The following is a 576,716-nucleotide window of genomic DNA, read 5'->3' on the forward strand; positions in this document are numbered from 1 at the left end:
TTCTCGTGAACTCAGTTGTTCATTTGAAAGAATATTTGTTATCTTTTACCCAGAATTTTCAGATGTTTTTGTAGATGGGTGGTAGGGTGTTTCAGGTTATCTAAATCTGCTATATTGCTGGGAAAGAACTGCCTTCACTTTTTTTTAAAGTGTCTTTTCTTCAAGGCCTTTTTTTGACTAGCTGATTCACTCTATAGTTTCTGGTTTAAAGTTACTTTTGATGGAAATCTGACAAGTCAACCTGTTTCCTGTTTGGTCAAATATTTTTGTACCCAGCTACCTCAGAAATCACTCAGCAGCTCATCCATTGGCTGCCCTTGGTGCTGCTGCTCGTATATGATCCAGTCAGCTGTAGTGCGAGCAGAAGTGGCCAGTCACATACTACCAAGGATGATGACTTCTGTCCTTCCTTTAGAACGGCCTGTGGGTGGGGCAGGCATCCCGATTGACACGTACAGCCATTTATCTTTAATAGACTCTGCAATCTAGTTGATTAATGATAGCCAGAGGTTTTATACATATATATATATAAGCTAGAATCTTAAATTGGCTTATCCATTCACCCCTGGCATAGATACTGTTTATATGCCCCAACACATCCATTTCTATAATATTCCTACTCTATAATTACTAAGTAATTAGAAAAGGGTTTAGTCCTTTTAAATGAGCTCTCTGTCATCACTTTAAAACTCAACTTTATATAAAAATAAAAGAAACTGTAATTCCAAGAATGGGGTCAGCCAACCTTTAAAAGCCCTAGACTACATATGACAGGATGTCATGCAGCCAAGAAAACATAATAAAGATGTTCAACATGTAGCAGTCTGAAAGATCTCCCAGATACAAGTAAAGTAAGTAAAAAAAGCCAAAGGCAAAACAGAGTGTATAGTATGCCATTTTTTGTGTTCCAGAAACATATATATGTATATGTGTGTGTGCGTGTGTAGACATATTTATTTGTAAATGCATCTCTTAAATATTAATAACATCAAAGAAATTGGTAATAGTGGTTGCCTCTGGGAGAGCAATTGAATGGCTGAATAAATTGATCTTACATCTCCTATGTAGAATTTAAAAAGAAAGGAAAAAGGAAGGAAAGAAGGAAAAGAGGAAGAAGGGAGAGAAAATGTAATAAAAGCCCTTAAGCCAAGGTAGAGAGATTTTGTTGAAGAGTAACTGGTCCTCAGATTTATCCCTCTCTAGAGAAGGGGTGAGGAGTAGGCTGGTCCCTCAAAGCTGCCATTTCATAAGCAATTGCCTTCCCACTGGCAGCGTGCCCCTCTCTTACTTGAATTTATACTTGAGGGGGAGAGGGTATTTGATTCTCAGTTCTGTGTACTAAGCCTGGCAAAAAGGTTTGAGTTTATGAAAAAAAACGTGGAGGTCAAAAACGTACCTGCCTCGCTTGGCATCTTTAAGCATCGACTGTGAATCACAGTGACAAATGTATTTCACATTGTGATTCAGTATTCACATTTCTATATATACTTGAGGCAAACATTTTACGAAGTAATACATACCATGTGAAATCCTTTCTGATATTTGGTAAAATTCTATGACCATTTTAAAAAATAGTGGACTAATCCCATGATGTTGGTTTGCAAACCTAAGACCGGGTTCTGTTTGATCCACGTCTAGAAAACGGGATATATTCTCATGAAGTCAACCCCAGTATTGCCTTTTGGAGATACTGATTTTGGCATCTTCAAGGATGTCCTTTCACAGCCGAGCCCCAAAGCTCCAGCCTTGGTGACTCTTTCATTTTGAGACACTGAACCTCTTTGATCCAAAACACTGCCATTGCTGGAGGACTGCCTTGTCTCCTCCCCACCACTTGCTCTGGTTCCATTCCTCTGTTGATGCTGGGAAGATCCTGTTTGATATCACTGAACTCGTGTAGAAAGAGTGTATTAGTGAGATCTCTGCTTCCTTCTTTGTATTATGTGATGACTTTAATAGTAGCTATTAAAATGTTGCTTTAAAGTAAGAGGTAGGGCACACTGCTATATTTAAGATGGATAACTAACAGACCTCTTGTACAGCCCAGGGAACTCTGCTCAATGTTAAGTGCCAGCCTGGATGGGAGAGTAGTTTGGGGGAGAATGGATACATGTGTATGTACAGCTGAGTTCCTTCACTGTTCACCTGAAACTGTCACAAGGTTGTTAACTGGCTACACCCCAACACAAAATGTTTTAGGTGTTAAAAAAAAATAAAAAAAATTAGAAAATAAAAAAGTAAAGTGAGAGGTACAAGGACATTCATTGCAATAGTAAAAGAAAGGAGACCACCTGAATGTCGATGAGTAACAGCCACCTACTTGCAACACTTGTTAAAAAGAGAAACCAGACAGCTCTCTATGAACCTTATCATGAGGTCCTTTGGGGGCAATTCCCATGATCCATTTTTGTAAGTGATACAACAAAGGTTGAAACGCGGTGAACAGTAGGCTCTTGTTTGTACAAGAAGCAGCACACGTGTCGGGCGGTGTAAGCAAAGAAGGTCTGTAGAAGGACAGGTGAGAAAACGGCGACAGCGGTGTCCCTGAAATGCTGGGGGAGACACTTACTTTCCACCGTTTACCTTTTTGTATCTTTTGATTTCTACCATTATTTAAAAAATCTTCTTTTTCATATCCCTGAACAAGATATGAAACAAGATAAGAGCAAGATAGGTACTTTTCATAATTGCATTAACCATAATGGGTACTTTAAAAAAAGATAGAATTCACATGCCAAAAAAAAAACCCACCCCAAAATAAAGTGTTTTTATCATATCTGTAGAGTCACAACCATCATCACTTTGTGATTTCAAAATATTTTCATCAGGCCAGAAAGAAACCCAGTACCCCACCCCCAGCAACCAACCATCCTCTGAGCCCTAGCAACCATTTGTCTACTTTCTGTTCTATAGGTTTGCCTGTTTTGAACATTTCATCTATAATAAGATTCATATAACATGCATCTGGCTGCTTTCACTCAGCATCATGTTTTTGAGGTTCACCCATGTTATAGCATCCATTTATAATCAGTACTTTGTTCTGATTATAACAAATTATTATTGGGCTTCCCTGATAGCTCAGTTGGTAAAGAATCTGCCTGCAATGCAGGAGACGCAGTTTCAGTTTCTGGGTCGGGAAGATCCCCTGGAGAAGGGATAGGCTACCCACTCCAGTATTCTTGTGCTTCCCTGGTGGCTCAGCTGGTAACGAATCTGCCGGCAATGAGGGAGACCCGGGTTCGATCCCTGGGTTGGGAAAATCCCCTGGAGGAGAGAAAGGCTACCCACTCCAGTATTCTGGCCTGGAGAATTCCATGGACTGTACAATCCATGGGGTTGCAAAGAGTCAGACACAACTGAGAGACTCACTATTCCTGTTGGATAGACCTCTCTGGCTTAACCATCCATCAGTTGATGGTCACTTGGGTTGTTTCCAGTTTTGGCCAGTATGAATAATGTTGCTCTGAAGATTTCTGTGTAAGTGTTTGTGTGGACATGTGTTTGAAATCTTCTTGGATATAAACCCAGGAATGGAATTCCTGGGTCATGCAGCAACTCTGTGTTTCACATTTTGAAGAGCCTCCAGACTGTTTTCCAAAATAGCTGCACCATTTTATAGACCCACCAGCAGTGTATACAAGTTCTAATTTCTCGTTATCCTTTCATCTTTGCCAACACTTAGAACATGTTTTTTTAAGCATAGGGTAGCAAATGCATTTAAGAAGTAAATCTCAGGGTCTTCCCTGGTGGTCTGGTGGTTAAGACTTTGCACTTCCAATGCAAGGGGTGAGGGTTCAATCCCTGGTTGGGGAACCAAGATCCCACATGATGCCAAAAAAGATTTAAAAACAAACAACCAAACTACAAAATAAAAAAATGAAAGATAAATAAATCTCAGAAAGGAAAAAAGCCAGAAGTGAGCTGGGCTTAGAATTCTTCCAGCTGTGGAAAGTCTTTTGCAAGTTGTGGGGAGGGAAAGTCTGCTGCAGCCAGTCCCGGTGCCAATTTCAACGGGCTCATGTGCCGTCTGGCATAGATATCACAGGTTGCCACCCTGATCTTGGTGAAAAGCAAGAGGCATGAATACGTTTCCTCTGGATTGAAAGTCTTGGGCAACTCTTTACTACCAGAAATTTGCCTTAAATGTGGTTATTTGCAGCATTGTTCTCCCACTTTGAGCAAAACAAAATGTTCACTGACTCTAAATCCCTTCTGTCTTTCTGCTGCTCCCCCTCAGCTGTGTGTCCCACCTGGATAGTGGAATGGTTCAGAGTACAGTCTGGGCATGGGCCTGGGCCAATGCCAGCTCATTTTCAGATTAAGTATTTCGAAACAGAGTTTTAGACATGTACAGGGTTATTTTCACTTGCAGGGAAATTTCAGACTGTAATAACTATAATGAGGCAAAATGGGGGGAAAAGGAGGAAATTGTTCCTAACCTTTGGATATTAATCCCTGCAAGACCGACTTTGGAACTGCCACCCAGAATCATTATTAACGTTTATTGAGGGTGTGCTCTGTGTTTGACACTGTTCTTTGGGCTTTTACTGTATTGTTTTATGTAATCCTCATAATAGCCCTGTGAAATAGATATTATTATTATCATTGTGGTTCCCATTTTAGGAAGCGGAGGCACAGACAGTCTGAGGAACCGGTCATTAGCATACAGATTTATAAGTAGCAGAACCAGCTGAGCAATTCAGGCAGTGAGTACTAAAGCCCACACTCTTAACCACTAGGCTGTATGGTTACACAGTGATAGAGGGACTGTGAGAAAAGGCAAGGACAGAAGCAGAGGCTCTGGGCTGGACCAGACACCTGCGAAGCGTTCACTCGTCCACTTACTGTGACTGAAGTAGTAAGTGCTGGGGTTGCCAGAGTTCCTTGCAGTGAGGGTGCCCCTGTGACCCATATCTCCACTGTAATGAGAGGGGAAGGGACGTTTGTTTGGGAAGTGGGGAGCACTGAATGGGAAGGGAGTGATTTTGGAAAAGAGTTTTATATCGGAAAAGAATAAGAGATATAATGTTTCTCTCGACACTTTTTCACTCTTCTGCTTCCTGCATTTGGACTTGATGGTGAGTGACGTGATGCATCAGGTATGGCAGCCATCATGTACCAATGAGGCTATAAACTCAGGGCAGAAAGCCAAAACACCGAAGGTGGTGGAGCAGAAGGACTGTGATGATCTTGGTCCTTGAACACACTCTGAAACTGTCTACCTCGAGACAAGTTCCGTTTGGCAATTAAATGTCATTATTGTTTTTGCATCTCTGGTGAGGCAGTAGAGCATAATAGTTAAGAGTATGAGCTTGTAAGCCCTGATTTATATTCTCACTCGAACATTGAGTGCCATCCCCTTGGGCAAATCGCTTCCTTGTTCAATGCCCCCCTTAACTCATCTGTAAAATGGAAATAACGAAAGACCCATTGCTTAGGGTTACTGTGAGGGTTAAATGAACTAATATATTTAAAGGACTTTGAATAGTGCCTGGTAAGTATAGGGCTTCTATGAGAGCTGCTGCTGCTGCTGCTACTGCTAAGTCGCTTCGGTCGTGTCTGACTCTGCGACCTCATAGACAGCAGCCCACCAGGCTCCCCGTCCCTGGGATTCTCCAGGCAAGAACACTGGAGTGGGTTGCCATTTCCTTCTCTAATGCATGAAAGTGAAAAGTTAAAGTGAAGTCGCTCAGTCATGTCCCGTGTCTGACTTGTCGAGACCCCATGGACTGCAGTGCACCAGGCTCCTCTGTCCATGGGATTTTCCAGGCAAGAGTACTGGAGTGGGGTGCCATTGCCTTCTCCGAGTGCTGGCTAGTACTATCATTTTTTCTGCTATAAGTTCCACCTACTCCCCCTCACCCCCACCCAACATTCAAACCTGTTATTTTTATTTTGGAAAATTTCAAGTCTACAGAAAACTTGCAAGAATAATGAATAAGTACCTATGTACCTCTGAAACTAGATTTACTAATTGATAAAATTTTGTTTCATTTGCTTATGTGCACTGTGTGTGCATTTGTGTGTGTGTGTGTATGTGTGTGTGTGTTTGTGTGTGTGTGTGTGTGTGTGTGAGTGTGTGTGTATGTGTGTGTGTGAGTGTGTGTGTGTATGTGTGTGCGTGTGTGTGTGTGTGCGTGTGTGTGTGTGTCCCCTATCTGAATCATTTGAGAATAACTTGTAGGAGGCGACTCATCACCCTGGTAGTGTGTTACTTGCATATTCAACACGTGACCCAATTGAACGTAGACCAGTTGAACAAATTCCTCTTTTAAAAAAAATAATTATTTATTTATTTTTTGCCACGTTGGGTCTTCACTGCTGCTCGAGGACCTTCTCTGGTTGTGGTGAGCAGGGGCTAACTCTTGGTTGCGGTTTGCAGGCTTCTCATTGCGGTGGCCTCTTCTGTGGCATAGTGTGGGCTCTCGGGCATACAAGCTTCAGTAGTTGTGACAAGCCATCTCAGCAGTTATGGTGCGTGGGCTCGGCTATCCTGGGGCATATGGAATGACACCAGGGATGGAACCTGGGTCTCCTGCATCGGCAGGTCGATTCTTAACTACTGGAACACCAGAGAAGTCCAACTTTCTCTTTTTTGAATTTGAATCTCAGAACAGGGTGATAAGAAGATGAGATAAAATGATTGATCTTCTCTAGATTTACTGCTGGTCACAGATAAGATGTTCAGGATCTTTGTTTCCCCTAGCTTTTGACATTTCTGGGCCTGATGCTCCAGTTGTTGCTTTGATTCTGTGAGTTCTTGTATATCATTTTACTACCTTCCAGAGTCTGTAGTTGTTGCTGGCCACCCAAGAACCCTGGCATAGCTGCCCTTGAGGAAGTGAGCCCCCACCCTGGGAGCATGCAGGAGAGGCTTTGTGTAATCAGACATGTCATAAGGAGAGTCTCTTAATTTTTGGAGGTCTTTAGCTACATGACATTCTAATCCCATTTGCACCAAATTTATGCTTCTGTGTCCGCCAGGCCAAACAATTTTATTGGAGTAATTTCAGAATTTGAGACTACTCTTCTTGCCTAGTGAAAGTTCTCAAGCACGATTCAACAAAAGTCCACACATGTAGACTATTTGAGTTATCGTTGTTGTATAATAAACCACTGGAAACTTTAGTGGCTTAAAGAACAACCATTTTATTATCTGTCATGATATTGTCGGAGAAGGCAATGGCAGCCCACTCCAGTACTCTTGCCTGCAAAATCCCATGGCCGGAGAAGCCTGGTGGGCTGCAGTCCATGGAGTCGCTAAGAGTCAGACACGACTGAGAGACTTCACTTTCACTTTTCACTTTCATGCATTGGAGAAGTAAATGGCAACCCAATCCAGTGTTCTTGCCTGGAGAATCCCAGGGACAGGGGGAGCCTGGTGAGCTGCTATCTATGGGGTCGCACAAAGTCGGGCATGGCTGAAGCAACTTAGCAGCAGCATGATATCGTAGGTTGATGGGGCTCAGTGGGTGATTTTTCTTTTCCAGATCTTGTTGATGGGGGCTGTAGGGACTGGAATGTGCAAGAAGGCTGACTCACGTGGCTTTTGCCTGGGTCTTTTGCTGGAGCTGTTGACTGGAGTGCTTTAATTTTCTTTCCCTTGGCTTCTATATGTGGCTTGGCTTCCCACAGCATGGCAGCTAGGTTCCAAGAGGAAGGAAATGGAAGTTGCCAATCTTCTTGAGGCAGGCAGATGTTCTGGTAGCACCTGTCACACTTGTCCCTGCTGACCTGGGGCTGAGGGTCTCATTGCCTTGTATGAAGGCAGGGCAGGGCAGAGACAGTGAAACAGGAGGGAAGACGGCAGAGCATATCCTTCAAAAGAATTACAGCCATAGGACAGGACAAAAATTGATTAGAACCAACTAGGTCCAAGATGGCAGAAGATTTGACTTCCAGTATACACTGAGCCTCATCATATGCTCATTCTAACACTTTTGCATGCTAAATGCCACACCTACCAGCACCATGATATTTCTGAGGCTAACCATAAAAGGCCTAAAAAGTGGACAGTGGCCCAATTCCTTGAAAACTCCACCCCTTTCCTGAAATAGCTGGACTAATCCTCCCACTCATTAGCCTATGAAATTACCCAGCCCATAAAAACTAATCATCCTGTATTTCAGGGTCTCTTTTCTCGTGAGATGGCCCATACTCTGTGGAGTGTATTTCTTTCTAAAGAAATCCACTTTTCACCTATCACTTTGTCTCTCACTATATTCTTTCTGTGACGAGACATAAAGAACCGGAGCTTCGGGACTTTTATGTGATTCAATCGCTAAGACTCCACACTCCTGATGCAAGGGTCCTGAGTTTGAACCCTGGTCAGGAAACTAGATCCCACATGCATCAAGGAAGACGGAGGTGCCACAACTAAGAAGATCCAGTGCAGCCAATTAAATTGAAAAAAAAAAAAAAGACAACGACAACAAAAACAGCCTGTGCGTCATTAAATCCTGAGACCAGGTGTGTGATCTCAATGAAAAGACAGTGGGTTCAGGCTGGGTTTGAGTCCCAGTCGGTTGTGCAGTTTCACCACTGTAACACGTTCGGGTTGGAAGTGACATAACTTAAAATATGTTTTTTCAAAGACCCCTCTAGCGACTGAGTGGGGAATGGCTTGTGTGTGTTCAGTTGCTCAGTCTTGTCTGACTCTTTGCAACCTGATAGGCTGTAGCCCACCAGGCTCCTCTCTCCATGGAATTATCCCGGCAAGAATACTGAAATGGGTTGGCCTTTTTCCCTCCAGGGGATCTTCCTGATCCAGGGCTCAACCCTGTATCTCCTGTGTCTCCTATAAGGGCAGGTGGATTCTTTGCAGCTGAGCCACCTGGGAAGCCTGAGGAGTGGCTTATAGGATGACTAATGACAGGCAAGGAGAGCAGCTGGCTGCAGTTGTGCAGGTGAAAGGTCACCCGGGGTTGTCTTATTTCATCTCTGGAATCTTAACATGTAACATGGGACTTGGTATCTGATGCTTGATGAGGGGGTGAATGCACCTATGCAGTAAGTATTCAGTTCAGATCAGTGGCTCAGTCGTGTCTGACTCTTTGTGACCCCATGGATTGCAGCACGCTATACTATTGCTAAGCTCTGTTGTGAGTGCTGAGAGAATATGTCAGAGAACAAAAGACCCAAAAACTCTACCTTCATGGAGCTTTCAGTCTAGTGGGGAAAAGATATAATTAGCATTAAAACCAAACAAAATTCCATGGTGTTTCTGATGACAGAAAGTGTTGCAGAGAGAAATGAAGCAAGGTAGAGGAGTAGGGAAATCTGGGATTGAAGTGGGTGGGAACTTAAAATAGAGAAAACAGGGAAGGCCTCCCTGAAGCACTGCCATTTGAACAATGACTGTGGGGGAACTGAGAGAGTGAGTGATTTGGATTTTCTGGAAAAAAGTGAACGAGGCAGTGTTAGTGTTACTTGCTCAGTCGTGTCTGACTCTTTGTGACCCCATGGACTATAGTCTGCCAGGATCCTCTGTCCATGAAATTGTCCAGGCAAGACTACTAGAGTGGGTAACCTCCCCTCTCCAAGGGATCTTCCTGACCCAGGCATTGAACCCAGGTCTCCTGCATTGCAAGTGGATTCTTTACCATCTGAGACCAGAGAAGCCCAAGGAATAGCAAATGCAAGACCTTTGAGGCCAGAGTGTGCTAGGTATGTTGGATGGACCCCAAAGAGTCCAGTATTCCTGAACTACAGTAACGAGTGGATGAGAAGTGGGTGATGAGCTTAGAAAGGGGTGGGGAGGGCAGAGTCAGGTTTTATGGGGCTTTGCAGGTGACTGCAAAGAGTTTGGAAGACAAACCTCAAGTGACTTAGTTTTTTTAACCAGGATCCCTCTGGCTGTTGTATTGAGAAGAGACTCCAGGGGAAAGAGTAGAATGGACGCAGGGAGAACAATGAGAAGGCTCCTGCAATAGACCACGATGCAAACGGTGGTGTATGGAAGCAGGCAGAAGAGTGAGAAGGCTCCAGGAATAGTCCAGGTGGCAAATGGTGATGGTGGAGCTAGCCAAGTGGTTACTTATTTCATTCTGCTGCTGCTAAGTCACTTCAGTCGTGTCCAACTCTGTGAGACCCCATAGATGGCAGCCCACCAGGCTCCTCTGTCCCTGGGATTCTCCAGGCAAGAATATGGAGTGGGTTGCCATTTCCTTCTCCAATGCATGAAAGTGAAAAGTGAAAGTGAAGTTGTGAAGTCACTCAGTCGTGCCTGACTCTTAGCAACCCCATGGACTGCAGCCTACCAGGCTCCTTCATCCATGGGATTTTCCAGGCAACAGTATTGGAATGGGTTGCCATTGCCTTTTATCCTCAGTTCAGTTCAGTTCAGTCGCTCAGTCGTGTCCGACTCTTTGCAACCCCATGAATCGAAGCATGCCAGGCCTCCCTGTCCATCACCAACTCTCGGAGTTCACTCAGACTCACGTCCATCGAGTCAGTGATGCCATCCAACCATCTCATCCTCTGTCATCCCCTTCTCCTCCTGCCCCTAATCCCTCCCAGCATCAGAGTCTTTTCCAATGAGTCAACTCTTCACATGAGGTGGCCAAAGTACTGGAGTTTCAGCTTTAGCATCATTCCTTCCAAAGAAAGCCCAGGACTGATCTCCTTCAGAATGGACTGGTTGGATCTCCATGCTCAAAACATGTTTTATTTTTATTTTTTGCCGTGGACCGTTTTTAAAGTCTTTGTTGAATTTGTTTCAATACTGTTTACGTTTTGTTTTTTTTTTGGCTGCAAGGCGTGTGGAATCTTAACTCCCTGACCAGGGATCGAACCTGTACCCCCTGCATTGGAGGGCAAAGTCTTAACCACTGGACTGCCAGGGAAGTCCCTCAACGTATTTAATACTGGTTCATTATTATTATCTATTATATAGTCTGTATTAAAATTTCCTCCAAGGTCCTTTTTACAATAAACAAAACCTGGATCCAGTCAAGGTCCACCGTTTGCCTTTGGTTTTTATCTTTCATGCTGTGGTATTTTTGAGTCCAGGCTTGGTATTTTGTAGCAAGCCCCACATTCTGTATTTGCTTGCTTTTTGTTTTTAGTTATATTCAGGTTAGCATTTTTTGGCAAAAATACTACGGAGGGGGCGTTATGTTTTTCCTATTGCATCATATCAAAAAACATATACGTCGATTTGGTCCATTATTGGTGATGCCATGTGAGAGTGATTGATTTGATAGCTTGGTTAAGGTGCTGTCTGCCAGATGGCCCCAGTGCAAAGCAAGCTCCTCCGTTTTGCAGGTGATGAGTACTCCGTGGGATGATACTTTGGGACTGAATATACAGTAAATGTGCTATTGCCCAATAACCTTTCATCCAGTGACTTTATCATCTAATGAACAGCCCTGTGCCTTCCCACCTTGCGCCAGTCTGCTCCTTTGAACACAGACTAAGAGTGGTCCCTAAGGGATGCTTGTTTTGAGGATCAATGCCTGGCATACAATAAACGCTCCATAAATGTTATTTATTACTGGACGAAAACAAGTATGAAAAAAATTAAGGGCCAGGCTAGGGTTGCACTCCGTACTCCCGGGGTCCGGGTCAGCTCCCAGGCGGTAAGTCAGAGACAGAGGCCCTGACGTCCACGCGGCCACGCCCTCGCGCCGCGGAAGCCAGACCGGGCGGGACCACCCAGCGCCCGGGGCCGCGCAAGGCCCCCTGGGACCGGTAGTGCTGGGCGTGGCCGCAGGACTACATGTCCCGTCGGCCTCCGCGCCGCGGCTCCCGGCGGCGGCCGCCTCAGCCCCTTCACAGCGACGGCGGCGGCCGCGGCGGCTGAGTCGGTAGCGGCGGCGGCGGCGGCTGCTGGCTGAGGAGCGGCGAGTTTCCGATTTAAAGCTGAGTTGCGAGGAAAATGGCGGCGGGCGGTGAGTGGAGATAAAGGAAGAGCGGCGGCGGGCGAGCGGGTGGAGGGCGAGGCGGGGGAAGGAGGGCGAGTCCCCCCGGGCTGCGGCGAGCTCGCGGCTCCGGCTCCGCGGAGGCGCTGAGGGGCGCGCTGCGCGAGGGGCGCGCGGGGACACTTTCGGGGTGTCGGGGCCGCGCCGCTCTCCCGCAGCCTCTGGGCGGCCCGCGGTCGCGGGAGGGGTGTCGAAGCTGGGCGGCAGCTAGCTTGAGGGTGCGGGGGGGGGGTCCTCGCGCCGAGGGGGTCACTCCGAGGAGTTTGGGGGAGACCGCGGGGGTCCACTTTTTCCTCCTGTCCCTGAAGTTTTACCCTCTTGCAGCCCTCGGGGTGCTTCTGAAAGCTCCCCACGACCCCCACCTCCCGCCGCCTCCGTGTCTCTCGGTTCTTCAAAGAAGTAGAGGGCGGGGGGAAGCCGCACTGCTCCCCACTCAGCCCCAGCCCAGCCTCCGAGTGGTACCGAGAAGCGGCTGGGATTTTGCTGCCGTGTTTCCTCCTGCACTTGGGGCGTTTTAAGTATTTTTAACCCAGATTATCTGTGGGATTTCCATTTTGGGCACGGATAGATTCTCAGCAGTTTTTCTCAGTAAAAAGGCATTTTTGCTACCTCTGGTGTGAAGGCTGGGAAATGGCAAGTGGAAGTTAGTGAATTAAATTTGGGGCTGGGCTGTCTTTATCATTACTCTCCCACCCCCTCCCCCCTTTTCCATCTCTTATCTTCCTACGTACATTGACTCAATTTGTGATGGTTTAGAGAAACTGTTGGTTTTGCACATGCTTTAGAAAAGCAATCCACGAGTAGTTGGGAGGGTTTAGTTGCTTCCTAGGCAGTTTGAGGGCACTCAGGGTGGAAAAGTTCACCAAAAGAGCAGTTGTGAGAGGCAGAGAGCATCGTCTCGAAATCTCACAAGCAGGAGGAGTTCGGGCTTTTCAAATGGAAAGACAGGGAAAGGTCTGAAATTCTCCTGAAGTAGAAACTTTTTTCCCCCTCCCGAATATGAAGACTTCCTTCTTGATCGTTGTGAGCAGCAGCGCTTCAAAGCCAACCTGTTTTTGTTATTAAGCCTGTACCGTAAAGAAACAGGAAGGCGAGTACCAGCTGTCTTGCTGCAGTGGTTTGAAATGGAGTTGAGTGAGATGAGTGAGAGTGCTAGTAGTATTGAGTGAGATTGCGGCATCTCCTCGGTTCAGAAGCCTGGGCTCAGATCCGCCTTACTGGTCCCTGGCTGCAAAAACGCTTCAGTATTTGTTGCAGCAGGTTGTTTAGAGGATGATGGAAGAAACAAAAAAACTTAAGTCTTGTGATTGCCGCCTAAACCAAAATGTTAAATAGAAATCTGTAAGTTTTGTGAAAGGTGCTTTCTTGAAAACATATTCAGTTGTTGCTTGTTTGCATAGTATAGGTTATGCCCCATATAACTGGTCTCGGGACTACTGGGAGGGTACAAAAACATTGAAAATGAGCCTCTCTCCTAATCTAAACCCTCCAGTTCCCATTTCCAGGAGGCAACACCTCTTACTGGTTTCTGGAGTATTCTTGGTGTTTGGAATAATTATTTTGAGAATTTTCATTTGAAACACACTCCCGTTGGATAGCAAAAGCAGGGAAAGAAAATGAACCAAAGAAAGGGAAAAATGGGTGGGAATACAGTTTCCTTTTTACTATCTTCAACAATTGTTGTTGACCACTAGAGAAGCTTTTCCAAACTTACTGTTTGTGTTGCCTTATCTATTAACACCCTTAAGGAAATAACAATCTGTGGGTCTTCAGGGTGAAGAATCCTGCCAGGGTTCATTGTTTGTATGTAAGATGAAGCCTCCGTTTGTAACATGTAAAATGATACTGAACACCAGCTTCTGTCACTGGAGGTTGCTTCAGGTTCTGCATTTAAATGAGCAGTAATCTAGATTGCCAGCGATCCCAAATTATAGGGGAATTTTATGTATCGATAGAAATGACTTAATTGTCCAATTAGCATTTTTAAAAAGGCATATGCCAGCTTCTGGTACATAGAAGAACGTTTTGGACGTGAGCATTATGGACTAAGTGGGAAGCTGCATTTGTAGAGCAGTTATCGGAAATATGTCTACCTTAAAATATTCTTTCACTCCAGAAGCATTGAAAATGCATAACAACCCTAGCATAATTAACAAGATTAAAAAAAAAGTTTTAGGATGGTAGTTTTAAATTTACCAACACTAACAGTTCATTAGAAAAATGATATTAAAGACTAGGGGATTAATGACTCTATTAAATACACATTTTGAAAGTGAATATTCTGTGCTTTTTTTGCCAAGTAGAAATTATTTCTGTACGTTGAAGCCCGCACCCCGCAAATAAGCTAGAATTCATTCAGTACAGAGTGAATGTTCTATAGGACCCTCGATCCTTTTTCTAGGAGACATGTAAATAAAAAATAATTTTTGAAATGATTATGTACCAGTACCTTCTTGATTGGTCATTTGAAATAAACTTTCTGTGTCAGGTATGTCAGGGACATATTAAAGATAAAAAGTTTTAATTTTTCTTTTAAATTCGGTCCTTTGAGCGTTAGCAGTATGATTCTAGAAAAGTTCCTATTGATTTGGAGACTAGTAGGTTTTTGAGAAGTCTCTTAAAAGAATGACTTAACATTTTAGTTTGGACAATAGGATAGGATAAAAAAACACAAACTACTATTGTCCTATGCCTTACCGGTGTTAAAGTAAATGGCTTTAGGGTTTCTTTCTGCATTTTTTTTTTTTTTAGACTATATAATTTTGAGCCTTGGCCAGAGGATGTGGACAACTTTTGAAAACTTTTAATTTGTTGCAAGTTTAGAATGAATATAGCCTCTAGTGATGATAGGCAGCCAAGTGATCACAGTTTAACAGTTGTTACTCTTTAAATGCTGCCAGGACTAGAAAAAAGTTGCTGATCGTGATTGAAGAGGAGCTGCAGTTTCTTGAAGGTTAAACCAGGGAGTACCTATCCCAGTTTGGTTTGAATTCACTGTATTCTGTGGTGTAGAATATTCCTTTTTTTGCTTTATTGAGTGGTTAAAGCTTTGGGAGCAGGAAATTAGTATTGGAAATGTTTGTTAGCTTTTCTTTTTCCTCATAATTCAACACATTAAAGTGATAGGTCTGTCTGTAGATTCTCAGGCATAGCATTGAGGTTGAGTGCTGCACTAAAATGTGGGCATCTTCTTTCATTTTATGAGTGCTTTTTGGGGTGGGGGAGGGGATGACAAGATGAACATTTCACTTAAGGTGGAGGAGGGGCTCTGTTGTAATGAGGTTTAGTCTTTCACTTTATTAATGCTAGGTAAATTCATTTGGCCCATTGGTTTTCTGACAGGGTTTCTGGGAAAAGATTATTTTGAGTTAAAGATGCAGTTTAGCTAGAGCTTAAATTTATTTTCAACTTCCTAACAAATGGTGGAATTGACTTGAGTTTAATCGCCTTTCCCTTTCCTACCTTCTGGTGGAGAGTTGTTAAATGAACAGGAAAATGGCCAGAAGATACACAGCGGGAGTTGAACGGAAGGCCTGCAGTGTCTAGAAGGCTGATTTAGCCCCAAACTGGATGATCTTCTTAGACCACATACTGCCAGTTCCCAACTCTGTCAGGGTTAAACTCAGTTTGGTAGTTTCTTTGGCCTAGATCAGGTGACAGGGGGGCAGTAATAAACTACCTGTGGAGTAAATGTTGTGGCTTGGAGGCAAAGGAAAGAAGGCTGACCTGACTGGCAGAGAGGCTTCACCTATTTCGAAGAATAGTGAGCTAGTGTTTCCGTGTTTGTCCTTTTCCTCTTTTTCATTAGGAATGTCTGAGTCCTATTTTTTCTTTTCTGTTAATATTTTTAATTGATGTGTTCTACCAAAGAGTGTGACTTTGTGTTCACCTATGAAGGAATTCTTTTGAAATTTTAATTTAGTTAGAGCTACAGGTGAGGGTTCTGAAACTCTACTTTTTTAGGCTGACTAGATTGCTAAATTTAACCTTTTCATCATGCACAGGATGAAGAGAGAATTTTGGCCCTGGTAGCCCATAGTAATAGGTAATCTAGTGCTCCCTGGGGCTTTGCTTTTGGTGGCTGTGGCAGCTGAGTAGGAGTGGTAGATGGATAGATGGGGGAAGGACTGCAGAAGTCAGCATAATCCTCAATTAGGATAAGCCTCATGGTTAATTGAATGTTGAGTGTACAGGTTAAATCCCATTATAACAAACTCCAGGGGACTGGCTAAATTATTTTGTTGTACTGGGATTCGCTTTATTGACTAAATAAATTGAAATAAATAATTTGAAATAAATTGGTCTTTATATTTTTGTTAGAGATGCTGAAAAGATTTTTGTTTGTTGTTTATGGCACACTGTGTATTGTAAAAGTTGGGAAGCTGTTGTGTGAGCCCGTGTGTGTTTGTTGTCTCACCTTCATTTTTAATGCTTTTGCCTTTAAAAAGGAAGGAACCCTTGGTGAGCTGAGCAGATAATTTGTCCCCCATACTCCCCCCATGTCTCTGTCTAGAGTAACTCCATTAGTTTATCTCAACAACCAAAAAAGTTTATTAGTGAGTACTACTGCCATGATCAAAGTGTGGTGGGAGGAAATGGGAAATCCCCCAGGTTTCCAGGTGACTGCTGCTGGTAATTTTTTTCTGCCTCTGAAAACTTAAAAAAATAAAATTACTTCATTTTCGTGTGACCTTTTCTTTGTCAGTAATAATTAAGGTAACCCTTTTTTGTTCAGCACAGTGTAGTTTGAGATCTTTAGATTTCTATATGGTATTATTTGAAAGAACACATTGGTAAGCTAATCTTTAAGATGCTTCCATATAAATGTGGAATCTTTCAGAAATAGGATTAATACACATATGAGAAAAATACTATTCTTAAATCTTTGCCAGAAATATGCTTTTTTTCTTTGGTATTTGTCAAACTTGAGGCATTTACATCCTCCTTTCATATCTAAAGCTAGCATTTTTAGTTTGCTGAGAGCTTTTTGATTGGGTGCAGCAAGACATTTTTGAAGTCATTCTTTTAAATAGATGTCCCATGAAGGAGGGAAAAAATCTGAAAGAGGGAATTTCAAAGCAACCCAAGCGGTGTTTTCAAAGTTCTCAAGTCTTGAGAATAATGACTGACTAGTAGGCAGGAAGCCTCAGTTGTATTGTGGTATTGTTCCTCCATCTTGTGCATTTGAGAACTTGAGTACAAAAGAGGAGAAAGCTTGGGGAAGGGGAAGAAAAGGTTTTAACATGCAAGAAAAGGGGAGGGGGGAGACTATTAGTGTAAATGCTCTTTGCTCTTCTGTTTAAGTGAAATCTAAAACCAAATTTTACTTTGAGGGGAAATATTTGTTTATCAAAATCTGAAGGTCTAAAATTGCTATAAATGATAGTTGATATTGGTGGAAAGAGCTGTGCGATCATATGCTTAGGTTTAAAACAATTTTAACTAGGGAAAAAACCCTACAGGTGCAAGAAAAACCTTTAAAAATATCCCACTTTGTTACCTGAGTAGTGTCATTTGTTAGCTTGTTACTTTGAAAAGAATAGTACCAGTGAAGAGTTTGAGAATAATTTGGAAGTTTGTAGTCCGAGAGAGCAAATTGGCCTCTTCAGGTGCAAAGAGATGGAGTCTGTGATCTTCCAGGGTTCCTTATATTAGAAAATCTTATAAACTTAATACATCATATAAATATAGAGAATGGCCTTAATTTTTTTTTTTCCCCCCAAATATTAAATGGTTCGAGCACTTTGTGCCAGATAATGTGCAGATACAGGTTTCTTTGCTGACTCAAGAGTTTGGGGACAGGAAGAGTTTGAGATCTTGACTTCACCCTAGTGATATATGCCACAAGGGCAAAATTTGTGTGTGTGTTTGTGTGTGTGTGTGTGTGTGTATGGGGGTGGGGCAGGGAGGGAGAGACTCTTCAAACTCTTCCTTCTAGTGTAAGAAAATGAAGTCATATTTTCTTTACTCCCAGTAAAGCTGTCATCAGTGAAATGGATTATTGAATTTAAGTCACTCTGTAGCGTAGCTACATCAGCTTGGTTTTGTTTCTAGATTGAAATTTGGCAGCTGTATTCAAAACTGTTTTAAGGATCACCCAGTTTTCTCTGAAGCAGATTGTGTCTAAATTTAGTCTACACACTCTCTGCTCCATCCAGACTCATCTCTCTCTTCTTTTTTTTTTAACCTGCCTGGTGGTGGTGGTTTTATGACAATACTTTCATCCAAGAGAGTTGGTTCCTTTGCTGTTAGAGCAAGTACATGGCCACATCTAGGAAAATCTTAACTTCACCAGGGAGCAAAATAACTCCACACGCATGGTGCATCTCTTGGGAGGGTCAGTGGTATCTTCTCGTAAGAGACAGGACTATTACTATATTAAGTTTTAAAAATAATTTCATTGGGAATCAGTAACATTAATTCAGGAGGCTGCTTTCAGAGTGCATAACCACATCTAGAATGGTGGAAGCCTTAGGTGTATGAGCCCCAAATTAGGCGAACCTAAAATCATGAACTTGCCCAGTAACCTTCCATCTCCCTTTTTAAACCATATACAAAATGGCTCCCACATGTGACTTTTAAAACTGACTTTCATAGCACCATTTTCTTACTTCTGAGGCCTTAAGCTTCAATCATCTTTAATTGGCCACTGCTTGGCTGCTGCGCGCTCCCCCATAAACACACATACTTAAACACTGTTTATTAAGCTTGTACTATTTAAGGCACCGTGAGAGTTAAAAAGGTTTTGACCTCCAAGTGCACACAATCAATCAGGTATTCACATCACTTCACAACAAGGTAATCTATTTTGCCTGTAAAGATCTTGGAGAAGTTCGGAGGAGGAAAGGTGATCAGGAGGCAGGGCTTTGAAAAATGACTATGGTTTTTATTATGGAGAGAGCACAGTTCCTGTTGGTGGGAAATGGTTAGCAAGCATGAAGAGGTAAAACATTTCAAGACTTGATTATTTATTTATTTGGCCGTGTCCTGTGGCATGTGAAATCTTAGTTCCCTGACCAACCCTGGCCCTCTGCATTGCCCCCTGAGTTTTAACCACCAGACTGCCAGCAAAGTTGATTATTTTAAAATTCAGTTACGGTGTTGAATAAATGCTTTTGGTTTTGCAGAATCCTCTTGATGTATTATTCTTAAATATATTTTCATTCCAATTTCTAAAACTAGTCCAGGCCCTAGGTTACTATAATACTTTTCAATTAGTCTCTACCCTTTCCCTAATCCGATTTTTCTGCCATTTTACACTTTTTAAACATTTTGAACACATTTTTTTCTAAAAAATCTGCAGAGTACAACCCAAATTCCATAACCTAATACTCAGTTCTTATCATAGCCTTTTTTAAAAAAACTGTCTTTTCCACTTTTGTTGCTGCTTGTTTTAGTCATGCTATTTTTTTTTTTTTTCTCTGTCTTTCTCCCATGCTGTCTAGTCTGGTCATAAGGCCCAGCCTAGAGCCTGTCTCATTTCAGTAAATTTCCCAGGCTACCACAACTGAAAATATGATTGTTCGTTCCTGACATGAATCTTAATTAACTCCTTCCATGTATAGGAATCCGTATTCATTGATTGAGAGGACAAATTCAGTCAGATTGTCTATGCTTTGAGATAGGGACTGTACCTTTTTGTAAGCGTTTAAAATCCTCTTTTCAATTATATTCATTTTAAGTCCCCCCAAACGTTTGGTGTTTGAATGTGGAAGTTTCCAGAGTTCAACTCTAAATCTGGTTTTCTACCTGGAAATTGAGATAAAATTAGTGTCTTTGGGCTTTGCTTGGGACTTAGGTCTCCCTCGTAGAGTTGGCCCCGATGAGTCTTGTCTGGGCTTTAAAATGCCACATTCCTGTTTGCCACTTGCTCGTGGCCTGGGCGGACGGTTGTGTAAGTTGCTTAGATGTTTTCATCCAGTACCCCTGTTCTTCAAAGAATTGTGCTAAATGTTGTGGGCTTTAATATCCCTTTGTGATCTAGGAGTTTATAATGTAGATGAGAAATGAGTGTAATTGAAAAAACATAGCTGCAGCAACATAAGTAAGTGGCCATTTTCAGCTGGAATTGGTAGGGAAACCTCATGCAGGAGATGGAGTTGATCTGAAGGGAACTCATTACTGCTTATAATCTCCCTTGCCCACCTCTTTTATTCTGTGGTGCTTACTTAACATAAAATTATAATGTTTAAAAAATTCATTTAAAAAAGTGTATGTGAAAAAGTACAAGTAAGGGTCCTGGTACCCTAGGTCTTTGGTCATTATAGCTACCCCCTGTCTCCCTTAGGCTGCTACTGTTAGAGGATATTCTATACTTTTGCTTACAGCTGTCTCTCTAGTTTCTATTTTTCTACACCACCCCCGCCCCGGGGATTGAACCCAGGCCCTCGGCAGTGAGAGGCTGGAGTCCTGACCACCAGGGAATTCCCCATATCTGTATATCTTACACTTTAGTTGCTGTTGTCTTTTTTTGCTCTCTCTCTTTAGTTGCTAAGTGGTGTCTGACTCGTGCAACCCCATGGATTGGAGACTGTCAGGCTCTTCTGTCCATGGGATTCTCCAGGCAAGAATACTGGAGTGGGGTGCCTTTTTTGCTCTACTTCCACCCTTTTACCCCAGTAGAATTCTGTTCCCTGCGTTCTTTTTTTTTTTTTTGTTCCCTGCGTTCTGATACAAATTAGCTATAAAAGATAAAAACTGCCATTTATCAGGAACCTGTGTGCCTGCACATTGTTGTGTGCTTAATGTACATGATCTCATTTAATAGTTTGGGTTTTTCTGTTTAGAGCCCTTTTTCCTTCTTCAAATGAAGTCTTACACAAAGCCTTATTCAAAATAGAAAAGATGAGTCTTTTAAAATTTATTTTCTAGGTTGAAATTTAAACTGTTTACTGGTTATAAAGGCAGTGAAAATGAAACTTGTGATGAGTATAAAATTTGAAATTGGGTTATGAAGAACTATTATGGGCCTAAATCTTATCTCTGCCTCGAGTTCATTTCTGTATTAAAAAAATTCCAACTCATACATGGATATAGTTGCTGATGGTCTCAGTTCAGAAATATTTTTAAAACTATGTAACAGGTGCACATGGGGCAGATTTGCAAGGTACCAAACGGGTGTACAGTGGAAAGTGAGGCGCCTTCCTCAGCCATTTGCCAGCCATTTCACTGTCCCCTGCCCAAAGGTGGCCATTGTTACTCTAGGCATATAAATGCATGTACTTGAAAGGGTTTAAGCTTGATGAATTTCTCCTGTATTTGGGGGTAAACTTTATATTGAAGTGTAACATCACTCAGAAAAGTGCACAGTACAGTCTGATAAATTTTCATAGAATGAACACACCTATGTAACTGGCGCTTAAGCCCTATTCTGGACTGTGTATACTTTTTAAATGATCTTGAAGAGGTTTCATATCTGTTTTTATAGCTACTGATTTCTTTCTAAAGGTTACACAGTACTCTGCTGTATGGATATATATCATAATTTATCCAACTTCCAACTGTAAGTGTATTCATACATACTTCTTTGTTCCCATGTTTTGTTATAAAGTATATAAAAATTTGTGGTTGGAGAATGTTACTTTAAAGACTATGAATTTAACTTTTTATAGATACTGCAACTTACTCCCTTTAGGGGTATCCATTTACCAGTGAAGTGCCTGTTTCCCTCATCTCTGAGTAGTATGTTGTGGTATCAAATTTTTTAATTTGAGAAATTTAAAATGTTTCATGTATTTACTCTAGTGCTTTTTTTCCCCTTTTAACATAAAAATATAAAAATTAAAAATTAAGTTAGGATATCAAACTGGTGTGTGTGTGTGTGTGTGTGTGTGTATGTGTATATGTGTGTATGTTAGTCAGTTAGTCATGTCCGACTCTCTGCGACCCCATGGACTGGGGTCCTCTAGGCTCCTCTGTCCATGGAATTTTCCAGGTAAGAATACTCCAGTGGTACTTCCCTGGTGGTTCAGTGGTTGAGAATCTGCCTGCCGATGTAGGAGGACATGGGTTCAATTCCTGGTCTGGGAGGATCCATGTGCTGAGGAGCAGCTGGGCTGGTGCACCACACCTACTGAAACCCAAGTGCTCTAGGGCCCTCTCGCCATAATTCCTGACACTTGAGAACCCTAGAGCCTGTGCTCTGCAACACAGGGAAGCCACCACAGTGAGAAGCCCTCACACCACAACTCGAGAGTAGCCAGCCCCTGATCGCTGCATTAGAGGGAGCCTGTGCAACAAAGACCCAGCACAACCAAAATAAGTACATAAATAATACATAAATAATTGGGGGGAAAAAAAAAAAAGAATACTGGAGTGGGTTGCCATTTCCTTCTCCAGGGGATCTTCCCAACCCAGGGATTTAACCTGGGTCTCCTACATTGCAGGCAGATTCTTTACCATTTGAGTTAGCGTAGATTAATGAGGTGATAGACTATAATATGTTGTAACTATATATATTTGTTCCTTTTAGTATATTTGAAGATGTTTAAAAGGTGCCTAGATAACATTTGGATGTGCTCTTTTAAATTTTAGAAATCTGCTTTCAGTTCAGTTCAGTCGCTCAGTTGTGTCTGACTCTTTGCGAGCCCAAGGACTGCAGCACGCCAGTCCTCCCTGTCCATCACCAACTCCCGGAGTTTACCCAAACCCATTGAGTCGGTGATGTCATCCAACCATGTCATCCTCTGTTGTCCCCTTCTCCTCCTGCCCTCAATCTTTCCCAGCATCAGGGTCTTTTCCAGTGAGTCAGCTCTTTGCATCAGGTGGCCAAAGTATTGGAGTTTCAGCTTCAAACATTAGTCCTTCCAATGGACACCCAGGACTCATCTTTAGGATGGACTGGTTGGACCTCCTTGCAGTCCAAGGGACTTTAAAGAGTCTTCTCCAACACCACAGTTCAAAAGCATCAATTCTTTGGTGCTCAACTTTCTTTATAGTCCAACTCTCACATCCATACATGACTACTGGAAAAACCATAGCCTTGACTAGATGCTTTATTGAGGTGTAATTTTCTTATAATAAAATTCAATCATTTTAAGTGTGCAGTTTGAGTTTTGATGGGTGTAAACAGTTTTACTGTCACTACAATCAGAATACAGAGGATTTCCATCACCCCAGAAAGTTCTTGCTCATTTGCATTCAGGCTTCTTTAGGGTTTTGTGTTCAATCATCCACTGTTCTGCTTTCTATCACTATAGTTTTCCATAATTTTCCTTTTTTCTTGCATTTTTATTCCAACTTTGAGGTGTAATTGACAATTGCATATATTTAAATTGTGAGATTTGGGTTTTGATGTATTAATAAATGTGTCTACCCATGAACCCACTATAATTACATTTAGTGGAAGTATCTGTTACCTCTGAAGTCCAAAATCTGATCCCTCCTGAATTCCTTTGTAATCCCTCCCTCCCCCATTTTCAGGCAATTACTCATCTGCCTTGTGTCACTGAAGATTAGCTTTATTTTTGAGAGCTTTTTATAAATGAGTTATATATACAATATGTACTTTTTCTTTAGTGGCTTCTTTCACTTATAGTGATGTTGAGATTTATTCATGTTGCATATATTAATAGTTTCATTTCTTTTTATTGTCTAGTACTGTTGTGTTATATAGGTATATCACTATTTATCCATTCACCTATTGATGGACATTTGGGTTGTGTCCAGTTTTTGGTTATCAGAAATAGAGGTTTAAAAAAAAAAAAAAAAGAAATAGAGCTTTTATGACATGTGTGTTGCAAGGCCTTGTGTGTGCACAAATACTTTTATTTCTTTTGAGTAAATGTCCAGGAATGGAATGTGTGTGTCCCCCCCGCCTCCCCCCCCCCCCGCCCCCCACCAATTTTCCAAATACTGTTTATTTCACTGAACCCGGGGATGGGGAGAAGGTATGTGAAAGTCTGGGATGCCAAGCCTAGCAGTGTGTAACATTTAAAAATTTTAAGAAACTGCCACCTGTCTCTCAACATGATTGTACCATTATATATTTTTCCCAGCAGTTTGTGATAGTTCAAGTTGTTTCACATCCCCACCAGCACTTCGTATGGCCAGTCTTTTTAATGTTAGCTATTCTAGTGGGTATGTAGTGGTAGCTCATTTGTGGCTTTGAGTTTTTTAATGATTAGTGATGTTGAAAATATTTGCGCCTGCATACTTACCATTGGTGTATCTGTTTTGGTGAAGTGTCTGTTCATATCTTTTGCCCATTTTTAAGTTGGGTTTATCTTACTGAGATATAAGACTTCTTTTATTCTAGACCCCTGTAATGAAAAGGACATCTTTTTTTTTTTTTTTTGGATGTTAGTTCTAAAAGGTCTTGTAGGTCTTCATAGAACCGTTCAACTTCAGCTTCTTCAGCGTTACTGGTTGGGGCATAGACTTGGATTACCGTGATACTGAATGGTTTGCCTTGGAAACGAACAGAGATCATTCTGTCATTTTTGAGAATGCATCCAAGTACTGCATTTCGGACTCTCTTGTTGACCATGATGGCTACTCCATTTCTTCTAAGGGATTCCTGCCCACAGTAGTAGATATAATGGTCATCTGAGTTAAATTCACCCATTCCAGTCCATTTCAGTTCGCTGATTCCTAGAATGTTGACGTTCACTCTTGCCATCTCCTGTTTGACCACTTCCAATTTGCCTTGATTCATGGACCTGACATCCCAGGTTCCTATGCGATATTGCTCTTTACAGCATCGGACCTTGCTTCTATCACCAGTCACATCCCCAGCTGGGTATTGTTTTTGCTTTGGCTCCATCCCTTCATTCTTTCTGGAGTTATTTCTCCACTGATCTCCAGTAGCATATTGGGCCCCTACTGACCTGGGGAGTTCCTCTTTCAGTATCCTATCGTTTTGGTGATGGACAGGGAGGCCTGGCGTGCTGCGATTCATGAGGTCGCAAAGAGTCGGACACGACTGAGTAACTGAACTGAATTGATTCTAGACCCAAAGCCTTTTTTAGATATGTATTTTAGAAATATTTACTTTTAGTCTGTGGTCTGCTTTGGAAGAGCAGAAGTTTTTACTGTTACTGGCATTCAGTGTATTGATTTTTGTGTTGTGTTTGAAAAATATTTGCCAAAGATTTTTCTCATTTCCCCCCTAGAAATTTTATAACTTTAGATCTTAAATTTAGGTCTGTAACCTATTTGAGTTAATTGTCTTGTATGGTGTGAGATAAGGATGAGGGTCATATTTTGGTATATTGTATTGAACTTTTCCAGCACCATTTGTTGAAAAGATTTTACATTCCCCATTGAATTGACTTGGCACCTTTGTTGAAATTCAGATAGTCAAATAAATATGTGTAGGTCAATTTTTGAAATCTCTTCTGTTCCATTGATGCATATTTCAATCTGTCTGTACTCAAGCTTTGGAATCACATAGGGGAAGTCCTCCAGCTTTTTTTTCCCCCAAATTATTTTGGCTATTCTGGGTCCTTTGCATTTCTATATATTGTTAAACTCTTGTTGATTTCTGCAAAATGTCTTGTGATTGTCATTGTGATTGCATTGAGTCAGTTGATCATTTGGGAAGAATTGATTTCTTAGAATACTGTCTTCTGTTCTATGAACATGTTATATATCTCTCCACTTATTTAGGTCTTCTTTAATTTCTCTTACCAGTGTTTTGTAGCTCTCTGTGTACAATCTTATAAAAGCTTTTATCACTGAAACATGTATATGTGCCTAAGTTTTTTTGTTTTTGCTACTCCTCACGGCACGTGGGATCCTAGTTCCGCTGCCAGGGATTGAATTTGTGCCCCCTGCAGTGGAAGCATGGAGCCTTCTCCACTGGACTGCAAGGGAGGTCCCTAAATTTTATATTTTAAAAATGTGATTGTAAATAGTATTTTTAAAATTTCAACTTTCAATAATTGGTGTATATAAGTATCATTGAGTTTTGTATATTCACCTAGTATCTTGCCACACTCGTTTTAGTAGCTTTTAGATAGTTTGATTAGGAAGATTTTGTACATCATTGATCGTGTTGTTTCTGAATAAAGATAAGTTTTGTTTCTTCTTTTCCAAGCAGTATGTGTCATCTTCTTTTTCTTTTGGCTTTACTGTAATGGCTAGTGCTTCCAGTAGAATGTAGGGATTTTGATTTTGGTTGCATTGAACCATTTGACCAATTTGATTAATTTGGGGAGATAACTTTGTCTTGTTCTCAGCCTTAGTGGGTAAGTAGTCGCTCTTTCACCATTAAGTAAGATGTTTTAAAAAATTTCTATTGGAGTATTGTTGATTTACAGTGTTGTGTTAGAGTCTGCTGTACAGCACAGTGAATCAGTTTTACATATATCCACTCTTTTTTAGATTCTTTTCCCATATAGGTCATTACAGAGTATTGAGTAGAGTTCTCTGTTCTATACAGTAGGTTCTTATTAGTTTTCTATTGTACATACAGAAGTGTGTGTGAGTCTCAGTCTGCTAATTTATCCCTCCCCTATTCTTTTCCCCTTGGTAACCATAAGTTTGTTTTCTGCATCTGTGACTCTGTTATGAAATAAGTTTACTTGTACCATTTTTTTAGATTCCGTGTGTAGTAGCATACAATGTTTGTCTGACTACTTCACAAAGTATGACTATCTCTAGGTCCATCTGTGTTGCTGCAAATGGGATTATTTCGTTTTTGTTTTTTTTTTTCCCCCCATGGCTGAGAAATATTCCATTTAGAATATGAAGAGCTGCTGGGAAATATTTAAGGCAAAAGGAGATGGGGGGTGGCACAGGATAAAATTGTTAGATAACATCAATGACTCAATGAATGTGAATTGGAGCAAACTTTGAGAGATAGTGGGAGACAGTGGAGCCTGGTGTGCTGCAGTCCATGGGGTTGGAAAAAGTTGGACATGATTTAGTGACTGAACCAACAACAAATATTCCATGGAATATATGTGCCATATCTTTATCCATTCATCCATTAATGAATATTTATGTTCCTTCCATATCCTGGCTATTGTAAATAGTGCTGCAGTAAACATCGGGGTGCATGTATCTTTCTGAATTATGGTTTTCTACAGATGAATATCCAGGAGTAAAGATGTTAGTTGTGCTGATCTGTTTTATATCAATATAGCTTCCCCCCCTCTCCCCCATTCTTGTGTTGAATTTTAGGAGGTCTGTTTTTTGATGCTTTTAATGTATATTCTGGATATACATCTTTTTATCAGATGTTTTCCTAATACTTTGTACCAGTGTTCCAGTCTTTGGTGGTACAGATCTTTATTAGTTGTTAGCAATGTCTTTGTATTAATGCTCAAGTTTTTGGTCATATGTATGTTTTGGGGGATAGCAAGCGTTTCAAAGCTTGAGTAACAGTTACACAGCCATGTATTATAGATCCCATTTCTTAGTTCGTATAAATGCAAAGAAGCAAATTGTTAACCTGGGCCATATCAGTTCTTAAACATAGAAAATTATTTGCCACTGTATTGAAGTATTATAAGTCATTTTTCATTTTTAGGTAGTTTGGAACTAGATCTTTTTACCTCTTTAATAAAAATGAAACAATAAATCCTTGTTTATATTCTCATTTATTTTTACAAATTAAGATGAAAGCATCAAATATTTTGGTCTGGGATAATCCTAATGAGAAGGTGCCAAGAACTCTGAATCTCACCTGTGAGGCTTGTCATTGTTCTGTCTTTAATCCTTACCGAAAAACCCAATCTTCATGGCTCACCTTAGTTTGGAATATATTGCTTTTTCACCAAGCTATACTGTCTGTCTTTTCAAGGTTTCTGTGCCTAACTGTTCTACTGGTTGTGTTAGCTTTTGAATGCCTCCTCTCTAAGCTTATGATCAAATATCAGCAGCTTCACAATGTGCTATTTTTCACATTTAGAATTTATATTACATTATTGTAACCTTAAATCACCTCAGTATCTTCCTGGGCACTTTTTTTTCTTACCAGGATAGAGTGACACTTTAATTTACTTACCAGTTCCCTTACCCTGATTTGAAGATAAGTATTTTAAATCTTTTCTGATTTTGATTTATTCTTTCTGTCATGCTATAACTTTGGAATGTTTTGCAGTTTACATTTAAGAAGGCTTATTTTAAAAAGCCAGTGGAAATTTCCAGCTTAAAAAAAAAATCCAACTACTGGTCTAATAACTGCTTTGCAGGAAGAAAGAAATATGAAACAGAACCGCAGACATTCTGGATGTCAGCCTGTGAAATTTTCCACTATTTCCCATAATAACATGCAGGCATGCTTATACTGCTGAATTCAGTGCCACTGCAGTTGCACTGTGAGTGGAATTTGAAGCTACTCTATCAATGATAAAATGGCATCCGGCCAGCTTTTAGAGAGCAGTGCATACATTCATGCAGTATACTGTATGTTTCATCTCTGCCTGAATAGTGTGGCTATAACACTGAACTTGCAAAGTTATTTAGAAATCTTGATTTCAAAATTTCCGTTCTAGGCGAATTTTGATTTTTAAATGTTCAGTAGGTATATTACACTTCTGAGAATACAGATTTATAAAATTCTTTTAGTCACAATATTTGTAAAATTTTATTTTAGAGGATTTTATACTCTGTTGAAGAATGCTCAGAAAATTAAAACAAAAGTTTAAAAAATTTTCTCAAGCTCAGTATTTGGTGTGATTCAAGAAAGACTTTAGTCTGTATTTCAGGTTCCTTTTAATCTTTTCAAAGAACCAAGGAGGCCTTACATTAAAACTAATAATTATGTTTTTATTTTGCTATTTCAAATTTAAAGGCTAACAGTTACACTCTTTTCCTAATGAGGGAAGTCCAGGTCGCCCAGTTCTATAAACTGGTGAAGCTGAATGACGAAGAGTAAATTGCAAATGCGCTGTGATTGCCCACTTCTGCCTTTTTTCACCTCTTTCATGGCAAATGCCTCACAGTGGTATTAAGGAATGAAATTGAAAAATTCAGATTTTGTGAATTTAAATTCCCCACTTCTCCAGTGGGGAATTTGAGCATTCAAAGTGATGCAACAGATGTACATACATATCTTTGGATGTTTTAAGACTTGTAAGTCACATTTTGGAAATAAAGACATATGACATGTATCTTTTTCAGAACTGTTGGCTCTTAGGTTTAAACAGGAACAACTTTGTGACATAGCAGGGGCCTCCACCCCAACCTGTGGCCTGCTGCTCTACCTTATGCTGTCTCTCCCTTCCTCCTGACCTCTCCTGTGCCTCTAACCCTTCTCCTGTCCTCTTCATGCACTTCCTCTTCTCAGCCCGCATTCCGTCTCCCTCTCCGGCTATTCTATCCCTTTCCTCTCAGCCTAAATCTTCTTCTGGCCCATACCCTTTTTTCCTTTGTCAACTTTCCATCCTTCAGATCTGTCGCTTTTTCTAATTGCTCACTGTTAACCAAATCTTTTCTTTATCTTTGGAAGGCTTCTTTGCTCCAAGCTTCTCTGCTTCTGTCAGATTGATTTTCTTTTAGTTTCTGAACCATGAAACACACATGTCCTCACACTTTCCCAAATCCTTGAACTCTTATTTCTGCCTTCATGTTTCAATTTATTTTACAGAGATTTATTGAGTGCTAGCCATGTGTTGGGCTTTTCCGTAGATGTTCAGGATATACTAGTGATCAGAATGTCTGTGGGGGAAAAAGGACGCATAAGGGGACTGGAAGCTGGTGTGTATGTTGTGTTGTGGGGCTTGCATTTTAGATGGATGGATAGTCATGGTGACCTTCTCTGAGAAAGTGATGTTTGAGTAGAGTCCAGAAAGTAAGCCTTGTGAGTATTGGTAGAGTGAGGAGCACTGGTGTGGAGGGAGCAGCTAGTGGGAAGGCCCTTTGGCGGGAGAGTGTTCTTAGTGTACTTGAGGGAGGTGGCCAGTGTGCCAGAGCACTGTGAGCAAAGGAGTAGAGTCAGAGAAGATCGAGAGGTGACAGTGGGACCTTGTAGGCAGTGGTGACGCTTTGAGCAAAGTGGGAAACCGCTCCAGGTGTTCTGTGTTTTGGTATTCCAAAAAGATCTTGTGAGCATTGTTCACCCCCTTCCACTGCTTTTTTTTTTTTTAAAAGCATTTTGTTTTTTAAATTATAAAAGTAATTTTATACTTATGTGGAAAATACAGAAAAATACAAAGGAGAAAGCTTTACTTTATCAAAGAACAAATATAGATTACCAGTATACCTCATCATCCATTATTGAAGGTTTTGTGTGTCTCTTCCCACTTGTTTTTCTTTGTGCTTGTGCGTGCATGCACGCCCACACATACACACACACACACACACCCACCTGTGCCTCCTGCACTGTGGGGTTTTAGTGGAGAGCAAATAAACTGAGTTAGGCTTTACAGAGATTGCTCCAGCTGCTTTGTGAAAAGTAACCTATAAGAGAGCAAGAGGTAGGGAGACCTCTGAAGGGGTGTTCCAGTAGTTCAGGTCCCAGGAAAAGTAGCTTGGACTTCAGTGGTGGCAGAGGAGGTGATAGGAAGTGATCAAATTCTGCATATATTCAAAGAGAAAGCCAACAGAATTTTGCAGTGGATTCAGGGTGGGGCCATGGCAGGGTCGGGTGGGGCCTGGTGAGAGAGAAGGAGGGGGAAGAATCAGGGGTGACTCAAAAGTTTTTGGCTTAAGCTACTAGAGACCTTTGGTTTTATTTTTCTTTCTTGTCAAACTGCCCATCCAAGGTTCAGTTCTGGCTTCTTTATTATGTGTTTTTCTTGTTCATTTGAACTCATGATTACTTCTTTCACCAAGCCTCTAGTCTGCTCTGCCCAGCTTGGCGCTTGGAATACACCACAAGATGCTATATATAACAAATTGTTTCATTAGAATTAGTCTTCCTAACTAGGTAGTGAGCATCCTTTTACTGGATTGTGCTGAATTTATGCAGTGTGCTCTGAGACTAATAACTTTCTGAGTACTTTGTGGGCATTCAGTAAATGTTGTTTAATTGTATACTCCACAAGCTTGAGAGCAGGATATGAGGAAAACCTTAAAGTAAATGCCTGCTTTAGCTGTACTTTGGTATACGGGCATCTGCAACCCCCCCCCCACCTCCCCCTTCCCCTTTTTATTTTCTTTTTTACTTCTAACATCTGTTCTGGCTTTTCTCCTTTTTCCCAAACCTTTACTTAAATAATGTGTGTGAAAGGGTCTCAGTTGTGTCCAGCTCTTTGCAACCCCATGGACTACACAGTCCATGGAATTCTCCAGGCCACAATACTGGAGTGGGTAGCCATTCCCTTCTCCAGGGGATCTTCCCAACCCAGGACTTGAATCCAGGTCTCCACATTGCAGGTGGATTCTTTACCAGCTGAGCCACCAGAGAAGCTCTTACTTAAATAAGGGGGGGAAAAAAAAGTTTGGATGCCCTGCTTTGTTTCCAGGACTTCATTTTGTGTTTCCGCTAAGATTTTTCTCTAAAGAAAATGTAAGCAGTGTAGTGTTGCCTAGAAGTATTGTGTTTTAGTGTCTGTCTTGGTTTGCTTAGCTTTTTCAATTTTGGAGATAATCTGTTAACTCATTTGTGCTTTTGGCTTTCCTTCTTGTGTCACGGAAAATAGAATATGAACTCTCTGAGGGCTGGTAGTTAGTTATTTTGTTCACTGCTAGATCATTAGTGCTGAGAATGGTGGCAGGCACGTAGCTGGTATTCACATATTGAATGAATTCAGAGTAGCAGTAGCAACAGTTCCTATTTATTGAGCATATACTATACGCCAAAGTGCTAGGTGCTCTGAATGGATTAGGGGGCATGTACATCTTAATGCTGAATGAGTTTCCGATCCACACGTTGGTGTTTGAATGAGTATGACGGAGGAAGAGCAGATGCCAGTTGTTACCGGATTTAACCGAGTTTAAGATGCCATGGTATACAATGTGTTATTCTACCTACCAGTACTCAGAAAAGGTAAAACTGCCGATTGTGGGGTGTGGTCAGTAGCACATTCTGATTTCAAAGGTGTGAAAACAGGAAAAAAAAAATCTTAAGAATTTCTATTGTAAGTCAACTATACCTGACTTTAAAAAAGTGAAAAAAATCTAAGAATCTTTAAAATAAGGCATACCAGCTGTAATACTCAACATTGGATTTTACATAAACCCTCATTTAATGATCATAGAGTTAGGTAGGCATTATTATTCTTATTTTAGAGATGAAGAAGCTGAAATTTATGCGATATGTTCATAGGTTCTCAAGCTAGAGGATCCAGATTGAAGCCATGGCCTTTTTACCACCCCACATTGCTTCAGGAGTCAGGGCAGCAAAACAGTACATTGGCCTGTCAGCTCTGGCTGGAAGGTTCTTACTTGGCCTGGCTTTAAATACTTTCTTAATGTGACTGATGTTTTTTTTTAAATAAATAAAAACTTTGTATTTAATAAGTGCCAGCTACTCTGTTTGTATTTTTGAAAGTGAAAGACGTTTAGTTGTGTCTGACTCTTTGCGACCCCATAGACTGTACAGTCCATGGAGTTCTCCAGGCCAGAATACTGGAGTGGGTCACCTTTCCCTTCTCCAGGGGATCATCCTGACCCAGGGATTGAACCCAGGTCTTCTGCATTGCAGGAGGATTCTTTACCAACTGAGCTATCAGGGAAGCCCTGTTTGTATTTTTATGTGGATACAAAACAATATAAGGCCTTATCTCTTTCTCTCAAGGAATTTATATACAGTCTATTTGGGGAGATGAGAAATAAAAACATGAAAGTTAGATAAGCAGAGAAGATTTAAATAACATTTCAGAGAATAATGAAAGAGGTTTAACAAGGCAGTGCAGGATTAATTGCTAAATAAATTGTACAAATAATTGCTTTTTTTAGTTCAGAGGAAGGGGAGATGGCTTGAGGCTGGAGTAATCCAGGGAAGGATTTAAATGAATTCTTGGGAGATAGTTTCAGTTAGTGAGATTATTTATTTACTTTAACATTGTATTAATGTTTGTTACAAATGGAATTCTGGACTGTGGAACATGAGGAACTTTGGTACATTAAGTTTTTTCTGTCTATATGAGAGCAGAGGAACTGCCTGCCATAGAAAAGTACAAGACATCATGTGGTGTCAAGTAGATAGGCAAAATACTCACTAAGAAGGGCCTTTGGGTGAAAAAGAAGGAACTCCCGAATGCGTTGCGTGCCATGCCCCTCTTACCACATTTTTACAATCCGTTGCACTTTCTGAACTATCACTGAGGTACTTTCTGTGGCTCTTAGAGTTCGTGATGAACTTCTGAATATTGGAAGCGAGCGTTGATGTCCTTTATGTTATTCATATTTCTTGTATTTTGAAATAGGAGCTCTTAGTTAAAGACTCACAGCACATAAAGAAGAGTCCACTATGTTTCCGGAGGATATGATTGGCAGTGTTTCTGGTTACATTCCTGAATCAGACATGGAACTCGACATTAGATTGTAGAGTGTGTTATTACTTGTTTTACAGACTAGTCAAAAGCAAAACAATAAAGGCTTGGAAAGCAAGAGAACTGTGTTTTGGATCTTGTTGGTAGTCTTGGCCATTTTATTTAACCTTCCTCGTTAGGTCACATGTAAGATTCTTTCCCTATTTTTTTAAGAACATTTTTTTCTTACTTTTTAAATAATTGGTAATATATATAGATAGCTAACAAAATTCAAACTTTTCCAAAGCATATGAAGGTTCCTTTCACTTTCTTTTGTTTCCTAATTCCTTTCTCAGAGGCAGTCACTGTTACCATTTCCTTTTGTATATGTTTACGACATATCTATGTATCTTTAGAATTTACATAATTGCTGTAAGCACATGGAGTAGCATTGTTTTGTACCTAGTACAGAAAAAACACATTGTTTTGTACCTGGTTATGTTTAACATTACATTTTGAAAATGGTTTCATATCACTGCATGCAGATCTAGTTCTTTTGTTAAAGTAGATTATCATTTTTATAATTAATCAATTTATCATTAATGGATATGTTGCATATAACAGAGTGCTATGGTGAGTTTTCTAATATACATTTTATTAAAGTTTATATCTGCATCTTGAATATTAGGAGTGAGATTAAGCATTCTGCCTCACCTCCTAAATGTATAAAGGACATTTGTATTTTCTTATTCTATAAACTATTGTCTACTTTTCTTGAGGTTATTTGGAGTTTTTCTTATTTTCATATAATAAAATACATTTTGTACATTATAAAAAGCATTTGCCTTTGAAAAATACTTGTTGCAAATACTTCACTGCCTTTTTAAATAGTAATTGTCCTTTTTGCAGGTAAATATTGCTTCATTTTATACTAAAATGCCCTCTTTTCCAGTATTTTTCATTAAATTCTTCATAGTCAATTTGTATATTTTTATACAAGATGAAATTATGCTTTTTAATACATTTTGTATGTAATATACCTGATTTTACTGTGGTAAAGTATACATAACAAAAAATGTACTGCTTTTGTGTGTACGATTCAGTAGTAGTAAGTACCTCGACCGTGTTGTACAACCATTATCACTATGCATTTCCAAAACTTTTTCATCCCAAATAAACCTAATATGTATTTAGGTAGTAATTTCAGTTTATGATTTAATAAATGCCTCTCATATTTAAAAGGATACATGTGTGCTCTTTTCAGCCTTGAGACACAGAACTCTATATCCTTGCTTGGAGGAGAGATTTTTAGTAAGAGGCACAGCTATAATTGGGAGTCTCGTGCTTAGAGGATTCTGTTCTGATTCTAGTAACCAGTTTAGGTTATCATTTTCTTGATCCACTTTTAGTGAAACTGCTTTTCTCGGGGCTTCCTTAGTGGCTCAGTGGTAAAACCCACCTGCCAGTGCAGGAGATGCGGGTTAGATCCCTGGTCTGGGAAGATCCCATGTGAGCAGCTAAGTCCGTGCGCCACAACTCCTAAGCCTGTGCTCTGGAGCCCTCAAGCTGCAGCCGCTGAGCCCATGTGCTGCAACTGCTGAAGTCCGCACACCTAGAGCCGTGCTCTGCACCAAGGAAGCCGGCACGGTGAGAAGCCCGTGGGCCGCAACTAGAGAGAAAGCCCACGTGGCAGTGAAGACCCGGCACAGCTAAAAATAGATAGATAAACAAACAAAAACAACGACTTTTTTTTTATGCTTTGTATTTTGGAAAATTTCAAACATAAAAAGAGTAGAATGGTATAGTATTTCCAATGTGCTTATCACTCAGGTTTACCAATAATCAGTTTATGGCCCATCTTGTTTCATTTATGTCTCCAGTTACTGATACTTTTCTTCCTCCACATTGTTTTGAAGCAAATACCAGGCATCATACGATTTCCTTAAGAATCTTTAAAAGATAAGAACTCCTTCAAATCCCATCCCCCCTAACCCCACATAACAAGTCTACATAGAAAAACTAAAGTAATTTCTTTAGCAGCACCAAATACACAGTCACTATTCAATTTTCTAGTTCTTCCTGTTGCTTCTCCTTTTTAAAAAAAATCTGACTCAGATCCGAGCAAGATTCACACATTGCAGTTTGGTTGGTATGTATCTTATGTACTTTTTAAGTATTGGTTGCTTCGCCTCTCTTCTTTGGAATTTTTTTTTTCTATAGAATTTCTTGTTGCCTAGATTTTGCTGAGTATATCCTTATTGTTGTTGTTGTATTAGTCGCTCAGTTGTATCAACTCTCTGAGATCTCATGGACTGTAGCCTGCTAGGCTCCTCTGTTGGAATTTTCCAGGCAAGAATTCTGGAGTGGGTTGCTTTTTTCTCCTCCAGGGGGTCTTCCTGACCCAGGGATCGAGCTGCCTTCTCCTGCATTACAGGCAGATTCTTTACTGTCTCAGCCACCAGGGAAGCCCTGAGTATATCCTTACGTTATTTAAACTATTTCTCTGTATTTTTTTTTTTTTTAAATATAAATTGGTAGATGGCTGTCAAGATTTGATCAGATTAAGGTTCAGTTACTTTGGGCAAGTTTGTTAGTTATCTATTGCTATGTAACAAAAGAATGCCAGTCTTAGCAATTTAGAACATTTATTATCTTCCATAGTTTCTGAAGGTGAGCAGTCTGGGAGTGGCTTAGCTGGGTGGTTCTAGCGTCAAGTCTCTCATGGGTCACAGTGAAGCCGTCACCCAGGGCTGCAGTCATCTGAAGGTTTGATTGGGGCTGGAAGATCTGCTTTCAGGATGGCTTACTCCCATGGCTGTTGTTGGAGGTCTTAGTTTTTTGCCTATCCTCAAGGCACTGTGGACTTCCTCAAGAACTTCCCTGGTGGCCCAGATGGTAAAGCATCTGTCTACAATGCAGGAGACCTGGGTTTGATCCCTGGGTCGGGAAGATTCCCTGGAGAAGGAAATGGCAACTCACTCCAATACTCTTGTCTGGAAAATCCTGTGGACGGAGGAGCTTGGTGCAGGCTACTGTCCATGGGGTCGCAAAGAGTTGGGCATGACTGAGCAACTTCACTTTGTTTCACTTTCATGGCACTCTGCCAGAGCAAGTGATCAGGGAGAGAGGGAGATAGGGAGGAAAAAAGCTGCAGTGCCCTTTATGAGCCCAGAATTGACACACTGTCAGTTCTGCTCTATTCTCTTGGTCCTACACACCAGCCCTGACACCATGTGGAAAGGGACTACTTAAGGGTATGAATTTTAGGAGATGGATATCACCAGGGAAAAATTTGAAGATGGGCTATTGTAGTGAGATGATTATTTATGTGGTGTGGTTTATTAAGACACACATGTTGTTTACTTCTCTCTTTGTAATACTTGATGTTATTGATCAGACCCTTCATCTGCAAATTTATATGCAAATGCTAATACTGTCATACTGTTACAGTTCATGTAGGAAAGGCAGGAGGTTTGGCTCTTTTTCTTTCAGTTCAGTTCAGTCGCTCAGTTGTGTGTATTTGCGACCCCATGAAACCGCAGCACGCCAGGCTTCCCTGTCCATCACCAACTCCCGGAGTTTACCCAGATTCATGTCCATTGAGTCGGTGATGTCATCCAACCATCTCATTCTCTGTTGTTCCCTTCTCCTCCTGCCCTCAATCTTGCCCAGCATCAGAGTCTTTTCAAATGAGTCGGCTCTTCGCATCAGGTGGCCAAAGTATTGGAGCTTCAACATCAGTCCTTCCAATGAACACCCACCCAGGACTGATCTCCTTTAGGATGGACTGGTTGGATCTCCTTGCAGTCCAAGGGACTCTCAAGAGTCTCCAACAACAGTTCAAAAGCATCAGTTCTTCGGCACTCAGCTTTCTTCACAGTCCAACTCTCATATCCATACATGACCACTGGAAAAACCATAGCCTTGACTAGATGGACCTTTGTTGACAAAATAATGTCTCTGCTTTTTAATATGCTATCTAGGTTGGTCATAACTTTTCTTCCAAGGAGTAAGCGTCTTTTAATTTCATGGCTGCAGTCACCATCTGCAGTGATTTTGGAGCCCCCAAAGATAAAGTGTCACTGTTTCCACTGTTTCCCCATCTATTTGCCATGAAGTGATGGGACCAGATGCCATGATCTTCGTTTTCTGAATGTTGAGCTTTAAGCCAGCTCTTTCACTCTCCTCTTTAACCTTCATCAAGAGGCTCTTTAGTTCCTCTTTGCTTTCTGTCATAAGAGTGATGTCATCTTCATATCTGAGGTTATTGATAGTTCTCCCAGCAGTCTTGATTCCAGCTTGTGCTTCATCCAGCCCAGCGTTTCTCATGATGTTCACTATGCAGAGAACAATATATAACCTTGACGTACTCCTTTCAGGATTGGAACCAGTCCGTTGTTCCATATCCGGTTCTAACTGTTGCTTCTTAACCTGCATACATATTTCTCAGGAGGCGGTTAAGGTGGTCTGGTATTCCCATCTCTTTCAGAATTTTCCACAGTTTGTTGTGATCTACACAGTCAAAGGCTTTAGCATGATCAGTTACAGAAGTAGATGTTTTTCTGGAATTCTCTTGCTCTTTCTATGATCTAATGGAGGTTGGCATTATAGAGAAAGCATTGTCAAAGCATACAGTTATTGTAACATGTTCCTTGTGACATCAGTCTTTTATAAGTAAATATATATTTAATTTCCACTAATTTCATTATTTTTATGCTGATATGAACTTTCCAGTAATTAGGGTTGTCTGGCATTCATTCTCACATGAATCCCCAGGATTAACTATGGCAGCAGTGTTGTCTGAGTTCTGCCATGTTTAAACACTTGCTGGTGGCACCTCTTGCTGGTTTGGCTGATTGTAAAATTCTTTCTAGAGTGTGTGTCGTTCCATTGTCTTTGGGCGGAGAGCATCGCTGTTACAGTCTGAGGTGAGTCTGGTTTTCTAAGTGACTTAGTTTTTTTTGTCTTTGCCCGAATGTCCAAAGGCTCTTTTTCATGGTGCTGTTATGTATTGGTGTTGGTTGTTCAAACTCATTTTTTTTTTCAAGTAAGTAAATCCTTTCAATATGTAGTTTTAGGCCCCCTCCACTCTCCTTTTTGTCTCAACATCAGGACAGATTTCTTGACTTGCAGGGGTTTTTTTTTCCTTTTGTTTTTGTTGTTCTGCTGCCTTGGTTTTCTTCTTTCAGGTATACACTATACATATGTTGGGTCTTTGTCAACTGTTATGTGAGATAAACCTTTCTTCTTTTTCTAGACTTTATAGTCACCTGTCTTCTCAAATCTTCCCATTTGGATTTCTAATAAAACCTTAAAGTCAACATGTCTAAAATTGAACTTGTGACCTTCCCTTCTAAATTTCCTTTAAGAAGCCTTCCATGTCTCCTTTGTTGGTAATTTGATTCTTTCAGTTGTGCTGGACAAAAACCTGAGCTCCTTTTTCTCTCACTTCCATATATTTAGTCACTTAGTCGTGTCTGACTCTTTGAGACCCCATGGACTGTAGCCTGCCAGGCTTCTCTGTCCATGGAATTTTCCAGGCAAGAATACTGGAGCAGTTTGCCATTTCTTACTCCACGGGTCATCCTGATCCAGGGATTGAACCCCAGTCTCCTTTGTCTCCTGCATTGAAGGTAAATTCTTTATCACTGAGCCACTGGGGTTCTGTCTGTTAATAACATAACAGTTGGACAGATATTTTAAAATGCTAAGCCATTTGGCATTTGGCGATATCTCCTTATTCTGCAGAGGTTTTCTCATTTCGTTTAGTAAGAAAGTCCTTCCTTGGTGTATGAGACCCTCTGCCCTTTGCTCCTGATAGATCTCGGTTTTCACCTTTCGTTCCTCTCTCTCTCTCTTCCTCACTCTTGGTTCAGTACTGTTCTTCACATGGGGCTTAGTACTTGCCTCTGGGTGTGCCGTCTTTGAGGAATGCTTTTTCACTCTATCTGTTTGACTAACTTTGTTATCTCTGTATGTCTCAAATCTCACCCTCCTAGTGAGGCCTATTCTCACCACCCTTTTTAATACTGGAACCTTGCCCCTCATAGCACTGATCTTTTAACATACCATGTAATTTATTTATTTATTGTGTTTAAAGGTGATATACCTTTCCCTGATAAAATATGAGTTCCACAAGGACAGGGATCTTAGATAAAGTGCGTGGCATATGGTAGATGTTGATTATTCAGTTGTTGAGTGGATAAATATGCTCTGTATTTCCTTGAAAGCATATCCTCAGACTCTTCTGCCCCTGTCTGTGGCATGGTGTTTTTCTGGGCATAGTCTGTCTTTCATCTTCAAACTCCATGGCACTACATTAGGGAAGTCCCTGGTCTCTGTTGGTTTCATTTTAGCTCTTGGTCTGTTGAGGCTGGCACTGGTTCTAGAAATCCATTCAGGATGGACGTTCACTCTGAATTTGTTTAAAGGTAGGGTGATCTGTTAATATGAAGAATCCCTGAGCAGTAGTTAACCATTTATTGTATGTACAGGGAATTTCTTTTTATTTTTTTAGCCAGCCTAATAATAATTCACTATCTTTTACTGAATTTTCAGTGACCGTTTGAGGAAGGGGTTGGTAGCTATAGGCATTTGTTAATATGCAGTTGAAAATTGCTTTATTAAAAAGTGTATATGCATTATTATGTCTTCCCAGTGTTTCCGTATTTTGTTTCAGCAAATTAAGAAAGTCACAGTGGTCCAGAAAGCACTGTTAGGACAGCTTCCTGAGGGTCTCCCCAGGAGAGGCCGCTCCGCTGTCAGGTGCGGGTGCACAGTGTGGGGTCCAGGACACAGCGATGGGTCTTTAATTGGAGAGCATGATAAAACCAACTAGTGTTAGAAAGGGTCTCAAAAAAATGCAATTTGGTGAGGTTTTAAAAAATTATTAGTTATTATTGAAAACATTTGTTAAATATTCCTTTTCTCAATTTGGATTGGATATAATGCATAAAAAATTCAAAGACATTATAAAAACATTGCTTACGAAGTTAATACCTGTTCTCTGTAGGTGATAGTAAATTAAAATGTTAAAAAAAAGAGACAACCCAGGGAATATCATTTTGGTGTATACCTTTTCAGTCTTTATCTATGAATACACGGTACATAAGAAATGGAAATGAGGTCATATTATATGTTACAATATATTGTGAACATTTAAAAAGGCTTAGTGTTTCATTATGTGGATATAACTTACTCACTTTCCTGATGTTGCCCACTTAGGTTGTCTCTATTTTCTATTATAAAATAACATTGCGGTGAAAGTTTCTTATTACTTGTCTTATTCAGCTTACGTGAAACCTTTATGGATGTTTAAGTAATTATCCTTGAGAAATTTTTATCTTTTTCAAATTATTTTAAAATTGTATGTGAAATTAAAATTTTACAGTAACCTTAATGAAAAGAGGACAGACTTTTGGTAGTCACTTAGATTACCAATACTAGTTAAGATAAAATTCTTTAGAAGTATAATTTACCATTTGCAGTAATGAGTTCTCATTACGGTCATCTTTTTGGTAAGTAATACATTGGAATTAAGAATGCTTTAGGTGAATAACCAATGTACCTTTAACCAACTACAGGGATTTTTGTTTTTTTTTTTATAAGTACTTGAGACAATGCTTAAATAGGTATTTATAATCAGAAGCGTAAGAGAAGAAGCTCACTGTAACTTCCCCCCTAATGCATTGTTAATTTAGGCAAAAATTGGTGCTGTGTGCTCCTTCCTCCTATATGTATGTCTTCAAAAATTCTTTTTTTTTTTTTTTTGAAGTCGCTCAGTCGTGTCCGACTCTTTGTGACCCCATGGACTGTAGCCTATCAGACTCCTCCGTCCATGGGATTTTCCAGGCAAGAATGCTGGAGTGGATTGCCATTTCCTTCTCCATTCACAAATTCTTGTATGGTACCATGAATAACTTACTACTTGTTTAAAAATATGTAAATATTTAATTAAATTAAGTAAATTAAATAAATTAAATTATTTACATATTTGTTTTAAAATATAGACTTTGACAAAGCTTCAAAAGTTTCCAATTTCATTTACAGTTTATTTATGCATATTGTTTATTAACACAATTAAGGAAAAATCTTTTCTGATTTTTTGTAAGAAGTAGTTATGTTTTTTAAAATGATGCACATTTAAGAGAAATTTAAGCAATATAAAAGTATATGTATAGAAGCTAGCACTAACAGTTTTATATGTATTTTGCTACATACCTCTGTGTAGACTTTTAATATATATTAGAAATAAGGGATTTTTGCATGCTGTTCTGTAATCTTTTATTATTCCCAGTAATGTGATGAACATCTTTCCAGGTTAATAAGTTGAAATCAATATTATTTTTATGGCTTGTTCTATGCATTTGACATCTTTTTTCCCCCTCTTCTTTCCATATATGCACCATCCTTTAAAAAATCCATCTTTGCTGATAAAATGTTCAGTTCAGTTCAGTTGCTCATCGCGTCCAACTCTGCGAACCCATTGACTGCAGCACACCAGGCTTCTCTGTCCATCACCAACTCCCGGAGCTTGCACAAACTCAGTGTCCATCGAGTTGGTGATGCCATCCAATCATCTCTTCCTCTGTCATCCCCTTCTTCTCCTGCCTTCAGTCTTTCCCAGCATCATGGTCTTTTGCACTGAATCAGTTCTTTGCATTGGGTGGCCAAAGTATTGGACCTTCAGCATTAGTCCTTCTAATGAATATTCAGGACTGATTCACTTTAGGATTGACTGGTTTGATCTCCATGCAGTCCAAGGGACTCTCAAGAGTCTTCTCCAACAGCACAGCTCAAAAGCATCAATTCTTTGGCATTCAACTTTCTTTATGGTCTAGCTCTCATATCCATACATTCAGTTCAGTATTCAGTTCAGTTACTCATTTGTGTCCGACTCTTTGCGAGCCCATGAACTGCAGCATGCCAGAGCTCCCTGTCCATCACCAACTCCTGGAGTTTACCCAAACTCATGTCCATTGAGTCAGTGATGCCATCCAACCATCTCATCCTCTGTTGTCCCCTTCTCCTGCCCTCAGTCTTTCCCAGCATTAGGGTCTTTTCAAATGAGTCAGCTCTTGGCATCAGGTGACCAAAGTATTGGAGTTTCAGCTTTAACATCAGGCCTTCCAATGAACACCCAGGACTGATCTCCTTTAGGATGGACTAGTTGGATCTCCTTGCATTCCAAGGGACTCTCAAGAGTCTTCTCCAACACCACAGTTCAAAAGCATCAATTCTTTGGCGCTCAGCTTTCTTTATAGTCCAGCTCTCACATCCATACATGACCACTGGAAAAACCATAACTTTGACTAGATGGACCTTTATTGGCAAAGTAATGTCTCTGCTTTTTAATATGCTGTTTAGGTTTGTCATAGCTTTTCTTCCAAGGAGCAAGTGTCTTTTAATTTCATGGCTGCAGTCACCATCTGCTGTGATTTTTAAGTCCAAGAAAATAAAGTCTGTCACTGTTTCCATTGTTTCCCCATCTATCTGCCGTGAAGTGATGGGACCAGATGCCATGATCTTCGTTGTTTGTATGTCGTTTTAAGCCAGCTTTTTCACTCCCCTCTTTCATCAAGAGGCTCTTTAGTTCCTCTTCACTTTCTGCATAGGAGTGGTGTCATCTGCATATCTGAGGTTATTGATATTTCTCCCGGCAATCTTGATTTCAGCCTGTGGTTCATCCAGCCCAACATTTTGCATGATGTACTCTGCATAGTAGTTGTATAATCAGAGTGACAATATACAGCCTTGATGTACTCTTTTCCCAATTTGGAGCCAGTCCATTGTTCCATGTCCAGTTCTAACTGTTGCTTCTTGACCTGCATACATATTTCTCAAGAGGCAGGTGAGGTGGTCTTGTATTCCCATGTCTTGAAGAATTTTCCAGTTTGTTGTGATGCACACAGTCAAAGGCTGTAATGTAGTCAATGAAGCAAAAGTAGATGTATTTCTGGAATTCTCTTGCATTTTCTGTGATCCAGTGGCTGTTGGCAATTTGATCTCTGGTTCCTCTGCCTTTTCTAAATCCAGCTTGAACATCTGGAAGTCCTCAGTTCACTGAGAAGCCTAGCATGGAGAATTTTGAGCATTACTTTTTAGGTTATTTCTGAGTTTATGCTTTAAATACTTTGTTAATTTCTTAACTAAACAAAGCTAAGACTTACAGTTCGCTTTGTGTTTAAAAATTACTCCCTCTCAAGACTTCCCTGGGGGTCCAGTGGTTAGGATACTGAGCTTCCACTGCAAAGGGCAGAGTTCAGTCCCTGGTAATGGAAGGAGGATCATGCATGCCCTGTGGTGTGGCCATAAAAGGGGGGAAAATTACTCCTCCTCGGCTTCACCTTTTTTTTTTTTTTTTAATTGAAAATATCTTAGGGCATTCATTTGAAGTAAAAAGAAAAAAAGCAAGGAAGAAAGTGAAAAGTGAATTATCTTTGGCTGTGAATGATTTAAATATTTCTGCCATTTTAGTTAAGGTATTCAGTATATTGATTACTAACTGATGGCAGAGCATGTCCAATAGATTATTTTTTCGATAGGTTTCTTTTAAAAAGTTAAATGTATTTTTAAAATCAGATTAAGTTTTAAAACATTTAACCTGTTAGTTGATAAATGTGTTTCCATGTTAAAATAGAGGTAAGCAGGTAGTGGTTTTCTTCTCATATATTGTGGAATATAGCCTTTCTAAGTAGTTATTCTGTGTCTTGTGTCTGAGTTCTTTTGGTGTTTTGTATAGGAGAGGAATGTACCTTTCCTCTTTAAAAATCTTTTATTAAATCAGTAAGGAGACAATTTAAAGTGATGGAACAGTTTTTCTTCACATTGCAGTTGTAGTTGGAAATTGTCTTGCCATTTTGGGAACTTTCAAATACTGCATTTTAATTTTAATCTAGATATCTATCTGTACATACAAAACAGTTTTCTTATTTTTGAAATTTGACTTTAAAATTGCTTGATGTGGATTAACAAAGCACTGATTTAGAAGATATTTAGTTCTCCCCCTCCCTTTTACTTCTTAAGAAAAGATGCAATAGGAAATAGGTTTTTGAGTGAATATTAGCCAGGTTTATAGTGTTTTGATGTTGTGTTAGCTTCTGCTGTGAGGTAGGTTATATGGCAAGGAGTAAAGATAACTGAAGTTAATAAAAGTCAAAGTCTTATACTCACTTTGACATGTTATTTTGGTGTATTGATTTTTTTCTCCTGTTGCTAGCCTCATGTTGGGAGGGTATACTTTAAAAAATGAATGTAAGTGTATATATGTATATACACATGTATTTAATTCACACATATGCTTACATAAATGTGCACAAGTATGTAATTCACTTACGATTGATTACTGACAAGTTTTAGATCATTTAAACTTTACCTGTGAGCCGATAAATGTGTTTTCTTTTTCATTGTTTATTTTATTATTAATTTGTTTATCTTGGCTGTGCTGGGTCTTTGTTTGCTACGCAAGAGCTATTCTGTAGCTGTGGCGAGCGGGGACTACTCTTCCTCGCAGTGTGTGGACTTCTCGTTGCAGTGGCTTCGGTTGTCGAGCGCAGGCTCTAGGCTCGCTAGCTTCGGTGGTGGCGCATGGACTTAGTTCCCTCTGGAGTGTGTTATCTTCCTGGAGCAGGGATCAAACCTGTGTCCCTTGCATTGGCAGGCGGATTCTTAACCACTGGACCACCAGGGAAATCCAGAAAATGTGTTTTTGTGTTAAAATAAAGATAAGAGAGTAGTGTTTACTGTATTAGCTAATACACACTAATGCACATTAAGTGATAACATTCCAGAGAAAGTATTTGGTCCTCTTTTTGAGGTTTGAGCTTCAAAACTTCATAAATATTCAAGCATTCAAAATTTCATAAATATTCAGAGCATCAAGATGCTTCTCTGCATGTTGATCTCCTGACTTATGTTGGTCAGTCGGAGCTGTTAAAATTCACTTGCACATGGTGTTTTGATATGGGTTTGGATTTTACTAGAGTCCATGAAGACTTCCCAAGGGATATAGGGGCACAAATAATTTTAAGAAACTTTTCAATACGAAATTTCAAACACAAAAAACTAGGGAGAATATTATAATGAATTCTCATGAAACTACTATCTCCTGGCTTCAGCAGTTAGTAACTCATGGTCAGTTTTTATTCATACTCCTTTTTTCTCCTATATTATGTTGAAGCAAGTCCTAAATAACATACTGGTCTATCATAAAAATTTTCATAAATGTCTTAAAACATAAGGACTATTAAAAAATTCTCACCTTAAATTGTTTCAAATATCAAATATCTAGGGATGTTCAGGTTTTCAGTTGCTTGAAACATAACTAACTGTTTTATACTTTATTTGGGTCAGATGCACATATTGCAATTCGTTGTTGTTTTTCTTTTTTGTTTTGCGCTGTACTGCGTCGCTTGTGGGATCTTCGTTTCCCAACCAGGGATAGAGCCCGAACCTTGAGCAGGGAAAGCACAGAGTCCTAGCCACTGGGCTGCCAGGGACTTCCACCCTCTTTTATGTCTCTCCTAATTTAGCGCTCCTGCTGTTTTCCCTCTCTCTTTCCCTTGCAGTTTATTTGTTGGAAAAACTGAGATTATGTCTTGGAAAACTTTCCATTTTGCATTTGATTGGTGTCATTTAGCACATTCTTCTGTCCTCTGTGTTTTCTATAAAATGTGAGGCTTTAAAGACTTCAGTTTCCAGGTTTGTAAGTTTGTTCTCTTAAATTCTTAAGTTGGTCTGCTTGAGAATGATTTTGTAAAAGGGTCTTTTTCTCCAGATGACTCCTTTTACAATTGTTCTTCTAACTGCCAAAAGAAAGGAATAACTTTTTACTGTGTTGCATTGACACTGGATGTTAGCCAAAAAAAGAAAAATCTGGGGTTTGAAACACATGGTTAACTACATATATTGGTGTCAGGATGTAAAAACGTGAAGGACTCCAATGGCGGGATAACAAGTGGTCTGTCAGGTGCTTTTGTGTCTGTTTTCATCAAAATCAAAATAGAAGGGAAGGTTAATCGAACTGCTCTCTGGGAAATAATGAACAAATAATTTTTGATAGTTCACTGAGATTTTTGTCATGTAACTAAGATTGCATTGAAAGAATTGTGTGACACTACTTTACCATAACTTCTTCCACTTAATTATCTGTTCATGTCAGCAAGTTTTATTTATAATTTTACAAACAAAATGTATAAATTGACAAATACTGCTGCAATTTATGAATATTATTCATTGTGATATCTGAATGAATGGGGTGGGGTATGGAGAAGAACCCCTGACTCTGTATCTTAACAGATTCACTTACAATGAAAAATGTACTTTTTACATGTATTTTATCAAAATTTATAATACGCTTATATTTTGAACATCAGCATCCTAATAATGATGGTAGTAATAATTCAAAATAAAATGTGTTTTCAGCACTTAGAGCCTGTGATCAGATGGAATTCAATTTTCAGTTTATGTATCCTTTTGTTACAGAGATGGAATGATCAATAAAATACTTTCAGGCATAAAATAATATCCCATTATGATCAAATACTGTGAGAGAAGAGGAATGAGAATTTGTATTTGAGGAGAAAGGGACAGTTATAAAATTTCTTGCTGTTAGTGAGGGATGATATTAATCCAGATTCCTTTGAATACTTAAGAGTGATCTAACAGTTTATTAAAATGCTAATACTTACTTTGGAAATTACTCATTTGTATTTAGTTAAGCTGATGAAAAATTTAAATGTCAATTTACAAATATTCTGGGTTACATAGTTTTACAGAATACCTTTGGTAGGTACGTGAGCAGAAAGTTTTAAGTCCTTTGGTACTCACTTATGTCAGGCTCTGTGCTTACTGTGTTGGTGATGAAAGCCAGAATAACACTTCGGTCATTTTAAGGAGTGGATTCTCTAGAAAAACTGCATCTATGTCTGAAGCAAAGACACATAACTTTATATATATGAAAACTCTAAATGCAAAGAAACTTGCATTCCTCCCCACCCCATTCTTAGCAGACAAACAGCTGATTCTTTAGTTGTATATGTAGGATTACAGTTTCCCGTTTTGTATTTGGAGTTTTTAAATCAACCCTGCCTCGTGTTTTCCTTGTCAAGGTGCAGGTAGGAAAAGAAAGGATTGTGTTAAAAGGAAAGAAAAATTTGACAGTGATTAAAAGAAAATTAGAATAGTGATTCTGTTGAAAAATTTAAACTGTGCACTAAAAAAATAAAAACCATCATTTGTTCATATCTCAGCAGTTTATTTTGCCCATATAGGAAACATGAAAGAAGAAATTTTACAGGGCTTAATATTTCACCATTAAGATAATTTAATGTGTATAGTCCCCCCCTTCATAAAGAATAAGTAGAAGGGCTAAAAAAGAAAGGTTGATGTATAAACATTGTTTAAACTGATTTCGTCCTTTTTTTTTTTTGACTTGAAGGAAGCTATGTTTCCCTAGGTTTGAAATCCTCATGCTCCAGGTTGGTCCTTTCACTGAGGATGAGGCACTTTTGTGGTAGTGTTGCCATGGTGACTGCTTTCCAAGTGCTGCCTCAAGGTCACTCATCACTCATAGTCCTGAATACTTGGATTTTGTTAAATAAAAAAATATCAACACTCAGTGGATAAAAAATGAAGTTAATTATTACATTGCATTATTCAGTCAAACCTAGGAAAATTATACTAAACCATGTTTTGTGTTGACAGTATTGATAAGCTATATTTTCTTTGAATATTGCATTTTAAACTGTCATATTGGAAGGCTAATGGTATATTTATAAATTACTCATAGCCTTGTATTGTAATAATTTGATTATATTTCATTTGTGAACCCTCTCCCCATTTTTAGATGAAACAACTTAATTTTATTGCTTTTATGTTTGAGTATGTCTTAGCAGACCTGCCGCAGTATTTTATTTGTGATATGAGACAAAGGCAATGATTTCTTAATAGTCCCTTTTCTTTTTGGTAAACTTAACTTGAAGTTGCCAGTTGCATCTCATATTAGGATGATCATTTTATTTTCCCCAAACAAGATTTCGGAGATGTATTGTCTGCTTGATTTCAGCTTCCATGTATTCTTTGTCTTATACTGCTGTTAGTTTGCCTTGTCCCTACTTTCTGGATTTTTATCTTCTGGTAAAATACAAAGGTTATATCATCAGAGATCTTCATATATTGCTATCAAAACTGGTTTTCAGTAATGGAAAATAGGAAAAGAAATGCCTCTTTGCATTAATGTTTATTTTCTCGTGAATATTATTCTAAGGAGAGAAGAGTCAGCCATGTGCCTCCATTAGGTTGAAAGGTGAAATCAGAGATAAGAAACATTATTTATAAAAAGGAAAGTGCTACCAAAACAAACAAAATGCTATTCAAACACATATGACTAAAAAATTTGGTCTTACAACTAATTAGAATCTAACTAATTGCTCTACCTCCAGGGCAGTTTGATGAATTGGTTCTCGTAAAGCATTTTCATCTCTGCTTTTGCAGAGCAGACACCTTTGCAGTGTCTGATCAGGATATTTTACATGCTTGAAATTTCAAAGAATGCAGAGCTGTATAGATAGTATTACATATATGCCAGGTAGTACGTGCCAGCTAATGTTTGTTTCACTTATACATATTTATGAAGCCAAGAATGTTATTTGATGCTATTTTTGCTAATTTATTTGAAAAAGGAATTGATTTAAAACTGTGTAAGCTATGATGTGAGGCAGTATGATCTAGAAAAAAAAATTTTAGACTGAGAGGTCAGGGCCTAGCATTGATCCTCCATCTTTCTCACTCTGTGAATTTGGTCAAGTCACTCTTTGTGCTTCATTGTACTCAACTCTAAAACAAAGTTTTTCCATTTCCTTAGTGGTCTTCCATGTCCATGATTCCAGTCCCGGTCTTATTCTGTGTATTACATTTGGATTATATTAAGTGGAGGAAGACTGTAGTTCATCCTCGTCTAAAACGTTGAATCTTTCTGACCAGTTTTGGATATAGATTTATTTTGTGCTTTCTTAGGTCACATTCAAGTAATTTTGTGTTCTAGGTGTATATTTAAGTAGATTATTTTGAAAGGAAGGGAGAAAGAGTTTGGGAGTGTGACTGGTTTACAATAAATAGCAGTTTTTAAAATGTTTCGTGACCAACTCTGTAGAATTAGAATTGACTGTAGAAACTGAAAAATATCGAATAGAAATTGATTTTGAGTATCTCGATTGTGTACTTTATATTCTAGACGTTTTCACTGAGGAGGAAGGTTTAGCATGCAGTATGTTTTTCTTCGAAGTTCCCTTAACATATCTCTTTCCACAGCATAGGAAAGCACTAGTCTCAAAATATGATACCCATCTGTATTTCTTTTTCTATTAGAAAAAAAGATAATGAGTTTAAAATTTTTACAGGATGTAGGCTATATTAGCAAAAACTGAAAGCAATTTATGATTTAGTATTAAATGTAAACACATAGTTTTTACTTTGTTGGATCCCATTGTGCTTATTTTGTTATTGCCATCTTTTTGTCAGAACAGAGATCTACTTCATTTAAAAAGTAATAAAAATTCATTAGACTATAATGAATCTAGTATAGTCTAATATTAAGCCAGACCTCTATTGGCTGGTTAGTAAAACGGTGCTACAAAGATCATTCTGCTTCCATTTTACCCACTTTTGGATGTATTTCCATAGAACTCTGTCACATGTCTGGGTCAGGGGGATATCCTTAATGTTTGGGTAGATATTTCAAAATTGCCTTCCGGAAAGGTTTACAAGTTTACAGTTCTCCTAACAGTAACACCTTTTTGTGTACCCTTTTTGTGTACATTTGGATGATGATCTTATAGCTACCATTTATTGAGTACTTACCTTGTTTTAGGAATTGTGCCAAGTGCTTAATTTAGCTCTCACTAATCCTGATAATCCTGTAAAATGATATTTTCATCCCCATTTACAGTTGAGGAATTTGAGGGTCAGAGAGGTGAAATAACTTCCTTAAGGCCACATAACTAGTAAAAGGCAACACTGGGCTTTTAATCCCTGTTGCTTTGAATCCATAGTCTGTGTTTCCTTGATCAAAAAACAGTATTTCTAAAATTGTTTGGGTTGACAGTGTTCTGTGACAACCTAAGGAGTGGGATGGGGAGGGAGGTGGGAGGTGGCCTTAGGAGGGAGGGGACATATTTTATACCTGTGGCTGATTCGTGTTGGTGTGTGGCAGAGGCCAACACAATATTGTAGAGCAGTTGTCCTCTAGTAATTGTATTTTGCTCTATACTTAGTGTTATACAGTTATAATCTTTGATAATTATTAGTTACTCAAGAGCAGTTATGTTTTATGAGTATTGTTCAGTTGCCATCACCAATAGAATGATACTCAGATGTGTTCTTTCTATAAAACTTGATAAGTAATTTAAAAAATAAAATTGTTCAGATTGGAGAGGACTCTCTAATAGGTCCACATGAAAATTTGGAATATGCATTTTTCCTTCAAAACAAGTGATACAGTGTTTTAGATCAACTTAGCCCAAATAGTATAGATAATGCACTTTATTAAAAAAAAAAAAAACTTTAAAATGTATAAATCATTCTGTATAAAGATTCTAGCTTGAGGTATTTGATTTTTTTAACTTTGAAAATTTGTCTAATTCTAGGTAGTATTGAGATTAGCTTGTGATTAGAAATGTAATGCCAGTCTGTAAACCCAGTCTAGTTTTAGGAAGAGAAGGTTGCATTAGTTTGCTTGGGCTGCCATAACAAAGTACCACAGAGCAGGTGGCTTAAACAACAGAAATTTTGTCACAGTTCTGAAGGCTAGAAAAGTTCAGGACCAAGGTATCTGCAGAATGTTCTTCTGAGGCCTCTTCCCATGGTTGTAGATGGCTGTCTTCTCCGATATCTTCACATGTTCTTCCTCTGTACATGTCTATGTCCAAATTCCCTCCTCATATAAGGACAGTAGTCATATTGGATTAGTTTAGTCAATTCTCCTGCCCTGATGATCTCATTTTTATTTACTTTTATAAAACTTTATCTCCAAATAGTCACATTCTGAGGGAGTAGGAGTTAGAATTGCCACTTACGAATGTGGGAGGATACAATTCAGTTTATTGTACACCATATTATGTTTTGTCTTCCATATTTTAAGGATTTTGGAAGTTTCTGACATTTAAACATGTAATTTTAAGTGCCTTTTCTACATTTGAAATGACTGATTTAGTATTATGAGAATTTGAAATACTTTATAACAAAATTTTCTGTTCTTCTAAAAGAAAATACAGTTTTTCTGGGTAATAATTAGAGCTAGTTTTTGTAATAAGTAAATTATTACTGTTGAGGGGAGGCAATTTAGAAGAAGTACAGTATTCATGTTAGAAAAGAAGCTTAGGGAATCAGAAACAGTAAGTAACAGGAAGAGCCTGAACTCTCAGAATATAGCTTTTGCTACCTGGATCTTTGCTTTCTAAGATTCTTGTATCGTAAAGCAGTAATAATATCAACAGCTACCACTTATTGAACACTGGATACATGTGTTAGAATCTGAGTATTTTAAATGTTTTATATAATTTCTATAATTCTCACAATGCCTTAAGGTATTCTTTTTGTCCGTTTTAGGGTGAGACCCTCAACTGGACAGGCTGGTCTGTATCCAGAGTTAATTTTTACTATCTTCTTGTTTTCTGCTTACTTGAAATTTGTCATTTTATGCCAGAGCTCCCTACCATATTATACATGATTTCATCCTTTCTGGGCAGGCTAGTTCCCTCACATGCTAGGAGCCAGAGGTTCTTCTCTGTGTTTGGCGGAATTCCAAACATCATTCCTGGAACAGAGAACTGAAGACGTTTGGTGTTTTATAGCATGATATTAAGTCATAAGTGTGTGTGTTTTAAATTCCAGAAACTGTAGTAGCTGTGTTGGCATTTTTTAATTATATTTTAACCTCTTGAGTCCAAGAGATTTATATCAGTACCATAGATTATTTGATGGCAGAGTTATTCTTATTTTTCAGTAGTGCTTTCCTTTATTTTCACTTGTGCTTATAACCAAAAAGATAATCTTCTGTATAGTAGTAGAATATGTTCTTCAGATAGTTTCTCAAATGTTACAAGCTTTTATGTAAAACCTTTTTTAATTTTTTGGCCAGGCCATGTGGCTTGTGGATATTCCCCCATCAGGGATTGAATCCAGGCCATGGAAGTGAAAGCTCAGAAGCTTAACCACTAGGCCACCAGGGAACTCTTGTAAAACCTTCTTATAGATTGGTAAGCAACTTCCAGGTGTTTGACCTCTTCTTGGGGAATGATTCCTCTAAGATCTGAGCATCTATATGTATTTACTTGAATGTATCTTTTCTACCCTCATCCATGAACAAAGTTTTGTGTGTCTGCTATGTGTTAGGCACTGGCTGAAACAATGCAGAGATACGCACTGGCTGAAACAATGCAGAGATACGGACTCTGCCTTCAGAAGGTAGAAGGGCAATAAAAGAGGCAGTTACCAGGTGAAAAGCAAAATAAGGATGTTCCCAGTTATTAGTTACCAAGCTTACTGAAGGGGAGTGTATAGCCTAATGTGGGATTTGTAGCATAGGCTGAAAGAGAGAGAGTTGAAGCAGCTGGGTAAGCTTTCAAGTGGAGCTGTTATACAGTGTAAATTGAAGGTGAGTGACAGAATCAAAATTGCCAGGAGAAATATCAATAACCTCAGATATGCAGATGACATCACCCTTATGGCAGAAAGCAAAGAACTAAAGAGCCTCTTGATGAAAGTGAAAGAGGAGAGTGAAAAAGTTGGCTTAAAATTCAGCATTCAAAAAACTAAGATCATGGCATCTGGTCCCGTCACTTCATGGCAAATAGATGGGGAAACAGTGAGAGACTTTATTTTTTGGGGCTCCATAATCACTGCACATGATGACTGTAGTCATGAAATTAAAAGATGCTTGCTCCTTGGAAGAAAAGCTATAACCAACCTAGACAACACATTAAAAAGCAGAGACATTACTTTGCAGACAAAGATCTGTCTAGTCAAACCTGTGGGTTTTTCCAGTAGCCACGTATGGATGTGAGAGTTGGACTATAAAGAAAGCTGAGTGCCGAAGAATTGATGCTTTTGAACTGTGGTGTTGGAGAAGACTCTTGAGAGTCCCTTGGACTGCAAGGAGATCCAACCAGTCCATCCTAAAGGAAATCAGTCCTGAATATTCATTGGAAGGACTGATGCTGAGGCTAAAACTCCAATACTTTGACCACCTGATGCTAAGAACTGACTCATTGGAAAAGACCCTGATTCTGGGAAAGATTGAAGGCAGGAGGAGAAGGGGATGACAGAGATGAGATGATTGGATGACATCACCGACTCAAAGGACATGAGTTTGAGTAAACTCCGGGAGTTGGTGATGGACAAGTAGGCTTGGTGTGCTGTAGTCTGTGGGGTCACAGTCCGACACTGAGCTACTGAACTGACGTGTCAGTAGAATAGCACTCTAGCTGGGAGCAGCTTGGCCAAAAAGACTTGGAGTAGTTGGGTTATTCTCTGGGAAACGGTAAGTTATTTAGTGTGGCTGGATCCTATAATACAAGGAGAAATCTTTAGAATAAAGGTAGACTTTTAGAGTAATCCAAGGGAAGTGTGCCACTTGAACTGCTAGAAGGTAGTAGTAATGAGGTTAGAAGGAAACGGATAGATTTCAGACATACTAAAACTATAAAGATACCGTGGAATGAAGGAGGTGAATAGGACATGAACTTTTAAGAGCATCTTTTGTCTTGGAGTTTCTGGTTTGCTCACAGTAGGCATTTAGTAACCATTTATTGAGTAATAAATAAGATAGGTAATTTTGGGGATCAGTTTATAAGTCTAACATACTCCTTTTCTCAGTTTTGTGTGTTTCTGGACATCTGAGTATTGCCATTACGAGATGTAGTAGTGGAGTTTTCACATAAATCTGTATAAAAAGCTGTTGAAAGACAACATGTCAGATTATTTCCTCATAGTTCTAAGGTCACAAAGTGACAGACCTCATGACAGAATTATGAGATCTTCTTAATCCAGGTGTCTTTTTGTGGTTACCTCATAGGATACTTTGTTGAGGCCACATAGCATAATTAATTGAATGATGTTAATTTCATACAAGCCCTTTTGAAGGCTTTATTTGGTATTTTGTTGTTTAAGTCACTCCGTCGTATCTGACTTTTTGTGACCCCATGGACTGTAGCCAGCCAGGCTCTTCTGTCTATGGGAGTTTTCCAGGCATGAATACTGGCGTGGGTTGACATTTCCTTCTCCGTGGATCTTTCCGACCCAGGGATGGAATCCTCGTCTCCTGCACTGGCAGGAGGATTCTTTACCACTGAGCCACTTGGGTATTATTTTGTTCGAAAGATAATAAATTAAATTTCAACTTTAACTTAACCTTATTGGTGTATTTTGAGAAATGAATTCCATTTCATTTGACAAAAATGAGTTGTGACTTTCAAAAATAATTGTGGAGCAGATTAAGAATCATAGAGGGCAAGTAGGCAGGATGAGAAAAGAAGGATGGAAGGTGTTCTTCACATTGGGCTTCGCGAGATCTAAAAGAGATTTGCTCTAGTTTTCTGCTTCTCAAAAGTGTACTCTGCTTTTCTGCAGTATTTGTGTCATCTGGGTGATGTTAGAAGGCCTGTCTATCGCAGGCCTGCTGAGCTGTAATCTCTGGGTGTGACACCCAGGAATTGTCAGAGCCTCTCCCCACAGGTGATTCTGCTTCTTAAAGTTTGAGAAGCACTGTTCTAGACAGTAGGAAGGGAGGATTAACTCAGTGTGTTCCCTCTTTTTAGGAGTTTATTAACTCCTGTGTGCTGACGCTTATGCCCTAGGGCTTGCTGTTTTAAACAGTCGGGTTTCCTCTGTAGCAGTGATTCTTAAACTTCAAAGCGTATCAGAATCACTTGAATGCTTAAATTATAGATTGCCAGGTCCCACCTTGAGACAAGAACTATACAAAAAAGGTATCTTCACGACCCAGGTAACCACGATGGTGTGATCACTCACCTAGAGCCAGACATCCTGGAATGTGAAGTCAAGTGGGCCTTAGGAAACATCATGATCAGCAAAGCTAGTGAAGGTGATGGAATTCCAGCTGAGCTATTTCAAATGCTAAAAGATGATGCTGTGAAAGTGCTGCACTCAGTATGCCAGCAAATTTGGAAAACCCAGCAGTGGCCACAGGACTGGAACAGGCCAGTTTTCATTCCAATCCCAAAGAAAGGCAATGTCAAAGAATGTCCAAACTACTGCATAATTGCACTCACCTCACATGCTAGTAAAGTAATGCTCAAAATTTTCCAAGCGAGGCTTCAACAGTACGTGAACAGAGAACTTCTAGATGTTCAAGCTGGATTTAGAAAAGGCAGAGGAACCAGAGATCAAATTGCCAACATCTATTGGATCATAGAAAAAGTAAGAGAGTTCCAGAAAAACATCTACTTCTGCTTTGTTGACTACGCCAAAGCCTTTGATTTTGTGGATCACAACAAACTGGAAAATTCTGTGGAAAAGAGATGGGAATACTCGCCACCTTACCTGCCTCCTGAGAAATCTGTGTGCAGGCCAAGAAGCAACAGTTAGAACTGGACATGGAACAATGGACTGGTTTCATATTGGGAAAGGCGTAAAGGCTGTATATTGTCACCTTGCTTTTTTAACTTCTATGCAGAGTACATCATGCGAAATGCTGGGCTGGATGAAGCACAACCTGGAATTAAGATTGCTGAGAGAAATATCAATAACCTCAGATAATGCAGATGACACCACTCTTATGGCAGAAACAAAGATGAACTAAAGAGCCTTTTGATAAAAGTGAAAAAGTTGGCTTAAATCTCAACGTTCAAAAAGTGAAGATCATGGCATGCAGTCCCATCACTTCATGGCAAATAGATGGGGAAACAGTGAAACAGTGACAGATTTTATTTTCTCAGGTTCCAAAATCACTGTAGATGGTGACTGCATCCATGAAATAAAAGATGCTTGCTCCTTGGAAGAAAAGCTGTGATAAACCTAGATAGCATATTAAAAAGCAGAGACGTTACTTAGCCGACAAAGGTCCATCTAATTGGACCTATGGTTTTTCCAGTAGTCATGTATGGATGTGAGAGTTGGACCATAAAGAAAGCTGAGCACTGAAGAATTCATGCTTTTGAACTGTGGTGTTGGAGGAAACTCTTGAAGTCCTTTGGACAGCAAGGAGATCTAACCAGTCAATCCTGAAGGAAATAAGTTCTGAACATTCTTTAGAAGGACTGATGCTGAAGTTGAAGGTCCAGTACTTTGGCCACCTGATGCAAAGAACTGACTCATTAGAAAAGACCCTGATGTTGGGAAAGACTGAAGCCAGGAGGAGAAGGGTAGGACAGAGGAAGAAATGGTTGGATGGCATCACCCAGTTGACGGACATGAGTTTGAGCAAGCTCTGGGAGTTGGTTATGGATAGGGAAGCCTGACGTGCTGCAGTCCATGGGGTCACAAAGAGTTGAAGACAACTGAGCAACTGAACTGAGCTGATTTACACCATAGGACTTGGCAAACACTATGAATTAAACCTTTTATTTTTATTTTTGGGCATGCAGCAAGACTTGGGGGATCTTAGTTCCCTGACCAGGGATCGAACCTGCACCCCCTGCATTGGAAGTGAGGAGTCTTAACCCCTGGATGCCAGGGAAGCCCCTAATGGACATTTTTCTGTTGAAAATGTCAGTACTGGCGTTTGAATGCCATGAATTTGAGCAAACTCTGGGAGGTAGTGGAGGACAGGGAGCCTGTCATGTTGCAGTCCATAGGGTCACACAGAGTCAGATACAACTTAGCAACTGAACACATGTAGCTAAATATCAGCAGATTGGCTTAAGCTGATTGCCTTAAATCTGCTTATAATATTTTTATTGTGTTAGGAATTCCTACTTGTGACAGACAGAATCTTAACATACTTGTGGGTATGCTTCAACAAGATGGAGAAATCATAGCTTCTTGAGTCATCTGTAAAATGAGATACTTTTCTCATAAGTTAATGTATATTATTATTTTAATTACAGTATTGTGAAAATAAAAGTGTTATTGCTGAATTTTCTGGTGGTACTCTACAAGTCTTTTGGTAATAGAAATTTTAAGTTCTAATTAATAATTAATGTCTTTCTTTTGAAAGCCTGAAAATACTTTCTCACTATGGTTCTTGAAAGCACTGCCTATGTGCACAGTTTTATATTCCCTAAGGCTTGTGATAAAGTGGATTTCCTATTTATATATGTCTGGAAAGATATTTGTGTAATAAACAGCAAAACTTTAAGTGCTCATTAGTACTTACAGACTTTGATAACTACTTCCTAATAATGATTAGGAATTGTCAAGGTCAGTATTGCTGTCCTTTTTTCTTGCTTTCCTTCTGTGTGAATCTGCTCAGAATCTGTGATTATCAGCGTGGGTAAGGAGCCACCTATGAAAATGGTCTAAAACATTTTTTTTTTTTTCTGATTTCTTTTGGTCACACTGTGTGGATTGTGGGCTCTTAGTTCCCAACCAGGGATTGAATCCAGGCCGCAGCAGTGAAACCGCTGAGTCCTAACCACCAGACTGCTAGAGAATTCCTTCTTCGTTTCATTTTAACTTCATGGTTGTACATTTTGTATTTAGTAAGTTAAATTTCTTCTTGGTAAAGTAGCTCTGAAGTTTTTGTGTGAATCATTAACAGTGTGTAGGAAAAGGAGTACGTCAAGGCTGTACATTGTCGCCCTGCTTATTTAACTTCTATGCAGAGTACATCATGAGAAACACTGGGCTGGATGAAGCGCAAGCTGGAATCAAGATTGCCGGGAGAAATATCAATAACCTCAGATATGCAGATGACACCACCCTTATGGCAGAAAGGGAAGAACTAAAGAGCCTCTTGATGAAAGTGAAAGAGGATAGTGAAAGATTGACTTAAAGCTCAACATTCAAAAAACTAAGATCATGGCATCTGTTCCCATCACTTCATGGGAAATAGATGGGGAAACAGTGGCTGACTTTATTTTTCTGGGTTCCAGAATCACTGCAGATGGTGACTGCAGCCATGAAATTAAAAGACGCTTACTCCTTGGAAGGGAAGTTATGACCAACCTAGATAGCATATTCAAAAGCAGAGACATTACTTTGTCAACAAAGATCCATCTAGTCACGGCTCTGGTTTTTCCAGTGGTCATGTATGGATGTGAGAGTTGGACTGTGAAGAAAGCTGAGCGCCGAAGAATTGATGCTTTTGAACTGTGGTGTTGGAGAAGACTCTTGAGAGTCCCTTGGGCTGCACGGAGATTCAACCAGTCCATCCTAAAGAAGATCAGTCCTGGGTGTTCATTGGAAGGACTGATATTGAAGCTGAAACTCCAGTACTTTGGCCACCTCATGCGAAGAGCTGACTCATTTGAAAAGACCCTGATGCTGGGAGGGATTGGGGGCAGGAGGAGAAGGGGACAACAGAGGATGAGATTCTGTTCAGTTGCTCAGTTGTGTCCGACTCTTTGTGACCCCATGAATTGCAGCATGCCAGGCCTCCCTGTCTATCACCAACTCCCGGAGTTCACCCAGACCCATGTCCATCGAGTCGGTGATGCCGTCCAGCCATCTTATCCTTGTTGTCGCCTTCACGTCCTGCCTTCAATCTTTCCCAGCTTCTGGCCTTTTCAGTGAGTTGGCTCTTTGCGTCAGGTGGCAGGTACTGGAGCTTCAGCTTGTTTCCCGTTAGCATTTTGCATTAGTGTGGTACGTGGTTCAGTTCAGTTCAGTTGCTCAGTCATGCCCAACTCTTTGTGACCCCATGGACTGCAGCATGCCAGGCTTCCCTGTCCATCACCATCTCCCAGAGTTTACTCAAACTCATGTCCGTTGACTTGGTGATGCCACCCAATCATCTCATCTCTGTCGTCCCCTTCTTCTCCTGCCTTCAGCCTTTCCCAGCATCAGGGTCTTTTGAAGTGAGTCAGTTCTTCACATCAGGTGGCCAAAGTATTGGAGTTTCAGTCCTTCCAATGAATATTCAGGACTGATTTCCTTTAGGACGGACTGGTTGGTTCTCCTTGCAGTCCAAGGGACTCTCAAGAGTCTTCTCCAACAGCACAGCCAAAAGCATCAAATCTTCGGTGCTCAGCTTACTTTATAGTCCAACTCTCACATCCATGCATGACTACTGGAAAAACTGTAGCTTTGACTAGATGGACATTTGTCTGCAAGGTAATGTCTCTGCTTTTTAATATGCCGTATAAGTTGTTCATAACTTCCAAGGAGCAAGCACCTAAGAAAACAGTTGGCACTTTCTTACAAAGCTAAACAATGTCTTACTATATGATTCAACAATCACACTCCTAGGTATTTAAATACCCAACTGATTCAAAAATATGTTCATACAAAAACCTACACAAAGTATTTATAGCTGCTTCATTTATAACTGCCCCAAATTGAAAGGAATCGAGATGTTATTCAATAGGTGAATGGAGAGACTGCAGGGTACGATGGAAGAATCCTTGGAATTCTTGGAAGAATCCTTGGAAGAATTGTGCTTGTTTTACTGTGTTTTACTGACCATTTGTATGACAGTGAACTGCCTATTTTGATTTTTTGCCCATTTTCCCTCTTATGTTGTCTTTTCTTACTGATTTGTGAGAGCTCCTGTATATTGTGAGTTTTTGTTCCTTGTCTGTTTATACACTGCAGATATTTTCTCCCAGTCTTATTTACGTTTTATTTTTTATTTCTTCTTAGTTTGGGACTTAACTTAGAAGTTGCATGATTAAGACTTCCTGGGTGCCCTTCACTCACATTCTTCAAATGTTAACATTTTAGTGTATTTGTTTTCTCCTTTCATTAAAAAAAATAGTATCATGAATTCCTTGGCGATCCAGTGGTTAGGACTCCCTGCTTCCAATGCTGAAGTGCGAGTCAGGAACTAAGATCCCACTGAAACTGTGTACCTCTGATTGGGACTTGAACCCATGATTTTTAGATTAGAACCATTCATCTGGTGTCTGGACTTGATGAGGCTCAGGTTCTTTGTGTCTCAGTGCAGAAGGAATTCGGCAAGAGGCAAAGTGATGGTCTAGAGGTGTTTATTAATATAGGATGCTTGTGAGAGATGCAAGCTGAGAGATGAGGGGTTCTGCCCTGAGGGCTACATGTTTATAATCAAAGGAAAGAGAGGGGAAAAAGACGCTTTCTTTCTCATACTTTGAGTAGATGTTAGAGCTCCTCCTTCATACTGGGCAGAAGAGTGACCTTCTGAGGTCAGACTAGGACTGACGTAGTGCTTATTCAAATCGGCAGGGGGGTGGTAACAGTTTTCTTTCATTAAATGACCTGGGACTGTATTTCCTGCTTTGTAGTTAAGCAGGCCTGCTTCATTCCACAATGTTTCTTGAGCCATCATTAACTTAGAGTGGTCTGCCAAAGTTTCTAGGCTTCCCTCTCTATCTATAATCTCTTACTGGGACTTCTACAACTACCTGTGTAACTATTCTATTCTGTTGCTGTCACCACAGTCATAACAACCTTACCCCTCCCCAGCAACAACCGTTAAGGCACAAAGCTTGTTTAAAAAAAAAAAAAAAAAATTAACCCGCAGATATTGAAATCCTTATGTGTATTTAAACTTCTCTCTTTCAAGCAGTAAGTGTATTTAATCTTTTCTTAAACGGTTCAGGACGTTAGGGACATTATTAATTTTTTTTTTTTTTGGCTATGTGTGACACCTTTTGTACCTCTTGAATTGAACAGGAATGCTTCTCATTAGGTTGAATGAGTCTAGGCCACTCCTAAGAGTTTTTGTTTGCCTTTCTTAAATAAAAAATTATTTTTTTCCTATTTTCCTTCACTATCTTTTGCTTGCCAGTTAGCTGTACTTTCTTGTTAATAAATACTTTATTGCTTCTAATAGTCTCTAATTTCCTGTGAAGTTGGGAAGCCAGATACATGCAATATTCTAAGAAGCTGAATCTAAATAACAAATGCATTCAAGTGTGAGGCCATGGGAGTCTCCCTTAATCAGTGGATGGACTGTATGTTTTTTCCACTAAGAGACATGGCTTTTCCTGACAATGATGGTGGCAATAAGGATCTCAGACATTCATAACTGCCCCTGGAGATAGGTAGGGCGAGAGATGTTATCCTTAATTTATAGAGGAAGTAATGGGTGGTGGCGGTAATGTTATTAGAAGAGCTGGGATTTGAATCTGTTTTTTCCATCTGAATCTATTGAATAAGCATTGTTTTAGTAATACTTCTTTTTCCTGTCTATTACTAATAATACTTTCTAGAAAGTTATGTTGTGTCCTGGCTTTAAGTACCGTTCTCTCATGAATTTTTATTAAACCTAAATTTTAAATTGAAATAGGTTACTAGCACAGAATTTTCATGTTCCCATTGGCCTATAGCGTGGGTTCCAGACTAGAAGTGGGAAGATTGAGTCTATTGGACTTAATCAATTTCATTATCATTAATAATTGTTAATTTCATGGGAATTCCGTGGTGGTCCAGTGGTTAGGATTCTGAGCATTCGCTGCCTAGGGCCTGGGTTAATCACCGGTTAGGGAACTAAGGTGCTGCATGCTGTGCACTGTGGGTCCCCCCGTCCCAATAAATTTCATTATCTATTAGACTATTATATACAGTCCTGTCTGCTATCTGCCTGGAGCTCTCTTTGCTTGGTTGGTTCCTTTCAGCTCTCAGATTAAATGTTGCATCTTCAGAGCCCTTTCCTGACCTGAAATTACTTCTCTCTTCCTACGTCTCTCCTCTTCTGTATCGTATCACCCTGTTTATTTCCTTTATGGCACTTAATCACTTTCTGGAAATGCCTTTTGGAAATATCTTGTGTATTGTTAATATCCAGTAAAATGTTAACCCTGTGATTTTTATCCTTTGTCCATCTTTAGGGTTTATTTTATCTCACAGACAAGTGCTTCGGTCTTTTTGAACTCCTCCGAGCAGCTTCCTGCGCCCAGGAATGAGGCGCTTTGAATTTAAGGGCTTGTGAGGGCCTCCTGTCTTGTTTACCTTTGTATCCACAGAACCTGGAATAGCAGTCTTGTAGAATATAATTTCAGCAAACATTGTGAAGTGAATGTAGCAACAACATACTACCTTTTTCACTTGAAAGGTATGGTTGAGGCTTATAGTCTAATGTGCTTTTCAGAGAATAAGCATATGGCATAGCTATATTATTTGATGTGGTTCAGTCGCTGAGTTGTATCTGACTCTGTGACCCCATGGACTGCAGCCTGTCAGGCTCCTCTGCCCATCCCAGGCAAGAATACGGGAGTGGGTTGCCATTTCCTTCTTCAGGGGAACTTTCTGACCCCTGGGATTGAACCATCTCCAATTGGCAGCCCAGCTACATTATTACTGATTAATAATATCATTTTGTATGGTATATGTATTTTTTAAACAAAATTTTCAATTACCAGATAGCCAGTCCATCCAGTTTGAAGCCATAGAAAACATTTGAATTAAAAAAAAACAAAAACAGAAAACACTTGTTCTGTGAATCTTAGAGTGTGATTCTCAGACTTATGTCTGTGAACCACTTTGACAGAGCAAGGAGACATGCATGCTGGTATCTTGTTTATTTTGATAGTCAACGTTTCTTTTTAGGTTCCATTTTTGACATAGAAGCTGCATTAGTATGGGAGGAGAACCAGACCACTGACTGCTGTACCCCATTTAGTCAGTCTTATTTTCCAAATGCAGAGTGCTTTGGGTACTCAGATAAAACTAGGGGAGAAGAATGATTCGGTTGGAGATGCCAGGAAAACTGCACTTTCCATGCCTGGGTTGGTTTGTGACAAGAAGCTCGCTACCTACTGTTGAACTCTGTGCTTTTGTTCTGAGTTATTTTTGGAGTAACATGTGATGGAAAGAAATAATATAGAGGATAGGAGAAATTGAGGAAAAATGTATTCCCCTGTCCTGGGGAGAAGGTATATAAATAGCTAATTTACTCTGTGTTCATTTTTAGGGTTTGTTCTGTCGCAAAGGCATGTGATTAGGCCTCATTGAATTCTTCTGAATGCCTTCCTTTGCCAGGCCCAGCTACTAGATTATCTGGATTCAGGACTACTCACAATATTTTTTTGCTTAGTTGCCTTCCTTTTTCTAAGATGATTTTAAAAAGCCCTTTATGTATACAGAATACTCTCTGCCAATTAAATAATAGCTTTTTCTTGCCAGTCATTGAAAGGTAAAAGACTTAAAACAGCATCAGTTTGTTTGAACTTGTGCATGTAATATCATTTTATTTTTGTTGTTCAAGTTAGAATGAAAGGATGGGGAGCATAAGGGAGGGAAAAATTATATTCTCAATTTATGTAGAAAATAGAAATATAATGGGTTTGAACATGTTGACAATTAAAAAAAGGACCAGGTTTTACGTTTATTATACAACCATTAAAAGCATGTTGCTGATGATATCTCCTTGGAGTATCTTGGTTCAGGCATATCTTCCATTTGGTGGGTAAGAAAAATTAGACACACAAAGTCAGTGTAATTTTTCCAGTTACATATAGAGAAAATAATAAGTGGTTTGTAGATTTCCTTGACTCTGCCTATATTTTATCCAGTCGAAATGTATACGGAACTCAGGACAGGCGATGTACTTTGTATAGTTTCCCAGCTGTTCATAGTAACGGCTCAGTTAAATTTTGACGTTATTCTTCAGGGAGAAGTTTTGTTCTGGTTGGGGATGATGTATATATTGATGTTTTTGAGCATGGACATAATATCTGTGTTCATGTTGATAAGAAAATTGAATTGGATTTCAGTACAAAACTTTTGTAAACATTTTACGATACAGGCTCTTGTATTTTGGATTTCTGCTTTTCTGATGTTTAGGCCACCGTTGGTTTTAGATAAGAGAAATTTGAATCTCTTGATTCTATTTTCTTCCACTGCTGTATCTGCCTTTGCAGGCGTTTTGCATAGCAAGTGCAGGTCGTATTGTGTTGAATGCTAAGTTTACTTCAGTGTTTGGTATTAGATGGTTTGTATAGTATGTGTACTGAGGATATCTTTGTAATTTTGACATGAGTATTATATTATATATTGATTACATTTCTGTTTTTAAATATTAAGGAGTGCAGATATTTTAATCTTTACATGCCAAGAATTCTGGGATCTCCTTGTTTCCCCTCCTTTAATTGCTGCTGGTGGAGGTGGAAGCCCTTCTCAGTGTTAATAAATGCCATCACCCATTCCCTTCCCCCAGCTTTACACTGGGGCCTAGTTTGCCTGCAGCTGCAATGGTAGGCATCTTTCAGGAAGTGACCTTGGCTTGTATTAATCAAATTCAGAACACACAAAAAGCTTCTTGCTAACATGCTGACTTGATGTAAAATTTTATCGCATCCATTTTCTTTCAGAATGAGGCCATCTTGTAAAAAGAAGATATACAGAAGACTCCTCCAATGTAATACATTAAAAAAGCTTTGTAAGCCATGTTAAAAAAAAAAACAAAACACCTAGATTTTAAAAGTAAAGACTATTAATGGCCAAATGTGCATAAACCTAAATCATGAAGGTTTGGGAGTTGTTGCTAGAAAATTAACTTGTTTTAACGCTGAATAAAAAGAAAGTCCTGTATGTTAGCATCAAACTTATTTACTATTTAGCTACATTAAATACAATTTAGTATTGTATTTAATATATTATTTATATCAAAATATTAAAAAAATAAGCTATAAATTTAATAATAGCTACATTAAATTATTGTGGAAGATTTATACACTATGAATTTATTTTGGGGCCCTTTAGTAAACATGTATTAAGAGAGATACTTTTGTATATAGTTTATCTTTGGGTGCAGAAATGACTTTGATCTTACTGTGTTGGTTTGGATAAGAAAACTAATATCCTGCTTGGAATCATTTTCTTATGTAGTGGCAGTACCTACAGGGACTTCTACATATAACAGAAGATTAAGTCAGCAGGGCTGCTAAAATTTACCACCTATTGTATTTATGAGAAATATTCTAACTACAAATTCACACAGTTGCTTCTTCACTTTTAGCTGATCATTATGATACAGCAGTTAATATAGTCAAAGAAATCTAGTTTTTAAATGTAGGATAGTTAAGGTTTGTGTCGTACAGATCTTTATTTTAACCTTGTTCAGTGTTATATGTAGAAAAGAATATTTCATGGATTAGTTTGCTAATGTTTTCTACATTTGGGAGAAATTTACATAAAAAAAAAAACTTGGAGCTCGGTCGCATCTATTGCCAAGGGGTTCACTCTTGAGTTTATTTTGTATAGGAGTCACTTGTGTGTACTGAACTGTTTTAGAAGAGAAATACAGAAAAAGAAAGCTTAAACTTTATGAGCTGTACCTGCATTTTGGTAGATGTACAGTATGAAAAGTACAGGCATGGTATATGTTTATTAATGATTAGGAGAGGAGATAGAGAACCTATGGAAATAAAAAATTGGGGTTAGATAAATACTTTAATGGCTTCAACATCTGAGTTATTATTTACTGGAAACATAATCAGCATTATCTGTGATCGTATTGTAACTTGTTCTTAGAATTGCAGCCTCATGGAGATAAATCTATCTGTAACCTGCCTAAGTTCACTCTTTGTCTCGATACCAACATTAATAATTGGTTTGTTAGATACTACAGGAGAATTTCAAGGAAAATGACTGGATCATTTTTCTCCACTCAAATACCTGTTTTAAAATACATGGTCTTCAATAAAATTGTCACTTTGAACTTAAAATGTTCTTTGCCTCCTCCTCTGCTGCCACCTTCCCATGCCCCCCATTCCCCCCTAAGAAGGAGAAAGGAACACCTTAAGAGAAAAGGAATACACATAATCCTGGTAGCCAATGAGTTAATGTTCATTTGCAGCCTGAGGGTCAGCGTTCAGTCCCTGTTTCCTGATTGGCTGCTAAAAGGTGAAATTGAAACCACTGTAAACTTTTGACCCTGTAGCAATTCTTGTGGAACGCCTTCCACTGGTGGAGCCCAGAGCTTCAGCTCACCTCTCCACCCAACCCCTCCCACCCGCTTTCCTGTATTTATTTTGTATGATCGTGCAACACTGCATGCGGTTTTTCCAGGAGAGGAGGGAGAGGGAAGCAGAACAAGCACCAGCAAGCGGCTGGCTCCATGCCTGTTTTAGCAACCATGTCATTACTAGCTACAACTCAGCCAGAGATAGGGAGCTTGTTAATAAACTGGTCTGCCAACTGGATTTTTTAGTTTTCTCCTTAATCTCAAGGTAATTTTAAAAATGCAGAATGGTCGTATTTACTGCCATTGTTCATCAGTGGATAGTATCGTAGTGTAAGCGAAATATATGGCACGATTTCCTGAATGTGTTGAGTTAAAAATAGCTTTCATATAAAATAAAATTAAAAAAAAAAAGCTTTCATATTCAGCAACCTTTATATACCCCATTAATGTTTCCTATGTCTCTTTTGATTTTTACGTAAATGCCTAATGTTTTACAAAAGTTTTTTTTTTCTTTGCCTTTGTCTTTTGTTATAAAGAAACTCAATTGGCATTTCATTTCTAACTATGGAGAATAATTGCAGAAATTATCTGTACATTCAAAGTTTGTTAATAATCCCCCCCCCCCCGCTTTTTTTTCTTGAATGAGGTAAACGGTCCTGGATTCGTCTTCCATTCACGTGTAAACAGTGCTTTACAGTCACCACAGAAACCTGTGAACACGCAGGACCGTCCGCTTCCCTCTCCGTTGACACTGTTGTCAGACTGTGCCTTCGTCTTTGGTTCCTCCTTATATCCCTGGTATCTGGTAGAGTTGATGCTCAGCAGATACTTACTGAGAGAACCTAGTTTTCATTTCAGAAACTATAGTGGCTGTTTGTACCTGCTACTCCTTTCCTAATAGCAGGAACCATATTTTGCTTACACTTTGGAGGGCCTGTGCAGCACCTGGCATCTGATGGGTGCAGAGCAAACATTTAAGTGAATTAAATGCCTTCCCCAAGGTTATGAATCTGAACTTCCAAAACCTAGGTTTTCTGAAACTAAAGTTTCTTTTTTAACTGCCTCTTTTAAATTTTCAGGTTGATTCTACGTAGAACTAAACATTTATTAAAACTTATTAAATGACTATTCAGAATAAGTTATTATAAATCAATTTGGTCTTTTCTAATATACATCATAGGCTGGGTGGTAATACATGTCAAGTATTTTTTTTTTTTAACCCTGTCCTTACTTTACTAAGCCTGCATGTGCTATAATTTGAAATAATTCCTACTCCCCTTGTCAGAAAGACTGGTATTTTTGAAAGTTTGTCATCAGTGTATTCCCAGTATTCTCTTGGGTACCAAATACATTTTTCCTTATTTACTTGAACACGAAATAATGGACTAATACATTTTAAAGAGAAAATTCTTTTTTTCTGTGAAGTTTATATAGCTTTAAAAACAGTAGCATCTTTTTATATAATTTTCTTTCCCCTTTGATTAGATTGGTTGTAGTTGATTGTTGTAAGTAAAATCTGGTGTTAACAGTTTTGACAGAGGATATATTTATTGTTTGATAAATAATCTCAACTGCAAAAAAACCCTGTTCTTTGTGCCAGTATTACATAATCTTTAAGTAAACGGGATGTTTAATTGGTGCACAAACTGATTGTGTAGCGCTTTAAAGACGAGTGGGCAACAGCTGGCTTTTCCCAAAGATGGTGGTTCCCCATCTCCATCTATGATTTTAGGAAACTGAGGAGGGAGTCCCTGGGAGCCCTGCCTGCAGCAGCATGGAGAGAATAATGAGCTTAATATGATTAATAGTAGAGTCTTTGCCCCCTTCCGTGCTCAATAGCAAAAGAAAAACACGTTCATAATATTCAGTGGCCTCTCTCTGTCAGTTGGTGTTTCCCAGCATCAGCATTCTGTAGTTTGGATTTTCCTCTCAGCTCCCCTCCCCCAGTTTGATTCTTTGTTCTGGCCTCGAGGCACATCTTCTCAGACTAGCTCTTATTAACAAAGCTCAGTTTGATCTTCCCAAGCCCCCAGTAGCTTTCTAGTGATGCAGGTTTTGATAATGTGGATCTCATCAGTCACCTTTATGTTAATTCTAGTAGACAAATTGGGGCTTCCCTGGTGGCTCAATGGTATAGAATCCACCTGCCAATGCAGGATATACGGGTTCAGCCCCTGGGTCAGGAAGATCCCTAGGAGAAGGAAGTGACAATCCATTCCAGTATTAGTGCCTGGGAAATCCCATAGACAGAGGAACCTGGTTGGCTACAGACCACGCGCTCACAAAAAGAATCAGACACAACTTAGCGACTAAAACAAACAAACAAACAAAAAGTACAGTCCTAGGAAATCTGCTCTGACTGTTGCCTTTTCAGAATCTTGATTCTAGACTAGTCAACTGCAGTGTCCCAGAGGTTCCATACTTGACAGGATCTTGGTAGATAGTACTTTTTAGATTACCTACTCCTTGCAGTTTGCTGGTAGGCAAGCCAGTCGTTGCTCTGATTATTTGCTGGTAAGTCACTTCAGTCGTGTCTGACTCTGTGTGACCCCATAGACCAGGCTCCCCGGTCCCTGGGATTCTCCAGGCAAGAACACTGGAGTGGGTTGCCATTTCCTTCTCCAGTGCACGAAAGTGAAAAGTGAAAGTGAAGTCACTCAGTCGTGTCCGACTCCTAGCGACCCCATGGACTGCAGCCCACCAGGCTCCTCCGTCCATGGGATTTTCCAGGCAAGAGTACCGGCGTGGGGTGCCATCGCCTTTGGGGGCCTCTAATCCAGCTGCACACTTCCTGGGAGAGGAGAACTTTTTAGATGGTACTCCTTTATGTTCTGGGGGTTATGGGGTACAGATTGGCTGTGTCAGTACTCCTTCGGATAGTTCTCATCGGCAGTACAGCAATGCTTGAGCATGAATGTAGGCGCTCTCACCAGCTTTTCACATTAGGCAGCAGTGCTTGTTCCCTGGATCAGTCATTAGGTACATTCTGACTCAGATGCCTTTTCCTGCCCACCTATCTTGTTCTCTAAGTACTAATGTCACCCCATGAACTCCTCCTTACCTCTCAAAAGGAGCAGCAACAAAAGAACCATTTCTCCTTAAAAATTACATTTATTTGTTTATTTTTGGCAGCACTGGCATGCATTGCTGCGTGCAGGCTTTCTCTAGCTGTGGTTAGCGGGGCTCTGCTTGGTTGGGATGTGCGAGCTTCTCAGTCCTGCGGCTTCTCTTATGTTTGAGGCTCGCGGGCTCTAGAGCTCGGGCTCAGTAGTTGTGTACTGGCCGAGTTGCTCAGAGGCACGTGGAATCTTCCCAGACCAGAGATTGAACCCGTGTTCCTTCCATTGGCAGGTGGATTCTTAGCCACTAGACTGCCAGGGAAGTACAAAAGAACCATTTCTGAGATGAAATTTGATTTAAAACTAGGGCCAGAAAACCTTGAACTTTCTTTACAGGACTTTTGCCTACCTTTTCCCCCTCCACTGTCCTCTAGTTAAATTGAATATAAAAATTCAAGTTATAAAACATTGAATTGAGTGAATTAATGAATTAAAGTCGCTCAGTCATGTCTGACTCTTTGCAACCCCATGGACTATACATACAGTCCTTGGAATTCTCCAGGTCAGAATACTGGAGTGAGTAGCCTTTTCCCTTCTCCAGGGGATCCCAACCCAGGGGTGGAACCTAGGTCTCCTACATTGCAGGTGAATTCTTTTCCACCTGAGCCATCAGGGAAGCCCAGGAATACTGGAGTGGGTAGTCTATCCCTTCTCCAGCAGATCTTCCCAACCCAGGAATTGAACCAGGGTCTTCTGCATTGCAGTAGGATTCTTTACCGACTGAGCTACCAGGGAAGCTCAATTCATTTAAAAACCAAAGTTGTTTGTGTTTTCTCCTGTTTTTTATTTCAGTGTGCTTAGAAACTCTTGTTATACTATGTGTCAGATAGTCTTGTTTGGCTAATAATTGTTTTTATTTATTGAGCTTGTATATACTAGCTACTAGTAAGTAATTTTGGAGAAGGCAATCTCCAGTACTTTTGCCTGGAAAATCCCATGGACAGAGGAGCCTGGTAGGCTGCAGTCCATGGGGTCGCTAAGAGTCAGACACGACTGAGTGACTTCACTTTCACTTTTCACTTTCATGCATTGGAGAAGGCAATGGCAACCCACTCCAGTGTTCTTGCCTGGAGAATCCCAGGGACGGGGGAGCCTGGTGGGCTGCCATCTATGGGGTCGCACAGAGTCGGACACGACTGAAGCGACTTAGCAGCAGCAGTAAGTAATTTAAGCATTTTCACTTAATTGTCACAAGAACCTTATGAGTTGTGATACCTATTTTAAGATGAGAAATCTAAGGCTCAAAGATGTCTTACATTGACCCAGGGTTACCAGACCAGTAAGTGAAAGAGCTAGGAGTTGGTTGGCTCTAGATCTGGTGGGCTCTGAAGCTTCTGCTCTTTAGCTATTATGTTAAGAACCTATATGTACTATTGTGGATTGGAAGATGCGGTCCAAGAACTAGCTAACTTTTGGCATTGTCTCAGCGATAAGCTGGAGACTACTGTGATTATTAGTAGACACGGTACTAGATACAGCAGTTCCTTTTATAACTTTAATTGCATGCCACTTATATATTACCTAGATTTTCTTCTCCCTTCGTCAACAACGTTATGATGTGATATCCTTCTGCCCTTAACCCTCATCCCCCTGTTTCTCACCTTTAATTTGAATTTCAAAAGTGCAACAGATCCTTCACATCATGCACCTAGATTGTGGTTGGTTGTCTCCTATCTACTATGTGGATTGGCCATGACTGTGATGTGTTTGTTACTTGGAACTTGTGAGTGTATCATTTTTCCTTCCATCCTTTCTCAGCAGACCTGCCAGTTCCAGCACAAATGCTATTAACTTAAGAGCTTAGCTATGGTTGTTGAATCTATAGATAGCTCTAGAATTAGTGGTAGTCAGAGTGTGCTTTGTCTCATTTGGAAAATCGTAAGGTGAGAGTGAATGTTTTTATTGGCTCACTTTTTTGTTGGACTAGAGAGCCTGCTCCACATTTCCTCAAGTGCAGAAGTCTGCAGTTCTGTATGCTCTCATATTTATTGAAGTTTATTTTGAAGAACTGTCCTTCATTTACCTGTCTCCTGTTTAAAATAATTTTTTTTTTTTTTTTTTGGTGAATGAAATGATGTATCCTTTCCTAAAGGGGAAGAAAATATCCAGTACTTTTTTTTTCTTTCTCCCTTTTCCTTGGTTGCTTTATCTATCTGGTGGGTATTTATCTTTTTTGGACTTGAGGATTTAATTAGATTCTTACAGGATATTTATATTGTTTTAAATTGTTAATTTGTTGAGCATTCCCTTTGGACTTGGGGGGGAACATCCGAAGTTCAGATTACCCATCTGGTTTCATCACTCTTCAGAACTTGGAGCTGGTCTCCTTCATCACTACTTTGCATTATCCATGTTTACAAACTGTGACGGATTGTATTGTGTATGCCCTGCCTAATTTTTTTTTTTTAAACAGAAGTAGTAATATATGGCAAAATAAGACATCAAGTTCAAATTCCTAGGAAGAGGCTTCATACTTGGTAACTTTTTGTTAGTTTTGTTTCTTATGTCCAGGGACGGGAAAGGTGGGAAAAGTTAACTTGTGTGTGACTAATAATAATATTTATATTCAGAAAGGGCAATAAAAATCAATACCCTTTTTTTATTTGTTTTTGTCCTCAGGATCAAAATACTTGCTGAACAGTGGAGTCAGAGACCAATAAAAACAAACATAAACTACTTGAACAGCATTTGACTGGTTAGCCAGGTAATTCAGTTTTCCTTTGGATCCTTTGTAATTTTCTGACTTCACCTTCTGAAGATACTACACACTTTGTGATTTTATGATTTCATTTTAAGCTTGTTTTATATGTTATGTTGTCCTCTTTAATGATACTGTTAGTTGAATAAAGGGTCTTGGAATAAGTTAATATATATGTATATTCTATATACAAATATAAATTTGGAGGGAAGGAGTATGTTACAGTTTAACATGAGATGCTGCCATCAGCCCTCTTCTTCTTATGTGTGAATATTTTAATGGCACTTAAAATCGGAATCAGCTCCACCCGTTTTGACTATTTCACCTTGCGGAGGCTAGTTTCCACAGATTGCTTGTGCTGGTGTGTAACATTTCAACTGACTCCTCTCCTAACTTTTGTTATTGCATCAGGATAGGAAAAATGAGAATGAAAAAACTGTCTTAATAGCCACGAAAGCACTTACGCCTTGCTTAGGTGGTTCAATTTCTTTTTGTTAGTAACATTATTATTCTCTTGGTTGGCTGGGCTTGAAATCTGAGTCATCTTTGAATCCTACCCCCTTTGATATTTTTAGTAAACAAGCCTTATCTGGTTTTCTATTTTCATGTCTCCTCTATTCGGTGAACTTTCTGTTACCAATCTTAGCTTCCTAGGCCAAGACCCCGTAATTTCATGCTTGTGTTTGAAATGTCCCTTTACTGCTTCTTATCTATACTGTTTCAACCCACTTGAAAATTTGCTTCAGTATATCTTCCGTATATCCCTTTAATCAAGTCTCTCTTCTGTTATGAGCTTTGTACGACTGTTCCTGGCTTACAGAAAAAAAATACAAACTCCTCTCGCTTACATTTGAAACAGTCCTTTATCTGATACTTTATCTAGGCCTCCAGTTTCAACTCGTGCTATTTCCCAATAAAATCCTTCAGTTAATTATGGGATACACCCATTATATTCTGAACATAGTAGAGAACTATCTCCATAGTATTTATCTTAAAAAACAAAACTTTATTTGGAAATTTCCAGTTTACAAAAGTTAAAAAATAGATAAAGAATTATCTAGATATCCTTAGTCAGATTCACTCTCTGGTTTTATTATTTGCATTTATGTGGGCTCTTACTCTTTCCTCTCTTTTTTGAATTATATGAGGGTTATGTTCCATAGAATGTGTTTCTTTCCTCTAATACTTCTGCTTTATTTCCTACGAATAGGGCATTCTCTCATACAACCATTGTACGGTTATCAGCTTCATAAATGGATGTTAATATAGACCTGTTGTCCATCTTCCAGTTTTGTCAGTTGACCTAATAAAGTCTCTCCCAGCAGTCTCCCTTGCTTCTTGTAATGGAAATGAGTCTAAGCTCAGGTACTACGTGTAGTTATTATTTTTCTTTAGCCTCCTTTTTCCTGGAATATTTCCCCAGCCTCTTCTTTGTCTGGTATGACATTGACATTTTTGAAGACTGCAACCGTTCCCCTCCCTTATTAGAATGTTCTTCATTTTCTGTTTGAAACAGGGTTAGAATGAGGCTATTTGTTCTTGGCTGGGATACTGCATAGGCGATGTGATACCCCGAGAAAGATGTACAACTTCTGGAGGCACAGGATGTCTTCTGTCCCTCATTGGGATGTTAATTGTGATCATTTGGCCAATGTGTTGCCTGATTTCTCTGCTGTTAGAGTTTCTTCCCCTTCTTTAAGCAGTGATGGGGGAGACAATGCCAGTACCATGATTCTCATCACAGTTTGCCCTAGATTTAGCATTCATTGATGATTCTTGTCTGATCTAAATTTTTACAGTCATGCTTCCAAAATGGTCATTTTCTCATTCCGTTTCCAGTGGAGCTCTTTCATCATGCTCCTGTGTCCTTGTGGGAAATAGTATTAGAGACCAAGATCCTTGGTAGGTGTCCTTGTTACTCCTAGATTGTCTTCTCTTCTTGACCCCTTCAGTGGACACAGCTAGGAAATAAATGCATGTTTATACATGTATATACATAAACATGCTTGTTCATGTACACACACACATAGCAACATGCATCTGTGTAGTTTATAAATCATGTGTTGATGTCAGTATGTCCAGTTTCCCTCCACATCTGCAGGGTTTTTTCTTTGCACCTCTCACTTTATATTTTTATGTCCATTTTTATACCACGAGAGCCTTGGTTCCCAACATAGTACATTTACTCATTTGGTCTGTCCTATAATATATCTAAAATCATTTCAGATTTGCTTTGCCCATTTAATTACAGTAAACAAAGTGAGTGGGGAACTTGTATATAGTTTTGCCCAGGATTGAGAGGAAATCCTATATTCATTTTTTTGACTTACATATTTGTATTTAAAATTTTTTCATTTTTAAATTTTTATTGGAGGTTAGTAGTTGATTTACAGTGTTGTGTTAGTGGTTGATTTTCGGGTGTAAGATGCTATATTTTTAAAATACTTGAATTAGTCCTCCCTTATCCTATCTTCCCTTCCCTCCCCATTTTTGTTTCCCACCTTAGTTTCTGCATGATGTAGTTGTGATATTTGTTTGAAACGAAATGAGGTTTATTTATTTGTGTGCTTGAGTTTCAGTTTGTTTTAAAATGCTCCTCCTCATTCTGATTCTGGTTTTATGTTGATTATGTAGAATATGAATACGTTTTCAAAGGTCAAAATTACACAAAAGATACACATTCCCTCTGTATCTTTTCCACCCTCATTTCCCCCATTTCTCAGAGGAAGCCACCTTCAGTGTTTTCTAGAGTGTTTTCCTGTATTTTCTTTTTGTAATGACAAGCAGATATATGTATGTTTTTTTTTTTTTTTCTTCCCCAATTGCTCACCAGTAAAAGAGTCTACCTGCAGTGCAGGAGATTCAAGTTGAGTCACTGGGTTGGGAAGATCCCTTGGAGGAGGAAATGGCAACTCACTCTAGTGTTCTTGCCTGAAAATTCTCACGGATAGAGGAGCCTGGCAGGCTACAGTCCAAAGAGTGGCCATGGGTTGGACAGGACTGAGCAGCAGCAGCAGCAGCATCGTTTCATTATGTGCACACACCATAGGCTATTCCGTCAGTTTCCTCTGTGTGGGTAGTACCTAGGTTGTTTCCAGTATTTTGCAGTTAAAAATGTTGCTGCAATGAATAACCTTGTGAAAATATATTTTCATATTCTTGGGGGGATATACCTTCAGGATACATTCTTAGAAGTAAGATTACTAGGTTGGAGGGTAAATGTATATGTAGTTTTTGTTAGATGTTGTCTAATTACCCTCCATAAGCATTATGCCATATGGATTCACACCAGTCATGTGTGAGAGAGCCTATTTCCCCCTCTCATACTGTATACATTCTACTGAGTGGTTTTTAGCTGCATCCACATGATTAAGTGTATCAGTAGTTTATTTTTATTGCTGAGAAGTATTCCATTGGGCTTCCTGTTTTTGGCTTCTATGAATAAAGCTTCTAGGAATATTTAAGTGCAAGTTTTTGTTTAGATTTTTTTCCCTCTTGAGTAAATACCCAGGAGTGTAATTGTCTTATGTTAAGTGTGTGCTTATCTTTATGAGAAATTGAAACTGTTTTCTAAAGTGGCTGTACCATTTTATATTCCACTTGCAGTTTATGAGAGTTCAAGTTCCACTTATATCTCTTTATGAAGCGTCTGTTCAAATTTTGTGGATTTCTTAAATTGGGTGGTTTGTTTTCTTATTGTATGACTTAAATTTTTCTGAGTACAGATTCTTTTCAGATATATTTTGAGAGTATTTTCTTCTGGTCTTTCTTTGGTCTCCCTTTTCATATTCTTGAATTTTTTTTTTTTTGAAAATATAGGCATTTTGAATAAAATAAATTTTTTTTTTGCTTATGAGTAATCGTTTTTTAGTGTGTGAAGAGATCTCTGCCTATTAATGAGTTGATGAAGATTTTTCTCCTTTGTTGTAGAAGTTCTATAACTTTATCTTTAGGTCTGTGATCCATTTTGGTTTAATATTTGCATGTTGTGTGAAGAAAGGATTGAGGATAAGTTTTTAAAAACATTGACATTCTGTTCCATGGCTATTTGTTGAAGACTCCTTTTTCCATTGTGTTGCATTTTAATTGTGTGTGGGGGTGTATGTGTGTACATGTGTGCTCAGTTGTGCACAACCCTTTGCTACTCCGTATGTGTGTGTGTGTGTATGTGCATTCTCAGTTGTGTCCTACTCTTTGCTACTTTCTGTGTGTGTGTGTACATGTGTGTCCTCAGTTGTGTCTGACTCTGCTACTTCATGGACTGAAACCGCCAGGCTCTTCTGTCCAAGGAATTTTCCAAGCAAGGATAATGAGTAGGTTGCCATTTTCTCCTGCAACAGATCTTCTCGAACCAGGGATTGAACCTGTGTCTTCTGCATTGGCAGGCAGATTCTTTACCAGTGAGCCACCTGGGAAGCCATTTTTATGTATATATATATATATATATATATGTATATATATAGTCGGGATCTCGGAGAAGGCAATGGCAACCCACTCCAGTACTCTTGCCTGGAAAATCTCATGGATGGAGGAGCCTGGTAGGCTGCAGTCCATGGGGTCGCTAAGAGTCAGACACGACTAGGCGACTTTACTTTCACTTTTCACTTACATGCATTGGAGAAGGAAATGGCAACCCACTCCAGTGTTCTTGCCTGGAGAATCCCAGGGACAGAGGAGCCTAGTGGGCTGCCGTCTGTGGGGTCACACAGAGTTGGACACGACTGAAGTGACTTAGCAGCATAGTCGGAATCTATTTCTGGTCTTTATTCTGTTCCATTGATTCGTCAATCCTTATGCCCATCAATCCAGTGCAGCTTTATAGTAAGGCTTGAAAGAGGTGGTGTGAGTGTTTCAACTTTTTCTTCTTTGTCATGATTTCTCTGAAAGTGAAGTTGCTCAGCCGTGTCCAACTCTTTGCAGTCTCATGGACTGTAGCCTACCAGGCTTCTCCGTCCATGGAATTTTCCAGGCAAGGGTACTGGAGTGGGTTGCCATTTCCTTCTCCAGGGGATCTTCCAGAACCAGGGATTGAACCTTGTCTTCCGCATTGCAGGCAGATGCTTTACCATCTGAGCCAGGATTTTGGTATAAATCTCAGGATATGTTTGTTAGTCCCTGCAGTCTTGTCAGTCTCTCTGAGAAACTGCCCTGCAATATCTATCCAGCTTGACCATTCTGAATTCTGGTTATTATCTTGTCCATTCTGCAAGATTGCTGGGCTCTGTTTGAGTTCTTCATCCCTCTGTTGTGATCTGGAAAAACTGCCTCCTAGAAGGAAGCCTGGCTGATGGTAGGGCTCATGTTACCATGTTGTTCCTTCTCCCCTCATGCCCAGTTGTTTTCTTAATCTCAGGGACCACAATTTCTCACTGTTTGTTCTCTGATATTTGAATATAGTTTGTTTAGTTTATGTTGGGATGAGTCTCATTATTCTCTCTTGACCTAAATTGGAAGCCCACAGTTGATTCTTGAGTTAGTTAATTAAAAAAAAAAAAAAAAAAGGCTCTTCTCATGCTGTGCCAAAAGGAGCAAAAAGATATCTTTAACCATAGAAGCTTCTTTGATTGCTGTTTTATTTATTTATTTTTGGGGCTGTGCTGTGCAGTATGCAGGGTCTTAGCTCTCTGACCAGGGATTGAACCTGGGTCTCCGGCCATGGAAATGTGATGTCTTAACTATTGGACTGCCAGAGTATTTTATTGAACAGTTTCTGAGACCAGAGGATTAATTTCTCTGGAAGTTTTCCTAAGGAATATAGACTTGCATTTCTAAAGTCTCTTTTATTCTCATATCTTGAGACTAGGCAACCAGTCTCAACAAACTCGACTAGATTTCATTTGCAGGACTTATAAATGTGAATGAATTGTCTCTCCTCCCAGTACATCAGATTTACTGAGTCTCTGGCCTACTTTTGAGGCTGGTCCCTATAAGCAAAGAATAGGTACCAGGCCTGTAGGTATTGACTTATAAAGTGAAGTCATTATTTGTTAATGATGGGCTTGTCATGCCTGGCTGAATGAGAATTATTCTCAATTATGACATTCAAGATGCAGACTTGATTATCCAATTATCCTGATAAATGGGTTGACAGATTTTTATTAAACCTATGCAATTAATAATATTGACATGAAAAGTAGAGAGACTCAGTTTTTATGTTTCTGTTTTTTCCCCTGCAATTTGAGGACATCGAATCAGGTGCCACATAGAATGCTTTTAGAGTACGTAAGTGTAATTTATTAAATTGAGGGCTAGATATAGAAGAGAAAGAAAAAGGGCTTCTTTATAGAACCCACTAGAAAACATAATACCAAACAATAATACTCTAAAACAAATAACCGCAGTTAAAACTTCACTAGTTTATTCAGTCCTGTGTAAATCTGTTTCGCTTAATCTTTTTTTTTTGCAGTCTGCTTTGAAGACATCATCCACTTAGGTGTATAAAGGGACCTAGAAATTTTGACTTAGTTTATCTTCCAGTACAGTTGTAAAATTGTGTAAGTTACCTTAGGTCAGTAGTCTGTCACCCAGAATTTATTTCATAAAATATTTAGGTTTGTTATCTCTTCCATGAGAATCTTAGACTTCAAGGCAAACAGCAGAGGAAAGCCAAGCCACCATTTGGCAGGAAGACATTTTGGATGTCCTTCATTCATTGTTATGGACAGGAGTTTTCATCTGATGTTCTTAATCGTTGGCCTAAAGGAGTACTTTTAGTCCCTAAAGTATTTGAGACTAATTGTCACAGATTTTACTTAGGTGAAAATGTTTATTTCACATTCATTTTTGAAGGATTCCCTGTATATAAAATTTTGTGTCAGTTGCTTCAGCACTCTAAAGATCTTGTTGTCTGATTGCTTCTAAGAAGGTAATTTTTATCTTTGTTCCTCTGTATATATGGTCTTAAGGTCTTTTTTTCTTGTGACTACTTTGAAAATTTTCTCTTGAAAAGCAAGATGTTTGAATTTAAATAGTTGGACTATAATGTACTTAGGTTTGGTTTTCTTTGTATTTATTCTTGGGATTAACTGAACTTCAGTGTGCAGACTGGTGTTTTCATCAAGTTTGGGGAAGTTTTGGCCATTATTTCGTGAGGTTTTTTGTTTTTGCTTCAGTCTCACTTCTGGGGCTCTAGTTGACATATTTGATAGACCATTTGCTATTTCTCACTTGTCCTTTCCATTTGTCTTCAAGTTGTTTTCCTTCCATTCTTCAGATGGGTAGTTTTGATAACCCTTTAAGTTCAATTACTTTATTTCTTCTCCAATCTGAGTGATATTCAGTAAGAAAATATTTTTCTGTTTCAACCTTGTTCTTACAACCCAGCGTTGTAAAGGGCTTAAGCCAATGGGTTTATCAAAGTTGTATAACTAGTTTGTGATGTAACTGAAGTTAGAACTTACATCTTGATTCTTTGCAAACTTTCGACCTTTTCTTTGTATAATTTGTGAACTTTATATTGTAGTAAGTTGCAGTCTTTTTAAATATTCATGCTGAGGGGGTAGAGGATACTGCTTAAACATTAATACAGTTGCAGAAATTAAAGGTAAGTTCTTATTTGTGGTTTAAAAATGATTTTTAATAGAAAAATGTAAGTATCACTGAAGTCAGTAATACCTTAGAAACTTACAGATGACATTACTCCAGCATTGAAAGTAAGCCTGTGGTTATTCAACAGAAAAATTCAACTTTAACTATAGAAATTCTAACATCATGACTTTCTGGAGTTTAGGCTGTGATATTATTCATGGTCTTGGAAATTAACTTTTTGAATACAACCTCAGTTAATGGATATATTTCGTGTAGATTTCTGAAACTGATTTTTATGTCATCTTTGTTAAAATTAAAACACTGTATAGTTGGATAGAGGAATGAAAATATTGCCAAGGCCAGGATAATTATCACATGCTTTCATATCATATTTTATTAATAATATTGTAGTTTCTAAAGTTCCGGCAGAAGTCCTGAGAATCTTGATATTTAGAAAAAGTATTGCATATGAATGATGTTCTAAGTTGTGAGAACTGTATTTGTCTCTGTCCTTCAGTTTAGTTTGATATTGAATTACTGGAGTTTAAAGATAACAGTTTTAATTATAAACTGTGTTTTTTATGTCTTATAGTTAAAATGAATTAAACTCAAGGAAATCTGTAAAGCAACTATTATTTAAAAACCAAACAGTTTAAGTGAACTGCTTCTCCCCTACTCAGTGTAAATGAATGATGGTTAGATTAGGAGATGAAACTATCAGTAAGATGAAGATATTTAAAATTGTTTTTTAAAGTGATGTGCATAGGGGTGGGTCGAGAATCTATGGTACTTGGTGATGACCAACCTGGTAAAGGCCATACTTCTTCACTATTTTCTTTTTATAAAGAATGGTAGGAACTTCTAGTGAATGTGGCTGGAAAACAGTAACTTCTTATTCAGGATTTCAGATGGGCCAGTTCTATTGAAAGTCTGTTGTTGAAACAGCTGTAAATGGTGTAGTTAAACTCAGAGATTCCATGAAAAAAGGACTAGAGTATTTGATGTCATAAGTTTTAAGGTTTTGGGGGATTTTTAAGGGGATGAGTGGAAATATTTAAGGGCTTGGGCTCTGACATTGGCAAGACCTGGGTTTAATTTCTAGCTCCATCACTTACTAAATATTTGACCTTGAGTGGGTTATTACTTCCCTGTTTTCTTATTAAAAGGAATAAAGTTGAATTCTATACTTTCATCTGTTCTCTGTATCAGAGGACGACTGCAGTGGGGATTGAGTAGTAGATGAAATACACTCAACACAGGATCTAGCTCAAATGTTAGATTAAGTATTTGTCCACATGGTTTTTAAAATTTAACATTAAAATTATGCAGTATTTTATATGAGCAAGAGTATATATTATTTGTGAGTTATAAAGTATACTTTGATGAACACCTGTGAACCTACTACTTGAATTTAAGAGCCGGAAGGTTGTTAGGTGTGCCCGTTCCCTCTGTGTTTCTCCCTGAACTCATTCTGCCTGGATCCCAGAAGTAACAGTTTCCTTTAGTTGCAGTTGCTTTCAAAAAAGTTTGAAAAGCCACACATATATGTGTTCCTGAACAATGTTCAGTTTTGTCTTTTAGCTTTACAAAAATATAAGGAATGTAGTGTACTTGTTTTTTTAACTTTTGTTTGCTTTTAAGATTCTACCATGTTATATATAATTTCTTTATTTTTTCTGCTACTATATGGTAGTCTTTCATATGGCTTTATTAGAATTTTTTACATTTGGGATTGAACATTAGTTTTCTCTAGTTCTTGATGTATGATGATATTTCAGTGAACATTTTAATACATGTCACTTGTTGCAGAGAGACTTGTTATTACTCTAAAGTTTTAAAAGATAAACTTGATTTTTAACTGCTGATGTAATAAATTTACTTTTAATGGGGAATTTCTTTAGAAAAAAGTAAATTTTCTTATCGAACTAGCCCTGTTTCATTAGCTACTTCATTTCATACACGTCATTTATCACTTATCACAGGATTGGCAGTATGTACTGCAAGGTTTTAAACAACTTCATTAAAGTATAATTTGCAAACAATAAAATTCACCAACCTTCCATTTACAGTTTGAGTTTTGGCCAGTGTAACCATTGTCTCAATTATGACGGAAGACACTCCTGCCTCCCCCTGAAGTTCCTTTGTGCCCCTCTGCAGTCTGTCCTCTCTCCTGGTAACTGGTGGCCACTGGGCTGCTTTAAGTCACTACAGTTTTCCTTTTCTTGAATTTCATATAAATGGCAATCCCCTTATGTGTGTATTATTTTGTAATTGTTCCACGTTTCCTGAATATTCTCTTTTCCTCTTTGTATTTTCATTTTGGAAGAGAGAGAAAAAGAGTGAGGGAGAGAAAGAAAAAGTATGTGTGTGTATTCAGCCTCACTGGTTGCACTCCTCTCACCAAGCAGCTCTGTCCATGGACAGCATTCTTTATTTCTGTTAGTGATTTTGATTTTAATACTCTGATTTGCTTTTTAGAGTGTCCGTCTCGATCCTTACGTCCCATCTGTTCCTGCATGTTGTCCACTTTTACCTTTCGAGCCCTTAGCATATTCATCATACTTAAGATTGCACAAGTGGTTCCACTGAAAAATTGTTAAAGACCCTGCCTCTTTCCTGTTTACTAGCAGTCTTCAGAGGATTCTTATGTAGGTGGCCACATTAGAAACTTAATGTTCACAGTCACAGTGTTCATGTTAGCCGAAAAGTGGAAACAACCTCATGTCCATCAACTGAGGACTGGATGAATACATATCTGTAAAATGAAGCACTGTTAGATGCCACAACACAGATAGACCTGCAGGCTAAGCCAGTCACAGAGGACTAGGTACTGTATGATCCCACTTGTATGAACTGTCCAGAATAGGTAAATCCATAGAGACAGAAAATAGGTTAGTGGTTGCCTAGGGTGAGGGGGTCAGAGAAGTTGTGTGGGTGGTGGGTATGGAAGCATTAGGGGAGTGACAGCTGAGGGGTTTCTTTCTGCAGTAATAAAATGTTCTGAAATTGACAGTGGTGACAGTTGTACAGCTCTGTGCTTTAAGCCATGGAATTGTGTATTTTAAGCATGTGGTATATGAATTTTATCTTTGTAAAATTCTTGCTGTTGATATTTTTTATTTTTAATTGGAGGATATTTGCTTAACAGTGGTTTATCATATCTTAATGAATCGTATCTTAATGAAGCTGTTAGAGAATATAGCTGATGTATTCAGGAATACTAAGAGTTCTGTGATGCCATAAAGGAATTTTATGGGGAAATATGGGTACTTTCCTAATGGCACTGACTTCAGAAAGTGTGCTGTGTATCTCAAACTTTTCTGAGATTCAAAAATAACATGTTAATTAAACTCACCTCAATTTTTAAAAAACCTTGGTCTTTGTTAGAGTAGTTGGCCTGAAATTATAGGGTTAATGTTAATTCCAGCCCCATATCTTCATTTGTCAGGAAAGTTTATGTCAAAAGACTTTATTCAAAAAAGAATTCAAAATCATACCCAAATCCATCTGCACTTTTCTATATGTCCGTTAAATGCTTGTAAGTTACTTATGGATATTTTGCCGTTATACATCCAGAAATCAGTTTTTTGCACTCAAGCTTATAAGTCCAATTAGAAGATACTAAGAAAGCCATAATTTGGTGGATCTGCTCTCTTGGGCTGATGAAGTGCTGTAGTTTTAAGTGGAAAAGTGAAAGTTATTTTACTTGAGATAATTTGACCACACTAGGTCCCTCACTCCTTTTTTATTTTTTTAGGTTTTAAGCTTTTAAGAGACTCTTTCTGTGCAGTGATGACTGATGACGAATGATGCATTTAAAATGCGGACGTCACTAGTTTTATGATACATAGGAGAATATCGATGTGTTTATAATTTTGAAAGCTTAGTTTGAATTTAATGTTGGTGAAAGAGCAATTTACTTTTCAAAGATAGTATTTTTTTTTTTTAGCATAGGTCACATACTATACAGAAAAACTTTAAAAAGAAAATTCCTATTAATAGTTTTGTTCTATTATTAAAGTGAAAAACTGCTTAAACTGGTTCGCTTTTAAGGATGAAGCTTTCTGAATATGTAGAGAAAACTCTTAAGGCTATAATATCCATCTTTGGCACAAATAACAAACTATCTAAATTGCTCTACTAGTGTAATTGATATTTTTCTGCTCTTGGTAAAAGTGAATGGAGGTAAGGTTGTAGTAATTGTTCACAGTCAGGGTTTGTTAAAGGGACAGTTTTATTAGAGTTGGAAAATATAGTCATAAAGTCATCAGATTGGTAATATAGATCTTGTAGTACTTAATTTTGTAGCTTAATTAAGAATATAATTGGCCTAAATATCAGCTCAGTGATCCAGAAATACAAATAATCCAGTTTATATCAGTTATCAGTGGTCCTGTCTCTCATGTGCCAAACTCTTAAAGTAGTTACTTTTTTATTACTCTGTTTTCAAAAGAATATGTTTGGAATCTGTAATTTTTAACATGTAAAGCCTGCATTATTTTGAAGTTGATATTGAAAACCTACAAACTTCTGACCTTGAGTAGAATTTTCTGTGTATAACCATTACATACAGCTGGTGGATTCAAAATTGCCTTTTCTGGTACTCTGCTTTGTGAAAAATAGTATGTATTGGATATGAATGTATGACAGCTGACATTTATCAAGGATAACAGGAGCTCATTTTCACATTTTAAAAACTTTGAAAGCTTTGCATGTGTACACATGCTCAGCATATGTTCCTAAGATTTAAATATATTTTCCATCATGTATCAATCTTTAATGAACTTCACATATTAAGCTCATGCTATGTGAGTCCACAGTCAACCTAAAGATCAGAAGTATAGGGCATTTAATTCACCTCCATAAAATTTTGTCTTTCATAGTTGAAAAATCATTCCAAGTAAAAATGAACCTAATGTTTTCCAGGTAGCACTCCTGTTACATAATGTGTGGTTTGTCATTACTTTCATTGCCCTACTATAAAATTTGCCCCTCATGTAGAAACGGCCCTATAGAATCTTTATTTTTGCTACATTGACTGCAAGCATATTGTTCTTGGTTTAAAAAGATTTTTATAGAGCTAGTTGTTTCATTGGAGGGTGACCATAAATAGAATTGGAATTGGATGATTCTTACTCTTGTTCTTAGCCTTTTAAAGTTTTCTTTAAAATGCGATTGTGATAATAATTTTAACAGAACTTTAGAACTCCAGAGTTCATAATGTGTTGGCAAGCTTGTTAATTAAAATAACACCTTTATGGTTGATGCAGGTTTCAGATACTGCAACCCTTGGATATGTTGACATGCAGATCACATTGACTTGCTGCAAGGTAACAGGAGACATGCTTTGACTTCAGAAGATAAATTGGCCATGCACAGCTATAATCCTACTGTCTTTTCATTTCTAGACTTGATTTAGTAGTATGAGGTCTTTGATTTCTAAGCCCTGGGAAATAAGTTGAAATAAAATTTTTGTGTATATTAGAGTTTATATTTTGGCTTTTGATAAGCCTGTTATGTGGTGTAAAGGTACCATGTAAATTGTAGGCATTTTATTACTAAAGTAACTCCCAATTCCATTTGAAATATAAGAAGCCTGAGTTTTGTCCTTTTCTTTTTTTCTTTCAGCAGTTGAAAAGGAAGCCATTTTATTAAGAATGATGAGTAATGAATGGGATTTTAAATTTAGGCTAGTTAAATTGCCAGTGTCTTTGTATTTTTTAAAAATTGCAGTGAAATTAATTATGAATTTTAACATGATTTTTCAAAGAAGAAATTGTCCTTAAGTTGCAACCCAAGTGTCCTTTCTAATAAAAGATTCTGTTTCAACAAACTATTTTGACAGGGAAATGTATAGTATCAGAGAAGTTTAAGGAAAATATTTGAGTTGTTTACATAAGAGCAGTTTAAGACCACTACCAAAACTATATTTTTAGCATCTTTGAGAATTTAGTGCTTCTCAAATGACATCTCTAATATTCTGTTAGGTCCCAAGGTTTAGATTTGTTTAAGTCTATTTTGCTAATATTGGAGTTGGAAAACACACAAATACATTGTTTCCTGAATTTATTTGAGTTGTAGAGGTAGTTATTTTATAATTATTCTCTCTTTAAAATAATTTTGATTCTGTCTGTAAATCATAAGATTCTTGTGGGAGCCATCTTTCAGGCCTACCATTTGCCCACCACTGAGCTTTTTTTTTTTTTTTTAATGTGTGATTTTTTTTTTTTTTTAAACTTCTTTCAGCAACCTTGTAAAGGTGAATATCCACTCTCAAGAAAAGAACATTAAGATGCAGAGATTTAAATTTGGCAAATACCGTATTGGGGCTTGGATCAAATCTGTGTTCTTTCCCTTTTTTACTTCACTGTGCTGCCTTCTGGTTGGATTCATCAGTCCCCGCACCCTGCCCCAATTCAGTGATTATGTGTGTGGTGTCTGGTCTAAGAATTAATCCTAGTCTCTTGAGTTTTGTTTAAAATGTGGGCTTAAGCATCCCATGCTAACCACATCTATTCAGAGTTCCAATATTTGGTGCTCAGATAATGGGCAGTACCATCTTTTTTATACTTAATAATTTATGGAGTTTTATATTTTTTCTTTTTAGAACATTGTTGCTCTATATGTATTATATTTTCATGGCTGTTGATTGTCTTATTAAGGATTGTAATCATTTATTTTAAACTTATTTGAAGATTTTATTGGGTGGTTAATTCATCTTTTGGAATCAGTGCAATTTCTTGGCCATCTTTCTTAGTTCAATTTTTAAATCCACTTGGTAAGTTTAGTTTATAATTTGTATCTTGAGTGGGAAGTTTCTCTTTTGTGATGCACTTTGTGTGTCCCCCTTTCCCTGTCTCTAGCACTCATAGCTTATTTGTGTTGCATTCAGAAATCATTCGGAGAAGGCAATGGCACCCCACTCCAGTACTCTTGCCTGGAAAATCCCATGGGCGGAGGAGCCTGGTGGGCTGCAGTCCATGGGGTCGCTGAGGGTCGGACATGACTGAGCAACTTCACTTTTACTTTTCACTTTCATGCATTGGAGAAGGCAATGGCAACCCACTCCAGTGTTCTTGCCTGGAGAATCCCAGGGACGGGGGAGCCTGGTGGGCTGCCGTCTATGGGGTCGCACAGAGTCGGACACAACTGAAGCGACTTAGCAGCAGCAGCATAGTAATATATTTTCCATTTTCATCCTGTTCATGCACTGATGGTACAAAAGCAGTGATGCATAAAACTGCTGGTGTCGTAGCATGAATCAAGGCAGTGGCACTACCAGACTACTGGTAGTCAATTACATTTTTCACTCCTCTGTGCTCAGACTTAAAGGAAAAGAAACAAAGAAAAACCTCACATAAACTCCACTTCTTTATCACTTGGGATTGTCTTTGATGAAGGAACAAAATTTGCTCATTTCATTAAATCTTGACAGTTGAGTACTGTATTTTTAACATTCTTTTAGTGAGAATGGAAAATACGCAAAAAACACTTCTGCCTACCAAAGTAGGATGGTTGTCTTGGGGAAGAACACTTGTGTGATTGGCTTTTATACTGAACAGGCCACTTTTTTTCATGAAATATAATTTTTACTTGAAAGAATGACTAAAACTATGGCTTTGGAATTTGGGGATTTGGCAGACAGTTTCTTAAAGCTGAGCAAGGTGAACCTATAACTTTAAAGAAAGCATCTGAGAGTATTTGTTGACAGTGATAAAGCTGGAGTTTTCAAGTAGAAATTAAGTTAATTTTGAATCTGTCACCATGACTGTGACAGCTTCTCAGTACTCAAAGACTTTATGAATGAGATGGGTGGTGATATTAATGTGGTGGAGTTTTTGATTTTGTATAAGGTATCAGTATTTGAAAATCTGCTTATTCAGCGAACCAGTATTATCCAAATGATAATATTTGATGTTGCAGAATCATGCATGGGTAAAAGTTTTTTCAGAGTGTAAGTTAGTATTTTAATGTAACAGTATGAAAGTTCATTGTTAGGGTTTCAGATTGCACTTTGCAACTGACCTTTAAGAAAGTACCACTTTCTTAATGCCAGGGAGTGCTGGCAACACCAGAAGCTAGGCGAGGGTGGAGCAGGTCTCCCTTGGAGCCTCCAGGAAGAGTGTGGCCCAGTCATGCCATGTCCTTTTTGGACACTGAGCCTGGAGAACTTCAAGAGACTATCCTGTTGTTTGTGGTAATTCATTACAGTAGTTACAGGACACTTAATACAGTAAGCAAATCTGAGTAAGATGTATTCAGGGTATGCCTCATGTTATTTTGTTTTGTTTTTTGCAATATTTTGTAAGTTTGGAAGAATTTTTAAATGAAAACTGAAAGTACCACTTGCCATTTTAGCATAATATCAAGGAAAATTATTTATAATGAATTATAAAAGGCTGTTGAAATAGTCCTTCCTTTTACAAGTACGTGTATCTGTGTGACTGGATTTTCTTCATGTATTTTGATCAGTATGACGTATTGCAGCAGGTTGAATGGTGTAGTAGATAAGAGGGTTCAGCTGTCTCCTGTTGTCAGACATTAAGGTTTGTAAAACCGTGAAACAGTGCCACCTCTCATGCGATTGTTTTGTTTCATGTTATTTTTCATAAATTGTATACAGTAATGTATGATGGACTTGTTTTTAAATGTAGTAATATTTCAAGTGTTTCTCAGTATTAATTTCTAATGTAGTAAATATTGACGGAGAAGGCAATGGCACCCCACTCCAGTACTCTTGCTTAGAAAATCCCATGGACGGAGGAGCCTGGTAGGCTGCAATCCATGGGGTCGCTAAGAGTCAGATGCGACTGAGCGACTTCACTTTCACTTTTCACTTTCATGCATTGGAGAAGGAAATGGCAACCCACTCCAGTGTTCTTGCCTGGAGAATCCCAGGGATGGCTGAGCCTGGTGGGCTGCCGTCTATGGGGTCGCACAGAGTCAGACACGACTGAAGCGACTTAGCAGCAGCAGCAGTAAATATTGATAGACAATAACCTACATAACCAAAGCTTTTTAGAGTTCAAGGAATCCTGATATTAAAAAGGTGGAGAACTGCTAGCCTACTGCATTTGGTTAGAACTGTACCAGCTTTTGACTTAAACCTTGCACCTCGTATCTTTGAGTAGCTGTGTGACATGGTGTGCTATGTCTGGTACTCAGTTGTTCCTGCTTTTCAGTTACATGGAAGTCTTACTTGCTCAGTTGTGTTTGACTCTTTGCGACCCCATGGACTGTAGCCCGCCAGGGTCCTTGAGTCCATGGAATTCTCCAGGCTAAAATACTGGAGTGGGTTGCCATTGTTTTCTTCAGGGGATCTTCCCAACCCAGGGATCAAACCCAGGTCTCCTGTATTGCAGACAGATTCTTTACCACCTGAGCCACTGAGGAAGCCCTTTAAATTAAATATCAGCCATTAATTTTCAGTGGAGATGTTTTATAGCACAAAATACAATTTGTGATTCTACATGTACTAGTTTGTTGATTTCCTGGCACTGGGTCATCAGCTTGTTGGAGGCCCAAACAAAACAAACAAACAAACAAGCACCAAAACAATAACAACAAAAAACTTGTCTATTTTGATCAACAGTTCATCCCAAGCATATTGATATAGGAAATGCAGTTTCCTTTGTGTGGCTAACACTCAGGCTCTTTAAGATCCCCTGGAGAAAGGAACGGCTAGCCACTCCAGTATTCTTGCCTGGGGAGTTACAGGGACTGAGGAGCCTGGCGGGCTGCAGCCCATGGGGTCCCAAAGGATTGAACTGACTGAGTAACACTTTCACTTTCACACGTAAAAAAAAAAACAAAAACAAGAAAAACTTGCCCTCCTCCCCAGTTTTATTGAGAAAATTGTTGACATATGTCACTGAGTAAGTTTAAGGGGTTCAGTAGGATGGTGTGATTTACACATATTGTGGCATGCTTGCCACCATAGGTTCAGCTACATCCATCATCTCACATAGATAAGATAAAAGGAAGGAAGGAAGGAAAAAAATTTTTTCCTTGTGATGAGAACTTTTTAGGATTTACTCGTAACAACTTCTCTCTGTTTCATACAGCAGTGTTAGCGTAGTCCTCAGCTGTATATTACGTCCCTGTTACTTTGTGACCACTCTCAGGATGCTTGCTGAAGTGGGTTTTGCTTTTACCAGTTTAGTTGTATGAATGGTTTTACAAGGGTTCATAATTAAAATTTTGCCTCAAATGTTCTCTCACGATAATGAGATGAGCCCCCCTTCATTTATTCCACACGCATAGGCAGGTTTGTGAAGTACACAGAAAGGCTCTTTAAGTCATGTGTCATAGAACTGACCTTTGAGTAGGGGAAAAAAAGACAACCCACACTATGTTTCATGCGAGATTATTTGGGTGATGATCTTTTCATCCTGTTCCTCAGTAGTTCATAGTCTCGCTTGCTGCAGATTTCTTCCCTTGAACAATCATGACCTAGAGGTACAGCTTTTTAGCTCCACATAGTATAGTAGGTATATTTTGGAGGAGAATAGAAGGCAGTTGAAGTCTGGTTTGGACTTTGGCTTTTTTCAGCCGTGCTACCACTACACCACCCTCCAACAGGTAAATGATGTTAGGAGTGCATTCTTATTTTCTTTTTGGACTTTGGTATATATGCTGTCATTCACTGTTTGTATTACTGTCATCCTGAAATCAGTAGTGACTTTTGGAGATTTATTTGAAGAGAGAACTTCTGTCATCAGACATATAACTTCTGGGTATATGGAAACATTATTTTTTTAAAAAAAGAATCCTTTTGAATTTAAGGTTATTTAGTCTAGGAGTGGAATTATGAATCACTGAAGAGTAACTTTGCTGTGAAGTCAGAAAAAGAAAAAAGGCAATGGAAACAGCAAGGACTGAGCACAGACTAACTGTAGTCTACATGATGGCCCATTCAGGAAGTCTTATGAGTCAGACTTGCCATGTCGTGTTGCTCAGGTAAGAGACCATCTGCCCCAACATCTTTTCTTTTAGAGAAGGAAATCTGGCTAGGATGTTTTTCCTGTGATACCTTATTTTCTCTTTTTCTACCTTCAGTACCTGTTTTTGGAAAATTAATTCAAAGTGCTTCGTCATCTTATATTTCCCTATTGTTGATTTTTGAGATGTTAGTCTTATAGGGAAACTCAATGTAGCTTCTATATATTCTTGATAAGGTGGACAGAGCTAACTTTAGGACTGCAGGGGAAGTGTCTTGGTACTTCAAGCTTTTTTATTCTGCAGGCACTCCCATTTTATCAATATCTGCCTTGCAGTTGACCCATGGTCATCGTTCCCGGTACCATTAATTCATTACTTGACTAGTGCTTCTTCTACAGCAGCTTTGCTGCTCTCAGTCGTTTGATTGCCAGGTGACTGATGGCATCATTTGTTTAGTTTTAACATTTCTTAAAAAAAAAAAAAAATGTTTTTTTTAATTATTTTTGACTGCGCTGTGTCTTTTCCTGCTGTGCGGGATTTTCTCTAGTTGCCATGAGCAGGGGCTGCTCGTCATTGCGTTGGGCGGGCTTCTCACTCGTGGCTTCTCTTGTTACTGAGCTCAGGCTGTAGGGCACGCAGACTTCAGTAGCTGCAGCCTGTGGGCTCCGTAGCTGTGGCTCCCGGGCACTGGATCACAGAGGCTCAATACTTGTGGCTCGCGGGGTTAGTTGCTCCGCGGCTTGTGGGATCTTCCTGGATCAGGGATCAAACCCGTGTCTCCTGCATTGGCAGATGGATTCTTTGCCACTGAGCCACCATGGAAGCCCTTAGTTTTAACATTTCTTAAAATGTCTTTTCTTCTGCTAGACAGATAGCCTGAAATAGGAGAGAATGAGACACATGCTGTGATCATCTCTCGTTTATATCTTTATTGCTTATTAATTAAATTTATATCAGATTTTATTTCTGCTCTGTGCACACACCCCTCTAACCCCCCACTGCTTATCTTAATCCAGAGCTTTACCAGTTGGCTGAAGGAGATTGAACACTTTCTTCTTCCTTCCTTGCTTCCTTTCTTTTCTGCTTGTATTTTCATTATGTGCCAGGGGACAGCCGTAGGTATAAAGAATACTTTTGATGTAGAGCTGTTTACGTCTTTCAAAGAAAAAATAAAACCACAAATCCAGAAATACAAAGAGGCCTTAAAAAAGAACCAGCACTCTTTCTTTACCTGGTACCTTTGAAGGTACTTGGATAACCTCTTCAGAATCTTCTGAAAGGTGCCTGTTTACTCTTTAATTACACTTATTTATCTTAAGGACATAGACATCTATGACAGTAGTTTTATTCTATCTTTATGGTTTTATGTTAGCTACTAACTGCCATTCACCACACTATTTCAATGGGAAAATATTCTGAATTCCAGTCAGTTATCTGTACACTGAAGATAGCCTGAATAGTTCTGGCTAATTTATTTGTCTGAAGCTTTTTAATTTGTTGTTGTATGGGATATTTGTAACGATTTGTTTTCAAATGAGAACAAATTTGATGTTGCTGGAAGTCCATCTTTGTTCTTGGTATGGTGTACCTTGGAGGGTTCACCATTTCACCCTGTTCGAGTTGCTTGCTTTGTATTGCTTTTCATTCTCACGATAAACATAAGAATATGGAAGATGTGATTATTCCCAGTTTTTACAGGCGATCAGCTTTTTATAGGTGACAAAAGTCGATTCCAACAAAGCCCTGCTGTCTTTTTATTGTATCACAGTACGTCAGCTGAAGAATTCAAACCCTTGAGTTTTATTTTGATAGATATCTTGAAGCCACCATATTTTTTTTGGAATGGAAATATCTAAGTGAAAAATGACATGTCGGAAAAAAGCAAAACTGTTTTGCAAGGTGTTCAGCCCCATCCCCCTGGTCTTCTCTGTATTTTAGGAGTATTGTGGTTGGTCAGAAGTATAGCTGATGGGAAGGGAAGAAAGAGGAGAACTGAAGTTGGAAAGAGGAACACAGGGAATGATGGTATTAGGAGTGGAAAGAGAGAGGGAGTTTGTGATAAGATAGTTAGAGCTGATAGTGTAGAAAGTAGAGACAAATGTGGATAAGATATAGTATTGAAAATGTAATAAATTGAAAAATGCATTAGAATAAAGGGGATGGCTTTAAAATTTATTTATTTACTTTTGGCTGTGTTGGGTCTTTGTTGCTGGCAGGCTTTCTCTCGTTGCAGGGAGTGGGGGCTGCCCTTTGTTGGTTCTTGGGCTTCTCCCTGCCGTGGCTTCTCTTACTGTGGAGCCCAGGCTCTCGGCGGGGGCTTCAGTGACGGGGGCTTCAGTAACTGCAGCTCGTGGGCTCTAGAGCACAGACTCAGCAGTTGTGCGGCATGTGGAATCTTCCCAGACCAGGGGTTCAGCCCGTGCCCCCTGCATTGGCAGGTGGGTTCTTATCCATGGTGCCACCAGGGAAGTCCCAGGATAGCTTTTTCTAATTGGATAATTGGGAATGGTTTCACCAAAGGTGACAGTCATTTGAGCCCGAAGGATGACTAAAAGTGTTTCAGTATTGTAGGCAAGAGAGGGATAGAGGGGACATCTAAAAAGAAATACGTGACTTAAGGGTTAAATACAAATAGTAGCTGTTTTCATGAATATCTTTTGTCAGAATCTTTTTCTTTTTAGGCCACTTGGGTGGTGGAAGTGGTGGTGAGGAAGAAGTACAACTAAATAGTATGTTGTTTAGGAATGGAATAATTTATTAATAGTAAATAATATAATAATAATGAATCAGGTTTATGAAGTTCAGGCTTATGTCTCATTCCTGTGAATGAGAGTGATTCAGCATGTTAAATTGTCGGAGTCACTCTAACCTTTAAAGCAACTAAAGAATTACCCAGCTAGTTAGTATGCTGTCAGGCGAGGATAATTTGATTTCAATGGAATTGGCTTGCTTAACTCCCTCTGCACAGTGTATATTCGTGAACTTCATCTCTGTTGCTCGTGTAGAGGTTGAGAAGTCTCTTGGCAACAAGCTTCCAGTTGCATCTAGCACCTGCCTTGGCTAATTGGTATGCCCAGTTCTGGCACTAGAACCTCTGGGGAGTTTGTGTTTGAGTTCAGCTTCATCAGGCTTAAACCAGAGCATCAATGTAAAGGGGCTTCGGGGTCAGCTGTTGATTGAGAAGGAAACGGCAAGCAGTACACCGAGAGAAGAGAGAATGAAACCTTGTGGATGAAATAGCTGTTACTTCATGTTTGGATGTTTCTCACCTCAACTTAAATATTAAAATTAGGATATTTTATTGCTCTCTGCTAGCCCCTTTCCAAATCTGCAGGCATTAATAACTAAAGATAGAGGAAAAGAATTGACCAGGACCTGAGATTTATACTGTTTTGTGGCAGATGTCCACACCAACGTAGTTTGTTGTTGATACAGTTTATATGCTTTTCCCTTGTTTTAAAAAAACTGTAGGGTAGTAGGTTTCCTATCAGTTGTGCCTTCATTTTAACACTTACCAAATTATGTTGTTATAATTGTATGTTTTCCTCTGCTGCTTGCCTGAGAGTTCTAATAGTGGGGGTGTCATTTATCTCTTATTTCCTGGCCCCAAAATGGTCTGGGCATGCAAATGTTTGAACAGAAATGGAATTAGATTTAAAAAATGGATTGCATTAGGTGATTTATAGGTGCATCCTACTAAACATACCAGGTTCTCAATAACAAAACAAAAGGATATTGCAAGTTAGTTTTTATTTGGACCCCCAACCCCCAGCTTTCAGCTCTTATCCTCTATACCAAGATTCAGTTAAAACGTAAAGGTAGGAGGTAGTCACTGGTGAGGAGATGTCCATAGTAGCTCCATGTTTATGGACTTACGTCCTCTGCTTTTTCTTGTCCCCTAAACACACGCATTTTATTTCGTTTCCTTTCTTTGCTCCATGGTGCTGGTTCTCTTGGAGCTGCACAAAAGGCTGAAATAAAACCTCTAATTTTATATTTTAGAAAATATAATCTTGTAGGATTAAGCCTAACTGGTGATGACTATCTATATACTATATTTGAGTAAGAGTGTCAATTTGGAACTTATATTTTGGGTAGTGTGTTTATGTATGGATGTCTCATAAATCTTTCCCAAGGGTAATTTTTTTCTAATTGGCTTAATCAGTCTCTATTTTTATATAATGTTTCAAGCAGTTTTCAATAAATAATCCAAATTCACAGTTGTATGAAAATTTTCTTAAGTTACTGAGATTCTCAGGAGACTCCCAGAAATACTCCCTAATTGACATATTTAATCATACCTTGTATAATATATCAGACAGACAAGCCTGATAAATAAACCAGATTATTGGTGAGATAGTCAGAAGTACTTGGCTCTAGCATTTAATCTTGGGAAACCCAAGTATGAAAATATTTGACAGGTTATTTTGGTTATAGTTGGGGCTTCCCACGTGGCTCAGACGGTAAAGCGTCTGCCTGCAATGCTGGAGACCTAGGTTCAATCCTTGGGTCGGGAAGATCCCCTGGAGAAAGAAATGACAACTCACTTCACTACTCTTGCCTGGAAAATTCAGTGGATGGAGGAACCTGGTAGGCTACAGTCCATGGGGTTGCTAAGAGTCAGACACGACTGAGTGACTTCACTTTCTATCTTTTTCTTTCTTGTGGTTATAGTTAACGCTTTTCTGAACTAAGCTTTTTTCCTTGCCATGTGAGCCACTAACTGTTGGTATCAAGTAGAAATAAGGGTCATGGTTAGTAGAGGGCCATTTATTTGGTGACTGAAGAATAGTGGTTGATTTTTAGAGGCTTGAGGGAAATAGCAGCGTTAGTACCTGCTGAGCTGGAGCACCTCATTGCCTCTGACCCTAATACTGCATGTCCTTAAACCCTCATGTAACAGCTTCTCAGTGTTCTTACTGATGAGCTGAGAAATTCTCCAGTTAACTTGTTTGCAGAGATTGTGTGATTCAACAGTATGATTGGTTAATTTTTTTTTTTTTGGAGTGAGGGATGAAATGCCCAAGAAACATCTGATACATATTTTTTTATTATAAAATTCTAAAAATATTGTAATCCCAGCTCTGCCATCTAGTATCTGTATGTGATCTAGATGCTATTTTAATCTATAAAATGGGAGTAATACATACTTTGGAGAATTGTGAGAAGACTCTTGAGAGTCCTTGGACTGCAAGGAGATCCAACCAGTCCATTCTGAAGGAGATCAGCCCTGGGATTTCTTTGGAAAGAATGATGCTAAAGCTGAAACTCCAGTACTTTGGCGAAGAGTTGACTCATTGGAAAAGACTCTGATGCTGGGAGGGATTGGGGGCAGGAGGAGAAGGGGACGACAGAGGATAAGATGGCTGGATGGCATCACTGACTCGATGGATGTGAGTCTGAGTGAACTCCAGGAGTTGGTGATGGACAGGGAGGCCTGGCGTGCTGCGATTCATGGGGTGGCAAAGAGTCGGACACGACTGAGCGACTGATCTGATTTCTAATACCAAATATGTGATATGCTTGGCACTGTACTGCCACAAAAGTTATGTTTCCTTCCTCCTTCCTTATTTATTTAGGAAAATGAAATATTTCAGTTGGTCTCTATGCCGTTGGAGATTTACTGGGAAACGTACCTCCTTGGGCCTCCCTGGTGGCTCAGCTGGTAAAGAATCCATCTGCAATGTGGGAGACCTGGGTTCGATCCCTGGCTTGGGAAGATCCCCTGGAGAAGGGAAAGGCTACCCACTCCAGTATTGTGACCTGGAGAATTCCATGACTGTATAGTCCATGGGGTCGCAAAGAGTCAGACATGACTGGGCGACTTTACCTCAGTTTCACTTTACCTCCTTACCATTTTGGCTTGTCGTGGCTTTTCTTAGGTGCCCCCCCTCCCTGAATAACTTCTTGCTCACCTAATGGACACTGGCATTGTTGATTGATACCGCTTCCTTTTGGACATGGTATACTTCCTGTATCTTTGACCATCTGCATAGTTTGTTGTACATAATCAAGATTTCCCCTCCTGTCTTAACTGTGAATAACCAAAAGGAAAGGTAGTTAATGCTGCTAAGCCACATGTCATTTTTGTGGCTTTTGAGCTGGCAGATACAATTCTTTGTTGCTTTTAAAGAACGTTCCTTTTCTACCAGTTTGTTGTACTCTGTGCGTATATAAACTTAAACCTGTACCACAGCTTGGTTGTATTGTATAGAAAGGCCTGTAGTATTTATAGAGGAATTTTATCCAGTTGCTGTAAGATTTTTGCTCATTTTAAATCCGATTTATCATGAATCTACTTACGACTTTTCATACAGAAATAGGTAACATTATATTTTGAGAACATTGAAAGTTATCATAAATTTATAGTATTCTATATTGAAATAGTTGCATAGAATATTTTGCTTAAATGTCATTTTAAAGTATACACTGTCATATTAATGTATTTAAGTAGTATAGCATAGAACTTTTAAGTAGAAACATTTCATATAAGGAAAATAATTGTAAAAATGACTCAAGGATCTAAACAGTTGAGTTTACATTGAAAGATAGAATACATCTTGGGCCTTTGAATCTGATTCAGTGAAAAGTGTTTTGCTCTAGTCTTTCGTTACTGTAGTGTCAGGGGTGTGAAAAGCCTTCGGTGATTAGATTGTATTCTACCTGGAAGTGTGGTTGAGGTGTTACTCCAGTTTAACTGTCAGCTGGGGAGCATCTACATTCGCAACTTCAAAATATATTATGAACCTCGCTATTGGATAAGAGTACAGGTTGTTTGGGAGTACGGCAGGTATATTTTATGGTCCTGATTTCTTTTCAGCTCAACTGTGTGAATGATAGTCTATCTGTAGGGGATCAGAATTTAGAAGGGTCTCAGTACAGTAGACTGTCCCGACAGTGAGAGGTACTGGGAAGCTCTTGTGCTGTATTATTTCCCCTTTGAATATGGATTTTACCAACTCTGTATATTCTTCAGACTAGATGGGCTATAATTTAAGATGTAAAAATGTAGGCTGTACAATTACTGATCTGTGTTTCTTAACTTTTCTGGGGGAGCAGAAATTAATCTACTCGTGGGCCCGGTACATGTTCCATTCCCCCCTCCCACCCTAATTCTTGATGAGTGACTGAAAATGGTCTAGATTTAGTGTGCATATGCCATGAAAAGAATAACTTACAAAGCTAGACAATATAGCCCCCCAGATAAATATAGTTTGAGTTTGGCTCCACCAGTGAGAAGTAGACAACAGGCCTGGCAAGTAAAACAAATGCTTTTTATAGTTTTTTGTGCTCATAAATAAGATTAATGCCAAATAAATAGGAAACTGTGCCTGAAGAGTTCGTTGTAGTCATCTGTTTTTAGGAATTACTGTATTATTGAATATGTGGAAACTTGTTTTTTGGGACTGAAATACTTCTGTTATTTCTCATGTTGAACATTTTCTTTAGTCGGGTGACATTTAAAGATACATTTATTCTACTTTGATTTTTTTGTTATACAGTATTTTGTCATTCAGACTTGTGTATCATGTGGTCTTTTAGGCATTGTATAGTGAAGGTAGTACCAAGGTTTATCTCTATCTAAGTAAGAGCTAGAAAAAAAAAAATCCGTCAATCCTGTTTCTAAAAAATGAAATTTGAAAATTATTTTATATCTTAAATAGTTATACCTTCGTGTTTGAATAAACACCAGTACTGTGGTTTCAGATTAGAATTGTGCACCAGTACATTTTTGGATAATTATCTCTGTTACTAGAGATCATGGGACTCTGTGAAAGAGTAAACTCAGTAACATGTAGACTGGAGTCATAATGCACGTTATAGCTTGCTGTTCTGTTAGATCAAGAGAAGGAGAGCCACGTGTGTATTTGGACATAGTGTCAGTTCCTCAGTCGTGTCTGACTCTTCACAACCCCCATGGGCAGGCTCCTCTGTCCATGGAATTCTTCAAGCAAGAGTACTGGAGTGGGTTGCAGTTTGCTTCTCCAGGGTATTTTCCTGACCCAGGGATCAAACCCTGTTCTCCTGCATTGCAGGCAGATTCCTTACTGTCTGAGCCACCAGGGAAGCCCATATTTGGATATAGTTAGACATATTTAGGTTTCTTTTATATGTACATAAACATTGTCTTTACATGAATGACATGTGCACCTGTCTAGTTTACATGATAATTGTGATTACTGATTTCTTTCATACTAAGATTTTCAACATTCAGAAAACAAAGATCAATGGCATCTGGTTCCATCACTTCATAGGAAATAGATGGGGAAACAGTGAAAACAGTGTCAGACTTTATTTTTTTGGGCTCCAAAATCACTGCAGATGGTGACTGCAGCCATGAAATTAAAAGACGCTTACTCCTTGGAAGGAAAGTTATGACCAACCTAGATAGCATATTCAAAAGCAGAGACATTACTTTGCCAACAAAGGTCCGTCTAGTCAAGGCTATGGTTTTTCCAGTGGTCATGTATGGATGTGAGAGTTGGACTGTGAAGAAAGCTGAGCACCGAAGAATTGATGCTTTTGAACTGTGGTGTTGGAGAAGACTCTTGAGAGTCCCTTGGACTGCAAGGAGATCCAACCAGTCCATTCTGAAGGAGATCAGCCCTGGGATTTCTTTGGAAAGAATGATGCTAAAGCTGAAACTCCAGTACTTTGGCCACCTGATGTGAAGAGTTGACTCATTGGAAAAGACTGATGCTGGGAGGGATTGGGGGCAAGAGGAGAAGGGGATGACAGAGGATGAGATGGCTGGATGGTATCACTGATTTGATGGACGTGAGTCTGAGTGAACTCTGGAGTTGGTGATGGACTGGGGTGGGAGTCCTGGCATGCTGTGATTCATGGGGTCGCAAAGAGTCGGACACGACTGAGCGACTGAACTGAACTGACTGAAGATTTTCATGGTTTTGATTCTCTACTGATATAATTACTGTCTCTAAAAATTCATTTTGGTGACATCCTGTATCAGCCCAACAAGTAACAATTTAGAAAGTTTAATCTTTAAACTTTTTTGTAGATCAGAATGGAGGAAAATCTAAAATACGACTGCAGGGGTTGAATGTTCCATTTACTCAGTACTTTTTGAGGCATACTTATTGATCACCTGTTATATGCTAGACACCTTAAGCTCTACTGGAGATCCAGCTTATGTGTAACAGCAAAGTTAAGGAAATAGTACAAAGAATATAGAATAAATTATGTCTTTCAAGTTAAAGAAATGCTGTTATTCACAAAGAGTTTGTTAGAGGATTCAGCTTGTGTTTAACATCAAAGTAAAGAAATAATATCTAAAATTTGGAGTATACATTTTTAAATTATATTTTTAAAATAAATGCTATTATTCACTGGATGGTTGGCCGCACAATTTAAAAATAACCTGTGAATGAAACAAAAATATAAAGATAATTGTATTGAGACATAGCTAGTTATTCTATTTCTGTTCATTAAGGAATCACTTTTTAAATATGAAGATTGGAAGTCAAAGCTGAACATGCATTTAACTTTATTTGTAAATAATTTTAAACTTAAAGTTGTAGGGAAAAGAATAGTACAAAGAGTTAAACAATTTTTGCCCAGCTGAGATTCAACCAGTGTCAGCAATTTGCTAGCCTCCTTTCTAGTCTCTTCTTCCCCCTCTTCCCCCCTCTTCTCCTATTCCTTTCTCTCTCACTCACTCACTCATAAGTATGTAAACCCTCCCTCCAACCATTGGAGGGTCCTTTATGTACATAATGGCCTTTTTGTCCTAAATACTAAGAATAGGGATAGTTTCTTAAATAACCACAGTATAGAAATCAACTTCAGTAAATTTAACATTGGTAAAATACTGTATCTGTTGTCCATATTCTAAATTGTCAATAGATCTAATAATGTTGTTTATAGCATTTTCCCTGTCTAGAGCACAGAATTCAATATAGGATCAAATATTGGATTTAATTATTGTTTCTCTTTAGCTTTCTTTAATCTAGAATACTTAAAGACTTTGTCTTTTATGACATTGTCATTTTTGAAGAATATAGTATTGTGGCATTGTGGAATCTGGTTACCCTGTAAAATCATAACATTGGACCATTATGTAAGTTCTTGTCTCTCCTTTATTTTAACTTATGCTGTGAGGAAAAAAACACCAAGTTCTTGAAACATAACAGCTATTCAGCCATTACTTTTTTTTAACCAAAATTATTGGTAGAATAAATTTTGCTAGTGTTTAATTCATACCTAGGATATCTGTAAAGATGATAATGTAATCTAAAACTCTGATTTTGTTTTTTCTGAAGCTGAATATTTTAAGTTTCTTGTGTGAAATTTTGCTTCTCTGTTGATTTGTCTCTCTTCCTGGCAGGATTGTGCCACCTAGTGGAAGCTTATGTCCTTCTGTGTAGGTCTCAAACTGTGGATAGAACGCAAGATGTGTTTTAACAAATTAAGAAAAAGCAGTTTGGCGTGTTTAAGCTTCTCTGTTGACTTGGAATTCTTTATAACAGCGTCTTCATAAACAAGAATTTAGGACAAATAAATTTCTTGTTGAGGGAAGGCTCACTTCAGTTCAGTTCAGTCGCTCAGTCGTGTCTGACTCTGTGACCCCATGAACCGCAGCACGCCAGGCCTCCCTGTCCATCACCTACTGCCGGAGTTTACCCAAACTCATGTCCAGTGAGTCGGTGATGCCATCTAACCATCTCATCCACTGTCGTCCCCTTCTCCTCCTGCCTTTAGTATTTCCCAACATCAGGCTCTTTTCAAATGAATCAGCTCTTTGCATCAGGTGGCCAAAATGTTGGAGTTTCAGCTTCAACATCAGTCCTTCCAGTGAACAACCAGGACTGATTTCCTTTAGGATGGACTGGCTAGATCTCCTTGCAGTCCAAGGGACTCTCAAGAGTCTTCTCCAACACCACAGTTCAAAAGCATTAATTCTTCTGAGCTCAGCTTTCTTTATGTCCAACTCTCACTCCATACATGACTATTGGACTCCATACATGACTATATACATAGCCTTGACTAGAAGGACCTTTGTTGACAAAGTGATGTCTCTGCTTTTTAATATGCTGTCTAGATTGCTCATAACTTTCCTTCCAAGGAGTAAGCATCTTTTAATTTCATGGCTGCAGTCACCATCTGCAGTGATTTTGAAGCGCAGAAAAATAAAGTCTGCCACTGTTTCCACTGTTCCCCCATCTATTTCCCATGAAGTGATGGGACTGGATACCATTATCTTAGTTTTCTGAATATTGAGTTTTAAGCCAACTTTTTCACTCTCCTCTTTCACTTTCATCAAGAGGCTCTTTAGTTCTTCTTCCCTTTCTGCCATAAGGGTGGTGTCATATGCATATCTGATGTTGCTGATATTTCTCCCAGAAATCTTGATTCCAGCTTGTGCTTCATCCAGCCCAGTGTTTCTCATAGTGTACTCTGCATATAAGTTACATGTGCTAAAATTGTGAGTTACTGAGTATTTCTTTTTCCAAGAAGAAATACCCTTATTTTTTAGAAATACCTATTTTTTAAGGTATTTTAGAAATACCTTATTTTTAAAAATACATTGTTTTTATCAATGCAACTTTAATCAAGGCATATTTCCTTTCCACCAGTTAATATCAAAATAGTTGTTGCTCTGTGGATCTTGTGAAAATCCTCCCACCTGGATTTTTCTTGTTGTACATCTGCTTTGTAAGCAGAATGTTTTGGAACTTACATATTATTTACAGAGTCTCAGCTTATTTTGAAGTAGCGGAAGAAAAACACAGTGGATGATGAATACTAAAGAAATGGTCTACAGGAAAAAAAAAACTACTTTGAAAATAACTTGAAAATAATTTTTATCATTCAAAGACTTTTTACCAATTGGCTAGATAAGATCTTATTTGTATATAAGTATAATTTAGTATTTTATCAATTGGAGAGTTGACAGTCTCTTTTTATTAGATAATGAAAAAGATGCCTTGTTCTTTGTGAGATATTCAGTATACACGTTACTTGGTCTTGAGAAACACTTGTTCCAGGGTTGGACATTCTAATTAGTGGAGTATAAACTCTTGAGGTCTTCAGAACAGGTGTGTACTATAAAGAATATTGAGTCTTATCCAGCCATTTAAGGAAAAGTCCTGAATTACAAATTGCAGCCATTCAAGCATATTATGCCTTTATTAGAGTCATGGCTATTTTACATGATATCTTATACAAAATAATAAGATATTTTTATCTTACTATTCTCTCTTAGTTGCTAATGTATATTCACGATGAGTGGGTTAGGAGAAAACGCCTTGGATCCACTGGCCCCTGATTCACGAAAACGCAAGTTGCCATGTGATCCTCCAGGGCAAGGGTAAGCAATTTATTTCCTGATGCTTCACCAAGATCACCTCCCCTTGCCTTTATTTGTTTGGTTTGAAGATAACATTTCAGCTTTCTGTTATTTGCTTTCTCTGGTTAGATTTTTATTGTTTATTTGTTTAAGTATATACTAACTGTGATACTGTAAGAAGCATTTCTCAATGGAGGATGTAGGAGTTACAAATAGATAAGATTATTATAAGCAAGATAAGATTATTACAAGTTAGAATCTTTAGTATCCTTTAAGAACATGTTATAAATTGATATTTTGGCATTTGTGAGGTTTTATCATTCTTTTCCTGAGTGAAGTTAGAAGTTTAAAAAATAGAAATGAAATACTACATTTTATGCAGTGATGCTTCATAGCTTTTGTAGTATTTGCCAAGGTCAGTATCACTTAGATTTCACTGTCAGGGTTGCAAAATAAAAAACAATCTTATCATCAATATAATTCATGAGACCTTATTATTAATAAGTAGTTATTGCTGTTTAATTATTTGTTAATTTTACTGTCTCTTTGTGGTAAAGACTATCCCCATTTTCCAGATGATGAAATGAAGCTAACTGACTAAGGCCACCAGGCTAACAACAGGTGGACTTGAGTTTAGGTTTGCACAGATTTCAACTGTATTATACTAGGTCTCCAAGACATTGTTTTGGGAGTCTCTGTGGGCTGAATTTACTTTGCTAGTATATGGATGTAATGGTATTGTGTAGGTACTGATTCTGCTCACAGCTCGATTGTGACTGATATATTTATGGCGTTTTCCCCCCATTTCCCAGCCTTGCCTGCAGTGGTGAAAAGTGGAGACGGGAGCAGGAGAGTAAATATATTGAAGAATTGGCTGAACTAATATCTGCTAATCTTAGTGATATTGACAATTTCAATGTCAAACCAGATAAATGTGCAATTTTAAAGGAAACAGTAAGACAGATACGTCAAATAAAAGAGCAAGGTAATACAAAGTAAGAGAACACTCAAGTCTTTTAGCAGGAACTTGTTAACTGGGTTCACATTTGTCTTTTGCTCCGTTGTTGCTTAGATGGGAACTGCTGTTCCTTGAGGGCTAGTAGCCTCTGTGGGGCTCCATAGTTAGATTAGTTTGACCAGTGGACCAGTTGTGCTCCTTAGGACATAGTCACCAGAATTGGAAGGAGGCCAGGGCTGCTCACCCTGTTATTTGTTAGTTCCCTTTCAGGAAGCAGTGAAATAGTGCTTTTAGTAGGGAAAGAAAATCTAGAGTATCTTCTGCGCTCCTGGGTAACTCAGAAGTTTAATTTTAACCTTTAGAAATTGTAGCATCGTTTTCTTATCAGAAAGCACTGTTTATGTGCGCATGTACACCTGTGTGCCTCTTTGTTCTGGGAACAGTTTGAAGGTGCATTGAGACTGCAACTGATCCATATGCTATTTGTAGTACTGCCTTATGTCTTTTCAGGAAAAGCTATTACCAGTGATGATGATGTTCAGAAAGCTGATGTATCTTCCACAGGACAAGGAGTTATTGATAAAGACTCCTTAGGACCACTCTTACTTCAGGCAAGTATAAGGTTTTAGTTCTAAAGTAAGCGGTGTTGAATTAAAAAAAAAAAAGATAAAATTTTGGGTATGAGAGCAAAAAGAAAATGTTTCTTCTCATAAGATAGAACTCAGTATTCTGAATATGATTATAAAATGCTCTTATGTTTAAAATATATGTAACTCATGAGGTCCTATGTACCCCTCTCACCCCCTCACCCCATGCATTTGGGCATATTTTTTTTTATTGACTCAGACTTTTTGGGTGCATTTTCCCATAATTGATAGAATGGCACTATAATTTCATATTTTGGAGGAATTTTTAAGACTTTAGATATTTTTTGTAAGTAGTTGTCTTTAATAAATCTAGTTAACCTGTACTCTACAGAAGGTTTCTCTTCTGTACTTTACAGGTTTCTCTTACTTTAAGTGATGGCTAGAAGCCCTTTGTTAAAGCTCACTTATCAGATAATTTTGTTGCAGTTGGTTTGTTCCAACTACTTTTTAGTGGATCAGTTCAGTTCCTCTTTGTAAATTCTCACTACAAAGTGCTCTAGTTCCTATAGCTTGATTTGATACCAGATGGAAAGGGGGGAAGCATTCAGGGTGATTTTTTTTTTTTTTTTTAAATTTTTAAAAACTCCTTTGAAGAAGTAATTCTTCAAAAATTAGATTATAAATTAATTCAAATTTCATCTTTACTGTCATCTTTTCAAATCATCTATATTTTTCCTAGAACCCTTTTGATGTTGCTAATGTTAATAGACATGATGGCTGATAGTCATTAAATCAACAGTTTTTTTCAAATTCTGTTTAGTACTAAGGCTGCCCTAACAAAATGCCACAGGCTGAGTGGCTTAAACAATAGAAATTTATTTTTTACAGTTCTGGAGGCTGGAAGTCCAAGATCAAGGTGTTGGCAGTCTTGGTTTCTCCTGAGACCTGTCTCCTTGACTTGTAGATGGCTGCCTTCTCCTTGTGTCTTCACGTGGCCTTTTCTCTCTGTGTGTGCATTTCTGGTGTCTGTCTCTCTTCTCGTAAGAACACTAGTCCTGTTGGATTAGAGCCCTACTCTTATGACCTCACTTAACTTTAATTACCTCCTAAAAGGCCCTATCTCCAGATAGAGTCACATTGAGCTTTAGGGCTTCAACATACCAATTGTGGTTGGGGGTGGGATACAGTTCAGTCTGTAATAGCCAGTGTTAACATACCCCACTTCAGGCATTGGACGGCTTCCTATTTGTGGTGAATCGTGAAGGAAACATTGTATTTGTGTCAGAAAATGTTACCCAGTACCTACAATATAAGCAAGAAGACCTGGTTAATACAAGTGTCTACAATATATTGCATGAAGAAGATAGAAAGGATTTTCTTAAAAACTTACCAAAATCTACAGGTAAGTTTTTAAAGTATATTTTCCAAGTAAGTTAAAAAATTTTTTTTTCTTAATTATTTCTTAGAAAATTGAATATACTTTTGAAAGTCAAGTGATGACTATATAGAACAGGGAAAGCTATAAATAACAAAATTTTCAAATATGAATTTAAAATTTGGTATACATTTCATGGGTCTAAGATATACAGTGAGTTACAAAATATGTGAGGTACCTGTTGAATTTGAAATTGAAGTTATTCCAGTGTTTTATATATTGTCGCTTTGAACTGTGTTGTACTGTGGAAGATGTATAATGAGAAAATATATACAGCTTAAATTCTTTTTTTCTTATTGGCAAATAGTTCATTTATAGCTTAAATTCTTGGTAATAGTCATGGACTGAATTGCTAGCCTTTACAAAACTCCTTTCTATTTGTTTCCTAAAGTTAATGGAGTTACCTGGACAAATGAGACCCAGAGACAAAAAAGCCATACATTTAACTGCCGTATGTTGATGAAAATACCACATGACATTCTGGAAGACATAAACACCAGTCCCGAAATGCGCCAGAGATACGAGACGATGCAGTGCTTTGCCCTGTCCCAGCCGCGGGCTATGATGGAGGAAGGGGAAGGTGAGAGCCATCACTTGCCCATGATGTTTTATCAAGCAATAGCAGCCACACTTGTTTAATTCTTCCTAGTGAATTCCACATTCTTACTTGCCTATTGAATAGACGCATCAAAGGTTAACTTTTCTGTTGTAGACTTGCAGTCCTGTATGATCTGTGTGGCACGCCGCATTACCACTGGAGAAAGAGCATTTCCATCAAGTCCTGAGAGCTTTATCACTAGACACGATCTTTCAGGTAGAAACTGTGCATGTGTGTACATTTGTTCATTTTGGGAAGTTTTATAAGTTAACTTTTTACAGCCTGTTCTGTCTTTTAAGTGCCCACGCCCACTGTCATGAATACTTTGCATGGATTATTTCTGATGTTTGTTACACAACCCTGAAGGAGACTCACTTAAACCGTAGGCATTTGAGTTGGGTGTGTTTGACACTTCAAATCCCTCAAATAAACCCAACAACAAAAAAAGGTAGAGGTACCTGGCTTTCTCTTCAAATTGCATTTCAAATCAGAAGCCAGTATTTCTTTTCTGTAACTTCAAACTCATTTTTTATAAACACTTTTCACAAATGTGGGTAATTTAATGAGAATTACTGGGAGTAATTCTTGACCTGATCATGAATTTTTAATTTTGGCCTGCCCTTTTGCCTATGAGAGTAAAGAATGAAAGCCATTGTAGTTAAATAAGGCACAGTGATGAAATTAAACACAGTGGCAATTTTATGTTTAATAGGGAAAGTTATTACTATAGACACCAATTCACTGAGATCCTCCATGAGACCTGGCTTTGAAGACATAATCCGAAGGTGTATCCAGAGATTTTTTAGTCTTAATGATGGGCAGTCATGGTCCCAGAAACGTCACTATCAAGAAGGTAAGGAATTTGGAGGTTGATTCTTGATCTCATTTGTCATCACGTTTGGGTGCTGTCAGCTCAGTTCAGTTCAGTCGCTCAGTGGTGTCTGACTCTTTGCAACCCCATGAATCACAGCACGCCAGACTTCCCTGTCCATCACCAACTCCCGGAGTTCACTCAGACTCAGTACATCGAGTCAGTGATGCCATCCAGCCATCTCATCCTCTGTCGTCCCCTTCTCCTCCTGCCCCCAATCCCTCCCAGCATCAGAGTCTTTTCCAATGAGTCAACTCTTTGCATCAGGTGGCCAAAGTACTGGAGTTTCAGCTTTAGCATCATTCTTTCCAAAGAAATCCCAGGGCTGATCTCCTTCAGAATGGACTGGTTGGATCTCCTTGCAGTCCAAGAGACTCTCAAGAGTCTTCTCCAACACCACAGTTCAAAAGCATCAATTCTTCAATGCTCAGCTTTCTTCACAGTCCAACTCTCACATCCATACATGACCACTGGAAAAACCATAGCCTTGACTAGACAGACCTTTGTTGGCAAAGTAATGTCTCTGCTTTTGAATATGCTATCTAGGTTGGTCATAACTTTCCTTCCAAGGAGTAAGCGTCTTTTAATTTCATGGCTGCAGTCACCATCTGCAGTGATTTTGGAGCCCAGAAAAATAAAGTCTGACACTGTTTCCACTGTTTTGCCATCTATTTCCCATGAAGTGATGGGACCAGATGCCATGATCTTCATTTTCTGAATGTTGAGTTTTAAACCAACTTTTTCACTCTCCTCTTTCACCTTCATCAAGAGGCTATAGAGCCTTAAATATATATATATATATACAGACACATATGTGACAGTAGTTGTTTTCGTCTGTGTCGGGGAGGAAAATGATTGTTGAACATTGTTATTTTAGCCTGTTCCTAATTTTGGTGAGATTCAGTCTTTTGCTGGATTTTGAGGATGTTGGACTTGCATATTTACTTTCTTTTTTCCCCTGTATGTGTTTGTTTTGCCAATTGTATTTGCAACTAATAGGATATTTTCCCCAACAGCTTATATCCATGGCCATGCAGAAACCCCGCTGTATCGATTCTCTTTGGCTGATGGCACTATAGTGACTGCGCAAACAAAAAGCAAACTATTCCGAAATCCTGTAACAAATGACCGTCATGGCTTTGTCTCAACACACTTTCTTCAGAGGTAATGGTTGGTTACTGTGAGTTCTCATATTAAATGCATCAGTATTCTCAAGATGCTTTATTGTTAATGTAAAAAGGGAGAAAAATTAATGTGGAAAAATAGACAGGTTGTTGGGTTTGCTCAAGTGCACTTAGATTCCTGTCGTATGGTGTTTGTTTTTTTAAGGTTACATTTCTATGTGAGAGTGAGAATTTGTTCATCAAACAATTCCTGGGAAAGCTGGAGGATAGGAAGGCTAATGGGTAAAAGAATACATAAAATCTGACTATCTGTGTTACTTTTCATTTCTAATGATACATTACTTTTAAGAATGGAATTTAAAATTTGGAGGTAGACTTCAAGAAGAAATGGTTACTGTTGCTGTTGCTAACAGTAAATGAGCAACACATGAAGGAGCAGGATATTCACCCATAAATTATCTCGAGTAATTTGTAGGCACCTCCAGGTTAACCCCTCAGTATAGGGGAATTGCATAGGGAAAAGCCCCACCGAGATTCCAGCTAATGAAACTTTGGGTCCTTTATGGTGCTCTCATGGTGTCACTCATTAGATTCTGTGGCTTATTAAAATGTATGTTATTAGATTAATGACTGATCAATATTTAAATTGTTATGGTCACTAGGTATTGGAATGATGCTCAAGAAGTTAAGTTTCTGGGACTTTTCATCCTTTTTTTTTTTTTTTAATCAGACTCAGGCTTTTAACACATGCCTGTAATTAAAAATTTTAAACTTACTTGGCTGTTTAGGGCCTTCGTTGTGGCTTGTGGGCTCAGTAGTTGCTGTGTACAGGCTTGGTAGCCCAGTGCCATGGGGGCTCTTAGTTCCCCAACCACAGGTTGAACTGGCTTCCCCTGCGCTGGAAGGCAGATTCTTCATCATTGGTCCACCAGGGGTGTCCCCATGCCTGTAAGTTTTTAGTAGAACTCTGATGTTCTGTTTCTTTGCAGGGAACAGAATGGGTATAGACCAAACCCGAATCCTGTTGGACAAGGCATTAGGCCTCCAGCAGCTGGATGCAACAATTCAGTAGGCGGCATGAGTATGTCACCAAATCCAGGCTTACAGATGCTGAGCAGCAGGACTTACGGCTTAACTGATCCTGGCACTGCGGGGCAGATGAGTGGAGCCAGGTATGGGGCTTCCGGTAGCATAGCCTCCATGAACCCCGGGCCAGGCATGCAGTCACCATCTTCCTACCAGAACAGTACCTACGGTCTCAACATGAGTAGCCCTCCACACGGGAGCCCTGGTCTCGGCTCCAGCCAGCAGAATATCATGATTTCTCCTCGTAATCGAGGGAGTCCAAAGATGGCCTCACACCAGTTTTCTCCTGTTGCAGGTATTTGTGTTGCATTTTGTTTTATTTTTTAGTAATTCTTTTCTTTCCATACCACTGTAATTCTTGTTAATTTATTTTAAAATAGAAACTTTGAACTGGTAAGTGGTGTTTTTTACAGCATATGATAGTTTATTTCTTTTCCTGATTTTTTTTCCAAATCCAGGCGTGCACTCTCCCATGGGATCTTCTGGCAATACCGTGAGTCACAGCTTTTCTAGCAGCTCTCTGAGTGCCCTTCAAGCTATCAGTGAGGGCGTGGGGACTTCTCTTTTATCTACACTGTCTTCGCCAGGTCCCAAATTGGATAATTCCCCTAATATGAATATAACTCAACCAAGTAAAGTGAACAGTCAGGATTCCAAGAGTCCCCTAGGCTTGTATTGCGACCAGAATCCAGTGGAGAGTTCAATGTGTCAGTCAAATAGCAGAGATCACATTAACGACAAAGAAAGTAAGGAGAGCGGTGTGGAAGGGTCTGAGAATCAGCGGGCTCCTCTGGAAAGCAAGGGTCACAAAAAGTTGCTGCAGTTACTCACCTGTTCTTCTGATGACCGGGGTCATTCCTCCTTGACCAACTCCCCCCTGGACTCAAGTTGTAAAGACTCTTCCATTAGTGTCACCAGCCCCTCTGGGGTCTCCTCTTCCACCTCCGGAGGTGTATCCTCCACATCCAACATGCATGGGTCACTGCTGCAAGAGAAGCACCGGATTTTGCACAAGTTGCTCCAGAATGGAAATTCACCAGCAGAAGTAGCCAAGATTACCGCTGAAGCCACTGGGAAGGACACCAGCAGTACGACGTCTTGTGTAGAAGGAAACGTCAAGCAGGAGCAACTCAGTCCTAAGAAAAAGGAAAGTAATGCTCTGCTTAGGTATCTGCTGGACAGGGACGATCCTAGTGACACACTTGCCAAAGAGCTCCAGCCCAAAGTGGAAGGCGTGGACAGTAAGATGAGTCAGTGCAGCAGCTCCGCCATTCCGAGCTCGAGTCAAGAGAAAGATGCTAAAATTAAGACAGAAACAAATGAAGAGGTAACTTGTCTTCTGCATATTCCAGCTTGATCCTTATATTTCATCTTTTCTGTGTTTTAAAGGGTTATACACAAATTCTTACTTTGTTTTTTAGGTTTATTTAATGGAGATTAATCTGGAACTGTCATTTTTTTGGTAACTCTTCTGAGCATCAGTAAAGTATATTATGTAATTTAGAAATATCAGATGTGTACGCTTTCAAATGTGACTTCACCTCATTAGCAGCCAATTTGAAATTTTTCATGAAGGTTTTTGTTGGAATGAGCACATTAGGTCATTAAGTGTATAGAAGAAATGGGAAAAAACCTTCTGAATTAAGGAAGATAATTTTGATTTTTACCTAAAGTCAAGTTTCATGTACATGATCACATTCTGTACAAACATTTCCCGGACACTGTGTAACGTCTCTGGGAGACACTAATATGCACCTGAGAAAATTAAAGTCTTGGAGAAGTTCTACTGTTAGGATGTCTGTTTAATTTTTTTGTGTTTCCCAAATGTACTGATCAAAAACCCTTTTTAAAGCATAGCTATGAATTTGTTGAACGTCAGCTTGTCTTTATTATTAATCGTATGTGTTTTCAGAAGTATGTGTAGAGGCAGACGTTGCTGTCAGCTCATGATTCTGACTAATGTTTGCTGGAAAATATCCTTCAGTTTGAGAATTAAATATCTAGAGTAAATTTAAAAGTGCCCCTTTGGAAGCATTTCCAAACCTATCGATTTATCTCAGGATTTGAATCTGTGTTTGACTTTTAAGGTGGAAATGTAGGGATAGTCATAATCAGCCAGCCTCTACGCTGGGCATTACCGTTTAGGATAACTATTGTATTTCACTTGTTCCTGTTTCGTTTCTTCTGATGAATATGTTTATACCTATGTATCTCGTAATGAACACTGGTTAATTAAAAAAAAATATTTTCAGGGATCCGGAGACTTGGATAATCTAGATGCTATTCTTGGTGATCTGACTAATTCTGACTTCTACAATAATTCCATACCCACAAGTGGTAGTAACCTGGGAACTAAGCCACAGATGTTTCAAGGAGCTAATTCTCTGGGTAAGAAAGAACTAGATTTTATTCTTGCCGCCTTTTGAACTTTTCTGCACACCTGTGTGTACTCTTACATTAAGACTAGGACCCAACTTTAAAACGTGTACTCTGCCTTAGTTTTTCTTTTTTTTTTTTTTTTACTAATTTATAACGTAGATGCTTTAAAAACCTTTTTGTACAGTTTCCTATTTCTAACTAATATGGGGCCAGCAATCATGTAACTTATAGGAAAATATTCTTCTTTGGTTGCTACAGGTGAGTCGTAGGTTCTCGGTCCTTACTAGTACCTTTATTTGTCTTGGCCACAGAGAATCAGATTAAAAAGCAAATCAAAACTTGTCCTTTGATACTAATTTACTTTGGTGTTTGCTGGTTTCACCTAACTTTTGGCCTGTACCTGAGTACTTCTAGATTCATCAGCGTAACAAAGATATATTACATGTATCAATTGAAAAAGAGTAATCCCACAGTTATCTGGAAAGGTGGTTATTCATTTTTAGTGGCACTGTTTCCTCAACTATAATGCATAGATAATTAGATCAGTCTAATGGATTGGGAAAAAAATTTGGAAACTTTATGTTATAGTCCTTATTTGACTAGAAGCAACTTATCTGGTTATATTTAAATGTAAAATTTTAAACTTTAAGTATGCATATTGAAGAACTTCCAGGACCTTGAAACATTGGTAAAATCTTTACTATTTAATATAAAGTGAAGCTGAATGTGAATGACTATGTCAGGCTGTAGAAAAGTGCCCAGTACTTCAGCAAACACCAGGACTCTTGTTTTTTTACTTTATTTGAAATAGGAGGCCAATTTTCTTTATTCTTTTGAATTTCTTTTGGTGCTAAGTGTTTATTTTGTAAAAAAAGACAGTGTTCATTTTGGGAAGAAAGATATTCTTGGGTGGGTGGTATTGGTATTTATGTTTTGTACTTAATTATGTACTGCACCATCAGAAGATATTTATGTATCATGCTTCTGTGTTTTTAACAGGTTTGAGGAGTCCGCAGCCTGTACAGTCTGTCCGTCCTCCGTATAACCGGGCAGTATCTCTAGACAGTCCTGTTTCCGTTGGCTCAAGTCCTCCAGTAAAGAATATTGGTGCTTTCCCCATGTTACCAAAGCAACCCATGTTGGGCGGCAATCCAAGAATGATGGATAATCAGGAAAATTACGGCTCAAATATGGGTATGTTATTTCTAATTAATATCAGTTCAGTTCAGTCGCTCAGTTGTGTCTGACTCTTTGTGACCCCATGGACTGCAGCATGCCAGGCTTCCCTGTCCATCACCAACTCCTAGAGCTTGCTCAAACTCATGTCCATCGTGTCAGTGATGCCATCCAACCATCTCATCCTCTGTCGTTCCCTTCTCCTCCTGCGTTCAGTCTTTCCCAGCATCAGGGTCTAATTTAAATTTCTTTTGGGAAAAGCAAATTTAAAATACTTACAGCCACTGAAATAGAGTTAAATAGGATTTTGAATAACAGGAGCATGTTTCTTTTATGAGCATCCTTCGCTTATTCTGTGTCTTGGTGATTTAAACTCTCAAGGAGGCTTTCTGTCCAAGGCATTTTCTTTTCTTTATTTTTTGGCTGTGCCATGTGGCATGTGGAATTTTAGTTCCACAAGCAGGGACTGAACCTGGGTCCCCTGCATTGGGGACGTGGAGTCTTCACAATAAAGCAAGTCGTGAATTTTTTGATTTCCTAGTGCATAATAGTTAGGTTGCATTATACTGTAGTATCACTTTTTTTTTTTTTTTGAATTATATAGTTCTGGCTGTGCTGGGTCTTCATTGCTGTGTGGACTTATCTCTAGTTTTGGCGAATGGGCACTAGTCTCTAGTTGTGGTGTGTGGGCTTCTCGTTGTGGTGGCTTCAGTTGTGGTGGTGCACAGACTCTAGGTACGTAGACTTCGGTACTTAACAGCTCCTAGGCTCTAGAGCCGGAGAAGGCAATGGCACCCCACTCCAGTACTCTTGCCTGGAAAATCCCATGGACGGAGGAGCCTGGTAGGCTGCAGTCCATGGGGTCGCGAAGAGTCGGGCATGACTAAGCGATTTCACTTTCACTTTTCACTTTCATACATTGGAGAAGGCAATGGCACCCCACTCCAGTGTTCTTGCCTGGAGAATCTCAGGGACGGTGGAGCCTGATGGGCTGCCGTCTATGGGGTTGCACAGAGTGGGACACGACTGAAGCGACTTAGCAGCAGCAGCAGCAGCAGGCTCTAGAGCACAGACTCGATAGTTGTGGCATATGGACTTAGCTGCTTTAAGGCATGTGGGATCTTCCTGGACCAGAGATTAAACCAGGGATCCTCCTGAATTGGCAGGTGGATTCTTTACCATTGAGTCATCAGGGAAGCCTATACTGTAGTCTCTTAAGTGTGCAATAGTATTATGTCTAAAAAAGAATGTTGTTTGTGTCCAGCTCTTTGTGACCCCATAGACTGTAGCACGGCAGGCCTCCCTGTCCTTCACCATCTCCCGAAGTTTGCCCAAGTTCATGTCTATTGCATTGGTAATGCCATCCATCCATCTCATCCTCTGATGCTGCCCTCTTCTCCTTCTGCCCTCAATCTTTCCCAGCATCAAGGACTTTTCCAGTGAGTCGGCTGTTCACATCAGATGACCAAAATATTGGAGGTTCAGCATCAGTCCTTCCAATGAGTGTTCAGGGTTGATTTCCCTTGAGATTGACTGGTTTGATCTTCTTGCTTTCCAAGGGACTTTCAGGAGTCTTCTCCAGCAACACAGTTCAAAGGCATCAGTTCTTTGGCGTTCTGCCTTCTTTATGGTCCAGCTCTCACAACCGTACGTGACCACTGGGAAGACCATAGCCTTGACTGTATGGACCTTTGTCAGCAGAGTAATGTCTCTGCTTTTCAACACACTGTCTAGGTTTTTCATAGCTTTCCTGCCAAGAAGCAGCTGTCTTCTGATTTCCTGGCTTCAGTCATCATCTGCAGTGATTTTTGGATCCCAAGAAGAGGAAATCTGTCACTGCTTCCACCTTTTCCCCTTCTGTTTGCTTTGAAGTAATGGGGCCAGATGCCATGATCTTAGTCTTTTTAATATTTAGTTCTAAGCTGGCTCTTTCACTTTCCTCCTTCACCATCATCAAGAGTCTTTTCGCTTTCTGCTGTTAGAATGGTATCATCCGCATATCTGAGGTTGTTGATGTTTTTCCCGCCTATCTTGATTCCAGCTTGTAATTCATCCAGCCCAGCATTTCTCATGATTTGCTCATCATATAGGTTAAACAGACAAGGTGACAGCAGAAAGTGCTGTTGTGCTTCTTTCTTAATCTTGAGCCAATCACTTGTTCCATACAGGGTTCTAACAGTTGCTTCTTGATCTGCATACAGGTTTCTCAGGAGACAGATAAGATGGTCTGGTATTTCCATCTCTTTAAGAGCTTTCCATGGTTTGTTATGATTGACACAAAGGCTTTAGCTTAGTCATTGAAACAGAGATAGATGTTTTTCTGGAATTCCCTAGCTTTCTCTATGATCCAGCAAATGTTGGCAGTCGGATCTCTGGTTCCTCTTCCTTTTCTACCCAGCTTGGACTTCTGGAAGTTCTTGGTTAGCGTAATGCAGAAGCCTAGCATGCAAAATTTTAACCTTGACCTTACTAGCATGGGAGATGAGTGCAATTGTCCAATGATTAGCACATTCTTTAGTACTACCCTTCTTGGGAATTGGGATGAGGATTGACCTTTTCTAGTCCTGTGGCCGATGCTAGGTCTTCCAGATTTGCTTACATATTGAATGTAACACCTTGATGGCATGATTCTTTAGGGTTTTGAATAGCTCTACTGGAATTCCCTTGCATCCGCTAGCTTTATTAACAGCAAGATTCCTAAGGCCCACTTGACTTCAGTCTCGAGAACATCTGGCTCTGGGTAACTGACCACACCATCATAGTCATGTGGTTCATTAAGGTCTTTTTATGGTTCTCCTCTGTATTCTTTTCATCTCTGTCTCTTCAGTGTCTACTAGGTCTCTACCATTTCTGTCCTTTATTGTGCCTATCTTTGGGCAAAATGTTCCCTTGATATTTCCAGTTTTCCTGAAGAGGTGTCTGGTCTTTCTCCTTTTGTTTTCTTCTAGTTTTATGTACTGTTCATTGAAGAAGGCCATCTTGCCTCTCTGTTCTGTTCTTTGGAACTCTTCATTTAGTTGGATGTACCTTTCCCTTTCTCCCTTGCTTTTCATTTCTCTTCTTTCTTCAGCTATTTGTAAAGCCTCCTTAGATAACCACTTTGCCTTCTTGCTTTTCCTTTTCTTTGGAATGATTTTGTTTGCTGTCTCCTGTACAATATTATGGGCCTCCGTCCATAGGTCTTCAGGCATACTGTTAGCTAGATCTAATGCCTTGAGTCTTACTCATTACTCCACTGTATTTTGATAGGGGAGTTGACTTAAGTCCTACCTGGCAGGCCTAGTGGTTATTCCCGCTTTCTTTAGTTTAAGCCTGAATTTTGATATGAGAAGTTTGATGATCCGAGCCACAGTCAGCTTCATGTCTTGTTTTTGCTGCCTGTATACAGCTTCTCCATCTTTGGCTACAAAGAATGTAATCACCTTGATTTTGATATTGACCATTTAGTGATGTCCATGTGTAAAGTCATCTCTTGTGTTGTTGAAACAGGATGTTTGCTATGACAAGTGCATTCTCTTGGCAGAATTGAGTTAGCCTTTGCCTTGCTTCATTTTGTTCTCCAGGGCCCAAACTTGCCCATTACTCCAGGTATCTCTTGACTTCCTACTTTTGCATTCCAATCCCCAGTGATGAATAGACCATCTTTTTTTGGTGTTAGTTCTAGGAAGTCTTCTAGGTCTTCATAGAACTGATCAATTTCAGCTTTTTCGACCTTATTGGTAGGGGCATAGATTTGAATTGCTGTGATGTTGAATGGCTTGCCTTGGAAATGAACCAAGATCATTCTTTCATTTTTGAGGTTGCACCCAAGTACTGCATTTTAGACTCTTTCGTTGATTATGAGGACTACTCCATTTCTTCTATGGGATTCTTGCCCGCAGTAGTAGATATAATGGTCACCTAAATACACCCATTCCCATCCATTTTAGTTCAATGTTTTCTAAGATCTCGATGTTTATTCTTGCCATCTCCTGCTTGACTATATCCAATTTACCTGGATTCGTGTACCCTAATATTCCAGGTTCCTATGCAATACTGTTCTATACTGCATCGGATTTTACTTTCATCACCAGACACATCCACAACTGAGTGTTGTTTTCGCTTTGGCCCAACCTCTGCATTCTTTCTGGGGCTGTTAGTAGTTGTCCTCCACTCTTCCGCAGGAGCATACTGGACACCTTCAGACCTGGGGGACTCATCTTTTGGTGTCATATCTTTTTGATATGAAGCTATGAGCCATGCTGTATAGGGCCATCCCATATGGACAGGTCATAGCAGAGCGTTCTGACAAAACGTGATCTACTAAAGGAGAGAATGGCAAATCACATCTGTATACTTGCTGTTAGAAACTCATGAACCGTATCAAAAAGAATGTACATACTTTAACTTAAAAACATGTTATTGCTAAAATATGCTAGCCATCATATGACAACACAGGGTTGCCACAGATCTTCAGCTTGTAAAAGTGGCAGTATATGCAAAGCACAGTATTGCAAAGGTGTGCCTGTGGTGGCCCGTCAGAAATTGTTGGCCAGCCCTAATCTGAGAATGACAAAGCACTTTTTTGTCAAGGATCTTGTGTCTTAATGATCGCATCTGTATGACATAAGAATTTCTTTCCAATATGGAAAATACCTCATCATTTCTGTTTCAGGTGGGCCAAACAGAAATGTGACTGTGAATCAGGCGCCTTCCTCAGGAGATTGGGGCTTACCGAGCTCCAAGGCCAGCCGCATGGAACCTGTGAATTCAAATGCCATGGGGAGACCAGGAACTGATTATAATGCTTCTTTACCCAGACCTGCCATGGGCGGCTCGATGCCCGCCATGCCACTTCGGTCCAATAGCATCCCAGGTGCGAGACCAGTGATGCAGCAGCAGCAGCATCAGCAGCCACAGCCACAGATGCTTCAGATGCGTAAGTAGCCCCTTCAGAAGAAAAGAAAACTGGATGTTTTAGGCCAACTTTTGCCATTGACTTATTTGAACATTTACCCCACCCACCTTTTTTTTTTTTTTTGCTCCCCCAGGGCCTGGTGAGATTCCCATGGGGATGGGGGTCAGTCCTTATGGCCAAGCAGCACCATCAAACCAACCTGGTTCCTGGCCAGATGGCATGTTGTCCATGGAACAAGGCCCTCATGGGACCCAAAATAGGTGGGGCTTTATTAAGTGGCTCTATAGAGAATGGAAGCATTGGATTATGTAGAAGGGGGTTAGAGCATAGGAACAAACCTGGAAGAGAATGAGAAAAACTCTCTATGAATGAGGTACTCATTGCCATCTGTGTGTAAAATAACGCCGAGACAGCAGGCAGTGGTGGTGACTGGAGAGGGAAGAGACAGCACTGTACTGTCAGCCATCAGGACGGTCGAGTGGTCATGCCTGGAGCTTCCGTGTGCCACAGTTGTGTCTCATAATGTAACAGTCCTCTTCCACGCAGAGGGGTATAAGCTAGCACTAGTTTGACAAGATAAATGGTGCTCGGAGGGTGAGCCTTGCTTTTCTGAAAAGTTCATTATTAAGGATTGGATAATTCTTTTTTAAAATTGTTTAAAATATTTCAGGGATGAAGGTGGAAGTAAAATAAAGCGCTCTTCTATTTTTGTGGATTATGCCTGTATTTCACTTTTCAGCTTGGTCAGTAACTCATTTGCATGAAAGAGGCCCTCTGTCAATGTCAGCTTTAACTTGAGTTCTACAATAAATTAAACAAATGAAAACGAATTGATCTGTTGAAAAGATGGAAGTGTGATTACTTGAGTTTATTAGCTTGATTGTTTCTCTGCTCGGTAGAGAGCGAATAGTTACATCACAGAATTTTTCTGAGGCTGGATATATTGTCTAGCTCCATGCTCCTGTGATATGTTGGAAAGCTGTGGCATTGCTGTGGGTGTGTGGGGTGTGTCGTACGTGAGCTCTGTGGGCCATGTGTGAAACCAGGTTATTTTGGTAGATCCCCAGACTCAGTTCAGCATGTCTCCCTTTTTTCTTTCTTTTTTTGATTTTTCCAACCTGCAAGTATCCTAACTGTCACTTCTCTTCTAGTAGGTTCTTGAAAACACTGCCCTCTGCATTCCTCCCATCCTTCTCCCTGCCCCTGCCAAATCTCTGCTGTCCTCTAAATATCTAGCAGCTACGTTTTGGTGGTGGGGTTGGAAGTTGTGAGCTAGGATATGGTGGTTGAAGATGACCTGGTGAGGTTTAGAATGATGGGTCTTGAATTTAAATTGATGCCACTTGTTCTAGTCTGCTGTTCTGTTAGTTTATAATTAATACTTGTATCATTTGAGTTACTGCATGTTAAAAATATCGTGTGGGGTTACTTTGCCTTTTTTTCCAAAGAGGAAAGGCACCATTGAAGTTGATTACATGTCTCTTTTTAGGCCAATTCTTAGGAATTCCCTGGATGATCTCCTTGGGCCACCTTCTAACCTAGAAGGCCAGAGTGATGAAAGAGCACTGTTGGACCAGTTGCACACACTCTTGAGCAACACAGATGCCACAGGCCTGGAAGAGATTGACAGAGCTCTGGGCATTCCTGAACTTGTAAATCAGGTAGGTAGCAGTACCATGGAAGTAGAAGTGCATGTGTGTGTACCATGGAAGTAGAAGAGTGTGTGCGTGCGTGTGTGGTGTGTGGTGTGCGTGCGTGTGTGTGTGTAACAGAGCTCTGGGCATTCCTGAACTTGTGTACCATGGAACTAGGGGAGAATGTGTGTCTGTGAGAGAGAAGCCATGTATGACAGCACCTAATCTTTCCTTTTCCTTATGATAAAGCACTGTGTTCATGGATATGAGCATTAAATTTAGAAAATACTTTTTAATTGTGATAGAACAAACAGCAGTTTGCTGTTTTATAAAGATGTCACATTTTAGGCACCCACAGAAATGATCCAGTTAAAACCACTATGCGGTTTTTAAAATGCTGCTTTTTGCTTATGTTATAATATTGAATCCTTATTTTTATAATTAACTTCTCTTTACTACCTAGCAGACGAGTGTATACCCTGAGGAGACAGACTTTTTTTTTTGTGGTAAACAAAACCTGTTTACAGTGGTAAATCTGTGACCATCTCAACACCACCATCTCCTGTTTGCAGTCATCTGTTCAGCTGAATGAAAATATGCCCTTTATGAATCTGTTTTTTGAAACATAAATTTTGTAGTGGATCTTTTCATATATAGGATGCATGTTTAGGGGCACTGTTTCAGTCTGTGTGTTCAGTGATAAGCGGGGAATGGTCTTGGTTCTCAGGCTTTGTTGGGGAAACAGACAGGTATAAAAACGTGTGTACTCTAATGTGGCAGCACTCTACAGAGCTTTTTAAAGGGTGGGTGAGAAATGCAGAGCAGTGATGATGTCCTCCTGGGGGTACCAGCCGTCTGTGACCCTGCTGGGGAGGAGTGGCGTCTTACTAGCTGGGGGAGGACGTGAGGGTCACATGAGGACCAGGAAACTAACTGCTGCTGGGATTTTACTGAAGCTGAAAATAGCGTCTTTGTCCTCATGATAAAATAGTTAATGGTGCTTATATAAAAATCTGACAATCACAGAAGTCCATATGTTTTTAAAAAGTTGAACATCCTCCATACTCTTGGCACAAAGAATCATAAGTAACTTTTGAGTGTATGTATATAAAAAGAGAGTAGGCTAAATATACTTTGGAGGTCTGTTTTACCTTAAGAAAGTCATCTTTTTTGTTTAACATATACATCTTTAATGGTCAGATAATATCCATTTTGTTAAACACTCTTTAACCAGTTATCTACTGATGAAAATGTAATTGTTCCGAAGTATTGTTATAATTCTGTGAATTACATCCATCTTGTTCACGGAGGCTGTTTTCTTAGCCACAATCCAAGAGAAAGGATGATTGGGTTAGAGTGCTTATTTTAGAGGTTTATCTACATACTCTCGGCTGGTTTTCCTGAACGATTGCACAGCTGCTTTTCTACAGCAGCGTGTGATGGCTACAGTCCGTCCCCCTCACCAGCACTGCTGGCCCGGCCCCCGAAGAGGAGAGAACCCATGGTGTGAATGAGCAAGTGACTGGACAAGTACTGAACATGATTGTTCTTGCCAGTCTAATGGCCGACACAGATTCGTGTTTTAAATCATTTTTATCTGTTTAGCAAGATTGAACATATTTTGTGTTTTCTGGTGATTGAGATGTGTTTAATAGTTCCGATGGGATTTTATTTTGTTGATCTCAAATGGTGCTTTTTGTTTAGCTATTAATTTGCTTGTTGAATCCCAGGTGGCTCAGCTGGTAAAGAACCCGCCTGCAATGTGGGAGACCTGGGTTTGATCCCTGGGCTGGGAAGATCCCCTGGAGAAGGGAAAGGCTACCCACGCCAGTATTCTGGCCTGGAGAATTCCATGGCCTGGAGAATTCCTGTATAGTCCAAAGGTGGCAAAGAGTCGGACACGGCTGAGCAACTTCGACTTTTCATTTTCCTTTGTTTAGAAATACTTATCTTGTGTATGCCAATCAGTCTTTTCTTGGAGACTGAGGAGCAATAGTGAACAACTTAATTTCCTGCTCCCAGAGCTCAGGCATGGAACCACACTGATGGAAGTAGGCATGATGAAGGAGCAGTTACTAGGAAAGGCATGTAATGCTATGAGACCATTTTATTTAAGGAACCTTTTCTTAGGGTGGGGCGGGATATTCAAACGTCTCTAAACATGTTTATAGGATGACGGTTAACTTGTCCAGTGTATTATAAATAGTTTGCCAAGTTTCTTTTAGCGGGAGCTTGTTTGTAGTTCATTCTTTAGTTTAAAAATGTTTCTGTTTTCAAATCCAGGTTGATGAGATAGAGATTAATGGGGACTGGTTCGAATAAGAAAGGTTTTTCTGGAGAGGTGACATATAAGTTGATACCTGAAGGATGAGAAAGAGCCAGCTAGGCAGACATCTTAGGGGAAGGATAGTCTAGAAGAAGAACAGCTAACTCAAAGGTGCTTAGCTAGGAAAGAGCTTGTGGGTTCTAGGAAGTGGCTGAGGTTGCCAAGAGCAAAGAGGGAGTGGTGTGAGCTGGGGGAGGTACTTTCTCTGTGTCTTAGGAAGCCATGGAAGGATTGTCAGCAGAGTCCTTACTCTGCTGAATCTGGTCTTCCTTTTTTTGTTGTAATTTTTATTTTTTAGCAAAGTAATCTGTTTTTAAATGAAAAATAAAATGATAGAAAAATATGCTTATGGAAGAACCACAGTCCTTTGCCTCACTGGAAGATAGTGAAACTCACCTCTTTATTTTGATAATACTTCTAAGAAATATGCTTATGCAGCTATTTCTTTTACCAGCTTCATTCTGTCTATTGATTCCTGGATTTGAAAGTTGACTACACATTTATAGTCCCTTATCTGAACCTGGGTGTCAGATATGCTTTGAAATTGAGGAATTTGGGGATTTTAGAAGGTTAGAATGGTGCATTGGTACACTGTATATTACAAAATACTCTTTATAAATTTCAAGCAATACTATAATTTTGGGGCAGTAGCCTGTGATCAAACGAGCTAATAATTCTACAGCAAAATACATAATCACACTAAGTGGGATATTATAGAGATTATGTATTGCTTCATACAGGTTCAGGCCAGGTTTTGCTGTAAAATACACTGGGTACTAATGAAAAAATTTTAGTCTTTTTTTTTTTTTTTTTAAGAGTTTAAAATTTGTTTTGACATTTTAGATAAGAAATTTTATGTCTGTATTTATATCCTGTTTGTTCAGCAAGCACCCCCATGCCTGTACCCACTGCATACACATGGGCACATACAGTCTCTACCCTCAGTGTAACTGTGTCAAAAATTCTAAGTTGAAAATAATTTCCTCTTATGAAAAAATAGTTCCATAGTTTCTGGCATCCAGTGTTGTCCTTGAGTCGTATTCCAGTCTGATTCCTCTACTTTTGTGTGTTACCCATTTATTCTCTTTGGAATTATGTAGGAATCTTTTCCCTCTGAAATTCCATGATTCTTTGTCTTGATATGGGTCTTGTTTCATTCATTCTGTTGTGTATTACTAATACACAAGCAGATATTCCCTTTGGTTTGGGGGCATTTAAAAATATTTCTTCAATGATTTTAATCTTTTTTTCCTGATCTTTCTGGGATGTCTGTTGACATGTTGGGTGTTACATGGGTTCGGTGGTGGCTTTTTATTTTTTTTTTAATCTTCTGTACTTTTAAGTTACTTCCTGTTTGAGTCACTTTGATATTGGAAGCTTTCATCATCAAGTTATCTGGTGATCCTTGATTATCTTTTTATATTTAAGAATGCAGATCAGTTGTCTTCACTGAAAGTGACTAAGTGGGAGTGGGGAGACTGGCCTTTATTTCAGGTCCCCCCAGACTGCAGCATGTTGAGTTGTCATTGCCCCCATCCCCCATACAGAATTTTATATAGATTTTCTAGAAAACACTCTTTCTTGCCTAGAAATTTTAAAATTACCTGGTTGCATTTTGGGGGCTGGGATGGGGAGGCAAGTTGATGATCCTGTAGTGCTTAAGATATAAAGTTCTAAAATATAAAAATTTACTGGAAATTATAAGCATCTAAGATTCCCTGTTTTCAGTCCCTGCCCTGCTCCTCCCTCTTCTGGGCTTGGTGTCCCTGAACCAAGGCCTTGTGGAAGTAGGTGGAAGATACAGCCATTTGGAGCTGGGGGGCTCCCTGCTCTTGCTCAGACTCCTGATCCGCCCCTTGTCTGTGCGCACTCCTTGACCTTCTGCCGTCCATAGCGGAGTGCTGCCCTAGCTCCACGGGAGACATTGGCTCAGGCCTCAAGAGGGTTTTCTCTGCAAGTAAATGGTTCTCAGTTTTCTCCTTTCTGTCTACCAGATGCCTATTCAAATTTTTGTATCTTGTTGCCTTCAATATTCTCTCTCTCTCTCTTTTTTTTTTTTTTGATACATACTACCTTTTAACTTGTTTGCTGTCATTTTAGCAGGGTTAGCAAGAGAAATACAGGTGTGTTATATTAATAGTATGATTTACTTTGTAAACAGAAATGTCAGATTGCTGTCTAGAAGAGGCACAGAGTAGAGGTGTCTTGGGCAGTGGACTGTAGGAAGAGAAGCCTATCCAATACGTCACTGAGGAAAAGCTGGCAGGACTTGGGCTGTGTGTGCACACGTGTGCACTTGCACACTTGGGAAGGAGACTGTGAGAAATCGAGGTGCTGGCATTTAGTTCCGGGTACATGATGTTGCCATGTGTTTTGGTGAGTAGTGAAGATTGAAGGAGAATTGGGCTTTTTTTTTATTCTGTAGGAAGAACTGTTGATAATCATGCCTTTTGTCCTCTACATGCTAAGTTTGAGATGCCTGAGCCTTCTGGGTAAAGATGTTGGATGGGCTTCTGCATGAGCACAGTGAGAGTCCAAGGCCCTGGAGCTAGAGACAGACACTTGACAGTTGTCACCAGGGAGAGAGAGTGAGAGAAAAGAAGAGGGCCTGGTGCAGATGAACTCTTAACAGTCCTCCAGGGAAAGCCCCGAGAGGGGGCAGAACATTGAGAATGGTGTCACGGTCGCGAGGGGTGAGGTGTGGGTTAGGGTGTTGACTGCACGCGTGGCACTCCGTGCTTGAGGATGAGAAAATAAAGGCCAACGCAGCACCTGCCTGGCTTTTCTTATCTTAACGCTGCAGGCTGTCCCCTCCTTCAGAGTGTTTAGTTTTTCTGCTGGATGTTACTTTGTATGTGTGGTTAGCATGCAGAGAAGTGATACCTGGCACATACCACTAAATAAATACTTGCTGAATTAATAGGTTTCTTTCTTCTCAGGTACAAATAGTAGTGGACGACTGACCACCTTTAAGTTTTGCTCATGTGGTGACTACACCCCAGGGGACATGAACTGTTGTTGATTTACCTGTCTCTACTAAATTTACCTCTTACCACCTTCAAAAACATTCTTGGGCAGAGTACATGAGAATTCATTGTTGGTACAGAAATCTTGTTTGGAAGAAACAGTATTTCTCCAGGTCCTCAGTACTTTGTTGATAGTTGGCTCAGAAAATATTTGCGCATCTCTCTGTGTGAGACCCTGTGGTCCCTGGGCACTAGGGCACAGCGTTAAAAGATGGCACGGTCTCCGCTCTCGTGGCGCTTCAGGTAGTGAGCTTGGTTTTGGTGGTGAAATCCCACAGCACCGTCATCACATACATTGACTTTATTTTTCACCTCTTTTAGTGGGTTTGGTTTCTGTTGCTTCCGCATGTGTACTTCACTGTTCATTTATGTGTTTGATGTTTAGGGACAAGCGTTGGAGCCCAAACAGGATGCTTTCCAAGGCCAAGAAGCAGCAGTAATGATGGAGCAGAAGGCAGCATTATACGGGCAGACATACCCGGGGCAGGGGCCTCCGATGCAAGGAGGCTTTAATCTTCAGGGACAGTCACCACCTTTTAACTCGATGATGAATCAGATGAACCAGCAAGGCAATTTTCCTCTTCAAGGAATGCACCCTCGGGCCAACATCATGAGACCCCGAACAAACACTCCCAAGCAACTTAGAATGCAGCTTCAGCAGAGGCTGCAGGGCCAGCAGGTAACCAGTCACACGCCCATTGCCTTTGCCACTTCCTCTTCATTTTCCTCTTCCGTTTCAGACTGTGTTCTTCAGCTCCCGCCACTGGCTCTCTGTCCTCCTCAACTAAAGAAACTCCTTTTGTTTTCATTGCTGTGTAACGTTGTGTTTGTGTGGACAGCTCCTTGCTGGGAGTGGCTGTACTAGAATTGGATACCTTTCTGTAAGAATATTCCACTGTACAGGTTGAAAAACAAAAAATGTCAGGATTGCTCTTTGGGGAGAATAGTGTTTCTTGATGGCTTCATAGCCTTAGAGATAGACAGTTTTTATTATTAAAATGTCCTTGCTATTAATAGACAGGTATTGAAATCTTATTGGCTTCCCTGAGCTCAGTTGGTAAAAAATCTGCCTGCAGTGTGAGAGACCTGGGTTCTTCCTGGGTTGGGAAGATCCCCTGGAGAAGGGAAAGGCTACCCACTCCAATATTGTGGCCTGGAGAATTCCATGACTGTGTATAGTCCATGGAGTCGCAAAGAGTCAGACATGACTGAGTGACTTGCACTACACTATGAAACCTTATTGATTTGAGTACTCCCTTTAAGGAACCTCTGCTTTCTAGATGTGATATAAAACTTGAGCTCTCTTAATATCTCTTCCCATTGTTCCTTAGTTCGTAACAAAGTTTTAGGGATTTAATTGTTTATATTTTTTTGTATCTTGAGTGTGCAGAGTTCTTAAATGTGGGGAGACTGAACCACATAAGCAGATGAGTGAACTGAGAATCCAGCGAGCTGAGGACTCTTGCATTGATGTTCCCTAAAGTCAGTGTAGCTACTCAGGAGAGCTGTGCTAATGCGTTCACGGTATCCCTTTACTTGTTACAGTTTCTTTCCAATAAAAATTACCTAGGAAGAGGTAACAGAAGTAGTTTTCTCCATTGTTACTTTTATAAAATTAAAGCTGTTTCCCCAGTGGCCTAAATTATGCCAGGGAAAATTGACTTTATAAATCCTTTGGGTTCCTGTTGAAGATACTCTTGAAGGTGTAGAATTGCACTTTCACTTTTCCTCTGATAGTGAACATGAAAGCCTCCTGTGCTGGCCAGGGGCTTTTCAGCACCAGCCTTTTTGAAATGTGAGAGTGTCCTGGTTTAGCTTAGCCATAACTTAGCCAGGTTAATGGGTTTAGAGGTGTTGTCACGATCTTTCTGGGTGGTGCCGAGGGTGTAGATAGTTGTTTTGGCCTCATTAATGAGCTCCACTTGCATCCTAACCACCCTGACTCTCCCCAGTTTTTGAATCAGAGCCGTCAGGCACTTGAAATGAAAATGGAAAACCCCACTGCTGGCGGGGCGACGGCGATGAGGCCCATGATGCAGCCGCAGGTCAACTCCCAGGTAAGGATGCGTCTCTTCGTGCTGAGGGCTTGAATGCTCTGCACAAGGCTTGGCCCCTGCTTGACTCTCAGGAAATATTTATTAAACAAAGAGTACACAATCTCAAATTCCTTGTGTAAGAAACCATCCCAGGGTCCTGTCACACTTTCGTTCTTGCCTTCATCTTTTCCTATTGGTCACTAGGAAGAATTGGAGGAAGAGGTTTGTTTTTTTTTTTTTTTTTTTAAACCACTGATTGGTGTTTTTAAAGTTAATTCCCTTTGTGATCACATGCTGTGTTGTGAAACTGCTACCACTTACTTTTTAGGGATTGAAAATAATAAATCTGTAAACTTTTCTCTGGTCCTGGATTGTGAAACTACATTCTCACTGGGTAGAATTTGATATAAGAAGTCTAAAGCAGCAGGAAAAAAAAATTCATAATCCCACTCTCAGTGACAGTCTTTGAGATGACTGATTTCGCATGGTGGGAGGGATGTTCTTAATGGTCTCTGCCTCCAGCCCATGCTGGACACTGTATTAAGGCATTTCCATAGTGTGCACAAGGCAAATGACTAAACGAAAATCCCTTATTGTGGTTTGAAATACTGTTAAACAACTGTGAAATGCCTAGTTTTCACTCTCTTAGGTGTGCTTGGAAGTACCAGTACCTGTATATTTTCTTGATAATCAGACATCCTGTTATCAGCTGAGCTAGGATAATTTCTAAAAAGGTGATTAAGGTTTGCTTTTTGGAGATGGTCTCTCCTAGCTGGCAGATCAGCTGCCTTGTTCAGTGCTTTAATGACATCACCTCCTTGCTCTCCCCCGTCAGAGGTTTAGAGAGACTCCAAGGCCTTCAGGAGTGGATTCACGCTTCATTGCATGTAACTGCACTCCTTTGCTGTATTTTTGGCTTCTCTTTTGTTTCTCCCCCAAACAGAATCTCATTCCTGCCCCTTTGTTTTATTTCACAGTTTTTAAGAAGTTTGTCCTCAAATTCTACTCCTAAATATTCTCTCACTTTGAGGACTGTTTCCTAATTATGTTAAAGCCTGATGACTTGGCTGCTTTCATCCCGTTGTTATTGTTCACTGCTGCTAAGTCGCTTCAGTCGTGTCTAACTCTGTGCGACCCCATAGACGGCAGCCCACCAGGCTCCCCCGTCCCTGGGATTCTCCAGGCAAGAACACTGGAGTGGGTTGCCATTTCCTTCTCTAATGCGTGAAAGTGAAGTCGCTCAGTCGTGTCCGACCCTCAGCGACCCCATGGACTGCAGCCCACCAGCCTCCTCCATCCATGGGATTTTCCAGGCAAGAGTACTGGAGTGGGGTGCCATCGCCTTCTCCGTGTTATTGTTTAGTTGCTAAATTGTGTCTGACTCTTTTGCAACCCCACAGACTATAGCCTGACAAACTGCTCTGTCCATGGGATTTCTCAGCAAAAATTCTGGCGTGGGTTGCCATTTCCTTCTCCAAGGGGTCTTCCCCACCCAGAGATTGAACCTGCTTCTCCTGCTTGGCAGGTGGATTCTTTACCACTGAGCCACCTGGGAAGCTGCTTTTGTCCCCTAGCCCCCAATAATACGGAGGTCCCTGTTCTGCTCTCCCAACACCCACCCCCATACTGAGTCAGAAAGCTGTTACCATAGTGAGAATTGGGCATTTCCTTTTTTCTAATGATAAAGAAAAGCATTGGGTATTTTTTTCTTTGATACCTAATGTGTCATGCGTGCACCATACACGTGAAACTGGCTGACTCTTGCTGTACGTGTGTAATTGTGTTCTTTTCTCTGGTGTTAGCAGGGTTTCCTTAACGCTCAGATGGTTGCCCAGCGCAGCAGAGAGCTGCTGAGTCATCACTTCCGGCAGCAGAGGGTGGCGATGATGATGCAACAGCAGCAGCAACAGCAGCAGCAGCAAACCCAGGCCTTCAGTCCACCCCCGAATGTGACTGCGTCCCCTAGCATGGATGGGGTCCTGGCTGGGCCTGCCATGCCGCAAGCTCCACCCCAGCAGTTTCCATACCCTTCAAATTACGGTACACTTGACAGTGGTCATGTCTACCCCCAAGTAACACTCCTGAGGACGTAATGTTCACTAGATGTGTTGTATGTTGAAAACAAATGCTATTCACTCTCTTACTATTTCATAAGAGAAACAGATTAACTAAAAATAGCAGAACAAAACTGTCTACTTCAGTGTACAGGTGATTGTCATTGAGGTAGATGATCGTTCAGTAGTTGAGGTTTCTCCGCCTTGGTCTTGTTTTTTCAGTTCCTCACATCTTAATTTGGAAGAAGGCCGTACCAGGCCAGGCCATCCCCGCCCCAGTATGTCCCAGTGTAGTAGAACTCTGCCATTGCTGAACAGTGAGAGGAAGGCGCTGTGTAGGCTTTCTGAGTTCCTTTCCTTGGTGGCTTGGGCATGTTAATTAAAGGCATGCCTCTGTGAGGTTCCAGAAGCATGAAGGAGTGGGGCTCCAGGAATCTCTTGGGGAGCTGACATTTGAGGGTGCATCCCTCAGTCAGGGACAGCAGCCCTGTGCTCTAAAGAGGGCTGGAGGGCAGAGGGCCGTGACCTGGTGTCCTTGTGTCAGAAAGCTCACTGGGGTGGCTGCCCTTTGGGGGATCCAGATGGGGGGTGTCTGTATGGGAAGCCTGTTGCTCTGGTTGTCACCTTGTGGAGAAGCAAGAATTACTGACCAGCAGCATCTTTATACCTTATACTTAACCACATTCCCCCACCTTAAAAAAAAAAAGGAACCTCAAGTTTCTATAGAAAGCTGATATTCCATTTGAACGTTGTAACTTCTTTTTCTTCTTTCTTTTTTAAAGGGATGGGACAACAACCAGATCCAGCCTTTGGTCGAGTGCCTAGTCCTCCCAATGCGATGATGTCATCAAGAATGGGTCCCTCCCAGAATCCCATGATGCAGCATCCTCAGACCGCACCCATGTATCAGTCATCAGAAATGAAGGGCTGGCCGTCAGGAACCCTGGCCCGGAACAGGTGAAGAGCAGGGCCTTCTTTTTTGGCCGTGGCACCAGGCTTCCAGGACCTCAGTTCTCTGATTAGGGATCAAACCCAGGTCCTGTGCAGTGAAAGTGCAGAGTCTAACCACTGGACTGCTGGGAAATTCCTAGAACAGGGACTTTGAAAGTCAGCCACTAGAATGTGTCGAAAGTTCAGGGAATTAGTCTCTGTTTTGCAGCCAAGCCTGTTTGGATGGGGAGATCCAAAGGCCTGGGCTGATACTAGAGAGTGTTATTTGGCTCATCCATTCTGAGACACCTTCCTACTGTGTGCATATCCACAAGGGTATGAGCACAGACAACTGTGAAAGAGAGAAGACAGGCTGTCTGAGTTTTCTTGCTCATGTTCTCTGCTTAAGTATAGCAACACTGACAGAATTGTGGTGGTCTCTGTGTGCCTGTCCTGTGTTTTGAAAGTGACCCAGGAGGTAATTTCCCACTTTTCTTCACAGCACCTTTCCCCAGCAGCAGTTTGCCCACCAGGGGAATCCTGCAGCGTACAGTATGGTGCACATGAACGGCAGCGGTGGTCCCATGGGACAGATGAACATGAACGCCATGCCCATGGCTGGCATGCCCATGGGTCCTGATCAGGTATAGGGTATGGGGTTCTGTTCCTTCCCCTTCTCAACATTTTTTTTTCCTGTTCTCTGGAGAGAACCAAAGCCTCAATGATAATGTAAAGGTCCTAGGTAGATTTTTACCTTGGATGTTTAACTTAAAATATATAATCCTTGAAAAAACTTTTGGTTTGAAGGTATTGGGCCATTTGATACTTTTAGAAACCTGGTATCTAAGGACTGAGTCAGTCAGCCAGAGCCATGTGGCAAGCCATCCGTGGAGACATAGGGATTCTTTTCTTTTGGACAAAGCGTGTGTTTTACTCATGTTTCTTCTGGTTGCCAACAGAAATATTGCTGACCTGTCGACGCCATGACGTCCAAGGAAATCACCGTACAAGACACTGCACTAGGATTACCGGGAGTAGTGAATCGTTGTTCTAGGCACCCAGCTTTGAAGAAAGGACCAGCTCCAATCTCCATCAACGGTATTTCAAGTGATGTCATTTGAGCAGGACTGAATTTTAACCTGAAGTGTGATATCTGCCTGTTTTCTTTCCCTCCTCCTATGTATCATGGTGTTTAAAACAAATATTTTTGGCATTCTGCCTTTTGGGGATATGATTCTGGTGGTACGGAGTGTTACTGATCACAAACTGTCCTGTGTCACTTTTTTTCTGCTTGGCTGTCCAGAGTCTTTGGTAAAAATAGAGGTGAGGCCAGAGAACATTGGAGAAATCAAGAGATGAGTTTCTTGATAGTTGCAGTACTGGGTGAAGAGCATGGTCCACATTCGAGGGTTTTTGTCACAGGCTGTCTTATAAAGGTGGCATTTCCAGGTTCTCCTTTAAGGATAGCTCCCAGCCTCCTCTTGGTTGTCCTAGGCTTTTTCCTAAAAAGGGTTTTTATCTGCCCCTAACGTCCTGTAATACTTCACCTCCAGGAATTGTCCTTGGTGTCAGATGGCTTTGCAGAAGGGAAAACAGACGACAGTATTTAATTGCAGCAGTGGCAGTTCTTCACTTGCTGACGTGCAGCTGAGTGCACTTTATTTAAAAAGTAATGGATACATGCAATATTCTCTTGGTCTTGAGGAATGGTGAACCACATTCCTAGTTGTTGTCTAAACTTACCTGTTGGACAAGAACTATGATTTTTGTTGTTGTTATGAAAAGTACTGGTTTCACCTTTTGCCTATATGGTAGAGCAATAATGCTTTTTGAAAATAAACTGCAGAAACCCCAAGGCCAGGTACTGCATTCTGAATCAGAATTTCGCAGTGTTTCTGTGAATAGATTTTCTTTTGTAAATATGACCTTTAAGATTATTGTATGATGTAACATATGTATATACCTTTTTTTTTTTTTTTTGTAGGCCACAACAACTCATTTTTACAGAGTTTGTGAAGCTAAATATTTAACATTGTCAGTTTCAGTAAGTTCAGTGTGGTGAGGTTACCAACAGAAGTCGTGCCCTGAATTTTGTGGCCTGGGGTAGGGGCTGCGGCCAACAGGTTTTCCTTGCCCCTAGCCTTAGATGCTCGCTCCTGTTCAGTCTCTTAATCTAAATGCTTTTTAAAGCGATCATTTAAATGTAGGCATTTACATTTTTTAAAAACAATTTCTCTACCAGAACTAAGCACTTCGTTAATTTGGGGGGAGAGAACAGACAAGGGGAAATAAACTTAAGAAAAAATCAAGAATTTTAAAAGATCAAGCAATTTGATTCCAAAGAAGAATGTTGGATTTTTAGGCAGTCCATAAATAGCAAGTCATGGTATATGTATATATTTGTAATTGAACGCGTCATCTTCTCATCCATTTTAGGAGTGCTCTAAGGTTTTGGTTGCTAGGACTTGAATCCCACATTGAGATCTCAGGCGTAGAATCCTTGATGTGTGGTTTCTGCTCAGCTGAAACCACATCTGCTCAGCTGTTTTGTCCTTCTCCTACTGTGATGTCCTGAGAATCGGAGGAAGTAGCATCATGGTTATTCCTAAAGAGTTCAGTCTGCAGAGCAGCCACATTCATGTGATTCGGAGCCAGGGTCTGACTGGGCGCCTTTGTATCCCTCTCCTCCACCACCCCTTCTGCTGCTGCCACTTGTCAGCTGGGAATAGGGAAGAAAGTCAAGTTTGATTCCCTTTACCTAGCTTACTTTTTATCAGGTTCAAGCAGTTGAATGAAATGGGGTTTTTAGACTATCTATGATTTTCAAATGTCTGTTAGCCTTGGTGTCATTTCTTAGCAATAACTGAGAGCCAGTTAAAATTTTTTTCACTCATTTAGCCAATCTTTCTAGGTGTCACTGAAGGTAAGATCGTTTGATTTCTTTGACTTGCGTATGACTAAGTGAAACCTGTATTTCCAGAAATACCACTAGAGTGGATTTGAGTTTCGCATCCCCCCCACCTGGTTAAAAATAAATCTAAGACTACAAATCCATTAGCTTCCATCCCAGGGGCCTGCACTTTGCAGATAATGCGTCCTCCGGTCTGGAGACAGAGGAAGAGCTGAGTAAGAGTCTCTTTTTAGACACAATTGCATCAGGTGTATCTGAACGTTTCTTAAAGTTGCATGTATGTGGGGAGAAATAGAATGGTGCTCTCACCTTTCTTGACTTTAATTAAAAACTCAGTTTTGGGATTCTTTTTCTCAGTCTGTTCTGACTCCAGGCTAAGTGGAAGGCAACACCCCCTTTTTATATGGAAGAAAAGTGAAGTTTATTATAAGTTTTTATATTTTCTACTTGTTCATTGGTGCAAATTTAAGATTTTGATTTTCTTTTAATAGATGGCAGTCTTTGAGATAATTTGTTTTTACCTTAATTCCCCTTTTATTTTTTATGGATAATTTTTGTATTTCTGCTGCCTACCTCTCCTCCGCCCCGCTCCCACCACTTTTTAAACCTTAGTATCTGTTGGGTGAACAGTATAAGTAACGTTTTCATCTGCTTTTAGAATGTGAGATATTTCCAGTACCTACTTTTTTGCTGAATCCAAAGATATATAAATATAAATATATATATTTTATAAAGATCAAAATGATATAAAGGAGATAACATTTCTTCCTTTTAAAAAACAAATAGAAATCCATTGTTAATGTTCATATTCTGATGCCATTTTTCTAAATCGTGCATCTTGATGGAAAGGTGTAAATATCAGTCAGCAGGATGCTTAATCAGTATTTAATGTCTGAGGTGAACTGGGGTGTATGGGGGTGGGCACTACAGAACATAGTGGGCTTGCTGTCCTGTAAGTTCCGTGATCCATGGACTGATGCAGCTGAGAAGGAAACAGAACGGGTTGCCAGTTACCCATATGCCTGTCCAGTTAGTTCCCTTTTTATTTGCAGAAGCCATGCATTTGTTTGCAAGTGGGAAATTCATAGTAGTAAAACTGCTCGGACAGATGAACTGTCCCCTCTGCAGAAGAGCAGGAGCTGCCGTTCAGCTCCAAGGCAGACTGTATAATCACAAGCAGGGTGTTTTCTTTCTCTCTCTCTTTTTTGAAAGGAGAAGATGGAAATGTCATTCTGAGAGCAAGATTTAAATTCTCAGGAATTGACTTACAGTATTGAGAATGAATTCACTTTAAAACAAGTTTACATTAAATGTTGTTTGTAAAAAATCAAAATCATGCTTTACACTGCAGAGAATTCAAACCACATGGGCTAACTTATGAGACAGTTGAGTGGTAAGCTATGACTCCTTTGATCATTTTGGACATCATTGTAAATAAAGGTTTCTATTTAAAATTGAAGGCCAAGAGCGTGCCACTTTTTTTTTCTTTTTTTTTTAAATCCCAGTCGAATTCAGGGTAAAATATAAGAAATTGTGTTTCAGCTAATGGATAAAGGTTTCTGTGAGGGTAAAAGAAATCTTGAGAACCGTGGCCCTCTGCTTACACAAGGTAAGTGCCTAGGGGGTCACGTGTTAGGGAGAAATGTGCGGAGCCAGATGCAGTTTCTCTCCCTTCTCCTCCCAGTCTAGCGTTCCCACAGCTGCCTTTACTGGTCGGACTGCCTGGTACACGAAGGGCTGGCTAAGGTGAGTGGCTTTGTAGTTGGTCATTATTTTTACAAAGTGTGATCCTAAAGCTGGTGTGATATGAGATAAGGTTCCCAAAGTATGGTAAATTCTAGTCAGTTTATAACCACATATAGCCCTTTTTAAAAAACCATCTAAACCCAAGGTGTCTTCCTTCCAAAAAGATGTTGACTGGTAGTATCTCAAATGCTTTAAAAAAAAAAACAAAAAACCCAAACACGCCAAAAAACAACTCCCAAGAAATGGCCTTTTAGAAAAATGTCAAAGGTTACCTCATGCCAAGTGCTGGTCATTGGCTGGGCTTTTCAACATTGTATGACAATACGTAGACTACAAAATTCCTTTACAAATACAATTTTGTTAAAACTTGGGGCATACATCAACTTCCTGTCTTTGCAGGACTTTAAAAAACATCAGTTCTGGGACAGATAACGAAGGAATCCTGGGAGAAATGGCATCTGGTCAGGAAGAGGAATGTCCACAACTGCGAGGGGTTTCTTTTACACGGGCCACACCATTTATTAACACCGCCACTCTTGAAAATTGGGTTTTCTTATTAGATTCCCCTAGAAGTTTCCGAGCTGGTTACATGTAAATAGTCACATATATACATTGAAGTCATTGTCTTCAGAGGCAGCCAGGGTTATAGGGTGAGATAGAAATTCCTGTCTTTTGTACTGTTGACTCACTGTCAAACTTGGTGCACCGTTTCCTCCCTCTGTCCTCCTCCTCTGTGATGAACCAAAAGAATAACAGGATTTAAAACAGGGTGGTTCTTTCCCTGTGATTTAAAAAAATTCCAGTGACTTTCACCCTTGGGGGAAATTTCCAAGAAAATCTCTCTGTTCTTCTTCCCTTGTGAGCCCCTCAGAGAGGGTTAGTGGTGACTTCTTGATATGAAAATGCGTTTTGTGCAGCTGGTGAGGTATAATCCAAAGCAAAAGCAGGGACAAGCATGGACTTCCGGAAGTCTCACTGTTCCCGTTGGTTCTCGTCCAGAATCTGCCGCATTGACTGAAGGTGGGTTCCGTGTGTCTCGGCCTCCTGGCTAACAGCACAGGTCTGCTGGAAATCATTCAGGGTTTTTCATTGTACAGGTGACGCCTCTGGTTTTGGAGGTCCAGCTCGTGCTTCTTAACCTTCCCAGCCTTCCCACAGCTGTCCCCTGTAGAACAAAGCAGACAGTGTATCATGCTGCCTAAGGATTTCTTAATCGGCCCTACAGCTGAGTCAGCTTTGCTTCAAGGATGTGGCTGCTGAGAAGGAGTTAATTCCAGATCCCTCAGACAGGGCTTGCTATTGTCTCATTGTCTAGACTGTCAGTTGTTGGCTCACACATAGTGACTGGCAAAGATGTCATTTAAGGATCTGGACAGGATGGTGGCTAAGGAATGTGAGAAGTACTCTGATTCTTGTTGCACCAAAGAAATGCTTAATTGGCCCATTATTATTTTCCTGTTAAAGCCACACAGACTTACATGCATATAATGATAGAAAATGAGGGGGAGGTTACAAATGGCAGCTCACCACGGGCGTGATTGGCCTGCAAGGTAAAGTCACATCAGACTAGTTGCCACCATTAACAAATTGTCGTATATATCTGCACTTCTGCATTTTCTCAATGAGTCAGAGGATTCAAATTGCATCCCATTCTGTTCTCTTTAAAGCAGAGTGACTTCTCCAGGTTGCCATGGCCTCCTGGCCCCTCATAGCCTCTGCTGACCCTAGCGTGGGTGAGCTTGTAGCATGGGTGTTCTGGAAACCATTTAATGAGGTCACCTTGCTGCTGACACTATGGACCAGGGAGCAGCTCGGCAGCCACAGCCTTCAAGATGCCTGGTACTCAGCCAACTGACACGCTTCTGAGCCTCTCAGGGAGGCCTTGAGCTTCCAAAGCAGAGATGATGATGTGGAGAACAACAAGTATTGATCTAGTACATGCGGTGTATCCAAGTAGGTTATTTTACTGGAAAGACTGACACGACTGCTTCCCGTCTTATGAGGACAGACGAGAGGAATGAGAAAAGGGCATGCATGGGGAACAGCCTCGGCAAAGCGAACCGGGTCAGACCAGCTCTCTAGTGGTAAACTGGTTCCTCAACTCACAGTGATTTGGAAGAAGGTCTCTTCATTTCTGGCCACTTTCGACGCTGAAACTGCCTACGTTTTCAAGTGTCAAAAGGAGAAAGAGTATTAACCATCACCAAGAAAGAAAAAGTGACCCCCAGAGAACTACACGAAGAAGGCCTTTTAGGGGACAGCTGTCGCTGGTGGGTGAGCCAGGCCCTGGCAGATCAGAGATAGGGCAGCACCCCAACCTCACACGTGCAACCTCTGAGGTTAGACTACAGGACGGGTCACCATACAAGGCAGTTCTCAGGCTTTAAAAGCAAAAGCAATACCTGTATTGCTCATAGCTTCCTCCATCTTTCAGTCCTAAAGGACAGAGAAACGTACAACATGGAAACATAATTTTAGGGCAAAAACGGCACCAGCAAGGACAAACTTTATAACTGTCTCTCGTCTTTTTTAAAACACTTAGTGTTTTGGTCATAAGCCCATGATGTTGTAGTGGCCCCTAGACAGAGGGGCCTGAATTCCCAGCAGTCCCTAAGACACTGTCGGGGACATATACTCTGGGAGCCTCTCTATCACATTCAGGCTCCTGTCACAGACATTCAGCACTAACCGTGGTCATTCATGGTGGGGGACCCATGGGTGGGCGTGAACACCTGTGCTACCGAGGACGGACAGTGGGGAGAGCCCAACTGTGGGCTCTGGACCCAGTCCCCTTACTCATCACTAAACGAGGACATGCAGATTCACCTCAGAGGGTCGTCGGAATGCCTGTCAGTTAATGCCTAGAAAACACTCAGCACTCTGGCGGGCACAGAGTGATAAATCTGAGTGATGGCATTCACCATAAAAGTGGCACATGGCTGGTGGATGTTAGAGAATTCACCTGCTCCTGGTGATTCTGAGTTCACTCTTCAGATGGGCCCTCCTCAGTCCCCTCCTGTGGTCACCTCTTTCCACCCTGGGGCACTTGCTTACCCAGGTCCATGTTCCGGGTCCGGGGGTTACACTGCTTGTAACCCTTGCAGCTCCTCAGCTCCATGAGCTGCACGTGTAGCTGATTGAGAACGTCCCTGTCCAGGGTGTTCACTGCATTCATCAACTGGTTGGAAAAAAGGTAGGTTATCAATGAGATGAGGATGGGAGGCCCCCCCCCCGACTTCTAGCAACCAGGGGGCCTGATTTGGGCAGGTGGGGAGTATGTGGCTGGTAAGGGGTGGTGACATCCACCTCCACAAAGGCTGGGGTTTGGAACAGTTGCCTCTAGCCTCATGTGCACGAAACCTCAAAACCACCATGGACTTCACATTGAACTCCTGGAACCACCGGTCAGCAAACATACCAAGCCTGGGAAGAAGCCCTTCCCAGCCTCTCAGGTCCTCTTGATGGGAAGGCAGCTACTTGGCAAAGGTCTGGGTGAGTGTCCTGGTCCAGGTACTGCTGTGACCCACTAACCTACCAGCTCAGTCAACCCTTTTTGTAAAATACGGGGATGCCCCGTGGCCTATGTGGTAATTAATAGCAAAACAAGACGGTCGAGTTGCTGGCATTTACAAAAAGGGTGTAAAAAAAATTGCTGTCCGGCTTTTCTATAGAAGACTGGACAGTGCCAAGACCATGCTACTGAGCAGCTCTAATGCTGAAGCTGGGTCATGACCATGTTTTATGAGGGACAGGCAAGTTCTGCTCACCAGGCTCTGTGGCTGATGAGTCCCATTCTTCAGTCTCGTGCATGTTCAGATGGGTTAATACATGGAAGCGCAGAGTAAGGGCTGCGTGATCGTTAGTTAGGCCTGTGGTCTACAGGATTTGGCCTGACCCTAAGAACCCCTGAAGCTCCAGGTTCTAGGCATTCCCCAAGATCCCACAAAGCCTGCTGCAACGGTCCCAGGTGGGTAAGTTGGAATAAAGAGTCTATGGGTGATGAGTCAGTAGATAGTGGATTTGGGAGGAGGCAGGCAGGCAGGGTGGCACACTGAGCCTCAGCCTTCCTGGTGGCTTCTCCTCACTTCTGTCTTAGGGACTCCGTGGGACTTGGAAAAGCTGTTGGTCATTTCCGCGGGCTGCCTACCTGGTAAGGCCTGTAGTAAGTACCCCACGGCCCCCTTTCTCCAGCCTGTGCTGTCTACCTGGTAGGGGTCTGTGTTGAGATCGAAGTACTCCAGGAAGCCGGTTGCAAATTCACAGAAGAGGAAGTTGTGGGTCTCGTTGATGGTCCTCATGCACCAGTACGTGTTGTTGTTGGCACTGGTGCAGGCACAGAAAGGCCCCACTGCCAGGGAAGAGCGCGAGCCCTGAGCTGGGGAAGCCCGGCCGCCAGCCCCTTCCTGTCCTGCCTGAGGTTGCTGGGGGACCTGTTCCTGAAAGACCCACAGGGCCTGGCAGGAAGCACTCACAAGCTGAGGGGATGCTGGGACCCCTGGGAGGAGCACCCCCGCCCCAGGCCCGGCTGGCTCACACGTCCAGAGGGGTGCCGTCTGCCAGTGCTGGTTGTCGTGGGTGAAGCACGTGAGGCCGGGCATGCTGCACGTGTCATTGTTCTGTAGGCGCTTGAGCAGCTTGCGGAGTTTCTTCTTGCGCTTCTGTTCCCGTAGCAGCCACACCTTGTCCTTCTCCTGCAGACCCTTCCTAGGGGCACACAGGGCCGCACCCCTCACACCTCCCCCAGCCCCACATGGGAGCCTTTTCCTGCCCCGGGAGCTGTGGGCACGGCCCTGGAGACTTCCCAAAGGGCCTTCCAAATCCTACTGCTGGTGCAGGGCAGGGCTGGGGCCAGATGAGGCTCCTGTCATCCTGTATTAGCTCCCAAAGCAGCGCAGGGGTGGATGGTACCAGGAGATTGCTGGGCCTCCTACTCACACGTCCTCTCTGGGGGCCTGTGTCCTGCCCTGCCCTGCCATAACCCGCTCTGCCCATAGGCAGCGCCTGGAGCCAGGTTTAGGGTTGATCTGGGAGTCGGGGCTCTGCAGGGCCTGTTGCGCCTCCCAGGGAAAGGCCAGGACCTGCTTGTCCTTGTTTGTTTCAGCTTCAGGGAGGGCCCCCTTCTCAGGAGGGCCTGCAGCTGCCCTTACCTGAAAGGATGTAGGCTGGAGCCTTTGTGCTTGAGGCGGCCTTTGTGCTGGGCATGGTAACTGCAACAGACCCCCGCCCCCCCCCCAGCCCAGCCTTCAGACACTGTGCCCAGGGCCACCCTAGTGGGTGGCTGCAAACTGTGCTTCTCTGGGACCCCCGTTTCTCCTCCTGGGCCATGCTAGGGGAGACACTATCCCCAGGGTGGCAGCCTCCTGCCTGCCTGGCTCCTTCCTCCAGGCGTGAGCTGAGAGACCCTGGCTGAAGGCCTCGGCCAGACACAGAATGTGAGGGTAGGTGTAAGTTAACCATGCCTGGAGGCTGGACCTGGCTCCAGGTGGGTTGCCTCCAGCTCCCCTGCCCGCCCAGCTTTTGCTTGATCAGGGCCAGCCCTGGGGAAACCCACAGTAGGTAAGCCCTTTCTGGAAAGGCAGCCCGGGACTGTGGTAGCCACTAGCCACCTGGGGCTATTTCAATTTTAATTAAACGAGTGATTGAGTTACAGTGGCTGCCATTCAGAGCTCTATAATCACAGGTGGTAGGTTGGCCGCCACCAAACAGGACAGCACAGGTCCAGCGCCTTCCATCACCACAGAGGTGTGGTTGGACAGCGCTGCTTTTGAGTTCTGACCCTTGGGCTGGGGATTCCCTGATCTGGTAAAGTGGGTCCCGGGCCATGTGGGCTGCTCCTGGAAGGGCTGTCTGTGGAGGCACTTTTCCTTCTGGGAAACTGGTTCCACAGTCGGGCTGCCTGTGGGCAGGGCATGAAATCTGGACGTCTGGGTGGTAACAGGATGTGCATTATTCCTGGTTACTACTGTGTTTACTCTAAGCAAGGAATATAAAAATAGTGGAAGAAGTCACAGAGAGGATGCTGTGTTCCTAGGAGCGATCCTGCAGGGGCTCTAGGGGCCTCTCACCTGATTTTGTGACAGTCACATTCTTCTGGCCGCTTTTTCTTCAAGTGACCTCGGACTTCCCTTAGGTTCTTGATTTTGTTCTGCAGCGTCTCGATCTGAAGGAGGAAGTAGGAAAGGAGGCCGTGAGACTCTCGGGGGCTGGGTAAGAAGGGCCTACCTGGCAGGGCCCCCAGTTGCTGCCTGTGTCTGTGGTTTCTGAGGTGGGTCCTTGGTTCTACCTGCTGAAGGAACCAAAGGTCATTCTCCTGTCTTGTCCTGCCCGAGAACCAGCTGAGCCCTTGGAGGACTTGAAGGCCTCCCCCCAGGCTTGTTGGAAGGAAGGGCTGAGTGTGGAGTAAGCATCTTGTACATCATAGAGGGGTGTGTCATGGCTGCGTGGTCCTTCCCTGCCCCTCGTCCCCCAGCAGGAACTGTCTGAGGCCCTGGTGAGGATCCTGCGGGACTCTGTCCCCTGGGCCTGCCTCCCTGCTTCCTGCTCTGGCCAGTGGCCCTGCTGAGCTCGAGGTGGCGAGAACCCTCCCGGTGCAGACTCCTTCACCTCGTGGTCAATGTGCAGCTTGTGATCCTTCCAGGCCTGCAGGGACTTGTACAGGTCCAGGTCGCACTGGACTGTGTCATTCTCCAGGATGTAGCACCTGTTTGAGAGAAGGGGTCACGTGGGGCCCTTGGGTGGGGGGTTGTGGACGCCCCTGCTGAGGACCCAGCCCGCCTCCTTGATTCCTGCCTGGACTCTCACCGATGTGTGACTTTAATGGGGTTAGGGGCCGAGTAGTCCGGGAGGCCCCCAGTGCCACTGAAGTCCCCGCCGTCCCTGTCGTCTTGGTTCTCAGGGGCTCCAGGCCAGTGCCGCTTAGTGAGGTTGCGGGGCTGGGATGTGTCGTCCAGGCTGACGTGGTGCCCCCTGACGGCCACCGAGCGGATGGAGCGATTCCGGGCGTAGCTGGCCTTGTACTCTGTGGGCATCAGAGGGGAGGCTGGGAAGGCAGGCCACGCTCCCTGTGCAGCGGACCCTTGATTCAGACAGGGCTGCGCTCCCAAGCTGGGGGCTCAGGAAACCTACCCCTTGGGAAGCTGGCTTTAGATCCCACTGGAAAGGACCTCTAGGTGATTCAGCTGGGGAAACTGACATCTTAGAGCTGAGGAGGAACTGGCCTGAGGTAAATCTCCAGGAAGAGCTGTGCATCATCTGGGATGTCCACACAATAGAGGATTCGAACACTAAACTCAAAGGTATCTACACCACCGTGTTCACTGCAGCATTATTTACAAGAGCCAATTGGCGGACACAGTCTAAGTGCCCAGTGATGGATGCACACAAAATGGAATATTACTCAGCCATAAAAGAGGAGGAAGTCTTGCTGTTTGTGACAACAGAGGTGGACCTTGAGGGGGCTGTGCTAAATGAAATAAGTCAGAAAAAGACAAGACAGTGCATGATCTCACGTCAACCAAGCTCATAGATACAGACAGAAAACAGATCAGAGGTTGCTGGGGCAGAGGGGAGGGTGGGCGAAAGTGTCAGAAGGGTATTAACAAACTTGCAGTTGTAAGTCCATCCTGGGGATGAAGTGGACAGTGCAGCAATCAGAGTTAATAATACGGTGCTGCATCTTTGAAAGTTGCTGGAAGAGTAGATCTTCAAAAAAATTTTTTGTGACTGTGTTAAGTGGACTTTTGGGGTGATCATTTCACAGTATATACAGACATCAAATCGTGACATTGTATACCTGAAACTAATGTAATATGTGAATTTACACCACAATAAATCCTCAGAAAACAAAATTACAACAACAACAACATTCATTTGAACTGGACAAAAAAAAGAGCCAAGCAGCACATTCTCCCAGATCAGAAAGGGAGGCGTTGGGGAGGTCTCTGGTCTTGGATGCTTTCCTCAGGGAGGGCAGTGAGGTGGGGCTGAGAAGTGTTTTTTTCTAAGCTCTAAATCACCTGTGAGGACACGCAGGTGCTGGGGCTCAGAGCAGGCTATCCCAAGACAACACAATGGCATACTAATTATTTTGAATGCAAGTTCTTTGAAACCCAGCTGGTGGGGGAAAAGAACGGTATTAGAAAATGGTCCAACTCTTATCTCTGCCCCTACACGTGAGAACGCCTCCCAGGCCTCCTGCAAATGACTAGGAGGAATCCCGGCTGGAGGCTGATAGTCGAGGTGTGATAGGAGTGATTGCTAGGCCTTTCTCCCTAAAGTTAATTGGTCTAAGGTTGAATTCTGTACTTGGAAGGAAAGCATCCCAAAGCCTTTCTGAACATTTCATGCAAATTTTTCAAAGGCACACTGCCCTTAGCTCAGAAGCTCCAGTGTATGAAAGCTCTTCAAGTCTGCTCTAGTGGGAAAGCGTATCCCTGACACTAGAAAGCAAATTCACAATAGTGTGTTTGGCTGTCTAGGCCTCCACTTAGTGTAAGAATGAAAGCTAGAGCTCAGTCCTTTGCGAATAGTTTTCAGGAATGCAGGGGGAAAAAAGTTGAAAGCAATCATTCTTGGCCTGCAATATGAACCTTTAGAAAACGAAAAGCATCACACCTATGGTCAATGAATCTTCGACAGAGGAGGCAAGAATATACAGTGCAGGAAGAGTCTTTTAGCAAGGGGTGTTGGGAAAGCTGGACAGCCTCACATAAATCAGTGAAGTTAGAGCACACTGTCACAACATACACGAAAATAAACTCAAAATGGCTTAAAGACTTAAACACAGGACATGACACCATAAAACTTCTAGAAGACAGCATAGACAAGACATCCCTGATATAAATCGTACCGGGTTATCTTAGGTCAGTCTCAAGGCAATAGAATGGAAATAAGCAAACACGACCTAATTAAACTTGTTACAAGCTTTTGTGCTGCAAAGAAAACCATAAAACAAAAAGACAGTCTAGTGACTGGGAGAAAGTATTTGGAAATGATGCTACCAATGACAAGGGATCAATTTCCGAAGTATATAAGCAGCTCATACAACTCAATAACAAGAAACCAAACCATCCCATCAAAAAATGGGCATTTCTCCAAAGAGAAAACAGATTTTTTCATACACATGAAAAAATGCTCAACATCAACTAGAGAAAATTAAAACTACAATGAGGTATCACCTCACACCAGTCAGAATGGCTATCATTAAGAAGTCTACAGATAACAAATGCTGGAGAGGGTGCAGGGAAAGGGAGCCCTCCTACAGCCATTAGTGGGAATGTAAATTGGTGCAGCCACTATGGAAAACTTGGGTTCCTTAGAAAACTAGAGTTGCCATATGATTCAGCAATCCTATGCCTCGATGCATATCTTGAGAAAACTTGAAAAGATACATGCAGCCCGATGTTGATAAGCACTGTTTACAGTAGCTCAGACATGGAAGCAACCTAAACGTCCATGGACAGATGAATAAAGAACAGGTGAGACTTTATACACACACACAATGCAATGTTACCCCGTTATAAAAAAGAATGAAGTTACGTCATTTGCAGGAACATGGATGAATCTAGAGATTACCGTGTTAAGTGAAGACAGATACTATATGATCTCACTTATATGTGGGTCTAAAACAAGGCACAAGTGAAGGATGGACCTAGAGATTACCATGTTAAGTGAAGACAGATACTATATGATCTCACTTATATGTGGGTCTAAAACAAGGCACAAGTGAAGGATGGACCTAGAGATTACCGTGTTAAGTGAAGACAGATACTGTATGATCTCACTTACATGTGGGTCTAAAACAAGGCACAAGTGAACTTATCTATGAAACAGACTCGCAGACATAGAAAACGAAGGTTACCAAGGAGGAAAGGGAGTGGGGGAATGGATAAATTAGAAGTTCGGAATTAGCAGATATAAACTACTATATATAAAACAGATACAGCCCTACTGGATAGCACAGGGAACTGTATTCAACATCCTGTAATAGACCATAGTAGGAAAGAATATGAAATACACCCACACAGCTGAGTCACTGTGCTGTACACCCGACATGCAACACTAAATCAACTATACGCCAGTTTAAAAACTAGAAAACAAAAGCATGACCCTGAGAGCAACTCCAGCTCACTCAGAGCTCTTCCTGTTTGCCTCCAGACAACTGCAGATGTTAAAAGCAATCGGGACAATGGAAGAGACGCTTGTCCTACACTCAAGAAAAGTTGGAGGATCAAGCCCCCTGGGCCCCAGCACACCCAGAAGGTTCCTTCTGAGGGACAACTCTCTCTCAGATGGGGTCAGCCGGCCCTCAGCTGGACCCTGGAGGCGACTGTGGACTTAATTCTCTACCTGTCACTTCTGATTTATCCAAGCATCCAATCTCTGGACAACTTACTGCATTACCCACATCTCTGCCCACCCTAGTATCTATCAGGGCCTCTTAATACCCATCCTATCTAATTTCCAGCTGCTTAACAGCAAACCTTCTCGGTAGAGATTTGTTATTTAATGACACTCATAATGAGAAAGGTGTTTTTTTGTTTATTTGCCCTCAGACCAAGACCCAAATCCCCCATTTTTCATATTAGGAACTCATGCTGATTTAGATTCCTCTGAAGAGGATGAGTCTTTACCAGATATCCCAGTTGGTCCTTGGGTCACACATGCTAATGAAGTTGGAGTCCCGTGAAGTGCTGAGCCTGTATGCATGACCCAGGCCTCTGCAGAGATGCAGAGTGAGGAGTGAACCCTGTGACAGACTCTCCAATCTTAGACCTAGGTGTGCTTGTCTCTGCTTCCTCACCCTGCCATTCTCCAATCTTACCAGTGAAGAAAGAAGGCAAATTTGGCTCAGATGGGAACCGAATCTCTCGATTTGCATAAGACCTAAGAACCAGAAATGCCTGTAATACCCTGGCGGCCTTAAGCCAGCTGTTTCCCTCACCTCAACTCACGCTGACCCAGCCTGGTTTAAGGTGACTGAGCTCTGGGTCAGCTTCCTCTTCACTCCCACGCACCTGATTCACAGCTTCTCTTTGCATTTACCTTTCAAGGAAGACAGGTCACAAGGACTGGCATAGCCTTGGGGAGGAAGTTTTCCTCTCCCCTCCTAGGTTTTTCTTGCTGGTCTAAGAATTAAGTTGGACTGAGACAGAGTAATAGGAGAAAATCAAACAAAAGTTTAATAACATGTATCCATGGGCAAGACCCAGAAAAACCTGGAAGCTGCCGCCTGAAATACACCCTCAGCCAATGAGGATGTCGAGGGTGGGGAGAGCCAGTCGTTAGAGGTAACCAGGAAAAACAGCAGTAAACAGGGTCACTGTGACACAGATTTAAGCTCTGGCCATCTCCATGGAGAAAAGCTTCTAGAGATTTGATCAGCCTCCTCTTCCAGGGACAGGGCGACATCATTACAAATGGAGATTATTCCTTAACAAACATCAGTGTTTCTTGCAAAAAAACCCTCCTCCCACCTGACTTGAAGAGTTTCCCCCCGTGTCTACTGTTTCCTAGAAAACAACCAGCTCAAAATAACAGGTCAAAGAGACATATTTTAGGCTGGCAAATTCTGCTCCTCTACAAAGCTTTAAATTTGTTCTGTTCAGGGACTTCCCTCGTGGTCCAGTGGTTGAGGCTCTGTGCTCCCAGTGCAGGGGGCACAGATCGATCCCTGGTCAGGGAACTAGACCTACACGCTGCAATTAAAAAAAAGATCCTGCACACGCGAATAAATAAAAATAAATGTTATAAATAAGTTTTGGCCACACTTGGAGCTCCTGGTGATACCATCTACACAGCAATGAAGAGGGCAGGATTGCTGCAGGCATTCTAGGGCAGCCTTTTGCCTCAGTTAAGTCCTGTCCACACTTCTCATGCCAATTAGACTCTACGGCACCAGCTACTCCCCCACGCCCCAAGCGTACCGCGTGTCCACAGTGACTACAAAGCTAGTTCTCTAGCCATAGGCTCCCCTTCATATCTGTTTTCCACGCTGTGTCTGCTAGCTTACAAGTTCAGTGGATGCAGCACTTAATGTGGAGAGAGACAACCTGTGGGCAGGCTCTTAACCTACCCATCACCTTCCACGGTTAATACCCTAAATCCGGCTCCTTCACCCTCCTCCCTGATGGTGGAGAGCACGACTCCGTGCCACACGGGAGCCTCGCAACTATGGGAATGGTCTCAAAGCCATGAGATGCTCTCTCAGACACCTTTAGACTTACTTCAATTTTGTGATGTTCCCCTGTAAATGAAATTTGCAGAGAAACATAGTAACCAGTTATGCTGCGTTTCCCCCATGTGAATGACTTGAGGCATGTTCTGTGTCCACTGTGAGATGAGCCCACGCAGCCAAATTCATTGCTCTTTGTTGAGCGTGTAAACGACCAGAGGGAACTTTTTACGGACTCCAAGATGCTTCTGGAGTCTGCCATGCGGTTGGTACGATGTGGAGATTCCGTGGATTCTTCACTTCTGCAGGTTCTCCTAGTGCTAATGGGTGTATAAGTGCTGCCCTATTATAGCTAGTCACCCGGCTTCTAACGCTGCTGCTGTCACAGCTCAGCCCAGGCTTGGGAGACTGAGGCCTGACTGTCAGGAAACAGGGCAGACAGAGCTGTGAAAATGGCTTCTCAAAATGCCCCCTTATCCTTTCTCCACTCAGTTTTTAAACCTGCCTTTATCCCTGACTGATACTATCAGGCAAATGACCTACAGGCTAAGAAAGACAAATGCACACACACACACACACACTGCTCTTCCCCCAGAAAAGTGGGAAATAAATCTCTATGTGAAGGTCCCCTCCCTACACCAAGAGACATAGCATCCTTATCACCAGAGTCAGAGGATTCAAGGCTAAGAAAACTCAACAGACCACTTCTTCACTAGGCTGCTACCCCAAGCAGCAGTCCCTTTGTTCTATTAAATATTCACAAATAATTATTTCCTCATCTAAAAATGATGTATAAACGGTCTGCTTCGGTCGCTTTGAGGTCACACTTCTAGGAGACCTCTGTGTGTATGAATTATATTTTTCCCTCCTGTTAATCAGTCTTGTGTCAATTTAGTTATTCAGCCAGCCAAAAGAACCCAAGAGGAACTGGTGGAGGGGTGTGGGGTGGAATTTCCCCTTCCTTGACACAGGTTAAAGTCAGAAGCCAGATTTCTTGTATCTTCTACATATTAAAAGACAAATTTGGCCAAGTTGCTAACATTTCAGAAAAATGGTGGGGTGGGGTGGGTGTCATGTTAGGAGCACGCATTTCCGGCTTCTGAAGACAGAACAGGAAATGTGTCTGTCTACACCCCATCCACTGGTGGCGTGATCAGTGGGGCGGGAGCTGGCATGCTGCCACTTCAGACAGGGTGGTGGTCTCCCATTTGGCCACAGTCCCCACCACTCCTTCCATTTTGGGTCCCACCCAGGCCTGCGTCAAGTCTAACCCCACTGCCCTGAACACGCATCTGTTCTGGGAGCCCGGTCTGGAGCCAGCCCTGACACAGGTTTCTGCTGGGCTCCGAATGACCACCAGGGGGCGGCCAAGGGTCGTGGACTGGCTGGAGGCCGCAAGGTGGGGCCCAGGAAGGGAGAGGGGAACCCTCTCCCACATGGCCCAGGATGTCTCGTGCCCCCTTCTCCCTTCTTAGGGCAGACCTCTGTACTTTTCCTCCTTGAATCAGAGTCACAGGGGCCAGAAGACCTGGGGGTCCAGGTCCAGAAGAGGCATTCCTTTGACAAAGCCCTGGCCTTTTCTGACCCCGGGCAGCTTTCTCCTTACCCTTTCCCCCACTGAGTTCAGTCTCTGTGAAGCCGCAGTGCCTGGGCCAGAAACGCACACACTTCTGAGCTGATGTCCCCGCAGGAGCAGGTCACAGCTGCCCGAGAGGGCCAGGAAGCAGACCCAGTGGGGTCTTTCTGCTCCTTTGTGTTGCTCTGGAGTGCTCCACCCCCAGCCATACTCCTGGGGGTCCCCAACTACGGCTGCCCAATCCCAGCCTCTGATTCTCTTTGGAAGCTACTCTCAACCATTTGCAGAGTCTGTGGCTGTCTTCTCGCCACAGTGACAGAACGGAGCATTTGAGACAAAGACTGTTTAGGTCCCAAAGCTTCAAACATTTACTCTCTGGCTCCTTAGAGAAAAAGGCGGCCAGCCCCGGTGTATACCTTTTCCAGGACTGCACCCACACCACTCGCTCTCCTTGTCACCCTAGGTGTCTTTGTTTCCAGGGTCCTGAAATATATGTGCCCTTCCTACCACATATATCAGGAAGGTGGGTGGGTTGTTGGGTCGCTAAGTCATGTCTGACTCTCTGTGACCCCATGGACTTAGCTCACCAGGTTCCTCTGTCCGTGGGATTTTCCAGGCAAGAATACTGGAGTGGGTTGCCATTTCCTTCTCCAGGGGATCTTCCCCACCCAGGGATCGAACCTGAGTCTCCTGCACTTGCAGGCAGATTCTTTAGAAAAACTAAGCCACCAGGGAAACCCCTGTATCAGGAAGTGGGGACTCATAGTCTGGGCTCTGATGGCTTGGGGGCAAATCCTAAGCCCAATCCTTGGGCAATTGAGTTAATTTCCCAGCAGCTGGACCTGCCTGCCAGGGCTCCTTGGAGTTTGATGTGAAACAGACCTGGTAAATATTTCAGCTCCTGGAAGCTGACATGCAGCAGCTCCTCTGCTGGTTAGGGACCCTGCAGCTGACATCCTCACCCACGGTCACAACTGGGCCCTCCTGGCACCCCAGGCCTGGGAATCCTAGGGCGGTGTGGCCTGCTCTCCGGGGTGGGACCCACAGGATCTTGCTTCCTCTTGCCCTGGCTCAGAGTACTTCCGCTCTGCTGGTCACGCTTGGCTCTCATTTAAATGTCAACTCACCACCTACCCTACAGCCGCAGCCCCTCTCCACCTGGCCACACCCCTGTTTCATTTCCTCCATGCATTCTTTACCCAGGGAAGTGAGCTTCCCACTTTGTTACTGGCTAACACCTGGCCCTCACCCTTGAGGTCTGATGGTGTCTCTCGCATTCAACTGTAACCTCAGCAGCTGGCATGTGGCAGGGCTTGCAGATTTGTTGGGAGATGAGATGAACCAACACTGGCCACCTGGACCCATTATTCCCCAAGTCCTCATCTCCTCCTCTGGGTCCTGGGTCTCTCCTGCTTCTGTCCTGGGTTGGCTGCTCTGCCTCCTTCCTCACCCCAGTGCATGAGGGCGAGCCAGGGACTGAGCTGCTTGGGGTCAGGGCACCTCAACCTCAAAACTGGCAACACTCTGCGGCTGCATAACACTTGGCTGTGGGAGGTTGACCTGTACCTCACAGGATGTTAGGCAGCTTGCACATTTACCACTGGATGTCAGGAGCATCCCTCCCCACTGCCCATCATACGTGACAGCCGGAAACTCCGGCACACAGCCAAGCGGTCCTGGCAGGTGAAACTGCTCCCTGTTGAGAACCCCTGCTCTAGGCCAGCTGCGCAGAAAGGAACGACAGAGAGCATCTTGCTGGCAGGCACGCGCAGGAAGAAGAATGTTGGGCCTGGTGATGGGGACGGAGTTTCCCAGGTGGCTGTAAGGAGTCGCCCTTGTCTTGCTCCCAGGATCCTCTGAGCATACACAAGACAGGGCTGTGATGTCACACCGTCCTCACAGGAGGGCCCGAGTCCAGCTGAGTCTCAGCTACTTAGATGCATATTGAGTGCCACACTCACTATGCCAGTGAATCTGGAAAACTCAGCAGTGGCCACAGGACGGGAAAAGGCCAGTTTTCATTCCAATCCCAATGAAGGGTAATGCCAAAGAATTTTCAAACTATTGCACAGTTGCACTCATTTCACATGCTAGCAAGGTAATGCTCAAAATCCTTTAAGCTAGGCTTCAACAGTATATGAACCAAAAACTTCCAGATGTACAAGCTGGATTTAGAAAAGGCAGAGAGATCAGAAATCAACCTGCCAACATCCACTGCATCATAGAAAAAGCAAGAGAATTCCAGAAAAACATCTACTTTGTTATGCTAAAACCTTTGACTGTGTGGATCACAACAAACTGTGGAAAATTCTTAAAGAGATAAGAATATCAGACCACCTTACCTGCCTCCTGAGAAATCTGTATGCAGGTCAAGAAGTAACAGTTAGAACTGGACATGGAACAATGGACTGGTTCCAAATTGGGAAAGGAGTATGTCAAGGCTGTATATTGTCACCCTGCTTATTTAACTTCTGTGCAGAGTACATCATGCGAAATGCCAGACTGGATGAAGCACAAACTGGAATCAAGATTGTCAGGAGAAATATCAATAACCTCACATATGCAGATGACACCACTGTCATAGCAGCAAGTGAAGAGGAACTGAAGAGCCTCTTGATGAAAGTGAAAGAGGAGAGTGAAAAAGCTGGCTTAAAGCTCAACATTCAGAAAACTAAGATCATGGCATCCAGTCCCATCATTTCATGGGAAGTAGATGGGGAAACAGTGGAAACACTGGCTGACTTTATTTTCTTGGGCTCCAAAATCACTACGGATGGTGACTGTAGCCATGAAATTAAAAGACGCTGGCTCCTTGGAAGCAAAGTTATGACAAAGCTAGACAGCATATTAAAAAGCAGAGACAATACTTTGCTGACAAAGGTCCGTCTAGTCTGTGGTTTTCCAGTGGTCATGTGTGGATGTGAGAGTTGGACCATAAAGAAGACAGGGTGCCACAGAGATTGATGCTTTTGGACTGTGATGCTTTCGAACTGAGAGTCCCTTGAACTGCAAGGAGATCAAGCCAGTCCATCCTAAAGGAAATCAACCCTGAATATTCACTGGAAGGACTGATGCTGAAGCTCCAATACTTTGGCCAGCTGATGTGAAGAGCTGATGCATTGGAAAAGACCCTGATGCTTGGAAAGATTGAGGGCAAGAAGCGAGGTGGGTGACAGAGATTGAGATGGTTGGATAGCATCACTGATACAATGGACATGAATTTGAGCAGACTCCAGGAGATAGTGAAGGACAGGGAAGCCTGGCGTGCTGCAGTCTGTGGGGTCACAAACAGAGACGACTGAGTGACTGAACAATACTGTGCAATACAATCTCTTTCCTCTAAGTGTTCATGGCGGGGGCCGGGGGGAGGCTTAACTAAATCACAAGTTCTTGTATTATTTAAAGATTAGCCAATGTGCCATGTGCTGAAGCAAGATGTTAACTGTGTAATTCAATCTGGAAACCAATCATTTTATTCAGCTGAAAAGAGATTAGCTTAGCAGTTACTAATCAGCTAGTGAGGAGTTATGACGGGGGACCATCAGTGGGGAAGTGCCGTTCGAGGCAGAAGCTGGGTCGTTATGGAGACAAACCAGCTCTCGTAACGAAGGTGTCCTCTGCAAAGACAGGAGACCTCTGAGCCTGCTGCCTGACAGCCAGTCTCTAATTAGGCTACAGGGGAGTCTCACTCAGCCTGAAAAAGGATGAGGATCCTGACGCAGGCTACAACATGGATGAACCCTGATGCTGGGTGAAATAAGCCAGACAGGAAGGACAGATCCTATGTGATCCTGCTTCTGTGAAGTACCAAGAGTAAAACTCAGAGAAAGCAGTGGGGTGGCTGCCAAGAGCGGGAGGAAGGGTGGTGGGGTGTCAGTGTTTCTCGGGTGCCGAGCTTCAGTTCTGCCAGAGGAAGAGAGCTCGGGACGCACGGTGGTGATGGCCGCCCAACACCATCAGGGTCCTTAAAGCTACTAAACTCGATAGTCAGAAATGGTTACAGTGCTGAGCATTAGGTAGTGCTGATGGTACCACAGCGCAAGAAGAGAAACAACCAGAGTCTCTGATTAGGCTTTGGCTCCCCTTGGGTTAGGGGGTTAGAGCAATGGTGGCCTGGGCAACGGCCCAGCTCCAGAGGGGACATTCTAGCCAGGGGACCTGTCTCGCTGGGACCATGTCCTGGCACCTGCAGCCTGCCAAACATCCTCAAAGCCCAGGCGCATCCTCATTTGAACATTTGGCTGGGGGCATGCTCCCCAGGGGAGGTGACCCTCAGAATGGGGCCATGATCACCCGCTGGGAGGGTGCGGCCAGGTTGAGAGGACCTCCCTAGGCGCCTCCCCTGGTCGCTGGCTTCCTAACTTTCTGTTCTTTGGCCCCTGCTGTGGGGAGGTGTGAAGGCTAAGGCAGCTTTTCCACTTGGGATGGCGGGGCTCTCCCCTCTCCAAAGTACAGCTGACCTTGACCAAGGCTGGGGGTTATGTGCATGTAACTCATAGTTAACCCCCTCTCCCGCCGGTATCCATGGTTTCTCCACATCCGGATATTCAACCAAGCACGGGTGATGCAGAACTGTAATATTTACTACTGAGGACGATCTGCATGCAGGGGGACCGTCGTCGTTCAAGGTCAACTGTGCAGTGGATTCCTGTTACTCTAGGTGGTCTTGTTCCGTAGCATCACCTTGACGCTGAACTAGCAAGTCGGGAACCAGTGCTCCTGGGGCAAACATGGGGTGAGGTTCCTGCCAGCCTTGGGTCACAGCACACTTGTCAACTATCAGTACGGAACCTTATGCACACTGTGTCTCCATTTTGTCTGTGTAAAGACACCCGACTTCATGCGCGTGGTGATTCACCGACACTGAACTCAAGGTAGCAGCCGGAAGCTCATCTCACCCACATGTTCCCCTCCTTAAAGCACAGCCCAGCCAGCTGGGGCTTGGGGACCCGACGCAAGATGTCAGTGCCTCCTTGGGGCCACTTTAGATGGTGAAGTCACTGCAGAAAGATATGCGATGCCAGGGACATGATGCTAAGCAGATGGTGGTGCTAGTGGTAGAGAACCCACTTGCTAATGCAGGAGACATAAGAGCTGTGGGTTCAGTCCATGGGTCAGGAAGATGCCCTGGAGGAGGGCATGGCAACCCACTCCAGTATCCTCGCCTGGAGAATCCCATAGACAGAGGAGCCTGGCGGGGTATACAGTCCATGGGGTCACAAAGGGTCGGACACGACTGCAGTGACCTAGCGCACCTGCATGCAGGTAGATGTGAGGCTAAAGGGCGTCGCCTTGGCTTGACCTCATCTGGAAGCCGGCACTGGGGGATTCAACATCTTTTAGCGCTTTGCAGGTGAACCTGTCCAGTGCCTGCCGTGCAGCTGGAGGAATGCTTTGGAAGCACAAATCTGATCCTGGATCCTCTGCTCAAAGCCCTCTAGGTCTTCTGGTCTCAGAGGGGCCGCACCACGTGGCCCAGAGCCAGACCCCTCTCCCCTCCCTTTCTCTTTATGCTCCTGCTCTTCTCAGCCCTCTACACCCTCATCTCCTTTACTCCCTGCCCACCCCACCTGGGGCTGGGTGGATTGATGGTGCGGGGCACGTGGGTTTGTTTGAATGAACAAGCGGGGCTGCCCGGGTGTGTTCCCTCCCCGCCCCTGCCGTCCCACTTACTCTTCTTGAAGAGCTTCTTCCGGCGTCCGGCCAGGGTGAGCTGGCTGTCCCCGCTGTCGCAGACGCAGCCCTCGCTGCCCTGCACGTAGTACTTGGGCACCAGGTTGGAGAGGGCCCTGCCCCCGGGCCGCACGGGGCCCTTGCACTTGTGCAGCTTCAGCTTCCCCGAGGCGTCCTCCACGCACTGCCACTTCTGCAAGACACGTGCGGCCTCAGCCTCCCGGGCCTGCTCGCCCACCCCGCCGCTTCCCTGCTCCCAGCCACCCCAGATGCGTCCCTCTTGTGGCCCCAACTGGACACGGGCTGGTGCCTGGAATGAGCTGCTCTGTGATGGATGAATTCCTGTCCACTGTCAGGGGAGCGGAGAAGTGGTACCCAGGGTGATGCGCTGTGGCTGAGTGGGAACCCAGCCACGGGGAAGCCCCGTAAGAGAAAAGCACTCAGGTTGGAGCGCATGGCCGGTACACAGGGAAGGGCCCTTCCAGAAGGTGTAGTGAGGTGGGGTGGGGTGGGGGGTGTGGTCAGCAGGGTGTGACTGTGTCTGCTGGAGGTGGGAGGTGGGTGTCTGGGCTGGGATCCTGGAGGCCCTAGAGCAGTAAGTGCAGGGCCCGTGGCAGAGGCCTCCCCAGCTGGCCTTGGCTCCTCCCACCCCACGTGCTCCTTTCCTTTGGGTTAAGTAGTGCGCTTGGATAATCGCTTTCAAAGACAGATCAGGCAGCCCTCTCACTGTCCGGGACTGCCAGATCCCCAGTCTGCAAGGAGAGGGTGGGATGGGCCAGCAGGAGGATTTGACTACAATCCCAGGGGGACAAAGGCCCCTCGTGGCCTCATTGATTCATTCCCTTGAAGCTCAGAACTGAAATCTGAGCCCCTCTGGGGTCTGCCCAGATGGTCAGCTCTGGGAGGCCAGAGCTTTCTGTCCAGGGCTTTCTTCCTGTGCCTGGCAACAGAGGCAGCCTTGAATGCTGCTCCAGCATGACCCAAAGGGCTCCAGGGGCATGGGCGGGTTCCTGATGCCCTCCACGGCAGGGGGAAGGGCTGGAAGGGGGTCGTGAACAAATGCTGGATGGGGCAGGGGGAGCCCAGCTGTGAGGACAGGTTGGTGCCAGTTCTGAGTCCAGCGATAAGACAGAGCTGCCTGGATGCAGCCTGTGACATGCACCCACCTGGTGCCCTGGCCTTGGCAACCCACGGGTTTATTAAGGAGAAATGGAATGTGGAGGCCCTGGGTTTACTTCCTGTTACTGGTGAGATGGGCTTGCGTCTCCAGGCCTGAGCCAGCATGGGTGAGCTCAAAGTCCCAGCTCGCAGACCGAGGCAGGGAGGCACCTTCTGTTGGCGCCTGGGCCTTTCCAGGGTGCCCTCACCTGCTCCCCCTGCTCATCCGCCCGCCTCTCTCCCCCTGAGCCTCGCCTCAGGCTGGCATCTCTCTCTACAAGGCTCCGTCCTCACTCCCTGTCCTCTCCAGAGCCCACCTTGGCCTCCCAGGCCTCAGAAAATCAAGTTCAGACTCTCCCAAACCACCGTCACAGGTGCTGTTATCTCCAGATACTGTCTGGATTATATTTTCCTTAACATTTCTCTTGAAATCAGCTCACATTTTTACAACTAAACTTGTTTATGTCAGAAGGTAATCTCCTGTTGTTCCTATATAAGCGGAAAGCCAGCCACAAAGATGATCTGGGAGAGTGAATACAATGGAAATAGTCATCTAACTTTATAAATACTGTGCAGAGGCCGCTGCATCTTTGTTAAAGAGGGATCAGGCAAGAGTCTCGGAGCAGCTAAAGACGCACGTGCACTCACGGGGGAACTTTCCTCTGACTGGAGCAGGATTTTCCGAGCGTTGCCTGGCATCACCCTGGGTGTCACACTTCATCAGGGACACTGGCCTGCTGCTCTGAGAAGCAGGTCTGGGCCGCAGTGTGGGGGAGCCCCTGAGAGGGAAGGAGGGACCCCGTCCCCGGCCCCAGGGCTGCGCCGAGCATCCTCACCTGCCCCAGCTGCTCACACGCCGTCTGGTACTCGGCGCGCTGACACAGGTCTTTGACGCGCTGGTACTTGGGCAGGAAGTTCTCCTCCTGGGCATCCACCTTGTCGCTGTCCCTCTTGTGCAGCAGTTTGCTGTGGGGCAGAGAGCGGAAGCGGGGCTGGTCGCCCAGCTCTGGGGGGCACGTGGCCCCCCGCAGCCCTGGTGCAGCGTCACCAGGGAGTACATGCATCCAGCCGGGCCGCGTCTTCCAACGGTCAGAGACTTAGGAAGTGGGGACGCCTCCACGTGAGTTGGCAAATAAACGAAAAAGCATGTACGACATTGTCCAGGCAGGACAAAGCGTGTCTGAAGGGTACAGGGGGCATCCAGACGTAAGTTCCGTATCAACCACAGGGACAGCGAACGGCTTCCTGTGTCCAGGGGGCCGAGGACACAGACTCCCAGCCCCCGGTGGAAGGCGGTGGAACAGCATCAGTCTCCCTCCTGCCCTTGACACTTGAAGTATCGTGGGCACAGGTGGGGCTGCCGGGCGCTTCCTGGGAGGCACGGGTGGGGGTTGCCCGGTGTCGCCCTGGGGCGGCTCCTCCAGACCCCGGCACTCACCCTCTCTCCACCAGGAAGGAGTCCCGCCAGACCCTCAGCTTCTTTTTCAAGTGAAACCTGGGGGGAGAAAGCACATGTCCATCTTCTCATCAATGCAGGGGGCTCCCACGTCCCTCTATCCTTCCAGAAGCAGGGATGGCGCTCAGAGCCAGCCTTGATTCACAAGCAGCGCAGACCCCGGGGGCAGCCAGGGCAAGTGGGGGACACACACACGCACACACACACCCACATGGACACACACCCACATGGACACACACCCATGGACCCACACATGGACACACACCCACTCGGACACACACCCACGGACACACACACATGAACACATACACGAACACACACACACACACACACCTCCCCGCCCACAGCAGAGCTGCACTTCCCTAGAGCCTTGAGTCTGAACGCGGGGCAGAACGACCCAGGTCAGTCGCTCCGAGTCACGAGTAGTCATGTGTGTGCCCCTCTGTGCCTCCCAGGAAGCCCAGCAGCTCCCCGGGCGCTGGAAGAGATCGCTCCCCTTTTACTTCAGCACCAGATGAAATGCTTCTCCTGACTTCAGGTTAATTACATTGTGTTTGGGGGGATGTTTTTCCCTTTCATCCTCTGTCGTTGGATTTAAGTGTGCATTTTGTGGAGTTTCGAGCTATCATTTCCACTTCCCAGACAGGGCCTCAGGCTAAGAGAACGCTTCCATTCTGCACCCAACTCCCCAGAGTCCTGGCTCCCAACACAGCGCCCCCGCCCTCCCCAAACACACCCATTTTGTACCCTTACAGCTCATAAAACCTCCTAGTCAGAGGGAGGAGGCTCAGCAGAGGTGGTTCCTTCTACAGGACGCTCAGTCTTGGACAGACAGTGCCCACCCAGCCCGGCCCCTCTGAGCTGCAGGAGGTACCAGCTGGAGGCTGCGTCCATCAGTGCCGTGGGGCCGTTATCTCGGTGGGCAGTTACACCGATGGCCACTAGATGCCGCTGCTGCCACGCCAGTGACTGCGTCCTCCGCCTTCCTGTCCGACCAGCCTCAGCTCACCTTCCCACCTAGTTTTTGCTCACCATCACCGTATAGTGGGAGAAGGAAAGGGCAACCCATTCCAGGATTCTTGCCTGGAGAATCCCATGGACAGAGGAGCCTGGCGGGCTACAGTCCATGGGAGTGCAAAGAGTCGGACACGACTGAGCGACTAAAACAATACCGTATAGATAGCTATGGTTTTTCCCGTGGTCACGTATGGATACGAGAGTTGCACCATAAAGAAAGCTGAGCGCCAAAGAATTGATGCTTTTGAACTGTGGTGTTGGAGAATACTCTTGAGAGTCCCTTGGACTGCAAGGAGATCCAACCAGTCCATCCTAAAGGAAATCAGTCCTGAATATTCATTGGAAGGACTGATGCTGAAGCTGAAGTTCCAATACTTTGGCCACCTGATGCGAAGAACTGACTCATTGGAAAAGACCCTGATGCTGGGAAGGATTGAAGGTGGGAGGAGAAGGGGACGACAGAGGATGAGGTGGTTGGATGGCCTCACTGACTCAATGGACATGAGTCTGAGCAAGCTCTGGGAGTTGGTGATGGGCAGGGAGGCCTGGCGTGCTGCAGTCCATGGGGTCGCAAAGAGTTGAACACGACTGAACAACACTGTTCTTTTATTTGCCTCCAGGACACCCAGGAATATGTTCCCAATACTATCCAGCATAAGAGCCACAAATCATGGTGATTAAGAGTGTAGCCTCTAGCCTAGAGTCTGGATGCCTGGAGTGGGATCCAGACTTGCCAAGAGAACTCTGACAAGTCACTTGACTGCTCTGGGATTCAATTTCCAAGCTGGGATCATCATCATGCCTACCTCACTGGGTTACTGTGAAGATTAAAATGATAAAATCTGCTTCAAAGCACTCAGAACAAGGCTGGCATACAGTAAGTGCTTAATTAATGTCAGCTCCGATAGCTGTTATTTTTTTTTAAAGTTTCACCCAATTTGAGCTGTGGCGGGTCCTCAGCGGGTCACTGTGGCCATATTCTAGCTGGAAAGGTGGACTCTCAGAGAGGGAGCTTCCTTTCCTGCCCCCACCCCCGCCCGCCCCCACGCCATGGCAGGTAAGTGGTCAGGATGAGGGGCCCTAGAACCCCAGCTCCTGAGTCTGGAGGAACCCCTGCCCCCCAGACCCACACAGCTAGGCCAGGAGCTCAGACAGTTTGGGGTGCTTGGCACCCCAGCACCCGCCCCGTCCCCTCACCGATTCGCCGGCCGCTCTGTGTCCAGAAGCTTGAGGATGGATTTCCCGTCCATATCCGAGGGGATGTCCAGCCCAGCAATGTCCAGGATGGTGGGGGCCAGGTCGATGTTGAGGACGATGTGGGGATTCCTGAGGGAGGCGGGGCGAGAAGGACTCGGTCACCAGGGCAGTGGTGACCCAGCCTCCCCTGGGGCGGGCAGGCTGGAAAGCTGCCATCCATCATGTCACTGTCCTGCACCCTGGCCCTCAAAGCTCCTCTCTGCACGTTCGGTTCAGCTGAAGCCCAGCACTCACCTTCCCACCCTCTGCACAACCACGGGGGGCTGCGGTTCACAGGCCCACACCTGGCTTCTGCTTGGCTCTTTCTTCTGCCAGGAAGGCCCTGCCTGCCCCAACTGAATGGAGAACGCTTTCTTTTGAGATGCACTCCAAACTCTGGACCTTCCCCTGGACTCTTCTCTGAGCCTCTGATGTGAACACTGGTCCCCTCGCTGCTCCTGGAAGGCTGAGCACAGCCCGGCCTCTGGGCCTTCGCCCTGGTGTCTCCTCTGCCTGGAACGTTCTTCCTCCATGGCCCCAGCGAGCACTCTCACCACCTCTGGTTCTTCGCTCGACGATTACCAGAGAGGCCAATGACAGACTAAGTGGCCCCGAGATCCCCAGGCTCTAGGGTTCACAGCCTTGTGTGACTCCCTCCCCTGGAGGGTGGGCCACACCGACAGAACAGGCAAAGGGGGTGGGATGTCAGACCAGGGGGATGTCACGTGACCCACGCCTGTCCTAGCCATCCCTCCCTCACTTCCTTTTCTCCCCTGGTTGGCTCTGAAGACCTCCTTGCCACAAGTTCACCCCAGAAAGGATGCCTGGTAAACACTCTGGGAGGCCGCTGTGTGGGCTCAAGTCCTCCGTCTGCACCTGAACAACCCCTGAGCGTGGAGAGATGGGTCCTCCCCAGCTGAGCCTCTCTGGGTTTTGCGTCCTAAGAAGCAGATCACAGACTCTGAGGCTGACCATTGTAATGACAGTTGCTGGGTTACAGTTCAGTCCATCTTCTCTTTCTGAAAGCAAGTAATCCTAATGACTTTAATGGTCATAGATTCTTCTCAAATAAGGAAAAACATTCACAAGTGTCAGAAACCTGGTTTTGAGACAAATTCCAGCTCCTCTCTTCTGTGCTATGTAATCTCAGGCAATTTAACCCGAGCCTCTGTTTGCTCGTGTTTAAAACACGGATAACACTCACATCTATCTTAGAGGCTTGTTATCATGCTTAACTCAGTTACCTGGATAGAAGGTGCTTAGACCAAAGCCTGAAGAATCACACTGTATCAACACGGCTATTATTATAATAGCTATGATTATAGGTGGGGACCCTGAGATCCAGACAGGGAGGGACCCAGTGAGGTCGGCAGAGGACGAGAGATGAGGCTGGACTACAGCTCACACTGCCTGCCTGCTGGAAGCTCCACCAAACCTCCCAGGCGGGGCAGGAACATCTCGGTCCCAAGACGTTGCCCTTTCAGGAGGAATCCTGTAGCCGAGTCAGTGTCTCCATGCGTTCAGGGCTCGGACGGAAGTCAGACCGGATGAGTGCCAGAGCAGTGATAACGCGCATTTCAGAAGACCCTTCGAGTCGGTCTCCATAACATCCCGGCTGACCCGAGGAAGCTGCAGCTATGATTACTGGCCTTTCTACCCCTCTCTGCCTCAGACACGACGTTTTTGCTGCCAGGACGTGTCATTTCAAAGGTTAACCTACAGGCACGGCTGGCAGAGGGGCCACGCGGCCCTCGGGGAAGGATGGGGGGAGGCTGGTTCCCTTAGCGCTGCCACTGAGCTGGCCCCGCTGACTTCAGCCCCGGGCCCCTCCCCGACAACTGCCAGGCCCACCACCAGTCAGGACAGACAGAAGTCGAGGTGGCATCTCCACGCGCTGGCGGGGACACAGAGTCCGGCTCCCTGACTCTCTGGCACAGCGCCCACTATGAACAGTCTGTTTTCTCGGGTGCTAACAGCCCTGGCCTCCCCTTCCCCAACAGAGGGGACAGTGATGATCAGAACCCACCCTGGGTGACATCACTGCCCCTTCACTCGGCACCCAGGCCCACCTGCCCACATCCTGTGCTCCCAGGGGAGTGGCCAGGGGCTGCCCGCTGAGGTGCCTGCTGCTTGCCCTTGTGTGTGCCAACGAGCCTGGAGTCCTCCCCGGAATTGCGGGGTGCTGGGGGTGGGGGGATGCACTTACAGGGAGCCGGCCTCCACGTTGGGGCCCCTCACGTAGAATGGGACCCTGATGTCGAACTCGTAGGGCATGGACTTCCCTTTCACCAGTCCGAACTGGCCGATGTGGTAGCCGTGGTCGGCCGTGTACACGATGTAGGTGTTGTCCAGCTCGCCCGTCTCCACCAGCATGTTGTAAATCTGAAACGCAGGCAAGGCGGTGAGGATGTGGGGAGGGCCAGCGGGCAGTGGGCACCTGGCCTGCTCTGCCCTAAAGGGGAGATGTGCTGGGGTCTCAGGCCCTGTCCCTCCCCTGCTTCAGGTCTTCGCTCAACTGTCACCTCTTGGTGGGGTCCCTGGGACTGACCCAGGTGTCACTAGGGCCTCCTCACCTCCCGCCCCCCTTTGCTTGCCTTCTCAGCACTTATTTGTGGACTGTGTCTCCCTGCACTGGCATGCAGGTCCCATCTGGGTGGGACTTCTGTCATTTTGTTCCCTGCTGGGTCCTGTGTGTGCTGGAGCTCAACAGACGCTGTGGGATGGATGGATGGATGGATGGATGACTGGCCCAAGGCAGGAGTCTGTGACCCACAACAGAACTTTCTGCGATGCAGGCAATGTTAACACCTGTGGCATGAGCCACGTGCAGCCACATGTTCAGCACTTCCAATGTGGCCAGTGCAACTGAGGAACAAAACTTTAAATTTTATTGGGAAGTGACAACGTTAGTTGCCCAGTGGTGTCTGATTCTTTGTGGCCCGATGGACTGTAACTCATGGTAGGCTCTTCTGCCCATGGAATTCTGCAGGCAAGAATATTGGAGTGGGTAGCCCTTCCCTTCTCCAGGGAATCTTCCTGACCCACAGATCGAACCCAGCTCTCCTGCATTGCTGGCAGGTTCCTTACTGTCTGAGCCACCAGGGAAGCCCTTACTGAACTTAAGTAGTCATGGATAAATTTAAAAATACATACCCAGGCAATGGAATATTTTTCAGCAACAATAAAACAATTAAGTACCTTCAAGTGAACCTTGAAATCATCGCACAAAGTGGAAGAAGCCAGATACAAAAAAGCCACGTATTGTAGGGTTCCTTTTATATAAAATGTCCAGAAAAGAATTCACAGAGACACAAGTAGGTGAGGGGCTGCCTACGGTGGAGGGGTTGGGGGGTGGTTTGGGGTGATGCTTAAGGGCTGCAGGGTTTCCTTCTGGGGGTTGATGAAACTGTTCTGAGGCCAACTGTGGATCGTACAACTCTGAATAAGTGAAAACCCACTGAAACGTGTGCTTGAGTCGGGTGAGCTGTGCGGTATGTGCATGTGCGGCATTCTCCGGAAAGCTGTAGAAAAGTGTATGTAGCCACACGTGGTTGCTGGAGTGGACCAATCAGAGCTGGAACAGTTCCCAAGTACTGGGGTTCCCTCTGGATCACTCAGCCGTTTCAGGGTGCCTCTCCCTTCTGCCCGGTTCCATTCCTCTCCCGCTGACGATGCTGGGGGCGGGGTGGGGCGGGAGGAGGGCAGCCTACCGTCTCCATGGAGTCGTCCACCGACAGGAGGGTCTGCAGGCGCTTCCGCTGCAGCATGTTGGTGAACTGCATGTGGATGGGCTTCATGGGCCCCGTGTAACGCATGATCCAGTGCTTGTCGGGGTTGGGCGCGTAGTTGTAGCTTGGGGTGCTGGTGGGCAGACACGCATAGAGGTCAGACCAGGCCACGGGTGGGGGTGCCCCCCAACCTCCCCACCCCAATATGTGCTGGGGCTGCAGCCCAGGCTGAAACCTGGCCCCTCTGGACGCCAGCATGTCGGGGGCTCTGCCCCAGGTTAGGTCAGCATCTCTGTGTGGGGCATGCATGTGGGAAGACTGGGGGGCCACAGCGCCAGGTGCCCTGGAGGCCCCCAGGGGGACCGTCCTCCCATCGCAGCCCTGTCAGCACGCCGAGCGCATCAAGGCCGAAGTCTCTGTCTGTGCTGGGCTGTCTCCTCCCTGGAATTTGCCCACCTCCCTTTGTACAGGAGGAGAGAGGTTCAAGTTGAGAACCACCCACGGGCACAGCACCCAATTCTAATTTAACAGCACTGCATTCATTTTTCAGCTGCATTGGGTAGATGGCGAGTGCCAGTTATCAATGCTAATTAAGGTGTGTCACATGGAATTTCCTTTTGAAATAGATTTTGGTTTTTGGTTTTTTTTAAAAAGGAAATTGGTTAAAAAATTTGGTTAATAATAGTCAGAAAACTGTGAGAATGGCCTGAATGTGTACGTTTGGGACAGGCTGTATTCTATGACTTGTCACAATTATTCTTCCTGTGTGGTTAATCTCCCATTTTAAAAAAGAGGAAACGGGGGTCAGAGGAGTTCCGGGACCTGCCCACGGTCTCACTGAGTGACTGGTGGAGCCACTGGGCTCTGAGACTTCTACTGTGGGGTCAGCTGTGATGCTCAATGATGAACGAATAAATCCAGGATAATCTGACCTCGGATGAGCGCTGGCTGTGTGCTGGGTGCACGCAGAAGGCTCCATTTATATCATCTCATTTAATATTCAGAACCGCCCTAGGTGCTGGGGCTACTTTTATTCACCCTGAGTGAGAAACGGAGACTCGTGGCCCAGTGAGGGGACGACCTTGCCAAAGGCAGAGCTGGGGGCTGAGCTCACGAGTGGGAAACCCCACAAGGCATGGGTGCCCCTCACAAGGGGTCTGATGATACTGGAAGGCCAGGGGCCGCTCAGATCTTATCCCCCTTCCCTTCCCCAGGCAAAACTGCAAACACAGGCTAAGCTTCCTCTCCTTGAAGACAAAAACTTTTCAAGAGGACTATTAAGGGGGGAGGGCTGAGGGGGTTGGGGAGGGGATAAGGGTCCCAAATGTCCTCCCTTCCTCGGGACCTCAGCCCCCTCAACTTCAGAGAACTTTCTGGGGTGGAAAGAAAGACCCTGCAGCTCACGGAGCCCATAGTTATGGAGATGGTCGCTATGTAGACGGAGTGAGTCTCAAGACTCCTTCTGGACTTTGCGGTTCTGGCCGGTCTCCTGCCGCTAAATCTGCCCCGGCTCCTTCGAACCTGAGGAACGAGGAACGAGGCTTTCCCCGCCGGCCGGCTTAGGGCCTGACCAACGTGCAGAACATTCCCAGGGGTGCGCCCACCTCCCACACCAAGGGGGGCTGCAGGCTGCAGGAGCAGCAGAGAGAGACGCCCTCAGGGCTGGTTGGTGGTTTGGGGAAATTGTTCCCATGGCCCCAGGGGCCCGGATTGGATGCAATTCTGAGCAATTACCCCTGAATCTCTTAGATTCTAAGGGGCTGGTGTCTGCCCTGGAGAACAGTGAAGGGTGAGTCTGTCAAGAGTCTGCTATCTGAAGCCCCTTCTCTGGAGACGGCTTTTGGAGCAGGATCTGGGGTCCTGCTTGGGGCCAGGCTCTCCCTGCTCTCCTGGGACGGGGTCACATTTTCACAGGAACCCAGCCGTCTGCTGAACAAAGAGGCGAAGCCCTCACCTCTGAAAGAATCCGAGGAATGTCTGCTTGTCCAGCCTGAAGGACAACATCCCCTCTTCTGCCGCCCCTTCCGGCCCCTCGCTCTGTGTCTAGAGGCCTGGCCCCACCCCCACCCCAACATGCAAGCCTGAGCCTGGCTCCCTTGGGTGATGGAAGGAGAGGCCCGTGACCCGGTCAGATGCCACACTCCTAGGAAGCTCTGGCTGCGCGCGCACGTGTGTGTGTGGGGTGTGTGTGTGGGGGGTGTGTGGGGTGTGTGTGGGGTGTGTGTGTGTGTGGTGTGTGTGTGGGGTGTGTGTGTGTGGGGGGGATGTGTGTGTGGTGTGTGTGTGTGGTGTGTGTGTGTGTGGGTGGTGTGTGGTGTGTGTGTGTGTGTGTAGTGTGTGTGTGTGTGGGGTGTGTGGGGGGTGTGTGTGGGGTGTGGGGGGGTGTGGGGGTGTGTGTGTGTGGGGGTGTGTGTGTGTGTGTGGTGTGTGGTGTGTGTGTGTGTAGTGTGTGTGTGTGTGGGGTGTGTGTGTGTGGTGTGTGGTGTGTGTGTGTGTGTGTGTGGGATGTGTGTGTGGTGTGTGTGTGGGGTGTGTGTGTGTGTGGGGTGTGTGTCGGGGGTGTGTGTGTGTGGTGTGTGTGTGGGGTGTGTGTGTGGCGTGTGTGTGTGTGGCGTGTGTGTATGTGTGTGTGTGTGTGTGTGTGTGTGGTGTGTGTGTGTGTGGGATGTGTGTGTGGGGTGTGTGTGGGGTGTGTGTGTGTGGGGGGGTGTGTGTGTGTGGTGGTGTGTGTGGGGTGTGTGTGGGGTGTGTGTGTGTGGCGTGTGTGTGTGTGTGTGGTGGTGTGTGTGTGGTGTGTGTGTGGGATGTGTGTGTGGGGTGTGTGTGTGTGGTGTGTGTGTGTGGTGTGTGTATGTGTGGCATGTGTGTGGTGTGTGTGTGTGTGGTGTGTGTGTGTATGTGTGTGGGGGTGTGTGTGTGTGTGTGGTGTGTGTGTGTGGTGTGTGTGTGTGGTGTGTGTGTGTATGTGTGTGGGGGTGTGTGTGTGTGTGGTGTGTGTGTGTGTGCGTGCGCGCCTGTCTCTGTGCGTGCATGTCTGTATGGCGGTGTATTTGCATGTTTGTGTGTCTGCGTTTGCACCTGTGTTTATGTGCGTCTCTGTTTGTTTTTGTGTATCTGTGTGTGTGTATATGCTTAGATCTTTGTATCTGTGTGTTTGGGTGTCTGTTTCTGTGTGTATTTGTGTATCTGTGTGTGTGTGTGTCTGTATATGGGCCTGTGTGTACATGTCTGTGTATCTGTGTTATTTGTGTGTCTTTGTGTCTGTATCTGTGTGTTCTGTGTATCTGTGTGTGTGTGCACACTGGTGTATTTGTGTATGTGAATGTGTCAGTCGCTCAGTCGTGTCGGACTCTCTGCAAGTCTGTGGACTTTAGCCCACCAGGCTCCTCTGTCCATGGGATTCTCCAGGTAAGAATACTGCAGTGGGTTGCCATCCCCTTTTCCAGGGGATCTTCCCAGCCCAGGGATGGAACCTGGGTCTCCTGCACTGCAGGCAGATTCTTCACCATCTGAGCCACCAGGGAAGCCCAGTTTGTGTGTACATTTGTGTGTATCTATTTGTATATTTGTGTGTGTATCTGTGTGTGTTTGTGTGTGTCTGTGTGCGTCTCTGTGTATGTACGAAGCTGGGGAGGGTGGATGGGGCCCTGGGCAGGTGCAGTGGGACCGCGTCGCAACGAGCAGCATTTGCCAGAACCCAAAGCCCAGCAGAGAATGTAACGCAGGCTTGACGGGGTGAGAGTCTGACAGGGGCCTCGAGACGGAAAGATCTGGAACTCCGACCTGAGGTTCTCTGGCCCCTCCTCAGCCCCCCGACTGTTGTAATTAAACATCCCAGCTGCAGAACTTTCTGGTTTGGAGGTTTGTTTTGAAAATGATTATACCCCAGAGATAAGAGAGCCTTCCAAACACACTCCTAATAAGGTGCGGGGGGCGCTCTGGGTGAATAATAGCAGGCGGTGCTCATGTTCAAGTTCTATAATTTTCATTTCAAAGGGAAAATAAATGAGCAGGCGATGTCAAACAATCTCATCACGAAACTCCAGGGCTGCTGAGGTGGAGGGCGGGGTGCCAGCACCCCTTTTAGAGGAGACACTGCAGAAGCCAAGCGAACCATCACCCCACCCCACTCCACGGCGCCCACCCCACGGCAGGACTGAGCGGGCCTCACACTCCCTCCGGCAGAGGCTGGGGGCAGGAGGCTGGCTCCTAGGCGGGAGGAGCGGGTGGGTGGGGCCACCAGGTCAGCTTTGCAGAGAGGCGGTGCTGCTGTCCTGGGATGTGCTTCGTCCTCACCTGTCCAACTCTCCTTCCCAAAGACCAGGGGGTCGGCTGACACACTGCCTCACCCTCCAGGAGCCACTCTGGGTGCCGTCAGAAAGGAATCACAGCGAGTGGGGCGAGGAGGGCGATGCATTCTGATTGTAAGGAAACTTAAACACCTGGAATATTCAGGCGGGCTCCAAACTGCCCTGCCCTTGTCACCCCAATGTCAGAGTGAAGGTTTGCTGAGCATCACGGCTGAGCAGGAGGTGGTTTGAGGCAGAGGAATGCAGAAGATTCCAGAAAGATTTTCTAGCCTGCTCAGGAAGGAGGACTGGAGAGGTGGGCAGAGAGATGGCAGGCAGGAATGGGGGCCAGATGTGAATCTGAGCTCTGCCATTTACCAGCTGTGTGACCTTAGGGAACTTACCTCACCTCCCTGACAGGCAGCCTCCAAGACAGCCCTCAGCGGCCCCCAATTCTACCGTGAGTAGCCGCCTCCCACTGGTCTGTGTGATGAGTAGAGTATGGTAGAGATGGTGTGTCCTTTTGAGATCAGGTTATAAAAGACTGCGTTGGCCCTAGGTCAGAGGCAGCCCTGTGCGTGAGCCCCAGGCAAGCCTCAGGTGGTGGCACCCCAGCTGACATCTTGATTACATCCTCTGGAGACCCTGAGCCAGAACCAGACAGGTAGCCCTCAGATTCCTGACTCACAGGTACTGTGAGATGCTACACACTGGTGTCCTAAGTGGTTCGATTTCAGAATAACTTGTCATGCAGCTATAGATAACTGATACATCAAGGGTCACTGGGAATATTCAGGGATTCAGTGCAGAAGATCCCCTGGAGAAGGAAATGGCGACCCGCTCCAGTATTACTGCCTGGGAAATCCCATGGACAGACAGTCCAGGGGGTCCCAAGAGTCGGACACGACTTAGCGACTAAACCACCACCATAGGGCTTAGAATAGAGTCTGCCATGGAGTCAATAGCTTATACAGGCTGTAGACATATTAGTAGTCTGATGAAGCTATGGACCGCTTCTCAAAAGAATGCTTAAAAATGTGCAAAATCAAAAAACACACAGGATTGAAAGGAAACCTGTGACACAGGTGTACACCCAAAAGGCAGTTCTAGCCACAGATCTCGGTGAGGGGATGTGGGTCCCACGTTAACCACTGTTGACGCCTGCTTCGGGTTATTACTGGATCTGTATTCCAGTTCTCCAGAGATCAGCTGTGTGCTCCTGGGTTCTTTAAACCAGGAGGGTTAGAGAGAAGAGGCAGCCTTGTCTCCATCATTACGTCATTGTGACCGAGCCTGACCCTCCCGCCTTTGTGCCACCCAGTAGCTCTGAGGCAGTGCCCTGACACTTACATGTGCTGAGATGCATTAGGGAAGAGGCTTGAGTACTGGGGGGCTGAGTCCTCAGGACCGTGGGGGGCTGCGTGGCTGAGGACCATGAGCACAGGCCTGTGCGGGTACATCTTCTTGGACGCGCGGAAGAAGCTCACGCTGTCGTTGGTGATGAGGTCTGTCAGGTAGTCCTGGGGGCCGGGGAGAGACAGGAGGCGTGAGGAGCCGGGAATCTGTGCTGAACATCGGGGATGCAAAAGTGGCCAAAACAGACAATCCTTGCCCTCCTGGAGCTGCTGGTCTGGGGGCAGACATGCAGTGAGTGATGAAGTAAAACAGGGAATACAGACAATAAGTAGGCAAGCGGAACAGGGAATGTCAAATGATAACACCTCACAGTGGAGGAAAAATCCTGAGAAGGGGGTAGGGAGGATGGGAGAGGAATTGCAATTTGTCATTCATTCATGACAGATATTAAAATAATAACACTACTGAGTGCTTATGGCGTGCCAGGAACTCTTTTGGGTTTACATGTCAGATCAGATCAGCCGCTCAGTTGTGTCCGACTCTTTGCGACCCCATGAATCGCAGCACGCCAGGCCTCTCTGTCCATCACCAACTTCTGGAGTTCACTGAGACTCACGTCCATCGAGTCAGTGATGCCATCCAGCCATCTCATCCTCTGGGTTTACATGTATTAGCTTGTTAATTCTTACACAGTCCTAGAAAGTAGGTGTGATGAAAAGCCCTGTTTTCCAGAACAGGAAAATGAAGGCCCAGAGAAGTTAAGTGAATCGGCCAATGTCACACAGCTGATAAATGTGGCAGTCAGGCCTCCTGAGTCTTGGTCCCTAAGCCTGAAGTCTTTTCAAGGCCCTAGGGACTGAAGTGACTTAGCAGCAGCAGCAGCAGGGATCCCATTGTGGAGGGTGAATACATGCCTGCAATGCTGAAGGGTCTGTCCTGGGGGCAGGAGCAGATGAACATATAACCAAAGAGTTGAGATGGTGATGAGCAGTGACAGGAGGAGGAAATAAGACAAGATGTGACAAAGAGTAATTGGGAGCTGAGGCAATCAGGGAGGGCCTTTCTGAGGAGATGACACTCGAGCTGGGACCTGAGTGGCAAGAAGGAACTGGGTGTGGGAAGATCTCCATCATTGGAGTTCACTCTCAGCTGCTTGCTGGAATCCTTAAGGGAGCTTTACTAGTGTCTGGGCCCTCTTCTGGTTTAGCTGCTCTGTGGTTCAGCTTGGGCACTGGACTTTTAAAAAATCTCCGCAGGGGACTCCAATGTGCAGCCAGGAGTGAGAATCACCGATCTGGAGGAAGCGTTTCAGGCAGAGGGGACAGCAGATGCAAGGCTCTGAGGCGGGAACAAGTGTGGCTTGTGTTCAAGGAATAGAAAGAGGATGAACAGTCAGCAGACAAGCAAATCGTGCCACAAACCCAGGCATGCCGTAGTGGTTCCAGAACAGTGAGAGCCACGTAGATAAGCTGGCAGGAGGACGGATGAGTGGGAACGTTATGGACAGGAAATGAGGGCTTTAAAAGCTCAGCAAAGAAGTTGAGATTTGTTTAAGTTCTTCCTGAACTTGGTAAATCTTTAGCTGCTGATTTCTTTGGAAGGGAATGAATTCTTAAACATTTACCCTGTGCTTCCTAGGAAGCAGCTCTGTCCAAAATGATAACTTTCAAAAAGGGATATTATTTTACAAGAAAAACGGTGAAGAAATGGCTACAGTTTCTACCCTTCTACCGTTGTACCCTGTATGAAATGCAAACACACTCCCTGGGCTCCTATGCCTCTCGAGACACACACCTCCAGGGACACTCGCGCACTGCGTCTCTGCATAGGACGGTCAGTGCACCACAGTGACCAGCAGTAGGGTGGTGACCAATGACCCCGCACTGCTTCCATTCTGTGCAGTGCTGGGCAGACACGAAAAGGGAAGTAGATCTGTAGTGACTGAGGTGGAACAGTGTCCAAGATATACTCTTAAGGGAAAGAGCAAACTACTGAGTCAAACTTCAGAAAAGTTTATTTATTTATATTTTTTTGTGGGAGGAGTAGGGAGGAGAGGAGAAACCAAACCCCTACCTTCATGTGCTTCTGAGCACTAAGAAAAAAATTCAGAAGGACAGATCCCTAAGTGCTAATTGGGGACCAAGACAAGGGGAGAGAGGGGAGAAAGTCACTCGTTACTTCATGCAATTTCCCTTGAAACATTTTGGGGAGTAAAAAAGGGTCTTACAAAGGGGCCCTGTAGAACATTACATAAAATAATTTTCTTCTATATGATATAAATCAACAAGCTGCTGCTATAGCTGCAGTTCAAAAATGGTTCCAATACCAGTCTCTTCAGATGGTGACTTTACACAAACTTGACAAGTGAATAGTGCATTTAGCAAGGAGCCTGGTACTGGGGGAACCCACAAGGGACACTAGCTCTTATCGTTTTTATCAGACCTTTGTTCCACTGACCTTCATAGCGACTTTGTGAAGTGGACACCACGCCCATTTTACAGATAGGAAAACCAAGGCCACAAAACTAATAAGCAATTCATTCAGAGTTAGAACCCAGGCCTTTGTGTTTTTTTGTCTGGTCCACCTTTCGTGCCCCGACAAACAAAAATATTACTGGGAGTAGATGGTGGTTTACATCAGGTCTTAACAAACCTTTTCTGTAAAAGGCCAGATGATAAATATTTGAGGCTTCATAGGCCAGAAGTCTCAGTTACAATCACTCATTACTGCCATTACAGCTGAACAGCAGCAACAGCAGAAATGAATGGGCATGTCTAGGCTGCAGTAAAACTTGATCCATGCACACTAAAATCTGAATTTCATATAATATTCATGGGTCATGAAAATCGCTGTGCTTTTGATTTTTTCCGGCTAAGTAGACATGGAAAAACCATTCTAAGCTCAGGGTTGTAGCAAAACAGTTGGCAGGCTGGGCTTGACCCAAGAGCTACAGTTTTAAGAATGGATTTTGAAGCCTGATGGCCTGGGTTTGAATCCTGAAAGTGAAAATGTTAGTCACTCAGTCATGTCTGACTCTTTGCGACCCATGGGCCACAAGAATCAAATTCTCCAGGCAAGAATACTGGAGTGGGTAGCTATTTCTTTCCTCAGGAGATCTGCCCAACTCAGGGACTGAACCGGGTCTCTGCATTGCAGGCAGATTCTTTATTGTCTAAACCACCAGGGAACATTCCCCTTCGAGCTGTGTGGCCCGGCTCCTTCGCCTCTCTGGGCCTCAGTTTCCTCATCTAGTGATTAGGGAAACTAACAGCAAATCGCTCACAGGCTCTGGTGAGAAACGCACAGGTTAATTCATATACAATGATTCCAGCGGTATCTGGTGTGTGATACCCTCTAAAGGAGGGTTAGCCATTATTCCTCAGGAATCAAGCATTTTCCTTGTGAAAATTAAAACAGTACAAACAAAGCTGAAGTTCCCTTTGATAACCTCTCATCTCCATGTCCAGTCTTGGCCTCTTTAGTCTCCTACTGAGAAAGAAGTATCTTTCCTGATGTGTTGTTATATATGTTACAGTTGCTTTATGCATCTTTTCACATGAATCCTATTATCCTGTGTACATTCATTCAATCAACAAACACAGCAGTGGACAAGACTAACACTCCTGCCTTCATGAGCCTCGTATTCAAATAGGAGGACGGTTAACAAACGAATCCGTGATATACACAGGTGTGGCTCATCCATGGTGATGGGGGGTGGGCTCGGCATGGGGAGGTGCCCAGTACACAGGGTGGTCTAGGATGGTGACATCTGACTAGGGACCCGGAAGAGTCCTGCAACTTGCTTTTCCACCAGTCCTTACATCCTAAGCTTCTCTGACGGCTTTAGACACCAACCCCTCTCATCTTTTTCCAGATGCTTCCATGGCCATTCAGTCATTTCCCGCATTAGTGGGCTTTCTTGGTTGATTTCCTTCAGTGACACATTTGCAGCCAACAGCTGGGCTAAGCCCCTCTGCATAGGAGGGAGGCTTCTCTGGAACACAGAGAAAGTGCAAATGGTGGGTGCACTCAAGTTCATGGCAACCACCATTTCTGCAGAGCCTCCCACCACCTGGACCCTCCCCTGGCCCCAACTTGGTCACTCCTGCCTCCCTCCCGCTGCCTGTTCTGCACTCTCCTGCCCTCTTCGACCATTCGGCTTGCTTTATGCCTCATTCTTTTCTCATCAACGCTGCCTCTGTCTTTCCACTCTGCTACGAGGACCCCTTTTGGTGGCATCTGCCCACCTTTGGGATTAGTGATTAGGGCAGAGTCCTCAGAGGGCCTTCTGAGGGGCACTTGGGAATGACTGCTGATTTCTTCCTTCCCTGGGCCTCCACCGGGGCCCCTGGGGTTAGCCTCGGCCACGATGCTCTGACCTCCCAGAGTCACAGGTCCGTGCTCCCCAGCTCTGCCGTGGCTGGAAACTCCGCGCTCGCTCCTGTTCCTTCCTGGTGCTCCTGCTGCCCACTGCTACCCTTGGGAGCCGAACCCTGGACCTGAGCCAGCTCTGACCCCCGAGGGGCCCCCCATCCCTCTCTGTTTCCAGGCCTCCGGTAACTGGGGTCCCAGGAATTCTCCCACCTTTGTCAGGGGGGCTCCTCTCATTCTCAGGCTGAGATGCGTGGATGGCAGGAGATGGGTGAGAAAGCACCACTGCGCGCCCCATTCTCAGCACCAAGGGGGTGGGGTCTCCCGGGTAACTTCATTATCGGGCTGTGCTGAGGCCAGGGGCGGACATGGCAAGGAATGTTAACAAGGAGGGAGTGGACTTTTCTGGGTATTTGAAGAATCTGCCTGCACTGAGGCTGGGAGGAGAGAAAAGGTGTGTTCAGCCCTGTGAGACTATGCTTTGTATTTCCAAGGAGTCCAGCAGACTGGCTAAACACCCCCAGCCAGGACTTTAGAATGAATCTGCTCTGGGGAGGTCATGGAGACAGGCCTACTACATGCAGAGTGAGACACGGGGTCAGGGAGCGGCACTGCCCAGGTGATGCCATGTGTGGTTCCTGCCACTCAGGGCCTGATCAGGCTTACACACGTGGGCAGTGATTACCTGTCGAAGCTGGGAGGGCTCCCCAAATGTGCTGGTATTTCCAGAAGGGAAATGGGATAGAGTGTATTTTGGCTGCTGAGACGGCAGGAATATTTGCTAGTCACCGGATGATTTTTTTTAAATGATAAGTTTGGATGAACCATCAGTATTAGTCTCTCCTCCCTGTCATCATCACCACCATCATCATTATTTAAGCCAGAGGTCAGGAAACTACAGCCCACTGGCCAAGTCAGGCCTCTTGCCTGTTCTTTTAAATAAAGTTTTATTGAAACACAGCCAGGTTTATCTGTTTACATATCATCTACGGCTGCTTTTGGACTGCAAGGGCGGACTTGAGCAGTTGCAATGGAAACTATAGCTTGTAAAGTCTAAACTATTTAGTATTTGGCCCTTTGCAGAGGAAGTTTTGTGTCTTGATCTGAACTAATATATTCTGAGTGCTTACTATGTGCAGTGGGCTCCTCTATCACTCTACACGTATTATTAACTCCTGTGAGCTTCAAAAGCCTTTGTGAAAAAAATTACAATGAAATACCACTACATCTCTGACTGGAACGGTGTATGAGGGAGGCTCCTGGGGGCTGGCACTGCTCTATAATTTGACCTCGGTGGTACTTACACAGACGCAAACATATGTGAAAATTTCCTGAGCCATCTACCTAGGATCCATGTACCTTACCTGATCGCGGTTCAACAAACCAGAACTAGAAAAAGTATGGCCTAGGGAATGACCTAGGGGTTTCTCTGGTGGCTCAGATGGGAAAGAATCTGCCTGCAATGCAGGAGACCCAGGTTTAATCCCTGGGTTGGGAAGATCCCCCGGAGAAGGAAATGGCAACCCACTCCAGTATTCTTGCCAGGAGAATCCCATGGACAGAGGAGCCTGGCAGGCTATAGTACATGGGCTTGCAAAGAGTCAGACACGACTGAGTGCCTCACACACATACATATGGGGAAGGAGTAGGTTAAGGTACCGAATACGATACAACAAGAATGGAGGAGCTACACTCACAAGTAAGAACATGGGTAGATTTCAACAAAGTATTAAGCAAAAGAAGCTGGATACAGAATTAATCTACAATGCGGGAAGTCTGAGTGACAGAAGTCCTTGTAGGAGAGGTGGTTGATGGAAGGAGTTACATGAGGGGACCTTCTGGGGCTGGTGGCAACATTGCTTCTTGACCCACGTGAATGCTGGTTACATGCATCCGTTCAGCTCGTGAAAAGTCACTACACCGTATGTTCTCTATGCACGCTTTCTATAACAAATTTCTGCCTTGGCAAAATGTTGTAAAATAATGCTCTCATATCACCCGGTGCATGTTAGAACGGTGAGCCTCGGAAAGACAAAAGGTGACGAGTGTCGCTGGGGATGTGGAGGAAAGGGAAGCTCTGTGGACCGCTGGTGGAATGCAGATTGATGTAGCCACTACAGAAAACAGCAAGGAGGTTCCTCAAAAAATTAAAACTAGAACTACTCTATGATCTGGGGATTCCACTTCGGGGTATTTATCCAAAGGAAATGAAAACCAGATCTCGAAGGGATATTGCAGCATCAGTCCCAGCAGCCTGGGTATGCAGACAACCCGAGTGTCCTCAGTGATGAATGGATAGAGATGTGGTGTGTACACACACACACACACACACACACACACACACGAATATTATTCCGTCACGAGAAAGAAGGAAATCCTGGCTATTTGCAACAACATGGAAATTATGCTAAGTGACTTAAGTCAAACAGAGAAAGACAAATATTGTGTGATACCACGCAATATACATGGAATCTGAAAGAGGGGAACTCATAAAAACAGAAAGTAGAATGGGTTCTCCCAGGGGCTGAGGGATGGGAGAACTGGGGAGGTGCTGTTTAAGGGTCCAAACTTACAGCTAGTAAATGAGGAAGTTCTGGAGATCTCATGCATAGCATAGGGATTAGAGGTAACAGTACTGTATTATAATGAATTTGAGCAAAATCTGGGAGATAGTGGAGGACAGAGGAGCCTGGTGTGCTACAGTCCATGGGTCACAAAGAGTCGGACACGACGTAGCAACCGAACAACAATTGTATTATAAATATTAGACTTGCCAAGAGACTAGGTCTTAATGATTTCCCCCCCAAAAGGAAAAGATAATTCTGCAACATGATAAAGGTTTAGCTAACATGACTGCACACACTGCATTATATATATGCACTGAGCCAACATGTTGTCCATGTTAAATTCACACAGTGTTATATGTCAAATATATTTCAATTGAAAAAACCCAACACCCTTATGTTGCCATTTGCAACAACACAGATGGACCTAGTATTATACTTAGTGAAGTCAGTCAGAGGAAGACAAATATCAATATTATATGATACTGTTTTATGTAGGATCTAAAAAAGAATACACATGAGTCTACATAGAAGACAGAAAAAGACCCACAGACATAGAGAACAAACCTATAGTTATCAAAGGGGAAAGCATTGGTGGGAAGGATAAATTAGGAGTATGGGATTAACAAACACTCCACATAAAATAGGTAACCAACAGAAATTTACTGTATACCACAGGGAATTATAGTCAATACTTTGAAATGACTTATAATGAAAAATAATCTGGAAAACATGTAACTGCACCACTTTGCTATATCATTGAAACTAACACAATATTGCAACATTGTAAATCAACTATCCCTGTTGTTGTTCAGTCGCTAAATTGTGTCCAACTCTTTGCGACCCCCTGGACTGTAGCCCACCAGGCTCCTCTGTCCATGGGATTTCCCAGACAAGAATACCGCAGTGGGTTGCCATTTCCTTCTCCAGGGGATCTTTCCAATCCAGGGATTGAAGCTGCATCTCTTGCTTGGCAGGTGGGTTCTTTTACCACTGAGCCATCTGGGAAGCCTTAAATCAACTATACTTTGATTAAAAAAAAAAAAGAAAAAGAAAACAGTACTCTTAGAAACAGAGACTATTATTTGAGAAATGAAGAAACTGAAGCAGAGGGTGTCAGCAGGCTGTCCAAGTCTCACATGTAATGTCACGATCCGAGCCCAGGTGGTTGGGCTCCCGTGTCCCGATCCCCAGGGCTGAGCCCCATTGCCACCCCAGCCAGGAAGGGGGACTCACCTTGGAGTAGTCAAAGCCGTGTTTCTCCTTCACTCCATTCCGACACAGCGTGTAGTTATAAAAGCGGGAGTTTTTGAGGAGGCCGACCCATTCCTTCCAGCCTGGCGGCACGTAGGAGCCGTTGTATTCATTAAGGTACTTCCCAAAGAAAGCTGAAGGGGAGAGGCACCAGGAAGCCATGTGAGGTTGCAGAGCGCAAAAGCCTTCTCTTGCCATTACTCAATAGAAATTTCCAAACCACGCCAGGCCAGGACGTGGAGACAGCACTGCCCCCTGAACCACGGAGTCCCTTGGCCAGCAAATGCAGTCTGTGACCCCCTTCTCAAATGTTTTCACATGCAGAAAATAAAATACATAGGATTGCAGAGAAATCAATTGTTTTGGGAACTCAGTTATCAAAGTATTAGGAGAGTTTGCCATAGAGTAATGGGTCCTTAAAAAAATAATGAAGATGCTAAACGCAAGGCCTTGTAAAAAGTGATCATTTCAAAGTAGTGATGAGTGAGAATAGTTTTGTAAAAAATATTTCTTTATTTGGCTGCACTGGATCTTAGCTGTAGCACGTGGAATCTTCAGTTGCAGCATGTGAGATCTAGTTCCCCGACCAGGGATTGAACTGTGTGGAGTCTTAGCCACTGGACCACCAGGGAAGTCCTGAGGGAGAATATTTTATTTTGCAATATCTACAGCAAATGCAATGGAATACTGAAATATCGGTGATTTCTACAGATGACAAATTATAGATTCTGCTGACACGCCACAGTTAGAGGCCTACATTCCTAATTGAAGCGAATGTCAAGTGTCAGTTGTAGGTCAGTGAAAACAAGAGTCTAGCTTTTTACCACTCAGGTTTATGGACCCCCTTGGATTCTATCTACGACTCAGTGACTAGAAGAGCTAACATTTTAAAAAACCGGACCAAGGCCAGTCGTTGGTGGGGGCGTGGAGCATCTGGAGCTCGCACACACTGCCAGCGGATGTGCAGACTGATCCTGGCACGGAAAGAAAACTGTTTGCTAGTATCTGTTAAACTTGATCATAGTCATAGCTTCTGACCCAGCCATTTGAATCCTGAATTTCACTCAGCGGAAACGCATTCATATGTTCACCCAAAGTCACAGGCAGGACGGGCTCACAGCAGCAGTATTCGTGATAGCAGATAACTAGAAACAAAACAGATATCCATCTGTGCACCAGTGGGGAAACAGGACCACCCTGGTGGTCCGGTGGTTAAGAATCCACCCGCCAGTGCGGGGGACATGCGTTCGATCCCTGGTTCGGGAAGACCCTACATGCCGCGGGGCAACCAGGCCCTTGTGCTTGACAGCCTGTGCTTCTCAGCAGGAGAAGCCACGCGATGAGAAGCCCGCACGCTGACGCCAGAGCAGCCCCCGCTCGCGGCAACTAGAGAAAGCCCCTAGCAATGAGGACCCTGTGCTGCCATGAACAACAAACAAACAAACACAATTAAAAGAGAAGAATGGAGAAGTACAATGTGTGTTTATACACCCGAGTATGTAGAGAAACAAGGAAAATACTAGTGCTGTGTTTACTAACAGGGACGCATCACGACAACCAAACAGTGTTAAGAGAAATAAAGCAGGTATAGTCGTATCACTGCGTGATCCCATTTACATCAGGTTCAAAGCCAGGCAAAAGGAGTCTATGGCATTGGGAAGAAAAGCAGTGGTCATTGCTGGGTGTGGGGGAAAGGTGGATGGAAGGGGACTTCTCGGGTAATGATGGTCTTGTTCTGTTGCTGGGACACGGGTGGTTCAGCTGGTGAAACTCCACGGGGCTGGGCGTTTACAGCACGGCATGTCTCTGCAGGCCTGCTCCCCACCATCAGCAAGGCTTACTTAAAAAAAATTTACCCTAATTCATCCAGACTGGGACATACCCCAAACTCTCTGTGGGTAGTGAGGTGACACAAGATTTTTGAGATATTTTTGGTTCTTTGTATCTTCCTCAATAAGCAAGGACAATTTTAAATAATTATAATCTATAAGGCCATTTTTTTTTTAGCAATGGACAAATCTGTGAGAGTTTTTCCAGAGGCAGAGGCGCCAGGCCAGCCTTCTCTTCCGGATGAGAACACCGGGGCTCTGAGACACTCAGAACCACTGCCGAGAGCTCGGGTCGTGCAAGGGATTTACAGAGATCCTGCAAGCTGGGTGCTGAGTGCTGTTCCTGGCAAATAGTGAGTGTCCAGTGGGTGTCAGTTCAGAGCCTAAGATGAGAAGAGACAGACGGGGATGAGTGCTGAAGAATTGATGCTTTCGACTTGTGGTGCCAGAGGAGACTCTTGAGAGTCCCTTGGACAGCAAGGAGATCCAACCAGTCCATCCTAAAGGAAATCAACCCTAAATATTCATGGGAAGGACTGATGCTGAAGCTTCAATACTTTGGCCACCTGATGTGAAGAACCGACCACTGGAAAAGACCCTGATGCTGGGAAAGACTGAGGACAAGAGAAGAAGGGGGGCAGCAGAGGATGAGATGGTTGGATGGCATCACTGACTCAATGGACATGAGTTTGAGCAAGCTCCAGGAGATGGTGAAGGACAGGGAGGCCTGGTGTGCTGCAGTCCGTGGGGTCACACTCAGACACGACTTAGTGACTGAACAACAACAGAGGAAGGAGAAGTGGGCGGGGGCTGGGCTACGATGCCAGCAGAGGTAAGAGGGGGCCATCAACTTAGAGCTTCTAGAAAGCATGGAGGCCCGCTGGAGTCCTGTTGGCTCAGAGGAGAGGGGGCTGGGCCAGGAGAAGCCGCCATGGAGCGGAGCCCTCTCTGGGGTTTCCCTGGAGGCCTGGCAGGTGGCTGGCACTGCCCAGGGGTAGGAAGATCCCTGCTCATCCACAAACACCAGATCCCCACATCCTCCTGGGCACAAGGCAAAGGGAAGTGTTTCCATTAGATCCCCACCCCTGCACACAGAACCAGGAAGGGAGTGCTCCTGAGGAAGCAGTGTGAACTGCCTCCTAGAAAGAGGCTGGCGTGAGGAGGCGATGGAAACACGAAGGGAGGACCCCCAGCAATCCGGGGGTAAGGCGGAGCATCCCTTCCCGTGGGAGGACGGTGCAGAAATGACCGGAAAGAAGCTCCGGGCTGCCAGGGCCTGGAAGACCGGCTGCCCCGGCTCCGAGTCCTGAGTAACAGTCTTTACAAAGGGAAAGGTAAGCAGGTGATGGGTGCCCAATTTAACGGTGACTGCACGTCCCGGCTGGGTGTCGGGGCATCAAAGACGGAAATGCCAGCTGGAGGTAAGAGGCAGCTGCAAAGTATCAGGTGAGCTGAAGGCTGGAGCCTCTTTCTCGAGAACGTCCCCTTCTAGAGGCTCGCTACATCCGCCCTGTAAAGCAGTGACTGAGCTGGGGGCAGCTTTGCCCCTGAGACACGGCAGGGTCTGCAGGCGTCTGAGGTTTATTACAACCTGGGGAGGCGGGCGCTGGTGGCTTCTAGTGGCTGGAGGCCAGGGAGGCTGCCAAGCATTTGACAGAGCTCAGGACGGCCCCTCCCACAGAGAATCACGGGGCACCCAGTGTCAATAGCCTGGAGTTGAAAGAAAACCCTGATTTAAAATAACTCCACCCAACTCTCAGCATCTTCGTCCCGCCAGTAAAAGAACCAATTTGTGAGAGCTGAGAAAGTACCTGGAGACCAAGTACAGCCCAGGAAACAAGATCTGCAGAGTCTCAATGACCTTACTCCCCACTTCTGATTTTCTTTCCATAACTGGGGAGCTCTACTCTGCTAACATGGCTGGCCTCCCTCCACGCTTTCCTATTCCTCCTCCTCAGGGAAGACTGCCCCTAAGGGCAGCAAACCTTCCTGTAAAGGCCCAGAGAGTAAATATTTTAGGTTTCCTGGGCCAGATGGTCCCTATTGCAACTATTCAACCCTGCTGTTGCACGAAACAGTCATGGACAATTGACTGTGGCTCTGTTTCAATAAAACTTTATTTACAAAGGCAGACAGAGGACCAGATCTGGCTCATGGACTGCAGTTTGCTGACCCTAAGCACATATGTCTGGTGGGTTTGGAGGGACAAACTGGATATGCAAAACCCAATCCTTCCTTTGCTTTCTGTAAGGAGTGAGTTACCTTCAGGTAATGCTAGCTCAAGGGGGCTTGGCTCAGTGAGAAGTCTGTCTGACTCTGGAGTTTAGCATCAGGAAGCCCAAATGCCCTCAGAAGGAAGCCAGGTCCTCAAACCGGGCCTTTATCAGATTCCTCCAAGTGCTATTTTAACTTCCATCTGCTGACTCCTTAATTTTATTCCTCATTTGGTTCAAAATTTCAACAAGGAAGAAGGGGACTTTAATAAGTCCAACACTTTGTCATGACAAACAATATTGGTGGTGATGTAAATGTTTTCTTTTGAAACAGAGTGAAGTAAAAAGAGTAAAACAATTGAGAGAAAATATTAAGTGAATGATAGAATCAGTGTCCTGGGCATGTGAAATCAATATATTCATTTAACAACTATTTATTAAATACCTAAAGAGCTGGAGCTGTCCACACCACTGGAAACATAGCAGCAAAGACGACCCACAGGACCCCTGGCCTCATGGGGCTCACGTTCTGTGTCTGTGGGGTGACTGTGACAAGTGCAGAGATGGTGTTGGTGACAACAGAGATGAAGAAAATAAAGGATGGTGACGCAACAGAGCGGCCAGAGATGGACCACGGGAGGTACCACCGGGCCAGGTATTCAGGGGAGGGCTCTTGGAGGAATGATGAGAATGAGAGAGAAGACAGGAATACAAGGAAACGCTCCAGGCTGAGAGCACAGCAAGTGCAAAGGTCCCCAGGCAGGAACAAGCTCGGGAGCACACATCCTCCGAGATATTAGATGCCAGATTTTGCACTTTGTGTGCATTTTTCTGGAAACAGTCCACAGCTTTTGACGTATTTTGAAAGGAACCCAGGACAAGTTATTTAAGAAGCACTGAACTTCACTCTCTTGGTTTGCAGAAGAGTGAATGAAAGTCCAGAGGAGGAGGCTCAGGGACGCCCCGCTGGGGGAACTAGGGTCCCTCCCAGATTTCCCCAGTCCCCGGCTCATGATCCTACTGGTTTGTCTCTGAAGACCTGGGCCAAGGTCTTTCTGATGAATGTGCAACTTGGAATGCTAAAGAGCCTAAATTCTTGGCCCAGCTGGTGGGATAAATATTTCTTGGGCGGTGGGAGGAGGGGTGACTTTGGAAGCCCACCCCTGCCTATTATGGTCCAATGTCATGGGTGTCAACACATCCAGAGCTATTTCCTGTGTTAGAATCTCCTCTTTCACATCTCTCTCTAACCTCCAACCCTTAAAAACTCCAGACTTTATTATTCAGCCTCCACAAGGCCCTAGAAAACAGGGGTTCAGTCAAAGGCTTTTAGTGCCAAATTAGATTTTGTTCTCATTTGATTAGATTTCCCCAAGGCAGTTTTTTAAATGGCTATTCCAGCACCAGTTGAGGTGGGAGAAGCGAATTAGTGTGGGCCCTGGGGCTCTGAGGCTGGGAGATATGGGCTGGAGAATGAGCTAGAATTAACATGAAGATTAAAAATACAGACCGTGTCACGGTTGGAGCCTGAAGTCGCTGAGCCTTCACTGCTCAGATGGTGTAAAAGGGAGACCAAACTGGGAGCTGGTGAAGGGGTGGAACAACTTGGCAGGCAGATTATGAGGATTAAACACCAGGCCAGGGAAAGATCGCTGACCATGTGCTAGCCGATGGCTGCCCCTAGGATGCAGGGCTGGCATCAATAGAAAGGACAGCGCACTTGCTGGCTCCTGTGTACTAGGAACTGGGTACAAATTTACATCTGGCAACAGAGACTTCAGTTTCGCGCTGTGATTCTTTGGGTCCCACCCCTTCCTTATGTAAATACACAGCAGCTGCATGCATAATCTCAGTCTGACCAATCAGAGCGCTACATTCCCCTGGCTACTGCCATTGGTTCAGGGATGCACATGTGACCCAAGTTCGGCCAATGAGAGTCAGACCTGGGATTTTAGGGCGCTAGTGGGAAGGAGCTAAGTTTTTCTTTCATGGAGCTTGAAGCTGGTGGGATATAAGCTTGAAACTGCCGGCAACCATCTTGCTACTAAGAGGTGGGGAGTCTGTTTGAAAGTGAAGCAACACGGAAGAAAGCATCAGAGGTGAGAGATGGAAAGAGAGAGAGGTGGAGAGAGGAATATTCTTGTTCGAGTCCCTGTGTCCACTCTTACCTGAAGTCACCTTTAATGCTAGCGTTTTCAGTTATGTTGTCTTTCCCAACATTAGGGGACACTGGACAATGGGTACCTTGTTAGTTGTCACAACCAGCATCAAGTGGGTAGAGGTCAGGGATGCTGGTAAACATCCTATACTTCACAGGACAGCTCCCCAGGAAAAAGAATTATCTGGCCCAACACATCAGCAATGCCAAGGTTGAGAAATCCCAAGTTAGGTCAACTAATAAATCCTACCACTCCATTTTTGTTGTTGTTTTGTTTGCTTAATTCCTTTCCGGTTGAGGTCTTTCCCCAGCAGTTAAAAGGCCCAAGGAAAAGACAATGAGATGCTTAGTGCAGAGCAGGGTTTTGGCAAACCACATCAGGCCTGCCACCTGTTCTTGTAAATAGTTTCATTGGAACACAGCCACACCCATTTGTTTAGGTATCATTATGGCTGCTGGCATGCTACAATGGCAGAGTTGGATTGCTGAACAGAGACCATGTGGCTGCAAGTCCAAAATATTTACTATCTGGCCCTGCAGGGAAAGTTTTCTAACCCTTGGTGTAGAGCAAAATTCCCTGTGTGGGGTGAAGGACCCTCTGGGATTTAAAACAGGGCTGTGGTGACTTGGAAGAAGAATGCCAGTTCAGCAGAAGCAGGCTCTGAACTGGGTCAGGATGGTGGGGGCCCCACATTGTGAAGGAGGGTCACAGCAAGGAGGCTGGCCATGACAACCGGACAGGAGCAGCCAGTTACAGGCTGTCCTAACGCATGCGTGGTCCTGATACGCACAGATGTTGTGGTATGTACATACAACGGAACATTACTCAGCCATGCAAAGGAACAACACTGTGTCATTTGTAGAGATGTGGATGGACCTAGACGCTGTCCTACAGACCTAAGTCAGAAAGAGAGAAATAATACCACATATTAATGCATATATGTGTAATCTAGAAAAATGGGACCTATTTCCAGGGCAGGAAGAGAGATGCAGACACCGGGAGTGGACATGTGGACACAAGCGTCCACCAACGGGAAGGTGGGATGAGCTGGGAGATTAGGATCGACATATATACACTACCACGTGTAAACTAGATAACTAGTGGGGAGCTGATGGACAGCCCAGGGAGCTCAGTCTGGTGCTCTGTGATGACTGAGAGGGGTGGGATGGGCGTGCGGGGGTGGGAGGGAGGCTCACGAGGGAGGGCGTATATGTGTCCATATAGCTGATTCACTTCGTTGTCCAGCAGAAACACACCATTGTAAAGCAATTATACTCCAAAGAACAAAACAAAAAACACAGTGTCCCACAGCATGGTTCACATTCAGTTACGGCAGCATAATAACTGTAACTGCATGAAGTACAAGCTTCAAACCTCACCACAAGCTCCTGTGTCCACAAACTGCTGTGTGAATAACAGACGCTCATCACGATCAGTCACAGCACTTCCTGCAAAGTCTGTCAGTGACTGCTCACTGCCCACCCCTTACTTCATGCACAGAAAGCAATTCATGTAGTCGTGTCGCCTTCTTGTCTCCCAGAGACACAGCTATAAGACGTTTTACAAAAGTGGATTATCAAAAGGAGAAAGCTGGCCACCAGAGGCCAGAGTGCAGCCAATAAACGAAGGGTTAAAGCGCTGAAATTGAAACCCTGAGTTGAATGTCAATGGAATCGCAGAAGTGGATCAGACCACGAGGATGTGGACACTCACGGTGTGGGGAACTCCGGATACGCGGCCAGATGAAGGCAAACGTAACCCGGATGTAAACAATAAGGACAAGGATGTCTCAGAGGAAGGGATGTTAAAGGGACTCAGAGGTACTTTGCAACACTGAACGCTGCGTGATCTTGAGCAAGTTGTTTCTCTCCATGCCTCAGCCTCTCCATTTATAAAACGGGGACAACAACAAGTATCCCCCTGGTGGGTGGTCATGAGAACTCATATGTGTACAGCGCCTAGAAACAAGTGCCCACTAAATGTTAGTTTCATCAGCACCACTGCACCCGTCCCCTTCTTGCTGTTAATACCGTGTCTAAGGGAGGCCCCGCAGAGACAGATGTCAGAAGCCAGACCCTCCTCCTCCCCGCTTGGAGGGAATTCTTACCCCCCACGTCCTTCCCCAGCGCTCTCTCCTGTCCTGCAGGCCCGGGCAGGCAGCTCTGGTTGCAAAGCTGAGGGCCCGCTTCCCCTTCTGGCTGCTGCTTTCTGCATTTGTCTGAGTTAAGTGCTGCTGGGGAACCATTCAGAGTCTGATGGGAGAACCAGGCCCTTCTGTTATCTCTCCCAGCCCCGAATCTAACTGAAATTGCCTCGTAATGATCGCATTTGTGGTCTGTGAAAGCTGTGTCTCGCGGCGACCGGAGACTGAAGTGAGCTGGTGGTGAGTCTGGCACAGGAGCGCAGACGGAGGCATCGCTTTGGATTCGGGGGAGCTGGAGGGTTGGGGCAGCTGGGATAAAATCAGCATCCGGGGTCATTCTCTGTGCTGGAGAGTGGGTCAGACTGAGCCAAAGCGGGGGCACCACTGTTCTGTGCCTCCAGGTGGCCATTCCCCTTCGCTGGGGGTGACACCGGGGTGATACAGACAAGCAGCCCAGGGGCATCTCTGCAGCCAGACTGTCTGGTCAGCTACTTCCTAACACTCACCTCCAGCAAGTGGCTTCACCTTGCTGTGTCTCAGTGGACAAGGATAACAGTTAAGCCACTGCCTGCTGTCACGTGGAGTAGGGAAAACCAACATGTGCATGGAACAGAAAACAGTCCCTGGCATGTCCTAAGCACCTGGCAAGTGGCAGCAAGAGGGACTGACAGCACCCGCCTTCAGGACCCTCGCGTCCCCCACGGTGGGCCATCTGGGCGGAACTGTCGACGGGGCTATTTCAAGGGCATTGGCGCCTCTGAACATACATTCAGCCCACACCATCTCCACCCACATCCTACATTAGAGATAATCGATAAGTAACTAAGAGTCAAAATATTCCGGAGTGGACTGGTTGATCATGCTACATTTCATTATTTACATTCGAATATAAACATCTCATTAAATATTTACTCATTTTGATTGGGTAGTTTCCCTCGTAATTTGGAGCCAATGGATCAATATCTATACATTTGCATGAATACACACACACACACACATTCTTCTTTTAGGTGACCCCTGAAAAGCCACAGCCACTGATTCCTCCTAAATACAAAGATCCCAAGTGTCCATCAAAATGCTCCTTCCCCACCAAAGGGCGGGAGCATGGCTGAGGTTGGCCAATCTGACTCTGCCCTGGGATTTTGAATCTTGAGCTAGGAGACTCAAAGGTGGAAAAAAGGGTTGGATTTCTGTAACACCCTCCATGAGACAGTTGCTCAAGAGCCGCAATCTAAACCCTCAGATGCAGGGCTTGGGAATCCAGATGAAAGAGGCAAGGCCTTCAGGATGATTTAGTCCAAAAGGAGAAATGCATCTTGCTTCTCCATCCTCATTTCTTTGCACACAGAGGAAGCAGCCTCCACCTGGACTCGGGGCCTCTAACCCAGACACCCCCAAGTGTCCAGAGGACCCTTCTAAACCCAAGATCCCAGTCGTTTTCCTCTAGTGACTCCCCGACCCGTCCTACAACCTTCTGCATCTCCCATCACTCGCCCCACTGTCCACTCTGTTCTGAACACTCCGGACCTGTTGTTCCTTAAAACGCTTTGAACTTACTGCATCTCAGGACACGTGCACCTGCTCTTCTCTGCCTCAGATCCTAGCCTTCTTCCTTCTCACATGGACTGGCTCCTTCTCACTGTGACAGATCAGATGTCACCTCACCCTAAGAAGGTGTCTCTGATCGCTGTCCAAGGTCACCCATCCCTCTCACCAGCCTATTTCTCTTCTCCATGGCACTCGGTGCTGAGGTTATCCTGTAGGTGTGTTTGTTTCCCTGTTTATCATCATCTCCCCAGGCACGTGGGGTCCACAAGGCAGGGGCCTTTTCTGGGTGCTGCAGCCCCAGCCCGGTACCTGGCTTAGCATGGGCACACGGTGACAGCTTCTGACAGGGTGCCTGGGTCAGTGGACTTGGGGAGGGCCCACGGGTCGGGCAGGGTAAGGCTGCCCTGTCCAGGGTCTTAAGCCTCACACCTTTCCTGGGAGGGCTGGAAAAGCAGCAGCTACAGGTTTTATTAGAAGGGATTTTTATCACAGTATTGGCTAGGAGTGAATGCTGCGTGGTGGAAAAAGGCTACACGGAGGTGCTGGTGATGTGAGCCCACGTACAGAGCACGGGGAATGTGTACCAGATCAGCAGGGGCGATCTGCCCTCCAGGGGACACTGGCAATGTCTGGAGTCATTTCTGTTTGTCACAACTAAGGGAGAGGCACACAGCTGGCATCTAGTGGGCAGAGGCCAGGGATGCTGCTAAATACCCCCAGTGCATAGGACCGCCCCACCAAGAGCAATCTGCCTCCGAAGCATCGGCGGTGCTGAGATGGAGGAACTCTATGCTGGGCAGTTTCACAAGTTGTGTGGGTCTCCTGGTGGTGGACACTGGGGTGGAGTGTGGCTTTGAAGAGCTTGGTTTTTTTCTCAGAATCCTAAGAGTTCTGGGTTTGAGCCCTGCCTCCTCGGGCAAGTGAGTGTTCCTCTCTGAGCCTCAGTGACTTCGTCTATAAAACGGGGGCAGCAGCAGCAAATGAAATCATGTCTGGCAGAGGGGGGAGCACTCCAAAAAAAGGAACTGTGAGTTCCCAAAATATAGCTCACTTTCCTTTATGGGGGCGGGAGGATGAGAACTCAAGTCCCTGGAGAAACAAAAATAGTTGTTAGGAACCAGATTCTACAGCATCTTGGAAAATGACAAGGTTCCTTGGAGACTCCAGTAATGAGCTCGGGGAAGGATGTTTATGCTGCACAAAGAAACCGTCTAAGCATGACACGATAGCAGAGATGGGCGGGAGTGCGGAGCCGAGCCAATGACAATAACGACGTTTGCCAGAGCGACTCAGAAAGGTCAGTGCAAAATGAAGTAGAAGCCTGGAAAAGTCCATCCTTCCCAGGACAAACCACCCCGTTTCACACACGAGGAGTCTGGGAAAACACAAACGGGTCTTCGCCCTCCATGACTTGTCCAAATTCCAGTTGGCCTGTGTCTCTTTCATATGTTTTTGCCATTTTTAAAAAAAAAATTAGATAAGTATTTATTGAACATCTACTGTGTACTGTTCTGTGAGGGGTGAAACGGTGAACAAAACAGACAAGCTTATCTGGGTCCAGCGTACTTCATGTGTTTATCCGTCTCTCAGTGAGATGGTAACGTTTGGCCATTTTTATGTATCCTCTGGACGGTTAACAAAACTTAAAAATTTTTTCCTTCCAGGTCAGTTCATTTGGTGCCAAACAGGCATCTCAAACTGGAGTTTTGGTCGGTTCCCCTAAAACTGCCTCTCACCCCACATTCTGATAAATGCCTCCAGCCACCCCACCACCCCCACCGGGGTCTCCAGCCGTCCTCTCCCCTTCATTGATACATCACAGATACACTGATGATACATCACAGAGGCTCCATAGTCTGAACACACTCAGCACTGAGCGCCTCCCAATCTCTCTGGGACCACCGTGGTCCAAGCCACCACCTTCTCTGGCCTGGACCTCCCTGGGGCCTCCTCCCCGGTCCCAGCGCCTCTCCCATCTAACCTCCAAGCTCCAACCTTCCTATCCAACCTCCATCCAACCTCCACCGTTGCCAGAAGGGTTCTGTTAAATCACAGACCGGGCCCCGGTTCTGCTCCAAACCCTTCAACAGCTCCGCGTCACCCTTGAACTAAGACTCAGAGTCCTTGTCATGATCCACAAGGTCCCCCGTGATATGCCTCCTGCCCCCTCCCTGACCTCACCTCTCCCCTTGGCTTTGGCCCATTCTGCTCCCACTGTGGCGCCTCCTCCCGTCCTCCCAGCCCCGGAAGCTCATTTCTGCCTCAGGGACTTTGCCCCTGCTGTTTCCTTTGAAGGAAGCCTCGTTTTCAGATGCCTGCGTGGATCACTCCCTCCCCTTTCCCAGGCGAACTGCTCCCGTGTTACCTTCTGGTAGGTGTCCAAACATCCTACTGAGATGGCCTCTCCCTACTCCGGCTCTCCCTCTTCTCCTGACTTTGTCTCTCCACGGTACTTAGCACCACCTGACAAATTTGTCCTCTGGCTTTTCCCACCCGCTCACCCAACTAGAACACCTGCTCCGTGAGGGCAGGGGTTTCTGCCTGCCTTGTTCTCACCATATCTCTACATCAAGAACCGAGTTTGCCAAGCACGAAGGCGACATCAGTGAACATCTGTGGAGTGAATGATGAATTGATGGAACCAATGAAGGCCCGGGGGAGGGGAGGCCTTCGGGAATCTTGTCTGGCTGAGAGGCTAGCGGATTCCTGTTGCCTGGTGCCCAGGGTGCACTGTCTTTGAGCAGAATAGCAGATGGAATTGTTAGACTGTTGTCTTTCTATTTGATTTGTGGCATCTGATGGGTTGAACTGGGATCTCTTTCATCCATGTGGAGCAGGGCTTCCCTGTGGGGTGCTTTGCAAAACCGAAGAAGGTCCCCAGGCCAGTGCTGGTCAACAGTGGTCACGTCAGGGTCCCTTCAGAATCTTAAGAGCTATTGAGGATGTGAATTCGTTTACATTGGTTATACCTGGTGATAGTTATCATACTCATACTAGAAATTAACACTGAGAAATTTAAAGCACATACATTCATGTAAAAACAGTAATAATAAACCTACTTGTTGGTATCTGCTGCTGCTAAGTCGCTTCAGTTGTGTCCAACTCTGTGTGACCCCATAGATGGCAGCCCACCAGGCTCCCCCGTCCCTGGGATTCTCCAGGCAAGAATACTGGAGTGGGTTGCCATTTCCTTCTCCAATGCATGAAAGTGAAAAGTGAAAGTGAAGTTGCTCAGTTGTGTCTGACTCTTCACAACCCCATGGACTGCAGCCTGCTAGGTTCCTCTGTCCATGGGATTTTCCAGGCAAGAGTACTGGAGTGGGTTGCCATGGCCTTCTCTGCTTGTTGGTATATATATTTCAAAATTACAAATAAACATATTTTCCCCCCAAAAAATAAAATTAGCGAGAAGAGCTGGACTGTTTCGGAAGTTTTGCAAATCTCTTTGAAAGTGAAAGTCGCTCAGTCACGTCCAACTTTTTGCAACCCCGTGGACTGTACAGTCCATGGAATTCTCCAGGCCAGAACACTGGAGTGGGTAGCCTTTCCCTTCTCCAGGGGATCTTCCCAACCCAGGGATCGAACCCAGGTCTCCCACACTGCCGGTGGATTCTTTACCATCTGAGCTCAGGGAAGCCCTTTAAGGGGTCTTTGAGGGTCTGGTGTAACAGAAGACATCTGTTACTGTCTGCAGTCGATGTGTTGTCATTTGTTCTGTTTTGTTTCGTGAAAAACCCAACCTCGCACAGAAAGGAGGGGAGTCTTTCCACACCCTTTTTAGAGGTGGCGGGTCTGCTGTGTACCCACTAGACACACTGTACACATGAAGAAAACGCATGTTAAAAGGCGAATGATGTCTTGGGATTATCATGAAAATGGTTTGGCGCCCAGGGTTCCTGGGGCACACTTTGAAAACCATTGAGTTGGACAGTGATGGCGTTCTGCAACAACCCAACAAGGCAGATATTATTTCTGTCCCCATTTTACAGTTGGGGGACAGAAACTGTTGGCAAACCAGCTGGAGAAACTGAGGCACAGAGCGATGAAGTCCCCTATGGCCGCCCCAGGTGGCAGAGCTGAGACTGAAACCTGGGTGGTCATCTCCAGCCTGGCTTTTGGCTACTGCCCTGTCCCGCATCTTGGCAGGGCCGTGGCCCCAGTCACTGAAGACGGGGGCATCTCTCACCTGATAGGCTGGGGAGGTGCTTTGCAGGGGATCCTTCAAGCGGATTTGGCCTAATTATTTCCCAATCACTAGTAAAGAATCTGCCTGCCAATGCAAGAGATGCGGGAGACTCTCATTCGATCCCTGGGTCAGGAAGAGTCCCTGGAGGAGGAAATGGGAATCCACTCCAGTATTTTTGCCTGAAAAATCCCACGGACAGAGGAGCCCAGTGGGCTACAGTCCCTGGGGCTGCCAAGAGTCAGACGCGACTGAGCATGCACGTCGTTTATACCAAAAGGGGACACTGGGTGCGACTCCTTGCAGCAACCTTTCCTCTGCCCTTGGCGTTCACCAGCTCCCTTTCTTCCTCTCCCCTGGGAGAGAATGTACACTGTTTACAACAGGGCACATAAATGCAAACGAGATTCTGGTGCTCCTGTGAATGAATGCAATGGACCAGGAATAAGAGAAGGAGAAGTGTGCTGTGAATGGAGATTCAGGCCCTGCCGATGAGATGTCACAGCATCTGTTGTGTTGCCCAGTGTCCACGTGCTCCTTCTCCATTAACCCAGCTGCTAGCTGGCACAAGGCTGCCAGGACGGAGCCGACAGGCTCAGCCTCCCTCGAGGGTAGATGTGGCCAGGACCAACCTTTGGTGGATGGCGTGGTGTGCGAGTTCTCGTGAAGGCCCTACAGGAAGCAGGAATGCTTCTCCTGCATCTTCTACTTCCTGCTGGCTGGCTGGCTGTGGACGTGGGCAGTCATTTTGGACAAGGCTAGTTCCCCAGGGCAGCGGGGCTAGGTGATAGGAGCCTGGGTAAGAATCCTGTGTGCCATATCATCCCGGGGCTGTGATGCCAAGCTGTCAAATGAGAGAGAAATCAGCACTTCTTATCCCTAAATGACTGTTATTTGGGGACTGATGTGCTTGCCTGGAGAATCCCAGGGACGGAGGAGCCTGGTGGGCTGCCGTCTATGGGGTCACACAGAGTCGGACACGACTGAAGCGACTTAGCAGCAGCAGCAGTGCCCTAAACAGCAACATCAGCTGTTGTTTAGTTGCCGAGTCGTGTCTGACTCTGTGCGACCCCATTGACTGTAGCCCGCTGGGCTCCTCTGTCCCTGGGATTTCCCAGGCAAGAATACCGGAGTGGGTTGCCCGCACCTGGACCTGTATTCTAAAATACTGGGGACAGCTGTGACACAAACACAGCTGGCTACTGCCACCCCGGGGGTCAGCAAACCGTTTCTGCAAAGAGTCAGACTGAAAATATTTTTCAGCTCTGTGGTCTCTGGTCCCTGTTGCAGAATCAACACTGCCGCTGCAGAATAAAAGCAGCCACCAACGATACATAAATGAATGGGAATGACTGTGTTTGAATAAAATTTTATTTATAAAAATAGTCGACAGACCCCTGTGGGCTGCTGACACTTATAATTCAGGAATGTTGCTAATATTGGTAAGATCATCATCTTATTAATTTTTTTTTTAAAGCTTGGAAATCTGGATTTTGGGGTAAAACTCCCACATTTTAAAAAAACATCTTGTAATTCAAGCACAATAAATTTAGGGTTAGAGTGTGGACTCGGGCTGCTGGCTGACACGTTGCGAGACCCAAATTTGGTCCTAAGGGTGCAGAATAGAGACTGAGCTGGCCCTGGCCACACTTCCATCCCATTCCCGCTACCAGGAGAAGGACCCTGAGTTGTGAGACCAGAGCCATCTGTGATTTGGCTTTTGGGGCAGAGTAGAACAAACCCACTAACCTTCTGGGGGTAGAGCTGGGGTCGACTGAGGAACAAGTGATAAATGAGAAGGAAGAGCTTTTGCAAACTCTAGAATGCCGTAAATATTAGATGTAAAATGCCACAGGCTCAAGTCTTTTGCTTTTTTGGCAGACAAATTGGCTGAGGTGGCAGGGCCAGGAAGAAATACATTAAATAGACCCAGAGCTCCAAAGCTCTTAGGGCTGGGACATTTCTAATCTTCTGTAACTGGATCCTTTTAACTTTGGGCTGCTTGCAAGGTTACATGAATCTCCTTCTTCTGCTTTTGAAAAGATACTAAATGTAGATTGCTGCACGAAGTGATAAATTGATGCTGTAAAAGTTCTGGATGCCAGAGATGGGATCGTGCTGAGCTGAGAGCTATGGGAAAATTCATGAGGAAGGTGGAGGCCTGATTGTGTATGAAGGAGGCATCCTGGGCTGGAAGCAGAGAGAACTGGGGGCCGGGGGAAAGGCCTTCTTTCCACTTGCCTCTTGAAGCGGAACCTGGATTTGGGTTTCTGGAGCAGACCTCTGTTTTATTTATCTGCCCAGCACCAATTCTCCTGTCTTTTGGTGACTGTGCTTCTGAAGGAACCAACATTTTCCCTCTCTCAGTGACACCTGTTCCAAGTGAGGCTTTCTCTAGCTCCCAGCTCCTGAGCTGAGCACATGATCTGGGCCTGGTCAATCAGGGTAGCCCATCTCCCCTGGCCTCTGTGACTGGGTGATGGAGGGACATATGACCCTAGCTGAGCCAATGAAAGCGTCCCCTGAGACTTTCACTGGAGCATCAGAAAGAGGTCCTCTCTTTCAGTCAGGGTCACTCCCCTGGTAAGATGGGACGTGGGGGCAGGGCGTGGGGGTTGGGGGGAAGGGGGTCTTGACATCAAAAGGCATACCTTCCTAAGAATAAAACCAACCCAAATGAAAGTAAATCCAAGCAGCAAAAAGACAGGGTTCTGATGACAATGTTTGAGCACCGAAACTCAGCCAAATTTGCCTGAACTAATTTCAATTACATTTCTTAATGCTGGGAAAGTCAGAGAGTAATCAAAATTCCATTTTATTTTCATTTTCTGCTTACTTCAAGCCTAACACCTAAGACTCATCCATTCACTCAAATTTTTATTGGGTACCTAACACCTGCCAGAAACCTGCCTGACTCTGTTCTCGCACAGAGTCAGGCACGACCGAAGCGACTTAGCAGCAGCAGCAGCAGCACCTGCCAGAAACTGTTCTTAGATATAGCAATGAACAAAACAGGTGAGAAATAAGTTCAAAACACCTGAGATACGGGTTACAAACGATTGTCAGTTCAAGGATAACATTATTTTACCTGATTTCTTTCACCATGAACACACTCACAGAGGTACCTTTATATGATCTAGCTTTCAAGACTCTTGGGTAATAAAGATTTATTCTGCTTTATAAAACAACCACCACCCCACCACCACCAACAAAACCAACCAAAATCCTACTCTGATCTGAGAAAACAAATCAGTAATTTTCCCCTCTTTTAAGCAAATGTAAAACTTTTAATATCCATATTGTTGTGTAAAGCACCAGAAAATTATCACAGCTTCACACAAAGGCATTACACACATTTCCACAGGGCTTCCGGTAGTAAGATGCAACAACCTCATGTAGAGTCTACAGGGGATTCTTTGATTTTTCCATTTGACTCAGATCTCCATGAAAGCCTGAGAAATGCTTCACTGACATCAGCTCAGTGCTGATGAACGTTTAGCAAAGACTCTTAAAGCAAGTTTGAGCATGTAAATTATTCTTGAAAAACACATGTCACAAGTGGTGTATAATCCACATTCTGAATTATCGTTCAAAACACAACCATGTGTCAGGAAAATGAGTATTTCGATTTTCCATGAGAAAACAACAATTACAACAACAAAAGACCACCCGAGATAATTTAAAGGCGGCTAAGTCCTTTGAAGAACAGAAGCAGGCTCTCTGGGTCGAGGGTAGTTGGGGTGGAGAGGACTCACTGACACAGGGAGGTCAGGAAAGCAGCAGGAACGCTGGAGATGGAAGGAGACCACAAGGAATAGAGAGAGATGGCGAGGAGTTAGCTGTGGCCACCGGAAGTGCAAAGGCCCTGGGGCGGGTCTGACCTGGGACTGTTTGAGGAGCAGCAGAGAGGCCCAGGTGGCCTGAATGCGGCGAGAAAGCAAGAGAGAGAGGGGTAGAAGTGGACAGGGAGGTGTAGAGGCCAAGGAGCTGTGAGTTTATTCTTAGAGCAGTGGGCAGCCAGTGGAGAGTTGGGAGCAGGGAGTGACATGATCACACGTCCATTTTCAAAGCCTCCTCTAGCTTGCTAGGTGGGGAGGAGGAATGGCAAATTGCTGGGGAGAAGCAGGACAAGCAGACACCCGGAGGGAAGGAGGGCTGGGGCTGCTGTTTACATGCCTCTTTACCAGCCCGTGTTCTGCCTGTCTGCTTTTGGTGAGGTCACGGCTGGGCTGCAGATGACCCCGAGGCTCTGGCCGACGCATGGAGCACGGGCTGCTTGGGCCTCCAATTAAATGCTGGCCTCAGCCACCCACTTCCTGAGAGAGTCATGCAGCTTCAGCAAATGGGGACTGGGGCCATCTGTTCCCTGGAAATTTCATTAGTCTGGGATGGAGCCCGTCCCCCTCCCCTTGGTGCCACGCACACATTAGCCAGCGCTGGGGCCAGGTTTTAATGCCATTCGGACGAGCTGTATCTGCAAATATGTATGCATTTGGGCTTCCCTGGTGGCTCAGATAGCAAAGAAGCTGCCTGCAATGCACAAGACCCAGGTTCAATCCCTGGGTTGGGAAGATCCCCTGGAGAAGGGAATGGCTACCCAATCCAGTATTCTTGCCTGGAGAATTCCATGGACAGAAGAACTTGGTGGGCTACAGTTCATGGGGTCACAGAGTCAGACATGACTGAGCGACTAACACATACATGCATGCATTTATTTATTTATGCATGTATGCCAAGGCATGCAGGATATTAGTTCCCTGACCAGGGAGCAAACCCATGCCCCCTCAGTGGAAGTAGAGTCCTAACCAGTGGACCACTAGGGAATTCCCTTCTGGTCCTTTTAAAGCATGGTTTTGTCCTCATTCTCTGACACAAATCATACCAATGTTTTCTTAAGTCAGTCTCCCAAGGCAATCAAAATAAAACCCAAAATAAACAAATGAGAGTAATCAAACTTGCAAGCTTTTGCACAGCAAAAGAAACCACAAAGAGAATGAAAAGACAATCTATGAAATGGAAGAAAATATAGGCAAATGATGGGACCGACAAGAGCTCAATCTCCGAAACATACAGACAGCTCATGTAACTCGACAACAAAAACCAACAACCCAACTGAAAAATGGGCTGAAGACCTAAACTGACATTTCTCCAAAGGAGACTTATAGATGGCCAACTGGCACATGAAAAGATGTTCAACGTTACTAATTAGTAGAGAAACGCAAGCCAAAATTACAATGAGGTATCACCTCAGTTCAGTTGCTCAGTCGTGTCTGACTCTTTGGGACCCCATGTGCTGTAGCACTCCAAGCTTCCCTGTCCATCACCAACTCCCGGAGCTTGCTCAAACTCATGTCCATAGAGTTGGTGATGCGTCCAACCGTGTCATCCTCCGTTGTCCCCTCCACCACCTCACACCAGTCAAAATGGCCATCATTAAGAAATCTGCAAATGGACCCTCTTGGTGGTCCAGTGGTTCCGAATCTGCCTTCCAATGCAGGGCACGCGGATTCGTTGCGGGGCAACTAAGCCCTCACGCTGCCACTACTGAGTGCTCGAGCTCTAGAGCCCGTGTGCCACAACTAGAGGAAAGCCAGCAAGAAGACCCAGTGCAGCCAGAATTAACAGAAAAAGAAGTCTACAAGTAACACATGCTGGAGAGGGTGTGGAGGAAAGGGAGCCCTCCCACACTGTTGGAGGGAATGTGAATTGGTACAGCCGCCGCCATGGCAAACAGTATGGAGGTTTCTCAGACAACTAAAAATAGAGTTGCCATATGATTCAGCAGTCCCACTCCCGGGCATATACCCAGAAGAAACTCTAATTCAAAAAGATACATGCACCCTTACGTTCACAGCAGCATTATTTACAACAGCCAAGATGTGGAGGCAACCTAAATGCCCGTCGACAGATGAATGGATAAAGAAGACGTGGAACACACACACAGCAGGATATTACTCAGCCATAAGGAAGAATGAAATCATGCCACTTGCAGCTACGTGGACAGACCTACAGACTATCCTATGGGGTGAAGTCAGAAAGACAAGTATCACACGGTATCACTTACACGTGGAATCTAAAACCTGATACAAATCAACATGACTACGAAACAAAAACAGACTCTCAGCTATAGAGAAGAGACTTGTGGTTGCCAAGGGGGTCAGGCGAGGAGGAAGGAGAGCTTGGGATCCACAGAGGCAAACTGTCATATGGAGCATGGATAAGCAACCAGGCCCCACTGTATTCAATATCCGTGACAAACCATAACGGAAAAGGAGATGTATGTGTAACTGAGTCACTTTGCAGAAGAAATTAATGCAACATTGTAAATCAACTATCCTTCAATAAAATTAAAAAAAAAAAACTACGTTTTTTTAAATTAATTTTTTTATTGAAGGAAAATTGCTTTACAGAATTTTGTTGTTTTCTGTCAAACCTCAACATGAATCAGCCATAAACGATGGTTTTGTCCCAAAGAACGGGACAAAGGAGGCACAGGAAATCCATAAGAAACCCTTAGAAGGTGGCCCGGGAAGACTATCGATCAATGGATATTTAATTATCATCTTGGAGGAATCTGACACTAAGCTGATCCTTCAAAGAGCTGTTTGCCACACCATTAGACTGATGCCCCACTTCTGTGACAAACATTTTGTAACGCTCCCTTATTTTCCTGTAGGGAAACTTCTAGGCAACAAAAGCAACAGACACACATCATTTAAAAAAAAAAAAAATCAATATAATGTTCCAATCACAATCCACAAGAAAAAAAGGAAGTCAGTTTATAATAAAGAGACATTTCAGCATGAATTTCCGATCACATCCATCAAGGAGACAGGACGGAGCAGCGAGACGTGTGAACCTAGATTCGGGGGGGGGGGGCGGGGGGGCGTGACAGGCGCGCTTGTAAACTGGGCGGGACTGCGTCACACGCTTGACGCGGCCCTGCCGTCGGTGAGACAGCCAGCAACGGGGAAAAACTCTGCAAAAAGCTCTGCATTCACGTATAATATACACCCCACTGACTTATCCTCACATTCCTGGAAAATTCAGAATGGATTAAAACTGCAGAAACCCTTTCAGTGTTTTTATATAAAATGAACTTACAGACAAGGCTCAAAGAACAATAAATATCAAAGAGTCCACTCACATGATGATTTGGTGGAAGACTGAGAAGCCATGTGGAATGCAAGACAATTCAGGGGCTACACGGGTTTCTCCTGTGCAGAGCAGGACATCAAAGATCGCTGGTCCCGGAAGCCAGCAGCATTTCTCCACTTTTATCACCACCGGAAATGCATCCACAGATGTTAAGCCCTGCTGGGAGGTGTGCCCCCTTGAGAACCACGTTAGAAAAAAGTTTGCAAACATGGTGTCCTGTGGGTTGAATCCATCGCACACGTTATGTTTGCTGTGGGCCTGCCTGGTGTTTTTAATTTTTTTTAGAAAATAGAATGAATAATCCACATTAGAAATCTTGGCAATTTCAGTAAAAACCTAGATATCGCACTTCCAACAAATCAGATGTGCCAGATGCTGAGAAAATAAGAACCTGTCTTCTTGTGGACAGGTGGGACCCACCGGCTCCAGGATGGAGCCTCCTGTGTGGCTGGTTCTGACCCTGACCTATGACACAGCCACAGATGGCTGCAAAGGCTTGGAGAGGCAGGTACAAAAACTGGAGCCCCAGGCCCGGGGTCCAGGGGAGCCCTACAGCAGTAGGAGGGGCACAGCTGTATCACAGGCTTGTGTGAGGATGGAGGTCTGGGCATGGTGAACGCTGCATCGGAACCACCTGCAGTTTTTGGTTTTATTTCTACTTCTGTTGTTGTAATGATCATATTCCCAAAGGCTTGTGCCCTCCTCCCAGAGAGATTTTGCTTGAGTTACACTCTATTCTGAGGCTCTCCAGACCAATAGAGCACTGTGAAGTGATGGAAACAGTCTGTAATCTGCACCATCCCATCTGGCACCTACGTGTGTCTACAGAGGCACTTCAAACGCGGCTAGCGTGATGGAGAAATGGGATTTAAAGTCTGGTTTATTTTTAATTAATACAAAGTTAAGTAGCTCCTGGTGGTGAGTGGCTACCATATTGGCTCTAGTCTGAACCCCTCCAGAACGTCCAGGGGACTGGCAGTTGGGGCTGGGGAGGCGCCTGCAAAGGTCACACCCTGCAAACTCCCTTGTGGCCCCTTGAGGCTCTCGGTGGACAGAGTTAATACATTCATCCACCACAGTCACCCTTCCTCTCACGGTGTTTTCACTGGGGCTTCCCTGGTGGCTCAGACAGTAAAGAAGCTGCCTGCACTGTGGGAGACCCAGGTTCGATCCCTGGGCCGGGAATATCCCCTGGAGAAGGAAATGGCAACCCACTCCAGTATTCTTGCCTGGGAAATCCCATGGATAGAGGAGCCTGGTGGGCTACAGCCCATGGGGTCACAGAGTCAGACATGACTCAGCGACTAACACTTTCTTTTCTATTTTGACTTCCGAGGTTGGCTGAGTGACCTCTGCGTGTTGCTGCCTGGCCGGGTGACACACGGCCTGGGGCTTAGGCCCACGGCCCAGGTGGCAGAAGCAGCTGGCTTCTGAGCATCCCTGGTGGCCTGCAGTTTGCTCCAGCTGGACGTTAAGACTGCAGCCCAAATGGACGTTAACGCATCCATGAGGATTAAATAAAGTGGTCTGTGGGAAAGAACCCAACCCTGTGGGTTGGACTGTGGTCCCCCAAAATACATGTTTGAGCTCTAACCCTGGGTTCTCGTGAAGGGGACTCTATTTTGAAATATGGTCTCCGCAGATGTCATCAAGTTAAGATGAGGTCACCGTGGATTAGGGTGGGCTCTCATCTGGAGACTGGGGTCCTTAGAGAAGAGGGAAATTTGGGCGCGGACGCACAGAGAGGACAAGGCCACGTGAAGAGAGGGTCCGCATGGAGGTGGCCGTGGCAACAGGGAAGCAGACACAGGATGGATGCAGCTACAAGCCAAGGAATGCCAGGGCTTGCTGGCACCCACCGGAAGCCGGAAGTGGCAAGGAAGGATCCTCCCGGGGAGGCTTTAGAGGGACCCGGGCCCTGCTGACATGTGAGCTTGAACTTCTGGCCACCAGAACTGTGAGAGAATACATTTCTGATTTGAAGCCACTCAGGCTGTGGCACTTTTGTTACAGCAGCCACAGGAAATGAATATTCGGGCTAACGGGCTGGGACACAGGGAGCTCCAAGTGTAGAAATCTTGCCCCACCCACCTCCCACCCAGTTTCTGAAAAGTCGAGGAGAAGTGTGGCCATCTGCCTCCTCTTTCCTCCAGTGGCCTGGGGCAGCTCTCCTCCCAAGTCTGTGGGCACTGGTCCCATGACCCTGAGGGCGGAATCACAGCAAAGGGACCGAGTAAATTATACAGGGACCTGGCAGCTCCCCTGCTCTGATGGGGAAACTGAGGCCCAGAGGGGGCAGGTCTCAGCTCAAGGTCACATAGGAGTCAGAAGCAGAGCCTCAGTCTCTGGATTCCTGCACCCGTGTTTTGAAGTATGTTTTGAAGTCTGAAGGTCTTGGAAGAAGGGAGTGTCTATTACACTGGAGTTTTAAAAAAAAAGACTGTTGTTCAGTTGCTAAGTCGTGTCCGGCTCTTTGCCACCCCATGGACTGAAGCACGCCAGGCCTCCCTGTCCTTCACCATCTCCCAGAGATAGAGGCTGCTTGAAGGTGAATGTGACCGGGATGCATGTGTACCCCCTAAGGATGCCCTGGGCGAGGCTGCCCTACCCCCACCGATGGCCGGCTTTTATGGTGGGGAAGGTGGGTTACAGGGCCTCCTGAGGCAAGGCCGCCCTGCTTCTTAAGGGGGGCCTCCTTCCCGGGGCAAACGGAGATGCTCTGCTGTCCCCCCACAGGCTGGAGAAGGGGCGGGCAAGGGGGTGGAGGGGGCATCTGGACGGAGGGAAGAAGAGAGCTGTGTGCGCACTCGGGGGAGAGGAAGAGAGCAGGGAGCAAAGCCAGGAGGAAGGCCAAGCCAAGAGAAGGCGGCCATTGTGACGGCCCGACAGCTGCACCGGGGCCGCAGGCATCCCAGGAAGAAGCTAAGTCTTTTCTCCTCTGTGCAGGGGCGGCTGAGATGGCAGGAGCGGGGGTGGGGAGGAGAGATGCGGGAGAGGAGAACGGAGCATAGAAAACGGGCCAGAGGGTTGGAAGTGGGCCATCTGGGTCTGGACGGAATATAGATTCACCCACTCGTCCTGCAGCACTCAATGAGCAGCTACTACAGGGCAGCCCGTGTCCAGCACGGGCACGCAGGGGAGGACAGACCACACGGCCCTGCTTCCAGGGAGCTGACAGTCTAGAAGGGCCACAAGCAGCCACATCAGTGGCAAAGTGCACCCTCAGCAGTGAAAGGACCACGGAGGCGGATAAAGCAGGAACCAGGGCAAGGAGAACCGGAAGCGGGCAGGGGATGTAACTTCACAAGGGAAATTGGACAGTCAGTGTTCAAATGTATGTGAAGTGGCAACAAGGACTCTGACTTAAAAAAGCAGGGTGAGGGGATAAAGGAGGAAGGGGAACCCCTGCTGGATGGGTAATCAAGGAGGGCTTCCCTGAGGAGGTGATACCTGAATGATGGTCTCAGGAAAGTGAGTGACAGCCATGCAGATGTGAGGGGAGGGAGTCTCCAGAGAAGGAAAAAGTGCCAAGGCCCCGAGATGGGAATGGGCCAAGAGTTACTTGGATGGTTTCAGGAACAGGAGGCTTCCCTGGTAGCTCAACTGGTAAAGAATCTGCTGGTAATGCAGGAGACCCTGGCTCAATTTCTGGGTCAGGAAGTTCCACTGGAGAAGGGATAGGCTACCCACTCCAGTATTCTTGGGCTTCCCTGGTGGCTCAGCTGGTAAAGAATCCACCTGCAATGCGGGAGACCTGGGTTCGATCCCTGGGTTGGGAAGATCCCCTGGAGAAGGGAAAGGCTACCCACTCCAGTATTCTGGCCTGGAGAATTCCATGGACTGTATAGTCCAGGGGCTCGCAAAGAGCAGGACACGACTGAATGACTTTCACTTTCACTTTTCACTTGAGGAACAGGAAGGAAGGAAGTGACTGAAGGTGAGAACAGGAGGTGAGGTGTCAGGAGGTGAGGGAGAGAGGGGCAGACTGTTAGGACCCTGAGGTGCCTGTGGGAGCCCCCACCCTGAGTGAGAGTGGTGGGTCAGGATCTGATGAAGGTTGATAGCATGTCTCTGGTTGCTGTGAGAATAGACCCTCGTGGGGCGAGGTGGGAGGCAGGGAGGCCAGAGAGGAGAAAGCTGGGGCAGGTGAGAGTGGACCCCAGGAGGCTTAGATACCGGTGATGGTGCCAGGGGGTTCTGCTCTATTTTGAAGGGAGAGTTGATGGGATTTGCTGATGGACTCAATGCAGAGTGTGAAAGGAAGAAAGAAAACAAGACATTCAGGTTTTGGCCCGAGCGACTGCAACCGCTGAAGGGAAGACTGTGAGAGGTGCCTGGGAGGGAGGCACAGGGTCAGGAAGTCAGTCTGGACATGCCAGGTTCGACGTGTCGGGGTGACATCCAAAGGCAGATGGCGGGCAGGCAGCTGGAGGCTGGCGTGTGGGTTTCAGGGCAAGAGGCTAAAAGCAGATCAAAACCGGGTGATGGAAAGAGGGAGGGGAGAGGATTATTTCACAGAAAAACACCAGCTCTCAGGTCTTTGTGGCCCTAAAACCACATCAGGGAAAAAAATCTCTCTTTGTCTCTCTTCCTCTTTCCCTAGCTCGCTCGCTCTCTCACACACACCCCTTTACACACCAGCAGCGAGTCTCTGTCAGGGATGCCCAAATGCTCAGCAGTTGTCTTTCCACCCTCCTGTGTCTGGGGGATGCTCCAGCCTCCACCAACGCCCCAGGCGTCCTGCCACAGTGGGCATCATGGCACCGAGCCCCCCACCTGGCCCAAGTAAGGGTGGCTGCCCAAGCAGGGTGGCTGCCAGCCAAGCAGTCTGGGTCCCCAGCTGACCTCCTCTATCCAGTTTTGTTGGAGGAGAAGAATGAAAAGAATCGGAGTGCGCCAGGGGCCCCGGCACAGCTGGGGCTGGTCATGAGGGGTGTGCTCCCCTCCTCCCACAGCGTGTTCTAGAACATGACGAGGGAGGGGTGGGGGGCTCAAACACCAGTGCTCACGTCTCTACAAGTCTGTACCAGATGGCAGGAGCTGGGCGGGGGAATGGCTTCTGAATTGCCAGGCTCAGATGGCAACGTGGAATGAGAAAGCAGTACCCTAACGAGAAGAAAAGGGGCATTCTGGTCTAATTCGTCAGAAAGATCCAGAAGGGGTGTTTATTCCTCCCCTTTGGTCGTTGCTGTTTCGCCCAAGGCAGGCTACTGGAAATGCGTGAATGCCACTGCAGTGCGTGCTTTCTCTTTATCCTATCCAACGGCCCTTGATTTCTATTTGGGGACACAGGTGCCAGGGGGACACTGACTCCATCTGCTGCTCCAGGACCAGGTGATGTGGGCTAAGCTGATTGGCAGGGCATCTGCTGTCCATGGTGACTGGTTCGGGGCTTGGCATGTGACTCAAGTTGGTCCAATCAGAAAGACTCTTGCCACTTGGGCATTCTGGGAGAAGATCCTACTGAATGCTAGTGTATCATACAAAGGAAGAGGCAGGTGGCCCCTCCCAGCGCCAACCACATCATGAGACCTCAGGCCTTATGATAAAATGACGACACTGTCAAAGCACAGAATCTGCCTCTGTCGAAAGCTCACCTGCATCTTTTTGGTTTGTATGCTGTGTTCAGTCATGTCTGACTCTTTGCAACCCTATGGACTATAGCCCACCAGGCTCCTCTGTCCATGGGATTTTTCCAGGCAAGGATACCGGAGTGGGTTTCCATTTCCTCCCCCAGGGGATCTTCTCAACCCAGGGATTGAACCCACATCTCTTTCGTCTCCTGCACTGGTAGGCAGATTCTTTACCCCTGAGCCACCTGAGAAGCCCCTTTTTTTGGTTTAGGGAGCACAAAGTTCAATATCTTGTCAAAATCACTTGGGAGTTGGGGGCTTTCTGTTCTTTGGATCTGATGGCCATTTACTGGCCACAAGCATTGCCAAGAAGTACCTTCCCCTTGCTCAAGCAGAACTCAAATACCGCCTCCTCAGAAGTAAGGGGTGCAGAGCCAGAGAACTGCTGAATGGAAGGAGATGCCTCTTCAACTTTGCCAAAAACCACCAAACTGCTCTTCAGAGTGTAGGTGCCAATGCGCATTCCCACCTCCCTCTTCCTGTTTTCCCACCTCCTCACCACCTTTGGGTGTGACGGGACCTCGAGATGTTTGCTGTGGTGATAACGCACTGCTGGCTAAATCTGTGTTTCACTGATTTCCAGAGAGGCCGAGCATGTGCTGCTACCTTTCGATTCACGGGTATAACTTATTTCTATCACATGATCTTACACTGTGTGACATTCATCTGAACATTGGCCTCGGGTGGGTTCTGTGAGGCTGTGTTTATCATTGCTAACGTTCCTTTTTTTTCTCTTTGGTCCCATCCTGCACCATGCAGGATCTTAGTTCCCTGACCGGGGATCAAACCCATGCCCTCTGTAGTGGAAACACAGAGTCCTAACTATTGGACTGCCAGGGAGGTCCCACCAATGTTTCTTTGGTGTTTACTATGTATAACTGTTCTAACACATTTAATCCTCACAAAACCCTATGGGCTAAGTAACATTATTATTCCTTGAAGTAACCAAGGCATAGTTAAATAACTTATTCCAATTCACTTAGCTAGTTAGTGGTAGAGTCCACATTTGAACTCAGGCAGAGTCCTTGCTCTCAACTGCTCTGCAAAGACCTGGAGGCGTCTCATTCTAAGGACAGCATAACTTTAGCTGGTGCGTATATAAGTGAGCACAGTCAGGGTAGCTGAAGTGTGCTAAAATAGATGACTAAGTACATTTTGTAAAAACTGAAGATACAATTTATCCTTTCAAGTGTGTTTATATTTGAGATCCAAGTCCCCAAAGTGAGAGGAAGCCAGCACACAGAAATATCCATGAACAAATTTATATCTGTCCTGCTTAAACTTAGCACCTCTCGCTTCATCCTTTGTCAATTTCTACTGCAAACACAGGGAAACACAAAGCAAGATGATGGTAAAATGAAATTGCAAATCTTGTGAAAGATGCAAGGTTTTGAGAAATTAATGAAAGTCATGCTGGAAGACAGCCTGAGGCATGTGTGAATCCATTGACAAACAATAATCTGGTCTTCGAGATAGCTGAAGAAGAAATCATGAAAATGATGATGAGGGAATCAGTGCTTCAGAGGGAAGACTCACATGTCAAGGGATTAAGAGAAAAAAACTGAAAGTGAAAGTCGCTCAGTCGTGTCCGACTCTTGCAATCCCATGGACTATACAGTCCATGGAATTCTCCAGGCCGGAATACTGGAGTGGGTAGCCATTCCCTTCTCCAGGGGATCTTCCCAACCCAGGGATTAAACCTGGGTCTCCTGCATTGCAGGTGAATTCTTTACCAGCTGAGCCACCAGGGAAGGGAAAACTCATCAAATCCTCAAATACTTTTGCAAAAATGACTCTGTATGATTTGCTGCGAAAATAGAAGGTGAAATAAAGGATATCAAATGGTGCTATCATTTAAATTTGTTTAACAAATTATCCCCCTCCCTGCCTCTAATTGACACTTCATCAACTCATCTAATTAAAGAATCAACCCATAACCTAACCACAATTATAACATAACCTTTGTTAAACACTGTTAGAATACAACATAGAATAAGGTTATTTTTCAAAATTGTGTAGTTCACTTTTTCAAGATAAAATACTTAACTAAATACATTAAAAGTTCTATTTAAATGAACTGTTGGTCCACTTAAAGAATGCTTTTTTCTGGTTTTAGTCTTCTACAATTCCAGCTAACCTCTTTTATTCAAAACAGTATTACATATACAAATGACTTAAGAACTATCATTAAGGTTGTAACTTTAATCTTCCCTTAGTATTCATTTTCTTTTTCTCCCATAGTAACAGAATGTTTAGCCAAACGGCCACCCAGAATAAAGACTCTTTTGCCATCACGTGTGCTCATGTGACTTTGTTTCTCATCAGTGGGAGATAAGGAGAAACAGAAGGCAGTTGAGTCTCTGATCAATTTAAGAGCACCAAGGCAGTGGCACCCCACTCCAGTACTCTTGCCTGGAAAATCCCATGGGTGGAGGAGTCTGGTGGGCTGCAGTCCATGAGGTCTCAAAGAGTTGGACATGACTGAGCGACTTCACTTTCACTTTTCACTTTCATGCATTGGAGAAGGAAATAGCAACCCACTCCGGTGTTCTTGCCTGGAAAATCCCAGGACGGCAGAGCCTGGTGGACTGCTGTCTATGGGGTCGCACAGGGTCGGACACGACTGAAGCGACTTAGCAGCAGCAGCAGCAAACATATATACCTAAACATATAATAGAGAAGGAAAAGGCAACCCACTCCAGTACTCTTGCCTGGAAAATCCCATGGATGGAGAAGCCTGGTAGGCTACAGTCCATAGAGTCGAAAAGAGTCAGACACGACTGAGCGACTTCACTTTCACTAAACATATAAAACAAGTATTAATAGACTGCAAGGGAGAAATAGACAGCAATAGAATAATCGCGGGGACTTTTATACCCAACTTTCATCAATGGATAGATCATCCAGAGAGAAAATCAACAGGGAAACATAGGTCTAAAACGATATGTGGACCAGATAGACTTAGCACACACACACAGAATGGTCCACCCAAAAGCAACAGAATACACATTCTTTTCAAGTGAACGTGAAGCGTTCTCCAGGATAGATCATATGTTAGGCCACAAAACAAATCTTAATAAATTTATGAAAACGGAAACTTTATCAAGCACCTTTTTCGAATAGAATGGTATGAAACTAGAAATCAATTACAAGAAGAAAATTGGAAAATTCACAAATACATGGAGACTAAACAACATGCTAATAATACATGCTACTGAACAAGAAATCAATTAAAGAAATCTAAAGAATTAGAAACAGTAACTTGAGACACATGAAAATACAACACACGGAAACATACAGGATGCAGCAAAATCAGTTCTAAGTGATTAACGCCTACATCGAGAAACAAGAAAACGTCTCAAATAAACAACCTAAACTTTACAATTCAAGGAACCAGAAAAAGAACAAAGTCAGTAGAAGGAAAGAAACCATAGAGATTACGGCAAAAATAAATGAAATATAGAGACGAAAAAGACAACGGAAAAGATCGATGGAAGTACAAACCGGTTCTTTGAAAAGATAAACAAAATTGGTAAAACTTTTAGCTAGACTCACCAGGAAAAAAGAGAGAATTCAAATAAGTTAAATCAGATATAAAAAGGGAGACATTACAACTGACAAAAATACAAGGGCCCATAAAAGACTACTTTCAGCAATTATAGGCCAACAAGTTTGACCAGCTAGAGAACTGTAACTAGAAACATAGTTTCTACCTACACTGACTGACGAAGAAATAGAAAATCTGAGCAGACCAATTACTAGAAAGAAGGTTGAATCAATAATCAAACACTTCCCCAAAGTCCAGGAATAGACAGCTTTATAGGTGAATTCTACCAAAAATTCAAAGAACAGTCAATACCAGCCTTTCTAAAAGTCTTCCAAAAAAACAGAATAGGAAGGAATAACTCCACGTTCATCTTAAAAGGCAAGCATTACCCTGATACCAAAATCAGCCAAGGACACGACAAGTAAAGAAAAGTACAGGCCCACATCTCTGATGAACATAGAATGCAAAAATCTCCAACAAAACATTAGCAAACTGAATTCAATAATACGTTAAAAGTGTTATATATCATGATCAGGTAGGATTTATTCCAGAAATGCAAGGGTAGTTCACCATCCCCCAATCAATCAATGTGCACACCACATTAAAAAATGAAAGATAAAAATCATCTCAGGAGATGCAGAAAAAGCACTGGACAAAATCCAACAACAATTTATGAGGAAAACTCTCCAAAAAGTGACTGTAGAGGAACATATATCAACATAATAAAACCCACAGCTTACATCATATTCAACAGCAAAAATCTGGTAACTTTTCCTCTAAGATCAGGAACAAGACAAGGGAACTCACTGCCACCACTTTTATTCAATATTGTATTGGAAACCCTAGTCAGTGCAATGAGGCAAAGAAAGAAAGAAAATCATCCCAGTCATAAAGAAGTGAAACTATTTGTAGACAACATGACATTACACATAGAAAACCCTAAAGACTCCACCAAAACTGTTAGAATTAATAAATTAATTCAGTAAAATTGCAGGATACAAAATCAATACACAAAAATCTGTTGAGTTTCTATACATTAATAACAAACTATCAGAAAGTTAAATTAATAAAACAATCCCATTTACAATTGCACAAAAAAGAATAAAATATCTGGGAATAAATTTAACCAAGGTGATGAAAGACTTCTGCCCTAAAAAGTAAGACTTCAGTTAAGGAAAGAGAAGACACAGATAAATGGAAAGGGATTCCATGCTCATGGGGTAGAAGAATTAATATTGTTAAAATGTTGATATTAGGACTTCACTGGTGGCACAGTGGATAAGAAACCATCTGCCAATGCCGGAGACACGATTTGATCCCTGGTCCAAGAAGATTCCACATACTTCGGAGCAGCTAAACCCATGCACCACAATTACTGAGCCTGCGCTCTAGAGCCTACGAGTCACAACTACCAAGTCTGCATGCCACAATTACTGAGCCCCACGTGCCCTAGAGCCCAGAGTCACAACTACTGAGCCCATGTGCCCAGAGCCTGTACTCTGCAACGAGAAGCTACTGCAATGGGAAGTCTGCATACTGAAATGAAGAGTAGCTCCCGTTTACTACAACTAGATAAAGCCTGTGCAAAAGCAATGCAGACCTGGTGCAGCCAAAAAAAGAAAAAGTCAATACTATCCAAAGCAATCTCCAGATTCAATGCAATCCCGATGAAATTTCCAATGGCAGTTTAAAAGATTATTATTTACAAATTTTATTTATCTTGTTTACTTATTCATTTTTGGTTATGCCATGTGGATGAAACCTGTGCCCCTGCAATGGAAGTATGGAGTCCTAAACACTAGACCATCCAATGGCATTTTTCACAGAGGCAGAAAACATAATCTTAAAATTTATATGGAACCACAGAAGACCTCAAATAGTCAAAGCTATTTTGAGAAATAAGAACGCAGCTGGAGCATCATGTTTTTTGATTTCAAACCGTATCACAAAGCAACAGTAACCAAAACAGCATGGTACTGGCATAAAAACAGACATAGATCAATGAAATAGATTAGAAAGTCCATAAATAAATCCATGCATATATGGTTGGTTAATTTACGCCAAAGGAGCCTGGAATATATGATGGGGAAAGGATAGTCTCTTTAATAAATGGAACTGGGAAAACTGGATAGCCACACGTGAAAGAATTAAACTGAACTGCTATCTTTCACCATAAGCAAAGTTGACTCAACATGGATTAAAGACTTGGAACATATGATGTGAAATCATCATTTGATATGGGTCTTGGTGATGATTTTTTTTTTAATTTGACACCAAAGGCAATAAAAACAGAAGGAAATAAGTGGGACGACACCAAACACAGCAGAGGAACATTCTGCACAACAGAATGAAAAGACAATCGACCACATAAGAGAAAATATTTGCAGATCATTACATCTGATAAGGGGTTAATATCCAAAATACATAAAAACTCATGCAACTCAATAGAAAAAACTAAAACAACCCAATTAAAAAGGGTGCAACAGATCTGAACAGACCTTTTTTCCCAAGGAAGACATACAGATGGTCAACAGGTACATCTAAATCCACATCATTAATCATCAGAAAGACGTAAATCAAAACCACAATGAGATATCACCTCAATATGTTAGAATGTGCTGTCTGCCAAGTTGCTTCAGTTGTGTCCAACTCTCTGTAAGCCTGACTGTAGCCCGCCAGGCTCCTCTGTTCAGGAGGATTCTCCAGGCAAGAATACTGGAGTGGGTTGCCATGCCCTCCTCCAGGGAATCTTCCCTATCCAGGGATCAAACCTGCATCTCTTACATCTCCTGCATTAGCAGGTGGGTTCTTTACCACCGGCGCCACCTGGGAAGCCTCACTGTTAGAATACCAGTTATCAAAAAGGCAAAGACTACTAAGTGTTGGAAAGGATTTGGAGGAAAGGGAACCCTTGTTCATTGTGGGAAGGTAAATTGGTATGGCCATTATGGAAAACAGTTTGGAAGCTCCTCAAAAATTAAAAATAAAACCACCACATGATCCAGCAATTCCATCTCTCGAGTATCTATTCAAACAAAACAAAAACACAAACTTGAAAGCTACCTGTATCCCATGTTCATTGCAACATTATTTACAGCAGCCAAGATATGGAAATAATCTAAGTGTCTTCAATGGATGTATGAATGAACAAAATGGAGATATCCGATCCTCTTTGATACTCCCGCCCAAACAAGTCCCTTGTAGCTTGAGCACAATTTCCTGGGGTTACGACACCTGAGTCACAATATCTGATTTCACAACTGCCTTGGCTCCTTACTCTATGTGGGGAGTGTTTGTTTATTTTTCTAAATTAAAGCAAATTAAATCGAGTTTGGAGGATTTTGCAATGTTGCTGGAGGTAAGCGACTGTAATTGTGCCTTTGCCTCAGGCAACCATCCAGGGGGCAGGTGAGTCTCCAGAACCCACCAAAGTACCTCCTGCAAGATAAAGAGACAGGAAGTCTCACTTACTCTCCACCTAGGACGCAACACTGTGGGCACCCACTGGCAGAGGAGATGGAGTACCCTGGGCAGTACAGATGGTCAAGCATAGACGAACAGTGCGCGGCCATCTGCAGTGCAGCCGCAGTCCCCGCGCAGGGGCCTCTCCATCCTTCACGCCAATTTTAATCCCTTTGTCTCACCCCAGTGTTGTTCTGGAAGCTTGTTCCATGCTGATGGCCTTAAGTCAATGAAGTAGTCCCCAGTGGCTTAAATGACACAGTTCACAGAGAACTCACGCTCCTGCCCGGGTCCTTCATGGCCTCTCTACTGTATTTCAAATTTTAAAGGGGTTCACTTAAAAAAAAAAAACAACACCTCAAATTCTGTTGAAAAGTTCACTTTCAAGCCCCTCTATAAGCAAATAAATCTATTCTTCTAACGCATTTGGAAGGCAAGGTGTAGCTTTTAAATTAAAGTTGTTGGGACCTCCCCCGCCCTGCAGCACAGGACCACAGCGGAAAAGGCAGCGATTCGAGGCAGGGCACTGGGTACCACGTCGGTGGCTCCCAGTCTGCGCATGCGCCCACCCGCGGCAGCCTGGCTCACCTGTCCGGTAGCCCGTGCTGTTGAGATACACGGCAAAAGTGCGGCTCTCGTGCTGTGCCTGCCAGGAGGGCGAGGAGCAGTTTTCATTGTTGGTGTAGGTGTTGTGGTTGTGAACGTACTTCCCGGTGAGGATGGAGGAGCGCGAGGGGCAGCACATGGGCGTGGTCACGAAGGCATTGATGAAGTGCGCCCCGCCCTGCTCCATGATGCGCCGCGTCTTGTTCATCACCTGCATGGAACCTGCAACCAGAGAGGAGGTGAGACGCGGGCCGGCCGATCTCCAGCGAGTGCGCCCCACTTGGGCACCGAACAATTAGAGACGGGCACTGAGAGGCCCTGAGCAGGGCGGCACCCACACCCCTAGGAGGGGAGTGCATTTTGGAAATCTCCAGGGGCAGATTGGGGGGCAGTCTTGGCATTTGTGGGCAGCCCCCCATAATACTTCCCTGGTGGCTCAGATGGTAAAGCGTCTGCCTACAATGTGGGAGACCCGGTTCGATCCCTGGGTCAGGAAGATCCCCTGGAGAAGGAAATGGCAACCCACTCTGGAACTCTTGCCTGGAGAATTCCATGGATAGAGAAGCCTGGTAGGCTACAATCCATGGGGTCACAAAGAGTGGGATACGACTGAGCAACTTCACTTTCACTTTTTTTTCACTTTCAGATCGCAGTGCAATGAGGAAGTACTCTGCCAGTCCCCAGTTCCACTGGCATTCACAGGGGCAGGTAGGTAAAAACCTGTTCATAAGTTATCTGAGCCTAGTAAAGAACTTTGTCTTGCATATAAGCAGAACATCTTTTTTTTTTGCAGGGTATTAATATACACTTTTTTTTTTGGAAAGCAACCACTGTGTAAACAGAGAGAAGATTATACCTTGTTTCATTTGGAACTTTCCCAAGAACTGTTCCCTCTTAATGAAATCTGATCATCCCAACCTGGCAACCCCCGCCCGCCTTCTCTCTAAATACATCTTGTCTCTGCTGAAACGCTCTGTGTCAGTCATGACCCGTGGTGGCTGCCTTTGTCCACCTTGTCCTTCCGGCTTGGAACCCACTCCCCACCTCCCTGCACATCTTACCCATCATTGCAGCCACCCCTCCCTGGGATCTCTGTGGCTTCTGACTCCCTTGAGCTCTTATGACACATGTGGTACTAGAACTTCACAATAAACCACTAGGAATGGTGATCTCATTCACACCTGTTTTTGTTTCTCAATGAAGCTGTGAGCGGAGTAAGGTGCAGGAAGGAAAGGAGTTTGTGTGGAAACCCTACTGTGCGCCAGCACCTGCATGGTGTCTGCTCTACCGAGGGCTCCAGGTGTGCAAAGACTGCGCCTTGCTCAGTGCAAAATCCTCAGTGCCCCACAGTGTGTAACACACAGTGGGCACTCAATACACGTGTGAAGAAGAATGGATGTGTAATTGCATACCCTGGCCGGTACCCAGACACATAGGCGGTTTCATGGAAATCCTTTTTCTCTTCCACGGCTATCCTCAGTTTTTTTCTTTTCCTTGTAGTACTTAAGGTCTATAGTGGGTTTAATGATGCCTCCCCCAAATATATATATGTTCCTGTCCTATGTCCAGGCTCCTGTGAATGGGACCTAATTTAGACAAAGGGTCTCTGCAGAGGTACTAAAACATATTGAGCTGAGATTGGTTAGGATGTGGGACCTAAATCTAAGGACAAGAGACAGAAGGAAGAAGGCACACAGACACAGAGGGGAAGGCCAAGTGAAGATGGAGGAGAGATCGGCAGGAGGCACGTATATCCCTCCAGGGAACTCCTCGGGCCTCCAGGAGCTAGGTGAGCAGGAAGGATTCACCCCTAGAGCCTCTGGAGGGATCACAGCCATGCCAACACTGTGATTGCAGACTTCTGTCTCCACAGCGGTGAGGCAGTAAATTTCTGTTGTTTTAAGCCACCCAGTTTGTGCAGTTTGTTAGGACACCAGCAGGAAGCCAATCCAGGGTCTACCCGGTGTCTGAAGGTCTTACTGGGGAGCCACAACCCCCAGAGACCTGAGGACAGCACATCAGACCCAACTCAGCACTCTGTCCCCAAAGAGGGAAAAGGAGATTTACATGGCTCCTCTACCCGTTTTTCTGCCAAACGGGTAAGGAGACAGCTCGAGCTTTCCCAGGGAAAACACAGATCATGTCTATTCACTGCTTCAAACCATCCGGCAGCTTCCCTTCACACTCAGAAGAAAACACCAGTTCTTTACTGGGGGTCTAAGACCCTTCTAGATCAGCCTTCCCTGCCAACCCACCTCCACATTTCTTTGACCTCATCTATTCTTCTATATATTCTTGCCACCTCTTCTTCTGTGTATCCTTGCCACTGACTTCCAAAAGTAGGAAGTCGAGAGATACCCGGAGTAACAGGCAAATTTGGCCTTAGAGTACAGAATGAAGCAGGGCAAAGGCTAACAGAGTTTTGCAAAGAGAACGCACTGGTGATAGCAATCACCCTCTTCCAACAACACAAGAGAAGACTCTACACATGGACATCACCAGGTGGTCAATACCAAAATCAGATTGATTATATTCTTTGCAGCCAGAGATGGAGAAGCTCTATACAGTCAGCAAAAATAAGACCAGGAGCTGACTGTGGCTCAGACCATGAACTCCTTATTGCCAAATTCAGACTTAAATTGAAGAAAGTAGGGAAAACCACTAGACCATTAAGGTATGACCTAAATCAAATCCCTTATGATTATACAGTGGAAGTGAGAAATAGATTCAAGGGATTAGATCTGATAGAGGGTGCCCGAAGAACTATGAACAAAGGTTCATGACACTGTACAGGAGGCAGTGATCAAGACTAGCCCCAAGAAAAAGAAATGCAAAAACTCTAAATGGTTGTCTGAGGAGGTCTTACAAATAGCTGAGAAAAGAAGAGAAGCTAAAGGCAAAGGAGAAAAGATATACCCATGTGAATGCAGAGTTCCAAAGAATAGCAAGGAGAGATAAGAAAGCCTTCCTCAGTGATCAACGTAAAGAAATAGAGGAAAACAATAGAATGGGAAAGACGAGAGATCTCTTTAAGAAAATTAGATACCAAGGGAACATTTCATGCAAAGATGGGCACAATAATGGACAGACATGGTATGGACCAAACAGAAGCAGAAGATATTAAGAAGAGGTGGCAAGAATACACAGAAGAACTATACAAAAAGATCTCAATGACCCAGATAACTACAATGGTGTGATCACTCAACTAGAGCCAGACATCCTGGAATGAGAAGTCAAATGGGCCTTAGGAAGCATCACTACGAACAAAGCTAGTAGAGGTGATGGAATTCCAGTTGAGCTATTTCAAATCCTAAAAGATGATGCTGTGAAAGTGTTGTACTCAATATGCCAGCAAATTTTGAAAACTCAGTAGTGACCACAGGACTGGAAAAGGTCAGTTTTCATTCCAATGCCAGAGAAAGGCAATGCCAAAGAATGCTCAAACTACTGCACAATTGCACTCATCTCATACGGTAGCAAAGTAATGCTCAAAATTCTTCAAATCAGGCTTCAATAGTATGTGAACTGTGAAATTCCAGATGTTTAAGCTGGATTTAGAAAAGGCAGAGGAACCAGAGATCAAATTGCCATCATCCACTGGATCATCGAAAAAGCAAGAGAGTTCCAGAAAAACATCTATTTCTGCTTTATTGACTATGCCAAAGTCTTTGACTGTGTGGATCATAATAAACTGTGGAAAATTCTTCAAGAGATGGGAATACCAGACCACCTGACCTGCCTCCGGAGAAATCTGTATGCAGGTCAAGAAGCAACAGTTAGAACTAGACATAGAACAACAGACTGGTTCCAGCTTGGGAAAGGAGTCCATCAAGGCCGTATATTGTCACGCTGCTTATTTAACTTATATGCAGAGCACATCATGAGAAACGCTTAATATCAATAACCTCAGATATGCAGATGACACTACCCTTATGGCAGAAAGTGAAGAAGAACTAAAGAGCTTCTTGATGAAAGTGAAAGAGGAGAGTTAAAAAGTTGGCTTAAAACTCAACATTCAGAAAACGAAGATCATGGCATCTGGTCTCATCACTTCATGGAAAACAGATGGAGAAACAATGGAAACAGTGACAGACTTTATTTTCTTGGACTCTAAAAATCACTGCAGATGGTGACTGCAGCCATGAAATTAAAAGATGCTTGCTCCTTGGAGCAAGCTATGACCAACCTAGACAGCATATTAAAAAGCTGAGACGTTACGTTGCCAACAAAGGTCCGTCTAGTCAAAGCTATGGTTTTTCCAGTAGTCATGTATGGATGTGAGTTGAACTATAAAGAAAGCTGAGCACCGAAGACCTGAAGCTTTTGAACTGTGGTGTTGGAGAAGACTCTTGGACTGCAAGGAAATCCAACCAGTCCATCCTAAAGGAAATCAGCCCTGAATGTTCATTGGAAGGACTGATGCTGAAACTGAAACTCCAATACTTTGGCCACCTGATGTGAAGAACTGACTCATTGGAAAAGACCCTGATGCTGGGAAAGATTGAAGGCAGGAGGAGAAGGGGACCACAGAGGATGAGATAGTTGGATGGCATCATTGACTCAATGGATATGATGAGTTTGAGTAAGCTCCAGGAGTTGGTGATGGACAGGGAGGCCTGGCATGCTGCAGTCCATGGGGTCGCAAAGAGTCGGACACAACTGAGCGACTGGACTGAACTGAACTTCCCTGTCCCTTGCTCACTTGGCTACATGAGCTTCCTCTTTGTTTCTCAGGGACTCCAAGCTCACCCCTGCCCCAGGATCTTTGCACTTGCTTTCTCCCTTCTGCTGGGGAATGCCTCTCTGAGACTTTGCTGGCCTGTCCGATTATTCAGATCTCAACGGTCACCTCCTCAACAAGTCCTGGCCGAGTACCCCATCTGGAGGAGCTCCCTGCTTACTTGCTATCACACCCATGTAGGTTTCTGCTGAGCATTTCCCTCCTTCTGAAATGGCCTCCTTTACAAGTGCCCTTATTTGTAATCAGCCTTTGCTTTTGGACTGAGAGTTCTGAGTGATCCAGGGTGCTGTCCACCCCCTGCCCCCAGGAATATGTAACTGATGCCCTGTAATATCTCACTGAACAACTGAAGGGGACAGAGCAGAGCCTGCCCTCTTGAGCCCAGAGCTGAAGCAGTTTTATAAGAGACGCCCGCCTGGAACCAGGTATGTTTCCTGAGCCTCTTGGCTAAGGTCACCCCAGTGGGCAAAGAACTAGCTTGTGTCTGACCAGGAATCATCAGGCCCTGGAGCTATGTGAGCATCTGTTGCCAAGGTCACATGTCCTCCTGAGAAGTCCCAACGGGTCCCATCTGTAACTGGTGGCAATTAGAGGGTTTCTACCAGGTGTGATAGCATCACTGACTCAGTGGACACGAATCTGAGCAAACTCTGGGAGACAGTGAAGGACAGGGGAGGCTGCTGTGCTGCAGTGCATGGGATCGCAGAGTCAGACGCGACTGGGCGACTGACACCAGGTCTGAAGTCGCCCTCTGGAGGGGATGGAGGTGGTGGGCTTTCGGAAGCTCCCCTCCACCAGCTGGTGCAAACTCGCTGGAACCTGCAGAGGGAGCAGGCCTTGGGATCAGGGTCTGGCAAGAGCCCTGGGCCTCACCAGCCTTGGGGTGCATCCTTCTAGCTTCCTCCAGGTTATTCATCAAACCTCCCATATCTGAGAGGCCGTCCTTGGCCCCACACTGAAACTGCTGCCCCTCCTTCCAGCACCCCCCACGGCCCCTCCCTGCCTCACCTGGCCCCCCAACACTTACTGCCCTCAGACAGTTCACTTATTTGCATGCTGCCCATTGCTCCACACCGGAACAGCTCCAAGGGAGCAGGGATCTAGGCTTATTCTCTTTACTGTTGTCTTCCCAAGCCCAGAACAATGCCTGGCACAAAGTGACAACAAACATCTGCTAAATTAACACAAAAATGTATCTCACTCTTTGTGTTTCCACATAACTCAGGAGCCCAAGTGGGTCTATGTTCACAATATGTGTGTATGTGTTGTGTGTAGTGAATTAAAAAAAAAAATCTGACTTCAAATGGCAGCTCCCCAGCACCTTCTAGAGTCTGACACCAGCTCTGCGCCATCACATTACTTGCTGGTCCCTGAAGGCCCTGGTTTGGCAGCTCCTAATATAACCTAATTGTTGAGACAGTTCTAACTCAGCCCTGGGGTAGAGGGCGGTGCTGCACGTCCGTAACAATCACGATTAACGAGGTGACTGTCGTCACGGACTCTGCTTTACGCACTGTGCTGGGCACATGGCTTGCCTGTGCTACTTAATCCTCCCTGCAAACCACTTAACAGAAGAGGGAGCCGGGAGCAGGGAGTTAGGTGCCTGGTGAGCACTGCAGAGCCGGGGAAGTGGGGTAGGATGACTTGAGCCCAGCGTGTTTGATGGTGGAGGTGGGGGTTTCGTGTCACATCCAGGAAACGTCCTGTGGACACTACGCAGGGGCGCTGATAACCCGGGAGGGACACAGAAGTCCCTTCATGCTTGCTAACTCTCAGCTTCAGTGAGGCTCAGAATCATCCCCGGGACTGTCGTTTGGGTCCCCACATCACTTCAGCTGACGCACCAGCAGCGACCGTGGTTCGGGGTCGGTGACGTCACCAAGTGCCAGGGACCCCAGTGTGGGAAACTGATTCCCATTCACTCCTTCTGATCAACTCCAGGAGAAAGTCTTGGGTGGGTGCAGGGATGTGGTCACGTCCTTAACACTCACATGCGTCCTATTTCAAAGGGAAGAGATGAGGCCACCCCCTTGGAGCTCCGGGTGGGCAGCCGTATTAGCTTAAACTTGATTGCATGGTTTAACTTTCCTTCTACTTAGGGCAAGTGATGCTAGCTTCTCATTTAGGGTAGTAGAATCCTGTTCTCAAAAAATAATTACAGCTGTTTCAAAAAACAGCAATACAAGTGGCCCACGGACACAGTGAAAATTGTGGAAGGGTGAGGGAACGGCTGGCGTGTGGCACAACCCACAATTGTCTGCCCAGTGACGGTATTGCCAAGAGACACCTTGGGTGTCCCCTGAGGTCCTCTCCTCTCCCCTCGTCTGTTGTTCCACTGCTAAGTCATGTCTGGCTCTTTGCGACCCCATGGACTCCTGCACACCAGGCTCCTCTGTCCTCCGTTATCTTCCAGAGTTCGCTCAAACTCACGTCCACTGAGTCAGTGATGCCATCCAACCATCTCATCCTCTGTTGCCCCTTCTCCTCCTGTCTTCAGTCTTTCCCAGTACTGGGGCCTTTTCCAGTGAGTCCGCTTTTTGCATCAGGTGGCCAAAGCATTGGAGCTCCAGCAACAGTCCTTCCAATGACTATTCAGGACTGATTTCCTTTAGGATGGACTGGCTGGATCTCCTTGCAGTCCAAGGGACTCTCAAGAGTCTTCTCCAACACCTTCTTCACAGCTCAAAAGCATCAATTCTTCGGCACTCAGCTTTCTTTATGGACCAACTCTCCCATCCTTCAGTTACTCAGGCAATAATCGTGGCTTCTCTCTGGTCCCATCTTTCTGTTTCCACACCCAGCCCATCCGCAGAGCCTGCTGCTCTTTCTTAAAGGACACCCACACTCAAGAGTCTTGTCGTCTCCTCCCTGAGCAGGCGGTCATCCTCTTTCCTCTGAATTAGGTCCACTGCTTCCTACCTGGACTCTCGCCGTTTATTTCCAGAGGAGTAGCTGCAGTGGCTCTTCCCAGCATCATCCATGGCTCCCACTCACCCAGAGAACAAAGTCTGAGGTCGAGCGCAGCCCCTGTGGGCCAGGCTCCCCATTTTTCCCTGCCCTCTGTGGTCCTTGCCTCTCCTTACGCTTGCCAACTTGCTCCTGCCCCAGAGCCTTTGCCCAGGCTGTTCTTCCTGCTGGGGATGCCTTTCCCCAGCAATCCCAGGGCCTGGGTTCTCACCCCTCCTTGTTTTCACTCAAAAGTTCTTTTCTTGGGGGGAGGGGTGATGTACAGGTAAGGGATTAAGAGGTACAGACAATTAGGTATAAGATAAACTGCAAGGATATATTGCACAGCACTGGGAATATAGCCAATATTTTATAATGAGTATAAATGGAGCATGACCTTTAAAAATTGTGACTCACTATACACTATGCCTGTAACTTATAATATTGTACAGCAACTACACTTCAATTAAAAAAAATAGTTCTCTTTTTTCGTGAGGTCTGCCCTGCTCACCACATCCACAATTTTGCTCCTTTGTCGCCAATATCTCACATCCTCTTTTTACGTTTTACGTTTTCAACTCCGCGTGTGTTGATCTAACATACTATATCTCAGGTTGGTCAAAAAATTTGCTTGGGTTTTCCCACAGCATCTGCTGGCAAACCTGAATGAACTTTTGGGTCAACTCAACACTCTGGCACATTTACATCTTCATCTTGCTGGTCACCCTCTCTGCAGCCCTGATGTCAGTGTCATGAGAGCTGGGACCACTGACTACGCCCCACGGCCCTGAGGTCTAGAACAGTGCCCGGCACATAGTAGGTGTTCAATAAATGTTTCTCGAAGGCATGAGTCTAGGGCAGTCCAGGCAGAATCAAACCTTTGCCTGCTCTTCCCAGACCGAGAGGCACAGAAGGAAGTGCCCGGTAACGAGGACTTGGCCTTGCTCGGGCTCTAGAGACTGCAGAAAGGACAAAGCTGGCCGCCCACCAACCTCTCAGACCCCCCTGGAGATCAGGGGTCTGCCACCTGGTGAGTAATTCACCTGCAGTCAGCAGCCCTGGATGCTGCGTTGGCAAAAGGCAAACAGCCTGTGGAGCTGTTTCTTATTTGTAAGGGGCTCCAAACCAGGGTTGCCATGCGCCCCTCAAGTCACACGAGTGATGGTCTGCTCTTTCCAACAGTTCCCTGCATATGTCTGCTTGGGTCGCCCGCGCTGGCCCAAATAATCCGGCTGCAGGGAAGCCGTGTCAATCTGCTATTAGAGCACAATCTAACGATGCCCTAAATGACAGCCGCATCTGGGCGTAAGCAGTGCGACATGTTAAACCTCCCCTCGGGGACAGTAACCTGCTTGATGAGAATGGTCACAGTGACGGGGCCCGATAAATCCACATCTGGAACGGGAAAGCATATGATCTAATCTCCTTGCCCGGCACAGCCCTCATGCAGATGGACAGCTCTGAGGGGGAGGGAAGGGGCTGGAAGACCAGGCCACACTGAAATAAAAAGGCCAGCCAACCAAAACTCCTGTCATCTAACACACGCCTGGGGACACGCAGACAAAAACACAGCCGGTTTCTTTCCGTGATCACACCTTCCTCCCTTGCCAGGGTGAGGTCACTCTGACACCTTTCTCGGTGACTCCGGTAGACTGCGGAGGCCCCCTCCCCACCCTGATGACTTAAATTTTGGTGCCCAAACCACGCACCTGCCAGAAGCATGGTGTATCCCCCACACCCTCATCTGCCCACTCCCTTTCTGTTTTTTTTTTTTATTTTCAGGGGGCTTGGGGGGCTCTCAGTCTACCACCTGGGCTATTATTTATTTGATTTGTTATTTTTCTTTAATGTGGTTTTAAAAATTTTGTTTTCAACCCAAGTGACAATGTAAAATTCTGGATTTGATGTGCTTAGATTTTTTTTTTTGGAAGCATATCAAAAGAGGTTTGTAAGTGGTAAAAATCAATGTTTGTCAACCTGTCACATAAGATGATTTTGTGCATGACCTGTGTCATACATAGAAAGGCATGTGGGGAAACGCTGATTTAATGTGCACTTCTAGAGGTCTGGGTCAGGGCAACCACCATCTCTGGGGACTCAGCAGGTGCTGGGGGCTCTCAAGATTCAAAACATGACCCAATTTTGGCCGTTCCTGGGACTTTGGTGGTTCACGTCTACTTTCTGTCCTAGAAATCTATGTCAGTTGAGAGGAGACATACCCTACATGCCCCTTCCCTAAGACAAAATTCCGGAGCCCCCAACTTGGGTGGCATAACAGAGGAGGCATCGGTTTTGATGGATAACTAAGACATATGCTTTCTGATCTTTGTTTTCTTGAGAGGTAAACACAGTATGTGATGTCAGACTCTCCTTGGGAAGGTTGTGGGAGGTGGGACATGGTTAGCCAACCTAGGGTCCTGACTTAAATCAATGTTTAACCATTGCTATTTCTTACCTAGACTATTGTAGAATTTTAATTGAGATAAATATATGCAAAGCCTTTAGTTCAATGCTTGGCATACAGAAAAGATTCAAAACATGTTAGCTTTTAAAAATGTAAATTACAGATGCTCCCAACTATATATAGTGTAGCACAGCGTTCACAAATTGAGCGCCTCTGGTGGGCTGCAGTACATGGGGTCGCTGAGAGGACACGACTAAGCGACTTCACTTTCACTTTTCACTTTCCTGCATCGGAGAAGGAAATGGCAACCCACTCCAGTGTTCTTGCCTGGAGAATCCCAGGGACGGCGGAGCCTGGTGGGCTGCCGTCCATGGGGTCGCACAGAGTTGGACATGACTGAAGCGACTTAGCAGCAGCAGCAGGACAGGCTCTTGACTGCATGTGTTGGATTTAGGTCTGCTCGGAAGTGGTTAAAAATCTGAATTAATTGCTAACTTTTAAGTTTTATCCGGGAGATTTCACATCAATCCGGATTTTAGGCTTAGCATGAAAATACACAGATCTGGCCTTGATGGGCACACAGGTAGGTGGATCTGAATAGCCAAGGCTGGTTTTAGAAGGGCCCCCCTCCAGTCTGCATGGCCCCCATCAGGCCCACTCCCCTCACCCGCAGTACTGGCCTGGCCCTGCTGCACTGGGTTTGCCCCTCTCCAGGGGATCTTCCTGACCCAGGGATCGAACTTGGGTCTCCCGCATCACAGGTGGATTCTTTACCATCTGACCCTCAAGGGAAGCCCTTGCATCCCTTAGCTGGTTCTATTCCAGCTGAACTGATCAGCTAAGTAAACTCGCAAAGCAACACCGTGGCCTGGAGACCCACAGAAAACAGGCTTTAAGGGAGCATAGAGGGGTGGTGGGTTTGGGTAAAAGCTGGAACAGAGCCTTGCCCTGGACAGGCAGGGGGGCTTGAGCTCAGGCCACAGGTGGGGAAGCACGTGCGTCCTGTAGCAGCCTCCAGCCGCTGGTGGCCACCTGCCAGGCTGGAATTTAAGCGACAGCCCTCGACTGGCCCTCAGCTGGCCCTTGAGTGTCCCTGGATCACCACACTGTCACTGGCTCAGACTGTGAACTGCCAGCTTGTGGCAACACCTGCTGAACGGCCACATCAGGCTGGGCCCCATAAGAGCGATGGCCCCAGAAGCTCTCTGTCCCCAGCAGCGGGGTGAGGGGAAGGCCTGGGAAACAGACAGCAGCAATCAGAGGCCACCTCCGGCCCAGGGACTCCACTGCCTCCTTAGCAGTTACATTCGACCCCCTCCTTCTGTTGGAGCGTTCTCACTGCTGTCAGTTGGCAACAACTGCTGTGCCTGCAACTCAATCCAGAAAAATCCACTGGATTCCTGGGACCCGTTTCTCAGACGAGGTTTCCTCATGGTGGTGGCAGAGGAGGATCAATTCCTGACCCTTGGAGATTGCTAAATAAAATTAAATATTATTCTTGATTTCAGTGATAAAAATCCAAGGCTTAACACTGGTTCTTAACCCCAAAATCAGTTAAAGCAGATGTTGAAGAGGCAGTATTGGAATTTCATTAATGAACACTAGACTGAAGAAAATGAGAAATATCATGCAGTATTTTTTTTTTTTCCTGCAAACCAGAGCCAGCAGAAGCTTCTGGGAAAAAATTCCAACTCAGGCTTTCTCAATGGAGGGGAGGTGCCCTGGGGCAGGGCGGGTCATGGGTATAACAATGGTGCTCAGCAATGACTGGCAATTTCCGCTCCGAGGAGCTCCACCCAGAAACGTCCCTCTTGCTAATAATTTTCCAACTTGCTACCCCTGCCAGAGGCCATTGCCTCAATGAGGCAGCCTCTCCAAGGTGTTCTCCGCATTTTTCAGGGTGGGCTAGAGAGTCAGTCACCCAGCCACCGTCCTGGTGGGTGATGTTGGCGAAGCAGCTGACGTCTGTTTCAAGTCTGAAAACCCATCCCTCCTCCCCCAGTCTCCCATCTCGGTAAACGGCACCACCATCTGCCCAAGAGCTCAGCCAAAAACCTCAGTCATCCTTGATTCTCCTTCCCTCCCCTCCCACTTGTGCTCCATCACCAAGGCGTGCTGACCTTCAAAACAAAACCTGCTCGTTTACCCCCTTCCCTTCAGCAGCACCCCCAATCACCTCCCACCGGGACAACTGGTCTATCAGATTCTGTTCCTGTCCCCCACTTCTTCTCCACCGGCAGCCAGAGCCACTGAAAGCATGAATCATGTGTGCTTGACCTGCTCAGAACATTTCAGTTACTTTCCATTGGCCTGAGAATAAAATCCAGACCTTCCTTGTCTCTTCTCTGCCCTCACCCCTATCCTTCTCTCCTCTCCCTCCCCAGGTCCAGCTGCCCTCCTCCAAGTGCTCAGCAGTTCCTCCCGGTCTGGGATGTTTCTCCCCCAGGCCTCCAGTGAACATCTCCTTCTCAGGGTGCCCATCACTTAACCACACCCACTGCTGGAGTTGCTGCCCCTTCCTGGGACCCCCGCTCCTGATCTCTGGTATGGCTGAGACCCCAGGTTGCCCGCCAACATCTGTTTCCCCTTCTTTCTTATTAACAGACCCTGATTTTAATCTTCAACACACCCCGCTAGGAAACTGCATTTCCTAGACTCTCTTGCAGCGCAAGCAGTTCTCCCTTTAACCTTCTGGATCCACCTTCTGCTTAGTTCTCCAGCCCAGGGATCTGACCTGGATGGGCTGTACTGACTAGTGGCTTCATATTCTGGCTTTGGCTGAATTTGGATGATGGGGGACCCTGGCAGGAGATCAGCAAAAGGAAGCGCTAAGATTAGGGTCTGGATTCCTCCATCTCACTCCCTTGGTGTCAACAGAGGGTGACAACTCCCACTGAGTGGCCCTATGACTCGAGGTTTCCAGGAACCTTTTGCTGCCCTCACCCCCTTGTTCTTGGAGTAGAGACGACCCAACTGTTACTAACTAGCCTCGAGTGCTACCCTATCATTAGTGATTTCTCCACACTTGCTCACACCTTAGCAAAAAGTTAAACCCTCCTTGAAAAATCTAGGTTTGAATGTGTCCTGTATTTCTTGCTGAGATCATGTGACTAATTAAATAAGTTCTGTGTTGTAGGTGATGTCTGGGAGGAGTAAAGGGAGCTGACTTGACTTAAAGGTCCATTCTCTTCCTTTCTGCCTCTTCCTCCTTGCTCTCTGGAATATGGCTGTGATGGCTGGAGATCCAGCAGCCGTTCTGAGTCATGAAGGTGACCTTAAAGATGGAAGCCACACCATAAGAATAGTAGGATACAAAAGTAGAGAAGGAGCTTGGGTCCCTTATAATCTTGAAGGCAGCACGCTGGCCCTGAACGGCCAACTTCCAGACATTTTTATGTGATTAAGAAGCAAAATTCTGTCTTGTTTAAGCCACTGTTATTTTATATTTTCTTTCACACGCAGCCAAACCTAATCCTGATACACTTAGCTTCCAAAATTTAAGTGATCTCCTAAATGGTGCTGAATTTAAAAAAGATCTTGCAGGAATGTGCTTGGCAAGTTGAACAGCAGGGTGGGTCCAACTAAGTCTCTCTTCCTCCTCAATGACCTGCATCCACATGTTTTTCTAACACCAGTGAGCGGCGGCAGGAATGTCAGGAGCTGGTATCTCGGAGAGGCTGAGTTGGAAGTTACCACCGATCTGGCGTCCGGAATCTGGGCACACTATCCTAGGCTTCCAGCCATTTGGCTCCTGCAGAGCACCCAAGCCTGCAATTTAGAATTGATTTCTGAATATCAGTCTGCAGCAAGGGTGTGGTTTCCTTGTGTTCACAGATGGAAAGAGGCAAACAAGTGCGCCTGGCCAGAGGCCCTCCAGAGCAGCTTTCTCAAGTCAAGCTCTCCCACAAGACAGCCCTCCAGGCTGCAGGCTTGCCATTTGCAGGATCACCAGCCCGTCTGAGCATCTGGAGAGGGTCTCTGACCCAGGAAAGCACGAACCAGCACATGATCTGCATGTAATTCCCACCCCCACCCCCCATTCCTGGCCCATCCAGGCCGGGGCCTCCCCACTTGAACTTCTGACTCTAAAGGTTGACAGCCTTGGACTCTAGAACTGAGCTCTAGATAGCTTTCCCCATCTCTGTAAATAGACAATCCACTCCCCCCCACCCAACCCCCACCAGAGGTTCAGGCCAAAACCTTGGAGTTATGCTGGACTCCTCTCCCACTCCACATCAGATCGCTAGCACATCTTGTCAGCGCCATCCTCCAACTCTAGGTGGCATCTGGCCACTTTGCCTACTCTGGTCTGAGCCGCCCGGATCTCGTGCTTGGACCACTGCAGTAGACTTCTGATGGGGTCCATCTCCTGCCTGGACTATTGCAGCAGGCCCCTCACTGCTCTGACTGCACCCCTTCAGTCTATTCTCCATAAAGTAGCCAAAAGGTTAAAATTAACACAGAAGTCACATGATGTCAATGTCCTTCCCTAGTGTCCCTGTCACTTAGAAAGTCACAGCCCTCCCCCCGGTGCAAAGACCCTGCCTAAGCCGCTCTCCCACCACCATCCGTAGCCTCTCAGACCTCACCTCTCCCTGGCTCTTTTGCTCATGCTGGTCTCGCACTGTGGCCATCAGCTGCTCTGTGAGCCTGCCTGGACTGCTTCTGCCTCAGGGCCTTTGCACCCACTGCTCTCTGCCTGGAATGCTCTTCCTGGGGGAATCCCCTTGACTCATATTCCCTAACCTTCTTTATCCAGATACCCCCTTCTCAGTGATGCTGCTCAACATAAAAACCACAACTTTCCCTTTCCCCTCCCCTACTTGCTAACTTCCCCTCCTTGCTGACTTCCCCTCCCCTTTTTACTATCTCATATATAATTGGGTTGGCCAAAAAGTTCATTTGAGTTTTTCCATATGGTGTTCTTAAAAACCCAAATGACTTTTCTTTTTTCCAATCCAATACATATTTTACATATCTTTTAAATGAACTCTTAGCCTAGAATGTAAGCTCCCTGAGAGAAGAGGTTCTGCCTATTTCGTTGGCTGCTGGATTTGCTTGGCACACTCCAGGCGCTCAATACACATCTCATGAATGGATGAGTCTGGTCCGCCCTTTGGGTACCTGGCTTCAGAGAGAGCCCTACGAGGGAGCTGTGGGCATCTTCTGGATTTGACAGCACTCCAGCCATTCTGCCCGCCTCTGGCGCCAGCTCTTGACATTGTTTTTTAGTGCATCACCCCTACCTTCCTCTCCCAGTCTTTGTGGCTCATGTGAAGGCTGGCCCCATCCCTGGGGCTCCAGGATATTAAGTCCTCACCAAGAAGGTTAGATTCATAGATCATCTTCCTCCAGATGAGTAAACAGAAGCACAGAGAAGTCAAGTAACTTCCTCAAGGCCACACAGTCAGCAGCAGAATGAGAGTCTGAACCCGGCTGTTTCATTAGAGAGTTCTTATCTTTACGTCTCTATTGGAGTATTTTCATTGAAAGATATTCTGAGAGACAAAGGCTTCTTCTGAACGGTGAACATCTGATCTGCAGTTCCTGTAGTCATGAGTGCCACACCCAAAACCAGCAAACTGACGAGGTCTCTGAAGGCACTTGCTCCTACCTGGTGTGGATCCCCAAGAAAATGGGCAGCGAAGCATCAATGCCTGATATTTGCAGCCCGACTGTTTCCATAACCCTCAGACCCAAGAGTTACTGCCAGGTGCTGTCCATATAAGCAAGGCCCCAACATTCAAAACCTGTGATCAGACTCCAGAAAATTTTTCTCTTTTCCAGTCACCATCCTGCTGATTAGGTCAAGGAGAAAGTCTCAGGGAGGGGCTACTTCCTCTTGAACTCCTCTCTCAAAACTGCCCATCACCTTTTATAACAAAGCCATCCTGGCCTCAGCCCCATGGGAGGCAGCATCTTGCCGAAATATAAAAACACTGCTGTTCTTAATAGACTTGGTTTTGCAGTGACCTTTTCCTGCAGGCAGTGAATACTAGTTTTTCATGTACAGTCATAATTAAAGCTTCCTTTTCAAATAATACTTAAGCTTCAAAGAGTAAGTCCAGTTCAAGTAATAGAACAGACGGCTCTGGGATATTGCAAATATTCTCTTGCTCCAGGCAAGGACCGTGTCCAACTCATCTTGGTGTCTCAGAGCCTGTCCCGGCCCTGGAGGCTCACCAAGGGTTTGTCTGGATTGAATTAAACCAGAAACCCAGGCGGATTCCACCGGTTTCAAAGCCTATTTGAAGGACACCATGCAAATGAGACCTTGGCTTCCGTATGTTTCTCCCTGTTCTACTCTCCTGGTGAAGATGGCAGCCAAGACTGTACCGATCTCCAAGAGTCATCCAAACACAGGGACTGTCCCCCAAAATATATGGATAGTGGAGACCACTTTCTGACCAATATGTCCTAGAACCTGGCCCCCTGGCAATGGACACTTCCTAGTGACCACTCAGGGAGGCACGTCAAATGCATGTAGGGAAAAAGGAAAGAAAAAAATCAAGATCCAGCACCCCCCTTGCAATCAGTTCAGAGGCAGGAAGAGCCCCTCTTCTGTGCTGTGTCCCATACCAGATCTCTCATCCAGACCCTAATTAGGATGGACGGCTCTTCTCCGCCCCGGGACTGGAAGAAAGCCTGGAATTATCTTAGTGGAGAAGGCTCCAGCCCCGAGAACTGTCAGAACTGCCGCTTGGATGAGCAGAAAATAGCAGATGATAAATTTTTTAGGACCACCCTCCGCGTGCCAGTTGTTGCTGACTGTGAGATAATGTGCTGGCCTTTTGGGGAGCATGCATTATTGATCTGGGTCTGTCTGGTGGTTTATAAAAAGCACACCCTCCCCCCACCACCACCTTGCCATCATCCCTCACCCCCTGAAAGCAGCACAGCCTCCTCCAAATGCTGCTGGAGGGACTGGCTCCTTCATGGAAGGGAAGACCGATCTGGGCAAGTGGGTGCTAAGGGAGGAAATTGACAGATGTCACTGAGCACGAGGGCTCCAAACCCACTGCATCCACTTCCTGGAATTTATCTTTCAGAAATCCTCGCTCGCCGATGCAAAGATACATGTATAAAAATGTTCTTGAGGACGTCGCTGGCGGTCCAGTGGTTAAGAATCCGGCTTCCAGTGCAGGGGACATGGGTTCGATCCCTGGTCAGCGAACTAAGATCCCACATGCTGGGGGGGCAACGAAGCCTGTGTGCCACAACTACGAGCCTGTGTGCTCTAGAGCCCACACACCCCAACTAGAGAGAAGCCCGTGGGGAACCACAAAAGTCCCGCATGCCACGCCTAAGACCTGACACAGCAAATAAATAAGCGAATATTAAAAAAACATTTTCCTTTGACAACAGTATTGGTAACAGTGAAAGCTACTGACAAACACACCCCCAATCTAGAAACCACTCAATAGCCATCCCAAAGATGGGTTAAGGAGAGTTGTGGTTAAGACCATAGGCCCTGGGTTCAAATCTTATTTGGCCACATCCTAGCTGTGTGGCCTTGGACTAGTGACTTAGTTTCTCTAGGCTTCAGTCTCTGCATTCAAAGGAACAGGAGCGATCTAGGCATTTTAAGTTCGCCCTGGTTTTCTGCGCTTTCCTCTCTCCACATCCTCATCACGCCCGAAGTGCCTTTCCTTATATCTGCATGTGCTTTGTTTGAGAGTCACAGGTGCAAACCTACAATCGGATTCTGACATGAGACTTAGATCACGCAGCTGCAGCAAAAATTCAGTGCTCCTAAGAGTGGATGTTCAATCATTAGCCTTGGTTCAGGTCAAAAATCTAGGATCCCCTTTTATCCTCAGCCCCCCTCCCATCCACCCATGCACGTCTTCCGGATTCACCGTTCCTGCCCTGGTCCCAGCTCCCATCCTCACCTGCTCCGGTATGGTCCTGTCCTTCTACCAGCACCTAATTTCAACTAAGAGCCAGAGGGATCCTACTGGAACCTAAGTCAGGTCACAGCCCTCCCTTGTGTCTATTCCACTACAAATAAACCTCAAAATCATCACTGTGATGACAAGGTCCCGCACAACCTGGCCTCATCTCTCGCCACTTACACCCCAGCTCTCACCATTCCAGCTCACAGGCCTTCTTTCTGTCCTGACCCACCGAGCTCATTTCTGTCTTTGCCTTTCCTGTTCTCTCCAGCTGGAGGGATCCTCCCCCAGCCCCTCTCCTCCCAGCACAGTGCACTTAATCAATATCTATTGAATGCATGAATAAGCGTCCGGGGAGTCTTGAATTCTCAAGCATAACTCTGATGAAGACAGCTTGAGGGACCCCACGAGGCATGACCAAGGTGCGCTGAGGTCCGGTGCTGCCTGTGAGTGCTCTTTGCAGAATTCTGCCAGAAACAAAACTCACGGCCCCATGGCCACATTCTATAGGCTCCCCACGGTTATCAAATTTGGCTCATGCTAAATGCTGCTGGGGAGCTGTTCAGTCACTAAGTCGTCTCCAACTCTTTGAGACCAAGTGGACTACAGCAGGCCAGGCTCCTCTGTCCTCCACTATCTCCCTGAGTTTGCTCAGATTCATGTCTATTGGGTCAGTGATGCTATCTAACCATCTCATCCTCTGCTGCCCCCTTCTCCTTTTGCCTTCCATCTTTCCCAGCATCAGGGTCTTTTCCAGTGAGTCAGCTCTTTGCATCAGGTGGCCAAAGTAGTGGAGCTTCAGCATCAGTCCTTCCAATGAACATTCAGGGTTAATTTCCTTTAGGATTGATTGGTTTGAGAAACAGGTATCCTATGCGTCAAACTGTCAATAAAAGCCCTAGGCTATGATTGCTTCTGGCTGCAAATTGTTTTTGCACCAATCAACTCGCTGAGAAAGATCTATACTTGTGATCATTAATACAAATCATTAAAAAGGAGTGGCTTGGATGCATATAAATCACCTTTTCTTGGTGCTTAAAAGACTGATTTCAAAAAGGGTGTAGATTTGCATTTGGATCATCACCACAATCTTATGTTTGACTGCAAAGGCTTTTCTGGTCAACCTTTAAGTTTGTTGCCCCCGACAATATTGAGTTTCCCTTTGACAGTGGACAGAAGCTAAAAGCCCGCCCCTCACCTGGTCAACTGTGGCGCTCCTCAGCACAACCCCTGGGAGCCTTCACAATCTGGCCCCCTTCCTTCTCTCCAGGGTCATGTTATGACCCTTCCCCAGGCTCTGGCCACATCTGTCTCCTTGGTCCTGCCTCAGGGCCTTTGGACATGCTGTACCCTGTGCTTGGAAGGCTTTGCCCCAGATTTTCACAGTACAAGGTAGTATTGACTACCGTGTCTATCATCATCACTGTTAGTAAGAGGGGGAAATCCAATTTATAGGACAAGGAAAACGCACAGGGGCTTGTATGCTGTGTCGTACGGCAGACACACGTGGCTACTGAGCACTGGAAAGGGGCTGGTCCTGAGCTGTCCTCTATAGAGGTGTACATGCCAGATTTCAAAAGCAATAAAAAAATATAAACTATGCCAGAAGACTCTTGGGAGTCCCTTGGACTGCAAGGAGATCCAACCAGTCCATTCTGAAGGAGATCAGCCCTGGGATTTCTTTGGAAGGAATGATGCTAAAGCTGAAACTCCAGTACTTTGGCCACCTCATGCGAAGAGTTGACTCATTGGAAAAGACTCTGATGCTGGGAGGGATTGGGGGCAAGAGGAGAAGGGGATGACAGAGGATGAGATGGCTGGATGGCATCACTGACTCAATGGACCTGAGTCTCGGTGAACTCCGGGAGTTGGTGATGGACAAGCAGGCCTGGCGTGCTGCGATTCATGGGGTCACAAAGAGTTGGACACGACTGAGCGACTGATCTGATCTGATGCCATTAATGATATTTTTATATTGATTACATGTTAAGATGACAATAACTTAGATATATTGGGTCTTTAAAAAATTAATTTCCCCAGCTTTTTACTTTTTTTCTAAAAAAAAAAAAAAAGTGTAGCTACTAGGAAATTTAGAATTACTTATGTGATTTGCATTTGTGCCTCACTTGATAGATCTCAAGGGTAGCGCTGTGTGGGGTTTAATGTGGAGAAATGGAAATGGTAAAATCAGTGAATTCGAAGGGGGAGAAGACACAAGTAAAGGAGAAACGGGGCTGACGCTGAGAGACACCCCCAAAGGTGAGCGGGACATGTAAGTGGAATTTGACCCCAGGAGCAGAAGGTCCAGCTGGTTGACTCTGGGGGCCTCACTCCTGGTGGCCTCATGGATGGAGACTTCTCATGTGAGTGAAAATGTGGTGAGAGGTGCCTCATGAAGATGAAGGTGTCCAGCTGGGTGGAGGAGCCCAGGGACTCGCTTAGGAGGGGGAGGGAGGTGGCCAGGAGGGTTTACACAGTGAAGCAAGGACACGACCGGGGGAGCGGGGGGCTGTGTAAGGGATCAGGGAGGGCGTCCTGCTGTAAACGAGCGCCATCTCGGCAAGGGCCCTCCTCCTCACCTGCTCTACCTGGAGCCCACAGGACCAGAGGGGAAACAGTTCAGGATGAGAGGCGACCGTCCCCACCCTCCTAAGCCACCACCCCGGAAACTGAGTCAGGTCACTAGCAATAGCGGCCACCCTCCCTTTCCCAAGATGCCACCAAGGAAGGCTGAGCCCGCCCTTCCTTGGGTTAAGACTGGTGCCACCTGTTAAGATGGGCGGAACAGGGGTGCACATTTGCAGGGGTGTGTGCACACACACGCTGCCCAGGCTGGCTCCCCCTTTTTGTTCAGCATCAGCTCAAGTATCACCTCCTCTGAGAGGCGCCCCCTGATTACTAATCCAAAGTAGAATTCACCGCAAGCCAGAATCCTCGACAGTTACCCCAGAATGTTTCTCCCTTCTTGAAATTATCTTCCGTATGAACTAGCAATGACCTTGATTATCTGTCTCCTGCATTCCATGAGACAAGAGACGATGCCTGCCTCACTCATTACTGAAGTTCCAGGTCCTAGAATGTGGCCTGGAATGTGGTAGGTTCTCAGTAGAAATTGGACAACAAGTCATCAACTGGTCTTAACATCTCTTTTCCTTAGGACTTTGGAGGAATCTAGAAATGGTTCTCATTAGGAAAACGTTGGAGGCCCCTAACCTTGAGAACCCAGCTATGCATCCCCGTGTGCAGGGCCACCCCTGGCACTCGGTTCAGTCCATTAGATGTGAACTCTGCAGGGTCAACCTGAGCATCTGCTTAAGGGGTCGAGACCCGGCACGGTGAGCCTGGGGGATGCCACCTGCCAGCAGCTGGGCGCTTACCGAGCTCCACGTCCTGGTCGTCCGTCAGTACCAGGATGATGTTGGGACGAATGTTTCTGCGATCCCTCTGAAACCTGCCTTTCAGGCGGTGGTGGGACAGGAAGGCCGCACTTCCGTCCAGTAGAGAAAAGACTGCTGCAGAGAGCAAGCAAAGCAGGATGCCGGCGGGGGCCATGTTACGTTTCCGCGGACTCCCTTGCTTCTGGAGGGATGCAGGAGTCTGGAGCTGTGCTCCGCGGATTTGTTTCTCTTCCTTCTCTACTCACGGACCTAGAGGAAGAGGAAGCGAGTTAGGCCACAGGTTGCATGATGGTATCTTCGATGGCTTCTGGCAGGGGCGGCGAGAACTTCTTTGATCAGTGATAGCTACAGCGGAGCAAACACCCAATTCGGTTAAAGTTGCAAGAAAAGTTATTTGCAACTGGCTCAGGCTTTCCTGGCTGGCAGGAAAGCCTCCGGACACCACTTCTGCAGACAGCATCCCTCCCCTGGACTCAGCCATCCTCTGGATATGTGTGAGCCCAGGTCCCAAGTCAGGTAGTCGGCCTGCCTCCCAACCCTCCGACCAACACAAGAGAAATCACTCCACAGTGAAAGGAAAGGAAAAAGCCTGGGAGAGCAGAAATTTCTGGTCATCTCTTCTCTGCCAGCGCCAAGTGCCGCAGAGGATCAGAGATGAGCGGATGCACCCCCAGCTCTCAGGTAGCGTGTGATTCGGGGAGACAGGTCTGGACCAGCCAGGCTGATCTGTGGGCTAGGCGACTCTGTATTTCAGTCTTAGCTCCATCACTCACCAGCTGGGTCTCCCCATCAACAAGCCAGTAAGGAACCTCAGTTTCCCCATGAATAAAACAGGGATATATGACTGTTGAAGAACTCAACCCAAGGTGGGGGGTGTTCACAAAGGTCCCCTGTCAGTAGGTCCTGTGATGGGGTAAGATGTCCATATTGGTTTTAAGTTGCAAAACAAAATGACAACAGAGAAAGCTGAGAGCTCAAGAGCGGAAGAAAGAGAAGCGTCAAGTCCCCTGTGACCCTGGTCAGCCCCTTGACTCAGGACAGATGGGGTCACCAGCAAAGGGCGGGAGAAGGAAGGCGGGGTGGCTAACCTGGTCTCAGGCAGGTCTCAGGTCTCGCTCTGCTCTTTGCTCTCTGCAGTCATTTTTTTTTTTTTTTTTTACTTCTTGAGGAAATGAGCCTTCAACTCCTGTCCAGATATAGACCTTTTGGTCTCATCTATTTAAAACGAGGGAAAGAGCGAACAAGCAGACGTGTTGGGAGGAAACCAAGCTTGTCGGCCTGAGTCACCGTCCCCACGACCTTGAAGGACTCCTTCTGCCCCTGCTGTCACTGGGAACCCTGCCTCGCCCCAAGCCAGAGCTCAGGGAACTCATCGAGGACGCCAGGGTCCTCAGCGGGGGGTGTGTGGTCTGTGTGACCCCCCCCCCCCGGGGATGGCACCAGCTGCCTATGAGGAATCCCACTTCCTCCCCAACCTGCTGTTCCCACCTCCATCCTCTCAGAGGCAGCCAGCAGGGTCTTCCTAAAATTCAGATCCAAACATGCAACTCACAAGGCCTGGGTAAGGCGAGACCAGGGAGGTTCTCAGGCTCCAGGTCTGAAGGGGCTCTCACTCTAGGTGGGCAGGTGTAAGATAATCAGCTAACCTTAGTCCCAGCCCTGTCACTCACCCATTCAGACCCTCCCCTGGCTTCTCAGGGCTCAAGGTACAAAAATGCAAACTCCCAACAAGCCTTATGGGGTTGGGGCAGTGGGGGGCGTCCAGCCCTGCCCACCTCTCCCCCATCCTCCCAATTGCTCTCAGACGCATGGCTTTTTTCTGTCACTCAGACAAGACTTTGCCTTCCAATGTGGGGGCTGCAGGTTCAATCGCTGGTCTGCGAGCTAAGATCCCACATGCATCCCGGCCAAAAAACCAAAACATAAAACAGAAGCAATATTTGTAACAAATTCAGTAAAGACTTTAAAAATGGTCCACATCAAAAGAATCCTTAAAAAAAAAAAAAAGGTATAAGCACAGTATTTAGAAAAAGAAAACTTTCTACCCAAGGATAAATAAAACAGCTGCATCCCTTCCTTGTAGAACTAACCACACAAAGTCAAAGAGAGCAGAAATCGGGCTGCCCCATCTAACAGCTTCTGGTTCACATTTAATGCTCTAAACTGAACCCTGGGCTGGCGGCTCCCACATCTGCACTGTCTCTCTGCGGGAAATTAGCAGGTGTTGAAAGGCGACAAAGCACATTAGCACCATCGGGAGACTTTCTGCTGGAGGTAATGGGAGGCTTGAGAGGGTTCAAAGGAGACACGCGGAAGATTCTAGTGGTCCTTGAATTACCCCGGATCATGGGAGGGGGTCCTCGAATCATGTTATCAGTCCATGTCCCACCCCCTTTCGGGAAACAAAGAAGACTGCTTTGTGCTTTGCACTTGAAATGTGCTCTTGGCTGGTATACCAGTTGGCCCTCCAAAATGGACATTCACAAAGCAAGCAGGGAAGCCTGGCGCGCTGCAGTCCATGGGATCGCGAAGAGTCAGACACGACTTGATGACTGAACAACAACGAAAGCAAGCAATCCAATCACAAAATGGGCACAAGACCTATATAGACATTTCTCCAAAGGCAGATGGCCAAGAGGCACATCAAAGGGTGCGTCGAGTCGCTAATTATCAGAGAAATGCAAATCAAAACTACAATGAGGTATCACTTCATGCTTTTCAGAATGGCCATCATCAAAAATCTACAAAAATTAAATGCTGGAGAGGGCATGGAAAAAAGGGAACCCTCCTGCACTGTTGGTGGGGATGTAATGTTGCACCACTGTGGAAACAGTATGGAAGTTCCTTAAAACCTTAAAAAAGAGTTACCATATGATCCAGCAATCCTGCTCCAGGACATACACTTGGACAAAACTATAATTTAAAAAGATACACGCATTCTATGTTCATAGCATCACTGTTCACAATAGCCAAGACATGGGAACTGCCTAAATGTTCATCGACAGATGAATGGATAAAAAAGATGTGGGATATATTATACCATGCAATAGTACTCAGTCACAAAAGAGGAGGAAGTAATGCCACTTGCAGCAGCAAGGATGAACCTAAAGACTGTCACACTGAGTGAAGCAAGTCAGAGAAAGATGATGATCATTTGGTATCACTTAACGTGGAATGTAGAAAACTGATACAAATGACCTTGTTTACAAAACAGAAGCAGACTCACAGACATAGAAAACAAACTTATGGTTACCCAAGGGGAAATGGGAGGGGTTAGGGACACATTAGGGGTGTGGAATTAACAGATACACACCGCTATACATGAAATAAACAACAAGGGTTTACTCTATAGAACAGGGAACTATATTCAGGATCTTGTTACAACCTATAGTGGAAAAGAATCTGAAGCTGTACACCTGAAACTAACACAATATTATAAATCAACTACAGTTAAATATAAAAAATGCACATTTATGTTCCTTCAGATGGACAATGAATGATAATAGGGAGAGAATTTCTAAGGGAAGCCCTACAAACAGCAACTCTCATTTTACGCATATCAACTTGTTTAATAAGCATATATGCCCATCAGTATTATACCCATTTTATGGATGAACAAGCTGAGGCACAGAGAATTATGATGAAAACACTCTCCCATGATCGTATGGCCAAACAAGGGGGCAGAGATGGGGTTCAAACCCAGTCTGGCTGGAGTCAGCAGCTCAACAAGAACCTCCTGGAAGTAGATTTCTGGGTAACTTTCTAAAGGTCTCCCAACCTCAGTTTCCTCACTTGCCTCTGAAGCAGCAGGAGGCCAGGTGCCCTTGGAGGGTCTTTTTGGCTCTGGGCCTGTGATACGGAGGAACAAGGGGCCTGGACCAGACGGGGGGTGGAGCTGGGGATACGGTTGGCTGGACTCTTCCTGGGACCCTTAGGCTGTTCCTCTCTGCTCCCGGGCAGCTCTAACCTTCCAGCCAGGATGCTGATCCTCTGGATGGGAGTCAAAACTCCACGACCAGAGATCAGAGAATAACAGGAGCTAATTACTTCATCAGCTCAAGTCATCAGTAGGTCGATTTTTGATGAATTCCCCCAGCTCCCACTTCCCCTGGCCTGGGGCCAGCCCCTCTCTGGATGCTGGAGAAATCAATTAAAATGACGCAAGGGATTCTGCCTCCATTTTCTTCCTTCTTAGTAAAGATTCAGAGAAGCTGAAGTGAGAGCATATCTGGTCAATCTGCGCAACCCTAGCTGAGTGACACTTTGTCCATCCCTCGGACCCTTCTGCTTATTCCCACCAGCTGGGTTCCCTTCCTGCTCTTCGTCCTGTGTCTTCCTCACAGACCTTGGCAAAGCCAAATCGGCCCAAGAAGACATCACTGGAAAAGCCGAATGCCCTGAGTGTTCAGAAACAGCACTCCTGCTTCTGGATTTATCTGATTTGCAGAGAGGAGCAGGTCTCAGTATCATAGCTTTGGGCCCTCATGCGGGCCTGTCTGGGAAGACCCACATGGCTATTTTTCTCTGAGGATCCCCAAACTCAACAAGAATGGCTGAGAGGAGTTTGGGAGCAGTCGGGCAGCCCAGGGAGAGGCAGCGGGAGAGGAAGAAGCAGGCAGAAGTGGAAGCAGGAGTTGATGGGACAGGAGGTGAGAAGAAAGGAGACTGGGATGTGGAGATCCCCAGAGCCCCTGGCTCAGACCTGGGTCCCGCCTACGTGGCCCAGAGAGCCAGACCGCGTATGTCTCCCTTCACTCACTCTACAAATCAGTATTTAGGGTTACGTGGTAGGGTAACCCTGTCTGGGTTATGACAGCCTCATTTGTTTCCCTGCTTCCACACTCAGCTCCTTCTATCAAGCAGGCAGAAGGATCCTGTTAAAGACAAAATTTGCCTTCTTCCACAGCAGAGCCCTCCAGGGCTCCCATCTCATGCCAAATAAAACTCCCAAGCCCTTCAAAAGGCCTAGAAGACCCTGTGCCTTCTGTCCATCCCCTTCGGACCTCATCACCTCCCCCCCCACCCTTGCCCACTTGGCTCTGGTCACTTGGCATCTGTGCTGCTCCTTGCCTAAGCCAGGCATGTCCCCACCCCAGGGCCTTTGAATGTGCTGTCCTCGCTGCCCAGAGCCTTCATTCAGATCTCTTCATTGCCTAAGCCAGGCATGTCCCCACCCCAGGGCCTTTGAATGTGCTGTCCTCGCTGCCCAGAGCCTTCATTCAGATCTCTTCATTGCCTAAGCCAGGCATGTCCCCACCCCAGGGCCTTTGAATGTGCTGTCCTCGCTGCCCAGAGCCTTCATTCAGATCTCTTCATTGCCTAAGCCAGGCATGTCCCCACCCCAGGGCCTTTGAACGTGCTGTCCTCACTGCCCAGAGCCTTCATTCAGATCTCTTCATTGCCTAAGCCAGGCATGTCCCCACCCCAGGGCCTTTGAATGTGCTGTCCTCGCTGCCCAGAGCCTTCATTCAGATCTCTTCATGGCCCTTTCCTCACCTCCTTCAGGTCTTTGCTCAAATTTCACCTCTGCAGGTTAAAACAGAAAGCTCTTCCCTCCCTAGGAGCGCCTACCACCTCTGACAGCTACATATTTTACTTATTTTTTTGTTAGTCTCCCCCACAAGAATGTCAGTTCTTTGATGGTATGGATTCTGGTCAGCTTTGTTCACATCTGTACCATTAGTCACTCAGTCGTGTCTGACTCTATGACCCCATGAACTATAGCCTGCCAGGCTCCTCTGTCCATGGAATTCTCCAGGCAAAAACACTGGAGTGGATAACCATTCCCTTCTCCAAGGAATCATCCCAACCCAGGGATTGAACTCAGGCCTCCTGCACTGCAGTCAGATTCTTTACCATCTGAGCCACCAGGGAAACTCAGGTGGGGGCACTGATCACTCCCTTTTTCTGCTTATGTGCAGTTTGAACATAGGCTAGAACATGTGACCCAAGTGGAGCCAGTCAGCACATTCCATCTCTTTAGTTCCAATGATTGGCCCAGAGACACACACGTGATCCAAGCCTGGCCAATGAGAGAGAAGTAGGAAACAGCAGGGTGGATACCGAGAGCTGGAAAGGGGTAAGCCCAGCCCAGCTACCAACTGGAGCCTGACAGAGGATGCTGGTGTTGGTGGGCTAAACCAAGTAGCACCTTGGAGCCAGTTACAGGTTCAAACAAGTGCCCTTTGTTGCTTAAGCTGATCTGAATTGGGGCTGTCATTTGCAACAGGAAATGCCCAGATCAACACAGTAAATCCCTAAAAGAATAATGAGGAAAAATGAGGAAGAATTACAATTAAATTTTAATTATTTAATTCTGCTTATTGCAGAACTCGGCCAATACTAAACACTTTTCCTGTGTTAACTCAGGACACCTTTCAACAACGCTGCTGCTAAGTCACTTCAGTCATGTTTGACTCTGTGCGACCCCATAGACGGCAGCCCACCAGGCTCCCCGTCCCTGGGATTCTCCAGGCAAGAACACTGGAGTGGGTTGCCATTTCCTTCTCCAATGCGTGAAAGTGAAAAGTGAAGGTGAAGCTACTCAGTCATGTCTGACTCTTCACGACCCCATGGACTGCAGCCTACCAGGCTCCTCTGTCCATGGGATTTTCAGGCCAGAGTACTGGAGTGGGGTGCCATTGCCTTATCCATCAACAACGTTAGGATGCTCCAATTGTGGGTGAGGAAGCTGAGGGCATGGAGAGGTTCGAGAACTTTCCCAAGGTTGTGCTGCTTGGATGCTGAATATTATCCCTTGACTGACCCCCTCCCCGTCTCCTGTCCTCTCTTCCCTGTGCCCCAGGAGGTTCACTCGGCTGGAGCACGTCAACGAGCTCTGTGCTAAAGGAAATGCTGCCCAGAGAAGGGAGGATGGGAGGAGAGAAAGGCCTGGGTAATTTCCAGGTATCTTCCCTGTCCAGTTGCTATGAACGGAGCATATCCCTCATTACTCTACTGAAGGCCACGGCTCCTGTGGGTGGCCCTTGCCAGGTTCCAGCGAATGCCCCCCACTGTCCCCTAGCCCCAGAGATCTGTATTATTCATTTTACATCTCTGTGGGAGGCACCATCTATTTCCTGCAGGGCACCTGTGCTGATAAAGCAAGCAGATAGCGTGCCCGAGATTTACACCCAGATATCCTGACCCTAGAGTCCTCTCTTGACTCCTCCGTTTACTTGGAAACTGACATATGATACTAGAAGCTGAGGTTAAGTGTGTTGTAGAAACAGGAAGAGAAAGAGGGAACTGCTGATCTGCGGGCAGGCAGGGATGGCTGCATGGAGTCCTTACAGAGAAACGTTTGAGAAGCCTAAGAGGGACAAAGTTCTGAAAAATCCACAGGATTTGGGTGGACTGTGAAGAAGGCACAGAGGACAGAGTGCCTCAGGCAGGGGAAATAGCTTCAGCAAGTAGCAGGCAGTGTGGGAGGGGTGAGATGTGTGGTCCCAAGCCTTGCAAACCTAGAAACTGTCTAGACAGAGGCTGACACACACACATCTGGTAGACCCTGCACTCCCCCGGTATCTACCTTTTCTGGGGAGAGGAAGCTTGGCCATCCTTCTCTCCTCTCCAGGGCTGTCAAAGAAAGGACAGGAGCTCCTGCAATCTACAGTCCACAGACTCTCTGTCTCCCTGAGCCAAGTCCAAGGGTCAGGTGGCTCTCTGTAACTGTCCTTGGAATTTCAGCAGGAGGCAGAGAACCAAACCCACAGGACAGGAAATAGAAGGGTCCTTAGAGGATGGAGGGAAAGATCAGGTTTCAAGACAAGAATTCAGGATCTGGAAAGGAAATTAGGGCATAAAGAGAACAGCCCAAGAACCCAGTTGCCTGCACAGCTATTCAGGTGTCAAGAGACTCTCGAACGCCTGCTCTGTCCCAGGCATAGTTCTTGGCACTGCATATAAAACAGTGGGAGAAAAAGTATCTGCCCTCATGGAGCTGACATTCTAAGGAGTCAACATATCAGAAGCTGGAGTTGAAAGAGTCCAGCGAATGGTGAAAAATGTCAGAAAACATGATCGGAAATAATGATCAACCACAGGTACTCTTAGAATGGGGTCATGGATTATAGAGCAAGCCCAAAGAAAGTTTAAAAATGATATACTTGAAGTCTTGAGAAGCTGAGCATCAAAGCGTTTTGCATACCACCATATAATTCACACTCAAATATCTGAGCAGAGCCCTTATCAGACCTGAGCCCATCCGAGCCTTCTGAAGGCCCTGCCTCAGTGACCAGCCCAACAGAGTAATCCAGGTGCTTCGGTATGACTATGAAGAGGTACCTCTTATTTCCAGCTGGCTACCTTGGTCCACGTCGGTCCACCACAAGGATGAGGGAAGTGATGCCGTCTCGCCTCATGCAGAGTGGGATGAAGGCACCACGCAGAAGAAAACACAGCTTCGAAACAGAACGTTCTTGGGTTTTGCCAACATTTGAGACCGTGGATCTGGCCAAGCCCAAAGGAGGAAGATCCACCTCCGGGGTCTTTGTTTCAGGCACCCAGGGATTCTGCCATGTCCTGCAACGGCTTTGAGGTCTCTTCTTTCTTTTAGGGTCACTTTCTCACACTTCGACTCTCTAAGGACATGAATCAAATTCTCTTGTTCTCCTAGGTCACTCAGAATTGCTTTCTTGGTCACTTGCAACTGAATGAGCCCAACCGGTAGAGCAGGCTGGGGGCAGAGAGTTGACTCAGGCGGCTTCCCAACACCATCTGCCTCCATGTACAGACGCCCGACGACACAGCCACTAGCCCCTGGCCTGGGCCCCGCTATGCCTTATCACAGGCAGACCTTCCTTCTTATTTGCTGACGAGAGGAAGGTGGTGCAGAAAAGGGGAAGAAATGTGAGCGTGGGAGTCCTGAATTCTGGTTCTGATCCGCCCCAGTTTCCTCGCCTGCCAAGAAAAACAGACTGTTCCCCGGGCGCGGCCTGGGACTCAGGGCCGGTGGAGCCTGAAGCGGACAGGGAGGTCCTCCTCCCCTCCCTCCCTGCAGAGGCCTCCCTCTCTGACTCCTGGCCTCATCCAAGGTCTGTTCTCTTCAGAGCGCCCCTCACCGTGTCTGATTCCTCAATGCACTCTTCTGCTCGAGTTTGTATCTTGCAGGGAGTTGTTTTCCCCACCAGAAGCTCTGCATGGGTAGGGGCTGTCTCTTTCTCACTCCATAGCTTCAGCCCCTGGCTCAGCCCCCTGGGTGCTAGTTCTTCAGGTTAACAAATATTTACTGAGAACCTACTCTGCACCGTAAATTAGGCTGAGAGCCGAACAACTGTTGCTTTCAAATTGTGGTGCTGGAGAAGACTCTTGAGAGTCCCTTGGACTGCAAGGAGATCCAACCAGTCCATCCTAAAAGAGATCAGTCCTGGGTCTGGACTGATGGGTTCACTGGAAGGACTGATGCTGAAGCTCCAATACTTTGGCCACCTGATGCAAAGAGCCGACTCATTGGAAAAGACCCTGATGCTGGGAAAGATTGAAGGTGGGAGAAGGGGCAACAGAGGATGAGATGGTTGGATGGCATCACCAAATCAATGACCATGAACTTGGGCAAACTCCAGTAGTTGGTGATGGACAGGGAGGCCTAGAGTGTTGCTGTCCATGGGGTCTCAAAGAGTCGGACACGACTGAGAGACTGAACAACTATGCATCAGGCCCTGTTCTGTGTGCTGAGGAGCCAGAAATGAATACTCTGACGTGGATCAGACACCAAAATAAAAGACAAGCACACGAGGTGATGAGTCCTAAGGGGAGGGAGTGGAAGTGCTGGTGTGGGGAGCTTGCATCGTTAAATAGGAGAGTGGCAAGGCCTGAGAGGACACTTGGGCAGAGTCCTCCAAGAGGTGAAGGAAAGTGCCTTGTGGATATTCGGGAGAACAGTGTTCCAGGCGCAGAGACAAATGCAAGGGTCCTGAGGTAGGAATGTGGCTGGGGTGTTGAGGAACATGATGGGGGCAAGTATGGTTGGGGTCGAGCTGAGTGAGGGGGGACCTGGAACAGTCTAGCCCAGGACTGCTGTGCTTGGATGTAGGTTTTACCAGCATCCTTCTGGCTGTGTGTGGAGAGCAGATAATAGGAGCGAGGGTGGACACACCAAGGCCAGTGAGACAATGGCCATGGACCATGTCTGGACTGGGGTAGGAGCAGCGAAAGGGTGAGAAGGGAGATTCTAAATATTGCTGGATGGATGAGTGAATGGCTGACTGAACAGAGGAAAGACCGGCACAGGCCAAGTGATCCAGTGACTACTTCTGTGCAACAATTTACCTCCAAGCATCGCAGTGGAAATCTTTTTTTTTTTTTTTTAATGCTCAGGGACTTGGGTTCAGGAATTCTAGCAGGACACAGCAGAAAGGGCTGGTCTCTGCTTTATTGTGCCTGAGGCCACAGCTGGAAAGACTCAAAAGCTGGGGACCTGAATCCTCAGCTTGGTGGCTGTGGGCTGGAGCCTCGGGCCAGGGGTGGGAGGGGCTTCTCTGTGTGGCCTGGGCTTCACAGCATGGCAGCCCCAGGCTGGTGACTGATTTCTTCTGCAGCTTAGGGCACCAAAAGTGAGCATCCCACCAGCCCGGGTGGGACTTCTCTTTAAAATTTATTTGGCTGTACTGGGTCTTAATTGCAGCATGTGGGATCTAGTACCCCAACCAGGGATCGAACCTAGGTCCCCTGCCTTGGGAGCTTTAAGTCTTAACCACTGGTCCACGAGGTAAGTCCTGACCTCATCTCTTCTGACCGAACCTCACTTTTCTGCTGTCCTCAGCATTACTCCCACCATTCTACTGGTCACCAGTGATACGTGAGCCTGGCCAGATTCATGTAGGGGACATGGGGCATGGCCCACCTCCAGACAGAGGAATGAGAAGCCCACACTGGAGGTGCACCCGTGGGGGTTACCTTGTGGGCCCGAGGAAACACAGGAGGCCCTGCCAAGTCACGGAGGCCCGGGCACGGCAGGGGGTGGCAGCCTCCCCCCTGCACACGTCACCCTTCTAGGAAGTGAAACGGCGTCTGAGTCAGATTGCATCTGTCTGCACCTGCCAAGCTTTGGAGTTTGTGCCCACGCCCATATCAAAGATCCCCGAGCCCCAGGAAGTCCTGGGGTGACCGGAAGGTTCCCCCAACCCCTCTCCTCTTTTGTGAACGACCCAAAGGGGTTAGATCAATGGGGCCTGTGCTCAGCTGATTCTGAAAGGAGCAGAAGAGGCAGAAAGCGAGCTGCCCCAGGCGTGAACGCATGGTAACTGCCTCTCCTCCTGTGCCACTTCAGAGAACAGAGGTGCCCCAGTTAGATCTGCATTGAAAACATTGACTTATTCCTGCTTTTTAAAAAGTCCCTTCTTTGTAAGTAGAAAGGAAGCCACCTCCTCAACACAGGAACCCAAACAGAAGTGGGTGATCTGATTTTGGGGAACTGGTCCTCACTTCCCCGGGTCCTTTCCTCCTGCTGACATGAGCCGTGACCCTCTGCTCAGGGTCACCGTCCACTGGGAGGCTGCCCAGGCCACGAAGCTGTCAGCCCTGGTCACATGGGTGGGCTGCTGGCTTGTCCTGGTGGGAGACTTCAGCTAGGGGCTGCTGGGCTGGGTTTGGGAGGGATGTTAAGACAGCCTGGCTGGGCAGGAGAGCTGCAAACAGCTTCTCACCTTTCAGAACTCAGCCCAAGGGCACGTTGCTTCTCCCAGAATTGACCGCTAGGGTTTGATAGGCAGCTGCCAGGAACGTTCTGGGAAGATGGGCAGGGGCTTCTGGTGTGCGACCTGATTGACCTTGACCCCAGCACCCCACACGTTAGGGTCTCGGAAGCTCTGCTTGTCACTTGCACTCATGTTTGTGCAGGATAGTTTTCTGTTCGCCCCCTTTCTTATTTCAGTAAACGCAGTTACAGAGGCAGTGTTCTCCCTCCGCGGGGAATGAGCGCCACCTGCCCTAAACCGGGGTCTTTCGACTTGGGCACTGCTGCCTTTGGGGCTGCGTCATCCTCTGCAGCGGCTGCACTTTGCAGGGCGTTGAGCAGCGTCCCTGGCCGCCACCTGTTAGACGCAAGAGGCACCCACCCCCAATGGTGGCGTAAAAAATGTCTCCAGATATTGCCTAATGTCCCCTGGTAGGGGGCAAAATCGCCCCCAGGTGAGAACCCCAGCCATAAACGGACAGCAGCACAGAGAAACAAATACAGTGACATTACGGTTAAATTCCTGCTTGCCAAGGACACTGGACATTTTCTTGCAAGCGAAGCAGGACTCCTTGATGACTCAGAGGTTAATGGCCGGGGCAGGGACTCCTAAGATGAGGACCCCTGGGTCCCGCCCACCAGGAGCCAAGACTTAATCCACTCAGTGGGACCAGGTGGGCTGGAGGCGGGTGGGCTGGCTCACAGGAAGTTTGATGTCGTAATGGTGCCCTGTGGAGACACACCCGCGTGCCGTGGCCTTTGTCTAAAGTGAGGACACAAACCCAAATGCCTGCAGGGCCCAGGCAAGAGCCGGGAGTGAGTGACAAGGGTTTAGGGTCACAGGGAGGGGTGGAGAGTGCCCTGCTGGAGGTGCCAGTTCGCGGAATCAAAACAGTCACTACATTTTAAACACTGAGCAGGCCAAACAGAGCTCCCCTGGAGCTTGCCTGGGGGCCCATTTGCAGCCCTTCAAAGCTGTGTGGTCTTTTCTGTGCACCTACTCTGTGCCAGTGCTGTGTGGAATGCTGGGAAACAGCAGGCCAGGCCTCTGTCTTGAAGGAGCTGACATTCTGGTGGCGGAGACAGATTTAATGAATGAAGATGAATCCCAGATGATCTTAAGAGCCTTGTAAGGAGCTGTCAGGATGACAAGATAGGGGAAATCAGGGGAAGCCTCTGGGAGGTAGTGTCTGAGCTGACACCAGAGGTGGGGTAGAGAGTCAGTCGTGGGCACAATGCTTTCTAAGCAAGGGAAAAGGCACGTGCAAAGGCCCTGTGGTAGGAACGAGCAGGGTCTGTGTGAAGATCAGAGCAAAGACCAGAATGGCAGGAGCAGGGAGCAGGAGTGGCCGCCTGGTATAGGTGAGGCTGCTCGTCACCTGCCCTCAGCCCACGCTTTCCTGGTAGGCCACGCCTGCCACCCTTCCTGGGTGTTTAGGGGAAACAGGAATCAGATACAGTTCTTCCCACCTCTGTTCTTTGTTCTTTTGTCTTGGCTGTAGACAAAAGCTTCCCTGGCAGCGAGCTACAGACTTATTTCTGCAAAAGGCCTTTGGCCAAAAGCAATAAAGTCGGACCTCAACAGAGTCATTATTCACGCCTAATTGTGGGCTGGTTCTCGGTGTAGACAGCCATGGCCAGGGCTGGCGATTCCAGTCCCACCCCCTCCCATGTGTTAACCCCACCCGTTCTCCGCACTGTTTACCCCCACAGACCCTGTATTTAGGTTTTCAGAGATTGTAGTTTTTTGTATACACATTAAAGAGGTGAAAGGCTATTTTGACTGCCTGGTATTTATAATCCAGTTATTTCTCCCCTTTCACCCAATCTGCAGCCATGTGTACCCTGCTCACTCATCACGCCCTGCTATTAGCAGATGCGTGTCTCATTAGCTCACCTTGGAAACAGCCTGAAGCTTACAATCATTTGAGAAGCTTGTACTCACAGGCGGGGGAGGGCGTCTAAAGCAACTTTTACCAAATAACCCGCTAAATTTAGAGATGGAAGTCAGGGAGAATGTCGAATGACAGATCTGTTCCCAACCCTGGCGTGCTGTGCTGTCTAATTAGCAGCAGCTGGAAATAGCCTGCCACCGGGGAGGAGCGCCTGGGTCAGAGGTGTTCTGGGAGCTGGGATCGGTCTCTGGGGGACTCACCGGGTGTCACAAGGTTACTGGGTATCCAGGTGCACAGTGGCTGGAAGAAGGGGAGTGGGGTCCGGGCTCCCGGCGTCCATGGTGGGGAGGCAAGAGCCCACCCACTGGGCTGGCTGGTCCGTCACCACCGAGCATGCTCTTCTTTCGAAGGGCCAGCTTCAATCAGCCCCATCTTTGGAGTGAAGATGCTGAGCGTGGCCAGGATTCTGGGAGCTAGCTTTGGCCCACATAATGAAGGTGGGGCTCCCAAACCCCTAGCAGTGCCTGAAATACGGTGTCCCTGCCTGGAACAGCATCATGCAGACTTGGGCATACACTTATACCAGACTTGAAAAATATTCATCCATCCATCCTCCATCCGTTCATTCTACACTGCTGACTGCTCATCTTGGGGCAGAGCCCCTTATTCAGGGGCTGTGCAGAGGTTTCTAACTCCTCCTTTCTGGCCAGCATCTGGTCCCCTTCTCTTGACAACAGCACTCCAATTTCCTTTGGAGGATTCTCTCTCTCTCCTGCTAAGATGCCCCACCCTCTCCTGCCATGTCACCAAAGGGTGACCACATGACCAAAGCTGTCCAGTCAGACTCTCTTAATGGGCCCCTGACCCTCAAATGGAACGTTAAGAACAGAAAAAGCAGGGGGGCATTTATCTCCTTGGAACCCCTCCTCCACGAGGCTGCCAGCCACTCCTGCCCCTAGACCCCTAGAACTTCTGAAGCAGAAGCCTTAAGAAGGCCTGGCAGCTTTTATATGTGTGCTCTTAGATATCAGGCTATCCTGAGACACTACACTGTGAGGAGGTACAAGCAGCCATGGGGAAAGACCACGTGGAGGAGCATGGAGCACTTCAGCTGATGGCCCCACGTGAGCACCGTTTCTGGACCAACAGTCGCTGGCAGCCATTCGGGTGCAGCCATTTTGGACCTTCCAGCTGGCATCACTCAAATCGAGAACCACCTGGCAACCCATAATCTTGTTAGAAATAATCATTGCTTTAAGCCACTGAGCTGGGAGTGATCTGTTACACAGCAGACGCACAGCTAAAGGACCTGGAATGACACTGATGAGAGCCTGTTCCTGAGACTGGAAGGTTTCCTACGGTGAGTCGAGACGTTCGGTCTCCTGGGGCCAGTGGCTTTACTCAGAAGAACACTTAGGGAGAACATCATTCATTCATTCTTTCAATCAGTTTCAAACAGCTGGTACACTGCTATAAAGACAGACAAGTCGAGCTCCTTTTTCCGGTGGGGGCATCACATCCTCTGCCTCAGTTTCCTCAACTTTGAAATGGAGATAACAGGCCCTGGTTAAAAGGATTGTCATGATGATTAAAGGGCTTCCCTGGTGGCTCAGACAGTAAAGAATCCGCCTGCAATGCAGGAGACCCAGGTTCAATCCCTGGGTCAGGAAGATCCCCTGGAGAAGGGAATGATAACCCACTCCAGTATGCTTGCCTGGAGAATCCCATGGACAGAGGAGTCTGGCGGGCTACAGTCCATGGGGTTGCAAGAGAGTCAGACATGACTGAGCAACGAACACTTTCCTGATGATTAAACGCCTGGCAACAAGCACCCCATAGATACTAGATTTAAATGAAGTTGTAACGTATTGCCCCTAGAAGGGTGGCCGTTTGGTGTGAACAAAGTGTAGCAACAAAAGACGAACACCAACACTCATGTGGGCCAGGGAGGTCATGGAACTGAGCGACACGAGTGCGGTGTAAGGAAAACCTGAACCCCACGTCTCTTTCTTTCCAGCTCTCACTTCAGCACTTTTGACAGAGGCATCAGCACGCAGAGGCCAGTGTGTCTGGGGGTCATGCACTTAGATGGGTGTGGAGTGAGACGGAAGTGGAGGCCAGGCAGTGCAGGGCCAAGTAGACTTTACTGTGGGGGCAGTGGGCCCCTGGAGGGAGGGTTGTTTTGAGGAGCTGCCAGCCCCCACAAGCCCTATTGTGACTTTGCAGAAATGCACTCCATCAAGGCACTTACTCTCCTGCTTCAGGAGCCCTCCAACTTCAGCTGTATGTTGGGGCAGGGCAGTGGGGGCGAACGTGATACAGCTCATCAGCTCAGAAGTCATAGAATCAAGCCCTGAGCCCACTTATGCCTTCAGCCTGCTGCCGCCTCGCTAAGCTGGACGGTCCTCAGCAGTAGGAGGGAGACCAATGGCCTTTCTCATAAGCAGAGTGGCTCAAAGGACCACACAGGACGCTAGGTGTAAAAGCACTTCAAAGCTAAAAAGAACTGATGCAGCGATGATGGAAAGCAGTGTAGAGGTTCCTCAGAAAATTAAAAATAGAACTGCCACATGATCCAGCAATTCCACTTCTGGGTATTTATCCTAAGGAAATGAAATCCCTCAAAAACCTATCTGTACACCCCATGCTCAGTGAAGCATTACTTACAACAGGCAAGATATGGAAACAATCAAAGAGTCCATCGACGGGTGAGTGGACAAAGGAAATGTGGTATAGCCTACAGTGGATTATTCGGCCATAAAAATGAAGAACTTCTGTCACTGGTGACAGCACAGATGGACCTTAAGGCATTATACTAAGTGAGATAAGTCAGAGAAGGACAAATACTGCGTGATCTCACGTGTAAGTGAAATCTAAAAAAGCAAACCCGTAACTGAGCTCACAGATAGAGAGCATATTGGCGGCTGCAAAAGTGAGGGGTGAAGGATAAGCGAAATGGGTGAAGGGGGTCAAAGGTACAGACTTCCAGATATAAAATAAGTAAGTCTCATGCATGTGAGTTACAGCGTGGGACTATAATTAACAAGCTGTATTGTATGCTTGAAAGTTGCTAACAGAGCAGATCTGACAAGCTCTTATCATAGAAAACAAAACAAAACTAAGTATGTGTGGAATGGATGTTAAAACTTACTGGGGTAATCATTTTGCAATGGGTACATATATCAAATTGTTATGTGTATACATCTAAAATGAACACAGTGTTACATGTCAATTATATCTCAACTCAAAAAAGCTAAAAAGGATCTACAAATAAAAGCAATAGTAATATCTGCCTTTGGAGGCAATGTCCCATGTGCCCACACACTGTTCTGGTGTTTCACAGTAACTCGAGGAGGATGCTACTGGGATTACCTACGTTTTACAGAAGAGGGATCTGAGGCTTACAGAGGTTAAGTGACTTGCCCAGCTCCACCCAGCTTCTGTGTGGCCCAGCTGGGATTCAAACCAGGAAGTCTGGTTCTGGAGTCCACGCCCTTACCCACTATGACACACGGGTTCTCAGTGAGTTCTTCTGTGCAATCACCTGTATCATCTTCATCTCCTGCCCAGGTGGAAACCACCGATACCTACGTTAGCCCAAGAACTCATCACCCCATTCACTGCAGAGGCCAACCCATGCCAACCACGTGGGTTTATTTCACTGGCTGGACCGACCGGGACATTTCAGGAATATGTCAATAGGAGGGTGAGGGGCAGAAAGGAGCTTGGGAAGAACTCTGAGGCAGAAACTGCACGTGCCTCCCCTTCTGGTCGTTCTTTGGTCTACAGGATCCAATTTTTTCAGGGGATGGAACTTGCTGCCCTCTGGCAACAACCAGCATTAGTCTAAGCCAGTAGACTCAGAGGTGTGAAATTGTCCCAAGAGGTGTTTCTCAGGAATTCATGAGTTTTTGGTTGTCACGTGACTGGGGGATGTTTCTGCTGTCTAGCGGGGGCGCAGGAAATGCGGACAATTTAACATGCTCCACACAGTGAAGAATCACCCCAACTGCAGCACGACTTTCTAACATCCTGCCAGACACTCACGGAGGTGAAACAGCATTTTATACTGCCCGACCTGAGACATGAACTCCATTTTACATATAAACCCCAAAGATACTTTTGTGCGGTTCTATCCTAAACCAAGTCTTCTGGGAATATGACCACTAGGGAACTTGAGGGAAGACGGTAGCTTGTTCCACTCGGAAATTTTGGTAGGCCATTCTCTATTTTGGAAAAGCATATTGCGTATGGCCATAGCACTGGTGCTCTTCGAGCTGTCAAAGCCAAACATCTGTATGTATCTCACTGCTTTCGGAGCTGTCAGATCTCCATGATTTTGCCCCAGTGTGAACATCTGCTTCATTACACCCTCTGACATAGTATGCTAAGTGTTCATAGGCTCAATATATAGCTTAATTATAAATCAATTTCCTTTTTAGTTTTCCTTTAAATTACTGTCAGGATACTTTATATAATCTATCTGCACATATATTTTAATAATAATCTATGAATTCACTTCAGGGAAACTTGGCAAAATACATTTGCTATAAGAAGAGGGTGTTTGGCCTGCTAATTTGGTGAACCACTGAGCTAAGTCAAACATAAAAAAACTATTTCCCATGTCAGTGTTTGGCTTAGAGGTGAGTATAAAACCCAACCCTGGGCCAGTGAAGCATAAAGCTAAGTCTGCTGGTGTGGGGGTGTCCTTGGAAGAATTTTGCTAAGTAAAAGAGGTAGCAATGAATCCTGCTTTCTATTCCCATTTTGTATGGGAATATTTCAATGCAAAGAAATCGAGGAGAACAATAGAATGGGAAAGACTAGAAATCTCGTCAAGAAAATTAGAGGTACCAAGGGAACATTTCATACAAAGATGGGCACAATAAAGGAAAGAAATGGTATGGACCTAACAGAAGCAGAAGACATTAAGAGGTGGCAAGACTACACAGATGAACTGTACAACAAAGATCTTCATGACCCAGATAATCATGACGGTGTGATCACTGGATTAGAGCCAGACAGCCTAGAATGCGAAGTCAAATGAGCTTTAGGAAGCATCACTATGAACAAAGCTGGTGGAGGTGACGGAATTCCAGTTGAGCTATTTCAAATCATAAAAGATGACACTGTGAAAGTGCTGCACTCAATATGCCAGCAAATTTGGAAAACTCAGCAGTGGCTGCAGGACTGGAAAAGGTCAGTTTTCATTCCAATCCCAAAGAAAGGCAATGCAAAGAATGCTCAAACTATTGCACAATTGCACTCATCTCACACACTAGCAAAATATGCTCAAAATTCTCCAAGCCAGGCTTCAACAGTACATGAACTGTGAACTTCCAGATGTTCAAGCTGGTTTTAGAAAAGGCAGAGGAACCAGAGATCAAACTGCCAACATCCATTGGATCATTGAAAAAGCAAGAGAGTTCCAGAAAAACATCTACTTCTGCTTTATTGACCACGCCAATGCCTTTGACTGTGTGAATCACAGCAAACTATGGAAAATTCTTAAAGAGATGGGAATACCAGACTACCAGACCTGCCTCCTGAGAAATACGTATGCAGGTCAAGAAGCAACAGTTAGAACTGGACATGGAACAACAGAGTGGTTGCAAATCGGGAAGGGAGTCCGTCAAGGCTGTATATTGTCACCGTGGTTGTTTAACTTATATGCCGAGTACATCATGAGAAATGCTGGGCTGGATGAAGCACAAGCTGGAATCAAGATTGCTGGGAGAAATATCAATAATCTCAGATATGCATATGACACCACCCTTTTGGCAGAAAGCAAAGAAGAGCTAAAGAGCCTCTTGATGAAAGTGAAAGAGGAGAGTGAAAAAGTTGCCTTAAAACTAAACATTCACAAAACTAAGATCATGGCATCTGGTCCCATCACTTCATGGCAAATAGATAGGGGAAACAGTGGAAACAGTGAGAGACTTTATTTTTTGGGCTCCCAAATCACTGCAGATGGTGACTGCAGCCATGAAATTAAAAGACGCTTGCTCCTTGGAAAAAAAGTTATGACCAACCTAGACAGCACATTCAAAAGCAGAGACATTACTTTGCCAACAAAGGTCCGTCTAGTCAAAGCTATGGTTTTTCCAGTAGTCATGTATGGATGTGAGAGTTGGACCATAAAGAAAGCTGAGTGTCAAAGAACTGATGCTTTTGAACTGTGGTGTTGGAGAAGATTCTTGAGTGTCCCTTGGACTGCAAGGAGATCCAACCATCTCCATCCTAAAGGAGATCAGTCCTGGATGTTCATTGGAAGGACTGATGCTGAAGGTGAAACTCCAAAACTTTGGCCACCTGATGTGAAGAAGTGACTCACTGGAAAAGACCCTGATGCTGGGAAAGATTGAAGGCAGGAGAAAGGGATGGCAGAGGATGGGATGGTTGGATGGCATCACTGACTCAGTGGACATGAGTGTGAGCAAGCTCCGGGAGTTGATGATGGACAGGGAAGCCTGGCGTGCTGCTGTCCATGGGGTTGTGAAGAGTCAGACATGACTGAGCAACTGAACTGAACTGATGGGGATGTAATGTCCAGAGTTGTGGCAGCCATCTAAGATCATGAAGCAACAAAGACCAAAGACAGGCTGAGGACAGACAAACAGGCTAGGAATAGCCTGGGCTCTTGATGACACTATTTTACCAACAAATTGGCCTCTGGGCTCCCCTGCTTTGGACTCCTGTTATGTGAGATTTAAGTGTTTTCTACTGTATAAGCCACCCTCAGCCAGATGATTAGGACTCCAAACCACTAAGACTCTAGTAGGTTTTTCTGTTCTCTGAAATATTGAGGTAAGTGGCCTGCAATCAGAAGTCTGTGGACACTGCCTGTCTCTGGAACATGCCAGAAATGCTGCTTTTGGATGATCTAATTTTCACCAGAGCATGAACATCCCCTGGACTTTTGTTTTTTAAGAAAACACTCCCCTTCTCTGGCTGCCAAGGTGGGTCAAGTCACCCACTGGGGCCCTGGTCTTGATTCAATAAGAAAGGCTATTGGCAGCATTCTCCCCCTAACACATCTGGCTTCCACCTGGCCAAACACATCTTGGGTACCGCTCATGGTCCCTGGGGACGGCCCTCCCCATCAACTCACACACACAAGCCCTGCTTCATAACGACTCTAGAGTTTGGGATAGAACTCATCCAAGTTTGAAGTGAGGCCCAGGTGTGCAAAGCTGTGGATCCAGGCCTTTTGCAAGGTGAAGCTACACATCAGAAGCCAGGGCCACTGGGCAACGTGTGTTTTGGAATCATAATAAGAGACCGTGGAAAATTCAAAACAGTGGCGGCTGCTGGTTAGAGAGAATTCCATGAAGTCTGGGTCTGGGCTAGAGGAGACGCTCTGGAGACCAGGCTAACAGCTGTTCTACCAAGGAGGTACTGTGCTGCCTGTTTAAGGGCCAGGATCCTTAAGAACTTAAGCAGTTTCCCAAGGGCATCTGTTGCAGAGTGATCACTGTTTAGCTCTGTCTGCTAATCACGGAGCAATGAGGAGATGGATGGTGGCGGGGGGGGCAGTGGTTTCAGCCTGAGCCTTTGGGAGTCTCTCAGGACCGTCATAAAGAGGTGAGAGTGTGGGATGTGCTAAAAATATTCATCAAATAGATGCATGACAGGCATTGCAGTGGGGAGGGAAGAGGGCGGAAACCCCACAAGAGAACAAAACACATTCTCCCTAACTGATTATGTCCAGTCCCAAGGCTTAAAATAACATGGATGCACTGATGACTCTCTTAATTTCAGGTGCCAGCCCCACACAGCTCCAGACTTGTGTATCCAGCACCCAGTGAGCTTCTGGCCACCCAGGACGAGTGTCATCTCACACCCCACATCCAAACTAAATTCTGGATCAGCCTCCCTCCTCCAAACCTTCTCTGCTTGTCTTCTCTATACCAATCACCCTACACCAAGCTGCCCAGTTATCTTTGACTCCTTGGCCCTAGAGATGTTGGGGCTGCCTCATTTCTCATTGTCCGGGTTGGGGGTGTCTTGCACGTTGAAGATGGTTAACAGCATCCCTGGCCTCCACCCACTGGTTTCCAGCAGCATCCCCTCCCTAGTGTGACAATCAAAACGTCTCCATGTTTTTGTGCTAAGTCGTTTAGTCGTGTCTGACTCTTTGTGACCTGATGGACTACAGCCCCAGTCAGGCTCCTCTGTCCATGAGGATTCTTCAGGCAAGAATACTGGAGTGGGTTGCCATGCCCCCCTCCAGGGGATCTTCCTGATCTGGGGATCGAACTCGTGTCTCTTAAGTCTCTTGCATTGACAGGCTGGGTTCTCTACCACTAATGCCACCTGAGAAGCCCCCCCAAAACATCTCCAGACATTGCTAAATGTCCCCTGGGGGGGCAGAGCTGTCCTTGGTTGGAAACTACAGTGCTTCCCTCACTTTGAGCATCCAATCCATCAGAAAGTTCCACTGGTTCCGCCTTCAAGATACATCTCCAATTCACCCCTTTCACTCCATTTCCTCTGCTACCACCAAAATCCTGGCCAATATGAGCTCGCAAACTCATATCCCAGCTTCCTCTTACAAAGCATCCTTCTCATGGTAGCCACTGAGATCTTTCTAAAATACTGATCTTGTCATTCCCGGACTTAAAACTCTCCAATGGTTTTCCATTTCATTTGAAATAAAAAATGAATTTCTCGCCCTGGCCCTCATTTCTCACCACTGACCTCATTTCCCCACTACCCCTCTTCTTACTCACTGCCCTTCAGACCATCGAACTTCACCTCGTGTTTTAAACTGGTGTCTCAAATAGGCCACCCCTCTCCATCTCCAGGCCTTTGCACTGGCTGTTCCTTCTACCCAGAATGCTCTTCCTTAGGTTGTGGGCTCATCTCAAAAAATTTAGGTCACAGCTTAAAAGTCACATCCTCAGAGAGGCCTCCCTGACCACCTGTCAAAAGCTGTGCCCCGCCCCCATCATTTCTGTCATGTTACTATCTTGTTCCTGGAGGAGGGCATGGCAACCCACTCCACTGTTCTTGCCTGGAGAATCCCATGGACAGAGGAGCCTGGCAGGCTACAGTTCATGGGGTTGCAAAGAGCCGGACAAGAAACTAACACTTTTCGCTTTCAACTTGTTTCCACCGTAGAGGCTGTCACTTTCTGAAAAAGTCTCAGACTTGTTTGCTTGTGTATTATCTTCTCACCCTCTGGAATGTAAATGCCATGTTGGTTCTCTCTTGCCCATCCTAATGCCTAACACAGAGCCTGGCACACTGTAGCTGCTCAGTAAACACACGTGCACTGACAAATAAGAGGAATGCCCTCTTAATCTATACTGCTAAGTCCCTTCAGTCGTGTCTGACTCTGTGCGACCCCATAGATGGCAGCCCACCAGGCTCCCCCGCCCCTGGGATTCTCCAGGCAAGAACACTGGAGTGGGTTGCCATTTCCTTCTCCAATGCATGAAAGTGAAAAGTGAAAGTGAAGTCACTCAGCGTGTCCGACTCTTAGCCACCCCATGGACTATAGCCTACCAGGCTCCTCCATCCATGGGATTTTCCAGGCAAGAGTACTGGAGTGGGGTGCCATTGCCTTCTCTGTCTTAATCTATACAGAACACCTTTATATGCCCGATCTCACTTAGAGCATTTCCTCTGCCTTCTGGCAGCCTCTGCAACAGACAGGAGGACAAGATAGACACAGGCGAGGGCCCTCTTTCCACCTCTCTGCTCACATGGAACACACACACACACATACACACAGCAGTCTGGTTCCCTTCCAACAGCCAGAGCCTTCCCTGAGAGTTTGATTCAGCAGGATCTAGAATTTGAGTGTTTTTTTTTTTTTTTTTAAACAAAAGCCTCCAGGCGATTTTCGTGGTGGAAGGTTGGGCAAACGCTGCCCCTGGCCACCAGAAAGCACAGAATTGAGGCCAGGTGACACACGTCAGACACTGAGGGAGAAAAGTTCAGCTTCTAATTCTTGTTGACCCAGTGAAGGGGTGGGGGAGGCTGCCCACCCAGCAGCTGTTTCTATGGTCCCCACTTCAACCGAATTGGAAGCAGGTCCATCTAGCCATGATCTCTCACATTCATGTCCACCCCCACCCCCATCACAGGCACTGGCTGTCACCTCTCCAGCAACCAGCCCTCCTTTCCCTGGTGTCCCCTGGGGCTTTGGGGTTTCAGTTGGTCTGCCCCAACCCCTGAGTACAGGGCGGAGCCTGGGAGCCTGGCCTGAAGACCATGGTTAGCGACTCATTTCTGTGACCAGTGAGCGGCTTGGAGAGAACACGTGATGTAAAACAGTCCAATCAGATAGATGCCTGGGGCTTGGGTGGGCATTACCAGAAAGGAAGCTTATTCTTTTCTGGTGGGCTCAAAGGAGAGAGGATGAGGGGGACAGCTCTTGAACTCAACACCTTAGTCACGAGAATAGTCAGTGTTTCCCCAGGGCTTGCCTGTGTCAGATGCCAGGCTAAGCACTTGACACCAGTCATCTCATTCCATCCTTTCCTACCAGCCAGGAGAGGGGTGCTATGATCATCGTCACTGGCTGGATGAAAACACGAAGGCAGAGTAACGTGGGCTAAGTAACGTGCCATGGATCACACAGCCGGGCTGGTAGCCAGGCACGCACTGGCTCTCCTGACCGCGGTGCCAGAGCCTGCCTGCCCCTCGGCAGGCAGGAGAGAGAAACCATCCCCATGGAAGGAAGCGCAGAGACGGAGAGGAACAGATTCTCAGGCCAGAACCTGAGCGGTGACTCAGCTGAGCCTGAAGCTGTTCCCTTAGCAATTTTCAGTCATGGAAGCCAGTAAGTCCCCTTCTCTCCTAACACTGATTTGTGATCCCTCCCTGCCCCTGCCCCTCCCCCCAACCCCAGCTTTCTGTTGCTTACAAGAAAAAAGATCCTGGTTACTTTTCAGTCCTTCTAGGAAAATATCCCCTAACTGATAATCCACTTGTGATTTACACAAGCAGTTGCCCAGTAAAGACCAGCTGATGCGAGTGGCGATGGCTCTGGCTTCCCACCCATTAACCGGCTGAGCTGGTAACCCTGATACCCACCTGCGGCCAGCCCCACGCCATGTCCCCTTTCGGCTCCGAGTGAGGCCTTGTTCCCTAGCAACCACCCCAATTAGGCAATCACGCCATTTATCAGGGTGCCAATTAATTATAATGATCTTAATGATCTTCCAATTAGCTAGTGCCTTGAATCCAGATCAGGGGCCCTGCAGATTCCTCACCAGGGCCCATCACGAGGACCTGGGTGAGGCCTCCCTCGCCTGGAGGTGAGTCCTGAGAGGCGGCCGCACCTTCCACATCCACTGGTCTCACAGGGCCCAGGCCTGAAGCACACCCCTCCAGGCTCAGGCGACCTCATCACCAACCACACGAGGGCCACACCTCTAGGCCAAGTTTCACCCATTGTACCTTCAGGGGGCACAAACCCTCACCTCAGATCTCATGGCTCTTACGCCAGCCCCTGCGTGATGGGTCCCTCTGCATCCTGACTAGAGGAGTGTGTGTGTGTGTGTGTACTTGTAGGGAGGAGGGAACGTGGCCAGGCAGTCGTGTGTTTTCCTCAAGGCACCCCCAGCCCTGAGATTAAAAATACACAGCCCAGGCTCCCCAACACTGGAGGTTTGAGGGGCTTCTGCCTTCCAAAGTCTGATTGTCTAATTGTGTTCTTTTGCTGCACGACACTTGGAAAAGAGGCCAAGGTCAAGGAGGGGGAAGAATACGGTGGGTCAGAGTGGACCCTGGGCCCCAGGGTCTCACCAATCCCGGCTTGATGACTGACCGGCTGTCAGAAAGTCACAATCCTCTCAGTGACTTAGTTTCCTCTTCTTTAACATGATGACAATCAGAGGACCTACCTCCCGGGAGTTTTGTGTGAATTAAATGTTATTATGTACAAGGATTTAGAAGAGTGCTTGGCCCATGAACTGCTACTTAAGTGTTAGCTGTCATCTCAAGTCTAGACTAAGCGCTCTCTTAACTACTAGCTGGTCAGAAATGTTGATATTCTTTTGCAGGGCAAGGCTTTTGGTCTCTTTCTGAGGGGTGGAAGTCTAAGAACAGATTGGATGGAGTTGGGCGTGATTCTCCGTCTGGCTAACTCCAGAGACCAGACTCTGCCCCCTTGAGGCAGGTCCAAACAGATAAATCAAACAAATCCGGGGAAAGGAAGAGGGAAATGTTATTTCCAAATCCAAAGGATCTTCAAGTGTCCGGGTGTGCGAGTGCACACCAGCTAGGTCCTCAGGATGGCAGTTCAAGGGAAGAGTTGGGCAGGGGACACACACATGCCTGTGTGTATGCACGCGCGCACACATACACACAGCCACAGGGTCCTTCTCCAGGCTGAGGCTTTCTACAATCAAATCATCATTCGACCTTCAAGTCTGAAAACTTAACATATAATTAAGGTTTCAGAAAATGCCATAAACTCAAATTTTAAAAACCCAATAAATATACACAAAGCCCAAAGCCACACTGCCTCTCATCCACTGTAGCCATGCCAACATCATGCATTTATGTCCATAAACTTGGCCCAAGGAAGATCCTTCACATGCAAATATCCAACAGCCATCAGCCAAGCCCGCCATCCCCCATTGAGCTGCTAATGAGGGCACTAAATGACACACCTGGACAGACTTGTGATGAGCTCTAGCTTCCACACACGGACAAGCAAACCTGGGAGAACCTCTCTCACCAGGTAAGTGATCTTTAGTCTCCTCCCCACCCTCTTTCTATATGGAATGAATGGTTTCAATTTAATTAAAACCCTCCAGTGGCTCTGTAATGGGGAGTGGAGATGCAGCAAGAAATCCCCTTCGCTATTAAACTGCAAGAAGAGAGCAACTCTTCCTGCTCTGGGGAGAGGCGCAGGCTGTCCTCCAGGGAAAGCCCATCCTCCCTGCTTCTCTGGCCCCCAGAGAACCAGCTTGAGAGCATCCTTCCTTCTCTGCCGCAAAGACAGTGAGGGCAGCCCTGTAGGAGAGAAGCAGGGGACAGATGGAGGGGTGCACGGGCGGGCGCCCCAACATGCACAGATGTGTAAATACCCAGATTCAAACGTAAGCTGAATGTAATGACTTGGTTAATTAAATATTGACTTTTAACTCAAAAAATAATTAAAACAAGCTGCAGGAAAGGCTGCCCAGAGAGGAGAGGGGGCAGGGAATATTCAGAACTCTCAGGAAGGTGGAGGAGAAAAGGGGTTGCCAAAATGGGCTTGTCCTACTGTGTGCAGGCAGAGTGGTCTTCAGTGTCCAGACAAGAAGTTGCAGACAGAGGTCATTGGGCAAAATCACGATTTGCGTGTGTCTCCTTCCCCCGCTTAGACTGCATCTCTTTCCCCAGCTGCCCTCCAAGTGAACTAAGAGCTCCCACTGCTCAGAAACCAGGTTTTCTGTTCATCGCTTCTCTCTGGAACGTAACGGTGGTGCCAGGCACCAGGAGGTGCTTCACAAACGCTTGTAGAACGAATGAATGAACTACTATAAAGAATGCTTTTTTTTTTTTTTTTTAAAAAAAGTACACTCCTAGAAATCGCTGCAGCTTCACTGTCACACTTCCGAAATCCTCGGGCGCCCGGGGCCTCTGTCTACAAGGAGATGAGAACTGGTTCTGACCCAGCCTGGGAGGAAGTTTGTCTTTATAATCCTATTTGCCCTTTCGGTATCTGCAAGTTCCCACTCTGAAGATCCGGTCCACCGCTTTCCCGTGTCCTGCCCGGACAAGCCCCACGTGGTCTGGCTACTAGCCGCTCCGCTGGGTCTAAACTCAAAAGGGTCCAGGAGGCCATCCCCCTGCGGCCGGCGAGTCCAGGAGCGCGGCCCCCGAGGCCTCCACGGCTCCGCGAGGCGCGTCGGCGGGTCAGGGGCGCGGTGGGAAGTCCTTGCCCGCTCGCCCAGCCCGCCAGCGGGGTCAAACCGGTCATCCTCCCGCGGCCCGCCGGCGCCACCCCGTTGCCCGCCGGGTCCCACCTCCGCGCTCCGCGCTGGGGCCGACGCCGGGCGGTCGGGACCGGCCCCGGGTTCACCTGGGCGGCGCTCGCGGCCGCACTGGCTCCGGGGCCGGCGAGGGCCGCCGGGAGCCCCCGCCTTGCCCACCTGGCCCCCGCGCCCCACTCACCAGCGCGCACGGCCCCGGCGGCCTCACCCGGCGCGGGGTGCCGCCGCCTCTGCCGCAGCCCGGCCGGGCAGCGGGGCGCAGGGGACTCCGCGCCGCTGCTGCTGCCGCCGCATCTCCGGCGAGTGCCGCCTCTCCTCCTCCCCTCCTCCGCCTCCTCCCGCCTCTCCGCCCTCGGCCCCCGCCCCGGCGCGCCGCCCTCGCCAAAGTCCGGGTCCGCGCCCCACCCGGGCCGCTCTCGCATCGCCCTGGTCCGGCCCCGCCGCGCCACCCAAGCCAGCCCCCGGGCACCGCTCGCCCGCCCCCCCCCGCCTGCACCCCCAGCCTCCGCGCGGGGCGGGGAGCGGCGGGCCGGCCGCCGCGGGGACCCCGCCGCGGCGCCCTCCCAGCGCCCCACCGCGCGCGAGCGCTTTACCTCCGGCTGGAAGGACAGGCGGCCCGGCTGGCCCGGGCTCTGCTGCGCCGAAGTCCGGCCCTGGCCCCGAAGTCCGGCCCCGGACGGGGCAGTGGCGGAGAGCGGGGGTCGGAGCGGCACTCCGCCTCCCGATGCCTCGGGACCCCGCTGGCCGCGCTCCCGGCGCCGAGCGCGCACCCTCGCCGGGACACAGACGCACACTCACCCGGCACACACTCGCTCCCGCTCGCCCTCGGTGGAGAGTTGAAACAGCTGTGGGATTCGCCCCGGAGCTGGAAATGAGGGAGGGACGCGAGCCCGAGCCGTGCTTGCGCAGGGGTGTGTGTGTTAACACACACACGCACGAGGAGGGTATCCCTAATAAATCAAATATCGCAATAAAGTCAGGAGGGCCATCGATCAGGTCCACTTGGCTGGAAACGAAGAGAAAGAATCCTCGCCTCCTTTCCGCTTTCTTTTTCTCCTCCTTCGGAGCTCGAAGGAGCCAGGTGTTCCACGGGGCTTGCGACAGCCCCGGCCGGGCGCTCCTCTCGTAATGACACGTTAATAAATGTTTTCTTTTATCTGCTTTCACAAGGGCTCGCCCTGGTCTGCAAACACCCGACCGCCTTCCCTGAAAGCCCCGCGCTCGCCTCTAACCACACGTTAGCCTTCGGAAACGCGGGCTGGAGCCGGGGCCGGCGGCTAGATCGCAGGGTGAACTGCCCACGCGCCCTGGGAGCTCCTCGAGACGTTAACTTGAGCTCACGTGAAAATAGCTGCCAGTTGCCCAGAAATGGTCCCGGAATAGCAAAGAAAGGAGAAAGTGGCCTCCTCTGAAAGGGGAGGAATTCGACTCAAGGTGGTGCTGTCTACCGCGCTTTCCCCGTCCCCAGCCTCCCAGAAGAGGGCAGGGATGATAGGGGTGGGCAAAGGGCCGCCAGAGAAGCAACTAGTAGCTGCAGAAAGCACAGCTGAGTTGCTAAGAGAAAAAAAGCCTCAGCTGTAGATCAGTATACTTGCCGGCGGTGGTGAACTGATGTAAACCGAGTAGCCCTCTTACAAGGGAAGTATTATTAGACCCATATTACAGATGTGCAGACCGAGTCACAGAGAGGTTAAGTAACAGGCCCAAGGTCACACAGGTGTAAGTAATGGACTCAGGATTTGAACCCAAGACATTTGGCTCCAGAGTTATGTTTTTAAATCACAGGGCATTGTTACTTTTCAACATAGCTTCTCCTTTCTCTGTTGCAGTCTTTCATGCCAGCTGGGGTTGTCATATTTAGTGACTAAACATATGGAAGGTCCATGAGGATGTACCTATACAAAAAAATTCTCCATTGTTTAGCCGAAATTCGAATTGAGCATCCTGACCTGACTGGGGCTGAAGACTCCTCTCACCATAATCTCCCTTAGCTACCCCTAGATCAACTGACAGTCCAAGTAAATCAGAAAAACCTGGCATTTTGCTTTTCCAAATCAGATTCTGGTGCCCACCTTTTGGGACCACTGAAGTTGCTCATCTTCTGCCCTCTTTTTGCTTTGGATCAAAATGTGAGGCTTACCTGTTCACTAGGACTGACGAAAAATAGTGAGGACGCCCCACCCTTTTGGCCTCGTCTTTGCAAAAGGGATACATTTGCTGCAGAGTGCCTATTGCTATGATATCTGGGAGAATCATAAAGCATAAAGCTGGCTATGTATGTAGTGTAACATTTTCTGTTAGCTGCATTGAAAAAAGAAACAGGTAAAATTAATTTTAATAATATAGTTTTTTTAACTTAGTATATCTAAAATGGGAGAAGGCAATAGCAACCCACTCCAGTACTCTTGCCTGGAAAATTCCACGGATGGAGGAGCCTGGTAGGCTGCAGTCCATGGGGTCGCTAAGAGTCGGACACGACTGAGCGACTTCACTTTCACTTTTCACTTTCATGCATTGGAGGAGGAAATGGCAACCCACTCCAGTGTTCTTTCCTGGAGAATCCCATGGACAGAGGAGGCTGGTGGGCTGCCGTCTATGGGGTCGCACAGAGTCGGACACGACTGAAGCGACTTAGCAGCAGCAGCAGCATATCTAAAATAGTATCAATTCAATGTGTAATCAATATGCAAATTATTAATGAGGTATCTTACATTTTTGTCTTATTAAGTCTGGGGAATCTGGTGTGTGTTTGACACTTACAGCAGCTCTCAATTCAGACCAGCCCCATGGGGCTAGGGGAGACCATGCTGCACAGTGCAGTTCTATGGCTCACGCCCGAGTGTTTACAGCAGGTTATCTCATGTAATCCTCTTCATCTTTCAAGAAAACCGATGCTCAGAAAGGTCAAGGGTCACAAAGTTGACAAATGGGATTCTGACCCACTCAAGGCGGTGCCTGACTTTGGGATACGTTTTCGCTATGGTAGCAGTTTTCTCACTGGGACCTCAGAGCCCCATGGGGGTGTCTCGGGGGCTAGGGGTGGAGGAGAGAGGTGAGATCTGCCTTTTGCTTGCTTTTTGTGTTGGGTTCTGGGGAGCATTTCAGAGGTCAAGGGGAATCCCATCCCCCAAAAGTTCAAAACCACATTGCCTTCCTTGAGGCCTCACGTTTACGAACATGGTTCTCCCTTCCCTAAGTGGGCTGTGCTAAGTCTCCTGGATCCTTGTCCACTCATCAGGGAACCCCAGCAGTGGAGGGGCAGCTCACGATTGCCTACATGGGGCTGTAGGCAGGGCTGAGATGGTGTCATTTGATTATCTGTTTTGGATAGTTCTTCTTTCAGCTGTTGCTGTTCAAAGACCAAACATGATGTCCGTGGCTCGCTTCTTATCCTTTTTGAGGAAGAAGGGGATGGATCTTGTGTGTGAGTGCCTCTTTGTGCGTGTTTACACATGCCTCTGTGTGCAATCAAGCATGTGTCTACTGCAGGCAGATGCTGTGGATCCAGCTTCAGGTCAGGACTTAACTCACCAGCTCAGACACTCACGGGGCCTGAGGGTCTGCAAAGTGCCCTCTGGCCACGTTCTTTTCCCGGTAATTCTCAGCAAACCCACGGTCGTCTGGGTCCGAGGCCTCGGCCTAAGTTTCCCAGGTTCCCTGCAGGCAGGTGGGGACTCCTGGCCCCATTTGGGAGCGCAGGGTCCTCCTGGGAAACACCAGGGGCCTCAGGGGTTCAGATGGCCCCTAGCCTGGGAAGTCACTCAGCCACTGCTGGGCGGGGACCTGGGTGGGGGCTCAGGATAATTCTCAGAACCTCCCACCTCCAGATTCTGTGGCCTTTCCTGTGTCCAACCCCACCATCCTGTGTCCCTCCTCACCCTGACGTCATCTCTCACTGTGATCGCCTTGGTCCTGGCTGGAAAATCGGGCTTTTCAGACTCCTCACACCACTCCCTTGAGTTGGTTTAACCTCTAGGGGACCTTTCTCTCGACACCCACAAGCCTCCTTTCTTCCTCTGGCGGCTTCTTTGGCAGCCCTCTCTGCAGAATGCCCATCTTGTTCTATCTACCTGGCTTGGCCAGAAGGCCCTTCCATTTCCTTGGGATTCCTATGTAACAACAACAACAAAAATCATTCCTGCTGTGTGATTATCTCCATCAAGGGGCTGAAACTCGGTCTGATTGTCCGAGCACTGCTGGCTGCACTTGGATTGGAGTAGATGGGATTTTATGAGGGTTGTAAAAGTCAGGCTTTTAACATGTCTTGAACAAATTGGCCTGTGAAGGAGAAGAGTAGAAATAGGGCTACAGAGGAGAGGCCTGGGAATGTGAGCGAGCCTCAGAAGTGAAGCACAGGTGGCTTCAATAACCCACAGGAGTTTGTCTGTAACCTTGCTGCTACAAAGCCGAAGAGGCTGCAGAGTCACCCCCAGGGGGCTGGGAATGGAACGTCTCAGCTCCTCAGTGGGGACCATTTTGCACCGGTTTTAAAATACAAATCCCAGCACCATCCCTAACATTGTGAATTTGCGGTTGGTTCTGCTGAGTTTTCACTGAGACTCAAGCTGTCTTGTCTGTAGAACTGCCATTGTGTTAGAGGAACACTGTTTACATTTCTTGAGATATTGTGATAATGAAAAACAGCACCATAAACCCCCATTAAATCTAAAGAACATTAATTGTATTTCACGCTGCCTCCCTGGGCTGGCACGCTGACATAGACATGCTTTACTTCAGCAAAACAGGGCTCATCTTTGCAGTGCGGTACCCATTTCCCTCCTTAATTACGCGTAATTGTATAGTCTAATTTATTCTAATGCCTGACGCCTAAAAGTGCACATTCATGAATCAAGGGTTAGATTGGGAGGTAGGAGAATTATAAACGGGTATAACTGCAGTCTCCTGGGGGCTGCTTATGAGTGATCTCAAAAAGCAACGATGTTTATTCAGAATTCTTGGTAACGAAAGACAGGCTGCCTCCAGTTAAGAACGTGGATAACAGTGACGATTTGTCTTGTGGCCTAACAATACACCACTAGTTCTCTCTTGAATAAGAGGGCAAGAAAGATTAAATATGTGAATTTCATGTAATTTGTGATGGGCTGAAACAGACACACAAGCAGCCTTAGTCCTTGTGTAATTGAGAATTAGTGCCGGTACTGCCGTTCCCACCCCTGGACCACAGCTGCAGATCTCCGAGGGCAAGGCAGAGCTTGGGGGTCTCTGTGGGCGATCTTTTTTATAGAGACAAGCAGGGTCCACTGGACCATAAGTGCAATTCAGTTTAACCTCACTCTGGGACAGCACTCCTCATTTTACAGTTGCCTTCCAGAAAAATCACTTTGGAACTTTGACTGTAATGAATCAATTAATTTATCAGTTATGATTAATGTTGGAGGTTGGTTTAGGAGAAGTGGAATAATGACTCAGCACTGCTCCAGGGCTAAAGTTCTAACTGACCTGGACTCTGTCCCCACTGGCTGGTGACTCCTTAGCTGATCACCTCGGGTCTCAGTTTCCTCATTTTTAAGAATTGAGGATAATATTGAGGACATCGCAGGTTTTCATGCAGTCTAAGTGAGATTAATGAAGGTAAGGTAAATGCACACACGGTCCTGGCTGGGAATGTTCACTGAATCAGAATCAGAAACGTGCTCCCGTGGGCCTCTAGAGAGACTCCTCCATCATCTGTAAAACCTGATGGTGGACATCCAAGGCAATTGCTTTGATGCCAGGGCAAACCAGATCATGCCACTCCGAGGCTTACAATCCCTTCTGCTTAGGTGAAAATCCAAATTCCTGAGCACAAGATCTACATGGTGCTTATCCTGGCCGCCTCCCCACATCTTTCTGTTCTCGTAATTCTCTTATCATGAAAATTTCAAACCCAAAATGGAAAGAATAGCACAGCGAATATGCTATACCTGAAATCAACAGTTGTTAATATTTTGTCCTGATATGTTGCTGAACCATTTGAAAGGAAGTTGAGGACCTCAAGAAAAACTATGACAAACCTAGACAAGATATTAAAAAGGAGAGACATTACTTTGCCAACAAAGGTCCATCTAGTCAAAGCTATGGTTTTTCCAGTATTCATGTATGGATGTGAGAGTTGGACCATAAAGAAAGCTGAGCACTGGAGAATTGATTCTTTTGAACTGTAGTGTTGGAGAAGACTCTTGAGAGTCCCTTGGACTGCAAGGAGATCAAACCGGTCAATCCTAAAGGAAATCAGTTCTGAATATTTATTGGAAGGACTGATGCTATAGCTCCAATATTTTGGCTACCTGATGTGAAGAACTACCTATTGGAAAAGACCTTGATGCTGGGAAAGATTGAAGGCAGGATAAGCAGGGAATGACAGAGGATGAGATGGTTGGATGGCATCACTGACTCGATGGAAATGAGTTTGAGCAGGCTCACAGGAGTTGGTGATGGACAGGGAAGCCTGGCATGCTGCAGTCCATGGGGTCACAAAGAGTCAGACACAACTGAGTGATCGAATTGAACTGATCTGAGGACCTCATGGCCCATCACCACTCAGGACCTGAGTGGGCACGTCCTAAGGATACACTCATCTCTCAGATGACCTACCCCTATTGTCACACCTAAGAGACTGGACAGTAATTCCATAATCACTGCCCCACTTGCTCACATTAAGAACCCCAGGTGTTTCTCTTGCTTTGTTCTTCAAGTCTTTGCCTGCCTCAGGATCTTTGCATTTACTGGGCCTTCTTCATGGAATGCTCTTTCCCTAGATTTTGCTCTATGAACTCCTTGTCATCATCTGATATCAGCTCAAAGGTCCCCTGTAGGAGAGTTCTCTCCTGTTTTACCTAGAGGTGTTCCCCAATCTCTCTCCCTGTCTTCCCTCCCCATTTTATTGTCTTCCTGTTACATGTTGCTGTATGAAATTCTGTGTTTTGTGTCTGTGTACTTGTTTTGAGGTCTATTCCTCCTCCCCACCTCCAACCCACAGTAGCTTCAGGAGAGCAGGGTCTGTCCAGAGAAGCGTGAGCCCAGTGACCTAGGCTCTTACTCCATAGGCTCCCCGCCTCCACCAGCTCCCTTCAAGTAGACAGACTCTGTTATGAATTGTACCTTATCACTGGCTTGTACGTTTTTAGAAAAAGATAGTCCGTGCTGGATGTCTGATATGCAGGGGCACATAGGTAAATACATGTTTTTCAGCTAAGGTTGCAATAACAGATGAGTTAGGAAATCAGGAAAAGACATGAGTATTAAAAAAAAAAACAACTTTCCGAAGGTATAATTCAGACACCATAAGATTCATTCATTTTGAGTGTACCACTGAAATGTTTTTAAATTTCCAGGGTTGTGCAACCGTTACCATAATCCAGTTCTAGAACTTTCTCATCACCTCTCATAACAAGATCCCTCATGGGCAGGGGTCATTTTAAAGCTCTCCAGGTGATTCTAACCCATGGCTGGGCAGAGGGGTGTGGCGGGGGGCGCCTTGGGAAACAGAGGCGAGAGCCATAAAGTGGCCCAGAGGGCGCTGAGGTTCCTGGTTGATGATGAAATAAATGAACCTACTTTTAATTTGAAAGAGTGCAAATGCATAGGGGTCTGTGGGACTGAATCACTTTGCTGCCCACCTGGGACTCACACAACATTTTAAGTCGGCTACACTCCAGTATAAAATAAAAATGAAGAAAGCATGTAAATGAGCACACACAGAAGTTTTGGTTGTGGGAGGATGAGGTGGGTGGTGAGAGGGATGGAGGTCAGGCTTGGCCAAAGCCCAGACCTTGGTCTATCAAGCGCTGGCAGTGGGGTGGGTGGTGGGCGACATTCCACGGTTCCTCCTGGAGGGAGAGGCCTGTGTCCGCTCCCCAGTCCACGCATCCTGCCTCCCCTGTAAATTTGGAGGGGAGAGTGGCGGCTGGGAACTGGGGTGGGTGTGGGGAGCCAGGCCCACGGAGGGGTCACCGTTGCCAGAGGGGCTAAGCACCATCCCCAGGGATGTACAGCGGTGTGAGAACAGCGGGGAATGGCCCAGGGGCCCTGCTCTTTCCAGCTCGGGGCAGCTCCCTGAGCCTGCGAGGACTCTGCAGAGTGGCTGGATCAGAGCTCTGCCTTGCTCGGTGTCCGGGGACCCCCAAACCTTCCTCCCAGCAGGGCCTTGGGCCCTGGCTCTGCCCCGAGAGGCGCCTCCTGGCCGTCACAGCACCGTTCCCCGGCCCTCAGCTTTATTGCCGTCCTGAGCGTGCTCTCGGCAACTCATCCCTTTATGCCGATATCTGGTCGGTCGTCTGAGTCTCTGACAGGCACTTGTGGCCGCCCAGGCTGGGCTGCAGACCAAGACTGCAGGCACAGCCCGCAGTCCAGAGCTGCGTTCATCCTGTCCTCTTCACCTTGGAGAGGGCGACTCAGGAGCCCTGCGCCTGCCATTTAGAGAACACTTGCTGCACGTGGGCTGGGCTGCAAACAATAGATCTACTCGGCTAGTTAAGCGAGAAAGGGATTTGTTAAAAGATATCAAGTGTTTTCAAATCCTTGTGTAGTTTGGGCGGAGTGTCGGAACGCAGGCTCCAAGCTAGGCAGCAGGAGAAGACTTGGTGGGGGTGTGGGGGCTGCTCTGGACACGCACCAAGGCTGCTGTGTCTGTCCTGATGAAACTGGGCCTGGACATGGAGGTCCGACTGCTGCTGAGCCCCCGAAAGGCCCACAGCCTTGCCAGAGTATTTTCTGTAGATGCTCAAATCCCTTGGGCACAGTGGCCACCACACAAAGCTGCCTTCTGAATTTTTGTCTCCCACTGATGTATCTGATTGGTGGGAAGGGGGCTGTGTGACTTTGCACCCAACTGCAAAGAGGTGCAGGAACTGGAGTTTCTGGAATTGGCCTGGGAAGACAGGATCCGTGTGTGTGTGTGTGTGCGCGTGCTCAGTCACTCAGTTGTATCCAACTCTTTGCGACCCCATGGACTGTAGCCCACCAGGCTCCTCTGTCCATGGGATTATCCTGGCCAGAATACTGGAGTGGGTTGCCATTTCTTCCTCTAGGGGATCTTCCTGACCCAGGGGTCAACCCGCATCTCCTGCAGCTCTTGCATTGGCAGGTGGATTGTTTACCACCGAGCCACCTGGGAAGCCCATTCCTCTGTGGGATATTAGGAAAATGGAGAGAGGAGGAATTGAGTGGCCATAAAAGACAAATGATGCTGTGAAAGACAGATGATGCTGTGAAAGTGCTGCACTCAATATGCCAGCAAATTTGGAAAACTCAGCAGTGGCCACAGGACTGGAAAAGGTCAGTTTTCATTCCAATCCCAAAGAAAGGCAATGCCAAAGAATGCTCAAACTACAGCACAATTGCACTCATCTCACATGCTAGTAAAGGAATGCTCAAAATTCTCCAAGCCAGGCTTTAGCAATACGTGAACCGTGAACTTCCAGTTGTTCAAGCTGGTTTTAGAAAAGGCAGAGGAACCAGAGACCAAATTGCCAACATCCACTGCATCATGGAAAAAGCAAGAGAGTTCCAGAAAAACATCTATTTCTGCTTTATTGACTATGCCAAAGCCTTTGACTCTGTGGATCACAAGAAACTGTGGAAAATTCTGAAAGAGATGGGAATACCAGAACACCTGACCTGCCTCTTGAGAAATCTGTATGCAGGTCAGGAAGCAACAGTTCGAACTGGACATGGAACAACAGACTGGTGCCAAATAGGAAAAGGAGTTCGTCAAGGCTGTATATTGTCACCCTGCTTATTTAACTTATATGCAGAGTACATCGTGAGAAATGCTAGGCTGGAAGAAGCACAAGCTGGAATCAAGATTGCCGGGAGAAATCTCAGTAACCTCAGATATGCAGATGACACCACCCTTATGGCAGAAAGTGAAGAGGAACTAAAAAGCCTCTTGATGAAAGTGAAAGAGGAGAGTGAAAAAGTTGGCTTAAAGCTCAACATTCAGAAAACTAAGATCATGGCATCTGGTCCCATCACTTCATGGCAAATAGATGGGGAAACAGTGGAAACAGTGTCAGACTTTATTTTTCTGGGCTCCAAAATCACTGCAGATGGTGACTGCAGCCATGAAATTAAAAGACGCTTACTCCTTGGAAGGAAAGTTATGACCAACCTAGATAGCATATTGAAAGCAGAGACATTACTTTGCCAACAAAGGTCCGTCTAGTCAAGGCTATGGTTTTTCTAGTGGTCATGTATGGATGTGAGAGCTAGACATAAAGAAGGTTGCTGCTAAGCTGCTAAGTCACTTCAGTTGTGTCCGACTCTGTGCAACCCTATAGATGGCAGCCCACCAGGCTCCCCGGTCCCTGGGATTCTCCAGGCAAGAACACTGGAGTGGGGTGCCATTGCCTTCTCTGAAATAAGGCTGAGCGCTGAAGAATTGATGCTTTTGAACTGTGGTGTTGGAGAAGACTCTTGAGAGTCCCTTGGACTGCAAGGAGATCCAACCAGTCCATTCTGAAGGAGATCAGCCCTGGGATTTCTTTGGAAGGAATGATGCTAAAGCTGAAGCTCCAGTACTTTGGCCACCTCATGCAAAGAGTTGACTCATTGGAGAAGACTCTGATGCTGGGAGGGATTGGGGGCAGGAGGAGAAGGGGACGACAGAGGATGAGATGGCTGGATGGCATCACTGACTCGATGGACGTGAGTCTGAGTGAACTCTGGGAGTTGGTGATGGACAGGGAGGCCTGGCGTGCTGGGATTCATGGGGTCGCAAAGAGTTGGATACAACTGAGCGACTGAGCTGAACTGAACTAAAAGACACATACCTCCTCCACCTGTACCATGCCAGCAGGTGGGCTGAGCACTCAATGTCTCTCATTTAATCATCCTCCTTAAAGTTAGGGAACCGAGGATCTGAGAAGAGAAGTGACTTCTCCAAGGTCCCAGGGAGCTCAGACTCCAGAATTTTCACCAAACTTTCAAAGGAGGGATTAGATGGGGAATCTGGATGCCTTGGGGCCTCAACCAACAAATTAACCAATTTCATGTGGCTAATGCAGTCACAGGAGTGGCTCTGTGTCTTTGCTTACTGAGTCTTCTGATTGAAGCAAAAAAACCACTTCCATTTTATCCATTCATGAACAGCTAGATCATGGATGCCCGAGGTCAGGAGACTTGGGCTCTGATTCTGATTTCCTGTTGTGTGACCTTGAGCCTCTGTTTGTTCATCTGTTAAATGGGTACCCAAATCTCATACACCTCCCCTGCCACAACAAATTTTATGTTGTGTGTATGTTCAAATGGGAATGTGAGCTGAAATGAAAGGGTAAACTCTACACAGGACAGTTCTCTTTGATCTTGCTTCCCATCAGGAACCTGTGGATAAGGAATCAGTGTGGCCTGGGTACAGTGGCATTCACTTGGACTCATAAGGAATCATAAGCTGATATTGCCTGTTTAGACAGGAAGCATTGAGGGCTTGGTTCTTTGTCTCAAACAGGGACCATGCACCTGTGAGCCATTAACTGACACTATTTGGGACTGAAGTCCACAGGCTGTCTGCCTCAGCCTGGATGTTGAGAGGGAAGCCAGGTGAGCTGTTTTGGGGGAAGCTGTATGGCTAACCTGGTGGGGGCAGGGCTGGCCCTGTGCCTTAGAACTGCTGTGAAAGGAAGGTGTTTGGATCAGGGTTGTCCCAGCAAACAGCCTTCTTTCATGGCTTTAGTGAGACGCTCATTTATTCATTCATTTAACAAACCTGTTTAAAGTTGCTACACTCAGTAGCTAAGCCTCAAACCACAGCACCCCAAAGATGACTTTCATGACTCCAGCTCCCAGAGGCTTCGAGTCCAGTAGGCATCTTTTTCAGACACCATACCAGGTTCGACAGAGAGTTTGTGGCAGAACATTTTAGTTCTTTCCTGCATCTGCTTCTTTTTTTCCCTTGCCAGTAAAGACTTGACTTTTTTTTTTTTTTTTTGTGGTGGCAGTCAATATACTCCACTCAAGGGGTGGCTGAGGATTGTAAGCTGGGGCTTCTCAAAGGGTAGTTCCTGGACCCGTAACATCAGTATCAGCAAAACTTGTTAGAAATGCAAATTCTTGGGCTCCACCCCAGACTCACTGAATCCGAAGCTCTGGAGGCAGGGCCAGCAGTCTGGTATAACATCCACCTCCCACACCCTGGGCTTCCCCGATGGCTCAGCGGGTAAAGAATCCACCTGCAAAGCAGGAGACAGAGGAGAAATGGGTTTGATCCCTGGGCCCTGGAAGAGGAAATGGCAACTCACTTCAGTATTCTCGCCTGGAAAATCCCATGGACGGAGGAGCCTGGCAGGCTACAGTCCATTGAGTCGCAAAGAGTCAGACACGACTGAGCAACTTAGCAACAACAACCCCACACCCCAAGTACCAATCATATGCATGGCACATCGTCAGTTCTAGGCCGTTAGATGTAAGGAGGTATCTGCTGGGGGCTTTGAGGAGATACTTTTCTTCCTGTTAAAAAGGTCTGAGTCTCAGAAGGTGGAGCTCCTGCCTCACGCCCCCTTCCTCTGTTCCAGAGGTGGTGGTGCGTCTACAGATGCCCAGTGCTGGAGACAAAGGCATCGTATGGCCAGGAGGGGGTGATGTCCCAGACTGGCCCAGGATGGTAGAACAGAAAAGAGCCTGAACTGCCCAACCACTCAGGCCCGCCTATGGAGAGGAAGACAGTAATGACCTCATGGCGTTGCAACTTGCAGCCTAGAGCACCCCTAACAGGTCCGGGGTTGCAAGGCTGATGATGATTCAAGTATCCCTGCCTTCCTAAAATGGTGCTCGAGTCCTTTTCTTCCTCTGTGCCTTTTCCACATCTGTAATTTAATACATCTTCACAACCTCGTACCCATTAGAATGGCTACTGTCAAAAAACCCCCAGAAGATAATCATCGCAAGTGTTGGTAAGGATGTAGAGAAACTGGAACTTCTGTGCCCTGTGGGTAGAGATGTAAAAGGGTGCAGCCACCAGGGAAAACAGTACAGGAGTTCCTTAAAGAATTACAAACAGAATTATCACAGGATTCAGCAATTCTACTTCTGGGTACATGCTCCAAAGAATTGAAAACTGGGTCTCAAAGAGATGTTTATACACCCGTATTCATAGCAGCATTATTCACAACAGCCAAAGGGTAGAAGTAAGCCAAGTGTCTAATGATGGTTAGGACAGGAAATTTTCTGTTGTGTGTATGTTCAGTTCAGTTCAGTTCAGTCACTCAGTCGTATCCGACTCTTTGCGATCCAATGAATCGCAGCACTCCAGGCCTCCCTGTCCATCACCAACTCCCGGAGTTCACTCAGACTCACGTCCATCAAGTCAGTGATGCCATCCAACCATCTCATCCTCTGTCATCCCCTTCTCCTCCTGTCCCCAATCCTTCCCAGCACCAGAGTGTTTTCCAATGAGTCAACTCTTTGTATGAGGTGTCCAAAGTACTGGAGTTTCAGCTTTAGCGTCATTCCCTCCAAAGAAATCCCAGGGCTGATCTCCTTCAGAATGGACTGGTTGGATCTCGCAGTCCAAGGGACTCTCCAAGAGTCTTCTCCACAGTTCAAAAGCATCAATTCTTTGGCGCTCAGCCTTCTTCACAGTCCAACTCTCAACATCCATACATGACCACAGGAAAAACCATAGCCTTGACCAGACAGACCTTTGTTGGCAAAGTAATGTCTCTGCTTTTGAATATGCTATCTAGATTGGTCATAACTTTCCTTCCAAGGAGTAAGCATCTTTTAATTTCATGGCTGCAGTCACCATCTGCAGTGATTTTGGAGCCCCCCAAAATAAAGTCTGACACTGTTTCCACTGTTTCCCCATCTATTTCCCATGAAGTGATGGGACTGGATGCCATGATCTTCGTTTTCTAAATGTTGAGCTTTAAGCCAACGTTTTCACCCTCCTCTTTCACTTTCATCAAGAGGCTTTTTAGTTCCTCTTCACTTTCTGCCATAAGGGTGGTGTCATCTGCATATCTGAGGTTATTGAGATTTCTCCTGGCAATCTTGATTCCAGCTTGTGCTTCTTCAAGTCCAGCGTTTCTCATGATGTACTCTGCATATAAGTTAAATAAGCAGGGTGACAATATACAGCCTTGACGAACTCCTTTTCCTATTTGGCACCAGTGTGTTGTTCCATGTCCAGTTCGAACTGTTGCTTCCTGACCTGCATACAGATTTCTCAAGAGGCAGGTCAGGTGTTCTGGTATTCCCATCTCTTTCAGAATTTTCCACAGTTTCTTGTGATCCACAGAGTCAAAGGCTTTGGCATAGTCAATAAAGCAGAAATAGATGTTTTTCTGGAACTCTCTTGCTTTTTCCATGATGCAGTGGATGTTGGCAATTTGGTCTCTGGTTCCTCTGCCTTTTCTAAAACCAGCTTGAACATCCGGAAGTTCCCGGTTCATGTATTACTGAAGCCTGGCTTGGAGAATTTTGAGCATTACTTTACTAGCATGTGAGATGAGTGCAATTGTGTGGTAGTTTGAGCATTCTTTGCATTGCCTTTCTTTGGGATTGGAATGAAAACTGACCTTTTCCAGTCCTGTGGTCACTGCTGAGTTTTCCAAATTTGCTGGCATATTGAGTGCAGCACTTTCACAGCATCATCTTTCAGGATTTGAAATAGCTCAACTGGAATTCCATGACCTCCACTAGCTTTGTTCGTAGTGATGCTTTCTAAGGCCCACTTGACTTCACATTCCAGGATGTCTGGCTCTAGGTCAGTGATCACATCATCGTGATTATCTGGGTTGTGAAGATCTTTTTAGTACAGTTCTTCTGTGTATTCTTGCCACCTCTTCTTAATATCTTCTGCTTCTGTTAGGTCCATACCATTTCTGTCCTTTATCGAGCCCATCTTTGAATGACATGTTGCCTTGGTATCTATAATTTTCTTGAAGAGATCTCTAGTCTTTCCCATTCTGTTGTTTTCCTCTATTTCTTTGCATTGATTACTGAGGAAGGCTTTCTTATCTCTTCTTGCTAGTCTTTGGAACTCTGCATTCAGATGCTTATATCTTTCCTTTTCTCCTTTGCTTTTCACTTCTCTTCTTTTCACAGCTATTTGTAAGGCCTCCCCAGACAGCCATTTTGCTTTTTTTGCATTTCTTTTCCACGGGGATGGTCTTGATCCCTGTCTCCTGTACAGTGTCACGAACCTCATTCCATAGTTCATCAGTCACTCTATCTATCAGATGTAGTATGTTACCACAATTAAAAAGAAAAATCACCCCTCCCCCCAGAACACACCTCTTCAAATCCACCTTCCCTCATTCACATCTGCTGGCAGGTGGTCTCTGTCCTTCCTGCCTCCTCTCTGGGTTCTAGTCCCATGTATCCAACAGACTTCTTGACATCTTCACCTGGGTCTTTGGAAGGCAGCTCAAGTTCAACATGCCTGAGTCTGAACTCATGACCTCTCTCCCCCAACCTGCTCTTCCTGCCGTGTTTGTCTTTGGGGTGACTGACACTTCCATTCATTATAAGTCAGAAATCACTCTCTTCCTCAACTTCCTCCCCACCCAGCCTAATCCTCTGTGAGTTCCTGGGGATTGCCCTTCTTAAATGCCTGCCCAGGGAGGGTGGCAAGCCCTTGCCATCCCCTCCAGCATCACCTCTGACAATAGCAGTGGGGTCCGACTGGGCTCCCCTTGCAGGCCCTGGCACCATCCAAACCCACGCTCCACGGCAGAGGCAGACTGCGTTTTCCAGCTGCTGATCTGATTGACCCCATTCTAGTTTCCCTTTCAGTAATCTATGCCATATGACAGTACTTCATGGAAAATCTAGCCCCTTCCAGAGTCAACTGTTGTGCAGGCTTCTCCTTGATTGATTTCACATTCTGTTGTAAGAGACACCCTGTGTTCTAGGTCTCTGAGAAGAGTTTGAGAGACAGAGTCTCTCATATTTGGTGCCTGACTTCAAGGGGCAGGGTGGGATGATGTTCCCTGCCTTAGTCTGGGATGTCCTGGGTGCAGACTCTGAATTCAAGAGTAAGTCATTTACTGGGGAGGTGATTCCAGGAAACACTGGCTGGGAGCAGGAAGTGAGAGAGAGAAAGGAAGATGATGATTTGCACCTAGTGATTAACCCTGCTGGTTCAGAGGACAGCTGGAGTGGCACCACAGGGAGAAAGTCTGGGAGATGGGGGTCTCCCAGGTGGACGAACTATCCCAGGATCGAGGGAGCCCCAAAACCTACATGCCACTCTTGGGGGTTGCTGCAGGGAGTATCAGTTCTCTGGCACCTTCGATCTGCCCTGTGTGGGCAAAGCGATCTGCTGAGGTTGTAGACAGACGTCTTCAGGCAATGAGAAGCAAACAGCAGTGCTGGGAAGTGGGCTGAGCCCATTGGAGGCTTCCAGGGCCACATGCAGGGCACAGACAGTGCCTGCTCCCCAGGGAGGTGGTGACAGGTGACACTTCCCAAGTGACTCAGACCCTCCTGATGTAACATGGAGACACATGGTTAGAAAATCAGTCCTTTCAAGCCCTCCTTTACCTCAAGGAGAAAAGCCTCACTTTGTGCTAATACGTCTTACCTCCTTTCTCACACTTGATCATCTGCCTTTTGGACTGAAAGAGATCCAGCCTTGGGCTTCAAGCCTTCCTGTGCAATTGGACCTCACTGCAATGTATAACACTGCTACAGTTGCTAATTTATTTTTCTAATTAAGTCAAGTATATAAGGCTTGCTGTTAAAATAAATTTACATAATTGAGACATCTGGTTTAAGAGAACATTAAGCACATCCCTGGTTGTGCTGCATCAGACAGGTGGCAGGTGGGGGCTGGAGCGAGCCGGCGCTGGCCTGAGGGATAAAGCCCCCTCTGCACCGGCGGCTCAGGCCCGTTCCTTCTGCTATCCATCACCTCTCTGGATCCAATCATTTCTCACCTGCCCTCCATCTTCCGGAACCCCTGCTCGTTCCCGCCAAGTGCGATCTAGTCTCGGTCATTGTTCACGCTGTTCCAGCCCCCGCCCCTTCCTCCTCCCACTTCTCAGCGTCCTGCCCATCCTTGAGGCCCAGTGTGAACGAGTGGGAGTGTGTGCGTGTGTGTGTATGTAGGGGAGAGAGAGGGTCTGGGGGAGATCGGGAGTGAGGAGACAGGAACAGGGGGAGCAGACGTGGCCTCGCAGGAGAGATGGTCCAGATGGACGGAAGAAGCTGGATACGTGGGCCTAGGGATGTGGGCTGAATGGGGGCGGAGCCAACGGGTTAGGGCGGCTCCTGGGTCTGGTCTGTCTTAGTCAGTAAAAATTAGAGCAGCACCAATGCTATGTGGCAGACTAGATGGGAAGGGAGTCTGGGGGCGAATGGCTCCATGTATGTGAAAGTGAATGCCACTCAGTCGTGTCCAATGCTTTGCGACCCCAGGGACTGCAGCCTGCCAGGCTCCTCTGTCCATGGGTTTCTCCAGGCAGGAGTACTGGAGTGGGTTGCCATGCCCTTCTCCAGGGGATCTTCCTGATCCAGGGAAAGAACTGGGGTCTCCTGCATTGCAGGTAGATTCTTTACCATTTGAGCCACCACATGTATGGCTAAGTCCTTTTGCTGTCCAACTAAAATTATCACAACCTTGTTAACTGTCTGTATTCCAATACAAAATAAGTTAAAAAAAAATCAAAGCAGCTGAACTTCACTGACTGCACAGGCATCAGATGCTAGTCTGAGAACTTTTCATGCACAGTATGTATTCTATTTAAAAACTACCACATTGTGCTTGCTCTGTGGAGGCACTACAAGCAAATTTTATAAAATAAAAAAAACACAACAAATCTTAATAAATCCTCATAAGAATCCTATGCAGAGGCGCTGCCATCGTCTCTGTCTGCAGAAGGCAGTTGGTGACGTGCCCGGGTTCTTAGAGGAAGAGAGTGGAGGGGTTGGTGGTTTGACTGGCCATGCGGTTCCAAAGTCGGCTCCTCCCCATGGTGATGCCTGGGTTTCTTCATGCTTGTGAAGAGCCACGGGCCAATTATGCTCATTACCCGTTTTACAGAAGGAAACGTTGAGGCACACAGAGGTTAGCGATTTCTCAGCTTGAAAGTGGCTGAGCCAGGACCCAGCCCAGATTTCTGGCTCTGGCCCACACTGTAACCACCTATAATCACCCCTCGGTAATGAGCCCTTTGAAGAAAGGTGAGTCACTTACCTTGGCCGTGCCTCAGTTTCCTTACTTGCCAAGTTGGGCGCAAGTAACCCTGCCCCACTGACTCACCAGGAGTGATGAGGGGAAGGATCAAGGCCAAGGCTCTGAGAAACTTGTGTTAGGAAGGCGCCCTGGCCTGGGAGGAAGCTGGTCTTGGCCGGCTATGCTCCCAGCACCCTGAATCTATGTCCAGTTACAGCTCCTGTCGCCCTTCAGCTTCCTCTCCCGAAGTGTTGGTGGCCTGAGATGGGGTCTCCGGTTCATCAGGCTCTCCATGTGTCTCTGACCGTGCAGCTCTGTCCTGCTGCCAGTGGTAAATCTCCAGGATTTGATCTCTGCAGAGCAGACCTGACGATCTGAGACTCATTGTTCTGGGAAAGTGCATTTAGCACACCTGGGCTGGGCTCTGGCTTCCACAATAATTCCTGTGGCTACATAGTTGCTGAGCGATCCTTAATGCTGAGAAGTCACAAACACAGCAGAGCCTTAGAGGCTCCTCCTGGAGGGATGCCGGGCAAAGGGTCCAGCCCCGGGGTCAGATGCCCTGGGCCAGGCCATCTCCTGTACATCTGCCCTGAGTTCTCCTTGGAGGCAGTGGCAGCCCTGGGGTCAGATGCCCTGGGCCAGGCCATCTCCTGTACGCCTCCCCTGAGTTCTCCTTGGAGGCAGTGCTCTCAGAAGACAGTGTCATCCACTCATCCAGTCCATTCGTTCGACCATTCTTAGCTGAGTGACTCCTGTGTGCCAGGCACCAGGAAGACAGCTTGAATGAAACAGACCAAAGCCCAGTTCTCAGGAGCTGACAGTCCAGTGGAGTGGGGAGAGGGGGCAAATAAGGCACCCCCACCCAACACAAGTACAGACATATGTGTGTGTACATACACATGCAGATGTGTGTATACACACACTTACACACATGATCAGTTCAGTTCAGTCACTCAGTCGTGTCTGACTCTTTGCGACCCCATGAATCGCAGCACGCCAGGCCTCCTTGTCCATCACCAACTCACTCAAACTCATGTGCATCAAGTCGGTGATGCCATCCAGCCATCTCATCCTCCATTGTCCCCTTCTCCTCCTGCCCCCAATCCCTCCCAGCATCAGGGTCTTTTCCAATGAGTCAACTCTTCGCATGAGGTGGCCAAAGTATTGGAGTTTCAGCCTCAGCATCAGTCCTTCCAATGAACACCCAGGACTGATCTTCTTAAGGATGGACTGGTTGGATCTCCTTGCAATCCAAGGGACTCTCAAGAGTCTTCTCCAGCACCACAGTTCAAAAGCATCGATGATATACATATTTAAGTGTGTGCTATTCTTGAATGCAGAATTCCAAAAAATAGCGAGGAGAGAGAAGAAAGCCTTCCTCAGTGGTCAATGCAAAGAAATAGAGGAAAACAACAGAATGGGAAAGACTAGAGATCTCTTCCGGAAAAGGCAATGGCATCCCACCTCAGTACTCTTGCCTGGAAAATCCCAATCCCATGGACAGAGGAGCCTGGTAGGCTGCAGTCCATGGGGCCGCTAAGAGTTGGACATGACTGAGCGACTTTACTTTCACTTTTCACTTTCATGCATTGGAGAAGGAAATGGCAATCCACTCTAGTGTTCTTGCCTGGAGAATCCCAGGGATGGGGGAGCCTGGTGGGCTGCCATTTCTGGGGTCACACAGAGTCGGACACGACTGAAGCGACTTAGCAGCAGCAGCAGCAGAGATCTCTTCAAGAAAATTAGAGATACCAAGGGAACATTTCATGCAAAGATGGGCTTGATAAAGGACAGAAACGGTATGGACCTAACAGAAGCAGAAGATATTAAGAAGAGGTGGCAAGAATACACAGAAGAACTGTACTAAAAAGAGCTTCACGACCCAGATAATCACAATGGTGTGATCACTCACCTAGAGCCAGACATCCTGGAATGTGAAGTCAAATGGGCCTTAAGCAAAGCTAGTGGAGGTCATGGAATTCCAGTTGAGCTATTTCAAATCCTGAAAGATGATGCTGTGAAAGTGCTGCACTCAATATGCTAGCAAATTTGGAAAACTCAGCAGTGGCCACAGGGCTGGAAAAGGTCAGTTTTCATTCCAATCCCAAAGAAAGGCAATGCAAAGAATGTTCCAACTATTGCACAATTGCACTCATCTCACACGCTAGTAAAGTAATGCTCAAAATTCTCCAAGCCAGGCTTCAGTAATACATGAACTGGGAACTTCCGGATGTTCAAGCTGGTTTTAGAAAAGGCAGAGGAACCAGAGACCAAATTGCCAACATCCACTGCATCATGGAAAAAGCAAGAGAGTTCCAGAAAAACATCTATTTCTGCTTTATTGACTGTGCGAAAGCCTTTGACTGTGTGGATCACAATAAACTGTGGAAAATTCTGAAAGAGATGGGAATACCAGAACACCTGACCTGCCTCTTGAGAAGCCTATATGCAGGTCAGGAAGCAACAGTTAGAACTGGACATGGAACAACACACTGGTTCCAAATAGGAAAAGGAGTACGTCAAGGCTGTATATTGTCACCCTGCTTATTTAACTTACATGCAGAGTACATCATGAGAAACGCTGGACTTCAAGAAGCACAAGCTGGAATCAAGATTGCCGGGAGAAATCTCAATAACCTCAGATATGCAGATGACACCACCCTTATGGCAGAAAGTGAAGAGGAACTAAAAAGCCTTTTGATGAAAGTGAAATAGGAAGGTGAAAACGTTGGCTTAAAGCTCAACATTCAGAAAACTAAGATCATGGCAACTGGTCCCATCACTTCATGGGAAATAGATAGGGAAACAGTGGAAACAGTGTCAGACTTTATTTTTTGGGGCTCCAAAATCACTGCAGATGGTGACTGCAGCCATGAAATTAAAAGATGCTTACTCCTTGGAAGGAAAGTTATGACCAACCTAGATAGCATATTGAAAAGCAGAGACATTACTTTGCCAACAAAGGTTCATCTAGTCAAGGCTATGGTTTTTCCAGTGGTCGTGTATGGATATGAGAGTTGGACTATGAAGAAAGCTGAGTGCCGAAGAATTGATGCTTTTGAACTGTGGTGTTGGAGAAGACTCTTGAGAGTCCCTTGGACTGCAAGGAGGTCCAACCAGTCCATCCTAAAGGAGATCAGCCCTGGGTGTTCATCGGAAGGACTGATGCTAAAGCTGAAACTCCAATACTTTGGCCACCTCATGTGAAGAGTTGACTCATTGGAAAAGACCCTGATCTGGGAGGGATTGGGGGCAGGAGGAGAAGAGGATGACAGAGGATGAGATGGCTGGGTGGCATCACCGACTCGATGAATATGAGTTTGAGTAGACTCCGGGAGTTGGTGATGGACAGGGAGGCCTGGTGTGCTGTGATTCAATGGGTCGCAAAGACTCGGACACGACTGAGTGACTGAACTGAACTGATTCTAGGTAGTAATAGATGCTATAAAAATCAGGCAGGGTTTTGAGACAGAGAGTTCCTGGGGGGGCTACTTTGGATTGGGGGGCCTGGAAGTCCTCTCTGAGGTGCACCCTTTGGGCAGAAGCCTGAAGAAATTAAGAGGGTCTTCCACGTGACTATCTGGAGGAAAAATGTTCTGGACAGAGGGAACAGTATGTGTAAAGGCCCTGGGGTGGGCACATGCTTGACCTGCCCAGGAAGCTGAGAGTGAGGGAGGAAGGGAGAGAGGAGCTACAGTTGAGATGAGGAAGGGCTTTCTTGCCCATGGCAAAGAAATTTGTAGGTTTTTTTAAAAAAATTAATTGAAGGATAATTGCTTTACAATATCATGATGGTTTTTGTATGGATGTAACCTAGATGTCCATTGACAGATGAATGGATACAGAAATTATGGTACATATATACAATGGAATATTACTCAGCTATAGAAAAGAACACATTCAAGTTAGTCCTAATGAGGTGGATGAACCTAGAGCCTATTGTACAGAGTGAAGTAAGTCATTAAGAGAAAGACAAATATTGTGTGTTAATATATGTGTAAGTTTTGACATGGCATTTGAAATGATTCCTCTGGCTGCCTGTGGAGGATGAACTGGTTTGGGGGGACAGGGGACAGTCAGTTCAGGGAGACCAGTAAGGAGGCAGCTGCCACAGTCCAGTGAGAGATGATGGATGCTTGGACCATTCATGGTGGAGCTGGGAGGTGATCAAATTCCAGCTGAAGTTTAAAGGTAAAGCCAATAGGATTGGTTGATAGATTGGATGTGGGGGAATAAGAGGAAGCGAAGCATCTAGATGAACCTCAAGATTTGGCCCAATTGCCTGGAAGGATGGAGTTGCCTTTTACTATGAGAGTGACCAGCTTAGGTGGAAATGGGGGCACCGGAAACCTGCACCTTTGGCCCTGATGCTGGGGGGTCCTCACTCTTAGGTCCTGAAGCCCCTGGCCATCTGCAAGAGTGCCCTGGAACAGTAACCTTGAATTTACCCGGGAGCCAACACTGCCTTCCTGAAATCCTATCTCTAAAGTTTGCAGGGCCCTTTTGACTTTCTCGTTTACAGACTCAGCCTGCATTTTATTCTGATGGCTGGGGTTCATTTTCCCTAAGGACAGGCAGCTCCTGCAGTTAAAGAATAAACGGATGAACATTCCGGCAGCGCCCAGAATGCCCCAGGCCCATGGAGGCGATTAAGCCTGGCTGCCACCTGTCCAGATGGGTTGGTTGGAAAGTGCTACATCTGTTGGAGGGAGTTTGAATGTTAAAGAGGGATATCAATTGTAGGAAGGAAATTACTGAGTCTTCAAATGCCATCGACTGGGAAAAAGACGGATGAGGGTTTTATGGACGTGCTGTTTGTCCCAATAAAATAAAACATCTTAAAACCCGCCTTCACTGGCATCAAAGTACCGCAGTGTTGTCTAACACGGCAGTTTACATCTCGGTGATGCGTTTCTTAAAAACAAAAAGCAAAACAGTGCTTTCATCCCTCTATCTGGCTTTCTAAAGCAACTGCAACAAGAATATGCATTTATTTGTGCAATGAAATTTACAAAGCACCTACTAAGTGCAAGGCCCTGGGCTCAGGAGGGGAGAGAGATGAATCAGCTCTTTTTCTCAGCCTGCCCATGGCTGATGGGAGACATAAAGAGCACACAGGGTGCAGTGGATTAGCGCAGCGAGGAGGGTCCTGAGGTTCAGAGTGGGGAGGGATTGCTGGGGCCTGGTGGGGGGTCAGAGAAGGCTTTTTGGAAAGGGCAATGTGTCCATTTACTTGCATTTTTTGGCATGGAACCGAAACCCCTAATGTATCTGATTTATACCTCAAAAGAATTTATCTCCCATCACAGAGCCTACCCATCAGGAGGACTTCAGGGTGGGTTCAGTGGCTGGATCCAGGGATTCAGCATTTACACCACACCAGCCTCTCTGCTTTGCCATCCGCTGTTGTGGTTTCATTCTGAAGTCAGTTCCCCTCTTGGTCATGAGATAACCCCCATCAGCAACTGGGACCATGCGTCTCCTTGCCCGGGTCCACTGGCATTGAGAGAGAAACCGCTCCTTCAAGTGCAGGGTATACACTCTGCTCTATGATACAACTGGCCATCTTAGGCCATGTGCCCTCCTTGGGCCACTAAGAATCTCTAGGGATGGCTGTTTACCATTGACTGATCAGGGTGACCCTAGAGCAGAGGATCGGATCAGTGTCCCCTGAGCCGAGGGGTTGCACAGGCACAGGGGGCCATCAATGCAAAGGTGGACGAGCATCAGCATGTCTCACTTGAAATAATGAGTTGTATGGTTTGTGAATTACATCTCAATCACACTGCAGTTAAAAAAAAATACCCAAACAAAAACAAGGCAAAGTTGGACTTGTGTTTGAAAAGAATGTGGAAGAGGATCTTGGTTGGTGGATTGGTTTTTACAGTAGCAGAGATAACAACAACAAGCATAATTTAACAGCAACAACAATGTTAGTGGCAGTAGTTTTGAATACTTTCTGTGATCCATTCATTGCATGTAGGGCTTTAAAGGCAGAGCAGGACCTCTCCGAGCCAGCCTCCCTTACCTGACTCACCTGTTTACCTGAGGCTCGCATTCCTCTGTAAACAGAGAGATGGATAAGCCTACAGCTTGGGGCCATTAGCTTCTGCCTGAAACGTGCACCGGGTTGCCTGTTGACTCAACGTCAGTGGTTTTGTTCCCAAACCTGTTTAGTCCAGATGAACTGGAGATGGCAATTGCCTCGCTTACTTAGATGTAACAAATGGATAACCAGCCGTGCAAAAGAAGAGGGAAAGCAGCTTCTATGCAGACCAAGATGAATCACTGAGAAAGATTTGATGAGGGCAAAAAGCTTAAGAAGAAATTGGAAATAGATAGGAAACGCCAGCGTCCGCGGTGCTCTGCCCAATGCTAGAATTTCTTGTACGTGTAGCTGCTGGGCACTGGAGACGTGGCTGGCGTGGCTGAGAATATGTGGCTGGTGTGGCTGAGAAACTGAGCTTTTTATTTTCTTTAATCAATTCACGTGACTAAAGACAAATATGTGATTCGGTTACTGAGCAACTTTTCAATCTATTTGGGACAAGTTCTTCATACGCATCTACTTTTTCAACTTTAAATTTTCTGAAATCTAAATGTAGATCAATTGATAAACATAGAGATGCATTTGAGTATAAAATACAACCAGATTATGAAGATTTATATGAAAAGAGTAAACTATCTTAATTTTTATATTTATTATGCAGTATGGTGAAATAATGATGGTTCAGATTTGTATGGTTAAAGAAAATATGTCATTAAAATTAATGTCTTTTTTAAAACATTTTTTTCAAATGTAGCTACTAAAAATTTTAAAATTACACATGTGGTTCACCTACTTCTACTGAACTGCACTGGACTACAAGGATTCTGCACTCAGATTGCTTTGCAAGTGTCTTTAAGTCATGATCCTGCCATCAAGAAACAAAAACTGAGCATAGCATGATTACACGAAAGAAGAGAGACCATGGGAGAATCCGACAGCTGCTGCTAAGTCGCTTCAGTCGTGTCTGACTCTGTGCGACCCCATAGATGGCAGCCCACCAGGCTCCCCCATCCCTGGGATTCTCCAGGAAAGAACACTGGAGTGGGTTGCCATTTCCTTCTCCAATGCATGAAAGTGAAAAGTGAAAGTGAAGTCGCTTAGTCGTGTCCGACTCTTCACGACCCCATGGACTGCAGCCTACCAGGCTCCTCCGTCCATGAGATTTTCTAGGCAAGAGTACTGGAGTGGAATCTGACAGCTGGTTCACATTAAAAAACCTCATTGGCTCTGCCCTGAAGATCTTCACTAACTAATAAACATGTGTGTGTTTTCTGTTAAGTCACATAAGAGTTGAAAGCAGTGAAAGTGTTAGCCGCTCAGTCAGTTCGGTCGCTCAGTCGTGTCCGACTCTTTGCGACCCCATGGACTGCAGCACGCCAGGCCTCCTTGTCCTTCACCAGCTCCTGGAGTCTACTCAAACCCATGTCCATCGCATCGGTTATGCCATCCAACCATCTCATCCTCTGTTGTCCCCTTCTCCTCCTGCCTTCAATCTTTCCCAGCATCAGGGTCTTTCCCAATGAGTCAGCTCTTCACGTCAGGTGGCCAAAGTATTGGAGTTTCAGCTTCAGCATCAGTCCTTCCAATGAACACCCAGGACTGATCTCCTTTAGGATGGACTGGTTGCATCTCCTTGCAGTCCAAGGGACTCTCAAGAGTCTTCTCCAACACCATAGTTCAAAAGCATCAATTCTTCGGTGCTCAGCTTTCTTTATAGTCCAACTTTCACATCTGTACATGACTACAGGAAAAACCATAGGTTTGACTAGATGGACCTTTGTTTGCAAAGTAATGTCTCTGCTTTTTAATATGCTGTCTAGGTTGCTCAGTCGCTCAGTCGTGTCCAACTCTTTGTGACCCTGTGGACTGTAGCTTGCCAGGCTCCTCAGTCCCTGGGATTCTCCAAGCAAGAATACTGGAGTGGGTAGCCATTCCCTTCTTCAGAGGATCTTCCCAACCCAGCGATGGAACCTGGGTCTCCCTTGTTGCAGGCAGATTCTTTACTGTCTGAGCCACAGGGAAGCCCATGTAAGGATTAACTGGCCCTTTTTTGCCAGTTTAGTTTTACAGTGGCCCTCCTGCTAGTCCCAGTTGCTCTGGATAAGAGGGTGCCTCCTGGGTTTCACAGTCACTCCTGGAGATCAGCATTGATATGATGACTCCCACCTTCGAGATGGGGGATTCTGAGGCTCAGGGAGGGAGAACAAGGTGCTGAGTGTCTTCCCAGCAGGGAGTCAAGGAACAAGGGGGACTTGCATCTTGTGTTACCTGCATCAGCCCAAGGTCACGCTCTTCCCGCCCCAACACTGCTGGGGTCCTAGACACTGGGCCCTGGTTACTAGTGAATAAACCAGTTATAACTCACCGCATGAGAGAACCCCCATTTTCTTGGGGCTTTCATCAGTCTCTCTTACCTGAAGGTGTCAAGGAGACCAAGACTGATTTCCTGGGACTCCCAGATTGTCGTCTTGAAGCAGAAATAATCTGTGAATGAACCGCATGCTCCCCTTGGTGGCTGTGACTGTGTGCGATGTGATGGACGTCCATCACGTGCTTTGTATGCTGAAGCCCTAACCCCAGTGTGAGGGTATTGGGAGGTGGGCCCCTTGGGAGGCAATGAGGTCATGAGGATGGGGATCTCAGGATGGGCTTAGTGCCCTTATAAGAAGAGACCCCTGTGACAAGAGAGCTTGTTCTCTCTTCTCTGCCATGTGAGCAGACAGTGAGAAGGTGGCTTGTCTATGAGCCAGGAATCTAGTCCTCACTAGGCGCTGAATTGGCCAGTATGTTGATCTTGAACTTCTCAGTCTCCAGAACTGCAATAAATAAAGGCTTGTGGTTTAGCTGCCCCATCTCTGATAATTCATTATGGCAGCCTGAGCCCACTAAGACTCCATGGTTCTTCCCTTGTCCCCTGGTTGGCATCTTGGGTGGATCCTGAAGCCTCTCTCAGCTCTAAGAACAGATGCATATTTTAAGAACCAGAGAGTCCAGTCCAGGACCTGGTACCATTCAATCTCACAACAATCTGAGCGTCTCCTTCTGGGAATCCCCTCCTGGGAGTCTCCTTCCACACGACCCTCGTTCATGGGGTTGGTGGTCACTGGCTTGCATTGATGCTTCCAGCATCTCTTTAGAATGAGTGGGTGCCAATGTCTCTGGCTTTGGGACTTCAGCCAAGTCTCCTTCAATGTCCAGGTGCACTGGATTTACTGTCTCAGGAGAGAGGGACCTTTTCCTGGAAAGAGGCGTCTGGAGCAATACCAGTGTCTGGTGCTGTCTCCAAGTCTCTTCCAGCACGGAGGACATAGTCTTTGGTGAGCAGTCAGGGGTCAGTGCTGGGGCCCCAGGGGGTGTCCTCCCTGCCCAGCCCCACTCTACCCCTGTGACCTGTGGCTCCTGAAGGGGCCATGTGACTGCATACAGGTGAGGATTAAACGAGCTAATGCACTGGAGCACTTGGGACCCCAGGCGCCAGGTGATAAGTGCCCTGCGAGGTCAGCCCATTGTCATCAGCGGGTCACTAATCAGGGTCACAGATGAGTCTGGTCAAGAGGCCTCCCTGGAAACAGGTGTTTGGGTTTAGGAGGAGAGATTTCTGTAGGGACGCTTGGAGATTTAGTCTGTAATTGGCAGCTTTGCTTCTAATAGCTCTCGAGAGACAAGCCATGCAAGGTTGCTTATCTTTAAGCCAAGAGCAGAAAGGGCTATGGGGCCTGGCTCCTTGGGATGCCCCCATCCTGAGCTGCTGTCAGGCGGTCAGATGCAGGCAGACCTTCCTAAGCTCTGGGCTCAGGGCCCGCTGCTCTTTCTCATCCTGCTTCTTAATTTTAAAAAATGATATCCAAAGCATCCATGACTGTGGATTCCTTGACACTCTGCTGTGGGCTAATCTTCAGGGTGAAGCATCATCTTTCTTGAGCGGTTTTGTCCTCTGTGTATCCTCTTTGATTTGGAGACCAGGAAGAAGCATGTGTTCTCACTCAAAGCTGGAAAATGCATTCTACACTCATTCTTAAATCTCGCCTTCCTCCCTCTAAGTGTTCAGCTAAGTGTTTATCTTTCTCTTTCAAGGGCGATGGATGTTTAATTCCTCGAAGGCTGTAAAGCAGGTTGTAAAGAGATGGAGTTATTATTGTGAATGTCCATGATGATCAAGGTGCAGTCCTTGCCTGCCCCAGTCCTTGGCCACTGTGATGCACTCCTTCAAATGTAACCAACTCCAGCCTCTCTGAACAATTACTGGACAGGACAGAATCGACCTGCTTTGGTGAAGATCTTTTTATTAAAAAAAATTATTTTTTGGCAGCACTGGGTCTTCATTGCTGCAGGCGGGTTTTCTCTAGTTACAGTGGGTGGACTTCTCATTGAAGTGGCTTCTCTTGTTGCAGAGCATGGAGTCTAGGGCATGCAGGCTCAGGAGCTGTGGGGCAAAGGCTTAATTGCCTGGTGCCATGTGGAATCTTCCTGCACCAGGGCTCGAACCTGTGTCACCTGCATTGGCAGAGAGATTCTTAACCACTGGACCACCTAGGAAGTCCCAGATGAAGATCTGTTATGCGCAGGCAGAGAAGAAAGCTTTAGAGAGAAAGAAGAATCACTAGGAGCCTGGGAGCCTACATCTGCTGGTCCCTCAATCTCATCTTTGACCAGTTCATTCAATAAATGCTTATCAAGGGATTGCTGTGCATCCAGGATCAGCTGACGCTGGGAGAGTGATGAGAAGTCACGTGCTCTGCAAACTGTTGAGTGCTGCCATCTGCGGGATGGTGGGCTAGTGCCTGCCGTGGGCTCACTGACGTCTGAAGATGCTGATGGTGATGGTGATGAGGGGGATGACCTCAGAGCATCCTTCTCAGCCTGCATTTCTGCAGGATAAAGGTCTGAACCAGGGGATCCCAGCAAAAACACCACATGGAGCTGATAAGGTGAGGAATGAAGGTCACCAGAGTGTCCTCAAATGCATTTGTGTTGGTGATGGTGATGGTGACGATGATGTCATCTGACATTTTAAGTCCTGCGTCCTACGGGCCAACCCTGCTGAGCACTTCTCTGCACCTTCCTGCCCTCATCTGCCCCATGGTCCTGTGCCACAGGGACTGTCATTATCCTTGCTTTTCAGATGAGGAAACTGAGGCACAGAGAGGTTACATAAAGCCCGAGGTCACACAGCTAGTGAGTGGTGGGCTGGGATTTGGACCCAGAGAAGCCGCCTGCAGAGGCCGTGCTCTCAGCACGCTGACTGTTGGGATGCGCTGTCTTCCTGCACAGAAAAGACTCAGGAACTGTTTTACTCTGTGACCTTGTTGGGTCACATTTCTTGGCATTCCGACACCTGGCCTCCAAAGAGGCAAAATGGAAACACTTCCCCCAGGTGTTTCCTCCTTTCCAGACTCCATCCTCCCCTTCTGTGACCTCCTACTCTCTGCTCCTGGCTCAGAACAGGCAAACCCTGACCCCCAGAGCCTGCGGGGCGGGGCTGCAGAATCGTCAGGGGGTCCGGGCTGCCACCTCCAGGTGAGAATGAGCAGGATCTGTCGCTTTACAACCCAGATGGTCTTTACGACCTGGATGGTCTGTGCTCCAGTTCATGCTACACGCTGGGATCCACCTGCAGCGGGGAAAACGAGCGGCTTTGAGCGGTGATTGCTGGATTGAGAGGTTTCTCGGCTCTCACGAGAGACCAGAGAGGCAACAATGGCCCCTCCCAGGGGTCAGGGAGCAGCTGAACCCGAGCCCCGCTCTGTGTCTGGGGACACCCGGCCCCGCTGGGCTGAAGCGGCTTCCTGAGGCTGGTCCATGACCCCCTCACAGAAATGCCTGCTGGGGTAGGGAGGAGCTCGGCGGAGGTTCAGTCCCAGAGCAGTAAAGATGGAAACAATCTCCAGGGTCCAGGCTGTTAGATATTCAGGTGAAGTCTGTCTGAGCTGTGTGGAATCCTGCCGTCTGCACACTCAGGCTGCTGGTGCCGTGTCTACACGGTGTGTCTACACAGCTCGACAAACCATTCTGACCACACGGAGCCCAGCAGCTGCTCCCCGAGACTGAGCTGGCAGGAGAGCTGGGTCCTCCTTGGAATTCTGAGGAGTTTATGACTATGCACCCCACCCAAACCCGCTCCATTCAGAGTCGCACATCCTGAGTCAGGCCCTCTTAAGCCCGCATCCTGTCTGAGACCCCTTTGGCTTTGGGGTTCGCTGCACATGGGGCGGGCCAGTGCGGGAGTTTTCTTGGTCTGGGGCTGCCCCTCAGGTGCTGGGAGGGGCTCCTCTGAGGGGAACTCGGGGCCCTGGAGCCCTGGGTCCTTCTCTTGGGCTGCAGCCAACATTGGGTTTCCTTGGGGATCAGGAAGGTTCCTCATGGTAGAGACCACGCCTGTTTCTCCAGTTCCCGCCCCTTTCTTAGTGCCTGGCGGGCTCTGGTCTCCCAGGAAACGGGTTTTTCCTTTGCTCAAATCACTGGGTCATGAAGTTTGTTCATTTGCTTTTGGGAGGAGGGTATTGGATCCCCCACCCCATGATCCCACTCCCCCAGGAGGGAAGGAACTCTGCTCGTGTGAATGAGGGATCTTGTCTGCTCTTTTCAACCCATGGCCTGGCAGAAAGCCTGGCACTCAGTAGGACTCCATAAATATTTGTCAGTTGAATGAGTGAATGAATGAAACTTCTCAATCTTCTCTCCCCCTGCATCTCTATTGTCTTCAGGTCACCCCTCCCCGTCTCACTCTAGCACCCGTTTCCTGGCCGTCTCTCTGGATTTGGGCCCTGCACGCCCCAGAGCCCTGCTCTGACCACCTCCCTCCTGCCTGGATGACAGGTGACTCTCAGCCTTGGTGGCCAAGCGCCGATGCTCCAGCTCTGTAGCCACCTCCATGTGTGAGGCTGACCAGGAGCCCTGTCCGCCCATGGCACTCGCCCCTGCTGAGCCCGTGGGATCACAGAACCTCTTCCGATTGGCCCGCTGCCGTGGGTCACACTCCTGGGAAGAAGTTCCCCGCCCCCAGACTGACCTGGTTCCCAGAGTCTAGGGTCAGTCACCTACTTGCATCAGAGCTAAAAACGGTGTTATTTCCCCAAACTCAGCTGCACCTGTGGAGATGAAAACACAAGACAGTCCATTTTAGCAAGCGACAGACTGCACATGTGGAACTATGATTAGCACCTCGTTCAAAGGGTGGAGTTTCCAACCCGATGCGGAGAGTTACTGCCCTGGGGGGGTCCTCTCAGCTCAGCACCCATCTCTGATGTGTGATGTGGACTTGAGCCTGCTGCTGGGAGGGAAGGCCCGGGTCCCCGGGAGTCCCAGGAAGGGGATGAAGCTCTTGTGGGTGGTGCTCCCCACTCTTTCTCCTTCTGGCCCACTGTTTGCAGGCCGATCCCGCCCAGGTCTGAATGGTGTCCTCCTGCAGGGGTGACCAGGCCAGGCCAGCGTGATCAAGATGCCCAGTCACCCTGGTGTCAGGCTGGAGAGTCATCTGTCCCCTATCTGCCCAGATGGGGAACAGGGTGGGGGTGGTCCTCCAGTGTCCCTCTCTCTTGTTATAGAAGCAGAGCATCTGGCTGCCTAGAAAGACTACATTTTCCAGACTCCCGTGTCACCAAAAGTAGCCTCTGGAGTATAAGCATCATCTCTTTCTCTCTCCATTAGCTGGGAGAGAACAGAGGAGGACTGTCTGGGACAAGGATGAAGGCTGCAGCCTCAGAAATCAGAGTCAAGAGAAGGAGGTGGAGCCCCAGTTTCCTCCTCTGTAAAATGGGAGAGAAATTATACCTCTGTTTTCCATAAATTAGAACTCTTTCATCTGCTAAGTGAGAGGAAATTCATTCCCAACTCTCCAAGGCAAAGGGGGATTTATTGGGTCTGGTAAGTGGGAAAAAAAATTTTTTTTATGAAAGAGGCATGGCTGTTTGCCCTTGGCCTGGGGACGCAAGCATGCCTTATCTGTGCTTGTTGTTTCCATAGCAAATTTGTTAAGAGCAGTTTAACACTTCTGCTTTGAAGGACCATAAAATCTCATTGTAACCCATGTGTTGGCTGGTGGATGTGCTCAAATCTTGCATTTATGGGAAGTCCGAGGCCGCCGTCCTTAAGGTTTCTGTGATTCACGGAGCTGATGTCTCCCTGGCCCCGCCCCCTCTCATCTCCAGCCCCTGCTCAGTTCTTCTCCACTCGGCATCTCCCCGTGCTCTTCCCGCTTCTGCGGGGTCCATCGCCAACGCGATGCAGCCTCCTCCTTGTTTTTCACCTCCTCAAATCCCATCTCCGACGGCAGCTGTGATGGGCACACTTTATCCATGCTTCTGGAGCCGCACAGAGGAGGCTCATTTTTGTCGATGTGTTGGTCGCTTTGCATTTCTGCCAACTCCAGCATCAGGTTGTGTTGCTTAGCAACCACGCAGTCCCTTCCACAGCCGCTTCTGGAGCCTGCTCCTGCACCCCACCGCCCCTGTGCTGCTCCCGCCCCTGCGTAGCTCCTCAGTTATTGCTTCGTGGCCTCCTTCCAGCCTTGGGACTCCACAGTTCACACCTTCAGATTATGTCCCCACACTGAAAGTTCCTCTCCTCTGAGCATCTCTCATTCCAGCTGGTAAGAGATGTGTTTTCTCCCCATCAACACTGATAATAATTATCGTGGCCATTTACAGACTGTCTGCTGTATGCCAGGCATTGAGTGTCTGCTTTTCCCGCATTCTCTCATTATTCTGCACAAGAGCCCCTGTGAGGGGGGGCCTGTTTCCCCATTTTACAGACGAGGAAGCTGAGGAGGGACTCAAGAAGGGGCCTGATGGCCAGTGATGGAGGTGGGATTTTCCCAGTACTGTCTCACCCAGGCCAGGCTCCCAACCATTGCTCACTGCTTTCTATTTTTTTATTGAGAGGTCACTGATACATAACATTGTATTAGCTACTTAACATAATGAGATGTCTCTATGTGTTGGGAAATGATCACCACGGTAAATTTAGTTAACAAGCATCACCCGTGCATAGTTAGAAAAGTTTTTATTCTTGTGATGAGAAGTTTTAGGATCTACTCTTAGTAACATTCAAATGTACAATATAGGACTGTTAACTATAGTCCCCACGCTGTATGTTACATCTCCAGGACTTACTAATATCTGTTCACTAGAAGTTTGTACCTCTAGGCCACCTTCACCCATTTGCTCACCTCCCAAACCATTTACCCAGCTTTAAAAAAGGACGTTTATTTATTTGGAGCCGTGCTGGGTCTTCACTGTGGCACGTGGAATCTTTATTGCGGCATGTGACCTCTTAGCTGAGGCACGTGGGTTCTAGTTCCCCGATCGGGGATGGTACCCGGGCCCCCTGCATTTTGGGAGCATAGCGTCTTAGCCACTGGACCCCCAGGGAAGTTCCGTTTGCCCAGTTTTATTCTTTCAGAGGCCACTGTCTTCATCTTCCCCACATCCACACACCACCAGGATGATCCTTTAATATTTTTCTTTAATTAGATCTATCTTTGCTTTTACTAAGAAACGTTTATTTCAAAGGAAGCCTCCATCAGCAGTGTAAATGGAAAGCAGCGTGTCTTGCTGCAGGAGGATGGTCACCATAGAAATAGACACAATACACCTAAAGAGAGGGGCTGCGCACCGCACCAAGCCTGGGGTCTGTTCTTTCTTTGTCTCAGAGGCTGATAAGAGAGGCTCCGAGAAGTGCTACAGGCGTATTAGCACCAGATCTCAATGTCGTCTTCGAGGTCACTGGAAAAAGTAAGGAAGGGTCTCTATGGGATTCGGTGCTCCTGGATGCCGCCTGCACTGACTCTGTCAACCACCTCGTGTTTGCCCCTTGGGAGACCCTGAGTCAGAAGGAGGGGTTGGAAGGGGTGAAAGAAGGCAGGGAGAACTGCCCAGGCCTGTGAAGGGAGGAGCCCGAAGGGGAAGCAGACAGAGGGCAGAGGAGGCTGCAGAGGGGGAGGGGAGGGGCCTGGAGGCCACGTGGTTGTTTCAAGGGAGGCAGGGGTGAGCCAAGGTGTGGAGGGCCCTGGCTGGTGCTGCTGAAGTCCAGGAGAGGATGGAGACATCCAGCCAGATGGGGCCCCATCAGATCCATGAGTCAACCCCAGGTTCTCACTTATCCCACCCCCCACCCCCCCCAGCTCCCAGACACTCCTCCCCAGCAGGTCCCCCCGGCATCCCCAAGAAGCTGAGTGAAAGGACAGGTGGAGACTTTGAGTCTCATTTTCTGAACCCACCTGTCCGTCTCCCCTTGGTCAGCTCAGGAGAAGGACAGATGAGGGGTAGCGGCAGACCCTGTGAAGTGCCCCGGATTGGATTTCTGAGATCTCACCAGCCCTGAGGACCACATCGATGCCTGGGCTGGGGACCTCTGCCTGCCTGCCCGCTGCCGCCACGATCGAATCCATTGACTCCCCTTCTATCAATGCCTTCCCTGAAACAGGCAGGGCGTGAGGGTTTCAATGATTTACTTATCTCGAGCTACCAGGTCATGACAGAGAAGTCAATAGGTGTGTGTTAGAAGGAGTTCCTTTAATTATTCAGGCTCTCTAAAGAACAGGGGAGATATTTTAACATGAATTAAAGCCCCTGGAGAGAGAAGACCTGGGGTAGAGGTTGGGGGGGTCTCTAAACCACCTGCCACCCATGTGGGCCCTCCAGGACACAGGCAAGATGTACTTAATTCAATTCTAGGTATGAATATCGATCGAGCATCTTTACCACGCTGAGTCCCTTTGTAGCCCTAGGGACTCAGTGATGACGGGCCTTGACCTTCAGGGAGCTCACCGTTTAGTGAAGGGGGTCAGGCAGACAGAGAAAGGCCTTAAAACACAACAGCATGATTACAGTTTAATGTTGGGATGACCAGGCTGCTTTAGGAGCAGAGCAAAGATGATCTGAGGCAATATCACCAGAGGCAGAATATTTGATGTTTAAATATTTTTTCCAAATCGTTTTTTTTTTTTTTTGCTCTTGCTTCTTTGGGTACAAAGGAAGCCTTAACACAATTTAAAAATATAAAGACATTTACAAGCTATATTCTGATCATAAATAACATTAAAACAAATCATAAAAGCTGGAAATATCTGTGTCTTGATTGTGGTGTTTTTGTTTTTACCCCAGTGGACACATTTTGTCAGAACTCATTGAGAGGGACACTTAAAACGGGTGCATTTTATTGGAAGGAATTCTCTCCCAAATAACTCCCTGCTGCTGCTAAGTCGCTTCAGTCATGTCCGACTCTCAGATCAAAGCAAAAACCAAAACTAAAATATGTGTAGGAAAGGATGAAAGGGAGACAAGTTCACACCCAGGCCTGAGGGCATGGTTGAGCGGGACTTGGAAGAAAATTCATGTTCTTAAGAGCTTGCATTCTTCCAGAGGAAAGAACAGTTCTTAAAAAATAGGGTGGGGAGGAAGAATAAAATAAATGAAGACAAACTGGGAGAGGGAATTAATGAAGATAAGAACCCAAGTCACACAGGCATATGGTTGGTGTCTAGAAGATGAGGTTTTTAGAGGATCTGGTGATGTGAACTCCCGTTAGGAAGTGTATTTTTCCATTTCAGGAGCTGGGAGGGTTTTAGGCAGGAGAGTGATGTGTGGGGAGCTGGGTTGGGGAGGATGGCTCTACTTGCAGGGAGGGGAGCGGGGGGACTGGAAGCTGGGAAAGTCAGAGAGTCTGTGTGGCTCCTCCCTCCTCCTCCTCCTGGGCTCAAGCATCTTCTTTCCTTTTCTGAACCATTGCAGAGAGTTTGGGTGCTAGCCCTGCCCTGCCTCTTGGTTACATAAAACAGAAATGAAGTTTTGAGAGGGTGGACTCATCTCCCTAAAGCCCCATCATAACTGAAGACATCAGCCGTCTGGTGGGGTCTGTGAAGAACCTGCACACTGTCATGGGGAGGTAGGTAGAGTGGTCAGGACAGGCCTGTCTGGATTCTCCATGATGAGAAAGGAGTTTCCCAGAGGGCACAGGGAGGGCTGCAGAGAACTCTGGGATGAGAAGGACCAGACCAGCCAGGTCCCTGGAGCACCCTGACAGTCTAGCTGCCCTTGACGGGACGTGACAAGGCAGGAAGGTGGGAGGAGAGCCAAGAGTGGAATCTTGGAGCAGTAGGGGCTGGAGCAAATTCCCCTGGGAGAAGGCCAAGAGGAGTTTCTGGGTGACTGGCTCAAATTCCCTTGGGGGTTGGTGTCTCACTTTAAAAAAATGTCTTTGTCTTCCAATCAGAATCTCTGATTGGAATATTTACTGGGTGTAAATATTTATTGGAGTGTAACCAACATAAGAAAAGTGCCCAGATCACAGATGCAGTCTTGGTGCATCAGCATGAGGTGAGGTGGGCACCCCTATGGCCAGCCCGCAGATCAGAGACAGCATCATCAGGAAACCAAGGCCATCAGGATGCACTCCTGTGGGGGAGGGGTGCATTGTCATCTTCAGCATAAGGAGACGGGCTCCCAGGGAGCCTCAGTCTCTCGCAGCCGTTTCACAGGAGCACCCTACGTACCGATTTTTACATACCGGACTTCTGGAAACAGGACCTACTGGTATTTTCAGGTTGTAATTTCACCTTGATTCCACCCTACTGGGCAACCAATACTCCAAATCACAGAATGTGAAGCTGGACATCTGGAAAAGATTGAGATATTTGTTTTAACCACTGGACAAAAAGCTGCCCAGAGAATTGGGCGACTGAAGCAGGACTCTGGCTCTCATGATGACAGGGACAGCTGGCCAGCAGCGGGGGTGAAGGACTCTCAGGTCCCGAGACAGCCACCGTGCCCTGGGAGCTGCTTCCTGGAAGGGCTGATCAGGCTGGGACCTGTGGATGGGCCCACGAGGGCTCAAGGGACTGGTCTGAGCTGGCATTCAAGTTTAACTGTGTCAGAGAGAGTCCCACCATGACATCGAGGACAATGAACCCTGGGACCATCATCCCAGGTCCTTCTTTCCCCTCCCTCCCTCTCTCCCTCTCTCTCTCCTGCCTCAGTAAGAAAATGGATTATGGTTTCTGAAGGTAACAGCTTTCTCGTCCTCCCCTATGAATAGCCGAGCGAAGAATTAATTTAGATTTTTGCAATGTCGGGGCCTCTCTCATTAAATTACTCCCACTGTCTCTTGGAGGCCCTGGTAACTTAGTTTAATGATCTCGCGTTCTCTATACCCTTGAAAAATGCTTCGTGTGTCTCCCAGCACAGTCCATCCTAAATCTGCCGGCAGCTTTGTGTTTCCTTGTCTTCGGCCCAGAGTCTGAGGGCCCATCACCAACCTGGCCCATCCTCGCCTCTGCCTGAGGCTCCCCAGTTCCCCGGGTCCCTGGCCTTGGTTCCTCATTCTTCTCATGTTTCCTCGCTCACTGACATTCCTGTGTTTTTCTCCTACTAAAAGCCTGACTATCCCACCATGCTTTTTTATAAAACTGAAATGATGATGATCTTTACATTCTTCTCAAGTCATTGCTTGTTGGTTTATATTTGTCAAGATGGGACAGGCAGTCCCCAAGGGACATCGGGCACCCCCTTGGCTGGTGCAGGTTGAATAATGGATAAGCAATCGCTTCATTCACTGACACATGAGGGACCTTTCATTTCTTCATAGAGATCCCTGATTATGTGTGAAAGAAGTGTGAATTACACAGACTCCCCTTCACAGTCCGGAAAATTCAAGTGAAGGAAAGAGTTTATTTATTTTAATGTTTTTTTTTTTTGAAGGATCATTGCTTTATAGGATTTTGCTGTTTTCTGCCAAACCTCAACATGAATCAGCCATAGGTATAGGTATATCTCCTCCCCTTTGAACCTCCCTCCCATGAAGGAAAGAGTTTATGTCGATTCACATCAAAGAGAAAAAAAGAATTCTCTATAAAACAACTCCACCTGGACGTCATATTGCATCTCAGACCTCTACAGCCTCTGCCTCATCTAAAGGTCTGATTTGTTTTCCTGGGTCTCTAGGTGGTCCCTAGGTCCCCAGTTTCCTGGGGCCAGAGCAGGTGGAAAGGAGGATGGAGGGGAGAATGGAACCAGCCCTGGATACAGAATGACAGAGGGAGAGCCCCGGGAGGGCAGTTAGGAAAGGCCACCGTGTGAGCTCACAGCTGAGACGCTGGTCGTGGGGGCGTCTGGGGAAGTGTCCCAGCCCGGACAGGACCCGAGTGGGTTTGAGCCTGAGCTGGAGGAGCATCACAAAGAAACTGGCGTGAGTCTGGGCAGGCTGAGCGTGAGCAGTGACGCCGCTGATAGATTCAGAAAGTTAGGAAAAGGCTAGATCAGGTGCAGGGCCTGTGGGCCTCAGGGGAGAGCTTGGGGGTGACAGGAGTTGGAGGCTTTGGGGGTTTGGAGCAGAGGGGGGACTTGCTCCAAAGAAGGTTTTCATAGCATCCCTATGGCTGCTGGACTTCCCAGGTAGTGCTAGTGGTGAAGACCCCGCCTGCCAGGGCAGGAGATGTAAGAGGCCTGGGTTCGATCCCTGGGCGGGGAAGATCCCCTGGAGGAGGGCGTGGCCACCCACTCCAGTATTCTGGCCTGGAGAATCCCCGTGGACAGAGGACCTTGGCAGGCCACAGTCTGTAGGGTCGCAAAGAAGTGACTTAGCTGGCATGCACACGGGGAAGTGCACAAAGGTCCGTCTAGCCAAGGCTATGGTTTTTCCGGCGGTCATGTATGGACGTGAGAGCTGGACCATAAAGAAAGCTGAGCGCCGAAGAACTGATGCTTTTGAACTGTGGTGCTGGAGAAGACTCTTCAGAGCCCCTTGGACTGTAAGGAGATCCAACCAGTCCATCCTAAAGGAAATCAGTCCTGAATATTGATTGAAAAGACTGATGTTGAAGCTGAAACTCCAATAATTTGGTCACCTGATGCGAAGAACTGACTCATTGGAAAAGACCCTGATGCTGGGAAAGATTGAGGGCGGGAGGAGAAGGGGAGGACAGAGGATGAGATGGTTGGATGGCATCACCTACTCAATGGACATGAGTTTGAGTAAACTCCGGGAGTTGGTGATGGACAGGGAGGCCTGGTGCGCTGCAGTCCATGGGATCGCTAAGAGTCGAACACTGAGAGACTGAACTGAACTGACACAGGAAGTTCCCATGGCTGCCATGTGCCAAATGGCCTGCAGGGGGCGAAATGGAGACAAGGGGACCAATGAATGAGAAGGTGCTGACAAGGAAGAGCCGATGAGGAGCTGTCTACGGTCAGCGGAGGTGGGAGAAGGGGGTGGATTCAGGATATATTTTGAAAGTAGAGCAAGCAAGATTTGCTGATCAATTGACAGTGATGTGAGAGAGGAGTCAAGAACAAATCCAAGGTCATCCTGCACAGTTCCAATGTGCTCAAAAACATGAGAATTTACTAACAATGATCAAATTGCAATTAAGAGCATATTGGCAGACATTTTAGGCTTCCAGGCATTCTTTAGAATGTTCTAAGGATGAGAAACAAAGCTTCGAGTGTGACCCACACCCATCTGACGTTCATCCTCCAACCCATAAAATGTGTGCTTTAACATCCAACATGAATCACCCAAGTTGTCCTCTAGCTATTTATGCGCTGGGAACCAGCCAGGCTCTTTGCTACAAACTTGAAGACAGTCAGTGTCAGCAGGGAGATAGGATGGTATCTCAGGCAGATAGAGCAGGTTGGGAGGCATGAACCCACGCCGGTCATCTAGCCGGTCCCATCGATGGAGGAAGGCATCTTGGGTCCCACCAGCTCCCAGCCAGGCACAGTGGTGGAACCCAGGCCACTGTTGTGGTGGGTCAGTCCCGTGGGAAAGCAGAGCCTCACCGGGCAGAGGTGCTCAGGTGTGTCCATCCTGAGCAGGTGTCCAGAGAAGGGAGACCACGGAGGTGTTCAGAGAGGAGCTGACTTGTGGGTTGGGCAGGGAAGGTGGAACAACAAGGGAGGGGACCCCACTAAGAGAGAGAAGGCCTGCAAAGGTGCAGCTGGCAGGGACGATGATCCAGGCAGATGTGAGAGCCTGGAGACATTTAAACCCGTGAAGCCCATTTGGCTGCCAGCAACGGATGCCCACCTCAACACAGAGAAAGATTCAGGGGACAGCTGGGATGTCCTCAGGCACAGGGAGGGCTGGGAAACAGGTGTGGGAAGGACACCTCCAGGGCTGCCCCAGGAGGTTTCAGCAGCAGCAACTGTGGGGCAGCCTGGTCCAGGCAACTCCCTCTGGAATCCATGACCCAACCATCCTCAGTCTGGGGACCAGAAGGAGAAGGAACCTCTTAATGTTACAGACAGGGCTTCCCAGGGGCTGCTAGTGGTAAAGAACCCACCTGTCAATGTAGGATATGTTAACAGATGTGAGTTTGATCTCTGGGTTAGGAAGATCCCCCGGAGGAGGGCATGGCAACCCATTCCAGTATTCATGCTTGGAGAATCCCATGGACAGAGCCTGGGCTACAGTCCATAGGATCACAAAGAGTCAGACACGACTGAAACGACTTAGTATGGCACAATGTTACGGACGAGAAGCTGGAGGTCCCAGGAAGTCATTCAGTGTGGCCAGCAAGTGGCATGGGGGGATGGGTATGCAAGCCCATGGGTTCCAAGATTTATGACTTTTCTCCTGCAAAAATGTTTCTCAAGCTTCAGGCATCCCTAAGCTACCTTCGTGATTTTAATCGTTTGCAGTATACTATCTCTTCTATTATTCAACTCACCTTTACATCTATTTACTTAAACTTTCTATTCATGAGGATCATGGCTAGTTTTAGTTTGGTCTAATGCACATCGAATGCTCTTATACTATTAAAGTAAGTAATGTTCGTCTGAGAAGTATCCAAATAACCTTTGGAGGTGCATGCACCACATTTGGGGCAATCCTGCACCATAACTAGGGTAATATTCTCTCAGGAGGATGATAAAAAATATTTGTTCTCTTGAACAAGAGTTCTTCGCTTGTTTGAAGAAAAGCAAATAGCCTGAGTCTGGAGTGGCTGGAACAGGTGAGTGAGGGGGAGATGCGAGGATGAGGTCAGAGAGGTGGGGCGTGTTAAGATGGGAAGGGCTTTTCCTTCCGGGGAGTTGGGGGCTGTGGGAGGGTTTTGATAAAGAAAGCGCGTGATCTGACTGACGTTCTGGCAGGAGCCCTCCGGCTGCAGTGGGAGAAGAGGAATGAGAAGGCACAAGCCGGGAAACTCAGAGGCTAGAGAAATGATGGAGCTGATGGTGGTCTGGACCAGAGCATAGCTAGGGAGGCGGAGAGCGTGGCTTGGGTCCTGGTATCGTAGTTTGAAGGCTGAGATTTTCACCTTGATCTGTGCGTCCACTAATGCTGTGCTCAGAGCCTGGGCAGGCAGGAGCACTCCTGGTTGGGAGGGTCTTGTCATGGTTCACATCTTCCTGTGGTCAGAGGGACCGAGACCCTCCCTTCCTTCTCTGAGTTTGCAGATTGTGGGGTCACCTTGTGGGTAGTGGGTGAGGGTGATGGCAATCCCTCTCCTCCTCGGGGAAGACCTCCAGGGGGCAGGGCACCTGCACAGTCCCCAGGGGTCCAGGCATTAGCTGGGCTGTGGGAGCAGAAACATCGCGGAGCACGAATCACTCCAAGAAGGAGACAGGCCTTTCCTCACTGCCCTTTTCCAACATGCCGCAGCAGATTCCTCTTTAGTGGGTGGAAGATGGACGATTTCATTATTTGTGGCACTCAGCAATCAATCTGGGAGTTTGGGCTAAAGCAAGCACTTCCCCTTCCGCTCACTGTTATCCATCACGTTTAATCATTGGTCTCCCTCCAGGAGCCGGGCGCTGGGCAGGGCAGCTGTCCCTGACTTGACAGTTTTACTCTTCAGGGGCTGTGGGGAGGGGCCGGACACAGCAAGGGGCAGAGCTGGGCAGGGGGGTCCCCACGGCAGGTGGGCTGGGGCAACCAAAGCTTCAACAGAGGCCAGGGAACAGCCAATGAAGGGAGGTTACAGGAGAGACCCTAGAGAGGCCTGGCCTCATTGCCAAGAAAATCCCTCATGGGAGGGAGGAGACAGAACACAGAAAAGAAAAGAAATAGCCAGAGTTCTCTGCCAAGGGAGTGTCGCAGATTTTAATTCAAGATGAAATGTGTTCTTGTTTGTGTACAACTAATTTTCCTCCCAAATGAAGGGTTTTGTCTATCAGTCAAGTGTTTCAATAGCAACCGAGTCTCCCCCACTGTAATTAAGGTAGCATGTGCCTCTCGAGTTTGGGAAGCAGGCTGTTTGTGTTAATGAGTTGGGGAAGCAAGCCTGGCTTGGATTGGTTTCTGGGTCCAAGAAGGAAGAAAGCAACAAAGAAATGGAAGAAAACAAAACACCTCCAAATAGAGACTTGGCTCCCGCCAGGATGATGTCATCTGGAAACTGTGAGCAGGTTCCCCTGAAGGAAGGGCCTTGAGATTCCTGGTCTCGTTAGGAGAGCCGAGATCAGGAGGGTTTAGGGTCCAGAGTCACACATTCCCAAGCCTCTGGGCCTGGTGGGAGGTGTATGTGAAGACGGCTGGTGGGCTGCAGTTTTTCACACAAGTACATTGTGTTTGCATAGAAAATACATGGGTAAATCCTTCAATTCCACACACACACACACACACACACACACACAAACACAAATGCACTCATGTGTTTTCTTGGAACATATGGCTCTCTTAATTTAACTTTTGAGGATTTTTTTTTTTTGCTTTTAATAAAGAGATAGTAATTTAATAAATTACCACTAATATAATGGCTTAACCCAATACCCTTTGTAATTGTGATACCTGTCTTATCTCACAGTTCTGAAGGCACGGTGTGGCTCGGGTCTCTGTGAAGGGTCTTGCCAGCCATAATCTAGGCATCAGCAGGCTGTGGTTCTCATCTGGGGCTCGGGCTCCTCTGCCAGGTCCATGGGCTGTGGGCAGAATTCCGTTTCTTCTTGCACTTTCTGTGTGGTCTTTCCCATCCTCGAGCTGGCAATGGTGGGTCAGGTCCTCCTATCGTTTGACTCTTCACGCCTTCATCTTTGGCTTTTCAGGGCTCGTGTGATTGTGTTGGACACACCTGAATAAGCCAGGACAACCTCCCTACTTTAAGGTCAGCTGACCGGTAACCTTAAGTACATCTAAAGAGTCCCTTTTGCATGAAAAGATGCTCAACATTACTAATTCTCAGAGAAATGCAAATCAGAACTACAAGGAGGTATTGCCTTACATCAGTCAGAATGGCCACCATCAAAAGTCTTCAAACAATAAATGCTGGCGAGGGTGTGTAGAGGAGGGACCCCTCCTACACGGTTGATGGGAATGTCAGTTGGTGCAGCCACTATGGAGAACAGTATGGAGGTTCCTTTAAAAAATAGAGTTACCATAAGATCCTGCAATCCCGCTACTGGACATTTATCCAGAGAAAACTCGAAAAGATGCATGAACCCCAGTGTCCACTGCAGCACTGTTTACAATGGCCAAGACATGGAGACAGCCTAAATGTCCACAGATAGATGTGTGGATGAAGAAGATGTGGCACGTCTACACCATGGAATACTACTCTGCCAGCAAAAAGAATGGCATAATGCCATCTGAAGCATCACGGACCAGCCTGCTTTATCATATTAAGTGACGTCAGTTCAGTTCAGTTCAGTCCAGTCGCTCAGTTGTGTCCGACTCTTTGTGACCCCATGAATTGCAGCACGCCAGGCCTCCCTGTCCGTCACCAACTCCGGGAATTTACTCAAACTCACGTCCATTGAGTCGGTGATGCCATCCAGCCATCTCATCCTCTGTCGTCCCCTTTTCCTCCTGCCCTCAATCCCTCCCAGGATCAGAGTCTTTTCCAATGAGTCAATTCTTCGCATGAGGTGGCCAAAGTACTGGAGTTTCAGCTTTAGCATCATTCCTTCCAAAGAACACCCACGGCTGATCTCCTTTAGAATGGACTGGTTGGTCAGAGAAAGACAAATATCATATGATATCACTAATAGCTGGAATCTAATTTTTAAAAATGACACAAATTAACTTACTTATGAAATATAAAAAGACAGACATTGCAAACAGCTTATAGTTAGCAAAGGAGAAATGTGGTGGGACGGAGGGTAGATCAGGAGCTTGGGGTGAACACAAAGGAGAAACGTGGCGGGACAGGGGGAGATCAGGATCTTGGGGTGAACCCACACACTGCTATGTATAAACAGATAACCAGCAAAGACTTACTGTTGTGGCACAGCTACTTCTCCAGAAATGCCTATTTGTTTGCTTCTGGTTCTGTGCTATTTGAATAACGCCACAGTAAATGTTTCTGTACATATGGGTACAAACAGGATGGATTTTCAGCAGCTCAAGAGCTCAGTTTATGAAGTGTTTGTACTTCAAAAGCTTTTTTTTTTTTTTTTACTAAATGTGGCCAGATAACCTTCAGAAAAAACTAATATTCCACATTTCTACAAGAGTATAGGAAAGTGGACTTAGCACTATAGCCCAGCTAGCAATAAGATTTATAGCCCTTGAAAATTTCTGGTAGTCTTTTAGGTACAGTCGTAACACGGAATTGGTTATGAAATATCCTGACTACCGCTGAGTTCAAACATCTGTTATTTTCCTTATTTTTCTTTCTTTCTTTACTGTTTATTTTTTTAATTGGAGTATAACTGCTTTACAATGTCGTGTCAGTTTCTGCTGTACAACAGTGTGTATCAGCTACGTGGTAGTCTTAGCCACTCAGTTGTGTCCGACTCTCTGCGACTCCATGGACCGCAACCTGCTAGGCTCCCCTGTCCATGGGATTCTCCAGGCAAGAATGCTGGAGTGGATCAGCTCTGTGTATCATTACATCCCCTCCCTCTGGAGAGCAGCAGGGGGCCGCAGCTACTCCTATACCCTTGACGAAGACCGGGTCTCCTCTATTGGGGGTGGTTGTCCTCTTTGACCGAGCTCGCAGCTTCGGGAGGGACGCACGTGGAGCAGTGAGGAAGGAAGGGGACACCCACCCAGCCAGCCAGATTGGCTGAATCAGCCCCGGCGATCAAGGGGTGACAGATCACAACCAGATCGCCCTCACGTCCTATCCCCTCCCTCTTAAGGCTACCCCTCACCCTCTCTCCTACCCGTCTAGATGGTCTTCATTTTTTTTTTCCTTCTCTCCTGCCTTCTTTTAACATTGGGATTTGCTCTTCTAAGAGCAAACAGTTTCTTTATAACCTTTGCCCCTTTTTCTGATTAAGAGTGCTCCATATGGTACAGAAAGTAACCCTTTATTATCTGCTTTACACATAATTTTAGATTCATAATTTATATGTATATTTTATGTAACCTTATGAAGTACAACATTTATTATTCAAATATGTCTTTTTCTTCTATATCTTCTGGATTCCTATTCTTGATTTGTAAGTTCTCCTTTATAGATGCTATATTGTAACTTGTAGTATCCTGGATTACTTGTAAGATTTTTATTTTACTTTTTACAAGGAAGTCTTTAATTCACTAGAATTTAACTTTCTATAAGCATGAGATGGGATCCATTTAACTTTAATTCTCTTACATAGGAGGGATTCCCTCGTGCCTTAGATGGTAAAGAATTCACCTGCAATGCCAATGCGGGAGACCTGGGTTTGATCCCTGGGTTGGGAAGATCTCCTGGAGGAGGGCATGGCAACCTGCTCTGGATTCCTGCCTAGGGAATCCGTAGCCTACTGGGCTACAGTCCATGAGATCACAGAGTCAGACACAACTGACAGACTAACACACACTCCGTGTGGGGGAAACCTGATGTGCTGGCGTCGTTTATTAAACAGCTCTTCCTCCAAGGCACTCAAATTGTCCTCGTGTTTCCTGGTAGCTTTTTGGAGGCTCAGCCAGAGAAGCAGCTCTGCCAGAGCCCGGCATTCTGTTTTCTCCACAGGATGGTAAATCTTGGGTGTGAACTTTTTTCTCTTTAACCAGCTTGAGTAAGCAGAGTGAACCTGAGTGCCTCTGATGGGTTTGTGCATCCATTTCACATTAGTTGGCATCTACTATGTTCTAGGTTGAAGAACAATGTCCATTGCACCTCTGTGTTTTTTTTTTTTGGTTGAATATGAGACAAGCATGGACTTCCGAGGTGGTGCTAGTCGTAAAGAACCCACCTGGCAGTGCAGGAGACATAAGAGACTCGGGCTTGATCCCTGGGTCAGGAAGATCCCCTGGAGGTGGGCATGGCAACCCACTTCAGTACTTTTGCCTAGAGAATCCCCATGGACAGAGGAGCCTGGAGGACTATGGTCCATAGCGTCACAAAGAGTCTGACATGATTGAAGCGACTTAGCAATACCCACGTGAGACAAACACAGGAGGTCCTTGTCAACCAGGAAAAATAGTCCCTTCAAGTGAATTTACTGAAGACAGGAATGGCAAAGATCAAGATAAAGAAGGGGAAGAAGGGTATGATTGAAATTTGAAGGTCAAAAGTCAAGTGAAAAGTTTTAAAGTATTGTTTTGTACATTTAACAAAATTGATGCTATGATTGCAATCAGCCGCTGACACTTAGAACAGTGAATGAAGTACTGATTTGGTTGGAGGGGGGTGCAATAATCTTCCTGAACATCACATTTCACGTCTGTTTGAACAAAGGATATTCAGTTTTGGAAAATACTTTGGGGCTCATTGATTTCCCCAAAGGACTCTTAATTCTTTCATAGCACAAATAATTCCCTTTGCATGTACTCATCAGCAGCTCCATTGTTAACTGGTCTAACTGCCCGGTCGTCATGCATCCATGGCTTTACAAGCTGTTCTCGGCAACACTCATGAAATTCACAAAGGCTGTAGCCTTTGTGAAATTTGCTTTTGCACTTTGCAATTGGTTCTCATTTACTTACGTTATGTAGGCAGATGTTTCTGTGTCACCCTCAGGGACACTGGTCTGGGAGGACATAGCTGTGGGTGACACAGGGGAGATGTGCTGGTGTGGATCGGCAGGGGTGGAGCTGAGATTTTGTAAGTAGTCGGTTCACTCAGCATTTTATAGACTGTGAGGGCTCTGTAGCTCTATACAACTTTGTGATAACTCTGGGGAGACTCAGTTCATAAAGACTTGGACAATGAGGATTCTTTTACACAAAACAACTATAATCCACAACGGAAGAGAAAAATACCGGGGGAATACTCGGTATTTGGGAAATGGGAGATTTTATTTTTGGGTGGGAAGCTCATTGAGAAATGGCAATGCGGGGGCGGGGGGTGCTCCTCGGGGTGGGAAAGTGAAAGTGAAGTTGCTCAGTCATGTCCGACTCTTTGCAACCCCATGGACTGTAGCCTAATGGGCTCCTCTGTCCATGGGACTTTCCAGGTAAAAATACTGGAGTGGGTTACCATTTCCTTCTCCAGGAGATCTTCCCAATGCAGGGATTGAACCCAGGCCTCCCGTGTTGTAGGCAGATGCTTTACCATCTGAGCCACCAGGAAAGCCCAGGGTTGGGAAGAGCAGGTTAAATGGTCCTTGAAATGAGAATTGGATTTGGACATTCAGAAGTGTTGGAAGGGCATCCTAGCTAAAGGGAACAGCAAAAGGAGACGGTGAGGAACAAGCAGACACGCACAGCCACGGGCTGTCACTCACCATCTATTTCTTTCCGGGATCTCATGTGTTCCTGAAGCTGGGGTCTTTATTCTCTTTTCTGAAGCATCTTTAGGGACCTCAGTTGTGCCTGGCACATAGCTGATCCTCCCAACATATGCAGAAGGAATGAGTGAGGGCTTAGAGAGCTACCTCTTTGGCTGCCGAGGGCCAAATTTAGAATCCTTAGAACTCCCCAACTCTAGACCGAATGATCTGACTTCGCCATCTTGCAGACCTTCCTCCCATCGCCTTCTTGGCTGGTTCTGAAGCTACTGTCATTTGTGGCTGGGTCTGCTTTCTCAACAGCAGCACCGCCGCAGAGCGACTCTGCCCCATGGATAAAAGCTCCTGTTCCAGCAGGTGCTTGGCGGATGCCCTTTGATGTTGTCACAGCCACAGATGCTGATGGCAGCCCTGATGGTAATAGTCCAATTACCCTGGCTGTCTCGCTTGATGGAATGACCAAGAGCCCACAAATTGCTCCTGAGTGTGCCTTTCTAGCAACAGATTATTCTGAAACCAGCCCACCTAGTTTGATCTGGAGAAGAAAACAACACATCTATGTACTTTTCTTTTTTCCTCTTGGTGGAGAAATTGCAATCATCTAGAAGTCATCTGATGGTCACCCAAATGCCGGAGACCCTGAGGACCCAGACTCCTGAGCATCATCTCCATCCTTGAAGGCCAGGGTTCATCTCTGCATCCCTAGGTTCATCTCTGCACAGGGCCCGGCACGAGGCAGAGCTCAGAGCAGGGAGTGTGTGTTGGCAGCCCAGGTGAGGTCAGACAGGAGCCTGTAGGACGTCCTACAGGATGGGTGAGTGTGACCGTTTCCCGAGAGATTAAGGCCAAAATTTCTGCAGAGGGAGGCTCTGCTCAGTCTACTGCAGGCAGGGAGACTCATCATGTCCTTTCATCTGTCATTGGGGTGTCAGGTTTGAGTATCTGGTACTATAAGAGCCTTGAGTCCAAAGTTAGAAATCCAAATACAATAAGACCTGGTCATTCCTATGAATCCTCAAAAGAGCCTTCTGGTACAGTCACCCTAGCTAATGCTTCCTTTTGATCTAGCAGTAAGTTTGTCCTTTTAATAACTCAAATCCTAGATATTTTACATTTGGTTGAAAAATCTGTGCTTTTTCCCTTGGAGACTTTATACCCCCAGACTGCCAGAAACTTTAGTGAGGATTCTATCTTGGTTTGAACTTCCTTAGTTTTACTAGCAACTAGTTTATCATAGTAAGATGCCCCCATTTAACTGGAGTTCCTTTTAGTCCTTGACTAATGATGAAAACAGTAGAGGGAAGACTAGAGATTTCTTCAAGAAAATTAGAGACACCAAGGGAATACTTCATGCAAAGATGGGCACAATAAAGGACAGAAATGGTATGGACCTATCAGAAGCAGAAGATATTAAGAAGTGGCAAGAATACACAGAAGAACTATACAAAAAAGATCTTCATGACCCAGATGACCATGATGGTGTGATCACTCAGCTAGAGCCAGACATCCTGGAATGTGAAGTCAAGTGGGCCTTAGGAAGCATCATTATGAACAAAGCTAGTGGAGGTGATGGAATTCCAGTTGAGCTATTTCAAATCCTAAAAGATGATGCTTTGAAAGTGCTGTACTCAATATGCCAGCAAATTTGGAAAACTCAGCAGTGGCCACAGACTGGAAAAGGTCAGTTTTCATTCCAATGCCAAAGAAGGGCAATGCCAAAGAATGTTCAAATTACTGCATAATTGCACCCATCTCACACGCTAGCAAAGTAATGCTCAAAATTCTCCAAGCCAGGCTTCAACAGTACGTGAACTATGAACTTCCACATGTTCAAACTGGATTTAGAAAAGGCAGAGGAATCAGAGATTAAATTGCCAGTATCCACTGGATCATCAAAAAAGCAAGAGAGTTCCAGAAAAACATCTATTTCTGCTTTATTGACTATGCCAAAGCCTTTGACTGTGTGGATCACAATAAACTGTGGAAAATTCTGAAAGAGATGGGAATACCAGACCACCTGACCTGCTTCCTGAGAAATCTGTATGCAGATCAAGAAGCAATAGTTAGAACTGGACATGGAACAACAGACTGGTTGCAAATCGGGAAAGGAGTACATCAAGTCTGTATATTGTCACCCTGCTTATTTAACTTATATGAGAAATGCTGGGCTGGATGAAGCACAAGCTAGAATCAAGTCTGCCGGGAGAAATATCAATAACCTCAGATATGCAGATGACACCACCCTTATGGCAGAAAGGAAAGAAGAACTAAAAAGCCTCTTGATGAAAGTGAAAGAGGAGAGTGAAAAAGTTGCCTTAAAACTCAACATTCAGAAAACTAAGACCATGGTACCCAGTCCCATCACTTCATGGCAAATAGATGGAGAAATAGTGGAAACAGTGAGAGACTATCTTTTTGGGCTCCAAAATCACTGCAGATGGTGACTGCAGCCATGAAATTAAAAGACAGTTGCTCCTTGGAAGAAAAGCTTTGACCAAGCTAGACAGCATATTAAAAAGCAGAAACATTACTTTGCCAACAAAGGTCCATCTAGTCAAAGCTATGGTTTTTCCATAGTCATGTATGGGTGTGAGAGTTGGACTATAAAGAAAGCTGAGGGCCGAAGAATTGATGCTTTTGAACTGTGGTGCTGGAGAAGACTCTTGAGAGTCCCTTGGACTGCAAGGAAATCCAACTAAGTCCTGATTCATTGGAAGGACTGATGCTGAAGCTGAGACTCCAATACTTTGGCCACCTGATGTGAAGAACTGACTCATTTGAAAAGACCCTGATGCTGGGAAAGATTGAAGGCAGGAGGAGAAGGGGATGACAGAGGACTCGATGGTTGGATGGCATCCCTGACTCTATGGACATGAGTATGAGCAAGCTCTGGGAGTTGGTGATGGACAGGGAAGCCTGGCGTGCCGCAGTCCATGGGGTGGCAAAAAGTCGGACATGACTGAGTGACTGAGCTGAACTGAACTGAATGATTTCCCTAAAGATGGTGGAGGCATTCTTAAATCCTTGTGGGAGTACCATCCAAAGAGATGGTTTTATATTAGTCTCTGAATCATTCCATTCAAAGGCAAATAGTTCTTGAGACTCAGGACTTAAAGGTTTACAGTATAAGGTATCTTCTAAGTCCAGAACTATAAATCAGAAAATGTTTCCAAATAAACTTCTAGGTGAAAAATAAAGATTTGCTACCACTGGGTTTATATCTTCTACAATTGGTTAACGATACTCAAATCCTGCATACAATGGTTATCTCCATTCTGGGATTTTGTACTGGCAGAACTGGAATGTTACATGGGGATTGACGAAGTTGGATTAATTGGGATTTAAGAAATGTGGTTATCAGAGGCTGTATACCTCTCTTCAGATGCCTCTTTAAAGGCAATTGCTTTAAATTTGGAGCTTTGGTGCTTGGATGGAGTTTTATCACTATTGGGTCAATTAGCTGTCTTGGTTCTTTCTGGATGTCGCACTTACCTTTCCTAGAATTTTCGGGACTTGTGGTTGAGGCTTGTCCCTAGCTGTAATAGTGCAGCTTAGGGTTGATTAGCGTAGGGTTGATCTGGGAGTGCTTTAATGTCTACTTTTCTCTGGTGAGAAAGCCATTTAATTTTGTGAGATTTCACCCCAACAAGAGAAGGGGGCATCCAGGCATATTGAGGAAGCTGTGCTCTAAACATGCTTTTTCCAGATGTATAGATTCCAAGGTAGAAGGAGGAGTGCACATATACAAATCCCCTGGGTCGACCTTGACCATCGGGACCTGCAGGCTTTTGTCTCAGCAGATAGACCTCCTGGGTGGACTTGAGCACCCTGGTCAGTTTAAGGAGGGGAGACAGATCCCTCCTGATGGTCTGGTAGGGAAGGGCTCAGGGCTAGGGCTGGCCCCGTGGCTCTGGGAGGGCTGTCGGAAGCCTCAGCCGCACTGGCAGGGACTGTCCCTCCATATGGAGGGAACCTCGGGAGGTACTGGAGGAGCCAGATATAATGAGTTGAGGTCATTAGGCTCTGACTCAGGCAAGACAGGCCTTTTCTGAGGGTCTTCCCCTGGAACCACCATTTTACGTGTCTTTTGCAAATATTTTTTAAGTGATAAAAGTTTTTAAACTGAAATATAGTTGATTTACAATGTTGTGCTCATTTCTGTTGTACCGCAAAGTGACTCAGTTACACACACATATACATTCTTTTCCATTATGGTTTATTCTGAGAGACTGGATATAGTTCCCTGTGCTCTACAGGAGGACTTGTTGTTTATCCATTCTAAAGTAATAGCTTGCATCTACCAAACTCCCAAACTCCCAGTCCAGCCCTCCACCTCCTCCCCTCTTCTACAGATTCTTATTCTGATAAAGACTCAGTTTCATTTTGCTGCTGAAAAACATACAGGATAACTTATGCAAGTTGAGGTCAATGTTATAAGCCTACTCCTTGCACCTGGCTTCTCTTGATCTAAAGAAAAGGGGTAACCTCAGTGCAAGGCAGGGCTGACGGTGGGATGGCCAGGAGGGCTCCTCCTGGACGTTCATCCTCGAAGGGAAATACACCCTCAGCGGGGTCTGACCTTTGCAGTTGGCTGACTGGGTATCCTAAATTGTAACGCTCGTGATGGTTTACTTCCTGGCCGGCAAAACCAGGGAGGAGCCTCAAAGCTGCCTTTCGCCATGCCTGCTGCCCCTGCCCAGCCTGCATGGCTTGGGCCTGACAGTAACCAGCAGACTTGCCAGAAACTCGCTGTCAGCAGGATGCAGCCACGCTGGTGTCCCCTGGCAAACCCTTCAGTTCATGAGAGATGAAGGGAAGACCCAGGGCTTGGCGATCTGTGGCTCAGAGCACACTTTGCTCCCTTAGAGGAAGCACCCAAGGCTTCCCCCTCAAGTGCTCTCCTAAGAGATTCTAAGTGGTTAGATGGCCACCTCCGGGAATGAAGCTTTGGAGAAAACATGAGCAAGCAACCCCAAGGTGAAAGGTTCAGTCTGTATCCCAGGTTTCAAACCCAAGGGCTGAGAAGAGTTGATGGATCGCAAGTCTCTAGAAAATGGCCTTCCCTCGCTCCCCCAGATGCAGAAGGCCATCAAAGAGCTACAACAGGCATGAGGGAGCAAGAACCTGAGGATTTGGGAACCAATTCCATCTCCTAGTTATATGTCTGGAAAGAAGCAAGCAGATGTAGTGGCGACTATTCACTCACAAGAATTCCCTGGAGAAGCCCCCAGGAGAAGGGACAGTCTCCGAGAAGACTAGCGTGGGTTCAAAGACTCACTGAGATGCTTTCCATTAGAGATGCCTGTTGAGACCCGAGGCCTGAAAGTCACACACGCTATCCAGCTGCCAACAAATCTGTCCCAGCAGTTTCAAGACTGCAGCCAGTGTGGTCAGAAGTGCCCCGTAGTCTACCCCACGTGCTGAGGGCAGGCTTGCCTATTGCAGAGAAGACTATGAGAGTCAGGACTGTCTCACTCACCACCTTGGAAAACTTACCCTGAGAGGAGGAGGGTGGAAGAAATGGCTGTATCACCTTCAAAAAATGAAGTGAGGACTCTCAGACTCAGTTGAGCTTGAGAGAGGAATTCAAGAGTATACAGGTTGAAATACCCAAGCCCTCACTTCCTTTTGGAGCAAGTTGGGCTCTACCCTTCCTGGTCGAGGACTGTAACACGTGCCTCCCCAGCAGAGACCACAGACGAGCTGATCTAGATGTGTCTGGGCAGTTTTCAGGTAGAACCTCCTTCGACCCCATGGCCTTCACCACCAGTGTTTGTCCTTCTTGGCAAACTTCACTCTTTGTTTTTTTAAATTGGAGTATAATTGCTTTACGGGCTTCCCAGGTGGCGCTAGTAGTAAAGAACCCACCTGCCAATGCAGGAGATGTAAGAGACATGGGTTCGATCCCTGGGTTGGGAAGATTCCCTGGAGGAGGGCATGGCAACCCATTCCAGTATTCTTGCCTGGAGAATCCCCACGGACAGAGAAGCCTGGTGGGCTACAGTCCATGGGGTTGCAAAGAGTCGAACACGACTGAAGCGACTGAGCACACTTATAATTGCTTTACGATGTAGTGTTACTATCTGCTGTGCAATGAAGTGAATCCCTTGCTGCTGCTGCTGCAGCTAAGTCGCCTCAGTCGTGTCCGACTCTGTGCGACCCCATAGACGGCAGCCCACCAGGCTTCCCCATCCCTGGGATTCTCCAGACAAGAACACTGGAGTGGGTTGCCATTTCCTCCTCCAATGCATGAAAGTGAAAAGTGAAAGTGAAGTCGCTCAGTCGTGTCCGACTCTAGCGACCCCATGGACTGCAGCCCAGCGGGCTTCTCCGTCCATGGGATTCTCCAGGCAAAAGTACTAGAGTGGGGTGCCATTGCCTTCTCCGAGTGAATCCGTTACTCACACACATTTATATACCTGTACATATACACACAGCCCTCCCTCCTGAACCTCCCTCCTGCCCCTCTGGATCGTCACAGAGCACCGAGCTGAGCTCCCTGGGCTGTACAGCTTTCTCACCGGCTGTCTCACACATGGTGGTGCGTATATGTTGATCCCAGTCTCCCAGCTCAGCCCCCCTCCCCTCCCCCACCACGTCCCTATGTCTGTGGACCTTTCCTGCCTGCAGCTAGGTTCACCTGTACCATTTTTCTCGGTTACGCACACATGCCTTTATATACATTTGTTTTTCTCTTTCTGACTTATTTCACTCTGTATATCAGACTCTTACTCCATCCACATTTCTACAAATGACCCAATTTTGTTCTTCTTCTTTTTTTTTTTTTTATGACTTTAGTATATAGATGCACACTTGAAAGCAGTTGAATGCTAACTCCCTGCCAGTTTGGCTCATATAGAAGAGGGTTAAAATTCTCAGTAAGGGAAAAATCAAAACGTGTCCTATTGTGTAAAGGCTCTTCTCCTGCTAGAAATGGAGGTAAAGATGATTCTGTCCCTTTTCTCCTCTTTGGCAAAAGAAATTTAATTGGAAAATAGTGTTATAACTCCAAGCCCCATTTTCAGGCCATATTCACCCCAGCTTCCACTGATATTGGGACTGGGCAGTGTTACAAAAGAACCATTTTCTTTTTCATAGCTCCACTGCACCATATACAGCTGGAAGTCATAGAAAACACCAAGAACATAATATGTTAAGACTTATAGAATAAAAGCATAAGGCAAGAACCAGACAGGCACAAACAGACTGAAGCACAAGTTTGCTGATAGAGTTCTATATCCAAATGATTCTTACACGTTAACTTCATCAGAAACGTCATCTCCATCTTCAACATACTTCACCCTTCTCAGGCCACTTTCTAGTCGTATTGATCATTTAATGGCTATTTTCAAAAATCCACTAAAATTCTTACCGAGTTCTGTTTGTGTTTTGGAAGACTTCTTACTTTGTTTTAAAGTTGCCCAAATATTGACTACCATATTTCTTATTTAAACTGCAAGTTGTTATATAAAACTCCTTTACATAGGTGTCTTGTTATTGCCTTATTCTCATCCTTCCTTAAGTACCTATTCATCTAATAGCATTGCCCCACCGGTCTTGTTTCTCTTTAATCTCTGCTTTTTGTTAAATCACTCTAAAGACACACAGCTGTGCTTTTCAATCTGTGCTGACCACCCATTTGGAAATAGAGGATTTTTCCCATCTCTCATTTCACTGATTCTAGTCCTCATATTTCCTATTTATTTATTAATTTTTTTATCATGGTAGAAGTCACACAGTATAACACATACTATTTTAACTATACAGTGAGGGACACTAAGTACCATATTGTTGTGCAACCCTCATCATCTTCCATCTCCCGAATTTTTCACTCTCCTAAACTGAAACTCTGTCCTCATTAAACACTGAGCCCCATTCCTCTCCCCACCCTCCCTCTCCTGGCATCTACCAACATACCTCTGACTCAATGATTTGACTATTCTAGGTACGTCGTATAAGTGGAATCATCAGTATTTATCTGTACCTACTTTATATTAGAATGCATTTTTAAGGTCAACTTAATACACATGATTAATATAGTCATGATGGTGTGATCACTCTTTTAGAGCCAGATATCCTGGAATTCGAAGTCAAGTGGACCTTAGGAAGCATCACTACCAACAAAGCTAGTGGAAGTGATGGAATTCCAGTTGAGCTATTTCAAATCCTAAAAGATGATGCTGTGCAAGTGCTGCACTCAATATGCCAGCAAATTTGGAAAAGTCAGCAGTGGCTGCAGGACTGGAAAAGGTCAGTTTTCATTCCAATGCCAAAGAAAGACAACACCAAAGAATGCTCAAACTATCGCATAATTGCACTCATTTCACTCGCTAGTAAAGTAATGCTCAAAATTCTCCAAGCCAGGCTTCATCAGTACATGAACTATGAACTTCCAGATGTTCAAGCTGGATTTAGAAAAGGTAGAGGAATCAGATATCAAATTTCCAACATCTGTTAGATCATGGGAAAAGCAAGAGAGTTCCAGAAAAACATCTATTTCTGCTTTATTGACTATGCCAAAGCCTTTGACTGATGTGGATCACAATAAACTATGGAAAATTCTTCAAGAGATGGGAATACCAGACCACCTGACCTGCTTCTTGAGAAATCTGTATGCAGGTCAAGAAGCAACAGTTCGAACTGGACATGGAACAACAGACTGGTTCCAAATCGGGAAAGGAGTACATCAAGGCTGTATATTGTCACCCTGCTTATTTAGCTTATATGCAGAGTACATCATGAGAAATGCTGGGCTAGATGAATCTCAAGCTGGAATCAAGATTGCCGGGAGAAATATCAATAACCTCAGATATGCAAATGACACCACCCTTATGGCAGAAAACAAAGAACTAAGGAGCCTCTTGATGAAAGTGAAAGAGGAAAGTGAAAAGCTGGCTTAAGCTTAACATTCAGAAAAGGAAGATCATGGCATCCAGTCCCATCACTTCATGGCAAATAGATGGAGAAACAATGGAAACAGTGTCAGACTTTATTTTTTTGGGCTCCAAAATCACTGCAGATGGTGACTGTAGCCATGAAATTAGAAGATGCTTGCTCCTTGGAAGGAAAGTTATGACCAACCTAGATAGCATATTCAAAAGCAGAGACATTACTTTGCCAACCCCAAAGTCCGTTTAGTCAAAGCTATGGTTTTTCCAGTAGTCATGTATGGATGTGAGAGTTGGACTATAAAGAAAGCTGAGCACTGAAGAACTGATACTTCTGAACTGTGGTGTGGGAGAAGACTCTTGAGAGTCCCTTGAACAGTAAGAAGATCCAACCAGTCCAACCTAAAGGAAATCAGTCCTGAATATTCATTGGAAGGACTGATGCTGAAGGTCCAATAATTTGGCCACCTGATGCGAAGAACTGACTCACTGGAAAAGACCCTGATGCTGGGAAAGATTGAAGGCGGGAGGAGAAGGGGGTGACAGAGGATGAGATGGTTGGATGGCATCACCGACTCAATGGACATGAGTTTGAGTAAATTCTGGGAGTTGGTGATGGACAGGGAGGCCTGGCTTGCTGCAGTCCATGGGGTTGCAGAGAGTTGGACACGACTGAGCGGCTGAACTGAACTGAATATATGTCCTGCAAACAGACTGTGCCTTCCTCCCCCCCCTTTATTCTTAATGTGCTTACTTTATTCCTTAGATTGACTGGTACAATCATGTTTTTCTTCCTTTTTCCCTCTTCATATTAAAGTAGCAGATGTGCAGTTGACATTCCCCAGTTTGGAACGTTTTCTTCTCAGGATGACCAGAGCAAAATGACCCAAAGTGTATTCAATAAGGTTTTGGCTGCCAACATCCAATAGTTAGCTATTTGCTCAGTCATGTCTGACTCTTTGTGACCCCATGGACTATAGCCTACCGGGCTCCTCCATCCATGGGATTTTCTGGGCAAAGCTACTGGAGTGGGTTGACATTTCCTTCTCTAGTATAATTAGCCAACTCCTACCAAATAAAATGATCAGACATAGATAACCTAGACAAGAAACCCAAAGGCCTGGGATGCTAACCCAGGGTTTGAATATATCAGCAGCTAAACTTTTTAGCTTCTTTCTTGGTCTTTCTTGGGGTGGACCTACTAATCCATGATCCTAGTGTTGGGAGTCCAACCCAAAGGTTTGGCCTGTAACTCGACCAAAATCTAAAGGTGGGTCTCTAGCCCACATTACTGTTGAGATTATTGAAAAACTTAGATACAGGTGCATTTTAACATGGTTACTCACCCAAAAGATGTCTGATCCAGGAGCTGTTTCTTCTCTCAAAAGTAACAGTAGCCCCGAGGAACTTAGAGCACCATAGAGGTGGGGGCAGCAGGAACCCAGCAGCCAACCCTCCAGACAAATTCAGTCTATTTGGCCACTCAGGGGAGGCAACAAGGGCTCACACTCTGCTGAGGGCTACATGCTTGGGTGGGTGGTCACAAGACCTGCCAAACATTGCCAAAACTGTTGCCAAGCGAGGGCTTGCTGCCCAACATATGTAAAAGCCAATACTATGGCACCAGCTCTTGGGAAAAGAAAAAGGTTTTGTGTGAAATCGACCAGCAAGGAAACAGAAAGCAAGGCTCTCAAATGTTTCTGCGATCCAGGATTCAGGGTGAAATGTGAGGGGTTAGGGGAATTTCGAACTTGGAAGCTGAATGGCTAGTCTTGAATCAATCTATATAAGCTATCCACGCTGCTGGAGGGACTTCCCTCGTGGTGGCTTAGTGATAAAGAATCCACCTGCAAGCGCAGGAGATGTGGGTTTCATCCCTGGGTCGGGAAGATCCCCTAGGAGAAGGGAATGGCAACCCACTCCAGTATTCTTGCCTGGGAAATCCCATGGTCAGAGGAGCCTACAGGGCTATAGTCCATGGGGTTGCAGAGAGTTGACTTAGCAACTGAGCATGCGTGCTACTGGAAGCCAGATTTTTCTTACTGAAGGACTTCTTACTCCATAAAGGGCTCAGGTGGCAGCATTTCTGTTCTTTGAGTTTCATAGACTGAAGATTCTTGGTTCCAGGGTTATCCTGGAGACATGGGTTCCTGTATTGCACATGCTTAATGCTGTCTCTGTAAAATAACTCTCAGCTGGGTTAATCAATCAACCTACTTAAGGAGGCAAAACCGGTTTAAGCTGGTCAATGTTTTATGTGCTGTTTCAGGAGCTCCTTTATTCCAATTTCTGTTTCCTTGATTTATCCCCATCACCCTTTGAGTAATTCCTAGCTTTCTGGTACAAGACAAAATCTTTAAAAAAAAAAAAAAGTCAAAATCATGAATGACAAGAAAGAAGAGTTCATTGTCCTAGGAGATGAGTCCAGACAACTAAAGGCAGTGCACAATCGTTTATAGAATTACAGCAGTAAAAGGGGGATGCTCTAAATTTGAACTCTTTATTAAACATATTTCTGCATCAATGTTAACTATTTTTTAAAAAGACTTTTTTAAAATGTGGATAATTTTTAAAGTCTGTTGAGTTTGTTACAACATTGCTTCTGCTTCATGTTTGGGTTTTTTGGCTGCAAGGCATGTGGGATCTCAGCTCCCTTACCAGGGATTGAACCCACACCCCAGGCACTGGAAGGTGAGGTCCCAACCACTGGATGATCACCAGGAAAGTCCCCAACATTAACTGTCATGAGAGTTAAAATGAATGGACACCGTGCAGGAGATTATTTTCTTAAATGACATATACACTGAAGTGTTTAGGCATTAAATATCATGTTTGTATCACACTCTCAAATGATTTAGGCCAAAAAAAAAAGGGGGGGGGGAATCCAGACACATAAATAATACACACAGAGACTGAAGCAAGCATAGCTCAGTGTCACCAGCTGGTGACTGAGATAAGGGAGGGGGATGAGTGTGGGTGTTCACTGTGTTATTCTTTAAACTTTTCTGAAGCTTTGACATCTTTCAAAATAATAAGTTGGGGGAAGTAAAAATAAAATAAAATAAATCAGACAGAGAACAGGAACTGTGGTTGGGGACAAGCCTTTGGCCCTCCGCCTGCCCTGTAAAAATAGCTCCGCTCACAGCTGCCTCTGTGTGACATGAGGAATCACACAGCATTTGCTTTTAGCAACCAAAGGATACATCTAGACATGTTTGGAGAGAAATCGTTCCCCTGTCATTCAGAAGAAGGATAAGAAAAAGAGGAAGAGAATGAAGCAATGCAAAAAGGAAGGATGGAATGATGGAGGATGGAAGAAAGGCAGGAAAGATGCAAGACAAGAATGTAATGATCTGGGGCAGGCACTGCATTAGACCCTGTCTTCCACATTATTCGTCTGTTTCTAACAACAACCTTTAAAAGACAAAATATTGAGGCTTAGAGAAGTAAAAAACCTGTCCTTTGGCCATAAAATAAAAACTGCTTATCTCAGATAATGATGTCCAGTAAGGAAATAAAATTAAACCAATTAGTCATGAGAGGGCCAGTATATATATACAATGGAATATTACTCAGCTATAAAAACGAATGCATTCAAACCAGTCCTAATGAGGTAGATAAACCTAGAGCCTATTATACAAAGTGAAGTAAGTCAGAAAGAGAAAGACAAATATTGCATATTAATACATGCGTATGGAATCTAGAAAGATGGTACTAATGAGCCGATTTGCAGGGCAGCAATGGAGATGCAGACAGAGAACAGGTTCGTGAACACAGCGGGGAGGGAAAGAGTGGGATGAATTGAGAGAACAGCATGGAAACAGATCCATTACCATACGTAAAACGAGAGCAAGCGAGGATTTGCTGTGTGACACGGGGAGCTCCACCCAGTGTTCTGTGACAGCCTAGAGGAGTGGGAGAGGGTGGGAATGGGAGGGGGCTTCGGGAGGGAGGGGACATATGTACACCTGTGACTGATTTGTGTTGATGTGTGGCAGAGGCCCAAAACAATATTGTAGAGCAATTGTCCTCCAGGACTGCAAGGAGAGATAACCAGTCCATCCTAAAGGAGATCACTCCTGGGTGTTCATTGGAAGGACTGATGTTGAAGCTGAAACTCCAATACTTTGGCCACCTGATGCGAAGAACTGACTCATTGGAAAAGACCCTGATGTTGGGAAGGATTTAGAGCAGGAGGAGAAGGGGAGGACAGAGGATGAGATGGTTGGATGGCATCACCGACTCAATGGACATGGGTTTGGGTAGACTCCAGCAGTTGGTGATGGACAGGGAGGCCTGGTGTGCTGCAGTTCATGGGGTAGCAAAGAGTCAGACACGACTGAGTGACTGAATTGAATTGTATTTTGTTCTATGCTTCTCAATATTGAGCAATTATAATCTTTGATAATTATTACTCAAGAACAGTTATATTTTATGAGTATTGTTTAATTGCCACCACCAATAGAATGATACTCAGATGTGTTCTTTCTATAAAACTATATAAATAATTTTTTAAAAAAAGGGAAAAAAGGAAAAGACGGCCAAAATCTCTATGAAGATAGAGATTTCTAAAATCCTGACCATGGATTATTGTTTTTTAAAAGAAAGCTTTGTAGCAGGAAGGACTGTGTCCTTTAGGCTAAAGCATTAGTAAAGATACTTGGGCCTCTCATCTAGGCTAGACCTCAGGCCTAGAGAGCGAGTCCAGGAAAACCAAAGGGCTTCTCCCTCCATTTGAAAAGCTCCCAAGACTGTTAGGATGCACACAGGTTTCCCCCTTCTGCTGTGTTACAATTTTGGCTGGTATGTGAGAATTAGGATATTTAATTTGGGGTGCATGCGGGGGGGTGTTTCCCTCCTCCCCCCACCCCGCCCCTGCTCCAGGCCACCTGCAGAGTGGGAGGAAAGGGCACACTTGCTGGCATTACCAGCATCCTATGCAGACACTCTCTGCTTCCGCTCCGGGAGAGACAGAAGCAAGTTAACTAATTACGGCAGCTCCGGGAATGACTCCCATGCTCAGGCAATTCTCTATGTGCTTCTCACACAGACAAAGAACGTGAGAGAGGGATCATATCAACAGCTCAGAGAGAAAAAAATGTCCTTGACGAGAGAATTGAAATGGAAGACATCTTGATCATTGAAGGTGATTCTCACTCCAAGGTCAAGAGCCAGTAGTACCTTCCCAAACCAAAGTTTCTGTCATTCTTTCAGGAAAACATTCATTCAGGTCCTAAGATCTGTCAGATGTGACATGAAAAACTGGGGAAAGCAGAACAAGGACGCTCTTGATCAAAAGGTTAAACAGACATGGTAGATTTCACTGCCCTGTGCACCCCTCCTGGGATCTGGCGTCTCTTGGGATCCAGATGGCAACAGTCTGGGGAGACAGACAGACACGCGTGTGAAAGCAGACAGGGCAGGCAGAGCCGGTTTGCTGGCGGTCAAAGCCTCACAAGGTGGTGGATCTGACTGTATTTTTGATGCTCCTTTCTGAGGTCATGTCATCCTGAGGGGCTCCTATCCTCCCCTCAACACCCCCGCTGCAGTCCTGGCCTGGGGGACTAACTGACCACTGGCCACAGTGGGGACCAGAAGCAGTGGGGCTTCAAGGTGCGATAAACTGTCCAGGGAGCTGAACTCTTGCCTTCTTCTTGTGTGTGTTTGGCCCACAAAGGGTAGGCCTATCTATTACAAACGGTAACACCTTCCGTTGTCTGGCAGGTTCAGCTAGAGTCAGAGGCCTGAGATCTTGGGACGGCCCAGTGTCTGATTGCTCCCAAGGCACATCATTTCAGCACCCAGGACAGCTCCTGGCACGTAGTGAGCCTGCAAGGCGCATCCGAGTAAGGAATGAAATTCTGGGGACGACCCCGGTGGTCCAGAGATTGGGAATCCCCACTTCCATTGTAGGGGGCACATGTTGGATCCCTGGTCCGAGAACTGAGATCCTACATGTCACATGATGCGGCCAAAAAATGTACAAAAAAGAACTTTTGCTCTATAACAAGACCAAAGGCGCTGTTAGTGGATGGAGGGAGGCTGAGGAGAGGAGCAGAAATGGTCTTAGCACAGTGGTTTCAGGGTTCACGATCCCCTTGTAGTGAAGTGGCTGAAAAAAAAAAGCTAGGGTCTGCGCATGGGAGCCCTTACGAGGGGGAGAACAAATTTGATAACAGGGATTTCCACCCAAAAGTCAGGGATGTACATGAGATGTGACTGCAATGGTATGTCAGTAACTGGTCCTTCGGGGGAAAAAAGTAAAAAAGCTTATTTGATGATTTCCATGTTGTCTATTCTCTCATCATGGCTGATTCCAAGCTACCAGTTAGTAAAATTCCTGAACATTTCACAGGTGGCTCTCAGAGCTGTCTGTCTTCTGTGCATCACTGGGTGTGAGGGATCAGGTGGGTCTCCATTAGGGGTCTCACGGCAGAGGTAGGGGTGAGGGCAGCATGGGGCTGTGGCTGAGTGTGCACATCTTGCTGCACAACAAGGGATGTTCCTTGAATGAATCACCCACAAAGTCACAGACAATGAGGATCCGGGTGATTCAGACCAATTAACACTGAAGAAGAGGCACCGGAAGGGACCAGGATGAGGCGGGATCTCCAAGAGAGAATGAGGGCTGTGTGAGGGTTGGGAGAGGCCCCAGGGAGGCTCCAGAAGCCCTTGAGGCTTTTTGAAAATGAGGCTCCTTTGATCAGGCTGCAAAAGTCAAGCCTGGAGGGAAGGATGTCGACTGTGCTACGATCTTATCAGAAAAATTATGCAAAAAAATAGTGCTTGCTTCATCCTTTGATTATACTAAGAATTAGGGCACCTTGGCCAGTATCACCTAAAAGTTGTTAAATACGAGGTGAAAAAGTTACTTTTTATCAAATGCAGTTTCATTTTTTTTTTTTTTTTCTAGACAAAGCGTTTAGATCAGAAGAGGTGGTTGAGAGCAGGAACTCTGATAGTGCCAATTACAAGCTGGGCAGCCTCCCTGTGCCTCCACGTCCTTACCTGTAAAATGGGGATAATAGTACAAGTATCCGCGGTAGAGAGGATCAGGTGATTAATAGGGCCTAGAGGGATGGGATGGGAGGGGGAGGGAAGGAGGCTCAAGAGGGAGGCGACATATATATATATATATATATATTCATACACATATATACATAATTATGACTGATTTGAGTTGCTGTACAGCAGAAACCAATACAACCTTTGTAAAGCAATTACCCCCAAATTAAAAAATAAATCTTGAAGAATGTGTGTAGGGTACTGAGAACAGCACTTGGCCAAAAGTAAATCCCAGGTACACATTTCTTAAATCACAAACATTTTGCTGTAAAGCTTCGGTACCCAGTTGAATTGGATTTGCCTCAAATACGACCTTTTAAAAAAATCTGTTTGGATCATCCTGGGATAATAAAGACCTCATGTCACGTATGTGGTCCTTGTTGGGAAGGAAAGGCACCATGATGTCATGAGAGGAGCCTGGGGGCCTGATCTAGGCCCTGGGCCAGGATGGGGGGATGATGCGAGACATGGAAGAATCCCCCAAGAAGGTGATGTTTCATCTGAGACAGGACAGGGGAGCTGCAGGTGACTAGGTGAGGAACTCGGGTTGGGGAGGGGAACATTCCAGGAGCTGGGGGTGGATAGCATGTGCAAAGGCCCTGAGTGCTGGGAGCCCGGTATGTCCTGCCAGGACAAAGAGCACACAGAGGTGGGAGATGAGACTGGCAAGGGACAGGGACATGGGGAGTCAGGGCTCCAACCTAAGGGCTCTGGAAGGTTTGAAGCAGGGGTATCATGACTGGGGTCAGATTTGCCCTTCGGATGTTTCCAGTTATAACAGGAAGTTCTTGTCTAGGGCTTTTCTTTTCCACCTGATTCCCCATCACAGCCTGGTTCATAGCTCAGAATCTGGGTGGGATGGCAGAGCTCAGTTTTAGGGCGTTGGTCACATCTCAGGAGAAAGTTGGAGAGAAGGTCAGGAAATATGCAGCAGGAACCCCTGGCGTGGCCAGCAGAGGTCTGAGACTCAGTCTGCAATGGGACTTGTCTGGACCCAGCCTCATGCTGGGTTTGAGGAGAAGCCTCAGGACCATCTGCAGTCACAGGGGCCACGGAGGGACCAGTGAAGGGTCAGGATGGAAGCCCCTGGCTTTGGGAGTGTCGGCTGGTGAGCACCGGCTGGCTGGGAAGGTCAGATCCTGCCAGGGCTGCAGGTTTACGTGGGGACCCGGGAGACACAGGTGATCTCTGTGCAAATACCTTTGGTGCCCACGGTTCACATCCCTGCAGTCCATGGGGTCGCGAAGAGTCAGACATGACTTAGCAACTGAACAGCAACAGAAGTGTGAAGTTATTACAATTCCTTGAGGGGATAAACCCCTGCCTGTCTGTTTCATCTGTGCTTATTGTGGGCTGAATTACCTATTTCATTAATTAACACAAGTAGTATTTGCAGTAAAAAAAGAGAATTAACTAAAAAGAGGGGAAGCAGTAGAATTCCATCACGGGGACGTTTATGGATAATTAAGGGGCCGACGCAGGGCTGCTCGCCAGTGAGACCCTCCCCCTCCGCCTGTTGCCTCCCCATCACGGCGCAGGCATGGCTTTGTTTTTGAGCATGAAGAGTCTCCTAATTAAATCTTATTTGTCAAGAAGGCGAGATGTATTTGTGTTTCCTCTCGCTCTCATTGTTATAAACTTTGCAGTGTTTTCTCTGAAAAATGCTCCTTTCGGCTTGACAGAGCCGGGCTGTCTGCTCGTCTCTCTCCTATTGTGAGAGGAAACGCTACAAGTGCTTTGTCAGGTAATCATTTATCCTCCTTAAAGGATCCCCAAAGTCATCATCTGAAAATTACAGCTTCTGAAAAATAGTAAAATGCCCACTTTAACATATTGTCACTTGTCGGAGTGGTTTTGCCTCCCCCTCAGAGTCATTAAGCCTGTCAATTGCCCGTGTTAATGACCTCTGGCTCTAAACGTGGTCCCTTCTGCCCATCACTTCTGGGGCTTCGATGCTGACACTGTATCTCGCTCAGCTTCTCAGATGCTCTGTAATGATGCCCAATTAGTAATGCATTCTTCCCTTTCTCCATCTCACTCTAATTGCTCTAATTTATGTCCCTTGACAATCTTCCTGCCATGTGTGTCATCTGTACCTCTGTGCGGGGTAGGAAGGTCTCAAGTTCAAGGTCCCTGTCGGGTAAACAACAACTGAAACAGTTTCAAGTTCATGGACATCCTCTGCAATCAACTACTCCATCAAGAAAACAGGACCTTGGTATTGTTGGTGAGTAGCAGATAATTTATGAGCTTGTCAGCATAATCCACGGTCCCTGATCTGTATCAATATGAATAAGAAACCATTTAAGAGGAGATAGGAAAACATGGCACACCCCCTCCCCCTCCTCCCGTTTGACATTGACTCATTCATGTATGAAATTGAGTCTTTGTGATGGTGAAGCATTAAAGATCCTGTGTAGTCAAATTAATATCATGGAGCCAGAGAGTGGAAACAGGTTATTAAATGTCCCCTTGGCTTTCCTTCCAACAGGCAGAAGAAAACAACAGAAGGTGTAAATGCAAAAGTGAATTCATGTCCAAGGCTTCATGAGAGCAGCATAGACTAAGAAAGGGAAAGCAGGGTAGATATTCCAGATAATTCAGGTTAAAAAGACTTCTGTTAGAAGAATCATAGTCATCCACATACAGTTTGTAGATTCTGCACAGTTTATCCATCCTTTCTTCTTGTGAAAGAACCTCAGAGGACATGCCAGCATTTAGTGGAAATGAGGAAGCCATTGAAATTCCTTGAGCCGAGGGCTCCTGTTCAGGTGTCAGCCCTGCCAATGCCTGTGGTTTCATGTCTTGCCAGACAGACTGTGTAATTATTCAAATAACTCACTTCAGCATATCCCAGTTATTCCATCGACCCCAGGGCACTGCTTTACAGTAGGAATGAGGACATAGAGCCTTAAATTGTTATTTAGGGCTTCCCTGGTCGCTCAGATGATAAAGAATCTGCCTGCAGTGCAGGACACCCAGGTTTGATCCCTGGGTCGGGAAGATCCCCTGGAGAAGGGAATGGCTACCCACTCCAGTGTTCAGGCCTGGAGAATTCCATGGACAGAGGAGCCTGGCGGGCTACAGTCAATGGGGTTGCAGAGTCAGGCACGACTGAGCAACTAACAGTATACAATTTATCTGTCTGTTCTTCAGTGAGCTTGGGGGATCGTGTTAAAGAAGTGGGGGACTTTCTGCTGACCCTGCATCCCACACTGGGCGGCAGATCCATCCTTGAAGGGAGATTGGGGCAGCACGTCTCCTTGCCCTGGACCAGACTGGAGATGGGCACCAGGGGCTAAGGTTGCATCCCAGGCTTTTCCTCTGGCCAGCTGTGTGTGTGTGAACAGACCAGACCTTGGAGTCAGTTTCAGATTCCATAAAATAAAGTCTATACAGTGGAAAGAACTGAATTGCACTGACTCTAAGGTGCACCTTGCTCCTATCTGTTGGGTCTGGTGGTGGCACATAACTGATGGAGTCTCACTGGTGCATTGTAATCTACTTGTCAACGTTTTATTTCTGAGTGACGCGTGGAACAATGACGCATCATCTGGTCAATGTTGTCTTCGACGTGTGAGATGCAGCAGCATCGGACACTGACCAGCTCTCACGAAGGTCAAATGTGACAACATGGGGGTGCAGAGGCCTTTGCAAATTATAAAATGCCTCTCAGCTCTGCCTAAGGAGCATCCCTGGCAGACGTGCCTTCTCTCCAAGCCTCAAGTTCCTCGTTCTTTCATCGAGGATGGTGGACCAGGATGGTGAGATTTTCTCTGCTGGGTGATGTCTCAACAAACCCAAAGCCAGGCCTGGCCACTTTGAGCAGAATTCTTCTGGATGAATGGAGATGAGAGCCCCGGATGAGATGTCTCTGAGGGACCTTCCAGATCTGACATTCTTGGATGGGTGAGGGTCTTCCCGAGGACTTGACAAGAGGGCAGAGGTAGAAACTGGCACCGCACACTCTGGGGCACCGCTCACACCCACCATGGTGTGAATGGGTCCCCTGGAGGTGTGCAGGGAACATGCCCCCTGTCACATGGCCTCAGTGCTGCTCTTCAGGGAGTGGGGGGAGAGGCCCTGAGCACGTGCTGCTTGGCGCACAGCCCGAGGGGCCGTAGGGAGAGAGGCCCCTGCAGAGAAAATGGAAATCCGACAAGGACACTGTGCCCAGAGAAGGTCAGGAGGGACGTGTGTGTGTGTGTGTGTGTGTGTGTGTGTGTGTTGGCCGTGTCTCCACAAGGCAAAAGCAGCAAATAATTTGTTCCTGAGCTAATCTCATTAAGGCAATTTAAGGGAGGGTCTGCCCAGCAGGGTACCTGGAGGCAGGTGTTTCCAGGAGACGCGCTGTTCTGACACCCCCACCCCCACCCGGGTACTGACCACAGCGCTGGAGCCACGGTGGGGACCGCAAGTGTGCTGATGACTCGATTGCAAGCATTTGTACCTATGAGCCTCAGCTTCTGGTTTGCGGCTCGCAGAAACTTTAGCTTTTTAATTTTCTAATTGAAAAATAATTTTTGTTATGAAAGTGATAAATACCTATTGTAAAAAGAATTAACCCTGAGAGTACAGCCTTGTAGCATTTCAGTTGGAGTCAAGTGTCCTGAGAGCTATTTTCCATAAAGATCCACCATGTATCCCATGCCTCCCGCTCCGATCCCCTTACAGGGAGCCGGGAGTCATTAGTTCGGCACCCCAGGCTCACTGTGGTCTGGCCCCAAGTGACGCCTGGGGACAGGGATCATTTCCGGCTGCCTGTGATCCACTCCCCTCTCTGAAGCTGCCCGACGTCCTTTAGGGAATCGCCCCTCCCTCATGTAGGAGGGGTGCTGGCTAAGCCCCGGTGACATCGGTGACAACGTCCCTCCTGAAAGCTGAGGGGCGAGGCCCGCCCTCTCCACCTGTCTTTCCTGAAAGGTGGGCACTTAGCCTGACCCCTCACCACTCTTTCCTGGGACTTTGTTTTGAGCAACTGAAGGAAAGAAGAGGAATTAAAGGGAGATCCCTTCTCCCAGGCAGCGTCGCTGTGAGATGCTCTTTCTTGGCCCCACGGAGTCCTGTGGTCCCTGCCTGGTCCTCCCCGTCTCTTCTAGGCTGTGGGGCTCAAGATCCTTCAGGGAGAGCCCACTGTCCTCTCATCACCACGTGGGTCTCTACCGTTTGCAACCAAGAACCCTAATTACCCTTGTGGTCCATCTGGCCATTCAGGTGAGATCACCCTTGCCAGCAGCCCCGATGCTGCCCAGAGAAAAGATAACCCTCTGGTGCCAGCTCTTACCAGGACCCCATCTTTGAAACTGAGATCTTGGGGATGATATGTGAGTCATCAACACGCAGACCTCCCTTGCCAATTGGTTGAATGGATTAACCTCCCCCTATCAGCAGAATCTACACAATTGTTTTGTAGTAAATGGTCTCTTTGGAAAGTGTTCCAAAGAGAAAGCTGATCTCTGGCTCTTACAGCAAAAGCCTCTTTCTCCTAGAGATAAGGACTGATTTGCGACATTCATCATAAACCATTAATTTTGCTTTTGTGCGACAAGCTCCAGAAGAGTTCCTCTTTCAGAAGCCTATCAAATTAGGTGGTTTTGAGCAAGACCTTGCCTAAGCAGTGTGTCTGGCTAACCCTCAATAACATGAGAAGTTTCAAAAATATCTTGATTTCCTCCGCTCCACTTCCCTGTTGGGCTGGTGATGCTGCTTTAGCCGCTGGATCTTGGGATGCCTGCATGGGTTGGCCTTGGGGCTGGAGACGGCAGCTCCACACCGACCACTGTAGATCCAGGTGTGTTCCTCCCCCTGCGCCCCCCCACCATGCCCCCTTCTTGGGACCTGCGAACTCCATGTCCAAGCTGTCAGGGGTCAATCTGGGTTCTGCATGAAATGATGGTGGAGGTGCCGTGAGGTCACCATCAGACTTCTAGAGCATCTCAGACACTCTCTTTTGGGCCGATCCCACCCTCAGGGCTGAGAGTGGTCATGACACTTCCGCTCACACTCCTGTCTTTGTCCCATGGCGGGGCTGACCAGTCAGCATACTCGGAGCTGTGGGGTGATTCTCTCCGATTATCTAAATAGATGATCATGTTGTTTACAAGCAAGAACAGTTTTATTTCTTCTTTGCAATTTGCATACCTCTTATTTCATTTTTCTTGCCTTCTGAATGATGGGGATCTTTGAAGAGCACAGTAAGTGCAAAGTTCCTGAATTGGGATGAATCTGTTCTGTTTGAGGAGCTGTGACAAGGTGAGTGGCCTGCAGGAGAAGGGGGCGGCTGGGTCACCCAGGGCACAGTAAGCCGGTCGGGAGTGGGGACGTGGCGAGTCAACGGGAAAGTGTTAAAGGATTTTAGAGACGAGAGTAACATTTGGGGATGCTGTGTATTCTGGGACTCTTAGCAAATTTAAGTAAGAGGGTTATTTGTATTTGCAGAGACAAATCAGACTGTTTTACAACTGAGGGATTAAAATCATATAAAAAGTACTCAACCCTATCTTGTAAAGGTTATTCAAAATGATAGATTTTTTTCTCAAATTCATGATAATTATGCATTTTAAAGCTGACAGACAGCAGAAAAGTTTACCAATTGGCATGAATACGATAGAAATACCAATTTGAAACCAAACCACCAATTTTTATACCTTCCAAAGGAATTTGACTGCTGGGTTTCTTTCTCAAACAGAAATAGAGAATGTTAATGAATGCTTTGAACATTTTTCCCCTCAAATCATTTTATAAGCTTTGATATCAGAATTTTAATTGAAAGTGAAATATCAATTATTAAAAGACCTGTATATGCTATGAAAGGTCTTATATTTTGCAGAAACTGCTGGTAATATTACGCTTTTTTACCTTGTGGCTATTGGTAATATTCACTTCAGTTCAGTCGCTCAGTCGTGTCCGACTCTTTGCGACCCCATGAATCGCAGCACGCCAGGCCTCCCTGTCCATCACCAACTCCCAGAATTTACTCAAACTCATGTCCATTGAGTCGGTGATGCCATCCAACCATCTCATCCTCTGTCGTCCCCTTCTCCTCCTGCCCCCAATCCCTCCCAGCATCAGAGTCTTTTCCAATGAGTCAACTCTTCGCATGAGGTGGCCAAAGTACTGGAGTTTCAGCTTTAGCATCAGTCCTTCCAAAGAAGAAAATGTTGGCAACATTAAATGACATTTTTTCCTTCTGATATTAAAAGATTTGCTCATCTTAGAAAATTTGGAAAATTACTCTAAAGAAGAAAATGAAAACCAATTACGATTATACCGCTCGTGTGTTGCCACTCTGGGCATCTTGGTTTATCTCTTACTCAAGTTTTTTCTTTGCATATGGGTGTATACAACAAGAGCTTAACACAGGTGGTTTCATATTCTGCTTTTTTCCCACTGTGCATGATATCATGAGCATTTTCTGTGCTATTAATAGCTCCTTATAAACATATTATCATATTATCCTTCAACATTCCCTTGTTTAGACAATTTGGGCAAGCTTCTCCTTTCTTATATTGCTGGATGCTTGTATTGGTTCCAATTTTTGCTGTTAAAATTTATGTTGCAGTACACATCTTACTATATATGAACTTTGGTTCACATTTATGAATCTCTCCTGAGGGTAAAGTCTTCCATGTACAATGAATGCAGGGGAGTCAGTGCTTTTTTAAAAGCTCTTGATATGGCTGCCAAATGGTTCTGGGGGACGCTGACACTGAGAGTCCCCACTGGTGAGTGTCCTCAAGGCACAGCGCAGTATGTGTTGAAAAGCGTTTGTGCAAGTCCCGTTTGAGAATGTGCTTGAGTTGTTCTTTTAATTTGCAGGGAATTCACTGCAGGGACTGGCTAGTCCTGGGTCCCACCTTCTCAGGGTCGGATAGGTACCCACCTTCAAGTCAATGAAGAAATCAAGTCCCCGCCCAACCGAGAGTCATCTGTGCCCAGCAGCCCTGCACTGGGAGAAGAACCATGTCAGTGACCCAGGGTGTAGACGGGAGCTTCTCTGACCTGACTCCAAACCCGCTCCCTGATGGGAGGCCGAGGAGTTCAGCTGTGGGGCTCAGTCACCCAGCGAGGGTCTGCTGGTTAGCACGTGGTCAGTGGGCACCCCTCAGAACCCGAGACTTGCCCCTTCCATCCTCTCGAGGCAGGGGTGCCCTGGACGCCGGTTCATCCACTGCGCGTGGTGCCCCATCTCTTGACACCCCTGGGCGCCAGGCCCTGCCGACCGCTTCACCCTATTTCATGGCTCATTCAAGAGGAAAACAAGGAGGATGTTTCCATTTCACCTGTTAAACAATTTAATTCCCAAGGGACTTGGTCACCACGGCATCAGCGTGGCCTGGTTCCCAGGTCATTTTTAATTTGTATTCTGATGAAACCTCCCAAACCCCATCAAACTCTGCCTTGAGCCCCAACAGAAGTCACACGGCTGGGCCCAAGGGGACCTCTGGTTAGGGGCCAGGGGGCGGAAGGGGAGGGGAGCAGAGGGTGTCTGATCATTTCGTGTGACTGATGTGTGAGGTGACACCCCCAGTGAGTGATGGGGTTCAGTCCCCCTGAAGTTGGGGCCCCGTGGAAACACATCTGGTAAATGTCCAATTAAATGTTCAGAGGACCCTTATTCCCGGAGCAGTTTTAGCCGCAGACGTCTTCAAGCTCCTGACCTTGCTCACACCTGTGTTTACATGCAGATCACTGGTCCCCTCTCCTTCCCGCATCCTCCTGCTCCTCGTGGGGGGCGGTGAGGACACCTGGCCACCCTCAGGTCAAACAGGCGACACAGGATGTGAGTGGGAGAGCGGGGGGCTGGTCTGCTGGTGGGAGACTCAAGGGAGGGGAATGGAAGCCAGGGCCTGAATCAACATGCTGAGCCCTGAGCGGTGCCCCCGCCTGGTCTGTCCCCCAGCCCCTGAGGTCTCCACGGTGGTCTCCCTTGGGGATCCCTCCTGAAGCTCTTGATGCTTCTGGAGGGCTTCAAGGTCCATGTTCCTTGGAGATGCTCTGTCATCCATGGCCAACGGGAGAGAGAGCTGGGACTTTTCTGTTAAAAGACAGAGGGCCGTCCTTTCTGCTGGAGTCGCTGAGCTGGGAGACCAAGTTGTAAAGCTGCTGGTGCCATCTTTCCACCTCACGTGCGGAGCTCCCTGAGAGTGAAGTCAACGTTGAGGAAGGCAGAGCTGAGAGAGAGGGGGAGAGGCAATCACAAGGAAGCCACTTGAGGTTTCAGTTCTCACAAGATAAACCTATGAACTTCTCAGCTGTGGTGGCCGATGCGTTTCTTCCTTTCTGAAATCGTTCATACTTGACTTCTGTCTCATGATTTCCAAAACCAAAGACCCTGATTCATATCCCTAGGAATCGGAAAGTTTAAAAAAAACTAGATGATAGTAATAATAGGAACTAAACCACGATCAGCATGACTGACAGAGACAAAATTATCTGTAATTATGATTATCTCTTCATTCTGATACTAAAATAAAATATAAGTGGAAAAATAGACCCAGGCAAAACTATTGAAAGTTATTTCACAGAGAAGAAATGGATGACAGAGATGGATCTAAGGATGGCCGTTAGAGGGGAAATGTAGAATTTATTGGGTTGCTTGCCCCGTTGAGGTATGGAATGGTTTCTCAGGGGTCGAGCTATCGTGCCCAGCCTGGTGTGAAGTCAGGGCAGATCCTGCCTCTGCTGTGACTGGTTGGGGGTCCCGAGAAATGACTGCACCTTGGAGGAGGCCCGTCCTTGAGCAGGAAGAACATTGTGGCTTTCCTGAGGTTCACTATGTCACGTGAACCAAATATTATTTCATGTATGTGTAATTGTTGTACTGAATACTGAAAAAAAGAACTTTTATACAACATGAGTTGCCATTTAGTCACTAAGTTGTGTCTGACTCTTTTGTGACCCCATGGATTAGAGCCTGCCAGGCTACTCTGTCCATGGGATTTTCCAGGCAAGAATACTGAAGTGGGTTACCATTTTCTTCTCTAGGGGATCTTCCCAACCTAGTGGTAGAACCCACATCTCTTGCATTGGCAGAGGATTCTTTACCTCTGAGCCACTGGGGAAGGCCACCATATGGGTAAGGTGTAGAAACACTTATTCAAAGGACATATGTGATCTCCATCTCATTGAAGACAAAGAATTTGATGAAATAGATTTGATGCTCCTGGGGGCCCACTCTTGAACCCCAGCCACTTCCCTTTGCCTATAAAGGGGACCACTTTCCTGATTTTGTCTTTGTAATTCCTGTGCTTTTCTTCATGGTTTCACCATAAATGTATATGTAGCACAGCTGTTTAGACTAAATGCGTCCCTGAAATTCATAAGTTGAAATCCTAACTCTTAACTCCCAGTGTGACTGCATTAGGAGGTGGGGCCTTTGGGGGATGAGGTTGTGAGGGTGGAGCCCTCATGAGTGGGATTAGTGCCCTCATGAAGGCACTTACCTGTCTTCCTGCCAGGTAAGGACAGCAATAAGAACCAGGAATTGGGATTTCACTAGATACTTAATCTACCAGTGCCTTGATCATGGACTCTTCAGCTTCCAGAATTGTGAGAAATAAGGGTTTGTTGTTTAAGCCACTTATTCTATGGTATTTCTTACAGCAGCTTCAATTGACTAAAACAATAGCATTTAGTTTTATAACTTTGATGTTAGGAATTCTACTTTGGAGATGCTTCTGTGCTTAGACTTGCTATGTACGTTTACTGGATGTCTATTTTGGCTCACAATCCTCTTCCTGTGCCCCATCCATGTCGACGGAGTTGTCTGTTGTTGGGGGCCAGAGTGAGGCACTCTGCCCGTGGCAAAGGTCATGAGGAAGGAGGCTCGACATACGCAAAGGTGGGATCAAGCCTCAGGAGTCCCCCTGGAAATCCTCAAGCATCTACCCCCATAACCAGAGCCTGCCTACTTTACTACTTTGTGCTCTCACCTACACCTCTGACTTTACGGGGGGCTGTCCCCCACTACCTCTTTCGGAGAAGGAGTTAACTTAGAGCTCCAGTTAATAAAAACTCCTGGGCGTGACAAGAGTGTTTTAACCTACAAACTCCTCTGAAGGTTCTCTGGTCTGCCTGACAGGCTCGTCCGGCCACATGTGATTGCTCATAGCCTCCCAACTGTGAGAGGCACGAGATGCTCTAAACCTTCTAAAAACAGGTTCCTTAGAAAAGTTAGAAAACCATTAGTATAAGTGTAGTGGGCTGACTAGAAATTGTATTGGTGAAGGGTTGTTCATTTGTTGAGCCAATGTTTGTTGCTAAGTCTCCACATCCCCTGCCCTTACACACATTAATGAATATATAGAAGAAATAAGTATTAACCTTTGATATCAATCACGTTAGACCTTAGGCTAAGTAAATTCTTTCCTTAACTAAAACCCTCTACACCCTCACCCTAGAGGAATGTAACTTTATTTGGGTGGTGTCTGTTTTGAGAATAATCACCCCTGGAGAAATAAGTGTCCTGGTTGACTGACCACTGTCACAAGGAGAGGGTCATAAATTGTCAGCAGGCCCCCTGGCCAGAAGATGATGTAACACCCCTAAGACCTCTGTATACATTTGTATGAAGCACCTGACTTTGATAAAAGTCAGGACTGCTGACCCCACGTGACTTTTGCATAACATCTCAGTGTATAAAAGTAGACCATGGAAAATAAAGAATTGGGATCAGTTTCTCAAAATACTGCTCTCCCCATGTCCCTCTCTCTCTCACTCTGGCTGAGTCTCCATCTGGAGCGTGGAACCCACCAAGCTTACTAATTTTGCCTGGGCTTCTAAGATCCGACTGGGGAGGCCTCAATGTCTCCTCTCCTTCGGGAGAACGGAAGGACGCCTGCGGCCTACGTAAGTGGTGCAAGCTTCTTGTCTTGAAGTTTTATTGGTCTCCCGCGTAAACCAAGCTACTCAGCCTCTTTTCTCCACTGAATTTTCCTACTGAGCTATCCTCATTCTATTACTCTTTACATCTCTAATTAATATCTAATTGAAGCTATTGTATCCTGATCCTCACCGATGCTGTCCCCGCTTCGAACTCCCTGGATCAGCCGGGGCTGGACCCTGGCAGTCTGTGGTTTGTTCATTTTTATTGCAGTCTAGTTTTTCATTATATGAGGAGGATATGGGTATCTATCCTCCTATTGATGAGCATTTGGGGCCATCAAAGACGTTGCTATTATGACCATTTTTATATATTTATTCCATCCACAAGTGCAAGTTTCTTCTAGTCAGAAGCTTTCAATTTTTTGGATTTCACCACTGATAAGAAACATAATTTGCATCATAACCTATAACACACATGTACCCAGACTTTCAAATGCCTCTGTGACAAATAAATTTCACAATATTTTTATCCTTATAATGTGTGACTGTGTTGTGATCTATTTTATTTCACTTAAAAATTCTGGCATTTTCAAGATTCACTGATGGAAACCACACCCTTGGTTATATACTCAGGACTGGAATTGCCAGATTATTAGGTGTGCATCAGATCAGATCAGTTGCTCAGTCGTGTCCGACTCTTTGCAACCCCATGAATCGCAGCACGCCAGGCCTCCCTGTCCATCACCAACTCCCGGAGTTCACTCAGACTCACGTCCATCGAGTCAGTGATGCCATCCAGCCATCTCATCCTCTGTCGTCCCCTTCTCCTCTTGCCCCCAATCCCTCCCACCATCAGAGTCTTTTCCCATGAGTCAACTCTTCGCATGAGGTGGCCAAAGTACTGGAGTTTCAGTTTTAGCATCATTCCTTTCAAAGAAATCCCAGGGCTGATCTCCTTCAGAATGGACTGGTTGGATTTCCTTGCAGTCCAAGGGACTCTCAAGAGTCTTCTCCAACACCACAGTTCAAAAGCATCAATTCTTCGGTGCTCAGCCTTCTTCACAGTCCAACTCTCACATCCATACATGACCACAGGAAAAACCATAGCCTTGACTAGACGGACCTTTGTTGGCAAAGTAATGTCTCTGCTTTTGAATATGCTATCTAGGTTGGTCATAACTTTCCTTCCAAGGAGTAAGCGTCTTTTAATTTCATGGCTGCAGTCACCATCTGCAGTGATTTTGGAGCCCCCAAAAATAAAGTCTGACACTGTTTCCACTGTTTCCCCATCTATTTCCCATGAAGTGATGGGACTGGATGCCGTGATCTTCATTTTCTGAATGTTGAGCTTTAAGCCAACTTGTTCACTCTCCTCTTTCACTTTCATCAAGAGGCTTTTTAGTTCCTCTTCACTTTCTGCCATAAGGGTGGTGTCATCTGCATATCTGAGGTTATTGATATTTCTACTGGCAATCTTGATTCCAGCTTGTGCTTCTTCCAGTCCAGCATTTCTCAGGATGTACTCAGCATATAAGTTAAATAAACAGGGTGACAATATACAGCCTTGACGTACTCCTTTTCCTATTTGGAACCAGTCTGTTGTTCCATGTCCAGTTCGAACTGTTGCTTCCTGACCTGCATACAGATTTCTCAAGAGGCAGGTCAGGTGGTCTGGTATTCCCATCTCTTTCAGAATTTTCCACAGTTTATTGTGATCCACACAGTCAAAGGCTTTAGCATAGTCAATAAAGCAGAAATAGATGTATTTCTGGAACTCTCTTGCTTTTTCCATGATCCAGCGGATGTTGGCAATTTGGTCTCTGGTTTCTCTGCCTTTTCGAAAACCAGCTTGAACATCAGGAAGTTCACGGTTCACATATTGCTGAAGCCTGGCTTGGAGAATTTTGAGCATTACTTTACTAGCATGTGAGATGAGTGCAATTGTGCTGTAGTTTGAGCATTCTTTGGCATTGCCTTTCTTTGGGATTGGAATGAAAACTGACCTTCTCCAGTCCTGTGGCCACTGCTGAGTTTTCCAAATTTGCTAGCATATTGAGTGCAGCACTTTCACAGCATCATCCTTCAGGATTTGGAATAGCTCAACTGGAATTCCATGACCTCCACTAGCTTTGTTCGTAGTGATGCTTTCTAAGGCCCACTTGACTTCACATTCCAGGATGTCTGGCTCTAGGTCAGTGATCACACCATCATGATTATCTGGGTCGTGAAGATCTTTTTGTACAGTTCTTCTGTGTATTCTTGCCATCTCTTCTTAATATCTTCTGCTTCTGTTAGGTCCATACCATTTCTGTCCTTTATCGAGCCCATCTTTGCATGAAACATTCCTTTGGTATCTCTGATTTTCTTGAAGAGATCTCTAGTCTTTCCCATTCTGTTGTTTTCCTCTATTTCTTTGCATTGATTGCTGAAGAAGGCTTTCTTATCTCTTCTAGCTATTCTTTGGAACTCTGCATTCAGATGTTTATATCTTTCCTTTTCTCCTTTGCTTTTCGCTTCTCTTCTTTTCACAGCTATTTGTAAGGCCTCCCCAGACAGCCATTTTGCTTTTTTGCATTTCTTTTCCATGGGGATGGTCTTGATCCCTGTCTCCTGTACAGTGTCACAAACCTCTGTCCATAGTTCATCAGGCACTCTATCAGATCTAGGCCCTTAAATCTATTTCTCACTTCCACTGTATAATCATAAAGGATTTGACTTAGGTCATACCTGAATGATCTAGTGGTTTTCCCTACTTTCTTCAATTTCAGTCTGAATTTGGCAATAAGGAGTTCATGGTCTGAGCCACAGTCAGCTCCTAGTCTTGTTTTTGCTGACTGTACAGAGGTTCTCCATCTTTGGCTGCAAAGAATATAATCAGTCTGATTTCGGTGTTGACCATCTGGTGATGTCCATGTATAGAGTCTTCTCTTGTGTTGTTGGAAGAGGGTGTTTGTTATGACCAGTGCATTTTCTTGGCAAATCTCTATTAGTCTTTGCCCTGCTTCATTCCATATTCCAAGGCCAAATTTGCCTGTTACTCCAGGTGTTTCTTGACTTCCTACTTTTGCATTCCAGTCCCCTGTAATGAAAAGGACATCTTTTTTGGGTGTTAGTTCTAAAAGGTCTTGTAGGTCTTCATAGAACCGTTCAACTTCAGCTTCTTCAGCATTACTGGTTGAGGCATAGACTTGGATTACTGTGATATTGAATGGTTTGCCTTGGAAATGAACAGAGATTATTCTGTCATTTTTGAGATTGCATCCAAGTACTGCATTTCGGACTCTTGTTTCGGACCAGCCATGGTGATAGTTCTCCTTTCTCTATAATATTCCCAACACTTGAATTTATTGGGTCTATAATTTCCCCAACACTTGAATTTATTGGATTGTGAGATTTTTGCCAACCTGGTGGGTTTTACATGGTATCTCATTATGGTTTAATTTACATTTCCTGAGTACCATGAAGGTAGAGAATCTTTTCATACTTTTTAAAAATTATTTAAAAAATTTGTCATCAAATGCATTTCTTTGCTGTGCCACACAGCATGTGGGATCATAGTTCCCCAACAAGGGATCAAACCCAGGCCCCCTGCATTGGAAACTTGGAGTCTTAACCACTGGTCCACCAGGGAAGTCCTGAGAATCTTTCCATACTTCTCTTGGCCATTCATTCCCATTTCCTCTTCAGCCAAGAGCTAGCTCAAGTCTTTGTCTATTTTCTATTGGGTTGTTGGAATTTTTGTCTTTTTCATTTTTGAGGTGTTTCTTCATATATTCTGGATATTAATCCTGGTGACGTGTGTATGAAAAATATTGGTTCCAATGCACCAGGATCAACCTGAAGAAAGCTTTTGTTAGCTTGCCAGAAAATACTGAGGGACCTAAAGGCTGTTGGGAAGGGCAGGACCTGGGAGAAGGGGGAGGACTCAGGCAGAGTGGAAAAGTGAGTAAGACGCCCCCAAAACTTCTAACCCAGCAAAACATGGTTCTGGGGGAGCAGCAGCCACTCAGAGGTCCCCGCTTTTCCTGCCCATGTCTATGTGTCTGTGAAGAGAAATCACTGTGATGGCCAGTCTGCTGCCAACTCAGGCCCCGGGCACAAGACCATCCCACTTAGTAATTTCTCAGTCTCTCCCTTCAGCAAATGGAGGGACATTGATTCTAGAACTTCACCCCTTTAGTCAAGAGATTCCTCCAAGTCTCTGGGTTTTGTCATTCAGGTATGCTTCTATTCACTCATGCATCCACTCGCTCGCTCACTCACTCATTCATTCCCCAGGTGTCGATGGAGTGTCTGCTGCATGTCTGACCAGCTCTAAGCACTGGGAACAAAGCCATGAACAAAACAGAAAAGTCCCTCCTGGAGGAGCATCCATCGTAACACAGAGATGAAGGCTGACGTCAATCGGTAAAAGAAACAGTGTGACGGGGGCTGCTTGGTGCTTTGGTGAGAAAAACAGTAGGGAGATGACTGAAGGCGTGGGATGTGGTTCAGTTCAGTTCAGTTCAGTCGCTCAGTCGTGTCCGACTCCTTGCGACCCCACGAACCGCAGCATGCCAGGCCTCCCTGTCCATCACCAACTCCTGGAGCTTACTCAAACTCATGTCCATCGTGTCAGTGATGCCATCCAACCATCTCATCCTCTGTTGTCCCCTTCTCCTCCTGCCTTCAATCTTTCCCAGCATCAGGGTCTTTTCCAATGAGTCGGTTCTTCACATCAGGTGGCCAAAGTATTGGAGTTTCAGCTTCAATATCAGTCCTTCCAATGAAAATTCAGGACTGATTCCCTTTAGGATTGACTGGTTGGATCTTCTTGCAGTCCAAGTGACTCTCAAGAGTCTTCTCCAGCACCACAGTTCAAAAGCATCAATTCTTTGCACTCAGCTTTCTTTATGGTCCAACTCTCACATCCATACATGACTACTGGAAAAACCATAGCTTTGACTAGACGGACCTTTGCCAGCAAAGTATGTCTCTGTTTTTTTAATATGCTGTCTAGGTTGGTCACAGCTTTTCTTCCAAGGAGCAAACGTCTTTTAATTTCATGGCTGATGTCACCATCTGCAGTGATTTTGGAGCCCCCCAAAATAAAGTCTGTCATTGTTTCCATTGTTTCCCCATCTGTTTGCCATGAAGTGATGGAACAGGATGCCATGATATTAGTTTTCTGTTGTGGGGGTGTGGGAGGGGTATTATTTTAAAGTGGGGTGAGGGAGGCCCTCTGAGAAAGCGACAGAGAGGGAGCAGCCCTGAGAGTCTCTGGGGAGGAGCTTTCATGCGAAGACCCCGGGGTGGGCGTGGAGCTGGGTTTCAGCGTCACCAGAGAGGAGGGAGGACGGGGTCCGGGTCAGGGGAACCAGAGCCGTGAGGAGGGGCCGGGTCAGGAAGGGCCCGCGTCAAGGGAAGGACGTGGCTTCTCCTCTGTCGGTGGAGCCGCCGAGGGTTTAGAGCAGAGGGTGGCAGCGCCTGGCTCTGCGTTTCTCCTCCGGAGCCTCAGCAGCACGCGCGTCTTGGACACGACGGGCCTCCGCGGTCCCGGGTCCCAGGCCGGGCTCCAGCCAGGCTGCTGGCCGCCCGCTCCAGCCCGGGGGCTGCTGGCCCGGGGCCCCCTCTGCCCGGCCCCGCGTTCGCGGCATTTCTCACGTCCATCCGCTCCCCAGTCTGGCCCGTGTAAGGGCCTCATTACACCAACGGCTCATGAAGCATCTTTTTAAAGGTTAATGGTCACTGGCGAGGGAACAAAGGGCCGCTGCGCACCTCCGCCTCTTTGATGATGTGGAGTTTTCAATTAAGTGAAAACGGGAGGCGTGTCTCCTCACAGGTGCCTGGTCTGAGCACCAAGCAGCCAAGGCGGCCGCGGGGTGTCTCGAGGCTGGAACCGTCAGGCCGGGTGAGCCACAGGCGCTTTGCAGAGGTGACTCCCAGGCGAGGGAGGGTCAGATCACCCCGCTCCTCCGCCTGCTCCCACAGGGGAGCTCTGTGAATGGAGAGGTGGTTCTGGAGGCTTCCGCCAGCTGGCCCGGAAGCCCTGGGAGGGCAGGGTAAGGGCTGGTCTTGGGGTTCATTGAGCTGGTGCCCAGATCCTCTGGCCACGGAGAGGGGAACGGCAAGTCGGAGGTTGGAAAGGGCGGAGGCTGTGAAGCCAGGAACCGTGACAACTCAGCAAGGGGGTGGAGGGAGCACTGAGGGGTGGGTGGGGAATAGGCAGGTAGGGAGGGGGCGGCAGGCATGGCCCTAAGGGATGCTCGTCCTTGTCACCTTCTCCGCTGTGGCGTTTGGTTAGAAATATCTCATTGGGCGTTGTTGTTCAGTCACTCAGTCGTGTTGGACTCTTTTTGACCCCACGGACTGCAGCACACCAACCTTCCCTGTAGTTCACCAACCCCTGGAGTTTGAAGGTATTGATTAGGAAGGACCTTCCTCTTTCTACAATTGAGGCTCACGTGACCATCTCGTTTTACCAGAAGTATTTCACGAATAGATGTGTGAATGAACTAATGACTAGCTGGTCTGATTTTTAGCAGATGCAGAGCAAATTATGGCCACTTGACTAAGGAGAATATTCAAGAGAACTGGCTCTTTCCTCAGGACAGGGGCAGGCTATTTCCTCTAGGAGCCTCAGTTTCCCTATGCGTAAAATGGAAGATGATCTAAATGATCTTAAAGGATATCTCAAGAGATAAGCACCAGAGACTGGGCTGTGTGTCTTGCAAAGTCCTAATGGAAAGTGGGGAAAGTCCTGTTACTCCACAGGGTGAAGGACACCCACCAGGACCCTCACCTGGAGCAGGTGTGCCTTGGAATTCTTCCTTGTCTGTTTCTTCCCTCACTGGGCCTCCTGGCTCCTGCCTCCCTCTCCAACCTCAGCTTTCTACCAAGTAGGTTACAGCCACAGTGAGCATGACAGGGACTCCAAATCACAGTGGCTTCCATCAGTTTCTTTCTTTTTTGCATGAAATCCAAGCCCTTAGGGTGATTCTTCTCTGTAGTGTTCAGGGTCTCAGGCTCCTTCCACCTTGCTGCTGTGTCATCCTCAGGGTGTGGCTTTTCGCACAGGGTGGATCCTGTCCCCGTGGCCAGCCAGCAGGGAGGGGGAGAGGGGATGGATGGGCACAAGCCTTTGCTTTCCTTTAAGGGTGGGGCTCAACACCTGGGCACACAGCTCTCTTCCCCATTGGCCACAAGCCAGTCACATGACCACCCCTGACTGCAAGGGAGGCTGGGAAGTGCAGTCTCCATTCTGCCTGGCTGTGTGCCCAGGAAAAGGCTGTTACTGGGAGGGGACAGTGGACATGGGAGACCATATCCCAGTTGGCTCATGTTGCTCTGGCCTGGGGTGACCAGCTGTCCTGCTTTGCTTAGGACTGAAGTGTTTGAAGTGTTTCCTTGGACCCGGGACTTGCAGTGCTGAATCTGGGATACTTATAGGAAACCAGAGAACTTGTCCACACCGGCTTCTTTCTTCTCCTCAAAGGGGCCCAAAAGGCCTCAGGGCCTTTGCATATGCTGTTACTGTTTCCTGGAACACACTTTCCACAACTTCTTCCATTCAGAAAGGATTACTGGGTGCCGGTCTTATGTATGAGTTGCTGTTTTAAACACTGCATGCCAGGAGCAGAGTGAAAATTCCAGCCATGCTTTTAACATGACAAGGATAATTCTTTCTACTCCTCCCTGATCACTTTGGTTTCTAAATCTCTGTGGTTTAGTGGTTTTATTATCGGCAGCTCTGAAGGGAACACCTCTTTCCCTAAGGCTCTGGCTGAGGTCTTGCACAGTCTGATAAATTTTATATTAATAATAATCTGAAAGAAGAACATGTATTAAGTTCTAAGATTATGATCAAGGAAACAAGGATTTTGAAGAGATGTGTAAGCCTAATAATAGGAAATGTGGGGTGGAGAAAGTTTTCGTTAAATAGAACCACACCACCTCTTGGGTGAGTTCATTGGTACAATCTTTCTGGAGGGCAGTTTAGTATCATGTAGCAACTGCAACAAAAAATGCATAACTTTAGGCCCCAAGGTCCATTTATAGGAATTTATCCCAATGAAATAATAAGAAAAATATGCACAGTTGGATCCCTAAAGATTTCTGTAAGAGGAGAGAAGTATAACAGTCTAAATATCTGTTCGCAGGGGAGCAGAGACTTTTATCCTCTGCCCCAATACTAGAATGTACTTCAGATGAGCAAACAGAGGCACAGAGAGAGTAAGCAACTCACCCAAGGTCACACAGCAGGAAGTGACAGAGGTGGATTTGAACCAGCGAGGTGACTCCAGAACTCATGTTTTCCCCTAGTTTGCCCTGCCACCTCCTAGGCCTCAAAAAGACTTGAGAATGTCTTCCTGGGAACAATTTAGAGATTTCTCTGGGAGGCAAGAGGATGGAGCAGGACTCAGAGGTCTGGGACCCAGGTCACGGGGCCAAGAACACGCAGATCAGGTGGGAGGCCTGTGGTGGCCTAGAGGGCTGGCTGGCCCCAGGTGGCCAGGGTGGAACCAGCTCCGCCACCCCCCTCCCTGGGTTGGGGGCTGTATCCTTTCCTTCCCCACACCCAATCCTCCGAGCCTGAAGCCCAGTCCCAAGGCCTCCAAGCATAAGACCACTCAAGAAGGAAAACCTGCCCTTGTAGCTGGAATCAGGTGAAATATGGCTGTAAATCAGCCTATCAGAAACCAAAAGGCCGTGTCACAAGCACAGTTAGGGAGGCTGTCGCTGTCAGCTGAGTGGAAATGGTGGAGAGAGAGATGGCGTCTGTTCAGAGGGACGAGAGGAGGGACCGTCATGGGGGATGGAAGGGGGACAGGCCTGCCCCCAGCAGACACGTTGTCCTGCAGAGAACCGGCCCAGGATGGGGAGACTCAGACTAGTGAGGATGCAGCGCACCCCTGGCACCAAGCTGGTGAGCTGGCAGGGGCTCAGGAATGTCAGGAGCAGTCTGCGATCGTCACACCTGCCGCCCACGTGTGCCAGGAGAGAAGCCACTGCCTCTACCTCCGAGGGCCGTTGTGGGCAGGAAGCGAGGGCACGCACGGGGGGCACGGGGCACCTGCCATGGCAAAGTCAGCTGATGGTACCTGTGTGGCGGGCTCAGAGCAGCTCTTGCTGAGGACGTCACAGAGGGTAGCTGCCTGCTCCTCTGGGCGAGGGGTTGTCTGCCTGCTCCTGCGAGCCTGGTCCTGAGTGTAGGTCAGCATGGGTCCTGGATTCTTGGGAAGAGGTGGCCGGGCCCAGCTCAGGCCTCCCTTGGGGGCCTGTCCCCCATCAGTGTCTGGGGGGCTGCTCCTGGTGGGCTCAGGGCAGGCCGGGGTTCTGCCTTCTGGTCTGTGCCCCCAACCCCAGGCCCCACCTTGCCAGCTGCTGGGCAAACTCTGGAGCAGTGACCTCTCAGGGTCCAGTGGGCACAGCCCTCCTGCCCCGGCCCCGACTGCAGAAGGAGAAAGAGGGTGAACACCCCCCGCCCCCCCCCACACACATTGTAGGACAAATGGCTTCTGGCCCAACACACCCACAAGCAGATGTGTCTGGTGCTGAATTGATCGAACTGCAGGTTGTGACGCATTAGTGGGTCTTGAAATCAGTTCAGAGGGTGGAGCCCTGCACTTGAAGTCCACCCTGAAGCAAAGTAGACAAGATGCGGAGACAGCAGAGGGCGTGGTCTGCAGTGAAGGGAGGCTGCTGGGGAAACTTCTCCTCTGTTGTCACATGGACAGGGGTGAGTGTGTAGGGGCACCGTGGGAATGTGTTTCTCACTGTGGTTATTAAAATGTGCTTGACCAATGCTCACAGCCTTAGGGTCACATGACAGGTAAGTCATCCCGGGGGCCCAGGGGGTCTGGGCTCTTTTGAATCTGGGAGGAGACTGTAAAGCCTGGGAGATGCAGGTGGTGAAGAATGGGCCATGGAGATGGCACCGGGGCAGGTGCAGCTGTGAGTCCTGCCCTTCCCTCCCGGGCTAAGCGGCCCCAGCCTGTGGTCACTACTCCGCAGCCCGCATCCCGCTTTCTGCTCTTCCCAGCACCCGTCAGGTCAGATGCCACTGCCGTGTTTTCGGCTCATGTTTCTCTTCTGTCGGCCGCCCTGGAGTTGGATCCCGGTTCCCTCGTGCACCCCAGCGTGAGCCCAGGGCACAGTTGGGGCGCTCTGAGGGCTGGGAGGTCCCCTCACCTGTCTTGAGGATGTCTGGGATAGGGGTGGTCTGCGGCCCAGGGGTGAGCCCCAGAGAGCCTTTCAGCAGGGTGGGCTCCTCTTCCGAAAGTCCCTGAGTGCCCTGCTGCACCCACTGGGTGCCCCCTGCCCGGCTTCCTGCTGTGGCCCTTGTGTCACCCTTGAGGGTCCCAGCAGCCAGGCTGGGCTCTGGGGGAGCCCCTGAAACTAGAGGTGCTAGGAGCTCACGCCCCTGGGGGGCCCTGGCCTGATGGGACCACGCCCCGCCCTGCCAGCTGCCCTGCCTGTTTGTGCTGCTGGGCTGGGCTCTGTTCGTCCAAGCAAGTGACTTGCTGGAGGTGGGCATGAGCCCCGCCCTGAGAACCTCAGCCCGCCTTCTGACCGAGCTCTGGGGCCGGGCTCCACGGGCGCAGACAGGCCCTCGGCTACTCCTAGAGAAATGGGCAGAATATGCATCGCCTCCATCCTTCCCAGTCTCCCTGCCCCCCTGACCGGTATCAGGGTCGGCTGCTGGCGAAACCAAAACTGGCCCATAGGGTGGAGGCCTTGCTTCTGGTCTGTCTGCATCTGAGGGTGTGGCGTATGTATATGTATGAATGTGAATATCTTCCCTGAATTGAGGTGGATTTACAAGACAAAAAAAGTGGGTACAAACCAGCGTTAAGGGGTTTATAAGGCAGGCGGCAAGGACGCGATTCTCATCCCATCATCCATAATGGGGCGCGGGGAGGGGGCCTGCAGGACAAAATGAGGGCAGCGGGAGGGGAGGAGGGTGGACGGAGGGGAGGGGGGAGATGGGGGGATGGGTGCGTGAGAGAGACAGGACGAGAGGGTCTTGACAGGGGCGGGGCAGCTTCCTCAGCACTGGGTCAGCAGCTGCCCTGACTCAGAAGCACGAGCCGTCCATGCAGGGACCCCTCTGGGCTCTCAGTCTCTGTTAGAACAGGATAGGCGGCCAGCAGATCCTTGGGGCCATTCAGTTTTCATTCCATTTGTGTGGGGCCTGGGCACACGTGTGTGCAGACTTACACACATGCGTGCACACTCGTATATACATGCCTTCTCTCACCCCCACACACTGGCCACTCAGACACAGCAAGTCAGGTCATTAAGATTCGAGGCCCTGCTTCCGCCTCCTCGCAGAGCCCATGTGACCCCACTGATCACAGGAGACCACGGGTCCAGAGGGTGAGCCCTGGCATCAGGCCATGGCTCTCCATGGCAACCAAGCTACCTGTTTGCAAGTTTAAAAGCTCCAGGCTTACAGGAGCTCTCATGTTAATTCATGCACATCAGCTGTTCACTAGTCAGGGCTCCCACTGTTAAGTGAGGCAGCGGGGCGCACAATTGGCGTGTGTGTGTGTGTGTGTGTGTAGGGATGTGTGTGTAGGGGTGTGTGTCTGTGTGTGTAGGTGTGTGTGTGTAGGGGTGTGTGTGTGTGTAGGTGTTTGTGTGTAGGTGTGTGTGTGTGTAGGGGTGTGTGTGTGTGTGTGTGTGTGTGTGTGTAGGTGTGTGTGTGTGTGTGTGTGTGTGTGAGGGGACGTGAATCTGGTGCACAGTTAGGATGAGGGTTTGAAGGCAAAATAGCCTTACAAATACAGCCGGTAGTAATTGGATTACGGTGGTTGATTGCTTTCAAAGTACTTACCGTGGTGTATTAATATTACATCTGGTGACTTCTGGAGTGTCTCATTGATAGAATGTAGGCTGTCAGAAGAAAGAACACCGTTGCAAATCTGATCAGATCTCCCCTGAGATCTGAGAGGGGATTCACATCCAGGTATGAGATGTGGGAGAAAATCCCACCAAGTCCAAAGAGGTCGGCCGTGCAGGTGGGGGTCAGGGTGGTGGAGAACCCGGGACCCACGTGGCGGGACTCGAGGTCTGTGTCCTCGCCCTCTGGGACAGGGTGGGAGGTGGGGCTGGGGAGAAAGTGGTGGTGATGGAGAAAGCTGGAGAGAAATGGCCACGTGTGGTTCCTCTGTCTACAGCAGGTCTCAACCCGATGTCCCGCAGGTGACACAGGAGTGACGAGGGCTTGACCCAATCAGCCAGCAGCCAGCACTTCTGAAGGGATCCCACTTGCCAGACATGTTCCAAACAGGTCGCGGATATTGACTCAGCCAATCCCCCTGCCCTGAAGGGTGGGTGCTGTTACAGCTTCCCGTGGAGGGGGATACCCAGGGAGGGAGGAGACTGCAGGACACACAACCAGCAAGGGGCCTGTGGACAGAGCAGCTCAGGGGTCTGGGGGGCAGGTCCCGGGTCTCCATGTGGGGGCGAGAGGGAGGGGTGGGGACTGGGGCAAGCTGCAGAGCACGAGCCTGTCTGGAGGCCTGGACTTGGGGCTGCCACGTGCTGCCAGGGGAGGGTCTGGGCCCGGGTGGCCCCTCTCCTGAGACCTTAAGAGAATCAGATTCCCAAGGAAATCTCAAGGTTTTCGCATGTTGACAATAGATTCACGTTTTCCCAAAAACACAGGAGGGATGAACTAGACACCTTCCTGGCTGGTTTTGGTCCACGGTGTAAACTCTGACTCACAGAAAATCATTCTGGAAAGTCGTGAGCATCAGGGCATGTTGGTGCTGGGCTGGGTGGTGTGACATGAGGGCTTTTCCCCCAAGACTGAGTGGTGTTCAGGGGGCACTGCCCAGCAAGCTATGCTGCTTGGAGGGACGTCTGCTCCATCCCCCTGGGGGCCGAGGGGGGCTCTCTGCAGGGGAGGGGTGGGGCCCAGGGTTACAGGGATGCCGGGCCAGGCCCTGTCCTGAGGCAGCCCACAGTCCTGGGGTGGACACGACCTCCGCTTTCCCGGGGTTGCCCTGGCGGCTGTAAGGCCAGGTGAGGCTGGGCCTGTTTCCACGCAGCCTCCGTGCTGGGGAGACGTCATCCTGTGGGCCCTGCCCCTCCCCCAGCCTCTGGGGGAGTCCTAGGACCCCCAGGCCTGTGGGTATTTGCCTCTGTAGCTCCGCCTCCAGGCAGACCACCACCCTTCCCCTCAGGCCAGGGCAGGGTCAGGTTCAGGACATTGTCCTTCTGCCCTCTCCCTAGAGGCTGGTTGTGGGCCCCACGGAACCGTCTCCCCCTCCTGAAAGGGTCACTTTAAGAACGCCGGGGGCCAGGTTTTGGCATCTGAGGAGCTCCCTAAGCTCCCTGGGACCAAAGCGATCCTCTTTTGTCGGCTCTGATGGGGACAACTGACCCCTGTGCTTTAATCAGGAGGGGACACGCTAAGCTGTGGCCTCCTACAGGGCTGCATACACGTCCATTAAGTCGGCCCGTGCACTCTGTTGCTCCCTGCAGCCCGCGAGGCCCCCCGCCCCCGTTCCGAGGCCAAGGGGGAGCCCCCAGCCCCAGCCCTGACTCCAGAGTCCACAGTGGCCAAGAGAGAATGCCAATCAGCCCAGATTCCTGGCGGCTGCTCAATACAGCAAATTACTTCTTGCAAATTACTCCTTAAAACTGAAATCTGGGCAGGACTCTGCAAGTTCAGGGGCGTCTATTATCTGCTGCTTCCAGGCGCCCGGGCGCATCTGAGGGCAGGGTGCTCATCTGCGGGGGAAGATTCTCTGCAAACTGTGGCTGCTGCTGGGATCGGCCGGCGCCTCCTCTTCTGCTTCTCGACCCCTGATGGAAGATGGTCCTGGGCGGGAGGAGGCCTTGGCGTCCTCTTCTCCTGTGTCTCCGGGAGCCTGATGGAGTGATTCAAGCACCGTTTACACAGGCGGTGTCCCGGCTGTCCCCATCCTGAGGGGCGAGGGGCGAGGGGGAGGGGGGAGGGGCGAGGGGCGGCCGTCTGAGGCCGCGCACGGGCACAAAGGGGGCTCAGGTGTGCGGGACACGCAACGGGGCACTGTGCCCGGCCTGCTTCCCCTTGCCCCGTCTCAGTGTCTGAAGCCCCGGGGACCCCCCACCCCCTCTCTGTGTGTAATCTGCAGTTTTGGGACCCTGTAGGGCTGGGTGGAGGTGGCAGAGTACAGGTTAAATGGGGAGAATAGGGGCGGGGCAAGCACAGGGGTAATTAATTTTCCGTGAAGTGTTGCCAGGCTGCCGTTCAATTCTTCGCTATAAAAATGTAGGCACAGGTTCTAGGAAACAGATGTTCTGGTGCCGACTGGGTTTGTCTTTCATGTCCACCCTTGGCCCATCATGTTGGACATCCCGGTCTGTTAACATTGGTTTTTTGGGATCCCGTGGAACAGGCTGGACTTTCCTACCAGCAGCAATGGTGGATACATGGGCTTGGGGTCAGGTGCTGTGCTGCGGGCGTTAACCCACTTCATCCTTACAGCAGCCCCATGCCTGTAGATAAGGAGATGGGCGTAGAGAGATCTCACCCAGCTAGGAAGCGGCAGAGCTGGGATTTGGACCCAGGCAGCCCGGCACCAGAGTCTTTGCTCTTAATCACTCCTTCCAGGGGCTGCTGCTGACCGCCAGGCTGCAAGTGCAGGGACTTTGTGTGGGGGCAGTTCGAGGCCGGGTCTCCATGGGTCCTACTGGGCCCGCTGGGATGGCGGGTGGGCTGTGACTGTCTCTGCTGGGGCCCCATCCCTGACCGCTTCCATAATCCACTCCTCCTCCTCCTCCAGACTCAGGTCCGGTGTCCCCTCCTCCTTCCCTGAGTCCCTGTTCAGGTCCACCCCCCGCCCGCCGCTCCATCACTTCGGCTGGTTAAACTTCTTCCCAGTACACATCTTGTGCTCTGGAATTGTCTCCAGCGCTGCTTTGACTTCTTGCTCATTGTGTCTCCTGTTTTGAGGGCAGGGTCTGCAAGGGCAGGTCTGGGGTCATGGCTGCCTCCCCAGGGCCCGGAACTATGTGGGGCTTGATGGTGGGTCCCTTTTTCCCAATTCTCACATTTGGTCATAACTGCCTATTTTTGCAGGGTTGCACGCTCACGAAGTAACATCCACTTCTTTGCACGTGTCGCCATCAGTAACGGAATACTTGCAGGCAGCCTAGCTCGGACCTAACCCGTTTGCCATGCTTGTCAGATGGTGCCACGGGGGTGGGGTGGTTCCCCCTTGTCCTTCTCAGACGTTCTAAGACATTTTAAGAGCTAGATTTGCATGCAAACCCAGTGATTGGAAATGAATTGGGAGTTTTCAGTTGTTACAACGTGTGGGGTAGAGATCAAGATCCTTCAGTGCCCGGGACAGTCCCTTACAATGAATCGTGCTGTACAAAGTGCCAAAAATGTCCCCTGCTGAGACACTCTGACCAAGACCAGATTAGAAATGGAAAGCGTGATGAGTGTTCATCCCCGGTAAGCTTTCCTTCTTTCCAAATATTCAGTCAATAAACCTTACAGACAGGGAGGCTGGTCCCCGGGGTGGGTGGGTGGGTGGGGGACCTTGTAGAGAAGAGTCTAGTCCTGGAACAGCCAGATGAGGCTGCAGGAGCCGAAAGACCCAACAGCTCCAAGCTCCCAGTTCTGGTGGATGGAACTCGCCGGGGGCTCCAATTACTGTGGGGAGAGGGAGCCACGCTCCTTTGGGTAAACCTGTTGCGCTCAAACCCCGGAGGCCTTCCCAATTGCTCCCCGGCCACAAGGAGTATGTCCTGCCTCCCCGCACACATGTCTTGGGGCTCAGGGCTTTCTGAGAGCATCTCTCTGGGAACTCGGGGATGAAAAACATCCTTCTGCTTGCTACCAAGGGTCCTCACTCAATCGAACATCATGCGCCCAGTGGCTCTGGCCAGCCCCTTTGGTCGCCCTCCTTCTCCTCTTTCTCCACATCCAGTCCAGCAACTCAGCCATCTCCATGGCACTGCCTCTGGAAGGCACCTCGCATGGCTTCACTTTGCTTTATTTCCCGGCCTCTCCCCATCACCAGTCACCCTTGCCTCTTGGCTGCCTCGTTGGTATCCCCATTTCTACTCTGGGGGCACTCAGTAGCCAGAGGGTGGTGGCTTAGTCGCCAAGTCGTGTCTGACTCTTTTGTGACCCCACGGACTGTAGCCCACCAGACTCTTCTGTCCTTGGGATTTCTCAGGCAAGAATACTGGAGTGGGTTGCCATTTCCTCCTCCAGGGGATCTTCTCAACCCAGGGATTAGACCTGCTTCTCCTGCACTGGCAGGCGGACTCTTTACCACTGAGCCACCAGGGAAGCCTTGGAAGAGAGCAAATCACACCCTGGCTTTCTGCTGCTCGAATTGCTCTTCTGACATGTATGTTGCAATTCACTGTGGTCTCTCCCTGCCTCTGGAAGCTTTCTCTACTCTGGTCACACAGGCCTCATTCTTTCTTGGACACTCAAGCCCCCTCCCCACTCAGGGCTTTTGCTGTACTGTCCCCATCTGAAACACTACTTCCCTGGTTCTTGGCACTTCAAGCTCCTACTCATTTTTCAGGTCTCAGCTAAAAATACACCTCCTCCATGAAGCCTTCCTTGACTCCCTCGTCTGCAGAGGTCTCCATCCCCTCTTTACTGTGCAGCCCACCACACCCATCTTATTCTCTTCATAGTGTTACCAAACGAGGTTCATTTGCACAATGCCTGGCAAGTGCTGGGATTTGCAGCAAAGAAAGGGTTTATTCATAAGGCCGCCAAGGAAGGAGATCGGAGAACAAGTGTCAGACTCACCTCCCCAAAGGCTGGGGCTCAGGGTATTTATGGGATAATAGAGCTGGGAGGTCCTACGTGTGGGAGCCTGGGAAAAGGTGATTGGAATTAAGAAAAATTTATAGTTCTCATTATAGTTCTGCACAGGCATAACTAAGCTACGGATCTCTTCACGGGACACGTGTTCAGGAACAGGCACTTAGCACCATCTGAGGATGGAGTTTTCAGCTCTCTGATGTCGAAAGGTCACCAAGCGGACACTCACTCGTGCCCAATTGGAGGGTCAGGGATCCTGACCAGGCTTCCCCAGCTCAGCTAGAACTAGATGAGGCTGACTCCAAGTTCCTGGCAAGCACCTTATTGTTTCGGCTACATGCAGCTTGGAGGTCATGCCAGTCTTTTGTAGCAACAATTAAAATGGCCTTGAATAGTGAAGGCAGGTTCTGGGTGTGATGGACTGAAGTGATGACTACCCACGGTTTCCATAGCATGATGACTATCTGTCACCCCAATAGGATGTCCAGTCCCTGAAGACAGAGACCGTGCCTGCCTCATTCACGATTGCAGCATTAACAGGTTTAGTCACTATTTGGTGAATATGCGCTCAGTTGCTCAGTCATGTCCAACTCTTTGCAGCAGCATGGACGCAGCCCACCAGGCCCTTCTGTCCATGGGGTTTTCCAGGCAAGAGTACTGGACGGGTTGCCATTTTCTCCTGCAGGGGATCTTCCTGACTCAAGGATTGAACCAGCATCTCCTGTGTCCTGTGGCAGGGGGATTCTTTACCACTGGGTCACCTGGGAATCGCATTGGGTGAATGGATAGTAATAATAATCACGAATATATCCTGCGTGCTCTATGCCACCACTGTTACAACCCTTTTAAGTATGAAACTCATTTAATTCCACCAGGACTCTGGGAGAGAGGCTACAGTCGCGGTTTCCAGTGTGCCAGGCAGAGCGGACAGCAAGTGAGAAGGCCCAGAGGAGGGAACAGGCCCGGAGAATTGAGTGGCCAGAAATGAGGCCAGTGTGCATGAGGCAGAAGGAACAGGGAGAGTGGTGGGTGGTGGGGACACGGAAAGACTTCACCAACAGCAAGAAGAACAGAGTTATTACTGCAATGACAGAGGTGGGTTTTTTTAAGTCTCTATCCCCTTTGAGTCCAGCCCGGTGCACCAGAGACAATCCCGGCTTTCCAAGAGGGCTCACCTTCTCCCTTAAATCTCCATCAGCTTCGGCAAGTTGTCTGTGTGGTTGTGACTTCTCTGTTGATCATCGGCTATTGCAGATTTATTAACATATGTCCTCTTGATTGAAGAACCAGAGTGTTTTGGGGTCAAATGGGGCTGCTGACTAACCATCATTACCTTAACATATGCATTCTTTCTCATTGTTAAGGAATGTAGGCACCATACTTTCATCTTTAAAAAACAAGTAAGTAGAACTTGATTTCTCTATGGAAACAGGACCCCGAGGGAAATACATGTTTTACAGTTCCAGCATCTGGGGCAATAATTTCCACATTCCCTTTTGTTTGTATCATGCATTACACTTTGCAAAAATATTTTCTCCTGCACAAGTTTATGTGAGCTCGTTGAAATGTGTGCAAGGTATGCACATGTCACCCGTGTTGATAATTCTTTTCCTAATCGAATTAAAAAGAAAAAAGAAAGAAAATGCCTGCCAGTCCTCATCCGGGCGTATTTTCTGGAAAGCACAATTTAACTCATGCTTCTGCTCTTGCCTTGTCTCACGTTTCATTGTTTCTTTCTCCATAGTGTGTGTTTAACCCTCTACCTGGATTCTCCTTCTGCACCTTTCATTCATAAACGTGGCGGCGCGTGTCCATCACCTTCGTTCTTCTGGAAGCACTGCGCTGATTTCATTTTGGGCGAACACTCCCTCCTCTCTTCAATTCATGTGCCAGAGTTGACCCGCTGGCCTCCAGCTAGCCTCGGCAAGCACTGCATTCTCCCTCTCCCCCCTCCCCCCGCTCCCTTAGGTCAAAGTGACTCCTGATGGCAAGTGAATTTCAACGCCAGACTTGGTTTGATTTACTGGAAAGACCACCTCTCTTTTCTCAGGACTGGTTTCTGTGAGAATCTGAACCAGGCTACAGAACAGAGAGATCCTGCTTGTGCGTGAGGTCAATACAGAGGGAAACAGCCAAACCTTGGAGAGAAATGGAGTCTTAAAGACTTGGCTTGAGCTCCTGGATCCAGCCATGCCTGAAGCCATTCCGCTTAGAGCAGGTTTTCTCAACCTCAGAACTGTAGACAGTTTGGGGTTAGATACGTCTTGTTGTGAGGGGTTTTCCTGTATATTATAGGATGTTTAACAGCAGGTGCCAACAGCACCCTGCTTCCTCTCCCTCCAGTGACAGCCAAAAATGTCTCCATACATTGCCAAGTATCCCTGGAGCAGGGGGCAGATTACCTGTGTTAAGAATCATTGCCTTCGATTGCCTGTAAGTTATGTGGGTCAGTAAATGTCCTTTTATGCTAATTCCTTCCGTGTTTCTGCTTGTCTCCAAGGGGCTTTCAGCTCAAAGGAAAGCTTGACCCCTAGGATGCAGGGGGACATTTAATAAAAGGGGCTGGGTGGTGGCAATGAATGATGGGATACCTGTTGCCAAGAAGCCGGTTCTAGACTGAGCTGAGCAGTGTTCTAGTCCGCAGCTCTACTCTCAGGGGGTGAGAGAGAGCCTCAGACCTCAGCCTGCTGGTGACGAGAAAATGCCCAAGACAGCCTCCCAGGGAGAGAAGGAGGCAGTGGGGTGCAGTGGCCTGGGGGCACCTCCCACAGCCTCCCAGCCTCTCGTGTTCCAGGAGGGTCATAAGGCACTCTGCTAAGTCTGAGATGAACTGCCCTCCCAGCCTTGACTTTGAGGCATGCAAGACCCCCAGGGTGCCATGGTGTCAAGCTCCCCTGCAGCTGTTACAGAAAGGTAATGTCTGTGGGTGATTAAAGGACTGTTTTGCCACTATAATAACCAGTCCCAAACGTGTACAGGCCCTTCAATTGTCTGCAGAAATAAATGGGGGGAAAAAGTCACTGATGCAAGTAGATTCTTCCAAATATCTAAATATTTGGTATTTTGGAGGCCTGTCTTGCCTGGAAATCCTTCCCTTTCTCCCCATGGCCGATGTTTCAACTGAGAGACCCTAACCCAAGGAATGTTCTGGCATTCCATTGGTTTAAATTGGAATGAAGCTGGCAGTGTGATGGTGGTCCCGTCTCAGCTCAAGAGAACGGAGAGAGAGAGAGAAGAAAAGAAAAGGCAGGAAATGCAAGAGGTGGGCAGGTGAGGCACTGATCCCTGCTGTTTAGGAAGGAGCAGGAGACCGGAGCCTGGGCCCGCCTTAGACTCAAATCTCCTTTTTTTCTAGGGGAGACCCCAATTTGCCACCATCTTTGCTGAGGGCACGATTGAGGCCCCAAAACTTCTGTCCTTTGCTGGGAACTCCTACACTCACTGCTTCCTTGATCTTGAAATGAATTCAGGGTTAGGATGGAGGTAAGGCAGGTGAAGCACAAAAAGCTAGGGTAGTCAAGATAAATATGATTTTAATGCAATATTAAAAAATAAAAATCGATATCCCCCAAATCCTTAAGGAACAAAACACCAAATTTTAAAATAAAGACTGGATCTGTTGTTTTACTAGGAATTAAAATTTGAGATGTCTGCCTTAAATTTCCTGGTTGCTCCACTAATCTTCTTTTTAAGTATTAGAATGAGAACCGTGGCTTCTTAAACGAACAGGCAAAAAAACCTTCAGAATCCAATTTATATCAGAAACAAACCTGTGATTTCTTTCCCAGAAAACGAACCAGATTTTCACAATATTTTATGAGCTGAATAGATATTATGTCTGAGTTGATGAAAATGCCCAATAGAGTTCGTTGACAACAAGAACAATCAAAATAATCCAACCTTAATCCCAATTGCAAATCTTTTAGGGTTTATAAATCTAACCACCAAAATTCTTGCAGTCAACTCAGGATCCTCACTTCCTTGGGCCCAAAGGACCCTCCCCGTATCTTCTGACACATTTCAGAAGTGAGGAGTGCTTCTCAGGTTTGCAGAAACCCAGGAAGAAAACTCATTTTCTGATCTGAACGGAGGTGAAAGGCATATCTTAACAGTGCATTTCAAATGCATTGACGTTCATCACAGAAGCATCTACAGTTCGTACATTATTTAGAAAGCTGCAGGAGAGGGAATAATAAATGCAGAATATGCGAGCGATTCATTTTGATTTCTCAAAAATGCAACCCAGCCAGAGAGAGCTTCACAAAAGATCTGAAGCCAAAATAAAATCTCTGCTGTTAGCAAAGTCAAGGCACTAAAGAGACAGACAATGAAGCAAAAAAAAAAAAACAACCCAAAAACGAAACAACAAACCCCCCGAAATTTGACCTGAAAAAAAAAAAATCGAGCATTTAAGTTTTTTAAAAGGTGGAGGAGATGCCATCCAAGGGGGTCTGAGGGTAAGGAAACTGTTGTGAAAAACGGGAATTCTGTGCCCGGAGCTGCTCGCAGCTCTGATCCTGGAGTGTGAAATTAGCGAATGAAGGCAGATTTCACAGGCACTTCCGAGGAGCGTGTTGGTGGATTTGTGACGGGGCCGCTCCGCCAAGTCCTGCCCACTTGCAAGCTGCTGTCATGATTCATGCAAAGCACAGATAATCCTGAGTGTCTGGAGCGCTTTGCATTTATATTGAACGCAGCCTCTCTCCTTCCCACGGAGCAAGTCTAGTGCCGAGTGCAGGCGGGTGAAGGGTGGCAGGGAGCACCTACCAGACCGGCATTCTCACGGAACTCCTATGCATTCTATCAAGAAAAAAACCTATCCAGACCTAGACACTGTCATCCTGAGTGAAGTAAGTCAGATAGAGAAGGAGAAATATCATATGACATCCCTTAAAGGAGGAATCTAAAAAGAAATGATACAAATGAACTTACAAATCAGAAAGAGACTCATGGACTTAGAGAATGCTAGGGGCCGAGATAGGGTGGAGATGGAATGCGGGGAAGGGGCAGTTAGGGAGTTTGGGATGGATATGTACACACCGCTATATTTAAAATGGATAACCAACAAGGATCTACTGTTGGAATTCTGCTCAATGTTATGTGGCAGCCTGGATGGGAGGGGAGTTTGGGGGAGAATGTATACATGGATATGTATGGCTGAGACCCTTCACTGTTCCCCTGAAACTATCTGTATAGTCAAAGCTATGGTTTTTCCAGTAGTCATGTATGAATGTGAGAGTTGGGCCATAAAGAAGGCTGAGCCCTGAAGAATTGATGCTTTAGAACCATGGTGCTGGAGAGTCCCTGGGACAGCAAGGAGATCAAACCAGTCAATCCTGAAGAAAATCAACCCTGAATATTCATTGAAAGGATTGATGCTGAAGCTGAAGCTCCAATACTTTGGCCACCTGATGCAAAGAGCTGACTCATTTGAAAAGACCCTGATGCTGGGAAAGATTGAAGGCAGGAGGATAAGGGGACGACAGAGGATGAGCAGGTTGGATGGCATCACTGACTCAATGGACATGAGTCTGAATAAACTCTGGGAGATGGTGAAGGACAAGGAAGCCTGGCGTGCTGCAGTCCATGGGGTTGCCAGAGTCAGACACAACTTAGCAACTGAACAACAACAACCCAATACAAAATAAAAAGTTGTTTTTTTTAAAGAAAAAAAAAAACCATCCGGACAGATTTCATTCAGTAGAAATGTTGCGAAAATGTATAGTAAATAGGAGTGTGGTTAAAAAGTGTTAAACCTTAAAATATCTCCCAGGGCAACAAGGACTTCTGAGTCTGGGTTTCAGGTCTGAGACAATGGATGACTCTATCAGAGTCCCCCTCCCCACCCCACCCTTCCAAAACCACCTCTGAAGGTTCTGCTCGGCCATGAAAGCTTTTAAAGAGAAACAGAAAGTAATCTCCGTCCTTGAGGTGGGGGCAGAGTCGCTTTGATCCCCCCACTGCGTGCAGTCTTGTCAGCTCCTCGTGGTCTTCCTCTGGATGCTATCTTGTTCACACAGTTTGTTCAGGAGATTACTGAAGGGGAGGCCAGGGAAGAGGTCTGCTCACATGCTAATGACCTAGTCTTCATTTCTACTGCTTTGATCTGTGGAGAGAACCGACAAGTTAGGCAAAGTATTGTGAGATTCAAAGATCCAGAAGGTGTGCTTGGGCTGGAGATAAGTAGAGCACAGGAGAGCCTGGCTTAAAAGTTAGTTTGCTGTTGTTGTTTTTGTTCAATCTCCAAGTCATGTCTAACTCTTTTCAAACCTGTGAACTGCAGCACACCAGGCTCCCCTGCCCTTCACTATCTCCTCAAGTTTGCTCAAACTCATGTGTTGGTGATGCTATCTAACCATCTCATCCTCTGCCGCCCTCTCCTCCTAAAAGTTGGTGACAATATAGTTTTATTAAAGTGACAAATGCTTCTTGCTGAGGGTGCTTTCCTGCAAAGAGCTGCTTTCATGGACTGTTTTATTCACTTTTGGGCATGTTATGTTTTCTAAATAAAGCCCAACATCAGTTATTAGGAAATCAGTCCCCTTTCAAATGAAAAATTCTCTCTTTCACAGCCTTCTTGGGGATGGTAAGTGTTTGGCGTCTCCCAAACCTGGTTTGAACTTTGCACGCTCTTTGGTAAAGACCCTGCCCGCCAATGCCAATGCAGGAGATGTAAGAGACACAGGTTTGACCCCTGGGTCAGGAAGCTCCCCTGGAGAAGGAAATGGCAACCCACTCCAGCGTTCTTGCCTGGAAAATCCCATGGACAGAGGAGCCTGGTGGGCTACAGTCCATAGGGTCGCAGAGTTGGACTACTAAAGCGACTTAGCACACACGTGGAAAATTTGAGATAAAATAACAGCCCAGAGCTCTTCACACCCTGTAAATCACTGTAGATTAGGATGCCTTTGAAATTAATAACAGAAACTCACACTCAAACTGGCTTAAACAATCACAGAATATGGTGTTTCCCATCAGTCGAAAGGTTAATCAGCCCCTGAAGATACCTTTTTATAATAAAAAAATTTTAATTTATTTTTGGTTGTGCTGGGTCTTCATTGCTATGCAGTGACACTCTCTAGTCGCAGTGGCTTCTCCTGTTGCAGAGTATAAGCTCTGGGGTGCAGGGGCTCAGTAGTTGTACGTGGGCTGAGTTGTTCCATGGCATGTGGGATCTTCCCAGACTAGGGATCGAACCCATGTCCCCTGCATTGGGAGGCAAATTCTTCACCACTGGACCACCAGGGACATCCTGATGATGTCTTAAAAGATCAGATTCTTTCCTTCTCTTCACTGTCCTTGGGGTTGACCTCAGCCTGAGGCTGGAAATCCTCCTGGGTAGGGGAGGCCTTTGGTGTCCAGAAATCAGGTCAAAAAAAGCTTTGGAAGTTTCTCAGAAGATCAAGCAGGACCTTTCCTAGAAAGTACCAGCATCTTGCTTTTCCTGCCCCCAATCGTATGACAGGTCTGCTCCTGACCAAGGTATGGTCAAGGGAAATGGGTGGGGTCACCCTTAGACCAGCACTCTAACTGGGGTGGAGTGGGGCTGGCCTCTCTGCATCCCATGGGTTGGCAGGGGAACCCAGGGTTCCTGAGGTCTTGTGAGTCTGGATTGTACTTGCTGTGGGTGTCCACAATGTCCACTACTGTCTAGGAAGAACTGAAGGAAAGTTCTGTTCCCCCCACCCCACTCACCACTCACACACATGCTTCTGTAACCAGATGTGTGCTTTCTTTTCCCCACACTGACCAGTGTTTCGACACCAGCAGATTGTTGTACAATTCAGTTCAGTTCTGATACCATCTGTCTGGCATAAAGGTCAGAACCCACAGGTTAAGGACTCAGGCCCATGACTGCCCCCACTTGAGGTGTCAGTTGCCAAGTCCCAGACTGTCACCTGTACTTCTGGCCAAAAGGCTATAATTTGGGGCTCCTACCTACAACCCTTCCCTCAGGTTTGATAATTGGCTAGCGTGGCTTACAGAATTCAGGGGGATTCTTACTTTGGTTTGCTGGTTTATTATAAAGGATACACTGGGCTTCCCTGGTGATGCTAGTGGTTAAAGAAACTGCCTGCCATTGCAGGAGATGCAGGAGATGCAAGAGACGCAGTTCGATCCCTGGGTTGGGAAGATCCCCGGGAGGAGGAGATGGGCAACCCACTCTAGTATTCTTGCCTGGAGAATCCCGTGGACAGAGGAGCCTGGCTACAGTCTGGCTGCAATCCGTGGGGTTGCAAAGAGTCAGACACGACTGAGGGAGCTTGCACACACATAAAGGGCATACTAAAGGACACAGATGAACAGTCAGATGAAGAGATAAATGAAGGGAGGTTTAGAAATGCAGAAGTCCTGAGTGCAGGAGTTTGTCCCTGTGGAGTTGTGGGGTTGGGGTACACTGCCCTCCCTGTGTATGGACGTGTTCACTGACCCCGAAGCTCTCTGGACCCCACCATTGAGGGGTTTTTATGGAGGCCTCATTATGCAGCTGTGATCAAATGTTATCACTGGAGACTCCATCTCCAGTCTTTCTTCTTTTCCCCAAGGAGGTGGATGATGCTGAATTTCCAAACTTCTAATCATACTTGATCTTTCTGGTAACCAGGTCCCCTTCAGGAGCTTTGTAGGAGCCACCAAGAGTCACCTTGTTAGAACAAAAGACACACGTATCAACTTGGAATCAGGAAATTCCAAGAAATTTAGGAACTCTGTGTCAAAAACCAGGGTCGAAGAACAACTGTTTGAACAAACCAGGGAGAACACCTTCAAATACCCCTTCCTCCCTCTGGATGGTGTCTTAAATTCCAAAATAATCTCAGTTTCCCTTAAATGTTTACAGCATGTGCCTCGTGTTCTGAGATAAGGATGGATGCCAAAGCTCTGGGGAGTGCATGAGGGCAATGAGAGCCTGTGGGAAGAGCAGGGTGAGGGGGTCAGTGGCGCATGGACCTGGTACCCACATGCTCATGTCCTAATCCTGACTCTGCCACCTCTGGGCTGTGGACCTTGGGTGGATTATCTTATTTCTCTGCTCCTCAGTTTACCCATCTCTAACCTGAGCATAGTTAATAATACCTGATCAGAAATTTGATGTGAAGATTGTGATAAATTTTATATTGCTGTTGCTCAGTCGTGTCTGACTCTTTGCAACCCCATGGACTACAACACATCAGGCTTCCCTGTCCTTCACCATCTCTCAGAGTTAGCTCAGACTCATGTCCATTGAGTTGATGATGCCAGCATCATCGACTCAGTTTGTATATGATGCTTCCCAAACACTGCTCAGCAAATAGAAGGCGTTTATGTATTTTCTACAAGCACTGTCTTACCAAGTGAGGAGTCATGAGACACTTTTCCCAGCTGGACAAAGAAATAAAGATGTTCAAGTATTGCTAAAAATGAAAATGATAAGCCCCAACAGGATAACAATAGCTCACATGTATTGTTTACTGAGTATAAGACGTTCTTGAAATCGGTGCTCTCAATAATGCTATGGGATAGGTATTCTTATTATCCCATTTCATAGCAGAAACAGAGACACAAAGAAATGCAATAACTTATCCAAGTGCTCATAGCTAGTAAGGGGTAGAGCTGAGCTTCAAATCCATGCAGTTTCCTCTCAAACTCCATCTTTCCTACTTCTATGGAAGAAGAGGAAAACTCTGCTGCTGCTGGTGGGGTGGGGGTACTGAGTGCTCAGTCCTTCAGGTGTTGAGCAGGAGGCTGGCAACCAATGTCTAAGGCTGACGAAATGAGGATGTGAAGCAGAAGGCGCTCTCAGGCATCGATGGCAGGAGTGTAAAACGGAGCAACCCCTTTGACGAGCTCTTTGGAAGTTTAAAAAAATTACACATACATCTGTTCCCTGACCCAGTAATTCCACTCCCACGTCTGATATGAGAGAAATGAAAGCACAAAAAGATGTGAACAAGAATGATCATGGCAGCTGCATTCATAACAGCCCCCAAGGGGAACACCCCAAGTGTCCATTAACAGGTCAGTGAATAAGCAAAGGACAGAATATTCCTGCAATGAAATATGACTCAGGCATAAAAAGGGACCTACTGCTGATGCATGGGACAATGCGGATAAGGGCCGCATTGTTAATGAGATGTCTTGCTATCAGAAGTATCGAAGTTCAGAAACCATCAAAAGTGGTTGATCCTGGATGCAGATTGAAAGTCAGGAGGTGGCACCAAGCACAGTTATACTTTTGGTAATTTGAAAAATCATGTACAATTTAATTTACTAACATTTAAAGGGTGTCTTTCCTCTCTCTGCCCATGAACCCCCAGTCAAAATTTGGTTGAGAAACTGAAAACTCCACTCATTCAAGTTCAGCTTGAAAAGTTTGAGTCCAGTTTGGAGGAGATGAGATCAAATACACAGAAGTGAACAACTCATTCCAAAACCAAGGACATTACTCATCTAAGTGACCAGGACTTGGTGACTCTGTCCTAGGAGAGGCTTGACAGAGATGCTCATTCCTGGGAGGGACAAGTTGTGGGCATCTCACAGGAAAATTACCTTGGGAATGAAGCCACCCCCGACACCCACAGGTTATGTGTGCCCCTTGAAGGGTGCTGCCATCAGCCTCTGTGACCCCATGACTGCAGCACGCCAGGCTTCCCTGTCCATCACCAACTCCTGGAGTCTACTCAAACTCACGTCCATTGAGTCAGTGATGCCATCCAACCATCTCATCCTCTGTCATCCCCTTCTCCTCCCACCCTCAATCTTTCCCAGCATCAGGGTCTTTTCAAATGAGTCAGTTCTTTGCATCAGGTGGCCAAAGTATTGGAGTTTCAGCTTCAACATCAGTCCTTCTAGTGTATATTCAGGACTGATTTCCTTTAGGATTGACTGGTTTGATCTCCTTGCTGTTCCAGGGACTCATAAGAGTCTTCTCCAAGGCCACAGTTCAAAAGCACCAATTTTTCGGCACTCAGCCTTCTTTATGGTCCAGCTCTCAAATCCACACATGATACTGGAAAAACCATAGCTTTGACTACATGGACGTTTGTTGGCAAAGTAATGTCTCTGCTTTTTAATATGCTGTCTAGCTTCCAAGGAGCAAGCGTCTTCTAATTTCATGGCTGCAGTCACTATCTGTAGTGATTTTGGAGTCCAAGAAAATAGGAACCGACTCTCATTGCCAGGGTAAGCCTGTTTCAAGTGCTTTTTATGTTGTGGTTACACTGCTTGAGACTTGGTTTCCAAATATGGCTTCTGAGAAGAGATGGCAGATTGTCCAGGGGTCAGTTCCTATCCCTCCCTGACGGGCTGGTTCTCTAGACTCTATACAGTGGGGAAGGCTTTGCTCCCCTGTAGAGAATTGTTATCTGAGAAAGGGAAACCCCATGGCAATATTCCCTGGAAAACAGTGGTTCTCAACCCAACCAACTGACTCAGCACCCCCTTTTATGACCAATATTGTCTAATGTTGCCTTACATGGGGCTTCCCAGGTGCTTCAGTGGTAAAGAATCTGCCTGTCAAGCAGGAGTCACAGGAGATGCAGGTTTGATCCCTGAGTCGGAAGATCTCCAGGAGAAGGTAATGGCAACCCACTCCAGTATTCTTGCCAGGATAAGCTCATGGACAGAGGAGCCTGGTGGACTGCTGTCTCTGGGGTCTCAAAGAGACGGACACGTCTTAGTGATTGAGCCCACATCCACGCTGCCTTATACTCCTGAAATGAAATTGATGAATAACACACACATACTTAAAAACAATCAGAATATTGTCCTAGCTGTAACATCAAGGAGAAATAAAAGAAAACTAACTTGTAAATATTGCTTAGAGTAAAAATAACAAAATAATAGAATGACACAAAATTCAAGGAGAATAAATATGTGCTTAGGAACACCTACCCTACGAGATTTAAAGAATCAGTGGGATGTTTGTTTCTGCTGTTGAAGAGTAAGTCTGGGTTTAAAATCAATGAGATGATCAGAAGCCAAATTGTACAAGAAGGGAAATGAAACAACAGATGTGGGGTGGACACTGGAGTCGAAACTGTTCAGTGTATGTTAACAGAGGCAACAACACTTTGTGCCCTATGGAGCTGGGTTTGAATTGCAGAATTTTACTTGCAGAAATATCCAGAGGGACATTTAAAAGTCATGGGGGACACTGTGGGACTGTCTTGCCTGTGTCAGGACTTGAAGCATCCCTGGACTCCTGTTCATTAAATGTCAGTGTCCTCTGTAAGAAGAAATTGGAAAAGATTTTGAAATTTAGAGATTCTCTTGACTACCTCATCAGCCCATGTTGTTTTTGCCTTCCATTGGCTTTGACTAGGCTGTTTTATGATCCTGTAAAGATACAAGTTCGGAGAAGGCAATGGCACCCCACTCCAGTACTCTTGCCTGGAAAATCCCATGGATGGAGGAGCCTGGAAGGCTGCAGTCCATGGGGTCGCTGAGGGTCAGACTTCACTTTCACTTTTCACTTTCATGCATTGGAGAAGGAAATGGCAACCCACTCCAGTGTTCTTGCCTAGAGAATCCCAGGGACGGTGGAGCCTGGTGGGCTGCCATCTATGGGGTCGCACAGAGTCGGACACGACTGAAGTGACTTAGCAGCAGCAGCAGCAGCAGCAAAGATACAAGTTAACCTATAGCAAACTGATAATAAGGCAAACAATTCCATAGAAACACACATTATGTCCAGTGGGGGTTTATAGACTCCCTTTCCCTATTATGGAAGAAGCCAGCTTTGCATCCATTCATCAACTTCATTTCAGCGTTTGTAACAATAGCCTAGAAATGTGTCTACATTTTGGCTTTTCCTTTGAACTGGTTTTAAAACATTTCTGGTTCCCTTTTACCTGAGTTAAATGAAAACTCTGACATATTCACTTCATGTTGTAGGACATTTATGATTTTACCTATTTTTTTAAAAAATTATTCTTTAACAATCCCAATCATCGTGCAACCAAAGATTAACTTCTTAACTTTCAAACTCCTCATACTATATGCACTGTGAGTTACTGCATACACATACACACACACACACACACACACACACACACACAAACCTAGAGAGTCTTAACCCGTTTTCTCTCACCTCTCCCCTGCAGCCTTGTGGTGTGTTAGTTGTCTGAACACTATGTAGCCCCCACTTTACAAATGTCCCACTTTGGGCATTTAGGATCTGAAACCCCAACCTCAAGGTGGTGTCCTTGAGATCACACTATATTCAGAGCCATTTTTATTTAGCCAAAACCTTCAGCTTTTTGCTTCTTATGTGAAGAAAATCACAACTCCCGAGATGAGCCACCATTTATGTGTAAGAGAATTACATCCTGTGTAATTCCAATCTTCTCAGCCAGGGTTGTTTCTTTGGTGTCATGGAGTATTTTTAAGCATCAAAAGGAAAAAGAAGGAGAAAATCCAAAGAGACCACCCCCAAAGTCTGAAATCCTGTTAAACCTCAAACAAAACCAAACCTACCAGGGCCTGACAGAGTAAGCTCATAAGCAGAAAAGACCACGGTCTTACTGGTGTGCTTCTGCGGGTCCCTTTGTAACCCTGACTCCTTCCACCTGGACCGCGGGGGACAGGGAGAGTCTCCTATTTTCCAGGTAATCTGGTCAGGTTACGTGGACTGGAAGGAACCCTCCCTTTGATGTTCTCAGTGCTCATTTTTATGGCCCTGACCCTTTTAAGAGGAAGAGGCAGAAAATCATCACCCAAGGCGAAGAGTGGACAGGGGAAGGTTCATCCAGGATAGACACTTCTGGACTGTGTCCCCAGCATGGGACACTTCTGTGCTCTGCTCTTTAAAATCAGCATCCTGACAAATTGCATGCATGCACGCTAATTCGCTTTAGTTGTGTCAGACTCTTTGTTGACCCTATGGACTATAGCCCCTCGGCCTCTTCTGTCTGTGGGATTCTCCAGGCAAGAATACTGGAGTGGGTTGCCATGCCCTTTTCCAGGGGATCTTCCCGAGCGGGGGATTGAACCTAGGTCTCTTATGCCTCCTGCATTGGCAGGCGGGTTCTTTACCACTAGCGCCACCCTGATGAATTAGGGTCGTGCCAACAGATCAGGAGGTCAGGGTGAGATCTCCTTAAAAATCTTTAGGCCCTCATTAATGTGGGACCTACTTCCAATACAGAGAATAATATCTCTCTAAAGCACTTTTCTGGAGGGCTTTATGATACTAGAATAGTAATAATTGCTGTCAAAGACTCAAACACTAAAAAATTCCAAAGCATAACCCAAAGTGTAATCTGAATGCAGAAGAGTGTGTGACCGAGGCATTAATTCCCATATATTGTGTATGTGCGCCTGTCTCTGCCCCTGACACACCTCTCGGGCTTCATCTGCTTCCCCTCCCCGCTCCTTCTCACCCCTCAACCACACGCCCTGCCTCCTCATTCATTCGGGTCTCTTCTCTAACATCCTCTCCCTTGTGAGACCTGCCACCCATTGAAAAACAATGTCTCCATCCCTCTCCATCTTCTTATTCCACTTTATTTCCCCCAGAACATTTTTCACTTCTTGCCATTATATTGCATTTCTATTTCTTTTCTTTTATTGGTTCTTGTCATTCTTTCCCCCCATAGGTCAGGTCCAAAGAGCAGGAATTTTGTTTTGTTCACTGCTGTAGCTCCAGCGCGTAGGATAGACCTTGGCACCTGGTCCTCAACTAGTGTTTATTTTAACACGAGTCCACTTTTTTCTTTAAATCGCCAGCCTTAGATTCATATCCTCTTTGAGCCTTTTGGGATGGTCGTCAGAGTCGGTCCCTCTTTCCCCAGCAGCCTCATTGCCTTCGTGCAGCCCACACATGCTTGTTCAGCCTCTGGGTATGAGGTTTTACACTGAGCCAGGGGACCAGATGAGGGAAGACAGCAGAAGCCCTGCTTCATGGAGCTGCCATCTTCCAGAAGGGACGTGGGGATTAAACATGTTACACGTATCTCTCTGTCTAGTTCTTAGATGTCCTCCTACCACATCTTATGGTTACTTCGATTATTTGTTTTTTAAAAAAAGCAATTTTTGTTGGGGAGGGGTTTACCATTTGACAGAGACTGAGTTAGGCACTAAAAATGAATGTGTGTGTGTGTGTGCGCGCGTGCTCAGTCATGTCTGACTCTTTGCAACCCCATGGACTGCCAGGCTCCTCTGTTCGTGGAATTTTCCAGGCAGGAATACTGGAAAGGGTTGCCATTTCCTACTCCAGGGGCTCTTCCTGACCTAGGAATCGAACCTGTGTCTCATGCGTCTTCTGTATTGGTGGGCAGATTCTTTACCACTACACCACCTGGGAAGCTCCCCCCCACCCCCCAAAAAAAAAACCAAAAACATGAATAGACAATCAGAGTTAATTTTAAAGGACTCATGGACTCACAATATACTGAGTCCTGAAGTGGTGGAGGCGGACATGACAATGAAAATTGCAGTAAACCGGGATGTGTGCTATGACAGAGGTGGAGGGATGAACTTTTGGGCTGAAGAACAAGGAGGAAGAAGTCAGAGAAGGCATCATGGAAGAACTGACAAATGCCGGTGGATGAGGAGGAATTCACCAGAAGCAGGGCTGAGACGGAACAGCATTTGGGGGGAGGAAAGAGTCCATGCCTTGTCTATGGAGACCAAAGAGCCGCTACTGATGAGACAGTATGACATCTGGGAAAGTGACCAGGCTTTTTAAATGATGCCTCAACTTCCCATGTTCCTTTCCAACCCAGTTCAGTCCAATCCTGAGGCATCTTTTAAGAGCTGGCCAGGTGCAAGGCATTGGGGAAGATGCAGAGAAGCACAAAGTAAACCCCAGTCCTTATGGAGCTCTAAGTCTAGCCAGGAAGGTAGGCAGACATGGAAAGGAGGCAAGAGCCAAAGATCTGATTTATGTTCAGGGTGTCACGAGATGATCACTGAGCACACAGGCTGTGGATTTTTGCCTGATTCACTTGGTAAGGAAAGACCAAATCTCTTTAGACAGTGATCAGGTCATTCATTCGTTCACTCAGTCACCCAACAAAGATCTGCTGAGTACTTGCATTATGTCCCTGGCATAGTTCAGTTATCTGGGAGAGAGGTGAACAGGAAAGGTGAGGTTCCTGCTTTCATGAACTTACAGCATATTCACCCCAAATATGGTGAACAGATGAGTAAAGACCTTTCCAGCTGGTGACAGGGCTTCGAGGAAAGACAACAGGTTGGTGGACCAGCAGAGGGTAGAGGCAGTAGGGTGAGGCCCTGAAGACACTGTGTCCCTCTGACCCATTGTGATGGCTGAGGCCTGGAGTGTAGTGTAGGCAAAGGCTGGCACATGGAGATGGGGCCGCGGGGGCAGCGAGGACAGAGTCTGGGGAGGGGACGTCCCCTGGGTGCGTCTCAAGGAACAGCCGCAGAGTCAGGCTGGGAGGCGGTGGAGCCGAGTTAGGCTTGCAGCCCCCATGGGGAGATGCTCTGTCCCCAAAGGGAAAACAAGGGGCCGAATCCTTTGTTTCCAGATCACTGCTGGGAGGTGCCCGTGCCTCCTCTTAGTGGGAACTGCTGACAAGGAGAAAGCACTCGCAGAATTTAATTTAATTTGGGCCCTTGGAGCCTATCAAGTTATCCTGTTCCTATCCTGGAGGGTCCTTCTCCTTCCTGCCGTTGACCTTCTGTCTTCCACCTGGTCTGTCTACACAGTGACAGCTCGCCCTCTGATACCGCGTCCCTAAGCCACCCAATATCCTGTGCGTTATTAAAATCAGGAAAATACAAGATCCAGGTGCAGCTGTTATCTTACTGTTGATCATCACAGGAAAGGAACAGGCAAAGGAAAGAATAAAATCCCGTGATGCTGGGTCACGTCAGCCCAAAGCAGTGAGACCAAGGCTGGCAAGTCTCCAGCTGTGATGGTTCACAGGGCCCTTGGAGCCAGGATGCTGTGAAACAATGACACCAGCGTGACTCTCCTTCAAGGAGGGCAGCAGGGGAGTCAGGAGGGGTCTGCTTAGGCTTGGGGCAATCATTACATCAGCCAGCAGGTGTTGAGCACCTACTGTGTGCCAGGCCCGGCTCTCGGCACCCATAGGTGTCATCTCGTTTAATAGCCCCTGGTGGGGAGGATGGTTTCAGCCCCATTTCGCAGATGAGGACACTGAGGCCCAGAATGGTGAAGTGTTCTGCTATTTGTCACCGAGCTGGTAAGAGAAGGGGCCTGGATCTACTTGCAGCTTACTGCACACATTGAAGCTGAAAAGCCCAGTGCACATGCTTCCTAGCTGAGTCACGTCTGACTCTTGGAGACCCACAGACTGCAGCTTGCCAGGCTCTTCTGTCCATGAGATTTCCCAGGCAAGGATACTGGAGTGGGCTGCCATTTCCTCCTCTAGGGGATCTTCCTGACTTAGGAATCAAACCTATGTCTCTTAAGTCTTCTGCTCTGTGAGGTGGATTCTTTACCATTGAGCCATCTGGGAAGCGAAAAGCCCAGCACTGGCAGAATAAAGCAGATGATGTGTTGGAATTACGAAAATCAAGATTCCACGCTCCCCTAGCCTCTCCTTACCTAGGTAGATGTCAGAAGGCTCCTCCAAGCAGGTGAGTAGCATGATTTTCCTAACTTTAAAAGGGTATGCTTGTCTTAGCTTAAACGTAAGCAAACAGGTTATGCTTGTTTGCATGGCTGCTTGGTTAATATCTGCCCTCCCCACCTCTACCTCAAATGATATGCCCCAAATAGGGACCATGCTGTTTTTTTCCTCAGCAGCATATGTCTAACTTCTAGCAAGGTGCTGGGCACATGACAGACACTCAGAAGTGATTTGTTACAGAAGGAAGAAAGGAAGGGGTAGAAAGTTTCATGTAGACACTAGGGCAGCTCTTTCTCTGCCCGTTTTTCCCCTTTTATATGTACGAACCGGGGTGGACCGCATGATCCCAGGCTGTGTCTATGCCTGATGCTCAGCATATAAAACTCTTTCAAGCACAACCACATTGACCCTGAGGTTGGCTTCCAGCTGAACAAGCCTAAGGAGTGATCAGAGCTATGCTGACAACAATTTGACTTTCTCCTTGTTACCGCAAAGAAAAGAGGCTAAAGAGACAAAGGGCTTTGGGGGAAGTGGTTACAGCACAGTCTGTCACCGCGGAGGAGATAGATAACCAGAGGGTGATTTATTGCAACCTTCTGGCTTGGTAAGAACCAGCCACTTAAAGGGGAAAATGGCTCGGCCATGGCCACCTGCCTGGAATTTAGTGGGTATTTGTACTTTGTTCTGACACATAGAACCTGTGAGCAACTTTCCTGTGTTTGACAAACTTTACCCCTTATAAATTGCTGCCTCTTACTGTGACTCCAATTACATGGCTATCCAGACTCCCTTGCAGCTAGGGTGAGGGCAATGCAGATGCATTCGTCTTCTGCATTGATTTATGTACATTTTGAATTGGAGTCATGTCACCTTAAGAAATGGGAACCTTCTGAAGGCAATTCTGGGGATGGCCCAGAGTGAGAGGAGCTTATGTTAGGGCTTTGAGTAATGGTAGCCATGGAGTCTGTGCCCAGGGTACCAGAGGTATCTTTCTGTGAAGAACTCTGAGGGAGGATTTTAGACCAAGTTCTATGGAGCTTCTCAGTCTGATTATCTGTCCCTTCTAGGAAATCTAGTCACTCGCTAAGTTTTAGCAAATTCCTTTTCAGCTTAAATGTACTGTGGTGAGTTCTGTCGTTTTCAATGAACTGCCCTGACTCATACATGGTACAGAGGGGCCTAAGGGCCAGAAAGGCAGGTGGTTAATAAGGGAGTGCATGTGCTTTGGAGTGGGCACCTGGAAACCAGGTAAATAAGGCAGGCTGCCCACCACTGATCACACTCACTTCCCCTTAGTCATTCAAAACACATCCGTTAGGATCCAACAATACAGGCACCGTGCTGGCTGCTGGGGATAAAGCGCTGGCTGCTGGGGATAAAGCGCTGGACGGGACAGATGAGGTTCCTGACCTCATGGGGCTTCCATTCTGGTTGAGGAGATGGCAAGAGGTAACACATGAATAGATGAGATTTTCAGATTGTGGTATTTTCAGATTGATTGGGGAAGGCCAAGAGCCCTGATCAGCATCAAAGGCAGTCTGTCCCCCTCTTCAGATTCAGGTAAGAGTCAGAGATGGAGTCTGTCAGTCTCCTGCTGGGGATTGCAGGGTTTGCTGGGATGCTGCAGTGTGGGGCAAGGGGTGTGACTGAAAAGACAGGAACTTACACTGGAGGTAGTAGAATTAGCCGTCTATTCTAATAGCATTCCATTTAAGGCCCCATCTTGCCCTTCTCTGGCTGTGAGAACTTGGATGAGTTTTTTTTTTTCCTCTCTGGATTCATTTCCTGGTCTGAAAACGAGAGACAGACACCCGCCTCAGGGACTAACTCCGGCCCACCCCCTGTGTCCGCCTCTACTTGTTCTTCATGCATTGGCACTGATATTAGATGCCCCACATAAACATGTAGGTTAAGAGTCTCCTCAAAGGGCCTGATCTGAATCAAATCCCATTTGATATACATAGAAAAGTTTTTTTTAATTGTTTTGAAGTATACTGAGTTTTTCAGGAATGAAGCCATGGTGTTAAGTAAGGGAAGACTCTGGCATTTAATATTTGTTTCATTTAGGGCTCACAGAGGGTTGGTCACTGGTTTGAAACTCAAGATGCTCATGGCCAAGCCTCTCTTGGCACCTGAATTGCCACAAACAGACCAGCTGTCACGGCTCTGTTTGTAGCTTCATTCACTGGGATTCTACATCCAGGCCCAAGCATCTGATGACTTTATTACATCTTCTAGCTGAGTTATGCCAGAGCATTTGCATGCCAAAATGTTTTATTTTACTGTGAATTTCTTTCCTTTTCCCTTTATATTATAGTAGAGATCTTACACTGATGAAAATATATGCATGTAGGTAGGTTATATTATCTCTGAATCTCATTCCAAGTTGAGAAAAAGGAGAAATTATAAAACATTTGTTTTAAAAATCAGGCCGTGGCTCTGATCCAGTTGGGAACCACACGTCTGAACAGAATCAACAATGTCTTCTCTTTCCCCAGGGAAACTGCAGCCTCAATTAGAGATGGTTTTGAGCTATTCGTTAGCTTGAGTCAAATTTTATAATGAAGGGGTTCTCTCTCATCTACCCATCCTTTGCAAGGATCGACACCCACTCTTAAATGAATCCTCTGGAGACCAGTGTAATTTTCACCCCACATCCCTGGATCATGTAAACACTCCTGACATGGTACCTACTGATCAGAGCAGGGCTATCTGGCTCTTGGCGAGAGGTGCAGACCTGAGCTTGTGCCAGATTTACAGCACCGCCTGGTTAACAAATTCTTTCTTTCATAGGAGACGGAACAACAATCAAGAAACAAATAAACACACTTTTAAAAAAGGCAAAAAAGCTTAGTTTTGCAAATCAGGGCGGAGGAGAGAGAGTAAAGAAAAGGACTCATTCTTATTCTGCAGCTTCCTCAGGGCCCTGGCCCATCGTTGGTTCTATTAAAGCGCTGGGCCCAGGACAGCCAGCGTGCTGGCCGGGTAACACCGGGTAATGAAGGTTTGTCCCGACCCGAGTAAACACCACCCGTTCCCAGGACACCGAGAAGCAGCAAATGAACCAGAGGTTAACTGGGTCATTGGCTGCAGCACAATGTGGGTCATTCTAGATGTAATTTAGTTCCCTTCAGCTGGAGGCTCCAATACAGCCACCAGTTCTCACAGCGGGAGTGGTGTCTTAGCAGCAGCCAAGGGCTCTTGGATACCAGGCCCCGTGCCTGCACTGTGATCCGGGTGCCTCTGACATCACTGGGCGTCTTTGTGATGCAAAGTGACATGTTGTCTAAACACACAAGGGGACCAGTGAGCCTGGTGGTGCTGTTACGGGTGTGCCCATCCAATGGAAGTACAGAGACTGACTGCCAGGTGGCTGGGATTTATTTTAATCAGGTGGATACAGAAATGACTGTCACAAAGGAAGACTCAGATCCACAGAAAGAGGAGGCATGGCCTGCCTGCAGGACCACGTGGGGAAGCACCAGGGGCGGTCAGGAGGCAGAGGGAGGGGCAGACGTGGCCGAGTCTTTATTGTGGCTTCTGCGGAAGAAACAGGCGAGGCAGGGGAGGCAGGCTTAGGACTGGCTAAGTGTTAACAGTTTCAGTGGGCCCTGGGGCAGACGGGCTCTTCCTAGCTGTCTGGTAGGTGGCCTTGGCGTGATTAGGGCAGGTAGGTAGTGCCTGGAGTGAGAAGGCCTGATGAAGCGGGTGGTTGGCTTGATTGGTTTACATGAGAAAACCACACACATAGGTGAGCTTTTTTTTTTTACTGTCTCTTGAATTGGCTACTTCTGAGAGAGACAGGCCCCCCTGGCACAACAAGGTTCCAAGATGTTAAGGCGTCAGAATGCAGAAAAGAAAGACACGGTTAGTACCCAGAGACCAACATGACACTCAGGCACATGAATAGCTGAGTTAAACAGGCCTTTCCTTCTTGTAAGTAGCAGTTATATTGTTTTCCCCAAAGTGTGTCTTATTACACAATGGTGCTCTTTAATTGCGAGAACACTTGAGAAATTGCAGGGATAAAGTTAAACAAATCCAAGTGTCATAATTATGCATTATGTGTATGTTCTGCCTTTGTGTCTTGTTTAAAGTATAAAAGCCAAACAGAACAGGAGGCTCGACAGCCTCGTTTCGCAAGGGCTGAACCGAGAGGGGATTGAAGGGGAGGGATCCCCCTCGTCAGTGTCATCGCCCCCAGCCCAGGGAAGCCCGTCACAGGTTGAGTGACGCCTGAGTCAGGTGTTCGCAGGGACAGCCACACTTCCGGCTCCACGTTCTGAGATGCCCCAACCAGTCGGCGGAGGCCTGGCGAGGAAAACCAGCCTGGGCTGAGGCAGGCCGCGTAGGCAGCCCTGGGCTCCCCCCAGGGTCATCAGAGATGCATTGTCCGCATCGTTCCTCACTCCCTCCCCGTCACACAGTGAGCCCTTCCTGCCCCACGTGGGAGGGCTCCCTGCCCTGAAAAGATGCTTGGAGCCACAGAGATGCTTCCGGAAGCGCAGGCCCTGGGGCCGAGTGGGGGGCCCGTCCACCCCTCCTCCTGGACTCACTGACCTTCCTTCAGCGGCACACACACACCAGGTTCATCCCCACCCAGGGCCCTTGTCCCAGCCGCTCATCCTGCTGGAATGCTCTCCCCCAGCTGTTTTCACGGCTGTCCCATTTCACCTTCCGGGTTTTGGCAGCATCACCTCCTCTAGAGCCCCTCCTGACTGCGCTGCCCACTGCTGCCCACTCCATCCAGGCATTTCCTAGCACGGTACCCTGTCTTCTCTTCTGGGTACCACCCACCACCATCTGAAAGAACCTTGAGGACACGTTTCCTGGGTGTCATCTCTCTCTCCATCGCCACTTGAGCTCCAAGAAGGCAGGGACTTGCCTGTTCTAAGCCCCACAGGCCCAGCTTCTCCAGCTGCCCCTGGCACGTGACTGCCTAACACGTGACTGGGGACAACTCAGCAGGGGAGCCTGACATCCGAGGTCCTGGGCTCACATCCCAGCCTGGCTGTTTACTGGCCATCTGACTGTGAGACAGGGATGCCTGCTGTCTGGGTCAGGGTTCCCTCCTCTGTGAGATGGGGCTGGTGCCAGAATACTCATCTCTCATGACTCGTGGGGAGGCTCAGAGACAGAGAGACATGCAAAGTGCTTTACGACTCAGGGAGCTATAAGAGTGAAGCCATGGGGTCACGATGGCTGTTCACACCTGATAGGAGATAGGACATGGGCTTGGGCAGAGCCCAGGGCAGCCACCACCTGGAGCAGTCGGCAGAGAAGGCAAGTAAGACACAGGAAGGCTGGATGATCCGCCGGATGTCAGGAGGCAGCAGGTGGAGGGGCTGGGGTCTGAAGCCAGGCACCTGGCCCCAGAGCCACACTCCCCTCTTTCTATTCTGTCTTCTCTACACGTTCTTCTTCCTCCCCAAACAGGGCTCTGGGTGGAGCAGACTGCACCCTCGTGCAAACCAGGCGGAGGAACACACTTCACCCTCGTGTTCATCCACAGATGCTCCGTGTCTCTGGCCTGCCATAAAATCTGTGAAAGTCATCTTTGTAAAACCACGCCAATTCCTCTGAGGGAAATCCTTTGACTTTGCAGTGAATAAGAGTATGTTGGAGAAAGATGTCACTGCCTATGAAACGGGACACGTGGTGTTCCAGACTGATGTTCTGCATGGGAGGGGAGCCCAGCTGGACTCCATTGGGAAAGGCTAACCCTTCCGCAGGGTGACATTTACTTCATTTTCCGCTCATGCTGGCAAGACCAGGCTTCCTGTAGTTCAACCCGTCAGAAGCTTCTGTTCCAAAGACTGTTGACTGTTCCCCAATATCCATTCCCCCTTCTTTAAGAGGAACAGAATCTGGCTTTGGGGGCTGGCGACAGAGCCGTTCAGAATCAAGCCTACATTTCCCAGCCTCCCTTGCAGCTGGCTGTGGTCATGTGACTAAGTCCTTCCCAGGGGGATGGGATGGTGAACAGCCTGGACCTCCACACTGCAGAACTGCCATGCCAATCCTGAGCTGCTTCCTCTCAGAAGATTCCGTGAGAGAGAAGGAAGCTGCAGCTGAACAATATTCTAATTCCTCACCATAGATGCTTGCATCCCAGACTCCAAGGGAGGGGTCACCCAGGCCTGTGTCCTTGTTAGGGTGTCCCCCCCACAATTGGACTTTAGTGTAAAATCATGTTTTGAGCTTTGTTGACGACACCCCACCGCTATCTGCCTTTGTTCTTTGGGCTCCAGCAGAGAATTTAGGCACCGGAAGATACAAACAAACTCTCTCTCTGTTTTATTTCTAAGCCACAAATGAAATCTCCATGCGTGACCACATTGTAATTGCTGAAGACATTTCTGTTATCGTCTCACACAAGATAAGGAAGAAAAAAATATAGCACATTGACTGAGATCAGACTCCTCCCTTTCCCTGTGTGTGGGTGCACACACACACACGCACACACACACACACCAGTCTTATGCTCTCCACCCTAATTCCTTCACCCCCATATTACAGTTGTTCTAAATTAATATTTTTTTCTCAAGTCCCACCCAACTCATTTCAGGGAGGAAGAAGAGAGAAAAGGGGTGGCTTTTTCTAGAGTACCCGGAAAGAGTGGGGAGGGGAGGGTGTGAGTGGACGAGGGATCTGGAGATTCCGGGTGCTTTGAAGGGGGTGTAGTGGACTGGGGGAACATGTTGAGGCCACCCAAAGGGCAGGAGCTTGAAGCTCTAGGGAGCGTCTTGCTCTCCCAGCCTGGCAGCACTGGTGCCCGTGAAGCCCTGAGTTCTAGAATTAGAATGTGGCCTTCACTCCAAGGCATCAACTGGACAAGGGGCCCCCAGAAAGCAGAGCAGCAGCAACTGTAGAAGTGGCCTGGCACTGTCACTGGAAGTCATTCTGTGAACAGAAACGGGGGCTATTAGGAGCAACCCCCCCAGACTCACCGGGACCCAACCCTCGCAGTTGGTGCTAGTTGGTCCTTGAGGTGAGTCCCGGGGGCATTTGTGTCTCTCCTGCTGCCGCCTCGTCGATTGTCTCTGGCTCTCAGCTTGTTTCGTCCCTGCGAGGAGGCCATGGCTTCAGTTTAGCAAAAAGTCACCTGAGACCCCTGCTCCTCAGAGCTCTGCCAACACAGTTGCCCCGTCATCACTGCCTTTTTAGTACCCAGAACAGAGCGTTCGGTGTGGGTACTGATGGAGCTGAGAGGCCAAGGATGGGATGCGGGTGGGTTCTGGATACTGGGAGGCGGGAAGGGGCCTCTGGAGCAGCTGCTCTAAGAGTCTGACCTCCCGGCAAGGAGCTCTGGGGCAGACTTGCTTGCTTCCTCTTAAAAGCCTCAGAAATCAAGGTGCCTACAATTCCCTCTGCAAGCAGGAAACTTCCATTCGCACACACACAGGGCATAATATTATTTAGGTTTGAAAATGAACCCAAGTGTGTTCTCCTGGCAGGAAATGGGCAGAGCAATTCCAGTTATAGTTCCCTGACAGTTCACATAATTCAGCCAAGGCAGATAGCAAGTCTCACCTGCAAAACTCAGCAGGTGTCAATGTCTTCTGGTTTCTGGGCAGTTTGGAGGCTTCCCAAAGGGCCAGGGAAGTCTCTGCCCCCAACAGAATCTTTTCCTGCACGATGTTCTCAGTGACAAGGGCCGGGGGCCTAACGGGTGGCTCAGGCTGAGGATATTGATAGACAGGTGTGCGGTGCTTGGTTTTCAGGCAGAGCTGGGTCTGCGTGTCAGACGCCACCCTCTGGACTCGGCTGAGTGTCAGCCCTGCAACTGTGGCTCTGCCTAACCCCCAGGCTCCACGTGGGCCAGGGGGCTGCAGGTGCCCTGTGCAGCTCCAACACAGCTCCAGACTCACACTGGCTCAGGGTCACATCCAGCGACAAAATCGGGTGCCCTGGTGATTCACGAGAGCCCCACGTCACTGCCCAGCCAGCTGAGGTGCCTTTACCTGGCCCATTGCTGGCCAGACCTGGCTCGTGGGCCTGGGTTCCTGCGTCCGCCCACCCTGAACACAGGGAGGCAGGCGGGAAGGCGAATTCTTAAATGATCATCAGATTCTGTTCATTCAGGAAATGGAAGTAGATGCTGGGGAATGCAAGGGAGACGTTCTCTCCATGAATGGAACGTGATCACATTTCCAGAGAGTTGTGAAGGATTCAGATGGTGGGTGCAGAAGAAGTTTCCCTAATTCTGGGTTTATTTCTGAAAACTTCAGCCGTCCTGAGGATTCATGGCTGGGAAGGTGGCTGCTGGGTGTCAGGTGACGGCTGTACGCTGTCTCCATCCTGAGACAAGGGAGTTTGGGGACCCACCCCCACCCCACCTCCAACTGCTGTGAACACAGTTCATAGGGAGCAGACTTCAAGGTATGTTCTTGAGGGCTGGCTGTGGCCACTTTACAGCCAGGACTGCACTCAGCTTGAATCCACAGACACCAGTCCTGGCTTGGCCCTGTGTGGCTATGCCTCTTTCTGAGTAACTGGGTGGGGGTTAGGTGGTCCAGGGCTGCAGCAGAGCTGCACGATACACCAAGGGCTGGCTGCTTCCACATCGGTCTCCATCCTTGGCTTGTGCCTTTCCTGCTACAGATGCTGCCCTGCTTCGACCTGCTGTCTGCCCCCAGCCAGGAGGGCAGGAGGCGGCGGCGAGAGGAGGAAGAGGTGGAAAAAGAAATAGCCAAGCTCTCTCCCTGCAGCCGCCTGCCTCCGCCTCGGGGCTAGAAGGGGCTGGGGGGCTGAACAAGGCTGGGGGAGCATGCGACCATCAGGGTCCTGTTAGCGAGAAAGAAGGGCCCTGGGTGGACACCTGGCAGTGCCTGTCACAGTCCAATTAACTGGCGAAAAAGGCGTGCATTTGTGTGCAGCTGTTTTCAATCAAAGGTACATGGTTCGCATCTTCACAAACACGGATTCCTGCTCTAGAGTAATGAAGGCACCCAAACCACATGATCCTGCGAACATTCCACCTGGACTGAGTCGCCCAGTTTGCCAGCATGTGGTTCAAATTCAACAGAAATTTCCCACATCTGCACTCTCCATGAGGGTGTGCTTCTGTGCCTGGTACAGGTTACCCCAACTCCGGGTCGCCCCGGCGGACAGAGACTCACTGGCCCCTCTCTGCAGACAGGCCGCTGACTGCGGAGCCTGGGGTTGTCCTCCTGTAGCTCTGGCCTGGATGCCATCCCGGAGATAAATCATATCTCTCTAAAAAGCTTCAGTGGTCCATTATTTCTGCTTGAAAATATCCCCGGATCTTCACTTGAGAGCTGGGGTGACAGGCCCTGCCTGTGGTGCTCAGGTCTGCATAAAATCGCCGGCAGCCGGTGGACTTCTGTAATGAGCAAGCTGCTAGCTTCAGATGGTAAATAAAATCCTATCCTAGCGCGTGAGGCTTAGCCCATGATTTCAAAGTTCTGTCTGCAAAAGCAGTGGGAACGTGTACAGTCAAGGCTCAGGTCTGTAGGAAATGCCCTGTTCCCCCTGGATTATCGTGGGGATGAGCCAAAATGACAACGGAGATTCCTGGTCTGCAACCAGGAGATTCCTGGTTTTGCAGTATTGTGCAATTCTTTCCCAAGTAAATAGCGATCACATAGTAAACTGAGTACAATTAGACAATTATGAGTATTTCAACCAGAGCATGATGAACCGCCATCTACCCATCTCCAGATTCAACAATTACCAGGCCCTGTCTCACCCTCTCCAGCTCGCTTCCCTCTTTCTGCCAAGGTATTTAAAGCAAATCCCAGACCTCATGTGGGTGTTTTCTAACATACCTGGACCATCCTTATCACCTCTAAAGTTCAAGTCTCAAGATGCTGTTTTCTTATTGCCTTCCCAGAATCAGGATTCAAACAAGGGCTGCCAGGCATGTGGTTAAGTCTATGAAGTCTCTTGGTTCACATGACCTCTCCCTTCAGTTCACTTTTCATGCCTCTGCATTGCTGGTTCTGGGGTCAGAGGCTCCGCGGGTCCACCCCTTTCTGGATTTATCTACTGCCTCATGTGTCACCTCCACTTGGAAGGATAAATGGCTGTCACTGGGCAAGCTTGGTGTGGGACCATTGGAACCAGCTTCCAGCAATTCCTTAGAAAGTGAATGTGAGTGCTTTAAGAACATTTCCTGGATTACTGTTGAACTAACAAAGTAGGTGTTTGCTCCCAGCATCGCTGCCTCATTTGGTATCAGCTCTGTTTCCAGGTGAGTCACATGCATTAGCGGCCTGGCTTTCCTGGGTGAGTCATGGATTAGAACTCAAGTCCCAGGGCCATGGTGCTGTGCTCAGGCATGCCTGGGAGGTATTGCGAACAGCTGTGATGAGATGAAGGACTGGTGAAAGGGGCCGTGTAACACAAGCTTGTGGACTTGGCCCACCCAAGGGCATGTTATCCGGCCTTAGTTATCTCCTGGGTTGTGGGCGTGAGTCTGGGAAGGTTAGGGTCCACTTGTTAAATAGTTACAGAAGGACACAGATGCTCTGGGCTGGGTTATACCATGGGCTGCATCTTATAAAATCCTGGATTTTGATTCCTTTATTCCATAGATGAAGATACTGAGGCTCAGAGAAGATAAATTTGCTCAAGATCATGCATCTTAGAGACCCGAGGGTCAGTCTGGAGACCTCTATCGCCTCACTATGGTTTCCACCCAGCAGCCAGTCAACGGCAGTTCAGTAATGAAATCAGCTGTAACGTGTCACCCTGTGTTGTTCGGTCGCTCAGCCACGTACGACTCTCTGCGACTCCGTGGACCACAGCATGCCAGGCTTCCCTGTCCTTCACCAACTCCCAGAACTTGCCCAAATTTATGCCCAACTAGTCCGTGATGCCATCCAACCATCTCATCCTCTGTTGTCCCCTTCTCCTCCTGCCTTCAATCTTTCCCAGCATCAGGGTCTTTTCTAATGAGTTGGCTCTTCGCATCAGGTGGCCAAAGTATTGGAGTTTCAGCTTCAGTATCAGTCCTTAGAGTGAATATTCAAGACTGATTTCCTTTATGAAGGACTGGTTGGATCTCCTTGTTGTCCCAGGGACTCTCAAGAGTCTTCTCCAACACCAAGGTTCAAAAGCATCAGTTCTTTGGCTCTCATCCTCCTTTATGGTCCAACTCTCACATCCATACATGACTACTGGAAAAACTGCAACTTTGACTAGATGGACCTTTGTCGGCAAAGTAAACTCCTCCAGTTGCCCCTCGGCATTCAGTCCAGTCCTTGGCCTCTTCTCTGCTCCTCGCACTGTCCAGCCCAGTCCTGCTTCCTGCTGTGTTCCTGGCCTGGAATGATCTCCTGATGGCTTCTGCCTGCCAGAACCTTCTGTATTCCTCTCAGCTCAGACGTCACCTCTCCAGAGCGGCTGTTCCCAACCACCCTGTGTAGTTTGGCCTTGATTCCCTTCTTCAACTCTCAGCTTATTCCCCACAGCAGTTTCATCCTATATCAATCTTGTTATTTTACTTACTTGTGAGTGTGTCTCCTTTACTAGAAAGCAGCCTCCTGAGGGCAAGGGCCAGCTCTGCCATTCTCTCTCTCCATCCCTAGTGCTCAGGGAAGGTTATCAATAAATATTTAGTCAGAAAATAGTGAATCAATGAATAAAACAGGTCCAAATAAATGAATAAAATTCACAGTAAATGTAAATGATCTTTCTCAAGAAGTCATATTACTAAGGCAAAAAAAAAAAAAAGACAGGAAAGAGGATGTCTGCCCCCGGCAAGCTGGGGTGTATGGGTACCTCATTCTATAGGGAGAAGGGGAATCAGACGTGAGGATTTAACTGGAACGTGTCATCTCCTAGATGGTCTCTGGTTCTGATCCGTTCGCTGGGGCAGCAGTCCGTGTTATAAAGGACAGGACCCTGCCTGCCTTGTTGAGAGCATGATGGTCCACTTCCTGACCCTGGTGGGGCACCTGGCCCCTCGGCTGTTTATTTTTTCATTATTTTTGGCTGTGCTGGGTCTTTGTTGCTGCGCTTGTCCTTCTCTAGTTGCAGCGAGCGGGGGCCACTGTCTAGTTGCTGTGACGGGCGCTGCAGTGGCTTCTCGTTGCAGAGCGTGGGTCCTAGGTGTGCGGGCTTCGGCCGCTGTGGTCCGCAGGCCTTACAGCACAGATTCAGTAGCTGTGGCACACGGCTGTAGTTGCTCCAAGGCATGTGGGATCTTGCCAGACCAGGGGTTGATCCCGTGTCTCCTGTATTGGCAGGTGGATTCTTATCCACTGTACCACGAGGGAAGTCCCTGTTCTTTCCTTTGTTGTTAAATTCCAAGGGGCCCTGGAGAAATGCTGTCTTGTTTTTCCGCTCTCCATCTCAGGACCTTCCTTGTCCCCTGCCCACCCGGAAGGCGCATGCTCATTAAGTCCTGGGGACACTGACCGTGGCTTTCATCACTCAGAAGGAGTTGCAGGGGAGCTGGGGCCTGGGAGCTGGTTCCTTTTCCTTCTGCCCCTGCATTTGGAGGCAGACAAAGGCGGGCTTTTCTTCCTGCTTCACGCCAGGTGTCCCTTCTCTGAAGCTGGATTCACCCATTGCTTTGTCTCGTGACCTCACATCGTTTTCATGATGTTTTTATCGCAGAACCACCTCAGCGCCGAGAGAAAGGGGAGCTGGTTTTGAAAAGGAAACACTCCTCTTAATTACTCTTGAGCTCCAGAGTGGCTTGCCCCAGGGCAGGGAGCCAGGCTGTGAGGTGTTTGTGAAAGACTTGGGGCCATAAATCCTGCCGGCCCTGCTGTGGCTAAGCTGCCCCTGGTGGCGTTTAATCAATGGCCTTTCTGGGAGCTCTGAGGGATGCTGTCTTGGACGAAACGAGAATCCACCTGCAGCTGCGTCTGGAGGGAAAGTCCCAGAAGGGGGTGGGCCCAGGTCCTCCCTCTGCTGAGTCAGGGAAGAGGTTAAGGGAGATGTTTTGGCCTCTGGGGCATCTTCAGACTCCACGGATGCGGCAACATCCCAGGATATTTTGTAGAGCAGCCCCCCTCCAGATGGGCAGAAGGGAGGGGGCCCCGGACAGGACCTCAGCTCCCTCCCTCTGTTCTCAGTGCTGCTCTGTCGTCACCTCCTTGGAGACCAGCAGGCTGTTCTCATTCCAGCTTTGTCCCTGTTCAGGTCAATCTTCAGAGGAAACCCAGGGCCCAAAGCCTCATCCTGACTCCAGTTGCCCTCAGTAGCCAGTGACGATGCCCCCACTCTCCCTGCCCCCTGCCCCTCCCCACCCCACCCCTGAACCTCCTGGTTCCCCCCTTCATTTCTCCTTCCCATCCCCTGACCCCTGACCCTCCACCCCCAGCCCCCTGCTCCCCTCACCTCAAGTTCACCCCTGTGCACACTTGGTATCTTACTCATTTACTTGTTTGAGTTCTACGACATGCCACCTGGAGTCTCTGTGGCATTTGGAGTCTGATTAGGTAGGGCTCGGATGGGACCTGAAAGTCTGCATTTTTAGCTTCCAGGTGATAAAGATGCTGCTGGCCTGCAGGCCACACTTGGAGAAGCAAGACCTCAATACATTTTGACTGCGAACCTTCATAACAATCCTTGAACTGAGAGAAACTGGCTCAAAGAAGGGAAGTGACCTCTCAGGTGAGTGAAACGGTCAGGTAAGTGACATCCTTATGTGGTGTCCTCCGCAGGGTCACAAGGCAGGTGTGTGATGGAGCCAGGATTTGAATACCCAGCTCCCTGATTCCAAAGCTCCCAGTCCTAATGCTGCTGTCCTGTGGCTGTAACTATGTGATTTTTAATTTCTCCTTGAAGTCTGTTTTCTATCATTATCTTATTAATTAAAAATTGGTTACAACTTTCCCTCCCCCAAGGACTTGACTATGAAAATTTAAGCTGTATATTGTCACGCTGCTTATTTAACTTATATGCTGACTGCATCATGAGAAACACTGGGATAGATAAAGCACAATATTGCTGGGAGAAATATCAATAACCTCAGATATGCAGATGACACCACTGTTATGGCAGAAAGTGAAGAGGAACTAAAGAGCCTCTTGATGAAAGTGAAAGAGGAGGGTGAAAAAGTTGGCTTAAAACTTAACATTCAGAAAACTAAGATCATGGCATCTGGTCCCATCACTTCATTGCAAATAGATGGGAAAGCAATGGAAACATTGGCAGACTTTATTTTCTGGGCTCCAAAAATCACTGTAGATGGTGACTGTAGCCATGAAATTAAAAGACTCTTGCTCCTTGGAAGAAAGGCTATGACCAACCTAGACAGCATATTAAAAAGCAGAGACATTACTTTGCCAACAAAGGTCCATCTAGTCAAAGCTATGGTTTTTCCAGTAGTCATGTATGGATGTGAGAATTGGGCTATAAAGAAAACTGAGTGGCAAAGAATTGATGCTTTTGAACTGTGGTGTTGGAGAAGACTCTTGAGAGTCCCTTGGACTGTAAGGAAATCAAACCAGTAAATCCTAAAGGAAATCAGTTTTGAATATTTATTGGAAGGACTGATGCTGTAGCTCCAATATTTTGGCTACCTGATGTGAAGAACTGACTCATTTGAAAAGACCCTGATGCTGGGAAAGATTGAAGGCAGGAGGGGAAGGGGATGACAGAGGATGAGATGGTTGGATGGCATCACTGACTCAATGGATGTGAGTTTGAGTAAACTTCAGGAGTTGGTGAGGGACAGGGAGGCCTGGCCTGCTGCAGTCCATGGGGTTGCAAAGAGTCAGACAAGACTGAGCGACTGAACTGATCTAAGTTGTTCTGATTGGATTCAGAGGTTGGGGAATGTTCAAGTGGCTTTGGAAAGAGGGTAAATGCTGAACATCCATCACCTAAGTTCTACTGTCAATAGCTCAGCAGAAACCAAAAGGCATTTACAATGCCCTAAATTGCAGTCATTTCTTACCATAAAAATTCAACATAGAGTCTATACTTTGGAGCCACGCAGACTTGAAGGGGCTGCTGTTACCGTGATGCACATTTTCAGCCAGCTGAGACCCTGAATGAGAGAGAGAATTCTCACCGGGATAAGACACAGACCTCAGCAAAGAAGCAGCCTTTCCTTGGTTCCTGGCTTCTTTGCCCCCAAGTGCTGCACACTGACCACACCCAGCAGGATTTGGAGTCGGCCTCCCACAGTCGTTAAGAGAGTTCAGTCCTTGTGTCCTTGTCTTAGAAGAAATTAGGAGAGATGTGATTACCAGAATAAACAGATAATAGCAACAGAAAGAAAACCTCAGAGTCTGAACGGGGCTGAGGAGAGAATAAAATGTATGTCAATAACCTATTCTCTTTTTATGTCCCCTTTTAATATTTGCGTATGTGTGTGTTAGAACACTCACTTAGGAAGACCCTGCAGATCTCCATCCAAGTAACTCACTGTAACAAATAAAAGAGATTAACTCATCTGATTTATCAGAGAAAAGAAAAAATACTGGGTAGACAAATACTAGAGTCCCCCTGCAATTTATAATCGGGACTGTCAGGTAGGCGGAGCAGAGGAGTGTTTCTTGCTAAATGGGCCAGGATTGCAGACATTTGCTACTTCATTTTGGGAGCGCAGACACGAACTTCACCCTGATAGATGGAGTCCAGGCTGTCAGGTCTCAGGCGGTCTTTTGTACTGTGCTCACCTAGAAACACAAGCCGCAGTGGCAGAGGGTCTAGCCCAGTTACCCTCTCCCTTGTAATCTGGGCAGGTCAAGTCTTCCGGCCTGCCTTTGCCCACCAGGCTGTTCGAGGTGCCTTTAGAGACCTTAACTCCAACATTTTAACTTCAAGAACCAGGCTGGTTTTGAGGAGGTGTGCATTTCACGCCTAGACTTGGCAAGGGAAGGCCCTGGTTTAATCATCTACCGCTTACTATTGTGTGACTCTGAGCAAATAGACAGATGGCTTGGGACTGTAAGGAACAGAGGATTCAATGTAAACAGGCTTGAACAATAAAGGGATTTATGGGCTCAAGCCTTAAAAAATCTCAGAGATAAAAAGATTCCAGAATGATTGGGTCAGGATGATTCAGTTTCCCTGAAGTTCCCTTGGTTCTTCCTTCTCTCAAGGGTCAATGCTGATCTCAGACTGCCATCCCCCGGGGTAGCAAGGGAAGGCTGCTGTGGTTCTGAGAGCTGTGTCCACATCCCTCTTATTCCAGAGAGAACCTCAGAAGAGCCCAGGAGTCCAGGCAAATATGGACTCAGCCCACTGCCCACCTGGGCAGGTGCCTACTTTTGAGCCAATCAAGGTAGGGGAATGTGATGAGCTTGCTGGTTGGACCAATCACCGCCCACTCCTAGATCTGGGGCCCAGAGCGCTATTGGGTTGGGTGAGTCAGGCTCATGTGAAGAAGGTGACAGGGACTTCCCTGGTGGTCCAGCGTTTCAGACTTTGTCTTCCAATGCAAGGGGTGCCGGTTCAATCCCTGGTTAGAAGCTGCAATCCCACATGCCTTGAGGCCAAAAAACCCAAAACAAAAGAAAAATTGTAATAAATTCAATAAAGACTTCAAGAATGGTCCATTTCAAAAAAAAAAAAAAAGAGGACGGGGATGGTGAAAAGTTGCTTGTAATTGCTTGACAGGTGCCCACGGCAAAGTCACTGGAGTTCCTTCTTCAGTAGAACAGGGATAATGATAATGACAATCTTCTACTGAAGTTGTCAAATAATCCTAAGAGGTCACAGGAGAAAAGTCCTTTGGAGTCAGAAAAGCCCCATATAACTTCGTAGGAGGAGCAGACGTCCTGGTTATTACTGTTAATTTTATTAATGCACCAAAATTTTTTTGTTTACTGTGAAATTGGTTCAGGATGATAGAACGCTTGATGTCAGATCTCTCAATCAAGGATGCTGAAAATTCTGTTTCTCTCTTATAAAATTGATATTGCATGAAATTGATTTATAATTAAAATTAATTTTCATTACATAACCAGTACACACGTATATGCCCTCTGTAAGAAAATAAAGATACTAAAGCCCAAATCCCTACTGACCTCCTGGCGTGTAACCACTCACATGTTAGCCACCATTGTCAGTGTTTTGAAAACACTTGCAGGGACTTTTTCTACGCAGTTGTCCATATGGACACCCAGATAAAATATGTAATATTCATTCCTTCAACACACATTTACTGAAGGCACTTATTCTGCCCTGTGCCAAGTACAACATCCATGGAGAGTATGTGGATGAGGCAGAAAATGAACAAACAGATAAAGAGAAAGGATAAAGAAATGGAGGGTGGATGATCACGGAAGGCCTCTGGGAGGAGGTGGCATCTGAGCAGAGGGAGGGGTCATGAGGATACCTGGGGGAGGACAGATTCATCAGAGGGGAAGGCAGGAGCAGAGACGTGGGCTGGAACAGGCTGCCTTTCCGGGAGCAGAGGCAGAGAAGGTAAGAGGTGTGGGGGGGATTAGGGAGCAGTGAGAGCGGCCAGGTTCCGGGCAGACCTCTGGGCTGACAGGTGGACTCTAAAAGCTTTTGGAAACTATTTTTACCTAGATGTGTACAGGTCATAGAAATGTGGATTTTAAAATATAAGCATGTACATATATGTGTGTGTGTGTGTGTGTTTATATGTAGTTTATTTGGGTGAATGAGTGGAAGAGTGAATGACTCAATGAATGAGACCACGCACTCTTGGTGGGGCCATACTGTTCCCAGGGTGGGGACTTAGTTTGGGGCTTGGAAAGATATTACTCTCTTTATTTAAAAACACAGAAGTACCTACAGAACATAAACCATCGTCTGGTATTTCTGTGGGATTAAATTTTCATGAGGGCTAATTGAGAAAAGAAATGTCTGAAATGACTCCTTAGGGGGTGATCATGAAATAGAGTTTGAGAAACACTGAATTAGAGGAAAATCAGTGGACACCGCAGCTTTTTCCTCCCACATTTTGCCAAGACCCTGATAGGAACACGGAAGACAAATGCAGACATGTCCAAGTATGTGAAACAGCCCCGGCACTGCCCTGGTGGGAAAAGAATGGAAGGGGCCGCAGCGCTTTGGGGAAACAGCTTTTTTTCCTGCCGAGGGACAGATTTACAAAGGATGATATTTGCATTTTCCCGAAGCCTCTAATTTTCTCATTTATCATCTGTCAGAGCCCGAGGCCCTTCCACAGCACGTGGGATGTTTGCACACATCTAATGATCCCTTTTACCAAACAACGTCACAGTCCCTGGGAGAAATGCGTTCACTCGCTGAGGCTGCTAATTTCATCCACTAATGTCACGCTGTGCCGTCCTCGCAGGCGGGGTCTCGGGGCGTCTCCCTTCACCCTGAGCTTGGTGGCTCCCAGCGAACATGTTTCGCTGGAGCTCGGGCTCCTGTGACACCAGGGAACTGTGGAAACCGGCCCGCAGTCTGTCCCTGAGATGAGGGGCAGGCGGACTGGAGGAGGGGGACATGTCCGGGGCTTCAGGAGCAAGGCCAGGGCTCCTGGAGGTCCTCTCTCCACCTGCTGGACTCACGCGATGGGGACCGTGACAGGGGATTTCACCAGGGGCAGGAAGGCTGGGTGGATTGTGCCCTTGCCCCACTCTGGGCACCAGGGGGGCTTCCCTAGGGCCCCTGAGAACTCGCTTCCCTTCCTCACCATCAGCTCACCCCATACTGCTGCCGGAACACCAGCCTCTTTAGGGAAATCCAGTCCGGCCCCGGGGCAGTGTTCCCGGCTTCCAGCTGCCCCCGCTTCACAGGTGATGGACACGAGTGTGGGACCGCCCAGGTCACGTGGAGCCCAATGTGACACACACCTCGGCGCCTGTGGATTCGAGGACGTACCTGAAGGGGTTTCAGATCTCCAGCCGGAGCGAGGGTGGAGATCTGTCCCTGGGGAGCCTCCCTTTGCCCCTCGGAGAGTGTCAGACACAGTCAGTAAAGGCCCCGCATCCCCTGAGGCTTGGGGAGGGACTGAGGCAGAGTAAAAAGGACCGGCTCACCCTCCCCGCTGTTCTGAGATGCCCCACCGTCCCCCACCTGCGGAGCCTCTGGCCCACTTCTGGGCCCTCTCGGTTCTGTGGGGCCTGGGCTTCCTGGGGCTGCTGGATCACACAGAATTTGGGGTCGTTGGAGCACACCCGCCACCCCAGACGCCGTGGATGCTTAGGATGACCTCTGACCCCAGAGGTGGGCATTTGTGAAACCAAAGGCCAGTGTGCCTCTGAGTCAGGCGCTAGGGGACAATAAAGCTTTTGTGCGGATGGAGTGAATGGAGGACCAGTGGGGTGGGAGGTGTATGACAAGGCTGCCCTGCAGGGTCTGCAGCAAAGGCCTGAGAGCAGTTTGGAGAAGGGCTCTGGGAGGCTGGGCCCCAGCACAGCAAAGCGGGCGCTGGAACAGCACCTCCCTAGCGCAGTTGGTAGTCAGCAATGCTGGTCCAGGAGTCGGGTCAGCCTGGCGTCGGGGGGATTCGTGCCACACCCCCCCACACCCCCAAAGGTGTCAGGAGCTGAGATGGTGCCCGAGGGGCCCTCAGTGTTTCCTGGGCTGTAGGTTCGCTCGTGCTGTCCTGAGACGGCATCTGTGCCCTGACCCAACTGGTGACCCTGAGGCTCCCAGGTCCCTCACGTCACCTTTCCCAGGTGGACATGGATTCTAGGGAGAGGCCATCCATGGAGCCACCGAGCAGAAGTCAGGAGCTGACGGGCACAGCGTTTCCCAAGCTTGGGTCCCTCGGGGGCCACATGCATGGTCATTGCCCTCGTAATGCCCTTGCTATGATCTTATTTAATATTTACCTTTCAGTCAGATGGATTCCGGGCTTTCTTAAATAAATCCATTCATTTTGGTGCCACTTACTTTAACTGCATCCCCCATCTTAATGGAATCACCGGTTTAAAGGGCAAACTGGAATTTCCCCCTAAATCCCACTAAAGTGAATAAGTAACTATTAGAGTAAAAGCCTACTCCTTCACCTACTGGTGTATCAGCTCACCACCTGGTGCTGAGCCTCCCAGCGGCTTCAGCGAGGCAGAAGTCTGCTTCTCACAGGGTAACAGCCTCGGCATCGAGGCCCAGAGCTGGGCGCACGGCTGCACGGGGTTGACCTTGACCTTCTCCTGTCCCACTGCTTCCTCACCTTTGGATGCTCTTGTCGTCCACCTGACCTAAGGGGGCGCAGGTCCCATCAGGCAGGAGGGGAGGGGAGAAGGGCAGGGAGCACCCATCGTCTGCAGGTGCCCTGGGAAGATGCACTGCCAGGTGGGATGGGAGGTTCAGCTACAGCCCCGGTGGCTGTGTGCTCAGCTGAATTTCTAGCATTCCAGGAAGGAGGTGATGGACACGGGGGACAGCCAGCAGCCTCTGCCCCTTCTGTGGGCCCCTGAGATCATCTCCTCTCCGCCAGGGCGTGCACCCCGCAGGTGGTGAGAACGAGCCTTTGAGGAGAGCCTCCTCCTGACACAGCTCTGGGGGTGGGGGTGAGCAACCCCGGGACCTCCCTCAGCCTGGGGAGTGAAGGCTGCCTGAGGTTCCTGCAGCGCTGGCGGAAACCCAACACGTTTCCTGATGCCTGCCCTGCGCCTCCTGCTCATGGTGTCCATGTTACTTGACCCAGAGACCAGGTGAGGCGTGCTTGGCGTCCTGGACTCTTCACAGCAAGCTGCAGACACAGGGCTGAATGAGAGGTCAGTATGATTTGGCCCCACCTGCGTTTTAGAGACGGGTCACCAGGGTCAGAAAGCTGGGAGGGGACATGTTTGAGGAGACACAGCTGTAAATGATGGAGCCAAAAGCCACGTGGGTCCCCAGACTCTCTTCAGAGACCCCACTGTGTCCTCTCTGGTCCCGTTCCCCTGTGTGTGTCCCTCTTTTAAATAAATTGATGCATGACCACCAAATAAAACACCGCTGAATCTGTTCCCTGCCCATTTCTTTCCAGAGACCTCTGTTCTATTCCTTCAGCTGTGTCTGCAAGTTTCTTCTAGATTTGAGTTAGTCATGGAGCTTTCAAGCTGGGCTGGTTTCTTTCAAATGTCTGTACCCTCGATGAGGGGTCAGCTCCCCTCCTCCATCAGCACCACACCTCCCACCGTCCTCTGAGGGCAAATCAGGATGATAATTATGTCATAATCATCATGGATGTCATGTGACCAGGTTACATGATATTCGATGCAGAGTCCATTTTTGCAAGGTGGTTGCATTTTCTTTCTTAGGCATCTTTTGTTTTCTCAGAGTTAATCATTTCCTTGTTTTTTTTACTTGCAAAATTGATTACAGATACATCATTCTCTGCAATTCCTTCATCATTTCATCCAGGCCAGTGTTTTCCAGGCTGTTTTGACCACAACTCATCATAAGAAATATATTTTACAACAAGGCCTGGCTTGCACACACACACAGAATACATGAAGCTAAAATGTTTACAAATTTTCATTGATACCTTTTGATAGTTTCCACTCAGTTCTGTTATTTCACGTTTTTAAATGCTGACTGAGACTCACAGAATTGATATCAGGCCTCACTAACGTGGCTTGACCTACCCTTTGGGGAGCTCTGCACTAGCCCTGCGAGACCTGGTCTTCCCAGCTCCCTCCCCCGCCCCCACCCCCACCTGGCCCCCAGCTCCTCTCCCCTGTATCTGAATAGCTCTCATCTGGATATTTTTCTCTGCTCCTCTTCTGGAATGATTAACTGATGAACCCCATGTCTTCTTTTTCATTGGTTCTTTGCTTTCCATGAGTCACTTCCAATTTCTTTCTTTTTAACTGAGGAAAAGAAAATTTTTAGTGACTCTCCAGCCTATTTGATTTTTTTTCCACTTTTTCTCTAGTAACAGAAAAATAAAAGTGGGAAGGACAAAATTACAATAGGAAGAAGCCAGAGAGCAAATAGGAGAATTGATTTATGCATGGTTTTGGTTCTGTGCGAAGCCGGCGATACCCAGATGAAAAGCCAGGCCTCCAGCCATGTATCATTTCTGGCGACATCCAGACGATGGAATGAAATGTTCACTGTGGCTGTAAATCAAAGTGTCTCACCCTCAGCAAGCTTGACATTCTGGGCGGGACTGGTCTTTGTTGTGGGGACTGTCCTGAGCTTTATGGGAGGTTTAGCAGCTCTCCTGACCTCTACCCATGAGAGACCAGTAGCCTCCCTCCCTCCCTTAGTTGTGACAACCAAACGTGTTTCCAGAAATCACCAAACATGCCCTGGGGGCAAATTCACCCCAGGCTGGAATCTTTGCTCCAACTGTCTGGACCCCACCTGTGCCCACGATTCCGGGGAGCATCACCGCCTACTGACGTTGCATCAAGTGGAGGCTGAATTGGTCCATCGCATCCTCCAGAAGCTGTAGCAGGTGTCATGAGCAGATGCCTGTCATTTACCGCGTTGGTGGGAGACGCCCCTGGGACGCGTGCAAACCATCCAGTCAGAGCCTGTTCCAGGCCAGCTGTCCTCTGACTCACGCTCCTGAGGTCTGATCTCTGCCTCCTCTGAGTTATTATAAAGTTATTAAAAACCAGAATCATTGATGCCCCAGAACTGACTACCTCTTCTTAATAGACTCACTAGCAAATTGTAATAAACATAATCTGGGGCTCAGGAAGCTATTATTAAAATGGACCATTTACCATCACTTGGGGACACATTGCTGTACTGTTTCAGCATGAATACCAGAGATGAGGTCCGTGGGAAACGGTGACCAGAGATGCTACTGAGATGGTTAATGGGCCAACATGTGTCTCTCACTGAGTTGAAATCAAAGTCACAGCTATGGGTCTCAAGTCGACCTAGAAATTCCCTCCTAAGGAGGTGGGAGTGCCTTAGAGCTGTGCTGACCATCACCAGGTTCAGAGCAGGCCGGTTCCCCCGACAAGCTGATGGGGGGAGAGCAGCCGGGCAGCCACCTCTCTTCAAACCGGGCTACAAGTCTGCGTGGGAACTCCAGCCGGAGGGGCCAGTCATCTGCTCTAATGACTGGGATTTCAGTATCACAGGCCGGCAGGAGGGCTGATCTGGAGCAGATGAGCGGGAGTGGTGGAAAAATATCAGGACACACGGTAGCAGGGGCACAGGGGTGTTTGTTTTCTCCTCCTGAGAACAGCCTCTCAGCCAGACCCAAACAGCAATTCTGCATTTCCTCTGTCAGCCTGGGGCTGGGTCCCTGGGCTGGAGTCCAGCTTTGGTCCTCTCCATGTGTCAGGATCCTGTTCTCCCAGTCTCTTCCCCAGGTCAGGAACACCCCCGAGACCTGACTGCCCTGGGCACAGGAGGAACTCTGAGAGGGGATGAAATCTGGGGATCGTCAACATTGCCACTCATTTGTCACTCTGTCTCTGTAAGTTCAGAGAAGGCAATGGCACTCCACTCCAGTACTCTTGCCTGGAAAATCCCATGTACGGAGGAGCCTGATAGGCTGAAGTCCACGGGGTCGCTAAGAGTCGGGCACGACTTCCCTTTCAATTTTCACTTTCCACTTTCATGCATTGGAAAAGGAAATGGCAACCCACTACAGTGTTCTTGCCTGGAGAATCCCAGAGACAGGGGAGCCTGGTGGGCTTCCGTTTATGGGGTTGCAGAGTCGGATATGACTGAAGCGACTTAGCGGCAGCAGCTCTGTAAGTTCATTTTCAGAGAGCAACTTGATAATCCTTTCTGAATTTGGAGCGTCTCAATGTTGTGTGCCCTAGAGGGAGGTATTAATGGATGAGGTGTCAGCCATGTGGTTCATTTAATTAAAATCACTTGTTCCTGCAATAATTATGGCTTAAACACTCATCCTGCAATTCCAGAGCCTGGAGCAGGGATGGTGGGGGCCCCAGGCCCTGAGTTAGATGCCGGTTCTGCAGGAGCAACACGGGTGTGCTTTCAGGTCTCCATATTCACACTTACACAGGAGTGAGTTGTGCCCTGGGAGAGGGTTCACACATAGGTGCTGGCAGGGGGGTTGGCGGTGGGGCAGGCCGAGGCCCGAGTTTGTGTGCTTCTCAACTCAAAACCTCTAAACTTGAGGCTGGGAGACAAGAACGTTCCTTCTCTGCTGTGAAACAGAGCTCAAAGCCAGGCCCACAGTCTTGGTCGTTCGCCTTTCAAATCCTTCTCTGTCCGGTTTTGCAGAGGGAATCCCGTTCCTGGAGGTCGCTCGAGGAAGTCCACCTGCGGCCCCAGGTCAAGCTGTCTTGTGCAAAGCGGCCTCCTGGGTCCTCGTGCCCCCAGGCAGTCCTCTTGTCTCTCTCCAGGTTCTGGGCCAGGAACGGGGGAAGCACGTGAGGTGTTGTCGTCCACAGACCCCAGCACACGTATTTTAAAGTTAAACGAGATTCCTAGCTCCTTCTTCCAAGTGTTGCTTGCGTGATCAGTTTGAGTGTGGCCGAGTGCGTGAGTGTGTGGCTAGAGGATCTGGGAGCAGAGGTGTATTATGGAGGCAGTCCTCCCTGGGGAGCCTGAGACCCAGGGCAGCGGGGCCGTCAAGCCCAGCCGCTACAGCCTGGCTGGCTCCTCTCTCCTCCCGGGTGGGGTGCGGGGTCCCTGGGGGGACGTCCCTCAGGGAGGGCAGCCCCAGGCCGCAGGACAGAGGACAGAGGTCTCACCTCTGCCTCACAGAGCGCTCACAGCTGAGCACTGATCCCCCTGTTTTGTTCTCCGAGAGGCCCCTGCAGGCAGAGGTCGGAACACCGGCCCCCAGCAGAGAGAGGAAGGCCTCAGTGAAGAAAGAAAACCACTGGAAATCTTGTCTGTGAATCTCAGCCTTTGTTGCAGAAATGCGACCCCGACTGGAGCTAAATGCGGCTACCCCGGGCTCAGGGGGCGACCCGGGGCGGTGAGCCTGGCCCCGTTCCAGCATCTGTCCTGCACCGAACACCACGGCAAGCAGCGCCCAGATGACGGGATAAGAGGCCACGGGAGAGATTCAGGGGCACCCGACTGGCGCACCTCCTTGCATGTGGGGCAGGAGAGGCTCAGGGGGCAGAGGGCCTCCTCTGCGCCCCCCACCCCAGGCGATGGGTGGCAGTGCTGGGGCGTGAGGTCCCAGCTCCAACCCCTCCCTCAGTGCCCTCTCTGCCCCCAGCATCACTCGTCAGAGGCCAGGCCCACTCTCAGCCTTTCAACCTCAGCGTGCTTCACCCAGACACAGGAGCCCGAGATTATACCCATTCTACAGATGAGTAAGTGAGGCTCCGAGGGGCTGATGACCTGCTGAAGATCCTCACTGCTCAGGGCAGGGATGGGACTGCAACCCAGGACTGCGTGGTCCACAGGGCCCCGCCCCCTTCTACACACTCCTCAGAGGGAGCATCCAGCCTGTGACAATGAGTGTTTCCTCACATTAAAGAAGAGGAAATGTAAATTGTCAAGGGGGCAATTCTCTAATGAGATGTTCAAGGAATTTCTACCACTTTGAGCATCAACAGAAATGCTAATAGCTGATACTAACATCTGCCCCGCTGTGCCCGGCTCTGTTTTAAGCATGTTTCTGGGATTCACTGTTTAAACTTTAAGCAAATGTATGTGATATGACTTGACGTGACATCACTACTCCTGTTTTACAGATGGGGAGACTTCATCAGGGAGAAGAGAAATCACCTGCTCCCACACCCTGGGTCAGGAGTCTGTTTCCTGGGAAGTACGCCCAGGCTGGGGATTTTGACGCCTGTGGGAGGCCCCACTGTTGGGGATCACCGTCCTGATTCTTCAGCCTCCTTCCCTGCATCCTTGCCCTTTGTCACGTGACTTGGTAGTTTTCTCCTCTGGGTGTGGAGTCTCTTGTCTCCCTGAGGTTGGATTCGGTTATATGATTCTCTTTGGCTGGTGGGACGTGGGCAGAGGTCTGAAGGTGCCTACACAGCTGGTCCTGACCTCTTGTGCTCCTGCCTTCTCTATGAGAAGAATCTGCCCCTGGTGGTCATCAGTCCTGGAAAGATGAGAGACTCAAGAGCAGACCTGGACTCGAGCCTTAGCTTGAAGCCGAGCCAAATCATGTTTGGCCTAGATGTGAACCCCACCAGACATGTAGATATGAGATGGAGAAAGAAATGCTTATTGCTTCTTGAAACTGAGTTGTGGGTTGGTTTGTTATGCAGCTCAATTGGGACAATAGCTAACAGATACAAACCCCAGTGAGCGAGCACAGTGCAGCCGTCGGAGCAGCCGCACCACCTGCCCTCAGCACCGGGGAAACAGCCCGTCTTCCCCCCACCCCACACCACACGTCCCACCGCCCCTGAGCATCTTCATATTGGATGCACATCCCTGACTGTTGTCTTCTGTTGGCTCACGTTCCGGGCGGCAGGCACCAGGACCTTCTTGGCTCTGTTCAAAGAGCTTTACTGTCACATACATGCAATTTATGTCCAATGTGGGCTTGGGTTTTCCTTCTTCCCCATTTGGAACTTAAATCACCACAAGAGTGATTAAAGATCTCTAATTAAGGATGTTCATGGCAGTATTTGTTACACTAACCAAGACAGAGGAGAAAGAGGAGAAGAGAAGACAGCCTTATGGCCCAGCAGTAGAGGAGTGGTGACTCCCCCACATCTGTGGGATGGAAATCTCATAGCTGTTAGCATTTATGTTCCTGGAGATGACTTTGTGGTACTGAGAAATGTACAATATACTGTGAAGTAATAATCAAGGAGGTTCTGAATGTTGCATCTTTCCATTAAATCATAATTTTATAAACTAAGTAGACTTTTAAAATGTGTGGTAAAATATGGAGTTGAGTTTTATTTTTTCTCTATTTTGTAGGAATATTTTATAAACTTTCTGTTACTTTTGGATAAGAAAATAAATGAACATCATTAAAAATAAATATATAACAAAGGCATAGAGCAGCCTTGAGCTGTGATGTGTCACTATCTTTTCAGATGGAACACTTTTTTAGCTGCCAGAACTGTCCTTTCCTCCTCTGGGAAGCTCCCAGGGAAGGGACCTTGTCTCTTTTCTGTCTTGGTGGCGCCAGGAACATAATCAGGGTTCAATAAATAATTGATAATCACCAAGACCCCAAAAGGAGATCATTCACTATACCCGGGTGGACTGGAAACTCCTCAAGGCATTCTCTTAAGTGCATTTCATTTCTTTTTAATTTTTCTCCAACTAAATGGATGGAGTGAGAGCCAGGAGAAAGCTGCCGCCTTGTTGAGAACCGGAAAAGGGACAAATAAATGAATGAGAGCAGACACCACGGGGCCCTGTATGGGGCCTGAACCCCATGGGTTGACACCCCTTCTCAGGAGGGGGAGGGGCCTTTCTTACTCGTCCCCATGCAAGGGAAGCCACCTCCTAGTTTCCTTATGAAAATGTGTGTTTTTCGCCCAGCAGTTCTCCGAGGCTCTACGATCTAAGAATCAACAAGGAAAGTGGTGATCCCGGAAACCCCATTCAAAACCAACAAGAGAAAGGTGGCCTATGAGATTACAGGGAAGGACTCCTCCTCTGAGTCACTGAATTAATGGGTATGTACTGAGCACCCATCCCTGCTGGCCCTGCTCTGGGTGCTGGGGTGGGGCAGGGAAACGAGCAAAGTCCTCACTCTCATGGAGATTGCTGTCTACTCTGAAGGACAAGCAAAAGTCATTGAACCAACTGTTGTAAGGCATGTAGGGAGGTGATAGCTGCTAGACAGGAAACAGAGCTGATGGACAAGCTCAAATAAGTGGGCAGGGACACCCTCTTGGAGGAGGTGAGTGAGCCCTGGGAAGAGTACACCAAACAGAAGGAAGATCAGGTGCAAACGGCCTGAGGCAGGAGAGACCCTGATCCTCAGGGAGGAGCAGCAAGGAGCCTGTGCAGCTGGAGGAGTGAAGAGGGGTGAGGGCGGCGGAGCCTGGGCACCAAGTTACCCCACCCTGCAGGGCCCTGCAAATAGGAGGGGTCCCAAGTGAGGCAGAGAGAAGGTGAGTCTTGACCCAGGGGTCACCATCTGGGGTGGACAGGCTTAGTGGAGAGCGTGGTTCTCAGGGTGTCATTCCAAGGTCAGCAGCATCAAACTCCTGGGACCCTGTTAGAACTGTCAGTTTTCACCTGCCACCCCAGACCCACTCAATCAGAACCTCTGAGCTGGGTCTAGCATCTGAGTTTTAAAAACTCAGTCAAACATAGTCAAAGCTATGGTTTTTCCAGTAGTCATGTACGGATGTGAGAGTTGGACCATAAATAAGCCTGAGCACAAAAGAATCGATGCTTTTGAACTGTGGTGCTGGAGAAGACTCTTGAGAGTCCCTTGGATTTCAAGGAGATCAAACCAGTCAGTCCTAAAAGAAATCAATCCTGAATATGTATTGCAGGGACTGATGCTGAAGCTGAAACTCCAATACTTTGGCCACCTGATGCAAAGAATCAACTCATTGGAAAAGACCCTGATGCTGGGAAAGATTGAAAGCAGGAGGAGAAGGGGACGACAGAGGATGAGATGGTTGGATGGCATCACTGACTCAATAAACATGAGTTTGAGCAAGCTCCAGGAGTTGGTGATGGAAAGGGAGGCCTGGTGTTCTGCAATCCATGGAGTAGCAAAGAGTCGGACACGACTGAGAAGCCTGGAGTGCTGCAGTCCCTTGGGTTGCAAAGAGTGGGACACGACTGAGCGACTGAGAAACCACCACCAGTGGGTCCAGAGTCTCGCTAGAGCCTGAGAAACCCAAGTAGTGCTGGACCCGTTTCTAGTCTCCCCCCAGCAGACCGAGGCAGTAAGGGTTGAACTGCAGGAGGGGCCAGGGGTCACCTGGAAGAGGGATGGAAAACGGTCCCAGGAAAACGGTCAGGTGGGTGTCACACACTTGCTCGTCCTGGGATCTTCTTTCAGAGCTTCTCAAGTGGGAAGTGATTCTCTGGGCGGGAGGCCTGGTTCTCTGGGAGGCAGGAAAGTGGGCTAGGGACAGAGAGTACAAGGGCCTGATTAGACCTTCTTAGTTGCAGAAACTTGGAAAATCAGCAGAATTCAAGCCCCCACCCACCTGCGGCTGAGGATAGCGGCGAGGGTGGAGCCCAGGTGCGTCCCGTGGGCCCGCGGTCACCACTGCCCCCGCCCTGTTGTGTCCCTGCTCCATCCTTATTCCCTCAGCTCCGGCTTCCTGAGCCCTGCCTTGTTCTGGGCACGGGGGACACAGTGGGGAAGGGGTCCCCCCTTTCTGTCCCCTGGGTTTGTCATGACCCAGGGTGATGGTGAGAAGGCCCCAGGACAGAGTCCCCAACCTTGAGGAACCCGGGAAGGGGTCCCTGAGGAGGCGGCATCTGACTGAGACCTGAGGGACAAGTAGCGATGAGCCGGGGACATCAGGGGCTCTGCGGCAGGAAATGAAGCCCCAGCCACGGGAGCGGTGCTGATCAGGGGCTGGTGGTCCCCGGTCAGGGGTTCGGATGTAGGAGGGGCCAGGCGGCCCTCTGGGCAGCCCAGGCTTGTTGTCCAGGACACACTTCCCAGCCCTGCCCTCGATTTCCACCTCCTGATCACAGAGGGGGGCCTCAGCCGCAGACACCGGGCCTCCCGAGGGACCCTCTCACCAGGAGGGGGTCCTGCTTGGTGGACACCTGCTGTAACCATGTAGGAGTGACAGCCACACCTTCCCTCTGTGCTCCAGGCACAGCTCTCAGCATCTCTGGACTCGTACTGCCTCAGTGCAAGGTCTGAGTACCCAGTTCTCAGAGACTGGGTACCCGAGGGACAGAGCGTTTCTGTGTCCTGTTCACATGGGCAGAGCTGGCTTTGTCCTGAGGGCTCTGAACCAAGGCCCGTGCTCACCCACAATATTCACACCCGGACCGCAGTCCCTTGAGCCAACTTGCAGGAAATGAAGGCACTTCCCATCTTTACCTGCATCCAGCGTGACCTCATCTCCTACTCTACACGAAGCCTTTATTACATTAGGGTCGCTTAGTGGATGCACTGCTTTGCTCCATCGTCCCTACATTGATCAGATCTGTGTGTGTCTCAGAGTCTAGCAGGATTCTCAGCGCATGGCAGGAACTCGTCATTATTTGCCTCATTTAATGGAATCTCATTATACTTCTTTGCACACTTCATCACACCTAGCAGTGTTTTGCACAGGGTAGTTGTTCAAAAAAATACTTGTCAAGTGGTTAAATGTTTGATCCATCAATAGGTCTTCAACTGAGCATCCTTCCAAGTGAATATTCTAAAGTGATGATAAAAGCACTTTTACGACCATATGTTGATTACTCCAATTAAATGCTTTTCTGAGCGCTGGAGAACAGGATGATTCAGTTCTTCTGCTTTTAAGCTCAGGTCTTTTCATTTTTGATATATGCAGGTTGGAAAACTTGTAAAATTTATACCACGGAAGCTGTAAAACTCTGATGCTGGTGGCCAATTTAAAAAATTCGTATGGAAATTTACATTCATTAGAAATGATGGCAAGTTGTGGAATGAGATTCTGCAGAGTCAATTTAAGGAAATTTGTTTCTGGGCGATAACTGAGGAGCGGCAAGCTGAGTGGCCAACTTGGCTGTGACACCCGAGAGACAGGCTCGCTGTGATGAATGTGCTGAGCTCGGCGAGTGCTGAGTTCCTGGCCCAGAGGGGCTGCGTATTTTCTGACAATTGGCAGCTCTGTTAGCTCCCCGGGTGTTGTGGGACAAGGAGGAAAACTGTCTTCAGCCCTCAGAGAGTTAGACAGTAGTCCTCCCGATTTCCACATGATCCTGCTTCTAGGATACCCTTTGGGGTTCATCAGGGTGCGCTCCTTGGGTATTCAGTTGGGGCCCCCAACAGGGCTGCGAGGTCCAGAGGGGACGGCAGCTGAGAGCAGGGTGAAGAGAAGCTGGAGATTCTTTCATGCTGGGCAGGTTCTCCAAAGAGTACCTTTGCAGATACAGTCCTTTTGAAGTATTACGTTGACATGAGTGGTATTAATAGGGGGATCAAAAGACTTTCGAGAAAGCATTCTGAAACATTCCCTTGTGGCAGGAATGGTCAGACTGGGAGCCTCTCTATGAAGGAGTCGAAGGTCAGCAGCTCTGTGCGGGCAGGGGCTCACTCACCCGTCTCCCTGATGGCACAGATCTCATCCATGGCCGCACTGAGGCTCCAGGGGTAGAATCAGTTCCTGGCTCTGAGACTGGCAAGGGGGAAATGCTGGAAGAATCTGCCCCCAGCCTGAAGGAAGAGGAGGGTTTAGGGCCAGGAGAGTTGCAGGCACGTTCCCCACTGGGGCGCCACAGAGGCTGTTCTTGGCAGAGCCTGCGGTGACTTTCAGAGCTCAGACCAGTGCTTAGTCCCTGGAGTTGAGATTTCTTTGCAAGGGGTCACCTCTCCTGCTGGGAGTGCAAATACATCACATCACCCTCCAGGCAGGGAGTGAGAGGATTAATAGATGCAGTTGTGGCTGCAAATCACTTCACACGGGCGACAGAAGCACAGAGAAGTGCCTTGAAAGTGGACTGAACATCAAGCCGGGAAAGTCCGTCCTCTGCCGTCTCACCCCTGTGTCAGGGTCGTTGGTCATCTTAGGCCAGCCTTTGTCATCATCTCATTCTGCACCCGGCATCAACCGTGTTCTCACACCATCCTCAAGTTCACCGGCAGCTGTGAGGGTGAGCTGCATTGGAGCTGGAAGAGCCCTTAGTTACAGAGCTTAGAAATTCTCTTTGTAGAGGTAAGTTTGAATTGAGAGACAGAGTGATTTCAGGGACAGAGACCCCAAAACTCTCAAAGGTAGTTTATTCCTTGTCCATGCCTCTATTTACTTGTGTTGTTGTTTAGACGCTAAGTCGGCTCTTTTGCTACCCCATGGGACTGTAGCCCACCAGGCTCCTCTGTCCATGGGATTTCCCAGGCAAGAACACTGGAGTGGGTTTGCCATTCCCTTCTCCAGGGGATCTTCCCAACCAGGAATGGAGCCCACGTCTTTTGCATTGGCAGGCAGATTTTACCACTGAGCCTCCACTATTTACTTCTAGAACAAAAACTGCTGGAGGGCAGGTTGCATTGATGGAGCAGTCAGAGCCTCGCCAGGGCGCTCGGGGCGGCTCGGGTTAAGCCCTCTGGAGTCAGGGTTCTGAGTCCCAGCACATCAGCCAGAGGAGAAATCAATACCCATCAACTCCAGAACTTGAGTGACTAATGTGTTTTTGAACAGTCTGACTTCTGGGCCCCTCCCCCCTCCTCTCCACCCCACAGTCATCTCTTCATAATCCAATCAAGAGGGAGAAGATGGAGAGAGAGGTGGCCGGTGGTTTTCCTTCTGACTGGAGCCCTGACTTGAGGAAATATCCACTGGCTGAGGCATTTGCCCAGATGCCCCCAACTCTTCAATCACTTTCAATTTTGACAGGATTCGATGATGACATTGGAATGTGATCACAACCCGCTTAGGCTTCCGCCCTTTGAGTGGGAGTTGGGGTAGGGTTATTTCAAATACTAGTAAAAGACAGTCACTTCCTTGTTTTCATTCTTGAAGATTATGAATCATTTGGAACTCTTTGGGGACAACACATTTTACAGAACACTAACCTACCAGGTGCAAATGGAACATTTACACTCAAATTCAAATGGCTCTCATTCTTGACTTTGACATAAAACCAGGTCATATTTCCCCATGGGCTGCATACCGATAAGGAACGTCAGCTTTCAGAGACTAGAACCCTAGTTAAAAGCAAGGTATCTATCGTGTCCATTTGCTTGGGAGGCCATAACTAAGTGCCACAGACTGCGGGCTTAAACGGCAGAAATTTATAGTCTCACATTCCTGGAGGCTAGAAGTTCAAGAACAAGGTGTCAGCAGGGCTGTGTCTTTGAAGGCCTCTTTTTTGGCTTGTAGACTGCCTGTGTCTTTATTTACCTGGTCTTCCCTTTGTGCGTGTCTTAACCTCTTACAAGGACACAGTCACACTGGGTTGAAAGTGCAAAGTGTGTCCGACTCAGTCGTGTCCGACTCTTTGTGACCCATGGACTGTAGTCCATGGGATTCTCTAGGTCAGAATACAGGTCTGGGTAGCCGTTCCCTTCTTCAGTGGATCTTCCCGACCCAGGAGTTGAACCTGGGTCTTACGCATTGTAGGTGGATTCTTTACCAGCTGAGCTATCAGGGAAGCCCATATTGGGTTAGGACCCACCCAAATGACCTCACTTAACATGAATTATAAAGACACTGTCTTTAAATACAGTCCTATTCTGAGGTATTGAGTCTTCTCTGGTGGCTCAAATGGTAAAAAAAATCTACCTGCAATGCAGGAGACCTGGGTTCGATCCCTGGGTGGGGAAGATCCTCTGGAGGAGGGCATGGCAACCCACTCCAGTATTCTTGCCCGGAGAACCCCACGGACAGAGGAACCTGGTGGGCTACAGTCCATGGGGTCACAAAGAGTTAGACACGACTGAGGACTAAGCACGCCTGCCTTTTGAGGTACTAGAGGTTAGGATTTCAACATAAGATCTTTTGAGGGAGTTGGGGGGACAAAATCCAGCCCATAACAGCTATTTTTTTCACAAAAGTAACACTTTCCTTCTTGTTCAGCCATCCCAGCCTACACTCAGATCTGTCCTCTCCTGATTCTTAGGGTCATTAATCTCCTCTCAGAAAGAATCTACTGAAGACTTGTTCTCAGGTTCAAGGATAATGGATGGTGCTAAGACCTTAAGAACCAGATACTGACTCTGATTCACAGCACATTTGATCCACCTGAGAATTGACCGCCCCCTCCCCGCCCCAACTCCCTTTGCCCATTGCCAGGATAAACCTACAAGAGAATGACTATTCCTGGGGAGGACAGACATTCTTTTGCTCAACAGCATTTGTTGTTTCTAGTCTCTTAAGGAAGATGCTGAGTTTTTCCTGTTTACGAGATCCAGACTCCCACATGGGAGTTTTGCCCACATTAATTGAAAATTTGACCACTACTGTTCTAGTAACTCAGCACGAAAAAAGTCATCAATCTCATATTTAAAATCAGCTGCAAAATGTAAAAAGAGACAATTCAGCAGAGGGGGAAGGTAAGCGGTAAGCTCACTTTGCAACCATAAAAGCATTTTTGGAATAAAAATCATACTTGGAAAGCTAAAAACTGGAGGAAATTCTGCCAAGTTTGTTGTTAAAAAAAAGCCTCATTATGTAGCTTGACACTCTTTAGGAATATTTTATCAAGCATTCCATTCCCAGCAATGTTATTTTGGGGCTCCATTTGATACCAGCTGACATGCCTCTCTTTAGTATTTTACTGACTTTGAAAATCACAGCACCCAAATTACAGTCACTAAGGAAAGAAGGCAGCAGGTCTGTGAGTGGAGCCTGATTAATATATTCATTTCTCCACCCATCTCATTCTTGTCTTAGATGATGGGTGAAAATGTTGCATGAGTTATTTATATAATTTTGGAAGAAAAAGAAAAGGGAAATAAGGGGCAGTGGTTCCCGGGTTAGCTGACTCTTCCTCTATGTCTTCCTCCTGGTCATCCAGGTAGACACAGGTCCATGGATACTGGTCTGGCTCATTGAGATGGCTTTGAACTTGGTTGATAAGCTTTTAATAAAAGCCTTACAGTCCAAGAGACTCTGGGGTCCCTGCCACAGAAGGCAAGAGCAAGCTTCCACCTGGTGAGCCTGTCTTGAGATGCTCCTGGGAAGGTTGATGTCTAGTCATGGTGTAATGAACATGGTAGAATTTAATTTCCACTGATAGCAGATAAAGAAGGGCTCATTTTTTAAAGAAGGGGATTCACCTACATGGTGTGTCTTTAGGCAGACTTCTTTCTCCGAAAGCTCCACAGTTGACCCAACTCAGAAATTCCTAATAATCCCTTTTGGGCTGAGGTGATGCTTCTCTGAGACATGACATGTCCTCCATGACAACCACTTACGGAACACCATTCAAGCCACCTTGACTCAGTAACCTGACTTTCATGTTGGGTCGGTAGGACCCATCTGTGTTCATGTGTTTCTGACTCATTAAGGTTCTCAAAGTAGGTTCTTATATGATTACCTATAAATACCTTAATGAGGCTAAAATTGTAACCAGGTGCACCGGGGAATTAAAATGTGAAAGGAATATTTTGTATTAAACCATCTACAGCTAAAAACTGCCTTCCATCTTCAACCAGTGTTTCCCAATGTGTGGGGAACTGGCACCACCACAATCATCAAAATCACCATCTTATTCATTTCCACCATCCCCACCATCATCATCATTTCAGCCACAATCTGAATGAACTACTATTACTCTGAGTTGGAGGATGTAGGAAATGCTTCTGTAAAGCAGTTTTCAAAAAAAAAAATACTGGTAACAGATCAACCAGTGGGTTTCTTAGAAGTAGTTTCTTAATTGGTGAAGATCTATAACTTCTCTTTATTATAAAAATGCTGCCGGCTGCTTAAAAGAAAGTACAGGAACACGAGGCCTGGCAGTGGCCCTAGTTAATGGCAAACACTTTAAAATAAGTTGGCACTATGTTTGACATATTCTGAGGTTTATATGTTCAAAGTGAACGAGCAAAAGCTCTGAGGTGGGTAGGGTAGGGTAGGGGATTCCCAGGGAAAGGGAATGAGGCTTGGCTTTCTTGACTTAAGTAAAGCCATCTTAGACCTAAGCTGTTTTATGATCTAAGTCTGGCCACAGTGTTTGCCCTTGAAGAAAAATAGGTCTCTGTAGTTAATGATTTTAAGGGGACAAAAGAATGTAAAAACAAACTACTCTTACCAGCCCAGGGAGAAAACCTGACCATATTGGAGACTATCAGTTATAGAGACTCTCAGCTCTGTTTTGAAGGCAAAGATTAGCCTGAAACACATTCTTGAGCTGTTTTACAGGACCTAAATCCCACTCTGAGTGCTCAACCACTGGATTAACTGGGGCCTAAGGAGTGATGATGGTGACCTTTGCTGACCCTGGTTACTTTAGTCAATGAGAGCCTGGACTCTGTCCACCTCTGCCCGAGTCTATGCAGAATTTCTCTCTGCTTAAGCCCCACCATGAATATGCACACACCCTTGCCCCTTCATGAATATGCATGGACCCTTAGCTTAAAGCTTCCCCAATTTTGCTGCTGGGGAGACCCTGCTTTGAGAAAGATCCTCAGTGTTCTTACTTGCTGGAAGTAATAAACCCTTCCTTCTCCCGCTCTTTGGCTTGATTGTATCTTTTGGCTTCATGCCTACCAAGAGGCGAATCCAGTTTTCGGGTAACAAAGTGAATCACTTACAGAGAAAACAAATAAAAATTCCCAGACGATTTTTTTTTTTAATGGGGCCACTCATATGTCACGCATTTTGAGTCAACTTAAATCCTGCATGCTGTTGCAAGGTGTATGAAGCCAATCCAAAAATGAGTGTGCTCTTCATCTCTCTTAGTACCCATGTGTCCATCATTGTTCTTTCTCTTCATAAAATAGAGAATTTAAAAGTTATTATAAAGCTCTCCGGTGCATCATGCTATCCAGGGAAAGCAGAGAGCTGCCAAGAGGAGAGAGAAATGAAACTGGATGGCCCAAATAGTCCTACTAAAGAAAGCAGTCCAGGGTGTGAGATTATATGGGAATATATCCTCGGGTGAATTTCCTTTGCTCCCAGAGATCATCACAAATTCCAACTGAAGTAGGCCAGTTTAGAATTCATTTCTAGCTAAACCTAATCACATCTAACAAGCCAATTTTCTTTCTTTTTTTTTTTTTTTGAGGCTGAAGCTGTGAACAGTGCCTTGGCCACTGTGAACGTGTGTTAAGTCGATTCATTTGTGTCCGACTCTGCGATCCTGGACTGTAGCCCGCCAGGCTCCTCTGTTCATGGGATTCTCCAGGCAAGAATACTGGAGTGGGTTGGCAGTTCTTTCTCCATTCCTTCTTAAATACTTGCTTTAATTTCTGGGTGGTCTCATTGTGGAAGCCACTGAAAACTTTGTTTTGGTTCACTGTGCGGCAAGTGGGCTCTTAGTTCCTGGACCAGGTATTGAACCTGTGCCCCCTGCAGTGGGAGCCTGCGGTCTTAACCCCTGGACTGCCACGGAAGTCCTCACTAAAGACATTTGAACATGATACCCTCAAAGTCACCGGTTACGTTTTAAGCATTTTCTTAAAAATTACTTTTGGCAAGATTCAGGAGCCATAAACACAATTTGTTATGCGTTCTCTTACTTTCTGTTTACATATTTCTTTAAAAAACAGTCATTTTTCCTTCTTTGAGCTATGCTCATGCCCTTTCTTATTTGCCTCAGAGTTTGCTGTCACAATACAAAAGTTTTGTATAAAAGAAAGAATAATTCATATCCACTTCTCCAACGGCCCCTAAGTAAGTACTTGCCATCCACTGATATATCTGCTATTAGAGTCTGAAATCTGTTTTTATCCAGAGGCACACAAATAAATCTTTGCAATACCTATCACAACATGCGTATCTTAGAGGAAAAAAAAGAACTTCAAACATTCATGTCTTTCCAACCTGTGGTTTTCATAAGCTGAAGTCACAAGGACTAGGATTGTCTTGAGAGAAAGATAAGGCAGGATCTTGGCAAAGAATGCAAAATCACTTCTTCACTGAAGCTGGGGCTCTGCTCAAAGTGAACAATGATGGCTCAGAGCTTTGAATAAGTGTGTCTGTGTAATAGTCAAGGAAACCCTATAGCATTGTCCGTAATGCACTTTTTTGGTCATAATCCTGTTTTTTTTTTTTTTTTTGCCAGGGAACATGTGCAATGACTCCACAGCACGGAGGCCTGAGGTTCTTAGACACAGGCTGACTTTGGCTCCTGGATGCTGCTTAAATGCACCTTGAGGACCAACTGCCTGTGTCTGTGGGGGAAGAGGCACCACCATGAGCGAGCAGGTCTATCCCCCACAGTTCTGACCCCGAGGCTGCAGGGTGAACGACTGCTTGTGGGTGGTGGGCAGCACAGGTCTCACCTGTAGGGCCAGGTGGAGAGCACTGGGCCAGGTTCCTGCGCTAGCTCCGTCCAGAAACTGGACTCAGCAAGGAAAGTCAGTCCCACCCTCCTTGCAGACCCTCTATATGAATACTTCCAGGTCAAATCATCTGAAGACCAAGGCCAACCTGGAATGAATTGTCTATTTGTCCAGATCACGAGACAGCTGAATCCATCAGGCCACCTCTTTAGAGAGAATGGAGCTGGCAGACAACGAGGTGCTGGGCTTGCATCCTGCCTCCCAGGCCACTGTCCACCCGGGAAAGTCCTCCACGGCTGGACTTTCCTTCCCCGGGAGCGGGGCTGAGGGCAGGATCTCCATCATGGGTCCTGGAGGGGCTGCCCCAGTGACGGGGACGCAGCATCGCAAACGCCATGGATCAGGGCCACAGCCTGACGGGTTGTCATGCTGGCGATTATTACGGCCGGAAGGGAGTTTCTGCTGCTGATTTGAGAACGTTACCAATGCGTCAAAAAGGGAAAGGCTGGCGAAGGCTGGGTTCATAGGAGGATGTTTGTATGCCTAACACCCGACACCAACACTAACGTCTCAAAAACGTAACAAGCAAAACTGGCTGGATGGCGGGTGGGTCAGCGGAGCATCTGAATAGACCCGAGGAGCTCTGATTCCCGTGCTAAAGGTCTTCTTCCTCCCTTCTCATGTTCTCTCCTCCCTCCCTCTCTTCTTCCTTCTTTTCTCCTTCCTCCCTCCCTCGTTTTCTCTTCCTTTCTTTCAGTCTACCCTGAGAACAAGCCTCATTGTATGAAATGAAGACCCTACGTCTTCTGAGCAGTGAAACAGCTGGACTAACGGGAAATGTGCGCTTGACGCAGCTGAGCATCTGAAATCGTGACAGCGTCCTGCATTAAACATCCCCCTGTTTGTAGCCCAGGCCCCTGGAGGAGGCTGGCTGGAAAAACACCTCATTCAAGTCCAGTGGCAGCCATGAAGCATTCTGTTAGAACTGACCCCAGGATTCCTCCTGTGGTGTTTGGGGGTCGTGGAGGGGGTGGAGGTGAAGCTCCCAGAAGGATCTCAGGGCCCCTCGCAGTTCCCTCTGTGAGTCTGGTCTGGGCTGGGCTCTGTCCAGGTGGCCCTGGGTGCCAGGCTTCCGGTGGCCCCCACACCTGGGCCGGGCCCATCCTCAGGCTGAGGTCACTGCTGGTGACCAGCACGCACGTCCCTGTGCGCTCATCACCCTGCGGCCCCCAGATGGCCCTGAGGGGCTTCCCAGATTCTTGGGAGGCAGAGCCGCTGAGGCTCTCAGATCTGGCAAATTCTCAGCAAAGCTCGAATGACCCAGTGCCCCCTTCTCAGTAAGTGCTGCCTCCAAAAGCCAGTCACCCTGATCAGTGACCCACCCATGAGTCCTGGGGTTGCCCTATTCTTCCAGCTACAGCGAATGCACTAAATTCAAACACACTCCAGTCTGTCCGCCCCTCTCCCTGCCCTGCTGTCAGCGGAGTCAGCAGCTCCCTCCTCCCACGGTCACTGCAGCTGCCCCCCGCCTCCCCGAGTCCTCCTGCCCCTTCCTCTCCCCACCCAGAAATCTACCCTCTGCTGGCACCCAGAGGGAGAGTGAGCTCGGTAAACACAAAGAAGACCCTGTCACCCTTGAGGACACATTGCAGTGACTTCTTATTTGCACCCTGGAGAAAGGGAACCCCATCCCTCACTGCATCCCACCAGGCCCAGCCTGATTCCTGCAGGGTCCCCCGAACCTCCCACCACCACCCCCTTCACGCCCTCCATTCCAGCCCCACTGGCCTCTGGCTCTTCCTCCAGTACCTGGAGCCCTCCTGCCTCAGGGCCTTTGCACATGCTGCTCTGCCCCCCTGCTCCTGCCCATGACCTTCCATTCTCTGCTCAGGTGTCACCTGCTCAGGAAACAACCCCGAGCGTCCTCTAAAGAAGGCTCCGCATCCCTGTGATACGTCCCTGCCCATCCCCCGCCCCACACAGACCTCGTCACCATCTGAAATTGATTTATTCATCTTATACCTTCTATGGTCATTTGCACCCACAGGAATGTCACCCGCAGGAGAGAAGGGACAGTGTTTGCTGTTAGATTCCTGCTCCAAAAACAGTAACCGCACAGTAAGTGCTTGACGTGCATTTGGTGCATAATTGGAAAAGTGAGAAGAATCCAAGAATGGAATCTTAGGAATTCTAAGCTAAATATCTGAGTCAGGGAATGAATGTTCGAGTCAGACCTTGGAGATTACTGAGTCAAACCCGTTTGTTTTGCAGATTGGTGAGCAGAGACTTGGGAGGAAAGAGGGGTTTGCTCCCATCTGAGGCTGAGGCTCCTAATGTGTTAGGAGGAACTCAGTGTGGTGTGTTTCGGGGTGATGGGTGGCTGTGGGGACTCCTCCTACCCTTTGACACATCAACTGAGGAAAACAGGGACAGAAGCCAGGGATATGCCAGAGGCTAAGGGACTCAGAGCTCCGGTCAGAGGAGACAGAGACAGCAGTGGAGCCGGCAGGGACCTGAAAAGGCTCCCCTGAGGGTGGGGAGGTCTGGGTGTGAAGAGCAGGTTGAACCCCCAAATTTGACATCACCTCTTGGCAGGACCTGAGGCAGGAACTGGGAGAGGCAGATCCCTCAGGAATTGAGCTCAGGGACAGAAACATTACTGACTGCCTGTCACAGCCAGAAGGCAGCCTTTAGAAATGCTCATCAGACCAGGTGCCCCCTGCTGAGAGCTTCTAGTGGCTTCTGCACGCATTTCTCAGGGGGTCTTAATGAATTACCACAAACTAGGTGCCTTCTAACAAGGGTAACCAGTACCTCCAAGTTCAGGAGCCAGAAGGCTGGAGTCAAGGTGTGGGTGGCTGGCTCCTTTTGGAGGCTCCTGGAAGCGTCTGTCCTGTGAAGGGTTTTTCTCCTTCTCTGGAGCTCAGCTCAGACGGCCCCTCAAGGGCGCACATGCCCAGGGGCTCTGCTGCCCTGCCTGGTCCCCATGTGCTGGCTTGTTCAGTGTCCGTCCAGATGCTGGAGGTCAGGGAAGGGCCCTTTCTCACTTGTTCTCTGGGGCATCCCAGGGACGGACCCAGCCCCGTGCTTGGCGGCTGCTCCGTTAACACTGTGAACTTGATCTAGAAAGCATGACAGACCCTGCCCTTCGTGTGTGCGTTCGCCCAGCCAGTCGTGCGGGACGCCTCCCTGTGCTCAGCTCTCCCCTGGGCAGCGGGAAGGACAGCAAGCCTTGTCCCTGTTCCCGGAGCTCCCTCGTCAGCCGAGAGACACTGAGCCTGAGAACGGCCGGGATGTGTGGCCTGGGGGTGACCGCCACGGAGAGGAGAGCACAGCAGGATGAGCCGCAGGGGTGGGAGGGACAGGAGCCAGAGAGGCTGCGGGGGAGATCTGCCGAGATGATCACACGGGACAGGGGTCCTGGAGACACGACCCGGGCTTGTGGATCCTGGGGAGGGGGCTCCAGCCTGGCGGCACGGCCGGGGCAGCACCTGCGGGTATGAGGGGTGGCGGGGCCAGGGTGGCTGCGGGGAGGTGGCCAGGAGGTGGTGGGCCCGAGGTCAGGGAGGAGAGGGGCCGGGTTTCTGTTCGCCTTGCAGACCCCTAAAGGGATGCTGGCTTCACTGTGTGTGAAGCACTTGGAACCCGAGATCGTATGTCTCGGAAAGAGACATTAAAGGAAAGTGTTCATTAATCAAATAAAACAGTGTGCTGGACAGATTGACTCTTTAAACTGATTTCAGCCTACAGGCCCCATTTTGAAGCACTGGGTGGGTCTGAGCGGAGGAGGGCCGTGCTCTGAGTGTGGTTTACACGGACCCTCGGGCCAAGGGCAGGGCAGCCGGACCATGAGGAGGCCACGCTGGGGCAGGGTCACCATGGCCCGGCCTCGGGGTTTACCTGTGAAGGTCGGGCTGGCGGATGTGCTGCTGGAGGGACAGGGCAGGTGAGAGGAAAACAAACGAACCGAGGTCACCTCCGAGAATCTGTCCTGAGCAGCTGAGCGAACAGAGGTGCTGCTGAGTCAGGTGCAGGGATCTTGGGGGGCGGGTGGGGTCCAGGTGGGGCTGAGGTGCAGAGAAACCTTCTGGAAAGGACTGAGGGGCCTGGGCTGGCTGGCCCCAGCTCCAGAGCCTCCTCCATTTGAGCTGCAAGGATGGCCACCTGTGTCATCGGAGAGCTGGCGCAGCCAGTCTCTGCCCTGTGTCTCCCCCGAGGGACAAAGGTCAATGGCACAGCAGTCGACTCTGATGCTGGCTTCCAGCCAAGACCTTAATATGCAATGAGGAATCTGCATTGATGAAAATTTCATTAAAGAAACATTTTTCTCTTTCACTCCCCTTGTTATTCTTGGCTCTGAGTATCAGGCTAATTTGGGTTTGATTACGCGATGATCTGAAGATTGGAGCATTATTAAAGATTTAGATGAGCGGGGATACGTCTGGCCTCCCTCTCCTCTCTCAGCCAGAGCACGAGGGGCTCTGCTAATGATCACAACCAAGTTGGGCAGACGTGGCAATTAGAGATTTATCCACAGTTTGAGAGGGCTTTGACACCTCTGCCTTCTACGGAAATTAGCTGCTTGGCTTCCAGGGCACAGATTTAATCGATAACATGCTCAAGAGGAAATTCCAGCTCTGCACCCAGTCTTAGGAGACCAGCTCTATGTTTGCAGGGCCCCTCCCCTTTCTGTGCTCAAACATGCCCCCGTCTGCAGAGAAAGATTAGACCAGGGCAGATGCTTCAAAATGGGGCTGTAGGCTGAAATCAGTTTAGAGAGTCAGTCTGTCCAGCACAGTGTTTTATTTGATTAATGAACACTTTCCTAGACATATGATCTCGGGTTCCAAGTGTTTTATGTTTATTAATATGTCTAATTCTCCCTTCCATCCCATGGGATTGATACTCTTATCAGTTCCACTTTATAGACAGGGCAACCCTGACCACAAGGGGTTAAATGACTTACCCCAGGTCAGCTGTTCAGGACAAAGGCAGGATTTGAATCCAGATGTTCTGGCTGTAGAGCTTAGCTCTAAACACTATACATTGGTGTCAAACTGCTATTGTAATAATTATCATTTTTGGAAAGTGCTAAATCATTTCAGTCATGTCCAACTCTTTGCGACTCTGGACTGTAGCCCACCATGCTCCTCTGTCCATGGGTTTCTCCAGGCAAGAATACTGGAGTGTGTTGCTATGCCCTCCTCCAAGGGATTTTCCTGACCCAGGTATAGAATCCGAGTCTCTTATGTCTCCTGAATTGTCAGGCAGGTTCTTTATCACTAGCACCATTTGGGAAGCCCAAGCCATTTTTGGACGCACAGTGTTAAAGTAATTTTCAGAATTTTACAAGTGTGTATTTTTACATAAAGCATTTTTTCCTCTTAAGATATTTGCTGATTCCTAAGCTGCACAGAATGAGATGCTCAGAAACCAAGCAGAAGGTGGGCTGCAGAGAAGCTAAATAAGCAGCGTGTTCCCCAGTGTCATGTTGTCATTAACAGCAAATATTAGAGGTCAAGGCTCAAAAAATAGGGGTCCTGGAAAATGTACAAGTCTTTCAGCTGAGACTCTCAAATGACTTTGGGAGTAAGTTCAAACCAAAATAAGCCAGACCTAATTAAGACTGGAAATGACCTTAATCCCAGATTTGATTACAGAAATCTGGCCCTCCCACAATGGCTGGTGGAAGAATGTACTCTTTAGGAAAGGATAACATCAAGAGACAGTAAATTTTCAAATTAGATATCTGACTTTCATACAAAGGTGCCAGACATAACAGGAGCAGGGCCAATGACCAAAAACCAAGCAGTGAAAAAACAGACAACAGGGAAAGACCTGAAGACAACTAGGTTTGACATGATTGGAGACAAACTTTGAAATAATTATTATTAATGTTAATTAGAAAGATGGACAGTTGAAGTAGTTTATCAGAGAAATACAATTTATAAAGAGAATCAGATGAATCAGTCTAAAATTGAAAAATAAAAGAGGTAAAATTAAAAACAGAGATTGGTATGACAGCAATTGAGACAAGGAAGAAAATAGATTTGTTGAAAATCTTCATCCTGAAGCATGGGGGGAAAAATCATAACATGGGAAAAAATGAGAAAATATGGAATATGGTGAAAAGGTCAAAATATGTATAATCAAAGTTTTTAAAAGAGAGGAAAGGGAATATATTGCAGAATATGAAGAGCTACTGAAGTTTTTCCCCCCAAAGATGGTAAAATACATCAAGCTGCAGATTCAAGAACTCCCAGTGTAATAAAAACAAGGAAATAATACACTTAATTACATTCTAATGAAACTGCCACTTGCTAAAAACAAAGGGGGAATCTTAAACACAGCCAGAGGAAAACCATACATCTCCCTCAAAGGAGAAACAGTAAATAGCCTTCTCTATTGAGAACCACGGGGTCAGAAGGTAATGCAATAAAGAGCAGAAAGAAATCAACTACCAATTCACAATTTTATAACCATCAAAAATACACTTTGAAAGTGAAGCTGATATAGAGGCATTTTCAGAGAAGCAAAAACTGAGAGAATTCTTTTACCAGCAAATCTGCTCTAAAATAAACCCTGAAGGGAGTTTAGACAGAGTGAAAATGATTCTAAATGAAAGAGCAGAAATGCATGAAAGAATGAAGAGCAATAGAAATGGTCCTCTGTGGGCAGATTTATTGAGTACACAAAAGAGAAATAATAACAATGTCCTGCTGGGTTTATGATATATGCAGAATTAAATTACATGATGTGATAAGTTGTGTCTGACTCTTTGGGACCCCATGTATTGTACCCTACCAGGTTCCTCTGTTGATGGGATTTTCCAGGCAAGAGTATTAGAGTGGGTTGTCATTTCCTCCTCCAGGGGATCTTCCTGACCCAGGGATCCAACCCACACCTCCTGGATTGGTAGGTGGATTCTTCACCACTGAGCCACCTGGGAAGCCCCCAAAATTACATGACAGTGATGACATAAATATCCAGAGGGATGTTAAGTGGAATTACTGTATTCTAAAGGTCTTCATTCTTTGGGAAGTGATAAGGTTCTAATGTCAAACTATCGTGAGATAAGGATATATGTTCTGTTCCCTAATATATGCATTAAACATAAATGAATTACATTCCCAAAGAGAAGGACCAGTCTTATTCTCATCTGCAGAGAAACACAGATAATTCTCAGCTTTGTGAACTGTGTCAAAGTTAGTTAGATGTGCTTTTAAACCACTCGAGGAGCTTGTGGAAATGTCTGATGTCCTGTGCCCAACATCAGTATTTAGGGTTGAGATTTGAGAAGCTGCATTTTTATTAAGCCCTAGACTTTGGGGCTTTCCAGGTGGTGCTAGTGGTAAAGAACCTGCGTGCCAGTGCAGGAGATGTAAGAGATGAGGGTTTGATCCCTGGGTCAGGAAGATGCCCTGGAGGAGGGCACCGGCAACCTAGGCCAGTATTCTTGCCTGGAGAATCCAATGGACAGAGGAGCCCGATGTGCTACTGTCCACAGGGTCACAAAGAGTCAGACACGAGTGGAGTCTTAGCACACTCGCAGACTTGTCTTTGAGGGAAATAACCTGTTGTGTAGAATGGGAGGATGATGCACGAATGAGGACAAATGACAGCCCGTAGTTTAGTTCTCGGAGCTCACCCAATACACGTGCTGAAGCATCTGCAAAGTGACTGTCTCCGAGGACCTTTGCCCTCATGCAAACAGCCCAGAGTCAGAGGTCTGCCCTCATTTTAATCACTCCAATCTCAGCAACTCTGCACAGACCAGTTGCAGGTAGGATCCAAAGCAAGCAAGGGTCCACTCACATACTCCGATATTTACTTTCAGGCCTAGCTCTAGTAAAGAGAGTTACACCAGGCTGGCTGTATCTAGTCCAGGACACCGGCTCCCCTGGGCTGTCTGCGCGCCGGGCCAAGGCCCTGCTGTATGCGGATCACAGATGGGGGAGGCGCTGTGGTTTCAAGGCCAACAGCAGCTGGCCTGTTCACTGACTCCTGGTCTCCCCAAGGGTCCCGGCCCTGGTCAAGCGAAGGTGAAATGGGGATTTTTTCCTGGAACAGGAAGGGTCTTGCCAGTCCTGTGGTGTGAGGGCCTCTTTCTGTGACAGCTCCTCTGTGTGCTGGCTGTGTCTCTGGAGTCACAAAGGGGGACCTGAAAGGGGTCACCAAGGCCAAGCCGGGGGTGATCGAAGACCTGTCCTGCCTCGGGCTGCCTGGGGGACATGCCCATGGCTGTGAGGGTCTCCTGACAAGCCGCATGGGGTTGGAGGGGCAGCTCCAGAGTTCCTGATCAGCACCAAGGCCCAGAGCCCCAGGACTGACCCTGGGAGGTGGTGGTGGCAGGGAGTCTGGCCACTCTAACATTGCTTATTATACCAAAAAAGATAAAAGAAGAAGAAGAAAGGATACAGGTAGTAACTTTCCCCTTTTATCTTCTTCCATTTTTACGTTGTTAGACTTTTTTTTTTTTTTTTTAGCAGTTTTAGCTTTATAAAAAAAATTGAGCAAAAATTACGGAGAGCTCCCGGATACCCCCTTTATCACCCGCTACCTGTGCTTGTCCTTGCTATTAACCATGACAGTAGTGTGGAATGTGTTACAGCTGATGGGCCAATATTGGCATGTTATTGTTCGCTGAGGTCCATAGCTGACCTTAGGTTCATTCTTTGTGTTGTATATTCTATGGGTTTTCACAGTCATAAAATAGCATTATCCACTTGCAGGATTGTACAGAATATTATAGTTTCACTGCCCTAAAAATCCACTGAGCTCTGCCTATTCATCCCTCCCTCTCCCCAAACCCTGGTAGCCATTGATCTTCAGATCTATATTCTCCACAGCTTTTATCTTCTCCAGGATGTCATATAGTTGGGATCATACAGTATGTAGCCTTTTCAGATTGGCTTTTTTCACTTAGCAATATATTTTTTAACGTTCCTCCGTGGCTTTTCATGGTTTGATAACATTCCATTGTCTGACTGTACCACAGTTTTTATCCATTCACTATTAAAGGGTATCTTTGCTTGCTTCCAAGGTTTGGCAGTTATGAACAAATCTGTAACCATTCATGGGCACTTAAGTTTTCAACTCTTTTAGGATAAATGCAAGGAGTACAACTGCTGGATCATATGTTGGGAGTGTGTTTGGTTTTGTAAGAAACTATACCCAACTGTCTTTCAAAATCTCTTTTGCCTTTTTCAGGACTTTGAAATTAATTTCTATTGTACTTTCCAGACCCCCACAGTGCTTAGAGGGCTTCCCTAGTGGCTCAGATGGTAAAGAATCTGTCTGCAATGTGGGAGACCTGGGCTTGATCCCTGGGTTGGGAAGATCCCCGGGAGAAAGGAACAGCTACCCACTCCAGTATTCTGGCCTGGAGAATTCCATGGACAGAGGAGCCTGGCAGGCTATGTAGTCTATTGGGTTGCAAAGAGTCGGATGAGACTGAGCAACTTTCACTTTCACAATTTTAGAGATAGGCAATTAGAACAATTTTAAACAACAAAACAAAAAACTGGTAGCACTGGGAATGTCATTGTGAATTCACAAAAGTCCAGGAGAAAGAGTAAAACTCTAGAAGCCTCCAGAGGGAGGAAGCTGATCTCAAGCTCAGGACCAGGGACTCAGAGCACCTCCCTGGAATGAAGCAGTACCTTGAAGCTTGGGAGATTTACTCCCAACAGGGAGGGTGAATGACAGGCAGTGTACACGGCATAGGGCAGAATAAAGACCTTTTGGACCTGCAGGGTCACAGACCTCTTCTCTGGGCCCTTTCTCAGGAAGCTGTGGGAGGAGGATGTGCTCCACCAGCAAGGGGTGGGCCAAGAAAGATGCCGCCACGGGACACCTCGATCGGGATGTGCAAGATCCTTCCCGAGGGAGGGGCAGAGGCCCCGGCATGGATCCGGAGCACAGAGAAAATCAGGGTCATGGCTCTGAAGCAGGTCTTGAGGGCAACCATTCCCAGAGCGATGCGGCCAAGAAAAACATGAATTGCCCCTTGCGTGATGGTGTGACCATTCTGAGAGGTCGATTTAGGCAGGACAGAGAATTTAGGGATAGATTAGTGATTGGCACATAGAAAGCTAAGGAAGCGGGAGAAGATCAAGGTAATTACTCATTATAGAGGCGGAAAAAAAAAAAAACAAAAATTTTAAAGAGAGGCAATTAAATTTCTCACATCACATAGCTCATCTGGGATTTTTTTTTTTTAATGTATTATGAGGTTTATGATATGATTCTACCAGGTTGATGGGGGAGGGTGAAGTGTGAGCAGGGCTGGTCTAAGAATGAAATCCTGAACATTTTTCTTTCTGCTTTAGGCTTTTTTTGCCATTTAAAAGTTTTTTTATTGGAGTATAGTTGCTTTACAGAGTTGTTAATCTCTGCTGTACAGCAGAGTCAGTCCGTTGTTCGTAAATATATATCCCGCTTAGGTCACCACAGAGCACTGAGTTCCTGCTGCTACACCGTAGCTTCTCATTAATTATCTCTTTTATATGGAGCAGTGTCTATATGTCAATCCCAATCCCTGCTGTTTCCCTTCATAATTTTGTTTCCTAGTAGGAAGGGAATGAACAAAGAACAAGTGACAGGGTAAACACTATATTTAAAAGACAGAGGTGAACACTCACACAAACACTAAAATTGCTGAAAACTGTTGTTATTGGAGAGTCGAAATCAGGCGAGGGGCTGGGCAGGGATCTACAGTTTTTCTTTATCAGCCTTGAATCCTCTACAGCTTTGATTTAAAATATATAATTTAAAAAAACAGGTATTTTTTGAGTAGATTTTACATAGTTTACCAAACCAAGTTCATTTATTTCACTTGGTGTGCAGCAAGCCAAAATACTGAGTCACCAAGCTCTGTAGCAAAATAACATAAAATAAATAAAGTGAGGGGAGGCTCTCGCAAGGCAGCCAAGCAAAGACACCCAGCGGCAAAGAGCTGGGGTATTTATGGGATAAGGAATAAAGCAGCAGGGCGGGCTGAGCTCGGGGGAGCGTGGGGAGCGGTGATTGAAAAGGAGGAAAAGGTGTGGCCACCACTGTTCTGCGCAGGCGGAACGCGGCCAGAGGCCTCTGTGCGGGGCACAGACACTGGCGCTTGCCCAGCTGGAAGGCCGGCGGTCCCGTCCAGCCTCAACCAGCTCAGCGTGGGCTAGGCACAGCTGGCTCCAAGTTCCTGGAAAACATCTTGAGCAAACACCGTTTTTCGGTTACAGGCAGCTTGAAGGACAAGCAAGGTTTAAAACGACCTTGTTTAGTGAAGGCAGGTGTAACGGATTGAACCCTGAGTTTCACATATAAAGAAATGCTTTATCATTTTCCCAATTTCTTTCCTACTCAATGGTATGTTTTCGAGATTCAAGTTAGAAAGACTCAGTTTTAAACTTTTGTTCGCTGCGCAGTATTCCTTTGTAATGTTACTGCCGCCTTGTTTGATAATAGGCATGTGGGTTGTCCTCAAGTTTTCTGTCTTACAGACAAGTCTGCTACGAGCATCTTCCTGTGTGTGTTCCCCAAGTTAGATTCCTCAGACTGCCTTTGCTGGGTCAGAGGGATTCGCTGCTTAGTTTGTTTTGTTTTTTACTATTTATTTATTTGGCTGTGCCAGGTTTTAGTTGTGGCGCTCGGGATCTTCGATCTTCATTGGGATCTAGTTCCCTGACCAGGGATTGAACCTTGCCCCCTGCATTGGGAGTGGGGAGTCTTAGCCACTGGACCTCGAGGGAAGTCCAGTGCCTCTTAGTTTTAATGGATAATGCCAAATTGCCAAGCACTGGTCCAAAACAGCCATAGTAACAGCAGGGTTGTTTTTTTTTAATGTATCCGACTCAAGGTTGATTTTCTTTTCTTTTCTTCCTTGTTTTTTTAAGCTGAGAACTTTATGGTTGATCGCATCCACCATATGTCTGCTCAGCCTCTCTGTGCCCTCAATTTCTTCCACAAACACAGAGTGACTGCTCGATTCTCCAGGCCCTGGCTGTGACACTACACGGTGACGGAGGGTCCGAGCCCTGTCTCGAGAGCCCGAAGCTGGGAAAGAGACGCGAGAAGGGATGCTCAAAGTACAGGGTAGAGAGGGCTGTGGGGAAAGAAGGAAGAGCTGTGGGCTCACACGTCTCAGTGACCGGCTGGCCTTCTCCTCAGGACATCTTCATCTTGAACTGTCCTCCTTCCAGAAGCTCCGTCCGGGAGCCTCTGAGCCACTCATCTCTCAGTGCTCTCTCTTGGTCCCTCCCCAGCCCCAGTCTGGCAGAAAATCCCACAGCCTCCCCCTTCAGACAGATCCAGAATCTGTCTGCTTGACAGCACCACAGTGGTCCTGACCATCCCTGCCTCCACTGGGTTCTTGTAGATGCCTTCTCCTTCCTGGTCACCTAATTCTTCCCTGGCTACCTACAGACTGTGCCTCACTGGGCCCCACGGCTGTCATATTGCTCCACTCCTAGCTCAGTGTGGCTAATGGCTTCCATCTCCTCAGGGTAAAAGGCTATGATATTGCAAGCAGTTATGGACTGAAGGCTTGTGTCCCCCCAAATCCATAAGTTGAGCCCCTATGCCTAACAAATGGCATCTCTGGGAGGTGATTAGGCTTAGGGGAGGTGATGAAAGCAGGGCCCTCACGAATGGGAGCAGTGTCCTCCTGGAGTCCTGGGTGAGCTTGGGTCCCCCTGGGCCCCCTCCAGGTGAGGATACAGGGAGAGGTTGGCAGCCTGACACCCAGAAGAGGGCTCGCGGCAGAACTCGCCCAAGCTGCTTCCCTGACCTCGGACTTCCAACTGACAGAACTGTGAGAAAGAAGCGTCTGTTGTTTGTAAGCCATTGGCCCTTGGCGCTTTGTCGCAGCAGCCCAAGCTGACCACGAGCCAGGGGGCTGCAAGGCCCTGTAGAATATTCTTCCTCTCACGTTTTCTACCTGTCCTGGAGTCCGGTGCCAGGTTAGTGACGAAGAGAGACAAAGAGAGACACTCTATCGACGAGAACGAGAGGAGTTGCCCCTCAGACACAGAACAGCTGAGGCTCAGGGCCGAAGTCTTCTCCTCAGCCACCAGGTGGTCCCTGCTGTCCTAGTCACTGCCAACACTGGTACTCTCCAACAGGGAGCAGGTGGCATGTCCCTGGCTTGTTTGGAGTTTGGTACTGAATTATCATACCGTTTTGAGTGGCCTCTTTATATCTAGGAAGCAGGTTACAACAACTTCTTGTCTCCCCAGCGGGAGGGAAACACAAAATGACTCCCCTTGGTTACCCGGCTGGTGAAATGAGGGTGGACCCGACTCCTTCAGCCTCGGAGAAGTCAGTCTGGGCTGGATGGAGCGGCGTGTGGCTGAGAGGGCCTCGACGACGCTCCCAGACAGGCAGGTTCGCCTGCTTTAAGGCGCAGGGTCTCAGCTGCAGGGAGCAGAGACAGGGAGGCTGAGGACCGGGGGCCTCCCGACAGGCTGTCTGGACCAGTCTTCTCAGTGGGTTTCAAGCTCCAGGCATGGAGACTGCAGACAGAAGACAGAAAGCCAAGCAGAATTTTTCAGCTTCCAGGCTGCACGTCCAAAGGCCCCATGCTTCCTGCCTTTCCGTTTTCTTTCTTTGTTAGGGAATGTTTTGTGTTAAGTAAAGCCGACTTCCAGCAATGTGGATATTTTAGACTTTTTTTTTCAGGTTTTAGTTTTAATTTCACAAGTTATACAAAAACACATTCTTATTGAAATTGAAACAGTTTGGAAGTTTACAGGGTATAAATATTCTCCTCTCCCACAATTCCAGCCCGCCTTCTCATATGAAACACTATGATTATTTCCATATGAATTCTTCTAGACTCATTCCTATGCATGTACCTCTATAAATATGTGCGTGCAAATATATGTATGCGTGTATGTAAGACATGCATACATATAAAGGTTACTGTTTACTTACATTTTTCACAACATAGATGTCTGGATATAATTCTCTGCAAGTACATACTGACCTATCTTATTCTTTTAAATGATGGTGTAATCGTATATAGAATGGATAGGCCACATTTGACCTGATTGCATTGTAGTTATGTGGATATTTTCCATTTCTTTGTGTATTGATTCATTCATTTACTTTTGCTGTTATACATAATACTGTAGAGAACATTTATCTTTAGAGAGCATACATCTTTAGAGTTATAATGGTATCTTTGTTATGCAATAATTTTAAAACAATGTAGTAAATGGCAAGACAAACTTAACTCTAATGGATTTAAGCAAAAGTAAAGTGTTTTGATTCATGTAACTGAACAACTCAGGTAGAGCTCCAGGTACCAATGCATTCAGGGGCTTAAGCAATGTTATTGAGATTTCATTTATTTCAGCTCTGTTTGTGAGAGTGTCATTCTTGGGCTGTTTGGGGTGGTAGCTCTGGAGTCATCCATATTTTAGAACACTTAATTTGGCTAGAAGAATAAAACCCCTGTCTAGAAAGTGGCTTGAATACTAGTTCCCTCCCCCACCCAACTCCACCCACATACCGAACAAGAAGACTGAAGTTAGTTCCAAGTGACTAACTCAGGATCGAAGGTTCTGGGTGTATTTTTTTTGTGATTCTCTCAGTCTTTCTGATACAGTCTCCCAACAGCTGCTGTGTCTCTAAGTATGTTTATTTGAGAGCAGCAGCCAATGAAAGCAAGTAAGGCAATGTGTTGTCAAGGACATCTCTGTTTTTCCAGAAGGGTCAAATCTTTTCCAGGACCCTCTCTACCTCCCCACCCGTACCCCACAATAGATGCTCCCTTGGATCACTGGCTAGGACTTGGTCTGTGTACATACGTGTGTACTCAGTCATGTCTCACTCTTTGTGACCCCATGAACCATAGCCCACCAGGCTCCTCTGTCCATGGAATTTTCTAGACAAGAACCACTGTAGTGGGTGGTCATTTCCTACTAGAAGGGATCTTCCTGATCCAGGGATTGATCCGCATCCCTTGCATCTCCTGCACTGGCAGGCAGTTTCTTTATCACTGCACAACCTGGGGGTCCTGTGCCCACAACTTGCTGCAAAGGAGGATGGGAAAGCAAGTAACACATTCTCTGCCTCTGGATTGGGGGCTGGGCTTTGCTGGCTGGAATAAGGAGTGGGGGAGCTACTGGGTGGACTTCCAGCAGTGCCTGCTCTAGAGAACATCTCTCCTGCTCACTCCCCTTCCAGGGACAGGAGTCAGTCTACTTGGACCAACTCTTGTCCTGTGCTCATCCTGAACCACTTCCGGGTATGGAGGATCTGCCATCTGATTGGCCAGGCCAGATCACATGCTCCACTCAGACAGGGTACACATTCTGAATCCCATGGATGGAGAGAGGAGCATGATTGTTTATATATATCAGGGTGCGGTTGCTAGAAGATGGGAGTGGGTGTGCTGGAAACTCAAAGTGGGAAATTTACAGAGAAGCTACATAAATGTATGGTATACATTGAATAATGTGTAATAAACATGTATGGTGTCAGTTCTGAGAGTGAATTTCTGGTGAATGCTGGACTTTTGCTAAACTTGCCATCCTCTCATCCGCTCCAGGCGAATGGTGAGTAGGACTTGATAACGAGCTCTTTCCTTTTCCATCTGTGTTTCCCTTGTTCTCAATCCTCCCACCTGCACCAGTTGCCCCTTTGGAAACGATTGTCTTTTAGGCGAGAATTCAGGGAGCTCTGGTCTAGACCAGAGTTGTTGGCTAAGCTGAGTGCCCGCTAAAGCCACAGGTGTCTTTAAAGATCTCACTTCCAGCCCATGTCCCCACAGAGCCTCCCTAGAGGTAGGTGTCCTTGTGAAGGTGAGGATATCTCCCCATCGTCTATTGGACATTCTATTTCTGTGGTCCTAAATGGAAGACATCCAATCTTGGTTAACACTGTCTACATACCTATTAGCAGCTTATGAAGAAGCAGAGGGACACAAAGGCTTGAAATTAGTATGTTCCAGCATGAGCTTGGCTATGCAAGTGATTTGAATGTTCACGGCTTTTAAATGACTTGGCAGTCTGTCTATAACACATCCTGTAGCCTGAGAAGAGTGACACATGGACTAAGGCCTGCATATATTAGTGATCCATTGATTGTTTCTGGAAGTAGGTAACCTTTGTGACCAATATGAGAGACCAGCTCAGACCTGACCAATCAAAGCAGCCATAAGAATCCTGCCTGGTCCACAGGCCTGCTCTGTCTTGGGTTCCTGGGGAGAAAATAAAAAGGGAAAGGATTTAGTCACGAATGCAGGGAATGTGCAGACATGCCGGACAAAGGCTGGGCACTGCTCCTTGTGCTGGTGGTTTGTGACTTTCCCTAACCCCCTCCTGGGTTAATTGCAGGGCACCAAAATGCAAAGTGACACTGGGGCTCTGACACTTGCAAGGTGACTGTCTCGCCATTTCCTGTGGCTGCGGATCTAAATGCAAGGGAGGAGGCATGTCTGCGGTCTGGGCAAGTACGGGGTGGGGGTGTGGGTGGGTGGGGGAAGCTCGGGTTCATCTCTTCTCAGTAAGGAGGGCTTGTCTCTGTGAGCTCCTGTCAGCCCATCCTGGGCTGACAACTGGGCTGGATTCAACAAAAACGTCTGTAACACATCCTGTGGCCCACTCTCTCCATGGGGAGAGTGGATGGCAGTTACCTGGAGCTTCTGCATTAAACTGGGAGGGATGATTAGTGAGTGGTATCGTGTATTTAATCTTAAGACATTTCAGAACTTTTCAATGACATTTTCTTTAGCAGTTCATTTTCATTACTTTAAAAAGAAAATGATCTTGTAGGAGGCATCCTGTGTTTAAAAATCTAAATTTGAAGAACACCCACACACATCAGAGGTGTGGAGAAAGAGGCTTGTTGAAGCCTTGTTTGTTTTACAAAAAGCATCAGGAGATGCATCAGTTACCAATTGTTGTAACAAATTACCCCAAACTTAGTGTCTAAAACACAAATTAATTCTCTTACTATGGTGGAGATCGGAAGTCTAAAATCTAAAATGGGTTCGCTTGATGAGAGAATCTATTTCTTTGTCTTTTGTGGCTTCCAGAAACTACCTGCCTTCCTTGGTTCACAGCCCACCCCCCATCTTCACACCTGAATGTGTAGCCTCTTCTAACCTCTATTGACCTCTGTGGTCACATCACCTGTTATGACCCTGACCCTCCTTCCTCCCATTTACAAGAATCCTTGAGATTATTTTGAGCCCATAAATAATATCTGAATAATCCAGATTATCTTCCTGTCTCAGAAACCTTGACATAATGACATCTACAAAGAGCTTTTTGCCAGGTAAGGTAGCACATTCCTAAGTGCAAGGGATTAGGGGGCGAACAGCTCTGGGGGCCTATCCAATTGAGCGCAGAGGAATTTGCATCTGTCAGATGCAAGATGCTGCTGCAGAAACAAGCAAATCCAGCTATCACCGGAGCATGAGAAGGAGCTGCCTTCACCCATGTCCCTGAGCAGGGGTTGTATAGAGCAGACCCCCAGCCTGCCTGAGAGAGACATGCAGTGTTAAGAGAGTCACCCTTCACCATTTAAGCCCCTGGGATTTGGACAGACTTGGAGAGTGTTATCGGAGAAGGCAATGGCACCCCACTCCAGTACTCTTGCCTGGAAAATCCCATGGACGGAGGAGCCTGGTAGGCTGTAGTCCATGGGGTCGCTAAGAGTCGGACACGACTGAGTGAGTTCACTTTCACTTTTCACTTTCATACATTGGAGAAGGAAATGGCAACCCACTCCAGTGTTCTTGCCTGGAGAATCCCAGGGATGGGGGAGCCTGGTGGGCTGCCGTCTATGGGGTCGCACAGAGTCTGACATGACTGAAGCGACTTAGCAGCAGCAGCAGCAGCAGGAGAGGGTTATGCTAAATGAAATAAGTCAGACCCAGAAAGACAAACACTGTATGATAGCACTTAGATGTGGAGCCTAAAAAATAAAACGAATTAGTGACTATAACAACAAAAAAAAACGCAGCAGATAAAGAGAACAAACACTATAGGGGTCACCAGCGGGGTGAGGGAAGTGGGGAGGGGCAAGATAGCACAGGGGTCTCAGAGGTCCAAACTGCTATAGAAAATAAATAAGCTGCAAGAATATATTGCACAACACAAAGAATACAGTCAATATTTTATACTAACTCTAAATAGGATACAAACTTTGAAAATTGTGAATCACTGTTATATACCTGGGACCTAACATTGTGTGTCAACTATACCTCAGTGAACGAAAAACCACAGTGTAACAGCAGACAATACTCAGAGGAATAGTCCCTATGTCATTATTTAAAAAAAAAATGTTTAAAATTTTGCAATATGAACAGATAAAAATAAAGTCAGCAATATGTCAAAGAGTTAAACAAACACAGGCTGATTAAGAAATGCTGGAAGAACACTGCTCTATTTAAAATGCGTAACCAACAAGGACCCTCAGTACAGTGCGGGGGACTCTGCTCAACGCTACGTGGCAGCCTGGATGGGAGGGGGGTGTGGGAGAGACTGAATACTCGTACATGTGTGGCTGAGTTGCTGTGCTGTCCACCTGAAACTATCACACGTTGTTCATCAGCTATACTCCAACATAAAATTAAAGTTAAAAATAAATGAATAAAAAAGAGTTTCCTCCAAAAAACCCCAAATTGATATTTATTGCCAAACTGCCTTCAGAAATATTGTACAAATTAACATGCCTATTAGCAGTGGCTGAGAGTTCCCTTCACCACAGAAAACACTGGTGTTACCTTTCTTCCAATATTTGCCAACTGAATTACCAAAATTTCCTTACTACTATTTTAAGTTGCATTTCTCGGTTTAATTTTAGCATTTTAATGTTTACTGGCCTTTTGATTTATAAGAGTTGGATATGTGATAAGTCTATTCTTTATTAAAAACCATTTATTCTGTAAATATTTTTCTCTTCTTTGTCATTTGCTATTTATCTTTGTAAAATTTTTGAAGTATGATTTAAACTTTATAGTTCATAATAATAATTAATAATAAAAGAAATACCGAAAGTGTCAAACTCTGTTAAGCTCTGGTATCCTTATAAGATCCTTTTAAGAAAAGCGTACTGTTAAGAGTTTCTATAATTTCATAACTCCGGAGAAACAACTGATAGAAATGGTGTCTTCCTCTTTCAAAAGAAATAAGTGCTTCCTCCCCTGGCCCCACCCCCTTCCTCTCCAGCATTTGGGATCTTGGGAAAAGTGCACATCTCAGGACCTGTGGAGAATTCCTTCTCCACCGTCACACATAGTCTGTGTCGTGTGACCTGGTCCCTGACTCAGGCTGGGACAATGGCCCCTCGATGTGGCCATCCTTCAGCAGTGGAGGCTGTGCTTTGGCTGAGCTGGGCCCATAGTGTTTCCAGCCGGCCTGCCTCTGGGTGGGCCTGTCCGGGGTAACCAGGTCTTCCTAGCCTCTCTGAGCTGCTGGGGCAACAACCTTTCCAGCCCTGTACTCAAGCCTCAGGGAATGGCCACAGCTCACATCTCAGACCTCAGCCACTGATGGTAAGAGTTATGATAAGACTAATTCCCATAGAAGCACACAGGCTGGTGGTGGTGGCGCGCAAGGCTCTCATCAATGCTGTTCTGCTTTTACAGGGGAGAGGTCAGAGGTTACACAGCTGGAGAGAGGGCAGCTGGACGGAGCTTGACCGACTCAGCCATGACTTTTCCTAAACCTGAGTCTTTCCGCTCCCACCCATGCTGTTCTTTCGCTCTGAAATTAATAAGTAAATAACGGCATCAGGCCAAGCTGGTTGGAAGCCCTCTGCTCTATTTTCCAGCATCTGTTTCATAAACCGTTGGACGTCCACATTTAGTTTTCCTTATTGCTCTTAACCTCGCCTTCCAATTATGCAAAATGTTCCAGCAGAGCAGCCGTTATTACAGAGCCCGTCTTTGGCTGACATTTGGCACTGTGGATCTTGGCCTTAACTGACAAAGGCAGTGACTTCTCACACCAGCCTCATTTTCTCCAAACTGTATACGACCCCACAGTCAGACGGGCCTCTGGGGGACCAAGGAGCTTCAATGACTGCTGGTCAGGCAAAGAAACGCTTATTTAAAAAAAAAATAAAATAAATTCAAGGCTGAGGAAAGTGTACTCAACTTGGTTTCTTCCAAAAAACATAAAGATTGGGAGGTACTTAAAAAGAAAAAAAAAGCTTTCATAGAACTCTGTGGTTTTGACTTTTTCTTTTTTATGGGCATTTTAAAAGTTCATGCAGCCTATTTCACTTGGCATTCGGGGCTTCCATGATCGCTCTGTTTTTTCCAATGAAATCCTGGATCCCTCATTCATTCATTCATTCAAGAAGTTACTGAGTGTCAGTGATATGTCAGGTAATGTTCTGGGCGTGAAGTATGAAGCAGGGGCTCAATGAGGCTCCTGACACTATGGGGCCCACCTCTGGTCAGGGATGATCGATAACCAGATAAAATGTATCTGGAATGAACCAGGAGGTAACACGTGCTAAGAAGAAAATGGGGGCAGGGAATGGTGGGGTTGAGGTGCAAGGGGGCTCCTCAGAGGACACTGACATGAAGCAGTGACCTGAAATCCATGAAGGAGGGACACAGGCTAATATCTGGGGAGAGTGTATTTTAGGCAGAGGGCACAGCAAGTGCAAAGGCCCTGAGGCAGGAGCCTACCTCGCATGCCTGATCAGCAGAGTGTGAACAGTGTGGCCACAGCAGAGTGAAGGGAGGTGAGCAGGCAGACAGAAAAGGCCAGCGAGATGGGGAGACCAGACCACAAGGAGCTATTGTGATGCTCTAGGCTTTATTTGTATGAGGTGGAAGTACTTTAGAGACTTTTGAAAGGAGGAGAAGGTTTTCATTTTCTATGACTGTGTAACAAATGACCACAAGCTTATCAGCTTAAAACAACACAAATTCATTATCTCATAATTTCTGAGGGCCAGGAGTCATGCCCATTTAAGCTGGGCAGTCTGCTCAAGGATTCATAGGCTGAAATCAAGATATTGGCTGCCTGAGGCCCATCCAGAGGCTGCCTTAGGAAAAGATCCATTTCCAACCCCCTTTAGATTGTTGACAGAATTAAGTTCCTTGTGGCTGAAGGACTGAGGTCCTTGTTGTCTTGCTAGCTGTCAGCTAGACCCTGTTCTTAGCTCCTAGAGGGCTCTCTCAGGTCCTGGGCCATGAGGCTACCTCCATGACTCCTTTAGGAAGATCCTAGTTCCCTTCGAGGATTCACCTGATTAGGTTAGGCCCATCCATATACCCTCATTTTTGATCCGTTTAAAATGGACTGATGAGTCACCAAATCAAGCAGGTGAAATCCTATGGTATTTCCAGTTTCTGCCCATGCTCTAGAAGAAAGGATTATACACCAGGGAGCAGGAATCTTGGGACTGTCCTAGAAGCCTGCCTGTGATGGTGTGAGTGGTTTGACTTGTAGTGAAGGATCACTCTGCTGTTGTGTTAAGAGTAGCCTGGGGGAAGGGCTAGGGCAGAGGCCAAGAGTAGACCCCAGGAGAGCAGAGAGGACAGAGTTTTAATAGTGGCTTTGACCAAGGCACGATCCAGGGGTGAGGGTCGGGTAGGAGAAATGATTGAAGCCTGGTTGAAATGGCTGTAAAACAGGATGCTTTTGTAAAATGGATTGAATGAGAAAGACAAAGCCTTGACTCAGGTCTCCAGGATGGCTCTGACTTTGTTGGTCTGAGCAACTTGAATTTTGAGCTGGGACGGCTTATCAAGTAATGTACAGGTTTCCAAAGAAGTAATTTTGATTTTGTGGAATTAATCATAGACACATTGTTCTGAGTTGAGGTTTCTTCATAAAAATAATTATCTATGCAGATGAAACTTGTCTCATCGGGGTCCCATGTTGCCATTTGCATATTTTGCTTTTTATTTTTTGTTGACGTATAGGTGGTTTGCAGTGTGTTGGTGTCTGGTGTACACCAACGTGATTCACGTGTATATTCTTTTCCATGAGATTTATTACATGATACTGAATCTAGTTCCCTGTACCGTGTTAGGCCCTTGTCGTTTACCTATTTTATACATAGCGGTGTGTATCTGCTGATCCCAAACCCCTCCTTTATCCCTCCCCATCCCTCTTCTCACTTGGTAACCATAAATTTGTTTTCTATGTCTGTGAGTCTGTTTCTGTTTGTAAATAAGTCCCTTTGTATCATTTTGTGAGATGCCACATTTTTTGCTTTTAAGAAAACAACATAGAAAGGAAAATGAGATCTTCTTCAACTGTATCAGTACTTTTTTTTTTTTTTCAGTTATTGGTTCCTGAAAAAAAAAAAAATTGTAGCACAGGGGAATCAGTGACAATAATTTGTGGAGGAGTTACAAATCGGCAGGAATTGGCCTGCTTTGACTGGTTTTGACTTGAATTAGATGGAAGACAGATGAGGGGAATCAGGCTGTTATGTAGCAGAAAGTATTACAGTGTCACATGGAGTAATAAAGGTGCAAAAATTGAGCAGAAACATATGTTCTTCAGAAATTAGCTGTTAGCTATGCGCCTTTCTCTTGTTGATGTTATCGGTATGAAATCCAATATTATCCCAGGGAAAGGAAACAAGGCCACTTAACTGTTGGATGACAAGCTGTCTTACACTTCATCAAATCCGCTCGTTAACTTGACACATGGCTTGTACAGCTCAGGAAAACAAGAGAAATTGTATCTCTGCTCTCCCTTGTGGTGTGTTACAGAGGAGATGCCAGTCGGGGTGCTGACCACAGCACGTGTGGCCATTCAGTGTAATGGTCTGTATTTCTCCAAATACAGAAGACAAAGAAATGTCACCAGCACCAGGCTGCTGGACTTCAGTGCCCAGGGCCTCTCCTCCCCCAGGACGAGGAGATGTTCCCGGGCAGAGAAATGGTCTTTTTCTCCTTTTTGCTAAATGATGCTCCTGTTTGAAGATGAAAGTTGTTGAGAATGCACCCTGGTGATCCACTCCACATCGTGAGCAGGTCTTATCAAGAGTGGGTATTGCCTGAAGCCTCTCCCTGAAATTCTGCTCCAACCCCCATCTCCCCCAGCATCCCCTCTCTGCATCCCTCACCCTTGGGAGTTTTCAGTGGGAGGGGTGGACGGGGAGGCTGAGCCTTCTCTCTGTTCCATCCCTGCTGTCTCTTCTTGACCCTAAGATGGGGGCTTTCCATCTCTAAGCCTCCTGGACTGAAATTCTCATCATCGAGGGACAGAGAGTAGCTCAAATATCAAACCACAGGTGGCCTGCCGCTTTTCCTTGAAGTGCTGGAATTTTTCAGGAAATGCCGGAGGAAGGGAAGAGGTCAAGTCAGTTGTGCTCAGCAATCCGTCATCGCCAGGTTTTACTGAACAAAAGCAAACATGGAAAACGTGATCACAATTCAAAGCGGGCAGCTGGGCTGACAGGTTTTGCCTGAGGTCCCTCCCGCAGCATCTGCCGCTGCCATTGTGGTTTCGGGTGCTCTGTCTCTAAGGCAGAGAGTCTGGACCTGTGCCATCTTGCCTTGATCATCCTGGAATCCTCCGTGTCCACGTGGGGCCAGCATGCAGGATGCTCGGTCCTGAGAGGAGTGAGCATATGTCCGGGTCTGAGTGGTCTCCATGAGCTCTGTTTGCCTCCTTCATTTATAATAGCAGCCTCTTCCAACCTTACTTTTCTCTAAGCCTCAGAAAGGCTGTCTAGCTAACTTAAGCAGGGGAAATTCCTTGTAAGATATGGAGTGCCTTTATGGAGAGGTAACTTCTTGCCTGTGTGATAAACCAATCATTTGTAGGGGGGTGGGGGGCCCTAAGTCCAGTTTGACCAGCATGGTCCTAATTTATGCCTGTTGTTCTGGTGTAATAGTAAAGAGGGATTTCACTCTCACACGTGTCCTGGGCTGGACAGTAAGTTACATGGTCATCTTAGGTCCAAGTCAGGAAAACTTGCTTCTCTGGGGGCTCAGAGGTAAAGAATCTGCCTGCAATTCAGGAGCCACAGGAGACATGGGTTCGATCCCTGAGGCAGAAAGATCCCTTGGAGGAGGGCCTGGTATCCCACTCCAGTATTCTTGCCTGGAGAATCCCATAGAAAGAGGAGCATGGCGGGCTACAGTTCATAGGGTCACAAAGAGTCGGACACGACTGAACAATCTTAGCAGATGCGCATGCAGGACCAGGCTAAATTCAGATATCAAATGCAGTCATCATCAGTATGTGTAGGTCGTGGCTTAACTCTTGGGGACAAGATGGGTGTAAAATGGCCCCATTTTACTGAGGTTCTCAAACACTGGGCTAAGGTCACCAGTCTTCCCATAGCTTTTACAAAAGCCTGAGATGAACTCTGATTGGATCAGCTTGGTGCACCTGCCTACTGGAATGAATTCGTGTTGCCAGGGCAACCATGCCAGTGCTGTTAAGGTTTAACTTGGATCAGAGGTACCACCTTCTGAATCTGGGGTGCCTCTCCTGTGTTACGGAGCAGGACCCTATAAGACCTTCCTGGGACAGACCCCCTTCCATATCCTCTGTTTTAGCTCCTATCTGAAGTACCTAGATAATAGCATCTGCTGTACACTTCCTGAGTTGTCTTATAGATGCTAAAATCCTCACTAAAATGGAAGAAATTAACTACTTGATGACCATGAGCACGAAGCCCCTAGACCCACTGAGGTCTAAGGACTGATAAGGTTACCCCGTGACACCGCCTTGTTACCTCACCATCAACCAGTCAGAGAATTGTGCGTGAGCTTATCACCTACCCTGGGATGCCCCTATTTCACCTTGCCTTTAAAAATACTTTTTGGGAGTCTGGGTGTTTTGAGTGCTATTTGCCCTGGCCTCCTAGCTTCATGCCCTTCAATAAATGCTGCACTTTCCTTCCCCACATCCCAGTGCCAGTTGATGGGCTTTACTGCACATGGGCAAGTGGACCTAAGTTTGGTATGGTAACATCTACACATCATATCAGTTGGGCCTGGGAAGCTAGAGTTTTCTAAAATTGTTGCCCCTGACATATGAGTCCTTTTGAGATGAAGATTTTGGTCCATTTTGTCCAAGGCTGTATTTCAAGCATTAAGAACAGTACCTGTTCATAATAGAAGCTCCTTAAGTTCTGTTGAATGAATAAATATTGAGAAACAAATAGTAGATTTTCTTGCTGTAGTCTCTCGTGTGAAATATGATAACACTTCACGGCGGCAAATGCTCCATGAATGCTCACAATAAAGGTTAAGCACAGTGATCTCCCCCAAGATAATCATCCTTTGGTGCTGGGAAAACATTTCTGAGGTCACTGACCCATGGCTTATGTCTTTCGTACCCTGATGACATTAATGCTTCTAATATCTCAAGTGCGGGACCTAGTCAAGCTGTGTTTACAGGAATTCTAATGCTGGACTCAGTCAAGTTGTGTTTATAGGAGTTCTGATGCCTGCCTTCTGCCAGTGAAGTCAGGGTCCTGGGCACGAGAGCACCTAGAGGAAGCCGGGTCTCCCAAAAGCCTCCACGGGATAGAGTTACTTTTTAGATAGCTCCTTCTTTCCTATGTGAAATGCACACTAAGGGAGGATTTCCTCAACTGAGCTAATGTTGATGGACTCTAGTCCCCCTGGGAGTTTAGCTGAATCATTTCCTAGAAGCTCTTCTAGGGTGGGGATTACATCATTCACTTCCTAGCATAGTTCCTGGCATTCGGAAGGGGCTGAAAAATGTGGTTTTGTGTCTAAGAAGGTGAATTCTTCTAGCTGGGATTGGTCCATCTCTCAGAAGATCCATGCCATGGTGCCATCCCCAGGGTAAGGACAGTGAATGCACCGGGAAAGAGGCTGAGGCTGGGGATGCCAGGCTTGGATCTGCTGCGAACCCTCCTACGTATCATCCTTGGCACATTCCACTGGGGGCTATAACCATCAGCTAGGAACCTTGGGTTGCTTTGGAACAGGAATCTGCGGAAGGATGTAGGGTGACTCTGGGGACAAAAGGAAGGGCTGGCGACCAGGCTCTGGAAGGATAAGACTATGGTCAGCTACGGGGTTTAGGGACCAGGAACTACTGGGCAACCTCTTTAGGGCTTATGTTTTGGGGTGATGACTCACTATATTTGTTTCTTATGTTACTCATTTCAAGCGAGAATTTCCCAGAAGTCTGAGCTTGAACCTCAAGGCCACCCTCTTACCAGAGCACCTTGATTGTCCATTCACCAGGATGACAACAAAGTGGGCATGGAATCCTCAAGGGGAAACTGAGGTTCCAGGCGCAGAAGAGCCCCACATACCAGAAGCCTACCCCAGCCAGTTTCCACAGGTTACCCATCTTGAGATTTCTGCAGCCTGGGATGGGCCTGGTGCTTAGTAGGTCTTCACAAAGTGTGGAACTTGCCCAACTTACTTCCACCTCTGCCACCAACTGTCCCCCAACCCCCAAACCTAGAGGCAGAATTGCTCCCTTCCCCACCCACCCCACGGCACCTGGTGGTTATTTCTCTCAACCCAATTAAAATACTTTGTTAGAGCTGATTTCATGTTCTTGCTTCTTTGAGTTAAATTGGTGTCTAATTTATCTGTTTCCTCGATAGCCAGCTGAGTGGAATAGAATGGAAGCCCAACGAATGTTCATGGAATGGATGAATGATTGGGTACATGTGCTCAAGGGGCAAAACCCATGGTCAAACCATCATCTTTGAGATAAAGGAGAAAACTTCATATGAGTTAAGAAAAAATATCCAAAACTTGGAAGCAAAGTATAAAGATGATTGTGAGACCTTGCAGGGTCAGGGTGGAGGACAGTGTATCAACCCCATGGAAGGGACGGCTGACTTTCCAAGGAGATGAGACTTTGCCTGACTTCCTGTTAATATCGGGAAGGGCCCAGACAACCCTGGAAAGTTAGAGATTAAGATGCAGAAAAATTGTAAAATACAATACTTTTCTGAAAGTCCTAAAGATAACACCACAGAGAAGGCAATGGCACCCCACTCCAGTACTCTTGCCTGGAAAATCCCAGGACGGGGGAGCCTGGTGGGCTGCCGTCTATGGGGTCGCACAGAATCGGACACGACTGAAGCGACTTAGCAGCAGCAACAGGGAGGTCTGGCGTGCTGCATTCCATGTGGTCACAAAGAGTTGGACATGTTACAAAGAGTCAGACTCGACTGAGCAACTGAGCATTGGTATCTAAAAACAAGTCCACCCCAGAGTTAAAGCCATCTGCTGTGGATTCATCATAACAGGCCTAAAACAGTGTTTGAGATTTAGAAGGTCAGGCACAGGAATTCTAGTCAGGATTTAGGGACAGATTTTACTTCAAGGGCAGGTCAGCTGCGTCAGGGAGCAACAGCTTCAAAGTGGGAGAAGGTAGGGCTTACATGTACTTGCCTCCTCTCCTCTTCTGAGCTGACCATTATTTCCCAACCCCAGGAAAATTTACCAGAATCTAATTTAATTACAGTGATTTTGAATTGTAGCAGTTTTAACTGTTACCATTTTTATACACAGTTATGGTTTATTAGTTGGAAGAAAGTTATGATTTGTATATTGTAGATACATAGCTGTATGTTACAGTTAATCTCTCTTCACAAAAGTTGTTGCAAAATTGATTGTAAATACCATTGTAAATAACTAAATGCTAGTATTCAGAGTTGTGGATTAAAATGTATTTTTCCCAATAAAAAAACAACAAAAAAAGATAACACCCAAGTTATAGGTTTACTGCCAGAGAAATACTAGTAGTATTTGTGTCTGACTTAGCAAATGTACTGTGGCATTTCTTCTTTTCCATTGGCGACATAGAATCTTTGTTCTCATATCCTATTTTGTATCAAAATAGGTGAACTGTGAACTTCCAGGTGTTCAAGCTGGTTTTAGAAAAGGCAGAGGAACCAGAGATCAAATTGCCAACATCCTCTGGATCATGGAAAAAGCAAGAGAGTTCCAGAAAAACATCTATTTCTGCTTTATTGACTATGCCAAAGCCTTTGACTGTGTGGATCACAATAAACTGTGGAAAATTCTGAAAGAGATGGGAATACCAGACCACCTGACCTGCCTCTTGAGAAACCTATATGCAGGTCAGGAAGCAACAGTTAGAACTACACATGGAACAACAGACTGGTTCCAAATAGGAAAAGGAGTACGTCAAGGCTGTATATTGTCACTCTGCTTATTTAACTTATATGCAGAGTACATCATGAGAAATGCTGGGCTGGAAGAAACACAAGCTGGAATCAAGATCACCAGGAGAAATCTCAATAACCTCAGATATGCAGATGACACCACCCTTATGACAGAAACTGAAGAGGAACTAAAAAGCCTCTTGATGAAAGTGAAAGAGGACAGTGAAAAAGTTGGCTTAAAGCTCAACATTCAGAAAATGAAGATCATGGCATCTGGTCCCATCACTTCATGGGAAATAGATGGGGAAACAGTGTCAGACTTTATTTTGGGGGGCTCCAAAATCACTGCAGATGGTGATTACAGCCATGACATTAAAAGACGCTTACTCCTTGGAAGGAAAGTTATGACCAACCTAGATAGCATATTCAAAAGCAGAGACATTACTTTGCTAATAAAGGTCCATCTAGTCAAGGCTGTGGTTTTTCCGGTGGTCATGTATGGATGTGAAAATTGGACTGTGAAGAAAGCTGAGCACTGAAGAATTGATGCTTTTGAACTGTGGTGTTGGAGAAGACTCTCAAGAGTCCCTTGGACTGCAAGGAGATCCAAATAGTCCAACCGAAAGGAGACCAGTCCTGGGTGTTCCTTGGAAGGACTGATTCTGAGGCTGAAACTCCAATACTTTGGCCACCTGATGTGAAGAGTCGACTCATTGGAAAAGACCCTGATGCTGAGAGGGATTGGGGGCAGGAGGAGAAGGGGACGACAGAGGATGAGATGGCTGGATGGCATCACCAACTTGATGCACGTGAGTTTGGGTGAACTCCGGGAGTTGGGGATGGACAGGGAGGCCTGGTGTGCTGCGATTCATGGGGTCACAAAGACTTGGACACAACTGAGCGACTGAACTGAACTGAACTGGCTATCCTATTAGTCCCTTATTTATTAGTTATATAGATTTGATGAAGGCTCACCATCTAGTTCATGAGAATTATCTTTTCTATCATTTTGAGATTTATGCTCTGATACACACACATACCAGAGAAGGCAATGGCACCCCACTCCAGTACTCTTGCTTGGAAAATCCCATGGACGGAGGAGCCTGGTAGGCTGCAATTCATGGGGTGGCTAAGAGTCGGACATGACTGAGTGACTTCACTTTCACTTTTCACTTTCATACATTGGAGAAGGAAATGGCAACCCACTCCAGCGTTCTTGCCTGGAGAATCCCAGGGACGGGGGAGCCTGGTGGGCTGCCGTCTATGGGGTCGCACAGAGTCTGACACGACTGAAGTGACTTAGCATAGCATAGCATACACACACACACACACACATATGCCCCTAGGAAAATAGAATCTTTCTCTTCTAAAGTGGACTGGTTTTCATTACATTAAAATAGCAAGTTCATGCCAAAAACACCTTTTCCTAGAAAAACATCTGGAATTTATATTGTGCCTATTCTCTCCCAAGCATTGGCTTCCCCCTCCCGATTTCTCCATCAGGGAGTCAGGAATTTAACACTGCATTTTTCATTCCTCCTTTGCCAATTTCTAAAAGTGATGTAACTGTGGTCAAGATGGGGGCTAAGATACCTAGTCTGAGAGAATACCGGGCGAGTGGACAAGGTCATGACATGGTCATCATGACCTTCTGAAAGCCCTCTACATTATGGGACATGCCTGCCCATCCTCAAAGAAGAAGCCAGAAACCCACCTTCCCAGTCTCCCTTATAGCCAGAGAGTAGACACATGGCACGGATTCCGCTGATCAGATGAAGACAAAGAAGATTCAAGGCAGAAGAGAGAGACATGCGAAACTGACAGCCTGCGAGTTCATTATGAGCAGGGGACTGCAGAGCCATGGGGCTTTCAGAAGCTGCTGGGGAGCCAGAAGGCGGCAGCCTTGTCTCTGTGCTCGGGGTCAGCAGTGGGAGCTGCAGGGTCTGTGCCCAGCACCTGAGATGAGCCTGCCTTGTCCCTGGTTATAACCTCCAATCTGATTCTCTGGCCTAGCAGTTCTGGGAGCCACTAAATAGACCTCTAGTTGACCAAAACATGTAAAGGGGATTCAGAACAAACCACCCTCAAAATATGCCACTTTATCATTTGATTCCTTTGAGGTGAAGACACTTAAGAAACCGCAGATGCAGGAAAGGCTGGCTGATGTCCCTTTTCTACCTAAACATAAAACTTCTCTTGAGAAAGGTGCCTTCCCTCTACCAGGAAGGGAAGAGTGATCTTATCACCAGCGACTACGAGTTGACACCAAAATGGAAATGTGCAAGCAAACCTACTGAAACCTACAGTATCTTCCAATACTTTTTTCCATATATTTTATTTGTTTCCTCCTTGCTTTGTTTTTTTAATGGAAGTATAGCTGATTTAGTGTTGTGTTAGTTTCTGGGGCACAGCAAAGTGATTCGGTTTTATATGTTTCTTTTTCATGTTCTTTTCTGTTATGGTTTATTATAGGATGTTGAGTGTAGTTCCCTGTGCTGTGCAACAGGACCTTGTTTATCCACTCCCTACATAATAGTTTGCATCTGCTAACCCCAAACCCCCACCCCATCCCGCCTCCGCCCACCCCCTCCTTGGCCACCATAGGTTTGTTTTCTGTGTCTGTGAGTCTGTTCTGTTTGCAGATAAGTTCATTTGCGTCCTGTTTTACATTCCACGTGTAAGTGACATCATAAGGTATTTGTCTTTGTCTGACTTACTCAGTATGATCATCTCTACGTCCATCCACGTAGCTGCAAATGGCATTATCTCATTGTTTTCTACGGCTGTGTAGTATCCCGTTGCGCACACACACGTACCCTATGTTCATTATCCATTCGTCTATCGATGGACATTTAGGTTGCTTCCATGTCATGGCTGTTGCGAACAGTGCTGCTATGAACACAGGTGTGCACGCATATTTTTGAATTAGAGTTTTATCTGGGTGTGTGTCCAGAAGTGGGATTGCAGGAACATTCCGTGTGTTTCCTAGTCACGGTCCCACAGTGTGAAGCCCCAGCCCAAGCCACTATGTCTTGTCATAACCCCAAAGTCACTCTTTGTTCAATAAGGATATGAGCTCTGGAGCCTAACAGCTTCTTCAGGTTTTTTATTTTCCTTTTGAAGACTCCCATGTGTACATGAAAATATAAAGTAAAATGTGCCTGCTTGTCTTTTGTTAATCTGTCTCATGTCAGTTTGATTCTCAGGCCCCGCCACAGGCTATAAGAATGTAGAAGGAAGCTTGGCCTGACTTACACTACAGGAGATTCTTTTGTTTGCAGTTCAGACCCATACCTGATCCAAACTGTGAATAAATGAGGTATGGGAATCTCAGAGATGTTTGGATCACAGACAGCTGGGTAGAAGGACAGGAATCTTCCCTGAGCACGTTCTAGAATATCAGTAATTTTTCACAAGACTGAGAAAAGCTTTGCAGTACCCATGTATTCCTTTGCTGACAATGACTGTAAACTTTTGTCCTATTACATAAGCAATATCTCAACTCTAATTATTCTTGAAGTTCCATCCAGCTCTTTGATTTCTTGAATCTCTGATGCTTCTTAACAAAGGCATACAGCTGAAGGTTATCTGGAGTCTGACTTGTATTCATCTTAGAAAAATAACAGTGAAATCTCTAGGGATTAGCATACTCACCAACTGGCATGCCAGCAGGAGTTGCAAATTAAAAAATATATATTCAAAAATTTGATGATCAGGAAATTACTCCTGAGATGAGTTTTCTTGCTATTGACTTCAAAGGAGGTTTTGTTAGGATGATGAAATGAAAATGATACATTATAACTTCATGGTTTCCATGAAAATTGAAAAGCAGCAGAAATATCTGTCTTTTTAGGTCAAGGAAGGACCTACCTGGAAAGAGAAATGTATACACTGTCACATCATGGAGTGGCTTGTTATGGGTAGTTATGGGGAGTAGAAGAATAGGGATAATGTTTCTTGACATTCGCTTTGGCTACAAGTTACAGAGACCTTCAACCCCTCCTGTTTACTGTTAAGCTTATTTTCCCTTTAAAAAAACATCTAGAAGCAGTTAATATATTGGCTAGCATATTGGCTTCACAGTAACACCAGGGACCCAGTCATTTTCTGACTCTCCACTCCTGCATGTTGGCCCCATCCTCCTGCCCTCAAGATGGCTGCCAGAGCTCCAGCCAACAGGACAGGCAATGGAAAAGGGCACCCACCTGCTGAGTCAGCTTCTTTAATGAGTTTCCCGGACACTTGTGCTGAGTAACCATTGGCTAAATCTGTGTCACACGAACACCAGATGCGAGAGAGCTTGGGAATTTTTTAAATCTGGGAATACAACTTCTTTAAATAACATCTGGGTTCAGTTAATAAGGAAGAAAGATGTCTCTTTACATAGAGTTTTCCTGAGGAACTGGCAGAGCTCTTCTTTTGACTTGTCCCTTTCCTCCTTGCTGCTGCCCCTTTATCATCTTCAACGTTTAAAAAATTTATCTTTTGAATTCTGTAAGAAAAAAGGGGCAGCAGAACCAATTTCTGCCCTATGTATTCCTTCCTCCCATCCCTTAACCGTTTCTACTATATAGGATCTGGGTTACAGAGACCCCCTGGGTCTCTTATCTAAGAGACAACAGAACAATCATAAATGCTGCAGGATTTGACATTTTAGAGCACTATGATGAAAGACCAGACTTAGAAATCAAGCACTTCAATTTAAAAATTGCATTTCCGTATCTTCTGAGATGAGGCTCCTGTACATACACATATAGATATATAAATGAATATTTTGAGCCACCCAAATTGAACTAAACACCCAAATTAACGGTGCTAAGTGGCTGGAATGCCATCAGAACGGACACTATGTACATTACATTTTATCCCCTGACGCCCTCCAAAAAAACAATCAGTTCACTCAAGTGTACATTACATTTTATCCCCTGACGCCCTCCAAAAAAACAATCAGTTCACTCAAGAATTGAATATGCATATTTTTTTAATGCTCCAACTTTAACAAAATGATACCATTTAATTATCTTCCAAAGAGCTTCTGATCCAAAAGACCCATTTTCAGAGTCCCCAAACTCAATTTAAACCAAGTGAGTTTTGGAAAAATAATTTTATTTTTAAAACGATCCTACAAAGGAGAAAAGGAAAGATATTCCCATTTGAATGCAGAGTTCCAAAGAATAGCAAGGAGATATAAGAAAGCCTTCCTTGGCAATCAATGTAAAGAAATAGAGGAAAACAACAGAATGGGAAAGACTAGAGATCTCTTCAAGAAAATTAGAGATACCAAGGGGACATTTCATGCAAAGATGGGCTCGATAAAGGACAGAAATGGTATGGACCTATCAGAAGCAGAAGATATTAAGAAGAGGTGGCAAGAATACACAGAAGAACTGTACTAAAAAGAGCTTCACGACCCAGATAATCACGAAGGTGTGATCACTCAGCTAGAGCCAGACATCCTGGAATGTGAAGTCAAGTGGGCCTTAGAAAGCATCACTATGAACAAAGCTAGTGGAGGTGATGGAATTCCAGTGGAGCTATTCCAAATCCTGAAAGATGATGCTGTGAAAGTGCTGCACTCAATATGCCAGCAAATTTGGAAAACTCAGCAGTGGCCACAGGACTGGAAAAGGTCAGTTTCATTCCAATCCCAAAGAAAGGCAATGCCAAAGAATGCTCAAACTACCGCACAATTGCACTCATCTCACATGCTAGTAAAGTAATGCTCAAAATTCTCCAAGCCAGGCTTCAGCAATATGTGAACCGTGAACTTCCTGATCTTCAAGCTGGTTTTAGAAAAGGCAGAGGAACCAGAGATCAAATTGCCAACATCCTCTGGATCATGGAAAAAGCAAGAGAGTTCCAGAAAAACATCTACTTCTGCTTTATTGACTATGCCAAAGCCTTTGACTGTGTGGATCACAATAAACTGTGGAAAATTCTGAAAGAGATGGGAATACCAGACCACCTGACCTGCCTCTTGAGAAACCTATATGCAGGTCAGGAAGCAACAGTTAGAACTGGACATGGAACAACAGACTGGTTCCAAATAGGAAAAGGAGTACGTCAAGGCTGTATATTGTCACCTTGCTTATTTAACTTATATGCAGAGTACATCGTGAGAAATGCTGGGATGGAAGAAGCACAAGCTGGAATCAAGATTGCCGGGAGAAATCTCAATAACCTCAGATATGCAGATGACACCACCCTTATGGCAGAAAGGGAAGAGGAACTAAGAAGCCTCTTGATGAAAGTGAAAGAGGAGAGTGAAAAAGTTGGCTTAAAGCTCAACATTCAGAAAATGAAGATCATGGCATCTGGTCCCCTCACTTCATGGGAAATAGATGGGGAAACAGTGGAAACAGTGTCAGACTTTATTTTTGGAGGCTCCAAAATCACCACAGATGGTGACTGCAGCCATGAAATTAAAACATGCTTACTCCTTGGAAGGAAAGTTATGACAACCTAGATAGCATATTCAAAAGCAGAGACATTACTTTGCCAACCAAGGTCCATCTAGTCAAGGCTATGGTTTTTCCTGTGGTCATGTATGGATGTGAGAGTTGGACTGTGAAGAAAGGTGAGCGCCAAAGAATTGATGCTTTTGAACTGTGGTGTTGGAGAAGACTCTCAAGAGTCCCTTGGACTGCAAGGAGATCCAACCAGTCCATCCTAAAGGAGATCAGTCCTGGGAGTTCATTGGAAGGACTGATGCTAAAGCTGAAATTCCAATACTTTGGCCACCTCATGGGAAGAGTTGACTCATTGGAAAAGACTCTGATGCTGGGAGGGATTGGGGGCAGGAGGAGAAGGGGACGACAGAGGATGAGATGGCTGGATGGCGTCACTGACTCGATGGACGTGAGTTTGAGTAAACTCCGGGAGTTGGTGATGGACAGGGAGGCCTGGTGTGCTGCGATTCATGGGGTTGCAAAGAGTCGGACATGACTGAGTGACTGAACTGAACTGAACAGTAAAATAATCCTTTCATGGGTGGGCAGGTCTATGGACTGTAAGACATGAATAGATTTTTTGTGTCCATCATCATAATCAGGATACAAAATGGTTTCATAATCCATTTCATAATCTGTGTAGCCCCTGCAGCCACCCTGTCTTCTGTCCTCAACTGTTGGCCACCACGGATCTAACCCCCAATCCCTCTAGTTTCTGTTCCAAGAACACCATGTAAATGGCATCATTCAGTATGTGACTTTTTAAGTCTGGCTTCTTTTGCTTAGCGTAAGTTTCATTAGAGGATGGTTTATACCAATAGTTTGGAATACTATTTGGCAACAAAAAGGAATATAGTATGGCTACACCAGTTTTTTGTTTCTTTGTTGCATCCACCAGTTGGGTGGATATTTGGATTGCTTCTACTTCTTGGCTACCATCAATAACAACGCTCTGAACATTCATATGCACATCTTTGTGTGGACATATGTTTTCATTTTTCTTGGCTTGCAACTGCAGGGTAGGCAGTGGTCTTGTGGAAAATATATGCGGGATATTTTGTTACTAAAAATAGTGTAAGAGTGCATGGTGGGGCCAGAATCAACAGTTGTCTATTACATTTAGCCAAGTTTTTTTGGTTTTGCCTTTTTAAAGAAATAAAGCCATTTTTGGTGTTTTACACTTGCAGTTCACCAACCCTCTTCCATATCTCACTCTCTGCTGGAGCAAAAACAGTTGGTTTTCTTGATTTTTGTTCTTGTGTTGAAGACATGTTGACCTGCCTCTCGAGAAGAATGTATTTCCTCTGTTTTTTCCTCCTCTTTTTTAATAGATTTAAGATGTAATATACTCATGCTACTGACGGGGGTTCCTGGCCTTCCCCAATCAATAGAAATTGATTGGATGCCAGACAAGAACTTCAGGCAAGGGTTAATTGGAGCCCCTGCTGCAGTCAGGGGCAGGGGGGCGTGGGGGAGTGGAGGGGAGGGGAGGGAAATTAAGTAACAGGCTCTCTTGGTCACTCCTCCAGGGTGGAGGGTTGGGGCTGAGCAACAAGCTGGTTCCTTATATGGGGTGAGGTAGGGGTGTGTCCAAGGGTCAGGCAGGAGGGGTGGCTTAGGTGGTTTGCCCACCCCTCTGGTGGTGTTGAGTGCAGGGGCGTGCATAGTCCCTGCTTTTGCTCCTGACATCGTGTTTTTTGTTCTTGGCTCTTCAGAAGTGGTTGTTGGTTTTTTTGGCCTTTTGATATCTTATTGTCCATAATTTGCTCCAACTGTGGATTCACGCATTTAGTTTTTGTTCTTTATAGTTTCTTTATATTTTGTTGCTTGAAGAGATGTTTGTCCAGCTGCACACACTGCAGCTAAAGGTCCCAGGTCCTAGCCCGTCTTACTCATAATATAGATAACAATTATGTAACTCAAATAACCCCAAATGGCACAGTTCCCAAGTCCCAGTGGTTCATTCCTACTGTTACTAGATTCTTGCTATGTCTAAATTTAGATCTCCTTTGATAAAACCATTAAAGTGTCCATCCCTAATGTCAGCACTTTTAAATGCTTCTTTCCCTTTCATCAGATTCAGTAATGGGGCAGTAGTTCTGACTTGCTGAAGACAGTCTCTATCTTATCTACAACACTTTTGATTTTTATTTTGTTTTGTTTGCCCAGAGGAATTTGAACACCAGTAATCTTTTGCATGTACATTTAGAGAAAGTCATGGGCTTTTAATGTGTCCGTCTATAGGACATTCTGGTGGAAGATACTGGGAATGTTAATCAGGATTTCAGTAATGTACAAGATAGAAATCTCCGTGGCTTAACATAACAGAAGTTTTCTCACATTTTATGTCCAAACATGGGTTGTTTGGGGGGCTCTGTTCATTGTAGTCATTGAGTGATCCAGTCTGAGGGAGGCTGTACCATCTCAATACAGACCCACCCTGACCACCACAGCGTAGGAAGGGAGCATGGCTCATCACCTTCCAGCTCCTACATGCATCTGCTTAGACTGGGCACCTGTCAGTTTCTCTCAGATTTCATAGGCCAGGAGTGGTCCCATGTCCGTGAGACTAAAGCAGGTAGGGAAGTCTGATCCTCCTGTGGATCTGGAAGAAGTGGAAGGTGAGGGATATTGGTGGACTTTGGCAATGTCTATCCAGAGGAGCAGGAGAGTGGGGAGGAAAAAATTGACTTAATAAATAACTTCACTCATGTGATGGTTTTCTTTTCGACTCTTTGAATCTCCTCAAATTATTGGTTCTCCCTGTTAATGGAGTGAAGATAAGTATCATTTGAGGTTGGGCATTTTTTGCACTCAATCTCTCCATAATCTTATTTTTGTCTGCATGAAAGCATTAACATACATTTTCTGGGCTCTGAGCCAAGATGAGTCATTTTGTCTGTTTCTCCGTCTCCATGGAGCCCTGGTCTTTGCCAGAACCAAAATGCAGCCCCAGTCAGGAAATGCTCCAGGGATCTTGAGCACCCCACTAAGCCTGGTGCCTGGTAACCCCTCTTGCTTACTTGGTAGAGCCCACTCTTAACTAATGCTCTGCCCCCCTCACCGTGGACAGGGCAAGGGGCCAGGGACAATGCCTCTTGGAATCTGAGAAGTCACGCTTGGGGCCATGCCCAGATCAACTTTTCATTGCCTGAGAAAAGAGATGGGCTTGGGACATTTCAATCTCCACTGGAGCCCTCAGGCATGCCTTTGTTATTACTGGGTGGGATTGTTGTAACTTACTAGATGGACGCACCCCCACCTTGGGCTGTGTGAAGATTAGACAGGGTGAAAAAGCAAAATGAGAATGTCAGATTTCTATTGGGGATTAAGAGGCACTCAACTCTAGCCAAGTTTTATTTTTTTCCATTCTAAAGCAGGGGAAAAAAGTGCACCCTGAATTCTCTCCTTCTCTGCAACATGCTGTAATTTTGTGATTTAGAAGGAAAAAAACCTGAAATCAAAAAGAAACAATTTGGCAGGATTTCTTTGCCTGAAATGTTTTAATTTTCTATGACTTTGAGGTCAGCACACCCAAGAGTTTCTAAGACTCATCTCTGGTGTGAATGAGGCATTGATCCTGGAGACAGAAGCCCCCTAAAAGTGAGAAATAGAAGAAAACACAGGCTATTAACCAGCCACAATTTATCCTATCAGCTATAAAAATTTGGTCAGAATATTTGCTGAGTAAAATAACCATGTTGACCGGATCTTCTTACACTGAAAAAGGCACTTCTGAATGCCCATAACTTCAGTGTAGAATCAAATAGTCATTCTCAACTATTTCTAGGTATAAACATTTTCACCAAAGAAAACACTTGATAAAAATTCAACTTGTGAAACAAACCAGAAACTGAGCTAGGATGGGGGTGGGCCCTGCTCTCAACCCAGACGAATCATTATGTCTGAATCTTGTAGATAGTTCACTCATTTTCAGAATCCTTGGTGCAGACTGGGGGTGGTGCCGCTCATTAGAGAGCATTTGAAAACACTTAGGGGAGATTTGGGGAGTTTTACTAACTGATGCTTGATGTCCTTTCCAGCCTTTGGTGGGGCCAGGGATGCTACTGTATGACCTGCAATGATATGACAGCCCTCAGGAGAAAGAATCGTCCTGCCTAAATGTCCATATAGCCTCCAGGAAGAGACATTCTTGCAGGGACAGGAGCTAAGGGTCACCAACCTCATTTCCCTCTCAGGAGGAGCATGGCACTCCTCCCACTGTAGAGCATGAAATGCCAGAAACATCTTGCCCAGCCTCTCCTGAAACCAGAAGTGGCTGTGGAATCCAAGTCTGACCTATGCAACAGAAGAGCAAATTTATTCTGGGGTCTGGCGAATCTTCTAGGAAAAACGTTCATCTTTCATAAAATGAATGCACAAGAAGAAATTCTGTTTCCTGGCTTTGAAAGCAGTTGGTTGAGGACAGCAGGGCGCTGGTTCCAGTGGCGCTGGAACTCCAGCCCCACCGTGTGAGAGTGAGGAGACAGGCTTACAAGGCAAGCCGATATGGTGAGAAAGGCAGAGCAGAAAGACGGATGTGGTTGAGCTGATCTAATCATTGCTTCTGTTAGGGGGACAATGAATCTGATTCCTTAGGTCTTTGTTAATGAGGTCTTTGACTACTGACGTTCAAACACATTTTAGTAGATACATTTCCCTACTTGAGATTCATCTAGAACCAGGGAGCAGAGCTCCAAGGAATTATTCCACACACAACAACTGGCACTTTGATTTTCACTAGGGTTTTTCTTATTGACTCAGGGTCTGTGTAAACCTCTAATTCCCTTGTAATTGATCTTCCACTTCTGCCTGGGGGTGATTATCTGTGTTCTGTTAAGTAGAGAGGGAGCTTCTGGTTATGAACAGACATTCTATACTTTAATTCTTCAGAATCTCTTAGGTCCACCCCAACACAAGCAAGAATACCCAGTGATAGGAGGTGACACTGAGATAAAGCAATTCTCCTTCTGCCTCACACCCACCCTCTCCCCTCCCCAGCACAGACTTGTGTAAGCCCTCAGTTAAACCAGGAGGATGGAAGCGTGTGCAGCGTCTAGTGTGAGGCGTTCTCCCCTCCCAGCTCCCCCTGTTATGCCCTCTGTTCCACCCCCAGAGATAGACCCACACTGCCTTCCAAGAAAACCCCACTACATTATAGGCAGACAGAGCCCCACTGGCCATTCTGCCAAGGCGAAGGGGACTGGCGACCCCAGAGACTATACAGTCCATGGAATTCTCCAGGCCAGAATACTGGAATGGGTAGCCTTTCCCTTCTCCAGGGGATCTTCCTAACCCAGGGACCAAACCCAGGTCCCCTGCATTGCAGGTGGATTCTTTACCAGCTGAGCCACCAGGGAAGCTGGGTAGAAAGCCACAATGGAGGAAATCTGATGAACTTCCAGGATGAGCAGACTGGGGGAAGGAGAGGTGGAGATGGGCCCCGGTCAGCCTCAGTGAGGAGGATTTAGGATTCTGCCAGTCCAGGCTTGGAGATGGAGGCTCTCACAGGGGTGCCTGTGAATGTCAGACCTCCCCTCTCCCCACCTGCCTACTCCTGCCCAGAGCTGGGGGCCCACGTGGATCCCAGCACAGAGCTGACCTGACCATCGATCTCCTGGTTGTGTGCAGCTGGACAATGTCCAGGGCCCCATGGGCACACCTGCAGCTCCTTCCTGAATCCTGATTGATGATCAACAGAGAACTGACAATGAGACAAGCGCTGTGGGGACGGGGGCATCCTCACTCCCCGACAACACCGCAAAATTCTAAGGGGTTGTGAGAGGCGGAGCAGGGGCGAGCTGCCACTAAGTGGACCAGCGAGAGTGCTCAAGTCTCTGAGGTTGTCTAAGACGACGTGCAGACCCTTGGGGACAGAGACCATTTCAGGGCAGAGCCAGCAAGACCCTGAGGGAGGGATGTACACTCGCAGCTTGGTTTTTCCCTAAGGAAGTGTTTTATACGTACAGAAAAGGGCTAGGCCACAAGTTTCTGGGTCTTCAGCACTCTATCATGAGATTTGACTTCAGACATGGTTTTCGACCTTCCCCACACTCCTCTCCCATGTATTTCCTTCCCACCCCCCAAGAAGTAACCATTCTTATGGCTGCTTTTTACAGATATTTTTATGTGGACCATTTTTAAGTCTTTATTGAATTTGCTACAATATTGCTTCTGTTTCATGTTTTGGTTTCGGTTGCCAGGCACGTGGGATCCTAGCTCCCTGACCAGTAATCGAACCCACACCCTCTGCAATGGAGGGTGAAGTCTTAACCACTGGACTGCCAGGGAACTGTTTTCTTAGCCCGTTGACTAATATTATACCTTTAGTGAACTTGTTTGTACTCCCCCAAAATATATATATTATTTGGCATATTTTGAATATTTATATTAATGACATTTTACTGTGTGCATCATCCTGTAAGTTGCTTAGTTTTATATAACATCATCTTGGATTATTATTGTCTACTTTTCTAGTTTTTTTTTTAAATTAGAAAAAACTAGTTTAACTAGTTTATTTTAACCTCTGTAGCCATCAGATCGTCTCAGCCCACAGATATTCTAGAGGCCACCATGTTTTCACTATCATAGACAAAGCTGCAGTGAACATTACGAGGTGTGGGTCACTGGGCATTTGTCTAAGACTCTCTCAGGTCTCTAGATTACAGGTGGAAATTGTAAAGGTGGGGACTTGGGGACAGGGAGGCAATTGTTTCCCTCCCAGATGCTTTGCATGCCTGCGAATGGGCCACCTCTTTTGATAAACACCTGGATTTTCTTCTGAAGGATAACTCTTCCCCATCAGGTGAATTCTTGGTGTGACTATGTGATCAAGATGGGCTTTCTGTCTCCACACTGTCTAGGGTGGGCATGAGATTCAAGCTAGATTAGTCTCCCCCTCACACACACACTGTCTCTCTCCCACTCATATTTGAATCTAGGGAGAAATAAAATGCAGCCCAGGAATGCCTGGAACCCACTGTGGTGTCCTTAAAAAACTGCTTTATTTCCTCTTTGTGGAATCTCATAGAAAAATCAGGTTTTGCCTTTCCTAAGGCTGGTTCTTCATTTTTTTAGCTAACTTACATTCTTTCAGAAACTTATTCTTTTTCTCACTTAATTTAGCTAGAGTCTGTGTCTATGGGATGCAGATGAAGATCCCTGACTGATACAGCTGCCCAGAAAACATGCCAAGGATGGCAGGTAGGCAGGTTTTCGGGGTACCCAAGACAAGAGATGCCCTTCCTGTTCTCTCTTCCAATGTGTTCACACCCCCTGCATGTTGGACCATCTGACTTGGAAAAGGGTTGGGGGTGTGGCTGTTTCTTGTAGCAGCCAACCCCTGCATTGGAATACACATTTTCAACCATCAAGTCATGTGTGCAGTCCATGGAGCCACAAAGAGTCAGACACTACTTAGCGACTGAATAATAACATATACAGATATCCCCTTCATGGATTACAGCCTTGTCGTGGCAAAGGAACTTGCTGACTCACTGGAAAAGATGCTGATGCTGGGAAAGATTGAAGGCAAAAGGAGAAGCGAGCAGCAGAGGATGAGACGGTTAGATAACATCACCGACTTAACAGACATGAATTTGAGCAAACTTTAGGAGATAGTGAAGGGCAGGGAAGCCTGGTATGTTGCAGTCCATGGGATCACAAAGAGTTGGACACTACTTAGAGACTGAACAACAATGTGGAGCCAGGCAGTGTATTGACATGGAAGACATATTCTTCATCCTTGAAGGGGCCCCAATAAAATCTTAAATTCTCGAAAGGGACCACAGTTCATCAAAATGGACATAGTGAGATAGGTCTCTTATATGTACATTTTATACGGGAAAGAAATACACATCTAGGTCATTGTCTCAATTCCTTCTTCTACAGAGGTCTTGTGGAAAATGTGGTTCCTATTGAAGGATTGTTCTGCACACTGGCCTGCCCTCAAGAATGGGGCAGAAGGAATAGTCCCTTCTTTTAAGGCAAACAAACGTGTGGCTTGACCTTGGCAACACGTGAACTCATTAGCAGTGGCTGGAGAGCTCCTCCATCCAGTGAATCAAGAGACCCCATAAACCATAGGTCAGTGATTTCAAATGCATTTTCCAAAGACAAACAGATGAATCTGAAAGACACAGATGACACTCTGGAAGAGGTCACTGTGGGTTACACGTGTTTTGATTGCTTTCAAGTTATATAAGAGAAAAACCGAACTTTTCTCGCATAGTAGCCTGGGTATTGTGAATAGTTGTTTTTAACCCCTGCACCTCTATCACTTTATTCTGGTAACAGAACACTCTTAACCCCTCCCCCATTTTCATTTGGAAAATCTTTGCTCTCCACCTTGAATCCATAGGATCTGGGAGTCAGAGGGCAAACCCAAGATCCAGAGCTGAGGCAATCAGCAGGTAGCATTTCTAAACCTAAGCCAATCAGCAGGTAGCATTTCTAAACCTAAGCCAATCAGCAGGTAGCATTTCTAAACCTAAGCCAATCAGCAGGTAGCATTTCTAAACCTAAGCCAATCAGCAGGTAGCATTTCTAAACCTAAGCCAGACAGCAGGTAGCGTTTCTACAGCGAAGCCAGTGTACATGTGGTGCGCCCAGCAACAGTGACTCACCAGGGGTGAGCACAGGACCTAAGGTGACCCAAGCAGAGTGAGTCTCAGGACTTGCCTGGAAGCTCTGCTGCTCTTTTTTGCTGGGTTGAACTTGGAAGATGAGGCTGGGTTGCCGCAGCCAGCTTGCCACCTGGAACCTGGGAATGAAGTAAATACAACTGGAGATTGCTCCAAGGCACCAGAGAAAAGTGAATCTCTTTGAACTGAGTTCAGAATCTAGCCATGCCTGAAACCAGCACAATACTTAAATGTTTTGTTTTAGGAGCCAACGAATTCCTTTCTTGCTGAAACAAGCTGGGTTTGCACTCTCTGTTGCTCACTGCTGAAGGGAGGCATTCTCCCCAACTCTGCATGTGGCAGAGAGGCCAGAATATCCAGGCCTCCGTTTCCTCGTCTGTGATGAAGAGGAAGTGGACCTAGTAAAGTTTCAGCATCCCCTTCCAGCAGCACCATCTTGGTTCTCTGGTTTGGGGTGTTTTCCTCACCCAGCAGAAAAGATTTCCTTTTCCTGGTGAGTGAACTTTGGAACAGACTGCCTGGGTTCAAATCTCAGCGTCCCCACCACTACTGTGACTCTGGGCAATTTGCTTCCACCCTCAGCGTTCCCATTGTCTTACCCGTAAAATGGAAGTAAAGACCATCATAAAACTGTCGTGAGACGTGAATGTGTTCATGCATGCAGAGTGACTAGGGTAGCGGCACGCAGCAAGGCCTGTATCCAGGGTGGTCTCCATTATTGCTATGTTGTTATTTATATTGGTGATCCCTGTCTACACATCTCCATCTGTCCTGCTGGTTGCCTCTATTCCCTAGTACCTTGCCATCTTGGTGACTACTCCACCTTAGGACTTTTTATTCCTTTTTATGGACCAGATTTCTTTCTCTGTGTCCCAACTCTAGGAGATTTCTCTTTCCAAGGTCACAGGTACCTATTGCCTTCAGACAGGATAGGGAAACTTTGTTTCTGTATATCCCACTTTGGTTTATCAGTCTCTTTAAAGAGTATGATTTTTGTAATGTACAGTATTTTTTTGGCAATCCAGAATCCATTATCCAAACCCCACTATCCAAACTTCCACTATGCAAACCCCAACTCCTCTAGAAAAGCGTCACTCAAATGGCTTGACAGGCCCTTCATGTCAGGTGGACTAAGACATCAGGGCTTTCCTTTTCTGACAGCTCGGAGTGGTTTAGGGATGGGCAGGTGACAACTCAGGACTGTTGGAGAGAGAGGACTATCTCCGCCACCCACGCCCCATGAGTTCTTGTGGCTGGTCTAATAATTAAATTGACACAAGATAGATTAGCTAGAGAAGAAAAAACCAATTTAATTCCTACACGTGGAGGTCTCAGATGAATGGTGTCCCTGAAGTGACCAAAGCAGGCTGTTTGTAAATCATTTTTATGCAAAGAAACAATTATTTGTGAAGATTTAAGGAAGGGGCTGGTGTTTGGGGTAGCAGACTAATGAAGAAGCAACAGAGTTCGTTTATGCAACTTTCTTAGCCATGAATTCCTGGATGCTGTTGATAAGGATGCTGTCTTTCCTCCTGGTACAGGGAGAATGCCTTCACATGTGAGATTTATTTCCTGATTTTGAGGGAAAGGTTGGAGCGGCGGCGGGGGGGGGGGTCCAGTGTTTTTTAGGTTATTTTTTTTCACCAGCTATTTCTCAAGTAACTTAATATCCAAAGAGTCAATATGCCATTGAAGCGTATTTGAGGCTAGGCTGCTCTGGACCTCAGCAGGACCAATGAGATGCAATGAGAATGTTGTCATGGTTTCTGGGACTGAGGCAGGGACTCTTTCTCCACTGGACTTTGTCTGTCCTGCGGTCACGACAGAGATTTTCTAAGAATGGACTTGAGAGGGAAAGGAGGAAGTAAGAGACAGGGAGACATTAGTCAGGACCTGATGACATCATTTGAGTGTCTAGACCCAACTGTGCCTTAAACTAACAAACTACTCCTTGTATTTTTTAGTTATCTGATGTTGCATATTCCTTTAATTTAAAGTTATTTAACTCCAGTTTTCTGTTGCATGCAGTCAAGGGTCCTGACTGGTACAATCTCCCGGTTATATGATACCCAGTGTCCCAGCCCAGAAGTAGTGATCCATAGGATTGCAAACACACGGCAATGGGTTCTACAGGATCTCCGATGTCATTCTAGAGAGCTGGTTACTAACTACTCAGTCTTAGATTCAGCTGGTTTTGCAAGAAGAATCCTCACATTATCAATTCTCTCCTGTCATTCCTTTGGAAGGTGTCCTCTGTTTCTATAAGGTGATGTACAAGTGACTTAAGATAGCTTTAATGAGCCCAACAGTGAAGAGACGGAAAAAAAAAATTAAAGCCAGAGTCATCGGAATGTGATGACGTGTGGCTTAATGATGAGGTGAGGCCGACATCATTCAAGACCTTGATGCTGGGTTGGGTGCTCTGGTTTCCTTCAACTTTGAGGAATGCCGGACCCCTGGATCTGCCAAGACCTCAGATAAGTGGGGAAATGTTTACGTACCTGGAGGGAAAAAGCTCTTTCTAGTTACAAAGTGAGAATTTCAGTTGCTTTTCCACCATTGATCAAGAAAATCATTGTCTAAATGGAGGTTTAAAAAAATGAGTACATGCGCTGCTCGGTTCACTTAAAGGAGCAAAGGCTCGCGCCAGTGTCGGAGCAGCCATTCGTCAAGTGGCCTGGCACACGCAGCGTGGTGTCAGCGTCTGCTCGGGCTTCAGTGGAACAGCGAGGGTTGTGCCTTTTGACTCACTAATCAGTTTCCCTGAGTTTTCTGGGATAATAAATCACTTTCCCTGGTCTCCATTGAGCTGCACATGGTGTTTCTGCTAGAAAGACCTTCATATTTACTTTCTTATTTGATAGCAAATGTTGATGGACACCAGGCTTCCTTATAGACGAGAGCCTCTGACCCTGGGTCAGAGTAGGAAATGGGATTTTTGGAAAAATGTCACAAAGGTGGTAGGAGGCAGGAGTAAAGAAAGAATCACAGAACCGATGCTAAAGAATCTACGGGAAGTGGCAAAACTGACAAGGTAGTTACATTAGTTGGGCCTCTCCAGAGAAACAACCAATAGGAGATGTGTGTGTATGTGTGTGTGTGTTTATAAAATTTATTGTAAGGAATTGGCTCACATGATTATGGAGGCTGAGAAGTGCCCTGATTTGCCATCTGCATCTGGAGACCCAGGAAAGCTAGAGACATAGTTCCAGTCTGAGTCTAAAAGCCCAAGAACCAGGGGAGTCAGTGGTTAGGCCCTCGTCCAGGGGCAGAAGATGTACATCTCCACTCAGGCAACCAGGCATAAAGAGCAGAGCCTGCCTTCCTCCGCCTCTTTGCTCTATTCAGGCCCTCAGTGGGTTAGAAGATGCCCATCCATGTTAGGGAAGCAATCTGCCTTACTCGCCTCACCCATTTAAATGCAAATCTCATCTGGACACTCCCTCAAGAACACACCCAGAAATAATATTTAATCAAATATAAGGGCACCCCATGACCCAGTTGGTTTGATATGTAAAATTGGCTATCACCGTGGTGAATTCCTGGGTCCTTTCTGAAGGCAAATCAGAGGAGAGAATGCAAATATTTGTGTGTGTGGAATTTATTCCAAGAAGGCAGATGCAAAAATTCCTCTTGATGAAAGGCTGCAAGCTTTCTAGATGGAAAAGAAATGGTTACAACAATGATCTGAATATAAATTGCTTTGCATTTCACAGATTCAACATTTGAAGTTTCGGCTATTTGCAAATGACTCTTGCTACAGGATTGGAGAAGGCAATGGCAACCCACTCCAGTACTCTTGCCTGGAAACTCCCATGTACGGAGGAGCCTGGTAGGCTGCACTCCATGGGGTCGCAAAGAGTCAGACATGACTGAGCGACTTCATTTTCCCTTTTCACTTTCATGTATTGGAGAAGGAAATGGCAACCCACTCCAGCATTCTTGCCTGGAGAATCCCAAGGACGGAGGAGGCTGCCGTCTACGGGGTCACACAGAGTCAGACACGACTGAAGCAACTTAGCAGTAGCAACAGGATGGGTGAAGTCATGCTACAGCAACAATGCTAAAGCTAAGTCTCTTCAGTCGTGTCCGACTCTGTGCGACCCTATGGACTGTAGCCCACCAGGCTGCTCTGTCCACTGGATTCTCCAGGCAAGAGTACCGGAGTGGGTTGCCATGCCTTCCTCACTGCAGTAACAAACAAGACCAAAATCTCAGTGGCTGAAAATAAGAAACAGCTCCTTCTCATGAAGGCTGCATTGTCACCTCAGGTCAGCTGGGACCTCTTTATACTGGGACCCAGGCTCACAGATTCCATCGTGGCACTTCCTTCTAGTAGCAGGCGGAAGGAGGCATGGCTTAAAATGTTTGCCCAAGAGGGACACTACCACTTCCTCCCACGTGTCACAGGCAGCGTCAGTCACACAGCTTCCAAGGGGAAGAACCTGGGAAGAGACAGGAAATACTCAGTGAACAGGACTTGCATCCGCCACACCCCATGACAGGCAGCAATGGGAAGCTTTGTGAGGCATGGAACCATGAACCCCAATTTCCTCTAGTGGAGCCAGTGGACTGGCCAGGCCTTGGGATGCTGAGCGAGGCCCATTCACTCGCTGTTTGGGCTCTGGATGCCAGGAAGGCCTGTGCTTCTCGCTCATCCTCTTTGCACCATTCTCATGAACTGATACAAATGCAGACTTTTGGAGTGAAAAATTAGCCCCACAGAGAAAACCAGTTCTAGTCATGGAAGAAAAGAACAGAGAAGAGGCTCAAAAGACTTGGGTTCTTAGCAAACAGCTCTTCCTAGAAAAACTAGTCAAATGCAAAGAACAAAATAAAGTTGTGTAAAGGACAGAGAAGCATACATGCTGATATTTTGCAATAAAACAGTTATATCATCTTTCAAAATGTATCTAATTCAAGCTAAATAGCATAGTTGTTTAATATCCACATTCCTTTCAAAAGGATACATTACATTTTTCTTAACCATTAAAACTATGGATCATTCCCTTTTCTCCTTGAACGATCTCTTCCCCTCCTCCCTGAGAATTTTTATCATATTTCAATATATTTTTAACCTATAAATGACTTTACTTATGAATTAACTATGTTTAGAATCGGATTTATCGTTGCAATTTGCAACACCAAAATGATTGATATAATTCATTTGGATAAACAATTATTAAACATCAAAGCAACATTTTATTGGAAATACACGTCTTATGAGGCAGATGAAGGGGACCAGGACGTCTTAAATGAAAGGACACTCGCCCCAGCCCCCAGTGTTACAGTTGCCCCCTTGTTGAACCTGGGGGGGCCCTGCCAGCCCTGAAGCAAGGCACTATAGGGAGACTCGGTGGGTGAAGATCACACTACTTCTCTAAAATGAGCAAGGCCAGTTGTGAAGGGGATGGGAGCGGTGGGCAGTGGGAGCGTTTCCAACTAGGTCAGTCGGGAACGTTGCTGAATGGAGTTTGAAGATCAGTGGCCACATGCTCTTTGGAAGTGCATTCGTGCCCCCAGGAGTAAGTCGGAGTCCCTTTGAAAATCCTTCCTCTGCTCCCTGAGTGGCTTTCCCTCCTCCTCACCATACCTGTTCTATCAGTGTTCTCAATGCCATCAATACAATGCTTGAGCAGGAGTAACTAACAGTGTGTAAGGAGCACTGGACCCTTTCCACAGCATCCGTCACACCACGTCTCATCTGTCTTCTCACAACAAGGCCTAGAGATACTCAGAGTAGCGAGTGGTCCCCACCCCCATCCCTCCACACTGCTTCCTCCCCGCCCTCCCCTTCAGTCCTCTCTGCTGTTTGAAGGACCCCCATCTCTGCCCCACTTCCTCTTCCTTGCCTCTCCCTCCCTCCTCCTCCTCCTCCCTCACTCCCTTCTCCTTGTTTCTCGCTCTTCTGTTTCCTTCTCTCCTCCAGTTTCTTTCTCCTTGAAATCATCATCACAGAACTAAGCCTGGATGTTATTTGCGTAAAACCATTACAAAGGGGGGAAGAGTGATATTTCTTTATGGGTCTGGGTGCAAGCCTTTGACAGATGGAACTGGTATCAGAGAAAACAAATTGTTAATGCTCTACTGAAATTTCACTGCGGGCACTCAATAGTTGCATGGGGGAACCAAAATATACTAGGGTTGAAGCAAATAAATTCCATTCCCAAACCACGAAGATGAAAAGGCAGCTGCAAATTAGGTTTGAAATGGACATCCCTGTCCTCAGAGATTTCGCAGTGACAAATGGATTAGTCCCCAAGTGGAACACAAACCTACTTTGCTTTCATAGAAGCGGAGAAGACTAATAAAGGCTGTGTCTCTATGCAGCCCTGAATCAACTGGGGCTCCGTCAACCTGTTTAATAGCATCGCAGCTGAGCTTCTTAATTAAGCCGCAATAAGAGTTGGTCCTTAAGAAACTGGTAAACACCCGAGTCCTTGAGTTTATTAATTAATCTTTAATTTTCTTTCATTTAAAATGAAATGTGTTTAATTATTACATTATTATTTTTAAATGAATAGTGGTTTCAAGGAATAGTATAGAGAAGGATCCTTCAGTGCCCTCATAGCATCTATCAGTGTTCTCAATGCCATCAATATAATGCTAAGAAAAATATTTCCAAGGTCAAGTAAAATCATTTTTAGGCAACTGTTTACTATGATCTATCTGGGACACACACTCCAAGCGGCAAGTGTGAGGTTTTGCAAATTCAGGATTAAGCCAGCATCCTCACCTCATTCCTTGCCCCAGCCTCCTATCAGTCAGGAAAGGTAACAAGTAACCCCCACATTGCAGTTAACACATCAAGGTTTATTTTTCTTTCTCACGCAAAGCCGATTGCCAGTTGAGATGACTGTGGAGGGCAGTGTTCTTGGTGTTTCAGTCACCCGAGGGCTTCCGTCAGGCAGTGTCAGCCTCACCATACCTGTTTCCACTGCACAGGGCAGGGCTGTGAGATCTCCCCTCCTGAGGAAATTTTAAGTATTGTTGACTGTGGGCAGAGAACATTTAGTTTTTGCTTCAAAGTGTGAGGGGTGGATTGTAGACTAATGGAAAGCCTGTCTGTAAACATGGATTCATGAGTGATAGATAAGTCAGAGGACAAGTCCCTGGGAAGCTGTATCATATTAGTAAAGACAGGATTTTCCTGGGGGGCTGGGAAAGAGGACTGGTCACCGACAAGGAGGCTCTGTGCCCTGGTCCTTAAGATCCATGGAAAAATGGGACCAGGAGGTGTGGGACTGGGCTGGAGAAATGGATCCAGTCCAAGGGGCAAGGAAATGAGAGGTGCTTTGGCAGACTTTGGGGGTTCTTCCCCAATATCTGTGCTTTCCTTCTTTTGTATTAGTAGCCCAGGTATTTTGCTTGGCACAAAACCACATAGGAGAAAAACTACACTTCCCATTTGGGCTTGCCAGTATGTGTGACCACATCACTAAATTCTAGTTAGTGCAATGTAAACCTAAGTACTGTGTTCAAATTCTGAGAAACAGCTTAAGGAAAGAGAGCGCTTCCTCCCTGCACTGCTTCGTTCCTACTTCCTGTGGCTGAAATTCAGACTCAGGTGTCCAATGTAAATCAGGCACCTAGAGTTACGAGTGAGAAGCCTTACGTTGAGCATGGCAGAGCGACAAGACAGAGGGGGCCTGAGCCCTTGATGTCTTGGGAGCCACTGTACTCGCCCTCAACTGTCCACATTTATATAAGGCAGACATACATCTTTATATTGTTTAAGAAACTGTTCGTTTGGGGGGAAACTCTAGCTGAATGAAATATCAAATCTCATCACAATGGGTGCCATTGAGCTAGAAATCTTGGGGAAATTCAGAAGGTAACAGGTAGAGCCCGTGTACACTCTGGAAGCACAGTGCAAAACTCCACAGATGGGGGAGTGGATGGTTGACAGGCTGGAAGAGATTTCTGGGTTCCGAGAAAGGTAGACTCTCGAAGGACTGGCCAGGATAAGCTGGGTGTGGGAGCTGGGTATGGGTAGAGACTGGAGAGTGAGGGAGAGGAGAGCAAAGAGAGGGTGGTTCTCTTCCAAGGCTTGGGATGGGAAGGCAGCATCCTTCTGAGGGAGAAAGGGAGAATCAAACCCCACCAGAGTGGGGTTCTACAAGGAAATCATAGCAGGTGAGAACTCACCAATAGTTGAGATATCTTGAAAATTATACCTAAAAGAATCAGTTCACAGTCGGCTGGAACAGTTACTTGCTGAATGAAATGAAGAAGGGATGACAGCATGAATAGCACCAAGAGAAGTTTAAGAGAGGCAGTGCGGAATAGCGGCTGAGAATGGGGATTAGAATCCTAGAATCCATACCTCTATATCTCAGACCAATGCCTAAATGTAGTGTTCAACAAATATAGACTGGTAATATTACTGCTGCTACTACTACTGTTGCTGTTGTTATGGTTGGGAGTGACGGAGTGTCCACAGGTGGATCTGATGGCAGATGAAGAGACTTCAGGGTCCATAAGCGACTGTCTCTTTCTAAACTTCCCTGGAAATTTCTCCTCCATATTCTCAGATGCAGTTCAAGTTTCCTTCAAATCCTGGGTTAATGTCTGTTCCTCTAGGACATCAGTTGTGATCACCTTGATCCACAGCAATCCCTTGTTCTGACAGCACGTTATTACCTTGTCATCAGGCAGCTGTGATGTGCCATCCTGGATGGATTCTACCTTGTTTTTCCAGCATTTGATGGGCAAACAAGACCCCTCAAAATACCTGAGCCCTGCTTGATTCTGCAGGCTCATCTTGCAGCGATTCCTCCCACTTTGAAAATCCCGTCCATACTCTCACAATTTTATGTCTAGTTATCACATTTTATTAAATAGATGTGTAGTAATCATTCTTCTATTGTTATATATTCACTTTCCCTCTTGTTTTTCACTATAAGAGCACTGTTAATACCTTTATGAATATTTTAAAAATGTAGTTTCAATTAGTAGCATTCTTAGTGTGACAGTCAGAAAAGGTGTGAAGAATTCTGAGCTTCTATGGAACTTCTCACATACTCTTTTATTTTAAGTTATCATCTAGATTTTGTATCATAGGCTTAAATACATATTTGAATATAATTAAATAAATTATATGCACTTCCCAGGTGGCACTAGTGGTAAAGAATCTGCCTGCCAGGGCAGGAAATATAAGAGGCTCAGGGTTCGATCCCTGAGTTGGGAAGATTCCCTGGATGAGGGCCTGGTATCCCACTCCAGCATTCTTGCCTGGAGAATCCCATGGACAGAGGAGCCTGGCGGGCTACAGTCCATAGGGTCGTGAAGAGTCAGACAAGACTGAAGCTACTAAGCACGCACACAGGCAAATAAATTATATAGAGTGTTAATATATAAGTAAATCTCAAAATAGAGTAAATATTTATTTTATATATAAGTAAATGAAATTTATATAAATGGATATAATTTTTGACATGTAAATATTTGCATTTTAAAAGAAAATTATAATGTAACTTTCAAAAGTAGTCCAGTGAAGCTCAATTCCATTCTGGTTCAATATCCACCATCATGGGTTAAAAAAAAATACACATACAAGCTTTCCTTTCTTAGGAATTCTGCACTGTTCTTTTTTTCTCCATCAACTGGTACAGCCCTGGCAGAAATTTAGTCTTAATATATATTTTTATTCTTGGAAGCCTTTTATTAATCAATTTATCGCCTATCACTGAAACAAAAATATGCTTAAAAATTGAAATTAAAATGCTTTTCATTGACTACAAGTCTTTAAATTTTAAAATAAATTCAATTCTTACTATGGTGATTAGTAGAATCAGTTCAGTTCAGTCGCTCAGTCGTGTCCGACTCTTTGCAACTCCATGAACCGCAGCATGCCAGGCCTCCCTGTCCATCACCAACTCCCTGAGTTCGCTCAGACTCATGTCCATCGACTCAGTGATGCCATCCAGCCATCTCATCCTCTGTCGTCCCCTTCTCCTCTTGCCCCCAATCCCTCCCAGCATCAGAGTCTTTTCCAATGAGTCAACTCTTTCCATGAGGTGGCCGAAGTACTGGAGTTTCAGCTTTAGCATCAGTCCTTCCAAAGAAATCCCAGGGCTGATCTCCTTCACAATGGACTGGTTGGATCTCCTTGCAGTCCAAGGGACTCTCATGAGTCTTCTCCAACACCACAGTTCAAAAGCATCAATTCTTCGGCGCTCAGCCTTCTTCACAGTCCAACTTTCACACCCATACATGACCACTGGAAAAACCATAGCCTTGACTAGACAGACCTTTGTTGGCAAAGTAATGTCTCTGCTTCTGAATATGCTATCTAGGTTGGTCATAACTTTCCATCCAAGGAGTAAGCATTTGTTTATTTATTTATTTATAGTGCCTGGACAGGGACTTGAGCCCTGGGCCTTCAGATTAAAAGTCTGATGCTATACCAGCTGAGCTACCCAGACAGTAGAATATACTGATCAAAACAACTTAAACGTCACAGTTTGTGATAAAGACTGATCAATCCTTAAAAAAGTAAAATACTCTGGGATACACTTCTCTTAATATGAGAGGTGGGACTTTTTCATTGAATATATTCATGAATGAATATTATTAATTTAAAAAGACAGGCTTCAGCATCAATGCCTTTCACACCATTTGTTATTCTTGGTATCAGCGCTGAGAGCTGTTCAGGGAAACAAACAGATGGACTTGGAAGGGCTTCTGTTGTCTGTAGCGCAATCGTTTGGTCTCTCTTCAAGTTATATGCCAAACATTACGGTGAGTTTTGATAATCTGTGAACTGACATTGGTCCTAGGTTCTCCAATTTCTGTGACAATGAAGGTCTGAAAACAATCCTTTGGTAAAAGCAGGTGGTTCTCAGTTATACAATAGACGTGCTACCTGGCTATCAGACATCCATGTTCTGCGCTGAAGGTGAGCATTCCAAAACGTGCCTTTGCTTAGTGCCCTGAAAGACATTTCTTTCTCTCTCTCTCTCTCTTTTTTTTTTTTCTTGCAGCAGGAGCAGGGGCCTGCATCTCCGTAAGATTCAGAATGGGTGATGCCTTTTCAGTGGGGTCCCTCATCTCCCACCCCTCTCTACCCTCCCACCCCTCTCTACCCTCCTTCCGCCTTGGAGACTAACTGCATGGACCAATCAATGGGCTCCCTTCCCCTATGGCTTCCGGTTGCGTTTGTCCAATGGGGAGCCCGGCGTTGGTGGAAGCGAGGAGGAGAAGAGAGAAGGCGTTTATGCCCAGGGCTCATCTGCGCAGTGACTCAGGGCACCTCTGCATTTTCTCTAGAAGGCCACAGCTCCTTCGTACTTTACACAGCCTGTCTCCATGTTCTAGAAACCTCTCTCCCCTGACCCTGCTCAGGACTCCACCAGCCCAAAGGGGAGGCACAATCCTGTGTAGCTTTCTTTACTCCACCTACGTCTTTATTAATATTTCCTCTATCAAACACTCCTCAAATAACCCAATTTGACTGCGCTGTTTCCTCTTGGCACCCCTACTGATAAACTTATTTTTTATATAGTGGAAGAAGGACATGTGTGAAGGAGGAAGTGCCAAATAGGACACGAGTTAAGTGGAGGCTCTGTAAACTGGTCCTCTTAGGACCGTCTGTGCCTATGAACCCTTGGAAAAATCTTCATGACCCCCAGGGGCCTGGGCACTTCAATTTGATGATGGCCCATTTGGTACCTGACCATCCCTGTCTGTCCCTTCCGCTGCATAAGGGTAAGGACGCAGTTGGGCGCCAAAGAGGCATTAAAGAAAGCTGGGGTGCTTTCTCTTGAACGTCAATGGATACAGGTGAATCCTACCAGGCTTTGATGTGCGTCCAACAACTTCCATGCTCTCCTGCTGCTCAGCCACACCCACCACTGACCTCACCTGCAAGAGAAGTAAATGTCCTCCTCTGAGCTGTGGTATGGGGCCGGGTCTGGTTTCACAAAGCTGGGACCTCATAATTGCCTGCTGGAGTCTGGCATCAATCACCCACGACAGGGAGCTTGCCTGGTTTTTCTGCCAGCCTCTCTGCAGCACTGATTTAAAAATTCCAGACAACTCATCAAGAGTTCTTTATTGCAGCAGCGGGCAACTGATCTACAATAACATGTAAAAAGATAGGGGTCCCCAGGCAACAACAGCAGCTGCCGTTTGAGTTGAAATTGGAGTTAAAATGTGTGCTGAATCCACCTGCTGGGGGTGGAGCAATGACCTTGCACCTTCCATCCTGGAATGGTCTAGAAGCCCCTGGGGGCTGTTGCCTGCTGCCACTGAGACTTGAGGCTGCTGCTATTAAACAGATGGCTGTAGGTGTGTTTGCATTAACTGCTACTATGATTTTTTTTTCCTTCACAAGGATATTTCAGATTCTACCATCTATATATCTATCTAGGTGCTATGGCTCAGGTGATAATTTGAATTGTTGTTTAGCGAATATTCACTCTCTTCCCATCACCGTGTAAGTGGGAAGTGCTTCCTTCACACCCCCTTTGATATGGGTTTGGCCCACTGCTTTGCATTGACCAGCTGAACGTCAGTGAAAGTGACAGGCCAAAGACATTCAGCGTGCTCCCGCGGCTTGTTTTGCTCTTGCTCTTGGGGATCTGCTATGAGAAGAACATGCCCAGATGGCTGCTTCATCTCAGCTCGTGGAGAAAGCCCCATAAAGCCTGGCCAAGATCAACTGAGCCATGGTGGCCCCACAGACCTGTGAATGTGGACATAAGCGCTTCTTGTCAACTGCTGAGTTGGGCTGGCAACTCCTGAGAAATGACTGCGTTTGAAGATTCCGCTCTGCTGAACCCAAGGGAAGCGGTGTTCATGTCTCTGCTCAAAACCAGGCTTCATTCATTCTGGCATTTATTTATGAATGCACTTGTTTATTCTGCAAATGTGTTTTTATCACTCTCAATATTAAGCACTGCGCTAGAGAGACTCATGTATCTCCGTGTGTCTGGGTTGTCCCTCGATCTTCGGGAGAGAAATGAGGTTACGCAGGTGCGCATCCATAAAGTGCTTTGAAAAGAAGAAAGAAAGTGAAGTCACTCAGTCGTGTCCGACTCTCTGCGACTCCATGAACTGTAGTCTACCAGGCTCCTCCGTCCATGGGATTTTCCAGGCAAGAGTACTGGAGTGGGTTGCTATTTCCTTCTCCAGGTGATCTTCCCGACCCAGGGATTGAACCCGGGTCTCCCACATTGCAGGCAGTCACCTTACCATCTGAGCCACCAGGGAAGGCACACTATAAATTCTGCCAGTTTCCCGGCCCTTTTCTCCAGCTTTGCTTGGCTGCATGACCTTCTGAGGCCAGGCTGGGGTGCGGTGAGTGGAATGGAATCCTGCTCCTGCCTGGACAGGCTTAGATGATCCCCCTGCATTAAAGCAGGGGCTTTGGGGGAGGAAGAGGTGATGCTCACTGTCTCCCCTGTGGGGAACAGGTGTTCTCACCTCTTGCCTGGGTTACTTGGCTCAGCCGCTTTGTGCTCAATCTTGTTTGTTTTCAGGTAAAGAAACAAAGGCTCAGAGAGAGGTAATAACTCACCCAATCATTGGCAGACAGCAGGAGCAGTAAGTGTTAATTATTATTATCCAAGTCTCCATGATTAGAGATGTGGAAAGACCACCTTAAAGATTGAACTCTTGAACATCTGTGCAGAAGAGAGTTGCCATAGCAGGCCTGACTGCTCTCTTTTGAAATCCCTGCTTACAGGGTTGGCCCTTGGCTGATGTATGGGAACTTGGATGTGGGGAGGGTTTTCAACACTGATTGATAAGAGGGGCTCCCTGTGCCTAAACTGTTTATACAAAACAGTATGGTTTATGCTGAACACCTGCTCTCCTTCTGGGAGTCTGGGCTGTGGGTGCATGCTAGGCAGAGGCTGCCCCAGGGCAGGCCCCCTATAAAAATCCTGGGCACTGAGCCTCTAATGAGCGTGCCTGGTGGGCAACATGCACACATGTTGTCACATCTTGTTGCTGGGGGAATTAAGGGAGACTTGCGTGACTCCACTGAGAAAGACTCCTGGAAGCTTGCTCCTGGTTTCCTTTGGACTTCATTGCATGTGCCTTTTCTCTTTGTTGATTTACTTTGCATTGATTTCCCATAATAAATCACAGCCCTGAGTATGGTTATACTCGGAGTCGTATGAGCGTTTCCCACAGCCCCCGCCCCCAGTCAGCAAGCCTGACAATGATCTTGGGGTCCCCTAATGCAACATCCCTTCCTTTTACTTGACTCTAAGCCTTGGCTGTGGACCCCTCACCCCAATTCCAACACCATCCTTGACTTTTAGGATCATCTTACTCATCCCTAGGACTCTGTTGAAATCTTACCTTGATCACGAGTTGTGAAGGGTTTTCACCGTTCTTGTGACTCCAGCATTAACTTCCAGAATTATCCATCAGGTTCTGTGTCTTAAACGATAATCTGTTTCCTTCCAAAGAACCGAGTTTTGACTTTTGTGGCATGTGTCAGTGTATCACAGCCCTTAGCCTAGAAGTTGAAATAAAATGATAAAAAGTGAATGTTTTCACATTGGTTTGCTTTGTCTTCCATGCTCTGCGTTCACTGAAAAGAAGACTTTCGAAGATAGAATCTTAATAGATACCAAATTATTACTTAACTTCAAAATATTTTGACAGCTCACAGACACAGCTATAGCAAATATGTCTCTCAGTTATAGTGCCTATAACTGGAATTAGCCCTAGGACTGTGAATCCTAGTTTTAAATGTGATTAGACTTTTATTCCCTATAGGTTGTTTTAACTTGTTAATCCAGTCATCAAAAATAGATTGAGTGCCAAGTGCCACTAACTGAATATTGTGGAAATTACAAATGGAAAAGACTCATTCTGTTCTCTGGAAAGATGTGGGTTCCATGATGGTTTTTGTAGGTACTTTCCATGCCCACCCAGTCTCTGGCCACCCATACCCCTGCCATGCAATAACCTCAGAGTTGGTCATGCTCACCCCCCTCCCAAGTCATCCATGTGTCTCAGGGAAGATGACGCCATGCCCAGTGAGAGTGGGACTGAACGTTCCAAGCTAAGCAGTATAATCCCCGCCTCTTTCCCACATGATTGGTTCACCAAAACCATACCTAAGCCAATCAGCATGTAGTAGGCTCAAGGTGGCTCAATCAGGACAGAGTTCAGATTTTCCTTGGATATGTCACTCTCTGGTCATATATGGGAGAATTGGTGATTTGAATCTCAGAAATGCTGGGCCATTTTGGGAAGCTATACTGAGGAGGAGGAGAAAGGTACCAACATGAAAAATAAAAGATTAAATGGAGAAGAATCTTAAGCTACTCCTGATGTCTGAACCTCTGAGTATATTGCTTATGTGAACAACATATCATTTTGAATAATTAAGTAAGGATGAGTTAGTACTTTTAAGGTTTAAATGATTTAGCTCCAGAGCATCTGTTCACCTATCCTTTCTCCCGTTGTTTATACTCTGATTTTCCTTTGGAAAAATTCTCTCTCCTGTATTCCGAGACACATGTTTGGACTGATACCAGAATCAGATCCATAGGGGTTGCTTGTGCAAGCTTACGCCCAATGGCACACTCTGCCATTTTGGTTTTGATGATTGGATTAGGAATAGACTCATAACTCAATTTGGGCTAGCAAAAGGATAAAAAAATTTAAGACTTGTGTATTAGATACTATGAGATCCGCTTTATCCCACTAGTTTGTGTGAAGATCTGTGTTCTAGACTCCCAGGAGCAATTCTACTGCCTCCTGTTGAGAACCCAGAACAGCCGGAAGATAGAGTCCGGGGATAAAGGCAACATTACAGAAAGCGGAGGTGAATGAGAGAAACCAAAGCGTGTAAGATCCTGGGTTTGACCTGTCATGAGGCATGCTGCCTCTGGCCCTCTCTCATGGGCATCAAACCCAACCCAACCCAGCCAACAACAACAAAACTGTTTACTAACTGTGAAACTAGTTTGAGCTGCTTTCTCTAACATTTGCTACACTTACTAAACTTTTCTATGTCATTAGCCATTAGGGAAGTACTAATTAAAGCCACAGTGATATACCACAACACATCTGTTAGAGTGGCTGTTGTGAAAACTTGACAATACAGTATATTAATATATAAGCTTTATATATATTATATATATAGTGTTTGTATGTATATATATAAAAGCTTGTGGAGCAACTGGAACTCATGTGCTCCATTTAGAAAAGCAAAATGGTACCGTCATTCTGGAAAGTTTTTAGATTCTTATAAAACTAGACACACCCTTACCAGAAGACCCAGCAATGCCATTCCTGAGTGTTTACCCTAGAGAAAAGAAAGCGTATGTTCACACAAAAGCCTCTACCCCAATGTTTACAGCAGTTCTCTTCAAAATTGCAAAAATATGGAAACCGCCCAAATGCCCTTCAGCAAGCTAATGGTTAAATAGCCTGTACATCCACGTGACAGAACGCTACTCAGGAATAAAAGGAATGAACTATTGCTATACAGAGCAACTTCTTTGAATCTGGAAGGCATTATGTTGGATGGGAAAAAAAGTCTCAAAAATTACTGTGTATTTCCATTTATATGACTTCCTGGAAAGGGGGAATAAAACCCAAGATAGAGAACAGTACAGGGCTGCCAGGAGTTATAAGTGAGGGAGAAATTGTGACTAGAAGGGACTAGCAGAAGACTGGATTTTTTTTGGTGGGGGGAGATGATAGCACTGCTCTCTATCCTGATTTTCATGAGGATTACACAACACATATGCATACATTAAAATTCATAGACATGTACACTACAAAAGGTCAATTTTATTGTATAATGTTTTAAAAATGACATTTAAAGTCTCACAGGCAAACTGATGTCTCTGAAGGCATGACTTGAATTTCCCTTAGAAAAGAGGAAGATTCTCCCATAGGCCCCGTACTCATCTAGATTGGCCTGACTTTCCAGAATCAAATCCCAGATCCCCACAGGAGGATGGTGCTGGAACGCCTTCCCTTAAAGGTGGCGTCAAGCTCTGCCCGCCCACAGAAATGTAGGACAGCTAAGATTGCGGTCTGACGGCTCAGGCTTTTTCCTCCTCCTCCCAGTTCTGACAGGCACATGGAAATAATGTTGAAAATGTAAACTCTGTGTGTGAATGGGAATTTTATTTCCAGAGATGTTTAACTTTTTTTTTCCTTCTTATGGGCTGAAAACTTCATTCATACCTAAATAAATTATCTGGGGGTGTTGATAAGAGGATATAAAGTCTTAGAGGCTTTTCACAAAGCTGTATTCAGAAAACCAGCCCTTCTCAGGGCTGAACTTTTTATAGGGAGTTGGGGGTGGATGGGTAGAAGGGTGGGAGGGTGTATGGCAATCTGAATATGCTGTGTTTTCTTTTCCTTTTTATGCGTTCACAAAGCTCTCTGATATCAGGGAACCTCAAGTTCAAGGTGGGAAAGCAGATAGGTTTCTCCGGAGACAATTGCCTTTCAAAGCACACGCAGGAATTCCACTTATTCTGAAGACCTGCTGGCAGCAATCCAGTTTAGTTTGCATTTCCTAAGACAGAAATTGGGAAATAGCAGTAGAAAAATAGGAGACCCTTGTTGTCTCTTTGGCTTCAAAGGTAAGTTAGCCAGGGACTCGGTTTAAATGGCTGAGTGAAAATGGACATATGAGATAGAGGGGTGGGGAACATTTTAAGGGTTTATACAGGTACTATGGTTTTAAATTTTCTATGTTTTCCCCCAAATTTTAATAGCAGCTATGTGCGTTAGTAGCAGGCATTGGCTGCAAATGGTAGAGATCCAAAATTAAACTAAACTAGAAGACAAGGGCAGAGAAGGCAATGGCAACCCACTCCAGTACTCTTGCCTGGGAAATCCCATGGACGGAGGAGCCTGGTAGGCTACAGTCTGTGGGGTCGTGAAGAGTCGGACATGACTGAGCAACTTCACTTTCACTTTTCACTTTCATGCATTGGAGAAGGAAATGGCAACCCACTCCAGTGTTCTTGCCTGGAGAATCCCAGGGATGGGAGCCCGGTGGGCTGCCGTCTATGGGGTCACACAGAGTCGGACACGACTGACGTGACTTAGCAGCAGCAGCAGCAGAAGACAAGGGGAAATGGCTCGTTTAACTGAAAAGTGTGGAGGAGGATTGCAGGCTGGTTGGATCTAGGGTTGTGTTGTTGTTGTTGTTGTTGTTGTTTTAATTGGTTATTCATTAGTTACAAATAGAACTGGGCCAGGAGAAATCAATCTAATATAAATGTAAAAAGTTTATGTGGCTTATAGGATATCTGGGAAGAGAAAAAAAAAAAAAAAGGATTTGATGGATCTGAAATCAGGAGTGAAATTCAAAATTCAAATTGCAGAGCTGCTCCAGGACACAAACCAATGTCCCCACTCTTGGGGCCATTGCAGCTAAGCCCAGGCACCAGCCCTGGAACCCCCACATTGATGCCAACAGGAAATTGTGTGTTCTGCGGGCCTCTTGCCAACAAGGATCAGTGTGGCATCTTCTCCAGGTGACCAGCTTCTGGATAGTATGGTACATCTAACTCACTGAACCAGGCCACCTTCTTGCACCCTATAGGGTCCAGGAAAGCATGTTTGTGACTTCTCCTTTGGGGAAACATGAGCCCATAAGGTGGGAAATTCTCTAAGTATGGAGGAAATTTAAGGATGTTCCGGGACAAACAGTAACAAAAACAACAACATCAGCAGCAACAATAGCTAACACGTGTCAGTAGTTTAAGATGTGCCTGGCAGTCTTCAAAGTACTTTACATGTATCCGTTGATTAAATCGTCATAACATCCCTTTGGAGATGAGTATTCCTCAGATGAAGAGTCTGAGATAAAGAGACTTAAACAATTGGCCCAATTCTATTCCAGGGTGACTCTCCATCCAGCTTTGCCTGGGATGGCCCCCAAATAAATATCATGAGCACCCCCATTTACTCTCAGAAGTGGTCTGATTTGGTCAATGAACTCTATGGTCATTCTACCCAGTCGTGCAGCTGGGCAGAGGAGAAGCCTGGATGACAAAGAGCCCCTCACTGGGGGCTGCTGCCACCACCAGGCTCCCTCTTCTCGTTTCTCAGCTCTGCCCTCCTCTGTTGGGGTCCCTTCTCCAGGGGTCAGTGCTGAGAACCTCCCACTTCTCAGGCAAGTAGAGATGGCGGTAGGCCACTATCCCTACCAGAGAACCCCACTCCATCAACTTGTGTTTTCTTTGCCAGAAATCACAGAATTTCAACTCATTGGCTTAGTGGGTTTAGAACTCCTTTCTGGAACCTGGGCTGATGCCCCAGGAAACTCAGGTGCTAAGAGTTGGGGGAGGCATCACCAAAAGGAGACAAGGCTGCCATGGTGCAGAGGAGCAGGTGGGTGCTGTGCGGAAACAAACATTTGACATCCTGTCTGCCTGTAAGAACCCATGGCTCACGGTGACTATGGTAGGAAAACCTGGCTGGCAGAACTGGATTCTCCAAGTGCCCCGTGTGTTTAGTGATCAGAGAGGACTGATTCTAGCCTGATGCAATCAGATGTTGCCATTGGAACCCGTCCCATTAGAGACACAGAGATGGAACAGAAGGCCCTCCCTCAATGCCTTAGGATCAGCAAATTTATTCTGCAAAAGGACCAGATCAGAAATAGTTTAGGGTTTGCAGGTCAAGTGTGGTCTTTGTCACATATTCTTGTGTGTATATGTGTGTGTGTGTGTGTGTGTGTGTGTGTGTGTGTAGTGTAAAAACCTCTTTAGCTCAGGGGCTGGACAAAAACAGCCTTTGCAGCTGGATTTGGTCCAGGGCACTTGTTTGCAAGCCCCTAACCGATCACAGAAGGCCAGATGCAGACGTATGAGGAGAGGGCAGGGCCAGCCTTGTGTCACCGGCGCCAGCCCCACCTGTGTGTCTGTAGAGACTGTGTGCAGGGAGGGGTGAGCGTCGCGCGGGTTCCTGGAGGTGACCCTTGAGAGCAGGCTCAGGGGCCGCTGGAGGGACCTCACTAGTTCAGCCATTTGGAGTCTGTTTCCCTTCCTGCTGGCAGCACTGGGTGTTTCTCTGGAGAACCACTGCTGCCCCCTGCTCAGTTCAGACCTCAGCCCGTCAAGATTGCACGTCGTCCATCTCAGCAAAGATCCAGGAATGAGCATGCGGCCCCTCAGTCACACACAGAATAAAACTCAAGTCCCTCCCACGACCTGATGGGAGGTCCATCTCTCCCATCTCTCCAGCCTCTCTCCCCCATTACCCTGTATCCCCAGCCACCTCATCTCCTGGTTTTCCACCGACACCACACTGTGCTTGGTCCTTCCCCTCTGCCCCTACACTTTCCGGGCCCTCTGGCTCCTCTCTCCACTGTTCACAGAGCTTGCCTCATGTAGGTCTTTCCTAATATTTGACCTCCTTAAGAGGGTTTTCCCAACTTTTAGAAAATAGTCCCTCTTTATTTCCTTGCCTCTGGCTGTCTATCTTTGTCCTGTTTGCCACACCTGACATCTTTTATGTTTATTTCTTAATCCCTGTATTGTCTGTTACCCAGCCAGACTGTAAGCTCCAGGAGGGCAGGAATTTTTGTCTGTTTTGTCTCAGGAATCCTCAGCACCCAGAAAAAAATCTTTAACAAAGTGATACTCCCTGAATGTTGGCTGAATGAATAAATTAATGTTGGCACAAAGATACTCCCTCTTTCCCAGAAGCTTTGAGTCTAAGAGGTGAAATATACAATAGCAAATATACAAATATACAACGGAAAATCTATTTGAGGACAGAGTCAAAAAATAGTGAAACCAGATCCTAAAAGTATCCTTTGAACACCTTGATCAACCTATACCTGAAGCCAGGACTCTGTTTTCAGTTACAAAAGCCAATGCTTTCCCTTTATGCATAAACCATTGTTCTATTTCTTAAAAAAAATTTTTATGTGTAGAAAGCATCTTGAAATGGACATTTTGTTGCTTGTAATAAAGAAGTCTTCAGAGTATGATTTGGCTAGTCAGAGAGAAGAGAATTGGAAGAAAAGGAGGGAAGATAGCACTTGCTGAGTGGTTAAATGATATACTGGGCCATGGAGCAATTCCAGCCTCTAATCCAGTAACATTCTCTGTGAGCCTTAGAGAAACCCAGCAAAGTAGGAGTCAAAAAGGAATGTAAAGGGAAATGTTGCAAAATTTAGGTGACTTGGCACACTAATTCACTTTCACTTTCCACTTTCATGCATCGGAGAAGGAAATGGCAACCCACCCCAGTGTTCTTGCCTGGAGAATCCCAGGGACAGGAGCCTGGTGGGCTGCAATCCATGGGGTCGCTGAGGGTCGGACACGACTGAGCGACTTCACTTTCACTTTTCACTTTCATGCATTGGAGAAGGAAATGGCAACCCACTCCAGTGTTCTTGCCTGGAGAATCCCAGGGACGGAGGAGCCTGGTGGGCTGCCGTCTACAGGGTTGCACAGAGTTGGACACGACTGAAGCGACTTAGCAGCAGCAGCAGCACCACACTAATTGAGCTGGGCTTATTTAGAACACATTCTCACTACAGAGTGGGGAGAATGTGGATCCTACACAGACCTCAGATGCTGTGGGCAGGTGAGCTGTGAGGCGCTCACACTCCCCCAAGCCTCTGTCCACAGTGTGGCCTCAGGTAAACGCTCAAACCTCAACTTCCCTTCTGGAAAAATGAGATGACAAAACCCAGTTTCAACAGGGCTGTAATGAGGACTAAATAAGGACATACAAGTTAAAATACCTGGGTTAGAAGATGACCCATGGCAGCCGTTCAATAAACGAAAGTTGTGATTATCATGATGGGTCTGGATTGCATGCTAAGTCACTTCAGTTGTGTCCGAGTCTTTGTGACCCCATGGACTGTAGCCCTGCAGGCTCCTCTGCCCACGGGATTCTCCAGGCAAGAATACTGGAGTGGGTTCCCATGCTCTCCTCTAGGGGATTGTCCTGATCCAGGGATCGAACCCAAATCTCTTATGTCTCCTGCATTGGCAGATGGGTTCTTTACCACTAGCATCACTTGGGAAGCCCTTGGGGTCTGGATTGCCTGGATTCAAACTTGCACTTGAATTTGGAGAGCTGCCAAAACTCTGCTACCCCCAGAATCAAGGGTGAGGCGGAATTGTTCCACGGAAAAAGCAGAGCATGAGGCTTCTGCAGTTTGTGAAGCTGCACCAGCTCCATCAAGCAGCAAGCGGTAAGGATCATGAAAAACACTCATTTTTATATGACATATCATCCTGTGCGATTTCTTGCAAAAGTCTGATGAGGCTCATGCCTCCGTCCTCCCCGCCCTCCGCAGCTGACATAATGCTTTCACATTCACATCCACTCTCACGGAGCATCCAAGGAAAGAACTTACATGCTGGTGGACTGCACAGAGACAAAGGTACTGTCTTTGCCTCTTTCCACCCTTCTGGTTAAGCCAAGGAGCGAGTCTCAGGTGGGTACTCAGAATGCCTTATCACCTCTCCTGGGCTTTCTAATCTCCCGACCTAGTTGAGCATGCTGTTGGGGCCCAAAACCAAATTACTGTGTAGCCAGTGCATCTTTGAACCCCTTTTGTGCCCATTCATTTATCAAATTAGTTAAGTGTACAGGAGACAGGGATCAAGACGATCCCCGTGGAAAAGAAACACAAAAAAGCAAAATGGCTGTCTGAGGAGGCCTTACAAATAGCTGTGAAAAGAAGAGAAGCGAAAAGCAAAGGAGCAAAGGAAAGATATAAGCATCTGAATGCAGAGTTCCAAAGAATAGCAAGAAGAGATAAGAAAGCCTTCTTCAGTGATCAAGGCAAAGAAATAGAGGAAAACAACAGAATGGGAAAGACTAGAGATCTCTTCAAGAAAATTAGAGATACCAAGGGAACATTTCATGCAAAGATGGGCTCGATAAAGGACAGAAATGGTATGGACCTAACAGAAGCAGAAGATATTAAGAAGAGATTGTAAGAATACACAGAAGAACTGTACAAAGAAGACCTTCACGACCCAGATAATCACGATGGTGTGATCACTGACCTAGAGCCAGACATCCTGGAATGTGAAGTCAAGTGGGCCTTAGAAAGCATCACTACGAACAAAGCCAGTGGAGGTGATGGAATTCCAGTGGAGCTATTCCAAATCCTGAAAGATGATGCTGTGAAAGTGCTGCACTCAATATGCCAGCAAATTTGGAAAACTCAGCAGTGGCCACGGGACTGGAAAAGGTCAGTTTTCATTCCAATCCCAAAGAAAGGCAATGCCAAAGAATGCTCAAACTACCGCACAATTGCACTCATCTCACATGCTAGTAAAGTAATGCTTAAAATTCTCCAAGCCAGGCTTCAGCAATATGTGAACCGTGAACTTCCTGATCTTCAAGCTGGTTTTAGAAAAGGCAGAGGAACCAGAGAACAAATTGCCAACATCCTCTGGATCATGGAAAAAGCAAGAGAGTTCCAGAAAAACATCTACTTCTGCTTTATTGACTATGCCAAAGCCTTTGACTGTGTGGATCACAGTAAACTGTGGAAAATTCTGAAAGAGATGGGAATTCCAGACCACTTGATCTGCCTCTTGAGAAATTTGTATGCAGGTCAGGAAGAAACAGTTAGAACTGGACATGGAACAACAGACTGGTTCCAAATAGGAAAAGGAATATGTCAAGGCTGTATATTGTCACCCTGCTTATTTAACTTACACGCAGAGTACATCATGAGAAACGCTAGACTGGAAGAAACACAAGCTGGAATCAAGATTGCCGGGAGAAATATCAATAACCTCAGATATGCAGATGACACCACCCTTATGGCAGAAAGTGAAGAGGAACTCAAAAGCCTCTTGATGAAAGTGAAAGAGGAGAGTTGAAAAAGTTGGCTTAAAGCTCAACATTCAGAAAACAAAGATCAAGGCATCCAGTCCCATCACTTCTTGGGAAATAGATGGGGAAACAATGAAAACAGTGTCAGACTTTATTTTTTGGGGCTCCAAAATCACTGCAGATGGTGACTGCAGCCATGAAATTAAAAGATGCTTACTCCTTGGAAGGAAAGTTATGACCAACCTAGATAGCATATTCAAAAGCAGAGACATTACTTTGCCAACAAAGGTTTGTCTAGTCAAGGCTATGGTTTTTCCTGTGGTCATGTATGGATGTGAGAGTTGGACTGTGAAGAAAGCTGAGCACCGAAGAATTGATGCCTTTGAACTGTGGTGTTGGAGAAGACTCTCGAGAGTCCCTTGGACTGCAAGGAGATCCAACCAGTCCGTTCTGAAGGAGATCAGCCCTGGGATTTCTTTGGAAGGAATGATGCTAAAGCTGAAACTCCAGTAGTTTGGCCACCTCATGCCAAGAGTTGACTCATTGGAAAAGACTCTGATGCTGGGAGGGATTGGGGACAGGAGGAGAAGGGGACGACAGAGGATGAGATGGCTGGATGGCATCACTGACTCAATGGACGTGAGTCTGAGTGAACTCTGGGAGTTGGTGATGGACAGGGAGGCCTGGCGTGCTGTGATTCATGGGGTCGCAAAGAGTTGGACACGACTGAGTGACCTAACTGAACTGAACTGAAGCTCTAAGAACAGTGTCTTCATTGGTGAAATAAAATTAAATGCAGAAGCTCTGATGGAGAGGAATGCAGGGAATTCCCATACCTGGAATGGGAAACCCAGGTAAAGAGTCAAAGGCTGGGCCCCTAGGAACTTGGAGAGGGCAGAGAGGGTACAGCTGTTAAGTTGCTGTCAGGGGAGAGTGATGGGGACACCTTGAACCCACAGTCACAGCCCCTTCCCCCACTTTGGCAGAGGGACTTGCAGAGGGATGTCTAGACTCTTCTGGATGCTCTGTTCCAGTAGAAGCGTGCACTACTGGCACACGTGCCCGCCCCAGCTGCCATCAGAACACCTCCAAGTCTCTTGCAGCTGACAAAGTCTCGGTTCTGATCACCATCCATCACACGCTGGTGGTGGTTCCAATATCTGGGCCTCTGTGCCTGAGCTAACAGAGCCCGTCTGTATGGACTGCTTGGCGCCAGGACACAGGCCTGAGCAGCAGGCTGATGGGCTGGCAGCATCGCATGTTTTCCCTCCTGTCTCACATTTCTCCATCCAGAAGGGGCAGACAGCGTGGAATGTACCCCTCCAGAGAACTGGGAAAGCTGGCAACCTCTGAGGCCTGACCCCTCGCTGGACTCATGGAAATAAGCCCTGAGGAGAAGCCTGGAGAAGAAGGTGGGCGTTTATCAGGATCCTGTTCACCTCTTCGTAAGGACACTAGATGACTTGTTTAGCCACGGCCGAGAGACTTGCCTGCTCCATTGGGAGAAACTTGCAGAGGCTATGCCTTAGCTAGCTGTCCACGACTGAGGATCAGTGCCTGATTGCTCGCATTCCCTCCTCCTTCCACCTTTTAAAGGCGTCAGCAAACCCATGGCAGCACCTCTATCACAGACCCCACACTGTCCACTTCTCTCCACCTCCATCACCAAGTCCACTGTGATCCAAGCCATCACCATCTTCAACCTGGACCATCCAGCACCCCTCAAGCTTATCTCTTCTTTTTGCACCATCCATTCCATCCTCCACAGAATGGCCAGAAAGATCATTTAAAATAATATATCCGACTGAGTCCCTCACCTGTTAATATTTTCCAGGGGGTTGTTTTTGCATCTAAAATAAAATCCCATCTCCTTCCCTGGCTTCAAGTCTGTGTTCCTGGCCCTTCCTTAACACACTTGCAATACTCTAGTTGGACTGGAATGCTTTGTTCCTTGAACAACAAGCTCACTCGTACCTCAGGACCTTTGCACATGTAATTCTCTCTGTCCGGATTGATCTTTTCCCAGGTGGTTAGAGGAACCACGTCATTGTCATTTTCCCAAGTTCCCTCTCTACAATTAATTTCTTCATTGAATGCTAGAATCTCATAAACTTCTGTCCCAACATCAAAGTTCCTCTCCAGCTGCCACCTTATCTTGTTCTTGCCCCAGGGCTCTTCCAGCTCTGGGTTTGATGCCTCCTAATGATCTAGCCTAGTGGAGATAACCCAGGACTAGAGTTTAGAAAATATAGGCTTGATCACAACTCTGCTACTTAGCTGCTTGTGCTCATGACTTATTTTCCTAATCTATAAATCTATGGAACAGTGATATTTCCTTCTCAGGGTTCCTAGGAAGATGTCGGAGCTAGTAGAGGTGAAATATTTTATAAACTGGGATGTCCTCTCAGATACTCATTAACATTCAATGTATACTTATTAACTACCTCCTGCAAAAGTCAGGCCTAGATTAAGAGTACAAGGAACAGTGTTTGCCCTTGAGGGCAGGGGGAAGGGAACAGTGGTTCAGCCCACGGGACAGAGACAGCCTGGTTTTGAATCCTGTGTCTGTTGCTCAGTGGTATTATGACTTTGGCTTCACTTCTCCTACGTTAGTTTCATGCTCTAGAAAGCTCTAGAAAATCTGTTTAATTGCACCTTCCAGAGTGGTTGTGAGGATTAAGCAAGTCAATCTAAATAAAGCTCTTTAAAAACACCGGACATGATAGGGATTAAATAGTCATTTGTTACCAGAAGGGGAGGCTAATTGATAAACCCACTTCTCCACTTTTTATTTCCTGTCTACTCATCTACAGTCTTAACTTCTACCCGTTACTCCAAGCTCAGATCACCCCCAGCTCGTGAGTCTGACATCTCCTGCTGACAAGCCACCTCTTCCCCAGCCTTGGTGTTGGAAACAGTACTGTTGGCTTTCACATCCATCCTCCTCATAAATATTTGTGTTGTCTCTCCCAGCCTCACCATGTCTTCTGGGGTCATAGGAGAGTCTCACGAAACATATCAGAAAAAAAAAAAAAGAACTTTATAGTGAAATGGTAGCTTCCTTCACAGAGGCTCCATGTAGGCTGAGAACAACTGCTCCACGGCCGGGTTAATGAGTAATATTTGCTGAGTGTTTTCAAAATGTTGTCTCATATTTTGAAGCAAAACTGAAGGAGGGATAGAAATCCCACAGGTAGGCATGATGGCTCAGCTCTGAGACTCACCACCTACTGAAATGTACGTGCTGCTGCTAAGTCGCTTCAGTCGTGTCCGACTCTGTGCGACCCCATAGACGGCAGCCCACCAGGCTCCCTGTCCCTGGGATTCAAAGCTCCTGAAATTCACCAGCTTTTGAAATGCGCACAAAGAAGGGAAAAGGCAGGGTACTGTGATGGGGAGAAGATGGCAGAGGAGATGCAGGAAGCACAGGAAGGGGAGAGGTGGAAGTACAAGGAGCGAGGGGAAGAGGGTGAGGGAAAGGCTGGCTGATGCCTTACACGTCTCAGACATTATTTTTATTTTTTCATGATTTGACCTTATTTTTTATATTATTTTTTAAAACATGAATTTCCAGTTTATTTAGTAAAACCAAAACATATAGCATATTATCTTAAACTGCATAGTTCCTTACAATATAATTTGGTTTGATCTTTTTTTTAATTGAAGATTTTTTTTAAAATTTAGGCTATAGTTGATTTTTTTTAATTATAGGATTTTATTTTTATTTTTTAAATGAAACAAAGATGAATATTTTTAATGATAAAAGGTACAGTTGACAAAGAAGATAGACATCATCAACCATTAGACATCTTAACAACATAGAAACAAAGATACATAAAGCAAAAGTCAGAAGAATCTAAGGGAAAAGAAAAAATATATAATCAGTGAGAAATATTAACATTTCTCCAAGAATATTTTATCAAGTGCAGAAAATAGAATAGGAGCCTCTTGAATGATATTAATAATTTAAATATAATAGATTCATATTTAATTTATATTAATCATATCCTACACAAATATATTTAAAATTTTGTATCTCATACATTATTAGATGTCCATAGGACATTTAGGGAAATTGGCAAAAAGATAGACGTTATTAAATTTCAAAAAGTAGAATTCTTTTTTGTTTGCGATTCAATTATACACACACACATATATTATTTTTGAAATTAGTTTCCATTGTAGGTTACTATAAGATATTGACTATAATCCCCTGTGCTATACAGTAAACCACTGCTGCTTGTTGCATATCTATTTTTTTAAATTAGAAATCTAGCATTCTATTTGCACTACGTTGAACAAGTGGAATCAAAATGTCAAATTTTTTAGTTAGGCAAAAATCCATAAGTTTTCTAAAATATATATATTATACATACTATTTTATATATATGTAACAAAAGCGTTTCTACTATGCTTGATAAAGGCTTGAGAAAACATAAAAAAAAAGAGAAGGAGAAATTGAAAAACAAACTAAATGAAATGGGAGCACAGAATATGACGTAGAAAAAGTGAAACAAACTAGAAGAAAGTAAAAGATCCTCCTACAGTCCAGTTGTTTTTAAACATGGCTGCTTATTAGAAACATATCTGGAACTCTGCTCCCTCCCCAAAAAAGCAATACCTGAGCATTTGTATTTGTCAAATAATTCCAAGATAATTCTGATATGCATCTGGATTTTAAAAAGTGATTATTAGGCTTTTCTACTAAATGGTAGTTTCGGTGATACAGAATTCTATAATTTTTCTGTAAACCAATCATGATACAATGGTATTAAGTAATAGTTACATAATCACAATAGTACAAGATGTTTATCGGTTTTCACAATCAATAGCCAGACAAAAAATAAGATAATTATAAACGCAAGCCATCATGGGAACATGATTAACTTAACAATAAAAAATACTCACATGCAATCTGGGGGGTCAAGTAGCATGACTGGTGAGTGGGAGTGCATATGTGCACACGCTTTCATCTGCTCAGTCAGTGTATGTGTTTTGCTTGGTGCAAAATGCAATGTGGGAGACCTGGGTTTGATCCCTGTGTTGGGAAGACCCCTGGAGAATGGAAAAGCTACCCACTTCAATATTCTTGGGCTTCCCTGGTGGCTCAGCTGGTAAAGAATCTGCCTGCCATTCAGGAGACCCGGGTTCAATCCCTGCATTGGGAAGATCCCCTGGAGAAGGGAAAGGCTACCCACTCCAGTATTCTGGCCTGGAGAATTTCGTGAGTCCTTGGGGTTATGACTTTCACTCTCACTTTTCAAGGTAATTATCCATATGTATGATCCGGAGAAGGCAATGGCAACCCACTCCAGTACTCTTGCCTGGAAAATCCCATGGACTGAGGAGCCTGGTGGGCTGCAGTCTATGGGGTCGCTAAGAGTCAGACACACATGAGCGACTTGACTGACTTTTCTTTCATGATCCTATTACTATTTCCTTAATTGTTTTGGGCTTTACTTTCTGTAGGTAGGGCTTTTCCTTCTCTTGTTTTCTGCCTAGAGAATTTCCTTTAGTATTTGTTGTAAAGCTGGTTTGGTGGTGCTAAGTCTCTTAACTTTTGCTTGTCTGGAAAAGTTTTGATTTCTCCAACAAATCTGAAGGAGAGTCTTGGTGGGTAGAGTATCCTTGGTTGTAGTTTCTTCCTTTTCATCACTTAAATATGTCATTCCATTCCCTTCTGGCTTGTAGAGTTTCTGTTGAGAAATCAGCTCATAGCCTGATGGGAGTTCTGTATGTTCCTTGTCGCTTCTTCCCTTGTCGCATTTAATATTTTATCTCTGTCTTAAATTTTTGTCAGTTTGATCACTGTGTGTCTCAGTGTGTTCTTCCTTGGGTTCATCCTGTCTGGGACTCTGTGCTTCCTGGACTTGGTTGACTATTTCCTTTCCCGTGTTAGGGAAGTTTTCAGCTATTATCTCTTCAAATATGTTCTCAGGTCCTTTTATGCCTTCTCTTTCTGGGACCCCGATAATGTTCATGTATTTAATGTTGTCCCAGAGGTGAGATATTCTTTTATTCCATTCTCACAGCAAGCCCTCAGAAACATGAATTCTGTTATAAATAGATTAAGACTGGCAGTTCCATGGAGCAAAGAGCTTATGTTTTACGTTTTTTTAGCTTGTTGGCTTTGTCTTGGTCACTGTTGACCTACAGTGCATAGGGCAATACCTGGCATGTAGCAGATGCGTAAGAAATACGCACTGAATGGATGACTAGAGATTGAATGAAATGGACAAAGAAGGCTCTGAAGCCTGGGGATGTGTCAATGGTCAGTAAGCGCAGGAAAAGATGTTCCACATCACTATTAGGAAGGTGCAAACCAAAACCACAGTGAAACACCACTTCACACCCATTAGGATGGAGGCTATAAAATAAAGTTTTTTAAGAAAGGAAAAAAGTGTTGGCAAGGATGTAGAGAAATTTGAATACTTGTGCATTGCTGGTGAGAAAATAAAATGGCCCAGCTGCTGTGGAAAACAATATGGCATGTTCTCAAATTAAAGATAGAATTACCATATGATACAACAATTACACAATTACCCATGTGGGTGTATGTCCCAAATTATTTGAAAGCAGAGACATGAACAAATACTTGTACACTCATGCTCATAGCAGGGTGCACAAGTCCTGATTGTGGCTCCTGATCAGAGCAGGATTCACAATCACCAAAAGATGGAAGCACCAAAGTTGACCGAATAAACAAAATGCGGTTTGTACACTCAATAGAATGTTATCGAGCCTTAAAAAGACAAGAACTTCTGACACATACTCCAGCATGATGAACCTTGAAGATAGTATGCTAAGTGAAATAAGCCAGACACAAAAAGTCAAATGCTATATGATTCCTCTTACATGAGGTACATAGAGTGATCAAACTCATAGAGACAGAAAGTAGAAAGGTGGTGGCCAGGGACTCTGAGGAGGGAGAATGCAGCTGTTGCTACAGGGAACAGAGTTTCCATTTTGTAAGATGGAAGTATTTCTGTAGACGGTTGGTGATCATGATGATTACACAACGTGAATGTACTTAATGCTGCTGAACTGTATGCAGTGTTTAAAATAGAAAATTTTGTTATATGCTTTTACCACAATTAAACAATTAAAAGTTTAAGTGTGTTAGCTTTAGAAAGAAAGAGAGAGTGAAGACTTTAAGAAAGGCAATGCCCTACTGCACATCACAGTACTAGTCTTTGGCAGCTGTGGAATTGGCTCAGCCTCAGATAGACAAAGGGAAGGAAAGGGAGAGAGAAACAAAGCCAGAGAAAGCTGACCAGGGCCCGAGGCTGGGCCACCGCTGGGGTGATGGGCTGTTAAAACGGCTGACCCAGCGAGGTGGAGCCCAGGACCAGGAGGGGATGCCCACAGCGATGGGAACTTGCCTTTCCTCAAGCCCTTGTCCTCTGTGGGCTTGTCTATGAATCTAGAAGCAGAGCCGTAAGCAGAAATCTTTCCATTTCAGGTGACAGGAACCTAGCTGGTACAAGCCAAGGAGGAATCCACTGGCTCACGGGAGGAAAGCGCCAAGGGGTGAAGTGGGCTTTGTGCATGCGTGTGTGCTCAGTCACTTCAGTCATGTCCGACTCTTTGTGACCCTATGGGCTGCAGCCCGTCAGGCTCCTCTGTCCATGAAATTCTCCAGGTAAGAATACTGGAGTGGGCTTGCCATGCCCTTCTCCAGGGGATCTTCCCATCCCAGGGATTGAACCCACGTCTCTTAAGTCTCCTGCATTGACAGGCGGGTTTTTTACCACTAGCACCACCTGGACAGCCCAAAGTGGGCTTCAGGCACAGCTGAAGCCACGAGTCTGTCTTTCGCATTTTATCTCTGCTTTTCTTCCATCTCTGTGGTTCCTCAGTAGGGTGCTTTTCCCTCACGATGGCAGAAATGACCACCAGAAGTTCCAGACTACATCTTACATGTCAACCTCTACAGGCTGATCCCTCTGCGACCTCGGGCACTCCAAAGTCCTCCAAAGAAATTAAACAGGCAGTCTGGAGGGCTTTTAGGTTGAGTGTCCAGAGAAGGTGACATTAGAGCTGAAACCTATATGTTGGGAAGGAGCTGCATGGAAATGTTACTGAGCCCAAGCTCGTTCTGCTTGTCACACAACAGGCCAATAAATCAGGAGATGAGTTTGTTGGAACAAGGAATAACAACTTTAATCAGGAAGGTAGCAGACCAAGAAGATGGCAGACTAGCGTCTCAAAAATCATCTTCCCTCAGTCTGAATTTGGGCTCCTTTTATACAGAAGAGAAGGTGGGGAGGGGCCCACTGTGACCCTGACCAGTGGCTTAAGGGGGGGCTGCTAGAACTCCTGCCTGCCTCATTGCTACTGCACCCCAGAGAAGGAAGTTGCAACTCCAGAAATCAGCAGTGTCTGAAGAAGTACCTCACCACTCTAGCAATCTTATCCTCTGTGGAGCGAGGCATGCAGGCAGTGGAGACCATGGTGGCCACATAAAGACAGTTGACAGGCCCATCAACTGGGATCACTGCCTGAGGCAGTCGGTGCTGTGGGGTCAGCCAGCCCATGACGTCAAGTTGGCCTTGGAGCAGGGGCCCCTGGAGCAAAGGTCCTGCCTGCCCCCTGGGTGCCAGGAGCGGGCCAGCCTGGTGGAATAGGTGTGGCTGTGCTCAGAGGTGCAGCAAAGCAGTCTCTGCCTCAGTGGAGCTTAGTCCAAGGCCGGCACAGGGAAGGAAGGGACCGTCCCTCATCTTGGGTTTGGGTTAGGGAGGTCACCACTAATGAAAGGTCAGAAAGAAAGTCTTTCAAGGTGAAGGAACAGCTGGGGCCAGATCCCAGAGGATGGGCAAGCCTGGCTGACTTGGTAAGGAAAAGCTCCCGATCCTCAGGTTGACGTGGGGTGTTTAGTGTGTGAGGCTCCCCTCTAAGTGCGCATGTGTACGTATGTGTCACCCAGAGACAAGGATGGTGAGAGCAGACCTGTCCTAAAGCCTCTGGCTGAGACCATGCTTAGTTGCTCAGTTGTGTCTGACTCTGCAACCCTTTGGACTGGAGCCCAGAGCCCACCAGGCTCCTCTGTCTGTGAGGTTTTTCAGGCAAGAGAACTAGAGAGGGTTGCTATTTTCCTCCTCCAGGGGATCTTCCCCACCCAGGGATCAAGCCCTCATCCCCTGTGTCTCCTGAATTGCAGGATGATTCCTTACCTGCTGAGCCACTGGGGAAGTCCATGGTATGCTAGATAAACTTGCCTGGGGTCTCTGCTGCTGGCAAACAGTGGAGCCAGACCTTGAAGTCTTTTCTCTTTGCCTCCCCTTCTCCATCCATTTTACTGCCAAACATTAAATCTTGCTGTTGGTTGGAAGTGCAGTCATGAGGACAGGATCTGCTGCCTAGAGCTTGGTCCCATTCCTAATCCCTAGCCTGCCTTCCCTTTATAAAACATCCTCAAGGGAATATAGGGGGTGCTGCTTATTCTCTGAGAACACCTTTGCTTCAACGAGGGTTCAGGGGGTGGGGGACAGCCACCCAAAATGACTTTTCCCTTTTTTATTTCTCTTGTGGAAGCAACCTTCTTGAAGTTCCAGTCACTGAGTACCCAAGGTAGGTCAGCCTTTAAGTCAAGACCTGGGATTAAGTGGTGAACAGACCACATCTCTCAGCCCCTTTAAAGATCTTGGTGCCCATCCAGACCAAGCCTCTGTGGCAATTATTTCCTTGAAAAGCAATATCTGAGCAGAAAATAGAGGAAATCTGGCTCAGGAGAACATTCTTGTTGTAAAGGGTTCAAAGAAAACTGATGTGCCAGGAGTACAACCCTTCAAGTTCCCCCCAACTCCACATCCCTTTCAGCCCCACTTCCCTCTCAGAAATCGGCCACTCTCGTCATTGCTTCCTTTCAGACAGTACTGCTTTTGCCTGGGTAGGGTTATAATGCTCCCAAACTTCGGCCATCTCTTTGGTTCTGCTTCTGTTGTACAAAACCTGTTGTAAAACCATTCTCCTTTTCAAGTCCTGTTGATTCTACCTCCTAAATCTTTTTCAGGTCCAGCCCCCATTTTGCATCTGGCTGCCACTGCCCGCGTTCAGGTCCCTGTCATTTCTTGCCATTGTCTCTGTTACTGAACCTGGTTCATTTTGCCCAAGGCGCAGCAAGCCAAAACACTGAAATGCTGAGGTTTGCAGCAAAGAGAGGGTTTCTTTGCAAGACACCCAAGTGAGATGGGAAAACAAGTCTCAGATTCACCTCCCTGAAGGCAAGGGGCTGGGGTATTTATGGAGTAACAAACAAAAGCAGCAGGATGGTCCGAGGTGTCAGGAGTGTGATTGCTTGGGGAAACGCGATTGAGAAAAGGTGAGGTCATTGTCTTTCTGAGCAGGTGTAACCAAGCTATCGGCCTCTTCGTGTTCAAAAGGTCCTCAAGTGGACACTGACACTCGCCCAGGGTCAGTGGGCCCTTTGTCTTCACAGCTCAGCTCAAACTAGACACAGCTGACTCCAAGTTCCTGGAAAACATCTTATCTAGGCTGTTTGGAGGACCCACAAGTCTTTTGCAGATGACCTTGATTAGTGGGCTTCCATGATGGCTCAGAAGATGAAGAGTCTGCTTGCAATGCAGGAAACCCGGGTTCAATCCCTGTGTACGGAAGATCCCTTGGAGAAGGAAATGGCACCCCACTCTAGTATTCTTGCCTGGAGAATCCCATGGATGGAGGGGCCTGGTGGGCTGCAGTCCATGAGGTTGCAGAGAGTCGGACACAACTGAGTGACTTCACTTACACTTTTCACTTTCATGCATTGGAGAAGGAAATGGCAGCCCACTCTAGTTTTCTTGCCTGGAGAATCCCATGGACAGAGGAGCCTGGCAGGTTATAGTCCATGGGGTCGCAAAGAGTCGGATATGACTAAGTGACAAACACGCTTTGATTAGTGAGGGTGGGTGAAATAGATTTGACTAATTCCCTTCAGGATCATCTCCTCCTGGTCTCCCTGTCTCCAGTCTTGTCATAAAATCCTAACTCTAGGCTCCTGCTGGAGAAATCCAACTACAATGGACATTGGACCAAGGAAGAGGTTGGGGGGAAGGTTTGCGGCTGCCTAACACCCTCTGAATGCTCGCCCTGTGTTGGGGAGTTTCCCAGAGTGCAGTTCCCAGGTCCCCAGATGGCAGTCATGGCGTTCTCCAGCCTCCCCTGCTGCTAGGAAGGTGACATTGGTTTTTCCAAACAGATCCTCTCAGTTGAGACTATGGTTTTGAAGGGAATATGCAGGACAAACAGAATTGAAGTTTGTTAAGCAAGGCCATGGAGGCCTCTGGTCCTTCTGGGGGAGTGGGGTGCACTTTCTGGTATCCAGTGTCCTGTGGTGGAGTGCAGTTCCTGGCTGTGTGTCTCCTGATCTTGGCTTTCTGGCTCTTTGGAAGATTCTCCAGCTACCTGACCTCCTTTAATGAATTTGAGTTTTGCTTAAACCAGTCACAGTGGAGAGTTTGCTGTTTGCAGTCAAGAAACATGATGGATACAAACCACGTCACTCCCTTGCCTAAACAGTTTTCACTGGTTTCCCTGCCCACCCAGCCTTGCTCACCCCTCCAGCCTCACACACGGCACCCCCATCTCACATTTTCTGGTCTAAGTACCAAGTGTGGAAGTCCTTGCTTCCCTCTCCTTCATGCTATTCTTTGCAGGGAAATTTTATCCTACTATAAACTGGGACACGCCCACTTTGCAGAAGAGAAAACTGAGTCTCAGCAACGTAGTCCCATATTTACCCCAGAGCCAGAACTCAGATTTCCACGTTAGGTCTGAGATCCTGGCTCCTTGTAGGTGGACTTCAAGGCCTTCTTTTATCCCTCTTCCCACTATGCCCCTTCACCTGCTGCCCACCCACCGACCACTCAGTGTACTGTGGCTTATTCTACCCAGGCCCAGGCACCACCCAAGACCCCGCCTTAGCCCAGGCAGCTTCCTCGCCCTGGACCTTCTTCTGTCCTCTGGCCTGGTGGTGTGGTCACAGGCCCTGAAGTCTTGGCTTTGAGTCTTGGTTCTGCCTCTTCCCAGACTGGTGAGATTAGGCAAGTCATTCAAACTTTCTGTGCCTCAGTTGTCCCATCTGTAACAAGAGTGTAAAATCAGGTAATAAATCTTAAGTGTGTTGTGTGGAATAACTGAGTAAACTCAGGTTGAGTCGCTTAGTGAGCACACAGTCGCTATTAGCTACGATCATTGTCATGGTCATCTGGCCATGTCCCTGTCTGCCCACCTCTCTTGATTCCTCTTTCCTTTGGGTGGCCCCCTCTCCAGTGGGGAGGAGTCTTTGCTTCCTTGTTCAGTTCATAGACAGCAGAGGGGTGGTTAAGAAGCTGGACCCTGGCACCAGAAGGCTTGGGTTCATACCTTAGCATTGCACACATGATTTAACCTCTCTGTGTGTCGCAGTTTCCTGGGAGAAATGGTGCTTGTAAAGGGACCTACTTCATGGAGCAAGGATGGAAAGCACACGTGTCACTACTAAACACAGTGCCTGGCTCACAGGCAGTGCTCCGTCATGTCGGTGCTTATGGCTTGTTTGTCTGTCTGGCACTCCAACCCTGAAAGGCACCTGAGCCAGGCTTCACCTATCTTTGTGTTCTTGGCACCTCGTATGGTGCCTGGACCTGGTCAGTGCTACATTAGTGCCCCATGCTTGCAGTCTGGTCTCATATCAGCTGTTTTATTCATTCTCTTTGCCCAAAGGGCACTGTTCCAGCCTGGGGGAAAAAAAATAAAAAGAGCCTTCAACCAAGCTTGGTGCCCTTGAGGGGCTGCTGGCCCAGGAAGCCCAAGAAGACCCAGGGCACGGAAAGCCTGTGAGCTGTGGGGACTGGCACTCCTTGGCAGGGCCCTTGGAGACCACCCGCCCTCATCAGGGGGGCTTTTAGGGTCTCATTTGGAGGCATTGTGGGGAAAGTGTCCCACAGAGGGCCGCAGCATATGCTGTCTCTCGGGCGATGCCAGATGGTGGGGATTTGGCTGGGTTCCCTCCAGATCTGTGAGCCTGCTGACCCATTCAGAGGCTCCAAAATGCAAAGGAAAAATGATAATGGTGCTTTGAAATGACTGGAGCTGGAAGTCACGTGGAGCCTGGCAGTGAAGGAGCACACCCTTGGTGCTGGTACTTGACTGCATTCACGCACCAGTGAAGCAGGTTGGATTCCAGCTGGCTTAATGACCACCCTGGTTAGCTGTCTGGTTCATTCCATCTGACCACCATGAAAAGGATCTGGCATAGAGAGCTGATTAAGAGATCAGGCCCTGGAGCCCCACTGCCTGGGCTCAGATCACAGCTTCGGCTTTTATCAGTTGTGTGAACCTTAGGTAAAGAACTTAACTTTCTGTGCCTCCATATTCTTATCTATAAAGTGGGAATACTTTTGCTGTAAAAGCAGAAAAACATTCTGGATGAACAATGCTGTTTGCCTGTGTATCACCATGACAACAGCTAACGCTCATGCAGCCCTCCCCTTGCACCAGAACTGTTCTTCACTTGTATTCTCTCACTTAATCCTTACAACCACCCTGTGAGGGAGGTGCTATAATTATCTCTATTTTTTTTTTTTTTTAATCAGCAAAGTAAGCAGAGTTCAAACAACTCATTCAAGTTTGTAAAGCTGGAAGGTGGCTGAAGCAGGATTCGAACTTAGCCAGTCTGGCCCACAGTCCATGTTCTCACCATTGAGCCGTGCTGCCTGACAATAGGACTGCTGCTGCTAAGTCGCTTCAGTCGTGTCCGACTCTGTGCGACCCCATAGACGTTTGGCAGCCCACCAGACTCCCCCGTCCCTGGGATTCTCCAGGCAAGAACACTGGAGTGGGTTGCCATTTCCTTCTCCAGTGCATGAAAGTGAAAAGTGAAAGTGAAGTCGCTCAGACGTGTCCGACTCTCAGCGACCCCATGGACTGCAGCCTACCAAGCTCCTCCATCCATGGGATTTTCCAGGCAAGAGTACTGGAGTGGGGTGCCATAGCCTTCTCGGACAATAGGACTGAGGCTTCTTTAAAGACGGTCTTGCCTTGCAGCGAGTGTTTAGGACCCGCTCAGAAAGACTAGAAAGCCGTGTATACAACAACTCAAAGCAACCACACACTCTCAGCTTAACTAACTGATGAAAACTGATCTTTTCCTCTCAAAGTGCAAGGCGTTACTTTGGATGATTTGGACCGTAAGTAGCAGTTAACCCTGTGCTGTGTGCTAAGTCACTTACAGTCGTGTCCGACTCTTTGTGACCCTTTGGACTGTAGCCCGCCAGGCTCCTCTGTCCACGGGATTCTCCAGGCAAGAATACTGGAGTGGGTTGCTATGCCCTCCTCCAGGGGATCTTCCCACCCTAGGGACTGAACCCACGTCTCTCATGTCTCCTGCATTGGCAGGCAGGTTCTTTACCACTAGTGCCTCCTGGGGAGCCCAACAGTTAACCCTATTCCAAGTGTTTTCAACAATGATAACGTCTGTGGCTATTATGATTCACATAGGAGTTTGGGTTGTTGCTGCAGTTTGGTTAATCCAGTGACTCAGGGATGTCATTAAGGAACCTGAGTCTTTCCCATTTTCTCTTGTGTGATCTTTGGAATGTCAGCCTTTTCCACAGACCAGCTCGCCTCTTGACAGCAAGGTGGCTGCCCACACTTCCAGGTAGTTCTGCATGTGAAAAATGTCTGAAAGTGAGGGGAGTGATCTTTTGTTCTTGGGTATTTTCTTAGGAGTCTGAAAACATTCTCTAGAATCTTCCAGAAGACTTCTCATCAGGTCTGATTGGCCGGTAGTGGGTCACATGCTCCTTCCTGGACCAATCCCTGCAAGGGGGTGTGACTTCCCTGCCTGGTCCTCTGGAGTTGAGTAGATGGTGGCAAACAGCAGCCCTCATCCTTGCACAGACCTTCTCTACTTCCCTTGACTTGCCTCTGCCATCCCTCCTGCAGGAATGCCTGTCCCGTTCCTCAGTGTCATCCTGATAAACCATTTGCATCATTTAGGAATCAGGTCAGTTGCAAGTAACAGGCAAGCCAACTAAGAGTGACTTGAATGAAGATGGGTTTGTTTTTCTCTCATCATGGGAAGAAGCTCAGAGACAGGCAGTGGGGAACCAGGGCTGTATCCATCATTGATGTTCCAGGGACCAGGCTCTCTCTGGCTCCCCACTTAGCATCCTCAGCAGACTGGTCTTCATCCACAGGCTCGTCTACCACCTTCTGGTTCTAAAGTGGCAGCTTCATCTCCAGGCGGGAAGAAGAAAGAAGGAAGGAGGGGTGATTCCTGTGTCGCAAAAGTACCAGTGCATTCTCAGAAATGCTGTCCAGACATCCACATATGTTCCATTTGCTGCAGGGAGGTCCTGTGGCCACATTAGCTGAAAGAGAGTCTGGGAAACAGGGCATCTTAGCTGGGCACAAAGGCACCTTGATCAAAGCCACGGTCCTGATGCTGAAGAGCAAGAAGTAGATACTTCAGTTAAGTTCAGTTCAGTCGCTCAGTCGTGTCCGACTCTTGGCGACCCCATGAATCGCAGCACGCCAGGCCCCTGTGTCCATCACCAACTCCTGGAGTTCACTCAGACTCACATCCATCGAGTCAGTGATACCATCCAGCCATCTCATCCTCTGTCATCCCCTTCTCCTCCTTCCCCCAATCCCTCCCAGCATCAGAGTCTTTTCCAATGAGTCAACTCTTCGCATGAGGTGGCCAAACTACTGGAGTTTCAGCTTGAGTGTCATTCCTTCCAAAGAAATCCCAGGGCTGATCTCCTTCAGAATGGACTGGTTGGATCTCCTTGCAGTTCAAGGGACTCTCGAGAGTCTTCTCCAACACCACAGTTCAAAAGCATCAATTCTTCGGCGCTCAGCCTTCTTCACAGTCCAATTCTCACATCCATACATGACCACTGGAAAAACCGTAGCCTTGACTAGATGGACCTTTGTTGGCAAAGTAATGTCTCTGCTTTTGAATATGCTATCTAGGTTGGTCATAACTTTCCTTCCAAGGTGTAAGCGTCTTTTAATTTCATAGCTGCAATCACCACCTGCAGTGATTTTGGAGTCCAAAAAAATAAAGTCTGACTTAGGGGGCAACTAACTGTGTCTGCCACATCCTTCTTTACAGCTCAGCTCATATTGCACTCTCGTGTAAGTCCTTTCCTACTGGCTTCAAGTGAATGGGCTCCGCTTTCCTTCTGAGAAACGTGAGAAAGAGGGGAAATCTAATGAAATACCTTATGTGTGTCGTCTGGGTCATTTCTCCAGACACTTTCAGGTGGTGTTGAAGGCAGATCTTCGATGGTTGGGGAAACAGAGGCTCAGAAGGTAGTAATGGTTTGCCCAAGGTCATAGCTAGCATGGGGCTTAGCAGGAACGTGGAGTCCCATTAAGCACACACTCTCTCCCACCCACCAGTTCTTACAAACTCCAGTTAGCCTGGGTTGGTGGTCCCTGTCTGCTCACAGCGGTTTTCCCTTCACTTCGCTTTTCCCGGTTATGCTGCACGTTCCTTAAGGTCCTTGGGGCTCCTGTGTCCTCACACAAGGGGAAGAGGCCCAACACCGGCCTCCTGGATGAGGATAGAGGACCATCGTGTGCTGGAACCTGCGCTGGAGCACGATTGCCAGCCTCTGACTCTAGAAACCAGAGCACATGGCTTCTAACCGTGGGGAGAACATTAAGCTTTCCAGTGGGCCCTGTGCTTGGACAGATGCAAACGCAAACTCGGAACATTTTTCTCCTTCCTCTCCCTCCCCTGAGTTCTGCTGGGGGCCAGTTCACGGGAAGTCGGTTAATTGGAACTGTCCCTGCCGCCCCAGTGAGAAATGGGACGTTGTACACCACATCCCCTGGAGAAAGACTCCCATCTGCTCACTCCAGGAGGATAATTACGTGTATAAATTACCGACCTTCTCATCCCTCCCCAGCCCGGCTGTGGGAGGGGCTGTGCTCGAGATGAAGACTCCCGAGTGACCTTTGCGATGCAGGAATATGACTAAATCAGCTTCTGGATCCGTCATCTGCCCTGAGCTCGACTGCAGTATTGATTTTCCATTTCAGGGGTGGAAAACGGACATTTATTTTGAAACCTGTTTGGTAATGAATCTGCGATTGGAGGAGGATGCTTCGATGATGATTATTCTTGAACTTGGCGTGACTTCCAGCAGCAGAGAACGTCCCCGCCTGTCTCTGGGTTTACTTTAACCTCTTATGAGAAGCAAGACCCCAGGCTGAGCAGCTTAGGAAATGAACCAAGTGATTCCCATGGCCGTAATGTAGTAAATCTCTTTCTGAATACCCCAGCTATAAAATAGATTATGTAGAACTTTCTCTACCTGAGACAGCCCTGGTCTGGAGGCGAGGGTTTGTAGGTGGGGTCTGGTCACTACTCTGGTCACTTGGGGGGCTTACTTCTTCTTCAGGGCCCTCAGTGCCCCCCCCCCCCCCCGCCCGGGGGGTGGGGTGGGAGGAGATTAGATTTCAGTTACCCTGGTGGTGAGCAGGAGCACAATCACCATCCCCTAAGATGTCTGTGTCCTAGTTCTTGGAAACTAAATATGCTTGTTACATGGCAAGGGGGAGTTAGGTTGCAGATGGAATTAAGTTGCTTAATTTGCTGACCTTAAACTAGGAAAATGATCCTGGGTTATCTGGGGTGGGGGGGGGTGCGGAACAGTGTTATCGCCAGGGTCCTTGTAAGTGGACAAGGGAGGCAGAAGGGGGAGAAGCAGAGAGCTGGCAGCATGAGGACTCACCCTGACATGGCTGCCTTTGAAGATGGAAGGAAGAGGCCGTGAGGCAAGGAGTGTGGGAGTGGCCAGAAGCAGATTCTCCCTTAGACTAGACTCGCTGAGATGTTAGTTCCAGGCCTCTGAGACCCGTGACGATGAAAGTCAGTCCTTGCAGAGTGCACACCACGTGCTAGCCGCAGTGTGAGGAACTCCACAGGTGTCACCTCGTTGCATCTTTAGAGAAACCATGAAAGGTGGGGATGATTACTGCCCCCGCCATTTGACAAACGAGGAAACAGAAGCCCAGAGAAAGAACCTCACTTTCCCGGGGTCACGGGGCTGGGGATGGCGGAGCCTGGGTTCCCACCCTTGTGGATCATCAGCCTGCCCCCGTTCTCCGTGCAGACAATGCACGTTTCCTCAATTTCAGGGAAAGTGCTGTGCAAACATGGCACCGGCGAGGGTGACCGCAAGTCCCAGTCTGCCCGGGACCAGCGCCATGTCCTGGAACAGCTGTTAATGGTGCCTCCAGTCGCCATCGGCCGGGATCTGGTTTGGGGGATGAGTCATGTCGCCACTCCACGGACACTTCCTCCCAGTGGGGACTGAAGTCTCAGGAGGTGAGTGAGTGGAGCTGGACCAGCTGGGTTCAAGGAACACGTAAGGAAGCCCTGGAACTGGGTAACTTGCATTTGAGTCTTGGTGTTAGGACCGTTTTATTCCGTGACCCTGGGAGGTAAGAGCCTGCAAGCTCAGCTGTCAGCCCAGGGCTGACTTTTCTTGTCCTCATCTTTTGCTGCTCTTTTCCCTCACTTCCCTGGGATGCCCAAATATGGTCAGGCACACATCTTGCCCGTGGCCTTTGCTCGTATCCACATTAATTACTGCCTTTCCTCTAATTCTTTGCTCAAATGTCAACGCAGAGATGCCTTCATGACCACTCTATTTAAAATTACAAATGACTCTCCTGCAAAAAACATATCTCCTTCCCTTCCTATATCGATCTTCAAAAATCCAGACACATTCTGACTTATTATATCTGTTACTTATTTATCCTGTTTATACTCTCTCTGCCCCAACAGAATTAGCGTCCCAGAGGGTCAGGATGTTTGCCTTTTTCTTTTTAAACTACTATGTCCCTGGGACCACCAACAGCATGTCATGTAGTGAGCACTCAGTGAGTGACTGAATGAATTCAGGGAAGAAATGACATCTTGGCATAAGTTTCCGAAATTGAGGAATGAATGTAAGGGATATGACAGTGAGTTTCTCATTTGCTTTTCAGATTCAGCAAACTTTTCCTTTGTGCTGCCTGCATTTGTTGTCGTATTTACACACTCCCTGCTGCTATCTAAACATTCATTTATTTCCTACCAGGACTCTGTCTTTTCCTATTTTTAATTACCAGTGCATCTAGAATTTATTTCCATGGATGTAATGAGATATGGATCGGATTTAATTTTTTTTATCTAGATTGTTAGGTCATTTCCAAGTGGTCTGAATGTCATTTATTGAACAATCTATCTTCTGCCAAATAATGGAAATGCAAGTATTATCACATTGTGAAATCTTATATCTTTTCCTGAGCTTTCTATTGAGTTCTGTTCTCAATCAGTGCACACTTCAGTTATTATGATTCTGTGTGAGAATATCTGATATAAACTAACTCCATAATTTCTTTTTCTTTAAAAAAAAATTTTTTTTATGACTTTCTTTTCCAAATTCACTATGGACCATTTTTCTCATGGTAACTGCATGGAACTTCACATCTTAGAGCTTGCAAGAAGGGAAATAGATATCTAGTCAATATTGACTCTTATGTAGGAATATACTGGGGGCTTCCCAGGTGGTTCTAGTGGTAAAGAACCTACCTGCCCAATGCAGGAGATGTAAGAGATGTGGGTTTAATCCCTGGGTTGGGAATATGGCAACCCACTCTTCCCTGGAGGAGGGGATGGCAACAGACTCCAGTATTCTTGCCTGGAGAATCCATGGACAGAGAAGCTTGCAGTCCATAGGGTCACAAAGAGTCAGACACGACTGAAGCAACTTAGCACCACCAGTAACACACTAATATAGCTTATTCTTTGATTCTTTCTTTTCAGAGTTTTATTCACATGGCTCCCACAGACTTGTTACAATAACAATACCTAAGTCTTGTATATCATTGTTGTTGAAAATTGGATTTGTTTCTCTTTGGGGTTTAACTTGCTTATTCTCGATACAAAGGACACATTAATTTGCATCTGTTTTGCTTTTTCCCTTTATTCCTGTATCAACACCAAAATTGGTAAAGCAAGTTCCTCTTAAACTTCCTTCCTTTTCAGCAGACTTTTAGGTTCTCTTTACTTGTTTCTCTCCTTATGGAAATGTCATAATTGACTTGCTTAGCTCCCTAAATATCAGCTGATTTTGTAGCTCTCGGCATTTCTGGCACAATTATAAACTCCGAAAGTTCTGCTTGATTCTCTTGGATTCTCCAAGTGGATGACCCTCTGATACTTCGTTCAAACTCCTCTACCTCGCACAGACTGTCCAAGTGTCTGGCCATTAATCACTTGCTGCCCGCTCTGTCCACCCCTCCTGTCCTCCTCGGAGTGGTCTGGGGATGATGCCTCTGCTCAAAGCCCTCCATGGATGTCTGGATGTGTCATCTCATTCAGAATGAAAAGCAGGGCAGAAAAAAATGGACCAAGAGTTCGGAGAACTGGCTCTGGAGCCAGCTTTATCCCTATCTCTAGAAAAATAGGGAAATTTCTTCTGTTTTAAATGGTGAGATGTAGGTGTTTCAAGAGGCAAAGGGATTAGCCATCCTGTGGCTGTGACTGTGAAAGTCACTTAGTCGTGTCCGACTCTTTGCAAGGGTCCATGGAATTCTCCAGGCCAGAATACTGGAGTGGGCAGCATTTCCCTTCTCCAGGGGAACTTCCCAACCCAGGAATTGAACCTGGGCCTCCCGCATGGCAGGCGAGAATTCTACCACTGAACCACCCATGCACTGGTCCAGGGGTCCCCAAACTCTCCTGAATTCCCTCCCTGACTCCCCACCTCAGCCCCGCTCCTGATCCCCTCTCCTGAGGCCCTGGCCCAGGGGTCTGTTGCCCTCGACTCTCATCCTTCCTCTTCCTGGCTCAGTAGGACCCATCATTCCTTGTTGACTGTTCTGCTGATGTACAGATTCCCCAAAACTGTGGCCACAGCAGCATTTGAACTTTGAAAAATGAAAAGCAATTTTTTTTTCTTCAAAAAGGAAACAACTGTACCAGGAGAGTGTAAGGAAATTCTCCAGTGGGAATTGGTTGGTGATTATACTGACAAGTGATCCATTTTCCAGCCAGGCTTCAGAAATGAGGAAACTGAGCCAAGCGGTGAGCTCACGAGATCTTAAAGTCATATCCGACTGTGTGGGAAAGAGTTCAAGTATATATTTATGCAGTATCCATTCCCCTCCCCCCAAACAGACATGAGGCAGATTTCAACATCGCTTGTTGAATTCCTCACCTGTGGCATCATTTTTCAACCTCCAGCCAATCAGTGGCTCCCAACGCCTCCTTCTCAAATTCTAGCCTCTGTCCCAAGACCCAGACCTTGGTATTTGCTCTCAACTTTATGTCCAGAAGATTCAACAAAATCATCTTCCTCACCCACCCCAACACACTTCTCCAGATATCCATGCTTCTATTCAGACCCCTCATCAGTCAGTCACTCAGGTTCAAAGACATTCCAGTCTTCTTTGGCTCCTCCTGGACATTGGTTAGGATGTTTTAGGCCACAAGTCACAGCAACTCCAAAAAACAGCAGTTCATGAAAGAACAAGTGTTTTTAGCAAAATATGGGAGAGGGCAGCTGAAGGCATCACATATTCTCCTTTTGCCAAAAACAAGGGAAAAGGGACAATTCAAGGGAGCACTGTCCTTACACGTGTCCCTCTTTTGGAGGTGGGGCTGTGCTACATGGCTTGCAGGATCTTGGTTCCCCAACTGGGGGCTGAATCTGGACCCTGGCAGTGAAAGCGCCGAGCGCCAAGTCCTAATCACTTAACTGCCAGGGAATTCCACACCAGTCCTTTTTATGAGGAATAAAAACCTTTCCCGGCAGCCCCATCACATAGCCTCTTCGGCCCCCTTGTCCAGAGTGAGGTCACGGGGCAGCCTTCACTGCAGGTGGAGGGGGCAGGCAGGGCAAACATCTGGTATGGTGCCTGGGAGAATCGAGGTTGGTGGTTTTTGACCAATTGTGATTTGTTGCCATTTGCTCAGGAAAAACCAGGAAGGTTTTTGGCAAGAAGGACGGGGACGGCTGCTGGATCCGCAAACATCACTGCCTGCCACGCTGTCTTCTTCCCACGTCCCATCCAGGATGCAGCCCTGCTCCTCCCCGCAGTGGCTCCATCCTCTTTGTTTCATTCCCATTGCCAACACCTTTATTCAAACGGCACCACCTCTCGCTTCGATCCTGATAATTGCCTCTTAACTAGACATACCACCTCCCATCTTTTCTCTCCCAAGAGACTGACACCCAGTTCCTCAAGTACAAACACTGACTCGCTCAACTCTGGATCCTAGCTACCTGTGGTTGCTCCCTCTTGTGTATCAAATGAAAAGCAAACCTCCTCACATGGACAGTTAAGTCCTTCCACAATATGACCCCTGATAAAATCATTCCGGTTTGCAGCCAGACCAGTAGGGGAACTGAGTCAAACAACTCACCTAGCAGTGGGTGGGTAGGTCGTGATGTTCCCAATGAATGGGAACAAAGCTTGTGGAATATAAACACGTTCAGAAGAGATCCCATCATGACCCTCTTTGAAACTAGACAGAGACAAGACCATACTACAGCTACAGAGAGGATCAAATGTGCCCCCTTTCTGCTAACAAGAGTGATGGCTGTCTCATTACCAATGACAACCCTAGCCCTGTGTTCATCTCTGCAAGATAAAAATATTTAAGACAGTCCATCACATCATAATGTCATATGTCAATTGTATCTCAAGAAAAACATACCGGATCACCAAACTGCCCCCTCTTCTTGACCCTGCATCTTCAGTCCCTTAGAATCAGTCAGTAGTAGCTCAGATCCTATAGGAAGCTCTTCCCCGCATATTTATTGATTTGTTTGCATTGGGTCTTCTTTGCATCATGCGGGGTCTTTCATTTCATAGTCTCTCTAGTGGCTGGTGGGCTTAGAAGTTTTGGCACATGGAGGCTCGGTTGCTCCAGGGCATGTGGGCTCTCAGTTTCCCTAACCAGGGATTGAACCCGAGTCCCCTGCATTACAAGGCGAATTCTTAACCCCTGGACCACCAGGAAAGTCTCTTCTGTGTTAGTTCAGTTCAGTTCAGTCGCTCAGTCATGTCTGACTCTTCGCGACCCCATGAATCGCAGCACTCCAGGCCTCCCTGTCCATCACCAACTCCCGGAGTTCACTCAGACTCACATCCATCGAGTCAGTGATACCATCCAGCCATCTCATCCTCTGTCGTCCCCTTCTCCTCCTGTCCCCAATCCCTCCCAGCATCAGAGTCTTTTCCAATGAGTCAACTCTTGGTATGAGGTGGCCAAACTACTGGAGTTTCAGCTTTAGCATCATTCCTTCCAAAGAAATCCCAGGGCTGATCTCCTTCAGGATGGACTGGTTGGATCTCCTTGCAGTCCAAGGGACTCTCAAGAGTCTTCTCCAACACCACAGTTCAAAAGCATCAATTCTTCGGCGCTCAGCCTTCTTCACAGTCCAACTCTCACATCCATACACGACCACAGGAAAAACCGTAGCCTTGACTAGACGGACCTTTGTTGGCAAAGTAATGTCTCTGCTTTTGAATAGGTTGGTCATAACTTTCCTTCCAAGGAGTAAGTGTCTTTTAATTTCATGGCTGCAGTCACCATCTGCAGTGATTTTGGAGCCCCCCAAAATAGAGTCTGACACTGTTTCCACTGTTTCCCCATCTATTTCTCATGAAGTGATGGGACCGGATGCCATGATCTTCGTTTTCTGAATGTTGAGCTTTAAGCCAACTTTTTCACTCTCCACTTTCACTTTCATCAAGAGGCTTTTTAGTTCTCTTACCAAAAGTGTCCTGAGTCACCACAGGCATGATCTCCTTTGTTGTCGTGAATGTAACTGTGCTGTAGCTAAATGTAACTAAATGTAACTGTGGCTGCAGGGAGTTCCTGGTGGTCTCTGCTTGGTAAACTTTCATATCATGATCCAACCTTCTAACTTCATCCCTTTCAGTTCCCCCAACAGCTCCTTTCTAATTCAGAACCTGTTCCGTATCATAATTCTGATCATACTTCAGATTCATAATTCTGCCCCAGCCTCTGGATCCAGCTGCCATTTTCCATGAAAGATGGAGGACTGAGAGAAGGAGGTGTAGACTGCACCATAAATATAGAATTACCAAAGTCTGTGAGAAACTCAATAGGTCACAGCCCCAGGCGCTGCAACAGAGAAAGTCTAAGGAAAAGAAATGTGGTCAGGAAACCCGTAGACTAAAAAGACATAACAAGATTTACCAAATGGGTAACGTCCAGTAGAAGATCTAAGGAGGCACACTGGAGTGATGATGCCATAAGGATTGTAGGGAGGTATTCACTGTAAGAGTCAGAAGGTCGCTTACTTTTGGAGTGAGGGCTGGGCTGTGATTGGGATGCAGCCACGGGGCAAGGGAGGGTCTTCCTGCAAAGTGCTATGTCTTGACCTGGTCCTCATTATAAGGATGTCTGTTGATATATTTCACTACGCTATATATTTTTTTTGTTGAGTTTCAGGTACCTGTGTTTAATTTTTAACTGAAAAGGTTAAAAGGTGTAACCTTGAACCGGTCAGTTTCTATAGACAAGGAAACAAGAAGCCCACTTAGGGAGCTATTACAGCACACGAGGAGAGAGAGGGCTGGAATGAAGACAGGGAGCTGTGGATGGATGCTGGATGTTTTCCAAGGAAGGACCAACAGGACTCACTGCCATGCTGGACTGAGTGTGAGGGAAAGAGAAGAAGCAAAGTGATGCTGGCGCCTCTCCTTCTTCCATGCTTGCATGTCCTGGGGAATGTGGTAGCCAAAGGCATCTGTATGCATGGGATGGAGATTACGCAAAAGTATTAAAGAAGCAGTTACCATCTGGTGGCTCAGATGGTAAAGAATCTGCCTGCAATGTGGGAGACCTGGGTTCGATCCCTGAGTTGAGAAGATCCCCTGGAGGAGAGGGCATGGCAAACCACTCCAGTATTCTAGCCTGGAGAATCACCATGGACAGAGGAGCCTGGCAGGCTACAGTCCATGGGGTCGCAAAGAGCTGGGCACAACTGAGTGACTAAGCACGTGCACACACACACACACACACACACCACCTGAGTGAGCGTGACACCAATCAAGGAGGGAAGAAATGATGGTGGTGGGGTGGCCTTTACTCCGGAAGGCTCTCATGGTTCCTGGTGGGAAGTGACCACCAGATGTGGACAGTTGCTGGAAGCAGCATTGCCCAGGGGCATTTCATGACCTTGGGGAATTTGAAACGAGCAGAGATTGTCATTCTAACATGTCAGATCTTCATTGTCCTGGCAACTATGGAGTGAAGAGCCACCCTCCCATCCCCACCCACAACACAAACCTCTCTCTCTCATTTCTGAAATTCAAGTTAAACAAGATGTCCCTTTTATGGGAGCTCATTATCCATTTGTTGACTTGAATAATCTATCTTGTCTCCTTAAAAATGTCAAGGTCATAAAACAAGGGAGCCAGACACTTAAATAATTTAAGAGAAAAAGATTGTCAACAGGCAACTCTTTTACATTGATTTTAGTACACTTCACGCCTAGATTTGAGAAATAGTAATGTGCAGTTATGTGTCTTATGAAAATCTGCTTTTTGGCAATTTAAATGCTATTTTCCCTCTGACTTCTGACCTGTGGAACTTACCTTCTGCTCCTCACTAGCTATAGGGTTTCTCAGGCCTGCCCCCTGAAATGTAAACCATCTGTAAGCCAACATTTCCATGGACCGGGGGAGCTATTAGAATCTAGGCCCTAGGAAGGCATCCGATGTCCAGCTTATAACCAGGCATCCATTTTGAACTGATTTCTTGGCAAGAAGGCCGCCTGCAGATTTAAATGGGTTCCCCCACCTCGGGTTCTGGGAAGTCTGCAGGCAGCCGCCCTAAAAGTGAGTTATGTCAGCATTCCAGAATTCCTAATGAATTCTCCTGAACAAAAAAAACGCTGTTGCACCCCTTCCCTCAAGTCACATTTCTAGTTGATTCATGAGCAAAGGCACGGAAGAAAAAATCTATGGCTTTGAGGGAATCAGAAGAGTGAAATCATTTCTGCTCTAAGAAATCACTGCGCCCCAATTATTTTATTTGTTAGGAAAAAGGAACCTCGTTTTCCATTTAGTCCTTCCTCTAAATCTAGATTCAGAGTCCCCACCTCTACCCCCAAACCCTTGGGACCCGTTTGAAATTCCATCTAGTTTACATAAAATCCATCTGCAAACTTCCTGATCAAAGTCATCGCCTCTTGCCTGCAAAGAGGCCGCCCCAAGTGAAACTGTGCTTGGCTGAGCCCAGCTTGACCCCTCGGTGGCCTTTCCCGGCGTGGGCACGAGGGCCTCCCCTGGCTGGGGCATTCTGCCCATCCATGGGGGAGAGGCCCTGGGCACAATTACCCTGCTCCAATATTGATGCCTTTCACAGGGTTGCTCAGGCTAATTAAAAGTCACGCTGTGCATGATTTTAATTAGGATGCGTATCAGGCTGGGGAAGACTTTCAAAGGGAGAGGAAACCACAAGCTGAGCACTGAGGGTGGAGGGCAGCAGGGAGGCGGGGAGGACAGTTTATTTATAACCTTTCCTGCCACGTGCACGTTGTGGAGGCCAACAGACATATTCCCGCCCCGAAGGGCAGAGGAGCTGGAACTCCAGAGTCCACTGTGGCTTGATGGATTCCAGTCTTCCTAAGCTGGAGTTTCTGGAATGCTCTGGAATTTCCCCTCATGGCAGCTGAGGCTTGCACACTCCATTTCAGTAAAGGTGAGAGAGTCAGGGATTCGGGCTCCAGCCCACCGTTAACCCTCAGAGTCATCACACCCTGGAAGTTCAGCCTCTTGACTCACACTGGGGTTGGTTATGAGCAGGAAGTGGAACCATTACTGTCCAACAAGGCTGGTGCTGTTTCAACCAGCTTTGATCCCCCAGGGTCGAATGTGTCATACGTCCAGAGCTCAGGGCAGCTCCTAACATATATGGGGGGAGTGGTGGTGGTGGTGGTTTAGTTGCTAAAGGTCATGTCTGACTCTGTGACCCCTTGGGCTGTAGCTTGCCAGGCTTCTCTGTCTGTGGGATTTCCCAGGCAACAGTACTGGCGTGGGTTGCCATTTCCTTCTCCAGGGAATCTCCCAGATCCAGGGATCAACCTGTATCTCCTGCATTTCAGGCAGATCCTTTACCGATGTGCTGTCAGGGAAGCCCAACACATACGAGTAATCAGCTATTAAAAATATGACCGTTTTGCATGTTTCCTCTCATGTTTTCAGTTTTTGTGAAATCGGAGACAGGGTTCATTTCATCAGTATATTCTGAGACCCTAGAAAATTCCTGGCCTGTCATTGTGGCTGGCTACAGTGTTTGTTGATTTCCTCCCAGGAAATGAGACACCCAATCAGAGCCCACTCTAAAGGGAAGATACTTAGAGCAATGGGAATGTACTTGGCTGCAATACAGACTCCTCCTGCCTGAGCCCATGCTCAGCAGCTCAGTCATGTCTGACTCTTTGCAACCCTCTGGACTTAGCCTGCAGAGCCCCTGACTGACTATCTTAGTATTTAAAGACGTCTTCTTATCTCATATTGAATGAGGAGTCTGGAACCCTGAGAGCTCAGGGCAGGTGTGGCAGCAGGGTGCTGTCACCATGGATGCTACATCTTTCCACATGTCTGCTCTGCCTTTCTCAGAGTTTTGGCTTTTCATCCTCATCGTCACAAGATGGCTGCTCCCATCCCTGGAAGAGAGAAAGAGTCAAAAGCAAAAGGTTTTGTCATGAGGCTTTGTCTCTTTGTTTTCAGTGTGGGCTGCCCCCAACACACTTCTCCTTACATTGTATTAACCAGAACAGATTCACAGGCAAACTCCTGAACCAATCGCTGACATAGGGGAAAAGGATGTACCACGGTGGTTACAGACCACTTCTGGGATGGAATATGGGCTAGCTTCCCTGAGATCTTGAGGTCACTAACTCCTATCTCGACACAAAATCAGGAATCAGTAGGAAGGCGGGGGGGAGGGTGAATGGCTGTTGGGAAGACAACTGAGACTGTCTGTCTGCCATTCTATTACTGCTATAATTGTTACCAGACAATTTTGCTAACCCTATGGAAACTTGGGGTTTCCCTTATAGCTCAGTTGGTAAGGAATCCACTTGGAATGCAGGAAATCCCGGTTCAATTCCTGGGTTGGGAAGATCCCCTGGAGAAGGGATAGGCTACCCACTCCAGTATTCTTGGGGTTCCCTTGTGGCTCAGCTAGTAAAGAATCTGCCTGCAATGCAGGAGACCTGCGTTCGACCCCTGGGTTGGACCCTTGACCCTTGTCAGCTCTACTGTAAAGATCACCCACTAGGAGTTATAGAAGACCTGGGTCTTCTGGTGAGTAGGTTCCACATTGCCAGCAAGAACACAGGTGCCTTCTCTCTTTCCATTCAACATCATGAGCTGTATATGCCTCATGAGCATAATGTGACTGCTGATGTGCATGCAACTGAATCTGTGTCCTTCATTTCAGTTCAGTTCAGTTGCTCAGTCGTGTCCAATTCTTTTCGACCCCATGAACTGCAGCACGCCAGGCCTCCCTGTCCATCACCAACTCCCGGAGTTCACCCAGACTCACATCCATCGAGTCAGTGATGCCATCCAGCCATCTCATTCTCTGTCGTCCCCTTCTCCTGCCCCCAATCCCTCCCAGCATCAGAGTCTTTTCCAATGAGTCAACTCATCAAAGTATTGGAGTTTCAGCTTTAGCATCAGTCCTTTCAAAGAACACCCAGGACTGATCTCCTTTAGAATGGACTGGTTGGATTAGTAACATCTAATTTTATCTCCTTGGTCACCTGCTTAGCCATCCAAGACCAGGAGACTTTTTACAAGCATGCCATTTAGATTTAAATACCAACATATTTAGCTAAAAGAGTTGAAAGCAGTCTCCCAGAAGTACAAGAAAATTGGGCAGAGAGAGTGAGAAAATGCCTTTTCTGTAACACAGCTTACAGAATTATTTGGTCATTTAATCTGTATGCATGTACCTTTGATTAAATAAACAGAAAAGTAAGATAGGGGTCATCTGTGAAATGGGCCTGTGTCCCAAACTTGACCTTAGCTGCTGGGGGCAGGGAGGGGGTGGGCAGGAACTAGGATCCAGGTCCCTGCCCCACCAACACCCTCCTCCCCGCTCCTCCAATCTGGTTGCAGCTTCTCAGCTGGAGCATAAAGCAAGAGAAGTGATTTCACCTAATCACCTGGGTCATTTTCGCAAAAATTGATTTCTTTTTAACGGTTTTTTCACAAGGAACAAAAATGAGCATGAGAGGCAGCCAGATTGCTGTCCCTGCTGGCTCTCACTCTCAGGAGGGGGCTGGCCTGAAAGGGCAAGTGCCTTTGGATCAGACTTCAATTTTCAACCCATCTGGAGAGGCAGCCGCTTCGATGCTGTTTCATGAAATGAAATGGCAACTTAGGGAGAGACAAATAAATCGGCCTGAAATGCTTTTGACACATGCCCGAGAGCACTGCTAACGGGGCTGAGAGGCCCAGAATCAGCTCCTGTTAACTCCCGTGGTTCAAATTCTTTGAAAATGTCTTCAAGCTCCCCTCGAAACCAAAAGTTGACTCAGAGGACTGGAGCTTGACCCCAACTTGGGTTCTAACTTGCTGTGCAGCCAAGGAAGAGTCAACCACTCTGGGCTTCATGTCCGTCTGTCAAAGGAGGCAGAATGGTTCCCACTGTGAATGCTCAAAGGGGCAATAGGAAAAGCAAGCAAGGTCAGAGCAATGATTCCAAATTCTAAATTATGTTATGGAGTATTTAAGACATTTTCTTGGGCTTTCCATTGCAAATGCCTTGTAACAGCCCTTTTAATGAGACCAATCTACTGTTATCATTCCTGTGTTAGGGAGAGAGTGTCCACATAGGTAAGGACACGTAGGAGCATGACCATCACACAGTTTAGGCCACCTCTGCAGGGAAGGAGGGACACGCATGCAGGATGGGGCCTCTACTCTCTCCGGACGTCTGCCAGGAAGAGATGTGGACACCGTTTGTATATCTCATCCTCAGTGCTGTTGCCATTTGGGACTGGATAACTGTGTTGTAGGGATGTGTCCTCTGCACTGGAAGACGTTTAGCAGCATCCCTGGCCTCTACCCCCAGATGCCCGTGGCACCCTCCTCTCCAAGTAGTGACAGCTGTAAGAATGTCTCCAGACATTGCCCAATGGCCCCCATGGGCAAAATCGACCCCAGTCAAGACACAAGGGAAAAAAAAAAAAGGCTCTTTGTCTCAGAAACATTAGATGACTTCTCCAAAGTCACACAGTCAGCAAATGAAAGAGATCTGGCATCCGGGTCGTCTCAATCCCATCCGGTGCTCTTTAAAATCCATCAGTGTTCCCCAGTGTCTAAAACCCATAGAACAGATAGTTCTATTGTTAGGATCACAGTGGAGTTACAGCCAACATAAATTTTGGGTAGGCCAAAAAGTTTGTTTGGATTCTCCCAACACACCCGAACGAACATTTTGGCCAACTTAATGCAACTGAGTAAGCTTGATAGCAAAACACAGGAAGATTATCTTTAGTTTTACAACACACGTAATAGTAAATCTCATGCTAATACACCTTGATTATTTAAAATGCAAGTATTCAGTAACTAGGCCTAACTTGTTAGGTTGTATTTTGACAGCTAGTCCTAACTTCAAATAATTGTGCCCGTTTGGAGACACTTTATGGAATTCAGTGCTGTTTTTGGCATAAATGTGGTCAGGAAAACACAGTGTTTTTTGCCCAAAGGGAAAAATAGTTCAAGAATTCGCCCCACATCAAGTTTCCTGGGGCTGAGGAGATTTTTAGGAAGAAGAACCTGTGTAATGCAGCAGCAGCGTGGGCTCCTTGCCTGCATTAGACCAGCACAGTCTCCAGCCAGGACCCCCTCCGCTCCTGTCAGTTCTGTTCACTGCTGTGTTTATTTCTAGCTCCAAGCACAGTGCCCAGCACGTGCTGGTCATTGAACGAATCTCTGCCTCGTCCCTCTCTGCCTCTGGCATCTTGAGGCTTGTTCCACAGAACATGCTGGAGACCCCAATGCCAAGCCGTCCAGATGGAACGTGAACCAGCTGGTGGCTGTGACTCGGAGCCCCCACCCTAGTCCCATCACCCCAAGAAAAAGACGGATGGACTCAGGGCTTTGGTGATCAGTGCCTGGATTGGAGGCCCATCACCCCAGGAAAAAGACGGATGGACCCAGGGCTTTGGTGATCAGTGCCTGGATTGGAAGCCTGATTACCTGTCCATGGAACATAGATTTATAGGTCATTCTCCCTCTCCTGCAAGACTCTGGATTGCAGCTAATTTACCACCAGTCTTAAATCACCCCTTCCCCCCGCCACCGCCCCCCGCCCCCGCCCCAACGCAACAAAGCGACGCAAGGCACCATCTATCATGTGCCTCCTGTAGCCACTGGCTTGATTAAAATGAGGGCAGGAAAGAGATATACCCACCTCCGTGCCAGGACGGGGGCTCAGGCGGGAGCTGGCTGGGTAATTCATCCAGAAACGGTGGCGGCCCACACATGGCCTGCTTAATTTCATGTTTGGCTGCTGATGGGTTTTCATTTATAGATAATATAAACAGGTTGACAGGGCCCTAATTAACTGATTTGTGGTCCTTTGGGAACAAATGGCTATTAATATTCATAAACATTTGTAACACTCAGGCAGATGCCTGGCCCTGACATGATCATTATATGTCCTCCACCGTGTACACATGTGATATCTGGTTTGTCTCTTGCCCATGGAGCCCAGAGGGTGTTGTTCAGGTGCTGATGGCCTTTTGCCAGGAGACGGGTCCATCCCTTGATCATGACATTAGTGCAAAATTTGCCTATTACCACTCGCTGGATTTTTCACAATCTTTTCTTTTTCCTGAATGTCATTGGCCCAACTCTTCTCTAATCCCACCCCCTCAAATCTCAAGAAGAGCTGAGAACCCCCGCCTCTGGGGAGCCTTCCTGGACTGATCTTGCCCCAGAGCAACTTTGTCTCTCTATAACATAATTCTTTGAGGTAGTATAATTGTTTGCATGAGGATTTGTTCTTCGATGGGTTTAGGTTATTTTATCCAAGAAGGTACTGCCTTGGTGGGAGTTGTAGAGAACTGGGGTCTTATGTGTGGGATACCCATATTTTCTCCCTGGTTTAAATGCCAGCTCTGCCACTTACAGGACGTGTGATGTTGGGCAAGATGCTTAAGGGTTTTGTGCCTCAGTTTACTCATCTGTTCAGTTCAGTCGCTCAGTTGTGTCTGACTGCGACCCCATGAACTGTAGCACGCCAGGCCTCCCTATCCATCACCAACTCCCGGAGTTTACTCAAACACATGTCCATTGAGTCGGTGATGCCATCCAACCATCTCTTCCTCTGTCGTCCCCTTCTCCTCTCGCCTTCAATCTTTCCTGGCATCAGGGTCTCTTCAAATGAGTCCACTCTTCGCATCAGGGGGCCAAACTATTGGAGTTTCAGCTACAACATCAGTCCTTCCAATGAACATTCAGGACTGATTTCCTTTAGGATGGACTGGTTGGATCTCCTTGCAGTCCAAGATGAGTCCAAGTCCTCATCTGTAACATGATGATAATAATTTGACCACTCGGGCCCACGGGAGGGTTAAAGGTGTTAATATATGTGAAGTGCAATGTATCAGCTCTGTGGTCATTGCTTGCTTGAGGGGCAGCAGGTAAGCAACCCACAGAATGGAGCCATACTCCAGTTCCATCACAAGCCAGCTGTACGAACTTCAGGAGGCTGCTTAGCCTCTCCATTCTTCCACGTTCTCCAGGGGCTCCACGTTTCCATTTCACACCGGGCCCTGCATACTAGGCAACTGGTCCTGCCTGCACACAGGCACAGTGCTGGGGGAGGAACTAGGCTGAACCAGGAAGACTTTTCATCCCTTTTCATTACCTTGCAAAAGACCCCTTTCTCCCTGATGGATGTCCTGTGGGGTACAATTACAGTTTTTTCAACTGTGAAGTCTTTCAGAGTCAACTCAGGATGTCTAGTGTTAATGCACCAGGCAGTGGGCTAAGTTAGGGATGGAGAGAAATTTTACCAGCTGCAGGATCTGCCATCCATCCCTGTATCAGTTTCCTGTATCTGCAGCCACAAATGACCACATTTGTTTGTGGTGTAAAACAACAGAAAAGTTTTCCCTTAAAGTTCCGGAGGCCACAAGTCTGAAACCCAGGTGCTGGCAGGGCCAGGCTCCCTCCAAAGGCTCCAGGGGAGAAGCCCTTCCGGGCCTCTCCCAGCTTCCCTTGGCTTGTGTCTGCATCACCCCAATCTCTGCCTCTGTCTTCATACATCTCCTCCACGTTTCTTTCCTTCTTCTTATGAGGAGACTTATTGTGTCTAGACCCCAAGGCTATGGTTTTTCCAGTAGTCATGTATGGATGTAAGAGTTGGACTATAAAGAAAGCTGAGCGCAGAAGAATTGATGCTTTTGAACTGTGGTGTTGGAGAAGACTCTTGAGACTCCATTGGACTGCAAGGAGATCCAACCAGTCCATCCTAAAGGAGATAAGTCCTGGGTGTTCATTGGAGGGACTGATGCTGAAACTCCAATACTTTGGCCACCTGATGCAGAGAGCTGACCCATTTGAAAAGACCCTGATGCTGGGAGGGATTGGGGGCAGGAGGAGAAGGGGCGACAGAGGATGAGATGGTTGGATGGCATCACCAACACAATGGACATGGGTTTGGGTGGACTCCGGGAGTTGGTGACGGACAGGGAGGCCTGGCGTGCTGCTGTTCATGGGGTCGCAAAGAGTCGGACACGACTGAGCGACTGAATTGAACTGAGACCCCAACTGGTTAATCCAGATGACATCGTCTTGAGATCTTTCACTTAACTTTATCTGCAAAGACCTTTCTTTTGACCTAGGGTCACATTTGCAGGAACCAGGGATTCAGACTTGGACATGTCTTCTTGGAGGCCGCTGTAGCAGCCGAGAGGGTGAGCGTGGCATGAAGGCTGCACGAATGCAGAAGCAATGCCACAACAGCTCATCTGCTCCATGCTCCCTGTGTGCAAGTGTGACTCGAAGTGACCTGCATGTCTGTGAATGCTTTTACTCTGCTCGGTAGCTGGTGTTATTTTTCAGATGAGGAAACTGAGGCACACATGAAAACAAGTCACCCAGCCAGTGCATGTCAAACCCTGCAGTGGAGGTTGGCAGCCTGTCTGTCTGGAGTCTGAGCTCTGATCTGCCTGCTGCACTGGGAGCCAGGCTCTCTGACCAGGGGGTGCCGGCCATGCAGGTGGCTCGATGAAGAGTTCACCAGGGTGTGGTGACCTGGAGAGGGGTCACTCCTGGGCTCCAGCCAAGGGCAGAGCGCTCAGCATTCCCGAATTTTCTTTTCCTTCTGGCCGTGCTAGGTCTTTGTTGTAGCACACAGGCTTTCTCTAGCTGCAGCATGAGGATTAGTTGCCCTGCAGCACGTGGGTTCTTAGTTCTCCGACCAGGGATCACACCTGAATCCCCTGCATCGGAAGGCAGACTCCTAACCACTGGATCCCCCAAGGAAGTCCCTCCTTAATTTTCAAGAGGACTGTAAGACTGTGATCTTGATGTGGAAGTCCTGAATTATTAGACTTGGTGGCTTATTTATTTTCAAAAAGACCAAATTAAACCCATCAGGAGCCTATAAATCAGCAGTCTGCCTGCCACCCCCCAAGATACAGGAAAGGGCCATTAAATCTGACTTTGGGAAACAGAAACACAGAGACCAACACCAGCCCTGACCCATGGGACACCCCCCACCCTCTCCTGGCAGAGCCCATGGGTCTTGTTTCTCTCCATGACACTCAGATGCCTCACTCCTATGTGGCCCTAAAGGAGCCATCAGCAGGACGTGACAGCGACTGTAATTCTGCTTTTATTATGACGGAGTGCTGGTCATTTCTGGCTGAGTGGCGCTGAGTGACGGGTGGTGATTTAGGACTTTTACAGAGGGATTAGAGAGGTGAGGCTAAATGCATTTTCCTCCAAGGAAACAGGTTTCTGTGGGGGATGCTGATAAAAAGTAAATTATTGTATTCTGTTCACAATCAATTCCAACTCTGGACTTCAGAGTCCCCCAAGAAATAAGGTATTAACACTTATCTCGTGGAGCCGAATTCTTCGAGGAAATAGTAATCCTTAAACAGACGCAGAAGTCGTTTTTAAAGCATTAAAATCCAGCAACGTGTGCTGCTCATCCTTCTTAACGAGGCATGCACTGTCTTGATGTATTTGGTGAGAGAAGGGAATTTAAATCACATTTACATTGGCCAGGAAAGAGTTGTCTCCAGGGGCACTTGTGCTGGGAGTAGGAACTTTTGCAGTCAGGTTCTCGGTCTGTCATGGATGCTGGGTTTTTCTGACTGTCAGGGTCTATTCCTTCATCTTCTGGTGACAGCACCTGGGTTCTCTTTTTTGGGGTCACCCCTCAGTCCATGTGCTTTAGGTGGGGCTGTCTCCACCGCTGGAGAACGGAATGACAGCCCGGTCCAGTATTCTTGCCTGGAGAATCCCAAGGACAGAGGATTCAGTCCATCGGGTTGCACAGAGTTGGACACGACAGAAACAACTTATCACGCACGTCTCCACCGCTGGATCCAGGGATAGGTGTGCGGCGCAGGCCTGGCTCACCCATTGTCTGGCCTTAGTTACCGGCAGGGTGCAGTCACATGATCTGAGTTGGTCCAACCAGAGCCTACCCTGGGATCTTTGCTGGCTAAACTGGGGAAGAGACCTCTCTTGCTATAACAGTTGCTGTGAGGGCAGGATAAAGTCCTGAGGTTGCTGCTCATTCTCTTCCACTGCTGTGAGCCAAGAATCACACCAACCTGGAGGAAAGCAGGACTGAGTGACTGGGGGAAACAGATCTGTGCTTCCAGAAACCACACCACTAAGCCCTGGATCCAGCCATACCTGAGGCCATACACACCTCAAGCTTTCATTTACTGACCTCTTTCATTTCTATTTTATTTAGTTCTGTCACTTGCAGCCAAAAGAATCCTGACAAAAGGACTCCTTGTAAGATACCATTTCTGGCAAAGCACCGGTCGAGCCCAGAGCTTCCATCAAAGGTAACACACAGATAATTCCCCTCCCTCTGCTGGGTCAGACACTTCAAGCTGGGCTCCTCAAGCTGTTAACTTTTTTCCCTCTTAGTCTTTGTTCCAAACATGCAACGCATGAGTCCTTCCTGAATTAATCTGTCCTTTCTGTGTGCAGATAAACTCTGTCTTCCTTGAATGACTAATGTATATTCTGGGCCAGGCACTGTAAACAGCCTTCCACCACCCATAGTGATTCCAGCAGCACCAAGAGCATGTCCGCTTCTTCCTCCAGAACCTTCCTGGCATTATCATTGCCTCCTGAAATGCCACTATGTTGGACTTGCAGACGGAGAAAATTTACCCTGGAGAAAAGGACACGTTAAACCTTATATTCAAGCCTCTTAGAGGAGGGAGTGAGAATATATTTTTCCATGAGCAATTGTTGATAAGAGAAAACTAGGATTTGTGGCATTCTCAGTGCTAGCAGTTACAATATTTTGGGAGCATGACAGTCCTGAGGATGTGACCCGGTCCACTCCAAAGATAACTGGAGGTCTGATTTCTAAACTCACTGGCCATTCATTCACCCAGCAAATATTTCAAGTGCCGAGCCCCATGCTGAGCACTGATTGTCAGTTGTGTGATTTTGGACCAAGCACCTTTCAGTGTGGGATGGGATCGGTCAGCAGTAGTGAGTACGAGGACTCTTACTGCTTCATGGCAGACACAGCTAATTGATCCCAGCATCTCATCCTGCTGCAGATGGGGTGGGTTCCAAATCCATACTATCATCCTTAGGCAACATCATCCTCCATTAGGAGCCCCTGCCCCAAGAGGAGCATTTCTAGAGACAGGCAAGCATGTCCTCTTCAAAGTAGCACATGCCATGCCCACTCACTCTGGTGCCCAAAGCAAGTGCCCCATGGCCAAGGCCGAGTTCCACAGGGTGGGGGTCACAACCCTTCCGCAGAGTAGGACATACCAGAACCAACAGCGGTCCAGTCTTCTCCTGAGCCAAGAATAAGGTGGCAAGTGAACTGAAGGCCTCTTCCCTCCCCCCACTTCCACTCCCACCCCTCTCTTCCCCACCCCTCCCCTCGGCCTGCATTCATTTGCCTCCTTCTCAATGAGGCCGGCCCAGGCCACCAGGCTTGTCCACTCTTTCATGCCCCACCTCCGATTTCTGTTCCCCAAAGTGCTTGCCGCCGACTGGTGCAGTGACTCCCTTCTGATGTATTCTGTTAATTGTCAGTTACCTGTGAACTGACCCTTTGTTCACGGCTCAGCTCCCAGAAGACCTCTGGCCCAGACCTGAAGCTCCGTGTAAGTCTGTCGAGTGATTCAATGAGTGAGTGCCACTTATTTGCTAAATTGGGCCTGAATGATCTCCAAGGGCATGCTCTGCTTTTTCCTAATGCCCTGCCATCCCAGCAAGAATTTCTGTCCTGATATACCTACCTCACCACCTTGCTTCTGCCAGAGTAACAGACCCTGCCAGGGTGCCAGGGTGACAACCATCCCCCCAGTCCTATGAGCTGGGAGTTTTGTTCACAGGAAGCCGCCTGCAGAAAGAGGGTGCCAGGTGACCAGTAGCTCTCAGCCGGTAATGCAGACCCTGCTGAAGCCTGGGTCTCTGCTGGTTACTATGGAAACACGACCCAGAGAAAGCCAGCTCTTCCCTCATCAGAGCCGCAGATGCATCTCAGTCATCTCATTAGAGATTCTAACAAGGAGCCCCTGGAAGTTTCCTGCTGCCTAGAAGTTTCCCCCTCTCTGGCCCACCGGCTCTTTCACTGAGCTCTGTAGATGAGAGTGAGGGTGACTTGGGTTCTCCGGCCTGCGGAGTTTTAGAATCTTCGCAATATAATCAACAAACATGTATGGACCAACTGCTCAGTGCCTGGACCTAAGAGAAGCAAGGCAATGCTTTCTTCCCCAAAAAGAAGACAATGAAGAGGTGGAGCAGGTGGCCAAGAGCATATGTTCTGGAGCTTGACTGTCTGGGTTCAAATCCAGCAACCACTCTCTTACTTTGTGTGGTGGCTTCAAAGTATGTCTACCAATCCTTTACTGGAAGTAGCGTTCCTTCCACTGGAAACAAAGTTTATTTTCCCTTCATCCTCCATGATATAAGCTTGTGGAGGTGGCATTTCAGATTTTCTAAGGCTTGGTCCAGAAAGGGGTACAGACTCTGCTTGGAACATCTGTCTCTCTCTCTCTTTGGATTTGTGCTTTGGGAGCCCTGAGGCTCTATGTCAGAGTTCTGCTACCCTGAGGTTTTCCAGGAGACAGCATGATGAGAAGAGGGTAGAAAAGGGGGTGAGGGAGTTCACAGGGGAGTCCTTGCTCCTGGCCTTAGCATCCTGGAGTGTGAGAGCTTTCAGATGATGCCCGAGCCACGTAGCGATGCCAACGGGAGTAGGGACAAGGTGACCCCGCCAAGGCCTGCCCAAAGCACAGATGCAGGAGCAGGATCAATGTTCTTGTTGTTTTTCTGCCACTAAATATGGAGGTGTACATCACCCAAACACCGCACACAACTGGAAAATTCATGAACCGTGCTACACGACCTTGCTGTTCTGTGTTACGGGAACAGCCCCAGGACTTCCTGCACAGAGTCGTCGTGAGGATTCAGCGTGTTCACAGTCAGCTCCGGACACACACAGAGTGAGGACGACAGCCACCGGTGTAACCCAGGGAACAAGGGCGGAGGCTGCTCTCGGCTATTCTGGGAGCGGGTGAGACCATGGTGGCCAGAAGGCAGACGCTGTCCTGGGGTCTTGTGAAGGATCTAGCACTGATGTTCTGGAGTCCTCTGCTGAAACACATGTTCGTTGGTGAGATTCACCAGGGTAAAACAACGACACTCATGGGCGTGCCGAGAGCAGTGTCTCCCTCCTGCTCCTGTGTCCCAGGCTTCCTGGCTCCCATCCCCAGGGCCGAGCACAGACGTGCTGGGGAGCAGGGGCTCAGGTGAACTTCTGAAGATTGTCACCTTAGATACAGCATCTACGAAAGAGTGCTTCCCCGGTGGCTCAGATGGTAAAGAATCTGCCTGCAAGGCAGGAGACCCAGGTTCGATCCCTGGATTGGGAAGATCTCCTGGAGAAGGAAATGGCATCCCACTCCAGTGTGCTTGGCTGGAGAATTCTGTAAACAGAGGAACCTGGTGGGCTACAGTCCATGGGCTCTCGAAAGAGTCAGACACAACTAACACTTTCACAAAAGAGAGAGAGAGAAGGAGAGAGAAACAGAAAGGGAGGGAGGAGGGGGAGGAAAGAAACAAACCCGTCACAGCTCCACAAGGACTGGGACCTGTCTCTTTCCCTGCAGAGTCTTCAGTGTCCTGATCAGCTCCCAGCCCCTGGTTCACGACCAATACCTACTCGAGGAGTGAATGCAGCCCACATTCATTCGCGCAGACCTGGGGCCTGCATTTTTCACTTCCGTTTGGAGTTTCTTTGTGTATATAGAGCTGCCACATTCTTTCAACGGTGAACAATAGTTCACTGTGTGACCATATCACAGGGTATTGCTCCAGTTCTCACTGATGAAGACATAAAGGGTTTGGGTCCAAGATTTTGCTGCTGGGTTGAGAGCTACAGCCCACGGTCATGTGTGGAATCTCAAAAATAATCCAGATGACAGGACAGGAACAGACTTGCAGGATTAGGAAAACAAACTTAGGGTTATCCGTGGGGAGAGAGAAGCAAGAGGGGGCAAATTAGGTGTACGGGATGAAGATACAGTCTATTAAGTATACAATAGATAAGCAGCAAGGACATACGCAGGGGATCAGAGCCATCACTTGTAATAACTGACAGCGGAATATAATCTGCAAACACACTGAATCACTCCGCTGTCTACATGAAACTAATATTGCAAATCAGCTGTACTTCAAAATAGGAAAAGAGAAAGAGAAGCAGATGCTGAAAGCATCCGAGGGCCACAGGGAGGCCTTGGCTTCAGGGCTGGAAAACCCGGGATCCCAAGACTGATCCCACCAGAAGCTGCTGCCTCTTCCTCCCGGGACAGGCCTGAGCTGGCACAGAGCTGTTTGTGGTGGCCCTCCACCCCTAGACTCCCAGAGGCCCCAGGAACTGCACTGGCCGGCACCAGAGCCCCTCAGGGACACTCTGCACCTAGCCCTGTCTTCCAAGATGCCCTTCTTCTGGGGTGGACAGAGGCGGCCCTCCTTCTCGTCCTCCCCGTGGGGCAGGGGACCCAGCCTGGGCCTCTGCCTGGGGCATGGGAGGTGCTCACTCAGGCTCCAGGCCCCAACGTTGCAGACTCAGAACGATGCCTGCGAAGTGAGAAGGAACAGCTGTGCTTCTGTGGTCTCCATGGAGATCTGCCAACCTGGCAACCTCACTGGGCAGCTGGGCCTGCGCCTCAAAGCTTTTGTCTTTGCAAAGCCTTTCCCTGAGTGCAAACACTGAGCACAAATCGGCCAGGCCTCCTCAGGGACTGCGGCTTCCCTCCCGGGCTCTGGGGGGCTGGCTGACCAAGACACCCCAAAGCCGTGACAGATGTGCAGGGGCCTTTGATGAGCTCTCTGAGGCCAGAGGCGCAGGTTCTGTTTAAATGATGTTCAGCTACACCGCCCGTCCCTCCACTTTCTATTATTAAAACATGCTGATGCCAGCTCTAGTTATAGCACAAAGGCCCTTGAGGTCTGCCCTGGAAGAAAGAGAAAAAAAAGAACAACGCTGGTGTATCTTGAACATGTAATAAAATGCACGTTCAAGAGGTAGCGGCAGACAATCAGGATACTGCCTGGCCGTTTGTTCAGTCATTTAGCAAATATCAGGGCCCCTACGGGGTGCCAGCAGTGAACACCCCAGATACAGCCCCCACTCGTGGAGATGACACATAGTTGGGGAAATGGACCCTTGACACGTTGACAAATAAATGATTCCAGCCAAGAGGACAAGAAGAAGCCATGGGTGAGAGAGTGATGAGGGTGGGCCCGCGTGTGTCACAGAGCGGCTGGGAAAGCTGTTCCAGGAAGGTGGACCCGGATGGGAAGGAGCAGCTGGATGAGGGGCATGGGGAAGGCATCCAGGAGGCGGAGTAGCCAGCGCAGAGCCTCCGAGTCTGCTTTGTTTGGAGTCTAAAGTGTTCACTGGCTTCCCAGGAGGTGCTAGTGGTAAAGAACCTGCCTCCCAATGCAGGAGACGTAGAGATGCAGGTTCGATCCCTGGGTTGGGAAGATCCCCTGGAGAAGGAAATGGCACCCCACTCCAGGATTCTTGCCTGGAGAATCCCATGGACAGAGGAGCCTGGCGGGCACAGAGTGGGACACAACTGAAGCGACTTAGCACACACAGCACAAAGGGCTCACTAATCAGAATTGTTCTCATCCATTCGGGATGCTTCCTGACTTAGTGATAATGTAGGCAGCAGCCTCTCGTCCCAGTAAGACCTTATTAGATTTCCTTCCTCTTAAGGGGAGCAGGGTGGGGAGGGGCAGAGGGAGCTCCATGGGGGCCCCTCCTGAAGTCACCCAGGTCCCGCCATACCCTGAAATCCCACATCCAGGGCTTCCTTCGCTCTCACCTAGGTCTGTGTTTCCTGAACATCAGCATTCACACCCACCAGCACCTCCCCCACCCACCAACATCTCCCCAGACCAGCTTTACGTGGTCTTGAAGGAGATAACCTCATCCTTGAGTCATCATTATGACATTCTTTCATTTTTGATTGTTATTTAAATGAAAAGTGTGCATCTGGGTACCACCTGAAATTCACTCACACGGGGAAACATTCCTCTGGTCCAGCCCCTGAGTTCCTGCAACTCTGACACCAGAGGTTTGTTCAAAACCGCGTGGTTAGTGAGCCCGTACGTTCCCTTCTGTCCTCTAGGCTGGTTCATTTCCGACTGATGTTTCCAAAGTAGGCCGAGGCCACTTAGCTCTCAGAGACCCAGGTCTTGGGGCTTTTTGATTCCTTCCTTCTGCTTCTCTCCCTCCCTCCATTTCTCCAACTCTCCTTCTTTTCTTCCCCCATCTCCCATGCGCCCCCTGCTCTGGAACTCTGAAACCCCCAGCATGTTTTCGAACCTTGGCTCTGCCTAACTTCGCTTCAAGCCACTCTCTTCAGCTGAAAAAACCCACTGATTCCGACCTCTTCTCCATAAAGGGGCAGAAGGATCCTTATTCTTTGTGAGCATTTTGAAACAACGCATCACATGCAGTAGGAGCCAAGTCACCCCCGTGAGAATCCTTCAGGGAGGATGAGTTCATTCTTTCAATAGTAATTATTAACAGGTCTATGTATGTCAGATCCTGCTTAAGACAAAGCAATGAGCGGAACATGTTTCCCGGAGCTTCTATTCTACAGAGGACTCAGATAATTTGTACCTAAACAAAGGTATAACAAAGCCAAAATGAATGAATGAATCCCTGGTCTTCCCCCCCACTTTCCAGGCAAATTCCTTCTCATCCATCAAGACTGGGCATAACTCTGCTCTCCCTGGCAACCTGCCCTGCCCTACCCTGCACACAGCTGGATGCCCCTCCGTGGCCCCCAAGGGCCTCTGACAGGCTGCCTTGCAAAGCAGCAGCCAGAGCTCAGGAGATGTTCAGTGAATGAAAACAGATGAGCAAGCATGTAGCATGTTTATTCGGTATAATTGGGGATGTTCTTGTGTTAGAATGCATTGGGTGGGTGATAAGTGGGTGCATTTGCTGATGGATGAAGCCACGCACATGGGTGGATGTTTATGTGCAGTGAGTCGTAGCTCGTATGTTGGAACGATGCTGTCTTCAGTAAAGGCAGAGAGATTCCCCTGAAACCCACCCTGGGAGCTTGTATCCTGCCTTCTGGGTCCCGTCTAAGCTGAGGACACGCGTGCGGCCACCGGGGGACATGTGTCATGTTCCCTCTCAACCCCTTCTCTGGGAAGGGCCTGTGCAGACCATGGGCCGTTTGCCTTTGAAAAGGCCTCTCCAGGTTGCACTGATTCGTATGAGGCACCTTGGCTCCATCACTAGGGGCTCTGAGTTGTTGGATAAACTGCTTTCTTAGGGACCTCCTCTGCATCTCGGGCGTGATAAGCCACCCAGCTTGGAGGATTTAGGAGAAAATGAAAGCACTGGTTTCCATCGAGCACTGAACCAGAGCCCTGAGCACTCTTGATTCCCCATGGTGCTGGCTGCTCCCTCCACCTGTGTCCACACTCTGACCAGGCCTGCTTGGACAGCCTCAAGCCCGCCTCCCTCCAGCCTGCTGCTGGGCCATCTCTGGTTTTGTCCTTTTCTCTTCCCAGTCCTCCTGGTAATGTTCTTGGTCCTGCTGGGGCCTGACTTGAGCCACCATCCCAGGGTCTAGAGAGCCCCTGGGGCCATCTCCTGTGCTGTCCACACTGGGCAGACCCCACCTGCCTTTGGCCCTAGGACTCTTCCTCCTTGACACATCCACTCATCCACTGGGAGCCAAGTCCCAGAGGCTTATCTACAAGCCCCGTCACCGCCTCTGGAGCGGTCTGGCCAGTTCTCAAGTGTCCCCGTGTTCCTGTCCCTTCACTCTCCCAGAAGAGAATCTCCAGTCCCATTTGGAGAGAAAATAGGAGGGCGGGGGGAACCTGGGCTTAGATAGTAAGTTTCACTCTGTTGTTCAATCACGTCCGACTCTGCGACTCCATGAACTGCAGCACGCCAGGTTCCCTGTCCTTTACTATCTCCCGGAGCTTGCTCAGACTCATGTCACTCTGGGGACCTCTCAGTCCCTGCAGAGGGTCATTCCACACCCACCCCCAGCCCATGCCGTGGCAGTCTGTCTTTCCATCTACTTGTAAGCCCAGGGCTCCAAATCTCTGACATTTCTAAATCATTAAAGTTCCTCCAGCGGAAGTCTCTGCTCTATGCCCTGCCCCTCCCGCCCCCCTGCCCCCCGCTACCCCCAGCAGGCTGAGTGGATTTGTTTTTGATTAAATAATGTATGCTAATGTATGCACCCCAGGGGGGAGGGCCCTGGGGGGTGCCTGGGCCGTAGCGAGAGCAGAGTTGTCAGAGGGGCGAAGGGCAGAGCTGAGGCCCCGTGTTTTGGTGGACTCGGCCCGTCTCTCCTGGTCCACCCAGGTCGCAGCCAAGGTCGAATTGTCTCTCTGACTCCTGAGCTCTCAGATGTGGATATGGGGGCTCCTAAGTGGTTCCAGGTGCCTCCGGCCCCATGTGGAGAGGCTGCTGGAAAGCAGATGCCTCCAGGAAGACAGGGGCCGGCTGCCCCCAGTAGCACGCGCGAGTCCCCGCAGGCTTCGGCTGAGGGATTCGACCCAGGCCAAGCCTGAGTGGGCTGCAAACTCCCACCCCACTTCCACTCCTTGCTGACAAAATCTTCCACTGCCCAGCTGCCCGGGCAGAAGCACCCCCCCACCCCCCACCCATACGGGTGCCAGTCGGCTCCAGCTTCGTGTTCTCATAAAAGTCCAGCCTTCTGACTTCCCTCGCAAAGACAAAGCGTGGTAGCACCCGGCTGGCATCCCTGGGTAGTGATTGTAAAAACGCACAGCAGCCTCTTTGGGGCCATGTGTGTGGCCCCTCCAGGGCTGGGCACCCCCTGCCTAGGGCTGCCACCTGGCCTTGGTAGAAACTGGATGCGCCGTGTTGATTCCTCAGTTAAGGGGAGAAGTGAAAACTAGTCTCTGGCCTGGTATTGAAGCGCCTCGTGATGGGTTCCATGCCTGCCCCAAGGCAGGTAGGTCTCTAACCACTCCCTTGTCCCCAGCCTGTGCCTGGACTGCTTTCTGGACACTTCCATCTCTCTTAAAGCCCAATAGTGAGGTCCTTTTAGCACAGGCTTTTTTGTTCCTCTGGGAAATGAAGGAAAAAAAGACTCGCCCTGCCCAGGTCCGAGCCAGCCCCTCCAGCGGTGCCCCCTGTGCACCCCCTTTCCTGAGTCCTGCCTTCATCCTCAAAAGTCCACCAGAGCCGCCCCAGATCTCCCACACCCAGCCCAGTGCTGAGCCCTGGGACAGGAGCCCGTGGAGTCCCATCAACCTGTGGCAGGCAAGGCCCTGAATCAGCAGAAGGAAAGCACAGCTAATGGTCTGCAGAGGCTGCCATTAGCTGTGGCAGTGACCGATTCTGCCAGGGGTCTGCAGGCACTAAACCAGATTCAGTGGCTTTATAACAGCGGTGATTGGTTAGGAAGCAAAGCCCTGCTCGGAAGTGCTAGGAGAGTACCGGGGATGACAGCCCTGTCCCTCTGTGTGGACGAGGCCACCTGGGGGGACTGACTCGCGGTCCTGGAACCGTCCAAAGACACTTCTGAAAACGGTGCAAAAAGTGATGCTCAGCGGATGGGAGTCTCTGCCACCCAGCAGAGCTTCGGAGCATGACCTTGGCAGAGGCCACAAGAGCAGGAGAGGTCCTCATGACAACTGTTGTTATCACTACCATCCCAGCTAACGTGGACCGAGTACTTATTATCTGCCACCCAACGTCTGCAGTGCTTCCTATGTATTAAGAGATTTAATCATCATGACGGCTCTATGCATTTGGTTGCTGTTATTGTTCAGCTGCCAAGTCATGTCCGACTCTTTGTGACCTCATGGACTGCAGCACGCCAGGCTTCCCTGTCTCTCACCAACTTCATGTCCACTGAAGCAGTGGTGTTATCCAACCATCTCATTCTCTGTTGCCCTCTTCTTCTCCTGCCCTCTATCTTTCCCAGCATCAGAGCCTTTTCCAATGAGTCAGCTGTTCATATCAGGTGGCCTAAGTATTGGAGCTTCTTAGGGACTATTGTTATTTCCTTTTATAGATGAAGAAACTGAGGCACACAATAAAATTTTTTAAAAAAGAAACTGAGGTACAGAGTGAAGGAATAACTTTCCCAAAGTCACACAGCTGCTAAGCGGCAGAACTGAGACTTAGGTGATGGGCTCAGAAACACAGATCAGCCATTCCTGCCTCAACACCAGCAGCCCTTTCGAGGTTTCCTTGGGTCAGGTCAGCCCTGGAGTCTGATCTAAACCACGGTGGGCAAGAGGCCCCCAGAATGATGGAGAGTCAGTTTCCCACCAGAGCAGATAAGCACAGGGTTGGATTTGCTTTGATGTTTTTTTTATTATATTATTATTTAAAAAAAATTTTATTGGACTATAGTTGCTTTACAATGTGTTAGTTTCTGTTGCACAGCAAAGTGAACCATTTGTATGTATACATATACCTCCTCTGTTTTTTTGGATTTCCTTTAGGTGATGTAGGTCACCGCAGTGGAGTTCCTTGACCTATATGGATAGTTTGCGTTAGTTATCTATTTCATATTCCATATCAGTAGTGTATGGGCTTCCCTAGTGACTCAGACTGTAAAGAATCTGCCTGCAATGTGGGAGACCTGGGTTCGATCCCTGGGTTGGGAAGATCCCCTGGAGGAGGGCATGGCAACCCACTCTAGTATTCTTGACTGGAGAATCCCTGAGGACAGAGGAGCCTGGTGGGCTATGGGGTTGCAGAGAGTGATCAATAGCGTATATGTGTCAATCCCAATCTCTTAATTCATCCCACCCTACCTTTTCCCCCTTTGATGCCCATAGATTTGTTCTCTGTGTCTTTGTCTCTATTTCTGCTTTGCAATCCAAAATGGTATAGATGCTCTTATTTGCTTTGATGGTTTTAAATGAAGGAGTGCCACATCTTGGGGCAGTAAGTCCCCTTTTGGAGTTTCTGTCCCTGAAAGAGTGGCTCTTCCATGGCACACCATGTACCTGGTCCTGTCCACGGCTGCCTCGAGAGCCCAGTTCTGTGCCTGGTCTGTAACCAGCAGCCGGTGATGGCACTTAGCCTGACTCTCCAGCCATGAAACGTGAGTCCTGCGTGTCCTGGGGGGTGGGGCCTGGATCACAATAAACTGTGAAAAATTCTGAAGGAGATGGGAATACCAGACCACCTGATCTGCCTCTTGAGAAATTTGTATGCAGGTCAGGAAGCAACAGTTAGAACTGGACATGGAACAACAGACTGGTTCCAAATAGGAAAAGGAGTATGTCAAGGCTGTATATTGTCACCCTGCTTATTTAACTTCTATGCAGAGTACATCATGAGAAACGCTGGACTGGAAGAAGCACAAGCTGGAATCAAGATTGCTGGGAGAAATCTCAATAACCTCAGATATGCAGATGACACCACCCTTATGGCAGAAAGTGAAGAGGAACTCAAAAGCCTCTTGATGAAAGTGAAAGTGGAGAGTGAAAAAGTTGGCTTAAAGCTCCACATTCAGAAAATGAAGATCATGGCATCCGGTCCCACCACTTCATGGGAAATAGATGGGGAAACATTGGAAACAGTGTCAGACTTTATTTTTTGGGGCTCCAAAATCACTGCAGATGGTGACTGCAGCCATGAAATTAAAAGACGCTTACTCCTTGGAAGGAAAGTTATGACCAACCTAGATAGCATATTCAAAAGCAGAGATATTACTTTGCCAGCAAAGGTCCATCTAGTCAAGGCTATGGTTTTTCCTGTGGTCATATATGGATGTGAGAGTTGGACTGTGAAGAAGGCTGAGCACCGAAGAATTGATGCTTTTGAACTGTGGTGTTGGAGAAGACTCTTGAGAGTCCCTTGGACTGCAAGGAAATCCAGCCAGTCCATCCTAAAGGAGATCAGCCCTGGGATTTCTTTGGAAGGAATGATGCTCAAGCTGAAACTCCAGTACTTTGGCCACCTCATGCGAAGAGTTGACTCATTGGAAAAGACTCTGATGCTGGGAGGGATTGGGGGCAGGAGGAGAAGGGGACGACGGAGGATGAGATGGCTGGATGGCATCACTGACTCGATGGACATGAGTCTGAGTGAACTCCGGGAGTTGGTGATGGACAGGGAGGCCTGGCGTGCTGCGATTCAAGGGGTCGCAAAGAGTCGGACACGACTGAGTGGCTGATCTGATCTGATGTGATCTGGCTGTCTGCAGGGACAGGTCCCCTGTGAAGGGGACAGTCTCCTGGGCAGCCAAGGCCTCTGTAGATACACTCCCAGAGCATCTCTCCCAGGACTGGGCCTTCCCCTGCTCACTCTGCCCTGCCACGGGGATGGGAAGATGCTCTCTCCAGAGGACTGAAAGGAAGCTGTGATTATAGACCCTCAGGGTTCAAACCCCAGCTCTGCCAGGGAGTAGCAACGTGACCTTGGGCAAGTGGCTTAACCTCTCTAGGCCTCAGTGGCCTCCTTTATAAAGTGGGCACAATAGTCAACATACCTCTCACAGAGGGAAGCGTGGGGTTTAAATGAGTTAAGGTGGAAGGGATTCCCAGGTGGCTCGGTAGTAAAGAATCCGTCTGCCAATGAAGGAGATGCAAGAGATGTGGGTTTGATTCCTGGGTCAGGAAGATACCCTGGAGTAGGAAATGGGAACCTGCTCCAGTGTTCTTGCCTGGAAAATTCCATGCACAGGGGAGCCCCGGTGGGCTACAGTCCACTGGATCACAGAGTCAGACACAACTGAGCGAGCACGCATACGTGGAGTGGTGCTCAGCACATAGTGGGCATCAAGCAAAGTCAGCTGTTGTCTTTATTGATTTGCTTCAGGCTTCTAATTCTATCCCAGCAAGAGCCTCGGGAGAAGCAGGTGAAAGTGAACCCAAAAAAACAGGGCTGCCAACCAGAGACAGAAATTCTCCCTGCAACACAGCCCCAGCCACACTGTGGTTCCCTCCGCGGGGCCGCGGGGCCAAGTCCTGCTCCACCAGGACAGCCACCAGGTCACACACAAGCCATCAGGACCCAAACCTGCTCTCAACTTCAGACCAGAGAGAAGTGTAAATAAGTAAGCAAACAAACAAAACGAAGCCCAAAGTGCTGCGAGTGCAAACAAACAGCGCCTTCCTCCTGGCTCCTCATCGGACGCTGAGAAGAAAACGATTTTGTTTTCTCATCCTGAGGGTGGATAGAGAACGTCTTGAGAGCAGGTTTGGCTGGGAAGAGCAGGAATGCAGCATTCCCTAGGGTTCCAAACAAGTTTTCATTGCCTTGGTTTTTTTTTTTTTTTTTGGTTTGTTTACAAAGCAGAAAACATCATGTTTCAGAACTGAGGCTGGAGGCTGGAGGCTCTGGGGGATGGGGACCCCTGAGAAAACAAGACCAGGCTCCTTTTGTGCCCCAACCCATGCCAGCCATTCTGCCAGGCTTGCTTGGCACAGACCGGAATGCCCTTCTCTTTGCCAGCCACGACGCTTGAGAATACAAGGTGGGGCAGACCTACAGTTGTCAACAAAGTGGCACAAAGCCACTTGATTTTATCTGTCACTGGAGCATGAGGTTACATGGAAACAACTTCGTATAACCTCATTAAGATCGAGGAGAAAGAGTAAGTGTCCACCCTGAGTTGGTGGAACCATTACTTTTTAGAAATCTAGAAAATTATGCAACACTTACTATGTGTGTGTGTGTGCATGCTCAACTGCTTCAGTCATGTCTGACTTGCTGTAACCCCATGGACCGCAACCCGCCAGGCTCCCCTGTCCATGGGAGTCTCCAGGCAAGAACACTTGGATGAGTTGCCATTCCCTCCTCCAGGGGATCTTTCCAAACCCACATCATCTGCGTTTGCTGCAATGTAGGCGGATTCTTTACCACTGAGCCACCCGGGAAGCTCCAACACATTATTATGAACAGATTTTTATCAAGTGAGTACTCAGGTGCCCCTCCTCCCGCTACATCAAGACACAGCTGACACAGAAGCTTTCTGTGTCTCCTGGCTCAATCACAGCCTCCTCAGTTCCTAAAAGTCATCGTTGTTCTGACTTCGGGTAATAGCTTGCTTCTTTTTCTCCGTTTTCACGCTGCTGTTCCCTGCTTGGCTAGACAAACGCTACAGTTTAGTGTTCCCTGCTCGTGGATGTAATATGAGGGGGATTATTCACGACAGACGTTTGGTCCCTGGCTTCTTTCGCTCAGTGTTGGGATGCATGTAGTTGTATCTCTCCTTTCACTCTTGATGGTACATATGCCATTGCGCGAGAGCATCACGTTGAAATTGTTCGCTCGACTGAGGATGGACACCTGGGTCGTTCTGACAGTGGGGCTATTCCCAGTGCTGCAGGGGTGGATGTGGTTGGACACAGCCTCCTGCTGTGCATACAAAATGCACTTCAGTTGCGGATCTACCAAGAACACAATGGCCGACATTCAGGTCTTGCATCTTTATCGCTATTCAACAGTGCCAAACTGCCTTGAGAAAGGCTGGCGCCAGTGACTGCATTTCCCCATCGAGCACCCAAATCTTCCCCTATTTCCCTTCCCCTGCCACTTCTGCTCCTCTTTCCCAGTTCCTAAGACTTCAGCACTGGGCCTGGGAGCTGGAACAGCCTACAGGCTCTCTCAGTAGGAGCAGAGTCTCAGCGAGGGGGTGTTGGGGAAGGGCCCATGTATAGACCAAGTATAGGGCAAAGAGGACTCTCAAGAGTCCCTTGAACAGCAAGGAGGTCAAACCAGTCAATCCTAAAGGAAATCAACCCTGAATATTCATTGGAAGGACTGATACTAAAGCTGAAGCTCCAATACTTTGTCCATCTGATGCAAAGAGCCAACTTATTGGTAAAGACACTGATGCTGGGAAAGATTGAAGGCAGGAGAAGAAGGGGAAGACAGAGGATGAGATGGTTGGATGGCATCACCAACTCAATGGACCTGAGTTTGCGCAAGCTCCAAAAGATGGTGAAGGACAGGGAAGCCTGGCATGCTGCAGTTCATGGGGTCACAAAGAATTGGACATGACTGAGCAACTGAACAAAAGGGCAGAAGCCAGGGGTAAAAACACCCAGAACGTGCCTAATGCATGCATGTGTGCCTGCTCAGTAAAGTCCGACTTTTTGTGACCCCATGGACTATAGCCCACAAGACTTTTCTGTCCACGGAATTTTCCAGGCAAGAGTACTGGAATGGGTTGCCATTTCCTCCTCCAGGGGATGTTCCTGACCCAGGGATGGAACCCACATCTCCTGTGTCTCCTGCATTGGCAGCCAGGTTCTTTTACCATTGCGCCACCTGAGAAGCTGAACACTTCTCAATCACCCATCAGTTACAGCAGGCTCGGTCCTGTTGTGCTCAGTCGCTCCAGTCATGTCTGACTCTTTCCGACCCCATGGGCTGCAGCCCACCAGGCTCCTGTGTCCGTGGGATTCTCCAGGCCAGAATACTGGCGTGGGCTGCCATGCCCTCCTCCAGGGGACTTTCCAACCCAGGGATCGAACCCGCTTCTCCTGCTTCTTCTTCATTGCAGGCAGATCTTTACCGCCGAGCTACTGGGAAACTGCACACGAGACTGTTTGTATTCAGGGGCCGGTGAAGGAAATATCTTTGTATTTTAAAGTCTAGAATCATATGTAAAGAAGCGAGCAGGAGGTTCATGGTCTAAAGCACAGAAGAACAGCCGCACATGTTTCCAAGTCCTTTTCTTAGGGGATATGATACTGACTTTAACAACAAAAATGTAACACTGTGCACTTTCTACATGCCCGGAGGTTTGCCCAGAATTTTAAGCATATCAAACATTTTTATTATTACACCAATTCTGTGAGGTGGGTTCTGTTATTATCCCCATTTCTCAGATGGAAAAAATAAGGCAAACTAAAAAGTTCTTGGGATTTGAACTCAGATTGTCTGTTCAGCCTACCAGCTGTTTCCTCATCTGTCAAACAAAAGGAGGGCCTGGTGGGGAACCTGGGACCCCTCCTCTTCTCAGAATCTATGAACTGCACCAGGATAATTTCCCGGATACCCAGAGCTCAGCAAAGGTACCCCACCCTCTGCACAACCCAGTTCGTCCAGACACATTGCACAACCTCTCACATCCTAGCTGTAACTGCACAGAGGCCTGCGGCGGGATCTCTGGGGAGGGCCACCCATGGGCCCCATCCCAGGCTTCTAAACAGGGAGTGTGAGTGTCTGTGTGTGTGCTGACAACCCCAGAGGCAGCAGAGAGGAGGTCATGCTGGGAGAAGTGTCACCAGCCCCATCCCTGTCATTCTCCCCTCTCAGGCCATATGCCACTGAAACAAGACATATAAATATTTTGTACCCAGAAGCCATCTGCAGAGTCTAATAATGAGGAGTTTGATACAATTTGTGACATAAGGTGTTTACTGAATGTGTGTTAATTACATTTGCACCAAAACAAACCTTGCTCTTCAAAAAAGAGGTGTGGGATGTGGGTGGGAATAAATTGCTTGGGAGATTGTTTCTGGAGAAACAGCAGCCAGGGCTGGACCAGGGGGCAGAATGGATGCTGCGGGGAATGCATGCTCCCGGGAAATAGGGGCTGGAGGTGGGACCAGGAGGGAGGGAGGGGGCCAAGGGAGCCCCTAGGAGACTGAGGACTCGGGGAAATGACAGACTGAGTGATGAAAGAGGGCCTTCTGCATGAAAGGCTCAGCCCGCTCTTCATCCTGTTTTCCTTCAGGAGGTATTTGCTGAGCTGGGTGCTGGGCACAGCAGGTATCTAGGGCCCTGGCTCTACTGGGACGTCTGCTTGGGTGGGGTGATGGGCAGTAAACAGGAAAACAATAAGGAAACAAGAAATTCATGCTATCAAGCAGAGAGTGCTGGAGAAGTGGAGGGGTCGCTTTGCTGGGGTGGTCAGGGAAGGCCTCTCTCAGTAGGCGAATAACAGAATGAGGTGGACGAGGAGGAATACCACCACTGCTAATAATGCATCACACTTGTCGGTCACCGTTGCCCTGAAAGCTTTGCTTCCCTCACCTCATTCACTCTCATGGCAGAGACCAGCATGTCCCCCTTAAAGCAGATTCTTCTCCCAAACAAGAACTGTACTTCCCAGGCTCCTTGTGGTTAGGTGTGACCGTGTGACTTAGATTTGACCAACCACACGTGACTGGACCAGAGAGCCTTGCAACAACATCCAGTGTGTCTTGGTGGAGCTGAATGTTAGGACGTGGGTCCCTGAATCATCACGGGGAGGGCAGCTACCTAACCCCATATGAACTGGGAATAAACTTCTATTATGTTAATAAATGAGATTTAATAAGACAACCATCTGTTCCAGCTTGCCTGGAATCATGCTGGTTTTTAACACTGAAAGTCCTGTATCCAGGGAACCCCTCAAACTCCTAGGCAGCCCTAGACTCAGGGTGTTATATGATACAGCAGTTAGTTACCCTGATCCTCTGATCTGGTTATCACACCAGCCTTATAAGGTAGGGTTGTGTGTTATATGTGTTAGATGGTCAGTTGTGTCCAACTCTTCGCGACTCTATGGACTGTAGCCTGCCAGGCTCCTCCATCCATGGGATTCTCCAGGCAAGAATACTGGAGTGGGTTGCCATTCCCTTCTCCAGGGGATCTTCCCAACCCAGGGATCAAACCCGAGACTTCTGCACTGAGTATTATTGTTATTCCCATTGTGTAGATGGAGACGAGCCTGGGAAGAGGTCGGCATTTCCCTGGAGTCATTTTCCAGGGGTCACACAGCTAGTTGGGGGGCCAGGCATTAAAGAAAGGCTATCTCCCAAGTCCACGCCTCTAACCATAAAGTCCCGATGCTCTTACAGAAAGAGGCGGAAAGGGGACGATCTGGTGGACACGCATCCCATAGCTCACATCCGCGTCTTTGTCTCTGGGCACTGTTCCCTGACTGTATGGGGCGGAGAGAAGCACGTCCCTCTCTGGAGACTCTTCAAGCATCTCGTCCCTGTGATACCCTCAAGCTGCATCGAAACTATCCATTTTCCTTGCTGGATGGTGGAGACACTGCTATTTTCATATTTGTATTCCCTTGAGACTGGCGCTGCCCACCCCCACCCCGGCCCCCAGCCAACGGAAGGTGCTTCAGAAATATTTATTGTGTAGCTCAAAGATGCACTGAGAGCTGGAGAGACAGAGAGAGTGACAGAGACGTGCGCACGCTAGGGTAACAGGCTGCATATTTGCTGTAACAACACTGCCAAGAGCCAGGGGGAAAAAAAATCCTCTTCTAAAGAGTGACCCTGAAGGGCTCCTGGGGGAATTGGATCAGGATTCAGAAATGCAAACTGAGAGGCCTGCCCTGGGGGCCCAGCTTCTAGGACGGCCCATTGTTTCAAGGTCTCCTGCTTTCTCTGTGCGGGTCACTGCCTGCCCTTCCCCGCTCTGGTCAGTATCATAAGGAGCCTGTCCCCTGATTCCCACAGACTCCCTTGTCCTCAGGCTTTGGGCAGGGTTTGGCCAACCAAAAGCACTGTCTGGGGACTAGAGGCTGGAGGAAGGGAGAGGCCAGGGTATTTCTCACCCTGTCTTCCATGAAGGGCCAATGCTGTGCCCTCTCTGTGGCTCTTAAACCAACCCCAGGCTGGCTCACTTCTCACCAGGTCCCAGCCTGGCACCCCCAACACTTCTGGCTAAAACGACAGATTACTTTCTTCCCCCAGAAAATGAGTCTTAAGATTAACTGTCCATCCCTGGCTGCCAGCTTCAGTGTGGCCAGGAGAGAACAGTTAACCCATTTAAGAGCAAGTATTTTGAAGCAGATTTACCAAAGATAGAGCCAAGCAGGTTTCCATCTCATGAAAGCCAACATGAACACCGTCCCCCACTACCCCCAACAAGTACACACACCTGCCTTTGAGCTGCTCAATGGAAAAGGGTCTGGGTTATTGGGAGAAGTCCCAGTCAGAGGAATTTCCAGAACAGAATATCCAGTATTTGGGTTCATAGGCATGTCATGGATTAGTTACAATGAGCTGTATACTGGTCAGGGTACCAGTGAGTAAGTGAAGTATGGTCCTCTCTTATCCCCAAGCAAGGTCAATTCCAAACTGTTTAGGAAATCTGTGTCCTCACATGTCCTACTCAGCATCCTTAGATTCCAGAAAGACGGTGCAAGGGAGGGGAGGTTAGATGCACAATGCTTATTCCAGAGTAAGCTTACAGTCATGAAACCCAATGCCTTTTATTGCCCCAATAAACCAGATGGACATTTACTGCCTCCTCTTTATACCAGGGGCAGCACCCAGGAGGAAAAACAAAAACAAAAACAAGAAGGGAGAGAGGAGAGGGGACAAAGTAAGAAGAAAATGTCAAAGTCAGCCTAAACCCCGAGATGTGGAGCCAGTGGGTGGTTTCAGAAGGAATCTGTCATCCATTTCCAGGTACCCCAGATGCTTACCAGGGAGAGGCCGAGCGAGACTGCAGCTCACACGGGCTCCTTCTTCCCTCTCCAGCCACTGTCTACCCCTGGGTTCCAGCCAAGGAAACAGACAGGCGAATGGGGGTGCGGCTCCCACCTGTCCATTCCCTGCCCATTTGCCAGGTGGGAGGTGAAGCAGCTGACCAAGGTGATGGCCAAGGTGAGCTCTTGCATGATTCAAGTGCCAAGAAGGGAGTGGACAGGCCTGGCCTTCCTTGACCCTGGCCATGTCTGCTGCACAGTCCTGCAACTGAGCCTTTCCACGAGAGCAGGATTAAGGATTGAATTGTGTGATCTTCTGAGACTGGGGATTTCCAAGTTCTAACCTGAAGGGCCCTCAGGAAGGGATGGTACAATATTGCAACGCGATTGTAATGCTAACCACCCAGAGTTCATGAGACTCCACCCGTGCTGGGCACTGCCCCCAACAAGCTGCCTTCACTTCACACACCAGCTATGAGTTTGGGGGTTCCCAGGGAGCCCACACTCTAGCCAACTGGCTACTAATCCAGGGGTTCCCATGACCCAGTCAGGCTCAATAATTCACTATAGTGACTCGTGGTTCTCGTCCTATTTCTGGTTACAGTCTTAGTATAAAAACTACAAACCAGGATCGGCCAAATGGAGAGACACGTGGGGCGAGGTCTGTGAGGGTCTCAAACACAGAGTCTCTGTGTCCTCATCTCGTGGAATCAGAGCACATCACCTCTTGGCACAGAGATGTGTTCACCCAACAGGAAGTTCCCTCCCAGGAACTCGGGACAAACAGCAGACAAATGCTTTATTATGGAGACCCGGGTGATGCGTGGAATCCTGTTTCCTGCCGCATGGGTGGTAGCTTTCATCTCCTACCACCCGTGTAGCCTCCTCCCAGGTTATAGACCAAAAAGCACAGGCATGAAAGAACAAGGTTAAGAACTTTGGTGGACAGAAGTTGTTTTACCTGTGCTTTAAACGTTTCTTCTCCTTTTAAGGACAACATTTGTATTTTTCTAGGGAATACACTCCTCTCCCACTCTCAATCCACTGGGATCTCCTGGCTGACGCAGGTGTGAGCAGGTGACCCTTGCCTGACCAATCAGAGTATCAGATTTATTCGCTGCCTGGATTAATTCCAAGTTGTTAGTCCCCTGAAATGCAATTCCTGAACTGTTACTGTGATTGTTAAATAAAGAGACGTCCTTTGTATGCTGGACTTTATCTTATAATACTGTGAGCTGAGGAATTCTTTGAAACGCCATATGGAGAAAATTTGCTGGCACTTGGATCCACATGATGGAAATAAAGATGAGAGAAAACCAGTCAGAAAGGTCAGTCCTGATGAAATAATTTAAGCCAACGGATACAACCAGGCCTGAATTTCATGCTTCCCTGGACATTTCAATCATGTATCCAAAAAGATCATTTTTTTTTTTTCATTTTCTTCACAGTCCAGTGACTTTACTTAAACTTGGCCTCGGTCACTTCAGGTCACAATTCTCAGGATGCAGTATGCTCTTTCAATGAATAGTTTCAAATCCTTTTTATTTTAGTTTTAGGAAAACTTTCTTGAATTATGGTTTTTGATATTTGTTTTTTTCCCTTACTAGAGTTTTTCCTTCAAGGATTCCTTTTATCCATATGTTGGTTCTTTTCTCCCTATCAACAATTTTTTTTTCTCACCTAAGTTTTACCTCCTGTGATCCTTTCCCTCACTCATCCTCTTCTCTGCCTCCTAAAATCTTTGAATCAATGATTTGATCAACAATCTCCCTCCCTCCCCAGTATCTTCAGACAATTCTCCACCAGCCCCACCACTGACCAGACTTACCTGAAATCTGACTTTCTCCGAGGACAGGACATGTCTCTCAAGTCAGAGGATTCTCTTCTTTGTTTTTCTCATGATTCAGGTAAAGAGGTGGGGTCAGTGACCTCTTTGTTTCTATGGCCCTTAATGTACCACTTGCTTTTTTCCAGTTTCGAAAGTATGTCTTGCTTGAATCTTTTGCCCTGTGTCCACACCACCCATCATCACTTGCTCACTGCCTTCCATCCTCATACCCGCCTTCATTCAGCAAAGACCTGGACCCTTAGTTCCCTCCTTTCTCCCCCCACCCTCAACCAGGGCTTTTAGTATCTGCTGTTTGTTGCTGTTTACTCACTAAGTTGTGTCCGACTCTTTGAGACCTCTTGGACTTTAGCCCACCAGTCTCCTCCGTCCATGAGATTTGCCAAGCAAGAGTACTGGAGTGGGTTGCCATTGCTTTCTCCCCCTGGGAAGACTACCAGTGTTTAAATCCTGGCTCCGTCATTTATTTGATGCCTTAGCTCGAGCCAGGCGCTAAATTTGTTTGTGCCTCAGTCTCCTTATTGCAAAATAGGATTCATTAAATGTTGGCCTCTATTAGAATTATTATCATGGTTGTTCTTATCTGGCTTGCTGGAGAAATCTACTAGGCTCTTAGCTGAAATGCTAACATTATTTAATGAATGGTCAGATTTCATTTTGGTGTCCCAGACATGTAATATTCCAGAGGTATAGATTTATGGGCCATTCAAAAGAAATTATGATAAAATGTAACCTCTTGTAGGAGGACTTATTTATTGGGTTTAGAAGTAGACATTACTGGTTCCCAATATTGATTAAATGAGCTCTCCACCAAAAGTAATCATTCATAAAGTAGGGGACTTTCCAGCATTGAGCTCAGCTATGGTCATGTGTGAGACCATGTTGCTCCCATGGATGCCCCAGTGCCTCTCTGAGGGATTATGTCTATGACCACGTCCTTCCCCCAGCAGCCCTGCGCCACCCCAACCCCTACTGCCATTTCATACTCACACCACCCTCTGTTCCTTCCCCACCAGCATGTTCTATCTCTGAATTCACATATCACACAAACCATTTTCTGAAAACCCTCAGCCTCCCCCTAGGGTGACTTGTCATCAGCAAGTAGAATGATGGGAGGGTTGTCTTCGTTAACCAAGAGATGATTCATAGGCTCCATGCTAGAGTCTGTATAAAGCAACCTTTATTTCCCCCAAATAACATACGACTGTCATTAATCAGCCCACCCAAGCCCTGTCCTGAGTGACTCTTGCTGGTTTTACCTTCTATAAATTAATATAGGTCTCTAGATTTGGGGTGCATACTTGGGGTAGAGATCAGAAGGGTAGCCCAAAAAACCTTCCTTTCAATAATACACTGTGATTTCAATCCCATCCTATTTCTTACTTTCTTATAACTGGGCAGGGGTCTTCCAGACTCAAAAGTCCACTCTTTGTGAAACAACACAGCAGAACTTAATATTGCTCCTCTCTGTGCATCCCCACCCTCTCCCCAAATCTTGAACTTAACTGGCTGGGATGAATAATTAGGCCAACATATGGAGGATGACATCCTTGTTTAAGAAAACAACCTCCATAATGTGCTGGCCCATCAGAAAACAGACTCAGATTATATGCTGAAGCACAGTGGAAATTTCCCCCTGCGTGTTTTATGTAAACAAGTTCATTTGTTCATTCAATGAATCCACAGTTCTTCAAAGGCCCTGTTTATATTAAAAGAGAGAAGCAGAAAAATTTGGATTGGCTGGCAGCCAGCTCTACACCTACAGAGTTATCAAGCTGTTAGAGCAACATTCAGGAGCTCAGATGTTTATGTTGAGATGGGCTCTTAAGCCAAAAGGAAAATATTGGTTTTGGAGGAAACAGCCAGATGTGTGAGCAATGGAATCACATCTTCAGAGACAAAATGACCAGTGTTTTGCAAAAGGGCAGCGCTGAGCAGGGAATGGGCCTCAGACCTTGGGGCACCCCTGAGGACTCACACATCATATGTCTTATGGACCCACACAGAGGCTTTTACATTGAACAATTTTAAAGTAATAAAGAAGAGAAAGTGCCTGGTGTCAAGACACTAGCATAAGGCAGTCACGGGTCTATTTGCTTGGATTCTAGGAAGAAAAGAAAAAATCTGCCCTCCAAAGACCTAAGAGATGGGTCCTGTCCTAGTCTGATGTTTTGTACTTACACTCACGAGATCATAGAGTAAATCAAGTAGTTTCACGAGAAGGCCCATGGAAAAGAGAGACTTCTGTCAGGTCAGGAAACTTTGGTTGCAAATGCCAGAAACTCCAACTCAAGTTGGAGTCAGGAAACCAAGTATTTTATTGGGTCACAGATTTGAAGCAAGGTGGGGATTTTGGCTCTAGGCGTGATTGGTTCCAGGAATTCAGAGGATGTCACCGTGCAGCTCTTTCTTCATCTTTCGTTCACCTCTGCGTCTGGGCAAAGGTCGTCCAGCTGCAGTATGGTGGCCATTGGCTACTCCAGGTCCACACTGTAAGGTCTCGGAAACAGCAGAGTAGAGACAGCACTGTTGCAGTTACTGTAGCTGAGAGCTAAGTGGCTTTTATTAATGCTAATTGGGTCACATGACCACACCTTGATCAATCACTAAGATGCAATATGGAATGTGTATATTGCAATATATATTTCTGATTGGACAGGCCCAGGCGGCATGCACAGCCCTGGACTTGGCCAAACTACAGGGAGAGAGGGGAGGGGAGGGGTGGTGAGCCAAGGAAAAGAGGATTAATTACAAGAAGAAACAGAACTGGATTTGCAGCAGGAGAAAACCTAGTCTGAAAACTACATCATAGCAAAAAAAAAGAAAAAGAGCATAATTAAGATGAATCCTGGAGACTTACAGTTGAAAGCACCATCCCAGAGCTAGACCAATAGTTTCCAAATATATACAATTTTAAAGCAACAGATCTCTTTTATCAAGTAATCTGAAGTCTAAGAAAATGTCCATGATGAAAAAAGATCAACACTGAGCTATTGGGTGACAAGCGCCCAAGGTAAAGTATGTCTTCCCTGTGTGGGAAACAGAGGAGAAATTTCAAAACTTTAGCTTCTGACATCGGCCATTCCAGCCGAGGAGACAATGAGGTCCCCAGGCTGGGAAACACCAGTTCCCAGAAGAGAATAAGTCCTGCTCCAAGATAGTATCAAGTTTCTGCTTGCACTTGCAGAGGGATGCAGCAGTTGTAATGATATCTCTTCATCTGGGGCCTTACTTTATTTCATGAATTATGTGCCAAAACCACGCTACTGTTCAGGGCGTGAACCTGGCTTGTGAAGAGTTCGTTCCCATTTATCCCACCTGGCATCTCCCTCGCCAACATCGGGGATCCTGGGAGAAAATGTTTCTAGACCTAGTCGCGGCCTACTCACTCACCCTTCCTACCTCCAGCCCTTCTCTCCCCAGCCCTCCACCCTCCCGCTCTCACCAAAGGGGAAAAAGTTCTTTCCTGATTTCCTCAGTGTCAGAGATAGTCAAGGAAAGGGGCCCTCAGGATGTTCCTGAAAAAGCACGGATATTGTGGAAGGGGAGGAGGAAGACGAGAGAACTCGGCTAAAGCTATGGCTGGGATGCTCTGCGCTGGGGGGCTGTGAAAGAGGTTGTGTGAGGACAGTTAGAAAGCCCATCATCTCCTCATAAACAGGAGACTAAACCTCATGAACCCACGGGCCTCAGGGGAGTTGCAGGAGTTGAACATTTTATTAGGTCCAAAAATGATCCTTGATGAATTGCCGCATAGAAGTTCATGGTGAATTAGCCAAAGGAAGGCTATTTCCGGATATCACTGAGTAGTCACACTAATTTCCCTTAAGGATCTTCTTGTTCTAAGTTGTGTCCGACTCTGCAACCCCATGGACTGCAGTGCACCAGGCTTCCCTGTCCTTCACTATCTCCCGGAGTTTGCTCAAATGCATGTTCATTGAGTCAGTGATGCCATCTAACCATCTCATCCTCTGCCACCCCCTTCTCCTTTTGCCTTCAATCTTTCCCAGCATCAGGGTCTTTTCCAGGAGGTCAGCTGTTTGCATCAGGTGGCCAAAGATATTGGAAGAGACACAATCTGGGCTCTAACAGTAGCTGCTTTTCGCACACTACATACTGAGTCTCTTCTTTTTCCTTGGAAACAGCTCCAAGTTTAGCTGGGCACATGGCTCCCTAGAAGGAGGATGATTTTTCCCAAATTGCTGGCACTAGCTGATGTCATGTGATGAAGGCCAGTGTCATAGCAGAAGTCTCGTATGAGATTTCAGAGCAGGGAACAGCCTCTGGGATCTTTCACTGGCTGGTTCCTTGGCCTGCAGTGTTCTTCCCAAGGTCTCAGGCTAATGTCACCTCCTTCACGGACCAGCACAAATGAAATAGCCATTCCCTTTTCTCCCACCCAGTTCAGTCCCTATAGTATAATATTTCTTTCTCAGCAAATGCAATCAACTGAAATCATTACCTATCTTCCCTTGTAGAGCATCAGCTTCATGGAGTCAGGCCTGCTCTTGACCTTTCTCTACTGTCTCCTCCCATGCCCAGAATACCCTGAATAGTAAATGTGTATTTATTGAGTGAATGTGTGAATGAAAAAAATCAAGCGAAGTTTCTACCTCTCTCAGGCTGTGTGTGCTTTCGGGCAAGACAGGTCACCTTACGAGGCTTCACTTTCTCCATCTGCAGAGTGGTGCTAATTGTCTCAAGCTCTCTCTGCAGGAGAGATGGGATTGTTTTTCCCTAAAGCTTGTATGAAGAGAAACTCTTGCTGAACCACGTATTTTCGTGCAGGGGTTCCCAAAGCCAATTACCTTGCACTTTCGCACGAGCCCTGCCAGGAAACCCTCCGGCGGGTGCTCACAGGTGAGCAAGCGGCATCATGCCCAAGGTCACAGAGCGGAGCCCCTGCAGGAGGGGCAGGCTCCCGGGCTCATCCTGTGTTGTGTTGAAGCCTGGGTTGCTGCCTGGGACGCGGCTGACTCAGAGGTGTTGAAGGAGCAGGTGTGACGTGCCAGATGCTGATGGAGATGCTGAGGTTACAGCTGTGGGCACACCAGACCTCCCCTCTGACCACAGGGAGAAATGGGTGCTGGACAAGTGCAAAGAACATCACACGAGCGCTTGATCTGTGAGCCGTGGGCAAGTCCATCCAGGCAGGTGTTTCTAGATGACTTTTAGGAGGAGGTGACAATTGGCTGTGTCCTGAAGAGTGGACAGGACTCAGCCAGGGAGACAGTATGGAAAAGCTCATCCAACATGGAACAGCACCTAGAATCAGGTGCTGATTCTGCTAAGACCTAGAATCAGGAGGGAAGGGTCAGCGTGAGGAAGTGAGAGAAGCATGGGGTTTGAAAAGGGGAGAGGCAAGCTCACAGTTCTGACTTCAAGAAAACCACTGTGTCCACTGAGGGGAGCATAGCGTGAAGGAGGCAGAGTGGCAGCAGAAAGGCCCCGAGGAGGCCCTGCGATGGCCCAGGGGAAAAATGGTGCTTGGACCAGACGTTAGCAGAATGTTTTTGAATAATGCTTTATTGAGATTTAATTTGCATACCGTAAAGCTCACTCTTATAAGGCACGCAGTTCAGTGTTTTCAGTAGATTTTCAGTATTGTGTGACCATCACCATTATTTAATTCCAGAACATTTTCATCACCCCCAAAGAAACCCCATACCCCATAGCAGTCATTCCCTACCCCACCCTCAATCCTTAGGCAATCAACAATCTATAATCTTTTCTGGCTCTAAGGATTTGCCTATTCTAAACATTTCATATGAATGGAATCCCACAACCTGTGGCCTTTTAAAGAACGTTCATTCATTTGTTTTCGGCTGTGTCGAGTCTTAGTTGCGGCAGGTGGGCTCCGGACTACATCAGGGCTCAGTAGTGACTGTGGGGCTTAGTTCCTGGGCTAGAGATCGAACCCACGTTCCCCGCATTGGAAGGCGGATTCTTAACCACTGAACCACCAGCGGTGTGGTCTTTTGTGATTGGCTTCTTTTACTGAGCAGGATGTTTTCAGTTACATGTTGTCACATGTATCCGTACTTCATTCCTTTTTATGGTGGAATAATAGTCCACCATGGGCTTCCCTGGTGGCTCAGCAGGTAAAGAATCTGCCTGCAATGCAGGAGACTCAGGAGATGTGGGTTTGATCCTTGGGTCAGGAAGATCCCCTGGAGTAGGAAATGGCAACCCACTCCAATATTCTTGCCTGAAAAATCCCATGGACAGAGAAGCCTGACGGGCTACAGTCCATAGGGTCGTAAAGAGTAGGACACAACTGAAGTGACTGAGCACACACACACAATATTCCATGGCATGTGTATGTTATGTATCATTGTTGATCCATTCCTTAGTTGACGGACATTTAAGTTACTTTCGGCTGTAATGAGTAATGCTGCTGTGGACATTCATGTGTAAGTTTGTGTGTGGATATATGATTTTAATTCTCTTGGGGATACACCTAGGAACAGAATTGCTCGGTCGTATGGTAACTGTGTTGAAATTTTTGAGGGTCCACAGGACTGTTTTGCAAAGGGGCTGCATCATTTAACATTCCCAGGAGCAAGGCACGAGGCGTCCAGTTTCTCCGCATCCTCACCAACACTTGTTGATGTCTGTCTCTTTGCTTCGAGCCTCCTAGTGGATGTGAAGTATTATCTCCTTGTGGTTTTGATTTGCGTTTCCCTAGCAACAGGTGATGTTGAATATCGTTTCCTGTGCTCTTGGGTGGTTTGTGCGGCTCCCTCCAGTGGCTGCCAGGCTGCTAGGTCTCACAGCTACTGACCCTGTGAGGCTGTGGGTTTTCAAGGCTGTCACAGAGCTGGGAAGAGAGAGGGAGGGCTGGGGCAAGTTAAAATTGCACAAAGCTTCCTGTTCTTTCTGAGATTCAGACATTTTTCTCGAATAAACACTCCTTTAGTTATAAGCATTTAGTTACTATCCATAGTTCTGAAAAAGTTGATTTGGGGAGTTTTGAGATTAGTGCTCTCATTGCTTTTGTTGTGGAAGAGCAATTTTTGGAGGTACCTGCCCTGCCATCACTCCAGTACTCTTGCCTGGAAAATCCCATGGACGGAGGAGCCCGGTGGGCTGCAGTCCATGGGGTCTCGAGGAGTCGGACACGACTGAGTGACGTCACTTTCACTTTTCACTTTCCTGCATTGGAGAAGGAAATGGCAACCCACTCCAGTGCTCTTGCCTGGAGAATCCCAGGGACGGCGGAGCCTGGTGGGCTGCCATCTATGGGGTCGCACAGAGTCGGACACGATTGAAGCGACTTAGCAGCAGCAGCCCTGCCATCCAGGAATTCTTTCTAACTGACAGATCAATAGGCAATGAAGGGCCTCCTATGTACGTGTGTGTGCTAGTTACTCAGTCCTGTCCCGCTCTTTGCTACCTCATGGACTGTAGCTCGCCAGGCTCTTCTGTCCATGGGATTCTCCAGGCAAGATTACTGGAGTGGGTTGGCATGCCCTCCTCCAGGGGATCTTCCCCACCCAAGGAACGAAACCCAGTCTCCCTCATTGCATGCAGATTTTTTGTTTTTTTCAACCATCTGAACCACCAGGGAAGCCCTCCTATGTATGTGCCAGGTACGTATTTAAGTACTTCATATGTGTGATGTCCCCATTATATTATTATTAGGTATTATTACATCCGTTTTAGGGATGATGACACTAAGTGACAAGGCATTAAGTGATGAAGGGTTAATCTGATAGGACAGGATTAAGGGACAAAATAGGTGGTTAAATGGTTAACTCCAGAGGATTATATGTAGAAAAATATGGGAAACTCCTGTAAGTCAATGATTACTCAAGAAAGCAGGTTTGCTTAACTAGAAAACTAAATAGACTTGCTTAGCAACAAAACCATGTAACAGAAGCACAGGACATGCCCCAAACAGTTAAAGAATGAGGTCATGAGACCCACATCCCTCCCAGTGAGCTCAACGTTAATGACCCCCAAACAGGCTCTGTACATACAAAAAACAATCATTTATGGGAAGGTGACATTTCACAGTGAAAGACCCTCCTTGTACTGAGACCTGAAAATATTTTTCCAAAGCGCTATGATAGTCCTGCCCTGACCACACAGGGAGGGACAAGTCAACTTCCCTGCCCTCTCTGGGGGAGGAACTGATGCTGGAGACGTGAACATCTACTGGAGAAAGACCAAGGAGGACTTCTCCCCTTCCCCACTTTCCCTTTCATTATAAAGCTGTAGCCCAGTAAGTTCCCAGGGTGCGGCATTTCTGGCCCACCCACTTGTAAGGCTCACAGCACCCTATTCTAAAAATTCACTTCTTATCTACCACTTTGCTCTCGCTGAATTTTCTGTGCTGACACAAAAGACTATGGTACCAGAGGTCTTCAGAGACCCCTGAAATGACACCAACTGGTTTCAAACCGACTCGATAAATAGTAAGCAGTGGGTGGGGGAGCAGCAGGAGACACCAGGCCCCCCGCTGGTGAGCCTGCACCGCTGACCCTCTCCCTTCCCCTTGCTGAGTCAGGGGTCCCAGAAACCGAGGGCAGCTCCTCCCCAGCAGGACATTTAACGCTGGGAGGAAGAAGATGCTCGCGTTGGAGCACCCTCCCTGTGCTGCCCTGCCCTGACCTCCCATGGCAGAAAGAGTGGTCACATGGATGGCGAGGAAGGCAGGGGTGCACGGGGCTGACGGATGGGCCTGGGAGTGGGCGAGCCTGTCTGCTTGGGACACTGGCTCCTCTCCCACGCCACCTCCACCCTCAGGCAGCTGCCAGCACCCCTGCCTGCTCCTGCTAGAGCCCCAGGAGCGCACCGGGGGCTGGGTCTGTTGAGAGATTCTGCAATAGTCTTGGTTTGATGCTTAGAAGTTTAGACGTAGACTCAAACCTCACTTGGTGAAGAGTTTTCGCTGGGGCCAGTGATCTACTTGCGGGCCCATCTCCAGCTTCCTCTCTCATCACTGACTCCCTGACGCTCCCTGGCTGCCTTGCTGTTCCCAGGACCAGAGACCGGCAGGCAAATGGACAGATGGATGAATGAATGGACGGACAGATAGGAGGTAGGTGTGTACATGTGGATGGATGAGGGGGTGGATGGATGGAAAGACGGGTGGTTCCATGATATGCTGTAGTTGGTTATGTGAATGAGTTTACCAGACTCTTTTTGAGAGTCAATTTTGTGAGCAGAGCTGGAAGGCACTACGTGGACATTCAGCACCAGAGCCGGGCAGGAAAATCAGGTGAACACAGCCTAGTCACCAGTGGGGCTTCCCTGGGGAGCAGGGGCAGGTGAGCCCAGGGAAAATCCTGCCCTAGTAACTTGTCCCTTGGAGTGGCTTTGGGAAAAGTGACATAGACACCTCTCCCCCCACCATTTATAAAGAATGAAAGAGCCCAGGGATTGGTCACTGCTCAGCATCGATCAAGTCACTGACCTTCAGGCCTCAGTTTCCCCGCATATTAAATGGGGTTAGCAACAGCTTCCCAGGCTTCCCTGGTGGCTTGACAGTAAAGAATCCACCTGTAATGGAGGAGCTGCAAGTTCGATTCCTGGGTCAGGAAGTTCCCCTGGATGGAGGGCATGGCAACCCCAACCCACGCCAGTATTCTTGCTTGGAGAATCCCATGGACAGAGGAGCCTGGCAGGCTGCAGTCCACAGGGTCGCAAAGAGTTGGACATGACTGAAGCGACTTAACATGCATGCAGGCACTACAGCCGCCCACCCTGCACTCGGACTAGTCGTGAGAGTACAGCCAAGTCTGAGGATGGGTGCTGTGTTCTCTGGGGCCGGCTGCCCAGGTTCAAACCCCTGCTCGGCCTCTTGGGCAGGCACTGCACTACTCTGAGTCTCCTTGGGAAGCTCAGTGCTTACTACCCAGGGCTGTGAGGAGGATTCCAAGAGCGAAAGATGGAAAGCTCTTAGCCCAGGACTGGGCATGCAGGCAGCTCCCAGGGAATATTAACTCTCATTACCAATGCTTCAAACAGGGACTGGCATGTTCTGGAATGAACTAATTGTGCGAACGCCTAGGAGTTATGTAGTATTATTACTTCCATTTTCCAGATGGAAAAGTGAGGCCCAGAGACACCAAGGAGCTTGTCTTGCTGGCGGGGTGTAGGGACCCAGCATCCCACAGCCTGCCTGGCTCACTCAGGGTGACAAGCTCCTGCTCTACATCCCAGGCAAAGTGGGTCTGAAGCAAGGATCTCCAAATCCAAGGCCCTGGGGTGTCACATGTCAGATTCGCTCAAATTCCTCTAAACATAGGCTTCTTCCAGAGCCCTCAGGGCCTCTCTGGAGGTGGAAGATTGACTTTAGGCAGGTGGCCCCAGGCTCCAGATAGCTGCCCACCCTGCCCGCCCTGGGCCCCTCCAGCCCCTCACCATCTGGTCCCAGACAGGAAGCAGCATCCTCCCCACCTGTACCTCTTCCCTCCGACCTGGAGGGATTTGTGGCTCCTAGGCATCCCCCATTCTGGCCTCGTGGACACGGGTTCGCTGCCACCCCCGGGCCTCATGCCTCTCTCCCTTCTGCCTCCTGGCTCCCAGAAGGCCTCTCAGCCCAAGTCCTCTGAGTTCTCATAAAACTGCCTGAAATTCAGCCCAAGGACAGTGCTGGCGGAAGGGGCAAAGGTCAAAGGGACTTGGGAGTCTTGCCCAGATCTGCCGTCCCATGTCCCCAAGACCCGTGTTCCCAAGCCACCTCTGTCTAAACCCCTGGTCCCAACCACGACCGCAGGCCCTGACTGCACCCTGGGGTCACGACCTTGCCAATTCCCAAGTGGGGCCTTTGTCCCGGCTGGTTCCTCTGCCCATGGCTGGCTCTGCCTGCTCCTTCAGGTACTTAGTCGCTCAGTCGTGTCCGACTCTGTGCAACCCCATGGACTGTAGCCCACCAGACTCCTCTGTCTGTGGGATGCTCCAGGTAAGAATACTAGAGTGGGTAGCCGTTCCCTTCTCCAGGGGATCTGCCCTACCCAGGGATTGAACCCGGGTCTCCCACAGTGCAGGCAGATTTCTTTACCATCTGAGCCACTAGGGAAGCTCTTTCAGGGTTCAGCTGAAATAGTACTTGTTTTACTCCATTTGGGGTACTATAACTACATATCATAGTCTGGGTGACTGGAGGCTGAAGGGTCCAAGATCAAGCATACTTTCTGGTTCATAGATGGCCCTCTTTTCCTTGTGTCTTTAGGCAGCAGAAGGGGTAAGGGAGCTCTCTGGAGTCTCTTTTTTAAGGACAGTAACCCCATTCATGAGGGCTCCACCCTCGTGTCTTAACCACCCAAAGGTCTCAACTCCTAATTACCAGCACATTAGGGGGAATTAGTTTCAACATATGCATTTTGAGGGACTTTTGTATTTTCAGCCCTTAGCAACATCTTCCTGGGAGGCCTTCCCCAAGCACCCTATTGAGCACAGCCCTGTGGTCACGTGATCACAGCATCAGATGACATCAGCTTTGGAACACTCCCCACTGCTTAACATTTCTTATGTGCTTGGTTCTTTGTGGGGTCTGAAAGTCAGATCTGGGAGACAAGGACCCTTCAGTCTAACTCACTGCTGTCTCCCCTGCATCTCCAAGCAGAGCTGGCACACAGCACGTGCTCGGTGACCATTTGTAGGGGAGGGGACTGACTCATTCACTAAGAATCAATTCGCGAATAGGCTCACCCCAGACAATAATATTTTAACAAGGGAGCAGTAATTGTAACAACCAACACCCAGAGTACCTCCAGTCTATGCCAGGTACTGAACCCTTCAATGATATGATTCTGTTCTGTGGTTTTTATATCAGTTTCCCACATGACCCCAGCACTTGTGCTTTGACTGCTGGTGGAAGAAGCCGGCCAGCTCTTTCACACTTGGTGTTAAGTCTCCCCAGAAGTTTACTCCCATAAGCTCTGCCTGGCGCCAGAGGCGCCCCAGAGAGGGTTTCTCCTGCAGGGCCTGCACGCACCACTCTGCTTCCCATTGGCTCCCAAGACGCCTTCCACTTGTAACAAGACTGAGGCTTGCTCTGAGGAACCTTTCTGCAGCTTAGATCTAATAATTCTTTAAAAGCTCACAACACTTACCATTTGCCTGGCATCGTGCCAAGTGCTTTAACTATGTTAATTCGTTCCATCGCAAAACCCCAGAGTAAATACTGTTTGTCTAGATGGGGAAACTGAGGCACAGAGTGGGTGAATGTCTTTTCCAAGCTTACCTAGCCAGACTGTCTGGCTTCTGATCACCCCTGTAGGCTGTCCCTTTGGTGCAGCTGACTCGCTCAATGAGAAGGGAGGTAGAGACAATGGCAGGGCATGCAGGTTACAGCATGTAGGTTAAGACTTGTTTGGTTGCCCGTGGCAAGCAGCCATCCCCAACTGGCTTCAGCTAAAAGGAAAAGTTGGATGTTGACGTACTTCAGGTACGGCTGCACCTAGAACCCTAAACAATGGTATTAGGACTAGTTCTCTTTCCTTGTTCAGTTCTGCTTGCTTCTGTGTTGGCTGCAGTTGTCAGGCACCATGGGGTGGCAAATTGGGTGCCACTAGCTTCAGACTCATCATTCATTCCAGTTTTAAACTCAGCAAGGAGAGAATCTTTTTTCTAATCCCTACAGGGAAAGGCTTGGATAGCCTTGATTTATATGCCCACCTATGAGCCAATCCCAATGGCTGAGGGAATTACACAGTTCTCTAATTGGTTAATCCTAGATATTATGTCAAGGACCAGGGGAGAAGCGGGGACCCTCTAAGGCAAATGGAGGACGGTGGTCTCTGGGACAGCGCTCAGGCCCTGATCGTGAGGGTGGAGTAGGTGTGGGAGGGACACCAGGTGTCCACTGCAGGTGCCATGGCCAGTGTGACAATCACAATGATGGAACAGGAAGCCTTCTCTGCTGTTTGTGTAGGCATGGCAAGCACTTTATTGCAGAATTTTATGAGTTTTGCAGAGTTATGAGGACATAGACATTTCTCCCCTCTATTCTCTGTAGCTGTCTCTGGAATGAACTCCAAAGTAGGGCATCTGTGGTCCCTTCTGGTGGATGTGTGATGAATAGAGGGATTTCAGACACTGTGACAGGGGACAGGGAGGAGAAACTCTGCAATACTGTCATTGCGATTATGTGACACCATGAGATTGGGAAAGAGATGGATCTGGGTCCTTAGAAGACAGAAAAATAGCAGCTGACATCGATTGAGTGCTTAAGCTATTGACGTGACAGACGCTGTTCTAAGCTCTCTACGTGCATCCTCTCATTTAAACTTTTCATCAGTTCTTTGAGACATTAACCTCAATTTTATGGACAAATACAGGCACAGAAATTTACATACAGGAGCATCGCTCAGGTGTGTGCTTGTTGCTAACATGAGTGGTCGCCTCCCAGCAGCCCTTCCTCTGCTGGAAACACTCGAGTTTTTCTGGACCTCACCCCAGAGAGAGTCCCAAGCCTATCATGGGATCCTGCTTCTTTGCCTGTAATTGTTGACCCACTTCAGAACAATGAGGCATAAAGGTCATGCTTGCGGGATCCTGGGGCAATCTTTCTGCCTGAAAAGAAGGGGCTCATAAGGAACATTTCTTTTCTCCCCAGGCCTGTGCTCACCTGCTTTCAACATTGGACACTTTGGCTACTTCTGTTCACATCTGCTGCTACCACCCTGATCTAAACCATCATCTTTTGCCTAGAATATTCCAGTCTCCTCACTAGTCTCCCTGCTCCCTGTTCACCTTCGGCCTCACTTCAGCCAGAGGAACCCTATTAAATGTAAGTCAGGCCATGTCCCTCCTCACTCAGGCCCTCCAGGACTTCCCATCTCACTCTGAGGGAAAGCACAAGGCCCACATCCCTTACAAGCCCCACTTAATCCCCATCACCCCCTCCCTGACCGCCTGTCCTGCGTCTCTCCCACTCTGCACCGTGTTCCAGCCACTCTGGACTCAGTGTTCCTCCAAGACCCCCGGCGGCTGTCTCAGTGGCTTTGCACGAGCTGTTCCCTGCACCAGAAATGCTCTCCCCTGGGAACTCCCTGCCCCTTTGAGTCTCCGTTTAGAGTCAGGCAGAGCTGAATGGGGAGCCTGGGTGGGGGACCCTGATGACCCAGTGGAGCCCCTGCCAGCTGCGGTCCTCCTGCCGGGGGTCGGGATCTTCCCCAGTTTCATCTCCTGTTATTGCAACTGGAATCCTCTCATCAGGACAGTAGCAGTGGTTTGAGTGCAGGGTCGCAGCTGGGGTGTGGTCCAGGGGCTGTAATGGGGAGGGGAGGTCGGAGGCTCCTCTTCCTGAGTCCCTGTCACAGCCTTCGGCCCTTGTCCCTTCCCACCCAGAAGTCCCGTGGGGCTCTGGCGAGGGGTCCAGTCCCACAAGCCCGTCCCCTCCTGGGCAGGCTTCAGCCAGCCTCTGCCCAGCACGCAGGAGGGCACTGCCCCGTCCTCCCTGCTGTTTCTTCCAGCACTTTCCAGGCCCAGGTTCTCAGTGCTGAGCAGCCCCGGCATCCCTCCTGGGGTCTATTGCTGCTGCCCTGGCTTCAGCCTCCAGATCTTTCCAGATCCTTTAGCTGTGTCCCCTCTCTCCGTCAAAGCCTCCCCGTCCTCTGCCCCCTCTTCTGGCCCTGCTGAGGGTCCCTGGGCAACAGGGAGCTGCCCCCAGTCAATTCTGTGCTTCCCCAGAGTCCCCTGGGACTGTGGGGATGATACATGATGGGGGGGGTGGGCTGTCCTGGGGACAGGACCCCGCAGACGCGTCGTGGGGAGGACGGCCAGCCCTTCGGGGGCCGCACAGGCTGGCCACTCTCCTTCCTGGCTTTTGGCCCAAACAGCTCTGAGGAAAAGAGCGCGGGACGACCCTGGTGGGTGGGACTTGTTTCTGCTCTGACTGGAGGACGATGGAGCTGCAGGCTGCAGGGGACCAGCCCTTCTGGAGGTGGGAGTGGGGGGCTTGGATGCAGGTGGCGGGGCTGCCCCTCCAGCTTTCCCACACCCTCTGGGAGTGAACTGGCTGGGGTCCTGGTGCTGTCGCCTGGGGGGCCCGTGGGAGGGGCTGCCAAGTCTGTGACCTGTCCGCGGCCAAGCCAAACCAGCGTCCTGTGTGCAGAGCCCCAGCTGTGCAAAGGGGCGGGACCACCCTGCCTTCCTCCACCATGAACCCCTCCTCTGTTCCATGGGTCTGACTCAGTGGCAGCATCCAGAGTGTCTGACCCTGCCTGGTGGGCACGAAGGAAATCTAACCTCTCTCCTCCCAGTTAGCAGAGGAGTGGGATACCTGTGCCTGTCTGAGACTGAACAGTTGATGTGATGTTCCGAGTTAACTGAACACCTCACAGGTGCTGAGCTCGGTTCCCACGTGCATGTCACCTCCTTGACTCCTCCCAGCAGATCCGAGAGGGGCACTGTGATTGCCGTCCTCCTGCTGTGGAGATGGGGGAGGGGTTGTTGCTGGAGGGTTCCCTCAGGGTCGTGGGGCTCAGGGACACCAGGGGTGTGGTTTGGGCACATGGCATCCTCACCCCCAGGCCTGCCTGCAGCTGGCAGAACGAGAGACACTGCCCCTGAGAGTGGGATCTGTTAGAGAGGGGGGCCTCAGGGTGATTCCCTCCTGGGGGGCTCCTGCTATATAAAAAGTGAAGAAATGGCAAAACAGGGTTTTGAAAACCATGGACTGGCTGAAATGATGTTGACATGAACAAATGAACAGCCTTCATGTACTATTCACAGAATGAAAGCTGCATTGATTAAAAACAACCACACTGATTCCAGGTTCGCTGAGACATGAGGACCAGGACAGACGGACAAGTGAAGACGTAGGTGATTCAGTGCTTGAACTTAGTGGCTTGACTTCCTGGGTTCAAATTCCTGGGCAAGTGACTTGGTTTCTGTGCCTCAGTCTCCCTATCTGTAGCATGAGCTCACGGCCATGTGCTCCTCCCGGGGCTGGTGTGGGTCTTGGCTCATGAGCACAGGTAAAGCCTGTGATCAGCACTGGGTCACAGAACTGCCCAGGAAGCCGTGATGGCTATTTGTCAGCATAGCCCACAGTTTCTTTGACTCAAGACACAGCCTCATTTGAGGCAACTCCAAGAGTCTAAGATTCAGGCCTATTGTGGAGGTGAAGCCCGGGCCTGGGATAGGCTGGGGCCCTGGGGACTGGGGACGAATGTGTTCATTTATTTTACAAAGAGATGAGTTTATCTGCATTTTCCACCTGAATACTCCAGGGAATGCTCCCAAAATAACCCGTGGTTTCATTTGAGGAGCTAATTAGGTGGAATCAGTGAGGTTTATTCAAAGGAGGGGTCCATTCCAGACCAAGAGGCATGGAGATCAGAGGAGGAAGACTGCTTGGCTGAATGCAAAGTGGGTGAAGGGTTGTGTGACCATACAGCCTCTACCCTTGGGTGTCATCTCCCTCCAGCCTCCAGGAACCGAGGATGCAAGCCTGTGCTGCTCCCACACTAGCACTTCCGGTGGATACCCTCTTCCAGTGGCAGAGAGTGTAGAACACACAGCCCCTGGGTATCTGCACCCCACAGCCTGCCCCAGCCCTCAGGTCCCCTCCAGAGGCCCAGGGTGATGTCAGCAGGAACCAGAAATGAGTCAGAGGGGCCTTGGTTCAGATTCCACATCTGCCACTTACTGGCTCTGAGGTCCTGGGTATATGCATGACCACTCTGAGCCTCAGTTTTCTTATCTGTAAAATGGGAATAAATAAAAGCATTTCCCTCCCAGAGCTAATATGAGGCCTGAAGAAGTTCTGTTCAAGTGCGTATGTAACAAGTCCCTGCCACATTGTCCCTGCTCAGGGGATGCGGCTGTTACTGTTATTTCCTCCTTTGTAAAGTGGAGAAGAATAATTACCACACGGATATTTGTCATACACATTATATATATCGTAGGACTGAGCACAGTGCCTGGGCCATGGAGGAGCTCAGCAAATGGGGACGGTTCTCCTCTTGGGTTCTGGATCTGTCTGAACACTTGATACACAGTCAGGTGGGCTGGGTTATGCTGCCTAACAAGCAGTCTCCTGAGCTAAGAGGCCTGAACCATCAAGGCTGATTTCTTGCTCAGACTGCAGGTCCCCAGAGGGCGGCTGGGAGCTGGGCTCAGTCTCCTTCTCGTGACCCTGGCTGAAGGGGTCTGCCCTCTCTGATGTCACCACAGACCCGGCAGAAAGAAGAAGAGCTTGGGGAGGGGTCTTGCCCTGGCTGTTAATTTCTCCAGCCTGTGGGTGACCTGATCACTGTGCTCACCGCTCATTGGCCAGGAGGAGTCACGTGGCCACCGCCACAGGGGACCAGAAGTGCAGCCCTGTGTGTGCCCCGGGGGACGGCGCCGTTGATGCCAGAGATTCCTTGGAAACCAGAACTTGGTAACCGCCTCCAAGAGCATGACCTGCGGTAGACCGTCCTGCTCCATTGGGGTGCCTGGTGAAGGCGGGGGGCCACTTCCTTCTCATTCATGACTCAGGTTTAACCTGCTCCATCGGGACGCCCGGTGAAGGGAGGGGAGCCACTTCCTTCTCCCCATTCATGACTCAGGTTTAACAATAGGCGCCTCGATGGAGAATAGCATGGTCTGTAGCTAATTCTCCTTCAGATCTTCCCTCCTGGATAATCCCTTTGATACTGCAGAACTAACCGGTGAGGAGGTAAAAACAGGATTTGATACTGCAGGAATTGTGCTTCTGTCTTCATGTCAGTTCCCAAAGAGACGTGTTTGCTCTAGAAGGAGCTTCCGTCTTAACTATTGTTGTTGTTGTTCAATTGCTCAATCTTGTCCGACTCTTTGCCACCCTATGGACTGTAACCTGCCAGGGTCCTCCTGTCCATGGAATTCTCCAGGCAAGAATGCTGGAGGGGGTTGCCATTTCCTTCTTCAGGGGATCTTCCCAACCCAGGGATCAAACCCTCATCTCCTGCACTGGCAGGCAGAATCTTTACCACTGCACTACCTAGGAGCTCCATGTAGCCCAGAGGCTACACTTAATAAGTATTCACTGAGTGAATGAATGAATGAAGACTCCCCATTCACTCAGTCCTTTCTGTCTGATATAGCATCCCTGCTGTCTTTCCAATCCCTGCTGCCTTACTTAGGGCAATTGCCCCTAGTTCAGGGAATGTAGGGGTTGGCTGCCACCCCCTACCAACTCAATTGCACATAATTCTGCAAAGACAGAAGTCTATCGTCTTCCTTATTTTGGTAATTGCACTGAGGACATAAATTCAGCAACATGTGCTTGGTCAGCTGCCCCATTTTCCTCCTAAGTAGCAAATTTATGGGGTACACATGCACACCGGTGATTATTTCCTGATAGTTTATAGTATCAAAGCTCCTTTATTTCCCTCCAATAAATCTAATTTATATGGATTGGCAGATCAAACAGTGCATTTCCAGGCTTCGGGAGGTTGTGAATCATTCTTGGTGACTTAGGAAACTTGGGGAGATTAAGGTTTTACGTATTGCAAATCGGGATGGAGACATATTTGGTCTGGCTCACAATGGATGCAATTAGAGCGATGAACACAGGGAGAAATTCATTTTCCGGGGACAGAGAGAAGTCTGCTTGGTATGCAAAAGAGCACAGTTATTTGCAACACTGGAGCCCAGAACGTGGTTAGCAAAGCACCCACTGACTGTTTGATTCACAGCTTTAAAGAATTCAAGGATGAATAAAACATTGAATTAATTGCCAAAGAACTGTCGCCAGCCTGCAAGAGATCTGAGCACCTTTGAAAGCACAGAACAACCTGAAACTGGGCTTGTGGTACCCGCTAGTCATGGCCCCAGAAACTGCATTTTGGCTCTTAGTACTGGGTTCTATCCGGACTTTTCTCCCATGAAGACTCTGCCTCTTTTAGTGGCCCTAGCTCAAGTCCCCTCCTCCAGGAAGCCCTCTTTGCTTACCCCACCTGCAGGGACTGCTCCTTTGTCTGACCACCAGTGTCCTCATTCATGAAGTAAATAAATATTTATTGAGCACCTGGTATGCCCCAGGCACTTGCTCCTGCCTGTGGGGAATAAGAGGCAAGGAGCAAAGTAGAGAAATTAACACATCCAAAGACAGTCAGTGCTATGGAGAAAACAAAGCAGAAAGACTGAGTGGAGGGGAGGAGATGTCAAGAGGAGGGGCCAATGGCCAATTCAGGCAGGTGGTCAGTACTGGTGACATTTATGCACAGAGATATGAAGGTGGTGAGGTTAGGAGCCATGAGAAATATCTGGGGAAGAACTTTCCAGGCAGATGGATGAGCAAGAATCAAGGCGCTGAGGCAGGAGTATTCCTGGGCATTTGAGGAACTGCAGTCTGGTGTGGCCAGAGTGACTTAGAGGAAAAGTGCTGGGCAGTGAGTCCAGACAGGAGGCAGGGTCAAGGTCATCTAAAGACCACTTACTCATTCATTTATTCACCTCCCAGTTCATTTAGTCACTCAACAAATATTCCTGAAGCCCTACTATGTGCCACATACGTGCTGTCCTGAACTTTCAAAATCCGTCAGTAGACATGACAAGCAAGCTCCCTGCTCTCAGGGGCTCCCGTTCTGGTGGCAAAATAGAGAACAAGTAAATAAAAAAGGTAATTTCAGAGAGTGATCAGGAGACATAAGATAGAGGAGACGGATGGGGTGGGGATAAGGGCTTCCTCACAGGGTGAAGAGACAGGGACTAATGACGGGGGGTGGGGGTACCTTCCCCGAGGCGAGCAGGAAGCCCCTTTCCCGCCGACCTCCAGGTGTACAAGCCCAGCAGAATTCTCTCCTTGTTCTTGAGTGACCCTTGTCTTCTTCCTAAGCCCACTTAGCAGATGAGTAGACTAAGGCTCCTTCAGGTGCAGGGATCCTGTCTTCTGCTTTTTCACCTCTCTACACAGAGCCTGGGCATTTGGGGGAGTAGAATTAACTCTTCTTCTCGTACAGCCGATGCGAAGCTTTGGGGCCACTTCTTAATTCCACAGACAGAGGAGCCTGGCAGGCTACAGTCCATGGGGCCTGTAAAGAGTTGGTCACAACTGACGGGCTTCCACTCCACTCATCCAGGACAGCTGTGACCAGACCTGGTCCTGTGCTAGCTGCAACTGAGGAGCTGCTGGACTCGACGTGAGGAGAACCTCCCCAGAAAGAGAGAGTCCCTCCAGAAAGGGACCCCCTTGCATGACAAATGTTCTGGGGGTGAGTGGCCTCAGGGCCCTCTGGGAACACTGGGCAGGCCTCCTCTCCAGGCCCAGGGGGCTGGCGCAGGCACCGGGAGCAGGTTCAGGGTGATGGGCAGGGCCCTGGCTGCAGTGGAGGGCAGAGCAGGCTGGTCTCCTCTGTCATCCTGGCTCTGACGGACGAGGCGGGCTGGGGGCTTCTGGCGGCTGCTCTCCCCTCCTCAGGGGCCTCCCGGGCTCCTACTCCCGCCCTCTCTGCCCAAGCTCTGCTCTCTCTCCATGTAGCCTTGGGATCCCTTTGGAAACTGAATCTGGTCCCGTCCCCGCTGCTCAGAACCTCCCATGGCTCCCACGGCACCCAGGGAGCGCCCTGGCCCAAGAGGACACACTAGTGACTGCACCTCTGAGCCAGGCCCTGCCGGGAGCTCTCCCAGCACCTTTGAGTAAATCCCCCAACTGCCTCTAGGGGGGACAGTCTTCACCTCACCTTCATCGTACTTGTTGAATGAATGGGTAAATGATGGAATGAACCAATGAATTAATGAACAAATGAATGGTGGGGTGACCCCCTCTGCACTGCCCTGGGGTCTAGTGCGGATGCAGAGGGGCTTGTCATGAGCTTGGGCGGGAGTCCCTCCCTCGGGGCTGTTTCTGGCCCAGCAAACGTGCCCACTCTGCTCTTCACTATGTCTCAGGGACTGGGTGTCCCTTTAAAATGGGGGGCCCTGCACACACTCACCAGGCCCTGGAGTGTCCAGCCCTCTGGGCAATCCCGTCCTGTGGCCTCAGAGGAGGGGCTGGTGTGGAGAAGGGGAAAACAGGTGTCATTTTTCTGGGTTGAGGATGGACAGGGTTGGGGGAGTGAGGCTGTGGGCGGGAGAAGTGCCCAGCAGAGGCTGTTTGTCCAGGGGCCGCTCCAGGCACCTGGTGAGGACATGGCCTCCGGTCCCCACTGCCTGGTCGGGCTGGCTTGGTGGACATCTGTCTGGCCGTCTCCCCCCATTTTCATGTGAAAGGCAGGCAGGATGTGACCGGGGACTGGGGACCGCCATCTGCTCAGGGAGCTCATTGTGCAGAGACCCGGGTCCCACCGCAGGGGTGGAGGGTGAAGGATTGGGGGGAAGCCGACAGAAGGCGCCTTCAGGGCGAGGGCGGCTCTGCGGGGCAGGGCTGCTCCGGCACCATCTGTGCCCGCCCCTCCCGGATGGCCTGGGCTCGGCCCCCTCGGGAGCCCCCTCCCCGGCCCGGGCCATGCCGATGCGGGGGCACCCAGCACTCCCCAGGGGCGGCCGTGGAGCCAGGTGGTCTGCCCACCAGGTCATCCTGCCTCAGTCATGGGGCGGCCAGCGTTGGGGATGGTCCCCGGGAATCACCTATGTGTGACCAGGAGGCTGTCCTCCCAGGGGACTCCCTCCAGCACTGACCTGGCCTGGACACCTGGACGCTCCAGCTGGGGCGGCCCAGGGCTCCCCAGGAGGGGGCAGGAGGGGACCACCAGCCTCTGCTGTTGCGCAGTAGCCCACGTCCCCAGGAAGTGAGGTCTGTGGCCACTCCTTGCAGGGACTCTGGGCACTGGGGTGGGCTCCATGCTGGCTTTGGACGCCTCTGGGTCAGGATGCCCCCCGAGCCTGAGCGGGTCTGACAGCGCGGACACAGAGCCATGCTTTTCCCTGTTTCAGCTGGAGCTTCTGGAGCCTCTGGCTCTGGGAGGATGCGGCTGCGGGGAGCGCTGCCTGCGTGGGGCGGAGCCGCCCAGGAGACCCGAGGGGTCTGCCTGGTGATCGTTAGTAGGGGGGCAGCGGGGGCACCTGGACCTGTGCACGACCTGCAGATGAGACTGAGGAGGGGCCCTCATCCCTGGGCCCCACAGGGCGGCCTGCATGGGTTCTGATGTGTGGGGACGTGGACGGGAGACGGCCTCCCGGCCTTTCCTGCAGAGCTGTGTTCATTCCCCTCCCCTCCACGCCGGCCCGCACCCACTCAGAGGGAATGCACACATAGATTCTGTTTGTAATTAAAAAGTAATTTAATTATCTGCTGAAAATGAGGTTCCAGAATTAATATGGAAATGAATTCTAGCTGTATTCTCAACGTCTTTCCTCCTTGCTTGTTAGATAATTGGGGGTGGGGGGGCGGGGGGGGCGGATGGTAGAGGGGAGGAAGCGTGAGGGGTCCTCCGCTCCTTCCTTGGCAGCTGCCACAGACACCCCAGAGCTGGGCACAGGGAGACACAGCCCTGGACGCCCCCAGACCCAGAGCACCCCGAGGGTCTGGGGGAGACAGGGGAGGAGCCGAGTTCTAGCCAGTCTGTGGGGCAGTCTGCTCTGCCCCTCAGTGCTGTGTGGCTGTGGGCTAGTAACTGAGCCCCTCTGAGCCTCACTACTCGTGCGTAAAATAAAGGTGATTGTTTCTCTCTCAAAGGATCCAATAGCCTCCCTGAGGCCTTGATTCAGGTCATGTCTGTGTAAGACTGTCCCTGACCACTGCATTTTAAAGTCCCAGTTCTGACCCGTGATACTTCTCCCTGCGCCTCGCCTCAATTCTCCCCATGGTCCTCAGCACTGTCGGACACGCTGTGTGTGGTACTTCTCTCTCTTGCTGATTGTCTGGATTCCACCATGAAAACGTGAAAAGGGATTTTTTTTTTTCCTGTTTTGCTCATTGCTTTGTCTCTAGGACCCATAATGATTGCTGGCATGTAGTAAGCTATGGTTTTTTCAGTAGTCATGTATGGATGTGAGAGTTGGACTATAAAGAAAGCTGAGCACCGAAGAATTGATGCTTTTGAACTGTGATATTGGCCAAGACTCCTGAGAGTCCCTTGGACTGCAAGGAGATCCAACCAGTCCATCCTAAAGGAAATCAGTCCTGAATATTCATTGGAAGGACTGATTCTGAAGCTGAAACTCCAATGCTTTGGCCACCTGATACGAAGAAGTTACTCATTGGAAAATACCCTGATGCTGGGAAAGATTGCAGGCAGGAGAAGGGGACGACAGAGGATGAGACAGTTGGATGGAATCACCGACTCAATGGACATGAGTTTGAGTAGACTTCAGGGGTTGGTGATGGACAGGGAAACCTGGTATTCTGCAGTCCATGGGGTGGCAAAGAGTCAGACATGACTGAGCAGCTAAACTGAACTGAGTAGGCTCTCAGTAAAGACTGAGTGAACTAATCAATGAATGAATGGATAGTGAATGAATAAATGAATGGATGAATGAATGAATAAATGAGTGAATAAGCTATAGAGCCCCCAGAGAAGTCCCTACACATAATAGGCTCCATACAAGTGTTACAATGATGTTAAAGTAATTAATCCAGGAGGCCTTTAGCCTGAAGTGACTTTGATGTCACCCATATAACCAAACCAAAACCTAAGCCAGTCGGTGCACTTGAAATTGGAGAAAATTAAGCCCGAGACCAATTAACTTGCGAATAATCACAAGAGACAACAAGCCTTTCCAATGATACAACTATTTAAGCCATAGCCAATCAAATGACTTCCCTGCTTTGCTTCTGGGTCTTTCACTATGAAAACACCTCCCAGCTCCTGTTTGCAGAATGCACACTCCTAACTACGCTTGGCTTTGGAACTGCTTGGTTTAATAATCCATGTTTGCTCAAATAAACTTGAAATTTTTATGTGCCTAGGTTTGTCTTTCAACAATGCCAGTGCTGCCCACCAGCAGCCTGCTCCCTCCCCGTTCATTTTCTTCCCTTTATTTATTTCACAACTGTCTGCTGACTTCCTACTAAGTGCCAGCTGCTGATTCTAGGCACTGTATAAATATAGCAATGAGAAAAAAAGCCTTACATTCCTGCCCTCTTGGAGTTATTACAATGACAGGAGACATTGAACAAATAAACAATTAAATATAAAATAAAATGTCAAGGGACTTCTCTGGTGGTCCAGGGACTAAGACTCCAAGCTCCCAATGCAGGAGGCTTAGTTCAGTCCCTGACCAGGGAATAGATCCCACAGGCTGCAACTAAAGATCCCATATGCTACAACTAAGACCTGGAACAGCCAAATAAACAGATAAATATTTTTAAAAGAAATAAAATAAAATGTCAGATTGCAATAAGTCTTAGGAAAAATATATGTCGGCTGCAAGGAACGGTGGGTAAGGCGGGTGCTGTGTCAGCAACGGAGGTCAGAGAGGGCCTGGGGAAGGTGACCTGGGAGCAGAGATCTGGGGGAGTTGGAGGGGGATGGGGCTCCAGGTAGAGGGCAGAGTGAGGATGAAGGCCCAGGTGGTACCACTTGGAGAACCAAGGAGCTGCAGGGCCCGTTGGCGGGTCAGGTGGGCAGAGGTGAGTGGGAGAGGCGAGGTTGCCCCCTGGGGCATCCTGAGGGGCTTCGTTTTCACTCTGATCAAGATAGGAGCCAGGATGTCCCAGCACGGGAGGGACCTGAGTCGGGGTTCAAGTCTCTCCTGGGCTCCACGTGGAGAGGTGGGGGCATGGGGCACCCAGGATGGGGTCACCACAGGGGTCAGGGGGATGATGGGGCTGGGCCAGGGCAGAGGCCTGGGAGGTGGGACATGGGCTGGATGACAGTGTGCACAACAGGAGCAAAGTGGGTGGAGCAAAAAAAGAAAAAAAGTGCTCATGGAATCTGGTTGTACTTTGTTTGGTTTCCCTTTTCTCCTTATAAGACAAATGTGTCCCAGAACCCAAGGACGCCCTTTACATCCATTGGTCAGGTGTGATCCCTGACCAATCACAGACAAGGGGTGGGTCCTACTTTACATCTATTGGTCAGGTGTGGTCACTGACCAATCACAGGCAAGAGGTGGGTCCTGTAACTGGTTGAGCCCCTAGTGATCCCCTGTAGGTGGCTCCAGACAGAACCTGGATATTGGCCTGGCAGGAGGTGGGGGTGTGCAGGCAGAGGGAGGTGACCCCGCTTGGGCTGCAGCTTCAGCAGCATGAGACCCAGGACCTTTGAGTTACTGTTCCTGGACCCTGGGCATCTGTGACTCAGAGAGTAAATTGCTGCTCCTATTAATTACTTATAATAAAGCTCAAAAAGTAAGAATCCCGACTTTCAGGGCCGAGATGGTGGCAGAGCAGGACCTCGGGTCTTGAGTCCCCTGGGTCCTCTTCTTCCTGTGCCCACCTGCCTCCTGCCACAGCCTCCTGGATGCTCCTCTGGCCTCGCGAGGACGGGCTCCTGGAGCAGAGGGTCACGAGGTCCTGCAGGAAGCCGGGCAGTTCAAGGCTCTCATCGACCAGCGCTCTGATCAATACTCTGTTAGCTGAAGCTTCCCGGCAGGGGACCGCTTCCCAGAACTGGGCACTTAGGGCCAGGGCTGTGACAGGAGGAACGCTGGGGACCTGGCTTCATGGACGCCTGCAGGCGGGTGGACACAGGTCTCTGAAAGTGGCTCTGACAGGGGCCTCGCTGGTCCCACCTGGAGGGTGCCAGGATCTGCAGGCAAACGGGGGCAGGACCAGAGGGCACGGGGCAGAGCAGGGCCTTACACGGCGGGCACCCGCGGGGCAGTGCGGCTCCTTCAGGCCTGCTCTCCCTCCTGACTTCCCCGTGTCCGAGTGCGGAACACCCTCCACCCCTGCTCACCTGTGGGCTGGGTCTGCCCTCCTGGGGTGCCCGGCTGTGATCTGCGTTGGGCTCGCGGTGAGGACTGTGGAGCTGCTGGTGAGGCCTGTCAAGTGCACCACGAGCTCCAACAGCTGCTGAAAAGGGGCTTTTCCGGGGCCTCCGAAGACTTTGTGTCTACTTGTCTTCTCTTTCTCACCCCGCCGCTGCCCCACCTCCCCCTCTGATCAGGCACCACTGACACTTGAGTCCCCAGAGGTCAGGGACTGAGGAGTCTGGGCAGCCACATGCCCGGGGCTGAGGAACTGCCTGGAAGCTGCTGGGCCCCAGGCTGTGGAGGGGGTGGGGGGAGAGGTGGCCCGCAGACCCCTCACTGGGATGTGCCACGTGGAGGCAGTGTGGGTTCACCCCTGGTCTCGGGTTGTGCTGGGTGATGGGGACGCAGGGAAGAAAGGAACCCTGTCCCCACCCTGGTGGCATTCCTGCCCCACAGGTATGAGCAGAAGTCATACTCTGGGTTGAACGCAGGTTCATACAATTGGTGTTGTTGAGTCGCTAAGTCATGTCAGACTCTTTGTGACCCCATGGACTGCAGCACGCCAGGCTTCACTGTCCTTCACCATCTCCTGGAGTTTACTCAAACTCCTGTCCATCGAGTCGGTGATGCCATCCAACCATCTCATCCTCTGTCGCCCCCTTCTCCTTCTGCCTTCAATCTTTCCCAGCATCAAGGTCTTTCCCAGGGAGTCAGCTCTTCGCATCTGGTGGGCTAAGTATTGGAGTTTCAGCTTCAGGATCAGTCCTTCAAATGAACATTTAGTGTTGCTTTCCTTTAGACTCCCAAGAGTCCCCTCGAGCACCACAGTTCAAAAGCATCAATTCTTCGGTGCTCAGCCTTAGTTGAGGACGTTGGAAATCCATCCTGTCCCAGCCCCTGCCCCAACCTCAACTCACCCTGGGGCTCTTTCTCAGGGCTTATACAGTTCTGGGTGTTGTCAAGCAACAAAGGTAAAGTGAGCAGGTGTATTTCTGGCTTCTCACTGCCCACCAGCAACCCCTCCTCCCACCCCCCCCCCACCACCTGCTCAGGTATCCAGGCCATTTCTCTACACGACTGAGCCATCACTGCAGTCCAAGCTGCACCTGGGCCTTTCCCTGGTCCTTGTGCTGTGGGAAGCCCACAGGGTGGCTTTCCTGCTTTGGCTCCACGACAGGCCCACCTCCCCTGGCCAGAGCCCCCATTCCCTTCTCCCTGGACCCTGCAGGCCACTCCCCACTGGGTTCCACCTCCACCACGGGGCCTCTGCAGACCACCGCCCCCATAGCAGTGAGATGACACTTCAAAGCCGTGAACAGATCTTGTCACCTCTTTGCTCACCGCACCCCCTGGCTCCCCACCTAACTCAGAATAAGCGCCAAAGCCCTGGCCTTGGCTGCAGGCCTGTGCTGCCCATGTTCCTTTTGTCCTCCACATCCCCTTTCCCCGCCTTCCACTGCCCTGGGGCCTGCAAGGCTGACTGAGGTAGCCCACACTCGGGGCTCTTGTTCTAGGGAGCCCTGGCAGGAGGTCAGCAGGACGGGGAGGCTGGTGCTGAGGTGGTGATGCACCTGGCTCCCTCCTTGGGGTGGAAGAGGGGGGCGGTCACCTTGGCCTGGCCGTGCCTGACCTTCCAGGAAGACCACGCCAGCCCCAGGGCCTTTGCACGTACTCCTCCCTCTGTCTGAGACGCTTCTTCACTGGCCCTTCTCACAATAGCTGCTCCCATCGTTTAGTAAATATTGAGGCCACAGACCGAGCTGGGAAAGACCAGGTGGGGGTCGAGGGGGAGGAGGAAGGCAGGTTTGGGCAAGAGAAACAGGAGCTTCCCTTCAGCCACATTGACCTGGGGTCAGAACAGAACCCAGGGAGATGTTGGGTTAGCATCTGGATCTGACACCTGGAGCCATGAGAAAGGTCTGAGCTGGAGGCAAACATTTGGTCAGGTTTTCATCCTTCAGCGTCACCACCAGCTTCCACAACCCTCCTGTCTGTGGGTGGGTGCCCTTGCTATCCTATTAATTTTTAAAACACTGCCTGGTTAATTTCCCTCATTGCCCTTATGGCATCATAAAATTAACTTTATTGGTTATTAGTCAATTCTACTTGGTCTTGTCTGTCTCTCGTCTGCCATTTTAACCACTGAGTCCTAGGATCTAATGCAATCCGAGGTCCACAGTAGGTATTTGGTAAATACTACCTAAAAAATAATCAAAGACTTGATGAATATATAGCCTGCACAAGCACACACACCTTCATACCTGCACCAACATCTGTACACACATGCATACCCTCTGGCCCCCTTGCCTGACAGCAGGAATCTTGTCCAATTACAGGGCACGTTTCCCGGGGAGGAACTTCACCCAGAGCCGACCAGGAGCCAGTGTCCACACTTGGTCCCCTGCTGACACCTGCTCAGTTAGAACAAAGGCTTCACTTAGACCCTCTGTCCTCTGGGCAAACAGCATCGTCTTCCCTCCATGGATTTACGCTCTGTCCTTTCAGTCTGTAATCCAAGGATGTCTGGGGAAGATTTATGAAAGAAATAACAGTGAAACCCGAGTTTCTTAGAGCTTGGGAATGTCAACCACAGCATCTTGGGAGGGAGGGAAACCTTTCCACGATGGCACCTGTCACGTGGATGATGTCACGTGGTTCCCTTGGGAAGATCCACCCCCAGCTCCTCCAGCTCCTGAGACCCACTGGCCCCTCGCAGTCCAGGCCAGTCCTGCCTCTTCTTCAAGGCTTGTTCTGTGGCTCCTGGCTCACAGGAATGGGGGTCTTCTCTGACCCCCGACGCATCCCTGCTGGCCCGCTCACTGAGGTTTATTTCCGCATAAATGTCCTCCCTCCTCCTCAGGCCCTGCCCTGGGACACTGCCTCCCTCCAGGGTCATCAGAACACTACTCACACCCCTCAGAGGCCAAAGGTTCTTCTTGAGGGTTGTTTCCTAACCGAGGACAGCATCAATCAAGGCAGAGACTGGGCAACGCTATGTCACAATTTGCCTTAAAGGAAAACTACAGCTTTGAGCCTCTGTAAATACTGAAAAGGAATGAAATTATCCCTCAAGTCTTGTAAAACATTTATTGTATCAGGGCCCCTGGTATGATAAAAATATACACGCTTACATGAGAAAGATAACTCTCTAGGACCATGAATACGACGCACGGTTAGCATACAGACCAGGACAGATCCTAAACCTTCTATTCCCTTGAATAAATCCTTGTCTTTCTAGAGTGTAGGCGGCTGTTTTGGAATAAGTTATCTGGCCCAAGAGGGCGACAAAACTGACTCAAAGCCTGGGCTTTGGAGTATATCTGGAGTCAAGTCCAGGTTTGATCTTAAGGGCTGTGTGTGACCTTGGCAAAATCATCAGACCCTCTTCTCGCCAGCTTCCTCCCCTGTGAAATGGAAATAGTAGTGGTCGTTTTATTTCATTTCCTTTATTTGGCTGTGTTGGGTCTTAGTTGCGACACGTGAGAGCGTTGTTACGGCACACTGGACTCTCCAGCTGTGGCACCCGGGCTCAGGAGTTGTGGCACGTGGAATTCGTGGCTCCATGGCGGGCATGTGGGATCTTAGTTCCCCGAACAGGGATCGAACTCCTGTGCCCTGCATTGCCAGGCAGATTCTTAACCACCATACCACCAAGGCAGTCCCAGTTGTTTTTTTATTTTAATGATAATGTTAAAAGTATCTGAAATTGGAAAAGGAATAGCAGCTGGACCCTCCCCCTGGGGTTGTCTGAAGGGTTTCGTGAAGTCCCACACGTGGGCGGCTGACCCAGGATGCCCCTTTCCTGTTAGCGTGGCTCTGAGGTCCTGCCCCAGGGAGTACCCCCCACCCAGCCTCCTGGCTCGCCTGTATCCCCAGGTGTAAAGGCTCTGGCAGATCTTCATAAATGGCAGAAACAATAAAAATATGCTCCTAGACATATTTATATAAAGAGTATATTGATTACATAATTGGCCCTAATGTGATAAAAATTACATAGAGTAGATTAAAACTACAACTCTCTCTGGGCCATAAATTTGACCTGTAACTTGCACATGAAGTTAAAGAAGACATTAAACATTTCATTAACTCTCAGTTGTGGGGCTTCTGAGACTTTCAAACAAGGGCCCTGTTGACGCGCCTGCTGCTCTCCCTACTCTTGCTTTTCTGGAATTTGGAATTCACTGCCCTCCCTCCTCCCCCACAACCCAACACGGCCCTACCTTTCCATCTGCTCAGGACCGAAGGGAATCCATCCCTCCATCAGATGTTCATGGAACACCAGCTCTGTGCCAAGTGAGGTTCTAGGCACTGGATAAAACGTCGAACAACAACACAACAGATAAAAATCACTGTGCTCTTGGAATTTAGAGTCTAATCAAGTGAGATAAAGACAAGGAGGAGGAAGAAAGGATGGCTGTTTGGGAGGGAGGGAGGAAAAATAAGCTCCTGTGTGCTGAAGGTTTGCTCTGTACCAGGATAAATGTGTTGACACACTGTCTCACTCCAGAGTTCCCAAAAACCCAATAGGTACAGGTGCTCCCCCATTTTACAGATGTGGAAACTAAGGCCAGGGGAACTTAGAGACAGCCACCTAGGAAGCAGTGGAGGCAGGGATTGAACACAGGCCCATCTGGATTTAAGCCTCTCATAGGTCTGGAACGAATGGATGACGTCCATCTTGAGGGAAAGAGTGAGCGCAGAAATAACACACACTGCCACAAGGTCCCTGTGAGCAGAGATGCCGCAAGGGCTTTTTGAAACCCAGAGAGTCCAGACTTCTCTCTTATGCCCCTTTTGGTTGCTGTTTAGTGGCAAAGTTGTATCCAACTCTTGTGCAACCCCATGGACTATAGCCCTCCAGGCTCTTCTGTCTGTGGGATTTCCTCGGCAAGAATAATGGAGTGGGTGGTCATTTCCTTTTCTAGGGGATCTTTCCAGCCCAGGGGCTGAACCCATGTCAGATTCTTTACCACTGAGCCACCAGGAAAGCCCCTTCCCTACTTTCTAATTCCCAAGATTTATTCAGAATCAAGGTCAAGACACCTCATCTGCAACCCACCCCAAACCTGCTTACTAAAACATTTTGCCTGGACTACTGTGATCAGCCTCCAAGCACTCTGCCTGATTCTGTCCTCACCTCCTCACCCCCACTGATGGGGACAGAATGAAGGGACAAAATAGGGACTAAATAGTTAACGCCAGACGATTATAAGAAGAAAAATATGAGAAACTCCTGTAAGTTAATAATTACTCAAGAAAGCAGGTTTGCTTTACCACAAAACCAAGCAGGCTTGCTTAGCAACGAAACCACGCAACAGAAGCACAGACATGCCCCAAACGATAAAACAGTGCTGTCATGAGACTCACATCCCGCCCAGTGAGCTCAGTAAGTTACTGACCCCCAAGCAGGCTCTGTGCCCACAAAAAAAAACAATCACTTATGGGAAGGTGACATTTCACAGTGAAAGACCCTCCTTGTACTGAGACCTGAAAATATTTTTCCAAAGTGCTATGATAGTCCTGGCCTGACCACACAGGGAGGGACAGGTCAACTTCCCTGCCCTCTCTGGGGGAGGAACTGATGATGGAGACGTGAACGTCTATTGGAAAAAGACCGAGGAGGACTTCTCCCCCTCCCCACTTTTCCTTGTATTGTAAAACTAGCCCACTAAGTTTCCAGGTCTTGGCATTTCTGGCTTGCCTGCTTGTAAGGCTCAGTTCAGTTCAGTCGCTCAGTCATGTCAGACTCTTTGTGACGCCATGGACTGCAGCACGCCAGGCCTCCCTGTCCATTGCTATCACAAGTATCCTATTCTAATAAATCCTTTCGTATCCACCACTATGCTGTCGCTGAATTCTTCTCCGCGCTGAGACATAAAGGGCTGTGAAGGCAGAGCTCTTCGGAGCTCCCTTGAAATGACATCAGTTTCAGGCCCCGCAGGTATTCTGTACTCACACCCACAGGAATCCACCAAAAATACAAGTCAGGCTGTGACTCCCCTGCTCAGAGACCTCCCCAGCTGCCACCTCACTCATAACAAAAGCCAAGTCCCCACAGGAGCCCTCAGCCCCCGACATCCTGCCTTTGCCTGTCTGATCCCAGCTCCTAGCATGCTCTCCTCGATGACTCTGTTCCAGCCACACTTCCTCCCGTGCCCTTCCCTCTGCCTGGAAAGTTCTTCCCCAGGGTCCTCCAAGCTCCCTCCATCAGCTGCCCCAGGTCTTTGCTTATATGTCTCCTCCTCTGCGAAACCCACCCTAATCTCCCACTTTCTGATCTCCCTCAATCCACGCCCATCCCCTGCAGTCAAAACACACTTTTTAAAACATCAAATTGTACCACTACATTCTGACACCTTCAGCAGCTCCCTATTCCAGGGAGGAGGCTGTTGTAATTATTCGGAGTGCTTGGCCTCGGGAGGCACGGGGGGTTCAGCATCCCTTGGAGATAGACTTGGCATTCCAGCCTGCCTGTGTGGAGTCCACACTGAGGTCTGGGAATAAAACCTCTGCTACAGGGAGGTGTGGCTGTATCTGGAAAAGCTCTTGTTCCCTGAATGTATTCACGTGGGGACTTTGTGGGAAGGAGAAGTGGCTGGACCAGTGCCCTGTCCAAAATGCTGTCACAGCACAATCCTAATGCCCCCCAAATCTTACACACCCCCACGTGCTCCTGATGCGGTCTTCACCCCCAGCTTCCCTTCTCAAAGGACAGCCTCCCCTGGAGTGTGCACACAGCCATAAAGCTCATGTGTATTTTGCTAATTGATATAAATGACTTGTCTTTCACAGCCCAGCATCGGTGCTGGGCACGTCCACGTTAATTGGCTTGGAGGAGGAAAATTAAGTACTTCAATTTGTCATTTTTCAAGATGAAAAATGGGAAAGGAGAAAAATCACTCATTTAATAGAGAGGTGCTGTGAGTAACTGAAACCCCCTTTGGAGAAGGAGCAAAGGCTCTCTCAGGAAGGGGTCTGGGTTGGGAGCAGCCCTAGGGAAAGGGAGGTGAGCCAGCACCTCCAGCAGCCCTTTATATGCATAAAGTGTTTAAAAATGACAAAGTGCTTTTCAAAGGCAGTTCTCATCCAAGGTTCACAACTGCCCTGTGGGTACCACTACACTGACTGACAGGGTCCTAAAGTTGCAAGGACAGAAAACGCAACTCCAAGAGATGCAAGCGGAAAGAAAATGTATGGGTTCATAAACTCAAAAGTCCCGAGGATGGGGTGGATCTCAGGTAGGGCTGGGCCCAGGGACTATACCCAGTTTCTCCCAGCCTTACAGTACGGTTCCTTTCCTCTTCCCTCACTGTGGGGAGATGCTATCTTGCCAATGCAGTAACCTCAGAGGGAAAATCTTCTCTTCCTGGTGGCATCTTTAGATTTCTCAGGATTCACCCAGTTAGACCAACTTGGTCACATGCCCATATCTGACCCAAACTCTGGGGTCATGGGGATTTGTTCATGGTCAGGGTTACCCTCTGAGGTACCATGGTGTCAGTTTAGAAATGGTGCTCCTTTTTCTTGGGAGAAGCAGCCTTGCACCAGGACTCGGGCTTGGGGGGGTGGGGGCAGGGATTTCAGCCCCTTTTGTGGGTACCACCTGCCCAGGTGTAGCCAGTGGTCTGGGATGTGCGGACTTCCAGGCCAGGGTCATGGATCCCAAATGCGGTGGCTTGCCTCACTCATAGCTCATGAGCCAAGAATGCAGGACAGAGGTTCCCCAAAGGGCACTCAGGGTGCTGTGGCCAGAAGGGAGACGTCATTCCTTCAGTTAGCATATTTCTATAAAGCGCCCATTGTGTGCTAGGGCTGCTCAGTGAGGACCGTGGGCGGAGATCCCTGCCCTCATGGGACATCCAGCCTAGTTTGGGGGAAGAGACAAAACCGAAATCCATGCATTTATTAGTTACAGGTAATCATGACCGCAGAGCTGTGGAGAAAAGGAAGCAGAACAGGGGACGGTGTGCAGCGTCAGATGGGCAGCCATGGCCGGGCAGCGATGGCCTCACGGACAGGCTGATGTCTGAGCAGAGGGAGGGGGTGAACCGCATGACTGCTCAGGAAGAGGTTCCCAGGGAGCCCGTCCTCCTCCCCAGGGGCTGCTGGCTCCCTGCTGGTGCTCCACCAGCAGCAGCCGGGGAACACAAAGCAGCAGCCTCTAATGCAGACTCAGCTGTCAGGCTGCCTTCCTCCTCCCCAGCTGAGAGGACCCACAGGGACACAGTGGGAGGAGGAGGAGAAGCCTCGGGGTGAGGAGTGTGGGGAGGAGGGAGGTGGGGAGAGGGAAGGGAGGCCGTCAGCTTCCCTCAGAGCACCTCCAGGGCCCCGAGATGCCTCCACCAGCTTGAGTGCAAATCCACACCTTGTCTCCAATTATGCTTGGGTGCCCAAGGCAGGGCAGGCTGTGGGGTGAGAGGCCCGGTGCATCCCCAGGGCCAGGCTTTAAGCTGGCAAGATGGCCATGCCAGGAGGTCTGGGGGTGAGAGCACCAGGGAGGCTCAAAACCAGACCCAGGAGCCTGAAGGAGAACAAACACCTCTGCCCAGGGCTTCCCCAGGGAGGGGGACGGTGCTGCTGAGACCCACTGCCAGCCCAGGCCTCGGGGCATTTTGGCAGAATACGTGTGCCCTGATTCCTTGCCTTTTCTAAATCCAGCCTGAACATCTGGAAGTTCTCGGTTCACATATTGTTGAAGCCTGGCTTGGAGACTGTTGAGCATTACTTTGCTAGCGTGTCAGATGAGTGCAATTGTGCGGTAGTTTGAGCATTCTTTGGCATTGTCTTTCTTCGGGATTGGGATGAAAATAGACCTTTTCCAGTCCTGTGGCCACTGCTGAGTTTTCCAAATTTTCTGGCATACTGAGTGCAGCACTTTCACAGCATCATCTTTTAGCCTATTTGGATCATAGAAAAAGCAAGAGAATTCCCGAAGAACATCTGCTTCGTTGACTACACTAAAGCCTTTGGTTGTGTGGATCACCACAAACTGGAAAATTCTTAAAGAGATGGAAATAGCAGACCACCTGACCTGCCTCCTGAGAAATCTGTATGCAGGTCAAGAAGCAACAGTTGGAACAGGACATGGAACAACAGATTGGTTCCAAATTGGGAAAGGAGTACATCAAGGCTGTATATTGTCACTCTGCTTATTTAATTTATATGCAGAGTACATCACATGAAATGCTGGACTGGATGAAGTACAGGCTGGAATCAAGATTGCTGGGAGAAACATCAATAACCTCAGAAATGCAGATGACTCCACCCTTATGGCAGAAAATGAAGAGGAACTAAAGAGCCTCTTGATGAAAGTGAAAGAGGAGAGTGAAAAAGCTGGCTTAAAACTCAACATTCAAAAAACGAAGATCATGGCATCTGGTCCCATCAGTTCATGGCAAATAGAAGGGGAAACAATGGAAACAGTGACAGTCTTTATTTTCTTGGGTTCCAAAATCACTGCAGATGGTGACTGCAACCATGAAATTAAAAGACCCTTGTTCCTTGGAAGAAAAGCTATGACAAACCTAGACAGTATCTTAAAAAACAGAGACATTACTTTGCCAACAAAGGTCCATCTAGTCAAAGCTATGGTTTTTCCAGTAGTCATGTATGGATGTGAGAGTTGGACCATAAAGAAGGCTGAGTGCTGAAGAAGTGATGCTTTTGAACTGTGGTGTTGGAGAAGACTCTGGAAAGTCCCTTGGACTGCAAGGACATCAAACCAGTCAATCCTAAAGAAAATCAGTCCTGAATATTCATTGGAAGGACTGATGCTGAAGCTGGAACTCCAATACTTTGGCCACCTGACGTGAAGAACTCATTTGAAAAGACCCTGATGCTGGGAAAGATCGAAGGCAAGAGAAGAAGGGGACGACAGAGGATGAGATGGTCAGATGGCATCATCGACTCGATGGACATGAGTTTGAGCAAACTGTGGGAGCTGGTGACGTATGGGGAAGCCTGGTGTGCTGTAATCCATGGGGTTGCAAAAAGTCGGACATGCCTGAGCAACTGAATGACAACATGTGTACTGGGTGTGCAAGTGTGTGCACAAGCAGGGGTGCATGGACCAGGGTGGGCTGGGCTGTGTCGCCTTCTGTGTACTTGGGGGTGGAGCCTAGATCCTGCAGGATCACAGTGTATGCACAGGGATTATATGAGGCGTCTGACGTTAAGAATTTTTATCTGCTCCCTACACACCATTCCTTGTGGCATTTACTTTTCCAGACCTGCACAACCTCCAAGGCTGGTGAAATGCCACCAGTGAAATACCACCAAGCAAGGCCTAGAGTCTCCTGTGTTCCCTCCCTGCCTCCATCTCCTTCTCAACCACCTTCTTACCCAAGAATCAACAGTCTTAAGGGATGATGTTCATTAGCTCCAAAGACGTCTGTCTGAATCAAACAGGACTGGAGTCCTCCTGTCTCACATTAATTTTTGTAATAATGATGGTAAAACAGCTACCATTGATTGTCAATTACCGCACGCCAGGCACTATTCCAAATACTTGAGATCTCACTCAAGCCCCACCCCGAGAAGTCCAGTTCAGTAGTATTTTCCCCACCCATCATTTACAGATGGGGAAACTGAGGTTCAAGGTGGCCAGTGGGTGATCCAGATTGTGAGTGGTAGAGGCAGGATTTGAACTTAGGACGACCCATTCAGGGTAAAATCATCTTCCAATTCCAGGGTAGGAGTATGTGCCCAAGACAGCCAAGAAAACCCAGGAAGGAAGGAGGAATCGAGATTGACAAGGTGGAAGAGAGCAAAGGCTGTAAGCAAGTCAATGTGGTTCAGACTGTAGAATAACCAAACTAAATCTAGCAAAACATCAGTGACCCCAGAATATAACCCCAGGAGGAATGAGACATTAATATTCCTGCCAGGTACTGGCAATGTTTAAAAATCACCATTTTTTTTTTTTTTTTTACTGTGGTTGTTGCTATTATTATGAATGATTGAGCAGGATCTATTCATTATCCCAGAGGAGATTGGAGCATTTACTTCTTACCCCAAACTATGAAGCATTTGGGGCAGGGAGGCATATCACACAGCATCGTAGGGATTTTCCCAACCTGCTTTGCAAACTGCAACCCATTTTTGCAGACAAAAGAATGGAAGTGAAGAGGCCCAGGAATGGATATGCTAGAGCCACCCACCAAAGCAGAGACAGGGATGGAGGGAGAGAGGAGCAGCTCCAACTCAGGGCATCAGCAGCTGGTGCGGGGGAGGTGGTGTTTGGAAGGAAAATAAAGCGAAACTTCGGTGCACCACCTCCTGCGGGGGCCTTGGGCCCAGCAGATTTGTGGCCCGTAAGGCTCCCAGGGAGCCTGAAACTACACTTCCCTCCCTTTTTTTTTTCCCGGGGAGCACTGAGAATTGTCTTGGGGCTGGGGGCCAGGTCTTCAGGCAGCTGAAGTCACCATCCCTCACCTGGATGGACCACAGTCAGTAAGTCATGGGGTTAGGAAACCACGAGTCCCCTCTCCCCATGGTTACTACAAGCCGAGCCTGCCACCTGCACAGAGACTGCCTCCTCGGGCAGATGAACCAAATGACAGGCTTTCAGCGAGCAGCTCCATGTTACTCCACGACCATCGGCGTGTACTGCAAGGCCGGCTCACACCTCTTCCCCAACCTTCTGGACAAAAGCATTGTCTGGTTCCACCCCCAGCTCTGTCCTGCTGCCAGACGCTCACCCTGGCTCACCCCTCTCACCCATCTCCTGGGTTCTCTGGGCCCCCTGCTGTGACCGGCTATTTTGTCATATTTTTATAGAAGAAGTGGCTTGATAGATATAAGAGTACAAAGATCAAGAACAAATGCACGTGGACCAACACACCCAGAATGGACAATTACTACATTTTATCCTACTCGTGCCTCTAGTTCTTTTTTAATAAAGGCAATACAAATTCGATAAATAAATGCAAATAAAGATAAAATTAAGATCCCTTATATTTCCCAGAATGTCCGATTCCCTCACCTTGGAGACAATTATGAATTTAGAGTGTACCCTTCTAAATCAGTAACTTTTAAAAAGTTAGTAAGTTTTTATCTTTTAGAGCATTTTAGGTTCACAGCAAAATTAAGCAGAAGGTAGGGAATTCCCATCTACCTTCTGCCCCTATGTGTGCACAGCCTCTCCCATTATCAGCATCTCCCTCAGAGTGGGACACTTGTTACAATCCATGAGCCTACATTGACACATCGCTGTCACCCAAAGTCCGCAGTTTTCATTAGGGTTCACTCTTGGTGTGGCACATGTAAGGGTCAGGACGATGCACAGTGACATGTATTGATATATACACAGAGCAGTTTCAATGCCCTAAAAATCCTTTGTGCTCTACCTGTTCATCCCGCTCTCTGCCACAGACAGGTGGTTTTAATTTATTGTGGATCATGTTTTCCACTGGGCACCGTCTTATCGCTTAACTTGGCCTTAGCATTTTGGCTCAGGCCCTCTCCCCCCTCCACCTGGCCCATCCACTGCAGTGGAGACACCTGTGGGAGGAGAAGGGTCAGGGTGGGGACTGTCAGGGCTCAGACTGAGATGTGCTCCTTGCGAGATGTCCATAGACTGCCAAGCGGGGTGCAGCCGTTAGAGCAGATGGAGACTTCACATCCGGAGATTCAGAGAGAGAGAGAGAACTGGCAGCCTTATAACGTACAAGAACCAATGCCTCCTTAACTCGTTATGTCCCAGGCAGTCAAGTCGTGGGAGGGGCAGGGGCTTGTTACGGTTTAATCCTCCCTGTCTCTGGAAGATTCCCTGGAGCCCCGCAGGAGGGCTTTCCTTCCCTCCCCCCCCCACTGCTGATATTTACTCTTCCACTATCCGCCCCTCTAAGTGCACAGCTTGTTTGTGAGATACGATAATAAAACCATCACGTTATCACATTAGCAGTTTTCCTGCTGGGAATCTCCCCTCCTCCTCTGGGGTGGCAGGCACCCAAACGCAGTCCCCATCATCAGACTGTTAACACAGCTAATTACCGTCTTCCAACAGGGAGGTAAGAAGCTTCCTGAGGCTTCCACAGACTCAAGAGTTGCTGACACGGGTTCTAGAAGGGTCTCCCTGCCAGACTGGTCTGGATGCCCCAAGAGACTTCAAGGACCAGCCAAGTTCTCCAACACCCCGTTTGACAGAAGGGAAGCCTGAGGTCCAGAGAGGGGTTGACTGCTCTCATTTTGCCAGTGACAAAACTGAGGCTCAGAAGGTTAAAACTAGGACGTGTTCAAATCCTGCCATGCTGGGGATGAGAGGACAGGTCTCCTGTTTCCCACACCAGTGTTCCCTCAGGGCCCGTCTTGCCTCTTCTCTGCCAGGAGAAAAGACCTTTCTCCCCAGTACAGTGGGTCAAAAAGAGACAGGACTCGGTGTGTGACACTGGTCCTTAGAGAGAGGGCTGGGCTTGCCTCTGTCCAGCAAATCCTGCCCACGCTCCCATCCTTCCCAAGTCCTCCTTCAGGAGGCCTGCCTGCTCCCAGGCCTCTCCCTGGATGCCCATGGTCTGTACCTCCCAAGTTAACTATTATTTCCCCACTGCTCCGAATTAAATACTCTGATTGGTCAGATCCCAATCATGTGATAACTGGGACCACCAATGACTTTGCTCTGCCTCTATCCCCATGATCTACGTGAAAAGTAGGTTGCTTAGCAACCAGCTCCTGGTTAGCCACCCAGGGTCCTGAATATTGAATTATAGGAACCCTCAGCCTTGGATTTCAGGCAGCAGTGGCTGCTTGGAGGAGAGGACAGCAAGATGACCTTGGTTCAAATCCTGAGAGTGACACTTACTAAAAGATCCTGGGAAAATTACTCTATGTCTGTCCCCTCATCTGTGTGCATGCTAAGTTGTTCAGTGTGTGCAACTCAGTGCGACCCTATAGACTGTAGCCTGCCAGGCTCTTCTGTCCATGGGGTTCTCCAGGCAAGAACACTGGAGGGAGTTGCCGTGCCCTCATCCAGGGGATCTTCCCCACCCAGGTCCGCATCTCTTGCATTGGCAGGGAGGTTCTTTACCACGAGCACCACCTGGGAAGATTCCCTCTAATAGAAATTGGAGATAATAACACTACCTGCCTCAGAGGGCTATTTAAGGATCAAACAAAATGATTTGTGATGGGGACTTGGAAGAATACCTCACCTATGATTAGGGCTCAGTAAAGAGAGCTAATGATTAACTGGCGTGAGGAGGAAGTGCCCCTTACTACATCTGGTCAGAACCCCCCCTCTTTCCTGTCTCCCCCGGCACCTCATCCTCCCCATCCGGTCACTCCTTCCACTCCCGTCCACCTCCCCACCTGCCCTGTCACTCCCTCGTCTCCTAGGTAACAGGATGGGGAGAATTTCTAATAAGGATGACAGGCCATGTCACCTCCTCACCAAAAGCACCTTAATGCCTCCTCATGGCCTTCAAGTCCAGTTTCCTCAACCCGGTCTATGAGGTCCTGCAGTATCCAGACCCCTCCCACTTCACCTCAGCCGCATGGGGATTTTCTCATTTCCAAACTTATCAAGTGTCAGGGCCCTTGTCCTTTGCGGTTCCCTTTGCCTGGAGCAGCCTTCCCCAGATATCATGTGATTCCCTAAGTTCATATGGGTTGTTTCTCAAATGTCACCTCTTCCAAGAAGCCTTCCTTGCGCATCTGATCTAAGGTAAACCGCCTCCCCCTTTCCCTTTCTGTCCCTACCAGCCTGAGACCCATTTCTCCATGCCACTTCTCGTGATCTGAAAGGGTCCTAGTTCGAGTTCGGATTTTTGTTGTAAGAAGTGTTTGGGGCTTGGAGGGCATCGTTCAGACAAGGTGAGTCAAAAAGGAAAAAAGGCAAGTCGTAGGGCTTAGACTGGGTCCCTCAGACTGATGATCAAAGGGAAAGCTTTGCTGACCCTGATGAGCCAGCTGTGGGGTCCTTAGACACCAGAACCAATCACTGCTTGCTAAACGCTTTGCTAGGTCACCATGGAGGCTGCATCCCTTCTCCTGCACCTCAATGAGAGAAAAAGGACAAAGTTGGCCACCCACCCAACCTTTCAGACTTCTCCTGGAAAGCAGGAGGCCACCACCTGGTGAGTAATTCACCTGCAGTCAGCAGCCCCAAATGCTGCCTTGGCAAAAGGCAAACAGACTGAGAAACTGTTTCTTATTTTTAATCTGCTCAAAACCAGGGTCTTGAAGCTGTTGCTTTTCCATCCTACTCATTTTGGAGGCAATTAGCTGCTGGGTGTTCTTGCCGCCAGCTCCCTGTCTGCTTGTTCGGAGTGCTCATTCCTGCCCAAATCCACGGGCTGCGGAGAGCTTTGTTAATCCGCTCTTAAACTACAATTTTTAACCAGCCTCTTAAATGATAGAGGCATTCGTGCATAAATAGCACGTGGTAAGCCTCCCCTTGGGACAGTAACCTGATTTATTGAAAATGCTGTAATTCCCAAGCCTTATATGTCAACATCTTTAACACAAAAAATATGATCTAATCTCTTTCCACCGCCCCGCCCTGCTGCAGACAGACAGCTCAGATGAGAGGCAGAGCACCTGGAAGACATCACTGTGAGGGGGAAAGAAGCCAATTTTAAATATTTTTAATGAAACCAGGCCAGCCAACCAAAACTTGTTTTCCCCAGCATTGACTTTAAGACGTGTGGGAAAAAAAACAGAAACCAATTTCTTTCCATGACCAAACCTACCCACCACACTGGGCTGGGAGTGAGGTCACTCTGACACCTTTCCTCAGCTCATTAGAGTCACGAGAAAGCCCCTCCAGCCACAATGATGGAACTTAAATGCCAGTGCCCGAACCACCCTGTGCACCAGAAACTCAGCATTTCCCAAGTGTCACCCGTTCATATACACTTTGTGATTGCTGTTCTGGGGCCATTTTAAGGCACTAATTGGACTGTTATTTAGTATGGGCTTTAAATGGGCTCACTCTTTAAAATTTGAGCCTCCAACCAAGCAACATTGTCCGTGGAAGCATGGATTTGATGTGCTAGTCTGTATACATTTTTCTTTCAAACTTTAAAGAAATAACAGAATAAATGATGCTTGCTGGCATGCCAGGTTCTACTGGTGTGTTCTCTGCAGTACACTTGGAGAGTAAAAAATGCATGCCTTTCTCCAAAGTTCAGAGCAGACAGTGTTGACTGGGACTTAGAGGGTGTCTGGTACTTTGAAGATTCAGACATGGAGGCTGTCTGGGAGCCATTGCACACAGCGCCCCCTTCAGACCAAATGCCTGCAGCGCCTCTCCTTCTAAGAAGACACAGGAGCCAGGCTTACAATGGAGAGCTAAGGAGATGATTTCTTCCTGCATGTTTTGCTTTGTTTTTGTGGGTTCAGTCACTCAGTTGTGTCCGACTCTTTGTGACCCCTTGGGCTGTAGCCTGTCAGGTTCAGAGCTCTGTGCATGGGATTTTCCAGGCAAGAATATTGGAGTGGGTTGCCATTTTCTCCTCCAGGGGATCTTGCCAACCCAGGGATCAAACCCATGTCTCCTGCATTGCAGGCAAATTCTTTACCACTGAGCCACTAGGTAGATAACTAGATTTTGTGAAGATAGGAGTTCTTTGGAAAAGTAGAGGAAAGGGGGTTGGAACTGTGAGAACAAAGCTGGAGTCTGTAAACCAGGGTCTGACTTAAATCTGTGTCTGGGCCGTGCCATCTCTCATCTGGACCACTGCCCAAGTCTCCTAACTGGGCTTTGGGCATCCATCCTACTCCCTCACCCTGTGCATCCCACTTGGCAGCCAGGGCTCTTTAGATACATTGAGTCAGGTCATCATATTTCATCACTCAAAATCCTCTAGTGACCTAACCTCTCAAACAGAATAACAACCAAGGTCTTCACAGTGGCCCATAAGGCCCTATGTGATCGGGCCACCCCCAACCACATCCTCTCTGCAACCCCAGTTCCTACCGCTCTCCTGCTCCTTCACTCTGCTCCAACCACACAGGCCTCCTTGTTGCTGCTTAAAATCATCGAAGCTGTCTCAGGGCCTTTGCACTTGCTGGTCCCACTACCTGGACGGCTCCTCCCCTTTATCTGCATGACTCAGTTCTCTCACCTCCATCTCTGTAGATGTCCCCTCCTCGCCCTCCCTGACCACCCCCCCCAACTCAGGAGAGCCCCCGTCTCTAATGACTCAGTTTACCTCGCTTCTCTTCTCAATGCATCTATAGTACACGCACCTCTCTTGTCTGTAAGTAAATGAGGGGACTGTTCTCAGAGAACACACATCAAAGTGGTCCTGGCTCTGGGCTGAGGAGTGAAGAGTGGGAGGCAAGTGAAGGGTTTCATGTTATTTAAATACTTAAAGTATAATTGTGTTATTCTTGTAACTAAGAATACGGAGAGAGGGGTCGGTGAGGAAAAAGAACTGCCTGGAATCAAGTAGACCTGGGAAGAACTAAGATGACGGGGACTCTGTAGACCTGTCTCAGAGCTGAGGGCCAGCATGCTCTGGACGGAGCCTGGGATATACTGGGAGATGGGTGCGAGAAGAGGCCGGCTCTCAGTGCCAGGACCACAGGCAACTGCGAACAGTAAACAGGAGGGACAGCCCAGAGACTCCAGAGGCTTTTTGTTAGGCTTTTATGATGCTTTCAAAGTGGAATTAATTGCCCATATTTTAAAAGTTAGGAGATGCTGCATACAGGTCTGGCTCTCTGCCTTCTCTTGCTGGAATGTGTGGTCACAGGTGAGAAACAGTCCATCTCTTTCTTGGGGTGTGGGCTCTTCCGTTCTCCATAGTCCCCGTCTCTCGTTACTGCCTCCTCAATTCTGAGGCCAGTGACCTTTATCACTATATTCGGGTTGCTACAATTCTTCCAAAAGAGTCTAGAGGGAGCTAACATATGTCTTTATCAAGCACATGCACATTTATAGATTAGCTGTCAACTTTTTTTTTTAACTGAATGATTTTGCAAAGCAACTTCCAGCTCTGCCTGAAAAGCTGGAAGCCTATCTCTGTGTCCCCCTTTCCCCAGGGGGACAGTTGGCGGAGGTGTAGCAGGACTGCTCGAGGCTAGACACGTCCTCACCAGCCCACCCAGGCCTCTGTTTCCAGTTCTCTATTTCACGTTACCTCTACCCCCTAGCCTGTTAGAGACACTGAGTTTGCAACCTCTGGCTCCAGCTGAAGAGATAATTAATCCCGCGTGTGTTCACAAGAGGCAGAGAGGCTGCAGGGCTTAGGGCTGGGGCTGGGGCTGGGGCAGTTTCAGGTACAGACTAAGGCCAGACCTTGCCCTGGACAGGCTCTGGGTGGGGGTCATGAACTCGGGCCACAGGTGGGGAAGCACGTGCGTCCTGTAGCAGCCTCCAGCTGCTGGCGGCCACCTGCCAGGCTGGAATTTAAGCGACAGCCCTCGACTGGCCCTCAGCTGGCCCTTGAGTGTCCCTGGATCACCACACTGTCACTGGCTCAGATTGTGAGCTGCCAGCTCGTGGCAACACCTGCTGAACGGCCACATCAGGCTAGGCCCCATCAGACTGAGGGCCCCAGCAGCGGGGCAAGAGGAAGGTCTGGGAAACAGACAGCAGCAATCAGAGGCCACCTTGGGCCCAGGGACTCCATTGCTTCCCGAGCAGTTACATTCTATCCCCTCCTCCTGTTGGAGCGTTCTCACTGCTGTCAGTTGGTCAACAACTGCTGTGCCTGCAATTCAATCCAGAAAAATCCACTGGATTCCTGGGACCCGCTTCTCAGGCGAGGTTTCCTCGTGGTGGTGGCAGAGGAGGATCAATTCCTGACCCTTGGAGATTGCTAAATTAAGTTTAAAATTACTGTTAGTTTTAGCTACAAAAAACCAAGACTCAAAATTAACTTTGGGTTTTGGAACCAGTTAAGCAGATGTTGAAGAGGCAGTACTGGAATTTCATTAATGAACATTGGACTGAAAAAAATCAGAAAAATCATGCAGTTTTTTTTCCTCTGCCTTCTGCTGGCTCTGGCTGCAGAAGCTTCCAGAACATTCTGCTCCAGTCATTCTCATTGGAGGAGAGGTGCCCTGGGGGAGGGCGAGTAGGTCATGCATATCACAATGGTACTCAGCGATCACTGGTCATTTTCATTTCTTGAGAGAGACTCTGCCCAGACCTTGTCCTTTTCTGATTCCCTCACTTGTGATTCAATGAGGCTGTATCCTCAGCAGCGGGATTTCTGTTCAATCAAACATATCCTATAAAGAGTGTTTCCAAGTCTAGGGGAAGTTGACCAGTCACTGGCCTGGTGGACCATGCCCACAAAGCCACTTACTGCCCATCCTTATCCCTCCTCCCCTGGTCGCCCATCTCTGTAAATGGCACCACCATCTGCCCAAGAGCCAAAAACCTCAGAGTCATCCTTGACTCTCCTTCCTGCCCCTCCCACTTGTAATCCATCAGCAAGCCCTTCTGGTCCAACCTTCAAAACAAAACCTGCTCCATCCCTCCACCCTCTCCCCCTGCAGCATCCCCACCTTCTCCCACTAGGGCAGCTGGTCTACCTCATTCCAATCTTATCCCTGGGTCCCTTTCCAACTGCAGCCAGAGTGAGCCTTTGAAAACACAAAGCAGATATTATTCAACTGCTGAGAAAATGTCAGTGGCTTTTAAACGCCCTTAGGATGGAATCCAAACCCTCTTGCATGGCCCAGCAGGCCTTGCCTGAAGCCTCTTTGCTGATGGGCCTGCCCTCATCTC

At 46.7% G+C, this 576,716-nt stretch overlaps 2 protein-coding genes, 4 long non-coding RNA genes and 2 other non-coding genes across 28 annotated transcripts; 5 read left to right on the forward strand and 3 right to left on the reverse strand.

Moving 5' to 3' along the window:
- Window positions 1-11,805: 11,805 nt before the first annotated feature.
- On the forward strand, window positions 11,806-134,303 carry NCOA3 (nuclear receptor coactivator 3). 11 transcript variants are annotated; one of them, XM_061437870.1, is made up of 25 exons: window positions 11,806-11,891; window positions 71,963-72,047; window positions 79,504-79,584; window positions 84,839-84,898; window positions 102,733-102,837; window positions 103,629-103,801; window positions 104,285-104,385; window positions 105,589-105,763; window positions 106,188-106,376; window positions 106,509-106,610; window positions 107,107-107,247; window positions 108,282-108,429; window positions 109,379-109,770; window positions 109,934-110,802; window positions 111,728-111,863; window positions 112,854-113,048; window positions 117,685-117,948; window positions 118,061-118,187; window positions 119,417-119,588; window positions 125,299-125,592; window positions 126,866-126,970; window positions 128,752-128,989; window positions 129,786-129,960; window positions 130,436-130,577; window positions 130,893-134,303. In XM_061437870.1, the coding sequence occupies exons 5-25, from the start codon at window positions 102,752-102,754 to the stop codon at window positions 130,902-130,904; spliced, it is 4,236 nt and encodes a 1,411-aa protein (XP_061293854.1). In that variant the 5' UTR covers window positions 11,806-11,891; window positions 71,963-72,047; window positions 79,504-79,584; window positions 84,839-84,898; window positions 102,733-102,751; the 3' UTR covers window positions 130,905-134,303. The 11 variants fall into 11 exon arrangements, with proteins under 11 accessions (XP_061293854.1, XP_061293852.1, XP_061293855.1 ...); XM_061437868.1 differs by lacking the exons at window positions 79,504-79,584; window positions 84,839-84,898 and adding an exon at window positions 21,369-21,423; XM_061437871.1 differs by lacking the exon at window positions 84,839-84,898.
- Window positions 134,304-134,823: 520 nt separating this feature from the next.
- On the reverse strand, window positions 134,824-261,079 carry SULF2 (sulfatase 2). Of its 10 annotated transcripts, none has more exons than XM_061437880.1 (21): window positions 260,613-261,079; window positions 232,285-232,554; window positions 210,904-211,143; window positions 176,423-176,574; window positions 168,246-168,415; window positions 162,589-162,739; window positions 161,085-161,260; window positions 158,840-158,968; window positions 156,608-156,664; window positions 156,006-156,135; window positions 154,012-154,204; window positions 141,392-141,608; window positions 141,194-141,290; window positions 140,656-140,750; window positions 139,738-139,797; window positions 139,125-139,294; window positions 138,796-138,938; window positions 137,645-137,768; window positions 136,993-137,026; window positions 136,697-136,750; window positions 134,824-135,755 (listed from the first exon to the last, which is right to left on the reverse strand). In XM_061437880.1, the coding sequence occupies exons 2-21, from the start codon at window positions 232,457-232,459 to the stop codon at window positions 135,725-135,727; spliced, it is 2,598 nt and encodes an 865-aa protein (XP_061293864.1). In that variant the 5' UTR covers window positions 232,460-232,554; window positions 260,613-261,079; the 3' UTR covers window positions 134,824-135,724. The 10 variants fall into 10 exon arrangements, with proteins under 10 accessions (XP_061293864.1, XP_061293866.1, XP_061293862.1 ...); XM_061437882.1 differs by lacking the exon at window positions 260,613-261,079 and adding an exon at window positions 260,408-260,546; XM_061437878.1 differs by lacking the exon at window positions 260,613-261,079 and adding an exon at window positions 259,996-260,116.
- LOC133259855 (uncharacterized) lies at window positions 183,810-189,096 on the forward strand. Its single transcript, XR_009740539.1, has 2 exons — window positions 183,810-188,703; window positions 188,842-189,096. It is a non-coding gene; the product is annotated as an uncharacterized LOC133259855 (long non-coding RNA).
- Window positions 261,080-346,680: 85,601 nt separating the features above from the next.
- Window positions 346,681-357,760, forward strand: LOC133259850 (uncharacterized). Its single transcript, XR_009740536.1, has 3 exons — window positions 346,681-346,934; window positions 346,973-347,244; window positions 352,944-357,760. It is a non-coding gene; the product is annotated as an uncharacterized LOC133259850 (long non-coding RNA).
- A 14,680-nt stretch (window positions 357,761-372,440) lies between these two features.
- Window positions 372,441-376,363, forward strand: LOC133259851 (uncharacterized). 2 transcript variants are annotated; one of them, XR_009740537.1, is made up of 2 exons: window positions 372,441-373,004; window positions 375,048-376,363. It is a non-coding gene; the product is annotated as an uncharacterized LOC133259851 (long non-coding RNA). The 2 variants fall into 2 exon arrangements; XR_009740538.1 differs by having other exon boundaries at window positions 372,441-372,980.
- A 39,080-nt stretch (window positions 376,364-415,443) lies between these two features.
- On the forward strand, window positions 415,444-419,892 carry LOC133259856 (uncharacterized). The gene is made up of 2 exons (XR_009740540.1): window positions 415,444-415,790; window positions 419,259-419,892. It is a non-coding gene; the product is annotated as an uncharacterized LOC133259856 (long non-coding RNA).
- A 40,991-nt stretch (window positions 419,893-460,883) lies between these two features.
- TRNAK-UUU (transfer RNA lysine (anticodon UUU)) lies at window positions 460,884-460,956 on the reverse strand. The gene has a single exon. It is a non-coding gene; the product is annotated as a tRNA-Lys (tRNA).
- A 33,970-nt stretch (window positions 460,957-494,926) lies between these two features.
- On the reverse strand, window positions 494,927-494,997 carry TRNAG-GCC (transfer RNA glycine (anticodon GCC)). Its single transcript has one exon. It is a non-coding gene; the product is annotated as a tRNA-Gly (tRNA).
- Between the last annotated feature and the right edge of the window lie 81,719 nt (window positions 494,998-576,716).

Source organism: Bos javanicus, chromosome 13 (assembly GCF_032452875.1).
Source record: "Bos javanicus breed banteng chromosome 13, ARS-OSU_banteng_1.0, whole genome shotgun sequence".
NCBI classification, from domain to species: Eukaryota; Metazoa; Chordata; class Mammalia; order Artiodactyla; family Bovidae; genus Bos; species Bos javanicus.

Coding starts and splice junctions, on each gene's coding strand:
- NCOA3 (XM_061437868.1), top strand. CDS start 102,752: ATGAGTGGGTTAGGAGAAAACGCCTTGGATCCACTGGCCCCTGATTCA. Junction 103,802..104,284: donor ACGTCAAATAAAAGAGCAAG/GTAATACAAAGT, acceptor ATGTCTTTTCAG/GAAAAGCTATTACCAGTGAT. Junction 118,188..119,416: donor CCTCATGGGACCCAAAATAG/GTGGGGCTTTAT, acceptor GTCTCTTTTTAG/GCCAATTCTTAGGAATTCCC.
- SULF2 (XM_061437880.1), bottom strand. CDS start 232,459: ATGGCCCCCGCCGGCATCCTGCTTTGCTTGCTCTCTGCAGCAGTCTTT. Junction 141,291..141,391: donor CCCATTAAAGTCACACATCG/GTGAGAGTCCAG, acceptor TCTCTCAAACAG/GTGCTACATCCTGGAGAATG. Junction 140,751..141,193: donor AGCTGCACATTGACCACGAG/GTGAAGGAGTCT, acceptor TTCCTCCTTCAG/ATCGAGACGCTGCAGAACAA.